We start from the raw sequence: 523,859 nt of genomic DNA, 5'->3' as shown, positions 1-523,859 counted from the left end.
TGTACTTTTAAAAGGGCACATATACACAAAACCCATCCAATCCCTGAAAGGCCAATTCTATCCCCACAGTGCCCAAACTCATAGAAAGATATCTTTGAAAGGCAATTTGAGGATGTCTATTACAAAGGTTTTGTGCCTTTACATATAGTGAAGCTGAAACAGCACAGGAGAAATCTTGGCCAAGTGGGACACACATCAGTGTGGAAGAGGACTCCGGTCTCAAATTCTGCCTCCCAGATCATTTTCCTATAAACCATCTCCCTAACCAACACTTAAGCCAATGTACCTTATGCCTTTTTGCTCTGATAAGCCTTCCAGGAATGGGGGAGGGGAGATACTACAGATTATCTACTTCTGCCACATCCATCTGCCAACTAGTCAGGGCTTCTGCTCAGAGTCCTGGCCAGAGCACTCAAGCCTGTGGTCACCCCTGGGATAGGAATGAAGACAGAGGCTGAGGCTTTCCAGGAGGCAGGCTTCGGGCAGGGGTGCTGGGTTATGGCTAAAGGAGACCAGCCAGATAGGCTGTTGGAGTCTAAATCTGAGATAGTTCCTAATGGCTTTCAGGTATACAAATCTGAGTCCCAAGAAGATACTTTCTCCAGCAAAACAGGCTTCACTTTCAGAAAGGGGACTGTCACTTGTAGAGAAGAATGACCTAGAAGCTGGGCTGGAGGCAGGGACTCTGCATACCACCGTCTCATCTTGCTTCTGCTACAGTTCTGCATGGTCTTTGAGCAGGTCACTTGCCCTGCAAGGGCCTCAGTTTTCCTGGTGGCAAAATAAAGGCATTAGACTAGATCAGTGGTTCTCAACCACAAGTGGGGTGAGGAAGGGTTATTTTTCAATCACACAACTCTTTAATACTCTGCACACAATACTTTAACACTCTGCTATCAAAGTGTCTAGGAACCATCACCTGAAAGCTTGTGGAAATTGCAGAATCTGAGGCTTTACTTCAGACCTACTGAACCAGAAGCTGATGTTAACAAAGCCCCAGGTGTAAAGTTTGGGAAGCACTGTTCTGATGAATCCCCACAATGCATAACTAGGTGGGGTATTGGGGAGTCAGGGTATCTTGAAAATTCCATGAGTCATTCAACTATGTCATCTACTGGATGGGAACAACTGGACTGATTGGTTCCTGAGATTCTATTCAAACCTACACTGCTAGGATGCTGAGCAGTCAGGCTCACTGGGACTAATGAAGAGGTGAAAGCTGCTTAGGTGTGGTGTTCCGGAGAGGTGGCGAGGTTGCCACCGGATGTCATTCTAGGAGCAAACATCAAGGGCTGCGTGCTCCCACCAACGAAGCCGCCAGCGGGAAAGCTGGTTCATTTCCTGCACTTCCCCTGCTGCCCACTGTGGGGCAGGAACAGGCAGGAGGCGAGGCTTGGGACAGCTGCAGCATAGCCTCAGGCAGCTGTTCCCATGCGGCCTGCTCCTCTGTCACTTTCCCATTCCTGATTTCACTCACCCACCCTAGAGGAATTCTACTCCCACTTCCCAGGGGAGGAGATGGCAGTTCAGAAAGGTCACCCAGAGCGTCAGTCCAGATGTTCTCTGATTCCCCTACCTCCCTCCCAGCCCCTCTGGGATCATCCTGCTGGGGGCGTCAGACCTGAGGTCAGAGGTGGCTTTGGGTTCCATGAGGGGGCCAGGCCAGCTAGGCAGCATTGCTGCCAAGGCAAATGAGCGAGTGAGCGTCAGAGCCCCACCAGAGGCCCCCGCTAAGAATGCAGGTCAGCGGGAGGAGCTGCAAGGGGAGGAGGGGCGGCCCCAGCCCTGCCCAGACAGGCCCGGCAGGCCGGCAGGCCGGAGAGCTGCCCTCCTGTCCTTGGGGGACCAATGGGGTCTAACTCCTCCACAACCGGGAAGACAAAAGAGGCACCCCAAGAAGTGGGGCAGGCATGAGGTTACAGGAAGATATGTCTGTCCCTCCTCCTCCCAGACTTCTAAATATAGGAGCAGATAGAAACAAAACATTTGGCCCCCCAGACCGGACTGGTTTCCTCCCTAAATCATTCTGATGCCTCCATTCCAAAGTAAACTTGTGACCCCAAACTCAGACATGAGATGGAGTGAGCCAACCTGGGTACCAGATTTGGCTCTGAGAAATTGGGTTAGGGTTAGAGTAGGGTAAATAGAAATCCCACTAGGGGAAAAAAAATAGTTTTGGGAAAAAAAAAAAAAGTAGGATAGGAAGGTGAAAGTGCACATTAACCTCCCCTGCCCCGGGAAGCCCGAACTGATCCTCCACCTATCCTCCTGGCTTTGGGGCTCTGGAGGTGAAGGTTTTACTCATTTGACATGAATTAGGCAACAGCTATATACTAGGCATTGGGCAGCCTGGGACAGTGAGCACAGACGGGCATTTCTGCACATCTGAGGGCACTCGTGGGTCCTGCGAGGGCGCACAGCGTGGTTGTGTAACTGGCAGGTCTTAATCTGCGATTTGCAGTAGGAGCCTTTCCCTCATACCTTCCAGCTGGGTGGGAGCCCATCAGATATCTTGGCTGCCTTTCATCGCCTTGTCCCTGATAGGGATCATCTTGGGTGAAGAAATCGCTGTCAGTCACCCCCATCTCACTCACAGCCAGAGGGAGTGATTGACACACACACCCCCATAGGGGTGGGGTGAGGGTGCCAAGAGGCCGGCTGTCTCTGGGAAGGCAGGGAACCAGCATTCTCGGCAGGGGAGGGGAGAGAGGGGGCTTATATGTGGAGGAGGAAGGAAATATCTAGAACCTCCTCATCCCCACAGGTGAAGACCAGGGAGGGACAGTCAGCATGGATGTCAACCCAGAGGGAGCTCCTCCCTCCTTCGGCACCAACCACCTCCAGGGCAGGATCTGACCCTTAGATCAGCTCAACTCTGCCCCAAACCAACAGAGGTGAGGCTGCCCAGGGCTGCAAGATCAAAGGGAAGTATCCATCCCCCCCTGCAGCCAACCTGGTCCTCGCTGCTGAGACACTGAGTCAAAAAGGGAACCCGAGCTGGAAGACAAATGAAGCAAAGATGTGGTTGATCACTTTATTGTGGCATTAAAAAACACAGGCTGTTTCTTCCTCCTCTTTCCCCCTACAAAGTGGATTCACAGCAGTTAAAGAAAAAAAAAAAATCCTACATTTCTCCTCTAGGGGGCTGCCTAGAAAGGGGCAGGCAGCCAAGCAACCTAGATCTCTAAAACGGGAGCAGAAGAAAACCTAACCAAAGCCCTCACCCGACACCTTAGAGCTTGGGGCCTCCATAGGGCGGGGCCTCTGTGTCCCCCCACCACCAACACCCATTCGGGAGTTCCCCTCAGAAGGGTCACTGGGAAAGGCTGTCCTGGTGGCACAGGGAGGGGGTGGCTGGTTTCGATGGGTGGAGAAAGACATCCCACACCCACAGTGCCCTCCTTCTCTCCCCCTCTCTCCACCTAGCCAGGCAACCTGCAGGTGCTGCCAACTCTCCGGCCCCCGACCCTCTCAGCAAGGAAAGGGACCTCTTATTGGGTTAGTAGGAGGTAGGGAAAGGAGGGAGCATAAAGAAAGAGCATTACTTCTTAAACTACCTCTGGCCCACGAGTCCCTCAGGGAGAGTCACCCTGTCCCTTTCAAGAAGGGATCCCTTTCTGGGCAAACACATAGTCCCACCCAGATCACAGCCCCATTTCCCAGAGCTTCCAGTCCTTGGGCTGGGTCCAGCATCTCCAATGGAGAAGGAGACACAATGGGCCTAGGCCTCAGGACCTTGGACGGGGGAAAAAAGAAGGGGTCTCCCTGGCTGGAGACCCCAGGCTCAGTAAAGAAACACAGACACACACACACAAGAACACACGTACGTACACATAGACATGCACACACGCATGCCCTAATATTAAATAAAATACCCTTTGCTTATAACTTAAAAATCAATAAACAACTAATCCTCATATAGGGCTGTGGGTGGAGAAAGAGGGCCGGTGGGAAGGGGAGGTCAGGGGGAACCTTACGGACTCCACCTCAAGCCTGGGAAAGCACACTAGCTCCAAACCCAGCAGCTTCCTTCCCTTTGCCAGGCTCAGCTTCTGCTGGGCTTCTCCCCTCCCCTCTTTCCCACTCCATGATCACAACCAAGATGTATTTCTAGCTTCTAAAGAAGGGAACAGGGACAGCTTCCTGGACAGCACCTCAGAAGGCAGACTCATCCCACTGGGAGAACAACTCCTTCATATGGGGGGGGGGGGCAGGGAGGAGCCTCCTCACACACACTCAGAAGGAGGGGCAAGGCTTGCAGGGAAAGGGGAGGGTCCAGCTAAAGAAAGAGTGGGGATTAGCTTCTGGTGAGCAGGAGATGGCTAGGCAGAGAGTCCTGCACTCTTAAGTGGGAACCACTGGAGGTCCCTCTGTTGGGACACCCCCAACAAATCAAGGTAATCCTCTTCCTGGCATTTAGGATGAGGAACTACACAAATTCTAGAGCCAGGGCTCCTAGCTGCCTTGAAAGCTTACATGGGAGTGGAGGACAGATAACAGATGGAGAAATTGGACTACTAACCTTTATTTTTAATAAGACCAGAAATTAAGGACTGAATCTGGGTTCGAGAGAGAAGGGGTTAGTTTCTTCCATTCCCCCACTAAATCCCTTTCTCTCATTGGAGAAAGGAACTTCCTTGCTCTATGCCCCCCACCCCCACCCCCACCCCCTTTTAGCTCTCTCCTCCCACCCCAGTCTGGCTGGAAAGCTGTCTCGGATTCTGGCCCTCTTCCCCTCTTCCTTCATGGCTCCATCAGACGGGGTCTGGAAGGATTAATAAGGAGGCGCATCAAAGGAGTTGTTTCTACAGCAACAACCCTTCCAGCCCGATAGAGACCTATCCCTAAGGGGGACCCCCAGCCTCCCTTACCCTCATCTCAGCTCTCTCTCTCTCCCTGGAAACCCTAGGGGAAGGGGCACTATGAGAGGGATGAAAGGGGCCCCGGCCGCAGGGCGGTTCCGGAGGCACTTTTATGTCCCAGTTCCCAGGAGCTAAGGACATGTCCAGACAGCTACCCCCAGCGCCAGGGGCAGCCCCACTCCGGGGACGCATGGTCTCCTCTAGCGGGTCCCCTCCACCCTCCAGCAGCGGTAGAGGTACCCCACCCAACCCCCCAGCCTGGGGTCGTGAGTGAAATAGTGAGGAAACGACAACAGAGGGCCGTGCCCGGCTCATCCCCGCCCAGCCGGTAAAACGCGTCCTGTCCAGCCCCAGAGACTAAAACACCCCTAGCGCCCCCTCTCCCTGACACCGCACCACTTTTCCTCCCTCTCAATAAATAACCACCTTCTCCTCTTACGCCGCTCCCCAAGGGCATCAGGCCAGGGTGCTCTCTTCTGACGCCCCCAGGGGATACCAGCGGGGAGGCGGCACCGAGGAGCTCAGTTGGAGGCAGCCGCGCTGCCCTCCGCCTCCCGCTTGCCTTTGCCCCCGGAGGGCTCCACCGCTCCGCCGGCCTTGCCTTCGCCCGTGGCCGCCCCGGCAGCCTCTTCTTTGGCGCCCTCGTGGGTTTTCATGTGTTTGGCCAGGTGGTCGCTGCGCATGAAGACTCGGCTGCAGACCGCACAGGGAAACTTCTTGGTGCCCGTGTGGGTCTGAAGGTGGCGCTGCAGCTCATCAGAGCGCGTGAAGCGCTTGCCGCAGAAGAGCCAGTTGCACACGAAGGGACGGTCGCCGCTGTGCCAGCGCAGGTGCGCCTTCAGGTGCGATGTCTTGGCATAGGCTTTCCCGCAGCCTGGGATGTGGCAGTTGTGCAAATGCTTCTTCTTGCCCCCGTCGGGTCCGCACGGAGCCCCCAGTCGCTCCGCCTCTAGGCAGTTGGGGCAACGGCACACTGTCTGGCCTGAGCTCCGGGGCACTGACCGCCGGGAGCCTTTGGGCCGGGCTATACTGTCCAGACTGGAATCCAGTCCCTGGGCCTCCGGAGCGGCAGCTTCCAAGGCCTTTGCCCCGTCGGGAGGTCCCAGGAGATGCTGCCCTCCAGCGGCTGGGAGGAGGTGGTGCGGGTGTGGGTGGGGTGGCGGACCACAAAGTTGGTGGTCTCCGACGTAGCCCCCCAAACCAGCCTGAAGCGCTCCTGGGTGGCCGGGTGAGGTCAGCGCGCCCTGAGTGTGAGGGAGGTCCATCCAGCTGGTGCCGGGATGAAGGTCCCACCATGAGCCATCCTCGGTGCCTGGATGAGTCGGCCGGAACCACGATTCGTAATGGTGTGACATGTCCGGCTGCAGGAGCTTGGAGAAGGGTCCCGGGGCCAAGGGACTGTCGCTTTCCAGGTCCTCGCAGGTTACCCGAGAGGAGGCCCCTGGGAGCTCATAGCCCTGTGAGAAGTCCACCTCAGGACCCAGTGGGAGGCTCTGCAGCTCTCCAGGCTGCAGCGGGGAGGGGTAGTCCCCAGCCTCCGGGCTCGTGTGGCCCTGGTATGTTTGGAGAGGCTGCAGGTCGAGGCGCGGCGGGGAGGCGTGAGGCGCGTCCGTGTGCTGGCTGCCCAGAGAGCCGCAGACAGCGGTTAGCATTGCCGGGATCCGGGGTGGGGGACAGGAACGGTCAGGGGCACCTCAGGTGTTACCTAAAGGAGGCAAAGAAAAAGTGAGTGAGCAAAGTCACCAGCTCACTTTCAATCCCAACCTAGATCTCCTCCCTGTAAAGTACTCCTCTCTGGCCCCTGGGGTGAAAAAGAACAGACTGCTGGGTGGGGGTTAAAGAACATTTCAGAGAATTTGAGAGTGCTAGGAAGGGTTGAATGAGTGAGATTCTTGACCATGAGCAGAGGATGATGGAAGTCTACCTTCTCCTAGGTTATCCCTCCTATCGACCCAGCTTATCCTGAGAGTTGAGTTGGTTCTGGGCTGCTAAGTGAGATACACCTACAGTAAGTACAATGCTCAAACCATCTACCCCAACTGCCCAGGCTAGTGCAAGAGGCAGTGGCATTGTCCCCCTGCAGACCTGCTGCCAGCCCAAATGGAGGATCTAGACCCATCTCAGCTTCCCCGGTTTAACTCAGGACACAGATGAAGAGAGGGAAGTGGTCTGTTTCTGAAACTCAAACTCTGAGGTGACCTGACAAAGAATAGTCTGATTTTGAAGAAAGAGCCCTCATTCCATCCCTGAGCCCTGTTCAGTAGAAGAGCATTTCACTGCTCTACCTCGTTCCCCTCAGATCCCTGCCTGGCTCCACCAAACTCACTCCCAAGCCCCGCCCCCACCCCTTTCCCTCAGGCAGAACTTCACCTCCCAGGGTCCAGTTGCAGTGCCAATTTCCAGGGGACTTTTCACCACCAGAGAAAGTTAAGCCCCCTTTCAAGTCCTGACCCACGCTGGTGCTAGCCAGCTCTCTCTGGCTGCTGCCCATGCCCTCCTCCAATGGAGGGGAGACCCAGATGTGAAGCTAGGAGGGGTCACCTTCCCCAGAGAAAGGAGTCAGGGAGAGAAGAGCTTACCAGCAAGTTCAGGAAGGTAAAACTGCCACCCCTTAAGGGATGCAGGGTTAGAGTGGAGGAAGCTGAGCGCAACGGGAAAAGCTAGAATTCACAGAAATTAAAAAGGAGAATTACCCAAAGAGATTACATAAGGGGATCCATTGTAGGCATGGATCATTTTTAAGAACTCTACAGATGATTCTAAAATGCAGCCAAGTGTTGAGAACCACCGCTTCAGGCCAACACTCTTATTTTAAAAAAGAGAGGAGATTGAGGCAGTATTTGGAGAAGTGACTTGAACAAAAACATTCATTCATTCAGTCAACAAATATGTACTGTATGTACCTCTCTGAACCAGGTCTTTCCACTTTCCCTAAACCATTGGGAACTCAAAGACCTCCACCCCTTTCTTGCCTATCTGTCTGCCACTGGAAGGTGCCCCACCTCTCCCTCAGGCCTGGGAGCCCTGATGCCCCAGGCGTGGGGTTTGTGTCCTGGACCTCCTCTGATAGTGACAGATGAGGCGCTGTGGTTTATGGCAGGGACTTCGCACAGCTGACCCTCTGCTTCTGGGACCAGGGCGGTGGCCCCGGGAGTCTGGCGAAGGGAGAGAGAGAGGGGCTGGGGCGCCTACTCCGGCTCCTGCTGCCTCACCACAAGAAAGGAACAGGCTGAAGCGGCAGGAATGGAGCCTCAGGCCCAGGCGGGGCAGCCCAGAAGGGGCTGGGCGGGAGCAGTGAGGCCGGGGGACCCTAATAGCTTTTGGCGCCTGGGAATGGCCCCAGGGGCTAGGGGGCGGGGAGGCTAACGACCCAGGCCCCAGGCTCCACAGAGTGACCTTTCCAGACGCAGGGCAGGGAGCTCAGTCCTGGGATGCGTTGCCTGCCAGCAAGGTTTCAGGGAGGGAGACCGCAGGACGCGAACTCCCCGCTTCCCTCTCCCCGGAGCGGGAAGGCAGCTAGAGACACCTTCCTCCCCCCTTCCGCCGGCTGCCTCTCCCGATCACCGGCTTCCAGGTGATCAAGACTTCCGTACTCGCAGTCCTCAAGCTTCCAGTCCTCCGGTTGTCCCAGTCGCTCCAGTTTCCCCAGTTTCCAGCCTCCTCGATCCATGCAGTCTCTCCCGTCCGCCCAGTTTTAACTTCGCCTGGGCGCTAAGCTCCTCAGATTTCTGAGGACCACCTCCCCCAAGGCCATAAGAGGCTGTGGTGCGTTCCGGGCGCATCTTTCGGAGAGGATCCCGGTAGCGCTCACCCCTCGCCGCCCCGACGCGGGCTCCTACCTCGAGGCTGCGCTCGGGCTCCGGGCACGGCTGGCTGGCGCGCTACGGGCGGACGTTCCTGGGCCCTGCGCGCCGGCGGACTCTCCAGCCGAGGGGAGCAGGGGCCGAGGGCGAACTGGAGCCGTGATCCGACCCGGTGGCGGGTGGCGGAGGAGGGGCGGAGGGCGGGCGGGAGCCAGCAAGCGAGTGAGCGAGCGAGGCCAGCTCCGCGCGTGACTCACCCGCGCGCTCTGCCTTCATCCCCGGCCCAGCGCTCCTTTTTCCCCGAATCTCGGCCCCGCCCACCTCACCTGCGGCCGCCTTTAACCCTTGCGGGCTCGGTGGGACTGGAGGCCCTGCGGAGCCCGGCCTGCGAGGAGGGGGCGGGCGGGCAGTGGGGGAGGGATCGCTAACTAGGTCGCCTCCCGCCCCCTCCCTCGCTCCTCCCTTGTCCCTCCACTCCTTCGGCGAGGGGCGCGGGCGGAGCGTTCCCCAGGTTCCGAGGTCCGCCCCACCGGGTGGAAAGCTGCCCTCGAGTTGGCTAGGTCTAGCAGGAGGCGCAGGACTCAGACCCTGGGGGGAACAGAAGAGGGAGCGGGCCCTGGGTGTGACCCGAGCTACCTGAGGGCGCCGTTCGCCTCGACGGCCCCGCGCCCACCAGCGCTGCCCGAAATTGAGAGGAAAGAAACAGGACTGAGCGCCAAGTATGTGTCGGGTCTACCCCCAGGCCCATGCCTCGAGAAACTCATCCTGGCCGCTTGTCTCCGTCCCCATTTCCCCCGCCTCTTCTCTCTCTGCCACCACCCTCCCCCGTCCTTTGCTCTCCCTCGCTTTCCGGTTCTCCGTCTCTGGCCACTCGCCTCTTTGGGGTGACCTCCTCCTCCTCTTCTCTCCCCACCCACTCAACTTCCCCACTCCGCCTGCCCCCACTCGTCTCCCAGGCCCCCTCAGCTCTCACTCTCCATCTTCCCTTAGGCAGCAACCCTGGCGCCTCCTAAATCCACCTCTCAAACGGCACCGCCACCCTCGGCCCCCGCACACCCGGCCCTGAAAGCTGGGGCAGGCGCCTGAATGGCCCTGGGAAGGGACACTTCTGGAAAGAGTTGAGCAACCCCTTGCCACTACTCCCCGATTCTCACCCGAAGGTCTGCTAAACCCGAGGTTCTTAGCTCTGGGGAAGGGTCTGGGATTCCTTCGAGAAAAACGAATGCACGTACACAATGCAGCATTCTAGCAAAATTTCAGGGCGTTCGTTCGCGGCGCCCGCCTAAAACCTTCTCTCGAGATCCGAGTTGGTCGAGATACCCAGCCCCCGTGGGTGCAGGGGGGCCCCGCTCCGCCAGCACCACTTCCCCCGCAGCCTGGCTGGCCTCCGCGCCCCGGCGGTCCGACGCTCCCTTCCCGGTTGCTGTCTCCTCTACCCGCCGCGTTGACCTCCTTAAGTGACCCTTGTCTTGCGGGGGAATTCTGGTCAATTTTCGTATTTTTTTTTTTTCGTTGCGTCAGTCGGGATTCCCTAAGCGGTCTGCCATCGGCTTCTTAAAAATTCGTTTTTGTCACGTCAGTCCTTTTCGTACAGCCCGACCGATATTTAAGCTGATTGAATCTCGTCTCTACGACGGCGATTCCATCATCATCGGTTTACCCGTCCCGCATTCCCGTTCGGGACACACTCGAAGTGCGACAATAAAATGATAAACTGAATCCACAAGCCACTGAAAAATCGATCTTTGTGAATATGGTTTCCCCTGAAACACATGCGTTCTCCTATCCAGAGTCTATGACTGATTAATGACTGATTAATGTGTGTATCTATCTCTTTTCTAAGACTCAGTTTCCTCATCTGAAAGTCTGGGTACAAGTTGGGAGGGTTTCCTGGGGCTTAAAAGAATCGATATACTAAAAATACCCTCATGGCGCCTGGTAAGCTCACAATAAACAGAAGATGTTGTTGTGCTAATTAAAAAGTCGACTCCCAGCAAATGTTTGTAGAATTAAGGTATATTCCCAAAGGTCTTTGGACTAGAAGTTGACAGACCAAAATTCTAGCCCCAGCCCGGTACTTGCTAAGCTGATCTGGCAGGTCGAGTTTCTCTGAGCCTCAGTTTCCTCCTGGGTGAAATTCGGTTACAGCAGCTGCACTGGAGCGAGGGACAGGCACTGGGGAAGCTGCCCAGCACCTCCCAGATGTCAGGGTTGTACCTTCTGATCAGTTGGGTTTCCTTCTTCTCGGGACACTCAGGCTCCTGAGGTGTAGGTTGTCAAGAACTGCTCTGGATCTTTGCGGCCATGGCTACATTGATGGTCCTCTCTATCGTCATGGTTCTATCTCCTCCATTCACTCACTCAGCCTGCAAATGTTGGCTATTTGGGTCTGCATCCTAGTTCACAGCCACATCTGCAAAAGAGTTAGAGGCTCATGTCACAGAGCCTGCAACTCGGATTCCTAGGTTAAGTCTGATTCGACCCCTAGGCATTCTTTGCCTCCTCTTCCCTGCATGGTGACCAAGTTCCTGGCTTTCATTTACTTGTAGGCATCAGATTGTCTAATCTTTCTGGCTTCTATGTTTCCCTGGAAAGCAACAGGGAAAGAGATCCAGCTCCTGGATGATAGACATCCCACCCCGGACCCCATCTTCTGCTCTGAGCCACAGATACCTGGGGTTCCCAGAAGCAAAGATCCTCTATCTGCCTGTGGCTCATCAGGATGGAATTCCACAGCAAAGCCGCTGTCTTGGAAAGCTCAGCCATTCTGATATTTTATCCTGCCTAGGTTTCTGCTTCTGACTCAGAGCACTATCTTCCTCCCAAAACCCCCTCTACTCATGTTCCTCTGAGTCCAGACCTTTCCATTTCCCACCTGCTAGATGTTTTCCTGCTGAACAGTGTCCATGGTCTGATGATACCACTGCCCAGTATTCTTATCTCAAAACTAAACAGCGCTGCCCACCACATCTCCCACTCAAACTAAGATCTGCCCAGGATTTCGGCCATTTCTGCTCTTCATCCTTCAAAGGGGTGAATAGATTTTGCAACAAGAGCCCATCTCCCATTCCTGCCTCTCCTCTTCTCACACCTCATTGATAGTCAGCTATCCATTTTGTGTGTGGAGCGGCCTCTTTAGTCCCCACGTTCTTCATAAACAGCATTTATTCATTGAGCATCTACTATGTTCCAGGTGCTTTACCCAAATATCTCTAATTCTCATGAGCACTCACCTAAGTAGTTATTACTCCCATTGTACAGATGAGGAATTTTGTCAAGGATCAAAGAAGTTAAATGACCTACCCAAGATTACACAGCCCTTAAGAGGCAGAGAACGAAACCAAGTCCAGATCTGTCAGGCTCCAAAGTCTGCATTCTGCCTGCTATTCCATTTGGCCTCGCTATGGCAGCAGTGTGACCCTAGCAGTCCGGCTCTCCTAGATCCTGAAGGTGGAGGGGACAGCATTCTTAACCTGATCCGACATCAAAGCCACCCGCGACCCTGACTTTACTAGGACAAACTGCTCCCATCTCAGATTGCTGGGACAAGTCACAGCTACATCTGCGGTTCCTTCCAAACCTCAATTGCCTTTCTGTGGAGATTGCACTATGAGAATATCTAAGCGGGTCTGCTCATAACAATTGTCTAGTGCCAGTCCTTATTTCACTGCTAGGAAAACAACTCCAGAATAAAGAGACAAGTGGCTCAAAGTCACACAGTAAGTTAGAAGCAGAGCTGGAACCAGACCCCAGTCTCCTAATTCCTGGTTTCCTAGTTGCTCACTCTTCTTCCCTACTCCTCATCTCAACCTCCAGGCTGCAGTAGGAAGACTGCACACTGGAGACTCTGGACCCCAACGCATTCCTCCTTCCCTTTCCTTTCCTCTTCCCACACACCCCACTGTCCCAGGTTCCTGGGAAACTGGACAGAGTCCAGTGCTGGGGCCAAATGGTTTTCTTTCATTCATCCATTGTTTATTCCGCAAACATTTACTAAAGGTCTACCTAGGGTCCAAGCACTAGGCTGGACACTAATTCATCATAAATCCCCAAATCACTAGCATCCATTTCAGTCTGAAAGGCGAACCCAGCTGAGGATAGTGCATCTGTATGTTAGGGGGAGTGTATCTACAAATGCATGTGTGTGCACTTTGCCTGTGTGTACCCATCGTGCCTGTGTGTGCCTTTGAGGCTTGAATGTGGGGTATCTGTCCTCTCTCTTCCATGATAAAGGGAGTTCCTTATAGGACATGTACAGTGGTTTCTCCCCTACTACTTCTGCAGGTGTTTATCAAGCATGAATTTCTGGTAAGTGTGTGCCCTATACATCTGTTTATATTTGTCCATTTTTCTATCAGAATGAAGCCCCCAGTTTTCTATTAACTGGTGAACCTACTCTACTTCTCCCCCCAGATCTCAGCCCAGCCCAGACCTCCACAGGAATTCTCTTTAGTTCTCCGCACATCCTCCAAAATCTCCCTCTTATCTCCTCCGCCCGCCCCCAATTCGGAGACAATCGAAACCTTCCAGACCCTTTTCAATGATCCCCATTTAAGTGGAGACCTCGTATCCCCCGAACTGGACAGGGAACAGCCCCTCTTACCAGTCCATGCAGCCCAGAGCTGACAGCGGCAGTGAGGGACAAGTGGGAGTAATGGGAGAGCCAGGCTTTATAAAAGAAGCGACAGTCAGAGCCAGAGGGGGAGGTGAGAGACACCGGCAGGGGTGCTGCCAAGTCCTCACGTCCTCGGAAGCTTTTAGGATAATCCAGGAAACAGTGGCCCCCGGCTCTCCTGGGGGAGTACTAGGGGTGAGAGCTGAGTCTCTGAGGTGTGCCAGGAAAGGAGGATTTCAGCTGGAAGAGGCAGCTGGGGGTGTAGGGGGTTGGGAGCAGGACTTCCTTCCCTCCCCAGAGGTTGGACAGGCAGTGCGAGAGGGACAAAGCGGTTCTTGCAGGATGGAGGAAATGAGAGCATCACCAGGGGAGTGGGCTGGGGTGACTGGAACTCTCCAAATTCCATTTTTCTCCTTTTCAGGTTTCTTCCCTGGACTGGGTGGGAAGAAAGAAGTATCACTTTCAAGATCTGAGACACACACGCACACGCACATGCACGCGCACACGCACAGTCGGCCTCTCCCTGCAGAGCTCCCCATCAGTGATGCTGGCCACTCCAGGGGGTATCTCTTGCTTCTGCTGGAGCGTCTTTTCTTCTTCTCCCTTTTCTTTATCTCCTTCCCAACTTAGATCCTCAGGAGGATCCAGTGTAATCCACCTTCGAGTGGATCATCTAGGATCTCTCATTGTCAAATGGGGAGAGAAGACCCTCTCCCTGACCTAGGATAGGGTGGGGAGGCTTGGAATGGATGAGAGGTCACCTAAGACCGGAGGCAGAGCCCAGACAAGAACTTCTTTAGATGGTTCAAGAATCCTGGGACTCCAGGAGAGTGAAGAGGCTAGGGACATAGCCTGGAAAGGCAGAAGGGGCCTGGGGGTGAATTTAGGTGGAACCCCCACAGCCCCAACTATTTATATAAACTTAATTTTAGGGTGGTTGTAAGTTGGCTAAAGGAGAGTGTCCTGGAGCAGAGAGGGACAAAAGACCAGGAAGGAGAAAGATGAAACAGAATAAGACCGGTTTCCCAAAGCTCTCTGAAGCTAGGAATTCTGACCCACATAGGAGAGTGGCCTGGAGACTTTCATGTGATCACATCCCATTCTCAGCCATCGATCAATACCCTTGACACTGAGGACAGGAGCTGCTGTGCACCCGCTCTACACACGCCCAGAATCTAATAACCCAAGGCTTGCATGACACCTCCTCCACTGAGTCCCCCATAGGGTGAGTCAAGCAGTCTTCACCCTGAACTCTTGTCCTGCTCCTTCACATCCACCCCCAGAAATCTCTAGACTGGGGATTCCCGGTTCCTTCATTAGCTTTTCAGTAATTATCCCATAAAGGCTCCAACAGGTCCTTCCTCTACCCATTTCAGAAATGAGAACATTGAGGCCCTTAAGAGAGCTAAAAAGCGCAGCAGAAAGCTACCCATTGGGCAGGAGAAAGGAGGGTGATGGGGGGCCTGGGAGGCAGAGCTGCACCCCTTCCTTCAATCCTTGGCACAATTAAGAGGGCCAGCACAACTCCCTAGGGGCACCCAGGCATCAGGACTGAGGTAGACTCCAGGGAGGGGCTTCCCTGTCCCTCCCCACCTTCCAGCCCAGAAAGTCAGAGTGAAGGGGGAAACAAGCTGAGGAGACCACACAGGTGGAGTAAATAATGTTAATACAGGAGCATTATCACTAGGGCATTTCCTCATGGATAAATGTCTCAAATACCAAAGGATGCCTCCAAATTATAGTTAATTACAGAGTTGATTTGCATAAATTATAAGGTGAGCATACAAATTCTTTCAATCGGTTCCATATGCTTAGGTAGCAGGTCTAGTCCAAAAGATGGGAGAATCTTGGGGTGGGGGAGTTGGAGAGAGGAAAAAGACAGCTCTTGGGCTGGCCCTGCCGGCCCACACCCCTTCCCCCAGGTTTGGATTGGTAAAGGGTATATGGAGATTCTGACTGATTTGTGGGGAGGGGAGCTATTACCACAAGCCAGGCGCTATTTGGCAGCAGACCCCCTTTCTTCCTCTATTTGCACCTGGGAACAATGTGCTTTCCCACCATCAATGACGAGGTAGGGAAGCCGGGGGTGGGTGCAATGGGGCCCAGAGCTACAAGTGGAGGGTGGAACTCTCGTGCTGGATGAGGCTGAAGACCCAGCAGGGTTAGATTTAAGCCCCTCTCTCTTGCTCTCAGCTCCCCCTGGACATCCCTCCACCCCCGCCCCCCCAACTCAAGCTCACTCTCAGAGCCAACCCTGGATCCCAAGTTTGATGTTGCCGCTGCCTGCACCTTCCAGGTGGCTCCTCAGAGGCTCAGACTCCCAGACTTTTGTCTCCAGTGCCTGGGCCCATTTCCTCTGCCCTCGCCTCCCAGTCCCCCACCTCCTCTAGCTGCTAAGACTCTGCTTCCTTCTCCAGCTCTCTAATTTGTCCCTCCCTCCCATCTGGCCCTCATCCTTACACAGATGTCTCCTGCTCTTCTCTCCATCGTTCTCCTCCTTCCCCAGCTCCCCTCCCCTAGAGACCCCAGATCTTCCCTACGCTCAGCTGTCACCTTGCTTTTCCCTCCCACCAACAGCTCTCTGCCGTCCATGCTGCTTACCCTCCCACCCTCCAATTCCCCTACCTCGTGCTGTCCCCCAAATCTTTACTGCATGTGTTCTCTAATTTTTTTCCATTTACCTGCTCTAAACACAGAGCTACTAGATTAGCTTGGGATGGGGCGGTGGGGAGACTGGGCTAAGGTCTCCAGGCACATGTGGGTATGAGTTTACCTTTGTCATTAAATCCAAAAGTCAGCGGGGCGGAGGGGGGTTCCTGGTACTTAGCAAGTGCTCAATAAATATTTGTTGAATGAGTGAATAAATGAAAGAATGAATTGGAAATGGGAACTGATCTGTGAAAATTCTAGAGAAGTGCCAACCTGGTGACACGTTTCACTTGTCGTCTGGATTATTTTTCAGATCTCCTATAGGCTTTCTGCCATTTCTGTGCTCACCTACCTAAGCTGTCCTACATACCAATAATAGATTAATCATCCTAAAATGCCACTCCATCTTGGAACTCTCCATCTCAAACACTTCCAGTGTCCAGCCCCCAACCCCCTAACAAAGACCTTCAGCAAGCGCTAACAAAGACCTTCAAGACCCTTCTACTGGGCCTCCGTCGCCTTTGCAATCTTCACTTCCATTGGTCCTCGTACAAACTCTCCAGCCCAGCCCAGCCTGCTGGACTCAATGTTCACCAGGCTTCCTACTTTTGCTCGCATCCAGGCTTCCTACTTTTGCTCCGACTATTTCTACCCCACCACTTCATCTCTACCTTAGAGAACCTTATCATCCTTCACATTCCCGGCTCGAAGACTGCTTTCTCTGTGAAGTCTTCTCTTATCAGCACATCACTGGCTTGCTCCTCCGAACTTCCCTGGTACTTATTGCCACTTGATCTGTTTCATGGAATTGTCTTCTTGTTTTCTACTGGTTGGTAGGCTCCTGGAGGGCAGGGACCATGTGTTTTTCGTGCCACACAGTCCTCAGCTCAGTGCCTTTCTTTGAGAAGGGAGTGGATAAGCCATAGCTGAGTGAATTAGAAAAATGTTTCCTTGAAGGCAAAAGCCTAGCTCAGGTGGGAAGACGCAACAGAGGCATTGATACCCAAAGACCCATGAAGGACATGAGCCCAGCTTCCCTGCCATCCTTCCCTGTCCACCCACCCCTCACTCCCTATCCCCCCACATTGGCCCTGGTTGTGTGATAGAAGTAGAGGCTCCAGGCAGGATATCTGGGACATGCAAGGTTGGAGTGAGAGCTGGGGGAGGCTGAAGCACTCTGCCCTGTTAACTTGCTTGGAATAATGATTTGGAGGTTTGGGACAAAAGGAGCAAGGGCAATGGATGGGAGCTGGGAGCAAGGGCTGGCCAGACAGCAGCCATGGAGAAAAGCAGAGGCAGAAAAACGGAATCCCCTTTGTCCCTCTGTGGGCAGTTAAAATTCTTCTTACCAAAGTGGCAACATCCTGATCATGTCATGCCTCAGCTCAAAAACATTCGATAGCTCCCCATTATCTACAGGAGAAAATCTTTGGCCTGGAATTAAAGCCCTATACCCCATCTGGTCTCAGCCTACTTTACTAGGCTCAACTCCCTCACTGCCCAGAGTCGACCTCATTGTTATTTTTGCATACCCCTCGTATCTCATATGGTAAACTAGTGGTCAATGTGCAATAAATATATGTTGCTCTGGGTTGAATCGCGCCTTTTGTAGAGAAGGGGCTGCCAGACCAGAGGCTGTGGATTCTCTTAAATCCCTTTGTCACAGCCACCCAGAATTTGCTTCATGGACATCAAGATGCTGCACTAGAAGCATGCCTTGTCTTTTTGTTTTTTTCACCCCCCACTGTGCTCAGTGTCCTGTTGAGAATCCAAGATCAGGCTGGCAGATGAGGCCCCCTGAGAGGCCCAGCATCCTGTGTCCTGACCTGCTGGGCACTGCCGCCAGGGTCACCCAGAGAACCTCCAGATGGATCCCATGAGAGAGGAATTAGAGGGGAGGCCTGGGTACCAGGACCTGGCAGGCGAAATCAGGCTGGGAGGGAGGAAGGCAAGCAGTGCCCTGGAAAGGGGGCCGGTCTCATTGTTGTGGTCTGTCTGGGAGATTCCTCCCCTTTTTAATTTGCTTCCTGATTGAGGGGTTGGTTCTGCCTGCCCAGCTCCCCCGTCATTATCTGCTGCCGGTGGCTCAGGTGCTGGCGAGCCTGGCGTGGCCCCTAGGTTATTACCTGGAGCGCTGGGGGTGGCAGAGGCTGCCCCTCTGGCCGGGGTGGGGGCCTGTCTGGAATTCGCCCTGATCCTACCACCCACAGGGCAGCTATTGATGCCTAGTAGTTGTGGACACATTCGCAGGTGGGGGAGAGGATGCTTTTATGGGAGACAAGTGGTTCCAGGGGGACTTCAAAGTCTAGAAGAAGCTCCATCTGTAAAGCGCCTGCCGTATTGATTTGGCAACCTAAGACAGACAAGACTTGGGCGCTAAAGCACCCTAAGCTGAAGCTCTTACCCCAAAGGCTGGTGAAAGATACTAAATAAGACATCAAGAAGAACTTCCCAGCCATGTTGGGAATGAGAAACGGAGAAAACAGTGAAGCGTGGTGATTCCCACCCTGAATTTCCCGTTCTGCAGTTTTAGGAAGGCACGCCATCGATCCAAGAACCGGCGTTGACCAGAACTGAGAAATCTAGGAATTTCCTATAATATAGGGCACAGGGGCTCAGGCTTCTCACTGAGTTCCCCGGAGCATTAGATCTCAGACCGCTGCCCAGTGCCCTTGGGCACAGCCGAGAAACCTATAAGAGCACCCTTGCCTCTCCCTCTCTCGAGTCCCCAAAGCTCCGACCCTTTGCCCCAACCCTTTGCCCCAACCCTGATTGGGCCCCTTGGGCTTCAAGGACAAGAGATACTATCAAGACAAACAGGAAGTACCCAATTAGAGACATAAAGTTTGTTATTTTAGAGGGCGCCCAGCGCCAAGCAGCGGTGCCAGGTTGGCAGCCCTGGAGGCTAGCGTCTGCCTGTTCTCCGTGCGGCCGGCTGCCCCTTCGCACCCTCGCTTAGGACCGAGGTAGAAGGGATCCCTGGAGAAGAAGGGAGGGAGGGTGGAGCATGGCAGGGAAGCGGTTAAACAAGTGATTCTTTTTTTCCTTCGCCACTTGAACTTTTGTGGTGTCACCTCTGATTCAGAGTAGGCATTTCGTCACCCATTCGGCAAATGTTTTTAAGTGACTCTTCTGTTCCAGGCACGTGCTAGGCACAGCCCGTTTCCACAGTAACTAACACACTGCTCACTAGAACGTAAGCTTCATGGAGGCAGGGTTTTTCTGCATCGCTCCACTCCCAGTGCTTGGAATGGTGCCTGGCACTCTGTAAAGGCTTCATAAGTTTGTGGAATGGGTGAATGGAAGGATGGATAGGTGGAGGGAAGGAAGGGGGATGAGGGGGAAGGAGGGAGGGAGGGGACCTTAGAACAGGCATTGGAGAGCCCATGATTTTTCAGTCCACTGGACTTCTTAAAGAGAGCATTGATGATCCACAGGTGCTCTCCTCCCCATCCTGACCGCCCCAAATGGATCTTTGAGTCTTGACATCAGTAGGAGGCCGATGGTTCATTCTCTTGCCTCAAAGCCACCATGGAGTTCAGCTTCTAGAATGTAATGAGAGGATGAGGAAAGAGAGCTGATTAGGAACATGGGCAGTCCATGCAGGAAAGCCTACGAGGCCACAGCCAGGACAGGTCTCTCCCTGGGCCTCAGAGTGCTAATGGTCTTCCAAAGCCCCAGTGCTGACTGCTCTCCTGGGCCCTGGAGAGCCACCTTCTGCCCCAGCCCTCCTCCTCTCTGTGATGGTGCCAAGTAAGGCTTTGGGCATGGCAGAGGCTGAACCAAGAGCCACCCCACCTTATTCCTGTGGCTCCGTCCCTCCATCCACACCCAAGAGGTGAGATCCTGGGGCAGTTGGCATCTGACAGCCTGGCATCGACTCATGCCAACAGCTTGGAAGCTGCAGTAATTAGAAGGGAAGAGGGAGAGGGGGGGAGAGAAGGAGAGGGAAGCAAGCTCAGGAGAGAAACCTTCTGCCTGCCGCAGGGCAAACTACTTCAAACGAATTCGTTTCACTCTTGTGAAACTGAAGACAATTTCCTTTTCTGTCATAAAACAAATTATTGCTCATCAGGAGTGCTGGGCTCATCTCTCTCCCGAGGGTTTGCTCCTGCACCATGCAGAGACCCAGGTGGGCAGGAAGATGGGGAGGGTCAAGGGAGGAGGCCCAGGGCCCAGGAAGGGAATCATGGGAAGCACCCTGAGGAGGGGTAGGGAAGAAGGTGTGGCCAGATTAATGTTCCCCTCTGGAATGAAATAGCTCTACATCAGTCTCCGCCACTAACCAGACAAAGGATCCAGGACCAAACCATTGGCCCTAACCACCAGCACAGAAAGGGCCTCTAGGGAGGTCATCTCATCCATCCTTCTGCTTCAGAGCCAGCCTGCAGGAGGCTCCATCTCCTCCCTCGGGCACCTGTTCAGAGGATGGAGGGGCGGGGACAGGAAAGGGAGGCCCAGAGAAGTTGAGGAACTGGCCAGAGATCACTCAGCAAATTAATTAATGGCAGATCCAGGATTAGAACCCAATGGGTTCTCTTCCAAACCAAGACTGGAGGATGCCTGGGGGCTTTTGTTTGCACTTTTTATGACTCTAGATTGTTGCAGTGAGCCCAGGGCATCCAAATACTACAACTAGCCATGTGGGGCTTGAGAAGAGGAGACCAGATAAAGCAAGTTCCCTCAGTCCTCAACAGCTAGCCCCCAAAGCTGGCCTCTACCGCATCTGTCCGTATTAGAAGGCCTGTCATCTCTCTCTGTCACCTCTCCCGGCCTTTGCTTCGGTAAACCCTTCCAGGGAATCTCCAGTCGGACCCACCTGAGGAGCCATCAGCACTCCCTACCCACCACTCCCCACTAAACTTTCGTAACACTTCCCTTCTCGTCTCTGCCTTGCTCCTTGGGCCAGAGCTCAGGGGAGACACAGGTCTTATTTCCGCTTTGACTTTTGAAAGTTCTTTCTCATCACCTCCCCTGATAATTGCCCTCATCCCCTCCCTCACTTCTTCAAGCTCTATTATCATGTACCTTTCTGAGAATTGGGAAAATATTAAGGATCCTATCCCTGGGGTGTTTCTAATCGGGATGGGGGGAGATCCAGGCCCCGTCCTCAGGGAAATCCTGGCTTACCTAAACAAGACCCAACCCATGCACCAGGAGAGACACTCACTGGCAAACTCTGGCTGAAAGAAGGGGGTGGGCATTAGGACTAGAGAAAGAGGGTCGGGCAGGATGGAAGAAGCAAAGCCAGGTAAGGGCTCTCTGGAGAACGAGGGGGAAGAAGCTGTGAGGAGATGTTTGGAGTACAAAATCCGAGCCACAGGATTCTTGGAAGATGGGCCCAGGTTAGGGAGGCAGTGCGATGGCTGAGAACGGGCTGGGAGCCTGGACACGAGGTCGGGCGGGCAGCTGGGAGGATCCTAGGCAAGCAGCCACTTCCGGTGATGTAGAAACCTAGTTCTAAGCCGGGATGAATGGAGAAATGTTTGGGGAAATGGCTGCCAGACCGGAGAAGCCAGACATCTGTGGAGAACAAAGGGTTGAGGATGACATCCGAGGGCGTAAAGGAGCCTGGAGAAGTCACCCTGCCCGCCTCTCTGCGGCTAGGCACACGTGTTCCTTTCCCTCCCAACCCACTGACCAAGCACTCTTTTGCTCCCAGAGAAAGTGGGGCCTACCACCTGCCCAAGTTCCCCACTCGAAAAAAGTGCTTCCTTGTGTTCGACCACAGTTCTCCTGGTGGCCAGTGGCAGCTTGGCAAGGAGAGGGCCAGGAGGGAGACTGAATGCAACTGCCCCCCCCCCCCCCCACTGAAAGTGGTTTCACTGAGGCTGGGAGGGAGACAGGGAGGAGGAGGTGAGCAGAGGGCAGGGCCGGGAGAAGATCGTGTCCGGGCGAAGACTCTGGCTCATCGGACACGCCACGCTGGGAATCCGAGAATCCGTGGTGGGAACGGGCCGGGCTGGCAGGAACAAAGGATGAAAGGGAGGTTGTGTGGCTGGCTGGGGCATACACACCCACTGCCGACATACTTCAGTGGCTGGTGACCTCGGCGGGGCCGTCAGACCCAGTCTCATCTCACAACCTCAGAGGGGTCCCCCTGCGCCCAGCCCCCAGACAGGGCCTGAGAACGCGAGGGAAGTCAGTGAGACTCCAGAAGGGCCTGCTGTGAGGATGAGCTTGGGGAATTACCTTTTCCGAGATGGACAGGGTCAGAGGAGGGGGTGTGGGAAGACAAAGAGAAATGACGAGGCTTCGAAGGAAAGCGAGGAAACCATGATGTCAGTGTCCCCTGACTTGAGGATCCAGGGTCCCCATGATCGCTGGTTCATGTCTATATAAGGATCCTGACAGTCGGAGGGCAGGGCTGGGTTAGACACCAAGAAGAACTTTCTTGCTTCGAGGTGGTGGGACCATGAAGGGGTGGACTGCAGACCCCCAGAGCCAACACAGGAAGTGTGGAATCATGCCTTCGAGCACAATCATCACTTGCCTACACAGCCGTTTGGGGAGACCTGGCCCTCCCACCCACAGCTCCCCTGGACCCACCCAGCTTCCTGGGCCTCCCAAAGAAACTCATTGCCGCACTTCACCTGTTACTTGGACAAGGAGTGGGTGGAGAACTGTGGTCTTAGGGTGGCGGCTGACTCCCGCTTACCCTACTCTGGGGAAGGAGTAGGCCCTTACCCTTTTTCTCTCCAAGCCTTGAGGTGAGGAGCCTGGGAAGGAAAAAGCCCCCTGGTCGGAGGTCTTATTTGCTAAAGAGCTCACCCCCACTGGAAGTCCTAAACAGACCCCCACACTTGCATGTGCTCCCCCAACACCCCTCACACCCTAGACACAGATGGATAGTTTCTTTTGCTCATAGTTTCACATGCAATCACACGCATAGATCCTCTGCCATCACACACACGCGCGCACGCACACCTGTCATCCACACACCCTCGTAGGTCATCACTCACTGAGAGGTTCATTCAGACCTAAACTCAGGTCCTGCAGGCATCCCACTCCTTATATGCCTACACTGCCCGCTAGTGCGCACGCACACACATACCCTCTCTCACCGTGTCGCTGGTGCACAGCAGTCACACACACCCTCGTGCTGACTCAGAGACCCTCGCACTCCAGAGGGACACTTTATTCACGTGCTTTCATCCCACGCTCCACTCCCACATCAGCAGTCCTTGTTGTGAGCACCTGCTAAGCTCCAAGCACTAGGCTGAAGACAAATACAATGTAGCGCCTCAAGAAATTTGTTTGCCAGGCGATGGTAGATCCCCTAAGAAACAGACTCTTGCAAAGCAGCACATTAAGTACTGAAAGAGGAATTAACATCAGAGGCTACCCAAAGGTTGAGGGTCCAAAGAGCCTTCTCACAAAAAGCGGCACCTCTCCTGTGCTCGAATAAACCCCTGCTAAAGGCTAAGCATTTTACATGCGTTGTCTCAACTGTTCTTCACGATCACCCCATGAGAGAAGTACTAATGCCCCCATTTTACCAGAGAGGAAACTGAGGCTCAAATAAGTGAGAAGAAAAATCTTGCAGCTAATAAAGTATTGAAACACAGATTCCAACACAGAACTGCCTGAAATCAGAGCCCCAGCATTCATGGCCTTCATCAAACTGCCTCGATCGCAGACTTGAACTTTCACATTCATGAGGAACCTCATCTATTCCCAAGTGCCTCCTGGCAACCCTCCTAATGCTACCCAGACCCTTTAACCCTTGACCCTCACATACACATACAGGCCCACCTTCCAGCCCTCTGCTCTCACATACCCTCCCTCCCAGGAGACAAGGCCACTTGTCACTAGAGGAGCCATAATTGGCAGGTGCTTTGGCTGCCGCCAGAGCTTTAAAACAGGCAGAAGAGAGGGAGGAGAAGGGTTCCTGAGGCAGGGGGCTTGGGAGCTGGGATGGGGGAAGAGGGAGGGGGCTGGCTCCAGTGCCCTCTCCTCCACTCTGCAGGTGTAATTAGCCCTGGCAGATGAAAGGGCGTCTTTGAAAGCAGGCGAGATCCTTGTCTGTCAGCAGGGCGCTCTGGGTGGCATCGGCGGCTTATCCTGAAACCACACACGGCACCAGAGCCGAGCTGTCTGGGTGCTGCCCAGGAGGTGGGGGGCAGACCCAGGGGCCTGGGCCCTTGACTCCCCACTTCCCAATATCTTGGGGCTGGGCTCCCTGCCTCTTTGGGCAAGAGCTTCTCAAAACGAGAAGCCTCTGGAGGCTGGCAATGCCAATCCCAATGAGCTGATGCTTATCCATGGAGCCTCAGGGGACAGGGTACTCCCTCCCCTCCCCCGCCAAGCTGGACAGGAGGCCAAGGACAATGGCCCTAGGCAGTCCTTTCATCCTGAGATCTCAAAGCGCCATCTAATTTACCCCGCCTAGGTCGGGGACTTCCTCTAGAGTCCCTTTGGAGGGGTGTGGTCTGGGACCAGCAGTTTCCAGATGCCAGCTTGGATAGGAGCCCTGAGAGGACAAGGTCTTCCAGACTGTTCATCCTGCTTGGAACCTGGGAGTCTAGGAGAACCAGCGAAGAGGGGATGATGACACCAAATTCCGAAAGGGAAGCTGAAAGGGATCTTAGGGGAGCCCGAGTTTGAGACTCAAAGGGGATACTCTCTGATTCAACCCATCCCACCCCTCACAGATAGGTTCAAACTCAGGCAAGGGATGAATCTCATGAATATGTGGAGTGGAAGAGTCTAGATACAAGAATACGCAGGACATGACTCCATTTATATGAAGAGGGTCAAAAACAGGTGAAAAAACATCTACACTCTGAAGTCAGAATAGAGATTTCGTTACCCTTAGGGGGTTTGGTAACCAGGAGGTGGAGAGGCGAGGGCTTCGGGGTAGGGTTGTGTTCTGTTCCTGTGCTACCTGCTGGGTACTCAGGTGTGTTCACTTGGTGAAAACTCATTCCACTTTTACCTATGATTTACTTACGTCATAGTCAGACCCAAACTTTGTTTTATGATTTCTTTAAAGGGCTCTCACATCTGTCTCTTTCCTGGAAGTCACAGGGTTCACTCCAGAATAAAAACCTGGGGAAGCCAGATTCTGGAGAATTTCTTGACTGTGTGTAAGAAGTGGTGGGGATACGAAGCCGTGCAGAACCAACACACTGGTGTAGAAGCCTGCACCCCGTTCCCTACCACTACCACCCCCACTCCAATACTCAACGCAAACACAATAATAGGTTTTACTTTGCTGAGAGCCAATGGATGCTTTGATGCCAAGGGAAGCAATAAGATTGCCAGAATCCCTGCTCTCCGCTGCCCCACCCCCTCTATCTGCTCCTGAAATCCATTCCCAGTCAGGTCCCACCCCTCTTCTCCCATCATGGTCAGCTGTCCCTTTCATCTCCCTCCTCTGCTTCAGGGCCTAAAAGAGGTAGCTGGGGAGAGGTGGAGGGGTGTTTGTGGAGCAGCCTTTGTTTCCTGCCTCATCAAATAACATCCTTGCTTCTTTGTTTTTCCTCCACCCTGGAAAAGGGCAGGAGGCATTGCTTTCTTCCAGTGCCACTGAGGGAGAGGGCTTTGAACTGGACCTTTGGGACAATCTCGTGATAGCTGGGGTGGTGAGAAGTACGGATAGAGTGAGAGGAACCAGGAGGGCGGTGAAGATTTTTTTGAAGACTGACCTGACTAGAGACAAGGGAGAAATGAGATCACCTTACAAGGTCCTAAGCTTGCTGGGTTTCCACTGTAAGAATCTCCCTACCTAAGCATGAACACGATGAAGATGCTTGCTCCTGACATCTCCTATCTGGCTGGGAAGAGATCTTCAATGTCTGGGTCTCCTAGCCGGTACCCCTGAGCCCACAACCATACCAAATACTGAAACTCTGCCTGTGCTGTGTGACCTCAGGAGGGATCCGCCCTTGCTGTTCTGAACTCAGTGGGTGTACCACTGGCGACCTAGTCTCCACTAGTTTGATGGTCTCCGTCACCTGGAGCCTTGAGCTCGCCTTTCTTGGTTTTCTGCCAAATCTTAGCACCCCCTAAGCACGTCTTGTCTAAGTAGCATCCCCAAAACACACTGAGAAGAGGAATTTGTACTTTTCTGAACTTCCGGCGGGCAGTGTCCATAACCTTCTCAAGGATTCTGAAGGATCTTAATGGTTCTTGTGCTTGTCTCTCCTCTAGAAGTATATCTGACATTTCTATTGCTGTCATTTAAGTTTTCAATTGTTCTGGTCTCAGAAGAGAGGTGTCATCTGTCATCAATTATGATCAATGAAGCACCTACTATGTGTAAACCTTTGTGATATGTGACTGTCTCTTTATAACTTAAAGAGTCTTGGCTTTTCCCAATGCCTTTTACTGTCCCCCTCCATGTCCAAGTCCAGCTTTTATTCAACTTCAATGGTCTATTCTCCAAGAATTTTCCGAGATCTTGCCTTTCTATATATTTGTCCATACCATTTCTTCTTTCGTACCTATTTAAGAGAAGTGAAAAACTCCGTTTCTGTCGCTCTGCCTCTGGCTCTGCATGCCTAGCCTTCCGTTTCTTTGCTGGAGCTCCTGTTTCTTCCTTGGTGCGTCAGCATGTCTCAGGATCTCTCTCTCTCTCTCCTTCCTTCACAACAAATATGTAAACTGGTGATTGAGAAATAGAAAAAGGAGGGAGAAAAAAAAGAAGAAGCTCAAGCGGAGTATTTTTTTCTCAGGTATCAGGGTCGCAGGTAGCTCCAACCTTAACTGGGAACGTGTCTGGACAGGTGTAAGTCCTGTCCAGATGTTGCGCAATTCAAGGCGCGTGCCCAGAGTCCTATCTTGGGTCTGGTTCCCCGAAGGAGGGTGGGGGTGGGGGATGTATTCAGACCAAAAAAATATATATAGGCTTTCAGGTCCCTGTCCCAGAGACAGACCCCGGCTGGGCCTGCTCCACCTCTCCCAGCTCGCGGGAGTAGGGGGAGGCAGAGAGGAGAGGTTGTTTGCCGGGAAAGGACAGTTGGGGCCGAGAAGGGGAGTTCCCTGTGTCTGGGCCGTGGGGGGAGCTGCAGGCCAGCGGGGTGAGTAAGGCCCAGCGGACGCAGGAGGCTCAGTGGCGGCGGCAGCGATGGGGAGGAGGGTAATTACGCAGGGAGGCTCTCGCCACAGCACGTCCCCACAAATGAGAGGCCCCGGGCCCCAGACACCACACAACAAAGCAGGAGGCAATTATTTGGCTCCAGTGGGAGGGGACAGCCCTTTGCCGGCCCACTGCCGCTGAGGCCCCGGCCTCTGCTGAGGGCAAGGAGGGTGGGGTGCTGGGACCACTCTCACCAGCCCCCAAGGGCAGGGGAGGGCCTGAGGGACTCCTGCTGGGTTCCCCTCAGAGGGGGTCCGGGTTGGGGAAGACAGAGCCGTGGGAGGCCATCAGCCAGCCCGGAGCCTCCCACAAAACCTCGGGGAGGCCTCCTGGGCACTCCACAAGAGTGAGGCGATCAGGGCCTGGGGGTGGTCTGGAAGGCCCTTTGTTGGTCCTGGGGAAGCCAGTGGCCAACATCTGAACCCCCTCTTCCCCAGCCGTGGCAACACAACTGGCAACCAGGAGGCTCTCAGACAGGTGGGGAAACCACAGAGGAGAGAGCAGGAGCCAGGGAGATTCCAGAGCACGTGGCCGGGCCTGGCATTCACACAACTGATACGCAAAGCAAATGCAAGTTGGTCAAACTCCCCCTCCCCCCCTCAAAAATCAATACATCTGGCCCTTTTGGAAGCAGAGCCTGTCGGATCAGCTGGGGATCCCCCAGCCTCTGCTGGCCTCTCTCTCCAGTTCCATCCGCCCATGTTTGCTACAGAAAAACTGTTAGCAAATGAACTCGGATTCATTTGGGACCTGCCTGCAAAGGACTTTCCCCTCCTTAGATGAAAGAGCCCAAAGTACAGATGGGGAAAAAGAGGCCTTAAGAGATTCAGGTACTTTCCCCTGTTCTAACAGCCCACCTGGAGGATGGCAGAGCTCCTGGAGTCTTCTGACAACAGCCCTAGGCTGTCGGCATGCTAGCTGGGGGAGGCGAAAGCGTGCAGGACTAGGAGCCCTAAAATCTGGTCTCAGCTCTGCCCCTAACGTGCTGTGTCATCTTGATCAAGTCACCCCTTCTCTCAAAGCCTCAGTTTCCCTGAATGTCAAATGACCATCTATGGAAAAAGGCTCCCCTTATACCAGGGCCACCCAGGGTTGCTGCCCGAGGCCTTTGAGCCAACCATCCCCCCCTTCATCCTCACCAGCTCTCACCCCTCCCTGCTGCAGGCCAATGACGGGTGACCCCTCACCCCTGTCTTTCTCCATCTTCAAATCCTCACTCAAAACCCACTTTAGGAAGCTTCCCTGGACTGACCTTGTGGAGCTGACTGCTGCTTTATGTTGGGATCCCCGCTACCTGTGAGAAGCTCAGGGTGTCTGCTTGCTAATATGTTGTTGAAAGAACTCCTAAGTCATTTTGAGAATGTGTTTATAATCCTGTTGTGCCCCCACACCCCCATTTAGGGCTGGAGGCAAGGACTCTGCTGCCTCCATCAGACTAGAGTCTTCCCATGGATTGGGGCTATATCCGTGGGACAGAGAGCCCTCATCAGGGTGGGACTGTGCACCACCATCAGATTAGGACTTTTCTCTAGGGTTGAAGACTGTCTCGGCTTCTCCTTCAATCTCTAGGCGTGGCCAAGGTGGCAGCTTTTGCCATCTCCCTCTGCTGCCCGGGAGTGATTCTGCCTCTTCCTTCTTCAGGAAATTCTGGCCTGGCATCTTCTTGCTCTTCCTCCTCCTCCCCCAGCCTCCTGCCTCCCTTATCCCTGTCTAGGACCTCAGGGCAAGTATTTACCATCTGCACTCTTGAGATCTGGCTCCCAGGCTCCCTGCTGCCCCCAGTGCCTTGGAGCCCTGTCTGGCCGTACTCCACCATTAGAACTGCCCTCACTAGCCCCAGAAGGCCTGGGTCCTTTGCTCCCTCCCCTCCCAGGTTTCCTGGAGCTGGCAATGCCAGGGCCCCTAAAGTTCTAGACTGTCCTCTCTACTGCCCTAGAGCTGAAAGGGCTGTCAAAGTAAGCCTAGGGGTCCCACTATAGCTGCAGACACCTTCCCGTGCCTCCCTCCTCCACTTCTTCTTGGTCTTCACCTCAGGGAAACTCCTTACCTTGGAACCCCACCACTTTCTTTTAATTTGCATACTGCATATTTATTGGTCCAGCCCAAGCTAATAAATGCAAACGCAGTGCAAACCAGATGTAAAGAGTGGAGGACTTCATATCTGCAAAAGCCTGGGTTCTCTTTCCAGAGATGGTAATGTGACATTCAGGAAAACTGAGGCTTGGAGAGAAGTGACTGATTTCATGCATTCCTGGCTGGGATACCTGGTCTTTTGGAAAATTCCAGGGGCCACTGACCTGAGTTGTGCAATAGGAGTGCTTGTCTCTTCCTTAGACCTCATCCGGCTGTGGCTCTTCTTTCATGCAGCTTTGATAATTTTCCTTCTTTATGATTTCCCCCTCCACTGGCTCCTGCCACTCCTTGCCTTAGGCACAGGAGCCCTGTGCCCTACCACCGTTCCCTGCAGGTGGGTGCCAGAGGTGAGTCTTCCCGTGGAATCCGAGGAGAGCTAAGGTGCCTCCCCTGCCCTGGGGAGAGCCACCCACCAACCTGCCCTGGCACCTAAAATCCCTACCAGTGGAGAGTTTCTGTGAGGGCCAGTGACACACGTAGATTAGATGCGATTAGATGCGTCGTTTAAAGATGCGTGACACTGAGGGGTCTTGCTGAAGTATTCTGGCATTGCCTCCTCAGCAAAAAGCAAGAACTTGGGACTCCCCCTCCCCACCAACTGGAGTTGTTGGAGAGGCCAAGGAAGAACGCCTGGAGTGAAAAGAGGGGCATTCCCTGTCTAGAAATGCATTCGATGGTCGGAGGTTTATTGAACACTCGCTATGTCCTGGGCTCTGAGCTGGGCGCTGAGGATGTGGTGCCGAACAAGAGAGCTTGGCTGCACACAGCACAAGGGGGTGGTCCTCTAGCTTGAATTACACCAGCATCGCCTGGGGGCGCTCACTAAAATGAAAGGTCCCTAACTCCTCTTGACTCAGTACATCTTTGGGGGTCGAGGAATGTGCATTTATACAATCATTTCCTTTTCCCTTTCCCAGTGATGTTGATGCAGGTAGTCTGAGAACCACACTTTAAAAGCCCTGGTGGCATGTCCTGGATTCTGAGAACAGTCAAGAGTTACAGGGCCCCAGGGAGGCAGAGAGAGGGGAGGAAGGTGCTGTGAGGAAGTCAACTGGGGTCGGAGGGGAGAAACAAGGTCTTCTTCCCAGGGCCCGATGGTCCGCCTCCTGGTCCCTCACCATCACTACAGAGTAGGCCCGCCTTCCTCTCCTGGCGCTGCCCCTTGCTCCTCACAGACACTCAGCCCTCCCAACGCCCTGTTGATGCCTACCCTTCATCTCCTTTGAGGTCCCAGGGAGTCCACAAAGCGCGATCAAGCACCAATAGGGAGAGATGGCAGAGCTGTTTAGCAGAGACCCCAGACCACACCTGGAATCAGTGACCAGGTCAAAGAGAGAGGGGCTGAGAGGAAGGGATTTGAAGAAGCAGAAACAGAGCTTGTGAGCGGAGGAGGCCAAAGGAGGGAGCCTGCCCCTCCTCCCTTCCCGCGCCTGGCGTTTGATGCTGGGGGTGCTGAGACATCTCCCCTCCCGGAAACTCAAGGCCAGACAGATAAACACAGATGGAGGGAGAGACTCAGCTGCTTTATTTATGGGCCTGGTGACAGGCCCTCTCCTGTCTTGGAGTCACTAATCTACTGAGCGGAAGAGACATCCCACCCCCTCAACGCTGCCACTGTCTTCCCTCCCTCCTGAGACTGGGGCTCAGCCCGGCTCTGAGCCACCCTCCGCCAGCCAGGCGCTGGCCAGTGCCGCCAGCTCCTGCGGGCTGGGGGAGAGTGTCCAGGGGCCCAAGAGATAAAACTGGGACTGCACGTCCCACTCCTTGCCCCTTCCTCATGTCCCACCCTGTTTTGAATGGGCCATCAGGAGCCTTTGGCTATGCCAAGGAGACTCACCCCCATACACGTTCCTGGGGACAAGAGGCACCTCAGCCATCGAGAGGTTGAGGTCGTAGGACCATCTAAGTGTCTTGACTTGGGGAAGTGCCCGCGAGGAGACCTCCTGGGCTGGCCCAGCTGAGGCCTGTCCGGAGTAGGAGCTGATGAAGATTTTCTGATGCCCCTTTGGGATCAGACCCAGAGCTGAAGGATCCTGTCCGCCTGCAATGTGTCCTTCTGATGAACTCCTTCTAATGGCAATTAACACCTACATAAAGGGGGCTTTGGGGACCCATGCTAATTCTTTCTTTCTACCTTTATCTCCTCCCCACCCATCCACACTAAACCATGCCTGTTCCTGGCAACCTCTTACGAAGGGTTAAACCCCACTGTGGCTTTTGGAGATGGAGCCAGCAGTGGCCAGGCCTCCCGGCAGCTGGAAGGCATGGCTTTCTCTGGCCCCCTGCCCTGTGCCCGGCTGCACGGCCCCTTCATCCTGCCATTTGCACCTGGGACTACCCCGAATTTGGGTAAAGGGAGAAGTAGCTCAGCCTTCCAAGAAGAATGGGTCCTTCAGGCCTGGGATTGGAGGTCAGAGAGCAGCAAAAGGGCAGGAAGAGGAGGATGAGAGGGAGGGGGCAGACCCCTACCTGGCGGTGGCTTTGAGGCCAAACACAGGGAGCATTTAATGCCTCAGAGATTCGGAGATTTGGCTCATAGGATCAGACGACTGGCTCCCTGACTCACTGCGGCCACCACCACCAGGACCTGTTCAACTGGCCTCTCTCTCTTTTTCATTTAAGTGACTTTGGGTCATCCATAGGCCAGGGAGGAACTTCACCAACATGACAAGCCTCCCCTCCCCCACCCATTCGCTCCTTCCCTGTCTGCCTTCCAGCCCCCTGTGCCTCCTGCCTCGTACCTCATCTTTCTTCTTCACCTTATCCTAGCACCCTCCCCTCAGCCCGGGGGAAAAAGGGATTTGAAATCCTGGCTCGGATTTACTGTGAAGTCTCAGGTAGTTTCTTCTTTGGATGAATAGACATTGCTTAAAGATGAATGACACTCACTGGCCTCTCCTGCTAAATCTATTTCACATTCTCCTCTAGGAAGCTTTTCCCCAATGACTACACTCGGCCTCCCTGCCTGGATGTTCTTCCCATTCTTCTAGCACTACCTCAAGAATCCCACTCATTTGCTATCCGTCCTTGTTCTGATGATGAATCAGGAATGCGTTCTCTCTTCCCCATCAGACTGGAGAGTCTTTGTGGTTAAGTACCATGGGTCCCCTATCTGACCAGCTGCTCCCTGAAAGAGTCTCCCAGAACTGCTCACAGCTCTAGCACAGGACCCTAAGCACTGGCAGGGGGATTCAACAGCAGAAGGGAGGAGAAGGGAGCAGCAGGGAAGGCAAATTCGCTCCCCAACTCACGTCAACACATCCAAAGGTAAGCCAGGGAGCCAAGGGAGCATAGGGAGCGTAGGGAGAGGCTCCCCAGTAGAGACGACTTTTAAGTTGAAACTGAAAGGAAGAAAGGAATAAGAGAGACCATTTTCCTTCAAGATTTTCCCAAGAGCTTCAGAGCCCCTCCTTCCACCCCACCTCCCCATTCCAGCTTCCTTCCTTCGTGGAGGCCCAACACAGAAGGCAATAGGGTCCTCCCATCTCTTTTGTAAAATCATGGTGTTCCCTCCTTCTCCCAGTTGCCGGCCCCACTCACCCACCTGAGGGCCCTGGCTCCATGAGTTCAATGTGTTCAGCCCCACTCAGGGGTCCTTACTGAGGGCAGAACCAGCTCCCCTCAAAGCATCTGCCCCTGCGAGCCATCTCCCACCCAGTCCTCAGGAGAGGCAGTATGGATACGTGGAGCAGCCTGTGACTGCTCTGAACTCAGGGGCATGTCTCTAACCATGACAGGGAAGGTGGATGTGTGCTCTGATTCAGTGAGGTTTCACCTCCTTCTGTGTGCCCCTCCTCCTTCAGGAGATTCGGAATCCATGATCTGGGAGAGGCCATTGTGGCCATCTTCCTGCTCGTATTCAACCCTCTATCATCCTGTAAGCATCTCTGTTGGATCCGAGACCACTGCCACCCTGGCAAAGAAGCTACTACACTCCTTCCTGGTCTCCTGAAGCAATGAGAGGCACAGTCCCTACTACTCTCCATTCTGCGGTGACAGTTGAGTCCTAACTTGATAACCATCTTCATTGCTGCACTCTCTGCTCCAGGTCTCTGAGGTTGCCCATGCCAACCATAGCTCTCCGTGCTCCCTCCTGGAGATAATGGACATGACCTGTCCATCCTGGGTCTCAGCCAGAGACCCACACAGAGCCACCAGGCCAGTTGGCTTCTGTGCCTTCTATTCTGAAGGCTGCCTCTCTAAGCCTGAACTGCTGCAGTCCCATCCTGGCTTCTAATGGGCCGAAAGCTGCTGCCCAAGAAGTCTCCTCCCTATTACCAGCCGCCCAAAAAGCTACTAAGCGGTCTCATTTACTGAGCTCTTATGGTGGGCTTTAATCTTCACGACAATACCTGAGGTGGGTCCTATTATTACCCCATTTTGCAGACGAGGAAATAGACGTTCTGAAATGATGGTGGCACTTCCTAACCAGAATGCAGCCCCCTTTGGGTCAAAGCCAGAACCACTGTTCTATGGACAACAGCTGTGGACAAAGCTCTGCTCTGGGAAACTGAGAAAAGGGGCAGAGGACAAACGAGGCATGACCCTCTCTTGGGAAGACACCTTCTCCCGGAGCAGTCAGTCCGATGGAAGAGACAAGACCAGTGTCCTCTGGGAGCTGCTGGTCTGAGAGAGAAGTCAGATTGTACTGAAAAATCAGTAATTCCCTGAACCGTGAGCCAACATCTGGGGCGGCACCAACCAAAGGCCTCCACAGCCATGCCAGTGCCCCGGCTCCCTGCTGGTGCCCCGGCTCCCTGCTGGTGCCCCGGCTCCCTGCTGACCCCTCCTGGGAACAAACAGAGATGGGATTCCTCCTCTTCCCTGATTTGCTAGAGCATAGGACTAGAGAAGACCCCTTTCTGAGATTTAAGGACTCCAGGGAGATGCAAAGACCTACTGATCTCAGGGCTGTGGTCTCACTTGGAGGAAACATCTCTATCCCGCCTGGAAGTGGCGGGGGGCGGGAAGGGTGAGAGGGTGTTGCTGGGATGGACTCTGAGGGCATCCTGGAAATCCAATCTGTCCCATTTCCTCTTCCTCAACCTGGCCAAGGTCTGAGAATTATGATGGTGTGGGCAATAAAAAGTGCCTAATTAGTTGTTGTCCAGCGGAGGCTGCTCCCTGTTTCCCTTGGTGGGGGCGGGAAACTAGCTGAGTCAGTTTCACTTTTGTTATTACCCAGCTTCCCCACGGTTGCTGGGTGCTAGCGGAAGCTGGGTACCCAGGGGAGTTAGCAGCTAGTCCTTCATGTTACTAGGGTTGGGGGTAATCCCCAGGAAGCTAATCCCTGGGAGGCAGACGTCCCCTAGAGAGGACCAGAATGTACGGCCACACTTCTCCTAGCCTGAAGAAAGAGGACGACACCCCCGTTGGCCTCTGTGGGAGTTGGGAGTTGGTGCAGAGGATGCCCTTGGCCCCGGCCTCAGTGAGAGCTAGCGCCCCTTCTTCAGTAGAGGGAAGTGGTGAAGAACCTGGGCTCTGCAGCCAGACTTCCTGGGTTGGAATCCTGACTGTGCCATTATCCAGCTGGTGATTCTGGGCGAATTACTTAAGCTCGCTATGCCTCAACTTTCTCACCTGTAAGGTGGGGATAAGTGCATGTGACGTGCTTAGGGCAGTGCCTGGCATGTAGTAAATGCTCAAGAAATGGTAGCCACTAGCACTGCCTTGGCCTGGCAGTGAGAGTGGGGAGATGGGATGTAAGTCAGGCCAAATCTGGACTTGGTGGGGTGGGGGAGGTGACTTCCATGGCAGACAACGTGGGTTTCCCAATGTCCTCTGTACTGGAAGTGAAAGCCAGGGAGGGTCAGCGAGACCCTGGAGTGGGAAGTTCTCTGCCTGTGAGGCTGCATTCTACCCCACCATGGAGCCCTCTCTCCTACAGCCCACCTTGCCTCTCCCCACCTTCAGCTTTACCTTTGATTCTGGGAAGGGCAGAGCCAAGCACAGCCTCCTTACCTTCCTGGCACACCTCCTCACATCCCCCGCCCAAGGCTGCATCCTCTCTCCCGGGAACTTTTGAACAGACTGCTCCCTCCACTAGAACCACCCTGTGCCTCCAGCTCTCACCTTGTCTTCCTTCCTGAGCCTGTCCTATGCCCCCTTCTCCAGCCAGATGTTCCCAGGCACAAGCCTACCCCCCTCTCTTCCTGCCCCAGGCCTGAGACTCACCCTAGGGCCTGTAACTTGACCCCTTCCCTCTGGCCTAGTCCTGAGCGAGTGTCCAGTCTCCCCCATCAGACTGGGAAGTTAAGAACTGTGTTTTACTACAGAAGCCACTGGACTCTTAAAGTTATCCACGATCCATCCAGGTTTCACTGCTATTACCCCCTTTCCCATTCCTCAGGCTCCCCATTTTGATCCAGAGAAGCGGCATAGTCACTGGGCTGCCTGCCACTTCTGGCTGCACCTGGGGGCTTGGCAGACAGACAGCCACCTGTCTCAGGAGGCTCAGGTGGATGCTGGCAGGCAGTGGAAGCTAAGGGCCTCCCAACCAGAGACCCCCACCCCCACCCCAAGAAGCCTCTCCAGTCCTGGAAGCTGCCACAGCAGACCTTTCAGTTACAGGGTCCAAACCCAGCCAGGCAGCGGCTGATGCTAGAGGAGCAAGGGAGAGGGAGGCCCCAGAAAGCCCCCACCCACTGCTGTCCTCAGAAATCCTTTCGCCTATTCTCTGCCACTGCTCTGCTGTCTGCTCTCTCTAGGGGGAAGAGATGCTTATGGGTGAGGGGTGGAGTGGGAGGAACTCTGCTTGGCCCTTAGGGGGACAGCCAAGATTTATGGGACTGGAATTTTACAGGCTGGGGAGAGGCCCCAGGCAGGAGCTGTGGAGCCCTACAGAGGAGCAAACGCATAAAACCTCCTGACATGAAAGTTGAAGCAACAGGCCCCCCCCCAAGCCTGCGGGTGGTGAGAGATTTACAGCTCTTGCACAAGGCCTGGAAGGGGCCTGGGGAGCTGCAAGGACACTTCAGAGCCAGGATAACTCCCCGCCAAGGCCTTTACATTTCTCCTCTAGGAAAAAAATTACTCACCAATAGAACAGGTTGGAGCTGCCGGAAAGATGCTTATCATGGTGGGGACCCCGCCCCACCTGGAGACCAGGTGACTCCCAACTTCCTCCCCCACCCTAGACTCTACTCTCTGCCTTTAGGTCAGGGAGATGTACCTAGGGCAAGGTGGGGGGAGTAGAAGGGGATAACTTCCAGAAAAGGCCTCCCTCTGTTGACGGTGGGGCTCACGCTCCCCTGGTCCCTTTTCCCAGGCAGAGAAAGGGCAACAGTGGCCTGGAAGTGGAAACAGGAGTGTGGGTGGGTTCTGGCCAACTCTGGAAGAGCCCCGATGTTGAAGGGGTATTTTCGGGGTGTGTATATAGGGTAGGAGTCTTACCTGAAGGGAGACAAAGATGGCATAATAAGGGTGCAGAAACATAGAAAGCCTCTGTGCTTGGCAGCCATCTCCCATTTCAGCCAATGAGCCAAAAGGCTGAGCTGGGAATCTCACAGGCCAATTGTGCCCAGCTTGGGTACCATACCCTCAGTCCATGCCCACCAATCCAGCTGCCAGCGTTCCCTTGGGCTGGATCCTTGGCTCCTTCCCCACCCACGAAAGATTACCTAGTGGCCAGTGGCCCTGTGTATAGGGCTTGACATCACTGGGGGCAGCTCAGCTGGTTTAAGGGCACGTTTCTTCCTCTTCCCAGATTCTGGACTCTGCACCTTATAACTCTGGTTCCCCAGGACCCCTGCACCAGAATGGAGAAGCCCTGATCCTTGGCTGGGTGGGGGTGAGGTACACTGCTAACCACTTAAAAGGGCCAGGTAGGCATCTGGGACAGGTGAGGAAACAGAGCCTTTGAACTGAGATTGGGGCGGGGCTGCTGCCGGAAGATGGAAATCCTGGGTCAGGGCCCTGCAACACTGTAGGGAGAGGGATAGGAAGGAAGCTCCATAAAAGGCTGACCCACCTTCTCTGCAGCCTGACCTTCCCCTCTCCACTCCTTAGTCCGGCCTCCCACGACCAGAGCTGGCACTGAGACAGCCAACTGAGTAATGTCTTGGGTGCCCAGGCAGGTGGGCGCACACTTGCCCATTGTCAGGCCCCACCCTGAGTGGTCAATCAGCACTCCCCAGGAATGGGTCATGGGCACAGTGGGGGATGGAGGCACTGCCCTTCCAACTAGGGCACTGCTCTAATCCAGACCAATAGGCAAGAGGTTGGGGTGAGGAGCTGGTGTTGGGGAAGTTGGTGGGGGGAGCAGCTATACTGTCCTTTCATTCTATGTCCTGCTGATTGGCAGGTAGGGATACAAGACTACCTTGAGGTCAGTGCTCTAACAGTGAGGGGAGGAAGCCAGAGAGGAAAGATGTCGTTGCTCCCTTGGGCCCCAAGCTTCCTGCCACCAGCTTCAGACTACAGGCTCAAGGAGGAGTGGGCCGGGCTGGTCAGGACCTGCCTCCAGCCTGCTTTCCTCCCAAGCAGGTCGGGGAAAATTACTCTCCTAGTACTGCTTTTTATTTTTTGAAGCCAGATCAAAGGTGAGACCCAGCTGGGAGCCCTAGTAAAATCTCAGCAATGTGGAGCCTGGGAGTTTCAGCTGGGAAACCAGGAGCTGGGGGAGGGACTGTCCCAGGCCCTGGCTTCAGGGGTCAGGGGGTCAGAGGCACAAGGAGAGTCAGGAGTGGAGCTGGTGGGTGGGAGCCAGTAAAGAAGGATCAGAGACTTGAAGAATCCAGTCCAGGCTGCCATAACGTAGGTTTCCACTGCTCTTCTCTCCAAACAGGGGCTCACCCACATGTAACTCTCCCAATCCCAGTGTCCAAGCCTATTGGGGCCATAGTCTATATGAGCCAAATGTCATCTTACCTTTACCTCACTGCCCTTGGCTGTCACCTGCTCCAGGGCATTACTTTGTGTAAGCAGGAAGCTCTTAGATTAGATAACCTTGCTCCCTCCTGCTGTAAACAAAAGCACATTCCCTCTTTCCGTGCCTGAGATCAGACTAGAAAAAAGCGTCTCCTGGTTTCTGTTGTACTTTCCCGGTGAAGACTGGAAGCTGAGATTGAGTCATGTGCCTCAGCATCATCTCTCTCCTCCTCCGCTTGCTCCTGTCCTCAGTGTCTTCCTGTGTGGGCCAAAGAATTGCCATTCTTGCTAGCGAGGCCTTCTCCTTTCTCTCTAGGGCCACCCCATCCCATCTCCTGCTAGGAATCACGTTGCATCCCCAGTATCGTAGCTGGAAGAGGTTAGTGGGGTTCTTCATCCGCACTGGTTTTCAGGATGAACATATGCCTGGCACTATCAGTGGGGGACACATTGTGTGGGGGCCCCAGACACACCACATTTCTTTCTTCATGAGTCCCAAAGTCAGGAGAGGCTTGGTCCTGGCATGCTGCCCGACACGAGGTATGTCCAACAGAACAGAGAAAGATTTTTCTAGAGCTTTGCCTGACCCTGAGAAGGGCCCCTCAGTGATAACTCGGAGGCCCTCCTTTGTTATTCCAGTTCCAGCTTCTCTCAGATGTTGAGGTCCTCGGCAAGGCAGATTTAGGATGGACAGTGAGCTTGTGAGTGTGTGAGTGTGTGTGTGTACACAGGCACACACACACTTAGGTGGGTCTGGATAGAGAGGAAAGAAGGAGAGAGATCTACTCTACAAATTCTACTGTCACTAACACACCATGTGACCTTAGCCAACTCCATCACCTTCTATGGTTTCCCCTGGCCATAAAATATGGGGTTAATTGTCCCTCCTAGGGAAGCTGTGAGGGTTAATTGGGCAATGGCTCTGAAGTGTCTAGGAAGGGAAGGAGATCTATAAATATAAGGGATCATTAGAGGGTATAACAGCCATTTTTGTGGGGCCCAATGTTATTATTAATATTATTATTGTTATTGTTATCACCAACATCACCCACTTCCTGAGTCTCTGCCAGCTGGGTTGGCACTTCCAGGTGAAGAAGTTAGGCTCCTGAGCCCAGCACCCCAGCCAGTGGCCTCACTGAATCCATGCCCTCCACACCAAGGATGTTTGGGAACCCTCATGAAGCTAGTCATGGCAACAGAGATGGGGCTTAGACAGAAGGGAGCTGGGGACTCAGAAGAGAGAGAGAGACAGTGTCCACCAGAAGAAAGTCGCAACCAAGCCCCTTTTGTCCTGAGATGTTTCCAGTCCGCTGCCAGAGCAGACATGGAGCTGTGGTTGTAGGGTCAGGAGGGGTGCAGAGGGCTGAGTGGAGAGAGGATGCTGCTACCAGAGGCAGTCAAATGAGCCGGCGCGTAGGAAATGATTCCTTGAAGAGGCAAATGGCTCTTTACAAGGAATCTTTGTAGCGGCTAGACCATCCTCTGTTTCTGGCAAACAGTAGCTGCTCAGTGCATGCTTATTAGATGGAATTTCTATGCCTGCCTTTCCTTCCTGTAAGGTTAAAAACCCTATGTATTGCTTATTTGAGAGTTGTGGGAGAGTGGATCTTGAAGGTTCTCATCGCAAGAAAAAAAAAAAAAAAGATAATTTTGTATGGTGACAGATGGTAACTAGACCTGTTGTATGATCATTTCACAATATATACAAATATCAAGTTATTATGCGGTACACTTGAAACTAATGTCGTTACATTTCAATTATACTTCCAAACAAAACACAACAAAACCGGGCAACTGCTTTTGGAAATGCCTTGCGCGCCCCCTGGTGGTGACACACAAAAGCTGAGAGGGGACTAGTACCTTCCACCCTAAAGGGCTCCTTCTCCCTTAGGGTTTGGGGCTTCCCTTTCTTCTTTAGCTCCACAGGCTTCATCCCAAGAGGACTGGGGGTAGAAACAACCAGAGAAGAAGGAAGAACCCTGTGGGGAAGGATGGGTGGAATGTCTTTGCTGGAAGATTCCATGGCAGTTGGTGGACAGCCATCGGTCTAGGCAGGGGAACCAGGGGACAGAGGGAGTTGATGAGTCAGGTTGTGGGCTAGGACGGGCATCCCTGGGCAGTGGAGAAAGAGGGGTAGCTGTGTGTGTGCACCTGGTGTGCGGAGTGGGGTAACTGCCGAAGTATAATAGGGAGATGCATATTATAGCCTGTCAATTTTTCATGCTCAGAGAAGATTGAGAAAACCTGGATAATTGAAATCATAGAAGTACTTGGGAGGGCAAAAGTAACCATAATTTATTTAAACTAGGTGTTTGTCCCATCAGATCTTTCTCTGGGCTTGTGAGGGCCAGGGATAGTTTGCAATGTCTGCAACTTTGATTTCTCTGTAGGTGGAAAGAGAAGAGGTGTAGAAAACCTGAGCAGGGAAAGGAGAGAAGCAGAGGCTACTGGGAATATCCTTAAGGCAGAATAAGCAGTCTTTAGAAGGATGAGCTGCTGGCTATAACTATTCAAAAATAAAGAATAAAGCTTGGGTTGTAGCTATGAGTGAGGAACAACAGGTAGTCAAGGGCTGGGACATTGATATTGATACTGATATTCTTCTAGTTTCTGGACCAGTTGGAACACGTGGTTCCTTTTATAGGAGGCCCCAGAGGAATGTGGAGTTTCTTAAGGGCAGGGACTATGGTTCTGCATCCATCCATCTCTCCCTCTGGCGCCCTCAGCATCCTTGGGGATAGATGCTCTCTTTGGTGCTAATGAGTTAGATGGGGGCAGCTACATGCAGAAGAGAAAGACAAGGAGGATGTCAGGAAGTAGGAAAAGTCTGGAAAAATGAAGAGGGAAGAGGTAAAAAGGCAGACTGAGGAGAAGTGAAATGGAGGTAGAGGAAGCTGGGCTTGGAAGAGAAGGGGATAAGCCTATAGAGTTTAGAAGAATACAGTCAGTAAGTCAATCAATAAACATTTCCTGTGTTCCTACTGTATATTAAGCAATGTGCTGGAAGTGGAAGATACAGTGGTGAACAAGACAAACAAGGAGATTTTAGGGGTGGAGAATGGGCAGCTTAGTAAGTTAGAAATGAGGCGAAAGTGACAACTTAGAGCAGGAAGAGGCTGAAAGCAGTTGGAAAAAAGAAGGAAAATGTCACTGAAAGAGAACCTGTCCAAGAACCAGATGCACCAGGGAAGAGATATCTCCCTGATTGATGGTGCGATACAACAGGAACCACCAGACTGAGGCAGGTAGGGTGGGGAGAGGAGAAATTCAAAAAGGGGAGGGACAAGAATGATTGGGGGTGGAGGGAACAGAGTGTTCATGGATTTTTTTCACTTGGGCACCCCCAGTGGGAAAATATCTTCGGGCTAAGGAATGGTTCTCGATATTTGGCTGCTCTCTGGAATCTCTTGAGGAACTTTTTAATACTGTCACCTGGGTCCCACCCCCAGAAATTCTCATTTCCTTGGCCCGGGATGGGATTCAGACTTCAGAATTTATTAAAAATTCTTCGGTGAGTCTAGAGTGTAATCAGAGAGCAAGCAGGCATTTAGAGGCTGGCTGCCTGGCCTCCTTCCTCTTTGCTGAGGACAGAGCCAATCTTCAAAGAAGCGATCTGTAGGAACGGAAGTTGCGAGGTGGTTTTGGGGAGTTGTATATGAGGCTCAAAGACTCTGACAGTCCTGACAAAAGTATAAGGGGGTTCTCTTTTTAGAAAGTGTCCCCTTCCTCGGCCATTCCTATGGTAAGAGAAGAGCCAGATAGGTTAGAAATAAAGAAAAAACAAGAAAAGGGTGGCCTTTAAGAGGGAAGAACCATTCAAGTAACTCAAAATTGCTGCGAAATTCTTCTAAGTTTTTGCACCCTGTCTTCCCACCCACATGTATGCAATTTTTTTTTTTTTTTTTGTCTTCACTTCTGCTGTCTTCATGATGGGGCCTCTGGGGTAGGAGAAGCACAGCTGCCCCCAGCTTTCTTCCCACAAGAGGTTTGGCAGTGGCCCAGCAGGATATTCAACCCCACCTCCCCCCTTGAATCCCTGAGTCACGAAACCTGGGTGGAGTCCTTAGCTTGATTGTGAAGCAATCTTAACTTGAAAAATGGCCTGGGAACAGAATGTATGGTCTATATAAACAAGTCACATGAAGATGTAATTGTATGCAAATATTCATTCTTTAACTCAACATACATTTCCTGCCAGTCCCCCAAGTACTGGCCTCAATCCTTCCACTGCAGCTCAGTTTAGCAGAGAGTCAGAAGTGAAAAAAGGTGTGTAATGTACACATATTTATGCGGTGTGAGTCAAGACATTTGCATGTGCCAGGGACAGTCCAGAGAAGGAAAAAGCTATAACTGAGTGGGAGTTCAGTGTTCAGATTTTGTGCAGGGTCTTGAAGGATGTATAGGAGTTTGCCAAAAGAAAGATTAGGTAGGAAGGAAAACAGTAGAGAAGCATAAGTGTTTAGGAACTGTGAAATCTTTCCTTGAGGCAAAAGGAAAGGATTTGTAGGAAGGGAATGGGGTGGGGGAAGGAGATAAAGTATGAAATGTACACAAGTAAAGAATGTGAAGGATCTTGTTTGCCTAAAAAGGAGTTTGGGCTTTTTACTCAGGAAGACATAGGGAGCCAATGAAGGATCTTAACTAGAGGAGTGATATCTTTCTAAAGTCTCGCTTTTCAAAGACTGAAGCTGAGAGGGGTAAACTGGAAGAGACTATTAACATTTATTCAGAAATCACTGTGCATTAGGCATTCTGCTCAGTATTTTTGCTTTTGTTTTTGTTTTCTGCTTGCTATTTTATATTATTTTTATCATACCAACCCTTTGACAGTGTTTTTCAAACTGCCGATAAAGGACAGAAAAAAAAGAAAGAAAATAAGAAAAAAAAGGAAGGAAGGAAGAAAAAGAGAAAGAAAGACGATAGGATAACGATGGGAAATATCAGCGCATCACAGGTAGTAAAAGTAAGTATTGTTTTTGGAAACTTTCTTATACACTCTCATAGGAGTATAAGTGTACTGTGCCAGGATGCAAATACATTTCTTACTGGGAGTTAAGGTTTAAAAAAAAGAAAGAAAGCAAGCCACTGCTCTAAAGTGTAGGTGTGATTAGCCTCATTTTACAGATGAGGACACAGGCTCAGAGAGTTTCGGTACCCGGCCTCTCTGCAAGTGGGATGTGTTAGTTTCGAACTCAGGCTGGTCTGAAGCCAGAACGGATTCTTTCTCACTAATGCCATGTGGCCTTCCCAAGTTACACGTATACAGGAAAAAGATCTAGGAGAGGAAGATAAACCTATCCGGGTAGCATCGCCAAGTGCTTTACTCACAACACCTCTTTCAAAAAGGAACGTGGGACAGACACTAATTCTGTCTATCCGAGGTGCTGGTTAGAATGCATATTCTAAGGAGTGCCCCCAGACGTGCTTAAGATTGGGAAACAGCAGGGGCAATTTACTTTTAGAGAGCTTCAGGTGATTCTGATGCTCACACTTGGTGGCCGTCAGTTGGAGGGGTGGGGGGAGTCACTGCAATAACCAGGTGCCGATTACAGGGGCTTGAACTGAGACGGTAAAAATAATGCCCTCTCTCAGAAGTCACGGAGGCCCAACTCCCGCTATTGTGTCAGACTCCAATGCCTAGTCGTATAAAGTCGCCTGGGGGCTCATTTCCCTCTCCCGAGGCGTTGAAGGGCGAGGGACTAAATAAAAGGCTGGTGGCTTTCCACTCACCAGGCATGTGGTTGAGTGGCCGAAGAGGAAGAAGCCCCAAGCACACCAGGGCGATACTTGATTGAGATGTAATGTACAAGCTATTTACAGGGCTTTTCTCGGCCTCATCCTGAGGACTTCTGATTGGCTTTAGGGCAGATCTATCACTCATCCTCTGGGTTAGAGGTGGGTGGAAGGTCAACCACGACCAATACAAAAACCAGTCCTCAGCTAAGCTCCTCCCCATCTAGCTTCCTGTTGCTGTCCATCAACCACCTCATGGGCGGGACTTTGCCTCCCGCCAGTTGGCTAGCAAACACGTCTTTCACTCTTGAGTAGGTTTCCGGTTGGTAACTTCTACCGTCCATCAGTGACATCTCACGGGTCTATTGGCCAAACCAACGTCGCTCTAGATACCTCTCTTTGATTGGTTAGTAGTGCTGTCGGTCCCCAATGTACAGAACTCCTATTGGTGAACGCTGCCGTCGCTCGGGCGGTGGCGGGCTCCGGGATTGGCGGGTGCTAGGCGGGCGGTGTCAGGCTCTCGGTGGCGGCGGAGGCGGCGGAGGCCAGGGAGGAAGATGTCGTAATGAGCGGTGGGTCCTGGCCGCTGCCGGCGGGGTCTTCCCGGCCCCCAAGGGTCGGGAATACGGGCAGAGGCTGCAGGGAGGGGGAACCGGGGCCGGGGGTTGCCCCCTGGGGCCGGGCCTGGCGCCGGGGCCCGGCTCCGGGAGGGGCGGGGGAGGGAGCATTCCCGCCCGGAGGAGGAGCGGGGCTGGCCAGCCGGGCGGAGGCACCCGGAAGGGGGCGTTCGACTCCCCGCCCCCTTGGAGCCCGCTGGACGGGAGGGCGGCGCTTCCGGGGGCTGTTGAGATCTGTGGGCACCTGGGGCCAGTCTAGGACCCCCACCCCCCCCTTCTCCGCCGAGTCGCCGACCGGCCTCAGAGCTGTCCCGCCTGTGGGTCGTGTCTGGGTCTGCTCCGAGGAGGTGGCCGACGCCCCTCGTGCTTGCACTGTGTTCGGGGGCACTTTCTAACTCGGTGCCCACCAGCGAGTCAGGTCTTTTCCGAGTGCAGAGAGGGGCAAAGGAATGCTTGAAATTCAGACAGCACCAGCCACATACATGGGCACTGCTGGGCATAGAAACCAACCTGGTTACTAATGTATCCCAGTCGAGAGATGGTATCAGGACACGAGGACACTCCCTAGGCTCATGACCTTTGAGAGTCTTATACTGCTAGTGGGCAAAAACCTTTAGTGTTCACCTGAATCCTTGAGCCTCCAGCTCTTAGCAGAACTGTGAGACGGTTAAGAACTTGTTGACAGAGCTCCTAGCCTATTACCTGACGTCCTGCAGGGGAAGTGGGGGGACTGCTGAACCTCAAAGGCCAGGCACAAACCTTAGGGATGAACAGAATAAAACAAAATGGATATTTATTTTCTTCCACCCCACCTCTATCCCCATTGCTGACAAGGATCTCCTCTTACTCGTGCTTTTTGTCTATGTTCTTGGTGGCTTTCTAATTTTAGTTGAAAAGGAACTGTGTCTTCTCTGGGCAATTGAGAAACCTGTCTTCACTGCATTCCTTGGTTTTGATTACAATATACTGTTTTGTTTAAGTGTTTCTTAATTAACTTGATCCAGAGAAACAGTCTGGCTTTTCTCTGTGTCCATTTCCCGGAACTTTGTTTCTTCTTCTGAGGTTACTTCTTACTCATTTATATGTTGTTCCTGGAGACAGGGAGGAGCCAGTAGATCTACTTTAAGCAATGAATTGGTCTTTGGTCCCCCATTGCACCGATTTTATTGCAGATAGAAGGGTGATGACTGTTTCAAGGTACTGGCATGCACTGTCTAAAACTCTCATGCTGTACCCCAGAATGCATTAAGTATTATAGTAGAGGACTCAGTATTGAGTTGGTATTTTGGTTAATATTTTTAGAGCTAGAAAGTTTAGGGTGTGGCCAGTTCACAGAGAGGCTTTGAAGGGAATGATAGGGGAGTCCACATTATAGAAGTAATTTTAATTAACACAAAGAAATCTTTTGTCTGCAATAGTGAATATAACTGCAAGTACTTGTTTTGTTTTAAACTCTTGTGTATAATGAAGGGGGCAAATCTGTCAGACAGACTATCACTTGGGCTGATGATATTAGAGTTCAGTGGCTTCTAATAGGCATTAATGCCTGTTGGAAATGGATTCTCTTTGGCTGGGGCGATTGGTAAGTTTTCTAATTCTGGCTCTTCCACTTGGTTGTACCGAGACTTAACCTCTTTATTTAAAAGCAGCAATAACAAGGAAAAAAAAAAAACTGACTGACATAGTTAACGATCTCCCTGAGCTAGGCTGTTAAAGACAGTCTTTGCCACGGAGACCCAAATAGTGTTAATTCATAATTGGATTGTCACCTGACTGCCTAGCAGGGAGAAATGGCTCTAAGAGGAAGAGTTTGGCATCACTGTCAATGGCATATAGACTGGCCAGCTTCCCCGCCCCGCCTCAGATTCTATTAAAGTTTGGGCCTCTGGAGGCCTGTAGCAGAGAGAAGATGATGTAAGAAGGTTTTGGCAAATGTCTGGGTAAGGGCCCTCATGGTATAACAGATATGGTAGTTCATTTTGATATCTTGGCCTTGAACCTTCAAGTTCTTCTGTCGATTAATAGCATTTTTTTTTTTTTTTGGAGAAATTACAGGGTCCCTTGTAGTCTGAACAGGCCTTTGTCATAGGTATGTGAAAATTCTCAAGCTTACTTTAAGTACCTAGAGCCACGTGAAGACATGCTAAGCTTGTTGCAACCAACCACTAGACCCTATTATTGACGGGTTCAGAAGTCAATAATAGGGTCTTACTCACCCTCATTTCTGTGGTGGAAATGTAGCATGTTTTTCTAAGACTTCACTCCCTCTGTTCTCTGTATACACATAAATTAGAAGCCTCTCTTCCAGAGACTGAAAAATTTAGGAATTGTTTTGGAGGGGGTGGGCAATGGCCACAGAATGAAAGATGTGCAGAGAAAATGTTGCTTTAAAGGGTGGGTAGAATATTAAAAAGTTTATAGAGATGTAGTGGTATGAACACCTCTGCATTTAAGCAATTACATGGTCCAGTCTGAAGTCTCGTGGGCTGCAGACTTGGAGTAAAATCTATATGAAGAAGCTCCAATACGTTCTTAAAAGTTCATTGGGTGATACATCCTGAGTGTCCCTTTGTATAGCTTAACTAATTTCTGAACTTCTTCACAGCAAGTTCAAAACCAGGAACACTTGGCCTATATGCTGGATCAAACCAGTACAAGCTGGGTTGAGAAATGAACAGCATTATGGAATACATTTATTGATGTTTTTGCTTGTTCGGTTTTTGCCTGCTTTTCTTTTAGATCCACATGCAACTCTTGTGTGACTTATAGATATGTTGAAGGAAGGAGGAAAAAAGCTTTCTCCTCATTTCTTCCTTTAAGGAGCCAGCATTTAGATCTTCTAAGAAGTTCTTCCTCAGTCATCAACTTATCTTTTTCTGGCTAGCAGCATTCTCTTAGGAGACCTCAGGGTAGGGAGTCTCACTTTTCTGTCAGTTATCTAGGGCATTGTCAGCCTAAGTAGGAACAGGATTAGAGAGTACCCTTGAGGAGATGCTTCCAGGTGGTACTGGTGGATTTGTTCCAGTTGACAGGATTCAAGAATGGAAAACTGATTTTTCTACTGTTGAAGAGAGAGCCCAGAAGCAAGCTCAGAGTCACTGCTTACAGCCTGGAGAAAGCCGCAGCTTCCGCTTCCTGTTTAGGAAGCGCTCTTTCCAGATGCTCAGAGGCAGCCACTGGCACAAGATTATTGTGCTTCTCATCTGGGTGGGCTGTGCTCAGGAGCAAGGGAGTATGAAAGGGCTAAGTGCCCAGTTTAGATGTTTCTCAGTTTGCCCCTGTGAGTAGTGTTGCTCTGAGCAGTGTCAAGACGTCAAGGCTGTTTGTGTCCCGGGAGGAGCATGCTTACAGACCCAACTGTTTGAATCCTTCCTTTGGACATCTCATTCCTTAGCTACAATTTGTTTCAACATCAAACTTGTGAGCTGTACCTAGCCAGAAGCCTGAGTACATCACAATGAAGAGGTTTAGCTTGGGTGACTATTGTTTTTCATAAGGGCTTAAAGGGCCCTAGAGATTGCTAAGGGCTCTAAGATGACAGTTTGTCCCTAAGCTGTTAGATGCCCTCTTTCATCTCAGCCAGGGGGTGAAAATGGCTCAGGAACCAGTAGGCACTGGCCGTCAAATGTCCTCTTTCTAGAGCTTCCTCTTTGAGGTATTTGTTACCTCTGCTGTGGGACTTGGTGGAATCACAAAGTGTCCTCTCAGAGACTGAATAGTGAATAAGAGACAGCAGGCAGGGCCATGTGATTGTAAGCAGATTTCTGCTTTTGGTCAGTGTCTAATTGGAAGTCTCAGATTAGCCTAAAAACAGACCAAAATATTTCCCAGCCTTCGCAAAAGTAATTGGTAAGCCAGCCCTCTCTTCCCAGGGGAAATGAAGTCATCACTCGTTTCAGAAGCCAATCCTAGCCCAGGGATTGACTCACAAATAAATGTGCCAAAGCAGAGAGAACACGTCTTTTTACATAATGATATTCTTTAGGAGGGGAAAGGTATAATTTCGATTCCTTTTTTTCCTGTTCTCCAAGATAATTCTGAGGCTCAGTATTCTTTACACTATTTTCTGGGACTGCTTCTGTCAGAATGAAGAGCTCTCACTATCCCCTGCTGTTCCATGTCCTCACTCAGTTCTCCAGATTCCCTTCTAATATGACGGTGTGTGACCCAGGCAGTATGCAAACTAGCTAATGACACGGTCACTTTTGGGGAGAGGAATTCAGGATGGAGATGGATAAGAGGAATTCATATAGCCGATATCCTGATTATCTTAACTTAGAAAAGAACTTCCCCCCAATATATGTTAATTGAAAGAAGCACTGAAATGTATTTCCTGGTGTGTGGAAATGTGTGTGCTTTGTGATATTTGTCCAGGAGCAGGATGAACTGTGCTGGCCCACGCACAGGCGTTCATCCTGTGTGAGATGACTGGTAGGTTTGGGAGAGAGTTCCATCTGGGACTGGATTAGCTGAGCTGACCTGGCGAGCAAATCCCAGCTGAGTGCCAGGATATGCAAATCTGTAGGTTTTCTCCTTTGGTTCTTAAACTTCATTTAGGCTCTCCCACTCTGTAGCATCCAGGATTCATTCATCCATTTAACAAATATATATTGAGCACGTACTCTGTGCCAGGTAGAGAAGTACATCAGTAGGTAAGGCAGAGAGAAGTCCATCTTAGTGGGAGACAATAGATAGTAACTAATAGATATTAGACAATAAGAAGTGCTAAGGAGAAAATTAGAATAGAGAATAAGAAGAATGTGAAGGTGCAATTTATATTGGGGAAGGTCTCCATGAGAAAGGAACATTTGAGTAAAATCGTGAGGGAGGGGAGAAATTGAGCCAGGCTCAATCTGAGGTGAGAGGCAGAGGACGAGCACTCAAGTAGAGAGAACCTCAAGTGCAAAGGCCCTGAGAAGGGACCGTACCAAGCAAGTTCGGGAACGACAGAGAGGCAGGCCCTTGTGGCTGAAACAGTGATAGGGGATAGGTCAAAGAGGTCACAGGAGACAAGTCACATAGGGCCCTATGTGTCTCTGTGGAGACTTTGGGTCTTTAAATGGGAGATGGATGCTTTTGGTGGTGGTGATGGGGGGGCTCTTACTTTGAATGGGAGCAGAGAAATAATGCCACGATTTAAGTTTGATGTGTCTCACTGGGTGCTTATTGAGAATAGACTAACTGGAACAAGGTAAGAAGCCCAGCCAAGAAGGAGGCCTTCGCAGTTTTCAAGGCAGAGATGATGGGAACCTCAACCTGGGTGATAACAAGAGGTAGTGGTGAAAGCAATCAGTTAGATTCCGAATATACTTTGAAGGCAGAGCTGTGTTTGCTGACTGAAATGCAGAGTGTGGAAAAAAGGGATTAAGGATGACTCCCAAGGTTTTGGGCTGAGAGCAGCTGGAGGACTGGAGTTCCATTCACTGCAGTGGGGAAGTTTGAAGGAGGCACAAAATTAGGATGATGTCATTAGCCCTGTTTAAGGCTAGTTAAATTGGAGATATTTATTAATACATCCAAGTGGAGATTTCGGTAGGGAGTCAGATACACAAATCTGAAGATAGAAATCTTGGACTTGTCATTATATAGAACCTATATGTTATAGGTTTTTAAAGTGACTAGACTACATGAAGTCACCCAGGAAATAGGTGTAGACAGAAGAAAAACAGGTTCCAAGGCTGAGCCCTGGAGCAGCCCAACCATTTAGAATTGGAGAGGAGAGAGGGCCCAGCAAAGGAGTCTTAGAAGTAGCTGGAGAGGTAGGAAGCCCACCTGGCAAGTGGGTCCTGAAGCCAAGTCAAGAAAGTGTTTCAAGGAGGAAGAGGGGTCAACTGCCAGATCAACACATAAGATGAGGTCTAAGAATGAACCGTTAGAGATCACCGGTGACATGAGCAGTTTTCGTGGTGTGGATGGGGAGTGGGCAGCCTGGTTAGTGCAGGTTCAAGAAAGACTGGCCGGAAAGAAATTAGGGACAGCAAATATAGGTGTCTCTTACAATGAATTTTCCTTGAAAAAAGCCCCAAAATAATGGATCTTAGCTAATGAAGGGAATTTTAATTTCTTGATGAAATTGTGGACATACATCAAGGTCATGGGCTGAGGCTGCAGTCAAAGTTGGGAGTAGGGAAGAATGGACAGCTCAGTTAGGTGTGAGTGTAGCCAGGATCTCCATTCTTTACTTCCTCCTTTGGTCTGTGACATTGGCAAGGCACCACCCAGAGTTGTTCTTATTTAATAAGAGTCAAAGAAATTCCTTTTGCTGTTATTGAGCTCCTTTTATATAGTTATTATGATTGCTCGAAATTTGCTTCTCAAACGCTGAGTGCAATTTGGAGTCATTTACAAGCCAGTTCCCTTAGCCCATTTGTCAGCTCCCTTTGAGATCCACTTTGTTGTCTAAAACCAGCCTGGCTTGCTTTTCCCTTACCAGCTCTGAATACTTACTTCCAGGCTGGGCAACTGGGAAAGACTAGGCTTAGAAACTGTTTTCTTGGCTTTAGGCCCAGCTGAGCTGACCGAAATAGGCAGCAGGACTATTTGTGCAGAGTGAAATTCCTCCAGAGGAAATACCAAAGCAGGAGGCCAAGAAAGCCATAGCTAGGATGGTAGGAACTCATGAGGAGGAAAAAGAAAAAAGAAAAAAAAAAAAAAAAAAGCTGAGTACCCACAAGGCCTGGCTATGAAGTTTGAGCCAATTTCTTTCCCAGAAGGAAAAGAGCTTCTAGAAGCCTAATGTGTGGTATTTCTTTGGGCCTCTTTTTTCTGTTATTCCCTTTGTCTCAAGAGTAATGTTCTCAAGTGAAAGACCAGTGGAACCAGCCCCTAGTCTGATGGCCAGGACTTTGGGGTCCCACTGCGGCCTCTTCCTGTTATATGGTGTTCCCTGAGTCAGCCCATGGAAAGACCCCTAGGGCAGAGACACACTCCCTCCCGTATGGTGGGCGAAAGTGCTGTGAAGGGTGCTGTGGGGCCCAGCTCCTACCCGGCCTATAGCAGAGGCACTTGCTGCACACCTTGTGGGAGTGGGAGGGAAGAGCTCAGGAAGGTGTCCCCAAGTAAGTGAATGATAAATGAGCTCTGAAGGAGGACTGGAAATAGACAAATGGGAGAGAGCATGTTTAGGCTCCAAGTGAGAGAACACATGTTGTACTTCCAGAAATAGAAAAAACTGAAGTGTACCTCAGGAAAGTTGGAGGGCAAGAGAGGTAGAGGGGGGAGGGGAGGGGAGGGTCAGATTGTTTTTGCCTCTGCAAGCTTATCACAAAATCTACTGGAAAGCTCTTGAAGAGTTTAATCAGGAGAGTGGCTAGATAGGATTTGCATTATGATAAGATTCTTCTCCCCAGATTGTGAAGGCTGGATGGGATGGGGCAAGGCCAGCTAGGAAGCCATTTCTGAAGGCTTTGGGCAGTATTTCAGGCTGAACTCAGGGTAGTTAATGATAGGATAATGGTGATGATGTTGAGGAGCAATGAGTAGAGACTGGAGAGAGGTTTATATTGAGGAGGTAGAATCATGAGGACTTGATGACTGATTGGCGATGAGGATGATGCTCAGGTCTCGTTGTGAAATGCCAGAAGAGAGGCTGGTTTAACTAAAGACATTCACTCAACCCACAGGCACTGAAGGGTTGCTGTGCTCTGTACCAGGCTTGGTGTAGCAGTTCAGCAGTGAAAACAGACCTGGTCCCCTTGGGGGGCCCTCCCAAAAATATATATAGAGAGAGACATTTAGCCCATGGTTATTTAATGGGTGGTGAGTGTTACCAGAGAAATTAACCTCATCTCAGGGATCCTGAAAGGCTTCTCTGAGGAAGTGACATGCCTGTTGCAAAGTAGGCGCTCAAATTTTGCTGATTAAAAAACAAAAAACAGGCTGATTCCTGAGGGTGAGTAAGTGTTAGCTAGTAAAGAGAAGAAAGAGCTCTTAGCAAAGAAAGGGCAGTGGCAGAGATGAAGGTTCTTTAAGAATCTGGAAGAGGGCCCCTGGTGGCTGGGGATGAGAAAGCTGGGGAGAGATGGGCAAAGGTGACAGCTCAGTGTTGGAAGTTGTGTAGGCAGCCCAACTGGAAGGCCCACAGCGGGCTGGGTATACTGGTCTGCACTTAGAAGAGACCTGGGCCACACAGAGACCTGGGAGTCATCAGCCTGTGGAAGGTACCTAAAGCCATGTGAGTGGGCCCAGTCACCCATGGAAGGGATATTAGCTGAGAAGGACAGATGTTGAGAAACATCAGTGTTTAAGAAGTGGCAAAAAGAAGAGGTGTCCACAAGGGGGAAGAGGTGGTCAAGAGATGCAGGAGAACATCCATGAGGATTTCAAGGAGGTGGGAATGGTCAAAGGTCAGGAACTGAAGTGAGTCTTTTGGATTTATCAGTGAGGAGGTCCTTGGTGACCTGGGCAAGGGCAGTGTTAGCAGAGAATTGGGGTGAAATTCCAATGCCACTGCTAGTGCGCAAGTGAGAAAGAAGGCAGACGAGGAAGGAGGCAAAGAAGGCTGTAACTGGAGGGGATGGAGATGGAGAGGAATGATCTGCGCATCAAGAGCTGGAGTACTCAGGGGATGCTCTTCTGCTGGTCTTGAAATTAAATTGGGTTCCAGTATAGGGAAAGGAAAGTCAGGTGTGGGCCCATCATGCACTGGATGCTTTGATGTCCTTGGAAGTTTTCCTTGGAGCCTAAGAGAACTACTATTGCATGTATAGTAAATCACTGTAAAACTTCATCAGCCATCGTACTGTTGGGAAAGTTTTAGCCAACCTGAATTAATGAAGAGTTTGAATGATAAAGGCAGACTTTTCCTTCAAAAATATACAGTAATCTCATTTACTAGTGTCGCTAAATGTAGGCTTCGGCGACCAGATATATAAACTGCTGTGGAAAGCAAATGGGTACAATTAAAATGGTAGAAGTGGTAAAAAAAAAACAAAACAAAAAACAAAACAAAACAAAAAAAGACAATTACATAACTGCCTAAGAGTCCTTTTGCATTCTTCATATACTATTTAGCCTCACTTTGAATAGTATGAAGGAAATGTTAAGCACAATTTATGTCCAAATTACACATTTTAAATATAAGGTCCCAAATTGAGGTTTAAAGTACTTTGATCATAGTCTTGCAGTTACCTATCTACGCTACTTCTTAACCACTTCTCATTTCCAAATACCAACTGGAAATGCTTCTCTTTTCCTTTTCATGCTTAATCTCAGGATGTAATTCTGCCATGGTAGGGTGATTGGTCTCTGTTTGTTTGCCCAGGTCTGCAGGGCCACAAAGTTCTGAATGATACTAAGAGAGCTACTTACATTGGTTTGCAGTCTAGGGAGTATTTCAAGAGCCAGCTAGGGAGGAAAATAAAACCAAATTGAAATTGTGCAAGGTCCAGTGCCAGCAGTCTGCAACTTACTTCAATAGATTCTGATGCAGCTTCCTAACTGAAGACTCGGGGCCCAGCCTGGTCTCCAAACAGTTTGGGTCCATAGTAATAATGACTGTAGAGAGAGAGAGGAAGATGGGAAAGGGAGATAAGTAAGAAGCTCTAGGCTAGTTTTCATTTCGCTTGCACTCTGTCCTGTTCCAGTGTCCTCCCATTTTGCAACAGAGGATGTCTTAGGGAGTCACTCACCAGTTTTAGCGAAGTGAACCTGACTGAGCCCAGGGAGCCTTCTGAGAGAGCCCCTGCCTTCCGTTCCCAACCCCGCCAGCAACTAACTCACTCTTCTGTTTTTATCAGCAATGCAGTTTGAGAATTATAAAAATCTTTAAGGTAATTCAATCCAACTTCCTACCCCATCTAGACATCCCATCTCAGACACACATTGCCTCTGGCTAAATGGTTCTAGAGAAGGGAGAACATTACCTCAAAAGGCAACTGATTCTATCTTTTGAAAGTTTTCCCTTCTATTAATCCGAAATCTGCCTTCTTGGTGCCCCTCTTTGAACCCACAGATGGAATAAATACTCTGGTGGGTATTGCTGCTCTGGCATCCTGATCACAACCATTGATGCTCTCCTCCGAACCAGCTCACATTGCAAATTCCCCTCTCAGAATGTCCCTCAGAATGAAACCTGACACTCCAGATGTAGTCCAAGTGGGCAGAATATACTAGGACTATCTATCATTTTTCTTCTGTGATTGATTGAATTTTTGGAAATGCATTCCAGTAGCTTTTTTGGCTACCTCATCTAGATTCTTTTGGTTTCCATTTAGCTTTGAGCCAAAAACCACTGGGGCTTTTTCACATAAGACTCACTTTAAGCTCTGTCTTCCTGTCCTATACGCATGTGATTTTTGCTTTTTAACCTAAGTGCAGGGTTTACACAACTTTAAATTTTAAACCACCACCGATTACCCACCATGTGCTCAATGCTTTTCATATTAATTACTTACACCCCTTGGAATCCCATGAGGATGACATTACCTCTGTTTTACAAATGGTGCAGTGGGACTGAGAGGAATGCCCCAGACTCCCCACTGGTGGCCGGCACCATCTGAATTCTCAATTAGGTCTGAAGCCTCCTTCCTGTACATACCAGTTTTTTATGCTCTCTTTGAACTTTAATACTGACACCCATTATGCTTACAGTCCTTTTCAGACATTTGCAGAATGAATTTGCCTTCTAGGTTTTTGCATAGATTCCCAAACTTGGAAGGTGGATAGACTACTCTAAAGTGGATTTACCAGCCTCTAGGGCACAAACTCGATTTAGTGAGTCACAACCACTATTTTAAAATATGAAGTACAGTAGAAAACTATCAAGCCTGTCACATGTAGTAAGGGCACATTTTGTCTCTAGAAACTCTTATTGCATGAGCACAGGACAGGTAAGGGAAGTCGTGGGTGGATGTGTGGATGTGCGTGCGCTCTGGGTTTTGATGTAAGTTGTTCTTATAATTGTGGTTCGTCATCTAAATAGTTTGAACCTCACTGCTGTAAAGAAAAAATAATTTTGAGTCAATCTGGATTGTTTTAATTATAATGCTATAACTTAATTACACACATATATTAGTGTATCAGCTCATTGATCTAGTTCCTATAAAATTAATACCTACAAAAAAGCCAGTAAATCGACAACATCATTCTGGGAGGATGACATTTGATTGAACCTGGATTGCTGCTGTCAGCATAAACATGGTACAGACTTGACACTTTGGGCTTCTTGAGTTCCTCAGGCCCACTGTGCAGTGTCTCCTGCCTAGTGACACAGTCCTCCCATGCTTCTGGAGAGCCAGCATCCCTTAACTTTGCACAAATGCCTCATGAGTTAAATGCACAGAATTAAGTTGTCTTAATTAGCCCACACAGTTAGAGTAGTGCCACTTGGCACCAATATAGTTGTAAACACGCACACACACAGTCCCTGAAATGTACGAATCTTGGTTAGCCCTTTTCCTGTTTAGAAAAAAAAGTGCAGCTCGCGGCCAGCGTTCATTTAACGTGACATATAGGAGTGCTGCGTTTTCTAGGATTTGACATTTTCAGCAATTGAGAATTACTGTATTTTGTAAATGGAAATACCACTACTAAAAACAGAATACTATAAATAGAATGTTTCCAAAGGCTATATGCTATATATAGTCTTTCATATGCTAGAGCAATATGAAAATAATAATAATAAAAGCAAGATATTTCATGCAAACTTTGAGAGTAAGGTTAGGACTGTAATCCTTGAGTTATCTCAGGGTAAATGCTGCAGCTGCAAGAGCTGCTGGCAGGTATACTCGGGGCAAATGGGAAAATGGCTAAGCAGCAGTCACCCAATGATCTATAGTATTTGTTCATTTTTAAAAGATGATCTTCACAGGGAAAATGCAGGAATAAAACATTCTGGTAAAGAAAGCTTGTGGCTCCAAGGAGAAGCCTATGGACCCTGGTCCTGGGACCTATCCCAAGTTTGAGACACCTGGTTGACCTTGCAGCAGCAATGGTCTTAGGACAGCGTGGAGGCACATCCATCTTAGCCCCCAAACTAGGCTATCATCCGGCCTGCAGTGTTTTCCCTTCTTGTTTAGAAGAGTATTATGAAAATGTCCAATGCCTTGGTAAGAGAAAATGCAGCATGACATGTTTTTTGCAACCCTCTGCCTGTTCCTTATGATCACTGCTTCCTTACTTCATCAGTAATTGTAGTACTATTCAATCATTTGTCCTAGGAGTGTGCCAGGGATCAATGTCTGTAATATTTCAGGATCTGTCTATACTCTGGATTTTGCCCAGAGCTGCCTCTGGCTCCTCACAGAGCTTGTAAGTTTGCTGCAAAGTCTCTTCTAGTATGGAGTGCAGTTTGTGTGGCCTTTGGGCCTGGAAACCATTTTAAGGCATTGGTGTCCATCGTCTATCCTGGGTTCAGTCCCCCCTTCACCTTTCCTTTACCTTTTCCCATTTAAGAATTTTTCTCCCAAAGAGAGAAGCCAGAGGCCCTGGTCCTGGGACCCACCCCAAAATGGAATGGTTCCACTTTCTCCCCAACTTCTAGCCTCCTCTTGACAGATACCCAACAGAGGCTCAATGCCTGAGCCATTCTGCCTTTTCAAGTCTCTGAAGCCATAACCTTCTTGTTTCCATACCCCTTGAACTCTGCTCTCCAAAGCTCTGGGTACAAGTCTGACTCTGCCCAGTGCCCTTTTACTTAGTGATTCATGAATTATAAGATGGCTTAGATTCCCGCCCCCCCACCCAAAATTCTCATGATTTCCATTTTACTTATTTTATATTTCTCTTAGATGAAACTTAAGTTTAGAGATTCCCTTCATTGCTTCCTCAACATTCTTTATTATTATTATTTTTTTAAAAGTACAATAGAGCGTATTCATTGTGGGAAAATGACAAAATAAGAAAAACGAGAAAATTCTTTGACGTCAAGCCAAATCCAGGCACCATAATGGCTTTTAATATTTTAGCATTTTTAATATTTTTTCCTTGCTATATTCATGCACAGAAATATATATGTTTAAACAAAAGTAGAATTTACTCTATTTTCATTCTTATTGTATTTAGTGATTAGCTTCCTAGTCTTGGTGATACCTATGGGGCTGATGAGGTGATACCTAGTATGAGGCCATACGTATTGTCCTATGTAAAAGTGTAAATCATGTAAAGCAATTCCCCATATGCTATAGATCAGTAACTGGGGATTGGGCCTTTGTGGTAAACGCTGAGCATAAACACCCAAGACTTTCACATGGAGTCGGTATGTCCTTGTTAGGGATTCTGGTTGAGGGAAACATCTGTCAGGCTGGCTTGGCATCTGGCTACAACAGCGAGAAGCTTGGGTCAGAGCTAGAAGATTAGCTATGGGGGCACCCCCACCCACCATGTAGGGGTTCCAATCTAGCTAGGAAGAGTGGGCGCTGCCCCACAGAGAGGGCTCCCTTAGGTGGCACAGCTTAGTTACCGAAACCGCTCTTGGTATAGTCTCGGTCTCTCCATGTTATCTTAGGCCTCATGATGACTGCAGGGGAGGCAGGACCAGCTGTCCTCACAGCCTTGGATGGCAGTCTGGGGAAAGAAGAACGTCATCTACTGAAAAAGATGTAGGGTTGCTAACCTTGAGTAGGGAAGAGTGGGGAAAGGTCGTTAACATCTCTTGGACAAGCATCAGCAAATAGAGGCAAAAAGAAAGTCTGAGGCAAGGGGCCTTGGGTTCTTTTTAGGCATCTTGTGCATTACTCTCTTTTCTTCCAACAGATCCACAGACCAGCATGGCTGCTACTGCCGCTGTCAGTCCCAGTGACTACCTGCAGCCCGCTGCCTCCACCACCCAGGCAAGTGGGCAGTGGGCTCTGGGGGTGGGGGTGCTGCATCAGCCTGGACAGACTCACTGAAGCTCCCATTAAACAACAGCTGAAAACTCACCGTACTGGCTCACTACAGATACCCTGGGTTATGAGACCAGAGAAGGTTCAGTTATCTACTGTTCCTGAACTAAGAAACCATGGCTACTTAACCCAAGGTGTCACAGTTGGGTCAGGCAGATAAGGAAAAAAGAGACTGTGTCCCCACACCCCAGCGGCTCTTTCCTTGTAGCTGCAAAAGAGCAGCCCTCCTGTTGATGTCATGTCCCACGCACTAGAAAACACTTGACCAACAGGGTTTGTTCCTCCTGGTGTACCCCCTTTCCTTTCCCTCCCTCCCTTAATCCTATCTCAGTTGAGGAATCAGGGACCCCCTAATCCCTGTGGCCAAGGGGAACTCCACCGAAGAGCTGAGGGTGCCTCTTACCTGTTAGAAACAAGGCCAGAGGGAATTAAGTGGTCAGCTCATGCTGTTAGTTCACCCTGTCATGGGGTGCTTTTGAGGAGCCTCTTCCTGAGAAAGACATCTCCCACCTTGTGTCTCGCAGTTACTCAGTGGAGAAACCAGCAGGGAAGGGGAGGCAGGACCCTGCAGGGGGAGGATGCTGGCACCCTGCCTGCCACAGAGGTGGGGAGGAGCCTGCCCAGAGGAAAGGATCAAAACAGGCAAATGGCGGCTGAGCAACAGGCCCTCATGTCTCATTCCTACTCTCTGCTTGGTTTTTGCAGGACTCCCAGCCATCTCCCTTAGCCCTGCTTGCTGCAACATGTAGCAAAATTGGCCCTCCAGCTGTTGAAGCTGCTGTGACGCCTCCTGCTCCTCCCCAGCCCACACCACGGAAACTCGTTCCTATCAAACCTGCCCCTTTCCCTCTCAGTCCTGGCAAGAATAGCTTTGGAATCTTGTCCTCCAAAGGAAACATCCTCCAGATTCAGGGGTCACAACTGAGCACGTCCTATCCTGGGGGGCAGCTGGTGTTCGCTATCCAGAATCCCACCATGATCAACAAAGGGACCCGATCAAATGCTAACATCCAGTACCAGGCAGTCCCTCAGATTCAGGCAAGCGGTTCCCAGACCATCCAAGTACAGTCCAATCTCACCAACCAGATCCAGATCATCCCTGGCACCAATCAAGCCATCATCACACCCTCACCATCCAGTCACAAGCCTGTCCCCATCAAGCCAGCCCCCATCCAGAAGTCCAATACGACTACCACCTCAGTGCAGAGTGGGGCCAATGTGGTGAAGCTGACAGGTGGGGGCGGCAATGTGACACTTACTCTGCCTGTCAACAATCTCGTAAACACCAGCGACACTGGGGCTGCCACTCAGCTCCTTACAGAGAGCCCCCCAACCCCGCTGTCCAAGACTAACAAGAAAGTCAGGAAGAAGAGCCTTCCTCCCCCCCAGCCCTCTGTGGCTGTGGCTGAGCAGGTGGAGACGGTGCTGATTGAGACCACGGCAGACAACATCATCCAAGCAGGAAACAACCTGCTCATTGTTCAGAGCCCCGGCGGGGGCCAGCCGGCTGTGGTCCAACAGGTCCAGGTGGTACCCCCCAAGGCCGAACAGCAGCAAGTGGTGCAGATCCCCCAGCAGGCCCTGAGGGTGGTACAGGCGGCATCTGCCACCCTCCCCACCGTCCCCCAGAAGCCCTCCCAGAACTTTCAGATCCAGGCGGCTGAGCCAACATCTACTCAGGTACCATACACACCCTCTGCACCTGCCTCCCTCTCTAACTGGCTAGTGCTTCATCCCTCTCAGCTTGCTTTCAAAGATGATGCTAAGATGTCTGATTTGATCTGAGTGTTGGGAGTCGGCATTGTTGAGGATGGGCAGTGATTGGCTATTTCCGCCTGACAGATGGGCTCTCTTCATTTCATAGGGCCAAGTACAGCATATGTGTAGAAGTCAGATGAAACATACCTATATACCTATATTTTGGCCCCCTTTTTCTCTTTTTTTTTTTGCCCACTTTTTCTTTATGGGGGTCTTTTGTAGGGGGTATGTAAGGGGCAAATACATACTTTGTAATAATAGGTTTTTTGTTTTGTTTTTTTTTAAATTATAGAATTACACACTCAGAACAGTCCCAGGAATGAAAAAATTCTAGTCAGGACCATAGAATTTGATGTAAAGTAAGACAATGAGAAAAATGCTGATCATTGTTAATGACAAGGAAAAAATAGGAAGCCACAGCCAACCTCGATAGCAGGAACATTTAGGCTAGATTCATCTGGGATGTTGACTTTCACAAGAATGTTCTTATTTTGGGCATTTACTGAGGTGCTCCACTGCTCTGAAGTATATTGGGTCTGCGAGGCAGGTTTTATTTGTATACACCTACTGAATGCCAGAGAGTATGCCCATGTCGCAGATGGAGAACCTGCAACTCAGAGAAGTTATAAAGTATCCAGATCTCATAGTGGATAGATGACAAGAGCCAGGATACAACTCAGATTTCAAATTCCACGCGCTCTTGTTTTTCACCTTGACTCAGTGTGGCAAGTACTACAATTAAAATTGAGGATGAGGATTTTTATTTTTAAATATGAAAAAACAGGTCTTACCATTAAGGATATGTAATCTAGTTGTCTAGAGAAAACCAAGGCATCACAGTGAGTGACAGTAGGAAGCTGGGTAATCTGCTGGCTGGAGAATTGCCTTGAATTTGAGTTATGGACATGGAAGTCATGAGGTCCTGCCCTCGAATGCCTCCTCCCTTTTAGCGTGATGTGTTGCCAAGTGATATTCTCTAAATTGTTTAATTTACTTATTACAGTATCTGTGAAGTTTCATTATCAAACCTACTTTTAAAAAGTGGAGAACAAGATGAAAGTACCTGTACAGGTGTACACAACCTCAGTAGTGTCTCCCCTCCCTTCCCTGAGGTTCCAAATCTTGAGGTTGATGGAGGCGGGGCTTAAACCCAGGTCCTCCTAAGGAAATACTCATACATATGCAGAATGATTTAGCTATAACATTATTTCTTAATGACAAATTTTTCCTTTATCTTGAGGTGCCATCTGTTATACAATTAGTACCTTATTAACTATATATGTTAGGCTGTTTTGAACCTTAGAGCTAAAAAAATTCCTAACGTGATATGCACATTTTAAAAAATGTGTTAGATTCTGTATCAGAGATTGTCCGTCCACAACCCTCGGGTCAAATCTGGCCTACCCATCCGTTTTTACAAATAAAGTTTAGTTGGACACAGATGTGACCATTTGTGCTGCATTTGCACTACAAGGCAGAGACCTCATGGTCTGCAAAGCTGAAAATATTTACTATTTGCCTTTTGGAGAAAAAGTGTGCTATCCCTGCTTTACATTATGAACAAAAAATGTTCTGGTAACAGAATCTTCAGATACACAGAAAATTAGCTATGACTTGCCAAAGGGGTACATACCAGAAAATGAAATGAAATTTGTGTGTTTATTCGGAGATGACATGAGATTTGTTTGCTTGCCTTTAATGTGAACCACAGTCCTAAATAATCCAAGAATCAAAAATAACCAGTCAAAATCACGGCAGGATATTTTTTTTTACAAAGAACTTTTCCCCTGAATCATTTGAACATAAGTTGCCACCACGATCCCTTGTTATTTCCAAATTCTTTATAGAAAGTGTATAATTCATACACACAAGGACATTCTACACAATACAGCCATCAAACCTAGGAAATTAGCAGTGAAACACACTAATGTCTAGTTCAGAGGCCCCATTCAGGTCTCACCACTTGCCCCAATAATTCCTTTGTGGCAAAAGGTTTTCATCCAGTATCACACATTGCATCTAGTTGTCAAGTCCACTTAGTCTCTTGATATGGAACAGTGGCCCAGTCTTTACTTTTTTGATGGCTACAGGCCATTTATTTGGTAGAATGTTCCTCAGTGTAGGTTTGTGTAGTGTTTCCTCGTGACTCTGTGCAGGTTTTGCATTTTTGAGTAGGAATATCACTTTGAGACTATGTAAATATCCCATTCCTCATCAGACTTTTAGTATTTTTTACTATGATGGAGATTTTAAAAATTAACTTTTTATATTAGAATAAGTTTGTATTTACAGAAAGGTTGCAAAGGTAGTACAGTATGTCTCATACCTGGCTTCTCCCATTGTTAAACATCTTGCATTACGAAAGGTACATTTGTCAAAACTAAGAAACTGACATTGGTATCTTACTGTTAACTAAACTCCAGACTTGATTCGGATGTTACCAGTTTTTCCATTAATGTCCTTTTTTTGTTCCAGGATCCAGTCCAGATGCCACTTTGCACTTAGTGGGCATATTGCCCCAGGCCCCTCTTGTCTGATAGTTCTTCAGTCTTTTTCATGATCTTGACAGTCTTGAGGCACATTGGTCAGGTATCCTGTAGAACAGGGGTCCCCAACCCGCCTAGGCCATAGACCAGTACCAGTCCGTGGCCTGTTAGGAACCAGGTCGCACAGCAGGTGAGAGGCAGGTGAGCTAGCAAAACTTCATCTGTATTTGCAGACGCTCCCCAGCACTGCCATCACCACCTCAGCTCCACCTCAGATCATCAGGTGTTAAAATTCTCTTGGAGCACCGGTTCCTGATGCCAAAAAGGTTGGGGACTGCTGCTGTAGAATGTCCTCCAGTCTAGGGTTATGGATTTTTGGAAAGAATACCACAGAAGCAGAATACCCCTCTCATCACATTATATGAGGGGTATGTGATGTACTCACGACCTTCCTGATGTTAAGTTTTATCACTTGGTTAAGTCGGTGCTTGCCAGGTTTCCTCATTGTAAGTTGCTACTTTTCCCTTTCTCTATTATTTGGATGCGAGTCGATAAGTCTCCCACCTACCTTCCTGGGTGGTAGTGGAGGTGAGAATTAACTTCTACATGTTGGAAGGGAAATTATCTACATATTATCTGGAATTCTTCTGTAAGGAAGATTTGTCTCTATTTCATTTATTTCTTTATTCAATCATTTATTTATATCAGTGGGGATTCGTGTATATTTCTTTTATACTTTGGGTTATAATCGACTACGTTATTTTGTTGTTCACATCGGCCATTAGGAGCTCTTTCAGGTTGGCTCCTGTATCGCTGTGACATGCTCTCATTTTTTTTAAATCAGCTTTATTGAGATATTCACATACCATAAAATTCATTTTTAAAATGTACATACAACTCAAGGGTGTTTAGCATATTGAGTTGCGTACCAATTACCACTATCTAATTTTAGAACATTTTCATCACCCCCAAAAGAAATCCTGTATCCTTCAATGGTCACTCCCCATTTTCCATTTCTATGGAGTTGCATATTCTGGACATTTCACGTAAATGGAATCATATAATAGGTGATCTCTTAAGACTGGCTTTTTTTCACTTAATATGATATTTACAAAGTTCATCCATGTTATAGCATGTAGTTCTTCATTCCTTGTATTTTCCCAGCCCTGGGATCAACCATTTCTCCTAGGAGCCCTTTTACTGAAGGATGTGATAGCAGTTTTTTAAATCCTGTCATTCTCTTCTCCATTTGTTTATGTCAGTATGGAATTATAGATTCCTATTTTATTTGATAGGGTACAGTCTATTTGTATTATTATTTTGATGTTCAAATTGTCCCATATTTGGTCACTGACTTTTTCTCTCTGGCCTCTCCCAGGTCTACATCCGTACGCCTTCCGGTGAGGTCCAGACGGTCCTTGTCCAGGACAGCCCCCAAGCAACAGCTGCAACCACCTCTGCCACCACGTGTAGCAGCCCTGCGTCCCGTGTTCCCCATCCGAGCAGTGGGACCAGCAAAAAGCATTCAGCCACAATTCTCCGGAAAGAGCGCCCCCTGCCAAAGATCGCCCCCGCTGGGAGCATCATCAGCCTGAACGCAGCCCAGCTGGCGGCGGCGGCCCAGGCCATGCAGACCATCAACATCAATGGTGTCCAGGTCCAGGGTGTGCCCGTCACCATCACCAACACTGGCGGTGAGGGAAGGCCCCTAGGCCAGGGTGTGGGATATGTGCCTGTAGCCCCGCACATGGCATCTGTGGGCCGGCTCCCAGCTCTGTAACAACAGTGAGGAAACTGCCGGACACTTGCCTCATCCATTCTTAAAAGACACATCTTCTTGGTCCTTACAGTAACCCTGTGAGATAGTTTAAGATGAATGTTGGCCCTACCTGACAGCTGAAGACCTCGAATATGGTTAGAAAATAAGATGCACTCAGGAAAACTCCAACTAACACACAAACACAAAGTAGATTGGTCCAGACCAAAGACAGATGTTGAAGAGAGGTTCCAGGTAAAGAAACTTAAAGGCTTCTAGGAGGAGGAAAGGCTTGAGTTAAGGTTGGAAGGATTGGCTTCTGCTGCACTTCGGCCGAGTGGGAATATTTGGGAATATTTATAGTGTGAAAGCAGCCGCAGATCATCAAAGGAGCATCGTAGCTACCTAGAAAAAATGCTTCCTCGCCTTCTTTAGCTGGGTGAAGGGCCTTTTTTAGGCTAGTGGCATTTTAATATCAGCAATAGGTCAGAGACACTCCCCTGCTTTGAATGGCTTTATGTGAGTCTTAGAGTAATTCATTTTTTTCAAAGCCCATAGAACTGTTTCCTTACTCTTATTAACAAAAATCCCTGGAGACTTTCTCTCAAGAGCAGAGTTGGTATTTAACAACGGCCTAAGGCTGGAGGAGCTTCCAGAGGAAACACTCTAGAGCAACCCCCAAGACAAGCCCCCCATCCCCCGCCCCAAGTGAAATATGTGGTCATTGTCTGAAAGCAGATGCAGCCCATGTGGTGTAGTTGTTCAGGGCATTGACTGAAGTCAGCCGCCTGGCTTCAGGTCTGGGTTCTCCCACTTATTAGCTGTGTGAGCTTGATTTGTTATTGAGCATCAGTTTCAACTGAGAAAGGGGGATAATACTATTTCATAGGCGTATGAAGGTTAAATGAGTTAATATACATTTAAGGTCTCTAAAGTGGCATCTGGCATATAATAGGCTTTCGAAAATATTAGCTACTATGATTAACATCATGTGCAGAAGGGAAGAAGGGTGTGAGGCTTCCTCACCCTGAACCTTGCTCTCCTCCTCCTCCCCACAGGGCAGCAGCAGCTGACGGTGCAGAATGTTTCTGGGAACAATCTGACCATCAGTGGGCTGAGCCCCACCCAGATCCAGCTGCAGATGGAGCAGGCCCTGGCTGGAGAGGCCCAGCCAGGGGAGAAGCGGCGCCGCATGGCCTGCACGTGTCCCAACTGCAAGGATGGGGACAAGAGGTAATGCTAAGAGAGGAGCCAGACTGCCAGCCTGGCAGGCACCCTGTTTCTCAACCCCCTCCCTGGGATACAGACCAAGAAAGGGACACCTGGCTGCCCCACCTCTCCTGTATTCTTTGACCTGACCCCACTTCCTCTCTCCATCCTGTTCTGCCCCTGTCTTCTACCTCCTCCCTCCCTCCTCTTCCCTTTCCCTCTACCCCACCTTCCATTCTCAGGTCTGGAGAGCAGGGCAAGAAGAAGCATGTGTGCCATATCCCCGACTGTGGCAAGACTTTCCGGAAGACGTCCTTGCTGCGGGCCCACGTGCGCCTGCACACTGGCGAACGGCCCTTTGTCTGCAACTGGTTCTTCTGTGGAAAGAGGTTCACACGGAGTGACGAACTCCAGCGGCATGCCCGCACCCACACAGGTCTGCACCCCTTCCCCAGTGGCACACCCCCACCCACAGAGGGCTCCTCACCCCCACCCCTCCCCTGGCACTTGCACCCACATGGCCCTGGCCTTTCCCCCTACCCCCACCCCATTGCCCTCAGTGACATCGAGATTCCTGGCCCTGCCAAGGAACTGCCATACTGAGCAAGATCTACAGATTGTCTTCTAGGGGTCCAAGACTACCCAGAAAATTCTTTCAAGCCATTCTATCACAGTGTTTTCCATAGTGATGTTTGCATTATGCAGCCTTGATGATTTTTACCATAGATGCATAGTTATTTAGTTAATAAGCACCGATATATAGCTTGCCAGGCACTGGACTGCACCCTTTACAGATTACTAATTTAATCCTCATGATGACTGTATGGGAGGGTACTTGGATTATACTCATTTTACTGAGACATGGAGAGGTGGTCAGGTTATGCAGTTAGTGTCTGGTGGAGCCAGGTTCAGACTTGGCTCCAAATCCACATGCCTAATCACTACCCCATGCTGCCTTTCCTGCTATTATTTACTAAATGATTTTCCTAACATCATTTCACTATTTTTACTTATTTATGTCCAGTCACTATCTTTTTGACATCACAAGCTTGATATTATAGTTAACATGTTTAAATGCATTGGCAAATAAATACAAAACCATAAAAATGAAAAATGTTCATCCATCTATCACCTAAAATTGTCTCGGGTATCTCCACTGGTCCACACATTTGAGGACAGCTTCCAGTGAGCTGACTCCTATCCTGTGACTGGAGATGGAGACACGTGACCCAAAACTCTGGCCCCTGGCCAGTGTGGTGGTTCAGGTCATGTCCAACCTTCAGAGGCTGAATAGTAAATACTCAGAACAGCAGCTGACATAGCCTGGGTCAGTGTGGTTTGGACTAAGTGTGGGCTGAGGGCTGAAAGGTCAGCATAGAATGGCATTGCTGAGCCAGTGGGAGTCAAAGGGACAAAGATCAGAAGAAAGCAGGCAATAGCTTACATGGGAAGAGTCCTGGGCGCAGGGGTTCAAGCCCAGCATTTCAGGCAAGGGATAAGAATAGGAACAAAAATAGGCTAGAGACTGATGTCAGATGGGTGGTGAAGAGAAATAAGAACTGACCAAAGGGTTTAGATCAGTAGATTGTAGGGAGCAAATGTGTAAGCATGAAGTAGGCAGAGTATGACGACAAGGCGACGTTGGCGTTACAGGGAACCCTGCATGCCTCGCATGGGCGCCTCCTCTTTCGGGGCTGGGACAGCATCTCCACATGGGCTCTATGAGTGACAGCATCTCCTCTTGCCAGGTGACAAACGCTTTGAGTGTGCCCAGTGTCAGAAGCGCTTCATGAGGAGTGACCACCTCACCAAGCACTACAAGACCCACTTGGTCACGAAGAACTTGTAAGGCCAACCGAGGCAGGAAGCCCTGAAGAAGCAGTCCCCCGTCTATGTCCTGCCTGGGCCCCTGGTGGAAAAGAGTCCCCCGTCTATGGCTGCACTGGGCCCATCCTCACAGCCCCTCCCTCCCACTCTGCGACTGTCCCCACAGGAAGGGGTTCTGCTGCCCCATACTCGCCTCCTTCTGAAGCCCATTGGCTCTGCCCTGGCCCTCCTCTCACCAGACCGTGGACACTGGCCATGCCCAATGAGACGTTCTAAATCAGGACGAGTGGGAACCCTTATTTCCAAAGGAAAAACATAAATTTCACTCCGTCGAGGAGCAAAGTGAGCCCCCTCCACCCCCCAACACTGCCGGAGCCACATCATCGTGCCATGCCCCTCTCTCCTGCACCTCTTTGGCCCCCTGGCCACCTCGGACGCCCTGGGCCCTGCACCAAGGGCATCATTGGCATCCACCTCCAGAGGGGCTCAAGAGGCCGCCTCTGCTCCACATGCCCCAGCCCTGCCACAACTCTTCTCCAGCACATTCCAACTTTCTATTTAAAAAGTAAAGCTACCCATGGACTCCCGGATCCCTTTTTCTATGGAAAACGTTGCCTTATACTCTATTTCAGATGATGAACACTGTGTATTGTGTGTGCTTTAAAGTTTTATTTAATTGCTCCCTTCTTCCTGTCCTTGTTACTCACCTCCCCCATGCCTGCTTTCACTTTAGGGTTTTGGGGGGCAATGATGAGCATATGAATTTTTTTCTCACTCTAGCAATTCTCTTTTCTAAATGACACAGCATTTCAACTCAAATCTGGATTCAGATAAAAATTTCACATCCTGAACCTCTCCCTTCTCCCCTCATCACACCCACCCCTACCGGCCCAAGCTCTACTTATGTACAGTGTATATTGTATAATAGACAATTGTGTCTACTACATGTTTAAAAACATATTGCTTGTTATTTTTGAGGCTTTTAAATTAAACAAAATCCAACTTTATTTTTAGTTGTAACTGCTTGAGGTATGTTTTATGAATTAAGTGACAGATTTGTTATCCTTTATTAACGATGTACTTTGTTGTTCAGCACCGGCTGACAAAAATTTTTTCTTGCTAATAAATTTAGTTGCCTGAGGCAAAATCTGCAACTTGGCAGTGCAGCTTCCTTTGTCTTCCACCTCAGAGAGCTCGGAGAGGGGGCTCAGAGGGATCCCTGGTCTCTCAGAGTGATCCACTGAGACGATGGCGGGACCTTGCTCTCCTGATCTGAAAAGGGCAGTGGCCACACAGAAGACCTTGTAGCATTGGCACGAGCCCCCAGAGCACCTGAGTGGGACCTCCAGGAGAACAGGGCAGGTGTTCTGCTTTGTTCTCTTCTATAAACCAGTTTTGCCTGGATCAAAGCAGGCACACACTCTGCCCAGATTCGAGTCACAGCTGTGTCTTCCTTACCAGCAGGCTATTTCCTCTACTCATCTCTAACCCCTGGACAAAGGAAGGCTTTGGCCTCAGAGCCTGCTAGTAAGAAGCTTGGGAGAAAGAGCCAAAGGGGCTTGGCTTATTCACTTCCAGAAGGCTAAAGAGTTCTGGAGAAAACAATTCCGAGGCCAAGATTCTTTCCTAGGGTGGAGGGCCAGGCTAGGAGCCCACCTCTGTCCAAGAGAGAACCCTGGCCATAGAGTCAGCTTTTCTTTTATCCCCTCTACCAGCACCAGGGAGGACAGCGAGCTGATTTTGGTTTGAGCAAGCGCCGCAGATGTGAAATTTAGGTGGGTTTTTTTGGGGGGTGGGGGGGTGGGGGGGTGGTGGTGCAGAGCTACTAGAAAGGTCAGAGTTGTGATGTTGTGAAGACTGAGATCAGAACTAGCTCAGTACACTGGTGGGGCCTGAGAGCATGTGGGCTGAAGGGAGAATCAGTTGTTTCTCAAGCAGAGAGCAGTATGGGCTCTCAATGACAATGCCTTTTACTCATCCTCAAAGGACACAGCCAGGGCTGCTCTTCTGTGCAGGAGTGGCAAGGCTCCTTTTGAGCTATCGATTCCCTTTTTTTGTTTGTCACCAGTGGCCTGCATGTGCAGGCAAACAGCTTTCCCTTAGAGCCAGTCCTTTCTCACATCAGCTGGAGAAATAAAAGGGAGATGGATCTTAGATGGATCATAGTTTCTCTGTCCCTGATCACTTCTTAACGGGTAGGGAGACCCATCCTACCCTTACTTAAGTCCTTTGGGTGATCCCAGACCAACAGCTGGATCTACCCTGGTATAGAAACCTCTTAATGAGCCCATCGGCCCTGCGTCTTATCGCTGTACTGGCAGGAAGAAGACAGAGATGTATTTCTCTCTTCCTCACATGTGGATTGTGCAACTGGAAAACGGCCATTCTGTGTTCTGAGTCGGGATTGGTGGAGAGAAGGAATACTAACAAACTGACCTCTTTCTGCCACGTGTTTCCCCTTGGCTTTGCTCTCAGGCCCAAAGAATAACGCTTTCCTGAGAGCTGATCCGAAGTCATCTGCTTTACAATTTAAGTGCAGAAACTGACCCGACACCTCCGCATCCTTTGAAATGAGGGTGCCAGCCCCTAGTGGGCAGAACTGCATGCTGGCACTTGGGATCACATGGGAGGCACTGGCCATCTCTACCTCCAATGGGATGCCTGAGTTAGAAAAGGAGCAAGAGAATGTATTCTGCCCAGCCCAGGTGATGACATGAGGACAGGATGGAGAGACCTGGTGGCAAATTAGCTCTCATCCGCTGTAACCCATCCCTTATTTATTTTCGGGTTGCACGGGGTACAGACTGTTAGTTCGATGCAGCCCAAGCTCATCCCAGGCCAGAAGTCTTCCCAGGATGCCTGGTTGAAAATCTGGGGGCAGGCCATCCCCAGCAGCTTGAGAATGGATGTCATGCCATCTATGTTCCTTCCTTTGCCCCCTTCCCTCTTCAGCGTCATCTGCACCACAGCCACCCCTCCCAGCCCCCTCCTGACTGCTCAGTGAAGCTCATCACAGTAGTTCTTTGATCCCAGATCCTAGGATTACAAGCTGGAAGGAAAAGGGAGGCTGGGGAAGGTTCCCTCTATCCCGAAGGGAAATTCCAGGCAAAGTACTCTTTAAAAAGATATCACACCAGCAAACAGAACTCGGATTCCTTCAAACTGCTAATTCCAGTTTTACAATCACCCTTTGAGGCCCCACACTTGAGGATGATGATGGGAGCTACCTGCAGCATCTCAGATCCCTGGACCCATCAGGGGCTCCTGGCTGATGTATGTGCCTGAGGTGGAGTCCAGGGAACCTAACTCAGGGGGAGACACTATCTCAGGTCAGACATGTCTTGTGACCTGACCGACATCTTTGGGGGCTGGAACGAAGCCACTAGAGGAACTACAGTAATCTCAGGACAGACAGCAGCTGGGTTTCCTAGTGAAGGGGTCCTCAGGGAGTAGAAGATGCAGGAAGTGAGCCTGGGGAGATGAAATAAAGAATGGGTGTGGGTGAAAAGAAAGCAAACCGTGGTGAGAAATGGCAGAGAATCAGGGCTGGAAAGGAGAGTCTAATGCCTGCTCATTGGGATCCCAGGCAAGGAGAAATGAGAAATGACCACAGAGCAGGCCAAAGGCAAGGATCAACCAGGATTTCTCAATGAAACTAAGAAGCTGCCAGGTCATATCCTTTGGGCCGGCCTGGGAGCCTGCCATCAGGCCTCCCCCCTCTGCCTGTGGCCTATACTCTAATTACCAAGGCAGCCAGTGCCAGGACTGAGATGGTGCCCTATGACCTCATTCAGCCTGGGAAAGCTTATCCCTCTAGCCAACAAAGACACTCGGCCTGGGTCCTACCAGGTGCAAAAATTCCCCCCAAGCCCCATTCAACTGTGCCTAGCACACAAGTACAGAGAGAGGCTTAACAAAACAGTTTATGCATAAACATGACATATTATTATTTCCTGGCTGGCATTTTGAGAAGGGGCCAGAGAAAGTAAGTGATGTGGTCCATCTCATGAAGGAGCTTCTAATAGGGAACAGGTATGAAAACTACTAGACGTAACTGGGAAGTGACCTGTAAGCACATGCAAGGATTGTGCGAGAGTTCAACCACATAATCATAGGCAGGACACTTGGGTAAGGGTCAGCCTCCTCTGTGTCCCATGGCAAGTCTCTGAGGACCATACTCTGGGCTCAGGCACCTGCTGGCAGAGCACCAAGTACCCACCCTTCTGTGTATCCTGAGTTCACCCCAAGGCTGGGCCCAAGAATTCCTGAGCTAAGGGCCCCCAGCATACCCCCTCCAGCCTGCCATCGGCCTGGAAAGCTTAGCATTGTGTTTCACCAGCATCATTTCCACCTTCCTAGGCCTCTCCCCTCCCCTACTGTCCTCCTTAGCCCCCCAGCTCCTCTTCCCTTCTCAGGCAGTCTCATCCTCTCCCGTGGCTTCTGGTGCCAACTCGGTGGCTCATGACACCTAAACCAGTCTCATTAGCTCAGACCTTTCCCCTAAGCTCCGGACTTGATTATCCAACCCAATGAAATGTGGGTGTCTCATAAACCCTCACACTCAATGGGTCTGATATTGACTTCATCCCTTCCCCAAACCTCCTCTTCCAACATGCCCCACTTCAATTAACAGCACCACCCATGTCACCTAAAGTCATCCTGCTGAGTTGATTCTCTCCTCTCCACCCCGCCCCCACGTCCACCCCCATACTCAGATACCAGGCTCTTGCTTCCGTTTAGACCACACTGCAGTGTCTGGCCCTCCCTCACCTATCATCCACTTGGTCACCAGAGCCAGGTCCAAAAACACAATCTCTAAGCTATAATCAAAATATATAATACATTCAAACAATTAGACTAAAAGATGATTCCAGAACATAAATGCAAAAGCAGAAGAAAACAGGCAAAGCATAGTCCCCAAACCCAAATGCAGCCTTTTTGTTTCATATGGAGAGACCAGTACACCTCTGTACAATGAAATATCGCAATATATTTTCTATTCATTTAAGACTCTCAAGAAAAGATTAATAAATTTACAAAGTTGGGGGGGGGAGGGTGGCAAGGTATTTAATAAAAAGCAATAACAATAAAAAATTCATTTCTCCCACGCAGGCAAAAACCTTGCTGGGGTTGTAGCAGTAGAGGCACAACCAGTGGGCGTGTACCCGCCCCCCCCCATCCTTTTTGAACAGCGGGGCTGCTTTATGATACAGACACCAAATCTGTATCATAGGCAGAAAAGCACAACACAGCCTATTTATTATTTGCAAGACAAAGAAGAATATATAAAAAGGCAACCAGTTGCAAGCTTCCTCACTGATCACCAAGGATGGGAGAAGCTGTTGGAATCTAGTACTTTTTCTCCCTACCTGGTCTTTAAAAAATAGGAATTAGACACTCTGGTTTGACAACAGCACAGGATAAAAAAGAATTGTTGTCTGAAAGCCTGGCCCATGCCACCTGTCCGATCTTCAGCAGGCATGCCCAGCCCCTGCTTACAAACCTGCCTTGTGTTCTCACCACCCACTCCAGCAGGATTACACTGCTCCAGCTTTCCCCAATGCACCCAGCCTTTACTCATGTTGTTTCCTCTTCCTGGCAAGCCCGTTCCTCTGTCCATCTGGCAAGCAATTACTCATTAAGACAAATCCAATGTCTGCTCCCTTTGCGAAGCCTTTCCTGTCTGTTGGACCCCTGGAAACCACTTCCTCTTTTTGCTCTCATTTTCCTCACAGAAGTACCTGTACCTCTTCAGCTTAGAGAACTGCTTCCCCCTAAAGACTACAAACCCCTCCAGGCAGGAATCATGTCATCTTCACGTTAGTGTGCTCAGATCTAGCTCACTACCTGGTCCAAAAGAAGTCTTTAACAAATGTCTACTGAATGAATAAATATCTATACAGTTGAACAACATGGCTTTTAACTGCATGGGTCCACTTATGCATGAATTTCTTTTCAATAAATACTGTTAACGTATTTTCTCTTATGATTATAACAACACTTTCTTTTTTCTAGCTTATTTTATTGTAAGAATACAGCATACAATACATAAAACATAGAAAGTAGGTGTTAATCGACTTTATGTTATCGGTAAGATTCCAGTCAATAGTAGGCTATTGGTAGTTAAGTTTTTGAGGAGTCAAAAGTTATACATGGATTTTCAATTGTGCAATGCAGGGGGAGGTCAGTGGCCCTAATCCCCACGTTGTTTAAGGGTCAACTGTACTGAGCTCTTGTCTTTGAAGCAAACCACTCCAATGATCCTAGTCTTGGTGCCCTAGAATCCCAGATCCAGGGTAGCCTAGTCCAGGAGTCTAATAGTGTGGACCTATGAACAAAACCATCTGAGTTGAAGGGCACTAATTATTACTTACATAGGTTTGACTGCAGGTGGTTGGGAGAAAGGAAAGACAGCAAAGTTCATATGTGTAATGATAACCTCAATAAGAAAGCCCAGTCAACCTTCTCTCAATTATATTGATGGAGGAAAACGATGCAGCAAAAAATTTCAACCAGTGAAAAATCCATAGATTAACATCATTAAGCCTTTAGAGACATGTATTATTTCTTTGCAGCAAATTTGTCTTCCAGATTCTATATGACTCAAGCTACACGCACATGATAAAGGATGATAGGTATCTAATGTAGGGCTTTATGAAGCTTAGGTGTAATGCAGACACCTGGGCAAGGCAGGAAGTTCCCTTACCTGGCACAGTCCTGGGGTGCCTGCCTAGATGGCTCTTGCAGCTCCCCTTCCTGATGATGGTGGAAACCAGGACTGCAGAGAGGCCTTGACCCAAGGTTGCCCCAGCCAGGTCAAAGCTGAAATGGGCACTGGCAGGTTTCCAATTTCTCAGCCCTGTGTCCACAGCCCGGAAGTGGCTTTGCACAGCCACCTGCTCTCCTGTGCCCTCAGCTATAGCTGGCATCAACCTAGGAACCAAACTCCAACTACCTAGGAAGGACAAAATGTGAAAAAGGGGAAACTCAGCAAAGATAGGGGAAGCCCAAGAGAGGTGAGGCAGTGGCAACCTTTCCATCTATCTGAACACTGGCTAGTGTGAACTCTGCTGCACCATGAAAGGGGAAGCCATGGGCAGCATGCTCTGACCCCGGGTTAAAGAAATAAGGCTGGAAAAAGGGAGTTCAGAGCTGGAAGAGGAAGATGGCTCTGGCCTAGGACGGCTTGATCCTAAATTTCCCTCTTCCACTTTCCCATTCAGCTATTTTCCTTCTCACCCTACAGTCTCTTCCTAACCTCACTGTACCTCCTCAAACCCCAGAGCACCCACCTACCCACACACACACTACACAACACCTATCTGGAGTGATCACAAGTCACTTCAGCCTCTCCCACTCTCAAGTCCCAATTTCTTCCCCTAACCAGAAGGCCCCTTTCTCTGTGTCTCCCCATCACCTTGCTTCAGGGTTGGCCCCCAATTGCATTTTCCATTCGTCCACTAGCCTTCCCCCAGGGGATATCACCTGCACTAGGCTCACCTTCAGGCACCTACTAGGGACCAGCCACTTAATACTGACCACTCCCCTCACGCCCCCAGCGGCTCATTCTCCCATCCTGGCCTGGGACACAGCTGTCCCTATACCTTTAACAAACCTCCACGTGCGTGTTAACGGCGGTGACAGCATTTCCTTGTCTCCCTGCTCCCGCCCCCGGAGGCGCCGCTCATTGGCCGCTGTGTTCCTCTGTTCTCTCTCTAATTGGCCTCCCTCCGGAAAACTCCGACCAATGGCCTCTCAGCGTCTGTCTCCCTCCTCCGATCCTGGACTCCCATTGGCTCCAAGAATTTAAGGTAGCTGAGCTTGGCGACTTACAAATTATTCCTTCCCCCGGGTAGAATCTCGGGTTGAGAAACTGTTTCCGAATCCAACGGAACCCGGTGTCGCCCGACGCTGGGTCACGTGGCTGGCGGTCCGATGACGTGCGGTCTGCGGGGCGTCAGCGTGACGTTTGGGCGACCGGCAGAGTGGCCCCTGTACCTTCGTTACCTGTTCTGCCGCGGTGCAGTCATGGACCTGGGACCGATGCGCAAGAGTTACCGCGGGGAACGAGAGGTGCCGTCGCCGGGCAGGGTTCACCCTCAGTGGCGGGAAAACAGGCAGCCCCGAGTCATCTGCAGAGGGGAGGGAGAATAGGCGAGGAGGCTTGGAAGTCATCCCCGCGAGAAAAAAAGTGTTCAAAGACAGCTAGCTGGGGAGAGGTTGTGGGGAAACAGAGATGAAGCCTGTGGTAGTGGGTAAGGGCATGGACTCTGGAGCCTGCCTGAGCTGGAATCCTGCCGTTCACGGGGTGCATCACCTTAGGCAGTTTACTTAACCTCTCTGAGACTCAGTTTCTTACCTGTGAAGTGATAGTTACCTACCTCACAGGGTTGCGTTGGACTCAAATATTTTTAAAAGGCTTAGAACAATGATAATCAACGTATAAATGTTTGATAAATAAGTAAAAGATGGGGGAGGAGGACTAACTCACGGTGAAGCGGGAAAATGCACCTAGTTCCTTGCTGCCTTCAGTCCCTCCTCTTACTTACCACTTGGAGAAATTCTTTTTCTTTTCCCTCCTCAGGAGAGGAATCAAGAGAACTGTTTTGGAATTGGGACCCAGAGACTCTGGCTACATGTTAGCATTTCTGGAAATTATTGTTAATCATGGTTTTTCATTAAACCTTAGACCTACTGAATGAGAATTCACAAGGTTAGAGTCCAGAATATCTTTTTTTTAAGGCTCCCCAAGTGATAAATTTGATATCCATGACATGAAACCCTGATTCATCCATCACTAGCTCTAGGACCTGTCAAGTTATGTCACCATTTTATGCCTGTGTCCTCACTTGTAATATGGGGTTAACAGAACTTATTTCTTGAGTAGTTTTTTATTACAAGGTTGTTGTTATGAGGACTAAATGAGTATTTGAAAAATGCCCAGAACAGTACACCATCAGCACTCTGTGTGTTTATAAAATAAAATAAAACTCTACTTTCCCAGGCGTTTGAGGAGGCTCAGCTGACCTCCCTGGATCCCATGAAGCAATTTGCTGCCTGGTTCCAAGAGGCTGTTCAGTGTTCTGACATAGGAGAAGCCAATGCCATGTGTCTGGCTACCTGCACCAGGTGGGCATAGCTGCGGGCCCTTCTGTGGGTGGGTACAGATGAAGGAGGAAACTTAAGAAGCTCTCACCTTGATGAATGACAACTTTAGGATTCTAGCTCTGTTATTAACATGCTATATGGCCTCAGGCAAGTTACTTGTCTTCTCTAGGCCTCAGTGTCCTTACTTATAAACCAAAGATCAGACTTCATTCAATTCTATTTCAGTGATGAAATGCAGTGCCTCATTCATCTCTGTCCTTGATGCATGCCCCCACACACACCCTTGCCTCTCTTACTTCCCCATCTCCCCTGTTTCCAGCTGCTCTTGAAGAGCTATATCTCCAGAGACCTCTCCACAAAGCTCTCTCCCTCTCTTGAAACCTAGTACAGTGCTTGTCTGCATCATTCATTTGATAATCAATCATATATCCTTGAGACATCTCATGTATTAGCCTCTTACCTGACTCTTCTTGTCTACCATCACCAAAATGTAAGGCCTTCAAGACAGGCTCTTGGGCTGTGCCCTAGGTATCCATCCCCAAGAGCCCTGAGCAGAGGCTCTGATATAACTCTACATATTCTGTGATCCCTAAGCACCGGCTGTTTGCATTATTGTTGGTTGCTGACCTTAGAGCCTTGTTACTTTGGTAGGGCTGCCATAACAAAATACCATTGACTGTGTGGCTTAAACAACCAAATTTTATCACAATTCTGAAGCTAAAAGTCTGAAATCAAGGTGCTGTCAGTTGATTATGAAGCCTCTCTTCATAGCTTGCAGATGGCTGCCTTTTGCTGGGTCCTCACATAGCCTCTCTTTTGTTTGTGCAGGGAGTGAGTGAGCGAGAGCTCATTGATATCTTTTCCTCTTCTTATAAGGACACACTAGTCCTTTTGGATTAGAGTCCCATCCTTATGGCCTTTTTTAACTTTACTTACTTCCCTAAAAGCTCTGTCTCCAAATACATTGGAGGTTAGAGCTTTAACATAGAATTTTAGGAGAACACAGTTCAGTTCCGAACAGGGCCCCAGGCTTCAGTGTCTTGTTGTACCTCCGGGACAAATCCCCAGGGGCAAGTGGGAATGGGTGGCTTGCGTGCCAGTGCAGAATAAGGGGACACAGCTGTAGCAGTGCTTATCCTGTGGGGAGGGGAAGCAATGAAGACATTGAAACGGGCTCTGACCATGGCGCTCTGATCTTTGTGGCAGAGATGGGAAGCCCTCTGCCCGCATGGTGCTGCTGAAGGGCTTTGACAAGGATGGCTTCCGCTTCTTCACTAACTTTGACAGTCGGAAGGGAAAAGAGCTGGTGAGGGTTTACAGTAAATTTTTCCCAGGGCTGCAGAGTCCAACCCTTGCTTCCTCAGTCACCTTTGCATGCCATCCCACCCCCACCCATTTTCCATCCGTGCTCAGGTTCTGCCCTGCCTGTGGTCCTTTGCACTTGCCATTCTCTTTGCTGTGAATGACTGCCCTCTCCAGCTACCCTCATCTGTCATTCATTTACCTGAGTAACTCCCATCCCTTTGGTCTCAGCCCCAGTGTTACTCCTCAGGAAAGCCTTCTTCAGCTCCTACACTGACTCAGCCACTTGTGCTCTTTGCTGCCATTATAACTTGCAACTTTCCTATCTGCCATATTTTAAATTTCTAACTGCATTTATTTATGTGATTATGTAATTAACGTTTGCGTCCTCTGCCAAATGGTAAGCTTTGTGAGGGCAGAGGCTGCATCTGTTGTATCTCTGTTATACCCCTGGGACCTCTCCTGATGTCAAGCACAGTGTTGACACTTCATATGCATTCGTTTCATATCTCCAAAGGAGTAACCCTGAGTCCATGCTAGCCAAACATGCATTTCCGGGGACTTGCAAATCCATGGGTTTGAGAAATGGCAAGCCTCACTCACTTCAGTTGGCTTAGGTTTCCAACACAGCTCTGCCACTTGCTGTGTGAACTTGGGTATGTTACTAAACCTCTCTGTGCCCGTCTCCACACCTGTAAAAGCAGGCCTGCCTACCTTTGAGGATTTAAATGAGATGTTATACTGAATGCATTTCCTGTGGGCCTGCATGCTGCAGACTTCCTGCCTTACCCAGGCATCCTCCCGGCTGTCCTGATGGCTGTCTTTAAATTCTCTTTCATTTCCAGGACTCTAATCCCTTTGCTTCCCTTGTCTTCTACTGGGAGCCCCTAAACCGTCAGGTGAGTGAGCATTCCCAGAACAGCTTGGAGTGGGCTGGATTGGGAAGGGCCTGAGTTTATAGATGAGCCCAGTGGAGGTCCCCGGGTTGGGCAAACATCCCCCCTCTCAAATAGCTCTCAATTAGCTGGTCTAGTAGCAGCTGACAGTGGTGGGGCAGTGGATAAGGAGAAGACGAAGAGAAATGGGGCCTGTGCCGGTACGGAGGGTAAGTGACATTGAATGCCATGTAGTCAGGGCTATCTCTGAGCAGGTCCGTGTGGAGGGCCCTGTGAAGAAGCTGCCGGAGGAGGAGGCCACATGCTACTTCCACTCCCGTCCCAAGAGCAGCCAGATTGGGGCTATGGTCAGTCACCAGAGTTCTGTGATCCCAAACCGGGAGGTGAGTGGGGCTCCCTTTGAGTCCTCTGGGTGACGAGGGCCTGGGCTCATCCCCAGAGGCTGTCTCTAGGGGATGCCAGGGCCCTCTCACTCCAACAAAGTGACAAGAATGGTCTCCCTGGGGGAATGGGGACAGGGAACAGGGATATGGGCCTCTTGTGTCTGTCTGACCCTCTAGTTGGACTGTGCTCTTGGAGGACAGAGGTCAGCCTGCCTTTCTCACTGTGTCCCCAGCACCTGGCACAGAGCACATGCTCAGTAAGTGGTTATTAAATGAATTACTGACCAGGTCTGGCCCTTCCTCCATCTCCTTTCCCTGGACAGTATCTGAGAAAGAAAAATGAGGAACTTGAGAAGCTCTACCAGGAACAAGAGGTGCCAAAGCCAAAATACTGGTGAGTGATACCTGGTAGTCCTCTAGAAAGGGACACCAGGCCCCTGGTGTTTATTTGAAGTCACCCTGTCTATGGAATTATGATCTACTCTTCTCTGTGACCCCTCATTAGATACATCCTAGCAACTTCCTTCAGGGGGCCCTGGGGTGACAGTGGGGATGGGGGCGACAGCTGGAAAAACGCACAGAGCACTGAAACCTCTGCTTCTTTTTGTAGGGGTGGCTACATCCTGTACCCACAGGTGATAGAGTTCTGGCAAGGCCAAACCAACCGCCTGCACGACCGGATCGTCTTTCGGCGGGGCCTTCCGACAGGAGACGCCCCTTTGGGGCCCATGACCCACCAGGGGGTGGGAGATTGGCTTTTTGAGAGACTTGCACCCTGACTCCCAGTCCGCCAGTGCCTGCTGGAGCTGGGGCTGGGTGCTGGGAGAGGGTGTGGAATCGGGAGCCGGGGCCCTTCTAAACTCAACCCATTTTCCTCCCCACCCCTTATATCCAGGGCTCTTCAGAGTTCATCCTCCAAGTTCTCTCTACTGAGTTGGCTCTCAGTTAGCTCTCTAGTGGCGTGTACTGGTGGCGTGGGAAATCACAAATGGAAAATAAACCCAAAATTATGTTCTTGATTTTGACAATAACATATTAGAATAGCTCCCTCTAGGGGTTGCAGCTGGTGTGATTCCCTTTTCTAGTGCCAGGGTGGGTCCCTAGCAGTCCTGCCTGACCAAGCTGCTGAGTCATACTGACCCAAGCTGATTGGTCCCAGCACAAGTACCTGAGCCACTATAGCCAATCAATTTTCTTGTCAATTATTTGAAATGAAGAGACCCAGAGCAAGGGAGTCATTGTAACTAAGTCATTCATTAATGGCAGCCAAGAAGCAACAGCCTGTGGCTACTGCTCTTGCAACTCCCTGAGTGGCCCTGGACCCCTCCTTCCTACAGCAAGGCTGTGCAAGGCCTCCTCCTGCCTCAAACACCTACTGTCTCTAAAATAGCAGAATCAAATTCTGTTGCTTACAAATAAAAGAATCCTAACTGATTTATTTATTAATAGATATTTTTGTAGCACTCATCCTGCTGGTAGCTACCTTTCATTATCTGAAGCACAGGAATGTGGAAAAAGAGATTAAATTTATTCTCTGTAGCTCCAAAGGACACATGGGTGGAGATTACACAGAAATAGATTTAACCTCAATATGGGGAGAGATTTCAAGCAATCAAGGCCGCCTAAGATAGAGTGGGCTACCTGTTAGGTAGTGAGTGTTCTCTTACTGGAAGTATTCAATCCCAGTCATAAGTTTTGTAGAAGGGATTCATGTGCTGGTACCTACAGGCCAGGAAGATTTTTAATCAAGCTTTACTTTCCATATTTGCTTATAAGCAGTATTTATTTTACTCTCCAGGTATAAAATTAAATTATTAAGATTATGACTGTCTGACTGCTCACACATCCCCTTCACCTACTCCCTGCCTCTACTGATGATGACTCCAGCATCACTTGCCGGAATTACCTGGGGAGCTTTAAAAGTCCTAATGCCCAGATCTCACTGTTAGAGATGATATGATCAGTCTGAGTGCAGCCTGGGATTTGGGAAATGTTAAAACTCCCCAGGGAACTCTGTGCAGCCAAGGTTGAGACCTTCTAGTCTAAATCCTTGCTACTCCCAGTGTGGTCCTCAGGCTGGAAGTGTCAGTCAGAATCACCTGGGAGCCCACCCCAAACCCACTGAATCTTATCCTGCTTTCAACAGGACTCCCCAGGTGACTGGATGCACTGGCCTCAACCTCTAAACCAAAGCCACCCCCCCCCCCCCAAGATTGGATTCTTTCGTAAATTTTAGCTGAGGCTCATGTTGAACTGTATTTGCTTTTCTTCAACACAAGTCTGATGACCAGAGACAGCCTGGATGGGTGGCTTACAGACTGTGGAGAGGAACCACACCAAGTAAATGTTTGCTGTGGCTAACGCAGGATCAGAGAACTGACTATTATTTGTGCATGTTGACATTGAACTTGCCATTCTAAACTGTATGTTGGTCAGGTGCTTCCGCGTCTGTTATTGACTTTGTGGCTCCCCCAAGGCCCGCCCTCTTGGTGTTGATCCGCCACTTAAACCTGAGTGCAGGAAGGCACGAAGCTAACCCTGAGGCCACCTACAGGAGAGTTGCTGGGGTGCCTTTCCCTCCTTTGTCCTGTTTGTGTTACTGGGAGCTGTGTATCCTCCAGCTTTGAGCTTGGTCTCAGCTGTTCCTTCCCTATTCTCTGTCCGACAATCATTCTGCCAAGTCTGTAATACAAACTCATCAGATGTGTGTGATGTTTATGTTCAATCTGGCCTGGTCTCTCCTCGCTCCACCCCCGCCCCCAACTTCTGCGGGACCGGGAAGGGGAGTTGGGGATTTTAAGCAACTCCTCCCACCCGCGCTTCTCCTCTCTTGGGAAGTTGGCGTCCAGCAGGGGGAGCCCGTCACCCAGAGCTGGCTCCTTCTGGGAGGCACAGGCCAGTTCTAAGCCGTTCATGCCTCCCCCTTCCCCCCATTGGGTCGTGTCCCAGTGAAACTGTGGTCGATAACCCGTAGCCTCTGTCGGCTCCTGCACATATTTGCACTCTCGGTTCCTCCTCCTCTGGCCACGTGAAAACTTGCAGCTGACTGGGCTCTGACTCCCTGGGCAGCCAGATCTCCCTTGGCCTTTGGTACCCACCCCATCTCCTCCTCACCCCCATATACCAATACCCAGCTTAGGGGTATCCGTGGAGTTTTCCTCAATGATTCCTGCAGACATTACTTTGGGTCTGTGGATTAGGGTCGCATGCACAGGGCAGAGAGGCCCGCAGACCCTCTCACCTAAGAGGAATAATAGTGGCAATGTGGTGCCAGCATTAGGTCATGCATTAGGTTAGCCCAGGGCCCAGCGTCATTCCTCTCCTTAGCCAAAGGGAAGCTCAAGATGGGCCGAAGTGAGAGGTTTCTACAGTCTGGAGTCTCAGGGTACACTCAGCCACAAAGCTGGTAGGCTTTCCCCGATTGGTCCCGGAGTCTGCAGCCCCCTCAAATGGTGCTCACCTCCCAGGATGCCACGGTCCAGGCCTTGCCCCCTCTCACCCCACCTCCCCTTCAGCAGAAGGCAACTGTTCCTTTCTTTGTCCCGAACCTCAGTTTCCCATCCCCTAAGCAGATGAAAATCAGGAGTGAAAGGGGCTGTGCGGTGTAGTGGTCACGTGCGCAGGCCAGCTCTGGCTTCATTCCCAACTCTGCCACCTCGGGAGAGTGACTCAACTCTAAGCCTCGGGGAACTCACCTGGAAAATGATAATGGTAGCCCCTGTCTTGGGGGATGAGAGGATTAAGTGAGGAACCTCAGGGAGTACTTGCCACAGGGCCTGGCCCGTTGTAAATCCTCTATAAACATCAGCTATTAACAATGGGTAGGGCCAGAGTATGGGAAAAGTCTGCTACTCCATGGGAGGCTTTGTGGACTGAGTAATAACTGGTGGAACCCTAGAAAGTTCCATGTGATGTGGGGGATAGGGGAGGAAGAAGCTTCCTTCCCTCTCTCCAGCTCCTGTCTCCCTCACTCATCCTCAGAGCTCCCCCAGCCTGGGCGATGCCACCTAACAAAGGCCCCCTTGTATAGTCTGTTTGTTCTGGTAATAAATTTCCTGAGCAGCGCTCCCTGGGGTGGGGTGGGGTGGGGTGGGGTGGCCCAGCAGCCTCGAGGAGCTGACCTGGAAGCTGTCGGACCACATTGTTCAGTCACCAACTTAGTCTCTCTTTGTTCCCACCATAAGCTCCAGAGATTTGGCCAACTTTTTCCAGTTCCCAGCTCCTGGGGCTTGAGAAAGATCTGGACCTAAGGGCACAGGGAGCACACTCTCTCCTCCTCCTTAAACAGAAGTCTAGGCTCTGTGGAGTTCCTTAATAAGGAGAGAGGGAAGGAAACCAATGTTCACTGAGCACCTGCTACAGGACTACTTATGGGCCACCTAACATTGAGACTCCTTGTGAAACAGGTATCATTACGGCCCCTTTGATAGAAGACAAAACTGAGGTTCAGAGCGGGATTTTTTAAAATGTTGCCCAAATCACCCAGCTATTTCGGGGTGGAACCAGAATGTGATCCTGATCCATCCTCTTAGAGCCTCTGGTGGCCTCTCTATTGGTCAACTGAGCACTGAGGTATCACTAGCTCCTTCCTTCACTCTCTCCATCCCCAGGTGCTAAGGGTGGCTTGGTGGTAAAATTAGTGTCCCAGTTACTACTCCTATACCTGGAGACCCTTCCTGAAGCTTGAAAGAAAGGGTTTGAGCACCGAGTTCCACTTTGGTTACATAAAGGGAGATAAAGGCATAGAAAACAGTCATCTCAATAAATGTGAGACGAGAGTATAAATAGGTTCTCTGCTTTAACGGCATCGTTTATTACAAAGAAAAAAACCTACAATTACTTTTTAAAACAAAATTCAAGGCTCCAGGACTCGTCTCTGAGGCTGATCCATCTTAAATATGAAGGAGAAAAGAGAACTGGCTGCTTTAGCTCCTACTAGCGCTTCCCCGCCCCCTCCCCTAATTTGGACCCATGGGGTCCCTAACCTAGACTTCTGCAGCATCCCGAGGGAATAACAGGTTCCTCAACCCCCTGCACACCTGGAGGAAAAGTTCTAGGAAGTTTCCCAGTTGTGTTAGGAGGTGAAATCAAGTTCAGTCCCCTTCCCACTCCAGGAAACCAGTCCCCCATCACATGGCTTCTAGAAAATGCTCTCAGAATTTGTCCAAGGAAGAGTCACAGGTAAAGAAAGAAGAAGGAGCAGCAATTCACACTCACCCTTGACCCTGTGCCCTGGAAGCAGGCGAAGTAGGTCAGGCTCCCTCTCTCCAGTCCTTGCCATGCCCACCTCCCTGTTGGCCCTGCCACTGCCACACAGAGGGCTGTTCTTCCTGGGCGAGACTTTTTAGCCTTGAACTAAGAGTGCCTTTGTATGTGGTGGGGGAGGGTGGGAGAACCCCGGGGTCTCCCAGGCCTTCCAGGAAGCTGGGGCACATAAATACAAATCTAAAACAGACATTTCCTGCCAGCAGGTATCAGCTGTCCCCATGGCTTTAGCTGTAGCGAAAGGGGCCAGTGTGGCAAGCTCCTGTCTCAGATCCGGCTGATGGCAGGGAGTGGGGGAAGTGCTAACACCCTTCTAGGCCCCTTTCACTGTCCTTTGTCCTCCCTGTCATCAAAGAGGTTGGGGTTCTCTGCCAGCGTGGCTCGGACTTTTTTCTTCTCCTTGAAGCGGCCTGAATTGGAGACCTTGACGTGCTTGCCCTTCGTGCTCTTGTCCACAATCTTCTCCAGGCGGGTGTTAAAGTCACTGTCGGGGACCCCGCCCTCAGGCCGCGGGGACTCTGAGCTGCCCTCTGTTTGGGCATAGGTGTCAGGGATCTCATACAGCACCTTGGGAGTGGATTTCTTTTTCCGGAGGAAGGTCAGCTTCCACCAACCAACTTCGGTCATGGTGCTCCCTGAGCCAAGGGTGGGGCTTTCTGCAGGAGCAGGGTGGGGAGAGAAAGGGGTTAGTGGGGAGGAAGGAGGGTACCTTGGAGCAACCCTCTCTAGACTCCTGTTTATGGGCTGTTATAATAGCCCAGTCCTAAGAATTGAAGTTAGGGCAGAGTGAACCCAGGATTCAGGTAAGTGAGGTAATGCATTTGGAGAGTATGAAAAGATAGAGGGTCTGGGGAAGTGATGGCCAAGTACACATTGAAAGGGAAGTCATCTGAGCCAGGCAGAGGTGACAGTGGGGGCAAAACCACACACCATTGCCATGCAGCTTTGAGATTCTAGGTCCCCAAGGGCTACAGGAAGGTAAACAGTTTGCCTAGGTCACACAGCAACCAGGCCCTTGACAGCGTTTGGGCAGATGGTCAACTGGTATCAGATGGACAGAAACGCCTTGTGCATTTTTTTTGGAATTCATTACAGAATTAAATGAGATAGAAATGTTCGGAGTAATCTGGACCTCCGGTGGTGACCATCAGGACTGAAGGGGCTGCCGGGCTTTCTCTAAGGAAGAACCTCAGGCTGGGAGCAGGAAGTCCTGGGGACTATTCCGGCCTCGTGACTTCTGACAAGTTACTTCTCTGGACCTCAGTGTCCTCATCCGTCCCTTCTGGCCCTAACATTTAACTCTGACATTAATGCCTGTCCACAGAGGTCGACATTACCAAAGTACGACTTACGATAACAGTAATAGTTATTGTGAGATGGTCCCCTTTCCCTACCCAGCTTCCACAAGACAGGTGAGATATGGTTACCACAGGCTGGATCCTCCATAGGGATACCCCACAGAGGTGGGTTGCGGGGCTGAAATCCAGGCTTCTCTACTGACAAGCGATGGGCTCTGGATGTGACCTCACCACTTACTAACTTCCACGAAGGTGCTGTCTGAGCTAGTAGAAGTTTTGGGAGATGAAGTACATGGACTTTGCCAACAGGTAGGGTATGTAAGATGGAAGGAGACAGTAGACCAGAGGAATTAAGATTAATAGAAGAGCAGATAGGCAGAATATGAGGAACCCAGGCATCTTTGTGTCTAGAGAGGTTGGTGGTCTGGTCTCAGGACTCCTGGGTATGGCCATGAAAGGTCCTAGGGAGGAGGGGCAGTAGCCATAATACATCGGAAAGCTAGGTGGTCAGCTAGCCCAGCACAGGCAAATTTATCACCTCCTTATAAAAACCGATGGTTTTAATTACCTTTTCTAAAAGACCAGAAAGATATATGGCAAATGATTAATTGTGGTTTTCTTTATGTAGAAGGAATACAAGATGCTTTCTCCCTTCTGTTTTTCGTATTTTCCATAACGAGTGTGGAGTTTGGTTTTTTAGAGGAGCAGCATATTGAATTCAGGAAAAATGAAGGCGGGATGCCGGCCTAGGCTTGGAATGAGTTGAGGGCCTCCAACCATTGCCCCCCTAGCTCTCGTTGTCCCCTGTCCTTCCATAAACCCACCGCTTCCCCAGAGCACACACCTAATGGATTCCTTCCCACCCCTTTGTCTAGGAAGGAGATCCCATATTGCCAGCTCTGTCCCTCTGGCTGAGTTCAAGTAGCAGGAGAAGCCCAGGGGAGACCTTGTGCACCTCCCACTTAGAAAGTGAAGGACAGGGTGAGAGTGGCCAGATAAATACTTTCAGGGCACCCTGGAGAGGTGACTGCACCAAGGGGACAGCCTGAGAGGTTTGCTTTGGCAGTTTGCCCCACCTGGGCTCAGCACAGCCTTGCACAGAACTCGGTGTTCCAGAATGGGTTTCTGGAAGGAGTTGTGGGGAGGACAGGGAAGGAGGGACAAGGTGCCTGCTTGGTCTGTGTGTGCCCCCGTCGCCACCAGGTCCAGGCAAGGCCCACAGCCCTACCACCACCCATGCAGGGCTGCCAAAGAACTCGAGGTGTGGAGGATCACCAGACATCCTAGCTCCATGAGAGGAAGTGGCTTCTGCTTGTGACAGTTCAAATATACTCACTATAATGGGCATTTCAAGTGGCACACACAGGGTGGGACAGAGCATAAGGAACTTGTTGGAAAACCGGAGAGAGAGCCAAGAACAGCCCTCAGCCCCCGACCTGGGGCCTCTGCCAGGCACTAAGGCATTGGTGCTACTGTTCCCTGACCTTGAATTCTGGTTTCTCTAGGATGTTTTTTTTGCCAGGCCTTGCTGTCCTTTTGTCCAGGAGGACATGCAGGCACCAGTAAGCAGGTTGTTTGCCCCTTTACATAAGCATGAGTTATAGAAGTCTAAATTTGCAGAACAGCTAAATTATGTCTTTGGCTTACAAAATAACTCAGTTATAAGATTCTTAGACATAAACTTCCCATCTATCCAAAGTAGCAAAGAGCAAGACACCTACAGCCATGTGCCTATGCCTAATCGCAGAAAGCAGGAAGGGACTGGGGGCTGTGTAACTGAGATTTCAAGCAGACCCAGCATTTGGTGACACACGGTGGGTCCTGTAGTCTACTTATGCAGGGCAGAGAGCTGGCCAAGCCGAGGGCTAAGCCCTTGCCCTGGAGTCTTACAATCTGTGGGATGATAGAAATCTGCCCCAAGGAGGATAGCTGTACCTCCGCCGCTTGCATTGTTTGGGAACCCATGGGAGTGGGGGGCTCACAGGACAGCCCACCACCCCCTGCCTATGGTAGCCAGCACCACGGCCTACCCCTAGCTGAGTTCCTTAGCTGCTCTAAAGGCCTTGCTCAGACTGGGTAGAGACCCTTCTGAGCTGGGCCAAGTTAACCATTGACTGGGGCAAGGTGAAGAGATGGAGAAGGGTTGAGGGAGCAAGTCAGTTTCTATGTTGTAAGACAAAACCCAGCGCTTCCCCCCACCCCCTGACACCCCCAGCCCTCTGCCGGACTCCTATGTCACCTCTCCACTCTGGATAAGACAGGAATACCCTGGATAGGGACAGGGAGAGGTTCCCATGAGACAGCCAGAAACATCCTTAAGGCTGGGGGTGGGGGTAGGAGGTGATAGTCTCCAGTTCAGCAAGAGTTAATAGAGAATGGCTCTGGGGTGAAACTTTCCCAGAAGGAGCTCTGCTGGAGGCCTGGATGGTCTCCAGGAAGCCAGTGGGATGAGCCCAATTCTGCCTGCTCACCTGGGGAGAGATGCGAGCGGGCATGCCTGCGTTCCCCCTCCCCACGGGACTTGTCAGCCGTGGAGACTGAATGGGGTGCCTGACTCTGTCTTGGTTTTCTCACCCACCCACCCTCTGCCTGTACCTGCAATCCGGACTGCTGCGGGCTGGAGACTGAGACCTTCCCTAGAGAAGGAGCTGAGGGTAGACGCTGCCTGGGAGGAAGGCTGGGGGAGCTGGGGATGCCGCCAGGGTGCCGAGCCAGTCGAGGATGGGGCCAGGTGAGCTGGGTACGAGCAGCTGTGCAGCAGGTGCAAGAGAAACAGGTGCGGGAGCGGGTACCTGCTCGCTGAGCCTCCAGGAGTCAAGGTGAACCTGAAACCCAGCCCCTCCCGGCTAAGTAAACAGAAGCAGAGGCCGGCTAGGGCTGATGAATATTCATCACCCCAGAAATCCAATCCAGCGCCCCTGCACCCACCCAGAAGCCAGGGTCCTCCAGAGACTGCCTAATCAGGAGGAGGAAATCCCAAGGGGAGTTGTGGGTAGAAGGAGCAGGGGAGCCTCTCTCCTCAGTTTCCTTACTCGGGTGCCTGTTTGCACCTCCAGCTCAAGCCAAGGTCGTCCCGCCCCGTTTCATGCCCCAAAGAGGCTCAGACCCCTCTCCAGCACAGACCACGCCTGGACATTGCTCCAGGCATAACCGGGAAGGGGTTAAGGGCCACTGCTCCCGTTGGCTGAGAGGGACAGGGTGCACCCAGCTCCTTTGAACTCCAGAGTCGAAACCAGTCCCTGGTTAAACTGGTTGGCAGACCGGTTCCCAGGCTGTCCGCTCCGCCCGAAGTTCAGTGCTCCTCAGGCAGGCGCTGGGTGGGGGGCTGTGGTTCCCTCCTGACCTGAAGGGTCCTTCCTCAAGATTTCCCTGAGTTAGGGTGGGATGAGGGCCCTGGTCCCTCCTTGGGCCAGGCTCCCCAGACCCACCACAACCTCAAAACTCCTCATCCCCTCCTCCCTGGTTTAGAGGTGGGCTTCAAGAGCCTTGAAATTATATGCAAAATATATCCTATGAGTGGGGGCAGTGGGGCATTTACTTTTTTTTTTTTTTTTTTTTTTTTTGCCTACAGAGTCACACTCTTATCAGACTCTCAAAGAGAACTGTGATGGCCTCCCCACCCCCAAGGTAACGTCCCCCAATTGTCCAGCCTTCCCTTGATAGGCCTTACTGGGTATTAATTATAAAGCAAGCAAAACCTGAAGTGAATTCTCAGAGGAGGAGGGAGGAAGGGTTCCTGGTGAGGCAGGAAGAAAGGGAAAGGCAAGGAGGTAGAGTGTGCGGAGACCTTCTCACCTGATTGCATGACCTTCAGGGGCAGCCCACATCCGGGAATATGAAGTCCAGCCATTCAACCCCATGAAGGACACTCTGAGGGCCAATATTCACTTCCCACCAAATTGACTGAAGTTTTGTCAGGCCTGCATTATTGTTAGATTTCTCTTTCTGCCCAATCCTACTTCTGTCTGGCTCCTCTCACAGGCATTGATTCCTAACACACATCTTGCCCCCAAAAGCTCATCGACCGCTGGAGAACACAACCTATGAACAGACATCTTAATTTTTGCTAGTAGGGTGGAAGTGAAGGGGTAATTTTTTAATCTTTTATATTTACATTTCCTTACTGTACTGGATTGAATAGCACCTGCCCCCCCCCAATTTATGTTCACCTAGAACCCCAAAATTGGGCCTTATTTGGTAAACAGGGTCATTGCAGATATAATTAGTTAAGATGAGGTCATACTGGATCAGGGTGGGCTCTAAATTTAAAGACTAGTGTCTTTATTAGAGGAGAGGCATGCAGGGAGATGGGCCATGTCGTGACAGAAGTGACAGAAGCAGAGGTCGGAGTGATAGAGCTGCAAGCTGAGGAACACTAAGGCTTGCCTGCCTCCGCCAGAAGCTGGGCGAGAGGGATGGAGCAATTGCCCCCAGAGTCATTGGAAGGAATCGACCAACCTTGCTGACACCTTCATTTCCGGCTTCCGGAAAGAATATGTTTATGATGGTTTGAGGCACCCAGTTTGTGTTAATTTGTTACAATAGCCCTGGCTTACTATATGCCTAGTATGCACTGAAATACTACAAATTTATTTATGGATTCCTGGACCTTTTGCACAATTCTACAGCTTTCCAGGGATCTGCTGCCCACTGGTTGGGACTCCTGTCTACGGGATTAAATTTCAACCTTTTGTCATAGACCTGAGAGTTCTTCATCATCTCCCCTGGCCAATCTCTTCAACTTAATTTCTTTCCACTCTGTCTAAAAATATCCTGTGCTCCCATAATAAACTTCTGGAGGAGCCATGCTGTCTTTTACCTTGTCCTTTATCCATGTTATTGCCTCTTCCTAGAATGACACCCATTACTTCTGCTTCTCAGCTCTTCCTTGGGCCACAATTCATTCCCATTCTACAAGACTCAGCTCAAGCGTTACTCCTCCCAGGAGCCCGCTCTGTTGGTTTTCCGTCCTCATCCCATGCCTTAACCCCGAGGTTGAGTTGGATACTCTCCTTTCTGTTCCCTTAGCACTCTGAGCACACCTCTCCTTTGGTTCATATGGATGTTTTTAAGTATCTACTGAACATGAGCACAGTGCTAGGATCTGGGCATTCTTTCATGGGATTTAGCCCTTCACACATCATACTAGAAATTTCTTTGAGGGTTGGGGCTATGTCTTCTTGTTAAGGACTCCAGTTCTTTGGCAAATGGTGCTTGGCAAACTACCATTGAAGTGCATGAGAAAGAGACTGAGAGATGGGTGGTTTGATAGTGGACTTGGTTTTCCTTCCCTTAGAAAAGCAGATTCCCTCCACCTGCCATGATGGGGATGATGAAATAATAAAATGAAGTGGCATCCTTAGGAGACGACACCTCGGACCCAATTCATGAGGCTACCCAGTGAGGTTTTTTCCCCCAGAAGACTAACGAAGGTGAAGAGATGGTGAAGGCGTGGCTTTCCGGGGTTTAGGGTTCAGTCAGTGGCCCCAGAGCACGACCCAGCTGGCTGGCCCCTCCCGGGCCTTCACTGGGTGCTTGATTTGTGAAGCCAGCAGCCCTGATGTCTTCATCCTGACTTCCCCCCTCCAGTTCCAAGCGATTCAGCGGAGTTGACTCCAAGTCCTGAGCTGCAGAGAGAGGGATAAGAAAGAGCTGGAGAAGCACAAGCCCCTTCATCCAGGCCAAGTGACCCTGGTCCCCGCTCATCACTAACTGCTTTCATGTACATGCAACACCTTCTCTTATTCCTTTCTTTATAAGATCCATTTAGCACCTGACACTCAATGTCAGGTGTCATGAAGATACTGGGGTTAGAGGTGAACAAGCCTGTCCTCCCTGCCCACAAAGTGCTCACAGACTAGTTGGGGAGATAGCCTGAAAACAAAAACAAAAACAAAAACAAAACCCCGACACAGATTACTCCTGCAAACAGCAGGAGGCCCAACTGAAGCTGCTGAGTTTTCAGGGCTTTCAGCCCAGCAGTCGGATATACCGCACACACACAGACACACACACAGACCACAGTTAATGTGACTGTGAGCAAACACACAGGAGATGCAGACCATAAAGTAATAAACATATGGCAAATTAAAAAAAAAAATAGGGTTATTTGATTATGAGGGGTAAACTTGCTTTTTATAGATATTGTAGGAAGATAAACAATGGGTGTTCTTGCTCAGGATGGGGTGTGGTAAGAAAGGACTTTGGAATAAGGCAGGACTGTAAGGTGGGGGGTTCTAAGTATTTGGTGGAACAACTGGGGAGAAAGTGGGAGTCTGGCCGAAGGAGGGAGGAAGAGACCTGGGTCTGTGGTGGCTGAGCTGCAGGAGGGGCAGGCAGGGCTGTAGGAGAAGCCATACCCCAGAGAACAAGAATGCAGGCTGCGGAGCCAGACAGGCCTGGGGTTGAGTCCCAGCCCCACTAACTCCTAACTGTATGATCTTGGACAAGCTACTTAATGATCTAAACTTTGGCTTCCCTGCCTTTAAAATCTGGCTAATAATAGTACCCACATTATAAGGTTGTTGGAAGGATCAAATTAGATAAGGCTTGTAGAACATTTAGATCCACACTGGCCTGAGGCACATGGTTCTCACTTAATAAGCAAGCTGACAACAACAAAGGATGGCAAAGCAGCCTGCATACAGAGTATCCTGGGGCTATGCTCTCTCCTGTCCCAAGTTGGCACAAGCCTGCTATGTCCTCCCTACCTCTCTCCATGTGCTCCTCTCCCCCAGACAGTGTCCTCTGCTAAATCATCAGAGAAGTGAGAGATTCACAGAAGCATGCCACATCCTCTCCCTGCTACTTTACAGATGCTGGGAGCCCCAAGGACCTCGTGCACGCACCACACCTTTTCTTATTTCTTATTGGTCTGCCCTGGATGCCAGACCACTTACGTGCTCATCTGCCCATAGGCTCTGAAGTTATCTATGACCCTGAAAAAAGGCAAACAGAATACTGCACAAGCCCATACTCCTATGCTCTCTGGGGCAGCCATCCTGAGGCCAGCAGCCTCTCAGAACTGTCCTTAAACATCCTTCTGTTCCATGAGTCACCCAGAGTACTACAGGTGGGGTTGGGTGCCAGTGATCTCTGCCTCCACCAACTCACCTGGGCTGGGCCTTCCAGACTCACCCTGCCCTGCTCTGTTCTGCCTGCTGATTCAAGGAGGAGAGATGCACTTTAAGGATAAGGCAGGGCCATGCTTCCCAGGATACCCCAGGGAGCCAGAAATACAGTCGGAGCCCAGAAAGTGTTTGTTTAATCATGGGGGAGCCCCAGCCATTCCTACGGTCTGAGTCAGGACCTGAAACGAGAGCCAAATTCTCGTGAGAGAGCCCTGAAGAGGCCCTTAGTTCTGCCCTATGAGCCATTTCAAGGAAGTCATTCAACCCATTTTATAATGATTAACGTTTCACGCACACATACACACAGAGCTGACAAAGCATGATAAACTATATTAAAGCATGTTATAAACTGTAAAGAGTTATATACATCTAGTATGTTTATTTTTTGAGCATATAAACAGAAATACACTGAGATAGTCAGAATAGTGCTGTCTCCATGTTAAGAAAATTGTGGCTGACAGGGAGGTTATTGAAATGATCTAAGATCTCACTAGGCAGAAATCTAGGTCTTCTCACTACTATGTCATACTACACAATTCAATAAAAAATTTACTGAGTCCGAAGTGCTGTGCTGAGGAGGAGGTGGGAGTTCATTTAGAAAAAACCTGGCAGAGCTTCCTATGGGAGGACCACAAAATGGCACACCCAGCCCTGTGAGACCCTGGGGATCTGTCCTCAGCCCACTCCCTCTCCTCACTCTACTTACTTCTTGCCCTGTCTCATGCCCTCTCTTAGCTTCAGCTACTACAGTTATAGACCCCAGTGCCTCCTGCATACTTTCTACACGGGGGTCCCCCTGTACCACTAATCCCACAAATTCAAATCCAAAATCCCCTCCTCCCCAACACCTGTTCAGCATCCTGCATCCCTGTCTCAGGTGATAGCTTGTCTATTCAACACTCTAGGTGTTGTCCTTGCTGTAATTCTCCCTACCCTCACCCCAACACAGCCATTTGATTGCCAAGTCGGAGAGATTAGGTCAGGCCCTGACCTCTGCGTAATAACCTCCTGACAGTCTCCTGTCTCCAATCTTATCTTCCATGAATCCACCCTCCTTGAAGGTAATCTATACAGGTCTCTCCCTGCTTCAAACCCTTAAAACCCTTCAGTGGTTCCTCTTGGCTAGGGTGAAGTACAAGTTCTTTGTGAGGTTCCCTATGATAGGACCTTTCCACCTTCACAATCTCTTCTCTGGCCACTCCCTGCCTCACACCTTTTAGTGCACAGTAGCTGGTCTGCCTGAAGGGCCAACCTCACGAGCATGAGACCTATGCAGTGCCCACTGGAAATTCTTCACATTTTTTAACAAGGGACCCCACATTTCCATTTTGCACTGAACCCCACTAATTATGTTGCTGGCCTTGCCTGCTTGTTGTTCTCTGCACCCCTCTTGCAGTTTGTGGCCTCCAAAGCTTTTGTCTGTACTGTCTCATCCACCCCCCCCTTGGGGACGCCCCCTCCACACATTACCCCTCTTTCTGCAGCTCATCCTTTAAGACTCTCCATGTTATTTTTGTGATACACCTCCCTTGACTTTCCTCCCTCTCCTTTCCTGCCCTAATCACCTAACATGCAGCAGGTGCTTAATACAAGTCTATTAGATAAAGTGAATGGGAGGGCAAAGTGTGACAAGTGATACAAGAAATCTACAAACTACCAGAGACTTAAAGGGAGGCAAGGCCGGAAAGGCATTTCTAACGGGCTCCAGGTTACACAGCTCGGCGCTAGGACCCGGCCAGCAGACGTGTATATCGGTGCGCAAACGGCCAGCACGGCTGGGATCGGCTCTCGGGCGCCGCCTGCCGCGATCGCGCTGCCGCTGCAGCCGTTTCCTGGCGCCCCGCCCCTCTCCGTCCCTGAGCCCGCCTCGCATCTCCCATTGGCTGCCTTCTGTTCTCCCGCCCCCCCTGAGCTCAGCCATTCGGAGCCCTGGGGTGGTGGGGCTTGCGGCCAGGGGTGGAGCGCGCGCCCCAATTGGCTCTGAGGAAAGCGGCGACGTGGCCGGAGGAGGCCGGCTTGTCGCTAAACCGAGACTCTGCCAAGCCAGCGCTGGATTTGTAGTGGGCGGGGCGGGCCCGGATCGGCAGCCGGAAGCGGAAGTGGAGGAGAGATGCAGGTCGGGGTACGGGAGCTGGGGAAATGGGGGGCTAGCCCGGGGACCCTGGACTGGGTTCAGCCCGTCCTTCCCTGACCCGCTTCCTCGGCCTCTCTCCTGGGCGGGCGCAGTCTTCCCCAGGTCGTCGTTTTTGCCTCGCAGTGTGGCAGTTGTGCCCGCTAAATGAGCGCGCGATGGCACGCCCCTTCCCTGCATTCACACCCTGATTTCTGTTGTGTTTCCCACTAGGACCATCAGCATGTGCCCATCGACATCCAGACCAGCAAGCTGCTCGGTAGGCGGGGGCGCCCCTGTTATGGGGAGGCCCGGCCCTTAGCCGCACTCTGTTGCCAACACCTGGGAGCCCTGATGCCCCAAGGCCCCTGTTGCGGCGCTGACCAGTCACCATGTTCAGTGTCCCCATTTGTAGCGGAGCTGCCTTGTAAGAGGAGCTGGAAGGAACCATACACAGAGTCTGTACTTGACCAGCGTTTTCTACTTTAACATTTGTAACATGTGCTGTCAAAATCATATTCAGGCACAGAGAGGGTAATAGCTTCCTGTAAAGACGGTCATCTACTGAGAGATCTGAAATTAGAACTTAAGTCTCTCAGGCTCCAATGTCTGTGCCTTTTTTATTATGCCGGTAAAAACCCTCCTTCCTTTCGTTTTATTTTTTAAAATTTTATTTATTTGTGTTTATGATGACTTTGGTTAATGAAATCCAATAAGTTTCAGCTCCTTTCGTTTTAAAAGCTTCCATCTCTCCTTGACTCTAGGTGTAAGAGGGACATAAATAAAGACCTGTTAGTGGGCGGGACACCTCCCTGCTTTCTGCATCCGATCTACATACCTCCTCCCCAGTTTCAGGGCCAGGGAAGGGCCTCTTCATTCTGACTCCTCCAGGGCAAGTGCACAGCTCCTGGGTTTTTAAATGCTCATTGGATTAATTGATTTGATGCCAGTTTTAACAAGATGATACCTGTCTGACTACCTCATTCCTTTGCTTCTAGTTCCATGACATCCACAGAATTTTGCTTCCTGAAAAATTTAAAGGAATACAGTGGAGGGAATATAATGATAACTAGTGTGGGACCCCAGTGTTTGATCAGTTGGCAGGTTTATGAACCAAGAAAAGGTTCTTAATTCACCACTGTGGGCCATTTAATTAGTTCTGTGTGATGGAGCTTCGTTAGATTTATTTCAGATTTGTTTCAGTTCTTCAGCACGTGCAGTTTTGGTATATGTCATTGGTCATGAGAGAGACCAATAAACAACAACCATTCATTGAGGGTTTGCTCCATAGCAAGTCCTGTTTTAAGCACTTGACATTGTAAAAATGCAGATCACTAAGATTCATCGAGCCTTGCCATGTGCCAGGCACGGTGCTCAGTGTTTTACCTGCATTCCCCCTTGTACTTGGTATCTTATTCTCATGTACATACGGGAAATTGAAGCTTAGAGAACTTGAGAGACTTGCCCACGAGAGTTAATAATTAGAAGCCAGGACCATCTGACCACAAAACCTAACTCTTAGCTTTCGCCTACTGAGGAAGCATGCATGGCTGTCAGCTACTCACATCCTCCTCTAAAAACACAAATCTGGGCCCAAATGCCAGGAGGTCAGTCACATGGTCAGTCACATGTGCAAGCTGGTATTTCATTGGTAGTAATAGACCAGTGCTATCTAGTCCTTAAGGCACTATAGGTATTAAAGGCGTTGCAGTTGTTCATTCATCCAGTATTTGGCATAACCATCTGTATTTTCCATTGTCATGCTTAATCCAAGCCCCGACAAAGTAGAAGTTGAGCAGCATCCTTTGTCAGTAAGAAAGATATAATTACCCATAGAAGCAAAAATATTATGGAGAATTTAGAGTGGTCAAAAGTGGCGCTTTGATGTCAAGATCAACTTAAAGTTTTTCTTTATACCTGTGTCAAGGCAATTGCTCTATGAAGTAGGGTGCCAGAGTCTGTTTAGCCCCAAGCATCCCTTTGGGCCTGTCTTTACTCCCATCTCCCCATGACCTTCACACCTTAACCAACATGAATACAACTTTCAGCCAATATCTTAGTGTTTTTTACTTGAATTAGTGACGGAATTTTGGCCATATGAATGGGAACGCTGTGATTTGGGTGTCTCTTCGCAGATTGGCTGGTAGACAGAAGGCACTGTAATCTGAAATGGCAGAGTCTGGTGTTGACGATTCGAGAGAAGATCAATGCTGCCATCCAGGACATGCCAGAAAGCGAAGAGATCGCCCAACTGCTCTCTGGATCCTGTGAGTGCTTTGGTACCTTACTGGAACCTCCTCTTTCCTGAGACAGTATATAGCAGCTAAGCTGCTCTCCTGTTGTTTAGTCTCAGGGCTGATCCCTAGAGAAAGATTTCTGATTGGGCATAGATGCTGGTTTCTTCCAACACAAACTGATGAAGGGCAGAGCTATGCATGATGAGAGAGCTATGCATGCTAAAATTACTGACACATACATGGGTCAGCCATGTGCACTGGGCAGAGTAGGTGGGAAGATACTGGAATTCTTAAAGTCTTACTTGCTTTCCAGACATTCACTACTTCCACTGCCTAAAAATCGTGGACCTTCTCAAAGGCACTGAAGCTTCCACAAAAAATATCTTTGGCCGGTACTCTTCACAGCGAATGAAGGCAAGTGTGGGCGAGGGTGGTAATGGGACCAGAGCCTCTCTGGTCTCTCTCTGAGGATCAGGTGGAGATGACTATGTGGGATGCTTCCTGAACTTTTTCTCTGTTCCTATAGTTTATGCCAAAAGTAGCTCCTGCCCCGGGTTTACATTTCAGACTTGCTGTTTTGGGGATTGCTTGTTGGCACCATGCGCTTACAGGAAAGTGGGTGGTCCAGCCAGCCTCACAAAGGAGGTTGAGGAGTTTGTGTTTGATGTGATGTGAGAGCTTCCCCCGTTTGGGGACTGAGCGGGCATGTGGCTGCTGAGTGCTGTTCTCGCTCACCTTCTGTCTCTGTTCTTCCCTAGGACTGGCAGGAGATTGTATCCCTGTATGAGAGGGACAACACCTACCTAGGTAGAGTGGCCCAGCTTGGGTGTCCTGGCGTCTATGGGGAAGCCCACTCCTGGAGTTGTGAGACACGAGGCTTCTAGGAGGCACAGTCTGTGTCGGGGAAAGAGGTTGAGATGTAGATATTTGTAAGGTAGGAAAATAAATTCCACAAAGAGTGTTAGGAAGAGAAGAAGGACGAGGCAGGTAGCAGGCATTTATCGGGCCTGAAGCAGCTGGTGTGTGTGGGTCCTCCACCACTGACCTCTTGGTAAGGTGGACTGCAGGGCCCCCACCCTCTCTGCACCCCCATTTTCTATGAGGCAGAAGAGGCGTGGATCATCCTTGGGGCTATATTGGGTCCCTGAGAGGGTAACTAAAGGGCTGATTATAGTTTGGGTGTTTTTTCTAATAGTGCAGATAATAACAATAGTAGCTACTATGTATTGAGCACCTATTAAATAGAAACAATTGTACTTGGTATTTTACATGGAGTCTCTTTTTTAATCCTCCCAGTAAATATTATTGCCCCTGTGTTACACGTGAGGATTAGGTTAGAGGGGTTAAAGGGCTGTCTTAGTTTCCACGACTAGGAAGGGAAGGAGCTGGGAGGCCACCGCCATGCTCTTCGCCACCATCCTAGGGTATATGTGTGCCTGGCCCGGGGCCTGCTTGCCCTATGGCGTAGGTGTCTGAGGTGAATTTCCTGGGCCCTCTTCAGTGGAACTCTCTAGCCTCCTGGTTCGGAATGTCAACTATGAGATCCCCTCACTGAAGAAGCAGATCGCCAAGTGCCAGCAGCTGCAGCAAGAATACAGCCGCAAGGAGGAGGAGGGCCAGGCGGGGGCCGCCGAGATGAGGGAGCAGTTCTACCACTCGTGCAAACAGTATGGCATCACGGTGAGCGAGCGGACGGATCTCGGTGAGGTGGGAGGGCACCTGGGGCCTCTGTCTGTCTTCCAGGGCCCAGCACCTTTGCATCTGGGAAGGGCTTCCTTCTCAGCCAGGTTGTGCCCTTTTGGGGCCAATTTCTCTCCTGTCTCCGGTCTTTGCATGTTTTCTTTAATCTGTTATACTCTGCTTCCCACCACTCCGTCTGAGTCTGCCTCTTCGATTCTCTCTAGGGAGACAGTGTCCGAAGAGAACTGCTGGCCCTGGTGAAGGAGCTGCCGAGTCAGCTGGTGGAGATCGGGGCTGGGGCTCAGTCCCTGGGGGAAGCCATTGACCTGTACCAGGCCTGTGTGGAGTTTGTGTGTGAAAGGTAAAGAGGACTTCAGTGTCTCTCTAGCAGGGGGAACAGTTTGCCTATTTTCCCTGCCTGTTCTCACTTCTCCACTTTTCCCACATGCCATTTGAGTTTTATTTTACACACATGAACCCCTGGGAGCCTTGTCCACCTGACTTGACGGCCCAGGCTGAAGCCCAGTGTGGGCTTCGTGCGTGGGCGGGAGGAGGATCAGTTATGTGCTCTGTTACAGCCCCAACGAGCAGGTATTGCCAATGCTGCGATTTGTGCAGACGCGGGGCAACTCCACGGTGTACGAGTGGAGGACGGGGACGGAGCCCTCCGTGGTGGAGCGGCCACACCTCGAAGAGCCTCCTGAGCAGGCAGAAGAGGATGCGGTAAGACAAGCCGAGGGAGAGCTGATTCCCTCCAACGAGCGCAGCCCAGCCTGCCGTGACCTGAATTCAGAGTCTCAGAGGTGGAAGGGGGACTTGTGTGAGAGAGATTAGAGGTGGAAGGCCCTACGCCTTTATTTTTCTGGCCTTCTGGAGATCAGAGTATAGATGAGTGCCGAAAAGACTCAGCAAGTTGGTTGGCTTTGAACTAGGAACCCTGCAGTCCTACAAACTCTCCAAAGATGGGCTCTCCTTTGGGGAGCTTGAAGGCCATTGCATTTAAACAGTGTGCTAGCACTCCCTACAGAAGTAGCTGAGGCCTTGGGGAGGTAGGCCCCCCTTTTTTCACCTACCTTCTCAGAGCTAACATTTTTTTTCCCCCTTTTAGATTGACTGGGGCGACTTCGGGGTGGAGGTGGCTTCTGAAGGGACTGACTCTGGCATCTCTGCCCAGGCTGCTGGAATTGACTGGGGCATCTCCCTGGAATCGGACTCGAAGGTTAGGATGCCCTCTCAGTCCACCTCTGAGGATTCTTTGTGATGGCTGCTTCAGCGATAAGAAAAGTGTTGTCTGTGCCTTTAAAGGCATCACTTGACGTTCATAGCTCTCAGCCCAGTTGCAGTCTGAGGGGGAGGCAGTGTTTCCAAAGTGACATATCAGAGTCTTGATATCTTTTGTCTGGGTGTTTGGGGCACGGTGTGGAGGTGTAGGCAGGTGGTAATTCCACAAAGCAGGGTTTAGGTGGCAACATACATGGCCCCACACTGCTATCTCTGCCAACTACATCAGGGCTGCATGTCCTTCATACGGTTAAAATGTACAGTCATTGAACTTATTGAGGGTTTGGTTTTTTCCGGCTCCTTTTGCTGGAGTAAATCTGCCGACACTGCCGGGGTTCTTTGCTCTCCACCCAGGAAGCTGGGGGTGATGGCATAGACTGGGGAGACGATGCTGCTGCTTTGCAGATCACAGTGCTGGAAGCTGGAACCCAGGGTAAGTGCACCCATCCCCTGCATCCCTGGCAGAAGTTGGTACTCAAAGGCACCCTTATCTCTAGAAACAAAAAATACATTGCTGAGTTTGAGCTTCTTGCACATGTAACAGTTTCTTCAAAATCTTGATGAAGGTGTGAGTGCAGGGGAACAGAGAGAGTTCCGAAAATTAAGTCTAGAAACTCTCAACATTTTGGTGACTGAACATGGTTCAGCCATTCTGGCGGGAGTAGTTGGTTCCAGGAGGGCTGATAGGCTCTGTAGTCGGACCTGACCGCCTTTTGTCACCAGCCGAGAGGATGTAGCGGTGAACTAAACCACGAGAGGGCAGTGCAGGATGAAACTTCACTCCCACCGCCCACCAAATTGGAGGGCTGGCCTTACCGCTCCTTAGAACCCATCTCCGTAGTCCTCCTCACAGGCGGGGGGGGGGGGGGGGGGGGGGGGGGGGGGGGGGGGGTGGTGGCTGGCCGTGGTGCCCGATTAGGGCAGAGACACGGGAAAGAGAAACTCTTCCCCCTAGGGTTGGGGCAGGAAGTGATTTTAGTACAATGAATTGGTGTACATATTAACCCACCAGGGCTTCTCAGACTCGAAGGTCTCCTCCTGTCCTCAGCTCCTTCACCACCTCTCTGTCTCTCTTCCTGGCAGCTCCAGAGGGCGTTGCTAGGGGCTCAGATGCCCTGACACTTCTTGAATACCCTGAGACCCGGAATCAGTTTATCGATGAGCTCATGGAGGTACCTTCATCCTCTGGGAGAAGGTGGGGAGGCCTGGTATCAACACAGGCAGCATCACTCCAGACGGCTGACCTCACCCTTCCTACTTGTGTAAAGGGCACTGAACGCTTTCCCCATTCTGGAGTAGGGCCTCACATGTTCGGATGGCTACCATTCATCCAACAAGTATTTGCCGTGTGCCTCCTAAGCCTTGGCACTGCCTGAGGTGCCAGAGATTGAGCAGGGAACAAGACAAAGTCCTTGACTTCCTGGAGCTTAAGTTCTAGTGGGGAAGGCAGACAAGAAAAAGATAAATCAAATAAAATATGCTGTATGTTGGGTGTTAACATAAGTGCCACGGAGGAAGAAGCCAGAGAGGGAGACGGAGATTGTTGGGAAGGGCTGCGGGGCTTTATATCGGGTGGCCAGGGAAGGCCTCATTGCGAAGGTGACCAGTAAGTCAAGGCCTGCAGGGGTGCAGAGAGCCATGCTGAAGTCTGGGTGAAGAGCTTTCCAGGCGGAGGGAGCAACTGCAAAGGCCCTGAGATGAGAGTGTGTCCCGGTCATTTGATGAACAAGGACGTCAGTGTGGCAGAGCAGGGAGCTGGGGAAGGTAAAGGAGATTAGAGAGGTGAAGCGTCTGAACTTTGGCTTTTACTCTAAGTAAACTGAGAAGCTGCGGGAGGTTTTGAGCAGGTTTGGAGCCATGTACCCTCATTTGTGATTCCATACCGTCCCTGTGGCTAAGGTGTCGAGCAGTCCAGAATAAGGAACCAGTGTTTTGGACTGGGAAGCTGGGGGCCTGTCCTTGCTAATCTCTGGGTCTGTTCCCTTCCCAGTGGCCTGCTGTTTGGGGAGGGCATCATGAAATTTTTTATCCTCACCAGTTCAATCCTCTCTCTGCCCAGAGAGGTCTTTCTTATCTCTAGGGGAGAATAGGACAAAAGAGATCAAGTTCTGGGGTTGAATAAGAGTGACAAGATATTTGGCTGGTTCTCAGATTCTTCATAGCTGTTTCTTAGTCCGGGGCTCCTCAAATATGGATTCTTCCCATGGAGAGAAAATACCTTCACTGTGGCAGGAAGAACCCTTTGAATCTGCATTCTTAGTTACCTGATCCATAGGTTAGGAGGAAGCAGGGGGGTTCAGGGATAGGTAGGGCCTGAAATAGAAATGGGGTGCCAAAGAGTGACAGCAGAGGCTGCCCCAAACCCTGACGTTATAGTTGGTGAGTTTCTAGCAATAAAAGTGTTCAAAAGAAAGAACTCCTCCTCACTGAGAGTCTAACCCCCACATCTCATTCATTCTTATCAGTCTGAGGGTTAGTTTCTGAGTTCTCTTTCTGGTTTGAACCAAATCCTCTTCGGTCCTCAGCTCGAGATCTTCTTGTCCCAGAGAGCAGTGGAAATGAGTGAGGAGGCAGACATCCTGTCTGTGAGCCAGTTCCAGCTGGCTCCGGCCATCCTGCAAGGCCAGACCAAAGCAAAGATGGTTTCTATGGTGTCGGCGCTGCAGGATCTGATTGGCCGGCTCACCAGTCTTCGAATGCAGCACCTATTTATGATCCTGGCCTCACCAAGGTCTGGCTTTCCCCTTGATGTTGGGCTGCTCCGGGGACCCTGATGCAGGGCTCCACCACCTTGAACAGCCCCAATTCCTTGTATTCCTCTTCTCCACAACCCCTTAAACGTCATCCCTACCTCCCATAACTGTGCCTGTCCTAACTAGGGACACAGATTCTCTGTGGGGCAAGATGGAGTGGTTTATACAAGCAGAACCAGGAGGACAGGGGAACCAGGAGTGGTATTCCTTACAAAAAGGATGGCAGGATGCGAAGGCTGAGAGGCCAATGAGGGATTTGGTTTCCTGAGCCACACCTTTCCCAGCAGTAGAATGGGGATGCTCAGATTGCACAGCTACACCGCTTACCTGAGTGCCCTGCCCAGGTACGTGGACCGAGTGACTGAGTTCCTCCAGCAAAAGCTGAAGCAGTCCCAGCTGCTGGCTTTGAAGAAAGAACTGATGGTGCAGAAGCAGCAGGAAGCACTTCAGGAACAGGCAGCTCTGGAGCCCAAGCTGGACCTGCTGCTAGAGAAGACCAAGGAGCTGCAGAAGCTGGTAAGACGGGGAAGGGAAACCAAGGGGAGGACCCCGAGTTTCTGCAGAATGAGGCCCCTCTGCTTGCTGCCCACATGGTATTGCTGTCTTTCAGATTGAAGCTGACATTTCCAAGAGGTACAACGGGCGCCCTGTGAACCTGATGGGAACCTGTCTGTGACACCCACATTTTTCCTGCCCATCTTCTCAACCTTCAGGATGGAGGCGGGGACAGCCAGGCTGTTGATGAGGGGCCTAAGGCCCTGCAACAGATTAAACTGGCTAGAGGACGGAAAGCCACACGCTAGAACCATCACCTAGATGGGAACCTTGGCACTCGCCATACTCTCTGCAGGAAGCTATCTTGATTGGCCCTATAGCCTATTAGCCTGAAACCATAGCTTCTGTTCCTTTTTGTTATCTAATTGGACTTAATAAAAGAGGAAGAGACTCTGGCTTCATTACTGACGGTTACTGCTTCCCTGGGCTTGGAGTTGAGGCTGTGTACCTATTAGCATGGGGTTCTTGATCCTTGTGGGCTCCCTGGCCATCAGCTATTTCTAGGGAGGCCTAGTTTAGGTAATCACCCTCTTCTGGTGATGGGGAGGGCCCAGATTAGCCTCTACACATGGTTCAGCAAAGGACTCTGGGGTAACGGAATCAGCTGGAACCCCTTCTCTCCACAGCCAAGTCCATACGGCCCCACTCAGGCCAGAAGCCCAAGGGGAGCAGTCCAGTGGCAGCCTTTTGGAGCCAGCAAAGCTGTATTTTCCTTTTAATCACTGCTTACTTCCAGGCTGAGGGGGAGTGTGGTTTGGGGAGGAAGGGCCAGATGAACAAGGTGGAGACAGGAGTTGTCACCTTCACTAGCTGCCTGTCCATTTCGTATCCGCAACTGCCTACTCTGTGATTGGGTAGAGCCCGCCCCAGGATAGCACCCCTCTCCCAAGCCACCTACCCATCCCCGTTTCCCAGGAAGGGTAGGGGTTGGGGGTGGCCAGCAATTCGATTTTAATTTCATAGCAGAGCAGTTGATTCATGGCTCTTTGTCGCTGGCGTTGACTCCCGTAATGACTTTCCATCAAAATGAAAAGTGGAGTGACACCACTCATTATTCCTGCTGCTTGTTATCTCAGTTCTGGGGAGGGCCGCCCCCTCCCTGCTGCCTTTCAGCCGTCCTGGACAGTGAGTGATGGCCCCTATTAATCACCGACCCCGCGGACTCCGGCGGACACACGCTATCCAAAGGAGAGAGAGATAAGGCAGCATGAACTGCTTGAAGCTGCTCCTATCAATTAATGTCAGCCCATTGCTTCCCCCCAATCTTTGCCTGTTTACCTCCTTTGGGGGGCATTGGGGGCTAAAATAAGTCTAGGAATTGAAAAAGGGAAAACATTGGTGTGGACTGTGGAGGTAAAACTGTCCTTGGACTAGAAGTGCATAAAGAGGCCTGAGTGGGCCGTGCCCTGACCTCAGCTGCTGTGAAGGCTCTCAGCCTAGAGAGCTGCCCACGTCTCTTGGTCCCTCTCTGTCCCAGAGAATGGCTGCTACCTCCTGCCCCACCTGTTCAGCTGCTGGCTCCATTGGCCTCTGGCCTCTTGCAGCAGCCATCAGCTCACCGAAGCATGCTACCCTTGCCCACTCTAATGTCCCTTGTCCAATCACCAGCTGTTACACAGGGTCTATTGCTTACAGGCACCAAGCTTTAGGGAGAAGCCCTGTGGGTCATGTGACTGTGCAGGCTGGGTTAAAGCCTCAATAGCCCTCGCTCCTGCCTTTCTAGAGGAACATTTCACCTGCCTCCTCTGCCCTGCCGAGGGCTGATGGGAGGAAGTTGTGCAGGCTGAGGTTTGGACATCTTTACAGGAAAGGAAGTGGGTTTAGATAGAAAGGGTTTTTCAGCAGATTTTGGCCACCTTGGTAAGCGGTGTGGTTATGGAACTATTCTCTCTCAGAGGGATGAGGCCCATTTCACTGCTTATCTGATGAAATGAAGGCCCTCGTGGCCCTAAGGCTGATATAAATGGTTTCTTAAGAGACTTTAACCCCATAACCTTGGGTCTGTTCTGCAGAACCTTTAGCCACATCTGCCTTTGGCCTCCTGCTCCACTTCCTGAGGCCTCTTTCCCAACCTCCCCTAAGACCCTGAAGATCCTGCCGGCTGTTTTACCCCATGATAAGACAGCGCTGTCTTTCCCATCTGCTCCGGGATTTCCTTTAGCATCACTCTGACTGCTTTTAGGTTCCTGCTTGTTTTTCTCAAAATTGCCTTAGAGGTGGTTGTGAAGATTAAATGAGTTAATAATATACACAGAGCTCTCAGAATAGGCACAGAGTAAGTACTCACTGGATAAATGTGAATTCTCTTTTTTGGTCTAATTTACCTTCTTGGAAAGGTGAGGTGAGAAGCTCTTTGTGGGGCTTAAAGACCAAGTTCTGAGCAGTCAGGTTTCTACGATTAAAGAGTAAAAAATCAAGGAAAGAGAGGGAGGGGGCCAAGATTACACCCTCGAAATCCTTAGTATGATGTGAATTTATTGCTAAGAGCACACCCTGCTTTTAAGTTAACTTTTATGCCATTCTTTCCCGAGAAGATTTAAGGCTCTCACTACTTAGCTAAGATTTGTCACCCTGCTTCAGAGAAGGAAGCAGAGTGGCCTTTCCAAAAGCCTTCCACCCCTAAATCCAGCCACTGCCTAAGCTTCACTCACCTCTCTGCTCAAAGAAAACCTTTCTTCTTGTACGAATTCTACTGGGTCCCCTCAAAGCGTAGCCCTCTTTACAGTCAACAGAAGCATGCGATGGCTGACCATGAACATGGCCTAAGTGGAGTGCTAATGATTATTTATCTGGGCTCTGGCTGCCCACTAAGGGACATGTGCGGTCCTGTACGTCTAGAACTAGTTTCCCTTTGCCAGTTTGGAGCAGGGAATTAGCTGCATGATTAAGACCCAAAATTTCACCTATGTAAAGAATTACTTGCTCCAGAGAACGAATCTAGAGCTGAGGGCCAAATAAAAGCACATCCTGGGCCTTCGGGAGCAAGAGCGAAACCTGCACCTCCCCTCACCCTTCTCTTTCTTGCCCTCATTAATACCCCGGATGTTGCTTACAGCTTTTCCTCTAGGAACACAGGTCCTGAGGCCCATCTCTGACTTTTCATCCACACCTGCCTGTCCTGTCACTAATTGTTATTTCATCTTTTAATTGCCATTCGTGTATTCTCCTCCTCTCCTCCTCACTCCCCCCGCCCAGCACACACACGCGAAAATCTAATAACAGTAATAGGTTAGGAAGACAACAGGCAAAGCAATGTGGTGGCGATTAGCACATTCTCCAGATCTCGACGTCCTGGGTCAAATCCTGGCTCTGTTTGTGCTGCCTGTGTGATCTTAGGCAAATCACTGGCCCTCTCTGACCCTCATTTCCTTCACCTGTGAAATGAAGACAACGATGCTACCCACCCTGGGTGGATATGCACCTAGACAGTGCCTGGCACAGTCAGACTCAAATGTCAGCTGTTCTGAGAGGCTGGTGGACTGGAAATATCCTGGATGGAGGTTAGAAATTTGTGTTTGGGTCCTGGCTCTGTACATCCCAGATATCCCAACAGGTCCCAAACCAAACCCACTATCATCCTGTTCCATCAGCAGGCTCCCAGTCTCTGCCGACTTCCTCTAACCCGCCTTTTCTATGTGCTACAGGTATTGTCACCCCAATCATTTCCCTGCTTAGAAACTCTGTTGCCCTCTTAGCTCCCCAAATTCCCAGTGTAGCAGGCCAGCCCTTGATATTCAGGCCCCCACCTGCCTTGCTGGCCTGAGTATTCACTCAAGACACCAAACTCCCATGGTCCCCAAAACACCCACCCTCTTCTTGGGACCCCTAGCCTTCCTGACTCAGGGGTCCGAACAAGCCTCTGGACGTTTCTGGTCTCCTGGCACAGTTTGTCCCTCCCTCCTCAGCAGTATCCCTGAAGCCATGTGTAGATGCCCTTTGGGACTGCTGATCAGTTGAGTAACAGTGCCTTCCCAGTGTCTGTCCCCAAACTGAGTGCCTTACAGGCAGGGATTGGGTCTTGCTCATTTTCGCGTCTCCTTTGAAATCTCGAACTTAACTTGTCTAAACTTCAATTGTCTTAATGATCTCTGAAGTGACTTTGACCTCTAAAATATTATGATCGTGTGGCTTGTAAATTATAAAAAGGAATAACCCCACAAAACATGAGACGTTTGAGAAGAAAATTAGGTTGAAGTAGGCTCTTCAAATGGCCTGATGATGAGACTAAAGTCCCATCTCCTAACTGTCCAGTGGGGGCGCTGTCCTGAAGAGCTTGTGGATATCATCTCTCTTCTTGAACTGTTTATTGAGGAGAGGAGAGCAGGGGAGGGGAGGGGAGGGCTTTTCTTCCATCCTCTTGGAGATATCACTGCCTCATAGACCAGGTTTGCTACCGAAGCTGGGGTCAGCCCCCACTTACTGAATGCCACCCACATGCTGGGCCCTGAATGAGCTGTTCTGCACAGAGTGATCAGGCCCCAGGAGCTGCTTCCAGGTTGGCATCCTGCCTAGCAGATCCTGGGGCCCAGCAGGAGGGTGTCGAGCCTGCTCCAGGGCTGTGGGGCTTGGGCTGCCAGCTGACCGCAGAAAGCCTTGTCCTCCAGATGCCCTCCAGGTGCCCTTCCTCTCAGGTGAGGGGCAGGGCTTCTCTGAGTAAATTGGCCCTGCATAAACTCTTACTTATCCTGCCTGTCACCCTCCTTTCCTTTCCCAGGCTTCGAAGAAAACCAGTTTGAATATTTAAACTTCTCCTGTGTGTCTAATAAAAAGTTCTGCACTATTTAACACCCCAGCTATCCATTACTGTCGGGAGCTGCCCTCTCCCTCCCAGCCTTCCCCTCCCTCCCTCTCACCCAAACCACGCGCAGCAAAGCCATTTGTCAAAGCTCCCGCCGCAGGCTGCGCTTGGCTGTGTCTGAAAGGACAAGCCGGCCCCACAGGGGAAGGTGGGAATGAATAAAGGGGCTATGCAAATTGCTGCTTAATCTGCAGAGAAACACCCAGGCTTTAGGGAGACGCTCATTACTTCTTTTAACTGTGATTAACGGGCAAATTAAACCCAAGCCCTTAACTCTATCCTGGCAGAGGACTCGAACACAGAGCCCTGGACCCGTGAGGGTGGAGAAAGGATCTTTGCTGCTGTCCGCAGCTCTGGGGACTGGGACCAAAGAGCATCAGTGCTGCCCAGTAACTGTTGTTGGTGGGATAGGAAAGAGAGGAGCCCCGGATGAGGGGACGCAGACCCAGCACCACTAACCCCAACATCTGGGGGAAGAAGGCCTTCTTATTCTCTTTCCAGTTTCTTTCAGCTACTTGAAAAATAAGGTCGGAGGCTCTTAGATTTGCTGCTCCCCTTTCTCCCTCTCCCCCCCAGACCCCTCCCCCCAACACACACACGAATGAGAAAACCCCTTAGACCTCACCTGCCAGGACATGCTGAGGGTGTGACAAAGGGGCTTTTCTCACAACTGAGTTCATAGTGAGACCAGTCCCAAACCTGGGGCTGGAAAAGTGTGTAGAAGTACTGAATTGTACGTCAAAAAGGGTTAAAGTGGTAAATCTTATGTAATGAGCTGGGTGAGATATCTTTACATACACTCACACACACAGATACACACAGATGGGCAAGAGGCACAGAAGCAGGAGGTGGGGGGTGGAGTGTTTTTGTGGGAGTAGAGACCCTAGAAATAGACTTGCCACAGGTTATACAGGTTATAGGCATACACAGCTGAACACTCAAGTCAGAGAGCCGAAGGATCTCTCTTTGTTTCTCACCCTATGTGTGTGTGTGAGAAAATTTCTGACCCAGCTCATTACATAAAACTTCCCGCTTTAACCCTTTTTGAGTGTACAATTCAGTGGCGTTGACTACATTCCCCCTGTTGGGCAACCATCCCCACCACCCATTCCAATAGTTTTTTGTAGATGATCCAGCCTTCCTGTAAGACCTATAATCACCTCTAACAAACAGTGACAAGTAAGGCCGAGCTCTGTAGCTCTGTAGGTAGAAGAGTTTTGTTTGAAATCGGGGGAATGGGAGAACGCCAGCTTACAGCGCCTGAAATGGGGACCTGATGCTTGGGAGGCGAGGTGGGTGGAAGTCCTGCAGGGACTCCCCGTGAAACGCAGGTCCCCTAAGCCTGAGTGATTAGGAGGTGAAAGATGACATACAACAGTGACAGCCTGTCTGTCAACCTGACGGGGCCGAGGAGAGACAGGGCCCCGTATTTTATTTTGTCGTTGAGTCGATCAGTAGGTCTGTCATAGAAACCAGGCCTGACAGCCCGCTCAGCGACTCGGCTCTCTTTTCTTAACTCCCGCAGCCCAGCTCCACCATCTATTAAAACATCCCAGGCTGTCAGGGATATTAAAAGGCTCTGTCACTCCTTCTTAAAACAGTCATAAATACAATGTGGACGTGAGCTTTTGGGCAGGAGCCCTGGTGCTGACTGGGAAGAGTCAACAGCAGGTGCGCCTGACTTTTTTTGACAGCTGAGGCTTTGGCACTGTTCAAATCGGGAGCCATGGACTCATCTTTTTCTCTCTAATGCAAGAATCGGGCCGGCTCCAACATCTGCTGAGGCCCAGCATTTTGAAACAACTGTTCTCGAGCACAGGATGTGGCCTTTGTTAGCAGGATGACAAGCCTCGGCTTATCTCTGGTGCCTGGGTCACGTGAACCACACTTGTTCTGAGTATATGCCCGTGCAGCCTGCTTCCTAGGCCTCCCCAGGTGGTGTAGGAGAGGCGGGGGACAAAGGTAAAGAGAGAGCCCTAAGTTCTTCCTCTACAGTGGACTTTGCCTCTGTCCCTCTTCCACACTCCCTGCCCCCCGCAGCCTTGTGACTGACCCAGCTTGGTAAGAAGAGTGTTGTAAGGGGCCGGAAGCTGACCTGAAGCTTTCCAGGTGGGCTCCCCAGAATGCAGGCTGGAATTTGTAATCTTGCCAGCTGGGGAACCCTAGTCAGCCTGAATCCTTAAGTCTTTCCAAACTATGGGATCACAATTTTTCCACCTGGGAGCCTCCAGCTCCCAAAGAGGGAGGTTACTTCCTTTCTACATCTCTGATGAGAACACATGGCCTCTGGCTCCTTGCTAGGAGCTTGTCCCTCTTTTCAAGAGCATCCCAGGTTGGAATGGAGGATGTTTCTCCAATTTGCTGCAGAGATATTGAGACACAGAGCCAAAGTCCAGCCATAGTCCCCTGGCGAATTCTGACTCTGGGCTCCATCTTTGTCCCTTGGGCTGGTTATTCACCAAAGGCCCTGCCCATGACTTTCTGCGTGGACGTCAGAGCAGCACTCAGGACCCTGGCATCTTGATCTGTCCTGTCTTCTGCCTACCCAGTGTTCAACAGCTGGACATCCCAGTACTTCCACTTAGCTTTGGATAGTTTTTAAACGATAGACTTTTTTTCCCAACAGGATTACCTCCTCGGCAACTTTTCCCAAATATTTCATATCGAGAAGTATCAGGCTTTTATCCTTTATTTCTACAATATTTATTAAATGCCTATCTTATTCTTTTGTGCAGTTCCAGAGGACAGAACTAGACGCGGGTGTAAGAGGGAGACAGGTTTCTATCTTGCATAAGGAAACCCTTTCTGACAACCAAAGGTGCCCCCCAGGGCACAGGTGAGAAAGTCACCATCACTGAGGACCTTAGGCTGACACTGCAGAGGGTGGGAGATATGGGTCGGATGGCTCTGAGAGTCAATGATTTGGGGCACCTGGTATGTCCAGAGGCTGCACAAGGCCTAGCAGCTGTTCACCAGCTGCCTACCATGTGGCCATCTTGCAATTTAATCCCAGATGGTCAGACCCATTACCCTCAAAGGTCAGAGGGCCAGCTGCAGGGTACTGGACAAACTCCTCTTGGCCCCAGTAGCCCCCAGGCAGTGGCTGTGACCCATGGGCAGGATGTAGAAAGGGAGCAATGAGAGAGAAATAAAGCTGAGAGGTCCCGCCAGCTACGCAGGCTGAGAAAGACAGAGATTGACCCTCTTCCTCTTGCTGGCTTCCACTCCCACCCCCTCTTGCCATCTTCTCCCAGGTTTTCACCTGCTTTGCACTCTCCCTCCCTCTTTGTTGCTCTTCATCCTCCCCCCTCTTCCTATCCTCCCTCATCTCCATGGCGATAAAAGGGGAGGAGGGCTGGGCTGGGCCCTGTATTTTGAGTCCTCCATAAAAGCCCCTTTCTCTGGAGACACAGGGGCTGCCTGTGGAACTAATCTCTCCCTGCCCATCAGTTCACAAAGGGCCAGGGAAGCCCCTCCCTCAGCCGGCCGCCCTCGGTGACCCCGAGCCCGTTTCCGGGTGCTCGCTTCCAGCCCTCCGGGGCCTGCAGCTGGGCCTCTCTCACGGGATCCTGCACACAGGCAGGGTCACCCCGGCTGACCTCCCCCTGAGGACAGAGGTCAAGCCCCCTCTGGGGTATCCGATGTGATTGGAAGGGAGCTGAGGCAGGGGGAGGGGGAGGAACATGGGGGAGGGAATCTTCCCTTTTAATGTAAAATTAAAAGACTCTCTGGGTTTTCTGTCTGTCCCTGTCTCTGCTGAGTCACCAGGCCTAGGACCCAACCCTGGGGATTCTGGGCATTTTAGACACAAGTTAAACTCCTAGCGACAGTGGTTGGTCAAACCTGATCTTGGAGTATTAGAGCCTAAAAAATCTTGGCAGGGAAAGTGGGAGACACCGCCTTACAGGGCAGCGGGGCATGCTGTGGCCCTGGTCTGGATTCGGTACTTGCTTGCCATGGACTGCCTTAAAAACCCTCTGGGCTTGATGTACTCATCGGCAGAGTGGGAATGATAATAGCACCAACCTCGCGGGTGATGATACTAGTGAGATCCTTTGCAGGACATGTTTCTTAACATAGCGCCTGGCTCACAGAAGGCCCTCGGGGTACCATAACTGTGACGGATCACTGCGGGAAGTTCTCAAGCTCTAGGAATCACCTGGGATGGGCACCCCCATCTCAGACAGTTAAAGATGGAGAGGGCACCACCCCCAGTGAAGAACATACGAGGTAGTGTAGCCAGAGGGGACACAGCCAGGGAAGTCAGAATGGCTGGGACTCCATCCCGGCTCCACCATCCGCCAGCTGCGACACCTCACTTTCCTTCTGCGCAGAGTGGGAGTGATAATAGTGCCCACTGCCGAGGGTTATTATGAGATCGAATGGCTTAACACATGGAAAGTGCTCAGGGGGGAACCTGGCACTTCATTCACACTGTATAAATGCTAGTTGTGATTATTCTTGATGTTATTATTATTGGGTTGCCGTGAACCTGATTTTTCAGAACTGTGTTTATTTCAAATATTCAAAGCCATTGTCTGTACTGAGTCCCCTCTCTTTTCCATGTCTCATGGCAGATTCTGATTTCTGGCAAGAAATAATATATGAACACTCTTACTTACTTGGCTGATGAAAAAGTATGCATTTTGCTCAGAGAGACAGCAGCTCTAAACACAGCTAACACAGAGGGAGTAATTGGCCCCTTATAAAACAAGGCCGAGTGAAAGATAGGAGTTGGGAAAGGTTGAAGGAGGGCTGGTGGGAGCTGCCGACAGTTCTCCTAACCTGCCCAAATTATTGCCAAAGTCATTTCAAGAGATAATTTAATATTCTCTCTGTGGCCCTGTTTGCTCTCGAAGGGAAAAATAAATAAATAAACAAACCCAACCACCCCAACCAACACACGCTTTATGAGAGCATCACTTGCTAGTTTTTAATGGCGTAGTTATTAATATAACTGTCCTGGCGCCTCCCCTACATCTGATCACTGGTGAATTATGGGCCTTGAATTCTGATTGCTGCTCCCATTATTGCAAACATTTCCACTCGGTCCTGCCGGGAAGAGAGAATTAGCCTTTCACATGCAGGGGAACTCAGCGGCTGGAGTGGAGCCTGCTGCCTCAAAGCTGGGAGCTGATGGGCAAGGCTGAGGGGTGGGGCCGGAGGGTAGGGACCAGCTGAGGTGGGGTAGGAAGGCCACCCGGGTGTGGGGATGGAGTGAGCACTTGACTGAGAGTCCAGGGTCCTTACTTCAGCACTGTTTCTAGTTATGATCCAGTCCAACCTTTCGCCTTCCAGGACCTCATTTTCTTCACCTTTAAAAAAGGCATTTTAAAAATTATTTTTCCTTTTGTCATTTTAAAGCATTTATAATGTGCCAGGTACTGCGCTTTGTTAGCGCATTATCTCATTTAAAAAATTCTCATAACCAATGCGTAATAATAATACTGGTTTAATCCCCATTTAGTAGATAAGAAAACTCAGGCTCTCAAAAGTTCAGAAGCTTGCCTGAGGTCACACAGCTGGTAAGCAGGGATGCTGGTTTGCAACCTGGACTCGTCTGACTCCAGGGCCCAAGCCCCTAACTGTTAGGTGCACTGCCTTCCAGGGATAGTAACACTGTCCTCCTAGCTGGCAGGGGTGGGGAGAGGCAGATGTACCCATAGATGTGAAAGGGCTCTGTCAACTGCACAGCCATCTAACACACATGGGGTATAAAGGGCTTTCCCAGTGGAAGGCAAAAGAGAGGTGGGGGTGGGATGAACTGGGATTAGAGGCAACAACCAGCAGAGGAAACTGCCAAAGGCAGCAACACCCAAAGGGGACTGAATTTAGCAAGGACAGGCTACGTCATAACAACACTCCTTTTGGAAGAATGACTTGTAGTTGATTTTATTTGACAATTATGGATCGACAACAACAGGGGAGAGTACACTTATGGCCTGAGTCTTCCCATCCCCAACAAGGCTTTTTTTATTCTGGTCCCGCTCGGTCATCCTCGAAGGCTCAGATGAGCAGGCCCCTGGTCCAGTTGAGTGAGGCAGGTCCTGTTGTTTCTCCTCTCAGTACCCTGGCACCACACAGGTCTGACAGCCTTGAGAAGGTGAGACAACCCGCCACCCCCCCAGGAGATGCACCCCTGAGGCTCTGGAAGTTTAGCTACAGGGAGTTGGTGGAACTGGCGTGAGGGTACAGAGGGGGCCAAGGGCTATAGAGGTTACGGACTGAACTCCCCATTCCCCCACACCCCCACCTTTCCTGGCTCAGCCCAGGTTTGCTGGCCATGAGGGGCAGCCTCAGGCGGAGGCCTAGGCTGGCTGCTTGGTATTCTGCTCAGGCCCCTGCCTGCAGGGCCTCCTCCCCCAGCCCAGTCTGGGCCATACATTATCCTCGCAAGATTGAGGACCTAATGGAGGCGATCAGCACCCAGGGGAGTCACTCCATCCGGGCTCTGGAAGGAGGGCAGAGCAGTTGGCTCCTTTGCCCACCCTGAGATCGGGGTGCACTTGAGGGGGTCCTCGGAACTGAGGAAGGGCTCCCAGCCCCCTTCCTGGAGAGCTCTGGACAATTTCAGTTCAGGCTACGTTGCAACAATCTCTCTCTTACTCCTCATAGGATACCCTCGACATCTGGGGTCCCTGTGGGAAGACCCCAGCCACTACCAGCTCTCTGGAAGGACTCTCTGTTTGGTTTGGGGAGGGCATCCTCCCACCCCTACCTGACACCCTCCTACTGCTGCCAGCTGGCCAGCGATGCAGCCTGCCCTCTGTTGCCCATTGTTCCTCAGCTCTCCTCCCACAGTGGGAGGTGGGGGCTGAGCCTGGACCCCCAGGTCAGGAGCACAAGGCAGCCCCTCCCCTCCCTGGGCTTCAAAGGCCCAGAGAGACTAACTTTTGCCACTGTGGGGGCCTCTCCTCTGGGAGTGGTGAGGGGGACAGCTGGGGAAAGCAGCATTCAGCAACTCCCTGGGAGAGAGTAGAACAGGCCAGGAGGTGATCCTGGGTGTGTAGGAGGTCACAGGGCAGAAGGCCTGGGAAAAACCTGGGGACGAGCCAGAGGCCGCAAAAGTGATGCAATAATGAAACCGATACTGCCAGGACCAAGAGCGGCTCACGCTCATGGAGCACCCACGGCGGCCCAGGCGCTGTGCTTTCCACGCATCCTCTCGGGAGCGGGGCACTACGAGATCCGCACTGCACAGATGGAGAACGTCAGGCTCAGAGAGGTCGAGTAACTCGCCCAGGCTCGCACAGGGAGGAGCCGAACAGGACTTGGGCCCACATTGTTTGACTCTGGAACCGTGCTTCTAACCACAGTCCCGGGCCCCTGGAACAGGCAGCAAGAGGGAAAATAGAACAGGTCACGGGCGCTCACCCCAAAACGCTCACCTGACTTCATACCCATCAGCAAAATACGTGTTTCTGCCAAAGAGCATCCAAACATCCAAGCGGCATGATTTTTTTCACTGAGCTAACACAGAGAGGAATTTTTTCCCCTTTCCAGCCCTTCTTCGCCTTCTAAGCATTTTCATTTCTCCTCTTCCCAGGCTAACAGCCTCTCTTCCTACCATCTGCTCCCAAGATGGCTGATACTGCCCACCTTGCTTCCCGGGGGATGGATGGGTCCAGGACTCATCCCTCCCCCAGGTGCTGTAATTTGAGGGGCTGCCCAGCTGGAATGGACCCAGGGCCTCCCCAGGCTGCCCTCCCACCACTGTGAGTTGGCTGGCCTCTGCCCTCTGCCCTCTTCTGCCATTAACCCTGTCACCTGCCGGACATCAGCCCCCGGGCCCAGTCTGTCATCCGTGGCCAAAGATGGATGGGGGGCGGCTGGGAAGCATAAACGGCGACCCCTTAATGAGATCTGGCGGGGGAGGGCTGGGCTCTATCAGGCGGCAGCAGGGCCAGGTTGGTGATAACGGCCCTTGTTGAGCGTGACCCATTTTCCTTCTGTGGAGGGGAAGACAGTGGAGTGAGAAGGTGCAAGGTGGGGGTCAGGGGTCACAGGGTTCTGTTGCCACCTCCCCCCGCCCTCCCTCCCCTCCACTGGCAAATCAGACTGGAGGGAGGGAGAGATGAGTAGAGGCTGGGGAAAAAAGATGCCCCCCACCACCACCTCTCATTCTTCTTGGCACTGTGACCCCAGCTCCTCCTCGGGAAGAAGTACAGACACAAAGAATCACTAGGAAACAAACAGGAGACCAGCTGCCCGACTGGGACAGCCCCAAGGCAGTCCTGGAGACTTTGTGTCTCCCGTCCATGTGCGGTGAAAGCGGAGGGAGCGAGCCTTTGTGTGGCGTTGTCTATAGAGCAGGGAGCATCTTCAGAGGGAAAGAGTGGGATGGATGCAGGAGCTGGGGGAAAGACACGTTATTGGGTGGTGGTCTCTTGCACATTTTCTTCTTAGTGATTCATGAAATCTTAAAAGAAAGAGATACTAGAAAGCATCAATTCTAACCTTTCATTGTACAGATGGGGGAACTGGCCCCTTAGAGAGGGGAAGGCACCACTCAAATTAGCGTCAGAGCCAGAGCTAGAATACAGGGATCTAGAAGATCGAGACCCTTCGCTTAGCATCCACCACACTTTCTCCTTGCGACTTACTCAGGAGGAAAATACAACGTCTGCTAAAATAATCGTTCCTGGACTTGGCAGAAAGGGCTTGTTCTTTCCCAGTTCCTCCTCGTGCCCCCTCCACAACATACAACACAATGCCCCGGGGCGTCCAGTAGGCGTGGGTGATAGACCTCTTGGGGAGAGGGATGGGGTGCTTCCTGTGTCATCCTGGCCAGGAAGGGGGAATCAGTCACTCCCTGAGGATGGACTGAGGTTGGTTGAGTTTGAGGCTTTCTGATTTGGGAATTTTGGGTTTTGTTTTTTGCCCCCCCCCTCCCCCCACGTGCAGAGGACCCAGCAGAGGCCGAGAGACTATTTGGCCACTGATTTCGGCACCGTAGCTGTCAGTCGGCCCCCAGAGCCACTGCCCAGGTGCTGCTGCCTGCGATGATTTCTGGTCTCCCTCCCAGCTGCCTGGTGTCGGCTGAGCGGATCTGTAGTGTGAATCAGACGGGATCAGTAAGCTTGGGTTCTGGTCCTGGTTAGCTGTGTAACTCTCAGCAACTCTTAATCTTTCTGGGCCTCAGTTTCCTCAGCTTTATGAGGTGGTGCTAGACAATGGTCTTCACACCTCTTTTAAAATAGAAGAAGTAGAACTAGTGCTGAGACTTGCTGACTTGCACTGGCCCCCGAGAGCTCCCAAGAGCCTGTTATGTGGATTCCCAGCTCTGCACTGGGTGACCAAAGCTTGAAATGGGCTTTGGTACGAGTATTTACACCACAGAAATTGGCACATGCTACAAATCAGGACTTTTCCACTGCTGCCCCCTACCCCAGTGAGAGCTGGTTATTAAACTTACACAGCACACCACTGACCAGACTCTAAGATGTTATATAAAAACAGAGAAGAGCAGAACTGTTTTGGTTGAAAATGGGGGGGGGGCCCTCCCCATCAAACTGCTGCCAAATCCAGCACTTGAAAGCTGTCATATCAAACAAGGTTGTAAATTCTGTAAGTCTAACTAACAGGCCACCGAGGTGATGCAGGAGAGAGAATAAAGGATAATAAAGAGGCTTGAGTTTTAGTTGTATTTGGCTAATTGAGACTTGGCTGTATGGGCAAGTTGGCTTTGAGGAGATAGAAAGCAATTCTGGGAGTTGCTTACCTCTGAGGTCCCAAAGGTTTGTGGTAGCCCCTGAAAGCATGAGGCCCTCAGGAAAGGCCTGTCATGGGTGGCAGGAGGAAGAGGTTACTTTAGGGGAGGGCATGTAACCCATCTCCTTTCCTGGCCTCCTCTCCTCACAACTGTCCCCTGACCTCCTGGGTAAAGGGAAGTGATGTGTCACTTGGGTCCATTCAGGTAGAGAGAGAGCTGGAGCCATCTGGGGGAAGCCCAGTGAGCTTTATCAATATGTGATGGGGACGATGCCGAGCAGGAGAGGCAGAGACCGGAAATGAAATGCAGGACTCAGCCTTAGCTCCGGCAACCCCTGACTTTGACGATTTTTGTATTTCAGTACCATTTTGTGGGATGGGGCTGCGAAACTAGGGTTAAAGTCATATTCATATTAAGTTCAGTCTTTTCAATTGGGAAAGCAGAGGGTGGTCACCAGGGACCATAAACAACTTCGTTCAGTTTATCGCGAAACTGGCCCACTCTACAAACATGTTTCGCTCCTACATCCACCTTGCTTCGATGGATACAAAAGCGAACATTCCCAAAGCTTGCTTTCTTTTAGGCCTGTGAGAATCAACCAGATGAATTCATTCTTGCGGAGGTGGGAGTACAGGAAGCGAAAGAAAACAAAAACTAACATTTATACCTTAAAGAAACCGGTCATTTAACCTAGTGGTTTCTAAAAATGCCAATCATCAGAATCACCTGGAAAATTTTTTTAAATACAATTTCTTGCCCCTGCCCCTAGGCTTACTGATTTAAAAATCTCCAGTGCAGGGCGGAGTTCTGGTATTTGGGACCCATTAATTTATTCTCCTGGCTGCCCGTAGTGGAGACAGAGGGCTACGCTCAGCTCTGACCATCAATTAGACTTTGTCTTCTTTCTATTTCTAAAATAGAGATTTCCTCCTTCTCCCTTAGCAGCTGCAGAAAGATTTAAAAAAGTTCTTCCCTACGGCTAACCTAAACCTCTGCTGCTTTGCGAGCCTTCTCATCTATATAATAACTTCACTGATGACTTTCAGAGTTTGTCTGCACACTGAATGTTCTGAGTTTTTGTCTTCATTCCACAAAAATTCCTTCAGTGCCTATGAACTGCCAGGTCCTGTGCTATGTGTCGGGGAGACGGCCCGTGAGCTCGCAGCCTGGGAGGGAGTCAGGATTAAACTTGCAGTGTCGGGATATTTGAATAGGGGACACGAGGTGAGGGATATAGTCTTGAAGCAGTGAGGGAGAGGCTGTGGCCGTAGGACGGTCCAGGAAGGCAGACGAAGGCGCGGGGAGCATAGCTCCTGGCAGAGAGAACAGCGCGTGTAGGGTTGAAGGTACGACAGCAGAGCGGTCCTCGACGAAAGGAGTGAACATTAATATAGCCAGGCACTGTGCCTTCTGGTCCTTTCTGTCATTTCTATGGCCCGTCCCAGAAACCCCTCTAAGCCCTACCATGACTCTCCGGGCTCCATGGAACCCAGAGCAAAACAAAGAACTTTTGTCTGATCAGCTGAGCTATAATGAGAGAATGACCCCAGGTTCCTTATTTATGCATCCAGCTCAGAGCTCGCTTTTGTCAGGGCCGCCCTGTGTTTCTGCCTCACAGTCGGCCACGCATTTCACAATAATTCCACATGTCTGTCTTGCATTTTATTTCTGCTTAACTTCCCTTTCAGCTTTCTTTTTAAAAGCCTTGCCTCTTTGCTCTCTTTTTACTTATCTCTTTCTTTGAAGTGGAACATGTCGAGAAGATGTGGGTTTCGGGGAAATCTGCCATCCCAAGGGTCTCTCTCCAATGAAACGCAGGTCACACTGAGATTTGAAGTTGAAAGCTGATTAGTCTAAATGCCCACATCTTAGTCGAACCAATCTGCCCATCAAGACTGCTGATCCCATCCTGTCTTATTTGCTGCTGAGGGCTGTGGGGGAGGCGAGGATGGGGCCGAGTCAGCGCCAGACAGTAACGTGCCAGGCAGAATAGAATCTCTGCACGGTGCCCCTGGAAGGGAGGGCAGTGGGGAGGGGGCAGATGCTGAGAGGCTCGTGGGAGCCGTGCCAACAGATGGGTCCGCCTGGGTCCCTGACTAAACCAACTAACCCTTCCCAAGCCAATCGGTGTGCGGGGCTAGAGCCCCTTATTCTTCCCTGGGATCCCAAGTGAAGCAACAGAGGCCATGAAGGAATTCACTGGGCAAAGCTAGTTTGGTGGGTGGGAGCGGGAAGGTCTAGAAAGGGCAGGAAGGGTGGGTTTGTTTGGATTGGCCCATGGGAGCTGAGCCAGCTTGGGCAGAGAAGGGTTGCTTTAGCATTCTCCTGCAGTTACCAGACCTCCCGCCTGCCAGGCTGCTGGTGTGCAGAGCCCAGCCCCCTCCCCAAAGAGCCCCTGAGAGGGGCCAGGAGTGGGGGGAAGGCCACCCGTGGCCTTGTGAGGCTGAAGCACAAGCTCCTTCCTCAGCTGCCAGGGAAGAATTTAATTACCAATTAAAGCCCCCTCCATCTGTTTCAGGCCTGCCAGAGAGCTCTCTCTACCCTTTAATTACATCTCTGACAACAATTTAACTCAATTAGCTGGTAAACACAGCAGAATGCAGGCAACCCAGGGCACCCTCTTGTCCCTGCCATCTGTCTGTCCGTCTCATGCTTTCCCCGCTCGCTCCCAGTCTGTCTGTCCTGCCCCTGTTTCCCCTTCTCACTTTGACCACCCCCTCCTCCGTTTTCTCTTTTCCTTCTGTCTATCTGCTCCAGCACCTCTTGTCTGTCGCACACCAGCTGGGTGTTTTCCCCGGGATCTTTGTCACCACATCTTCCTTTCCCATCTGCTGTCTGTCCATCCTTATCTGCTGTCTGTCCATCCCTATTCCCTTGCTCTGTCTTGTTCGGCCCACTCCAACTTTTTCTCCTTCTCTGAAGATCAGTCTCCAGTGGGCCCTTCTTTTCCTTCTCCCAGTCTTCCTTTTCCTTCTCTGCATCCCTCCTCCATTCAACCAAGTCCATCCCTTTCAATGCCTCTCCTTTGAGTCTCCTTCCCGGTTTGTTTCTCTAACTTTTACCATCCCCTTTTGTTTTGCCCACTCAGCACAGGCAAATGTGAATTCAAAGAGTAAAAGCTGCCATATTTTGAGCACTTACTTTGCCCATCGCTGGCTAAGAGCTTTATTTATATTATTTCGTTGAATCTTCACAAAAATTCTGTGAAGTAGGTATAATTAATCCCATTTTGCAAATGGAATCATTAAATCGCAGAGAGATCTTGCAACTTGTCCAAGGTCACAGAGCATGCAGCAAATAGAACTAGGATTTCGACCCAGGCCTGTCTACTCCAACTCTGAGTATGAGGAATGGCCCTTGTGAGGGGAGCAGCTTTGCGGGTAGCAGAGAGGGCCTTAATAATTGGAGAAAGGTCTCGTCTTGCTGAAATGAAGGGCAAAGCAATAGGTTCCCAGTTAACCCTGGGTGAAAATTAGGGATGATTTCTAAGAATCTAATCTCACTCTTTCTCCTGGAGGGAACCTTCCAGATTCTTGTTTTCCACAGTATTGAAGAAGTTTCTCAGTCCCATGAGAAAGTAAAACATCTCTGAGACCCCAAGGAGTAGGAGAGAAAGAGAAACGAGTAGGCTATAATTATCCTAGCAACCCTCTCCTGGAATGAGGCCTGGTGGGGATAGTCGGGAGGGCGGTAGGGAAGAGCAGCCTGATCCGTCTTGTGGACAGGCGGGGACATGATGGAGACCCCAGGTCAGCCAGGTAGTCACATGGCTGCGGCTCTGGCAGACCCCAGCCAGATAAAACTCATCTGCTTTCTTCCTCCGTCCTTCCTCGGCCGACTAATCATTCTTCCTGTGATTAAAACAGAAAAGAATTGAGGGACAACTATAACAGAGAAGGAGGACTTATGTCTTATCTCTGTTTTCTACTTTCCTTTGATTTTAAGATTTGCAGTCCATTCTCAGGGGTTAGTATCATCCGGGGTTCAGAAGTCGCTAATGCCACTGACACTTCTTTCCTGCTTTCTGCCACCTTAATTTAAGGAAAAGTGCTGGGATTCCGATTAATTTCCTCAAATGCAGGAATTGTGTTCTGAAAGCAAATGCCAACTACGGGTTCAATCAAGTAAGCCTACAGAGAGAGATGGTACATCACCTAGGATTTTCAATGTTACAACGTCTCAAGGGAAGTCCCATTCTGCAGGCCACCAAGGGGCAGATGGAAGACTGGGAAAGAAGCAGGGGCGGAGAGGCAGAGAGAACTCAAAATGAGGAGGCTCCTCGTTCAAGCTTCCCAAGCCTTATACGAGCTCTGGGTTTGTGGGCAGCTTCTATAAATACGATATAACAAAGACCACAATAATAGGCTGGTGGGTTGTTTTTTTCCTAAACAGACCCATGATTACCTAGAATTTCAGAGTCCGAAGGATCAGAGAGATCTATCTAACCCAAAGTCCTTCCTGCTACAAGAATTCTTGTTACAGTAGCCCCGATTTAATATCCTTCTTGAACATTCCCAGTGACGGGGAACTCGCTGCCTCACTAGGTAACCCCTTTTTATTTTCAGACTATTTTAATATTTAGAAAATTCTTTCTCATATTAAGTCCCCCTGTAAGTCCCATCCTCCTGTCCTATTTTCACTTTGCAAAGCTACGGAGAATGTGAAAACCTTCCTCCCCAGTTCAGGTGTCAATGCAATGTCTACAGAATGTGGCCCACAGGAACCCTCGAGGGTTTAAACATCGCTAGTTCCTTCGGCTCTTCCTCAAATGCTCTTATTTCAAAATTTCTCTCTTCTTCTCTGTACCCCTTTTCATTATCAATGCCTTTCTTTATAAATACTGCCTCAGACCTGAACTGAATGCTCTAGATTAAGTCCGGTGGGCACAAGACGGAGAAAGCCTAACACCTTCCTTGTTCTGGAGACTGTATTTTTATTAGTGCAGCTCAGAATCCATAACTTTTTATGGCAGCCACAGATCATAGATGTTTCTATATCAGTATATCGATGTTGTAGTCAACTAAACTTATTGTTTTGGATGTATATCACCTTTAGGCCGTGTCTTCCTCATCCTTACTGAGTTAACACCTTTGGTGATAAGTACCAAAGATATCATTTAGCCCTTTTAAATTTCATTTTACTCAATTTGACTAACACTGATGGAGCATTATCATGTTTCGCTGTTTGATTTCAGCCAATGTTTTCATCCTGCCAAGGTCTCAGATCATGTCACCCAAAATAATGAGCTCTGTATCATCTACAGAACTGAGGAGCTTGTCTTCCATGTCTTCATCCAAACCCCAATAAAGTGCTGAAGGGTATTGTGCCTCCTGAGTGGATTATTTTGAAAGGATCAATGTCTAAACGAGTCCCTCTCCTTCAGATGCAAGCTAGAGTCAGTTTTTCTTCGGTAACTTTTTATTTTGACAAATTTCAAACTTAAAGAAAAATATCAAAAATAGTACCAAGGAGTCCCATATGCCCTTTACCCAGATTCATTCACTGTTTACCTTTACCTCCATTTGCTTCATCCTTCCCTATCCACATGCTTACACATGCATATTTTTTTGTGAATTTTTTGGGATTAAGTTGGAGACATCATGTCCCTTTACCCCTAAATACTTTAGTATGTATTTCCTAAGAACAAAGGCACTCTCTTACACAAACGATCTCATTATAATCATTACAATCCAGAAATTTAACATTGCTGCAAGACTACAATGTAATTCATAGTCCATACTCAGTTTCCATCAGCTTTCCCAGTAATGTCCTTTATAGCTATGCCCACGCCCACCTCCTCCCACCCCTGGCCCAGGAGCCAGTCCAGGATCATGCATGGCATTCGGTTGTCACACTCTTCAGTGGGAGGCCATAGTTTTATCTCTCAACACTTTGCTAAAAGCAGTTTGGAAACTTTTTTTCGAGACATGCCAACCTAAGAAACAGTCAAACCATCTCCCACCTTCCAGGGATGAAGATCTGGTTCCTCTGAGGGCAGCGGGACAATATGCTGCAGACTTTGAACGTAATTCTCATGAAGACTTTGCAAATGTTTTAAGCTATGGAAGCGTTTGGAAGAAGTGCAGCCACCTGGTGAGATGACGTGAGAGCGAAGATCCTCAAAGAGAGGAATGATTCCTAGGCATTTGCTTATAAATTTGCCTCATTACTTGACAGTTAAACTGTGCATAGTCTTAGAGTTTCGGCTCCTGGAGAAGGGGGCCTATGAGGTAGGCACATTCTTCTTGGTCATTTGTTAAACTTTGAGCTGAGCCCCAGGTTTAGCACCCCGAAAGGGCTATTTATAGGATGAACCTTAACCTCTGAGATCAGTCATGAGGGAGGTAAGTGGGCAAACAAAGATGTACAGGGTAATCAATTCCCAATGACTCAGAATATGTGTCAGACTGATGGAGGATGAGTAACTGACTTTCCACCATACTAACTCCATAATGGACAACCAGCGAATATGAAAACACATCAAGAAGCCTGTGACAAACAAACAAAGAAACACAAAAACGAAAAAACAAGCATGTGGCAGCAGGCTTGGCAGTCACCTACTAAACTAAGGAAGCTTGGAGTCCAACCGGAACTCAAGTTAACAATGACCAAACAATGTTTCTGTGGATTTCCTCCCCAGCACTCAGGTTCAAAGCCTTGGAGCTTAGTGCTTAATCACTCTCCTTCTTCCTGTCTTCCAAACTTTTTCACATTTATTCTTTCCTCTTCATTCTGGTCCAGGTCCTATTTTATTGGTTCCCTGGTCTCCAATCTTTCTCTTATCAATGCATTCTGTGCTACCACTAGATTAATCTTCCCTTAAAAAGTATATATATGTAAACCCCGTGTGTCTGTGTTCAATATTCTCCTCAAGTTTCCATTTTAGATCCAGCCAAACTCTTTCATCCATGAGCAAGCCATCTTCTTGGTCTTCGTTCTTGCCATCAAATCCCCTTTCCATTCCACTCCGCTCCATCCCTTAGAGACTTTGCCTCAATGATTGAGAGGCCTTGTATTTGTTTTGCTCTCACCCCCTCTGCTGTATTTCCCATCTTCACCTTTGGCTTCATCTTCTCTCCTTTCTTTGTCTCATCTTCCATTGTTTCTTTCCTGCATCTTCCCCTCCTCTCTTGGTGACATCAGCTGCTGTGATAAGGTCTGCTGTGGACACAGTCCGAACACATAAAATGCTTCCTATTTTCTGTCTTAGAGACTTTGCCTCCATGGTTCTTTTTTTTTTTTTTTTTGGGGGGGGGGGGTCCCTAGCTCCAAGCCCTGAACCCTTTCCTCTAAGCTGAGGGTTTGTATTTGGCATCTATACTACTTATTTGACACTTGGGAAATGATTCTTAGATGATTTGTAATTTTAGTGCATCTCCTCTTTCTCATAAGAAAGACTGTTAACCTTTCGAGAGCAGACATAATGTTTTTACCTTTTCCCATCTTATATTTAATGTTATGCCATTTATATAGTTGGAGCACAATGCATGTTCAGTACTGGTGATCATGAAATTTATTTGAAAAGTGTCTATAACCAAATAATACTAACAGCCAACATGTACTGAGCACATAATAACCATCAGACACAGTGTTACAGACTTTCTGCGGATTATCTCATACATCCCTTCCACAGCTCAGTGATCTAGGGACAATTATAAACCTCATTTTACTGATAAGGAAACCGAGGCTCAGAGAAGCTAAGTAATTAGCCCATGGTCATCCAGCTACTAAGTAGCAAAACCAGGATTCAACCCAGATGGTCTGATTGCAGAACCCCTGCTCCTAACCACCGTACTAAGGCCACAAAGAAGATAATTTCCCACCTGAAGACTTCAAATAATAAAAATTGTGATGCTGATGATAATAAATAAAAATCTTCCAAAGAAAGTGAGGCTCTGATCTGCTTGAGCAGCTCTTTTAGCGTTTAATAACTTCACTCTTGCAGATTTCTTTGGAACAGTATTCAATCCTTTCTTGTACGAGGAGATAAAATGAGCTGCTGCGGAGTCACATGAGAATATGGCCTGGGCTTTAAAGGGCTACTTTCTTCTTGTTTTGTGTTTGGGCACGGGGTAGAAAAGAGGAAGCCTCTAACTTCAGATCAGTTTTAAGTTTACACACCCTTTCATGGGTTTCCGAATCCCATGTCTGCCACAAGTCTGTAATTTCTAACTTCCGCCCCACATTCTTAGTGAACTGAGGTGAGGAGGATTTGGTAAGGAGGACAGAAAAGGAGTAGGGCTGTGTTTTCCCATAATTCAGGTCAAATTTGGGGTTCCAGCGGGGCTCTCAGAACCCCCATGATTCCAGAGAAGAGAGAGAAGAAATAGAAAATCGGAAAATGCATTGTATGTACTCAGACTGTGTCCACAACAGAGAACGCAGCAAGGCAGACCCTGTCACGGCAGCTGTCACCTAGAGAGGAGGGGAAGGGGAAGATGCAGGAAAGACACAACGCAAGAAGAGACAAAGAGAAAAGAGGGAAGATGGAGCCCAAAGCGAAGATGGGAAATACAGCAGAGGGGGCGAGAGCACAGTGAGGAGGACGGTGGAGGAAGGAAGAAAGGGAGAACTTGAAGCCACAGTCTTTTGCCCAGCTTCCCTCTCCCACCTCGAACCCCACGGGTGAACGCCTCTCCGCTCCCTTCGTAACCCAGAGGGGACATACACCCCTACTATCTGCCCACCTCCCACCCCTGGTGCTGTCTCCGGAGCCCAGAGGTTGCAGACAGGGGAGACTTATAACCAGTTTGTGCAATTCTCCTTCGTTTTCCCCAAGAGTTGCCCGTTTCCTGGGGCCATTCCTTTCCTTGCAGCCCTCGGGAGTTCCCTCCCCACAGACCCCAGCCAAGCTGCAGCGGCCCCCCTCTCCTCCATTCCCCCAGCCCTGCGGAGGGGCTCGCGTCTCCCTGATGCACTCCCGTCTCTGTCTGAGCCATCCATCAAGGGTGGCAGGCTCAGGGAAACATGAAAAAGAGCCTATTTGGCTATTAACATCCCCTCCCGCTTTGTTGTCTCTCTCCTCCCCACTCCCCTTCCAGTCCCCCACCCCACCCCTCCCTTCCCCCTTTTGCAGGAGACAAAACCAGACTGACAAGCTGAAGACTCAAACATTAATCAAACTGCGCTCCGGAACAACCTTTCCTTCGCATTAATAAATACATTTGCGGTCCCTCATTGGACAGTTGGCCTAATTTGTTTCTTTTTTGCGGGGTGGGGGAAGCAAGCCGCGCCCGCACCCCCCGGCTCCCAGCAGCCCGGTGCAAAGCAGATGTTGCGCCGCGGACGCGGAGCTGCGCCTAGCCGCGCGCCCCGGAGGCCGCGGTTGCCATGGCGACGGCCGGGCCGCCTGCTGTCGCCGAGCACGCTGTCTCGCCCGCTCAGTGATTACCTCCATCTCCTCAGCGTTCGCCATACGGCCCGGATTCTAATCAGATCCACTCCCCTCCCCCTCCCCACGTCCCACGGAGCCCACCGTCCTCTGCCCAGCCCACTACCCCTCCGGCTCCCACATCCTTGGGACTCATTAAGAACTGTCTGGTGCATCCCTGATGGTGCCCAGGCAAGAGGAGGGGGAGAGATGCCCCGCACCCCCCTGTTTAGGAATGACCATCTCCAGTTAGGAAGAGATTCTGTGCACCTGAGGCCCACTTTGGTGGCACTTGACCCGGAGGGTTCTGCTCTCAGTACTGTCCCCTGGAGACTACCCCTCCTCCCATTTTTTGGTTACGTTGAGGCAGGTTACCTGAGGTCTGGGAAAGGTAAAGTAGGTAACCCCCTCCACCTGGGCAGGACTCTTCTATTTTGATTCTGAATGTGCTAAGGATGATTCTTCTGCACAGATGGAGGTGAGGAGGGTACAGGATCTGCCCCTGGTGCTAACCCCGGTGATTGTCAGACTAAGGGGAGGAGGGGAGAGGCACAGGTCTGGTACTCAGATGATGCAGGACTGGCCCGAGTTAGGCCCATAGCTATTTGATCCTCCCCATCGCACATTCAGTAAGCTTCCCATGCTCCCAGGCTGAGGGGAGTTTGTTTATAGGTGGTCTAAGATGCACTCCAGCAGGCACCCTAGCCAGTCATGCACTGTGTCCCTTCTCCAAGCTTAAGAGTGGGCAAGGGGTGGTAGTGAGGCCTTGGGGCCTTGGGGTACCTGGAGATCTTTCCATTGCTGGGAGGAGGGTCCTTTCCCTGAGATTTTGAGACTTCATTGCAAGACCCTGAACAAAGCCCCTTTTCCATCCATCCCCGGCTCTAGGAGAAACAGGATAATAACAGAGGCCACAGGTGAAAGAGGGCAAGAGGCTGGGGACGAGGCCAGCATGCAAGCAGCACGCCACACGAGGGACAGGGAGATGAGACTCCTGCAGATTCCACATTCCAGGCTAAATCACAAGCCAGAAATCCGGAGGTGTTTGTAGCAAAAAGTAATTTTGTTTACAGGGACGGATGCCCTTGGAGAAGTGAAAAAGTTCTCATCAGCCCAGGGAAAGCTTGTTTAAACGCTCCCACAACATCCGCAATGCCAGCTTCCTCCCAATGTTTGCCTGCAAAGCCCTGAGCAGTATCAACAAACGAGAAGAAATGCTACCCAGGGCTCTCTCTCCCGAGTCTACTAAGAATCTTCATGTTAGAACTGCAAAGGCCTTTTGAGATCTAAACCAATCCTAGATTTTACGGATGAGAAAACAGACCCAGAGAGGGACCAAAACTGGTCCAAGATCCCACAGCTAGCGAATGGTGGAAACAGGCTTTGCTTCTTGCTGTGGTGGCCACTGGTGCCCTTCCCTTTCCTCCCTGAGGCCACTAACTGGCTGGGAAACTGGTTTCCAAGAAGCACAGGCAGAATCTCAAAAATCTCAGTCCTTTCCAAGCTCGTCACCCTGTCTCCTGAAGGCCTGTCACCTGAAGGCAGATCCACTGGAGTGACAGCTCCTGTTGGCTCTGGCCAGCCAGGGCCTCTTCGGGGGTGGTGGGTGGGGAGAGAGCTTTTGTGGGGCCTCCTTCAGTGGATTGTCTGCAGCTCTGTCTTTGTCTGTCTGTCATTCAGAAGTGAACCGCAGAGGGGAGAGGTCAGGCTGTTAGTGGAAAGGGAGAAAGGCCTGTTCCTGTCAGTGAGGGGTGGGGAAGAAGGCAGGGGGCGGGGGCGGAGGCTGTGTGGAGGACAAAACGCAGCTCCTTCAAACTCCTCGTCCCCCCTCCAACTCCTCAGCTTCCCTAGGGAATTCCAGGCTTTGCTCATTTTAGGACCAGGGCAGTTGCCATGAAAAATCTTGGGTGCCCATTGAAGATCTACTCCCTGTTTGGAAAAAGGGGCTTTGAAGGAGTGTAACCCCTACCTACTAGGAAGGTGGCCCCATTGTTCGAGCCCCCATTCTACAAAACTGCCTCTCTGACTCCACTCCCGTGTTTGCCTGTCTCCCTCACCCCACCTGCCTCATCGGATTCCCCAGGCTCCCCCTTACCCCCACTGCAATTCCACACAGAGCCATTCCCTGAGAGCCCCTGTTTTCAGGCTGCCCCAGCTTCTGCTGCACACTGCCACATCTCCCCAGATTGTGCGGTTTCCAGTCTCCCCTTGCTCCCCCTGCACACGAGTCTACCTCCCCAGCTTCAACTGTTTTCAGGCTTCTCGCTCTCTCTGCCCCCCTGTACACGAACTGTCTCCCCAGTTCCTGCTGTTTCCAGGTTCCCCTATGTTTCTGCGGTACACAAATTGGCCTCCCTGGGTTCGGCAGTTTCCAGAACCCCCGTGTTCTCTCACAAGGCAGTTCTGTCTCCCTAGATTCAGCTGTTTCCAGGCTCCCCTCATTTGCCCTGTACACGGATCCCTCTCCCAGGTTCTGCTGTTTCCAGGCTCCCCTATTTCCCTTGTACACGGATCAGCCTCTAGCTTATGTTGATCCCAGCTGCCTAAGGGATTCAGCAAGTTTAAGGAGAGTGGAAGGAAGAAGTGAGTCAGAAAGAGAATGAAGAGAAGAATTGTCATCGGGGAAGATCTGTACTTCTCTTGCAAACCAGAGCCCTAAGCAGCTTGCACACAGCAGCCTCTGGGCCTCTGAGTCTACAAATAGGTCCCTTGAGCAGATCTGCCCTGGGACACCCCCAATTTCCCTCTCCTTGCTACTGCCCAGGGGTCTGAGCTTTAAGTTGTGCACCCTCTGGAAGGCCCCATCTTGGCAGGGGCGGGGCGCTCCTGCACTGCACACTCAGCGGGCAGACAAGAGCCTTCCTCAGCTCTGGGCTGTCAACCCCGCCTTCCAGTCTCTCCCCTATTTCCTCCTTGCCCTCTCAGCCCTTCTTTGTCTCTTTCCCACTTGCTGCACCTTAGTGCCTCTCAATTTCTTCAGGTAGATTCAAAGGAGACTCCAAATGCATCTCCCCCAAACAAATGGGGTACAGAACTAGAGACTCACACTTTTTTTTCCCCAGTTTTTCAGGATGAAGTATTAATCGCAGTGAGTCCTGGACCTTAATTCTGTGCCTGGACTAGCATCCTGGCATGCCTTTCCAGCCTTCACAAACACCTGTTTCAAAAGCAGGGCCCCTACATCCTAATCCTCCTTGGGGAAGGGGGACTAGAGGTGGCATGCAGTGTTCAGCAATGCTCACCAGGATTCTTACCCTCTCTGGTTCATTTCGGTATTGCCCCCAAGTTTTTCCTGGAATCTGGGGCAGTGTGTCTGATTCCCTCTCTCCTTCCTCTGCTCCCACACCTGCCCACTCACTCATTAGCCTAATCCCAGGCATTTTGTCAGTCATGATGCATCCTCTGACTGGCTCCAGCAAACGTTTCGGGCTTGCAGGGAACAAATAGGAAGGGCAGGCCCACTGGATCCAGGACAGCGTGCTTACAAAAGAGAGACTTTTCTTCAAAGTGAAGCCCACTCCTGGGTTCAGACCTCACTGCTTCCATTCACTGCTTCCATTCCTTTCCCCACCTGTCAAGTGGGGATGACAATACCTGCCTACTTCACAGCAGTAGGGAGTGCAAATACAGTTACGTATGTAGAGAAAAGACAATTCTTTTATAGAACTTGACAAACGTGAGTTATTTACATAAATCCTATTAAAAGAAACCTGTGCAAGAATCTAGTCTGTATTTTGTATGCAGATTCCTTCCTCTTTTAAAATTAAGTGCAACCGATGGCACTCATTAATTTCATTATTTTAAAAACACGATTGGAGTTGGTGTACCTTGAAAATATACCAAATACCCATATACTGTTGTTGATACTCATGAAATGTAGATTTAAATGGATGAATTTTAATGTATGTAAATTACACTTCAATAAATCTGATCGAAAACATACAAAGAAAAATGTGATTGGGGGTTTTGAGTCAAGAGCCCTACTACTTTTTAAAATCTCCCAGGAAAGCATTCCTCATCACAAGAATTCTATTTATAACTGTTAGATTCTGATGTTCTGCAGGAGGCATGGGGCAACGGGGCACGGGGTTTCCAGAAACCCTTATTCCTCTTTCAGTTCTGTCACTTTTAGCTGTGTGACTTTGGGTAAATCATGTTTCGAGCTTCACTTTCCTCAGCCAAAAGTCTCTAGCTCGTGCTGCCAGAGCTGATCAATTTCCTTTTTTTTTTTTTAACCTTAGTATTAAACCTTGTGCAGCCCAAGCCCTTCGGACCTTTTCCCCAACCTCCAGCTAGCTACTACCCTGGGGAGAGGGATCAGCTCTTGAGTGCTGAAAGGGATGTCTGGTTTTCTTGACAGTGTATTTATCAGGAGCATTGTTTTCTCAGTACAATGGTCCCTGGTTCCTAGAGTCTCCCACGCCCACCTTCCCACCAAGGTGATCATACCTCCTAAATGGGAACTCCCGCAAGCCACTCAAGATTCTGCTCTGTGGTTCTGCTCTAGGGGTGGACTCCAGGGCTCAGTACTATGGGATAATTGCCACCGGGTACTTTAGTAGAGAGAGATGCCTTCTAGATCTGGTTCCTGCAGACCTTTCCACTGCTCCATCCAGTTAACAGCGGGACAGGAAGGCCAGAAGTGGGGCTTGTCTTACAGCGCCATCTTCTGGACAGACCTGTAAGAGCTGATTTTTCTTGCCGTGCAGAGAACGCTAAGAATTTTTTAGTCTCAGGAGTTTTTTGTTTTGTTTTTGTTTTTAATATCATTTGCTTCCCTATAACCAAATTCGGAATTCAGGACTTTCCTAGTCACCTCTTAGGAGAGGATTTTCCAGGAGTTCTCCAGCTTTCCAAACACAGGGCTAATAAACCCTCTGGAGTGGTAGGGATGGCACCAGAAACCCACTGAAATCTAGAAGCAGCTGAGGCCAGTCTATTCCAATCATTCCATCAGTGAAACCCTGTCTCCACATATCTATTCCGTATGTTCCTACATACCCACCCCAGGAATTCCAGTCAGCCACCAAGAAGCTGTTGCCTCAAGGCAGGGGCATAGCCTCCAGGATTTTCAGAGTTTTCTTTTATCCTCAAGTTTTCCTGGATGAAGACTCATTGGCAGTCATAAGAATAAGATACATATGTTCAATGCATTAAAAATCAGATGTCTGGATAAAGGGAAAATATGGACCTGGTCAAATGGAATCGGATCTCTCTTGCTACTTCTTTTTCTTTCATTTGGCTCCCTTTCAGAATGAGGGTAGGTAGGAGAGGGTGATAAGAGTGCATCAAATATACAATCTTTAAAGCGGAATTATTACTTTTTAACATACTTTTCGGAACCTAAATGTCTAAATCATTGCCCTTAACGAAGTGGTCCCTCTTTTGAAACGATTGCCTACAATTATCTAAATTAATTCAAACTCCAGGTGGACTCGATTTTTGCAAGCCATTTGGTGACACGATCAGCAATAAAGGTGGATGGCACTGTTTTATATAAAGAATGAGAAGTGACTGTAATGAAAACAATTGCCTTCTGTGGGTCATGCACTGACCCTAAATTCTTCTTCCCCCTCTTCGATCCACCTTCCACATTGCTGGCAGAATTCCTCACTCAAAACACAGAACTGATATCACTTAACTGCTTGAAAATCTTCAATGGCTCCCTATTACCTTCAGAATACAAGCCAAGCACCTTAGCTCTGTGCTTGGGGCAGAGAGCTATGGACAATAGAGTGAAACTCAGATCTGACCACCGTGCCCTGAGGCATGTTATCCAAATTCTCTCGCCCTCAATTAGCCCTTTGTAAAAACAGGGCTAAGAGCATCTACTTTGTTATTTTGAGGATACTAGAATTTCTAAAGTGTACAGAGTAGTAAACTCAGTAATGCAGTTATTCTTCAGCATGGCGTTCGACGCTCGCCTCGATCCAGTTGCAATTATCTACAGAGAAGCTTCGTGTCTCAACACACCCCAGCTATCCCACAAGACACACATCCTCCATCCGGCTACATATGTCTACCTGCAATTCCTTAGAGATTCTCTGACTCTTTGCTTTGCTCATACTATTGCTCCCTTTGCAGTCTCTTTCCCCAGCTTCTGTCAAATGCTGTGTAATACACCATCTCTTCAGATAATGTTTATAATACCTGCGTACAGGACTTTTTCCCAGTCTAATCTTCTTGGATCAAGAACTGTCTTCCAATCCATTTTAGACGCTCCCAACAAACCTGGCTCAGAACAGCCAGTTAGTAAATATCTATTTTTAAAAATTCATTCCAAAAGAAACTTTATTCTACTACTATTACTATTATTTTATCAATACTGCTTTTCTTACCAGAGAGTTCACTTTAAGGGATGGCACTTGTCTACATGTTCACTGTAAAGTCTGCATGTGTTTCACAATCACTCTCATTTCTTGGGATCCTCATCTAAGGTATTTTCCAGTTTTAGTTTGTAGGGATGAGGAAGAGATTAGGAATCAGGTGAGAACCATGCAAATATTGACAATAGGAAAGAAGTTGGCAGCCATTTGATAATTTTTTCTTTTTAAATGGAATATGACTTACCTACAAGAAAGAACGCATATCTTAGGTGTAAGCTCTGTGAGTTTTTACCATCACTCAGATCAAGATAGAGAACACGATTTGATGGTAAAGGTATTTCTACCTTGAAGTATCTCTCAAATCCCTTCTTTCTTTCCAATCCTCCACTCCTACCCCACTGCCATGGCTGGGCCCAATTACTTGCTAATCAGCCTCTTTCCCTTTCTTTCCCTAGTTCCTGGCTCATGACAAACACCTAAATATTTGAATGAATGAATGAGTGAATGAATGATTAAATGGATGAATCTAGAATGAACAAGTAAACAGAATGCACAAATACTGTTAAATGAATGAGACCCAGTTTGGAAGGAAAGAGAGATCTGTAGGGTTGCTCCCAAACTATTTTGGGTAAATTATTCAACATTAGGTTCCAGAGTTAAAAAATATTTAATGGGAATTCAGAGGTAAGATTTTTCTCTCTGTAGAGTTTTAAAAGGAAATTTAGGGCGCAGAAAGTTTGAGCATTAGGTGAGTCTCCAGCTCACCTCCCACCTCACCCCCAGGCTTGCCTTTGCCAAACTGCCGCCCAGAAAAGACACACTACCCGCCTAGGTCCAGTCAGCGAGGGCCATCCATCACTGTCTGGATCCAAGCCAATCCCACCAGCTCTGCCTTCCTGCCAGCCAATGACGGGAAAGCAGGAGGCGCACGGAGCCCGCAACGGGGAGAAGCGGGCACTGCTTCACCGTGGTATAAATGGGACCTGAGGGCCTAGAAGTACTACCTGTGTCCCTAGCCAAGTGTAGGTGTGGCTAGAGTCCCTCTGTACCAGAGCCCCGGGGCCAGGGCTTTTGTGCACAGCCTCTGGCTGGACCCAGGCCCCTGGGGTCTCTATTTTTGACGAGCTCTGGTGCCAATTCAGCAGGAGGAAAAGGCGGAGTCCTGAAGCTCCCCTTCCCACGTGTACCCGAGACCCTCTGGGTCGCCCACGAGGGCAAAGGGGAGGAGGGTGCAGAAAGACGCGGAGGGGCCATAGGGGGTGAGAGCAGCTGGGAAGGCAGGCCCAGGCGGCCACTCCCGCCCAGAAACGCCCGCTGCTCTTCCCGAAACCCCTTCCCAAGCTCGCGCCCGCGGGCTCGCCCCTGTGGCAGCGCTAATGAGGCGGTCGGGGGAGAGCCAGTGCCAGAGGGTAGAGAGAAGTCTAGGCAGACGGCCAATACCGCGGTCCGAGTGGCTCCGCGTAGCTGTGGGGGCTTAGAAGGGGCTGGGGACGCAACGGGGTTTCCTCCTCTGTCCCCAGAGAGGGCCCTACCTGCAAACTTGGGCTCCCTGGAAAGGAGCAGTGGCTCTTCCCTTGCAGGCCTACCCAGGTCTTCCCGCGATTCTGCGCAGCCCTCTCCCCGCCGCGGGAGTGAGCGGCTGCTTTGCTGCAACGCCCTCCCAATAGTCCTTTAGCCACAGCTGGCGAGGACACCTTTCTGGTCGCCTCTCTGGATTGCCATGCCCCTCATCTTATTCCTCTTAACCTAGTACAGTGCCTGTGTGGGCAAGGGTTAAAGACGGTTTTAGCGCAGCGGGTGCGGGAAAGCCACCTCTCTCCTCTCCAGCAATTCCCTACCCGAGCCCGGCTCTGCGGCGGTTTAACCTTTCGGAGCCTCGGCGTGCCCCTCGGCGAAACGGGGATACTGTCAGTCCACAGGATTCCGTAAGCCAGGGTGTGGAAGCGCCTAGCCTTCCCCATTTCAGTTATGCACAATTGGAATTGCAGGGGCCAAGCAGGCGCGACCAGGTTGCTAGGAAGCGAATTTGCCCCTCCTGTCCTTGCGGTCATTTTGAGTCAGTTGGAGCCGGGCACCGGATGAGGCCGCATATTTGCTGAAGTATTTCTGGAGACTTTCTCATTTCCCGTCCGCCGCACTGGCCCCTGAACTCCACAGCATTTAATTGCATACTTTCCCCCCCTGTTAGAGTTGCCTTTTTGCATTATTTACTAAAATGGATTATGTACAATGTATACAATGCATTAGTTTACATAACTAGATCTTTTTCTCTACAGAAGTAGTCATTCCCATAATAAATATCCAATCTTCGAGAGTTTTATAATGGAGGACGCGAAACCCACAAGAACAGCCTCAGTTAACACCCAGGGCTCGCGGCTTTCTTAGTGTAGCGGCTGGCGGAAATTCCTGTGCCCACGCTGGTGTGGAACTCGCAGGGTGGGTCAAGCGTGCTGGTTGCCAGGGCAACGCCTTTGTCGCCGGTTTGGAACCCCAGTCAGAAGTCGCCGGAGTAAAGGCCGGTCCCGCCCTGGGGGCGGAGTTAGTCAGGGAAGCGGGACCCAGAGGGTGCGCGTTCCCTGTCTTTCCCTCCAGGTGGCGCTATAGGATCGCGGATGCGCTCCCGAAGCGGGTCTGCCTCCGCCAGAGGCCTGAGAGGGGCGGGGCCGAGGCGGGGCCGGGCAGGGCGTGGACCGGCGGCTAAGGTTAGCAAGCGATCGAGAGAAACGAGTTCTCCCGGGCACAGAATGTTAGGCACTCTTTGAAGGGTTATGTGCGTGGACTCAGAAAGTGTACGCCTCAGAGAAAAAAAGAGAAGCGGGAGGTTCTGGGACAGGAAGACAGAAGGGGAGTCTCATGGCCCAGAGTTGCTCCATCCTTCTCTTTTGCCTTTGGGGACCCTCTCCGTCCTTCTCTGCCTCTGGACCTGCCATTCTTCACATCCTTTGAAGCACACTGGGTGGTCTGGACACATAGGCACGGTGGGGACTGGCTGAAGCTTCCTCACCCCCAGGATCCGGGCCTCGCCATGGCAAGCTTGCAGGACTTTAGTGCCCAGGGTAAATGCCAGTATAGGAATTCCGCGGTCCAGAGCATGCCAAGGAAAATAGGCGTGCTGTTCCTCAGTTTGTCCAAAGGAAGCCTCACGCCCTTCCCTTCTGGAGGCTAGGAATAGGAAAGTGACTCAAAGAATCCCCAGCGGAGCCACCATGTGTGTACAATATTTTGCCTCCTTTTCCGGAGTATGCACCATTCCTATTACTCTTTCGTTATCACACAATAATACCAAGTCCTCTCCACAACATATGGGGCTATGTGGTATCCCCTTTTTCTTGATTCATCCCTCCCCATCACATAACAACTGGAATAAGCCCTGATAATGGGCATCTTGAAGACAAGCCACAGAAAGTGCAGGAGCCGTCAACAGAACACACAGTTTCCAGGCCAAGAGAGGAGACCATTGTCAGGAGACAAAAGCAAGTTTATTAGGACTCTGGGGCTAGGGATGCCTAAGGTCTGAATTAAGGCAGCTCAGCTGGTTCTCACAGCCCAGGGGGTGGCCAGGGCAGTGAAAAGGGGTGACTCAAGGCTGAAGCCTAACCTTTGCGTCTCAGAGTCCCTGGCCAGAGACCTCAGAGTCGGTTCTGGGATTGGGGAAATGATCTGGGGAGAGGAAGCCTCGAATACACAGCCTTCATTTCAGTAACGACCATTTAATTTGTTCCTTGGCAGACTGAAGAACCTGGGGGTTGAAGGAAAGGTTGAGAGAAAGAATTGGGGGGGATGTCAAGTGCCTTAATTAACACTGCAGTGAGGTCTATAGCCCACGTTCTGTAAGGGTCCCTGCAACTCCTAGTCACTAGGTGGCAGCAGCTCATCTCTGCCTGGCGTAAGCAGAAACAGGCCATCCAGAGAGAAAGAGCAGCCAGCTCCCAGCCCAGGCCCAAACCTGCCCAGCCCTCTGTTTTCTGCATCTGCAGCAGTGGGTGTGGCAGCAGGCCCCGGCTTCCCCAGGCCATGACATGTGAGCTCCTGCCCACAGTGCCACGTCTAGGCAGAGAATGGAACCAGGCCTGATACTTCCTTAGTCCAGACACTTCAACAAAACTCTAGCTCCAGCCTTGGCTGGCAGTGTGTTCTCAATACCCCAACACAACCCACTGCTGATGTGGCACAGCGGGTAACTGGTAGCTGGCCAGACAGAGCTATGGGACACCTGTACTCAGACTGTTCACTCTCACATCCTGCTGAAGAAACCTCAGTCTAATGCTTATATAAATCCATACAACTGTGCATACACAATGCCAGCTTGGTGGTGATTCTAAGTACGTCCTTCAGACTGTCCCTCCGGCTACCGAGCCTCATTCCCTTCTGAAGAAGGTCTATCCCAAACTGTTTGTTACTTCTTCCTGCACAGTCTCCCGCTCTCCCAAGGACAACCCAGCCCTGAGGTTCTCCTGTTTCTGCAAGCCATTTTGCCTCCCATTCACGACCTGTAATTCCTTGGTTTTTACTCAAGAATTCCATTAAAAGTGCTATATCTTCATTCTTCCCCCCTTTGGGAAAAGGGGAGCTGTGCTAAGAGTTTTCCATGCATTAACACGTCTAAGTCTCACAATCACACTGAGGAGTATCCTGTGATTGATTATGTGAGGCCCAAAGAGGTTGGGTCGCCCAGATTCTAGGCAGAACACACATCCCAGGTTGACTCACGGCAGCACCTGTGTTCTTATCTGCTGTGCTCATGGCTCCCTAACCTCTTTTGGATATGAAAACTGCCATGTGGCCTCATTCCTCCCAGCATGGTATGCAGAGGCCTGGGGAACTGGGAAGGGGGAGAGGAAGAGTAAGCACCAAGGGCAGTGACAGGAACGTGAGCACCACACCTGGTGCTCCACAGAGATGTTACACGCCCATCTCAGCCCGGGCCGCCACAGCAGGAGGTAGTTAGTGCCAGGGCAGGAAGCTCCATAAAAGCAGGATTAGTCTGGGCAGAGAGACCTGTGGGCAGACAGAACAGATGTCAAGCAGTCAGCCTGACAAGCAGGAGGTTTGTACAGCTAGGAAACCAGCCAGGCCCCAGATCCAGGGACCTCCCTCTGGCCCCACATGCACCCCCAGGTAGGACCATGCGGGGGCTGGCGAGGGTGGACTCTTTCACAGCCAGGTTACTCAGGGGCAAGGTGATAAGTGGGGAGTGGAGAAAGTCAGATCCCATTACAGGTTTCAAGGTCCCTTAACAATTCCAGCATAGACCTAACAGAGAGGGGTGAGAGTTTGGAGGAAAATTCTGTTTGGTGTCCTTTCCAGGCTGAGAGGAGCATCCGGGGCCTGGGTTCCGGACTGCTTTGGGGAGCAAATGACACCGCCATTTCCAGAGTGGGCAGCTCATACCAGGGTTTCGATCTAACCACGCCAAGCCAGATGAGGTGGGCTGCTAGGAGCGTGTGCGTCGCTCACTGACGCTCAGGTTTGCTCCACCTTGGAGATTCTGAAAGCCTCCAGTGACTCCCTCCAAGAGATGACCTATCGACGCTTCACCCCTCTCACACCCTGACTCATCTCAGCCTTGTCCAGCCCCACTGGTCCCCCTGGGCGGCTCTGCTCCACTTCTCCCGCTAGCCCATTTCTGGCCAAGGCAGATGCAGGGGGCCTACCTGGGCCACACTCTGTTCAGTCAAGCCGCTGTCATCTGCCTGCAGGGAAGCAGTGTCAGAGGGTGGTCAGACCAGGGTGAGGAAAGGGGGTGAAGAAAGAGGTAAAGGGCCTTGGTGGGGGTGTGTGTGTGGTGAGGTGATGCAGTGCTTAGGGGGGTCACGAACTGCACCTGCATCACTGGTTAGTGGAAGGCCTGCTGCCTGTCACTTGGAAGCCAAGACCCCTGTCTGTGGTACATGGATAGTAAGGGAATGAAGGGAATAAAGATGGGAGAAAAGGGCAAGAGAAGCCAGAGGTTCTATCTAGACTCTGACTTCCCAACCTCAAGGCCAAGGCAGCCGCCTGGTCTCTGTGAAAGTTTATTTCCCCAGTCTATACTGCCCACCAGGGAGGATGGTAAGGAGCTGGATGATTCTACAGGGGGAGAGGACAGGAGATCTCTTTTACTGACACCCCACTCCCTGCAACTGCTGCTCCCTTTACAAGTGCACTGTCCCCGTGGTTGCTTCTGCTAGAGGAACCCGGGTTCCCCTGATCCGGCTGGCAGCCCATGTGCAGGGAGGACAGAGGGCTGGGAGGATGAGAGAGGGCAGCCTGGAGGAGATGTGAGGGAGGGGACATGCAGGAAGACTCTTACCCTAAAATTCACTTTCTGGATCACTTGCTGGGGATCGCTCTCCAGAATCACACTACAAGACCAGAGAGAAACCAGAAAGAAAATTGGTGACATAATTCTTTCCCCTCTGCCTCTTCCATCCATCGCCATATCCTGCAGAATTCCCCCTCTAGGGTACCTCCCCACGGATTTTCCTCAGGTCAGACTTCTCCCTCACCACGGAGAGGCCTCGGCTCTGATTCTTCTAGACTTCAAATCTGGTAGTCACACCCTTGGTGTCATTAGGCAAAAGCTGTGAAATGGGGTTAGTCCAGTCTAGAACAATCAGGGTGTCAAAAGGAGGGGCTCTAAAACTCAGAACTCTTGGAAGTTTGCGTCATCTTCTGGGTCTAGGGATGGATTCAGATGAGTGAAAAAAGGCGCCCCCTGGGGTGCCTATGTTGTTTCACTATTATTTATGCCACAGGGGCATGCTATACATGAAAAAAATGGACCTCCAAAAATCAGAATCTTTCCTTCTGATAGACCCAAATATCAAGGCTTTTCTCAGCTAGAGGACACTCTTTCCTGACGCCCTGGGAATTCTCTGGGGCCATCTGTGAGTGTGTGCAGGGTGCAGGGTTCAGGCATGAGGGCCTCATGGTGGCTGAGACAGTGAGGCTCCTTCGAAGCAGAAGTCTAGCTTTATTTCTGGACCAGTCCCAGGGGAATGAATAAATATTTTTGAGAGTTTTTTCCAGGCCCCATCATTGGGGCACCCCAGCCCCAGGTTCCCTCACCAGAGGTCCTTTCAACCATAAAGACAGAAGCATTCAGGCCAAGGCTCCGGTTCAGGCATTGACTTGGCTGACACTGCCCTGATTTTCCTTGGAGGGAAACTGTAAACTACTCAAGGGGCTGACACTGGGCCTTATGGAGGCACAGACCCAGAAGCTTATAAAGCTATGTCCTCCCTTCCTGGGCCCTGCGCCTAATTTTGTATTTGTCAGTGTGTGTGTGTGTGTGTGTGTGTGTGTATTTTCTTTAAAGAGGTTCCATCAAATTGTATATGCTTCTGATTCCACAAAATCTGGTCTTTTTTTACTTCTTCTTGGGTTCTAGCAACTAGCACAAGGTTTTGCAGTAACAGGCAGTCAACAAGGAGGGAAGTGGGAGGAACCACGCAGTACCCCACCTCCCAGAGCTCCCTGCCCCCGAGGCATGTGGCACAGAGCCATGGAAAGAGCCCATGGCTTTAGATCTTGGACCTGCCATGTGCCCTTGGGTAAGTCACTTGAATCTCTGAGCCTGTTGCCTCATCTATAAAATGACTGTGATGACAGAAGCATGTGGGTATCTGTAAGATGATCAGTTTCTATTATGTTTTGCCCCAGAGCCAGAATTTCTTTTTCTCCCTGATTATTGCCTGCCATGGAAATTCACTAACCAACCCTTCGCGTAAGGGCTCCCAGCTTCCTAAGAGTATAACAGCATACCAGGAGGTGGCATTTGTTGAAGGAGAACCATGAGCTCTCTGGCATCACATTATCTAATCTCCACACCCTATGAGGTTGTTCCCTTATCATCCCCATCTGAAAGACAGGGAAAGTGAGGCTCAAGAAGAACATGCAGCTGGCCCAGGTCACGCATCTAGCCACAGTTGGAATGGGGCTGTAAGAGTGGGCAGGATGCAGGCAGCAGGGCTCTGCCTGAACAAAGAGGGATGGAGGGGAAAAGTCTGTTCTGTCTGCTTCTCCTGGGCCCTGGATAGCAAACCATTTCCCCCAAAGTCTGCCTATTCAACAGTCAGCCATAGTTGGACATCAGATTCCTTTCTTGTTTGCTCGACTTTGGCTAACATTGAAATTAACCTCCATCCTCGTGAGTGGGGTGGCGTAGTGGGGATAAGATCACTGGGAATATGCTGGGGGAAGGAAGGGAGAAGTTGGCCAGAGCCCACAATGTGCTGGGTGCAACCTAGAGCTGATGGCACTCAAAGGCACCTCCCACTGTGAGTGTCCCTGAGCAGCCCCTCTTCTCTCCACCACTTCCTCACCCGCCATCCACAATCTCGTCCAGCACCAAGAAAGCTCCATCCATGTTCTCCAGTAACCAGCGCTTCTCCACGTTCTTCCTGAAGGCAGACACAGCTCCTGAGCCTCCCCATGTCCAGGAAGAGACTAAGTCCATGCCTAAGTGCGACAGACTCCTTCTCTCCACCCATTCCCCACCATACCCAAAGGCCCTGAGAAGGACAATGTCAAGGGCAGTGCGGGCAGCACCTATGCAAGGGATTCCTGAGCAGAAGACAGGCCTGCTTCCTTAAGCCCTCCTTGCCCAACCTCCCACACTTATGCCCACCATGGCACCCCTAATGCATTTCATAGCTAGTTTAGGTGCTGTAGCTCTACTATAGTTAATTGTGTTGACTGGGAACATTTGTTTCTGGTTTATCCTAGTTTGGTTTTCCCTGGTCATGTTCACTGGGATAGATATCAAATAACTGAATGGAGGTGCAACGAAAACCACCCTGAACTTCAAGTCAAAAAAAAACTCAGTTTGAGTCTCCGTTCTGATATAAAGTTTGTAACCTCAGGCAAATTGCGTAACTGGTCTAGACTTCATTTTCTGGCCATACCCTTGTGTGGCTCTGCTCTGGGTGACACTATGGAAGTAAGGTAAAGGGCAGGAGTCTTGGAGGGGTGCTTCAATTCTAGTCTTAGCCCCGTGGGGGCTTCAGGAGAAAAGTAGGGAGGAAGGGCCCTGCCTCTGTGATGTATCGAGGCCTGGGGGATGGGGGCCTTGAAAAGCAGAGGACTTCACTCACCTTAATATATGGTTCAGGGACTCAAACAGGCAGGTGAGAACAGACATGAGCATCAGCTGGGGGTGGGCAGATATGGGAGGAGGAAAACGAGAGAGCTTAAGGTTGAGAAGGCCAAAAGGAGACCTCAGAGCCTACCTGCATGGGCAGTTGTCCTTTTCCAGAGAGGACAGGGCCGGAGACTGACCTGGGAGGGCACCTCCCCGTGTGTGAATTGGAAAACACTGGACTGTCCCGCTGTGGGGCACTGAGTAGATCCTTCTCTAGTGACGTTTAAGAAACAAAGGTTTCTGCAGAGGACTTCATTTCTGGTTCCCAAGAAACCTAAGTGGCATCATGGATATGCCTTATCCCTGAAAAAAACCATTCTGGCTGCTCCCCAGCCCATAGAGCCCAGAAGGAAGGGTTCCAATGGTAACCCTTAGAACCCAGCTTCTAGCCCAGATTCCAGGCTATTCCTCCATGGCTAGACCCTCCTCATCACCCCAACCTTCTGAATTCACCTCATTCTCGTGGGATGAGCCCACCACATACAGGAAGAGGTCAATGCTGCTCTTGTAGACGATGGTCATGCCCCCGAAAAAGGCAATCTCACCTGAAAGGGAAGGGGACTTTCAGTTCTGGCCATCTCTGCCTGGCTCCTCGTCCCCATCTCTGGCTCTGCACCTCTCCCCCTATTTCCTTCCTCTCTTTCCAAAGAACTCTTGGAAAGACCAGCCCTAGAAACACTACTAGGCTACTCGGTATCCTTCCCTCCACCCTCTATTTCTAGCAACTGCCTCATTCTGAGGAGTTAACTAACTCAGTTCGACCTTCCACCCCCTCCTACCATGTGCTTTGGACCACCTCAGGCTGGTGGGGGCCCCACAACTCAGGTGGCCTCTTCCCCTGAGAGAGGGAGGACTAGGTGTGCTGAGGGTGGGGGGTTTGAGAGGGGTGGGAAGTGGTTTCCCAGAGGAATAGAAAACAGCTGGGAAGGAGAGGAAAAAGAACCTCTTAAGAAAAGGGAAGGGCCTGTGGGTGTATAGGGCCAACGGGGACAGATGTGTCCAGATGGAAAAGACAACAGTGTGCATCTGAGAGACCTGGGCAAGGAAGGGGAGGACACTTACTGTCAGTCCGGCTGGTCTTATTGAAGACATTTTTCTCAAAGGCCCTCTGCTCCTTCATGGAGGGGAATGTGTCATCATAATACTATGAGAAAGAGAAGAAGAGGTGATAGCCATTCCACAGAGCCTGGCTCCTCCGTGGATGGGTGGCAGGGAACGGTGGGAGCTGGCCAAGTACCCATCTCCTCTTTATTGCCCTCTAGGCCTGACTGTGCACTATTCCCCACAAACACAAATTCTAAGTAAAAACAAAAAAAAGTATTAAAAAAGAGAGAAATTTTGAGGCCTGGTTTTAAAGTTCGCTCCTGATTTAATGGAGGTTTTCAAACATTCAGCAGATGTGTGGTGTGCTAAGGATTAGGGTGGTCGCTAGGTTTCTTCACAAACTTAAGTCTACAGGAAAGAGGGTAGAGTCAAGGGTCCTTTGTCACAACAATAACAACCATTTACAGCTACTTTATTATCCCTATTACACAGATGGGGAAACTGAGGCATGAAGCAGTCAGGTAACTTCCCCGACATCTTGAGCAGTAGGGGCAGAGCCGGGATTCAACACCAAGGATGGTTTGACTTTAGACAGGGATATGGTGAAGATTAAATATCTAAGGAAAAGTTCCTGGCATACATCGCACAATTAAATCAATGCTATTTTGTTTGGGTTTGGTGAGCCACTCTGACTCAGTTTCTTCATCTGAATACAGATGTGTCCTGCTAGGAGGAGGTCCTAAAACCTTTAGCATTGCTGATCCACCTCTTAGCATCTGCTGGGGCAAGGTATGCTGAGCTCAGCTTTCAATTTTCTGGGTGTGTATTTTGCTGCTTAGTATCCCATCTGCAGGCAAATTAGTAGTGTCCTTGGTGGCCACTGAAGGCATAAGACAAAATGTTTCAGCCCCAAACAAACAAACAAATCTGTAATGTATTTCATAGCTAATTAGATGCTATAGCCCTACTATAGTTAATGTTGTTGACAGCAGACATTTATTTTTGGATTATCCTAGTTGGGTTTACCCAGGTCATGTTCACTGGGATAGACACCAGATAACTGAATAGTTCAAGCAGCGAAAACCTGAGCTCCAAGTCAAATACCTGAATTCAGATCTCTGTCCTGATATTAACACTTGTGACCGCAGGCAACTCATTTAGTTTCTCTAACTGCATTTTTTTCATTTGTGAAAGAGCTGGATTATGTGGTCTCTAAAATCCTGGTTTCAAATTCTTAGGAACTAGGACTCCCAGGTCCCAGGCTCAACACTCCAATGACTCCTCAGTGGTCCCTTCCATGCCCAGGGTCCAGTTGGGCATTAGAAAGGATGATAAGAAGATATTTCAAGGAACATGAGTAGAAACAGGGGAGATACACTCCCCTTCCAGGGGCCAGCACTCACAAGGCAGGAGGATGGACAGAATGACCCTTGGAGGGTCTAAGTTGAGCTGCTCTAAATCATAGAGCCCACAGTGGGGTCTCTCCTGAGACAGAAGAGTCAGCTGGGTGGGGACTTCTGCTCTTGGGGCTGAAGCACAGTCTTCAGGGGCCCTCTGGTTGAGGTTGGGAAGTTACCTTGGCCAGCAGTCGGTGTCCATCGTTATCTAGGATGAAAACAGCCTTGATGGTGTAGAGGGAAGGTTCCTGCAACTGACACAGGGAGAGGGAGGAAGCTCGGTTGGCCCCTGACTCAAGGCAGATGTCCTGTCTTTAGCTTTATGGGCTCTGCTGGCCCTAGGAGTCTATGCTCTGGCTCCAGTAACCCCAGCCCCAAAGGTCCATAGCTGGTTCCAGCCCAACCCCGTGCCACAGGGGCCAACTCCGGTGCCTGTTCCACTCCCAGGTAGATGGTTCACTGCAGGCCCCGGGGTGGGTGCTGTGCCCTTTGGGTGCAGAAGGTCCGTCAGGCCCAAGTTCTGTCATGCACTGACTGCTCCAGAGCTCGAGTCGGAGTGTATCACAGAACCTGGGCCGGGGGGACAGTGGTGCGCCTCCTCCTTCCAGCTGACCCCGGGTCGAGGCTGGATCTGCACTCTGAGCGCGCCCCGGGGCTCCCTGAACCCGGTGGGCTCCAGAAGCACGTACGTCAGCCTACCGCTCCTGGGAGCTCGAGTCCAGGATGGCCCCGCCACTCCTTACCCCTCCCAGCAGAATCTCAATCCACCCCCACCCCCAAGCAGTCCCCATCGATTCTCCAAATTGACCCAGAACTTTGGCCCCACACGGACTCAGGACAGCCCTCCTGGCGAGTTCGCACAAGAAGGAACTTTTTCTCGCTGGCCCTGGCCCGGTCCCCTTCCTGGGCTGCTCAGTGGTGGCACCAAGTTCCCCGTGCCCTGCGTGCAGAGTTGTGAGTTGGCTGTCTCCCACCCCAACCCCCACCCCCACCCCCACCCGACCCTGCTCCGGTTGCCCCAGACCCCCGCGCCCACCCACTTGCTCCATACCCGTGGTGCCGCAGGCTCCCCGGCTCGAGCAGGCGGTGCCAGACCCCCGGCCTGGGCGGCCGCGGCCCCCTCCCCCAGGTGCGGACGTGGCCAGGCCTCCGGCCGCTGCATTCCGCTGGCTGCTTACCGCTGACAGCGCCACCCGCCGCCCCGCCTCCGCGCCCGCCTGGCCCGCCCCCCCTCCCCTACCCCACCCCAGAGGCCACCTCCCTCCCCTCTTTCCCTGCTCTGTGCCTGTCTTTTCCCCCCCGTGGCCCTTTCCTCCTTCGTGCCTTTCCTACTTACCCTTCCCACCCTCTCAGCCTTGCGCCCCACACCCCAGCTCTCCTACCCACACTTCTCATTTTTTTCTTTCTTCCCAGGCTGCTTTCCTTTCCTTAGGCCCAAGAGCTCTTTGCCTCTTCAGTTTGTCCTAGGACGAGACAGACCCCTGTCCCCTCCTGCCGCCTTTCTGGACTATGGATTTGATTTGCACCGGTATCCACAGGCTGTCCGGGGGGCAGAAGAAAACACAGGCAAAGTCCAATTTTGTCTCAACTCTTGGTAGGTACCATGGGGACAAATATATCAGGTGATCCTTCGGGTCTCAGGGACAGGTTCTAGCAGTGAGAGCAGACGAGGACAGCTCTGGAGAAACCCCGCTGTACAAATAGTTCCTCCCATTCTTCTCACTACTTAGGGAAGGGAGCCATGACCATTGGGGCCCCTCCACAGAAGTCTCCCAAGACACAGACAGGACACAATCAGAAACAAGACAGATCCTACCAGCACAACTGCTCCACCAATGGCATCAGGCTCTGCCATGCTTCGGTTTCTTTGGTCTAAGGATACCAGAGGACAAGCTTTCCCTTCAGGACATTCAAGGCCAGTGGGAAATTCACACACAAACGGCACAGAGTTAAAAGTGCCCCATTTATCCATAACACCATCATGCATGTATTTCATACTTAAACACTTTCACGTACATTACCTAATATAACCCACACCTATGACGTAGGTATTATCACCTCCATTTTAACAAAAGGGAGATTCGGACCTTTTCAAGATCAGACAACTAATAAGTAGTTCACGGGAGATGGAACCCAAATGCAGACTCAACATTTCTGGCCCATTCTTCTCTTTAAGACCTCTCATATTGGACACTACACACAGTCATCCCAGACGGCTGCCAAATGGGGTTTTCCTCTGCTGAATACTATCAAGTCTTCTCATTCTTTAAGTCTCAACTTCAAAGTCATCCCCAAGAGGCCCTCTCTGACACCCACTGAATCTAACTTGACAGGTCTCTCCTGTCACATTCTCTATCTCGGCACCCTACTTATTTCCTATTTTAGACTTTCCTCAATCTCTAAATATTTTTACTAACTTATTTACAAATGTGTAGGTTTTTTTTCTCCTACAAGAAGAGATAATGTATATGTCTTGCCCCCTGTGGAATCCCTGGGGCCCCTGAACAGGGTTTGGCACAGGACAGGTACTTAATAAGCATTTGATGAATAAGTGAATGAATAAATTAATTCAGGATGAGGGAGATCATGAGTAAATATTCACAGACTATGCATTTAAAATGAATTAAAATGTATTTATCAATGAAACCATATTTTATTGTGCTGTACAAATATCTGAGTGTTTACTATGTACTAGGTACTTTTTGAGTCACTGGGCTACAAGAGTAGACAAAATAAAATCTTTGCTCTCATGGGGTTTATATTCAAATGTTTGTGTGCATGCATTTCTGTGAAAGATAATAAACATAAACATAGATATGCAAGTTGGTGTTAAGTGCTATGAAGAAAAAATAGAGCAGGAACGGGGATCAGGAATGTGAGGAGGGGCTGGGGGTAGCAGAATGCCATTTTCATGAATGCCACTAGAGAAAGCCTTCAAAAAGATGACATTTGAACAAAGAGCTGAAGGAGGTGAGAGAGTAAGCCATGCAAACATCTGAGGAAAACATCTATTGAACCTCTTTCTGTGATATTTTAGAAGGCACACTTGAATCTTCCTTGCAGGCTATTAATTATAGTGACCATTAACCAACATTTGGTACAATGGACGGCGGGCGGGGTGGGGGGTGGGGGGAGGAGGGTGGAAATGCAATATTTTATTTGTTTGGCTTCCAGATCATCAGAAGTTATGTCAATGGTCATGCCAGCTTAGTATGTTATTTTTAAAAATACTGATTTGATTATTTCGATGCCTTAATGTTTCTGTGAGCCAGTTCATTTTTAGTTCATATTTACAAGGACATCACCACAAAACCTCCGCAGAGGCATTTCCTAGCCTCTGTGTGGCATGTGGTACCCACACTGAAAGAGGGTCTGCTTACAGAAGGAAAACCTGGAACTGGTATGGCTCCATGGGGACAGGTAGGAGACGAGTTACAGGAGGAGTGGTTAAGGTGCTGGAGAGGGGCGGAAGGGCTAGCATAGAGGAAAAGCCAGGGAAGGAAGCCGAAAAACCGCAAAATCCTCATCACCACCACTTCTACCACCTCAGTTGCTCTTACCGTAATCAACAAGATCTCTTCACATCTTAAGTGCTGTGGTAAGTAAATTCAGAGCCCTCAGGTTGAACTTTTCAAGGAAGAGATGCTCCTCGATGATGGCTCCTCCCCAAACTCCCTTAACAGAGACCCCAGGACTCCTTTCCATCCTCAGCATTCCCCCAGCTTAGGATGCTCCTTTAATGAGGTTCTGTGTAAAAATACAAGGTGAGTGTGCACAGTGTTGAAATAGTGTCTTCCATAGAGCATCGCCCGAAGAGGACTTTACAGTGTAAGCACCCAAAAGCACCTGACAAGCGAGCACATGCAGCAGAAGAGAAACAGCTGGAGAGTCTCCCCAGAATGAGGAAGCCAGAGCTGGGTTCTGAAAGAACGCAGCCTTCATTTCCCAGCTCTCTGCTCCCTTCAGGGTGGGTGTGCCGGGGGTGGGGATGTGTACATCTCTAACCAGCTGGAGTCTGTGGAGTAGCTGGACTCAGAATTGGCCCTGACACACACACACACACACACACACACACACACACGCATGTGCAAGTCCCTGCCCTTTGGAATCTCCAGGAGGCATGTGATTCAAATGGATTCCCCTCTGTGCCTTGGTATACCTCAGAGGTGAGACCATTCTGTTTCCTCTGACTCACCCTCCTGCTGCCACATTTCTGCACTGTCTGTCCTAGGATTTCTGCATCTGTTCTTGTACGACAAGAAGAAACAGCTCCCGTGGGTAACAGTCTCTCTCTATCCTTCTTGTTATAATGTCAAGAGGGGGAGGTGTGTATGGAATGCGAGGCATGGATGTATGTGCTTATGGCATCCTCCAGAGAGAAAATGAAAGCTTCCATGCTTTGTTTGCAGGGTGGGTTTCCAGTTGACCATCCTAAGGACAGCTCTCATTTCTCATTTCTTCAACATGTTTGCTTTCTCTGAAATAAGATTGTAGGGTAGGCAGAGAGAAAGTTGGGCAAGAAAGAGACCTCATGTTCAGTTCCGTACACGAGTGCCTTTATACAGAGTCTACTTTTTACACTTTGTGAATATGTATATTATCTCCATTTAGCTCAGGAGACCTCAAGAGTAAATGGCGGACTCAGATTTCTGAACGCAGCCGAGTCCAAAATACCCACTCTTCCCGCTTCATAATAGCACTTGATTTTGACATGCCACACTGATGGCTATACAAAGAAAATTAGCCACCATTGTTTGGGATGATGTGATGACATACAGAATGACTGAACTCAGCTTCATAAAAATATTACACCAAGACATGAGTGAACAATGAGGCATTTTCATTGGCTAGGTCAAGGAAGACAGCGTTTTTGGAATGAGAAAGTGCATCCTAAAATCAGGTGGTGATTCTAGCCTGCGCTTACACATTACTGCTGTTATTCTTTTTTACTTAACTTGGATTCTTGCTCCAAGCGGTTCTCTGGCTGCACAGAAGAATCACTGGAGGAGTTTTTACAAAATTCTGATACCAAGGGCCACTCTAGGAGACTCTGACTTAGCTGGTTGGGGATGGGACCTGGGCACTAATATTTTTTACAAGCCATCCCCCTACCCCCAGGTGATTCTAACATGCAGCCTAGGGGTTGAGAAGCAATCTTCCAAGACAGCGGTGGTAGGGATGCATGGGGAGAGGCTGGCTTGCAGAAGAGCTTTACTTATTTTGATGGTTTAATGGTAACATGCCTGCTAATGACATTTACCATGTAAGAACGGTGCCAAATGTCTGCATTAGCTAGAGAACTGATTTTTTTGCAAGACATGCTAACCTTTAGTATTGACAGGATGTAATCCTAAAATCTTAGAGGTTGTAAGGAAATCTCAGGCAGGTATCTAATCCATTTTTCTGGACTAGACAGAAGTTGAAGACTGAGAAATATTTATATAGATTAGCAACATTTAAAAACATTTTTAAAGAAAAAAAAATAATGGGCAACCAGAATAGCAGGAAGACTACATTTCCCCTTACAAGGAAAAATCAATTTCTATTTCAAAATAAACCCATGTCCCAGCCAGTCTGCTTTCCCATATCCCCTTCTCTGAGGGTTTCCTGGCAGGTATTACCCTTGCAGGATGACAAGGATGGATGTGCTAGCTAGTGGCAGCAACAGCTTTTCCTATAGAGGAAGCTGGGTCAACAGACATAACCGGGATGAGTAGGGATTTTGGTGTATAGTTAGCTGGCTCTTTTTATAACCCCAAGTCCCTGTGCATCAGAGCCCTCTTCCTGGCTTCTCATTGCATTTTCTTCTCTCCTGTGCAGTCTAGAGTTGCAGGGGCAAGGCCTGGTGTTACAGACAGCTCTCTGCCTCTCCCTCAGGGAGCAAGAGCATGTGCTCATTTTTTCCAGTGGTCTTCTTGGTCTGATTTAACGGATATACCAAGACTGATGACACATCAGCATGGGATCTTTCTTTTGCTTCTTGGGTAAATGTCCTATTAACAGCTGTCCAGGGACAGGGAGGGGTATTGGGGGGAAGGGAGGATGGTGGCTTCCTGGGAGAACACACCCTGGATTTCGCGAGGTTAATCAGTGGGTTCTGGGAAGGTTTGCACCTGCTCGGACTTGATCTGGAACTCTAGACAGAGTGAAAGACAGTCTTTCGATCTCTACTCCCTACCATGGAGTATTAAATATCCTAGGTGCCCACATCCTGCCAGGCCTGCTTGATGACTGAGATTATCTTTATATCTATACAGTATTTTCAGCCCATGGACTGGGCCAGCAATTCTTTGTCTTTTTCTTATCACCTTTATGTAACTGCTAAGCAGGAAACTTTTTCTAACTACACCCCAATAACATAGTTCCTTTAACCCAATACAGTTCCTGATCCATCTCTTTCTACTGTACACTCAAGGAATTATTATACACATTTAAACATAGTACTTGAAGAGGCAAAAGAACATGAACAGGATAGTGTCGGCGAAAACAAAAGACCCCTCCACCCCTCCTCTGAGGATTCACATGGAGTCCCTCCTATTCTCAGTGCCTGTCACTCGCTCCACACCCAGGACCCCAGGAAGGAGAGAAAGGAGGAGACAGATAAGGGTGCTAACTCAAGAAACTTAAGAGTCATTATAGAATCCCCAAATGAATTTAGGCATTCAATATGATGTGACAGTACTACACATTATTACTCCAATGTGCCCTTCCCACCTAGAGCTGCCATTTCAGTGAATACTTATTTGATTTCATGTTCATCATATAGCCACTAAATCACTTTATGTTTTATCCCAGGCACCTGTTACCCTGCTATGCAGCTTCAAAGAAACTTGGAAAATACAAGTGAACTTGTCCAAAACAGTTTTGTTGGTGCTAAGTCTTCCTGACTCCCCATAAAGGATCGGCTAGGTTTTGTTTTAAAACCACGTCAAAGTTTAAAATTGTTCTGTTTGGGTTTTTTTTTGGTCAATCTCTCCTTCCACCTTCTCAAAGTAGTCTTGTATTTAAGCCCTGTAACTTTAGCCTTGATATCTTTCAGTTCTATGTTTTAAATATTTCCTTCTCAACCCTTTAGTATGTTAATAGTTGCACCTCAATTTCTTCTCCTTTCATATCTAATAGCAGAATTTACCTTCATGGTCTTATTAATGCAGGGGCTGAATGGTCTCCCATTTCCTTGGTAACATGCCATATCCTTCAAAACTGTATCTCCTTCAAGTATTAATTTCTTGTAACAGGAACTTCTAATCACAGGTCTGAGTTCAAGTCTTCAGTAGTATTTATCGAGTGTCTACTAAGTTCCAGGCACTGTTCTAGGTTTTGAAGACTCAACAGTTAATGAACAAAATTCTCATCCTCGTGGAGTTTATATTCTAGCATTTACTGGGAGACAAATAGTAAAAAGAGTAACTAAAACATGTGCTCTTTGAATCAGTCTTTGAAATGGGTAACTACCTCAGTACTTTTCTGAGGATTCAATGAATGGATACCGGTGTACATTTCCATGTGGTGAAAGTGCTTTATAATTTGTGAACCACCCAATTAAACCTCCTAATTCTCCAAACACGTGATGGACTCGACGTTCTTATCTAACGAATGACCAGCTGGCCTCCTCCTCAGTTGTACAAAGATCGATAGATTACTAACATCTTCCCGGGAGTCAAGAATCTGAGTTGACACCCTTTTGTCCCACAGCTGGGAACAAATAGTACAAAACTCCAACTCAGTGATTGCCTAAATGTGATCTTACGACCAGCTGCATTAAAATTACTCGAGTCGTTTAATAAGCAAGTGGGTTATAAGGCCGCCACCCACAGTAAGTCAATAAGAATCTCTAGACTAGGGCCTCAGAATTTGCGGGTTTAACAAGTTCCCCCAAGTTATGCTGGGGATAAACTAATGTTTGAAAAATCACAAAGATGTTGGCTAGACGAGATTAGAGAACACTAGAAACTGAGGAAAGTTCCTGAAAGGCAAGACTAAGCTCCGTGAGAGGTCGGGTGGGGGAGACGAGAGGGAAATCGGCGCTCTTGGGGGTGTTTCTGACAACAATCGTTGATTACGCCACATCCCTCACACCGCCAACGCCCCTCCGCCGTCGTGACAACCAGTTCCCAGGGTTGTTCCCACGTTGTGACCCTTGCATGGGACAAGGGGCGCAACCGTCCCTAACTGGCGAGGGGCGTTCCGCCAGGCCCTTGCGGAGCGGAAGATGACAAAACGGTTTCCGCTGCCAGGACCCAAGATGGCGGCACGAGCGTCGCCACCACGCGAAACACATGCTCTGCACCCCGTCTCGGCCCCCTCGGGTCTCACTGGACTTTTGCAAGTCACCGTGGGATCTCTCAAAGGGAGGGGTCGGGATCCCACGCTTCGACGGTGATACTGCCTCCTATTTCACGCCCTAAGCCCCTATCCCCCAGCCAAAGAAGGCACTGGAAACACTCGGCCTGGACACTTCGCTCAGCACCCTGCCTGAAATGATACCTCCTGCAGCCGGCGCACCACGGTGGAGTCTAGAACGCCGGGCGACGGGGCCTTCGCCCTACTTATTGGTGGGCCCACGCCTGGGGCGGGCCTACATAACGATTGGGCTGTAAAACATGTCAGTCTTGGGAAATCGGGAAAAGAAAGGAGGAGGCACACTCAGCCATTGGACGCTCTCTGATGTCAAACAAAGTGACATCCGGTGACGGCCACGGTCTCGGCTCGTTGATTGGAGAAACGTGTTACGGTGGAGGGCGGGCTTCCGAGAGAGGTGGGAGGAGGGGGCGGGGAGGGAAGCGGAGGCTGGGGAGCTCCAGGCCGGCCGGCGGTGGCGGCGGCAAGGCCGGGACTTGGGCTGGGGGCCTGCTGTGGCGGCAGCAGCGGACGCCGAGCTCAGCAGCGGGTATCAAGCACATTTCTTTTCCTGACGGGACGCGCGCAGCGCCGGGGGGCCGAGGATTAGGGAGTGGATCTGAGGGGCAGGAGGCGGGAGCGGGCTGCTGCGAGCAGGGTTCGCGGTGGGGCCGGGCCCTGGGCCTGGCAGGGAGGGGCTGCGAGGCCGTGGAGAAAGCTGGCTCCCGGGTGGGTTGGACTGGGAGGGCTTGCGGGCACAAGAAGGCGTGGTATTAGGCCGGGGCTTGGGCGTGGGGTGGGGCCTTGGGGACGGAGGGCGGGGTGGGGCTTGGCCGTAAGGGTGGGTCAAGGCCAGGAAAGTAGCACTTGTTCGCGGCTGCCCCAGAAGGCTAGAGGCCGAGGCGCCGAGAGCGGGCATGGCGACTTGGTCCCAGCCGGAGTCGGGTATCCGGGGCAGGGGGGACTGGGTTCAGACCAGAGGCCTATGGCCTTACTTGATCCTTAAGGGGCCTTGGCTCGTTTCTCGAACTTAACTGGCTCTTAGGAGGTTTTAGTAATAAATTGCGTGAGAACGGGAGGATAGTGTAAGCTGGAATTCTGGGTCACAGTTGTGTTTAACCAAATAAGGGTGTGTGTGAGTGAGAGCGAGTGAAGTGTAGATTCCTCTTCCCCCTTAGGATTAAGTTGGTAGGTGGGTCGTAACAGTGAAGAGAGCTATGTCTTGGTTTATAAGGTTAGAGGAAGCCCAGTAGTAGAGACCAAAAACTGAAAGACAGGTAGATTTACTCCGTCCCCACTCGGCTCTCTAGGTCGAGAACTTGACCATATATCCTTGTTTTGGTTCAGAAGGTCATGGGAATGAAAATAAAACCTGTCTATGCAAATTCTGAACTAATTAACCCTGGCTCAGCTTCCTTCTCAGACTGCCCCCCCCTTCCTTTAATGTAGAGTAATGGGAAAAGGAAATCAGATTTCAAAGTTAGGAAACAAAATCATTATCCTTTTCTGTGAAGTGGTGGCCTGAACGTGTTCCTCATGTCCTTTTCCACTCTCATCCATTAATAATCTCACCCTCCCCTTCAGAAGGGGAAGGGACCAGGATCGTGGGCAGTTTTCTCCTGAGAGATGGGCAACCAGTTTTCCTTTAAGATAGGAAATGGACTTCTCCTGCTAAAAATAGAAGCTGGGTAGTGTGTGTATGGAGTGGGGGCAGGGAGGGTTGGTAAATCAGACAACATGTAAAATATTTCGAATGCCCTGGGCATTGTCTGCTTATCCACAACAAGCTACCTTTTAGGGTATTGCCAGTTTAATCTACAGAAACAGGTATTCTTTGGTCCTTTGTGAGCAATACCTTCCTTTTCTAGCTGTCCTGTCTATACCAGGTTTCTAGTTTTGGGGGAAGTATGATAAGTGACTTACTTTTACTCCTGTAAAACTAGCCTTTAATGTCTTTCCTACCTTCTGCCTTGATCATGGTGTGAAGATTTTGGAATCTTAATCCTGTTGCTCTTGTTATTCCCATTTCAGGTTTCTCTGGAAACCCCCCTGGTAAGTGGGGAGGAGGCGGGACACTCTGACCCAAGACAAAAGGCCTGTAGTTCCAGCCAAAGAAAATAAACCTTAGGAGAGAGAAGGAAAAAAATCCATCAGCTGTTCCCAAGAACAGCCTGCAGTGGAATCTACAGAGAGGACAACTAATGTGAGTGAGGAAGTGACTGTATGTGGACTGTGGAGACAGTAAGTCACGTGGGCCCTGAGGCCTGGACTGGGTTAGGAACAGTTGTACTTTCACAGGTGAGGTGTCGAGAAGGAAAAAGTGAATGTGGTCTGGAGTGTGGCCTTGCCTCCACGGGGTGTGCTTTCCTCTGAGGCCATCAGGGAGCTCAGCCCCTGTGTTCTGCCAGGGTGGGGTACAGGGTTTGGCACTGAGGGGGGTAATTTGCTGGCTGGAGCAGCAGAGCAGTGGCCTTGATTTGTCTTTTGGAAGATTTAAAAACCAAAAAGCATAAACATTCTGGTCCTTCAGCAATGCTTTCTCTGAAGAAATACTTAACGGAAGGACTCCTCCAGTTCACCATTCTGCTGAGTTTGATTGGGGTGCGGGTGGACGTGGATACTTACCTGACCTCACAGCTCCCCCCGCTCCGGGAGATCATCCTGGGGCCCAGTTCTGCCTATACTCAGACCCAGTTCCACAACCTGAGGAATACCTTGGATGGCTATGGTATCCACCCCAAGAGCATAGACCTGGACAATTACTTCACTGCCCGGCGGCTCCTCAGTCAGGTGAGGGCCCTGGACAGGTTCCAGGTGCCGACCACTGAGGTAAACGCCTGGCTGGTCCACCGGGATCCGGAGGGGTCTGTCTCTGGCAGCCAGCCCAGCTCAGGCCTTGCCCTCGAGAGTTCCAGTGGCCTCCAAGATGTGACAGGCCCAGACAACGGGGTGCGAGAAAGCGAAACGGAACAGGGATTCAGTGAAGATTTGGAGGATTTGGGGGCTGTAGCCCCTCCAGTCAGTGGAGACTTAACCAAAGAGGTTAGTGGCCACGTGGAGGGGTAAATGGGAGGGGTCAGGGTTGCGGGGTGGGGGGGGGGCGGCTCTGGTCCTGGAGGACTGTGGTTGTATACTAACACCTGGAAAGAACCAGCAAGGTTCCAAGGAGATCTCATGCATTGTTCTTGGATAGAAATGGGCCGAATTGTCTGACTAGAATTGGGGGCTGGGAGTATTTTCCGTGTTGAACCATTGACCCACCTCTAAATGTACTGTCAGGGCAGTGGGAGGTTCCTAGAGCATGCCAGTGTGTTTACTGCTTGGATTTCAACATGACTCCTGCAGGCCCGGGTGTGGGGGAGGGAGTCATGTTGCGATGGGCTTTGATGCGGTGTATATCTGTTGCTAAGACACAAATACTTTGTGGACTCTTGCCTTGTACCTCCCCCCACATCAAAACACACATATCCTGAAGTTCTCCTTTGTGGTCAGTCCTGTTGTTGTAAGGTCCTGATAAGTCTCTTGTTCTGGACCTGAGCCAAGGAGTAGATTTAGATAGTTATTCTTGGCCCAATGAGGACCAAGGTTCCCATCTTTGCTAAAGGCCCACTGCAGGAAGTAGGGAGGCAAGGCTGAGACTTAGAAGAGAAACTACATTCTACTGCCTAAATCAGCTTGCTTTGAGGCGTCAGAGATCTTTAGCTCCTGAAAGTGGCAGACACACTGTTCTGGCCAGAAGGTGATGCTGTTGTCTTTAATGATGTGAATGGCTACTGCTGCCCCTATCCCACCACCGTGATGATAAAATGGCTTTGAGCTCTGTCTGGCCCTGGCTTGCCACTTAGCCCCAAGGAGCTTGAAAAAAAGAAAGAAAGAAAAGAAAAAGTCCCAGTGCAGTCTCCTGGCCATTAGGGAAAGAGAAGGCTGGAATGCACTGGGTTGGGTTTTTCAGAGCTGAGTCTTAGAGTGGGAGCGGGGTGGAGAGAGGGGAGAGAAAAGGTGTTCCAGATGCTGCAGAACTTGCCTCTCTGTCCACTAGTCACACCAGGTTTTGCCTCCTTCTGCCTTTGAGTCCATTCCTGAGCTCGGTTCTCTGAACGTTAGTGACCGTCAAAGCATCTGGCTTCCTCTGGGCCAGTGGTCCTCAACTGCGTGCGATTTTGCAGTGTCTAGAGATAGTTTTGGTTGTCCCAACTAGAGAAAGTACTATTGAAATCTAGTGGGGAGAGGCCAGGGATGCTGCTAAACTTCTGAAAAAGCCCGGGACAGCTCCCAAACGACAGGCTGATCTGGCCCCAAATGTCAGTAGTGTCCAGTTTGTTCTACTGCTCAGCTGGCTCATACTGGATCTCCTTTGAGAGAGGCTGGAATTATCTGAGCTTGGGAGCCATGAGTATTCCTTACCTTTAGGTGCCTCTTTTCTGAGATTCTTACAGTGCCACTGGGAACTTTAACCTCTCTCTTGCTTTCTCTGTCCTTTCCCTTCAAATGGGCTCCAGTCTTAGGCACAGTGGTCTGGAGAAGTATGCCTACCAGCCACTCTTCCTTCCTCCTGCTCCAGTGTAGCTCCCCAGAGGGTGGGTGTAACTGGGCTTGCTCTCGGGAACCCTGTAGAGGTAGTTCCATTCCTGTTCCTGCGGGGAGCTCTCCTGGGATGAGATGTTTTGGATATAACATGGGTGGTTTGGGGAAGAATGGGGTGGGACTTTGACCCTGCTTTTCTCTATTTCTTGGCCTTCATGAAGGTTGTGTTTTCCCTGATGCCAGGCCTTCACTGCTCCCTTTGGGGGCTGAGGGTGGGTCAGCATTAGGGGCCCAGGCTTGATGTGGGGGAAGGGAGGATTGTTATGTGTCTAGAACAACATTTCCTCAGCAACTCAGGGATAAAAATACCCAGGTCCAAAGCATGTGACAGGCAGTGCTGGAGCTGGTATTATCCCTGGGGTGGCAGTGCTCCCCCACTGCCAGGCCTGTTCGATGGTCAGCCATAGCCCAGGCCCTTGTCAGGGATAGGATTCCCCTCGAGGTTGGCACTCTGCCCAGAGTGGGGGTGGCCTGTGTACAGCTCTTTCCAGGCGAGGAGCAGTCTGTGACCAAGGAGAACATACTGTCCCTGACCTGACCTTAGGCTCAAGGGGAGCAGCAGTGAGGATAGGAGTGAGAACTGTGATCCTGATTCTGTCAGGGGCTTCTTTCCTGCTTTAGAGGTGTGGGCTAGGGGTCAGGCAGAGAATGCTCTTGAACAAAGGGTAAAGGGAATGGGGGACACGTTTGAGGCCAGGATGTTGTGGAACACCTGTCTCCCTCAGTGCTGGCCTTCAGGTTCTTGTCTCCCTCTTGCCTGGAGCTCGGCCTGGCCGGCACGGTGACATCGCTGCGCTTGTACAAATAGCGTTCCCCCCTCCTCTCCGCTCGCCTGTTGTAGGGTGGCAAAGCCCCTGGCTCCCAGTGGGTCTGGGCGCACTGGGTTCTTGCCCATCCTGGCTTGTGATATTTTGGCTTGAGGACAACTGGCCACAGCCCTCCTGAGGAACGGGAAAACTCCTTCCACTTCCAGGGAAGAACTTAAGATTCCCGGAGAAGCTGCTGGAGGAGCCTCTGCCCAGTCCTGAGTGGGCTGGGTAAGCAGGATGCGACAGGAAGGAGAGTGGCACCCCTTCCCCCCAGGGCTCTCTCACTGCGCCACCCGGGCTGGCTGACTGGGCTGGGTGGGGCTGCCCGCCCCTGGGTGCGTCTCCTTGAGGAGACGGAGGCGGCCCAGGGATGGGCTGGTTCCTTGCGGCAGCTTCTCCAGCTGCCCTGGTGCAGAGATTGGCTCCCGGCTGCAGCTAGGTAACAGGCGGTGGGAGGGGATTGGCTCTTTCCGCATCTCCAGCGGAGACTTGGGGGAGGAGATTGGCTCTCATCGCAGCCTAGGTAACGACAGTGGGAGGGGATTGGCTCTTTCCGCAGCCAGCTGCTGACCTGGGGGAGGGGATTGGCTCTCTGCAGCCTCAGCAGTGACCTGCGGGGTGGGAGGGGGAGGGGATTGGCTCCTTGCTGCAGCCTAGGTAACAAGTTTGGGGGGCGTGGGGGGGGGCAGAGGGAGGAGTGGGAGGATAGGCCCAGGAGGGAGCTTGCTTTCCTCTGCAGCTTGAACACCGAGCATGGGGTGGGAGTCCCATCTCACTGCAGCCTCTGCGGTGAGCTTAGGGTGGGGGCTGCTGGGCGCCTGAGTGGAACTGGGGTTGTGAGGTGGGAGGGGGCTGCTCAAGGATGGAGGAAGAGGGCTGGGCTGGGCCGCCCAGGCAGCAGCACGGGCGGGGCACCTCCTCAGGCCCCTCGGAGCTAGCACGGGGCCACCCTTCCAGCCTGGTGTGCTCCCTGCGAGCCAAGAGCTCCTTGCAGCCCCCTGTCCGGCTTCCCGGCACTGGCTGCCCTGGGGCTCATCTCGCAGACCATGACCCGCCTGGACCGCAGCTCTCACAGTGGTGGGGGCCCTGCCAAAGGGAGCCGGCCCCTTAACTCTTTACTGGCTGGTCACCGGGTGGCCCAGCCCACCTCTGCTCCTGGGTCCAGGGCTCCTGTTCAGGTTTGTGTGTGCCGGGAGTAAAGGGAAACCTACACCTGGTGGGAGGTCTTAGTATCAGGGAGGGTTACGTTAGGAAAGAGATACCTTATCAGGGTAAGGGAGGTGGGTCCAGTCTAAGGATATTGCTTTCGGGAAGGTATCTGCTTTTTAATCTCGGAATGGAAGGCAGCAGTGTAGGGTTTCTTCAAGCATGGGTGGCATGTGTAGGAAGCCGTAAAGGCTCTTGTTAGGGTTCTATACTGGTGGCAATGGGGGTGGCAGTTGGTGCAGGAATTGATCAGGAGCCACCAGGGTAGAGCAGGAAGAAGGTATTTTGGTACCTGAGGTGGCTGTTGTGGCTGAGCAGTGATGGGGGCTGTGTCCTTGAATGGGTTGAATGATGGAGTCAGTGAGCCCTGGGGTGTGGTAAGGAAGGGAGTGAGAGCACTGGTTTGAGGGGCACTGTGGGACCGGCCTTGGCCGGGGTGGGGTGCCCAGTGAGGATCAGCTGACAGCCTGAGGCTCTCCTGGGATCAAGGCAGCTTGCTGGGAGCAGCCGAGAGTGGGGATTCTGGCAGAGATGGATCTGGAGGTGAGCCGGGGCTTTAAGAGTTGTGGGTGTTCAGCCTTAACTCCAGCCTCTGCCAGGGAAGGGGGACTGGCTGTAGGAAGGACTGGAGACAGTCTGTTGTTGTCATTGGTTGCATCAGGTGGTTGTAAATGCAGGGATTTTCCTCTCCAGCCCAGCCCACCCCACCCCACCCCTTTATGCAAATGAATGGCACCATAGGCTGATGCAAGCCTGGCCACCAGGAAGCAGTTCTGCATGACAGTTCGCCCTTGCTTGCCATGGTCTACAAATCAAGTTTTAAGGGATTCCCATTCCCCAAATGAGAAATTACTCATGCTTCTCCCGTCTTTCTTCTTAGTGGTGAGGTAGCCTTGCGTTTTGGCCTGGCTGTGTCTCTATTTAAGAAAGCCCACAGTCTTAAATAGTGATGGTTACACTAGTGATTTTTACTAGTGCCTGGTTTTTTTGTAAGCTGGTGTCTAGAAGTGGATGAAGTCTTGCTGATACAGAGAGGGAGGGGTAAAGGCTGGTGGGTTTAGGGCTGGGAGGGGCCTCACCCAGGAATAACTGGAGTGATGCTAGGAGGGACCTCTAAGGGGTAGGACAGGGAGGGAGGGGCCCCTGGACTCAGCTAAAGTCACGGTGATCTGTCTTTCAGGACATAGATCTGATTGACATCCTTTGGCGACAGGATATTGACCTGGGGGCTGGGCGTGAAATATTTGATTATAGTCATCGCCAGAAAGAGCAGGATGTGGATAAGGAGCTGCAAGATGGAGCGGAGCAGGACGACACCTGGCCAGGCGAGGGCGCAGAAGCTCTGGCGCGAAACCTGCTAGTGGATGGAGAAACTGGGGAGAGCTTCCCTGCCCAGGTACTCCCATCTCTGCTAAATCCCAGGAACCTCTCCTTAAAGAAGGCAGGTTGTGTCTGTGGGATGGACCTGAATGTATATTTTGGGTTGGGGTCTCTAAGTCACAGTGAGTGGGCTGAAGAAGGGGGAGTAGGCGAGCAGAACAGAAGCAGAGGGGTCAGGCCTTAGTAACAAACAGCACAGAGGAGGTAAAACACTTAGCAGCTTCCTGTTTATGTTAGGACTCTAACACTCTCCCTCTGTTCTCCCCTGGAGTTTGGGACTTAGGGTCAGTTATTAACCCGGGAACGAAAGGAGAGTATAGGCCTGCAACCACACAGGTCCTCCTTCAGCGTCCCTATGGAAAGGCTGGGGAAGAGGCTTCGATCTGCAGGCAGTATAGGCACAGAACAGTCCGACTTACAGTTGCTGTTGCCAAAGGTGCCTGGTGGGGAGGACCAGACGTCCCTGTCCCTGGAAGAGTGCCTTAGGCTGCTGGAGGCCACCTGCCCCTTTGGGGAGAATGCTGAGGTGAGCAGGACTCCAGGGAGAGCCCACCGCACCAGCAGGGCAACCTGCACACACTGTGTCCCTCGCAGCTGCCTGAGGGGCCAGCTCTTGGTGCTGGCCTTTCTAGATTGCTGGGGGTGAACTCAGGAAGGAATAAACAGAACCTCAGGTGGTGGTCTCTGGGAGGAAAGCAGAAAGCTGGTCTTCCTTCTCTGTTAAAGTCTCTGTGTTTTCCCCCAGTTTCCAGCAGACATTTCCAGCTTAACAGAAGCAGTGCCTAGTGAGAGTGAGTCCCCAGGTCTTCAAAACAACCTCTTGTCTCCCCTCCTAACGGGGACAGAGTCGCCATTTGATTTGGAACAGCAGTGGCAAGATCTCATGTCCATCATGGAAATGCAGGTAGGATTATCATAACAAGACACAAACCTATAGGACTTTGTGTATGGTATCTTAGCAGTCAGTTGCTTTTCCACCTCTGAGAAGAGAGAGATTAATACCTCTCTGATCTATAGGAAAGTACGGACTGTCCAGATGTCTCCTTGGGGCAGTAGGGAGTAGAGTCAGAAGTGGGGTAGGGGTTAAAACCCCATAGCTGAGCCTTTTAAAGTAGGCCTGCCTTCTAGGTGTACCTTCTTCCTTTCCTTCAAGCAAATAATCACTTGGTTGGGTGCTTCCAGAGTTTAGCATTGATAAAAACTTTATACCTATCGGCACCTCACTTGGCGCTCATAATCATCTAGTCAGCCCATAATATGAAAGGTGAGGAAATGGAAACTTGGGGAAGTTAAGCGATACGCCCATGGTCGCAGTCAGTGGTGCAGCTAGATTTTCTCACTCCCAAGGCTTGGTCTTTTCACTCTGCTGATTTTGCATCGAAGAGGTAGGTAGTTAGTGTTAGGTGTTTTCTTACTTTCCCTCCAAGATGAAGGAGTCACGCCAAACATGAGCTGGTCAGTCCTGCATTGGGGTGGAGTCCATAGGGAGGAACCCATCTCTGCCAGGCCTTGTGGACCAAGAGGGCCAGGAGCTGACACTAGGGGCTCTGATTTCCAGTCTCTTGTGTTGGATATCTGCTAGTGTGAGCCCCTAGCCTCACCTGGGGAGTCTGCTCTGAATGAAAGGTGATGCTCTTCTCCCCTGCTAGGCAATGGAAGTGAACACATCAACAAGTGAGATCCTGTACAGTGCCCCTCCTGGAGACCCACTGAGCACCAACTACAGCCTTGCCCCCAACACTCCCATCAATCAGAATGTCAGCCTGCATCAGGCATCTCTGGGGGGCTGCAGCCAGGACTTTTCACTCTTCAGCCCCGAGGTGGAGAGCCTGCCTGTGGCCAGCAGTTCCACATTGCTCCCGCTGGTCCCCAGCAATTCTACCAGCCTCAACACCACCTTTGGCTCCACCAACCTGGCGGGCCTCTTCTTTCCACCCCAGCTCAATGGCACAGCCAATGACACAGCAGGCCCCGAGCTGCCTGACCCACTGGGGGGTCTGTTAGATGAAGCCATGCTGGATGAGATCAGCCTGATGGACCTGGCCATTGAAGAAGGCTTCAACCCCGTGCAGGCCTCCCAGCTTGAAGAAGAATTTGACTCTGACTCAGGCCTCTCCTTGGACTCTAGCCATAGCCCTTCTTCCCTGAGTAGCTCTGAAGGAAGCTCTTCTTCCTCCTCTTCCTCTTCCTCCTCCACTTCTTCCTCTGCCTCTTCCTCCTTTTCCGAGGAAGGTGCTGTTGGCTACAGCTCTGACTCTGAGACCCTGGATCTAGAAGAGGCTGAGGGCGCTGTCGGCTATCAGCCTGAATATTCCAAGTTCTGCCGCATGAGCTACCAGGATCCGTCTCAGCTCTCCTGCCTGCCCTACTTGGAGCACGTGGGCCACAACCACACGTACAACATGGCGCCCAGTGCTCTCGACTCTGCTGACATGCCACCACCCAGCGCCCTCAAGAAAGGCAGCAAAGAGAAGCAGACCGACTTCCTAGACAAGCAGATGAGCCGGGATGAGCATCGAGCCCGAGCCATGAAGATCCCCTTCACCAATGACAAAATCATCAACCTGCCTGTGGAGGAGTTCAATGAGCTGTTGTCCAAATACCAGCTCAGCGAAGCCCAGCTGAGCCTCATCCGGGACATCCGCCGCCGGGGTAAGAACAAGATGGCAGCGCAGAACTGCCGCAAGCGCAAGCTGGATACCATCCTGAACCTGGAGCGGGATGTGGAGGACCTGCAGCGCGATAAGGCCCGACTGCTGCGGGAGAAGGTGGAGTTCCTCCGGTCCCTGCGGCAGATGAAGCAGAAAGTCCAGAGCCTGTACCAGGAGGTGTTTGGGCGGCTGCGAGATGAGAATGGGCGACCCTACTCGCCCAGTCAGTATGCACTCCAGTACGCCGGAGATGGCAGTGTCCTCCTCATTCCCCGCACCCTGGCTGACCAGCAGGCCCGACGACAGGAGAGGAAGCCAAAGGACAGGAGAAAGTGAGCCTGGGGAGGAAGGGGGGTTGACACTCACCAAGGTGGAAACTGGAAAAGGGCTGGGCCTGGACCTGGACCTACACAGTGGGGGACTTTAATGCCTTCTTATCCAATAGATAATCTCAGATGGGATGACTGCGGGTCAGTGGACAGGAAGTGTCCGGCACAGGTGCTGTCTGGTTCAGCTTCCCCCACTCAGGAGGGTGGAAGTAACCAGACAGTTTGGGTGGACAGGGTCCTGACGCCTACCCTTTTCCTTCAAGGGAAGGGGTGGTGATGGCATTGATGAAGGCCGACAAAGGGGAAGGAAGGGACTTGTGAGAAGAGAAGGAAACAGTAAAAAGTCTCATTCCTGGAAGGAAGGAGGGAGGGGAGGAAGGAAAGAAAACCAAAAAAATAAAAAAAATCAAAGCTGGAAGAAAAAAGTGCAGGTTGAGGTTGGATCTGGCCAGGATTCTAGGCAGCAGGTTTTAGGTGGGACTAGGTCGTCGGTGTGAGTAACCCCCACTTCACCACAGACAGGGCGGGTTCCGGGAGGGGCTTTGTGAACTCTTCCTGCTCCTGCACTTTTTGGCATCTCTGAAGGGGAGCTTTTGGATATTTCCTGGAATGTTTCAATGGGAGCCACTGGGACCCAACACTGGCTTGAAGGTTAGGGTTAGGGTTAAAGGGTAGCATGAACAGGAAAGGGTCACGAGGCCTTGTGTTGAAGCAGTCCAGACACCAAGCATGTCACTCACTGTTCTGCCACTCCGTCTCCTGTGCCCAGTCACCCCTGAGCTGAGGCTCCAACGACTCCATCAGAGCCTGCATGCGAATGCTGTTCTCTTCCCGCCCCTCTACCCTGCCCCTCACTTGCAGCCCAGCTCTTCTGCAGCTGGGGTGCTGGCAGTGCCCCCAGTGCTGGGCCTGCAGCCTCCTGGGGGCTGCTCTGAGGTAGGGGGATGATATGGAGAAGCCAGAAAGTATTCAGCACAACATTGGGGAGTGACCCTTCCCTCAGGCCTCCCACTAACAACTGGGCTTATCACTGGAAAAGACAAAACTACAAAACCCAGCAGCAACAAAAAACTAGTCCTTAGTTTCTCGCGCTTTGGTTTTTTTTAGGGCTTGAGCCCTGTTTCACTTATAGGGTCTAGAATGCTTGTGTTGAGTAAAAAGGAGATACCCCAATATTCAAAGCTGCTAAATGTTCTCTTTGCCATAAAGACTCCGTGTAACTGTGTGAACATTTGGGATTTTTCTCCTCTGTCCCGAGGTCTCCGTCTGCTTTCTTTTTTGGGTTTCTTCCTAGGAGAATGAGAAGTGTGTGTAATGGGGGCTGAGAGCACCTCCCTTCCCCCCACCCACCCAGATACTGGCCACTGGCAGCTTCTCCGCACTCCCAACTTCGCAGGGGCTCCTGGGGGACTGCCCCGAGGAGGCAGAGACTACCAACATGGCCAAATGGTTCCAGGACCAGTGTCTTTAACTGTTTGCCACTGCTGCCCTCACCCATGGCTGGCTCTGGAATACTGTCTGCCCCAGACTGGCAGGAGTGAGTTGAGGAAGCACTGATTCTCCTCCCCACTTAGGGGGGAGAGAGCGACACATTAACTGAGCAGTAGGGATAGAAGGCATGAGCCTGGTAAGTGCTTTTATAAATTATTTTCCTTGTAGATTTTATTTTTAATTTATCTTTGCGACATGCCAGGGAGAGGAGAGAGAGGCTGTGAGCACATGACAAAATAAAATAAAATGGATGATTCATTCTCAAGTGCAATTTTTCCCTACCTTGAATTTAAATTGAGAGTAAACAGGCCTCTGGAGGAAAGGACTGGCCATTGTGTGGCTAAGGCAGAGCTTACATAGGAAGGTGGGTGGAGACCAGGGGAGGTTGACAATGAGTGAAACAGAATAGTCTTACCCTCTGTAATATATATTCCAAGCTGGTGGTGTGTTTAATACCTCTTTACAAGGTTTGCCAGCTGAATCTGCTTAGGAAGGATTCAGAATCCTTTTGGCCTTTCTCATTGGGCTAGGCTACCTGGCCCTGTTCCTTCTCTGTCCATCCGTGACAAACTTTTCATCTTGATTGCTATTATTTCTCTGGTGATACCACCTGCCAAAGAGATACAGAGCACTGGCGAGTAGTCACACCAATGACGATGATGGTGAAAAGCAGAGGAATCCACAGGACCAACACATGCCAAGCACTTTGGTATAATGGAGCAGGGCCACAGAACTAGAGAAGCAGGAAGCTGGACTCCATGTTTGAAGCATTGGAAAGCCCCAGCTAAGGTGACCAGAAATCTCCCTCAAAAACAAAAAACCTGCCTTAACACAAGCCTGTGAAGTCCTGAATGCTTTGAGGTACTGGGGTGGTGGTTGGAACTGCCACATGGCCATCTTGGAGTAGGTGCAGAGTGAATGCTCACCTGGCAGCCTGAGATTACTGGACAAGGTTTAGGACCAGAAGCTGTAATCATCTCCATAATGGAACCTGTGAGCTTGAACTCCTACTACCACTGTGTTTGTTACCTGGCTCAGCCCAGTCCTTTAATGATGCTGCTAGAGTTTATCCTAAGGGGTAGAACAAAATCCAGGTATAACATTCATTGATTTTTTGTTTGTTTCAACTTATAATAGCTTTCCCCCCATCTCTAGTTAGAAAGGGTTGGTCATATAAATAAGAGCTCTTTCCTAATTAAGAATTAAATAATTTTTGTAAGCAAGAGTCTTAAAAAGACAAAGTTAAATTTGAAAAACTTTAATTCATATTAAAAAATACAAATTATATATAGAAGAGTAAACCGAACAAGTAAAATTAAGAGAGTAATGTTTTTGTATCCCTTCTAGAAATGTGAATCTTTGTTCGGTTTATACACTATCAGGCTATAACTTGTTTTGCAACTTTTTTTTAGCCCAAGAAAACTTCTCATCCTCTTTGTCATTGTTGTTCCTGGTCTGAGAAAATATTTTTGTCACTCCCCCATGTCCCCCTATGGAAAGGTAGATGTACAGTCATATCTAGGATCACGCTGATCAGCTGGGGCTTTGAGCCAAGTTGGTCAGCACTGCTGTGGGGCTGACCTCTTTTGCTGCTGGCAGGTGGAGTGGGTGTTTCAGCTTCAAGGCTTTTTCTGGCAGGAGGATAGGAAGACTCAAGGAAGGCCTGTGAAAGAGCTGCTATATCTAAGACAAGACGTGAAAAGAGGTCCCAGAGTTGGCAGTGAGATGAGCAGGCCTCATTCATAACTAAGTACCAAACTTCAGGGTGACCTGCTTACGTGGGGGTGGAAGGCTTGCTCTGTCTTGACTTCAGCAGTCCCAGGCTTCATTCAAACCAAATTTGCATACATCTTAATTCATGTGAGATGGAAATAGATCCATTGTTTCAACCTCTGCCCTGTACAGATCTCACCAATGGGGTTGGAGATAATTCCTATCAAAAATAGAATACAGAACTAGGGGTGGGGAGAATAGTTATCTAGAGATATGCTCAGTGTCAGCAAGACCTGGCTGCCTCAGCCGACTCCCCAACTTTACTAAGGCAAAGCTAAACTGCAACTAGGCAAACAGCTGGTGATCAGGGAAGTACTTCCTGTGGAGCCCAGCCTCCCTCAGGCTGCCCCTATCCATGCTTTTACAACCCCAGGTTACACCAGCCCTTGGTGCTCTTCAGGTTTGTTTGGCAAATATGCGGAAAAACAAGTGCCTTGTAGGAAACATAACCCCACCACCCTCAAGGCTACCACATCTAGCAGGCACTGACCTACAGCAACAGCTTTAGAAGCTTAGACTAAATTAGTAGTTTTAGGGCACTGCCAGCCAGTCTATTTCCTCATTGAAACTCCTCATATACAAATATGGGTGCCCGACTGGTGTCTGCCTCTGGAAGTCATCTTCCCAGTCAAGTGTAGAAATTCTCTAGCAAAACCCATGTGCCTGATTATCATAGTGGTTAAGCTTTGTTTTCTTGCCATTGATCCTTCTGGGAAGTGAACAGGGACCCACAGACCTTAGACTTGTCTTTTTGTCAGTGTACGAAGAACAGTAACTCTTCTTTCGCCTTTACTTCTCACAGAGGTCAGTCATCATCCTTGCCTCTGGTTCTGAACTTTGTGGTGGCGAAGGAGCATTGGGGGACTCAGGATACATGTGAAAGATAACACTTGATTTGAGTCCTAGTCCTTGTATCCAGGAATCCTTTTGAAGTTCATATCTGCCTGAATTAGTTGAGAAACAATCTAGTACACAAATTATCTCCAGAGGAGTGAGTATGGGACCTTACTAAAGATGTGTTTTCAAAACTAGTCGGATAGAAACGCTTCTCTTCCTTTTTGAATACACAAAAATACCAACGAAAGTCTTAAAGTTGGTACTTTTCCAGTCTAATTGCAGAATGGAGATAGGTTGCATAGTATTTGTTACTTCATTCCAGATGCTATGTCAACCAAGGAAACAAAACCTAGTTCACTTGGGGAATTCACTCAACCTTTTGTTTTAACAAATTTAATTAGGCAAATGATGTTGTCCTAATAAACCTTCCGATCAGGGTAGGGGCTGAAGCAGTAATTAAAACCATGGACCCCTATCCCAGAGCCAGGTCCCAAAGTGGCCCAGCCTGACCCCAGGCTATACAAACAGTAAAAAGGGCAGGATCGATCAAAGTCAACTAGGATTTAAAAGTCCACATGGGGTAAACAGTGGCTTTGGTACTATCACAAACAACCATGCCAACCTTGTTAGGTCACAATGCAGACTCGGACCTGCTGTTGACTATTTTAACACAAGTTATTTAATATAAACAAACTACAGAACTGAACTGTCAACACATACAGTAAACTTAATGTTTCAGCCTTACCTTGAAGTTCTGCCGCCTTAGAACAGACTACAGTTGACCCTTGAACAATACAGGTTTGAATTGCATGGGTTCACGGATACATGGATTTTTTATTCAATAAATATCGTAAATGTATTTCCTTTTCCTTCTGATTTTCTTAACAGCTTCTCTAGCTTACTTTAAGAGTACAGTATATAATACATTATAAACATGCAAAATGTGTGTTAATCGACTGTTTATGTTATCTGTAAGGCTTCTGGTCAATAGTAGGCTATTAAGTTTTGGGGGAGTTAAGTTATATGGTGATTTTCGACGGGGGGGGGGGCAATGGGGAGTGTTGGCACCCAACGCTGGCGTTGTTCAAGGGTCACCTGTAGTGCTCTACTTGTTCCCACAGAGTAGAGCCAACTATGCTTTTTCATTGCAGCAGGATGGTTTTATTTCAGATTTCATTTGCTTCCAATATTCAGCAATTTATTCAGTGGGAAGTGCTCAAGGCCAAGGTTGATTAAAAGTCACTCATGTAACAACAATGAGCAACTTAAACACGCTGGCTAGGAAAGCCTTAACTTTTGTAGAATACTTCAATGTTGGACAAACTAAGGGTGACATACAGATTAGAGACTGATGGTTGTCTGGGGATCTTAAGCTCCTCTATCAAACTTCCTAACCACACACCAGATGCCTCTACCTGATTGCTTCCTACTGTAAAGCCAAGACTCCTTCCTCTACTAAGCTGAATGCTGGCTTGGTGGTGACACTGGTTATTTCAAATTCTAGAGAAAGGAAAACACAGCCTGGACTTATTTCAGTTCTATCAGCTCTAAATTTTTGTTAAGCTCTAAATTTTTAAATGAGAACATCCTCAAAAGAAGAGCCAACCTTCAGATCAGATTAATTTTATCTCAAACAGAACCCAGCTCCACACAGAGTTCGAGATCTGGAGCCACTGCAGAAAATTTGCATTTCAGAGTTCCAGTCCCACCTACTTATTTTGGAGTAGCAATTTCCTCTATCATTTCCCCTTTCTGTATGAGGGAAATAGTTGTACACAGGTAGCCAATGCCACAGGCCAGACTATGAAAATGTGCTGAGCACACAAAGCCAAACACCAATGGCCATGTGTTAAAATCAAATTGAGCAGAGTGTGAGAGAGTCCTGGATTTTAAGATTCTATTTGGAAGTACTTAAAAACTCAAATATTAAAAATTACTTAAAATTGGTAGTCAGAACTTTCAAATGACACTGAAAAGCAGAAAATAATTATTCCTGAGCGCTGTCAGTTGATGGACTGCTCCTGTGATCATTATACTTTACAAACTTGAAAGTCAACTCAAAACAGTAGAAGAGTAAGTTGTTTTTTGACTGGATCTGCCAGTGCAGGACACCTCCAGTAATGTTGCTGCCACCGTATTAGTAAGCTTGCTCTTTTTTAATAGTAACTCAGATGATAATAACCTATCACCCCTTCCACTTCTGAGCAAGAGGTCTATCTATGATGATGCAATTTCATTGAAGCCTTCCAACAAACACGTTTTGCACTGACTGAAGAAATGCTCTCCAAATACTTTCTGAAGTTGAGTCAAGATTTGTATTTTTTATTTCTAAAATTTCTGCATGCATTTGTGGCTTTAATAATCACTTGAGAAAAACTTCTCATTAAACCTTGAATCTAGAAATGTGATAATTGGCTTTTAAGGTAACAATCTGAAACACCTATCTCCACTTCAATTTTCATCATACGCATTATCAATTTCAGTGTCTTCCCTGGAAAGAATGATATGGTTTTGCAAGAGTTCAGGAATGCCAGAAATGACAATGAAGTAGGTTCCAAAGGTTAAGGCTAAAAGAGCAGCCTATACAACACACACCAAAGCTGAAGGCTAATTTCAGTGCATCTTATGATGCAGAACAGAACCAGATAATCTCTGCCCACTTCACCCCGACTCTGTTATCTAGCTATTGATTGCTCTGCTGCTGCAACTACAAGGACACACTCAGACCTCTGCACAGAAAGGCCTGCTTGGCTCCATCTTACTCTCCCCAAACTCCTAGGAGACTTTTTGAAACAAGTTTCTCCAGGTCAGTTTATTTGAAACAAATGCTTTGTACTAAAGAGTAGAGCCGAATTCTCAAACTAATTTGCTTTTTGTAGAAATTCCATTTTGCCTTTTTAAATGACAAGAACCTAGTTCCATTTTGGCTCGAAACTACAGGCAGAAAACCTTAAGAAAAAACAGATAACATTTTAAATTAATACAGTGATCAAACCCAGGTCCAATTCCTGAAAATGCTGGGGAAGCTGACATTACCTAAGGTCACACAAATCTGTGAAATACATGAGCCAGGATCTAAACCTAATTCAAAAAACCATGTTTCCAAAACATATCATAATTTGAAAGTGCTATCAAGTCAGAGAGGACTAAACAAATAACAACTTTTGAGCAATAAGACACAATGATGTGACAATATTTACCATCTTTGCAGCAATTATAAATGCTCGATAAATAGTTACTCAATGTGGTGAGACCACTCAAAAGATTCAGGGCAGCCACCAGATTTTTCAAGCCTACAATGTTCAAGAAATAAAACCAACCAAGTGTGGAAGCTGTTTCCAATAGGCTGAACCTGTAAGGTAATAAAAGGCAAGGAGGGTTGCTGGTAATACTTAAGACAGAAATCAAGAATTATAAATCTATATAGTTTTATTAAGACAAAAACTGACAGTGTGGTATGAAGTTTACATTTAAACAGTTTTCACAGAAACCTAACACATGCCTAAAAAATTTTTTACAATGGAGTTCTAGATGCAGGTCTAGATAACGTCAAGAACTGATGTATCTCATGATTCAAGACAGCATGTTGGGTATTAGTTAATTCTTAGGATTAAAAAAGAATTTTCATTTTATTTTGTGTTTTAAAGTGAACCACTGCCCCAGTATGAAAGTTTAATCTTCTCCTGAGACCAGGGCTTTTGAAATAATCTAACTCTTGAAGTGATTCAATGAACTTGTGCTGTTAGTGACTGAACCCTGCCACCAGTGGTTTCAGAGTTCATAGTTCAAAAAACAGAGAGGCTCCAAGAGTTTTCCACCCTAAGAGCATGGGCCCTTCTCCATACTATCACACTTCCTATGCCACCTTCTTCCCCTCCCCAAATACCTTAGACAGTGGCTTGGATAGACAAGCTAATAACTTCATAATTAGAAAAGAAAGGGTCTTTTGTCAATTTCAAGAATTAGCACCTCTAAGACAGAATGATCTGCCTTTGTATATGCTCCAATAAAAGACTTTCCCTCCTCAACCAGTTTCCATCTCCAAAATGGCAGCTTTGGTAATTTTATGAACTGGTCTAGTCCTTTGTTGGGAACAGCATTAAGCTCAGGCAGGGAACACCTTGGCTTTTAAGTTTCAGGCAGTCACAGCTTCTAAACAGTCTCTCACAGTCCTTATTTAGATTGCCAATGACATTTTTTTTTTTTTTAAAAAGATCAAATATTCTGGACACAGAACTGAACTCATCATTAATTGTTTGTTCTTTCCAATGTTGCACCATTTTCCCAATTAGGCCCCAAATTTTAACAAAAACAATCCTACCTGTCTCCCTTGCTTCCCACCCCATCCCTCCCACCCCCAAATAATACACCAGTCAGTAATAGCCAAAATCTACACACATGCTACGCTGTAAAAATGCAGAGTTAACACTATTGGGAAGAAGGCTGTGGGTTGTGGAGATGCTCTTTGAAGATCTACAGTATCTTTTTGCTCTCCCACACACCCATTCTGCAAGTTTTGTCCTTCATAGAAGGCCCTTTGCTTTTCTTAGCAAAGTGCAGAATGAGTTGCCTTGGAACACTTCTCCTCCCCTCCACTGGGATGGGTGTGCAAACTATACAGCATGGAACGGCTTTAAAGCACTTGGACTGCTGTAGGGCACAGAAACTATACTGGCTCTTCAAAGGACATCTTCTCAAGCCACCTCTATGGTGTCAAGACAAGTAGAACTCCTTCCCCTCCCCACTTGAAACGCACAGTCAGATGTGACATGGGCTGGTACTCAGGAGAGTTAATTCTTGTCATCTTTTTTGTCATCATCCTCTGAGGGGTAGGAATGCCACGTCAGCCTTTCCTCATAGAAGGATATGACAACCTGGGGGCACTTGACATTGGCTTCCTTGGCAGGAACCAGGTCAGCCTCATCAGAGTTTTTCCTGCAGAACAAAGCAGAGAGAGACTTTGAGGCCAGGTGCTAGTGATCTCCCAACCTGGATCACCCAAGGGATAGGGCTTTAAAAATGTTAATTTCAGAAGAATAAGCTAAGGAAGGGTGCAGACATGGCCCAACCAGCATTTACTAGCAGGTTTTAGTCAAGTGACATCTTTGGAGATATTCTGTTAAAAATCCCCTCTAGGTATCTTTGTAAAAAGATAGATCACCTAACTCAATCTAGGAAAGTTCAAAAAAGTATGACTCTTGGATTCTCTGAGGGAAGAAGCCAAAAGCCATATCTCAGCTGCTAAGAACTCAAGGAGAGATCTTAGCTTTGTAACAGGACTTCATACTATGTTGGATAAGACAATACCAACCTGTCCTTGGCCAGAGACAATACAGGTAGACACTTACTTGCTGACTCTTATATTACTTAGCATTACCAAATGCCGTGCTCACACAGCTTATGCCATAACTCCCAGGTGCTTTGAAATGGTGCTTCGACACTGGGAGGTAGAAAATGAAGGGACTATTATATAATTCTCTATATTTTTTTGAATTTTAAAATCTTCCCAAATTTTGAAAATCACATCCATATTACAAGGAACACAGGAGTAAGCTCTATCTTCAGGTCATTGGGAATGTCCCAGATGAAAGGAGCAGCATAGGGCAGGCAGCACATACATGATCTCTGATAAGGTCCCACCACTCAAAACTTCCAGAAACCCAGCAACAAGTAAACCAAAGCCACACAGCCCCACGGAACCAAAGAGGAAGATGGCAAGGTATGTTTCTGAACAATGGACTCAATGGGAAGGAAAGGAATATAACAATATGAGAACCTGAAGCAGGCTGCCCCTTGTTGACAATTTAACAACACCCTCTGAGGTAAATTCGGTCATTTCACTCATAGAAATATCTGCTATTTTTGGAAATGGACAAGTATTTTCTACTCTCCAAGAAAATCACTTTAAAATGAACATGATTATATAATTAACATCAATCTTAACCTGTAGAGTTATATTCAGTTGTAATCTTTACACATAGCAGTGAGTCAACCAAAGGAGTATAATCTTAAGCAATATGGAGATACAACTATGACTCAGACTGGTCACATGCAGACAGAGAAAGTGTATTCTAGTTGTACTGAATAATTCCTGGAATCAATTTTTTCCTCCCATATACAGTACCCTAAAAAATGAACTTAAAAAAAAACAAAAAAAACTTTTCACCTACAGGCTAGCAATAAATCAGCTAAAAGAAGATCAGATTCAGTAAACACTTAGGGAATGCACAGAAAAAAAAACAGGTTTAGCTAGTTGTGACATAGCCTTTCAGTGGTGGTAAAGTTAGGCCTCTCTGGTCACCTTCTAAAGGAGAGGGACTAGATTTGAGCTTTAGAGAAGGTTCTAGACTGACAAAAGGACAAAGCACCTAGAATGCTGCTTTCAATGGCAAAGGCTTAAAATTACTAAGTCCTAATTTATATTTTAAAAACAATGATTGAAATCCACTTAGGGAAGGGAAAGCAAAACACTTTCAACAAGCAAACAAACAAACAAACAAACAAAACAACGAAAGCCTGCCTCTTAGACAGGAAGTAAGGAAATCATAGAGAATTTTGGACTAATTACAGTTCTTAAGATTCTCAAGACAACTGTTTCCATTAAGCTGTTCATGGAGTATTACTACCACTGGTGTTTGTTTATACTTCTAATGGAGAAAAGTAGGCTTGCTCAATGCTCAGTATATTGCAAAGGGGTCTTGCTGACCCCTGCTGGCTGATCTTGGAATTGTAGAATCTGTACAAACTGGAAAGGATCTATCAATCAAGGACAAGTTACAGAAATTCCTTCCTAACCCCAAGAAGTTAACAGAATTCCTGAACCTGGGGCCAGCCCTATCTTTATTAAGGAGGTGGTAGAACGGGAGAGTGGCTCAATCACATTTCATTTTTTCCCCTTCACTTACAGAAGTGAAATGTGATTCCTCCCCATACCATCTCCACTCTAGATTTTCTCCCACCTCTAAAAAATGGGCAAAAATCTGAGAATCCTAAGGGCCCCTACCTGTAAATCATGAGTCCAGGTTGGCAGTCAGGCCGGGAGTCACTATCGAAGGACTATGCCATCTTAAAGATTTCACACCTGGGTGACTGGAATTTCGAAGGTCCAGCTCTTTTCCTCTGGCATGGAACAAATGGGAGAAGAAAAAAATAGCCACACAGAGCCACTTACAGACTCACCATTTCATCAGGAACATGAGCTCTCCACTGGAGTCTGTAGCTCCAATAATCCGCTCTGGCTCCAAACCCCGAGCAAAGCCTCGTGGCTTTTCTGACTGCAAAAACCAGATGGACAGAACAATTTAAACTATACGGACTGTTATCCAGACTGGAGCTACTTCTCTTTCTCTGATTAATGTGTTCAAACTTTTGCCAGTATTTCACCAATACTATGGCTCCAAGACACAGGCCTTGTAGAATCATTCTGAGTGATTCCCATTAAGTCCTGAAGCGCTCGAGATTTCCTCACATGTAAAAAGGGACATATATCTTAAGCAAAATAAATGTTCACAATGGTTTCTTAACCCTACAAAGACAACCTACATTAAGGTACTGAATAGATTAAAATAGCCACCTCAGACCTGTAATGGTCAAAACACTAAAAGCTATCCACTTAAAGAAATGAATTGTTTTTGAACCTCAGAGAAAATAAGAGATTATGTGGGCTTTGCAAGAGTGAGCCCCCAGACACTCTGTAAGCATCAGCCTATCCAAGATTCCAGAAGAACTGAGAGACGGCTGCTGAAACCCAAGCAGCAGCAAAACAAAAGTGCTGAAATTAACTGGCTGTCAAGCTTCTTTTGAGAGTAGTAAGAATTTTGGCTAGTAACAATTTTTACTCCTAGCCTCACCTCTTCTTTCTTCTTCTTTGGTTTGCTCTCCTCTCCTTTATCTTCAGAATCAGAATCAGCTTTACGCTTGCCTCCCTCTGATTTATCTGTCTCATGTGCTGTTTTCTGTGACTGCAGAAACTCGGCAATGAGGTCGGGGCAATCCAGATTCTCTTCTGGCTCCCATGTGTTGTCCTCACTGAAATCAGAGGGCAGAGTGAGTCACCCTTTCCATTCAAGTTAGCATACTCATACAAAGGAGAAGCACAGGACAAGAGCTGGTGTCCCTGGAAAAGGAGTTAACGATAATGAGTGAGTAGATTTTGCCCAAGACCAAGAACTGGGCAAAGCTGAAACTTCTTGGGGGGTTTTGGGGACCATTTTAGTACAAACTGCAAGTTCAGAAACTTGCCTCTTTTCAAAGGAAAATTACTTTTTCTGTGTGAACTTTGATCAGTCAACCACACACAAAATGGCTTCTCAGAAATCACTGTCTTACATCATAGCACTTTGTACATACAGATCATTTTCCTAGTTAGACTATAAGCTATGAAGCCAGGCCCGAGTCACACAGTACCCATCAGATAACCTAGGCCTTGCACATTACTACACTCCTAAGAAATAGTTAAAAATGAATCAGTTTACCCAGGTCAGTGAAACTTACTCTGAGAACCCCTTCCACTTTAGGAGGTACTCCACTTTGCCCTTCACCACCCGACGGTCGAGAACTTTTTCCACCACATATTCCTCTTCTTCCTCTTCTAGGACCTCCTCCACTTTCTTCTTGTTTTGTTTTTTCCCCATAGTGCCCGCCAGCTTTCTGGTATAAAGGGTGACGCTGCTAAAATGATAAAGGAATTAAAAAGGACGTAAGGGCACATTCTTCTTGGTTAGGTGAATGAATATCTGGATGGTAAGAAAAGCAGGGTCAACACAGGTGACTTTAATGGTGTGTGGTGCTTATAATAAGTGTTATGTCTATTCGTCTTCAATATACAAGGAAGTTTTCTGATATATTTAGCTAGAAAGTTCATAAAACAGCCCCAACTAATCTCACAGGAAAATTTTATTCTTGTATATTCAGTTAAAACTTTTATACTAATTCTTGCTAAGTTAAAAAGTTCCCAATATCTCTTTTACTATGAAGTATGGCATCTAAAATATTAAATTAAAAGAAAATCAGTCTGCCTAAAAATAATGTAAATATCTCAAACTTATATACATATAACCCTCTAATTCACACTTTCTCCTATTCTCTGAATGTTTTCCATTTCATCACAGTATTGGACAAATTTTTACTGTGGGGAAATAACTTGTCCAATTCATTAAACATCTAGTTTTAATTTTCCTTTTTGTATATGTGTATAATCCATTCTTCTGCTTGTTAAAACACCCTTGCTTAATTTTAAGTCCTCTTAAGATTCTTTATGTAGCCTAATCTGAATGCCACATTAATTTACAATTTGCAAGTTTCTCATTAACTTCTCATTCTGCTTAGTTTATTTCTAAGTCTAAGAAAGACTCATAAAAATGGCAGAATGACCATGAAAAAATGACCATGAAAATCTCTGACTGGAACACTGCAATAATTTGGAAAATGGCGGCAGCGGGGGTGGGGGTAGTCATCACAGCTAATAGAACCTGAGTTTATTCTTTTATAAAATTCATCGCCAAGCTAGGTAACCTCCAAGAGTTTCTCCGGTGCTAAAATTCTAGTCCCCTGTAAATCTATTTTCTTCAGTCCTTCATACAACTTTTTGCTGACAGGCTTAAAGCCTTATGTTTATCAATTTGTGTCAGTAGGTGGCGCCACAAGATATCAATATAACAAAACTGATCCACAAAACGAGCCAAAATCTGCAAATTGGTGGATCACAATTGCCTAGAATGAAATACAAAAAAATCAATAATGTGATGGATAATCCAAACAAGAAAGAATTTAAGACAATGCCAATTTGGGGTTAAACTGGTTGTTCCTAGCATCCTTTAGAAGAGTCTAACCTAAATAGAAATGTTTCAAAATACTTTAAAACTAGCCTGTATAAATAGAATGAATTTTATAAAGAGTCCATTTATATACTATATGAAATATAATTTTTTTCATAAAAGTCAGGATCATCATTATGAACCAGTTATATTATCTACAGATGCTTACTTAGGTTTATACTGAGGTATTCGCATGTCTGCATACATGCACAATGCTGACTTAACAAAAAAGCAAATGTTGGTTGGGGACTAGACAATTCTAGATATTGCTGGATACTAGAGATTCAAGAGAACAAGAAATGGTCCTTGCCTTACTGAAGCTTAATGTTTGGTAAGAAAAACATGTAGACACCTCTTCCACTAAAGGTATTCTTGACTTTTGCAGTTGTACAAAATGTTTTCTGAGGTGCTTTTAGCATGGCCATTGAAGGCCCCCATCGCACCCCCAGTTTAGAACATATACTTATGTTCAGAATATCTTTTTAACACTCTTCCTTCTCATTTACATACTGAAGACTGCTTTCCTTGCCTCCCTAACCCCTCTGGTCTTTCAGAGAAAGTGCCACATGAGTCTTCCTTTTCTTCTGTTAACTCAACAGATTAATCAGTGGATTGCATGCAATTTTTTGCTAACTCTTGGCTAGCTTCATTGTGACTCTGATTCAGGGGCTATGCCTCTTCCTGAAGAGAGATGCTGTCATGTTTTTTCAGATTCTGATTGCCATATGAGAAGTGTTATTTCATGAGGGAAGAAAAACCCAATTTTCCTTTTGTTAAATGCAGTAGTGTTTTTTCCCCCAGGAACAAGTGCTACTCCTTGCTTGTTTCCTTTCACTGTCAGCCAAAGAAGTAGATTCATCATCAGTTTTTGGTTACAGTACAGAGCAAAATAAACTGACAAGCATCTTTAAAAAACAAAGACTAGCACAACTCTCTACATCAACTTGGACTTGGAAACTGGAAGATACTCCCTTTTCAACAGATGAAAGGAAAAACATAGGTTACAGATGATCCAAAAATAATAACTGTCCACTAGTGTACCCTTTTCCAAGTAATTAAATTTTAAAAAGTAAAGGAAAGATGTTCTATTATGCTGGCTTCAGAATTCAGAGCTATTTAAGGCTCACTGTTATCTACATTAACAGCTATACCTGTCTTACCAAAAAGAGAGCATTTCAAATATATGGTAAAGAAAGGAAACTAGACTTTGAGTTAGGAGCACACAATTGAGTATTCAGATGTTGAATTATAATCTTATTAACCAATATTATTAACTAATGTTACCCTAATAAATTTAATTAAAACAATAATAAGATAGGATCTATCCTAAAGAAACTAAAAAGAAACAGCATTGAATACTACTCATTTGATCTTGCTGCTCTGATCCAAAGGGTCAGGACAGCTTCTGGCTTATCTCTAGCTCCTGTAGCCCTCTCCTCCTTTTATTGTTAGCATGGTCCCAAGAAGGAAGAGTCACAGAATATAATAAAATCATTTAGGTTGGATAAAGAAAACCCCCCACATAGGCAAATCTAAAAAGACCTCCTGATTTTCATCTTTACTCATTTAAATCACTGTCCTAAGAATAACTCAAATAAGTGAAGAGTGTAGAAAACAGCCTCCTCCTGCCTCTGAGTTTTCTTAACTGGCTCATCCCAGCATCTTCCTCTAGAGACTGGATTCTTTATATTCGAGATTCTCACCAAGGCTCCCAATGGGAGTTTTTTCCTTATTTATATGTAGTTCTATAAGGTTCTGAATAAAAGTTGTTTTAAAAATCAGTAGAGAAGTAGATTAAATATGTAACCCAATTTTCATATAGAATCAAGCACCTTCAGAAGAGCCAAGAGCCAGCCCCCCTTAAATATTATGACAGGCCAATTATTCTCATAGTTTCCAAATGGATTACTTCAAGAAAAACCTCTTTCTGAAGATGACAGTCTCCAAACACCAGGAGAGCTATCTGGAAGGAGAGCTCTCAATTGGAAGTGCTTGGCAAAGAAATTTCAAAGCAACTCAGAGTGTAGTAACCACAGTGGAAAAAAGCCTTTAGTTAACACTATTTGCCACTCCCCTAAGCATCCTATGACATCAAAAGTGCCATAATCATTGAACAAAAGGTCAAAATATATGAAAGAACATCACAAGAGGTGTGAACAATTCTAGTTTAACTCAGAAATCTTAATCCTTGTACAATCTTCTCAAAGCTTATTGCAAGGTTGCAACAAACGACCTAGTAAATTAAGCTGTCATCATTTTTACCTAAATATTTACTGGCTCTGCCACATCTTAAGATGCCTAGAAAAATAATACTTTACATTTGTATTGCACTTTACAGTTTTGAAAGTGCTGCCATATTATCTTGTTTGATCCCAAAACCACCCTGTGAAACAAGCCAATCAGATGTTACTGAGGCCTCACAGATAACAGAACAGATTTACATAAAATAAATCACTTAGTGTTACACAATTAAAGCAGAACACTTCAGAAAAGACATCTAGCAAGACTGGCCCTGCTGCACACACAGAACTAGGAGCTAGCTACACAGGGAGATGTCCTTCCTCCAGCCCATACAAGGAAAGGATGGAGAGGACTCTTGAAAAGCCTCTCTACAAATTTGTCATTGGTAAATCAGTAAGTGACAAACAATGATTTTCTTTCAGAAAATACCCTTAAGTATTGCTGTTTGGAGCCAAGTCTTTTAGCAATAGCTTGCCTGTGTCTCCAGGACTTGTAACTCTCTAATAAACCTTACTTTCTTTGCTGCAAAATAAATAAATAAAACAATAATTTTTAATTGGTTACTGGAATATAAAGGTATTCACTGTTAACTGAACCAGTAAGCAGTAACAAAGCTTTGGTTTTCAGTGCCCCAGCAGTTTTCTGCATCTTTTAAATCGACAAGTGCTAGATGGTGCAGAATTTTTGAAGTCAGAACACCCTAGCAAATAGGCTGAGATAATTATAGAGAAAAATGCCAATTATAAGAAACCAAAATACATCTACAGTGTCTCAATGAATCCAGGAATCGTGTAAATCTAAAGCATGAACTCAGTTTTTTAAAAAGAAAAAAAGAGCACTGTTGTGATTCTCCTCACATACCCTCCACTCCTGTAGTTAGGAGACAAAATGTGAAAAGGAGGAACAATACTACTTGAAGGCAGAAGGTAGTAAAGTATCAGATACAAAATAAGGCATTTTGTCTTGTTTTTGAGTAGCTGGTATTGTGAAAGGGTATGAAAAGGATCTAGGATAACCATGTGGACTTAGCTCCTGGTTGTCATCAGATCCATGAATTATACAGGGCCACCCCAGGAATTTCCATACTGATTTCTTGCCAGCTGGAAAGATCAAGTTCCAAATATGAGAACAAGGTAACATCTACAGACCTCTGAAACCAAACCAGAGGGCTTTTAGCTAAACATGAAGGTGAAGCACTTAAAACGTTGGTCTGGTAAGGTAACTGTCTTTACCAAGAAAGAATTCAGAGGAAAGCAGGCCTTGAGTTAAGAACTTTCATCTATATGAGCATCAGAATCACCTATGGAGAGTTTATAAGTACAGATGCCAAGATCCAATGAATCAGAAAGTAGGGTGTACTATTTAAAAAAAAAAAAATTTTGTTCTTCTAATTATAATGTAATACATGTACTCACATTCAATTACAAAAATACTTAATGTAGGAAATTAAAGATCTCTGGCTCAAAACTGTTAAAGTCTGTTTTTGTTCTATATGTAAACAGATACACATATGTGAAAATAGGTATTACCGTTCTCTAACTTGCCTTTTAATATAATGTAATGTATTTTTTACATTGTTCCATAAAAGATCTCCATTCTTAACAGCTGCACAGTATTCCATACTGTATGGACAAACCATATTCTAACCATTCACCTAGTGATGAAAATTTGGGCTGTTTCCATTTTTTTTTTTTTTTTTTAAATCATTGCAAACAATGTTGCTTTGACCATGGCCTCTGAATCTTTAAAAGCTCCTTAGGTGATCTGATGCACATCCTTGAATAAAAGCCACTGCTATAAAAGGATTGGCAGAAGCTACATTCCTCAGATAAAATCACACACGTTACTACAGATATAAATCAATTCTCAAAGTTAGCTAAAAGGCAGGTGAACATTTTACTTTCTCCATAAAATTGAGAATAAGGCTAGAGCAATAAAAAACAAACAAACAAACAAAAAACTGATGTTTCAGAAAACAAAACCTCTGCATCACATTCAATCTAGACTTTTCTTTTTTGCGTTCATAATGAAATTGAAAGGGTACTGCTTGAAGGATCCTCATAGTTCCTTTCACCAGAAGATAGCTAGTATGAGCTTCAGACTAATCTTTCCTGTCCCTGACCTCTCAAAACAACTTTATTCCTAGCCTATAGGCAGTTAAGGGCATGTACACATGTGTGCGCGCGCGCACACACGCACACGCACACTGCTTAACCCTTATGGGAGTCCTTTGAGGTGAGCTTTTATGACCTTCTGGCATTAATTATCTATTTATGTTTATACATATGCCTACAACTTTAAGCTTAGGGACAGCTCTCTGAAACCCAGTGTGTTAAGAACTCAATGAGAAAATACCATTTTTGTCTTACACATAAGGCAAAAATTCATTGCAACGTTTTTCATAACAGCAGAGCAGCTCTAGAACACACTCAAGAAGGCCCAGGTCTTGTTGGTATGAATGAACCAATAATTACAAAACAGAATCCAAGACCTCATTTCTGGAAGACTGAGACAGAAGAGCTACCAGAAACTGAGAAATCACATTTCATATACCTAAAGTGTAGGAAGGAAAATAAAGCAACAAAACTCTTGTAGTAAATGACAAAAGAAATATAGCTTCCTATGAGGATATATAAGATAGGTGAGAAAAAGAAAGTAAATTCTGGATACAAACAATGGAAAATTTCAACAAAATGATTTTCCGATAAAAAGAATTTTAAGACTTCTGAAGACCTATGTCAATACCAAAAAATCAATTTTGATGATCCATATGGTAAAGTTCCCTAACTCCAAGACTGTGACTTCAGTCTTAGATTTTACATATATACTTTTTTAAAAAGCCAATCACCCAATTAAATGAATAATGGTCTTTCTAAGAATTCATGTAGCTTTTACTGAATTCAAGACAAAAAAATGACAATCATCCTCGATTTCTCCCCACTCATCCTCCATGGATCCAGTTTCTTACTAAATCTTGTTGATTTCATCTCTCAAATATTTTTCAATTTATACATTTTCTAGTCCCAGCACTACCATTCTATTCCAAGCCACCATTACCTAGACAACTCCTAATCCGATTCATTCTCAATGCTAGCCAGTGATTTTAAAATGCAGATCTCTTCATATCATTATCTGTGGGCATTCGAGTGGAAGACCACTACACCTAACTTGTTAATCACAATGACCTTGCCCTTTGTACCAGTCTTCACTTGAACAATCCCTTAGCTAAAATGTCACTATCAGAAGCTTCCCTGAAGCCCCAGGCTAGGTTTAGGTTAACTCTTCCCACAAACATGCTCCTATAGTATTCATTCATTTAACAATTATCTATCGGGCACCTACTACGTGTGACTGGCTTAAAAAATGAGCTGAGCATGACAGACAAAATCGCTGGCCTCTTAAGAGTTTATATCCTTATGTGGACAGTTAAGTGAGTATGAGTGGGACGTGCACACATGCATGCACAGCACAAGCAGAACACAGACAATAAGCTTAGTGATAGATGCTATAAAAAATACATATTTTGATTAACATTTAAACAGAGACTCAAATAACAAAGAACAATTCAGCAAAATCAGAAAAACACATCGAGTTTAGAGAATAATTGGTTTAAAGTCCTAAGGTGAGAAGAGCTTGTTTTATCAGAAGAACAGGAGGACTGTGACCAGGTTTGAAAGAGCTAGATTGAGAGAGTTGCAGGCAAGGACCAGAAAATAACTATCACACATATCATTTACCACTTCATTTCTTCTTTCATCTAGCTTCTTTTACATTCCTTGTTTTCCTTCCCCATTTTAGGACCAGTTTAGGACCAGTCAATTAATAGCTTTAAACATGTATAACTACAGCTCTACTAGCTTTTAATATTATCTATTAAAAAATCAAATCAATAAGCATTTACTAAGAGCCTGGGTGGAATACAGGGTGACCAAGTCACTCTGGCTAAAGCACAAAATTCCACATTGCAGGAACCCCCTCAGACCCTGGCAAATGGAGCTATTTGGTTAGGCTAGGGAGATGTGCAGACACCAAGAAGTACAGGCTTTTGAAAATCCCTTAAGGGTAAGTGATAATAACATAATAACTAACATTTACTGAATACATAACACCTAATGCAGATAAAGGCACTTAATTCAATCCTCACAACGTATTAAGTGCATTTCACAAATGAGGAAACTAAGGTTTACTGAAGCAAAGAAAATTTCTCAAAGTCTCCCAACAGGAAGACACAGAGCCAGGACTGAAAAGTAAAACCATATAAAACAGATAAAAAAAAAAGTTGAAGTTCATTTCAATAGGAGAAATGACTAGGGTATGTAATAATTAGCAAAAGAAATGTAAACAATAATAAGTAGCCACAAAAGCACGACAGGGGCTTGGAGGAATAAATGGCTATAGTGATTAAAAAGGTTTTGAAAGTTGGGATTGCAGCCAAACTCCAACAGCATTTGAAAAGGTGGATTGAAGGAGGGCAATTTGGCCCAAGGACTGTTATGAACAAAAGCAATGAGGCACGTCTGAGGTAGACACAGTGTGTAAACCAGTTTGGGCGGGAGGAAACTGAATAGGAAAGTGTAGGTAACTGTTAAAAAATTTTCTACAAGGACTCCTCCTCCTTAAAACAAAAGCCAAACTCCACAGTACTTAACATCTAACACCATATAGTTCCAACCATTCTATATTCTGCCTTCCCTTACAAAAACTACACTACTTTCAAAACAGAAAACTATAACCCGAACATATCCTGCACATTCCTCCGTACACGGCTTTACTCATTATAAAGAAGTGTGTGCCTACCTAAGACTGGCAGTCAAAATCCTATCTATCCTTTAAGACCCAGCTTAAATGCTACTTCTTCCACAAAACCTAACCCCCAACCTAGCCAAATACTATTCTCTTTTCCTTGCAATTCCCAAAGCATTGTTTCTATTTTCACTCAGACATTCAAAGGTAGATCTGGCTCCATATAAAGTGTTGAACCCTATATTGGGCAGGCAATAAGGATGAATGTCTCAAATTTAGATAATCAAGAAGCAGAAGTCCAAGGCTGTCAATTTTTTTAAGCAAGATAAATCTGACTTACAAACCCTAAATGGAAAACAAGGAAGAAGTACCTTTGCTGAGCATTAGCAACCAAGTACCAGTCATCAAAAGGCAGGTGAAGGCATGTGTAGTATATTCAGTTTGTAATCCTCGTGATTTATGTTTCTAAACCACTTTTAGTCTGTTAGCTGTGGCTGTTTGTGAGGCAAATGCTTTCCAGATGGAAAACTTTACTGAGCAGAAAACAAGAACTTGTGCCACATACTCAGTGAGCAGGGGTTTCATTTTTAAAAGAATTCCTGGATCTAGGACTGAAATACTAGTGTGTGAATAAAATTAGAATAATAACTGAGCTGTATTCAGAAAGTTGGCTAACTCACTTTCAGTTTGTTGATGTGGATGAAACTATTAGGCTTAGGTTGAGAGGCCACAGGGAACTGCAAATATTACTAGGACCCAGTGATACCGGAAGATCTTTTTAGTTTAAGATGAAATAAAAATGATTAGAAAGCTAGACCAGAATTATGACTAAGTTGGAATTAAAAGCAGAAACCAAAGTATTCATAGCTAACAAAACAAAACCAGATTGCTGATACTAACCTCTCAAATACCATAGTTCTAAGTCTACAGCCATGCCACCCTCAATGTGCCCGATCTCGTCTGATCTGGAAGGCTAAGCAGGGTCGGGCCTGGTTAGTACTTGGACGGGAGACCACCTAGGAAGACCAAGTGCTGTAGGCATTTAAAAATAAATAAATAAAAAGTATCTTCACACTCAAATACCATAGTTCTATTAGGCCCCCAATGTATTAGCTGTTACTAAGAAGAAAAATACAATTTCGCAGACAACGTAGATCATTCCCTTTTGTCAGCAATCATAAAAACTAAAAGTAGGAAAGATTTAACATAATTATTCAATTAAAATACTGACAGGATATCTGAATTTTGTCCATATTTGAAAAATTTCCCCAGTTAACCTTGGGAAGGCTATTCAATTTTCCAATTGACATTGCTATTAGGAAAAACTTATTCAACTGTATACAAAGAACACAAAACATTTTCCAAGATACTTTTAAAACATAAAATATTCAAACCATATAGCTTGAAACGTAGAACCTGGAGCCTCTCCTAGTCCTTGCCTAAAGTACTTAAAATTGTAACCTGCACAATCTGTATTTAATAGCAGGATGACTGTATTAAAAACTGAGGCTAAGACAGGCAACAGTTTTACTCTGCCAAAGGTCATAAATCCAAGACAGGCAAACTAATTACATAATTGTATATTAATTTCATTCTGCTAATACATGAATTCTCAGAAAGAATCTCAAGGCCCTAGCCATTCACTCAGCACTCTGAACCACCTATTATGTGTGAGATACTTAGATGAATAAGAGGCCTGGCCTCATGTGAGCCCATAAGCTAACCATCACCATTTATTCCAAAACTCTTCAGAGAAATAACCTATGAAGGAAAATCTATCAAATGTAATGCAAAATCTGTTATACCACCAGAGATGGTATATAAAAAAATGAAGATTTTTATGGATAAATTTAAAAAGATATAACCTCAAAAAGAAACATTTTCCTAATCACTAAAATGGGTACCAGAAGATATAACAGTTGCTTTTCTTTATATGTATGGTTAGAAAATTATTAGTATTCTGTAGTCAAAAATACAGAAGGCCAGGGTATCTTTACTAGGTCTCTTTTAACCAGAAAGCTAAAAGCACCAGGATACACACTATTTACATTTTAATGAAAAACAATTTAGACTACAGCAGCCAATGAAGAAAAATAGCACCAAAGGGAAAATCAGAAAAGACTGAAAATCCGGAATTGCCCTAAAGCTTTATTAAGGGCCAACCAGTTCCAACAAGGTGCCCTTCAACCACATCACTTTCTATACAAATGTCTGTAAACTCCTAAGGAAGGGCACAGGCACTAATTTCTCAATTGTATTCATGCATCTATTTCAAAAGCTGAGGCCTTTTAGAACTATTCCAAACTGCTGATACTGGTTCTTAACATACCTGAGGAAGCTATCTTACCCGTGGGCCAGTTTCTAGTATAACTGATCTTTTGGTCAACTCCACTTCAATTGAGTTAAAATACCTGTCTGAATATAACACCATTCATAAAAAATCTTCATCTGAAGCCTTAGAAAAGGGGTTAAGTATTGCTCACTTTGCATTCAAATCTTCCAACAACAGGGAAAGGGCTGGTTAAAAAAGGAAAGGGCCCAAGAAAAACAAAGTTCACGGTCTAACGAATTTTTCTTGTGTCTCCCAATTTCCCACATCTTTCTCAACTTAATTTCATTCCTTAAATATTAACTCATATACACATTTCTACAATTTCACTGCCCTTTGTAACTAGTAAAATTTCCAGATAAAAACTTATGAAACTAATTCTGAATCAAAGCAAGAGCTGCACTTGGACTTTTTAACTTTCTATAGAAATCACGAAGTGAAGATAGAATAAAACTTGGGAAAGGGAAGAAAGCATATCCCATCCTTTTTTCATACATTATTCTTACAGCCTCCTCACTGGTTAAGACCCATCAGGAAGCAAAAGCGGCCAGGTTTCCCCTTTTCTCTTGACCTTACATACATATACTTTCGGGACCTCAGTCCGGTTTACCCTAACAGCTCCTTCCCCTCTAGAGCCGAGTCAAGCAAATAACTGCCCCTTCTTCTCCTAGCCTCCCCACTCCACCCCCACCCCCAGTTTACTCAATAGATCTTCTCCTAGTAGCACACCCTGGGCTGCCCAGCCCCTTCCTACAACTTACTCGAAGTTACTTCTCCCTAGACCTTGCAAGCAAAATTCCTCTGGGAGCCCCGGCCGGATCCCCAATTTTCAGGTTACATTTCTAAACCTTGCGACTGGCAATTATGAACCCTCCTCATGCATGTCCAAACATCAAGACCGCCCGGCCTGTCCCCTTCTCAATTTACTAGAAAGTCTTTCCAGCCCAATCCTGCAGCCACCTACCCAACCCAAGTAGCATTGTCTGGGTCTACCCAAGCCGTGAAGAGCGACCCGTAAGGGCTCGGCCCAGCTCTCATCGTAGTAATGTCCGGCTCAGAATACGCCGCCCCGCCCTCTCCATCAATCTGGCGCCTAGTGTTCGACCCCCCGCGCGCGGCGGAAAGACCCGCGCAGGAAGGGCGCAGGGCCCTGGCGCGCTCCCCGCACCGAACCTCTGCCGCGAGCGCGCGACCCTTCACTCAGGGCTCCGGCCGCAGCCGCGCGCCGACCCCCGTTTCCCCCACTCCCCGTTTCCCCGCCTCTAGCAGACTCACCTCAGAGCAGCGCCCAAGAGCCGAGAGGAATCGGTGCCGCGCTACTGGCGCGTCGTGTCGGGCAGGCGGGAGGAGTGGCGCCCAGAAAAGCAACAGGCCGGGTGGCTGCGGTCGAGCCCCTCACTGAAGCGGCGTACCGCAGGCCCCGGCCAACGGCCCTCCCCTCTGCCGAACAAAAGAGCCTTGCACTCTGCGCTGCCCGCCGCCTGCACCGCGCAGACGCGACGACCCGCTGCACAGCACTATGGGACTCGAAGTCCATCCGAGACTACAAGATCCGAAATGCTGCGCGCGTCTTACGTCGCCACACATTGTCTAGGGTTTCAGGGAGTTTTAGTTTTTAAACCGCAAGCACTGTAGTTTAGAATTTAGAACGTTCCTGACGAGAAAATTAAAATAAGTGGTTTTTACAAGCGAGTCCCTTCATGGTTGGTCTGAAAAATCAGGCACTTCTGGACAGTAATTCATATTCTCGAAATTTTTTTATCTTAACAGATTTCTCACCAGAACTTTACCAAATCTCCAATAATCTCTGGAAGCCTCAGTTTCCGCCGCCTTATATCTCTGTAAGGCTCCTACTTCTCAGCGTTTAGATTACTTCCCCTTCGAGGCCCTCCCTGACCCGTTATACTAGGTTAGGTTCCCCTGGTAGGTGTCATCATAGCATCCTGAACTTACCCTTTTTCACTGATTGTGCCAGTGAGTAGCTTTAGTGTAGAACCATTTTATCTCCACGAGAGCTCTTCACCCAGCCACTACAAAGAAACATTGAAACAGGCAAAAACTATGCTTGTGTCCAAGGTTCAGAAATAGCCAAAGTAAAACCAGTGACTCAATGAAATAGTAATCAGTAAAAATATGTTATGCACACACCAACAAGACAGTTTGCAAACTGGGAGCCCTCAAACCGAAATATGTAATGAGGCCTAGAGGTATATCGTAAAGCAGTATATAGTGAGAAAGCAGTGACTGTTTATTCTTCACAATGTTTGGTTATAATATTAGAATTTCCTTAAATGATAGGGAATCGGTCAATGGTTACCTCATATCAACCTAGGGAAACAGTTCAAGTTTTGGTTATGATTTCCAGAGGCAAGAAAGACCCAGATCAAGTTAGTCTTACAAAATAAGCTAAATTTAGCTTTGCTTCTCTGACTAAACTGGTTTTCATCTCCTCAAGAAAGTTTCAAGGTTGCGGTCTCCATTTGTTTTTGATTTTAACATTTGTTATTCTTTGGGACAAGTGGTTTAGTTTTCCTGTTTCAGCTAGATTGCTGTCACCAAACCTGTTCATATGGAGATTCAGTCTCTCATAATAATATTCACCCCACTTTATTGTCATTAATTAACATCTGCCTTCTCTTTGGGACTCTAAACTCCGATAAGGGCAGAACTCTTGCTTTCTGTTCATCACTCTGTCTCCAGGGCTGAGCATAGTCTTTGACATACAGTAGTCAAGCAACTTTTGCTTAATAAAATATCAAGTGAATTACTGAGACGTCCTTCCCCAATCTGACAATATGGAGGTCATCAAGTTTTCCTTCATCTCTTTTCTCCATATCAGATTTGTATTTTTTAAAACTCTTTTCCTTACTTCTAACTCCCTATCCAATCAGGAACTAAACAGACAGAGCTACCAGAAGATGACTTTTTCCCCTTACTTTGCATATTTAAATATCCTTCTAATCAGAGGGAAAGGAGAAAGGCAACTAGTGTACTGCACTCTACCCTGGAATGCTGGAGTCTGCCTTTCTATGTTATACAGAGCCAGGCACTGTGCAGGGCTCTGGGGAATTGCCATATAAGAAACCCAGACCAGCAATATAATAATAGAGAGTTTTGCTAAAAGGGCTGTGAGAACACAGAGAAGAGGGTAATTCTAAGACATTTGGGTTGAGTGTGAGACCATGCAAAAATTCATCTACTTACTCCCTCCTGAAGTGTCCAATTCTGTTTTTAACAATTTTAATGATTAGTCACTGCTTACCACATGCTAGGGAATTTAAGTATTTGATTAATGTCCTTTAATCCTCACAACACACCTGGGAGGTGAGAATTACTATTCCCATTTTGCTGAAAAGGCTCAGAGGTTGTATAACCTGTCCCATAGCACCCAGCAAAAAAGTGGTGGAATCAAGATTTGATGTTATTTCTTTCTAACTCCCAAGCCATATTCCTGTCTGAATACAATGCCGCTATCCCAGTTCCTCATGCTGAGATGAATTCTGCTTCTCTGTGTAAATGCCACCTATTTCCTATACGTCTGGCTTCTGCAGCTGCATACGGTTCTGTTCTATAAACCTAATTTCTCTTTCATATTGTCTTTCTAGTACTGAAATTCACCCTAATGTCTCACTTTTCTAGGCTCAATGTGACCATTTTCTTAAGCTGTACATCATAGCACAACAGTTTCAGATCTAGCACATCTAGTTTGTTAGTAAATTCTGGCTTTTATGTGTATATTTCAAAGTAGAGGGAGCCATCACTGTCCTGGTGCTCTATGCCACTTTTGAATTGAGGCGGTCAAAGGTCACCTCTTTTTATGTAGCAGAGCACCACTGGTTTATGCTAATCTGCAATCAACTCAGAGCTCTCTTATTAATAATCTATTCTGGAAATCTGCCAAGGATGGATGTTAAACTCTTATCTCTGCATTATTAAGGTATTTTTGGAAAGTCTTTTGGGATTAAATGGGTTAGTTCTTTTCTTTTCCCATAGGAGTGGTGACATTTTTAGTTATTCAGGCTCTCAGAGTTTATTTTCTTTATAAGGGTAATGGCAACTCAGTCATAATAATCTTGCTTAACAACATGTGAAGTGACATTGCTCATGCCCACAGGAAATGTGTCTGTCACATTACGTTTCTAATATCACAAGTAATGTGGGGAAGGGAGGAAGTATGATGTTGCAAAAAAGAACGAGGACTCGGAATTAGGCTGAACTGGATTCAATTCTGTCTCTATTTGGGGAAGTACAGAACTTTAAAAATATTTTCTTCTGCACTGTCTGAAATTCTTTGATTCATCTTCTTACCCAATTTTAAATATTGTGGTAAATATACATATGTATGTGTAAAATATAAAATTTACCATCTTAACCATTTTTGTGTAGAGTTCAGTGGTATTAAATACATTCATAATGTTGTGCAACCGTCACCACCACCCATCTCTATAACTCTTTTCGTCTTGTAAAAATGAATCTCTCTACCTGTTAAATAATAACTACCCATTTCTCCCTTTCCCCAGCCCCTGGCAACCACCATCCTACTATATATCTCTATGATTTTAACTACTTTAAGTATCTCATATAAGTGGAATCATATAGTAGTTGTCTTTTTGTGACTGGCTTATTTCACTTAGCATAATGCTCTCAAGGTTCATATGCACATATATGGTAGCATATGTTAAAATTTGCTTCCTTTTGAAGACTGAAGACTATCCCATTGTGGGTATATATGTATGTATATACATTTATACACATACACACACACACATATACATACATATGTATATATGTATATATATATACACATACGTACATATGAATACGCACATATATATATTTCATTTTGCTTATCTATTCATCCATTGCTGACACTTGATTTGCTTCCACATTTTAGCTATTGTGAATAATGCTGCTATGAACATGGATGTACGAATCTCTCTCGAGAGACCCCATCTTCAATTCTTTAGGTTATATCTCCAGAACCGGATCGCTGGATCTTATGACAATTCTATTTTTAATTTTTCGAGGAACTGCCATACTATTTTCCTGAGTGGCTGCACCATTTTACATTTCTACCAATAGTGCACAACAGTTACGATAGTTTTAGTTTCTCCACATCCTCACAATGCTTGTTTTTTTTTGTTTGTTTGTTTTTTTTAAATAGTAGCCATCCTAAAGGGTATGGGGATAACAAACACTCTTTTAAAAGGCAAATGTATACTTAAGAGCCATCTTTTTCTCTTACTTCTCCTGGGCTGTCTGATTCTCCAGTGACTTCCAAGAAGTAATGGACAGTAATTTAATCAAAACCTACACTACTAAAATCATGCACCCATATCCCTGACATTGATTGGTTTTCTCAAGTGAAGGGATCACTGCTTGGAGAGGTACTTATCATACCAGAAATGCTATCATTTGCTAGCATTTCTGGTATGATAAGGATTGGCTGCATTATCAATTGCTAGAAATTGTTGAAAAAATAAGCTTGAGATAGGTCACCCCCTGTTTGTGAAACCTATATTACATTCAAATTATTTAATGAATGTATTTTAAAACATTTATTAATATTCCAGGTGGATGATGCTGGCACTTTAGTATGAATCAAGGCAGTGTGGTGTCAACTCTAGTTTGGGTATTCTTCACTGTCACACCTACGCAAAAAAAAAAAAAAAAAAAAAAGAATTAAAAAGCCACTTTCACTTAAGACTATCCTTGATGAAGCAGTTCAAATTATTGACTTTATGAAATCTCTTTCTTAGAGTATATGACTTTTTAACGTTCTATGTGATGAAAAGTACATAAAGCACTTTCGCTGCTAAGTGAAGTATATGGTTCTGCAATTTTTGAGATGTGTGAGTTGAACTAGCTGCTCTTTTTCACAGAACACTATTTTTATTTGAAAGAAAGACTGGTTATTCAGATTTGGATATTTGAACAAAATGGGCTTGTCACTTCAAGGAAAATAACTAAAATTATTTCTACCAATGATAAAATTTGAGCTTTTAAGCAAAAATGATAATTTTCGAAAATGCGGTATTCACCAAAGTGAGATTAACAGCTTCACAAGACTGACAAGATCAGTGATGATTTTAATAAATGTGGTTTTAATACCAAATAATGTAATGCATCAATATCTGGAAGATCTGCATAGCTCTCAGTAAACTAATATTTTCCAAATGGTTTCAGATTCCCCATAGTAACTAACTTTTAAGAAACTACCACTTACTGATTTTTGCTAGTGTCAAAGAAGGGTATCCACAATTATAAGAGAAGGCTAAAAAAATCTGTATGAGAGGATTTTCTTAATTTCCTAGACCAAGGTAACATAGTATAACAGAGAATGGGGAAGCAAATATGAGAATCCAGCTGTCTTCTGGTAAGCCAGACATTAAAGAGATTTGCAAAAATTGTAATATAGTACAACTCTATTCTTTTTAATAGTGTAGTTTATTTCATAAACTATATTAACACATAATAATTTATTGGTTTTAGGTGAAGTAATGTTTTTAAATTTCTGCATTTTAATTTAGAATTTGGTGAATATCTCACATAAACAAAAGCTCCTTGGGGTCCTCAATAATTTTTAAGACTGTAAAGGGATCCTGAGACCAAGTTTAAGAAAAGATGCTTTTAAACATGTGCAATAATTTCCACTTGACAGATGAAGAAACTAAAACTCACAAAGAAAGATTAAGACCAGTTTAAGGCCACATGGTCAGTGGAGTGCTGGGTATAGTGCCCAGGTCGTCTTAACTCCAGACTTTGTGACTATAACTTTTTTTTTTGCTATTATTTTTCCTAATATTATCTTATTTTATCTTTTTAGTTTTGGATATCATTAATTTATTACAAGAGATGGAAATTATTTACATGATGCGATCTCAGAACTTCAGTGGAATGGGCAGCAGCTTCACGGGATGCCATTTCAATAGTAACTATTTAAATCAAAATACTTTCCAAGAATGTCGCCATCTCTAAATAAATAATCCTTGTCGTTTAGAACTACTTTGGTGCCTCCATATTCTGGAAGAAGAACTTTGTCTCCAACTTTCACGCTAACTGGTTGAATCTCTCCACCCTTTCCTTTAGAGCCCGATCCAACAGCTACTACTGTTGCTTGCGATACTTTTCCTTGAGATTTTGATGTAAGCATAATGCCTCCTTTGGTTACAGTTTCCGCAGCACTCCTTTCAACTGATGCTCGGTCAAAGAGGGGAAGAAACTTTCTAAATGCTTGTCCTGCTATGACTTCTGGCGCCGCAGTTCGTACTCTGCTCCGGTGCCGCGGCTGCAAGAGCCCCGCTGTCCGGCCGTCTGGACACGTAAACTTTGGAAAAGGCCTCCCAGTACGCAGCCCTAACATTATCTGTAAACTGGTAGTTAAAAGACATTTCGACAACATAAAAAAATCTTCATCATATTCAACGGATAGTTCTTAGTAATTGGCTGCATCATCCTTCTTTGGGCTCGTTTCGGCGAGGGAAACGTGTGTTGTTGAACCGCCTCAGTTCGATTTTCGCTCTGATCTGTGGTTTTACGAATCTAAGTTGGAGTCCTCTTGATAACTCCGCTGAGAAAATGCGATCTATGGGGTTCAACTGGAAACTCTCCCAGGACTTTGTAAGGTTCCAGGAACGGGGACATTTTCTGCCCCGACCCCTCAACACCCAAGACCACATTTTACAGAATGCAAATCCCGGTGACAACCTACTAAAGCTGGTCTGCTCCCGGACCTCTTTCAGATGTTTAATGACGCTCTCAGTTTTCTGATTGGCTGGTCTGAAAACGATGGGCAAGAGCGGCCCTGCACTGGCGCCCACCCTCCAGCGCGCGGAGCGAGTGGCGCTGGGTCCGGATTAAAGCCAGGGTCTGGGCTGGGCCTAGCGCGCCGCCCCAGGAGCAAGGTCGCCACTAGGAGCCGGGGCCTGCAGGGGCGGGGAGTCTTGGGCACTCGAGATTGGCGTGTCGCGAGCCGCCTCCCGTCGTGCACCGGGGCACCAGCCACTTACCCGGAAGGAGAAGCCGAGACGGGCTATATGGTGGGGCTCTGGCGGTGTCGCTGTGGGCAGTGGGTGCTGCTCTCAGGTGAGGAGGTGTGGGCGGGGCCGTGGGGAGTGGGCGCTGCTCTCAGGTGAAGGCTGCTGACCTTAGCTTCAGTAGTGGCGCTTGGGGTAGGGACTTCGCTTGACATCCTAAAGGGTGTCTCGCCTCCCGGGATAAAGGCGGGTGCTTGCTCGGGATCCAATGAAGGAAACTTGGAGTTTCCATTTATTTTTAAAGGAACATAAAGCGTCTTTCCTCCTTACTCCCCAAGCTTAATAGGCAAAGGAGAAGAAGGACCATGTGACCCTGTGCTCCTAGTTCGTTAAGAATGGAGGGGGAGTGACCGGAGTAAAAGAGTTTGGGGACATTTATCCAAACGGCAAGCACTAGGGGTAGTGAAAAGTATTTTACAGTGACACAGGAGGCTCTTGCGCGAGATTGTGGTCGTCTTTGTGACTTACCTTCCAAGTGGAAGGAATGACAAGTTACAGAGGAGCAGAGCTGCTTGGTTGGGAACACATAGAGCTTGAGCAGACAGGGGAGCTTCCTCTACCACCTGTGGGTTATTTGGGAAGGAGAGATTTTTGAGTTGCCATCTGGCACCAAGGGCTCAAGAATGAGTAAGAAGGGATGGGAATCTTGGTGGCTCAATATACTTTTATCACCTAATTTGTATTTTAAGCTATCTCTGAGGTTTAAATGGTAGCAAAAATAGTGAAGCTAGAGCCTTGAATTGTTATGACATTGGAAAGCTTTACGGGGAATCTGCTTTGTAAAAAGCAAATAACTGGGTTCTCCCTGGAGATACTGGTGGAGAAATTAAACTCTAGATGTGATTTAAAGGGCCCAGGAAATGGAGTTAGTGCTGAGTTGCATAAGTAGCTGAGGGGATCACTGACTCTGTCCTTATTTGGATGACACAGAGCTCCATCTTTCAGATCACTGAGCCAAAATTAAGAACTTCCTTCTTCCCTTCCAGGGAACTGAGCTTCATTTCCTCTGAGCAGTGGCATTTATGGGGGGAGGAATCTAATGGAGAATAGTTGCTAGAAGTTATTACTTGGAGTCTAGGTTTTTGTATCTGTTCCAGTGTTTTTAAGGAAAGTTACAACTGAAACTTTCTTAGTGCCCTTTAAATTTAGATTTAAGTGTACAGCTTCTTGGGGGTCCTAGGATTTTTTTAAAAAGCCAGTTTATAGCTATTTGTTTCTCAGTGGTTTTGGCCCAAAGAAAAGGAGAGGAACTTGCACATGGAGATGGTGCAGAGCCCTAGGCAAACTCTTTTTGAGCCCAAGAAAAGTGATGACCATTTACTTACTAAATTATAGTCCTGAATTTGGCAAACCTTTCAAGGCACAGGAGATGTGTGAGCTCCACTGAGTTTGTGGATGACTATGATTTTTCTTGGCATTATCTCTCCTGTCGTTACTTTTGTGAAAAGACATTTCAGAATCTTTTAACTCTGCTCCTGTGCTGGCAATTTACCAAATGCCTAAAAAAAGAATAATATATATATATATATATATTTAAATCTGAGGCGGTTAATTGTTCATAGTCAGTTGAGTTGACCTGCTTTTTTTTTTGGTCACAGCCATTTGATTGCTTACATCCAGGAATTTATACATCGGTTGTCATGGCATTGGAATTTCCTACCTTTCCATGGGGACTGCATCAAATGAAAAATCAGATTGTTAACAAGAACACTGTTTAAGATGATATTGCAATCATAAAACCTTTGGTTTGCTTGACAGTTTTGTCATATACTGTGCAGCTTTGTCTCTGAGTACAGCGTGTATGGAGAGAACTTCTGGTATACTAGAAAGAATTGGAAAAACTGTTTGCTAATTTTGTAGTGTAAACAAGTTCCCCTTCTCTTGAAATGTTAGCTTTGTGTTAGCAAAACATAAAATAGAAGGAAACTCATTATATAGTCTTCTAATGGTAAAGCAGAACTAATAAGGGAATACGTTTAAAATTAATTGTGGGACTGTAAAAATGAGTGGGTGTGAATGGCCATGGGGGGAGGAAAGGGAGATCTTAGAGATAGTCTTGTTTCCCCAGGAGCCAGCCGGGATCGTTTGTTGGCAGTACATATTGGCTGAAGTCAGGTTTCATTTCAAGGTAAATTGGAAAGGGAAATTAAACTTTATTGTTCCGCTCTTAAGAGAGAAGAAGGGGGTGGAGGTGGCAGCCAGGGTGGATGCTGTTGGAGCGGTTCTAGAAGTAACAAGATTAGTGCTGTATTTTAACAGAAGATGACATCATGGGCCCCTTTGGGCTTGAGTAACCCTGTGCTGCAACCTTCATGGTCCTCTTGGCAGAGTGGGTGATGTCTTTGCACATGTAAACTACCACACGGGGGGAAATCAGCAGCTTAGGCTTTAATGAATCTTTACAAAGGAGCGGAAAACATCCTGAGTCGACCTCTACAGCTGTGGGCGTGTGGGCAGAGGTACAAACCGGATGGAATGTCCTGCGAGGAAATGATTAGAAACACTGGCTTGGTTTCCAGAGAATGAATTAGATAAGGGAAGGTCACAACTGAGCAACCCACTCAAGTGTTCCTGGCGCTCTCCAGCTCTACGATTTACCTCTGGGGAGGTAAAACTGCTTTACTATGTGGTTATTAGCAAGACAAAGAGAGACTTAGGAACATTGATGTTTTGGGGCATTTGGCTGTCCATAAATAGCCAGTAGGGGGCGATGTTAAGCTCACTTGTAAAGCTGTGTTGTGTGTGCCCACAAGACACTGCTTTGCCTGCAGTGTTCAGGCAGAAAGGTTTTACACTCGAACCTGCCTGTTCTGGCTGCCTGAGGTGAATGTTGCGTAGACCTGAACATGCTAGAGGTGGCCTGGTTAAGGGTCTTGGCTGTGGTCTGAGAAGTGGGGCAAGTCCCTCAGGGCTTGTAGCTTGTCAATGAGCTAATGTGAAGGAATTTTTTTGCTTCCTCTTAAGTTTTTCAAAAGAACAAAAAAACTTGTCTGGGTTTCCCCAGTGGGGTCTATTAAAATTTTTCAGAATTTTTAAGAATAGAAGCATACTAACCATGATTGTCTTTTGACATTTGTCCCTCATCAGATGTGTTCTTCCAATGGGCTTTTGGTGTAGGATGTTGGAGAACCAGGAGCAGGAGGTAAGCATGTGGTCTCCATGAAATAGGTGGGTAAAAGTTTGAGGGGATTTGGGAGAAGATGCAAATCATTGCTTGGTGGTGTTCTTCTGACAGTAATATCTTGGTGGTTTTGATGAGCTCAGAGTAAAGCCAGGAGAAGGAAATCAGTAAGCAGTAGCATTACAGGAAAATGGTTCTATTTTGACTAATTTTTGCGTTTCTTAGAATGTAAGCTTTGTGAAGGCAAGGATTTTTGTCTCTTGTTCATATTCTACCTACCCAGTGCCTTAGAACAGGGTTTGAAATAAAGAAATATTTGTTGAATTCAATGAATAAGTGAACAAATGAATGAAAGTTGGTGCTGTCTAGTTGAAAAATCTGGCAACCTGTGTTAAAGCTGCTTTTCTATGTGGCTGAGCTGAAGCTGAAGGAGCATTTCTTACCTCTAGGAGGTGATCACTGTGCGTGTTCAGGACCCCCGCGTGCAGAATGAGGGCTCCTGGAATTCTTATGTGGATTATAAGATATTCCTCCATGTAAGTGCATCAAACTTCTGTACTGAGATCATCACCACTTTCCAGGGCTGAGGGATAGTGCTGAGGTAGAACCTGTTTGTGAATGTTTTTTTATAGGCCTGAGACAGACAAAGAGGGAGGTGAGGAGAGAGAGCTTGGGGTATGCCTGAGAGTTGCTTGGAGGCTGCTTGGTGGCACCTTGCTCTAGTTGGAGCCCCTGATCAGAACTTTGGCCTAGTGGCTTAGATCCTCAGTTAGAGTGATGATGGGCAGTTCATGTGAATTTGGTCCTTTACTACTAAACCCTTTTCACATGCTTCCTCTTGTAGACCAACAGCAAGGCCTTTACTGCCAAGACATCCTGTGTGCGTCGCCGCTACCGTGAGTTTGTGTGGCTGAGAAAGCAGCTACAGAGAAACGCTGGTTTAGTGTGAGTCTACTCTTGCCTCCGTCTTGGTCTGTGACCGGCTCTTTAGGTGCTTATTTGGGAACTAGAATTTACAATGAGGAAAACTTGGCAACATGCCATGCCATATACTAAGGAAACTGAGAAACATGTTCCTAAATTGTATTTTCAAATCAGTAAGAAAAGTATTTTGACCTAACAATGTCATAGAAATATCAAAAAACATTTTTTTTTTTAAATATATATGTGTATTGGTCTAGGGCTCAACAAATGTACTGCTAGCATTTAAATATACTTATCACTTGTTATCAGGACCATTTTAGCACCTGAACTTATTTGACAGGTGGCGATCCTGTCTACTTGACATGTAAAAATAGTGGTTTTTATTTTCTTTTTTCGTGCAGGGACCTTTTTCCAGAGACACAATAGACAGAGCCTTAGGAAAATAATATTGCACCTCACTTGTACCTCCTCCCCTACCCCCCTAAAACTGGAGACAATTTAGAACAGTGATTCTACTGCAGGATGGTCACTGGATGGTCTAGACCGGCGCTAGATGGCTTGTTGATGACGTAGCCAGTTAGTTGCCATGTGGGACTGATGAGGCCATTGTCATGGGTCAGACCTCCATAAACCAGTTAAAACTTCCCCTGACAGGTCTTGCATCCCTAGCCTGGCCATTGGTTTTTAAAAGTATGTGCTGCACCTCATAGGATTGGCTAAGGAGTTGTAAAGAGTTTGTGGATGACTCGCTGCAACTCAGCTACTTTTAGAAAATTCCAAACTTGTGACTTTCTGGGACTGGCATAGGTAGTCTTAATTTACCCACAAGGACCCTGCATTCTCCATGTCCAAGATTTTTCCTTTTTAAAATGATAACTGATGGTGGGAGTAGGTTTTGTAAACAATGTAATATAGCAGCACGGAGTTTTGGAGTCATAGACTTGGATCACATACCAGCTCTGCTGCTTACTACCTGTGAGGTACTGGGAATTTACTTCTTTGATTCTATTTCCTTACTACTAAAATGGGGACACTAATATCTTTCTCACAGGTTTTTGGGAGGATTCATGAAATAAAGTTTGTAAAACATTTAGCTTAGTGCCTGACACATGACATGCAGTCAGTCAGTGTTAGCCACCCTGCCACCTTATTAAAAGATATTTGAATTGACCTGTTCCTCTTTTCAGGGGATTTCCTTATCAGGGGCTGAAATGACTGTCTTGGATGTTTCACTTACTTTGGGTATTACACTGTGTGACTCCTACAGGCCTGTACCTGAACTTCCTGGAAAGTCAACCTTCTTTGGCAGCTCAGACGAGTTCATTGAGAAGCGACGACAAGGTCTGCAGCACTTCCTCGAAAAGTAAGTAGACATGGCAGGCCAGCACTTGCCTCCTAAGGCGGGGACAGGGAGCAGGGAAGGTGCCAGTCAGGATGGCCCACTGAACATACAGGTGCATTTGGGGTAGACGCCTTTTTTTTACCCTCATGCTCACTTAAGCCAGAGCCCTTCAGTGGATGGGGTTGGGGAGAGCAAATCCTCAGGGTGACGCTCTGTGTTGACCTACCTGTGTTTGCCCCAGGGTCCTACAGAGTGTTGTCCTCCTGTCAGACAGCCAGTTACACCTCTTCTTGCAAAGCCAGCTCTCAGTGCCTGAGATAGAAGCCTGTGTCCAGGGCCGAAGCCCCATGACCGTTTCTGATGCCATTCTTCGCTATGCTATGTCCAACTGTGGCTGGGTCCAGGAAGAGAGGCAGGGTTCTTCTCACTCGGCTAAAGGAGACCAGCCTAAGAGGTAACCGAAGCTCTCTTTTTTGAGACTCTAAGGACAAGGAATACTGTTACCTGTGAAGTGTCCATTTGATAGAGAAATTAAAGTCACAGCGTTGGCAGCCTTTCAGAAGAGGTCTTGTTCTCCTTGCGCATAGTTCTCTCATTCCGTGCACAAGGGTTGGTGGGTCTGTGTGAACCCATCTCTGGGTAGTGGGCTCTCCTATTGAAACCTGGGGAGAAAGAAGTAAAGGCTTTTTTATTCTGTCCTTTATCTCCCACTTTTAAAAAATAACTATTGAGATATAATTCACATCCCATAAAATTCACCCTTTTAGTGTACAAATCAGGAGTTTTTTCACAAAGCTGTGCAACCATCAGTCACCACAGTCAATTTTAGAACATTTTCATCACCCCAAAGGGAAACTTGTGCCCATTGGCATGACTCTCCATTTTCCCCAATCCCCAGCCCCTGGCAACCAGTAATCTACTTTCTGTGTTCGGATTTGCCTCTTTTGGACATTTCACACAGATGGAATCATAAGATACATGGTCTTTGGGACTGGCTTCTTTCACTTAGCATGTTTTCAAGGTTCATCCACATTGTAGTGTGTGTCAGTACTTAAATCCTTTTTATGGCTGAATAACAATCCATTTGTATAGATATACCACCTTTTTGTTTGTCTATTCACTTGTGTTTATCCATGTATTTTGTTTATCTGTTCCTTCTTTTTCCTTTCCCACTCTTTCAGTTGCTGCTTTCTTCCAAGATCAGGCAGGAGGAGCTCTCCGTCACCTCCTCCTGAGGAAGAAAAGGACCATTTTGAGGTGTGGGCTCCCGTTGTTGACTCTGAGGCTCCTTCCTTGGAAAGCTCTGCTCTCCCACCCCCTACCTCACCCTCATACTGTGATTCTGCAAGACCTGATGAAGGACCCTCTCCTCAGCCTGCGAGGAGATCCGAAGGAGGGGACCATGCTGTGCCTTTGGATCCTGGACAGTTAGAAATAGTTTTGGAAAAGTGAGCTCTGGTCCGAGCTCTGGGTTCTGTTCCGAGATGGATAGAGAAGATGCAGGCAAGGAATCGTACTTGGGTGGGATTGGGCACAAAGCAAGTGTTGGGGAGGTTGGGCTACTAAGTGTCGAACCTCTGCTTGGGTTGGTTGTACAGAGGTCGGTCACAACTCCTCAAGCTTCCTCCATGGGAATAAACACTGTGAGGATGTTTATAAGTTAAGCAGAAGGCCCAGGGGCTGTTGTTGGTTTTGAATAGAATCCTGTGTTTACTATCTTGGGAGCTGAGTTTCTTTAGATGTTTGTTAATAGGCCCAGGAGTACTGCCTCAGGTGACTGGTTTTGGAGACCTGTAAGTGGCAGCTTTTAAGCTGCAGTATTGAATATTGTCCCAAGAAAAATGCTTATGTAGCTGTAGTCCCGCTGGCTCTGTTTTTGCTGCAGGCACTGGAGCATTTTGTTTCCAAGAGGCTGGCCCCTTCTCTACCTCCTTGCATGGACAGGGTGGTGAATATTTATTCTCTCACCTCCTTGCTTTTCCTCCACTAATACCAGTGGATGGAGAGGTGCTGTGACTCCTGTCGCTGGGGTTCCCTGCATATCCCAATACTTCAGCCTGGCTTTGTGGAGCCTGAGACCCATAAAATAGCTCATGGCCAACCGTGAAAGAAAAGAGGTTGTTTGCAGAGAGTGGAAAGTTAACAACTCGAGGAGCTTTGTTTTGGAAAAGGCTGTTCTGGGCTGTCACTGTCTCTTCTGGTTATAAAGCAGAGACGTGATCATTTTACGTGATCACTTTTTGCTGTAGGGGTAGCATGGATTCTGTTTTTTTTTCCGAATCCTTTTCTTCTCCCTTAGTAACAGCTCCCTGCCCCTAGGGCTTCAGCCACCACAGTGTCCCTCTGCTGTGTTGTAGGGAGGCCGTATGTTCGGTTCAGTGGGGTGCAAGGGCTTTGTTTCTGCCTGGAGAGAGGACTCTGGGGATGGAGATGAGGAACAACACGCCTTCCTTCAGACAATGAGGCATTCTGCCCTCCTGCTGCCATAATTCCTCTCCGCTGAGAGCCAGAGCCTGTCGGAGATGAGTGCCGCCAGCATTGCTCTGCACTTCGGTTTGTGTGTGGTTCTTCTTGCCCTCTCCTCCGTCCTCTGACCGTCCCACTCTGTGGGCTCTTTTACTACCAGCCTATGCTGTGGGACTGTCATGGCATTTAGTTCGGAGTTGAGGGGTTTTGGCCTGAAATAAAATTTAACTATTTAAGACTGTTGTTGCAATTTGTGTCTAACAAGCTGTAGCAGAGACGGAGGGAGTGAGGGCTGGCAGTAGTTACTTTCATAAATCATGAATTTATCAGCGTGGAAATAATGGTTCAAAACTGTGCACTGCAGTTCTCCTGCATTGTGTGGTGCAGCTCAAGTTCACCACTGGAAAAAGGATTATCTTCCAAAGAGCCAGGATCTACCTCTTTTCACAGTTATGGGTATGAACCTTGTTAGGTGTAATTTACCTGATGCTGCTTTCATCCTCGCAGCCTGTCTAAGGTGCCAGGTGCTGAAAGAGAAATAAAGTTTGTCAACAGGCAGATGCAAAGCCCTGGCTGGGACTCATCCCTCTTTCCTGCCCGCCTCCCCTGAGTCTCTCCGTTATATGATGCAGCAGAGCAAGACGAGGATGGAAAACCTACAGAGGCAAATCCAAAATGTCAAAAGAAGTTCATTTAAAAGGGGGAAAAAACTCCGTATACAACCCTCACAAAAAACCCGACAGATGCTAAGCTAATGGCATCCGCTCTGCCGATTGGTAGGGATGACTCATGAATATTAATGAGTCCAATGCTCCAAATGGTGCAGCTGTGAACCCAGCTGTGCCTGAAGCTCTCTGATCTCAAAACTTCCAGACAGGAGCCGGAGGTGGTCTGTGTCAATTCCCTACTCAGCCAAAAAACAGCAAGCTGGGTTGGCCTTCTTCTGTTCGTTCCTTTTCTTGCTGGAGTTGGTGCTCAGCAGCTAGTTCTGCCAGCAGGGTAGGCTGCTGGGACGGCAGGAGCCATTCAAAGACACGGATGCGAGTTTTCTGACTACCAGCTTTTTTTAATGATCCATTAACAGCAGTGCATATAATAGCACCTCAGTTAATGTTAAGCCAGGTACCCTCTCCTCACCATCTTATACAGAGTTGAGCATAGGCCATGGAAGGAAATGTCCTAAGCAAGAAAGGCATTTTCTAATATTATAGGCTTAGAGTTAGCAGAAAAAGGGCAAGGATGGATTTCCCTCTCCATCCAGGCAGCACCATTTGCGTCTCTCATGTGCTCTGTTCCCATGTGTACTAAGGGCTGGCTGCCATGGCTGATGACCTGTGTGAGTGGCCTGAGCTGTTTTGTAGAATGAAAGTATTTTTTTTGTTGTTGTTAGAATTTAAGTTTGAGGTAGTTTCTGTGCCTGATTTAGTGACCTTTCTTTCAGCAGCTACTTCCATGGCCCAATGTAGTCATCTGTTACACAGGATAAGTGATCCCAAGCTCGTGGGTTTCATTTTGTTTAGTGGAAAGAAATGTGCATATGTGTGTTTATGGGTGGAGGGGGCGGTGGGTTTTGTATGAAAATCATAAGTTTCATATGCATCATTTTATTTGACCTCAGTGTCCAGTGAGGAGGGCAGGGTAAGTATTACACTCACATGTGGGACACTCGGGTAAGCATGGTATTATTTTTTTTTTTTTTTTAATTTTAAATGGTGGTAGAATATGTTCATGTGGGAAGTCCTTTTCAAGCTCTGTATGACAAGGGGTTTCCTCCACACACAAAAAAACAAAAACCTTTTTTAAAAGCTAAAATAAACCCACCGCTACTCACAAGAAGAAAAATCCCTCTGCTTTTTCATTTCTCAGGAATCAGGCCTCCTCCACAGTCCTCAGTTTACTAATTGCTAAGGCCTTAGATCTACACCACCAAGTCCTAGGCACCTCGTACCCTCTCTGGTAGCTTTGCTTGAGAGGTGATCTTGACTTTTTAACAGCTGTGGATATTAAGTTAGCTCCATGTCTGTGAATTTGTTTAGATGCCTCAGCTCTTGCCAAATAATCTTAACATCTAGGGGTGGGGAGGACAATGGACTGGGAGGATGCAAGATGAGGTTCGAGGTAGAAATGGAAACAGACCAGCTCCCAGCCTGCCTCACGGAGGCCGCAGGAGCTTTCAGTCGGCCTGGAGTGGTGTCTGTGGATTTGTATGTGAGCGGCCAGCTGAGACACAGCTAAAGCCAAGCAGATAACCACTGCAGTGAGAGATAGTGACTTCCTCAGTCAAGCCTGGGCACTGATCCTAAGCCACCCCTCTCAGGCAGCCTTACGCCAGCAGGGACTCAGCTCTGTGGCAGGCACGTTGACTGGCTCAAGGTAACCTTTCTTTGAACTGTGGATGAGTGTCCCCCGTCCTAGTCTTACGCGTATACTTTCCTTCCTAGAGATGAGGAACACCACGCCTTTGCTTTAGAAGTCCCCCACCCACCTCCTGTCTCCATATTGTCTTCCTGCCCCAGCTCATCTGTTTCGAGAAGCTACGAGACTTGCTACAAATACCAAGCATGCATTTGGCTTACCAATAGGCCAGCAGGAGTCAGTCCTAGCATCTTAGAGAAATAACTCCTTGGGGAAAATTGGTTCCATCTAAATAATGTCTTGATTTGAAGCTGTTAAGCCCAAACCTTAACTCTCAAGATATAATAAACAGACAATTTATGCTTGAAAGGATAACAAGAACCACACTTTTTAGAAGATAAGAGTGCTCCTGACTTAATGAGCAGAGTGAACAATTTTCCTTCCATTCAGGGGAGACCTGGTTCACTTCCGCAAGTAAAGGAGGAGAAAAACAGGGTGCTTACAGAGCAGTGAAAGGGGCATGAATGTTAGGAAAGGAGAGATGGTAAAGCTAAAGTGAGAATTAAAAGACTACCTGAAAGTTGTAAGTTTTTTTTATCCCTAGAAGGGTAGGGACATGAGATGCTTCTGTAATCTTTAGATTATGGGAAGCCATCAGCTACAATTATCTGTGGCTGTTGAGTCCCTCCTTCTTGTCCTTCGGCCAAGCACTTTTTCGTTCATACTGTCTGTTTAGAAGGGGCAGTTAGTTAGATCCTTCCGTGAGTGCTCTAGCCCTGTGTGTATGTCCCTTCCTCTCTGGCCAGGTTGGTGTAGATGCCAGGCCCCCCAGCAGCCTGACCTGAAATCCTCCAGCAGAAAGCCTGGAATAGTAAGAGCCTGAGGCGGTTTGTTGGAGGCAATGCAACCTGCCTTCTATAAGCTACGAGACTTAGATATATTCTACCAATTAAGGCACATCTGTTCCAACACTGAAAGGCGGGCACTGTCTCTTTAAGAGCCATCCCACTCCTCTCCTTGAGTGATGAGGGCTGGGAGCACAAGGGAGTCAGATGCTGATTAAACAGTCCTACTGCCGAGCTCTGTTAGAAAATTACTGTAATTATGATCTAGTCCCAGCAGAGGGATGAGTTCCAATCCTGCTAATAACCCTTCCAGGTGCCTCAGATTCAGGGCCCATGGGAGGCAGCACTGACAGGGCTCTGGCTGGCACCAGGGCAGTGATGGCGCTCCTTTCTGGCCTGTGCAGGCAAAGACAACAAAGGCATGGACCCCTTGTCCTGTCTTGGCTTCCTGAGAAGGCAGTGGGTTTTGGTTGTGTTTTATTTTTTTTATTTTTTGGTTCTTCACAGAGCTGGGAGTCATTTTACAGGAGAAAACTTTCCCTTAAACTAATATGAAGGACCAGGAAAATCACAGCCACAAGGTGCCAGTCTGTCCTGACTCTCCCCCACTTCTGCCTCAGGGACTGCAGTGAGCACTGCACCACTCCGACCCAGTGCAAAGCGGAGAGAACCAGAGCAGTCACCTTTCAGCTGCAGCTCTCTTCTGTGCTGTGTTTCTGCGAGCCTGTGTTTCTTGCTCTGAAGTAGCACACAGCATTTCCCTCAGTCCTGATCCAGAGCTTCAGGGATTTCTGCCACTGGAAGGGGAAACAGAGATAGTAACCACAGAGCTGTGGATATGAGAGACTTGCTGTAATGCAGCTCTCTAAATTGGCAAGTATGGGCCTGCTCATTTGAAAACGTTTTTTGTAGTGCAAATATGCAGCAATACCGGCAAAATCTCAAAGGTGCTTGTGGAGCTTAGGGACTGGCTAGCCGCTTCTTACACCCTAAGGAATTCGTAGCATTTACACTCTATGTCTTCCTAACCTAGCTGTAAGCTTTTCCTTATGACTAAAGTGGAAACTTCTGGCATGCAGGGCAGTTTCTCTGTGCTTGGTCCTAAGCACACACACATGCCCTGAGATAATGGTTCTTAACCAGGGGTAACTTTGTTTCCAGGAGACGTTTGGCATTGTAGATATTTTGGGTTGTCAGAACTGGGGGTGGGGGATACTACTGACATCTAGTGTATAGAGGACCAGGGGTAGGGGTGCTGCTGAACTTCTTACGGTGGCCCCAACAACATTAAATTATCTGGCCCAAGATGTCATCATACCAGGTTGAGAAACTGCATTAACAGAATGAAGTAATAAGTTTCAAGTTCTGCTTTCTCCCCACCCCCCACCCCAAACTTCTGCACTGCCTTGGAGACGTTGAAGAAATGATCTCCAATCTGCATATGCCAGGCGCTTTCCCAGAGGTGGACTATGTTAGTGACAGGCCTAGAAGGATGCCTACCGTGGGAGGCATGCAGGAAAATGTAGGTGGTGTGTTATTGTCTGTCACCTTGGTGATTCTAAGCAGAGTAATGCTGGACGGAGTGTCTGACCATGAGGAAAAGGGAAGTGTTTGTAGCCTGTTTTCTGTCCCATGATTGGATTTGGGGGATAAAAGGTGGCCAGCTGCTCACCATCAGGTTAAGAGCATCTGTAGTGGAACCAGATGCCCTCTTTGAGGACCAGCACTAGAAGCCTCTTGGAACTTACTCCCGTCACAGGAGATGGCATACTGCTGCCCAGTGCCACAAAAATGCTTCCTTCAGTGGCACTCTGCCAGGTGGAGGGGTGGCAGGCTGTGATGCGGCCCCATGAGAGAACTGAACACACACAGCTGCTGACGGCCCGCCAGCCCCACAAGCCGCATGATGCCAGGGATGCCAGGCCTCTCAATAGGCTGGACATCAGGCAAAGAAAGCTTAGTTGGCAGAGTTTGCCTGGGAATCAGGCCTGCAGGGGAGAGGACTTCATTAGAAGGGACATTGCCAGACATACCGGGAGAACCAGGTAATCTCTGTCTACTGCCCAGTCCCCTGGTGACTGCGCAACCATTTTGCCTTATTTTTAGCTTGGCTGCTCATTCTGGTTTACACGTGCGGTCGCGGAATCATTATTGATGACTTCCCCTTTCAGTCTTAAAAGTGTCTCTGTTTGGAAAATAAATTATATGGTCATTCTATTAATTGTACCTCAGCTTCCTCTAATACAATAGTTTTCTTGGGGGGGGGCATTGTATTTATAAAAAATTTTTGTACAAAATGGGCTACATCTTAAAATGTATTATTAATTGAATCCCAAAGGGTTGAAAAAGAATAGTCATCAATTTATACTAACAACAACAACAACAACACAACAACAACAACCCAACATGTTTTCTGAATAGTTATTGACAGGGAAATAGGATAATTCATATCCCTTAAAGAAGAAAAATTTCTTTTAAGTTGTTAAGTTTCAAGCTCTCTATCCAATCTCTGTAAATTCTAATGGGAAATGAAATGTGTGGGCAGGAGGGAAGGGGAGGAGGAAGGGACTATGGTAATCCACAAACTAGAAAATTAGTTTGAATCACTGGGCTGTGTAGCAGGGATAATCCTCTGTGTAGATGGCTGCTTTTTCTAAAGTCAGCTCCACCAGTTTTGGTAGTGCTCTGGGAATTAGCAAATCAGCGCCACTCAAGATTTAATAACTTTTCAGAGTGGCTCCTGGTGGGGAGACCTATGGGAAGGGCTTCTTTTTGGCCAAAGATGAAAGTACCTCTGTCCCTGGCATCTATCTGCAAGTTTTGTTCCTGAAACAAAACCAAACTCCCTGAAACATACTTTAGTTTCTTCCTTGCTTGCTTTGCATCAACTCTATGCTATTTTGCTGTACGGATGACAGAGAAAACACATTAGGAAAAAAACCCATTTTGAATGGAATACAGCTGAAAGATTGCTTTCAGAGCATTTAGTATTCTCAAATATTAGTTCTGACAATATAGGCCAAACTGTACCAGATTATCCAGTGGATGTCAGTAAGTTCGGTGTTAAATTATTTACTATGAGGAAGAGATACGTTTGCTTCGTAAATTTAGGATCTGAACTTTATTATTTTCCTATCTTTACATAAAATCAAGGAAAGTAAAAAGTCCCACAACTCCAGCTCTCTCATATTTCACATGCCAGAGCATAAGTGGCTATTAAAAACCCATTCTACACATCATATGGTTAGTTAAGTGGTCTAAAGCCTCAGTTATCCAGTTAGTCACAGGCAGTAAAGTGGGATTTGGTTAGTGGAGTCAAACAGAGAAGTGGTAATCTGATTAGCCAGTTGCTTTCTGAGGTTGTTGGCTAAGATGGTGGCTGTCTAATTGGGTGGGAAACAGTTCAGCTAGGTGAGGTTGATCTCCAGAAAGACTAGGATTCTGCTACTTCCTAAAGTTCTCCTTTGGAACTTGCCTCTAACAAGAGAATGCCTGTCAGCCCTGTTAATAGTCTCATCAACCAATCTAACTTTCTCTTATCTTTTCCTGCATAGAACAATGCCAGAGATAGCCAGATGGCTATAGTCCAGATTTCCAATCAGTCCATTTGTTGATATCTTTTAAGGCCAACTAATTTCTTTTTCCACTGCATTTTACAGCTAGAAGGGTCAGAGGTCTGAACGTGGCACCTACCCTGCAGTTGATGGAGGTGCCAAAAGACCATTGCAGCATGGCAAATGGTTGTTTCCTCAGGTCTACAGATATAGAAGGGACTACTACACTAAGCGGATTTTGTTTTAAATGCTGGAAGCCAATATCCACGCTATTGAGAGAACCTTGACCCGTCCAGAGAGTGGAGAAGTTGCTTTGCCCTTGACCTTGAAGTTACCTTTTTCATTCCCCTTCTGACCCTGTCCCAGATACCTGTTAATCCTCTTCTAGTGTCTCAGTCACAGAGCAGGGGCACAACGTTATTCTCTCCTCTTAGCCTCCCAGCCTTGCAGACTTGCGTCCCTGGGGGGGTTCTTCACGGAGAGAGAAATCTGGGGCAAAGAAGGGTTTCTGTTGTTTACTCAGTGAAACACTTTAGAACAATGTCCATTGTCTTTTACCTGCTGGTTGGGATTGGTGCAGAGGTTCCTAAAGCTGGAGGCAATTGGTTCTCTTTGATTCATCTGCTCATATGCTGCCACCTAGTGGTTCCTTCTCCTTTAGCACCTGTGTAAAATGGAGGGGACATTATGGATACAGTTCTGTGTTGCTTTTTCCCTTTTTCTCCCAGACCTAAGTTGTCCCTTTTTCTTACCTCTTTATCCATCACATACACAAAAAGCTTCCTTGTTTTTTATTCCAGGATCAAAAGATCTGGAAATGAATAGCTGGCATGGGATCTTTTGAGAAACCTGGAATCCACTGACATCACTGTTTCCTTCCCAGTTTTTCTCTTTTGGGGATGTGAAGTGGGTATCTTACTGCAGGGCTGTAATATAGTTATTATAGAGGTGAGGAAGGCTACTGCCCATCCAGGACTGCTCTGAACAGGTAGTTTGAGAAAATTTTGGCTCAGTCGCCCATTTTTCAAAATTTCTCATGTAGAGTCAGGCAATAGTAATAGCTAATCCTCGCTGAGCTGTTACTATGTACCAGGCACTGTTCTAAGTACATTGCACATTTTTGTTCTTTAATTTCCCTAATGACTTAGCGAGGTGGAGTATACCTCTTCTAAGGTGAGGAAATTAAAGCTTAAAAGGTCAAGTAACTTGCCTCGAGAACATATGTAGTAAAAGGGATTTATTTCCGAGTTTATATTCTTAACTACGATGTTTTGCTGCCTCGTCAAGGCACAGATGACCCGAATGCAAGGTATAGGCAACAGGAAGAGGAAACAGGGTTGTGTATACATAAACCCTCCTCAAAGCACTTCCTTGGCCCCTATCTATGACTTGTTGGGATGCAGGAAGACACAATGGGGTAGTTAACCAAGGTTGAAAAGGAACTCTCCAATGTGCTGACTCCAAGGACTTGCTTCCAGCCCTGTGACATTTCAGAGAGATCTAGGATGTAAGAAAAACAACCAAGAGGCAGCCAAAGTAAGTCTGAGAAACCAAGCAGAAACCAGGCAAGCCTACGTTCCCGAGATGATCCAATCCTGAAAGACAATTGTGAGTCTCCTTTCCTATGTGGGCTTATGTTTTCTATCTGGCTGTCTCTTCCTACTTTGTTTGGAAGTGGCACAAATGCCCAGAACCGGCATTTTGATACCATTTCAAAAAGAAACTCAACACCATCACACATGGCAAGGAACTAAATCTGAAGTTTATTGGTGCTTTTCAAATCAGTTAAAACAACCAGCAGCTTTCTCCTCCAAAGATTTCCTTCTCTCTCACCTCTGTGACCAGCCTGTGGAAAGGGCAGAAGTGGCTGTGCAGACACTTGAAAGATCAGACGGGCTAGGACAAGGAAGGTTTAATAACGGGCCTGCTGAATATGCCTCTTCCCCCTTATCTTATTGGTGGTGTGCAGTTACTACAGGTGTCAGAGTCTTGGGTCTCTTCAGCAAAGAGAGGAATCCGTGGTGCTGGAGGAGCAGCAGGGGTTGGGGTGGGAACTGTCGGCGATCAGTTTCTTCATAAAGGCAGGATAGAGAGAAGGATATGTGTCCTAAAGGAGAAAAATATACAAATTTGCTTTTATCATTCAAAACAGAAGGTATAAAAGGGCATAGGGTAAAAAGTGCCTCCCTTCTACCCTGCCTCACGGTCATGCAGTTTCTCTCTCCTTGGAGGCAGTGGTGTTGACATTTTCTCTCTCCTTCCAGAGGTATCTCATACACGTATAAGCAATCAGAGACTCCCGTTTTATACAAATGGAGCAAATTGGCCTATGCTTCGTTGCTGCCTTTTGGACAAATTTTCACTTACCAACATATCTCAGAATGTATTCCCCATCAGTGCAGAGCATCCTTTTCTTTTTTACTGTCTCATAGTATTCAGTTCTATCAATGTACTCCAGCTATTTGCCTAGGTCTCTATTGAACATTTAGGTTATTTCCTATGATTTGCTATTACAAACAAACAACCTTGTGTGTATATCACTTTGCATGTGTGCAAGTGTAGCTATAGGATAAACTCCTAGATGTGGAATTATTGAGTCAAAGAGAATGAGGAGATAACTTTGTTATTAAGTGAATGACAAAGTGAAGTAGAGTGAATTTATTTAGATTTGACCCTTCTACATTCACGGCCAGGAAATGGATTCCTTGTCAGGAAAGTCATAAAGTCAAACCATGAGTGACAGGCCCTCGCTGGTGCTTTATGGTTGTCCAAGGGCATCGGAAAGTAAGATCTATCCTTATGTATTTGCCTAAATGAATCTTCTCAGCTGCTCCTGCACACTAGAGTGGGCCCTGGTCTGGAAGATTCCAAAGACAGTTTTTATCACTCACACGTGTCATCCTTTATCCCCAGCAGTAAAGTCTGCTCCCATTTCAAGCCGGAAGATGGAGCTAGTGATCATGCTAGCCTTGGGTGCCCTCCATCACCATCCTAATTCTAAGCAAAACCCGCTCTATGCCAAAGCAACTGCAAAGTTATCCCACCCAAAGCAAGGACTCACTCCACTGATTTAAAATATGATGTGGTTCTTGCTCATAAAATGCAAGGCCATGTTCTTTATTACCTAAGTTAATTTGATTATGTTCCATAGGAACCCTCATACTGGGTTCCTAATCTTGGCCAATCATATTGTAATCCATGGGCATTTGGGGGAAATGGTGGCCTGGGTTTTGGGGCAGGGGATACGGAAACCCAGACCCATGCTTGTGGCAAAAATTCCTAGTAGTTCCCCAATAGCTATTCACCCTTTTTATTTATTAATGAACCATCCCTCCCCTCCATTTTTAAGCTGGACACAGGTTCTACCTAGAATAAAACTTTCTTTGCAGCTTGGTGTGTCTGTCTGTATGTCCAAGTTCTGGCCAAAGGAATGAAAGTAGAAGTGGTGTGTGCAACATCTGCGAAGTGTCCTTACAAGGAGAGTGTGTGCCCTTCTCCTTTCATTTTATCTTTCTTGTCGGGTAGGATACAGATATGATAGCTGGAGCTGGAGCATCTATCCAGGGCCATGAGGTAACCCTAGGAATGCTGGCCACCCATGGTGGAGCAAAAAGAGAAGGCACCTGGGACCTAGATACCTTGCATCACTTACCTCCAGATTTTTACAGGAGAAAAATAAATTTCTATGTTAATTAAATCACTATTATTTTGAATTTTCTGTCACATGTCGTTGAACCTAATCCTAACTCACTGCCCTGCAATTTAGGAAAAACAACTTCGGACTCATTTTCTTTCAATAGTGACTCAGCATCACTTTGGGAAATGAAGAAAAGCTACTTCACTGGCACGTCTCATCCTTCACAGAGAAACAAAGGCATGGCCAACAAATTCATCGGCAGTAGTTCTAATACCTGGGCTTCATCTTTCTTCCATTTCGAAGGCAGTGGTGAGGTACTCCTTTGGAACAATCCCAATGAGGCTGTTCAGTTCTCCTACCCACCAGCCATACATGCTATACTCCTGAAAAATGAAAAGAGAATGGTTTCAGTGAATTTGGTCATGCTTCTGTTAATTTCTTATGGTGATTGCATGGGAGATTCTGTTAGGTGATTTTTTTATTGACACTATTAGTATGACTCCTTAACACTCTTGATAGGATTATTAAATTAAAGTCATCTAGAGAAGGAAAGCAAACTTTTCGTTTTGCCATCTTCCTGTCCACATTGTAAACTTAGCACATTTGATGTCATTGCTCGAACCTGAAGAGCATGACTTTTACCAAGAAGAGTGAAATGGTTTCTTCAGAGAAAGTTGGGCACACCTTAAAATCCAAGAACACTAAAAATATTTAGGTCATAGTTCAAATCAATAATATTTACCAAGCATCTTCCGTGTGCAAAGTGCTGTTTGAGTTCCTATGAGACATATAATGATGAATCAGAACATCGCTTGCTCTCCGGGAACTTACAGCATAGAATAATGGGCTTTGGGGTGAGACAGACTGGGATCTAATCCCCACTTGGTCATTTAGTTGCCATGTGACCTTAGGTTCTCCTAGCTTTAACTTCCTGTTCTGTAAGAGTAGGGATCATGATACCACCCTTCCCTTATGTGGTAGGCAGATAAAGTGACGCCGCAGGAGGGAAAACAATTCAAAGTGCCTGATGCACAGTAGGTCCTCTAAACATTAGATTCTTCTCCCGGAAGAGGTGGGAGGTTGCCAGGTACATCAACAATGACAGGCAGGACATAAGAGCCACAGGGACGGGCAAACAAGAAAGAGAATGAGAGGGTTTAAAAGAAGGGGCGGTCACAGGGTTGAGAATGGAGCTTCTTGAATACAGAAGAGCTTCTTGAAAGCAGCAGATGTTGAACATTATGGGACTATTCCTGAAAGCACCAGAAAATGTCTTCTTCTTTTGAAGGAAGTAAAATTTAAGAATACATGGGAAATATCATGGATTAAGTTAAACTGGATTTGGGGTATCATGGAGCTGTCTGCTTTTTGCACACCCAGCTGCTGAGTTCTACTAAGAAAAAGGAAAAGAAAGAAAACCAGGTTGGTGACATTAAAATTCCAAGTCAAGTGGTTATCTTTTTGTTTTTGATAGTGTATCTCCCTCCTCCAACCTCTGCCTGTCTCCCTCTCAGCAGATGGCTTTTTTTCCACCTTCAAAGAGAAAGGAGAAGCTATCAGATTTATCAACTGTCAGCCACCAAAATAGGAATGTATCTGTATTGACGACCACCCTTCTTTTTTATTAAAGTGGAAGAGATGTCCTCCCCTGATTTAAGACTGTCCCTTACAATGTGTACTTGGGTTTAAGACCATCCCTCATAATGTACTCTTGTAACCTTTCTGCTTTCCCTCTTAGAGATGAGGTTCTGTGGAGTCTGACCTCTGCTTCTAATGTAAATGGCTCCTTCCATCAGCACTGAAACATGTTCAAGTTTCACCTTTGGAAACAATTATTAAATAATCTCCACCACATGTCTACTTCCCATTTCTACTCGTCTATGCCGACTCCCAATTCACAAACGTACTGAGTTTACTTCACTTATCGCCCCAACTTCTTGCTTTCTGTTCACTCTTCAAGCTACTCTAATCAGGCTTCTGCTTCCATCGCTCCGCTTAGGCTTCCTCTCCACGGTCTCTCAACCTCCTCGTTGCTGAATTCTATGGGTACTTCTCGTCCTTAACTTACTTGATCTCTCAGCAATGCTGGCACTATGGGCCCTTCGTGAGGCATTTTCTTCTCTTAGTTTCCATGATAATTATACTCTCCTGGTTTCCCTCCTACTCTCTAGTTGCTTCTCCCTGTTCTCTGCAAGCTCATCTTTCTCTATCCCTCCTTTTAACGTGGTTTTTTTCCAGGGTTTTGTCCTGGCCTTCTGACTTTATGTACTTTCCTTGAGTAATAGTATACGTACACTTCTGTGATTTGGCCACTGTGTCTGTGTAAATGATTCACAACCATAGCTCCAGCCCAGATTTAAGTTGGATCCCAATACCCAAGCGTATGTCTGTCAAGCTGCTCAAACTCAATAGATCTTAAATTTATCCTGCGTTTCTGCCTCTATTCCCACTCCTTAACTCCCTTTACCTCCTGTGTTCTCTGTCTCAGTGAGTGGTACCACGCAGTTGCTCAAGCCAGAAGCCCAACAGCCATTCCCAATTTTACCCTTCTTTTCCAACCAGTCCTTGAGTTCTGTCAATTATCTTTCCAAAATATTATCAGAAACCACTTCTCTCCATTTCTATTGCCAATACCCTAGAGTCACGTCACTGTCATCTGTCATGAGCACTACAGAAACAACCTCCAGATTGGTTTCTATATCTCCACCCTTGTTCTCCTCCAATCTATTCTTCGTTCTGTAGCTAGAATCTCTCTAAAATGCACATTGATAATATCACTGCTCTGCTTGAAACATTTTAGTGGGTTCAGCTGCCTGTTGTCAAACTTCTTAACAAGGTGGACAAGGCCTTGCATGACTCGGTCCCACTCACTGCCAAGCAGTCATTCGCCCCCTAAATCTAGTGGCCTCTTTGTAAAACAGAACTTGTCTCAGCGGCTCCCATGGACCACAGGCTCGCTCACCTTGGAGCTGTTCTTCTGCCTGTTATAGTCTACTTTCTTCCCTTTTATGGGCTCACTCCTAAGCAGCCTTTGGATCTCAATTCCTGAGTCTCTCTAGACTGTCTAGAAGCCTCTCCTCACCCCTCTCTGGCTGCTTGGGGGCCTCAGCTCTGTGGTTCAGTGCTGTGCCCTGTGCTTCTCTGGAAATAAGTTCGTCACACTCGCTTCCTTGTGCTGGTCTGCCCTTGTCTCAGTGCCAGTCCTTAGGTGGAAAGTTCTGTGAGAGCTAGGACCTTGTGGGTTTTGTTTGCTGTTGTATTCCCAGCACGCAGCATGGTATCCAGCACAGAATGGGGCCAGAAAAAAATACTTGTTAAATGAGGTTATGAAGAAATTAAGGGAGCAGTGAGGATTTATACTCTCAGTTGAGCAGATTTAGTTACAGCTAACTCCAAGATATTTCTCTGGTGACTGAACTGATTGTGGCAGGAAGAGATCAACCGCCTTTGGAGACAGTTTCCCCAAGTGGCTCCCTAAATACCACAAAGACAGCCTCAACTGCCATAAGAAGTGAGACCATTGAGTTGATCCTAAAAGGAACAGAGAATTACCTTTTAAAAATCAGTTTGAAATAAATGAATGTGTCCACCATACCTCACGCCCTCCCTCCTCCAGGTCAGCTTCCTCCTACAGCCTGCCCTCCCTTTTGGGAAATTATCCAGAATTCCTAAGCCTATGCCTGTTAGGACATTTTAAAGTTCCTATTGGTACAAGTTATGTTCCTGTCCATTTCCCAACACTGAAGTTAGGGCAGATTCTGCCTTAAGTTTTCCTGTAGTGTTGCATTATGTTAGCACATCAAAGCAATGGCCATGTCGACAGGGCCCTTGCTGTGAAGGGAAAACACATACTGTCTTTTCCTCTCTCACTGTAACTCACCTAAACTCTAGTTTTGGTTCTTCTGTTATCTCATAGGCAGAGGTGGGGACACAATGCTGTCTGACAGTTGTTTGATCACAGTCGACTTGCTTAAACATGTGTGAAGAGTGGTCTTCTACCTACCAAATGCTGTTATCTTCATCACCTGAGGGGCTGACAGGGCATACTCTCCCTAGGGATCATTCAAGACTCCTGGCTCTGACTCATGCTTGGCAACATCCTCCTTTAGCTGTAATACCAGGAGTCAGGACTGAGCCTTGGAAAGGCGCTCTCTGCCAACTTGAAGAGGATGCAAAAGGAAGCAGATGAGGCACAGCGGGACACCTGCAAAGGCTCAGCTCCCAGTCAGTGCGCTCTTGCTTGAGGGGAACACTGACCCTGCTGACCGAAGATGTAGTAGCCTCGCCACAGTGGTGAGAACTGAAATGAGTGAAATCAACTCTCTGCCCTTCAAAGCGAAAGAGCAGGCAGACGTGTAAGGAGCATGACACAGTCTCAGAGACCGTATATATCCTGCTGTGGGATCCTAGGAGCTTAATCAAAGCACCTACAGGTCTCGGGATCTCACTGTCTTTTCCAGATTTCATCCCTTGGCTGGATACCCGAAAAGGGCTGCAGGGCTGAGATGTTTAAAGCATGAATGGAAAATTTCTAGACTTTTCTTCCACTGCCACCCCCCACCTCCCATGCATTGCTCCAGCCCAGTCTGAACACCACGAGGTATTTTAAAATAATTTCTACTTTGATGAATTGCTGGGGAGTCCACAATTGCTCATAATCAAAGGGAGAAAAATGCAAATGAGATCTGGCCGAGAACTATCACCACCAAACGTTTATTTCACTGCACAGTGCCAAAAAGAATTAAAACAACATTAAACTCACAGCAATCATGTTTAAGCCCTCGTTTCCAAGTGCCAAATTGCACCACTCTGGATCATACAGATGTTCGTTAATTATGCTAATTTTTATTAAACTATTAAAATGGAGAGAGTACTGGCTCAGCCAGGCAGACCTCAGCTCTGAATGAACTCTGCTCTTGTCTAGAGGTGCTAATTTACTGCATTTTTATTAAGTTGCTGATTCTTGGATTTTAGTTTTGAGATGGCAGAAAGAACTGAATTCCTGGGATAAATGTTTTCAATGAAGTTTGACTTCCTTTTGTCCAGATGTTTGGAAAAACTGGAAAAATGCTGAGACATTCCCAGGAGACCTGAAATACCTCAAAGTATTTCTACATTCAAGGAATACACACACACACACACACACACACACACACACACACACACACACGTGACAAGGTTAGGGAATCAGAATTATATAGGCTCTCCATGAGGTAACTCTACACACACTGTGTATGGTAGAGCTGAGATAGTAATTATAAAAAATGGATAGGTTTAGATAAAAATATAAAAAACTAAAAAGATAAGAATATAAAAAGTTATTTTAAAAAACCCCTCCACATCAGTGCTTGCTTCTTGCCACAAAGTCTTTTAAGAAGCCTTTTACTCAAAAATAGTACAATGTGTGGTTTGTTCTCATCATAAATATTTCTAGGCTTGATTAAACATGTTTCCCTCAACATCAACTCTGCCCCACCTTCCTGAACCCTCCAAATGAAGAAGTCTTAACAATGAAGGTCAGCTACTTGGATTCCATTATCTGGTTGGAGAAGCTCTTGGCTTAGAGAAGTAGAGTGTTGGATGGACCTGACAGAGACACGGCGCTCACCACCGGCGACAGTCAACAGTGTTGATGGGGGACTGCACACTGCCATAAAAGGATTTATGCTGCTAATCTCCATAAATGAGGGGGGGGGGGAACCTTACCAAACCTGCCATAAAAGGAACAGCAAATTCTATAAACAAAAAGCAGTATGGCCACCAACCACAGGCAAGTCGCACAGCTTGAGTCTGCCTCCAGTGGTTTCCTATTGCTGTTTATGGTTTCAAGACTATCATGGACCTCCTCAGTGCTCCTCCTGTCACAGGGCCCTGAGTCCCTGTGTGGTGCTGCAAATACCCTGTCAGTAGGTGTCAGGGGATATCAGGGGGAAAACCAGCAGGCGCCTATCATAAGCCTTAAAAGAGATTAAATACCCCTACTCCATGATTGCTACATTTTAATTTCTCTCCTTCCTGCTGGTTCCTATTTGTATAAACTCTTCCATAGCTCCCCTGGAGTAGCACAGACATGACCTGAAATGACCATCCTGTCTTGGGATGAGAATTCAATTTCTAGGCTCAGTGACTCCTAGGCTGTTCCAACAAAAGGAAATCACCATCCTCTAGGACACAGATTCTTAAACTGGAGTCTATGAACCCCTAGCCTGTCTGTAGATGGACGTGAAAGGATCTTTGAACTCCTTCAAATTGGTGTAAAATTTTGTGTGTACGTGTACATGTGTCTTGTCCCTGGGGTGAGGCCCAGATCTTTCATCAGATTCTCAAAGGATTTATGAACCCTCTACAGTTTACAAACCAATGCTCTACGGGGAAAGTATAATGATCTGTATCTGCATTTTGGCCCAGTGTGGCCATCTTTAAGCCACCTCCCCCACCCCTCCTGCCTTTTAAAAATAAAATACAGTGAAAAGAAATCAAGAATCCGCATTCCTGCCATGCTGGGTTTCCTAGGCTTCAGCCCTCCAGCTGCAGAGTCTGTTGCTTCTTCAAGTGCTGACCAAGCTTGGTTATCTCTTTTAAGGCAACATCTCTTTAACTGTGTCTTAAAAGTTGTGGAGTCTTCCTATAGCTTCCATTCCAACCCACAAGATGGCTTTTGAAGCAAGCTGCTTGACACTGTCGATTCCCCTGAGAGTGTTCCTAATTGAAATGTTCTCTTTTCATATTGAATTGTGCTTTGATAAACCTCTGTGGAACAAGATTCCCAGAAAATGTCCATACTTTTGTTCTTTTAACCATTAAAGTTCACTATATCAGTGCTTGTAAACAAGAGAATTCCTCTTCAAGAGAATAATCAATTAGCCCCTAACCTGAACGATCAATAAATGCTTGATATATGAATGGGAAAAGCCAATCGATCATAGAATTATTGGTTTATGATTGCTTATTTTCTCTTATTAGTGCTTGCACATCATACATTATCATTAGTTATGATGGAGAATTTGAATTCCTAGGTGGAGTAGATTGTAATATTCCAGGGTCAGCCCAAAACATCATATTTTTACTCTGGATTGGCCCACAATTTCTCTACTCCTAAAATCCAGCTTTGGAAATTTAATGCTTTCCAAGGATATCATAAATTATTGAATAAATCGAGGGCTCTAACTCAGCGCCCTTCCAACTGCTGAGAAAAACAAGGCTGGAGACAAGAATTGTTCACCAAAAACAAATGGGTACTCGTTTTTTTCAGCACAAATTGGTTTTATGAAGAGGTTTTGCAGAAGGAGAAAGGAAGTGGTCATTTGGGTAGATGGTGGCTTAGTTGTATTGGAATCTGAAAAGACTGGAGTTCAGTGCTTGGCTGAAACCTTGGGTAGCTTGGTGGCCTCTTTAGGTTTTTTATACAGTAATTTTAAGTTGTTGGCAATCATTCTCTTTTTCCCACTATTTTGGTCTACGAATCATAGAAATGAATCATTAATTCGGCCTCCATTAAACCTGTTTTATTTATTGTTACATTTCAGGGAACTTGGTAACCGGGAGGTTGATGGGCCTGTATTTAGGGTGAGGGGACGGTGTGTGAGTGTGAGAAAGGGGACACGGAAAGGCTGGACGGTCAGCGAAAGCAGTTGGGGAACACATGGCGACAATTCTACGAAGCTCACTCCCCAGCTCAAAGTTGAGCTTTTTCAGAAGAGGTAAGTGTTAGCCAGATGGAGGGTCTGACGGCAATTCGAGTGCAAGGGAACATTCAGCCTTGTCTGACGCTTATGTCCTGAACCGCGTGTGAGGGGATGATGATCAAGCCACGGCCAGGGAGATGTGCAAGACCTGTGCGCAGCTGGGCATTGTTGTTGGTGGTGGCGTGTGCAAGACTCAAGGTGTGCATGGCAGGAAAAACCAGAAGATGTGAAGGGAAGAGGGAAGGTGGAACAGGGCTGTAAGGAAAGAGAAACAAGAAGCACACAACTTGAACTTTGCCTAAGGAAGAAAGGATAGAGGGAAGGTAAACACTTTGCAGATGGGAGAAAACAAGGTGCCAAGTGCAGAATTCAGGAACAATAAAGACAGCACCATTTTGGAGCTGATAGAATTGTGATACCATGTGAGACCAGCGTATTAATATGTATTCCATAAACTGTGCAGCTCGCAGCTCTGCACCGCTCTGTTTTGCTCTGACCGCAGTACCAGCCTCAGGCACCACAACACAATTTGGAAACAATGTGACGGAAATGTTTAATCTGCTCGGCCCATCTGTGCTGCGTATTTCTCCAGATCTCCCTGAGAGAGACGCCTTGAATCTCCACATTGCCTTTAATATTCTCCTAAATCACCTCCCCACTGCACTTCAAGGGCCATTGCTACAATATCACAGGTTCATCTAAAGTGCAATGGGGAGGGGGGTGGGGGGGGATGCTCAGGCTGGGATATTTTTTATTTTAAAATAATTTCCAGAGATGGTCTTTTCTGCTTCCTTAAAAAAAAAAAAAAAAGAAAAGTTATTCTACTGTTGCCGTAAGGTTATTGAGGTTGTTTGGTGCAAAACAGGGTAGGATGGAGTGGAATCATTCTCCGAAGAATTATTTTTTATTAATCCCGATTCCTTCAATTGGCCATGGGAGGGGGTGAGCAGATGCTCGTTTTCTCTTATCTCTTTTACTTGCACCTTGCTAGGGTGATGTGTTCATCTGGGGCTGGTGCCTCTGTGCTTTACGTTCTCTACATCGGGTATGGGCTTGAACCTGCTGTGCTGCAAACAAAGCCATCTCGTTCAGGACAGGTACACATTTAGTCTCTGGCCAACATGCCCTCATGAGAAAGGGACACTGTCTCTATTGCTTATTTAAGCTTAAAAATCTTTGATTTTTCTCTCTTTAAGTCCAGGGGTTGAGTGTCAGATTCCACTGCCTTTCTCCCACTTGATTTTGCCAGATTCCATGATTTGGGTCTAGACTAAGAAAGCTGGGGTAGGTTTCGGAGAAAGAGGGGGCTGACGAGTCACCGTGTTCCAGACCTTAGATAAATGGAAGAGAGTAGCACATCACCAAGAGAATTAGGATTCCTTTTGCTTCGTGAATTAAAGAAATGAATAATTTAATCCTCAAGATGGTTCCGGCAAGGGAAAGGCAATGTCCCAGTTGCAGAGCCCTACAGCCTGTCGGTGTGTTACATCATCTGCACACATAGGCGTTTCCATGACAACCGCTTATAGCTTCATTTCCTGGATCCCTCTAGGGGGTGTCACAGCCAGATCCACCTGCTTTTCACCCTACCCTCGGTGGGGTCATGGTAAGGTCGCCAGAATAAATGAACGCGGGTACTAATGATCTGTTTACTGCTGTTTATGCTCTGTGTGTGTCAGGGGCACGCACATTTAGAGAGCTCATTATGGTTGCAATTAGAATGCACCATCGCTGGATATTTAACTCCTTTTTCTTTTAAATTAGCATTTTAATAACATTCTTTGAGCAGAGAAACAAAATGACCATTTTTCACGGACAAACTTCTAGCTGTAGGTGCAACTTTAATGGCAAAGTTGTGAAGGGGAAAGAAGGGAGAAAAAAGGCCATTTTTGCTACTTTCACCCTCCTTCTTACCAAAAGGATATTTTTATTTGCTTTCTAACACACTCAATTTCCTAAATTTGTTTTGAATCCAATTATTTTGGGTGGTTTAAAGTACCGCATTCTTGTTGGACGGAAATTAGCAGCGATTGAAATTAACTTTTTATGTGACCTGTGAAAGGGGCTAAAATAATTACAAGTGTGTATTAGAAACCCTTTCTCCAAAAGACCCTTGTTATATAGGATCATCGGGCTGTGATCCAATGATACTATTATCAAAATATCTTTATACAGTAATTGCAAGGGCTATTTTCTTTGTAAAGGTATTTGCAATTGTTTCTGTTTGATAATTCTTAGGGTTATCTTATGGTGACAAAAACTTGCAATTATAGACAGGATAAATACGAAGCAGAAAAAATGAAAATAATAACGCAGCATCATTTGCCATTGAAAAATGACAAGATCTTAGAGCATCAAAAAGCAAGAGAGACAGAACAGGCAAGATACAGTGCAGAGACTCACTTGGTCAGAATGTTTCATAAGGCATTGCTTTTTAGGAATCAGCCAACACCTTTGCTAGGTGTTTATATATGCTCTGTTTGTGGAAAGTACAGTGAAAAATAACAATTTGAATGTTTCGATTATCTTTCCCAGTCCATTCCATTTTCATTATTTATTTCCTATAAATCGGGACCTTGCTGAACATAATTCTGCAGACAAGTAGGTGGATGGGACAGCCAATGTGAACAAGGAGATAGATGGTGGGTGCGTGTAAGATAGATGCTATGCGTTTATGAAAAGGAGCAGTATGTCTGCATGTGAACATCCACAAAGTAGAGCAAGCAAGCGTGTAAACTGTAGTGGGTATTTTATAGGTGGGGGAAAAGGCGCGAGGAAGATTACATAGGAAGAAGCATGCCAAGCCTGAAAAGGGTTTGCTTTTTTCCTCCCCTCTTGGAATCCACATCCAAATTCTGCTAAGATGTGCCACGCTTGCTGTGGCTCCAGTGAAACCTCACAAGCCTTTCCATGACAACAGACGGGGTGGGTTTCACAGCCAGAAGACTCAGGAGGTCAGCAGTTAGAAAGCAAGAGTTAGAAAGAGAGATATTTATCGACATCAAAACAATCCCACTTTTTTGCCCAAAAGATAGAAGGAAGAAAAATTTAAAGAGACAGCAGGAAAAAAAAAAGAGCCTTTCTAAAAATGCAGGTTTAAAACGCTTATGCTTTTGTATCAGCATACTTGTACCTTAGAATCCGCCGTTTCATAAATAAAATACGGATGGCATAGACTATAATTTGGTGATAGCTACCGCAGGACATATCTAGATGTACTTCTGTTATTTTAATTAAATACTGCATTATGGTTTGTGACAACTACATAGCTACAGCGTAAATGAATTTGGAATTAAAGTGTTACTTAGGCATCCAGTAATTTTTGTTTCATTCCTCAGTTTTACAAAGCAAATAGCTATAAAATCAAGATGTTTGTTCATTTACAGATGGAGCAGGATTGTTGTCACTGGTTTTTTTTTTTTTTTTCCTCCTTAATCCTCATGCACAAAAAAAAGGCAGAGCTTAGAGTCTGGCTCCCAACACTCTTAGCTTATGAGCCACATCATAAAGAAAAGCACGGCTTCTTGACTATAATGTGAAATGCTGAATATTAATTGCTGGTGTTATGCTTATCTTTGTAGCCGGGTCTGTCTTTTAACAATTATTCTGATGGGCTGCAGTCTTGCACTGCCAGGAGATTTTTCTTCTTTGTTTAACAGTTAGAAACCTATTTTATTAAAAAAAAAATCTTAAAGTTCACACTGCTCTTTGGAAGTTTTTAGGATCTGGAACTCTTCCCAAATACAGAATGTTAGTGGGAACAGAGAAGCCGCTGGAGCTCTTACTTAGCTAAAGAGATGATGCACATTTCTGCATCTAAAAGAAAAAAAATATTTTTCATTCTAGCAACGTCAATGTTTCCTTAATGAAACTGGAGAGGACATTACAGTTTGATGTAATCAATTGGTTTGTTTAAATGTCACTTCACTAGCAAATGATGAGAGAGTTTCAGACTATTCTAACAGGCCCAGATTTTCACTCAAAATTAATATGGTAGAGTAAAAGGATTTTTTGTTTAAATCTGAGGATTTAATTGTATCTTTAATGTGTCATATGTCAGGATGAAAGTTTTTAAATAGCGAGTTTTCTGAAACCATTGTCTATTATTTCTAGCTTGAGAATCAATATAATCTTTTCATTAGCCTTAAATACCATACATCTGGCAATGTCATCTAATTCCAGCTTTTCTGTGTTCTCACCAAGTACCCCAAGCCCCTCATTACTAATCCTATAAACTGCATAGAAGTTACTGCCCTATACGTATGCGATGAAGTTATAATTTGCTTCAACATTTTGTTAGTTTGGTTGGAGAGCTGGATCCATACACTACCAAGAAACACTGGCAGACAGAGGTTTGGGGAGGCTGAGTTCCTTTTGAGAAAATAATTACACAGAAACAAAGCTTTTGTGACTCCTTTTAAATAGAGCGTCTCACCGAAATGTCACGCAGCCTCTTTGGCAGATTAGTGAGGAGTTTATTACTAAACCTCTGTCTAATAAACGTGCAGTTGACTCTGGAGGAGCTGCTTGTTATAATACTGGCAGTGGGAAGTGGAGGGAATGTCACAGTTAAAGACACAAATTTTCCCCATAATATATTCGAATGGAAACCTCTGAATCCAATACTACATGGGCATATCTAATAAATTCACAATATTTCAGTCTCAACAGCCTTCACCAGTTAGTTTTAAAGATTTATGTGGTAAAAAATTACTCAGTGATGAATATGGTTTATTCTGCGCGGTATTGGAGGTATAAGGAATTAAACTATCGTCTTTAACAGTGAATTTATTATTACCTCTGTCAAAAGACGAAGACTTTAACAGCACTTGTTATAAATTCACTGCAAAATAAATGGCTGGAATTTTTTACACTGGAGTTTGTACAGCATTGGGTGATTCTGAACGTTCACCTAAACCTGCCGTAGCTTATATGGTTCTAGGTAAACATTTCCATCTGGGGCTCAGAATTAATTATTTGATCTGGGACTTTTCACCTGATTGAAAGGGTGTGTGTGTGTGTGTGTGTGTGTGTGTGTGTGTAGAAAGTAAATTGTCCTGTCTAGGATAACAGTTTGGGAGTAAGGAGATTAAAGTGGGAAATGCCAGTTTTATTCTCTTTTTTTTTAAAAAAAATGGGTTTTATAATAAATGGCCAGGATTTGGAGGATATGGTTGATACGCAGTTTGGCCTCTTGTTAGCAGGCTTACATGCACACATTTGCGTGCGCACGCACACACACACACAGACACACACACACACACAAACACCCTTTCCCTTTTGTCCTCCCTTGGAATGGGTGTCCCCTCATTTATAAAAATTACCTGGAAGGAATGAGGCTGCCAGGGTTTGTTCTAGACGATTGGTTCCTGTCTGGGGGAAAGGAATGGCCTCTACTGAATTTGACCGGTGTATGACCGTTGCCTTCCAGCTGACCCCAAACCCCATTCCCATCCTCCTAACTCTATAGCCTCCCATAGGGGTTATTAATGAGAGAAAACACCATCATCATCATCATCTTCGTCATCACAGCACAGTGCTGACCTGCTTGTTAACATGAAATGGGGTGGTGGGGACAGCTTCTGCTTCTCTTTCATATCATCATAAATAAGAAAAGATATTTTACAATGGTACCCTCCTTTGTCACCGCCTTTGGTTAGGTCAGAGGTGAATAATAGCCTTTTGACAGGCATTGATCAGTTTCATCACACTGTTTGGGCAGCCTGCGCCCCAGGCCTATATTCTCCCCACTTACTACTCCTGATCACCTCCCAAATAACCCTGCCCATCCCCCACTCGGCCAAGCAGAAGGTAATGGTGCTTGAGGAAGTCCTAAATGGACACTAGATGTCACCAAACACCTCCTTTCCCTCAGAGCCCTGAAATTAAAAACAAACATAACACACACACACACACACACACACACACACACACACCACAACAAAACAAAAAAACGCACCAAAAAAACCCCTTCATTTAAAGCAATCGAAGGAATTAACTTATCTGTTTTTATGACGGTTCTTGTCACATTCAACTAAGCACACTTAAAAAAGGAAGTATTGCTGCATTCAGATAATTTTGACAACACACAAATCTCTTTTGGAGAGGTTGGTCAAGGGAGGGGAAAGGTCTACATTCTTTCAAGTAGTCCTTTGAAGGATTTGGAGGAGCAGGTGGAGAACACTGGACTTTCAAAATCCCAGTATAACAGACAGGGGGGTACGTTAACATAGTCCAGGTGTGCTGGGTACAGACCTGCTGTATTCTGATAGCTAGGAGCTGGGTTTGGAGGTAGGATCCAGCCTGAGCTTAGGTAGCTTCAACCCAGTGCTAGAAGCTAAATGTCACTCAGGGTGACAATACTGGTCCACCGTCGTCCACAGAAAGCCCATGGCCATCTCATAGCAACATGTGTTTGACGTTAAACTTGACCTTGTCTGTAAGGCTCCCTGTTTTCATATCAACTACATCAACAGAGAAGACAACTAAAGCCTGGTGTGTTTGGGCCACAAGAATATTTTCCACCCCAGCTAAGCCTCCATGTAAGTATGAACCTTACGTGGTGCCCAATTTGTTGCTCCATGGAAATAAGTAGCTGGACAAACCTTGGAGGAGCCTAAGGCCAAATCGGGAAGCACACAACATAAGCTCAAGCAATGCAGTCTACTGACTCCATTTACCTTAAATGCTAGGCCTCATGCAGGGACCGCCTGTCCTTTCTAGGCAATTGAGAAAGAATTTCTCTCTCTCTCTTTTATCTGCTGGATAGCTCAAGTTACCACTGTAAATGACTTCTGGAACAGGAGGCTTCATTTTTAAGTGGGTGTTTAAGCTATCTCCCATAGTAGAACAAACACTTTTATTATTTAGAAAAAAGGGTCCCTACTAAGAGACTTTGGAGCCAGGAAGACAGAGCTACCTCTCTGAAAGCTGGAGCTTGTGATTTGTCTTATCCAAACAGGCTCCTTATCTCCCTTTCTCCTACTTATAATAAATGCCCAGAGCAGCGCTACTTCACAGCAGGGCCTTACGAACCTCAGATAAAAGAAACTAAGCCAAGGTGCGGCCGTTACTGCACGGAGGGTGATTCAGCACCTGCCCTGTCGTGCCTGGTGCCCAGGCCGGATGGATTTTTGGAGTACACCTGTTGTTGAACCCCTGCCAAGTACTGATGGCCACTAACCCCCAAATCACTTTCCCTCGCTGTTGATGTTTGGAATGTCAGACAGGACTGAGCAGCAGCCGGTGTGTATTTCAAACACAGCAGATGGATTTTTATATTAGCTCCTATTTCATGTTCAGGCAGAGCGACCACCACACTGAAACCGCAGCCTCGATGCTGCCGAGTTGCTTCTGTGAGATTAATTCTGTGAAATTAATTGGGACAAGATTGAAAAGGAAATTAAAATGCAGCTGAGTGAACAGGCCTTTCAAACACCTTTTTTCCTGCTCTATTCAAACTTGAATTCTGCGATGGTCGCAGGCATCGTGGGAAGTAATTTACGAGAGGCAGACTCTCAGGAGCCATCGGTTACGTATGAGGAGACCTGCACAAGCGCCACAATCTGGAGCCACTGAAGAGCGCTAAACACCCGCTGTGGGCTGAGCTGCGTCCCTGCACCGGGTGGAAGCCGAGCTCAGTCTCTGCACCAGAAAAAGCTGTTCAGAAATATCTGGGTTCGAAAGGAACACGGGAACATCAACATCCTCTGGGCGCACAGATCTGCTTCGTTATTAAATTCTCCCTGTAATATATTTTAAGACCCAAATTGGAACTCAGTGAATAAAGTGGGCATGAAATGGCTTGGGGCTGAGGGATGTATGGAGGTGTTTGGGGGTCAGTAGGAGTCCTGCTGACTTTGCCATTGGTCACTGTTTCAGAGCTTGGATACATGGCTCTGGCCTTTCCCCAAAGGAGAAGTTTGAGCAATCAGTCAATTTTGTCAGTGATGAAATCTCTCAGACCAGGAAAGGCATGGTGGATTTCAATGTCGGCCTCTTCACTTTTGTTTCTTTCTAAGTGAGAACCTTTTGTGCTTTTGAGTATCTCTGTGATGAGGTCTTGGCAAGAGAGGCTACCTTTTTTCTACTTTCTCAGGTCAACGATAATTTCTTGAACTGCTAGTATGTACTCAACATTGACCCTAAAAGTTTACTGTTAGTGGAAAAGAGGGGAATATAATAATAGTTTCCATTACCTAGATGCCAGGCAGTTCTTTACGCAAATTCTTTAATGTAAGCATCGCAACACCCTGTGAATGGAAATTGGCCCAATTTTTATAGATGAGGAGACTGAGGATTAGCAAGATTAAGTGACTTTGCTCAGGGTTACATAAGTAACCCATCTGTTATTGACTTGCTGCCCTAAGAATAGGACAGGTGATAGGCATTTGGTTACTTATGGTAGGGTGCAATTTTCTTGCCTAGCCAATCACCCTCTCTGGAATTTTTTTTTTTTTTTTTTTTTTTAAAGAATAAATAGTTCTCTTTCTGGGATCCTTCCTGTCCAAAGGCCCCAAGGCCCTAACAGACAGACTCCCCTGGCCCTGGGATTCTAGAATTCAAGGTTGGATTATACTTGGGCAACTATTAAGAAACAGCAGGGGGCAGCAGAAGCCCAAGAATAAAGCTGTTACCTTCACTCCCACCTCACGTCCTCATCCAGGGGCCATTTCCTGTTATCCATTCATCCCCCTTCAAAATACATCTTTTATCATATAATGAGAGAGGTGCATTTATGAGGGCCAAAATCAGGAGAGCTCATAATTAGATTTTTTTTGTTCATTTACTCTGAAGAAAACGTTTACTCTAAAACACATTTTTGTGTGGCATTTCTTTAGCAATTTTGCAGTGTCAGCCTCACCATGTTTGGAATGGGAATGTTTCAGGTGGAAGGAACCTTAGAGGTCATCCAACCTAACTCCCTCATTTCAAAGGGACCTCCAGTGAGAAACGGGTCCCGGTAAGCAGAGCTGCACTCAGCTCAGTCTTGTTGCATGTTTCTCAGGCAAAGGGACTTCTCCAGGCTTCTGAACAGCTGGCCTTTCTTGCCTGACAAAGGTTCTACTGGCAGAGAAAAAAGTAAAATGGAGATTTATAGATACTGTTTTTCTAGACTAACCTTGACTTGGGCCAGTTCTGTTCTTCTAGGTATGAGAAGCAGGCTGAAGAATATAACTGACTCCAACGAAGGAAGCCAGCTGGGGCCAAACTGGAATAAATTTCTCATCCATATGAGAGAAAATTCCAGAGATTAGTAGGAGTTACTTAATGTCTGAATAGATAGACAGTTGAGAATGATAGTGGAATCATCTTTTCTCTCTGTCTGAACGGTTATTTTGGGTTTCTTAGAGGCAAGGGAATGGATTGGGTGGCCTTTGAAGGTTCCTTCCTGGCCAAGGATTCTTATTGAGTTAGGTAATATAATAAAGGTAAATCCAATCCGAAAGGCTCCCCAAGCCAATGTTAACAGGAATGAAACTTTATGAGGGAAACTTCAGCCAAGCCTCTAGGGATTAGCTACATGGAGAAGAGAGGCAGCCGGGGTGGCTTTAAGGGGAAGAAATGTGCTACTACAAAGGGATAGAATGGACTGATGCATGACCTTCCAGAAGAGGAGAAAGAAGCCCAATTGAACCAGGGCAGCAAGGTATTCTCACTGAATGAAACTCTGATAGAGCAGCTTTTAATAATGGAGGAAGGGAAGGGGGAGAGGTTAAAAACAAAAACAACAGGTTGGGGAGGCTCCCCTTGTTCTTTGATATCTCTTAGAAATACAATGGCCGTGGTAACTGCAGACAGCTCTGTACTGCAGGGCAAGTCACCGCACAGCCACTTCTAAATGGAGGAAAGGGACCCCCAGTGAGAAGCCATTAACAAAGGCAAAAGACATGCAAAACAAACAAAATAATCATGACGAACCGAGAAGACCAGCAGACAGCCAGGCTCTGTCCTCCTCCCCAACACCCCTCCACCTCCCCTGCTGCAGGCACCTCAGACAATGTAAACAGTTAATTTGTTCACCTGCAGGCTCTGGGCAAACAGAGGCCTGGTCACACCTGAGTGGATAACTCGATTACCCCTGTAATGCCAGCGTGGTAATGTACACAAATTCTATTACACGGCAAACCTTGCTTTCGGGCATTTGAAATACCAATCAGGCCAATGTCCACTCCCTTCTTTGCTTCCAATTTATTCTTGGCGTGTTGGAGCTGCACCGGAATGGCACCAGGGTGGTGCTGTATTAGGACTCTGGAGGAAATCAGTAGAAGATTGTACTCTCAGAGTCTTGCAGGCCTCCGACTCTTCTTAAAAAAGGTTAGGTCTGAATTTGGTTCTCATCTGGAGGAGACTCATTGGAACCACTGAAAGGTACCTTGAGTGAGCCCTAATCTGTTTCCTAAGGAGCCGATGGTATATTTCAAACTGAGACAAACCCTTAGCCAAGGTAGTAAGTAATGTTCACAGAAAAAAGGTAAACGGCAAATAATGGGTTAATGACACAGTGGGATTTCAATTTTCCTTTATAAAATCCATGTACTCATTAATTAAAGAACAAATTGTACCTATTTCAAAAATGTGTCTGTAGATATTGATTGACCTTATATAGAGAACTTTTAAATAAGATTTTTCAGGGATAGAACCTATTTCCTTAGCCCACTGATATAGAATACGTGTAGCCTTTCTTTACAAAGATGATGCTATTAATTCCTCGGTAGCCCATAAATTTTGAGTCTTCTTCACAATGGTGACTGATCTAAAATAATCCTTTCCCCTCCTTCCCAATACTTTTATAATCAACAACACTATTTGTGAGATGATTAGCTGGGGTTAGGTGTTCAGTTTGTGACTGAGGAAGAGAGTAAAGTTAGCTGGCCCTTGTGGGGTTGAATTTACCATCGCGGTCTTATCAGTACTTGCTCAAACCAATTGAGCTAGCCAGCTTTGACTCCTCCCCCATACATAATTATATTAAAGTCTTGTTTATCTATAAATAAAATACGGCAGCTGACCTAGCCAAAATATTTTTAAGAGTATTAGATGGTAATAAATTATGTATATAGTGATGACTTTTTAAGCGCCACAGACCCTAAAAAGATCGAATTTTGATTGGCATAGTTTTAGTATTATATCTACTTTATTATATTTTTAAATTTGAAAATTAGTTCCTGAATCTGAATTTTCAATTAAGATTTTCCCTAGGAATTATAAACCAATGGGAATTTACTCTATGTGTGAGGGAGACATGTAATACACAGAAGAGAAGATATGACACGGAATAATTCTGGTTACGGTGACTACATCATCAAGAGTGAAAAAAAAAAATCTACTTTTGATCCAAGCCTCAAATTCTATGTCCTTACCTTGCTCAGAATTCGGATGAGGTCACCCCGTTGGAAGGAGAGTTCGTCTGACTGGTCACCATGGCAATCCCATAGGCCCTGGTAATAACTGGCATAGTCCACTGATCAAAGAGGGGAGAAATCAAAGTTAAAAAGACTGCTTTTTTTTTTTTTTTTTATGGAGCCCATATTTTTGCTCTAAATGGAAGCCAGGGTTCTGATATTGCCCCTAGGAAACCTAAGATTCAGGGGGTTGAGATGAGATACAGCCAGGACGAGCAAAGGACTGAGGGAGAAGGAGATCATTAACTAACATTAAATATTTACAGATCACCCTAAGTCGATACTATTCAATAATATGATAAATATATTCATTTATTAATAGAAGAAAATCAGGACGATAATTTTTCATTTGATTTGTAAGTAAGCAGCACAAAGAGATTTTCTGCTAGACTTTCTTGACCCAGGGTGTCTCAACTATCCAGTACTTCTCTTCATTATGCCTTTGAAGGAATGGATAAGTCTCTGACCTCCTATTTCCAAGAGAGGCTGAGTCAGCCGGCATGCGTCTGCTTCACAGTCTTACATGCTGGCATCCTCTGTTACACAGGAACTTCATCCTGGGCACTTCCCACCCAGGTACTATGTGAGGTAATCACCAATAAATACGGAAACGAATAGCTCAGTCTTTAAGTGGAACCAAGGGGTGTCTCATCCATTACAACTAAATTCTGGGTGGGCTGGCCCTTTTCCAGCATCTCATTTGTAGACCCTGAACATGTCTGCCAAGATTTATCTGCAAGCCCCCAGGGGAATGGAAACCAAAGTGATCTGCATTAAAAATGAAAGCAACTCAAGACGACAAACCAAGCTTTAGAAACAGCTGGAGAAATTTACTGGGCTTCTCAGCAAGACGAGATGGCAGTGATGCCATAGGACAGCCATTGATTCTTAACAATGAAGAATTTGTATTGATCTTCTTCTACCAGGAAAGGTTAAACACTAGAGTACAAAATGGGAGAGCATCTGGGGACTTGAATGGCAGGAGAGCTAATGCCCACGAGATCAGGGATAATGTGGCAGTGCTCCCCGTTCCTTAGGATGTGATGTATGAGAGCTGTGAGCAAAGCACCAAAGATGAAATTCCCATCGATGTGAGTCAGGAGTCCTGGGTTCTAATTAAAATTCAAGTGATTTTCAGGGACTCTATTTTACCAGTTTCCACCTTTCCCTTCATTTGTCTTGACCCTTCTGTGAGGAGTGACGCTAAGGGTGGAAATGGATGGGAGCAAGTGGGCGGGGCGGGGGGGGGGGAAGGCCCTGGCTGGCTGGCTTGCTTGCTTTCTTTCTTTCTTTCTTTCTTTCTTCTTTCTTTCTTTCTTTCTTTCTTTCTTTCTTTCTTTCTTTCTTTCCTTCCTTCCTTCCTTCCTTCCTTCCTTCCTTCCTTCCTTCCTTCCTTCCTTCCTTCCTTCTTTTTTTTTAAAAAAACTTGTTCCTTACTTATGAACAATTCAAATAATAAAGGCACAGGGGAACAAAATCCCTATATATTTTTGAAAAGGGAATATTTCGTAGGAATCTTAAAGTGCACAGAATCAGGAGGGCAGAGCTATTTAGTTAAGACTTAGACATTGAAAACAAGTAAAAATGTTAACCATATAGAAACTCAGGCATGTTTTCTATTTACAGAAAATGGTTTGTATATGCAATAGACAACAGAGGGCAGCAAATAAGGCAACTATGCTGGAAACATTCTGCCACAGAGTTAAGAATATTTTTGAAAGAAAAACACATTGAGATCAACATTGAAAATACAGGGCATATATTTTTTTGGATATCAGTACATGAAATAGAGAAATACTAGTCCCTGAAAAGTGAAAGTAGTTTTCCCAGAGGATATGTTAATGAATTTTCAGTTATAGTGGAATTGATTAATCATCCCAAGAGTTTGACTAAATTTTGGAATAAAAAGTATATTGACATCAATATTTTGCATGGTATTGTATATGGTAAAGGAAATTATTTTATAAAAACAGATTTTAAAAACACAATTTGATATATCCAAATGGTAAGACTGACAAAGTTATCTTGGCTTTTTCTGGCATAGCGGATGGTCACTGCGAGGTACTGCTCCCCACGTGCCTGGATGTGGAATAGCATGTAGGACTATGAGTACCTTTTGGGTATATATGTAAAAAGTGATTTGAAATCGGGTATATAAGGCCCCTGGGGAGAATACCTGGAAAAAGACCTATTCTACACGCATAGTAGACCACAGAGAAAGCAAGCATCTAAGAGGAGAACAAAAACCTTTCAAGAAAAAATAAAGATGGGCAATGCTTTTAGTTCTTCGTAAGTTGAAGGTCAAAAGAAGATAGAGCTCAGGAATCCAGGAGATAAGTCAGCCTAGTCAAAGAGTCAGAATCATCAGAACCATGACAGAAAAAAAAGCTCTGGAAAATAAGCAGAATGAAGAAATAAAAATGAGGAAAAGGCTGGACTTGCTATCTAGACAGAGGTCTTCCGGTATTAAGGAAATCAGGGAGGAGGAACACCTTGACTGGACGAGATGGCACTCTGCACTGCAGGCTCCCTGCTGACATATGTGTGGTTTGCATTTATGTGTAAGTGCATACACAACTTCACTGCATTCACTCCTTAGGATTCAACAGCACGTACACAGCACCTACTCAGTGCCAGAGACTATGCTAGATGCTGGGAAGTCTGCATTGGCCATACACGGTCCCTGCCCTTATGGCTACTATCCAGTTGGGGAGGCACGGTGAAACAAAGATTTATGCATTTGTGATTACAATGTTGGCAAAGGAGATGTTGAGGGTGCATGATTGGGACTCTGACCTAGTTGGAGGGGTCAGGAAAAGCTTCTTGAAGCTTTAGTTATATAATAAAAACCTGACTGAGGATAGGTATTATTTAAAGACCTTGAAGAGGGGAAGAGGTAAGGCTGAGGAGCTTAATTCTTAAAGCTTGGCCCCAGGAGAAGTGTGAAGGCCGGAAAGTCTGCAAGGCCAGTCCAGCTTTTCTCTAAACTTGTGCAACTCACTGATACCAAGTGATACATGAGGAGATTGTGATATATTTAAATCAGTGAGGAACTGGGAGCCTGAGAGAGGATTGCCTCTGTGGGCTGGACTGGAGTTCCTTTAGTTTTATACTACTCTGGCAGCAATCTAAGATCAGAAATGGTGCCGCATTCTGACCATTTAATTAATTCAAAACGTCCTCATTCTCATTTTGAGGACATTATTCCATCTAATTATTTTTTTCCAGTCTGTCCATTTGGAATGAAAAACAAAAGAATAAAGCTTAATGCCAGCATTTCTCAATGTCTCTCCAAAAAGAACGTAACTCTGCACTAAATAAAGCCTGGTAATTCAAAGCAAAGCACTAATATATTCAGCATAAAACAGACAGAGGACCTAGAGCAATAATGACACCACTAATAACTAAAACAGTTATAACAATTAACAACAATTACAATGATAGAGAAGCTAATGGGTATGATCACGGCATTTAAATTGCTAGCAGAGCTGAGAAGGAGTTTTTCTAGAGAAAAAAAAGGGGGCCTGCATCTTATTTTCCTTATCTCACATAAGAGAAACTAAGTTCCAAGCAAACAGAATGTCACAGAAAGAATGGCAACAAAGTTAAAAAATATATTGTTTTCTCTCTTTTCTAGGTATTTATTGCAAAGCATTTATCATTTTAAGGTTTTTTTAAATTAGTGATAGCAATTTCTTCTATAACTGAGGCCAAGTTGGTGTTACTGCTGACAGAGTCAATATTTGAAAATAAGCCTCTATCACATGGCGGGTTCTAAGGTGAAAGGACCAGGGCACCTTCCTGCCACTCCTCTCCCTTAGGGACAATAAAACCTGACTATATTCTTTCCAGAGTTCATATGTCACCTTGGATTTCTGATTGGGGAACAACTGGTTAGTTCCAGAATTCAAGCTATAACCAAAGAAAAGAGCCTAAAGGAAGATCAGTATGTTGTTGACATCTTCTTGATGAGCAAAAGAACTCTGCCAAGGAGACCTGGCATTGGGTACGACTATTTAACAAATGATAGAAAGCAGAGACAGAATGAGAAGACAGTTGAAGACAGTTAAAGCCAGTCCTTGCCAGAGTCTGGGTTGCTGAAACTTGGACAAAGAAGACTAGAGCAGTGGCACATTGGAAGAGACTTGAAATGCTCACTGGGCCAGGCCAGAAGAGGCCGCCATGTTCAGTCCATTAAAGCAGACTTAGTTTGATACCTTATTAACTAATTCAGAGAAAACCTATGAAAACCCTATGAGCCAAGCTCACTGACTATGACATCAGAACAGGAAGAGCAACTGAACAATACCATTTGTTTGTTTTCATAGCTCTTTAATCTTGAGTTGTGAAGTTATTATGGTCCTTAATGCTATAACTATGATCTTGAAGTGGGAATACTCTCTGATCAAGATTTTCATCTTCTGGGCTCCTTTTATTGGGCTAAAATTTTAGCTGGCTGATGATCAACTCATGTTTGGTCTTGGGAAATAAGTTTCAAAAAGTAAGAGCTGCAAATACCTCTGTGGCTTCCCTCCGTGTTTTTTAATGTAATAGTTCACCCGTTGGTGGGCACTAAAGCTGAAAGAGCGCCTCAGAGATGGAACGCTCGTCGGTGGCCATTTTTCTGCCCCGCAGACGCTACTGAATATGGGCTCGCTCTGCTTCGGCTGAGTTTGCCCACATTTTCAGAGTGAAAATAAACTGCTTCGAGATCTTCCTTGGTCAGAGATTTGATGTATCTGAGAATGATTTGGACCTCCAGTTCCACTTTCTCTCTGACACGGCACACCCGTTTTATTTGAGATGGCCATTTGTTTTCACATAAATAGCACATAATGAGTTTTATTTTTCGTTACCTGGACGTTGCCTTCTCATGATAGGGAAGGGAGATAAGCTCTCATCACCGAAGACATTTAGCGTTAGACTGTCAGGCTGATGGGCTGGAATTTAGTGAAACTCTGAGGTGTTGAAGAGTCACTCATTAAAATAACCCTGTTACTAACAGTCATGCTGTAAACCAAGCTCTTTATAGATTGAACAATCAATACTACAAGGCCGTGATAGATTTTCTAGGTAACAGAATAAAATAAAAGAAATTACATCTTACAGGGTCATTAACACCCAATAAGGATAAACTGAATTTTGTTTTTTTTCCCCTCTTCTGATACAATCTAGCTGGGTTTTAAAAACGTTAGCAGTTCCATCAGGGAAAAGCTCTGCATTCCGGGAATAGGATCCTTGGAATGGTGGAGAAAAGTGTGTGGATTTTAAAGGTAATCCTGCTGGCCACAGTATCTTTTAAGAGAAACGTTTTTTTTTTTTTTTCTCCCTAAGAGAACCAAACTTGTACAGCTTGCCTGTTCCATAAGAATTCACATTGTCTTAGAGTTCCTGCCTTTTATACACCTTCACTGGGGCTGCCTACCCTTGCCTCGGACCTCTGTATTTTACTGTTATAATGCTAAATGATGATATCTGGATGTTACGTATTTGTTGTTCCTTCGGAGAAAGGCACTGTATAAATGTAATAAATAAGTAAACACAAATAACAAAAATTCCTGCCTCAGATTCTGCAGAGAGAGTGAAAAGTCCTCTGTTTTCTCATCACTAAGTCACCAATTGCCGTAACTGGTGGGAAGTATAAACCATAGAAACATATTTAGAGCTCACTATACTTGAACGGCACCTATTCTGGAGGCAGGAAGCACGAGGAACAAAAGAGGTTTTTTTTTTTTTTTTTTTTTTTTTTTTAAACCTACTTGAATTATAGCTGCTGGAACAGTTAAGAAATAAATCTCCCCTTACTCCCTAGATAAAATCGTAGGAAGAGAGGCGGAAAGAGGAAATGAGACGAGGGAGGGGTCTGAAACTGAATTTTAGACTTTTGCCAGAAGACTTCTGCTTCCTGAATGGAGCTGAATATAATGTTGGCTATAGGAAGCTTCCAGTTATTCCATCCAAGCTGTCTACATGAAGTGTTTCTTTCCTGCACCAATAATGGAAGTTGGTCGAGAAAAGACATATGTGGGACGTGGGGTGGTCAGGAAGCAGATTTTCTGCTGGAAGTCCATACAGCAAGTGGTAAACAGTAGAATATAGTTTCAGAGCGGACTCGATCACATGAGGGTAGTTACTTGAAGCTGCACTAACACTCCTGCTTCATACTCCCCTCTGCTCTTTCTTTCTCTCCTGCTTTGGCACATGACTCTTTGCAGTCTTTTCTCTCCCCTGGGAGAAGTCAGGCATTTATGAAGTTGGGCCCTTCACTAAACCTGTTACATATTGGCTTCCCATAGAGAATGAACCAGAGAAAGGGGCTTTGCTGAGTGGATAAAGAAGAGGAGAAAAGGCACAAGAAAAGGAAGAGAGAGGAGAATGTGAAAAGGTAAAAATAGAGAAATGGAGAGGTAGTAGGGAGAGGAAGAAGGAAATAACTCCGAGGCTTAACACTTTCATAGAATCTCTAGGAAAAAACCAGCTATTATCTAAATCAGCCACAATTCAGGCTCTGCTGATGGAACGAATGCCCTTGAAAGGTGGTCCTTGCAACACACATTTCTTTACTGACAACGACAGAATAGGTCCTTGGTCCACTTAAGGAGGCTTTAGAAGGGCATCTGACCTCAGAAAGGATGGGCTCGCTAACAGCCTGAAGCGTGGTTAACAGTCAGGGATGAATAAGATGTAATTTTGTATTCAACAAACCTGTTACATATTCATTTCCAGATGTGCCTGGAACCAAACCGGGCCATCAGTAGTCAGCATCAGCAAGCCATTCTATCCTTCACCCCACGTTCACTTTTCAGATCTGACACATTTCCATTCCCCTCTGAACTTGCAATCTCCGGGCCTCTCAGAGAGGAGACATTTCCATTCTTCCCATTCTCAATCCTCTGATCTCTTAGAGATGAGGCAATTCTATTTCCCCTGTACTGATTTCAGAACTACTGATAGGAAAAAATAAATATCTGGTTTGGCTTTCCACCCTCTCTAGGATAAATCTTAGCTGTTCTGGGAACATTAATTGAAGCGAATGGGTGGCTGCTTTTAAAGTTAAGATATTTCCCTATCCGGTCATCTTATTTGGGGCTTTTGAGGTCAACACACTGGTATTCTTCTAATTAGCAAGTCCTGTAATGTAAGGAAGGTGCTTTCTCCAGTCAGAAGCTCCAGTGTCCTACCCAGTGCCTGTACCTGTATGAAGCTCTCATACCTCCTTTTTGTTGAGTGCCACTCTCATCCTCTTGTAGATCATGCTCTTCATCTGAGGGGATAAACATGATCAGCATTAGCAAACAGCCTGTGTTCTTTATACTGCCTGCCAGGTCTTCTTCCTCTGAACTCATTTATTCTTTAAGAAAATAATGTTCTTTTTTAAAAAAATCATCTCTCACCTTCAAACTGGTCCTTCCCTCCTTTCCTCCCCATTTATTCACAAACATTTTAAAGTGCTTACTATATGCAAGTCGCCGCACTAGGAACTGGAGATGCAGCAAGGGGCAAGACTGGCCTGGTCCTTGCTCTTGCGGAGCTTCCAATCCACTGGGTAATTTAGGCGCCTAACACAAAATCGTAATCCTTGCCCTCAAACTCTATTTCTTCTCCCCTTCTAGAATTCAAAATGTATTATCTCCATTTAAGTATCTACAGTTAGGGGGTGTGTGTGTGTGTGCGCGCGCGCGCACGCACTCGTATATGTTTAAACTCTCTGTGATTAATTAGTCCTTAATGTATCAAGCTTTGTTCAACTGTAGCAGAAGCTAGTCATGTACATAATTTTATGTATTTAGTACTTGGGGCTTACAGTTATCTTTTTACCGGTGTTATTCAGCCTGCCCTGTTCATTAGAGTGTAAGCTCCTGAGGGCAGTTGGAATGGTCTTTCAATTAATTGCTGCAGGTACAATGGGTTCTAAGTCTAACTCCAGTCAAGTGATTCCATGGTCAAAGTCACAACGTGATTGGTTTATGTTTCTTACTCTCATTAACCTGTTTCGTCTCAGACTTTATACTACCTGATAACATAGCAGCTGGGCACAAATACACTTGCTGTCTCTTCATCATCTCTACACACACACACACACACACACACACACACACACACACACACACAGAGTGAATAGGGCATAATAAACAACATTTTGAGGGCTGAAAACTCAGTTTCTTCTGGCTATATTTCCTTTCCTTTCTCTTTCTGGGTCTTAGGCATTTACCTGTCTAGCTTCCTCCTAGTTATGCCACAGAATGGAATTTTTGACGAGATGGCTTGGGGACAGTCTCCTGACTTTTTTTTTTTTTTTTAAAAAAATATAAGGTTTATAGGGCAATTTGAAATCTGATATGTCAGAGTGTGGGAAGTAAACGCTAACCTCGTAAATAAGAAAAATCAGCATAAAAATGTGTTAGAACACTGTAGGACATTAAAGGAAAAATTGGTTCCACATACAAAATGATACAGTTCTACTGTAAAAATAAAAATTGAGAGATTGATACTCTGAGGGAATAAGTCACCTGTTACCAATATATATTTACCCTACAAGATATCTTGACTCAACTCTTCTTATCTCCACGTATGACCACACAGCAGAGAGTTTTCCTCCTGACCACCTATAGTGCTCCCTCAACCCCACCATGAGGAATAAAGATGTGAGATGCTGGAGGAGTGAAAGCAAATATCAGAAATAGATCACGACAAAATAAATCGCGTTAAACGTTATTCTTTACACATGATCTTATTACTTGCCTACTTCCTTCCTTCCTCTGCTATGATGCTTTTCCTTTTTGACACAGAACCAATCTCACGGGACTGAAAACAACTCTTCGCGGAAGCGTTGGTACGTCTCCCGTTTTAGAGATACCCGGCAACTTGGACCGAGAGAAGCTCTTTTGCTGATACCAAGCAACTCGGGCACAAAAGCCCAACAATCTGCTGCGCTTAGGCACTTTCGTAGAGAGCGTTTGTTCTACCTCTGCTGTCTGTGCGCAGATGTCTCTTCCTCCCAATTCTAATCAATGTAAATTGGGTCAGATCTCCGCTGTGAATTACAAATTGGATCCGAAGTTGGAGGGTCACTGTGCCTGCTACTCCACCTCCTTCCCGCCACCATTAGATGGGAAGCTACACCAAAGATCTTTTCTAAATAAATCAGACTTTATTGTAAAACTCGGCCACTGACGAGACATAACCTCATTAGCATCGATTTTAAAATAAATTATTGAAAGTGGCTCGCCTGCTCTTTGCATTTGTAAAATAGGAGAATGTAAACGTATTTGTAATGATAAAAATGAAAACTAAAACTTGATTCCTTTATCCTTTCAGGCAACAGCACTTAATCTGGTCATGAAACAAAAATGGAAAAGGTAAAAATCTGTTCTATGCAGTTCAATTCCAGACCAGATACTCTAATTTCCATTGTGCCTGTGGAGCCACCTAGAAAGAAAGCAGAACGCTGGCCATAGATTTTACATTTCATTCACCACCACCGCTAAGCTCTGCAGTGATGGATATGAACGGTGAAGCTCCCATCCCCACATCTGTTCTATCTAATGTTGTACTTCCCAGGTGGCTGAAAGTGGGCTCCAGTCAAGAGGCCTAGCTATTGATGTGAGAGGCTGGGTGCTGTGGCCTTTGAAAGAGCGAGTAAGGGGGTCCCACCACATAGTGAAGGAAAGTGCCCGCCACAGCTGAGGGTGAAGGGTATGCCTCTGAGCATCCTCCTGGCTTCAGAGGGCACGATATAAGCAGAGAAGCGTACACTTCATCTTGGATCCTTCAATGAAATCAAACTGGTATGTTTCAGACTCCAAAGCCAAGATAAACTGATTAAAGGGCAATAGAAAAAAAAAAAGTCTCTTTGCTCACAGAAAAGGATGGGTTAAACAGCCAAATTTCTCATTTTTATTCATCTATAAGGTGAGACTTTAATTTTAATTTAAAAATATATTTTGAAAAATATATGTTCTTTTAGGCTAAAGAGCTTTTGTACTTCTTTAGAAGAATATTATTAGGCATCTTAGCATTGCAGCTACTGAAATACATATTCATTTAAGAAAGAATTAAAATTTATGTGCCAGCTCAACTTTAAACAGTAATAGATTATAATGGTTCTGCCTCTAACAGGACATATGGGACCCTAACCGTACAGAGGTTTTAAACAAATCAACCTCCAAAGCTCACTGTCCACTTATTACATTAAATGCTCTACTCGATTCCCAAATTTCTCATCTCAAGTGGGAAAAGAGGTGAGGAAGATTCTGTTTACTGTGTGAACATGTAAGAGAACCAGGGGCATCACAAATGAGCACCAGTATCCAGAGAGTTGATTTCAATCAACACTCTTGGCACAATGTCAGGGACGCTAATGAGAGGCTGAAAGGAACAGGACACTGACTCCACTTCAGAGGCACAGAGAGGAGCCAGCTTCCCATGACACCTGGCTCCTTTCTGAAGCGCTGCTGTGACATCGGCTAAACCGGTACCGAGAGGATTACATTAAAAAAAAATGACTAGAAACGAAAAAGAGGGAGACTACATCCCTCAAACAAAGCAAAGTGACAGAAGCTTAAAAAAATGCCAACTGGATCAACGTGCAACCAGATGTCAAGGTGCTCTGGTGACAGGTGCGACGGAAAGAGTCGAGGTGCAAAGGGAACATGCAGAAAAGTGGAAACAGAAACCATTCCCCAGCACGTGCGATAAGCCTGTGGATGCTACGGCACCTATTCGGGCAGCGTGGAAAATATGAGCAAGATGCTCGTAACGCATTTCATTCTCTAGTGTGTGTTTGGTAATCTCAACTGTTACCTTAAAATATTTACATACTATCTGTGTGGCATGGTCTTGATGTATAAGACATTAAACTCACTTTGTGCTGACTGTAATACTTGGAATGCACTGCACCTAATTTTACAAATAATAATTGAGCACCTACTAATTGGGGGAGAAAGACCTGAACAAATGGCTGCGGTAAGGGCTACAACAGAGCTCAGTTCCCGCTGAGTCACTGAGGAGACACATCCCAGCACAATGTGTAGGATTTCATCAGCTAAGACCCGGGGGATAGTCTAGCTAGAAGGAAGAGCACGACTCTGGTTTTGCTGCTGGCCAAACAGCATTGTGTGCTGCGGGCCTGGCGGGCCTGGGAGTGAGAGAGAAAAGGCCAGGGAGCTCGGAGTGAGCCTGATGGCGGCACTGACTCTTCGGCATTCCCCCAGGCAGTGTTGCTTTCCTATGAAATTGGAAGTTGCTTTTTTTCATAAACTTTGTATTGTTGGTGCCTGCCTTTTTCTTTCCTTAGACCTCCTACGGTCACCGTTTCCCCTTCCTGTGGGTCCTGACAACTGCAGAGGGGGAAAAATAATTCTATAGAATGCTTGTTTTCATTTGAGTCAAATTTATAAAACCAAACCGTGTTATATGCTTTATTCTAAAGCAATCTGGTTTCTGGGTCCATAATAACTCTCCGGGGCAGTGTGGGCAGCCTCAGAATGTGCACAGAAATTCCCAGGGAGGTCTCTCTCTCTTTCTGTTTGCTCTCCTGTAATCCCTCTAGAGAACACAGCCGGATTCTGTTGCCACTGCAGCTGCTGCAAGGCCCCAGTTACAGCTCTTCAATGGTCTCAGGCGCCTTGCTGGATTCCAGCCTTGAGGCCCCAGCCAAAGAGAAACCTGATCGACGTATTCCTTTTATGGAATCTCGAATTATGAAACTGGGCCCGTGCTAGCCTGTAAAATAATTTTGGGGAGGGGTGAGAGAGGGCTCAGAAAAGCCTCCCATTTTTTGTGTGTTGCGTTAGCATTTCTTTGTGGTAGTTCTCTGCAGTTTAATCTTCTGCAAATGAGATGTTAAAAATCGAGGGCCCCCATATGCTTAACACGGATGTTCAGAAATCCCACCGGATACCAACCTTGAAACCATATGATCCGGGATGAACATTTCTGTGGTCTTGGATGAAAACCTCGAGTGCTCTGGTTTTTCCCTCATGGGAAGGAGAATGCCCGCCATGTAGCAAATGCTAATTATCCCATGATTAATGTGAGGTAGTGCATTTAATTTGATAACCCATATGTTATTTTGATTAGGAAAAAGTATTTTTGTATTGACTTGGTATGTGTTACAGGCACTTTTCTCTCTACTAGGAAGCCCACTGTTATCATATTCTGGAAGGGAGATCTCACTTACACGGCCTTCAACACAGAGATAACGAGCCTTGTGTAGGCCCCATCCCAAAGAGGAAGGAGACAGAACCATCAATGCTAAATATTCTCCACAAAGCACATTTACCTGTTGTAATGAAGCAAATGTGAGAGGCCCAAATCATTTGACGTTTGATGGGTATGCAGTGTTAGCACAATCCAACATTACTGTCATCTGTCCCTCCACCCAGCACCTGTCCTCGCAGTAAAAATGGACCTGAGCAGAAGGTGCGCTCCACATTCCATCTGCTCAGGATTTTCAATTTCACCTGCTTCCTACATAGAGCTGAAAATGAGGGAGGAAACTGGATTGTCTCAGGTCCGGCTGGTGGAGACAGGGAACTAGCTATCCCCCCGACTCTTCAAGGAAGTAACACTTCCTGTTTAAACACCACCAAATTAATAACAGCCAGCATTTACTGAGTGCTCACTGTACGCCAGAGCTCTACTCTAAGCACTTTAGATACATTGGTTCTAGACTTCTCATGGCATCCCTCTATGATAGCTACTATTGTTATCCTCATTTCGCAGGTGGGAAGGTCACACAAAGAGAGGGCAAATAACTTGCTTAAGGCCTCACAGAGAGCAGGTGGCGGAGCAAGTCCATCCTGACTTACAGCCAGCACTTTGACCTGCAATACCATGCTGTCTCTCACATGCTGCTGCTTGGCAGGTGGTCTTGCGAGATGGTGGCAGAGGGGAGACAATGTTAGGCCCCTCACATTCCCTCTCAGTTCTTCTAGGACTGGTAGTGTGGCATATGCAAAGTTAAGAGCAATTTCAGAAGCAACTAGCTGAGTGGAGTGGATGGGAAGTCGGGTCATGGAGACTCATGGCTGAAATAGTCCTATCACAATTAAATGCCAATACAACCCACCTCCAGTGCAGTCTCTAAAAACCGTGATGGATAGGGGCTTTGGGGAAAAAAATCTGTTGGCTGGGCAAAGCACTATCCTGTGGAAACTCATAAGCCAGTTAGCTGTCATTTCTTTCACCTGCAGAAAGAGACCCTGGTTCTCCTACAGCGTGGCCTTTCTCACCTCTGGGGGATAGTTGGTGTAAGCAAAGAGTAAGTGGCTTTCCTTAAAAAAGCAGACCAGTCTCCACGCCCTTGGAGTCCACTCCAACAGCCAAACTGGTGTGACCTTTGGAGGAAGGCGCAGGTACCCTGGGTAGTGATGCAATGGCCAAGTGCAGGAGTTTAGAAAGTGGAAGGAAAGATAGAGGTTAAAAAGTCAATCATACATTCATTGACCCACCTGGAGTAAGGTGATGGTCCCAAAGTCACCTCCTCCTATTTTTCGAAGCCTCTGTCCCTTTATTTTCTTTCGTTCTGCCTTTCTGTGTATCAGCCCCTACCTCCCTGGCTCCTCTGAGGAATAACATGGTGCACGAAAGGCCCTTCTTTCCTCCCCAGAAGGCTGAATGGTTCAGGGAGGTTTTCCCAGAGCACTCTTCCACAGCTGTAACCTAAACTGGAGTGTCACCCAGATATTTCCCCAAGCCTGGGCAGGAGTGAGCGAAATGCAGGCTCACGAGGAAGATTGTGGCCAAGTTGGGGAGTACATCTCCTTTTAGGGAGCGTTGTGAATTAGATCCATTTCTGCACCCTGCTGTTGCAATGGAGCAGACTGTGAAAGGGAAGATTCTCAGAGGAGCTGTGTTTTAATGTAGCAATTTGATTCAATTTTCCACTCTATAAAATTACCCATCACTGCTCGTTGCTTTCTAACAGACACCTTCACTCTTAATTTAACAATCCTATCGAATTCTGCCAGGGAAATTGGAAAAATTTATCACCTGTGAAATTTTATTTTCCTTTGGTTGTATCTGTTTTTGTAAAACTTCATTAACGACGATGACTTGCTGAGGAAATTATCATTTTTTTTTTTTAACTTCAGACACAAGAAATGGCTCGACCTCAACCAAGATATCATTTGCATAATAAAACACAACAAAAAGGCTGGGGAAGTTGGCACTGGCAGAAGCTGGAAGTGTTAGGAGAAGAAGCAGCCTCTGCTTGGTGGTTGGGTGAAGTCCCAGGGAGGAGATGCGTGGCCACAGCCCTTCTCCTGGACTCAGGAAGCAGTGACGTGGCTTCTCCCCCCGGGAAGAGAAGAATGCAGCATTGTCAGGGTTGGACCCTCTTCTTAGGAAGCCTTAAAATACAAGTTGCTTACTCATGATGCATGTTAGCCACCAGACCTGCCTTCAGAGGCCGGAGCGTTAGATTCGCCTTAGTTCCTAAGTTTATCTGAAATCGAAGTTTAAATTGCTATAAATCTAGGCTTAACTTGAATTTCTCAGCAGAGCACTGAATTCCTGGCAAATTTCCACAGGAGCAATCTTTCTGAATGGACTTGAAGATTCAGCATGCCTGTGGTCTAACTACCTCACGATTAAAAGGCTCAGGCTTCGGTTTTCTGCAGTCTGACCCCCACTGTGCTCTGCACTGTTCAACAGCTGCTGTTATCCCCACAAGAAGTGGCTCTGTGGAAGCGGTGATGGCTGCACATTTTCTGAGATGTCAGTTGGAAGAGAAGAAATGTGTGTGCACAGTAGACCTACCCGCTGTAATGGTGGGCAGAGGAAACATGTTAGGGTTATTTGTAAGAGACACAATTTGGTTCATGGTGTATCTGAACTAGGTAACGATGAGTTGTGCTCCATCAGGATTTTCCTGGATTACTGCAAAGGTGTGTCAGCATTTCCCTATATTCCTTTGGACTTTTAATATCCTTCAATCCTTTTGAGGCAACTTTCCATTATTCTTACAATTACACAGAAAAGAAGTTGAAACTAGAGAGTTTTGGTGACCCGCCCCCAAACTCACAGTAAACCAATGAGTATGTTTGACTCTTTAACCTTGTTGACATGTGTAATAAATTACTTCACATGGTACAGATGAAAGACTCTTCCTGATCAATTCATCTTACGCCCAGAGCATGAGAGAGCATCCGTACTAGGAAATAAGGACGCTCCACGGCGGCTTCCCTACATTCTTTCCTTTAGAGATTTGGCTTTCTCTGGAGTTTTCAGACTTATATTCTTCTACCAGGTCAAGGGTTCTGAAACCAGAGCAAGATAATGAAAAGATAAAGTTTCCCACCTGGTAAGACTTCGTAAATATCTTCTTCTTTCTCCTCTGCAGGCTGTGTTAGCCCCATACTCCCAGGCAAGATAACAGGTCTGCCTCGGGAGCCAGAATTTTGTGAGTCAAGACCGTCGATATCATCATACATCTCTTCCTCTTCTGCCTCTTCTTCCTCCTCTTCATACGGAATAGTTAAGGAGCTCAGATCTGCCAGGGCAGAGGTGAGAATGAATCAAGACAGGGATAAAAATAAAAGAATCAGGCAGGGAAGGAACGGAGAAGAAGGAGGAGGGATGAGAATAAAACATGTCAAAAGAAAATGGAACACCAGGTTAAGTGCTGTTATTTCTAATGTGGGCCCTGGTGGCAGGAAATCTACAGAAAAGGCCAGACGGGCACTGCGTCAGGTTTAAACCATCAACATAAATCCTTCCTTGCAATAAAACTTGATCAGGATGAAGCATCCCTGAAAAGTATGGTGCGTGAATGAGAGCATGGGGTGAAGAGAAGAAAGTAGGCCAGAAGAGGAATGCCAGTGTGCCATGCACTGCTCATCAAATACAAAACTGGAAGGGTGGGCGATGGCCTGTAGTTCTCCAGGGAGAGCAGGGCTGTGGGAACTATGGTGGCTTCCGCAGGGTACCCGAGCTGTCAGGAGCTCATCTCCCCCAGGGTCTCCTTGCAGAATTTCAGACAAGTTTGTTTGTAAAGAGAAAATTAGACAAAAGTGGAAGAGGAAGTGGGATATAGAAAAATATAACAGTAATAACAAGACCAAATGGAATGGCTTAGCGATGCGGTTACCATGTTCTTTTGCAACTGTACAGTTTGGCTGACCTTAAAGTGGGTCACCGCATAGAGGATGTTGAGCCATTACAGCACGGGGGAGCCCAGGGCTGGAGAGGGAGATTGGTTTTTTATTTTAATGGGGAACTGGGAAGGTAGTGTAGTACAGAGTGCTCTCTGAAACCCTGCTGAGGGACCTCTGTAGGATGGGAGAATGCAGTCAGGGTACTCTGGGGAAGGAAAGGATGGAGAGGCAACTAACGTTCATTTCGAAACACAATAAAGCTGTTTGGCTTGATTAGGCTTTTAATAAAGATTCTGCGACAATTTTCATCTGAATTCTGGTGCCACCTCATATGAGGAAGGGATCAAAGACACATCTGTGGCTGAAACCATATGTTATTATTTTGTTTGTTTTAAAATAAAATGGAATGAATAATTTCTTCAATGTGGGATTCTTAAAGTACCACAGGGTACAGCTCAATAAAGCTGCTTTGAGTTTTATTGAGGTTTACACACTTAGGAGTATATTACACGCATAAATCCAAGGCACCTAGATGAGAGTGTACCCTGTAGTCTCGCCATCAATGTTCATGTTTGCCTAGTTCCAGTCTATTATACGTGATGCTCTTGGTGGAGGCAATAGTTTGTTTTTGTGATAGCAAAGGCGTAAAATGAGTAAAATAGGCAATTCTTGTAATTAAAGCTCTGGTGCTTCCTTCTTTTTAGCCGCGATAAAATCTTATAGCAGAATAAAAAAATGGAGATGCAAAGGCGTGGAGTTTTTAGGTTGATGTGCTTCTCCCTAGGTTTTGGACCACGTACAAAGTTGTTGTTTCTGCCTTTCTGCAGAGGCAGGGTCCTGCCATGATGTATACCATTGTGAGGATCATCTGATGCCAAGTGACAGACTCAAGGTTGGCTACTTCTACCCGCCAGGCCACTCCCAGACAATCTGTCACTGCTGTGCCTACAGGCTGGCCAGCAGAGGGTACTCTAAGAGCAGTCATTTAACATCTTTAGGCAGGACTCTTCCCATCTTGAAGCCAGGAGCATTTTACTGTGGCTTGGGAAATAGCAATTTGTTTCGAATGGCCAATGTTCTTGAAGGCTACCTAGATGAGTTTAGATTTCTACTTCTTACTAATTCTAAAATAAGAAGATTTTGGACCTAAATCACATCTAGATGACTTTAAGTTTAATATTGTGCATGTCTTCTCCAGAATATAACGGCTTAGGACATACTGAATTGAGCTGAGCTGGTTTTCAGAATCTCTTTTTCTAGTGATTATGAACATACGGACTTGTCTGTAGGTAGGCGGATGAGCTAGAATGATATCAGAGGTCATTTCCAGGTTGATGGTTTCTTTTCCTTCTGATTCGTACATGGCACTATTTGTTGTTGTAATATATGGGATGTGGTAAGGAAGACAGAAGGAAGAACAGGCAAAAAAAAAATACACATTGAAGCCTATAGATTGCATTTATGCCATATAACTTCAACTCACTCAAGTATTCTTTCTATAATAATGATACTTACCCTTTAACAAGAAACTTATTTGATCCACCCAGTCTCTGGCTTCAGCTGGATTAGTAGCTGTAAACTAGAGAAAAATTAGTGAATTAATTTATCACCTTCACTAAAATTTCCATGAATCCTACAGAGAGGTTCAAGGGAGAGAACTTGTAAGCCAAATTTCAGAGTCATGTTGAAAGCTCAGGATTCTCTTCCTGCTTAATATTTTGAAAAAAGACAAAAATACTCAAGTGATTTTTCCCTTCAACAATTCTGAATACCCATTGTTGATAGCTATTTGAATGCAGAATTTATGTCTATGTGCATTCATTTGATTATCCATTCATTTATAAGACATTTATTTGCTAAAACTTTATAGAAAAAAAGAAAGCAAACCAAAATTTCTGACTTCAAAGAATAATGCATCAGTGATGAAGACAACATACACACCTGAAATAGGAACATTATAAAGTAGGTGCCTTTGATAATGGCTGAATGTTGAGAGAAGATAGGGAACACTTATTGTTACCTAGAGTAAGGCAAGGGGTTTCGCTGAATACTGTTCTGGCTGGATTTTTAAAAGAGTTGGTGGAAACTGGTGGAGGGAGTTGGACAGTTTAGGTAGGAAGAACCATGTGCAAAAGATTAGGAATGAGACCATCATGGGGAAGGTAAGCAGATCAACCTGACTGGAGAACAGTAACCGATGAAGCTGGAGAGTTAAGAGTCAGAGAAGAATTGATGAAATTAGCTCAGGCTTAAAAAGTAGGCAGTAGGAAGCTACTGTACATTTTAGCCAAAGGAGTGGGAGATTCAGTAGTTGTGAGTAGGAGGGATTGGGATAGGGAGAAACTGGAGACAGAAGATCAACTAGAAGGCGATTTAACTAATTCTCTGGGTGAAGTGAGAAGGACTTAACTATAGTAATGGCTGTGGGAATAAATAAGAAGGGAAAGAACCAAAGGATATTACAGAGGAAGAATCCACGGACCATGATAATGACTTGGATTCAATGGGCCAAAGAACAGAAGAAGTAAACAAACTCTACATTCTGATTCACAGGCCAGTCAGGCATCAATCCTTAGTAATTTTTTATTTTAAATGAATCAACTTGAAATAAGTGTTTCTGAAAAACATTTTTATTATTTGGCCATTAGGACATGATAAAGATATGCTGTGTATAAGAAACCTATATTCCTGCTTAGTATTTATTAATAGACATTGCCATTCTTGATTTCTGAAGAACACATTTCTATAAAAAATGTCTAGGGAAATGGATTTAGACTTGTCATATAAATTTTTATCTGGATGAGGCACCATCAGAATTGAATAACAAAAATAACTTAGAAACATCTTTGGTGTATATATCTGTATTATATTAATCTACAAAGGATTCTATAGAAAAGCTTAGTTTAAATTATATAATGAAGACCTAGGTCCTTTAAAAAAACAGAGTTAAGATATTATAGAAACATAAAAGGATGAATGTTGAGAAAAAGTTGAAGAGTAAAGGGTTACTTAAGTGGTAAATATTAACCTTAGCATGCTTTTCTCTTTTTCACAAGTTAGCTAAAGGTTTTCTAAATTGTTTTAGTAAAATTGTGATAAGATTAAAATTACCAACAAGCAGGAAACAATATGTATATACGCAAATATATTTTTGTTGAAAATCAATATATTCCCATAGTCAGAAATTTTTTATTGCTTTAATTTTATAATAGGTAATAAATGCATTATATATCATATTATGTTATATTATATAAAACATATTAAAAATGAACACAGTGAAGAATAAATCTTTCTTATCCCCACTCAGGTCTGCTCCCTGAGTTATCACTGTTACTACTCAGTAATCATTGTCACCAATATCTTAGAAATCTTCCCAGAGATATACAATGCATCTATACACAGAAAGATTATTTTAGATAGCGAGATGAATATGGGAAAATAAATTATTTTTCACTCGACAGTCAGATTTTTCTTTTTCTGGATTTCGTGGAAGGAAGTAAAGATAATCAGTTGAAAAATAAAGGGAATGGGAATTAAAGCCATGAAATTAGAGGCTATGAATGAGGAATTGGATTGCATGCTGCCGTAGACAAGACTCTCACTTATGGAGTGAGGCTGAGAAGGGGAAGGATGAAGAGATGGAAGCCACGCAAAGGCAGCGTCTAGGATGAGGGTGGTAGCAGAGAGGAGAAGGGAGGGCATGGCATAGCAAAGGTGAGGACATGTCAAGAAAGAAGGTCTTGGCAGGAAATGAGCAGGTAACAAAGAAAGGATGGAAGCCGGCGTGGCAACCGCAGCTCACATGCAACACTAAGGGGGATCACCATCGCCTCCGTTCATCCTACCTCATAGCTGCGCCTATCCTGGGAGGTCAGTTCAAAGCAGGATTCTTTCTTGGAATCTTTTCGCAGGTAGGGGGCCATCCGTACACTGTAGCCCTTAATGAGAAAGGTCCCTTTGGGCTGCTTGCCTGCAAGACAGGAAAGCTCCCTGTATCCCCAGAGAGACGCAAATGCCAAGGGAAGGCATCTTCTCTGCTATGTAAAATAAAACCACAGAAACAGCTGTTACATCCCTGAGGAACCACAATAGTCAAGGAAAGGTTATTAGGAAAGCTTAAGAACAGGCTACGGCGACAGAGAGGCAGATATCACTGCCAAGCTAGGGAAATGCTACACGAAAGGTTATTTTGCCGAAAGAGTACAACAGAGACAGAGAATTTATTAGAATGTTAAGAGATCTATAATAACAGAAAGAAGGAATTATTACAGCAGGGAGAATGTGGCTGTAAACGTGAGGCTCTTGAAGGCTATTATAGAACTGAAACAGTATTATCAGGTCCAGCAGAGCTCACATTTGAGGGGAGGGACAACAGCTCAGGGGGCATTTTAAGTTCCCAGGATCGCCTCCTATACCCTACGTAGCATTTGGGTTAGACTGCTCTCCCCCTCCTGCTGGTCAGGTGGGAATTTATGCTAGAGGGAGCACAAATTAAAACTTAGTATTTTATCCTCCTTCCAAGAGGTCAGGTTGGGACATAGCAGAGTACTGCTGAGTATCATCTGATGATGAAGAAGGAGATACAAGGCAAAGGACTCTAGAGAAGGAAAGGAGAGAGTACTCTGCCTGTCACTCCCTTAAAAAAAAAATACAATACTACAGATAGGAAAAGAGGAGGGGTCCTCTTGCACGGTTCAGGCAGAACAAGGAGCAGACAGGCACCTCAGTGTCTGGGTGGTGCTTTGTGTCCTGTACTATGTGGAATGAACCGCTTAATAAGTGCTTTTTGATGATGATGAGAAGGATGGCAGTGAGATGACAATATTAAAAGGGGAAAAGAAGTTTCTGTCCTTACCTGGTTGAGCTAACAGAAATACACAAACACTCTATACTTACTAAGAAAATGTCTCGGGCACAATAAGAAGTAACTGGCGAGAAGGGAGCCATGCAACAGCGCTTCTTGACACCAGAATCTTTTTTGTTAAAATATTTCTTCTTGTTCTAACTGGCCACTAAAATGCTTTGTTGTTTCTTTGGTCACCAGATTTTATTTCACTCTGACAGCAAAATGGTCAATAAAAGTCTCCTAGTCGCTCGCTCTTGTTCTCCCTCTTTCACCTTGAGTGTAAAGGATCCTGAAAAGCGAGCATGATACCTGGTTTTATATCCAGATATGCCAACCACTTACTTACATGGAAGGGAAATGATGGACATTTTTACAAAGGCATATGCGTTATATTTAGTTTGAAGGTTTAAAATTACAAAATAACACCTGGCTGGCTTGTACACCTAGAATGCAGGCGGGCAATTATGGTTATCGGATTTGAGAGTGGGCTGGGGGTTGGGCAGGGACTTGTTACTCAGCTTTTTGAGCTATGCTGTTATCATTTCAAAGTAGGGCTTCATGCTTTGCCCCTTGTCGGGAAAGGCTCTGAGGAATCTAAAATGGTGAACTCAAGATGAAGGTCAGTGATACCCGCTATAGGCAGAGGGGCAGGGTGAGGCTATTACCTCGAAGCCCGAGGGCAAATCTTAGGAATTCCAAATCACTTAGCTATGCTGCAGTTCCTTCTGCTACCTTAGTGCCAAATGTGAGGCAACTGAGTCAATATGTGATTATTCCCTAGGCTGGATACCTAGGCACTGGGAGAAGAATAAGTCTGGGAAAGAAGGAAGAAGGGAGAAACAGAAAATGAATGGAATGAAAAGAAAGGATTTGTTCTGGGTCATTGGCCTATGTACCAAGGCAGTAGAGCACAAAGAAAGCCCCCACAAGAATTGATGTTTTATTTTACTTTATCTCCTTCTTGCTTCATATAATTACCCCTGAGGCAGTCTGTCCCTGTAGGAGGGTATCTCCTATTTGAAAGTTTGCATTCCCTTACAATACCAATTTTTTAGCTTATATATATTTGTATCTGCGTTCAATTTGTGTATACATTTTCTCTTCTTTCTCATGAACTAAGCAACTGTGTTAGGCATGGATGAGAGTTCTTCTATGGACAGCTGATGAGTGTTGAGTTTGATTAAATCAGTGGCGGCTGATTAAGAAGCTGCCTCTGGCCTGAATCAACACTTTACTGCTGCTGCCATCTGGCCAAAGGGTGTCTCTTGGGTACAGCAACCATCTGAGTCTCAACACTCCATGGCTCTAAGGATGTCCACCGGGCTACTTCCCAAGAGTCAGCAGAATAAAGTTTGGAGCATGTTCTTAGAGAGTCTGGACTCAAGGGTTCTATTTCTGGGCCATTGGTAAGCTGTTTAAATCTTTCTTGAAGTTAATGTGTTTTTTTTTTTTCCTTCAATTTTTAACTATAATATTAATGTCTATAAAAAGTTTGAGGTTTTTGTTTTTTTTTTTTAAACAAAAAGAATGCCAAAGTGTTCAACCTTGATTATGTTATTAGTCATAATAAAAGATAACCCTTTGATAGGCTCACCACAGTACCCTAGTGTTGAGGGGAAAATAAATTCTAAATTGGCATCTGAGTTTTTGGTGGTGACAGGCAAGGTATTATTTACCCAAGCCTATTTCTTTCCCAAACAGGTCTCCTTGTGGGTGTTAGTTAAGGATTGCTATCTTGAGATCTAAGTGCTTAAGAATTTACGAAGTGTTTGCATCCAGGAGTGAGATGCTGCTGTGCAAATGAAGAACACTTACTTTTCTCATTAGCATAGTAGTAGAAGAGGCCTCTGCTGACAACACACCATCGCTTCTGCCACTCCGATCCAAAGAAACTATGATCTAAATGGAACAGCAGTAAGGGACATAAATTCAGGTAACTACAATCACTGAAGGGTCTGTAAAATCCGACAACACACAGTCCAGTGTGTTATTGTTTTACTTCCCAGGTTAATGGACTGTAAAGCCCTCCCTTCACTCCCACAGGTTATCCCATATTGACTCAGGGTCCAGAGGACTCACTCAGTTAAAGGTCCACATTCTAAACAGGATTTGCCTGCTCTGACCTCTCACAGCTGTCGATCTTCCTTTTTATCTTGCAGGTTCTAATCTCCTCCTGCACTTTTCATGATATCTTTATGTGGTATCTTTTAGCAAACCAAGAGGATGTTCTAGGCCATAGGCATAAGGTAGGCTTTCTTTGTACACAGCCAGCTTGCCTGTTGAGTGTTAAACCTGGGACTCTGGCCCTAGTAGTTTCTAGTCTAATCAGATGAATGACAGGTTAAGATTTGGGCCCCTCTGAAACTTGAAAGTGGCTGCTTCACATATGATCTAAAAATTATCCTCTTGGAATCACAGTTTCATTCTTCATGGGAGCACACTGAGCGATTAGAGCAAGAATATCATTCATTCATTCAATGAGTATTTATTAGGCATCTGTTGTGTACCAGGTGAGTAAGGTGGAACCAGTCCTTTTCCTGATGAAGCTCACAATCTGCTGAAGACTTTGGGCCACCTCTCTCACACAAACACCAGACTTTTCTTGCCTTCCTTTTGCCTTCTGTCTACCTAGGATAGTATTGGGCCTAGAGAAGGCACTGCTATGGGAGCCCTCTTTTTCTTCATCTCCCTTCCTTTCCTGGAATGGTCTGAGATCTAAGGGGCTGATCGATACCTTTACTTTTCTTCTCCAAGTATCCTTGCTTGATGATGTTATCAAGCTCTTGAGCTCCTCTTGTGATGTCTTCCATTCCTAAAAAGAACAACAGCAAAATGCGTTGTTGAAACCTAACAGAATTTTCATTTATTTAGGCTACTTTCAATAATCTACATGAATGAAGGGGTACAGAAGGGCAATTACTTAAACACAAACAAAATAAAACAATTTATAGATGATTGGGGGGGTAGTAAATTTTCTTTCTAATTATATCTAATGCTAAAATCACTTAAAATGATCTAAACATGCATTAGTTTGTGCAAGGAAAGGTAGCTTAAATATGTACTGATTGGCAAGAAAAGGACTCCGGAGAATTAAGAATTTGCTGTGGATGTAAACTCCAAATTGGATAATCCACATTGAGATAACCAAAAGTCAAACGAATAGTTACCAGCACAGACAAGCTTTCTTTAATGAGTGATAGAGTTCACCATGAACAGTCACCTCAGAGGGAGCAATAAACAGACACGAACTCACTTTTTTTTTTTTTTAAACAAACAGAAAGCCACCTTAAAGAATATAAATTTTATTAACTGCCAAATCTTGGTTTTGTCCAAGTATGGGAAAGAATCTAAGAATGGTAGAAGCCTTTACGAAGAGAAGATCCTGGAGCTGACACCAGTTTTTAATTGCATGTTGCTAACATTTTGGTTTTCAATTGGCCTTGTTAGGTAAGAATTTATTGAGAAGTCAAGATCCTAACCCATCTTCCACCATTTAAGTTTATACTTATTTTACAGGGGAGGGGGGCAAAGGACAGAGACAAAGAGGAAGGAACTTACTCTTCAAAAATTAAAAAGAAACAGCAACAACAAAACCCCCCAAATTCTTTTTAAAATACAACTCTATATTTCTTAATTAGAAGAAATGGAAGGAGTGGGCCGGCATAATCCTGGTATTCTTTTTAGTCCCCAAACTCGAGTATCTTTTGGTTTGCTTAAAAAATTTAGAAAACAAACAAAATATAAACCAAAATAAGGCACAACCTATATACTATCTTGAGACTTTTTGGGTGGAATATATATTTTTTTCATTTACGCAGCTGTTTTTTGAATATTTCGTACAATAACTTTTATTCAGTGGTGGCTACTTTGCTCAGTGCTTTACAAATTTTTGTTTAAAAATAATCTTTTAAGGCAATTTAAAATGCAACTAAAATTACCTTTTGCTTCTAAGAGAACTGTTCCAAGATTAGTTTTATTTATTTATTCACTTTTAACATTTGTTTAGCAGTTATTATGTAACATTGTGTTACATAATAAACAAACTTAGTTTTAAACATGTATCTCAGAAGAGCTTCTCTCTCTCTCTCTTTTTTTTAGCATGTTTACGCGCCTGATCCTTTATCCTAGTTGTCCTTATTGTCAACTTCCTTGTTCATGGCCTATTTTCATTTGTGTGTTTTACAGTTAGCAAACTGGCTGCTATAAATCCTCCCAGATGGGTCTCAGGGTACACGCATGAGATGAACAGCAGCAAAGCAAAGTTCGTTTGTCTAGGATTTTTTCATTTTTTTTCTACCCCTCTGAAAATTCTAATATCTCTTTGAAACAGCTCTCCAGGAAAACAGAAACAGATCCTATTGAGGGTGTCGGGGTGAGGACCCAGTACAGTTGAGAAGGCCCCTGAAGCAGAGTCCATCCTCTCTGCAGTGCTATCACAAATTTGCTCCTAGAGGCCAAAAAATTCAATGAGAGAAACAGGATCCCCTAAGCTTAGAGTTTCCATCTCTTTAGCCACAGGTTTCCCCCTCCACCCCGTTTTTCCTTTTTTAAGGTCTTGTTAAATTTTAGAGACACAGCTACTTGTTAAAGATGCCCAGAGTCTGAATCATAAAAGACATGTTAAACGTTCTATTAGAATTCAAACCTTTTTTAATGCAAATCTAAATGCCATTTTATGGAACATGTATAATTATGAAAATGGGAAGGCATTGCCTCGTGTGCGGGGAGAGTCTGTGAGTATGAATATTACATTAATGTGCCCACACCAGCTCACTGATCCTGCTGGCAGGAGCATAAAAAATGCTTGAGTGAAACTTTTATTTAGATGTTAAGACTCCAGGCCCCAGCGGGGTGACAGAGACAGTCCCTGCGAGTTGCCATCAGAGAGAGAGCTTGAATTGAATTACCCAGGGGGGAAGGAAGTAGTGATGAGCGCTGCTTCGCTTATTTAATTTCATTTACTTTCAGTACATTATCAGCATGAGGCTTTTCTCTCCCCACCAACCCGAAAACCCAGGAATGCTACCACCAAGAAAACAAAGACATCATGCAGCAGAGATGCTTGAACTTTGAGTCACTAATTCTGGGGGATTAGGGACAGCACCTTCTCTCCCTAAAGTCACACATGGTTTTCTAAAACTGGGCACTGAATGCTAAATTTTCTTTCTTGGTCATTTACCAACAAGATTCTAAAGAGTAATATTCCTGGAAATGCGGTGTTTTATATGCTGTGTTTTTGTAAGATGTGTTATGTTGCTTTCTTATTAGAGGGAATCTGTATTGATAAACCCTGTTGCCTGGTTTCTCTTGTGAATAGTGGATTATAGGTGAAGTTTGAAATGGCTACGGAAAAAAAAAATTAGGAAATCGAATCAAATCACTCTCTATTCCACTGATTATCTTTTATGTGCAAGGCACTGTGCGGTGAGTACAATAACGCAATTGTTCTCAATGTAAAGTTTACCCTGAGCTCGTTAGCTTCATGATCTGTCAGATGAATCTAGACAGTCAGGATGGGAAGCTATTGTGGCAATCAAGCCATCTCTTTTTTCAGTGTCAGCTCAGGGTCCTATTGATCAAGATCTGGCAGTTGTGAGGATGCAGACGTTAGCCACAGTCCTGGGGTGATGAGGCAGGAGGAGTCTTGTATGCCCGAATTCACACCTACTGGCCAAAGAACAGATCTGCAGAGGTATTTAACGCATAGGAGAAGTATGTAACTGCTTTGCAAGATGATAATAAAAATAGGAAGAAGCCACAAACAATTGCTATTTTAAGGCAAAGACATTTATATTTAATTCTTTAAAAAGTCAAGGCTTTTTGTCCATTACCTGAAAAAAGATATCACCACTTTAATGAAAAAATAAAAATGATTTAGGTTTATTGGGAATAAATGACCCTCTTGGATAAACCTAAGGGTGTATCACATTATATCAGTACAAAACAATTACATTAGTGTCATAATCTCTCTGTACCACTACACTTAACTAAACCTCTCAGAACAGCCTGTATAAAGAAAAGATTCCCTTAGCTGAAGGATGTGGAACCATAAAGATAAGATCAACAGAGAAGTGTGTTACTCAGAAGTGATGGCCACCCAACTTCCATGGCAGATGAAGATAAAAGAAATTCTCAGACATCCTTCTCTCCTCATCCAGATTCCTTTAAACCCTGTATCCCACCCATCACCAACTCTGCAATAAAAAACGACAGAGCAGGATTCCATCTCTCCGCGCTAAACATGACTCCTCAGTCAGCTTCGCACAGCAACAACAATGGGGACCCTTTGGAGTGTGATACATTTCCATAAAGCAGTCAATAAAAACGACACGGGAGCTTATGTGAGTCACGGCCTATTTAATCAGCTGCGTTCTAGCCCACCGAGAAAAGAGAATTGGAGGAATCAGTTGGCAACACTGCAGCGCAAGGCTAATAGCACAAGCGGCCACACGCCTTCCACTGAGAAAGGCTGCGGCTCCTGCAGAACAAACCAGGTGCTTGAGAACGTTCATTACAGGCGGCTGGCTTGGTTTCTTGCTAACTCAACCTGAAATGAAAATCTGTAATTAAAAAAAAAAAAATCTTTTGTCCAAGTCTTTTCCCCCTTAAATTGTGGGCTTCTCCTACCCTTCCCTTTCCTTTTAATTCAAGTCCCCCCCCCCCCACTTGTTTGAAACAGAGACCAAAAACCAACCCCAGTCTAGAGACTGAGAGCTAGCAGGGGTGAATTTCAGGAAGTTTACCGGGTTCCTTCGTTACAGTACCGGCAATAAAAGAGGCGATAAAAGACCCGGGGAGTTGGGTAGATGAGTTTGGAGAAAATTTAACATTTGAAGCCTGAGAATGGTCTCGTTCCATCTTCAGTTTCAATTCACTCTCAGACCACTGGTGTGTGCGCGCACTGCAGACCAGTGACAAAAACACACTTCACCATGTTTCAAAGGAACAAAAAAGGGAAGAGGCTATTCCAACTGGGCTGTGTGGGCAGTATTCTCCTGTCTGGTGGCTGCTGACCCCAGAGCTGTTCATTAAACCCCCTTTCTCTCCTTTGTAATTGATTTCTGTGGCTTGCTTTCTTATGTTCATTACTGTTTTTCCTCAGCTTCTTGCATTTCTGGATTACTTTGAGCTTTTTTCCCCTCAATTTTCTGGAACCGGTCAATCAATGACAGTCAGTTTGAGGTGTCTGGCAAGCAGTGTTCATCTTCTGAGCAGGATGCTAACAGGGAAGTTGGTTTCAATGACTATTCCTCTATTAGTCCCTTGGGACAGGCTTATATAATTCTTTAACTTTCATGGTTCCATTTGATATTCACCTAAGTTTACACTTATTCCTCACACTTTTTATTTTGTCATTTTGCTTCACTTATTAAGGCATTTAGACCAACATATGTAAGGTAAAAAAAATTCCAAATGATTAATAACAGACTTAGGATCTAAAAGTTTCAAAGATACAGAAGCCACTCAAACAGCTTCGATTTCATGAAGGAATAAATCAAATAGCAGATGAAAGGGCGTGAACACAATAATAGGTTCTTCAACAAACTGTGGCACAAGAAGGTAGGAAACAAAACAAGTACAATTAGAGCTAGACTAAAGGACATCAGAAAATGGTAAAAATAACACGTTTGTAGTTGGCAAACCAGCACAGGAGACAACATTCAGGAGATCGTGATGGACTCTTGTTGCCCCCTTGATTTTTAAAGGATTAAAAAAAAATCTGTTAATCCAGGTAACAGACTAAACTGTGTAAAAATCTGTGGAAGGAATCTTGTACTGAGGATAAAGAAAACTTGTGATAGATAATGTCCAGTAGTACTGAGAAAAAAGCAGAATTGATGAACAAAATAATTAAAACTAATATATTTTAGTAAAAGCGGTAACAAAAAAAGAACAGGTTCTTTTTTTTTCTTTTTTAACATATTTTATCAAGCGATTTTACATCTCATTCGAACTCCATAGAATCCTATAAGGTATTATTATCAGTTCCACTTTATAGACTAGGAAACTGAATTTTTGTGAAATTATGGGACTTGCTGAAGCTGCTCAGCTGGAAAAGCCCAAGCACCTTCTACCATCCCCAGCTTCATTTGAGAAAACACACTTAGAAGTGGCTGAGGCAAGATGGGGTCTTTCTAACCTCACTCTCCCACAAAAGAGACCCCACTTATATATGGGAAAAGAAACAGGGATGACGTATGGTTATTCTAATCCTTGATGTCAAGAAGCACTTTAAGATCTTATATATTTTACTTACTTTTCAATGAACTGGCTGACTAACCTATGGAACTGCTTTTTAGAGCAGGTCTGTGTGAAATCCAAGAGGTAAACGAATATATAGAGCAAAATAAAAGAAAGTATGCAAGGAAAGGATATACAGGGTAAAGAAAATAGAAGAGAAAGCAACCTGGAGTTCTCAGAAAATTCTGCTTGGTCACCCAGGTTTGTAAGACCTCTTCTGACACGAGAGTGATATCTAGAAAAAGGAAGCCCTGTTCCAGTGGAGGGTTCACGAAGCAATCTTGGACATGATTTGTTTCCTCTTTAAGGGAAAAGCTTTGGTTTAAAAAGAAGAATTGTTAAGACAAATATATCCAAATTGGTTTCTTTTCATAAAATGTTCCTTTAATAATGCCGAGCTCCAAGGTAACATACAGAAACCATGAATATTCATGGAGAATGAAGAACCTCTTGCTCCTACGAAAAGACACTGTACTAATTGTCTAAGAGGCTTGTGGTGTTAGGGGAGTCTCCTCTCCCATATCTTCACTTTCAGTAGGGTTTTACTTTTAAGAATTTAAAGTATTAGGAAAAAGCCCTTTCAATGTCAGGTATAACACCCCATTTCTACCATCTAAATAAATGGTAATAATCAAAAGTGTCTGAGGATATAGATAGTTCATCTTAAAGAATGACTCATTCAATATAATAACCATTGATTCTCAATCATGAAATCATGACACGTTGGTGTCTTTTGATCAGTTAAAGGTGTTGATCTAAAGGGTAAAGATTTTGAATAATTCATTTTTAGAATAAAAACGGATTCAAGGTTTTCATTAATAATACCATTCATTTGCATTCTGGTATGCTTTCTTAAGGGAAAAAGTCAATTAAAATAACTTATAGCTTGTATTATTTGTGCCATAGTCCATGGTGACTAATCATATCTGATGTACTATTATTATTGTAGCAATCAATATTTTCTTGAAAAAAGAGCTATGTTTCTTCAAAACTGTGGGTGTTTCATGGAAGTGGGTTGAGCATATGAATATCAGTGGACATGTGTTATGGTGGGAAAAAGGCTGAGAATTCATGTCGTCTCCATATAAATTGTTTAAACTCAGGAAGGAAGACTCTTGTGTCTTTTGACTTTATTAATTGCGCCTATCTGTAACCCAGCACCCTCAGCTTTATCTTTATCCTGGAAAGCCATCTTTAATATAGAACCTCAAAGATCCAAACCACCTGAAGTCTCTTCAGCAGCCAAACCACAGTAAATGGCAACGGTAAAAGTGAGAATCCTGATGCAAATACAGGCAGCAAGGCTTCAAATAGTCTTATGCTTCTGAAGAAGAGGAGGGGAGAATCTAAAATGCCAAACTGTCTTTTTGCACACCTTGAAGGATCACTGTATTCATCTTACGGCAGATCACCATTATACATGCGTCACTTAAGAACATATCTTTAAAAATGGATGACAAAATAGCATTTTCAAATCTATCTATTTACTACTACTCCACTGGACCCTGATGAGAACATGGAGAAAAGGAAAGAAAAAAAAAAAAAAAAAAGAGCCTTGCCTGGGTTTCAAATCACTGGTTTACCTTCTACCTTTCTACCATACTGTGGTCAGAAATCATCTTTCTGCAACATGGATGTGGTCATATCATATTCCTGCTTAAAGCCTTTAATAGTTCTCCATTACTTATAGGGTGAAACTCAAACTGTCCAGCATAGAAAAACTTTACATAGTTGGTCTCACTCTACCTCCCAGTTTCATTTCCTCCCAAGCCCCATACCTCTCAATACTCCAGGGACAGTAAGTAATGGACTTCACCTTCTGGAGCATGTCATATACTTCCCATTTCAGGCTTTTTGCTCATCTGTTTTTCCTGTTTGACACTTCCTCTCTCTCTCCATTTTCTGAGTACGGAGTCCTCCTTCAAGGACCTATTCAAATGTCATATCTTCTCAGGGGAGTGCAGAGGTCAGGATGGATAACAGTACTACTAAGAATGATGGGAAGAGGGGCAAAGAAGATTTGGGGGAAATTTTTAGTAAAAAATACCATGAACTTCAACTGGAGAGAACTGAATTTCTGAGCCAATTTCACAACTTCATTGAGACACCAATTCTATTCACCACAGACTTTTATCTATCTTCAGGAAAGCATCAAAGGATGGGGTCCAGAAGAAGCCATAAATAGACAAAGGACTGAGCCAAACTCTGACAACTCACATGGATAACTGAATACTCTTCAGAAAATAGCTACTGATAGCAACTTCTGAGCTACAGACCTTGAGTGGCTGAGCACTTGGCCTCTTCTTACAGTGTTTCCCCAGTGTTGCTCTTTTATGCCCCTGAAAAATGGTATTTTTCTCTTTGAACTTCCAAAGGTACATCCATTTGCATTCTGTACACAAACATCCTACGTGTGTGAGCACTTAATAGTGTTGACAGTCAAGACTACCTACGTGTGGGTTAGTGTACTAGAATCATAGAGTCTCTATTTTAGTTACTCTCCAAATCAAAAGATTTCAAGGAGGAAGAGAACGATAATAATTTGCCTCCTCTGTGTCCCTCTAGTAAAAGACATTGGGATATCATCAGAGCACTGCACTGAAAAAAAAAAAAAAACATTTAAAGCAAACAAAGCAGAAAATAAAAAAGAAGAGACTCGGGAACTAATTATCATGATTCTCTGGGGGTATTTCAGGGTGGGTGATCTAATGAGAACTCTCACACCCCATCAGGAAGAACTTGATGGGAATGCAATGATATTAGCAATGTGGCTTTGACCTGGTATGTATCATCCAGTGGACAAAAGGCTACTCCCCAAACCAGACCTCACTCCCAGCCAGCTCCCTGGGAGTTTCTGTGTGGCAGGATGGGACAGGGGACAGAAAGATGATGGCTATGATAAAGAACACTTATGGCAAAAATCACTTCCTTTTAAGTTACACATCTGAGTTTAAAATCTTTCTTGATTCTTGTTTCATCTGACAAAACCCAAGCAAGTTTAAAGTTGTGAGGAAAAAAAATTAGGGGGAAAATGAGGGTGATGTTTCTATACCCAAAAGTTTCCAACCAAATCAAGTCTGTAATTGCAAAATAAAAACACTAAATCTCAATATCTATTTGCACAGCTCATTAACTAAGGGCTCACACTCAGCAAACTGGGGGGTAAAAAAAGAAAAAAAAGAAACTTCACCAAATATATTTGGAAAGTTATTGTTGAGACCATCCTTCCCTAGGATGTGAACTAGGCCCTGTCACATTCTGCTAGGCTGCTATCAGTTGCATCTGTCTGTCCGTCTGTCTGTCTGTCTTTATTGCTTATTTAGAAAGCAGCAAATCGGGATGAGCCAAAGTATCTTTTGTCAGACCATGCTGGAGAGAGAGAGAACACTCTTTTCCCCACTGAGCATTATGAACATCATGGCAGGCACGCGACCTGCTCTGGCTGCTGGGGCAACATGATTTACAATGTGAAAAGGGAAAACCTAAATCACCAAGTAATGAAAACATTAAAGTTAATGCATCACAAGTGAGGAATTTATTACCATTAACTCCAATAAACAGTTATAAAACACTCGTCCTTTCCTGTCCATGAACAGGGACACAGACACTGGACTTCATTAAGCTCAACTTTCTTTTCCTCTTCACTAGACCAGTCATGTGTGTTTGAATCAACCACCATTTATTGTTAAGTGGACTGGTTCATTTTCCAGGACCGCAGAAAGCTGAAGGCACATCCATTTTGCTTCACGGTGCTTGGTACAGACGGATGAAATAGCAAAGTTTGGAAGGCATGAAGCTTGGTATTTCTATATAAGTTTATTTAAAAGTCCCTAGAATGTATGTCTGATAAAAGCAGAGTAGCTCTTCCGAACAGCCCTTCTCAACGGCATATAAGGTATATAAGTAACAAAGCCTGGCAAGGAGGGTGGCATACTGGATGCCAAGGCAAGTCAGGTGTGTTTAGCTGAAAAATGTCCCCCTTGTTATTGTTTGGGATAGCACCTTAGAAGTCTGAGATGGAAACCCATTTCCTTCTAACATTTTTCTCTGTCACCGGGGCATAGCAGTTTATTACCGTAAGGTTGTTCATGAACAAAAGAGGCTGCACATATTGGATGGCTAAGGTAGATTGGTTCTGGATTCATTTGTTTTAGAGGAAAAAAAAAAAGAACTAAAGTGTTTTTGGAAAGCCAGCTCTAATTGTGGAACTGCCTGGGTGTGACAAAGCAGACGGGAGAGGCGGCATGATACTCAGGCTTCCCTAGCCGAGCAGTTACAATAGTAACAGTGATAACAGTAGTACTTTACATTGAGACGGCACTTTATTTAACGTTTGTAGAATGCTTTCCTTAATGGCACCTCCTTGATTCTGATATAGACAGAGGGGGTCTCAATAATCCAGCCTTCAGAAGCTGAAACTGAGGCTCAGAGAGGGTGAGTGACTTTCTCACATAGCCGAAAAGAAGATTCAGGACATAAACTCAGGGTTTTCCAAAGCTCCAAATCCAGTACGGTTTGGGCTACACCACGCTATACAAACATTTTACATAATGAAGAATGTTATAGTCATAACCATAATGTAAAGTCAAGATAAAGAATGTTTTCATTCTAGGTTTCCCAGCCCAAATTTCATGGTTCTTAGGACCAGTACTGCCAGATGGGGCCTGGGAGTTGTCCAGGATGTCAACCCTGAAGTGTGATCTGATCTTTGGCATCACTAGAGAAGAGGCAGGGAGCTAGGTGAGTGATCCTCTTGTCTAAAGTCCACAGGAATGTTCAGCTTCACCCACTGGGTGGAATTGCTGGCCCTCGCATGGGCCAAGCTCTGTGGAACATAGGAATGGGGACTGGAGGGGCTCTGATATGATTTCCATAAGTAAGACTAACGGCTCAAAAGTAATGTAATTTAAGAAGGTAGTAATGCTTGTCAAGGGAATTCTTCTAAATATTATTTCATCACTTATTTTGGCATTTACATAAGGTACCCTAATAAAGAACTCTTAGATGGAGATGTTACAGGGCTCTTCAGCGGTGAGGAAGCAAGGGACCCTGCTGCTCATTCTGCAGATGGGGAAACTAAAGCCCAGCCAGCTGGACTATGTGACTCACCCAATTATGTTATTACGTGACTCACTCTATGATGTTATTATGTAACATCCCCCAAGGAAATGTGATTGGTCAGTGGCAGAGTTGAGGAGAGAAATAGAGTTTTCTGACTCCAGTTCTGCATTATATCACTCTTTTACTCCCACAGTCAGGTAACGATCTTTCTGTAACCCTGGCATAAGGAGTTTGATTTATGTGGGGAAACTGGATCAGGGGAGTCCCAAACTTGGGACACACAGTCCAGGGCAGAGTGAGAAGCACCCTGGAACAGGTGAATTAGGTAACAGTCTATGTCCTGGACACCGAGGCCCCTAGTCTCCTTTTTCTGCTCGGTTACAAGAACCCTGGTAGCTGTGTATAATGGCACCACCAGGAGATTCATGGATGCTTCTCTGGAAAAAACGAATGACCTCAGAGAAAAGATTAGCAGAGTGTGATGTTTGAGAGACCCCATGGGAAATGGCTGGGTGCCGCCAGCACTTTCAAGTTTAGGCTTTCTAAAGTGAAGCCCACGAGTTGACATATGCCACCCTGGCACACAGAAATTTCAATCTGCATTTTAGTGCCTCACTTTTAAATATAAGCAGGGCCTAAGGATCACCAGACATTTGCAGAAAAACCTCCAAATGAAAGACAAAGACTAAAACATACAATAAACAAAAAGGAGCTCAGAGGAAACAGAGTTAATTTAGGGAGCAGAAAAATAATTAAAACCAACCAAACAAACAAATAAGCCAACATTAATATTCCTAGAGAAATGAGAAGATATCGCATCCATGAAATAGTATGCTTAAAAACGGAATGATCAGAGAACAAGAAAGGATGTTCAGAAATTAAATTAATGGTAGCCAAAATGAAAAAAAAAAAATCAAAAGATTAGTTGGAAGACATAATTGAGGAAATCTTAAGAAACAGGGCAAGAAGGTCAAGAAAAAGAAAACAGAAAGCAGAAGAGATAAAAACATTAGAACGCAGAAAATAAAGGGAAGGAAATAATAAAAGAAACAATGCAATTTCTCAAAATGAGAGATATGAGTCTTCTGATTTAAAGGTCCTCCATACACCGAGCACATGAATGAAAGTGACTCACACCTGAGTAATCACTGTGAAATTTCTGAACACAATGGATAACAAGAAGCCCATAAAAGCTTCTGAATCAGAGGGAAAAAATTGGTCATACACAAAGAATCAAGCCAATAAAACAAAACTTTCCAAATTCTAGGAGGAAATGATTTCCATTAGCATTCTTACATCCAAACTATCAATCAAGTGTAGAGGTAGAGTAAAGGATTTTTCAGACACACATAGTCTCAAGAAATTTACCCCCTAGGCAACCTTTCTCAAGATGTCACCAGAGGATGCGCTCTACTAAAACGAGGAAGTCCATCAAGAAAGAAGGTGACATGGGATCCAGGTGGGGCTCTGACAAAGGAAAGAGACAAAGGGAAGTCCAGGGTGACAGCTGTGTACCAGGCCTCCAGAGTGGCCAGCCCAGAGTCGGGAGGAAGACGGAGCCTTCAGGAGAGCTGCTCCGAGAACAAAATGGAACGGATGGGTCCTCTGTCGTGTTTGTCCAGGTAGAAAAGAGCAGCCAGAGGAATATAACGATCCTGCTGCAAAGTTTGGGAAGAATTAGGGATGGCGACTTAGAAAACTAGTCAAATGAAAAAGCCACGACATTTTCCAACTCTAGAAAAAGCAGGAAATAAAATTTAATCATAGAAGTTTATAAGGGTTGGCAGTAAATACAATTTACATAGTTAAAATCATATAAACCCTAAAACTAAACTAACTAAAAATTATGATATAATCATGTTGGGAAGATGAAGGGAGGAGAAGTGAGGGTTGGGATGAGATAAGAGTATTAAATCCTCCTCTGCCATTATATGAGCTCAATAGATAATGTCTAAAATTGATAAATCAAAAAAATAGCTGCATAATAATATTACTTAGAAATGTGGAAGTACGCACCAGAACTGATGAAAGAATTAAAGGGAGTTGCCTCTGGAGAGTAGTACTCTGGTAATGGGAAGGAATGACTGCTTGTAGTACTATTTGATTTTTTAAAGCTAATATATCTATATTATTTTGATGAAAATAAAATCATTAGAAAGTGGAAAAATACTGTTGTAAAACCATTTTACAACAAAGCCACATGTCTCTATATTTATATAATGGTGTCCATTCTGAGTGGCTGAATATACAAAATTCCTGAACTTGGTGTAAAGGGTATAAGGCAAAGGAATCCAGGAAAGAAAGGAGAAATCAGTGTAGAATAAAGAGAAACAATTTTATTAAAAATGGTTACATAAAAAGCCATATTTGAATTGGGTATCGTTTTAAGACTATTTTAATAATCTGTTGTCTTTGTGCAATTTTAAGACTCATTTGCAATTCTAATACTGTTTGTACCATTGGTTTAATTCTGCTTAAGTTCTTCCTGTATTGCAAGGGGACCCACAAACATGGGGAGTACTCTTTCCACTGGAGATCTGTTTTATTTCACAAGTAACAAAGGATATGCAATCTCAGTAATGAAATTTAGGGTAGGAAGCCCAGGGTGTAAACTTGGGTTGCAATTTATAGAATAGTAGTATTGTATCACTGGGCATAACCAGAATTGGATAAAGTACCTGCAGATAAAATCATACCAGGAAAAATTTATTTGGAATCTACCATGTGGGGAGATGTTGTGCCAGAGAGCACAGAACTCCTAGGATGTCCTAGAAAGACAACTTCAGATCAGTGCAAAGACACAGAAAGCACAGACATGATTTAATTTATAGGGTTGGGAAGGTACAAGGCCATAAAACAAGACACCTGTTGTCCTACGTTTATGTTAAAGGTTTTGCCTTTTTAAAAAATAATCAGAAACACATAACCATCATTCTTGACATAAATTACACTTTAGATTGGGGGTGGAAATCATGTTTTAAAAATAGGCAGGGAAGGAAAAGTAAAACCAACTGCATGTAATTTTTCAAGTGGAAACAACGGCAATATGAAGATATATGGGTGTCAGACCCGCTGGTAGAGGAAGGAGGCTGTGCTCTCTTACCTCTTATGGTGTCACTCCTGTGACCTCTACCATTTGAAAAGCTTTGATGCCACCTTGCCCAAGGGACCCCTGAGCACCGGGAAAAGGGATGAAGGATGCCTATGCCTGACCTCACCTTTACATTGTCTAACGACTGAAGGTATAAATCAGCTTCCCCCTTGAAGACCAGAGTGTCGGAAGCGCACGTGAAATGCTGGAAATATTAAATGATGTCCCTGAGGGTTTTACTGTTACTCAGTTTTCTCCTGTAACCGGGAAAGCTGTTCACATGAAGGATACTCTCCCCCGGGGCCTCAATTTGTATATAAAATGAGGTATGAAACTCCAACAACTTCCTGTCACTTTGGAAAGAAAATAAACAATTAGTCGAGGTGGCACTCAGCCCACTGTCCTGTTTATATCTCAGTGGTTTCTCTGCCTGTTCCTGGAGAACAGTTCATACTGACAAAGATGTGAGAATACTCATTACGAACCCTGTTTCCAAAGTAATAAATAAATCTGCAGTGGTTAAAAAAAAATCTCCATAGATAATTCAATGTGTTTTTTGTAATGGGGAAAAATAAAAGCTCTTTCTTTTACCCTACTTAGCAGAGGAAGTGTGCTAATAATTAGAACAGAGGATCAGGTCCCAGGTACCAGGGTTCCAATTCTAGCTCATCACTGTGATCTTGGTCTGTATCCGAACCTCCCCTCCAGATTCTTCTTGCAGGATTTTTTAAATCTATGAACTCTTAATCTTCTAATGTACCTTGATTCATTAATCCTGACCACTATCTCTATAATAAGAATATGTAGTAAAAAAAAAATGATCATATTCCTCTTGATGGTGAAATTAAAGTGACTTAAAGTGGAGAACACAGGAACCGAAGGACAGAGTCCTCATGCCAGTCCTTAGCATCGGCTTCTTGGCACCGTGTCCATCTTTCCCCCTCCTCTCTCCATCAAAGATTTGGAGTGCTGCTACGCAAAGAATATATTTCCTATTATAGAAACATTACTATACATTTGTATAGAGCTTTAAAAATTTTAGAGCACTTTCAAACCTCTTCTTTAGTTCGATTTTTATAATAGCTCTAGGAGGTAGGTATTTACAGAATCTGGAATGAGAGGATAGAAGTATGAAGAAACAGCTTAGACAGTTGAGAAGAAAAGCCAGTGAAATATTAAGGATTACCTAAGACATCGTAGAATCTTAATTACGCCAGGCTTGTAAAAGATGGCCAGATGTATGAAGACATTGATTAGCTTGCCTGTTTCTGTGCTATAATAGAGGACTGATCTCTAAGTGACCCTCTGCTCTGTGTTCTAAGATCAGAGTCCAGGCATGAAAGGATATTCACAATAGTGTAATGCACTTTTTATTATTCTCCCAACCCCATGCTCTTTTAACAAAAGTTCTTGCCATCTAACTATGGCTGAATTAGAGATGAATGACACTGCTTCTCAAGGGTGCTGGAGAAAGTGTGTGTGAGGACTGAGGGGGATTCCAAACAGGATATGAGGGAAAATGAAGGGTAAAATTTTTTTCCCCCAGAAGCCTAATCTTCTAAAACCAAGTAGAATTGGTGTTGCTTAAATGACTATGTTTAAGGGAACTGGAAAAGAGTCCCTTTTCCAAAATATCTACTCAACTGACTTCCTTAATTCCTAAAATTCTGCCATTAGGAGGAGCCCATTCCCTTAAATTAAAGCATTATTTCCTGTTGAAATACAAATGCCTTTGGGAGAGGTAGCACATTAAGCGAGACATTCTCGTCCACAGTGTGGTGACAAACTGGTGAATCAGTGATTGTTAGGAAAGAAAGACCCACAGTTCCAGCTCTCCCAGGGACAAGGAACAGCCATTTGCAACCGTGCGGTATGCCAGTGAGCAGAGATAACTGATGGGAGTATGTCCAGCAGCGACTTTTACCCATAACGTGTGTGTGGTTGATGATACTGCATCGAGTCACGTCCAGTCATTAGCACCTTAGAGCAGTGGTTCTTAACTGTGGCTACACATCAGAATTACCTGTCGACCTTGCAAAAAATGTAGATACCTGGACTGTACACTAGATATGCTGGATCAGGATCATCTGGGAGTAGAGCCGAGATGTGTTCACTTTTACGAAGCTCTGTGGAGGTTCTGACGCTCAGCCAGGGCTGAAAACCACAATCTTAGAGTGAATTTGTACATTAAGTCCTTGTCATCATGACGGCTTGTTGGAGGGCCTTGGTGAGGTGGGCCCCCAAGTGGGGGACCTGGACACTGAGTACCAGAACAGATGGTGAGAGGCAAGAGAGGTGCCATAAGAATGAAGTAACCAATGTGACCCGAAAAAGATCCAAGACAACCTGTCTACAATTTTGACAACTACTCAGGAGTATTATCACCAAGATTTAGAGAAACGGTCTATGAGAGTCAGGACTTCTGCAATAACACCATTTAAGGAACACTAAAGGAATTATTATCTATGCTGATGTAACTTAAGTTTATTTCATCATTTCAAACGGCCAAACAAGCCACTTGTAGACTTTTCATTACTGCAGTATCTTTTCCCCTCCCTTTCTTTATAGTCACCTAAGTCTTACTCTGCTCAGCTTTTCCTTCTTTACCTTCCAAAGAGAGTCTTTATCAAGTGAATCTGTAAGAATTAGTTCAGCCAGTAGGACAGAAAACCCCAAATAATAGAGGCCTTAACAAAACAGAAGACAATTTCTCTTTCATGTATAGTAAGACTGGAGAGAAGCAGCCTGGAGATGGGAGGGAACTATGGGAAGGAGCTCAGGCTCCTTCTACCTTGTCTACACCACCTTTGACATATGATTTCTTTCTCATGGTCCAAGCTGGCTCCAGTTCCAGCCAGCAGGAAGGCAGAAAGGGACAAGGAAGGAAACATCATCGCCCCCCTACCAGTTTAAGGATACTTGTGTGTGACTCTAGAAGTTGACACTTCCTGTTGATACTCCACTGGCCAGACTTAAGTCATGTATCTGAATCCAGCTGCCAGGGAGGAAAGGAGGCAGGGAGTTATCTTGGGCAGCCATAAGCCCATCTAGGAATGCAGAAGAAAGGGAGAATGGATCTTGGGGGTGAGCTTGCAGTCTTAGCCACACCAGGGACTGTGCGCACAGCTAAACAAGTACTGGCCGTCACCTTATGAACCTAGAATATCCCACCGGAAAGAAAGCAAATGAGTGTGGTAAAAGAAGACTGTTTAAGTTCAGTTTAACTTCAGGTGTTGGGTCATCCGTGGTGATTAGAGGAACGTGTTTTCCACTAATGAAGAGTGAGAATTTGTTGAAAGTAGCTATCTGTGGCCCAGGCGTCATAACAGAGGCCTCAAATAAATGAAGTGCTTGGTTTGTCTTTTGACAGCTTATGTTTCCTCTTGGAATCATAAGCTTGCCTGATGAAGGACTGGGACGCGCGCCTTCTTGCCTGAGTTCCTGGAGTCAACTTCTGTAATCTGTCAGGAGCAGAACGGCATGTGAGGCCATGGATTTCTGTACTAGCTGCTGGTCCTCGCAGTGCTAACTAGGAAAAATGTTAATACTAACCTCACATACTAATTCTGCTTAGGTGTGCTTAAAAAAGATCCTGATCAATGAAAAGCTGTACTCTCCCCTGACTCCAAGTGCTCCAAGTGCATAACTCTAGGGTTACAGATGTGTCAGTATCTTTCAATCAGTGATAGATCTGAGAGTACAACCAGACAATGCTGGTCAAAAGCATGTGATCTAAAATACAAGAAATCTTTTTAACTCTATGGTTGTGTTTGGGTTGCTTCATCGACGAGGATGGTTTTAAAAGTAAAGCGCTGCTTCATTTCCCATCTGATCTCCCTAAATCATCCAATGGTCATGTTCTCTTTCTTTGTGTTTCTTATTTGTCCAGCTGATTGAATTGTATGGCCAGTTAGCTCGGCCAGATAGGGCATAGTGCCAATGAGACCAAAGTCACAGGTTTTATCCCTAGACAGGCTGATTGGTGTGCAGAGGAAAATTCGGTTCCATGTCTATGTAATTGCTTCTCTATCCCTGGCTAGCTTGGAAAGGTCCTTAGACAGATTTGGTGGACCAGAAGTATCTTTTATTTTTTTATTTTTTAGGTGAGACAAACTTAGTTGACCTCACAGACTGCATGGACCTTGTCAGCTTACGATCTCTTATTTTTTTAAAAAAACTTTTTATGTCTACAGCACCTGGTCTTCCTAGGTGATCTCCCATCCAAGTATTAACCAGGCCCGACCCTGCTTAGCTTCTGAGATCAGACGGGATTGGGCTTGTTCAGGGTGGCATGGCGGTAGACCAGAAGTATCTTTATACAAAGAGAAATACAACGTAGTTTGGATATGAGGTGGTGCCTCCAACAATTAGCCATCCTACTTTCAGAAGACTATGACTTTCAGAAGCAAAGGAAAATGAACTGTGACATCGGGAATGGAAAAAGAAAGCTAGAGTGGCAAGAACAATGGTCATAATCACAGACTGGGGTTCAGGGCTCTTCATTTCCCACTTCATGCTTGACCCAGGACACCACATTCTGTGTCCTATTTCCAACCCCACGGCAGTGTTTCCCACCCCATGGCGAGTTGTCGTGATGTTGCAGAAGAAAATCACCTCTAAAACAGGAATACCATTTGTGACTACTTTTACTTGTTTTAGATAGAAATGTCATATCTCATCACAGGAAGACATTTCCTCCCTCTTATCAAAAGTCTGTCAGTCTGTCCACACAACCCAAAGAACAAATGTGTGTGTGTGTGTGTGTGTGTGTGTGTGTTTTATCCCTCTGTGAACAAACGAGCTTAGCACCTGCACAGGCTCAAGGGTGGCCAGCCCTCATCCTGACTCGGAGCCGGCTGCTGCTCTTGGGGAGAGAAAGTAAAAATGATTGATTCAACATCTTAATTAAGATAAACAAACATAGAGGAACATCAAATAATGGACCTGACAGTTTGAAACAAACTGAAAGTACAGCTTAGCATTTCATAAAAGAAAAAGCGTTTGATGTGAGGATGGCAGTTTAATAATTTGTAAATATCGCTGGCTTGGTATTATAGCTAATCCAAATATTTTTATTTCTCATCATAAGTTACCCTCTGCTGATGGCTTGTCCTCTTCAACTTACAGCTTTCACCCCGGAGCCTTTGACAAGGGTGGAGAGGAGAGGAAGAAAAAGGGTCACAGGTTCTCTGTGGAATGTGAATTACACTGTCGACTTCCTTTCTACTTTCTGATTCGAAAATTCCCTGGAAAATACCACTGACCAGCCCAAAGAATTTACCACCCTTTTCTTCACTTCCTCTAAAAAGTATCAAAATTTAATTATAGCTTTGCATTAGCTTCTGACTGTTTTACTAATTAAGACAGTCTGAGCTTTCCCCCATTCCTAAAATATAAAGAAATGGGAAAACGGAATGACCATACTAACTGTAAAGTTCCTATGATGCTGTTTGTATATCAAAATAAAGTAGGCAGCTATAGATATATACCAAAAATGTATTTTAATGCCCTCATGTCCTATAAAGAAGGATGGCTGGGCGGGTGTGTGTGTGTGTGTGTGTGTGTGTGTGTGTGTGTGTGTGTAAGAGTGTCCTTGTTAATGCCTATGACTGCTGCCAAAATACCTTTGGGTGGGTATGGAGGATAAGCAGGATGTTGTAATAGCATTCATAAAAAGATGGATGTGGGAACCTCTATATTGGGCAGAACATTGTGATTTAGTTCTTGTGAAGAAAAATAGAGAAAATTTAGGCAGTTATACCAATTTATTTGGATTTCCAAGGACGCAAGTCAGAACATAGGTCTGTGAAATTAGAGCCAAAGGAACACCACTGAGCAGATGGAGGCTTTGGGCTTTTTTAAAAGTGTGTAGAAGGGAGGGGCGAGGAAGTGGGCCTACGGTCAGAGTCACCTCTAGATTCAGGACAAGATCACTCCCTGTGGCTTTCCCTTTGGAAAGCGGACAGGGAAAGGGAAATGGAAAGGGCACGGGAAAGTGTGAAAGGGGAACGGGAAATGACAAGGAAACGGGAAAGGTAACTGAAACGGAAAGGAAGGCAGGAATTAAGGAAGGAAGAGATGGGAGAGAGAGAGGGGGTAGGGAGTGAGGGAGTGTAGGGGGGGGGCGGAGGTTATTTCTTTATGTCTTTCTTTCCTTTCTTTCTTTCTATCTTTCTTCTATTTCTCTCTCTCTCTCTCTCTCTCTCTTTCTCTCTTTCTTTGTTTCTTTCTTTCTGTCTTTCTTTGTTTCTTTCTTTCTTTCTTTCTTTGTTTCTTTCTTTCTTTCTTTGTTTCTTTTTTTTGCTGAGTCTCTTAACAGCAGCGATTTTTATTTATTTTTTACTGCTCTCATCTGATTCCCAGTCCAGGCAGAGGCGGGTGTGAGAGGCAAGGGCCCACAGAGGGGAGCTGCAGTTCTGAGACTTCTCCACAGGGAAGCAGTATTAGATCAGGGTTGAGACAGAGGTGGCCCCAGCCCCACCACCAGCTTTCCCCAATTCTGATTTGAGACAGTTGTCCTTCCTGTCCTTCCACTGTGGACAAGATGAGTACCAGCAGGGCCAGCTCACCTTGCAGAAGAGCCCCCCCAACCCCCCGAGCCTAACTACAGTCCTCCACAGAGTCCTCCACTCCCAGGTCTGTTTCTCTGAACCTAGAATATTGCTTTGTTGATTCCATCTCTGACCTATGCCTTGTCTGAGATGGCCTTAATTTCAGCTGCTGGGTTCACATCACTGCCACAGAGAAGAAACTTGCTCAGGGGGCCTTAGCAAAATGTCAGGCATGTGCTTTCCCTGGCAGTCCCAATTCTGGCAACCTCTCAATGGTTGGATAACTCTGAACATTTCTCAGAAAGGAGTCAATTCTGTCTTTGGCACTCTAAAGCAAATGGTGCCAGCAACAACTTGATTTTGTTTGAGTTATCGGAAGCAATACGACATTATGGGAAAAACTCCTAAATAAAGAGTTTATAAGTTAGGTTCTATCTTAACAATGTCTCATTGATATATTGTGTAGTAACGGTAAAGCTACTACTTACCTTCCTTGTACATAAAATAGAAATAACATCTAACACATTTCTGGTAAGTCTTAAGAACTATTTATGCTACATGGACTTTGCTCACATTATTCACAGTGGCCAGGACAACTGAAGTGTCCTATGACAGATGATTGGATAAAGAAGCTGTGGTACATATATACAATGGAATATTACTCAGCCATAAGAAGAGATGAACTACTGCCATTTGCAACAACATGGATGGACCTTGAGATAATCATGTTAAGCGAAATAAGCCAGACAGAAAAAGTTGAAAATCACATATCACTTATATGTGGGATATAAGCCTAAAAGCAACAAATGAACAGGATCAACAAACAGAGATTCATGGACACGGACTATAGACTAGCGGTTACCAGAGGGTAGAGAGAGGGGGTGGGGGTAGGTGGACGGGGTAAAAGGGGTCACATATGTGGTGACAGAAAGAAATCTAACTATGGGAGGTGAATACAAAGTATGAATATGTGTGTGTGTGTGTATGCGCCTTATTGTTAAAGTGTACAGCTGAAACTTATTGGATTTTGTTAACCAATGTCAGCATAAAATAAATAAATAAGAAAATTTTGATATTTCTCCTTTCAGATATTCTCTGAAATACATTTAGTTTAGTTGACAAATTGGCAAATATGACATGTATCAGATTTAAAACTTTCTAAGAAATTAAAATCTTGAAAATTCAATGCAGTAAGTAGAAATTCCATTTTCAGCATTTCATGTGGTCATTGTGGAAAGAGGGGACATGTGAGAAAGAACTGAGATCTGGGTTTCCTAAAATATATCTTAGGTAGCCTACCTCTTATCACACATTTTATTTCTTAACCTGAAATGCTTCAGAACTTAAATGTTTCTGCCAAGTTTGAAAAGGGTGTGTAGTATGGACTTCTCCACATGGATATCATTTTTTTTTTCTTTATAGTTTATCCAAACCATTTTCAGTTACCCCTAAATCAGCTACCCTTCTTTGAGGGCCAATCAATAGGAAAGCAAGCAGAAAGCAAAAAGCAAAGACCTGTCTTCTCAAGGGTCTCCCAGTGACTTTGCCTCCTGGACAGGCTGATGCAAACATGAGCGAAAGAGGAGTTTCTGAATGGGTCTCTCGGAGGATTCTTCTCTGATGGGATCAGCTGCAGCAGTGAGATAACAAAGGTAGGTGGCCAGCCTCATCTTTCTGGGGCATAAACTGGGCTAGAGAGGTAGAGATTGAGGCACATGTAAACAAAATGGAGAATACAAAGAAAATACTCTCTTTCCTGTATTTCATCGCCAAAAGATAAGTAAACCACCTAGCAGTGGGAAGAATGCTACTTTCATGATACTAAGCCATTTTAATTTTTCATAAAATGCAATAGCATGCAGTTATTGGTATAGACTCTATGCTCTCTCTTCTGACCTAGTATGACTTGACATTTTTAGAAGGTTTAGGTGATGCTATGTCCAAGTGAATTTTAATGTCGGGGTCAGATGATGTTGCTAGGGTCTGTATCACCTATGATTTTTGTGTCTGTCTAGAAAAGGTTAGGTAAAGGTAAGAGAGAGATGGGGCCCACTGAAACATCTCTTATCAAAGGGAAACTTGTTAAAAGAAAGATTTTAACAGCTCAAACTACCTTGGAGGCCAATGAAAGCACCAAAACTGATTATTAGAACATGATCTGAGGTTAGAAAAAGGATGTCGGTACTGACTGATTGGAAAGCTATTGGAAATAAATAAAAAGGCTACATTATGTGAAACGGGGTTCACAGCTTGAAAAGCCATAGGTGCACTGATTACATTTATTATGACATTAGTAAATGCTTTGTGTATGACTTGTTTTTCACAGGTCTTTTGTGTGAGATGGTTTTAGATAAACTGATTTCACAGAAGAGGAGGAAGGTAATAAGTGTCACATTGTGTTAATACACAAGCTCTCCACCTTTGGGATCAAATTTGGTTCAGGGCACAAGTGAAATGAGTTTGGTGGCCTCAAGCGAGGCTACCGCCAATAGTTATCCTTAAACAAAGTCACAAATCATTTGCTGGCAGCTGGAATCAGAGACCTGGAGCTGAGACAGCAAGAGTGTTACAGGTCAGGAGGAGGACTCGTGCAGGGAACCGGCCGTTACCTCTGGGTCTCCAGCTTCGCTTCATTCAGCTCATGCCACCAACCAACCCTTCTCACCCATAAACGCTAACATTCACAGTGATTTTACGACCTCTCTTTGCTTGCCAAACCCAACATCAATATTCCCAGCAACCTTTCATGAAACCTCCTGTTATCTAAATCCTTATAATTCAGTCCATTCTAATAATAGCAATTTCAGCCATTATGAAAAGGAGTCCTATTTTTAGAATGCTACTTGGCCTTAGCAAAATAATGGAACTCGGTTGTTCCAGTGAGTTCTAAATCTAAACGTCGCTTGCCTTCTTTCCACTCAGTGAAGGGCTTCTGTGCTACTCCGGTGAAACACAGAATTATAAAACAATGGCTGGGTAAGGACATTTACAGAGATCTCACACTGGAAAGGGCACATTTTCTTGTGCCTCTGTGTCAAAAGTACAGTTTCATCAGAGGACAGGAGGCAAAAGAAACAGGCAATCAATACTTGGGCTTCTGGTATCTGAACTGAGAAAGAAAATCATTAACCTGCTACTTTTATTGTGGCATGATGCTTGAAATACTGCACCTTGTTTCCATAATAATCCAATATTTTGGGGGCTGCAGATTTAAAAAACCCTTACAGGGTAGCCATATAGAATCAGAACATAAAGCAGAAAGAAATGTACACACATACATCTTATGGTGGGAACTTGGAAAAAGTCAGATTTAGAGAAAAGTTAACCTTTTAAAAATATATAATAATATAATTTCTGATTTATATTTATCTAACAGCATATGTTTAATTTCTGAGTATCCAGAATCATCAATAAAGGGCTCCCTGTTTCAAGTTTTTGGGCAAAACATACAGATTTCCAATAGGTAAGAATCTCCTCAATACTAATGAGGTTATTCAGACAGCCTTTGTACCTCTGTGTTTATTGAAAATTCTGTTCCATTGTTAAGAAATGAAACAAAACCAAGGTGGGAAGTATGTGGAGTCTGACATTTGATTTTAAAGTGAGCTGTACTATTCACTTCCCACTGGCAAAAAGCTGGTCGCTAAACTTGAATTTCTTGCTGACGAAAGAAGAGGAATTATCATTCACAAACCTTTTAAAAACTCTTATGTGTCCAGCTTTAAGTACTGCACTAATTCTGCCTAATTGCCTCTAATATGACTGTTTATTGGTTAGTATTTTCAAAACACTTCAAGGCGATTAACCCTCCCCTCTCTGGGTTTCAGCATCCAATTTAAAACTCCATCTAAAGATACATTATGGAGAATGGGATCACGTCAGTCATATGTATCTTACAAAAACAAATGCAGCTGTTCTCAACCTAACTTTCATACTTTTGTGGGTTGGTATTATAACCTAGTTATTTAAATTCTGTTTTTTTTTTTCTCTTCAAATTGTTATTGATGAGATTAGCATTGTATAGTCATAAAGTCATGACCTGCTTTTCTAGGCTGTCTGCTGCAGCTCCATGAAGAGCTAAGTGGGTCCTTAATAAACAAGAAAAGGTTATCATGGCTACATGCGGTGTCTTCCAGTCTGCTCTGACTAGAATCTCAGTTCAAAAGTCATGCAGTTCACAGTCGTGCAGATGAGAGCTAGGCTACCACTTTGTTTCTCACCGCGTGTGGATGCTCCTGTGATTCACTGGCAAAAGTGCAATAGCAGTAGGGAAAAAAGGATGTTTTCAGGGCCCTAATCCATCTGGGCAGCTGGTTTATTTCAAGCGTACAAACTATTATAGCTACGCACAAGAATTGCTGAAATTAAGAAAAACTGACAACACTAAGTGTCAGTGAGGATGGGAGCAAACGGAAATTTCACACACTGTTGGTGGGAGCATAAATTGGTACAAACTCCGAAAAACTATTTGGCAGTATCTACAAAAGCTGACCCCTCTAACCCAGTAATTCCTCTCCTAGGTATATAACCGACAGAAATGCCAACATAAGTACACCAAAGGACAGGTACAGGAATGTTTTCGACAGCATTATTTATAATACCTCCAAAGCAGAGACAACCCAAATGTCTACCTACAATAGAATGAAATGAAACGAATAAATGAAATACTATACAATAATGAGAACAAAGGAACTACTGCTATATGCAAAAACATGGATGATTCTCATAAATATAATGCTGAATGAAAGAATCCAGACACACAAGAGTATGTATCGTATGACTGTTCATGTGAAGTACAAATATAGGCGAAACTAATTTGGCGATAGAAGTCAGAGTAGTAGTTACTTTTGGGGAGATAATAACTGCAAAGGGGCATGGAGAGAAGCTTCTGGGGTCCTGATAATGTTTTATATCTTGATTTGGGTGGAGATTACATGAGTGTGTTCATTACATGAATGTGTTTTAAAAAGTCACTGGGCTTTATTCTTATAATGAGCATTTTTCTGTATGTGTAATATACTGCTATAAAAAAGTTAACATGAAGCTATCAGTATAGTTATTAATTAATGTCTTTGTCAACTTCTGAAATACTAGGAAACAAAGGAAGAATGACTAAGGAAGTTTCTCCTTGAGTGAAATTAACTACACAATTATTTAAAAAAAATTCAGAGACATTACATAGGCATGGTCAAAAAATTTGTGTGTTTTAGTCTGGATGTCTTTGATTTGGTTTATACCTTCAAGTATTGTATAGTGCATTATACCAGGAGTTTTATAAAGAAGGTGCTAACCAGCTATTCTGTTTGTGTGGCAAGAGGAAATAGGCTTAAATTAAAATAGGAACAGGTTCAGCTGGACATTAGAAGAATTTCTGGATCAAGAAGTTAAATAACTGTGGAATCGGAATTTCTGGATATCTTTAAGTAAAGAAAAGAAAAACATCTGGCAGGTGGACTGATTACAAGATCCCTTGAGATGTCTTTCCAGCAATATTCTTTAGTTTGACAGTGGAATGGTGGAATAGTTTAAAAATCTGCTCTTCGCAGAACTTAATATAATGCTTGGTAAGAGAAAGTGTTAACAAATATTAGCTCTACTGTTTTATTGTTAATAATACGTATATAGAGAACTGCACGTTTTATGGTTCTAGTTCTAAACTCATTTATCAATAGTGAAACACCCGTAACCCAGTTTCTCTCTCTGTAAATCTCTGTTGCCTTCTCCTCCTGATAAAAGATGGGAAAAAGCACAACTGGTTAACATCTATAAATCATAGTGATTCTGGGATGAGATATAGTATGTAAATATGAAGAATTATTATAATAAACCCAACCGACTTCGATATGGACAGTGCTAGAAATGTTGACTTAAATGATAACTTGGAACTCTTAACACTGGCTCAGAAATTAAGTTGCCACAGGCATTCACGAACTTTGAGAAAGTAGAGGGACTCACCAAAGGGCCCTTAGGGAGTGAAGCTGGGGTAAAAGGAGATGGGTCTAGAGGAAACCTTTAGCGAATGCAATAAAAAGGTTTTCTCAAGCAAATGCAAGTCAATAATAGTTTTAGCTATCATCTGGAGTTTTCTAGAAGTTTTCTTCCCATTGGTTATCTTCCTTCATACTCCCACACTCCTTCTGATGCTAAGAAAAACCATATTCCAGAGATGTAATTGCACTGCCTTGGGTTTTTTTATTTTAGGGGGTGGGGAGGGACTGAAAAATATGCTAGCTAAAATAGGAGGTGCATATAGAATAACGTTCTAATGCTTCCTCTTGAAAGGTGCATGGTTTAAAATCAAGCTCTTCAGTGTTAAGGTTCGACTAGGTTTTAGCTCAATTCCCATGTAGTTTTGGAGATATTAGTACTCTAAAACTTGCTGATTTTTGCTTGGTAAATGGGAACTGAATTACAGCAACTAAGGTCTAAGGAATAAGAAATAGATTTATGCTTCATAAAGACCTATGTAAGAGAAATAATTACAGTGTGTGGAAATTTAAGGCCCTTCTAATTTCAGGTTTCTACCTTCCCTGGAGTGGCTTTCTCGCACAGTCAAACCACGGTGCTCAGTTACGCGCAACAGTGCAGTTCTCTGAATTACATGACCAATCCCTTATCTTCTGGACACTTTCCTAGTTACTACTGAATTTCCACATTATATACTGCACAGTATATATAGCAGTGTCCTTGTTGCATGCATCTACAAACTGCTGAAAACTGAAGTGGGGGGCAAATGTCCTGTGTGCATACATATCAATATAAGCCAGGCCACAGACCTGCTGAATGGGTCTAAGGAAGAAATTTCTGCAAGTTTCCCTAAGTTGAGTCTAGAATTCTCACGTATATTTAAAAATAACCTCTTATTAAAAAAATAAGCCAATTTAACCAGTTTTTGTGGGCTCATCCTGACCGATGGTAGAGAGTTTACTCAGAGTCAATCTTCTTCCCTTGAATCCCACTGGCATGTATAAGAACTGTGCCAGGGACCGAGAGGAAAGGCGGATGGCCTCTAGGAGCTGGTCACCGTGTGGTAAGCTGAATATCTGAAATCGTTAATAATAACAGAAGAAAGTATATGATCAGATGACAAAATCAACACTTAAAGCTCAGTGGGGGTGGTGCTCACAGACCGTGGAGAAGGGACTGTGGGAGAGAGCACGGGGGTGAAGGATGAGCTTTCTAGATGGAAACAGCAAGAGCAAGGGCCTGGAGGCCCATGCTGAGTATGGCATGTCCTTGGCTGACGGGAACTTGCCTGAAGCCTTGAGCTTTTGCTGGGTGTGGAGGTGGGGGTGTGTTCTAGAAAGCACACTTGGCATTTATTCTGAGTTGAAGATGAGCTACGAAAGACTTCAAAAGTCAAGCCAAGAAGTTCCGATAATTCAGTTTTCTTTTCAGTTATGCAGAGTCATTGGAAGTTTTCAGTCAGCAAAGACATGTAACGCCAGCATTTTCCTAGCAATGGAGGTGATTTATATATATTTGTTCTACAACTACTCTCCTATTGACAGAGCGATTCCATTTTCAAACAGAATAATAATTCTTAATAAATAAATTAGTTCTTGCCTTTGATTCTTTCTGGAACAATGTGGTATATCTATACCTACTTAATAGAAAATGTTATCAAAATTAAAATTTTCTTCCATAATTTTCTCTTAAGGCTTGAGTTATTTTATCACTTTTTTTTTTTTTATGGTAGCCAAAAAAGAAGTAGTAAAATAATATACTAATGGGGTGTTTTGGAGACTACTGTGATCATGCTTAGTTCAGGGGCCTTTTTGGGGAGAGAGAGAGATGGGCATACTCCTGGTTGGAAGTTTATATTGCAGTTTATAATATGGCCATATTTTATGTTAGTAGAATTGTTTACATAAAAGAATTAATCATATATTTGATGAGGTTTTGCTGAGTGTATTAGAACACATTAGAAAACTACAGCTTTTATATAGCCATATTTGAATTTATTTAATTTCAACAGTTTTGAGAAGAGCTATATGGAACATTGTCTTTACTACACAGGAATTTATAATTTAATAGGGAAGGTCAGTCTACTATGGCTTCTAGCTGATTCATTGTGAAGTGGAATAGTACTTGTATTTCTAATACATGAATATAAATTCTCTAAAGAAAAATAGTATATTTCCATATATTTCCCTCTCACTAACAGCCACATAGAGTTAAATGGGATTGAATGAGTTAAGGGCTGCCCCACAGAGGCTCTCTGTATTCTCAGCTCTTAGCACACACAGTAGGTGCTTAATAAACATTTTATAAATCAATGAGTTAAAAGATTTAATATATAGCAGGGAGTCAGAGATTTTAGTTCCCATTATTGATATTGCCACACATTTATTTATCAAATAGATTTGGGTATATAGCCCCTCTGTGCTCATTTTTTTCCTCTGTGAAATCAAGATGATAAAATTTCTTTTATAGAAATATGGTGTGATGCTTGAGATACTGTGTGCAAAATGATTTCTACTCTTGGAAGAAAGAGATCTTATAAATAGAAGGCATTGTTCAGGTTACCCACAGCATTCAAATTTAATTTGTACCACATGGAATATGTGGAAGGTCCATGACCTCGGTAATGAAAGCTGCTGAGCCCTTGATGCCCATGGTAAAAAGCTTTTTCCCCTTGTTTTACTGGCTTCAAGAGAGTGACTGCTGTTTCCCCTGCCTGCCTGTTCTAACTATAATGCACTTGTTTTCTTCAGCCTCATCCCAATTCCTCATTATGAATACTAAAATGAGCAGGTCCTTTAAACTGGAGAGGGTATAAGGTACATACATCTGAAAGAGCAGTAATAAGGGCCCTTAACTTAAGGAGTTGAGAGAGGTGGTTAAAGAACACTGACTAGGACGTGCAAGAAAAGGCAGATCAATCCTAGCGATTCATCATGCCAGGAGCTGTCCAAATAATCAAAGGTATCAGCCAGCGTGATGTATAGCTGATGTCACTTGGCAAGACCCTTAACAAGGCAGCTAGTACAACAGCTGCTGCTGGTCAGTGAGTATCACAGCACATGCCAGGCCAGGGCAGGGGAACACAGACCATCCATCATTGACCCAACTTAATGGCTAGGCTTATTAGTAAACATTCTGTGGCTGACAGCCTGTAATGGTACAGGATGTTCCCCTACTGTCCCCCAAATAAACTGACCCACCTGATAGATGTGTGAAATCTGTGATCCCTCTTCAGACTCTCTGGGTAAGTATAATTTATTCTTTTTTATCGATAGAGGCAAGAGCGAGTCTTTAGGAAGAATAAGAGAAGGGGGATATGTTTGAAGCCCCATTTAGCAAATGCATTCATAATCTATTCTTCCCCCAAGATGGTTTTTCTCTTCTTAACCGTAAATCAGAAAAGTGACAGTGTATGTTGACATACATGCATTATTCCATAGGCACTACTGTAGGTGAATTTCATCTATATCTCTCCCTACTATGAATCAGAAATTCCCAAAGTGGAAATAAAATCCACTCTCTGTACTAAAGATACCTAAGTCTACTTTAACTACATTATGTTCTTGGAGGGGAAATCTTAATGGACTAAGTATGAGGTTTGAAATATCTAGACTTCCTGGAACCACAGGTTCAATTCCCAGCTGAATCAGCTCAGTCCTCCAGTCTTCGCTGGCAGATAAATTAAGATACTGAGAGGCTTACTGTACACAGATCTCATAGATGAGTTGTAGTAACCCATAATCTCATCTATTTTTTTTAAATGGACATTAAACTTGGTTCTGGTGTTTTTGACCTTGTTGAAAAGTTCTGTAATAATATACATGGTAAATGTGATGCTTATCATTCAAAAGGGATATATCATTTAGAGTGAGTGTGCATCTTCTCCCAGGTGTGAAACCTTCTTGGGCATCTGGATCTTGAAATGGGCAGGTTATTGCAATTCTAATTATGCCTTCCTACCTCTTCACCTTTTGTTTACCTGATCTTGAGCTACCTGTCTTATCTCACCCTTCAATGCATCTCCTTCTTAGCCCGACCTTGCCCTGCCTCTTCAAAGTCTTCTTGCTTTGAACTCTGGTACAGGCTAATTCTTCAAGCCCCACTTAACAGCTTGGATTCTGGATTTTCCCCTACTCTGACTTGAGATTGGTGTGATCATTTGAGTCTTACTCCAGTTTCTGTAGATGGAGAGGAAACATGATATAATGGAGAGAGCCTTGGCTTGGGAGAAACCGACAGTTTCCAGCAGGACTGTTTCCCTCAACTGCCCCTATTCATTTCTTGTCCTGTGCTTTCGTTCCTGCATTGCTACTAAGTAGTTATGCAATGATGGGCAAGTCATTTATTTGCTCTATTTGCATTTCGATCTGTAGAACAGGTGAGATGGACCTCATGAGTACATAGCTCTTTCCCAATTTTAAAATGACCAGATCCTCCTTTGTTTCTACCTGGGAAGCCTGTCATCTGGGCTTCAGCAACATTTTAAAACCTAAATTTTATGTATCATCATTACCACTAATAAATGCTGATTGCATATTAACACTCTGTGTTACAAATTTTATATAATGCAGAGTATATTGGCAGTTTGGAAATTTATATCAAGTGAGAGGAGACTCAATAATACAACCTCAAAGAGAAATTTATTTTGATTGATTGATTTATTTTTTTTTGAGAACTGGAAGTAGCAAAGTTTCCTGATCAGTAGAGAGTGGTGGTAAAGATCATGGACTCTGAACCAAAGGGCCTGCTCTAAATCCAGGTTCTACCACCTACTAGCTTTTAGATTTGAGCAAATTGCTCTCTGTACCTTAGTTTTCTTACCTGTAAGATGGGAGTAATATAATAATATCTACCTTATAAGGTTGTGATGAGGATAAAATAAATTACTGTTTGAAAAGTGCTTAGAATTCTGTCTGGCACACAGTAAGCACTATATAAATGTTGGTTAAAGAAAGAAAAATACTGGAACTATAAATTCCATGATACACTTCAAAGTATGTTTCTAGCATTAATGAGTAGCAGAGATATTATGACAAATATTTAATATATAGAATTAAGTTGTAGGCTTATGTGTACAGAAACACTGATGTGATTCAATATTAAGATTGCTGGAACCATCATCACATAAATAGAGAGCGAGAGCGATTGAGAGAGAGAGAGAGAGAGAGAGAGAAGTAGAAAAAGGAGGAGGAGGAGGAGGAGGAGGAGGAGGAGGAGGAGGAGAAGGACGAGGAGGAGGAGGAGGACGAGGACGAGGAGGAGGAAGAGTAAAAAGAAGGGACAAGAAGAGAGAAATCTTTCTAACTCACTAAGGAAAAGTCTGTATTATGCCCAGCTCAAGGACAAGATATAGAACATCTGTGTTGTTAATAAACCTCCCAAAGAGGATACTGACACTTAAATAACCCTAAATGTTTTCTGACATCCAGCCAGAGCTAGCAACAGATGCTTCTATAGGTTGGTTTCTGCTTTTGGAGCATCATTCAGATACTGCTGCAGGACAGTGTTAGATGCTCAAATCGTATCTAACATGTAGACAAAGGTAGGCATAATTTAAGCGTTGAACTAGATACTGTGATAGACCTGGGGAAACAGTCTGGCTAACATTTATTAGACTCCATTTATGCATCAGCTGCTGTCATTTGTTTCTTATAACAACCATAAGAGGTAGGCACTCTCCCACTATATGGCTAAGGAAACTGAGGCATAGAGAGATTAAGTAACTTGTCTAGGTCACACAGCTAGTGAATGTCGGAACTCATAGTCAAGACTTTTAGTTTACTGGCTGGGGTTTAAGGCCAGGTTTCAGCCATTTTTAGGAAACCAGAGGGAAAAGTAGGGACCATAGATCTGGGCTGAAGGAGAGGCCGGTGTGGTGGGATTCCTAATAATGTCAGAAAAAAGTTTATTTTTGCCAGGCATGTTGTAGGCTCCCAAAAAGCATGTAAGAGTTCAAAGTAGTAATATAAAAAATGTATTTTATTTTGATTTTTATTACATAGACTTGGGAATGAAAAGAATGATGACTATCAGTCGTCTGAAAGGATCAGCTAGGTTGGCAAAAATAAACCATTTCGTTGCCATGAAACATTTGCAGTTTTTTACTCAGAGGTTCAACCCATCGCCACAGCTCTTGCCACCTTAATCTTGGATATATATTTTGCCTCTTACTAGACACCAACACTACCCTCTCCCCAATTAAAACACCAGGAAGACATTTTACCTAAACACTATTCTTCAGAGAGATGAAATCCAACAGCAACTCTTTCACCCCTGGGCTATTCCAAACCAAGTGCTAATGACCAAAGACCATTCCTCATCTTGTGCTTGGGTAAGGAGCTTTGAGAAATGAGTTTTAGGCTCTGTCCAGTCTGTGGTGGAAAATCAACGTGTCACAAAACCTAGTTTCAAAATTTGCCTCTTTGCTGACAGTCTCTGTGGGGAGGGCAGAACATCCAGGCTCAGACCCTGCACTGAAAAATCCTTCTCACTTTTCAACAATGCCCCTATGGGCTGGAATGCAGGTCAGGCACCCTTGTTCAGCCGTGCCCACTACTTGACTGTCTGCTCTAGGGCTAAAAAAAGATGCTGATTTCCTGGAATATCTACCCTGCAATTTTTACAGGAACAAGCCTCATTAAATTAAAAATAACAAACCAGGCAATTTTCTTGTTGAAACCTGTTTCTTAGAACTTGCCGTCTGCATGGGAACCTTCCAAGATGACTCCTCATGTCCATGCCAGGTTAGGGCATCAACAAAGCTTTGCTTTGTATTAAATTGGTAGGTCTATTTCTGCAGATTCTTCCAGAATTGCTGGATGGGGACAAACAAGTCATGTCCAGCAAAAGAATGGTTTGCCAATTGACTACTTGAAACAAATAGTCACACACATTTACACAAACGAGATAAATAATCATCTTTTAGATTTGCTCCATGAATGAATAAACATATATGACTATAAGGTCCTAAACTTTTATTACACAAACATATATCAAAATGGAATAGAATCGAGGCATAAAAAAATATTCACTTGACTGATCTTCATATAAAAATACATTTGTACATAAAAGATATTATGTAGTCCGTTATGATGACCAAGTGTCTTATAAATATTATCTCATGTAATCCTCATGCTGTAGGAGGTGGGTGTGATGTAGATGATGAGGAAAAAAGGCGCCAGAATTTGAGTAACATGTATAGGTCTCATGCCAGGTAAGGTGCAGATGCAGGCAGGATTTAAGTTTCTCGGTCCCAGCCTCTTTAAACCATTTAGGGTTTCCAAGTTAGTGTATGCACAGTGGTTTTCAGATCAGCTACATGTACAATACTTTGCACCTTAAAGATATACTTTCCAGAGCCTTGCCCCATTCCTCTGAATTTCAGAATGCATATCTGATGGAAGTAATGTACATTTTTTACAAACTCCCTCTCCTAAATGATTCTAACATGCAGCCATGTTTGAGAGGAATTTTGCACGCAAAGTGTTCTCTCAGACCAGCACTTACACTATTATTTCAGAAACAATGAATAACGCAGTGGGACTATAGCTCGCTATGAAAGCATGTGCTGAAAGAAAAATGCTGAAGAAAGAGGGTTGAGTGAAAAACGGGGAAATTCAGGTGTAGAAAGTCAAAGCAAATTAACGACTGGCATAATTTGAGGAAGGATACTACACAAATACTTTACGTAGGTGAGAGAATATTAGAAAATGAATCTCTTGAGGACTGGTTTAAGAAAGCAAGGAATTTTAGCCTGAGACACGATAACTGTCACAAAATATTTGAAGGGCTGTCCCACAGAAACGAGGAGGAGCAGGAGTACTAGGATCAGCACGCAGAGCTAATGAAAGGGAGGGTTAGGTTCAGCATCTGCGAGATCCTTCAGGCCCTGGAAAGCTGCCCCCATCCCCAGCCTCCAGGAGTGACAATGGCCACGAGGTAGGAAGCCCCATCTTACTGTAGGTTAAATAGAGACCGTACAGCCCCATTTTAATAGAATCCTACACTGATTGGGAGTTGGCTTTATCTTTTATAATTCTTTATTTTCTTTATATTCTCCTATTCATTCTCCTCAAAATATCCATGTAGAATAAAGGTATACATTACTGATACAAATTTTACAGCCAGAGAAATTAAACCAAGAAGCTGAGATGAGTTGCCAAAAGTGATGTTCTTGTGAGCAAAGCTGAGAACAGATCTGTCCTTACGGGCCTCCTTCCATCTCGTCCCTCTTCGTTTCACCCTATAAACCACTTAGGTGCTCTTAGGAAACCCTAAAGTACTGTGGAATATAGCCTGAAAGCTGCTGCTATCTTAGGTCGGTCCCCTTGGAATTTAAAACGTAGATTCCTGGGCATCTCCTCAGATTAACTGAATCAAAATCTGTGGGAATAGGACCCAAGAATATAAAAGCAGAGCCAGGTTTGGGCACCACCATTTTAGGCTTCCTTCTAACTGAAATAGAGGACGGGAAATCTGATAATGGTGTGTTCTATGTATTACTCTTTGTAACTGCTGATAGATTTCTGTGAGTCCCAAGACATCGCCAGGTGAGTACCTTTCCATATAAATGTTTCATTGTCCTTGCTTTATATTTACGTAGGCACAAATATTTATATAAAGATCACAAGTTCATGTATTTACAGAAGTAGCAGATGGCAGCAAAGGTGATATGAATGTATTTGAGTCATCGGTAAGGGTTCCCTGTGTATTTTACAGGCCTGGGTAAATGTCAACCTTTACCCAAATTAAAGCAGCATAGAGTGGATGAATATGGGAATAGCAGAGAGCTAGAAAAAAATTCCCTGCTCTTCCCATAGGCTCTGAGTAAGTATCCCATTGGATTAACTGGAGTCCACTTGATTGCTACAGTTTCAATAGCTTGTTCAGACATCGATCGCTGTCATGTCACTAGGAGAAAAGGATTAATAATAGGGTGCTCAGGTTGGCTCAATACTGCTGATAGTGCCTGACAAAAGACCGTTAGTAGGACTCCCATGGGGACCCTGCCTGTGTAGGAGAGCTATGAGCAACATCATTCAGGATTCTGCAGAATAATGATTAACTCCAGAACTTCGGCTTACGAAACCCGACCAACAGTTTCTGTTATTTCCAAATAAAGCCACTCCCTGGTCTTCATTTTCTTAGGTTCACAGATGATCCAGAGCCAGATTCCCTGGCAGATGCCCACAGCTGGGACTTGTCCTTGTGTATGTCATTGTGCCTGATTTCCAAGGGATGCATTTTTGTTATTCCTGATCATGTGGAACAGTAAGAGACTAGAGAAGCTTGGTTTGGTGAGCGCTTCCTGAATCAGTTTTCTAGAAGAAATGCTCCTCTTTCACTGGGAACTCTGTGGCATTTGTGGCTCGTAGGTGACACACTCTGGGGATGCCACCAGTTCGGGCAACACATCTAAAAGAAAACCCCCTTTCAGCTACAGAAGATTAAATGGGGCTACTTTAAAATGGGATTTATTGTTCAATTGGAATTAAGATAAAGGAGGATATGAAGAAGAAACAGTGATGACTGTTTATATAAAATAAAAATGAAAGAACTCCATTGCTAGGATGTGTGGTTTTGTTGGTCTGTGTCTTCCCTGTTTGACCAAGGTTTGGAGAAAGGGACAAGAAATAAGGGGAAAATTTCTGACCTCTGCTAAAAACAAAAACAGTTTTTAATTTAAACAGATCAAATATAATACTATAATACTATACAAGCCCAACAACTTTCTCTCTGGCTCCCCTCCACCCACCTTATATGACAAGAGTTCTAAGTTGTTTGGTTATTTGTTTTTAGCAATGAAAGGTGTTAAGGGCATTCATCTCCATAGCTAGCAATTTAATAACTATATGACTTCTAATTCAAGTGCATTTAGATAATTTTCTGAGTTTTTATAATAGCTTTATTTATTTATGCATTAATGCCTTTCCTCTTAAGAGCTCAAGATGCTGGTTATTTAACATTATATATCCAGATATGAGGATTAAAAAGGCATTGGGTGCCATACTGCTGTCTCCAATGATAGCTCCACTAAAAATAACACAATTAACTTGATGTCAGCACTCAGCTTGTTCTTATATATAGATTTCTTAAAAATATCCAGACTACTTTAATTAGAGCTACAGACTATTTTAATTATTCCTAAAAGACTGAGTATACTCCACTGACTACAGTAAATATATGAGACAGAAGATAGTCCTCTAGGAACTTACATATGCTAATGACTATGTTCCTCAGTCACATCTTAGGAAGACATTCAGGATGTAGTTGGCACAGGGCTCCACATGGACAGTGGCTGAGATAGCTGAGGCTACATGTCACCTGGCATGAGGGAAATGGCATCCAGAACCCAAGACATCATCGGAAACACAAAATTCTGAGATTCGAGGTAAATACATTATTCAGTTCAACTTAATTGTGATGCAATTCAATCTAATCCTATAGACCTTTATTCAGTGTATGTTAATGTGTCAGGCAAAGTTCTGAGAGCCCGGAGGTGGGGGTATCAAGATAAACAAGAAATAACTTAACTTCCAAGGAGTTATTTTTCTGGTAGGAAGGGCAGTCAAATGAATAACACAACACACAAGATGAATAAAATGCAAAATTATAGGCATATGCATTAATACAAAACAGGTAAAGGAGATGAGTAGTGGTGTGATATGTAGAACATGCATCAATTTGAAATCAAGAGGGCCTTAGTTTAAATTCTAGATCTTTCAATTGTTTAACATAAATCTCTGGGGAAAATATTGTAACTGTTTTTAGACTTGTGTTTTTGTTTTTTGTTGTTGTTGTTGTTGCTGTTGTTCTGAGAATGGGGATAATATCTATTTTAGAATACTCTGTGAGGGTTAAGCAAGGTAAGATTTATAAAAGAATCATAGTTCTCGTTATGAGTTTCTTAGCAAGAGCTCCAGAAATGTTAGTTGTTTTTTCATGTGTGCATGTGTGTGTGCGTGAGTGAAGGCTTCACAGAGGAGACAAAGACAGAGCTGGGTTAAGAAGGATGAACAGGAGATCTCTAAGAATAAAGGAACAATATATGGGAAAAAGAGAGACGTAAAAGTGTGTAATATCTGAATTGTTGATATATAAAAGTGACAATGAGCAGCAAAGGGAGATGAAGTTAGGGAGGTGGCACTGATCTACAAGGAAACTGAGACATTAACAAAAATGTGTACACTTAGGGAGCATCACAGAATGTGTGACCATGGAGCATTAAGCATCAAGACAGTTGAAAGTCTACAAAGCAGAAGGCTGTCCTAACTTGCTATGTAACTAAGAAGTTTGAATAGTCTCAAAAGTTAGCTTTTATTCTAGTGAGTTCATCAGTGTTGCTCATAGACTCCATTTACTAGCAAACTCCAAAATAAGACCAACTACAACAAAACTCTAGAATGCAGAGTGCTAAGGTAACAATAGCCAAATACCCAAGATGCCACTGGGCAATGTGTTAAATTGAGACTAGCTTGTTTAGAGAGATGTTTAATCACCTATGAACCACAGCTTTTAATACTGCAGCAAAACCGAGGATGGCTGGGAATGTCGGTGTTCAACTCACAAATCTGCGAATGTAAGATGACATTCCACTCCCAAAATAACATCACCCAGAGGCAAGTCTCGTGTGTACTTGGACCAGAAATCATAGTTCTAGCCCTTCCTTTGCTCATGATGATCCCATAGTCAAAACATATACCTGAACATATAAGAAGATCTGTTTTTCTTAAAACCGTCTGGCATGTTACTAAAGGGACCACTGTTTTTTGTTTTTTGTTTTTTAAGAAATGGCTTAGGATGATGCATTGATATAAGAGGGAAATCATCTCAGGTTCCTGAATGGAGCTGCAGACACAATTTGAAGGATAAAATTCATGTGCACCTACCAGAAAAGACGTTCGGCTTTTTAAATAGTTATACTGGCATGGGATGATGGTATTCTTTCAAAGTCAGGGACAATATGACTAACCACAGAGTTAGCACGGTTCAATCAAGCTCTTTAAAATTGCTTTTTGATATTCCTTTATTTATTCGATAAACATATACTAAGCACCTTCAAAGTTTTAGGTTCTGGAGAGACAAAAAGAAGTAAGATAATTGCCCTTAAGGAACTCAGTCTAGAGAGGAAAGGGACGGAATATAATCAAATAATTAAAATACAAATTATCATTTATATTAATGCTTCCACTAGATTCCATAGAATAAAAGAAGAGAGTAACTAACTCTTCCGAAATCTTGGATATTACATTACTGTTATTAGAATATATCCTATGCAGAGGTTTACGTGCCACAGCAGATTCTCGATAGTCAATGAATTAATAAAAAGTGATAAATCCCCAAATATAAATTTCTTTATAACATGAAGTTATTCAATTACTTATTGAGATTAAATAAAGAAATTTAAAAAGCACTTGGTTTAAGTTTGGCAAAATGCTATGGTAACATGAAAGAATGCCAACGGAGTAGGAGGGACAAATAGGGATGTTAACCAAGACTGTGAGGTTGGAGTTGGATCTTGAAGGAAGAGTAGGACTTCGCCAGAGATACAAGGGGAAGGAACAGATTCCAGGCAAAGAGAAAAGCATGTGCCAACATGTGTAAAAATGTATCCTTAGTTCAAAGATACACTTCAATGTATCTGTAGACATAGGGCACTTCTAGGGTCCTGATAAGAGATGAGGCCAGGCGGCCATAATGCTAATATCTAATATTTTCAAGTGCTTACTACATGCCAGAAACTGGGCCACTTTACATGCATCATATCATGTGATATTCAAAACAACACTAAGAGGTAGGTACTGTTACGGTCTCTACTTTTAAGAAAAAAGAACTTAAATTCAGTGAGGCTAAGCAACTATTGACCATACAACTACCAAATCAAGAAGGTGGATTTCAAATCCAGCTCTTTCTAACTCAGAGACCACGTACTTATCCAGCATTAGTTCTACCTATATATTAAAGATATTCGTTTTGCCTTAACCACTTCGGGCTCCCAAATACAATAAGAAAACATCATAAAGCTTTCAGGACAATAGTAAAATGAGAAAAATAAGAATTATGAAGTGATTTTAATAATTATTCTATATGAAACTATTTCAAATTTGTTTTCCTTATTTTCTGACATCAAAATATTCCTTTTATGAAATTATGTTGATAGAAGGGGATAGTTATTTAAAAAATATTCTCGTCAAAATTAAAAATTGGCAATCCATGATACTTCTCTAAATCTAGGAATCACCGATCTGAGCTATGAAACTAGTGCCTTACTGATAGTTGTGTAAGTCATGCTACAGCATTAAAATTTGTCCAGTAAGTAATGGGCAGTCGTTTAAGTATTTTTAGCAGTAAAATGATAAAATTTGCATTTTAGAGGGGTTATTCTTTTATTAGCATTGAGGATGGACTGGAGGGGGATGATGAGGGTGAAGACAGGGAGATCAGCCTGAGAGGATTATAACAGCCCAACGAAGAAATGATGAGAACCTTGAACTAAGAGTAAGAGAAGAGAATCGAGAGAAGGCAATGGTTTCAAGAGACACCGAAGAGGTAGTGAGCCTTGTGACCAAGGAGATATTGGGTGTGTGGGAGAGAGAGAGAGAGAGAGAATATAGGAAGATGCCCAAGTTTCCAAACTAGCACTTTGAAGGGTGGACCCTTCTGGGTTGGAGGAAAGACAGATAATGAGTTCAGTTCAGACACATTTTGATATTAAGGATAATCAGATGAACATAATTTTTAAATACTGACTGTATCTCACTAAGCTTCTAAAAAAAAAGATTACCTAATATGTATAGTCATGAAACTTGACATAGATTTAATATTCATGGATGTGGAGCTTCATCACATGACTACTAGTATATTCTGAGCACTGTCACATGTCAATCTTCAGACAGATCAGAGAAATATTAGTGAACTGGCAAAATATTTGGAAGGCTAGTAGGTTATTTTAGGCCTATCAGAAAGACTAAAATAATGATACGAAGTACTTTGAGATCCTCAAATGAAAGAGGCCTAGAAGAAGATGTTATTAACGTCAACTATAAATAAAGATGTAGAGAGAGGTATTTTTAGTTATCCAGAAAAGCCTGCAGATGAGAGACAATGACTTAGTGACTCAGAAACAGAAATACCTGATATTATTTCTAAATTTCTATGAGAGTAAATAGTAATAAATCAAATGCACCCTTTAAAAATATGAACACTTGGGATGACAGCAGCTTCCTGAAGACAGAAACAAATTTAACACAATATCCATCTCTGGGCAATGAAATTCACATTCCCTTCTCACACCACCCCAATTAAAGGGAAAGAATCTCAACCTGACAATCTGCCCTTCAGTATCTCAGACCCGGGCCGAGGGCAGATCTAGTGACCTCCTCCTGAATAAAAAGGGGAAGGGGATTGGGCAGTAAATTCTGTCCTGGCGAACATCAGCCCGGCAGTAAATCGGAATCCTCTCCGTGCCCTCTTTATTATCACATTCACAGCATGAAGTTATGAGCTTCCTCACAGCTCCTGCTATAAAAATGTGATGGATGGTAGGGAAACCTCAGGGAGTTAATCTATTCTTCCATTAAATTTTACTTTAATTGGTCTGTGAGTCAATCAGAAACTCACTAGACAGTGAATTAAGAAAGAAAAGAATGAAATGGAAAAAGAGCTTTCTTTTGCAGTTACTATATTATAATGCAAGATTATTCTTCCATTGAAAGAAAAAGGAGACCATTGGTCCGTACAAATAATCCCTGGCCCTGTAAAGAAAATGAGAGAAAAACAGGCGGCCATGAATCCTATTCTCTGGTGACATTAATACATATGACATTTACACACACTCACACATACCCCACCCAGAAAAAGCAGGATTCTCAGACCCCCTCCACCTCCACCACCAGTAATTAGGAGAGAGAGAGAGAAAGAGAGAGAGAGAGAGAACCCAAATCATTGCCTCTAGGAAAATTAATACAAAGAAAAATAAGCTGTTAAGAATATTATCAGTAACATAATTCTGTAGGTACAAAGAAGGTAGATGCTAAAGACCAAGGATGGATCAGCGGAAATTTTCATGGGTTCAGTTAGTAAAAGGTTTGTGTAGTATTTAAGGCCATAATGGGCTCTGATAAAGATTCTCAGAATCTAATAATGGCCTCTCTGGACTTCTTGTCTAATTAGTGGAATAAGGAGAGAGTCGGCTTGGAACTGAGCATTGCTTCAGATGAGGAAGTGTGTGTGTGTGTGTGTGGGGGGGGAGGCGGGGGGAGCCAAAGCTGAAAGAAAAATAAACCAGAGTGAAGCAGAAGAAAAACAAGAGCAGCGAGGGCTTTAAAAACTGTGCTCCCAAGCTGACAACTGAAGTTTATGCCTTGAAATATATGATAATAAGGTTTTATGGGAGTGAGCCCCAGGGACCCAAATGTCTCTCTGTAAACAACGGACTTCAGGGAGAAGCCAAGGTTTGAGTAATGTACTCAGTCTCCACTCATGGTAAAAAAAAAAAAAAAAAAAAAAAAAAAAAGCTGTGAAGACAGGAAACAACACCCTTTATTCTAACTGTAGAATGCTGAGTTGCAGCAAATGCCCTCTGAGGGCAAAGACAATTGACAACCAGTGTAGAAATACAGTTGTCCCATGTTAAGACAAGGAATTTAAGCCTCAACTGCCTCAAAAACCTGAGGTCGTATGAGAAGAACCTAGTAAAGTGCTGCCTGTCCACTGTTAACGCATGGGCAATATATGTCCAGTGACTAAATGGTTTATGGTGCAGTGTCTAGTGGAATTATTGGAGCAACATCAGAATGGCCAAACCCTGAAGCATGTACTATTTATCCTTAGTGCTGCGAAGGGTTAAACCTGCAAGTGCTGCTTATTGCCACTGATCCACATCTCAGGCCAGGTTACCTACGGGGGTATTACCAGCTGAACTCCACTTAGAGCATGATGATGTCCTTCGGAGACCAGGGTCAGGTAAAGCTCAAAGGTAGCCTTAAGCAACTGCTAAATGATCAAAGTCCCCAGTGTACTCAGACTAAATCAGGTTGCCTTTAAAATGCTTCATCCTCAAAGACAACGACTGTATCCTCTTTTTATACAAGTAAGGCCATGAGACGGTAAAGTGCCATTTCTATAGGCATTAGTTCCACCTTATATATTAAAAAGGTATTTGTTGTGCCCCAATCACTCCAGGTCCAGAATCATAAGGGACCTTGTTTCTTGGTGGGAGGCTATAGTGTGAAAGGTTACTTAGTCATCACTAGCCTCTAGCGACATTGGAACACCACACATGGGGCTTCTCAAACAGGAAGTCAAAGCTAAGCCTGACCCCTGGATGAACTCGGTGCACTTTCGGGCAAGGGGCCTGATGAATCTCCAGGGACAGTGCTGCTCTGTGCCTCTGTGTCTGTATGTCTGTGTTTCCTCCTCTGTGTGCATGCATGGAGGTGGTAGTGCTAAAGGGAAGGAGGGTGTGAAGGTTCTGGATAATTATGAAAATTAGATCTTTACAGCAGGCTTCAAGCTCAATTTGGGCTGACAGCTCATGAACAGATCATCTGAAGTCTTAATAGGCCAATGCTGGTTCAATAGTTGTATGGTTAAATCACGCACATTTGTGCCACAGCTGACACAGAAAGCAGACCCACATGCTTCAGAGGGACCATGTGGATTTGTCTATATTTAACATTCTTCCTCTCTGGGGAAGGCTAAACAAAGCAAAACAAAACACATCTGAATTCATGCTTATGACTTTTGCCAGCCAAAGAAATATTCCAACATTCTTTTCACTTATCTAGTAGTAGTAGTGATACATGATTAATAAAACCATTCTAAATATACTTAATATCGATGTCTTCACCAAATATTTCTGAACTAACAGTAACAGATACTATCTTCCAAATTGCTTGTATTCAAAACCAACTGGCTGGAATTTTCTTCTACTTTCTAGTTTCCCGATTCTCCCTGCTTTCCATACTCTGCTGTTAGCTTTGTAAAGTGATGTCAAGGTATCCAGGCCCCTGCCTGACACATCCTGAATTCTGAAAGAATGTGTTTCCTGAATATTCCTGATAATGGGCTTAGTCCTAAAGGGGTTAATGAGGTTGGGCAAGGCAGCATTTTCCTGTCTGAAGGAGAACTTAATCCAACAATGTTAGAATCATTTTCTTATTTTTCTCTGTTTGCAGTAATGGCTTCTCCCTGCAGCTTCACGTGGGGGAAGGGATAAAGCAGCATTGCTAACCTGCCTGGCATCTGGCTTCCAGCAGGGAGAGAGGCTCATCCACCTCACCCCTCAGGCTCCTTTAACTGAATTAGCCGTATTAAGTGCCTTGGTAGCCAAGGGAATGAATGTCGTCGATCAGTGCCTGGGAAGGCATGTTTGGAGGGTATAATTCTGCCTGAGGAGAATGGACTCCCCAGCACATGGGCCTAAACTGCAGAGTAACAGAGCCCTAAATCTCCAGTTGCAGATTTACAGCCTCCATTCTCCTTCTTTACTGCAAATACAATCCGGCAGTAATGGTCTAACACAGCAACACCATCACCAACTGGCTGATGGCTCGCATAAAAGCAATGTCAACCAAAAACTATGAGTTTATAAAAGGGAACAAACCCTCAACAGTGACAAGAACATGAAACCCATTAACAATTTAAACACTCTCCATTTTTTATTTTCTACCTTGAAGCTATTATTGCTGATAGAAAGCTTCTCAGTGGAATTAACCACTGCAAGGGAGGGTTGGGAAGCTAGCTTAACTCCTAAGACAGGAGGTTATGTGGTTTGAACCATTTTGATGGTGTGGTTTGAACCTTTGTTAATAAGAATGCCACCTGGTAACCTGTAACTCAAAAGAAGGTCTTGGAAAATTGCAGGTGTGACAGGACCTCCCCTCATAGGCCTATCGAATTGTTCTGAGGGATCACACTGAATAAATGTGGTTGCGACTGGACTCGCTAGTCTATTGAGCACACCAAGACCTGGGCCTGTGCTGTAGAAGGAATAGTAGAAGATTTTTTGGAGGAACTTGTATAAAAATCAAGGATCAGATCTTGGCATTATGATATTCAGTGTTTACATGAGGTTTTATTTTAGTGATAGGTCTAAAATCTCTTGAAGGGACATTGCCACCAGAATATTTCCACTTTGAGAATTGGCTATACCTGGGCTGTGATGTAAAATGTAACTTGTCACACAGTATTACTTCCCAGTCTTTAGGTAATCAGATACTAAGATTATAGCTAATTTGCTCAACTTAACTACAGGACTCTCCCATTAAAAAAAATATTACCATGGAATTCTCTAAGGAAAAATGCTTGAGTAAGCCATCTCCTCCCCCGCCACCTCCCATCAGTAAAAATGAGGATAGGACCTTAAGGAGATATTTAAGCCCATCATTGGGTGATTTACCCTCAAACAAGAAATCTTCCCTCTGTTCTTTAAATCAGACAAACCCAATGGCAATAACAAAGTCATTCCTTTTGTAATTTTGAGCTTTATGTATATGTAATTTGGTAAACAATTTATCTTTTAGAAATAGGATCTTAGCACTAAAAAGGAAAGAAACCTGTTTTTGCTATGTTGAATATGGTCACATATATCTACACAAATAGTGCCAAAGAAGTTAAAGCTCCCGATTTACATATATTGTCCTGATTATTTGAGCAATTTAATACAAAATTTAATCTGTACTAATGGGCCTGGGGAAAATACAAATAAAATTGAGGAATAAATACTTATTTTGTAGTAAAATGAATATATTTATATATATATATATAATGAATAAATACTTATTTTGTAGTAAAATGAATATATTTATATATATATATTTATATATATATATATTTATATATATATATAAAGCTAGTATATATATAAATACTAGCTTCAGTGATGCATGAAGTATTGTGTTGTAAGAATATTCCCACATTTTTGGCACTTTAAAAATGTGTTACCTCACAAAGGAATATCAACCTCTCCGCAGGCTCTCTTAACCTAGGCTAATTTTAAGAAAGGGATCATTTCATGCTGCTTTTGTTACATGTACATAGATTTTGAACCAAGCAGGCATTGCACCTGTTGGTTTTAAGTGTCTCCTCCTCCAAGAAAAAAAGAGAAAAGATGCTGAGGAGAGGAAAATAAGAGAAGTTAAACAAAAGACAAGAAAGAAAGATCTAATAAAATACAAGTCATTTTTTCCCCTAGTGGGCAAGGAAATCAAGCTACAGTAATTCTGGTTATAATAGTGTTAGAAAATGGTTAGCCTTAATGCCTGATAATGACCAGAGCTAATATGGTTCTGCTTTCAGTGTGGATAACGTTAAAGGAAGTAGCAGAATGCACGGCAGCTTTCTGGACCTATACAATCAACTCCAGGGAAGCCTTTTCTCTAGCTTGAGTCATAACCATAAATACTGCCCCATCCCCACATTCCAGTAACAAAGTCCTTCCTTCCTCCCGCGCCCCTAAACAAAGGGGACAACAGTGTGTTCGGTGGGAACATCTTGAAATAAGATATCACTCCCCAAATGGAAGGAAGTCACAGGGGAGATTGACGCCATAAAGGCAGTTCTATCCTATTGAAACGCCAGCAGATGGGGTCATAAACATTTCCTTCTCCCATTGCTAACAGCCACCAAGTCAGCTTCATCTTTATCTTTATCTTTATCTTCCTGTCAGGTCATAAATACCTCTCACTCAAGCCTCACGCACAGCTGGGCCATGCTAGGCAAGTTTACTTCCTGTTAAGGGTTTATTTCAGCAAACATTTAGTAGTAGGTGGGGGAGAAAACTGAAAACTCTGCTGATGATACACAATTATAGTGCAGTAAAGGAAGCTTGGGAACCTCAAAGAAGGGGTTTGGTCAGACTAAGAAATGACCAAACTGCCAAGCAAAAAGCATAAAGGTCCACTTAGAATATATTTTCACAGGAAAAGTAAGTAATTAAAACTTATACTTGTTAACAAACAAACAAACAAACAAACAAAATGCCAATGGCTTTTGTTCCTTCTTCTAGAACTTTCAAAATGCTGCATGGGTTATGTCCATTTTTCATTGGTCTGGAAAGTGAACCATAATCATGCATGATAGGAAAAGAAGATTTCCAGGAGTAGTAACTCCATCCAAAGTCCTTATTTAGCCAGAGGATGGGGAAAGAATGTACCCCTTTACTTACAGAATTTGGGCACATGAGGAAGGAGTGACTTTCTGACCCTCCTTTTTTTTCTGGGAGTAGTTTTATGCTTTTGAACCCACCTGTCTGAAGGACTCTTGACAGCTCCAAAATTGTGGAATCTAAAATGGTAAGAACCTGGAAGACAGTGGATGTCCTCCTCAACTTGGCTGGAGCGAATGGCCTCTCTTGAATTTCCGGGATATTTGTGCTTTTCAAAACTGACTATAGTCTTTATAAAACACAACTCACATTCCGATTTTTAAAAACCAGCATTTTAATATACACGTTCTGATAAAATGGGTAAGTCTTCTTAAATAATAATGAAAGTGATAGGATGCTGTTGGTTAAAAGTTGTTTCTTACGCAGACTGGAGCTGGGTAAAAGTGCCTTCATTATGCTTTGAGAATGGCTGCTCTGCACTGGCTTATTTTACTCAATCTTTTGATTTTACATGTGCTTTTAGATAATTTGTAGTTTCAAGAGAGAAAAACAAAGATACTACTAATAAATTTTCTATAGTAGTTGTAACAAATAGATTTGACTTCCAGCCCTGACACCTTCTCAGCTGTGTAACCTTGAGAAAGTTATTTGACTTCTCTGTCTCAGTTTCCTCATCTACAAGGTGGGTACAATAACGGTCCCTTGTTTAACTGTGGCTTTATTTTCACTAACATCCATTTTTAAAGTCGTATTTTCTGTGCATCTGATTTTTTACCCATAGGATTTTTATAACTTTCTTACTGTGTCCCATTTCGGGATACCTTTTTTTTCTCTTCCTGCATTGTCTCACAATCATTTTTCTTCATTTTCCTTTTCTCATTTGGGTATCATGAAAATAAGGTCAACCAACCTATCCAAATTCCTTAGAACAGAGCCTGGAACCTTGCAGGGACTATGGCAGTGTTAACCTGCATGTGAAATGGAAGGCTCAGGTAACAGAGTCATCTAGATGGCACATGAAGCAAAGGATATTGATGACGTCCTTAAAAAGCTTCACTTAAGCAGAATGTCAGGCCCCAGACTGGCATCCAAAATTTTCCCTAAGTCGGGCTGATTTTTCTTTGCAGTTCTCTCTTTTATCATCCTTCTACAACTCAGTAACTCCTGTTAGACTAGACTACTTGGTGTTTCCTGAGCACACCCTGCATTTTTCCCACATCTACACTCTGGAGTCTGCCATTCCCACTTCTGCTCTCCCCTGCCTCTACTCGTTGAAATCGTAGCATGGCAGAGGTTCTCTCATTCAAACAATAAGACTTTATTTTATTTTTCTATCCACCTTTCAAGGGCTGATTCAAATGCAGCTATCTCATGAGTCATGGAGTTTGGGAGCTGGCAGTGCCTTCGAGAACAAATGGTCTGATTTTCTTTTACTAAGGGCTGGGAGAGTTTAAGTGATTTGCCCAAAGACACCAAGCTACAGCTCAGACTACAACTTGGGCTCCTAACTGTGAGGGAACCTCTGAGAGCAAATTGCCAAGCCTCTTGGTCCCCCTGTCACTCTAATCTGAACCTGACTGATCTCCTTGGAGTTCCTGCGGTACCTAGAGCACTTATCCCATAGCTTCTTGAATTGCAGTTATTTGGGTACATGTCTTATCTCCCTTCCATGTCTCATTCACCTTGTCACCTTCCTCTCTACCTCCAGAAGGCTTAGAACAGAGCCTGTAACCAGGAGACACTTAGTACATATTTCAATTAATGTATGAATGAATGTTAAAAAGGAAGGAGTTAAACAGCCTTCCCAGCCCACTGACTCATATGTCACAGAGTCTCAAAGTTCTTTCTAACCTAACTATCTGAACTGAACTATTAATTCCAGGGCTCAACAAGTAAATACTCCCATGTTTGCAGAAAAGTTAGTGGAAATTAAGTATCCTTATACTTTATCCCTATGCACTAATTCACTTGCTTCACGAAAGTTTCTGAGCACTGGTATGCATTTCACTATAAGGTGTGCACAGGAGATCTTGGACCATTACTTTACCAAAGGGGTAGGAAACCAAATCCTGCGTTCTGATTGGTCACAATCTATTGATCTATTAACTAAGCGCCATGAAAGCACATACGACAATGAAGGCAAATGGCACACATAAAAAAAAAGAGGCACAGGGAGGCTAAGGGAGTAGTAGTTACCAGAGGCAGTTGCTGATATCATGTGGCATTTCGTATAGTGTCTCTTTTATGTGCCTCCAATTTGCAAACTAAGCCCAATGTTTCTGATTTTTTGCTCCTGTCATTCATTTTATTTACTCAGTGATTTAAGGGTAACCTTTGCTTTCCCGTTGAAGTTTTAGTACCTGACCAAAGTTTGACTAAAAACCATTACATGTGTACTTTTCCAGCTGGGTTCAGTACTAACCACAATACATAAACCATTTTTAATTTTTCAAAGTGCCTGCACAGATCTCTTTCTACCTATTTCCCCCCAACAAACTCAGGAGGGAAGGATCAGTGCAAACCATGAGCCAGGGATGTATATGTGATATATAACAACTATCCATCAATTTGCAGCATTATTCTACTTTATTTCTGAAATCTCTCTTTATAAACTTCCCTAAAGGTGGAAATGCATCTCTCTCTTATAATACCCTGCTTATTTTCTTTATCACATTAATCACAATCTGTACTTATTTTATTTACTGGTTTACTTCTCTATTGCTAGTTCCCAATAGGATGTAAACCCCCATGAAAACAGGAAACTTGTCTCTCTTGTCCTTTCACTGTAGGCACTCAGTAAGAAATTGCTGAATAAATAAATGAAAGAATTATCAACAATACTGTATTAATGTAAATAGGCTGTAACAATAAAAGAGGCCAGTGAACAGACCTCCTAGAACTGATTAGCTATATTTTTATCCATCTATTCTTCCAAGAAGGATGGTCTACAGAGGAACAAGTGGCCCCGTAAGTTTTTATTTTTGCTGATCCTTCACACACACACACACAATTATTGAGCGTGCTCCATGTATAGGATACTGCATCAAGAACTGTAGGAGATAAGATGTTTAAGATATAATCCTTGTCCCCAAGGAGCCTATGATAATAGCATAAGACAGTAAAGGCTAATTAGGAATAAGTGATGCAGTCAACATGTGTTCTCAGTCAGAGAAGGGAGAGACTGCCTTAGATTGGGGTGATCAGGAAGGGCGGCCTATAGATGGTGGGGTTTTAAGTTGAAGATAAGTTGAATTTCTATCAATGAAAAGGGCTCCCTAGAGGGCCTTTTAAAAACATACCGTAACTTCATTATGCCTCAACATACCTCACATTTAGGTAAGCTTAATTAAAGAGAAATACTCTGAGATCCTCTAATAGGCAGTAGCCGCTGATGCAAAATAGTTCTATTAGACTATTGGGCAGCGCCCCATAGCAAGGTTTTTTTTTTTCCCCCCATAGCAGGTTTTTAATGGCTTTATGTATGTTTAATCACACTCACTTGGTATAGCTCTCTCAGCTTCAGTCCCATTAGAATTTAAAAGGTCAAGTTTCAAAAGCCTAAAAAGGTAATTTAGAATAGAAATACCATCTTAACCTTAACCACGGCTAAACTAATGCTGTCATAGTATTGAAAACTGTACCTTGTATAAAATATGTGAATAAAACAAGAATATTAAAACTTTATAATTCTTTCCTGAGGTTACAATAAAGAAACCCAGGATTTTAGTAAAATTTAAAATCACAATTTGAATTTTACTAAAAAATCATGGCTCACTGTTAACTGTTGACACATATTGCTTATTTGGGAGAGCACAGAGGCCCCATAAGCAAGTGAGAACGGAGACTAGGTAGACCTAACAACATGGAAAGGGAGCAATCTTTTGAAAATGACATAGATTTGTTATAGCTCTGAAGGGTAAGATAGGACTGTAGGAGCATTTTCGAAAGCTTGCTGGTTGGAGCTGCTTTTTACTTGGAGCTTCTCATCCAGAGCCTCTCACCGTCACTGATACTGCCATTTAAATATCTCCTACATTTTCTCACATAAGCATTCCTTGATTACAGTTTTATAATATATTTTATATTAAAATGACTTCAAACTGCATAATTTATTATGACTTTAAGGATGATATCTTTTTTCTTTCTGCCTTAGGAAGAGAAACGGTTTTTTAGACTGCCCCTTTTCACCAATAGAAAAGTCAGAAATTAGCCTAAATATGCAATTCTCTCCTTTTTAAAAAAAGTTTCTTGGTATTATTATTTAAAATCACAATTCTTTATTTTTATAATCATCTCTGTTATGTAACTCCATCTAGCAGGAATTATAGTTCCATTTCTGATATTTCCATACCTGCAGATATATAGGGGCTTAAAAAGTGGATTAAGAAATGTCACCATAAAGCAAGCGAAGTCCTGAGGGAGAGGGCTTGGGAGACAAGTAACAGTATAAACGGAAGGTGCCAAATGGTAATAAAACCAAAATGGGAAATCATGAATATAAAATAACTGTGCATTAAAAATATATTTGGACCGGCTCCTCTGTGCCGGTGTTTTGTAATATTAACTGTTGAAACCTGCTTAAAATGAGAGCTTTGAGTTCTCAAAATCCTTTCATTCGGTTAAACATCCGCTATCCTGAAAGGGCTCCGCAGAATCCCATAAAACATTATTTATCTGTGTGCGTTAACTGCACGATACTGTAATTTCCAGAATAAATGCTGGGTGTAAATTGTTGTTTATGTTGGATCCTGACTGTCTTTACGAGAAACAAAGTGAAAACGGAATCTTCACAGCTTTATTTCTTCCGTTAAAGTCTATTCTGCAGCAGGAAACATGCCTAGTGGAGTTACTTAATGAACACTTATAAAGCCTGTTGGTTAAAACCAACTACATAGAATCACCTCCAAATGTACACTCTCTTTTATTCCACATTCTTTTCATTTAAATCAAGTTAAATTAAAGTGAAAGTAGCACTGTTCACATTGTTAGAGTTAAGGGTCTGTCAGCATTTTTATGCAAAGCCTTGTTGTCACATGTCACAAGTTTATAACTTGGAAGGGACAAGAATTAAAAAACAAAAAATAACCTTAACACAGGGCGGCTTGGCCTGGGAATAAATTTTTATTTATATTTAATGACTATTAAAAGTTCATCTCGGGCCAAAAGGTATAGATATCATAGTGATTTAAGACATTTATTTGGTTGGGATTTTTTTTTTTTGGTTTCCCACAACCCCACCCCCCAATAAAAACAAAACCCAGCTTTCAAAAGCATCTCAGCTATAAAATTTATTAAAATATAAAATTTTCTATGTGCTTGTATTTTCTAAAGGATATTAAATATTAGAAATTCCATTGTTTCACCTCTCCACCTCTTGCCACACACATACAACACACAACAGTTAACCTCTCCCCCAAAACATTTTTTTGCAAGTGAAAACTCAGATAAGGAAAAGTTAGGAGGATTTCAAACTCGAATATGGGTATGACTATGTAAAAATGTAAAATTCTCTTTTTGATTCTTTCCCTGAGCACTTGGTAATTTTTTTCTTCCAAAACACCATTGCTAAATTCTAAATAAGAGCCAAGAGTTTTTCACTGCATGGATAAAGCATTCATTTGCCATTTCTTCCGGAAAAAAATAACTGCACAGATTTTAAGCCCAAAAATTTACTGTGCCTGTGCAGCAGCTGCTCTTACCTGATAAAATTGTGATGTCTTTCTGAGCGATTATGACTTATCAGGTCAGTGACCAACAAACTATAAAATAGATTCTAACGGCCCCCAAAGGGTTGGTACAGACTCTTGAGTAAATAATATATGTAAGAAAAAAATGGAAGAGAGGGAGGAAGAGAAGCAGAAAGAGAGAAACAAAGAGGGGGACTCACATATGAGTTACCTAGTTAGTTTGTCTAGTTGCTATAGGACAGGAACCCAGGATTCTTGATTTTAATCCTGGTTTTCTCACTCAGCAGTACTTCTGGAGACTACAAGTCAGGTAAGGAGACAGTACTGTTTTTAGCAAGAGCAGAGGTCCCACAGCAGCCCTAGAGGATTTTCTGGTATATTCTGTTTCACCCTGGATTTGATATAAGCCACGAACTAGTTGTTACTTTGCCTGTATTTATGTGTGTCTGAAAAGGTAGCCACTGACTCCTGGGAAAATCTACCAATCCTTATAATGGACTATAAGAGAAAGAATGCAAGAATGGAACATTATCATTTTAGTGTCTTGTTCTGCTTAAGACCTGAATGAATACAACTGCTATTCAAATAAGTTCACATTAGATGTAAAGAAATTCAAGGAAACTTTAACACAGATATCATGATAAAAATGGCCAAAGCTCTAAGACAGCATGTGTCTGTATGAACACACGTCCATGTGTGTATAGATCCAGCCACTTACAACCACAGCTAATACGAGAGGGGAACTTTGATCTATACACTGTACTTAAGTCAAGTTTTCCTAATTGCATCAGCTTCCCTGGAGGTCTCTGCTGTTTGATTGCTGGAGTAGATGCTATAGCCCTTCTCTCTCTGGTTTAATGGCATAGTAAGAGTTGTATTTGCTTTTCAGATCTTGAAAACTGGATGCAAATTGTTTAGGTTGTAAGACCACAGATTGAGTGGCATTATTCTGGTTCCCAGTGGGGATATATCACTGTGGTCCTCTGGTCACTCCTCAAAGAACTGCAGCATGAAGTAAGCATGGTCAGTTTCAGGCTGTAAGCCATTCGAACTAAATGAAAGGCTCTGAATCTTCTTCTCTGGAGATCTGCAAGGTCAGAGTAGGAAGAGAGGCCTGAGGCATAAGTGAAATGGTTCCTGCAAGTCCCAATGAGCTCCAGAGTCCAATGGGGGCTCTTTTGAGTCTAAATCTCAAAACTTTAAAGACTGAACTGTTTTTCTGGCTCAGAACTTGGGTCTTCAAGCTGTGTCAAGGCCAAGAATGCAAGAGCAAAGGGAAGGATAGAGAGGAAGGAGAGATGAATGTATGAACTGAGATGGCTTTCCAGAGATGAGCGTGGGATGTTTGCCAAACAACCAACACTATTCTTAACTCAAGACAGTGCTAGCAGCACTTTTATGAGCAATGGCTTCATTTCCCTCTAAAATTACACAAGTGGCATTTCATGGTGTGATTTTATAGAGATCATATTATGGTTGTTGTTTTCTCCATGGGGACCCAAATTAGGATGAGTTAGGATGGCTACAGGAGACTTCTCTTGGGCATAGGTGCTGGACTCATCTCTCCCCACCTAACCAAGACTCTGCTGTGTTCTGTAATGGATCCTCCTCTTCTAAATGACCATGAAAGGGACTAGGGCCAATGCCACCTCACACCTTCTCTATCTCCCCTGAGAGATCAAGAGATGCGCTGGCTGCCACCAAAGGAGGCAAAGGAGCAGAGTTCAGATAAACTTTTGATAAAGTGCCATAGCAAACCCCTCATCAGAAGGTAGGAAAGGTCACAGAGTAAAAAAAAAAATAATAAGAAAATATAACTGCTTTCTTATGAGGAAAATATTATGAGTTCTTCCCCTTTTTCAGCTTTTATGGAAGGAGATTCTGCCAGTTCCTTCAGAAAAAAATAAGAAAAAGTAGTTTTAAAATGAGATTATGCACCTTCAGGGTGCCATTAGGAAGTTTTACTGTACTGAGATGACATGAAAGCTCTGGAATTAATATCCCTGAGATGCTTCAAACCTGCAATAGCAATTATTGTACTACGTGTCCCTGGATAAATAATAGGGCCATTCAACTAATTAGCTTCAATGATTTCAGCTCCCTGTAAATTCTCTCTCACTCGGCTATAAAAATAACACTAGGAAAACTTTTGGTAAGAGAAACTTCTTTCGGGGAATGTTTTCTTTTCTTTTTTTTCCCCTTCAGTTCATGATGCACAATGCATAAAGTAACTTTCATTCCTAATCACGAAGGTAGAATGGAATATAATAAATTTGCACATTATTAATTGCCATTTGCTGCTACTGAACATAGTGATTTAACTCTCTAATTCATGCCTTCCACATAAGATACACATTTTGAGAAATTTAAACTAGTTTCTTGAATACACGGTATAAGCAATCATGGGTGTAGGAAAAGAGTATAAACCCCAAGTGCACATTTACATATATGTATGGTTAAAGATAAAAGCAAGAATTACTGGCATCCACACTTCATTACATTATTACCATGCTGTTTTAGAGAATTTTGACAACACACTAGCTTTCTGACCGTGCTCACATTAATTCATTCTTTCATATTTACTGAGTGCCTACTAGACGCAAGACATAAAGTTTCTCCCATATGTTTTCTTGGAAAAAGAGTAACTTAAACTTGGTATTATATCTCTCTAAAGTAACAAGGATTTCCCTATATTTCTAGAAATATCAGTAAATTGCAAAAATTCAAAGCAGTAAGAATGTGAACTTCAATAATAAGTTTGTTTTGCATTTCTTTTTACTTTGGGTAAACTATAGCGAATCCTTTCCTTTCATGGAAATTTCTCTACAGTTTGAAATGAAACAGAAGCTCCTCCCTGGGACGGGCTGGTACTTCCCCTCCAAATGCTGAACGTCATCACAGCAGAGGGACCTAGTGAGAGGCAGACGGCGATCAGCTTCAGCCTTGGTGAAGAATAAAGAGGAAAAGAGTCTGAAACCTCTTTTTAGGCTTATCGTGTTTTTAATTAACAGAATATAATTAAAATTAAAGCTAGACAAAATGACTGGATCTTAAATCAGAATTATGTCTAACAGTGGAGACTGCAGTTATCTGTTTGCACTCATTAGAAGTGACCTTCACCACTTTCCGGGTCTCCTATTTTGCTCCACTACTTAGAGGAAAGCTCTTTTTTAATTTCTTAGTCACATAAAAAAAGATTTTTCTTCTTTCTGTACCAATACTTATTAAATACATATGTATAAAGACAGATGTACTGCACATTAGGATGATGAATTCAATAGTAGATAAGAAATCATGACCTTCCTCTGAAGCATTATGTAATTATTAAATTAAAAACAATTCCTCTAAAATTGATAATTATGTAATCTGGCAATGAGACTAACATTCCAATCAAAAGCTGAATTTAAAAATTTTCCCTAAGTAATAGTTTTTGTTACACAACTATTCTGTTATTCAAATATTCTAGTCCCAACCCCCACCTCAAAATCTAAACTCTAAGAGCTACCCAGGAGGTTTATCAGGCCCCATAATTTTCCTTCGAAGAGATCTGCAGCCTCAGCTTATGAGAAATGCAGTTGGTTCACCCTAGGAGAATATCAGTCATAACGTTTGTTTTGGAAATCTATTTTATCCAATATTTCTCAATGAAATAAATTGTATAAATGAAATAAAACTGACATTGCAATATTTACTAAATCACTATCGTCTGCTCTCTGCTTAACACTATGACTATCATTGGTTTCTCCTTCTTGTTCAGTTTAGCAGGCAAAAGAGCAAAGGAAAAAGCCTTCTGCAAAGAATGCATTTTTAAATCAATATAAATAAGGTTATAAAATAGCCAGACTTAGCATTGTTGCCTCCTTACTCGTTACCCCTACGCATTTGTCATTTTCTTCATAACCATGCATATTCTTCAGTTTACCAAAATTTGTGTGTGAGTGTGTGTGCGTGTGTGTGTGTGTGTGTGTGTGTGTTAGGAGTTTGCACATGGAACTAACTCAAGAAGGTCCAGAGTGTAGAGGAAGAGAGAAAAATTCAAGTAAATCAATCCCACATAAACAATATTAATGGTTTGATATTACATGATGAAAATGAAAAAAAAATGTAAAAATAACATTCACAGTTGAAAATGACTATCAATAAGAATTGAATAAAGATGTAAACACTTAGCAAAAACAATTTTAATATCAAGTATATACAAAGAAATAAGAATATTTTCAGGGTCCCATAAAAGTGTATATTACTTTCAGTCTGTGGCCTTACACAATCACACTGTTGCTTTGACAAAGAAGGAAAAGACCTCCACCAGCATCCCAGTCCTGCTACTTTTCAGGACAGCAATGAGGCAGTGTTCTCAAAGCCTCATGAAGAGAAATCCCCCTGTACTCTATGGAGATGCTATGATCTATTCATCAGTGCTCAGAAGTCTTCTAAAGGACAATGCCTATGACAGAGGGAGCGAGGGTAAACATGGGGCAGGAGGCTCAGAGGGCTCCTTTGGCAATTGGAGGTGGGGAAGGAAGGAGCCAACCTATAAATAAAAAATACTTCTAGAAATGGTATGTGGTTGATGCATTATTAATGATTGTGAAATATATCTCAATATGGAGGGGAGAGTGGCCACATCTCAAGATGGAATAGAGCCAATATCACAAGATACTTGGTCCAAATACTGCTGGCACTCTTGTGATTTTAGAAGGATTAAAAAAAAAACCCTAAAGTCAAAAGAGATTTATTAAGTGTTTATAAGTCTACTTGATTAAGCACAAGGATGATACTAAAGAATTGATATGCAATAAAGGGATGAAAACGCACAATGTTATTTTGGTAATTTCAATTTTTAAAGCTACCAACAATAACTGTTTGAAAACCTAGCATACTGTAGTTTTTAAAATGCTACCATATTTTAAAATCTCTATCTTAAAACATTTTAAAATAAGTCTCACTGCCTACTGAGAATGGAAAGTGCTGTAGCTTGCTGCAGGTTATGGAACTCGGGAATTCCTAACTTAATGTTCCTTGTTTTAACCACTAGCTGCATTCTCTGTTAACACATTACGGAGTTCAAAAGCGTTTGCTTTTTCATATTTACCTGTACTCAGAAATATGTATCCAAACAGTATTTAGCCATTTTATTACAAACACAAATCTTACATGTGGAGCTATGTAAGAAATTATCATAATTATAGAGAGCAGTCATACAGATTACGGGTAAAGATGACCAAAAGAAGGTGACAGATGGTCACCAACTTAAGATTTATACATTTAACATGGAGTTTCACTTGGATATGGATATATTTGTGGTGCATCCATAGGTGTTCATAAAATTTGCTAGGAAGTCATGAGGGAGGGAGAGGAGTAGTAGGTTAATATACTCTTTTCTTTGCTGTTTTTTTTTTGCTATCTAGATGGGAGATTTAGTCCTGCTGCCTGAATTCGAGGGTCTCTCACACTGCTCATCTGAACAATCAATTTTTACTGCTGTAGAAGATAATAATGGTAATAACACTATAGAAAAAAACTACCATGACCCATAACTGTAACTTATTACAGTCTTTTAAAAAATAACCGTAGCGTCTGGAGCTTCTTCATTTCTTGAAGCAGAAAAGGAGCTGACAGTTGGAGCGTCTGAGGCTACCTATATATCTCCTGAACGCATAGAAGAAGCTGATCTGTCCACAAAGGGAGCTGCTTTGGGTATGGGCCACGTGAATGAATAAAGTGACCCAATACTAGAAATTTGCTGAGGACAGTCACCTTCTGCCCTGCCTGTCCTCTCATACCAAGTGCCAGAAAGAAGCTCTATCAGTGTGACATGCCAGTGCTCCATCATCCTACACCAGAAAGTCATGATTCCTGGACAGTTACAGTGATGCTCTTATGGAATAAATTGTCAGTATTCCCACCAGGACTGTTCTCTGATGGTGTTTTTGATACTAAAATTTCAAAGATCTCTGTTCACCTGCATAACGACCATAAACAAAATCTCCCATAAAGCCCAATATGTTCTTCTATTTCATTTATCAGAAAGAGGATGTAAAGTATAAAGCTTTATCTACTCCTAGTGCACAGATTTCCACGTGTTTAACAAAGGTCTCACCTGGTTTCTATGTTATGTGAAAGGATTGCCCTTAAAAGACAAATTATATTCCAGACACTTTCAAGTGAAGTGGATTCACCAAGCACACCGTTCCTCTTCAGATCTGGAAGCCTTCCTGAAAGTATGACTTTGCAACAAAGGAGTTTTAATGCCACTCCACTCTGTAATGCACTGCATACTAACAAGATTTATATATATTTACTAATATCGTTAAGGAAATTTGAATGACTTGCAGTTTCTCTAGATGATATTTTAAAAAAATCTTAAAAAGGGTGTGCAGCCTAGAAATAAAATCAGATTACATTAGAAGTTGTTTAAAAGTACAAGCATAATACTGCTTGTGTAACGGCCAGGGAACACACAGTGAAGATTTGTTTTACTTTTCTTAGACAACCATTCTATAGTCACTGAACATAAACAACCATAAAGTTATAGCTGCTTTTAAAATGTCACTTAGGGATAAACTATATAGATGGGAAATTAGATAGTACTGAATGGTTTCAGAAGAGGACCAGCCCTAGCCCTATAGTCTGAACTGTCAGCTTTGCATTCATGAGAAATAATAAAATATTTCTCATTACTAACCATATATACCATAGATATATACATTTATAATGTGATCCAAATGATTTCTTAGATTGAAAATGATTAAATAACACTTACCAAAATATTCTTTAAAATCAAGTCTAAGTTATTTAGTATGAAAATTGAGAAAAATGAGGTAGTGAAGTTTAGGAAATAATTAAAATTTTAGGCAGATGCTTGGATGTCTGTGATTTTTTTAAAACGGGAGACTCTACAGAGCATGCTACAAAAATGACTCAAGCTAGGATTTCCAGTTAAATATGCTAAGACAGGGCAATATATTTTTAGTAGGCGGAATAAAATGTAGCATAACCTGAATTAAAAAGCACATAACAATGTCAAATCTTTAAGCTTCCATCCAGAGGATTTGCAATAAAATGAAATCATTAGGCAAAGAGTGGTCACTGCTATGATGAGGAGAAAAAATAACTCAATATTCTCATATCTATTATTACATTAGAATAGTTCACTTTCTTCTCTATATAATAACATTGGGCATTAAAGAGCCATTTGCGAATACCTTATTATTATTTATGAAATTACGAGTACACATGGTGTCTGATAATTCATCTCTCTGTATTAAATAGGAACATACATTGTTTTTAAAAATGTCTGTCTTTTACAGTGTGCTAGGTAACAGCTTCCATAGCATAATCATGAATGCATTATATAATGTGCTTTATAAGAAGTTATTAAGGATTATGACTACAGCAATGTAAACCTAATATAAATATGAATAAAGCATTTAGGAATGGTATTTTCACTTAGACTGTTACCTATATAATTTGTAGCTATTCAATTATTATAGGAGAAGACATACCGCATTTACAGAAAAAGCCGTTTCCACGAATGTTAGTAAAAATCCTATAATGTAGGTATTTTTTCTAGCAATTTCACAAAACCCATGCCTTTAAAAACATGAGAAGAATCCACAATGCCACCTACAGCATTCTTGACAGTAATCTTGCCTTGCAGGAAAAAAAAATATCAGCTTTATTTGAAAAGCAGGTGCATGTAAATTTCTAAGCTGCAAGTAGGTGGCAGTGGAGACATTTCTGGATGATTTCTCTCAGTTGGAAATGTAAAAGGAGGAAAAAACCTCCTTAAAAACAAGTTGCAAACATACTAAAATAAATAACATCCTGAAATGTAACCTTCCATAGCAGCTCGCCATTAAGAGCTAATAAAATATTTGTCTTTAGGGACCAAAATCCTACCAATTTCTTAATGAAGACATCTACAGCACAGAGAATGAACAGCACAAATGATAAGATTAGAAAAAAATAAAAAGAGAGAAGGGTTGGACAATTGTTTCCCACATAACTTAGAGTAAGAATTAGGAATTTGATGTGGACAAGAAACTCCGAGGTTGGTAGCATAAAATATATAAATTTAAAACGAGTAAGTTAGCATTTTAAGAAGCCATTAAGAAATCTCCTGTTTTAATGTAAATTTAAGAGGAAGGCAAATGAGTTCATTAGCATTTGGTCTTTAATGAAGAATACCAACTGAGTCCATCAAAAAATTGCATACAACAAGAGGCTATTAAACAATGTAGATATATTTAAAGTGTGATCAACTCTAAACAAACACTAGAAACATTAGAATAAACCACCTGAATTGTCTTTTAAGGTTAATGAGTTGGCAGTTAGATTCATTCTATTTTCAAGTTTACCAGCAAAGACAAGCAGGGTCATTAAGTTGTATTATCAATTCAATCTAATTGATTTGACTTGTGGAGATCATATTAAAAACTGGAAAGTGCCCAAGAATAAACTCTGGAGGTGCGTGCGTGCATGTGTGTGTGTGTGTGTGTGTGTGTGTGTGTGTGTGAACGTAGATGGAAAGAAACAGGTAAATGGATTGTAAGAGAAGAAAAGAAAGTTAATGATGTTATTCATATCAGAATCACCATGTGAAAAGAAAGAAAGTGAGCATCCAGATCAAAGCTTTTTCACACCATGGATATCTCAAATCAGCTTTTCTCCTTGCTTTAATTGGTTAACCACGCAGTTAACAACAAAGGCAACCAAGAAGTCAAGGGAAACCAAAAAACCTGGTGAAAACAAATGTCACATTCTCAATACCACTGTTCCCCCTGCCTGGAACATTCTTCTTCTATTCATCTTTTAGGATTCATTTGAAAATCCACCTACTCCAAAATGCCTTTCAGAATCCCCCATGTGGAATTAATCTTTCCCTCTCCTACAGTATTTTTTTTTTAAAACTTCTATTACAGTAATTATCACATTCTAGTATTAGAATTATTATATCTGTGTTTGGGTCTGGATGACCCTTAGTTTCCAAGTCTCAGGAGGGCAGAGGTCATCCCTTGACAATTTTAAGAAACTTTGGTGCCCTTCTCTGTTTATCTGTTTATCTGAATTCGTTGAAGGATTACATGAAACCATCTCTCAAACTGTGACCTGTTTCAAAGCTTCAGATAGTGAGAATTCTGTGTTCTGGTGATCAAGAGAAGGGAGGCTTGCTCTGAAGAGTTCCGTATAAAGCTGTAAGAAGAAATGCGGCACCAAGCTTAACCCTCTCCGTAGAAGTGCAGGCCTGAATCATTAGTGCACTGGCTGCATAAGAACAGTAGGGGGCGCTTTACGGCAGAGAATCCTGGTGGTGGTTGCGCTCATAGACTGTGTGATGGGAGGAGCCTGGAGAAAACCTTGTCATTGTTTTGGTGACCTTTTAAATGTAAGCAGCAGGGTATATAAGTCAGGTCTTGCAGCAGTGATCAGAGGCCTGGGAATGAGGTGGTGGTGGTTGTGTGTGTGTGTGTGTGTGTGTGTGTGTGTGGCGGGAGAGGGGGGTATAATTTAAAAGGTCTAAAAGCAAAGGTCAGCCTGAACCTAAAATGCTCAGATTAAGGGAGAAAGTTCTTAATAGGGTTTATTACTTGGATTTTCATTATCAAAAGATATGTGGTGTGGCCCTTCTGTGTCTCCCTCCCTATGACATTAGGGGTTACTCTTGTTTTGTGGTGTGTGTGGACTGGAAACCTCAAAGACGATGAAAGAATATTGAAAAAATTCTGTAAAATCTCCCCTGAGAGAGTAAAATCTCTGGAAGGCAGTCTCTTAGAAAGGTGCTGGATCAATTTCACTCTTCTCCAGATAGCACATAAAACTCAGAGTCAGGCTATGTAAGTACAACCAAGTTTCAGTAAGCTTTCATTTCTTGCTGCCAAAGACCTGCAACTTTTAATTGCCTGAAATACTGAACACATCGAGACAGTAATGTCCCAAACAACAAAAAATATTAGGAGTATGGCTGAGTATGCAGAAGGAAGAGGGCCTAGCAGAGGTGTCAGAGTCTCTCCCATTGGAGGGTTACAGAGAACCAACTACCTGCAGGACAGCCTGCCATCAGGTTAGAAAAACATACTTAAGAAGAAGGAATCTTTGGAGTTAGCTTCAAACCAGTACAATTCAAATTGTGTTACCAGATACAAAGAGATAATAAAGTGACCTTGCTAAAGGCATATATTAAAACTGGACCAGGATTTATATTTAAGAATGACAGAAAAGTCTAGGAGCACAGCTTCAGAATAAAAACAGTGCACTTTGTTGTTGTTGTTGTTGTTGTTGTTGTTGTTGTTGTTAGAATACTGTAGTTTTGAATTACCTTAATCCATCAAATTTTGTTATTCACTGTATTTGGGCAACAGTGACATTGTATTTTAGTTTATTTTATTATAAAGTATTATAGTACATTTCTGTTTGATGATAAAGATTTGAACAATCAAAAGAAACAAATATATTGTAATACCATTGCATGAAGATTTGGGATATCCTATTCTATTGTACATTAAAAATTTCTTACCCCGTTTTAGAAAAACCCATAAAACAGATTTCGTGAACATATGTTTTATGAGTCAATGCCAAAATAAGAGTGGTAAATCCCTCAATCACAGACATAATCTTTAGAAGACGACACTTAATTATTCAGCCTGTGGCTGTTCTATGCTTTCCTGCCCCTCCTTCTTTTCCATATTTAGATATTTCATTGCACACAAACACTTCTTTTAGAAAGTAGGCTGACAAAAGAAGTAGAAGAAATGAAACTCAAACTCAATTATTTAACTTCTAACATCACTTTGGAATGTCGCAGGCAAGGTAAAAGAAGTTGAAGTAAAACAATAATCAAGAATTGGTATTCAGGAAAAATAATTAAAGAATAACTTTTATTTCAAAATAATATGCCATGTGCAATTTTTAGAAAGTTTTGGTAAATTAATTATAGCTAGGATGTTTCAAACTAACACAATAAATAGATTTTCATTTAAAAAACTTACCTACTTAAAACATTTAAATTTTATTTAATATTAACTTTTAGATTGAGTCTTCAGCAAAGTAAGAGCTTGTCACTAACTACCAGCAGGTGGCGGTATTCACAAATCGGGTACGAGAACTACGGAAAAGGGCTGTGATTATAACCAATATGTGGGTCAGATTTATGGATTATGGATTTTAAAACATTTTTAATGGAGTTGTCAGCACTCTGAAGCCACTTCCACTCCCATCTGTCCCCTAAGAATGTGGAAACTTGGAAGTTAGCTTAAAATATGTGCCTGTAGCAAGTTTCACATTAAGAACAACTGATCTCTTTATAAGAGAAAATATTTTCTATTTTTAAACATTGAAAATTTCTATATAAAAATGCACCTCAAACAAGTACAAATATTCCGACTCTTCTAATATTATGGGAGCGCCTAGGTTTAGAGTCTGGTCTATTGTCTATTCAGGTCAGGCTTGTATCAAGAAGGAGCTTTGCCTATACTTCAGCCAAGCTAACCTGAGCCAATGCTGAAAGGCAGGCTCTGTGTACACACAGTTGCTAGGGAGAAAATATGTCCGTTCTTGTCTCCAAAACTAAAACTCCCAGGTTTCAGAGGATACAGAAGCAACAAGAGGCGGTGAACTCCAGTCATCAAGTCAACAGCTTCAGGGGCTTTAGGAACAGACCGAAATTACTTGGTTTTGACCGCCAGATGACCTCAACTGCTGCCCAGTCTGATGGACAGTCGCACCATTAGTTCTTTTAACACACATTCTTTTCCTGAAACACAGACACCACTCTGCGTTCGCACAGAGTAAGAGAGGAGAGCAAACGAGAGCGTCTGAAAGGGAGAGGCAGAGATGTACATCTGCAGAGAACCTTCTACACCAGCTGTGACCTTTCCTGGTCTTAAGGTTTGGGGCTAGAGGAATTCATCCCAAGCAAAGAGGCATCAGATTATTTCTTAAAAGATCCAACCTAAAAATTTGACTCTAGACTACAAGTAGGGAAGGCTACATCTAATATATGCCTAGAATGAAAACATGGTAATGCTTAAAACTGATTTTTTTTTTTGTATTCTCTAAAGCGATGTGATTTCTAGCTTGAAAATCAGCAATACTATATACACATATATATATATTTTTGATATACAGATCAGGAATGAAAAGTCTTACTATGTCCCTCCTAATGTTAGTTCAGGTTTAATGCAATATTATTTTCCACTTTATACTACCCATTTTTTTTTGTAATCAATTTAATGAATATAATTTCCATGCCATAATACTATGGTATATGAGATTCAAAATCATTTTATATGCTTTTTTTTTTTTTTGGTACGCATTTGTTTTGATGTATGTGAATAAGAAATAACTTTTGGTTTTATTATTTTTTTGCAAAACAAATCAAGGGCTAAGCTTTGCTCTCTAACAACCTATTAATCCAAAGCAAAACTTAAAAGCCCAAAGACTGTACTCCAAGGAGACCCATCAAAGATACTGAACTTTGTCATGAAGAGAGGAGAGGAAAGGGAGTAAGAAAAGAAAATTTAGGTGGAGAGTAAAATTTTCTATAGACGAATCTTTCCATCTTTAAATAAAGCAAAGTTTAAATTCATGTTTAATCAGATTTAGAACACGCAAACATACACACAGATAGAGACAAATAAACCTTCTCTCTATCTCCATTTTCCTGTGGCTTGGCTGACAGAATTGTGCTCGTCCCTAGCCACTTCTGATTTTCCTCTTGGGATAAGTGATGAGCTATGCCGCAGTAAACGAGGAAACATCTGTTTGACTTTCCAAAGCTGGCATGAGGAGCTGAAGTCTGAATCACAAATGCCACTTTCACAAACAGGTCTCCCACAGGAACCTTGCTAAAAACATGACTCTACTGGGGTGAACCACAACTCCGGTAAAGCTGCTCTCCTCTCCAGCTATTGGAAACAATACACACTTTTAACAGGATTTGTCTGTGGTGGGTTTTAATGGCTCTCAATCTGTTAAAGAGAAAAAGTACCTGGATCTAGCTTTAATTTGGAAAGTTAGTTCATATCCAAACCCAAAAGACTCTAAAATGAAGTTTGCTTCTAACAAATTGGGAGTCTTTTATAAGCAATAAAACTATGAAACTGTGGTGTGTGGTTACTGTACATTTAGAAAAGGCACACACAAAACCTCACATGATTTTCTAAGCATATTGACGTGGTAGTTAAAAAATCAGCACACTTTTCACATTTTATTTTATTATAGTGTTGTTGCCATCAGAAACAGCGTGAATACCTTAGGAATATCACTCAGGCGAGAGGTGTGTCTAACTCACCTGGACTGTAATGTTTTCACTTTTTTTTTTTTTTCTCAAATGAGGGAGCTGCGTCTGCTCAAAGGCAAACTCCTGTGGCAGGTGGGACATGCTGCTCGCCATACTCCCAAATGCCTCTTCCATTAGAATCTTACCATCTGCACATCTTTTTAGATTGTTCAAGTTTTCAGTTAAACTTACTTTTCTAAAAACCTCTTTTCTTTAGTTTAGTGATTTTTCTCTTTATGAAAAATGACTGCTTGCTGTTTTATTCTTCTCTTGGGATATTTACTCATCTCTCTCTTGAACAGGGCTCCCATTTCCTTGTCAGCACTTGATTTGGCTGACATCATCGTGTGATTATTAACCTGTGAGTGAGCTGGAAATATTTTAGGGAGAATCTAAAACAAAACCAAAGCTAAAAACCAATCTAGTCTATTCAAATGAAGTATTTACCAAAATAATAGATTGTATAAGATATAATAGGATAGATTACTTAATGTAAAAGATAAACTGATGCAAACATCATGTTGCATATTTCTATTTAGCGTTCAAAGGTAGACAGCATTTGGGTTAGAAAGGAGTTTATTATTTAAAGGTAGTTCCCACCTATCACAACAGACGGATGGTTGTTGCCTACAATAATAATTATGCTATATACATCAATAAATAGAGTTTTGCAACTGTTAGTGCAAGAATCAGATCTGTAGCTGGAAATCAACCAAATTTTTAAAATTCTGTGTTTTTTTTTCTAATTCTTTTTCTCTTATTTTAAAATTCAAAAATAACACTTCTACCTTATAATTACTAACAAGAATTCTTAGGTGGATGAAGTAGAAATGTTCAAATGTACACAAAAAAATTTTTTTCTTTCTTGAATATAACTAACATATAATGCTTTCACTGCTCTAAGGAAAGCCCTCATAGGACATAGCAGATGACAGAATTAGTAACACTGAATATTATTTTATCAGGAAAAAATGTGATGGAGAACAATCAAAAAATTATTTTTCTCAAATTTGTTTTCTACCTCTCTCCCCAAACTCAGGGCTCTGAATGTTTCTACAACATCTAGGATCTTCTCTAGATAAAATTTCAACTTCTGAATTATGAACTCCAATTAGCCTTTCCTAGGATAGAGTGAAATTAAGACATGAAGTAGACACAAGTTATTAAGCCTTTGAGAGAAAAAACAAAGTTAGATACTTCTCAACATACACGATTTAATCTAAACAATGCCTCAATTTTACTTCATTTCCACAAGCAGAAAATATCATTGAACGTAAGAACAGTAGTTAGAGAATTCTTCCAAAATCAATTTTAATTAAACACACACACACATACACTCTTTAATGTTGATCATTCCCCTTTAATCAACGATTTTGGCTCTAAGGTAACATGATCAGCATTTACACTTAGAATTACCACTTGGTACAAACAGATGTTCTGTATCTAAGTCCATAAGATTGATACCAAATTATTGTTCTATATTAACCGTTAATAAAGAAAATGATAATTTTCTAAACCTCACTTATTTTTCTAAAGGAAGGATATGAGCACTGATTTAGCTTCATTTGCTGTTATTGAAATGATTTGTGATTAATTTAATATCAATTAATTTAATAGTAGATTGCTTACAAAATTATTTGCTCTAATTCTATTCTTTGCCCATTTGGTGTTAAGTACTGAGCCATGGGAGAAGTTTAGAAACTCCCTTAGGAAGGGTAATTATGGAACGAAAGGCAGGGAGGACTGACCAAATAGATACCAACAGATAAATGGAGAGAAGGAGGAGACGGAAGGGCACAACATTTCTTGCGTGATTACACAGAGGCTGCTTACAAGTATCTTTATATTAATGCCTCGTGTATATATTGTTATGCCCATTTGATAGACGAGAAAGCTTAAGATCAGAGAACTTAAATGAATTCCCTGAGATCATACAGGTAGTTAATGTAATTATCATTCCAGGGTTTGGAATGCTTTACAAAATGAACCTCATAAAATCTTTGAAAGACAGACATTACTCTCTAGAGTTTCAAAATAGAAAACTTGAAGAGGTCTCCAACCTAAAATAATAAGCCAATTATAAAAATGAGAAGAGGATGCAAGATATATAAGAGCTGGATAACCCAACAATTAGTAGCTAACGCTCAGAACGGCAGACCGAAATAACAAGATGACAAAGGACTACTTAAAAAACAACAAAACCTGTATTACACATTGTGCTTAATAGTGCAAGGCACTAAATGGCACAGTTTTCTAATTTATGAACCTTCCGTGAATACAGGAAATCCCTGACTTACAAACCCCTGAGTTACCACATATAAAGTGTACCCATTGCTGCCACTGCCGATGGGGAACCTCTGTGGAAAATACTTAGACTGAAAATAATTTGCTGGTGCAGAGTGGAGAAATTCAAGTCAAGCTTTAACTTTCATGCTATACTGACTAAAACCACAATAAGATTTTTAAGGTACTTGATAAAAACAATTCTAAAATGTATAAAAAAAAATAAGGGGAAAATAACATTTTGAAATTTTGAAAAAGTAAAGTAACAACTGACACTAACAATTATTAAAACATTAAAGAGCTACAATAAGTCCTAGTGCTGGTGCAAAAATACTTAGATCAATGTAACAAAATAAAGAGCTCCTTTTAGATATAATAAATTAGTATGTGATAAACAAGGCACAGAAGTAAAAGAAAGTGATTCAATAAATGATTTTGAGAAAAGTAGCAATTTGGAATGAAATCAATGTAGCTTCTCATCTCACACTAGACATCAAAATAAATTCTACCTGAATTAAATATAAATATATCAAAGTCAAATTACAGAAAACTGGAAGAGAACAGAATGTTTAACAAATCTCTGGAGACGAAAAGAACATTCTAAGTTAGAAGTGATAAAATAAATAAATAAATGTGACCAGGTTAAAAAATGAAAACAAAAAACAAAAAATAACTTCTGCGTATAGCAAGTATAGATCAATAACAGGACTGGAAAATGTTGCATAAATGAGAAGAGCTTCAGGAAGATGACCCTGAAGGGTGTACATTCCCAGGCAGAACTAATCGGTTATGGGGTAAATTCTTGTCCAAAATTACTTTAACTCACACTGTCCAAATTATTGTGCTTCACTGTTCCTCCTCCTTGAATGCCATCTTTTAGAGATTCATTTGTTTTCAGAAAATAAATATGTGTTGAAGGGTAATGGAGATGCTCATCACTCACAAATTGGCACAAATTAATTTAATCGGCTTAGCTCCTGCTTCTAGTTGAGAAAAACAACACTAAGATAAAGAGAGTCTTCACTGGTGGGAGGGAAGGTAAGAGACCTGGGCATTTCAGACACTTTGTATTACTAAAAAAAAATGAAACAAAACAACTTTATTGTATTTTCTGAGTCGTAAAATAATAGAAACATAGAGTAAAAAATTAAACAATACAGAAAATATAAATTAATAAAAGTAAAAAAAAATATCACCGCTTGTGACTTTTTAAAGGTATTTCCTTTGCATACATGCACATACCACACATGTACATGTAATTTTAACAAATTGTGCTTTACATGATCTTTTACAATATGCTTTTGCACCTTCCAAAATGTCATAACTGTTTTTCCAAAATAAGTAAATTATTATCATTGTGTTTAATGACTGCATAATATCCATGATTTGAATACATCATAATTTATTTAACAAATCCCCCATTGATGGACACTTCAGTAGTTTCCAATTTTTCACTTTTATGATCAAGGCAGTAAGAATAAAGTTTAGCAGGTTCATTCAGTTTTGACTGTTACCTACTATTAAAGAGCAGCTCAGAAGTTGGTGGTACCCATCCCACTCTTACGGTCCAGCCGACTTACTTGGAATGGAACTTTTCTGTTTCTATTTCACTTTAGAATCACTTCACTCTCCTGCCTACTCAGCCTGGACTCCAGGGTCGACCACCCTCCACCCTTTGTCTCCTTGAGATCTTTCTCACTATTTCATTCCCAACCTCTTGGATCAATCTGAACATTTGCTTTTCCACTCCTAGGCCTCTGAGCACATAAAAAAGCAACAAACTGATATCTTTAAATTTATGTATGATTGCAGCCTCAGTTAGGTTTTTAGTGTTCTTCAGGAATCCTTTAATTTATCTTTGCTGGGGTTTATTTCTTGTTTCCTATGGAGTCTGAGCCAAACTTTTTTTTTTTAAGTTGAAGAAATGATTTAATTTCCACCCCCCATCTACCTCCCCTATAGCCCCTCCTGCCTGTCCTCTAGTAACTTCCATGTCCATGAGTCTCTGTTTGTTTGTCCTGTTCATTTGTTGCTTTTAGGTTTATATATCACACATAAATGATATCATGTGATTTTCAACTTTTTCTGGCTTATTTCACTTAGTATGATTATTTCAAGGTCCATCCATGTTGTTGCAAATGGCAGTATTTCATCTCTTCTTATGGCTGAGTAATATTCCATTATATATATGTACCACAGCTTATATAGGACACTTTGGTTGCTTCCATGACCTGGCCACTATGAATAATGCTGCTATGAACACTGGTGTGCAAATATGTTTTTGGATATGAGTTTTCAAGTCTTTGGGGTAAATACCCAGTAGACCGTGCCAAATTTTTAATACTCCTTAGCTCCAAATCCATCTCCACTTTCACTTTTATATCTATTAGTGATTCTTAAATTTTAGTGTGCATTACTGTCACTCATGGCTTGTTAATAATGCACATTCGGGGGCCTTGCCCTCTACTATTCTGATTCGTTAAGTCTAGGGTAGGTCTAAAGGAAACTCTATGTTTAATAAGAACGAAGGTGATTTTAATCTTCATCTTACCTCTTCCACTCTGGTCTTCAGAGAGGAAAAGGCTCTACTCCCTTCCAAAGCCAATGGTTCCACCTCGCTACAATTTCCACTGCTTCCTTTTTACTCCAAGGTAATGCTCCATCATCTCTCCTTCCATTATCTAACATTTTCAATCTCCTCTCCTCCACCAGTTCTTCTTGAAAAGGCTCACTTTTCCTCTAGTGAAAAGGCTTCTTTTAACCCTAAATTCCCTTGCTGCTAATTCATCCCCTATCACTTCACTAGGGTTTTAGTTAACAGTCTCTACTGCTGCTTCCACTTGTCATTATTTCCTTAACCATAGGATTTTGGCTCCTGCCTGCAAGGCTACTCTAAATCTGTTCTTACACAATACCCAGTGACCCACTAGTTGCCAATCCCGATGACTTCGCAGTACTTATTCTGTTTGATCTCTCTATAGAATGTAATATTGATAACTCCCTCCTTGAGATTATTTCCTCCTGGTTCTCCTGCTACCTCTCTATCTTTTTAGGACATCCTTGCTAGCTCCTCTGTTTTTGTTTGTTTGTTTGTTTGTTTTTAGGTGAGGCAACCCTTGGTTGACCTCACAGATTGCAAGAATCTTGTCAGTTTATAATCCATTATTATTATTATCATATTATTGTTATTATTAATTTTTATTTTTTATGCCTACAGCACCTGGTCTTCCTAGGTGGTCTCCCATCCAAGTACTCACCTGGTCCTATCTTGCCTAGCTTCCAAGATCAGACGAGATCAGGCTTGTTCAGGGTAGCACGGCCATAGATAGTCTGCTTGTTCATATGCTGGTAACCTCCCACAAGTCCTCTTGTTTTCTTCCTCTGTGGTCTCTTCCTGGGAGATCTATCACCTAAGCTTTAACTTTCAGCTTTAATACAAGGGATCATTGATCTATACCTCTGAAAATGCTTTCATTTAAAGTTCTGAACCTAAATTTCTAAATTTCAAGTGGGTAACTCCTTGAACTTGAATGATGAGTTTGTTTTGGGACATTATGCAGCCAGGGTAGGCAGAAACTGTCTCAAGGGTGGAGTCAGGCACGCTCCCAAAAGCCCAGGGATAGAAACCACAACAAAAATCCAGCAATGCACGGCTATGAATATGACCGCCAGATGTCCTCATATCTTTGTGTCACTTGATGAAGATTCAGAGTCTTCAAAGAGGGAGTGTCCATCTGGCCAAGCCCAAATCATGTGGCTGGACACTGGCAGAACCAGATTTGGTTGAAGAAGGATCTGGTAGTAGAAGGGGACCACTAACTCTTACTAACGCCACACACAATGGGAGACAACATAATAGGGAATCAGAGAGTTTATAGGAAGGGGGAGGATGACCGAATAATGAAAAATGTCCGCCATAAAGTAGTGAAGTTGATTGGTCTCCAATGTCTTACCAAATAAAGTCTAAACTACCAACAGGAGATGATGGAGATTGACAAAGGAGGAACATACATATTCTTCACAACTAACCCTAACTTACCTCCCCAGCTATTTTCCCTATATATTCTCTAACATACAAAATATTTTTCTATAACCTGCCTTTGCTTTCTGATAGTTTCTCTTTCTAAGGCATCCCTATTTTCCTTCTTTATTTGATTAAATCTTACTCATCCTTCAAGGTTCACCTAAATGTCACCTCCTCTATGAAGTCTTCCCTGATTCGCTTGAGCAGAATTAATCTATTGTGTTCTCCCTCCATTTAGGACTTTTCTGAAAACACTAATAAATCTCAATGATTAGGGTTAGCTGTACACATCTGTTTTCCATGGGATTATTAGTTCCTTGAAGGCAAGGACTGGGTCTTATTCATCTTTATATCTTTAGAGTCTACATCAGTAAGCACATTTTAAGGAAGAATTAGGAAGCAGAAGAGGTGATGTTGCTATAATGGTGAGGTGTCTTAACTTATGGTTTACATTTTTCACCTTAATTTCTTTTGTTCCATTTACTGTACTTTCCTAATCATTTCAAATGAAATAGTCTATAGAGTTCTAGGTCAACTTTACCCTGGGTCAGGTAACTTTTCTTATTTCTTATTTTTTAGTTGAAGGAAGGAGAGAGTAATGTTCCCATTGCTCTTCACAACTAAGGTGTCATCAGTACTTTCAGAGGTCTTCCAAGCAATTCAATTTTGCTTAATTGATAAATGTTTCTCTCAGAAGCACAGACTGAGCTAGTTGCATGCATTTCTCTGTATTGTAAAACACTGGGCTTAAAACTAAGAACACTAAAACATCTTATGCAATAAATGCGTTTAGATCTTTATGTGACAGACTTTAGACAGAGGATATTATCTCTAACAATGGAAACAGTGTCTGTAGTTATGAATCAGTTTCCTCGTGGTAAAAATGCCTCTATAAAATGTCTACAAAATAATATGGTCAATAAACATCATAGGCATAAAAGGAAATTTAAGTTTTTCTTTTAAGAATATTTCTTTTACATTATGGAAATTATCTCGATTGCATAATGAATTTTTGAAAAATTAAGAGAATGATTTTGATTATCCAAGTTTGGAAAATAAAATACAATCAGATGGCCAAATTTTAAAGGAAACTATTATTAAATTAAATTTATCAAATGGACATTCAGGAGCAGCTGAGTATTAAAGTTGCATTTCTAGAAAACTAGATATTTCATACCTAATGTGTGCTTTAGGCAGGCCACAAAACCTTAAAGTGACAGAACTTCTGTCATTTGTGGGTAGTATAATTCCTCTGTACTGAAATTAAATATTAAAGAAGGTCTGATTTACATGAGTATATGAAGCATTCTGTTAAGAAGCCAGTTGAAAAGACTCAAAGTCTGAAGATGTTGAATTGATTTCCTTTTGGTTGATTTTGACCATATTCTACAATCAACAGCTTTTTCAACTTTCCAGTTCCTGGATATGTTTCAAGAAAATGGAAATTTGGGGATTTGGATTGGCCATCCAAATCAAGTGGATGGATTTTAACAAAGGTGATAGAAAACTACTCATTATATTAAAAAAATGTTTCATCAGCTTTATTTGTTCTAAGAGAAATTATTAATAGCTAATGGTAATCTCAATAACATGGGAAAATTATCACTAGCTAGGGGTGATTATATATGTAATCTCAATGATGTGGGATTAAGCACCCTTTACATATTCTAAAGGAGAATTATGCTTTGGGTTTGTATTACATTCCTAAAATATTTTCTAGCATAAAGAATCTAAATTTACACACACACACACACACACACACACACACTCACTCCTATTTATCCTTCCAGATGTAATATAGTCACTTGTCATTGCAAAGCTTTCTCTGATATGCTAAACAATATGCTAATCATTCTCTCTTTTCTGCTCTATTATATTACTTTTACCATTTTAAGTTATTTTCCTGTATCTCTATCCTCTATTCGGCATTGAGCTCATCTTAGGCAGGAACCAGACCACTTCATTTTGTATTCTTAGCACCTGCACTATGCCTGACACCCAGTAGATGCTCAATAAATGTTAGTTGAATGAATGAATAATTGAAAAACATAAATTACATGTATAAATCCTAGTACAACAATAACCAAGAGGAGGACATGAGGGTGGAGAAAAGGATGAAATCGTATAGTCTCTTAGATGTGATAGTGTTGTAGATTCTGAATCTAAGGATAACGTAAATTGTTGAATAATGGCAGCATGGGGACTGTATTAAAAGAAGCCAAGAGTGAATTTGGGGGATCCAGTTGGATGATCAGTAGTCCGATGAAAAATTATAGTAGCTTAGGCAGAGACAGTGGGAATGGAGAGTAATAAACATACCAGAAAAACATTTAACAGGTAGAATTGATAGGATTTGGTGAGTGCTGGATGTTGTTGGACTGGGGTAATTAAGAGAGCCTATCAAAGAAGATTACACCATTTACCAAGAGAAAGCAAAAGAGGTCTGGGTTTGGGGCAAGAGGAGAAAACAAAGGGTCAGGCATGTCGAGTCTGAGATGCTGGTGAGATACCCATGTTACTAAGAGAGAGGAGCTATTCCTATCCTCCCCCCAACACACAAGGCAACCGAGGCTGAGGCTGTTTACACAACTTGCCAACTGGCAGAGCCAGGAGTCAGGTCCATACCTGCTTCCAAAATCCATGCTGTTAACTGCCATGCCATACAGCCCCATGATCCTTTGTTTAAGGAAGCAGAGCTGCAGTCCTGACTTTCTTCCTCCTGAGGCCTGAATGTGTCTCAGCTGAGGCAACCATGCTGGAGGGTGAGGCCACTGTGCTTCCAAAGCAAGGCAGTGCTATTCTCAAAGCCTTCCTTCCCACACATGTCTCTGCCTAAACAGATGGCAGCAAAGCCATAGGGCACCGGAGGAAGACATGGAGCAGGAAAAAAAAAAAAAAAAAAAAAAGGAGGATCCTCAGGGCACTGGTAGAAGTGCAAAGGTCTTGTTCAGGTGAAAGAAAATGTGTAATAAAATTCACCGGTTCAGCTGAACAGGTAATTACAGAGTTAATAAAACAAGAATTCCTGACACAATAGATTCTAACACTGCCATGGGTGTCATAGTCACTAAGTGACTTTTTAGTTTGCTGATCATTGATCCACTAGACACTAACAGCTCCAATCGGATCAATGCAGGATAACATATGAGGAGGACTTTTGCATGTTAAAAATCTACTGGAAATTTTACATGAAAGAGTTCATTATCTGGGTAATGTGACCTGTGTCCAAATGATACATGTGGTCCATTCGTCAGGTTTTTTAATGGCAAAAAATGAATTTTTTTCTAAGAGCTTAATTATGTGAGAAATTCCACTGCCGAGAAACTGAAGCCACTTGGGTGTCATGAATGTGTAAACATGTTAATTTGAGAGCTGCGATACCTAAAGAGGTACATTTCGTCTCACTCTCTCAGATTCCCTTTCTTCAACAGGGTCACCTCGCCCCCTCCTCCTCTGCTAGGGCCAGGCAGCACTCGTTCTCCGGCCTTCCTCTAGCCTTGGCTAGATCTGCTTTCCCTGAATCCCTCTCTCCTGGGCGCGTAATTCCTTCTGGCGCTTGTCTTCTCAGGACAGCATTTAACCTAGGGTCTCTTTTACTTTCTTTATGTGCCTGGGACTCTGTTGTATGGTTTTACCAGAAGAGAGTAGATGGATAAGAGAATATACATGTGGCAAAGAACTCATATATCACTTGGTCCTAGAAAGACATATGACCTAGAGCAATAACAATCAGCTTGTTCGTGGAAGCCAGACATATCAAAAAATGTATTTTTTATATTTGATTTTGAATATTTTTGAGATATAATTTATATAAAATAAAATTCTTTTTAAGTGTACAGTTTGATGAATTTTGACAAATGCATATGCACATACATTTGACAACTATGTATGTGTAATTACATTACCAAATCAAGATACAGAATATTTCCATTACTCAAAAAAGTTCCCATGTGCCCCTTTGCAGTCAACCCACTCCCTCCACCCCTTGCCCTGGCAACCATTGATCTATTTTCCTGCCCACAGTTCTGACTTTTTAATGGTTTTCATTAAATGAAATCATATGGTATCTAATTTTTTGTCTGGTTTCCTTCAATTAGCTTAAAATGTTTTGAGATTCATCCTTGCTGTTATATGTACCAGTAGTTTATCACTTTTTATTGCTGAATAGTATTCCATTATGTGAATGTATCAAAACTTTTTATCATCCACTCACCAGTTGATGGATACTTAGGTTGTTTTCAGCTTGGGACTATTGTGAGTAAAGCTGCTTATATAAATGCTCGAGACAGAATCTGTGTTTAAATCTAGGCAGTCTAGATCCACAGTTCACATTTTTAAGCAGTCCACTCCACTGGTGCCCAATGAACCACAAAGCTCTTCTCCATCATCATGGAACCTCTTTTTTTGTGTTCTCCTGACTTCTCTTGGTGCCCGTAATCCTCTCCAAGTAGAGACTGCCTGGCCCTACATCAAGTACCACACATTTAGGATGGTGGGAAGAAGCAGTATGGCTTTGAATTATGCTTTAAAAAAAAGCCCTTTGCAGTCCCGAACTATTTAAGGAAATCCTTTAATTCAGATATCATTAAATGGAGAACTTAAAAAATAAATCAACATTCTGGCCATCATTAGTGGTCCATGGTTTAAGTTCTAATATGGTACTTAAAACTTCTCTTAAGCATAAGTGTGGATCTAGTATAATTTATTATGGAAGAACATAAATTTGTTATAAAAACAATGGGAAAATATCTGCCAATGGTGTGACTTTATATTCATATTGTTTAAAAAAAACAAAAAACAAAAACTTATAAAATAAATATTACCATCTACTAGTCTATGGATAAGTAAGATAACTTTAAAAAAATTCTGGTTTATCTCAGGTATACATTTAACATAGCAATAATAAAGAAAACATGAAGAATAATAGCTAAATATAACTAAGAATATATATGCTAGAATTTAAAAAACTATAAAAGCCTAGATTTAAAGCATATACTTTATTCTTTGTGCACTAAAGAATGGCGAAAAGATAATACAAGTTTGCCTCAGTTAATAATACCATTTAGTAAATTCTTATGTTGCCCAAAATCCAATTGTGCATAATTCTTCTTCTTCTGTCTTTTTTTTTATTATTTCAGATTAAAAATTATAAAAATTTTAAATGGGTACAAGTATAGAGAAAATAATATAATAAACCTCCTGTACCTATCTTCCAGCTTCAACGATTATCAATTCCTGGCCAATCCTGTTTCCTCTATCCCCCTCACCTCCTCACCTCCATCCAAATTAATGTCTCTTTTCTTTTAGATTTTAAAATAATTATAGATTTTCAGAAAAGTTGCTAAATATTACAGAGTCCCTATAAATCTTTTATTAGCTCCCTCCCATGCTAACATATTATAAAACCACAGTGTAACTGCCCATACCAATAAACTGGTTTTATTTTTCTATAAGAAAAACTGCTCAATTTTTGTGCTTCACTGCTGAATGCAAATCCACTCATTTGAGGGAACAATAACTATAAAACACCATCCACCCTTAGCAATTTTGTAATTCCTTGTGATTATTTTCTTAATTTGGCTAAAAAAGAACAAGTACTTTAAGTTCTCTGAAATAGCCATAAACTAATGAAATTTTTAGTTAACAAGATGTTTGGGAGAGTCAAGCTCCTATTTTAGGGACAGAATATGATCTAATAATTATCTAAACACAGAAATAACAATAAAATTTTGGCCCAGACACATTGGCTGTTTCTGAAACATAGATAATTACAATGTGAAGAGACTCCTGCTCTGAATCCCTCTGTAGGATGTTCAAGAGAAAATGAGTGTCCCTTGCCACTCAGATTTCCACTGTTAATTATGAAATGTAATAAGTTATTCAAGCCATCAAATATTTGGGATTCTTGGTCTGAGGATCTTGCATTATCCTTGATTCTGGATAAGCCTTTTTTGATTTTCCACAAAACGATACTGAGAAGACCCTTAAGAGCCAGCAGGGTTGGCATGCTCTTCCTTTTTGTAGCTCCATTAAGTAAGTGAACTAGGTCAAGAAACACAGCCAAGGCCATTTTGGAGCTTGCAATTTTGTCAAGGTCATCAAAATAATCGCATATCTTAAGCAACTAGAAATGAACTCCAAAGCAGCATTAATGATGAAAAATTAGAAAGTTTAGAGTTTTTAGACAAAAATACTAACTGATGCCGGAATACAGAGAGACGTTGTAATTAGGATGGACTACAATAAACACTGGAGAAAAGTTCCTAAGGGAAGATTTGTTTAAAATTTAAGCGCATGTGACTTAGGCAGCCTATCATAGTGGTTAAGGCCACATTCGCTCTGGAGTTACACTGCTAGGATTCAAATCACAGTTCAAAGCCCTCTTGCTCTGTGTGACCTGAGGTAAGTTATTTAACCCTTTCAAACTCAGCTTGACTAAAAGTGCTTATAATAACCTCTGCCATTAACAGACGCAGCAGGCTTGAGTAAATAAGAACCACACAGAAAGGATCAAATGTTTGTTGACCTGGCTGACTTGGCAGGGAGGGGAGTCTCATTGGTTCTTGAACACATCCAAAGTTATAAGTGAGCACTGGTTATAGGCTGCTGTTCCCTTTCCTTTCCCTCAGGGTGTCAGGAGGACAGTGTGCTCTCAGTCTGCCTAATTGGCCCTTTCATCTGGGTTCCTTGTACCTAGTTAGTTACCCATGGGCTAGAATCCAGCCAGGGCAAAGAGGAGACTCAAGCCAGCCTCCTCTAAGACCAGACTCCGCCTCCCTCCTGTCTAATATGGAACTCCCGGATGAGTGCCCCAGACTCTCTCTTGTCATTCTTTGAACACCATGATTACTCAGTCTGTTTTGATGCCATTCCCTGCCTAGTCCTCTTAGGCCAAATGCCTTGGATGTAACGTTAAAGTTGTTTGATCAGCTTAAACTCAGTTCACAGGAAAACCAGCTCCTCCCTCCCTTTCACAACCCTAAATCTTCCTTTACCACGCGCTTCTTCCTGCTTCTCTTTAGCTAAATCCCACGTGGTTGCTTCTCCTAGTAGGAGCTACCAACCTGTTGACTGGCCAACCCAATACCATTTATAGCAAACATTTGTAGCTGTTCTGATTTTAATGAGATCTTTTATAATATATATTTTTAAAGTAGGTCATAAACAGAACTGTTAATAAAGATAAGAAATAATTTGTAGAGCTCAGTTTCTTTCAAGACATTCTATATCAAATAAAACATTATGGTGAGTTTGAAACATTGAAACAGACCACTCATGCATAGTTGTCAGAACATGCAGAAAAAATTGTTTGCCACCTTAGCATGGGTTATTTACGAAATGGCATTCCCAGTGTACTCAGAGGCACATAGGCCTAGGGTGGGTTCTGCCAATTCCAAAGGCAATGATCTGTGAAGGAGGCTTGGATATAAATACATAGGTGACTTCTATATTCAGATGTGCTCTATCACCATGTTTAGAAATAGCTTCTGAAAAGCACAATTGGCACGTTGTGGGAAAAAATATTCGACATGTCTCTTTGCTATAAGTAACTTAGGGATTCAGATATTCTGTGATAACTTCACTCTTACCTTATACTAGAAGATACGATATTATGTTAATCACTATGTATTCTAGCAGTCCTAAAAGCCTGGAAATCTTAAAGAAACCTGGGCTTTAGCTAAGTCTGGGAGGATGTAGGCTGCCAAAGAATTTGGCACAGACATACGTGATAAGACTAAAAGCATTTGGGTTTTGTTCACAATTTAACAGAATTCTCCCACAGTAGTCATTAAACTCTGAACAGGTTACCAGATCTGTAGTTTTCAGCATCAGATGCCAAGCAGTGCACACTGAAATTCTTAGTTGCTTGAGATTTATGGAAGTCATATTAAAAGACATGGAGGTATGGATTAACCTACAAAGCAATTAAATGGAGCGTTCTCTCACAGTAAGCCTGAGGCCTCTTCTAACACAGAGAAAAGGCCATTTTTTATGATTTTCATATATTCACTCTGTAAGCTCTCCAAACCTTCATAGCCATCTCTAAATATTCTTTTGGGGGCATTTGCTCAATGGTCAAGATTTTATTTGGGATGAGGAAAGAAGTATTTAGTAAAATATTTGAGCTGTTTCTGAGTGAGCAATGAATAGATGGGAGAGGTAATTTTAGGAGGGGATCAGAAAGTCTACTTCTACCTGCTGTTTTTTTTTTCCCTTTGAGATTTGATATATAATTAACCTATAATATTGAATAAGTTTAAGATATACATGTTGATTTGATACACTTATATATTGTAAAATGATTACCACCATAGCTTTTGCTAACACCTCCATCAGATCACAAAATTACCATTTCTTTTTTGTTGTGAGAACATAAGATCTACTTTCTTAGCAACTTTCAAGTATATAACAGTATCATTACCTACAATCACAATGCTGTGCATTAGATCCCCAGAACTTAAGTTATCTTCTAACTGGAAGTTTCCACCCTTTGACTAACACTTCCCCATTTTTCCTATTCCCAGCCCTTGGTAAACATCATTCTACTCTGTTTCCATGAGTCTGACATTTTTAGGTTTCATATATGTTAATTATACAGAAGTATTCATCTTTCTCTGTTTGACATATTTCACTTAGCAAAATGCCCTCAAATTTCCTCTAATGTGTCTTAAGTGGCAGGATTTCTCCCTTTCTCATGGCTGAATAATATTCATCTGTGTGTAAAATCTCTTATCATCTATTATAAACACTTAGGTTGTTCTTATATCTTGGCTATTGTGAATAATGCAATAAACATGGGAGTACACATATATCTTCGAGATACTGTTTTCATTTCCTTTGGCTATATATGCAGATTGCTGGATCATATGGTAGCTCTATTTTTAATTTTTTGAGGAACCTCTATACTGTCTTCCATAATGCCTGTACCTTTTTATAGTCCCACTAACAGTGTAAGCAGGGTTCCCTTTTTTTTTTTACATTCTCACCAACACATGTAATCCCTTGTCTTTTTGATGATAGTTATTCTAACAGGTGTGTGGCGACATCTCATTATGGTTTTAATTTGCATATACCGATGATTAACAATGTTGAGCATTTTTTCATGTACCTGTTGGCCATTCGTATGTCTTGTATGAAAAAACATCTATTCAGTTCCTCTGCCCATTTTTTAATTGGATTATTTTGTTGTTCTTAATGAGTAGTATGCGTTTTTTATATATTTTAATATTATTAGATATCTGGTTTATAGATCAATTCTAAATGAATTAAAAGTTTAAATATAAGACCTGAAACTGTAAAACTCCTAGAAGAAAACATAGAGAAAATTCCCTTCATATTGGTCTTGGCAATAATTTTTTTTTGGATATGATACCAAAAAGCACAAGCAACTAAAACAAAAATCATTAAGTGGGACTACATCAAACACCTACTCTCCTTTACAGAATACCAATTCTTTTTGCTGGTCAAGCTGAGTCTAGAGAGAAAAAGGGGCTCATCTGTCAGTATTTCCCATGAGCCCTTTTTTATCCTTTGGCCTTGAAAAAATGCTATATTTTTATTATTCATCTTTTTCTGCACCAGAAATGATAAAATCCATCAAATGCAATTGTATGATGAGAATAGGAGACAGGAATTCTGAACATTGTTCCTTGCTCTGTTCTTCATTTTCTCATACATCTATTTTTGTTCCAGACGTAAAATAACATCCTTGCTTTGCCACAGCTGAGTTGTATAGTCTTGGGAAAGTTACCTAACCTCTGTGAATCTTAGTTTCCGCATCTGTGAAATGGGGATAGTGATATATCGTTTACAGAATTGCTGTGAGAGTTAAAATGAAATATTATATGGAAAGCAGCCAGTGCAATGCGTAACACAGCACTCAAATGGTTGCAATTTTAATTTTTGATAGTAGTTACTGAGCTTGGATAAAAGTCTTTGAAAAGGTGGGAGTGGCTACCTCAACTGTTTGGTGGAAGGAGGAAATATATAAACAAACAATTAACCAAGAATAAAGACAAATGAGGCATCACTCACATTATCTTACAGAGAAGATTTGCTATATGATGCTAATTTTTAGGTATTTTTGAGTGTAGGACTATTGTTAGACCATAGCAGGAAAGTTGTTTCAATCAGATAGGGAGGCATAAAAGAAATGTGAAGCCTGGAGTACATCGTGACTTATTTTCATAACCTTCAATAAAAGGCATTATGCAAGTATAAATTACACACTTTCACTTTTGTAATTATACCTAAACCACATACTCCCAGATGATTTCCTTATGTAATTTTTCAAACTTAACTTTGTTTCCTTTATAAAGCAATGTGCCATTAAAAACCTTCTGTAAAATAAATAATTACTAATCACATATTTACTATAGAAAGAAAAAAATGGCCCCTAAATATTCATATTTATATTGCCACATTAGCTACTCTGAAATTGTTATTGGATGAAACTAATCATGTATTCGAGGCAGGTAAAATATTTATAAACAAGATTCAAATTACCCACATTCAGAGACTTCATGAGATCTTTTCCAAATAAATTTCTCTCTAAAAATTTAGAAACATATTGATAGCTATTGAATTGTTGCACGCATTGTGGGTCGTTTGCCTCCAATTTTGGCTCAGAATGGAGATTGTGCAAACTGTTTTTATCTCCAAATTCTATGTCCTGCTAAATTTTTACAAGAAAGTTCTCTGCAATATTGCCATTGTGATGGCATAAGTACAACTTTTCAAAAGGCATATGTAGGATCTCTAAATATCTGAACGAGAGACAAACAGCCAATTATTAATTACTGAGTGGATCTAAGCTACATAAGCATTCAATAAGCAAACAATATCTACAATCAACATCTACAACATCCCCATGATAAACACACACCTTTGACTTCTTTCTCAAGAATCAGAGTTATTTTTGGCTTGAGATCAGCTTAATAATTGCTCCCCCTCTTTCTTATCATTTCTTTTCACATTGTTCATCTTCATTAGCTCGATAACTTTAATTACTTTATCAAAGTCACTTGGTGCATCATACCAGGGCCACAACTGTAACACAGGAGTGGCCCTTACCACCTGGTTCTACATTTTCACTATCTGTAGTCAGCAACATCCTCCAAAGCTACAAATTTCATGATAATAACAGAAAATGAAAAATGTATCCAATAAGCAACCTACACTTTAAGAGAATGACAGGGTAATTACGTTTATTGAGTAGAAACAAAAGTACAACTATAATAGAATAATTTGTTCCAAGATTCTAACTAAGGGTATACACAAAATATTAAATTTGAAGGTGTGAAAGGAAGTGATGTATGATTACTAATTACATGGAATAATGGCATAATTCAAAGCAGAGACATAACTCCTACTAGTTACAGAAATTTTTGGTAAGAAGAGAAAAAAGGGAGCAATGTCTGATAAACAAAAATACCAATATAAAGCACACTTTTATAGCAACTTCTTGGTACTCATTTTTATGTAGTTCTGTCTATAAATTACTAAAGTAGGGCTAAACTGATTAGTCTATTTGTTATCAGTTAGTTAAATGCTCCTCAGATTATAGGGATCATTAGCTTATCAATCAAATTCCAGCCAGCTGTATATAAGGTCTCAGATAAGAGATCAGCTTGCCTATCAACATATATATACAAACTCAAGTGGAAAAGTCTATTTTAAAATGCATATTCTGAACTGTCCACAATAAATATCTGACACAATTAACCAAAAATTTTTTAGCATACTCCACACCTTAAATAGCAGCATGATAAAAGCATGCGATAGAACAAATTAAAGTAGATAAAACTTAAACTTAAAGCTAAGCCATAAACTTATATTTAAAAAAATGTAAACATTAAAAACACAAAGTGACTCAAGAAGAAGTTGGTATATCTTTCATTATAGTGTATTTAGTAACAGTGGTATTTAATTTGACAAATATTCAATTCTCTTACAGATTGTTTGCTAGTCTGTCTGATTTCTATGAATTCTTGGAAGAGTTTAAGCCAAGTGGTAACATATAATGGAGACATGCTCTGATCGATTATCTCTGAGTGATCCAACATACAACGAGTTATGAAAGTCGTCAATAATTTCCCCTTATTGTTAAATAGCAACAACTATTTAAAGTGATTTTTAATGGGTTTGTCAAGCTATGACTTTTACCAAAAACAATGAAGCATTAAGACTGTATCAAAATCGTGAAATAAATGTTAGTTCTGAGGCAGATCACCAAGGTGTCTCTGTCAACTTGTAATAACTGTGACTACCTAAAGGCAAGCAACAGGAATGCTGGGAAATAGCACAATGATTTTAAGAAAATGCAAAAATGATACATACATATAAAATAAAAGTATATAAACTTGTGTAGTGTATAGCAATATAGCTACTCGTAATATAACGTGAATAGTGTGGCTTCAGGCAATTGAATAGAGAAGCGAAGCTGAACGCTGCTATAACCAAATGGCAATTGTGACACCTGATAATGTAAAACAGAGGCATCCCCAGGGTGCCATGTAAAATTATTATAAAGCGGTGAAATAACAATATAAAGTTAATTTTATTAAAATTAACAATACTTCCCATCAGCACGAGACAATCTATATTCAAAATTAAAACAGTAGGAATATTTATCCATTCAAGCATTCTGATAGGCTAAATATTGTTGACTGTAGAAAGAAATAAAGTTTCCAAGCCTCTTTTTTTCTTACACATTCATAAATACTCATCCTTATAAGCAATACCATATTCAAAGACCTGAAATTAAAAATGTTTCCTTATGAAATTTGGTATAACTGGCATGTTGCTATAGTACTATTCAAGCCTACTTTTTTTTTTTTTTAAAAAAAGCTTAATTTCTTGGAAATAGAAGAATAAATTAATTGAATTTTGCATAGCACTTTTCAAGTACAATGCATAGAAATAAGTTAGATTAGTAATTTCATGGTATTATCTAAATCTTGATGCTTGCTGATTTCTATAACTTTCTATTATTTGCAGAACTGATGTGCATACACTTGCCAGCTGTGAGGTTTTGTGTTAAGTAAAAATATCAATTTTTAGCCTCTTTTAGCTTTCAAAATATATTGATTTTTTTCTTGATTATAAAAATATAAGTTCATTGTAGGAAAAAATTAAAATACAGAGAAGTACAAAGAGTAAATACTATCCCTAACATTATGTTATAACCTGTAGCTATTATTAACACTTTGTAACATATTCTCTCAGTATTTTTAAAAATACAGCAATAAGCATATTTTTTATTTTTAATATTTAATCAAAAATAAACCTGAATGAAGACTATGCCATATTACAAAATGAATTTTATCTTTTCACCTAAACTAAAGGAATATTTCACCGCATGTACTATGTTTCATCCAAAGAGTAGTTGCAGAGAAATATATGCTCTGGATTACAATGAATTTTGTCATTAGGGGACAGAAAGGTTATTTTTTGAGATCCTGAAATTTTGAGGAGCTTGCTTTATTTTAGGCACTTGGAAATCGTTTTATGTGTTCGGAAATCTAAATCCACTAAATATACTATGATAAAGATCCCCATACAAAGCCAGTTTTATATTCTTGTTATTTAGAAACCAGAAAACATGGATTATATAAGGTAGAGCAAGAAACAAGTTAAGCGTTATTTATAATTAAAGTTAATATGCTTTTTAATGCCATTATCAAAGGAAAGAAACCAAATCATAAAAAAAGTCTGTAAAATTATTAAATTTTATTTAAGCCAAGAAAACCTAAGCTTACATTGAACTCATTCCAACTCTTAAACCCTGGTCACTGAGTTGAGGCTATAACAGCAGGTATGTTATCAGACCACTCACAAGAAATTTCATAAGATTGATGAAGCTGGAAGATAAACAAGAGCTTTCTCAGCCTCTTTTATTATTCCTGGATGATCTCTTTTATGTTTTTAGGGGAGAAAAGCAAATCTTCCACTACTACACTTTATCTTAGCACACTTCGAAATCTTTTATCATATCATGTCATATATCAATTCATATCATATCATATCATATCATATCATATCACATCATATCGTACTGTCCCAAAAATGTAAACGCCATGAGGGCAGAGTTTCAATAATGATGTATCCGCAATGCCTAGAGCTGTATACTTCGCACATAGTAGGTACCCATCGGCTGTTGAATACATGAGTGAATTTTCTTTAATTGGATAATTAGAGTTAGTAGAAGTCAATTTAAACTTTCAAAACAAAGACAGGTGTTTTACAAGAAATTAAATATACTTCTGCTCAGACCTTGGGTTTCTCTTACTTTGGAAGCACATTTTTATAACTTTTGGTTTCCTTCACAGAGTTATTTTGATAACAGTAATTACTAGAGCTTGCTTCACTGAAAATTTGTGAATTCATTTTTTAAAATATTTAAAACACCTTTTTTTTTTCTGCCACTGGTCCTAGGAAAAAAAATGACTTCATCTATTCTCTTTCTTGTGAAAAATACAGTACTCACCACACAAATCCAGGTAGCTGCCTCATTTATTCTCATTTATTCTGCCTCATCTGTCCTGCTAAGGACATTCTATACTGTATATTCTTATTGAACAATAGGATCATTCTGAAAAATTTGCGTAGTGGCAATCAAAACATTTTGCAAACAGTAACACAGATTCTAATGATAAGATGTGTGAACAGGATGCAAGAACACCTTAAAGATCACCTGCCACACTTGTGTTTGAGGTGCTCCATGGCTGTTTACACCTAGTGCCATCTGGCTCTATAGATATAATAACAATTATTCCATCGAGGTGTGTAGCTTCCTAAATCATATTAATATACAATGATTCCACTAGTCTTATAGGAGTTGATGTCTTTGTGTGCTCCCATTTAACCTGGGTAATGTGCTAAAACAAGTCTGCCTCATCATTAAGAATTGATTTTTTATTTATGTGAATGTCACTGGCAATCCCATGATATTCCTTTGTAATTCAGTTGAACAGGACTGCATGCTAGCGTTAATCTATTTTTATGGCATATCTTTAAAAATTTGCAACATCTTGCTACATTTGGATATTTATACAGAGATTTGTGTTCCCGCAGAAAGCTGTTGTTAGCTTTGGAGATCCATTTCATAAAACAAGAGGGCAAGTATCTAATATACTTCATTAGCTATCTTATATCAGATAAGGGTTTATTTCCTTAAATTATTTAACCTTGGTAGAACCTACTAAGATCACATAAATTGCAAATACACTAATGAAAATCATTAGTTAGTCTATTAAAAAAAAACAAATAAAATCAAAACGCTTAAAAATCAGCCCTTTGGAAACATGTTATAAAAATAACTTAATGAATTTACCATAATCACCCATTTCTTAATATTTTCATTGGTTACATATTTAGCCATTGACATCAACAACGGTTCTGATGTGCTAAAATTTATATTATATATATAAAAATTTATTTTATATATATATATTGCTTTTATCTGGGTAATGCAAAATCTGATTTCAAAAGTCATAGTTATAATTATTATAACTGTCTTAATGACTTTTGATAATTAAAACATTACAATGAAAACAATAAGCAGTAACAAAGAGAAGAAGATAAATATTTTAAAATATTGGGAACAAATATTACATCGCAAAAATATTACTTTAAATCTGATTTTCCTGAGAGTACTTACAGAATCATTAAATAATTACCTCATGAGGATGTTCTGTCAGAACGCCTTTCATATTTAGATGAGTATTATAGACATAGAAGCTGTTTAGAAAACAACAGTGAGCTGCTTCTAAAAATTACAGAATTTGGGGCATGGGGAGATTGTGGTATGTTGTACATGAGGTTCTTGCCTATTTTATACTGCTGTTTTAAAGGCAGATTGCTCCTCTACTAGTGAGAGTTTATCATATATAATTAGTGATACAGCCACTCGCAAGTAAATTGAACAAGTTTTGGGATTTTTGAAAAAATGAGGCAATACTTCAAATCTAAAAGATTTTGCAGAGTGTCACTGCAAAATGGAAACTACTTTAAGATTCTTGGCCTAGAAAAGTCTCTCGTGCATTGCATGGATTATTTAGACAATCGAAAAAAAAAAAAAAAAGAACACTGGCCAAACACATTATTCTAACTTGAAAAGATATGTCCTTAATTAAGGGCTCAAACTTAAGAAATACACATTCATAAAAACTACATTTGAGTTAGAAGTGTGAAATCAATGTAGTTTTTAATGTAATCCACTAATACTTGTATTCCTTAAACTGTAATTTTTACAAATATGTTTCCTAAGAGCTGTGTAAATTAAATTCTTCATGCATTGTAATGCTATAAATAACAAAGAAGCAACTATGTATTTTTATATTCGATAAATAAACACATTGAATGCTTAGCTTTTTTCACAGAGGATAGGTTCACAAAGAAGCTGGGGACATTTTTCTGTGCTTTTTAGAACCATGCATGGTGAGCAATTATCAGGAATGATATACGTGTCAGTTTTTGAGTATAGTATTGCTTCTAAACATTATTAAAAAACCACTCCACATAGATGATAAAAGGTGGATTAATCACCCAAATGCCTATAAATTGAGATTTAAGGTCAGAGATAGTCCCTTCACTCACCCTGTTGTCACACACGGGGTTGGTTGGTCACACATCACATCCTGGTGTGTACAAGGTATGCACTGTGGTTCAGAGTTAAAATTGGGGATTTGGTTTATAGGGCTCACACGTCAGATTTCAAAACATAATAATGGTAGTGTCTATGATACTATTCTAATGATTCTAATGCTTTATTTTCATTAAAATAGTTTATTTAGCAATGAGGCAAGTAAAGAGGGAACATGGAGTCAGTCTGAAATCTACTTCAGGGCTCACCTCAATTGGGTGAACGGTAAACGCTGTGACAATGACATTCACAATAGCACTGCTGCTGGGTACTGCTATAATTTGCTCTCTATGATTGTCCCTTTAAACAAAAAGCTCTGCACTCAGCATGCAAAGAAGTTAGAAGTGGCGAAAGGAGGGGCAACCACACATATAAGAGGAGAGAGGGAAAAACTGCAGATCAATCATTTATAATTAACAAAAATCCGATTGGTGCTTTAAATAGAGATCAATGTGTTCCAGGCTGCCTGGATTGTGGGGATGTATTCACCTTCTCGTAACTCTCCAAGCAAGCTGTCACACCTACAGAATCACCATTTGTTTTCTTAACAAAGCTTCAGGGGGCGCCAGGCTCTCATTGAAATTTCATTAATCTAATGGAGTAAAGTCCTATAGAAAAAAATCAAATTCTCGTTGGACGAGATGCTACCTGGGAAAGATAACCTCTGTTTGAACTCTCAGACTCGGATCGCTCTGCTATTAGTCTGAGGAAACAGACAGCAACAACGCTGATTACAGCCACCGGCCTCAACAATTTTTTTTTCTAACTAGCAATTTCGAGAGCAAGTGCCACAGTGTCAGCTAAAGAAACACAACTGCGGGTTTTCTGCAGAGCGAAATGGTTCTGAAATGTCACTGAATAGCTCACAAAGGACGCCAATCTACGACAACAGAGACATAAGCATATAGGAGAAAGGGCCCATACAACCTCCTTTTAAAGGTATGTTATTTACATGCATGTAATTTGTGAAACCCAAAGCTATACAACTCAGGGTTTTCACAGAAGTCTAAAGTAAAATCTGTCTAGAAAGCAATCGCGAGATTCTTCTAAAAGTCATAGAATTTTGGGGGTGGGAAGATTGTGATATGGTATACACATAAATAGGTGTCCTACATAGTAGATGATAGTCTTTAAGTTTCCAAGACATTAATTATAATTGTTATGTGGTGATCATATTGCATCGCCTACATGTAATTTGGTGTACGAGTTTGCAGGTGTGGCCCAAATGTGTACATGTCCATATGCAGCAGCAACAAGACCTCTGAGAGGAAAATATAGAATCATGAATCCTCAAAATTCCGTCCAGGAATGTCCCCAGGGCTCATCTGACACTCACATGACAAGAGTATAGGATGGTAGGCATGTATGTGATGAAAAGGGGCCAAAGTGACTAAGGCTGCATCTATACTAAACTAAAACAGCTTTCCATGCCGTTTAGTTTTCCTCTATTTAAATATCTATTTTTAAAAAATTAAAATGACTAACAGACTAGTGACTTGTGGTACCCTGTATAAGAATCCAAAGAGAAAATGAAACAACCTGTGGAAAGGCCTCCACAAGGCTCCCAGGTGAACACCATGCTTCACAAGAAGCAACTGGGTAAAGGGAAGTAGACTTCAATCAGGCAAGATCACAGTCAAGTTCAGCTCTGCTTTCTGATTCCATATACTCCTAAATCTAGAAGTGATTGTGCAAACCTTACTGTGTTAAAAGAGAAAATTAATCTCACTTTAAATTAAAAAAAAAAAAAACCTAGTAATTTTGATAAAAACTACTTGTTTCACTTGTTCTTTTTTTTTTTTAAAAAAAGGGGGATCTAAAAATTGTAGCGTATAATAAGGAGAAAAAAAGCAATACTTTGAAAAACAGAAGGAAATTCATGACATCCTAGGTAAGCAATTGAGATAATTGAAAAAAATTCTGGGTTCATCTTTAAGATAATATTTTCATTTTACAATAAACTTGCTGTTTTTCACCGAGCACACATAAAGCTTAGCACAGGTCAGGAAACGTCTTCTGTCTCCAAAGCATCTCACAGGAGTGAGTCACTTCCTATTATTTATTTTTTTCCATTTCGCTGTTTCTACTTGAGATAGATTTAATATTTTTTTCTTCTGGTCTAAATTTATCTATCAAGACTTAGCTTATGTGCATATATACTTTAATTTCCTGTGCGAAATCCACCTGTAGAATTATACTCCCTGCTCTCCATCTATATCCTTTTTAAAGATGCCACTGAAAGCATATTACCTTTTTATTTTAAGCAACAGGAAAATGGGTAAATAACACATTTATGTGTCTATGTGTATGCACTGTTTATATAAACATATACAATGTGTGCAATCCTATATACACAAAAAAGTTAGTTTACTCAAGTTAAGATTATTAAAATTGATTCTGGGAACAAAATACCACACCTTTTCTAGGCATTCATCCCTACCATAGAGATGGAGAAAGAAAGATTGTGAGAGGGAGACACACACATTCAGATGAGCCTTCAGGGAATTGTATGAACTTTTGAACCAGAGGCGGAGAGCCAGAGCCCAGCCTGTTCCCACTTTAATAAACATTTTTTTTCTTCAATTAATTAAGGTTTGGAAAGAAAAAAATTCACAGAAGAGAAGTAATTTAGCATGCAACGCATACTTTACAGATGGATCCTACCTTCGGATGCTTATTAAATCTATGCATGATTGCGCTGGAGAAAATTAATTGCATTGTTTCTCACTATTCAAAAGGGGGTTGCAAACAGCTCAAAAATAAAAAAGAAAATAAAGCAAGGTTGTTGTTGTTTCAAAAAACAACTACAGTATAAAAGGAATACTTTCCAAGTCATAAAACAACTAATACCCAAAATTGGCATAAAAGCATAAAAGATTCCTTTAAAATTCTTTTGATGGTGAATTTCAAAATACTGTGCATATTGCCAGAATATATATATACCTACTTTAAGTTTACAAATATTCTGGTCTAACTAAAATTTTCTACTCTGTGGCATCTGAATGATTCAATTAAGTGGTGAGTTTTTGTTCAAATCCTGGTGTGAAGAAAGATTTACATGAGCAGCTGGGAGTACACACTGGTACACATGCATTGTGTCTTGATTAGTTGCTGTTCTCTCTATTCCAGTCTTTGGAAAAAGTGACAAATTCTTAATTTTTTTGGAGAAATATGTAAAGTATTATTATAAAATATTCAGAATATAAGTAATCATTTGCATTTTTATCAGCTTTAATTTTTTTAAAAAAGCACAGAAGCTTCAGAAACTCAAGCCATTTTTGCCTTTTCTGAAGTCCTGCTAGTGGAAGTTGAACTGTAACCTTTCTCTTAGACTGTCCTGAAAATGACCTTCATCAAACTTGAAAAGACCACTCTCTGCCTAAGGAGTTAGAAGAGCCATTAATTTTCCTAAGTCACTCATTTCTAGATTAAAAAAAAAAAAAAGATCCTTGTGTTACTTCATTACAGACGCTCTTTTTGATGTGACCCACCCTGTTGCTGAGTAGACTAAAAACATTTCACTTAAGAACTTCTAAACTTATTTGATTCCATGACCCAAATAGACAGAGGATTTACTTTATTCTTCCGCCCACTCGAAATCTATAAATCAGTCTCTAACCCCTGGTTAACGTGTATAACTATTTTAAAGTATTTATCATGACACAGATTTTGTGAAGAATAACAAACTAAGGACATAACATAAATGAGTCTGTCCTATGTACAACAAAGTTCATAAGATATGGGTAAAAATATAGATATATTAACATTGAGATTAGTTTATACAGTGCCCTTCATCAGTAGCTCTCAAACAACAATATAAATGACCTCATACATAATTACAGATATTATCATCCGTAGTTAGGAATGGGTCAAAACAAGATCATACGGTGATATAGGTGGAGCAAAATATCTGAGACAAGTATTCAACTGTTATTCCTTTGCTCCAGCTTTTAAAATCGGACCTACCACCTATTAGAACATCAACCAATTAAAAGTAGGGTCTCATCAACAATTAAAAACATATCTGCTTTAGTCTGGGCACTAAAAATCCATGCTGCCATGAGAAACTCAGGTAAAAACCGAGCCCATGCCTTATGACGCTAGGGTTTTTCGAATTTGTCATAAAAATGTGTAGTACCTATTTTATTGGTTATTAAAGAGAACAAACAGGAATGTATAGATTGGACCTATAGAACTTTACCATTACAAAAGACAGTTTAAGGTATTAAAACAGGGACAGTTACAGAAATTTTGATGGTCTTACTTAAGCCAAACCACACTGATAGGTATGAAATGTCTAACTAATACAGGTGGGAAAAAGTCCATAAAGGAAGATTTCTTAGTTAAAGTCACCTGAACTTATTTCCCTGCCCCAGAAAGATCTCTTCTGTTTGGTGCACTCCAACCTTGAGCAGCCACCCCGACAGGGCTGACTATAGCCTGTACTTGCACATTTGACCTCTCTCTTTATTACAGATTCTCTCAGATGTTCTCACATTCACCTTTTAAGTTCCTCCTGCAATTGATACAATCCTCCCTCCACCCCCTCAAATATGGAGTATTGCAAATGAAAGTCTTGTATGTCATCCCTAGCTATTGGTCATTTGAAGTTCAGGAACTTCCTCTATGAAGAATCTGTCACATTAGGGACTTTATCATCTTTCTGCAAAAGTTCCAGAAGCAGCTAGTCAGACGCTGCCGGCAAAGCAGTTTTGGTAGCATGGGTGACTCAGGCTCTGCTTGGACCAGTTTTCATTGAGTTAATGGAAGAGGTTATCAAAATCAAGATACCAAAGCACAAAATAATTCTAGAAAAAGTAGATGTTTAAATTCACTTTCCAGAATCCAAGCATTTATAATAAGTTTCAGATTTTAAGATATTTACTGCATAAGAATAGTTAAAAAATAAAAATTAAAACCCTTTATTTAGTCTTTATTTTGTATTTCTTATACACCTTATAATGAGTACACTGTTTTTTTTGTTTGTTTGAGCAAAGAGCTCACTGATAACTGGGGAATTAGATTCAAGATACTATACTTTGATTTAGCAAATCTTTGTATTCATTTATTACATGGGATCCTATTTTCCTGAAAGAGTTAAACTCCCTGTATAAGGTAAAGAGCTTAATCACTCTCGGATGAGATATTTTTTCTATTTTCCAATGCAATTACTCTTTGTCTTAAATCTAATTGAATTCACTTTCCATGTTAGTGGGGGAAGGGAAGTTGGTAGGAGAGATGCAGCATATGTTAGAAGACAAATAGTGTAAGTTGCAGACTTTTTGATATAGATGATTTTTCAAAGACAAAAAATTGTGACCTGATAAAAATGTTTAATTATTCAGTGGTGTGGTGGGGGTGTGGGAGATTTTGGCCATCAGGAACTGGATTTTGTGTACGTAGAACATCAGGGACATTGTATAAGGATCATTCACATATAATTTATAAAGCACCTTGGGATTCTCTGGCTGAAAAGCACCACATAAATATGAACATTTTCACTTCATGTGCATGATCACAGATTGTTGATACTCAACATAAACATATTTCAGTAGTCAAAGGGATATAAACTCTGATGTGGATTTGTTTTTTCTGCCATCTTCTCTTCCCTGAGTTGTAACATACACAATGGAGCATGTCCTTGTTGCCCGCCTCTTGTCCCCTGTCTAAAGTTCCTGTCTCTGTCATTTGTCTTTGTGGTGTCGGTGTACTATCCAGCATTTGACTCATAAACTATACTTTTGAAGGAAGTAAACATTTATCTTCGATCTATCTGGTATAGTGTTTTCCACCCTCAGTAATTCTGGTGTCCAAGGGAGGAATGCCCCCAGAGATCATAGAATGGGGGGGGGGGGAGAGAGGGTGGCTGTCACTCTGTAGCACATTAAGAAACACTGTAGAACAAGAGACTGCTATTATCTAAAGGTTCTTTGAAGGTTTTTAGGATATGACATATATACATACATACATACATACATATGTATACACACACACATATATGTATGATTTGTAAGTGTGGACCACATAACCACATTTTGGGGCATTCCATTTCACAAATACTTGTTGAATATCTAATATGTGCTAAAACCTGTGAGAGATACAAAAATAATTAAGACACAATCTCTGTTCTCTGAGAGCTCACAGTCTGTTGGAGAAGCCAGCACACGTAAGCAGGATAATGCAAGGCAAGTGGTAGCAACAGCTATAATAGTTATTGATCAAGTAACACAAGATAGGGAGGTACTGAGTCTAACCTGGGACAACTAGGAAGCCATGTTGAGAAGATAGAGTTTGAGCAGAGCTTTGCAGGATTAGTGGGATGTGGGTGTCTGGGGAGGGTGGGAAAGGCATTCCTTGGGAAAGGTGGAAGACACAGGGCTGGGTCTGAGGAATGATGAATAACCCCATGAGGCTGGAGTTTAGGACAGAGTTTCAAATATAGGAGGTAAGAGGAAAGGTAGGTTCAGAATGATGACTCATATTTGAGATCATGGTTTTAAATCCTCTTCAAAATAAGGTGAGATCATGAAGTTGCACTATGTGCTCAACAGGTTCTGACCTTATGGGTTTGGTTCCTTCCCAGGTTTGTCTTCATCCAGGGAGGGCTCTGCCATCCTTAGACAAGTGTCTTGGCTTTTTGTGAGGCAGTATGGGAAGAATGAAGACAATGAGATGGGAGTTTGAAAGGAGTAGAGGCAACTCAGATCCAATGTGGAGGACAGCAAAAAAGCACACTCTCTACCCCTTACTGCTGAGGATCAGGAGAGACAAAGCAGAATGGCATGTTTGAGAGAGTTCTGGGCAGGAGAGCAAGAGGCTGCAGAGAATTGTGGGGATTTTAAGGAGAGGAAGTTGCCTTGCAAAATATACTTCAGGTATTTTGAGGACTGAAAAGCTTGCTCTGTTGTGCTTCTGTGAATGTGACACCTCTTTAGGACTGGGTCTTAGTGTCAACAAGGATCTTAGGTAAGCAGAGATTCATTTCACCAAGAGACAGTGATGAGGGCTAAGCCTGAAAATGAAGTTGGATCAGGAGCTTTTTTATTCTTTCATTCTTCCACGAATTCTCCATTTACTGTTTAGTGTTTATTGAAAAGATTGAGATGGTTCACACTGTATATTAATTACTGTTCAGCAGTAATTTTTTTCTTGACTCTATCATATTTCTTTAGTGGCTGCCCTAAACTTCTGCTCTCCATTTCCCCTAGGCCCAGGTCCAATCTCTATTCCATGCTCTTTAGTCTCAGCAAATGGCTCTGCCCTCCTCTCCTTTCAGGTAGCAATATCTCTGCATCTTTGACCCTTCAGTCCTTTAACTTTCTAAAGAGTGAGTGCCTTGCCTTTTAGCTAAGCCTCGTTCTTGAATAGTGTTACATCCTCTTCTACCTTTTCCAGAACTTGAGTCTATCCATTATCTTCTTTTTAGATTCTTTCTCATCTGCTGTACAATCAGCACAGATTTGCTCTCTCGACAAAAACAAAACCACCAAAAAAGTTCCTCTTCCCTACTACCACTTATCCCTCCCTTTCTTTTTACCAACCAGCTTTTTAAAAGCGGCATATATCCACAGCCTCTAGTTTCTCACTTCTCACTCATCCCTGAATCCCTAAAATCAGGCTTCTACTTCCAGTAGTCTACTGAAATCGTTCCTTGAAAGATTAGCAAAGCACTTTTTGCATTGTTTCCCTTTTACTGCTACCATCCTTGCTCCCAAAGCCCCATATCGAAAAACTTATAAACATAAAGGGGGGAATGTCAATTATTCATCTTTATAATCCTTTAACACCTAGCATCATGCCTTGTATATGATAGAGACTCTGTGAGTATTTGACTTGAATCTGAATTTCTTCAACCTTCCTCATGACTCCCATGCTTCCTGATCTTCTCCCAGAATGTTAGGGACTTAGCAACAGTCTCCGATGCCACAACTGATATCAGGGCATGCGGCTTTCTCTAATGGAAGCATCACATTTGTCGGCCACAAAGTTATTTTAAAATTCTCATTTACCACAAGTATGGTGAAAATTATTTTTGTCGCTTAAATACACAAAACTAACAATAGATACCCAACATGAAATATATATCATGACGATTAATGGTAGCGACCAGCAACTCAAAAATGAAGAATTCCAAACACAATGACTTGCCAAACTTATCAAGTGGCTCCTGTCGACCCAAACATAAACCACATTGTAATATGTTATTCAGTAAGCTAGATTTCCTGAGCATTTTCCCAGAAAGTTCTACAGGTGGTTGAGACACAATATACACTAAAATACAACCAGGAATTGAGCCAGTCACTACTAATATACTGATATGACATCTTTAATAAATATGCTTCTTTTCTGCAGAGGGTACAAGAACACAAATTCCTCCTTCGGATCCAGATGCGAAAGGATAACCAATGGGTTATCCTTCTTTACTTCTTTATTCCCCTGGGTGTCTTATATTGCTATGGAATTTCACTAACAGGAAGTGGAGGTCCCTTCTCCCATCTCCCATAAACTCCTCCATTTCACAGAGAACCTTTAGGGGTGGTGAGGAACAGCTCCAGTGCCACACGACTTCTTTCACACATGTGTATACTGAGGTTACCCTGCCACCTTTCTACCCTCCATTTCTGCAAGCAACGTGAAGTGACCAAGAAAGCTAGCAATATTGCTCTGCTACAGTTGTTTACTTGTGGCATTCCTTCGGAATGGTCCTACTAAATAAAAATGTAAAGAATTCATGAGTTTCTTTGTGGCATTCTAATGTCACTAGTTGATTCAACAGTTCAGGTCAACAAACAGTCTGGGAGCACTTACCCTGTCCTGTGACAGGCATTGTGCTAGGCCTTCAAGGAGCCAGAGTCTAGTGGGGGACAGAAATTTGTAAACACAGAATTCCAATATAATGTTGGCAGTGATTTGAAGAAGTCAAGTCACAGAGATTAAAAAAAAAAAAAAAAGAGTGAACTATGTTTTGGGCAATTAAATTTTATCTTAAAATATAGAATTGCCCAAATTTAAAACTTAGAATTTAAGTTTTTAAAGATCATTTAAATGCTAACTAAATAAAAAAGTACAAACTAATAGGAGAAAAACATATTGACTAGCCTACTCACTGAACAAATTCTTCTGAAAATAAAGTTCTTTAAAGATAGTAAACTTTTTTTTATACAGGCAAAGTGTAGTAGGAGCAAAGAAATATGAGGGACTCTCACTACAGCTAGCAACTTTAAATTTGTCCTTTGGCTATGCTAAGAAGTTACTGGGTGGTGTGTGATCCAGTGCCATTGTCCTGTGGCACTGTTGTGGGGAAGGGGATCTCCTGGTTCCGATACTGTTTACTCTTTTTAAGGCTCTCTTTCTCTAAATATTTTCCTAGATAAAATCATATTTTATCTCAACCCCTTCAAATAATCTTCAAATAGCCTTTACATTAGTGCCTATGTAATCTTTCAAATAATACTCTAGAGTCTTAGAAATATAAATAGATGAGCATTTACTCTAAAAGAGCACTTAATTCTTCTGGTCTCACTACAGTTCTATGAGCAAAGTTGTTGAGTGAGTACTCCAAGACCATGTGGAACACACATAAAGGAGGCAGAGTGCTTTTCTTCACGTACCTATAATTTTGTGGCTATGGAACCATCTTATGTCAAAAAACTCCATGTGTTCTAATATTAATTTTCTAAAAAAAAGTGTCTGTAAAAGACACAGGCTTGGGAAAAACCTTAGAAAATTTTACTCCAATGGCCATTTCTGAAATTGAAACATAGCCCTCCGAATTTATCGTACCTAGGAATACTGAAAGTTATTAGATAATAAGGGATTTTTTCTTTTGCTGTCTTTGAACTAAATTGTCAGTGTTTGGGAAGCTATAAGGCATACAGCTCAGTAAACTATTCAGGAGTTTGAGCATTAAGGTTGTAACTGAGGATATTATATAGAAACATCATGATATATGAGAGCTTTTATATATTGTTTTTATCATATCACCTCAATAGACACTAAGGAAACAGAAGTCACTCTGGAATGCCTGTGAGTTTTAACACTAAAAGAAAAAGTAAGACTTTTAAATTCACAACTATTTATGTTACTTGGTTTTAAAGGAAGAAATAATTTGCCACATTTATCATAATACCAAAGTATCATACAACTAAAGCAGCTGTGAGATAAGCATATGGACCCCTGCAAAACACTTATTTTAGGTAATAATGACATATGTAGAAATTTCATATCTGAAAATTTAGAAAAACAAAACTTTTAAATACAGACAAGGAAAACAGGTCTCTAACCTGTCCAGTTTCTGATTCTATCATATAAGACATTCTGGAAAGGATTCCTTTGACTATTACAATAATAGCTAGGACAATAGAAAAATATCTACATGAGTAGAGAATACATACCTGGAAAAAGGATGGAAAGTTCTTACCTTCGGCTGCAGAAGATAGTGTCGAATTGTGTACAAGATAGACGAGCTCATCATTATTTTTAAAAAGTGGAGCAAGTGGGCTTCCACTACCTCATAAGAGACTCAAGCTAGATATTAAGACTACAGTCCTGATAGGAATAGCCACTAACATAAAGTGGCTTCTTAAAGGAGATAATGAAATTTCTCTCTCCAAATATCAATTAAACAATGATAACTCATTCTTCTGAGACAGTTCAGATATAGTATTTCCGAAAAAAAACAGATGGGTAGGCTTCATTTTCCATTGTAATTGAAGAATTACATAGTACTAAATCCAAAATAGTTACCCTACTAGCTAGAAAGTCATTGAATAGTTTTTTGAATAGTAGTAATTTTAGAGACCATTTTTTCCAATTCCTTATTCTATAAATTGAGAGGCAGTATAGTTAGTGCAGCATAGAGGATGGAAACTATGACTCATGGGCCAAAACCAACCCGCCCTGCTTTTGCGGGGCCTACAAGTTTAGAATGTTTTTTTGTTTGTTTGTTTTTTGTTTTGTTTTGTTTCTTCCATTTTTAAATGACTGGAGGAAAAAAATCAAAATATTTCATGACACATGAAATTACATGGAATTCAAATTTCAGTGTCTACAAAAAAGTTCCAGTGGAACACAGCCACACTCAGGTATTGACACATTATCTCTGCCTGTTCTTGCACTATACTGGCACGGTTGTAACTCTAGAGACTGCATGGTTCAAAAATCCCCAAATACTTACTATCTGGCTCTTTCCAGAAAAAAATTTGCTGACCCCTGGTGCAGCAGAGGAAGCATAAGGTCTAAAGCTAGACTACTTGGGTATGATCCTGGAAAAGACAGAATGCCTCAGTTTCCTGACATATAAACTGGGGACAATAACGACACTTACCTGATAGAACTGTTGTGAGAATTAAATGAAAGTGCTTAGAACACTAGTGCCTGATATAAAGCAAGAATTCAGTATCTGTTAGATATTTTTTATTATTATACATGAAGGAACACTGGCCCACAGAGGTAAAGTAACTTCACAAGGTCACAGAATTTGCTAAAGGCAGACTGGGAGAATTTCCTGATTCTCCTTGCTTATACTATATTGTTGTTTTTTATTTTCTATATTGCTGGACGAAGATAAACGTTCTTGTGATGTTTTGGTTGCTGTTTTTAAAATACCTCGAGGCCACTCTAAATGATAACTTCAGTTTCGTCAGACTGGTCTCCTATCCTGTTACCTGTAGTTGCCCAAAGGCAGCTTGTGGAACATTGCTGTTTTCAGGTCTCTAACTCAAACATCTAGAAATTAAGATTTCTTTTTACTTTTTAAAAAGGACAATAGAATTCTCTTATAAATCTAAAGTGACAAGTCTATTTTTTTAAAATATACATATACTTACTACAAAACCTCAGAAATGAATAACTGAGGCACACATACGGACCCCAGGATCTGAAGGACAACAGATCAATCCATGAGTACTCAAGAACATTTGTTATTCCCAGCATTGTACAGCCTGTTTTCTCTCGTTACTTTTCTCCCTTATCAACCCTTGCACAGTACCAACACCATCCTAGCTTTTTCTTATTCTATGAAACCTCTTAAACCTAGCAGAATGTTTGCGAGCCCTGGACAACCACCTTTTTCAAGGCTTTGTTCATAAGAGGTCTTTCTTCATTAAATCCACTCCCAAATGGACACTCCATTATACCATGTTTCCTTGTCAGTTGGTATACAATTTAAAACAATTATACATTTGTCACTGCTGTCTAATTGTTCTCCAGTTTTTCTCTTTCTATGTAATACTTCCTATTTTGCAACAAAACTGGAATTCCTTAAGACCAGGCATACATTTTTTTTTTTAATCACCCCACAGTACTTAATTGAACTTATTTACATGCAGGCATTCAACAAATGCTTCTTGCATTAATAAATGGAAAGCCACAAATACATCATATGAACGGAATTTTAACTGTAGAGATGAATAAATAACATCTTTGAACTACCACTAAAATAGTGAAAATGATAATTTGTTAGTACATAGACTCAAAGATCATCCAAATTAAAACAAATCAGAAACACAAAAGTACTTTAATTAAAATGGAGACTACAACCCACAATAGAGAGATTAACCCTAGATCCTTAATGCTTAGTCCTTTCAGATACATTCATTCTATGACACTAGAAAACATTAGATTTGATGTGGATACTGTAAAATCATTTTTTTAAATCCACCTATAGTGGATTATGTTGAAACCCTATGCAAGTATAATTTTCATCTACATGTGTAACATACCTATAGCCACATTACTTAATACATGAGTATATGAAGTATATTTTATTATAACAGTAGACAAGCAAACTGAATGTGTCTCAGGAAGGGGTCTTTTCCATTAACTTCTATAAAGGCTTTCATTTCAAACTTTCATTAACATCTGACAAGCAAGCTGAAAAAGCTTTGCTTAGACCTTGGGTTAGGGGCAAAATGCATTTTGCCAAAACTATTCCAAGATTACACTGACTAGCTGTGCGAGAATATACTAATTTGTTTTGTTTTGTTTTGTTTTGTTTGGAGTGTGGAGAAAAGAGAGAGAAAGGGAGAGAAGAGTCATGGACCCTACTTTATGGTTGCCATGGAGGCAAGGTCGGCCTTCCATACTTGGATCTACCAGCAGAGTTCAGACAGGTCAACGTGTGACCGGCCCAGGCCCTGGGGTTAAAAGTTCAAGCAGCGATGGAAAAACCAATATGTCCACGCAGAGTATGCTGTACAATTTATTTCAATTTACATCAAGCCATGCATATAAAATTTAGATAAATTCCATTCAAATCTGATGTTGCCTGACACACAATGTATGCAAACAGATGTCTGTGGGGCTTTTTCTGTGCTTTAGAAAACAACATTAAATTTAAAAATATGTCTCTGGGATTTCTTTATTGAATTACAAAATGAACATAATTTTAACTTAAATGTTTTCATTCTTTCTTCCAATTTTTTTGTGTGGGGATCTTAATAATTTCTCAGTTCTCAATCTACTCTATGTCATATTAAAGAGGATAATGTATATTTACAACTACAGCTTCAGTGTTATTGTAGTTATAGATTCTATTTATATCCCTTACCATTTTCGACAAATATTTAGTGATTGATATTTCTGATTTATCTCTGGCATCTCCCCTCATCTTTCTACTCAGAAAAGAGCAAGGGTACTGGAGGCTGCTGGGTTGCCTTCCGGCCACAAGGTGGCTCCCCCCACCCCTTCACAAGAGCCATCAGAGTGTACACTTTTGGTGAGTGCTGTCGGCAGACTAGGATTCAGAGGCTAATTATGACCCATAAATACATATTTTCGTTGTGAATTGAATGGATCACAATCTGGACTCTGGTATAATAAGATACAATGCAAATGGGTCTTTAGAAAGAGGAGAAAGAAAAAGATCTTCGTGTCCTGCTTAATTTCTCTTTACCCATCTTTCCAAGGGTACAACTGACTAAACTTAGAGCTAAATGAGGAAAATATTGAAACACAAAAAAGGAACCTAATTTTCTTGCCAAATTAGATTAGTCAAGGCCAAATTTTAAGAAAAGTATATAATGTATTCTCACTCAAACTGAAGCCCACGTTTGGAGTAGGAAAGGCGTGTGGGTTTTCTGGTTCTGACAACTTCCCCACAAGGGAAATTTCATGAGGATTTGGCAGTACTTTCTCAGAAGTCTCACACCATGTCATAGAGGAAAAGAGTGATCTCTAATACTACGAAGCTTTAAAAGGAGCAGAAATATTACATATTTACTTCTTGCTGCTTAGGAAACGACCCATGTTTCATAAATGTGACTTTTACAGAAAATGTCATTATTTTCTACAAATGAAAGAGGCATAGAGAGACAAATCACTTGGCTGATTACATGGAAGTTCTTTCCAAAAGTCTGAGCCTTAAATTCTCACATTTTCCATTTTCTGTTCCAGGAAGAAGCTATTTGGACAAGTTTCATTTTCTTTATCTGTAAAATGGAGGTAAAAATAGGACCTATTCCTCAAGGAATTTTTTGTCAGGATTAAATGAGTTAACATATGTAGAGCACTTACAAGAGTCCTTGGTACATAATAAGAGCCATATAAATGTTCGCTATTGTTATTTATTTGAGTTCAGTATCACCTTGTTTCCAAGTATTTTGTGACACAAACATTTGTAAAAAATGAACTTTCATGGATTTCGTAAAGACCCAAAGAGTATCATTTTCTAGATACCTAAGTGCTCTGATGGGGCAACTGATGGTGTCTGGGCTTTTTCCTCCTCAAGAACTTAAAAAAACATATAGAAGCATTTCTTCCCAATTCATGATATACTTTCATTATGACATTTAAAAAGAAACTGCTGACTTCCAAATCTCAAGCTTGTTTTAGATAATACTTTAGCCAATGCATTATTTTACTAAAACGATCATAAGTGGTGGTTTTAATAACTTTGTTAAAATATTCATATCATAAATGTTTTAGTTTTCATTTTTCACTATATTAAAAAAGTCTTCAGGATCTAACTCATGGCAGAATATAACTTTGTTAAGGCTCTTGTTAAACTTGGAACATATGAGTCCCGTGCTTCTAAAGTAAATAAACATTTAAAAATTCCCTAGTAATTACCACCTTGACAATTCTCAAACAAAATTTCTAAGAGTATAAATGATACCCTTAACTTATAAAATGATATCCTTAAGGTGACCTATAATAATTCAACCATGAGCGAAAGTTTATGTGGACATAAACTCCTGCATTCACATAAATTCTTATTTGTATAAGGAAGGATTTGTATACATAGATGTAAATTCATATGTACATGTCAGTATATATATATACATATATGTCCACATATATACCAAATAGATGGAAATACATATTGAGAGACCAGGTGAGATAAGCAAATCAATTTTCAATAGCCAAGGAAAGGAGTATGACATTTTTAAATAACCACTATACTGTCATGTAACCCTTTATTCTTTATTATCTCTGTCAGCTACTACTAGGTTCCTAGTAGACAAATGCCAGTCCTAGTCCTGACCATTTATTTCTATTTGGAATTATTTCAAGCCTAACTCTTTAGAACTGCTTGAAAATGCTGCCCTGATATGTTGGCCTTGCACCCTGCAGTGAGGGCTGGAATGAGGGGAGGTGGAAAAAAATCCTTATGCAGAGACAATATGGCACCTTTTTTGAGGGAAGCCTGCCTTGGTTTTTCCCAGATTTACACAAATACGACTTCAAAAGACCCCTTTTCCATTCTGAGCAATATATATGTGTTACCAGAAGCGGTGTCTTTTGTTGCCAGAAGCAGTTTTTGCTGCATGCATCAACTTTCACTATTTTCTTAGCCACTTTTTCCTTTGTGCCAGTTTCAGACATCAGTTAACAGAACCCCTTAAAGAACAGATGTACCGAAGAAATGCATCAATTTGTTATTTGTTACAGTTTGGGGGTGTCTGTCCTATGGGTTTTCTAGCCAAAGGCTTATATGTTTCCCAAGAGAAATTTACTTTCATGAGAGAAGAAAATTGAGGCAAATCACTGCTGTTAGACCCTGAAGTCAGAGACACTGGTTTGTTGTCCTTCTGTACATGTGAAGAAAAAGCCCACAGTTACAGAAACAGTTGTGGTTCAATCCATCCTTCATTCTTTCCCAGTGTGAAAAATTATAAATGAAGCCAAATTTTTCTCTGTCAATAGAATGTGTATGATTACAGCTGTTCATATTTTCACTCTAATGAAGGGCTGCACATTTAATTGTAAGATTTATTAGGTACTGTACATTGCTGTGTACATGCAAAACAGTTAATCGACATCTAAAATGCTGGTTGTTTATTCTGACATTAATGATCATATTTCTTAATTTGAAACAAAAAGCATTTGGGGAAAATGTATTGTGTTTCCTCCAAATAAGAAATTAATGAATTCAATGTAAGAAATAAAAAGAGCTAGAGAAAAAAAGTATTGATTTATAATTGTGAGGCTGGGAAAAAAAATAAAGATGCTTAAAAAAAAAAAAATCCATAATCCCCCCCATTCTGCTGGAAACAAGAGGGTTGATTGCCAGCTTTGTTTGATTTCACAGAGATCTCATACGAGGCTGGGTTCATAAACAGGTGAAATGATGGAGTTTATTGCAACGAACATCAACACTGAAACTAAATAACTGTGTTGCCATCTCAGTCCCGCTGAAAGACGGATGGTAAACTTGACCTGCCGCTGGTACTATCCGATTGCCATTTTTTATTCCCCCTTCGCCACCCCCCCCCAGGCTGAGCCACGTTGAGTAAATGCATGTGCACGGTCAGGTCAGGCCCTGGGATCGGGTGAAACTCGGTTCACATTTGCATACAGGCGGAGCCTCACAATGAAAGCCCATCTGTTCCCGTCTCCGAGTACAAATCGAATGTCACCCAACTCACTGCAAACGACAGCAGCATGGCCATTAGATGGAGGAACACTCAGCTCAGGTTACGGATATGGAACTGCTGATTTGGGTTTAAATACCTGATAACTGAAGACTTTTCATTATATGTGAACAAAGAATGAACTTTGAACTGCTCAGGAGATACCCTCTCTACACATTGGGCACCCTTAGTTCTATCCATTACTAATACTTAACTGCTGTATTTCCCACTGTTTCTATTTTTGTATAAAAATTAGCCAGGGTGAATGTCACAGTGTCTTAAATAATTGCTTTTTTTTTTTTTTTTTGGAAGGAGGAAGGGTAAGAGGTGGAGCAGCAAGGGATGTTGTAAATAGAAAATGAACTCTGAACTCTATATGCCCTCAAAGATCATTAATATCATGGCAGTGTTGTTCCTTGAACTTCTAAATTTTACCAGGGTGGAAACGTTAGTTGCTAGAGTTTAACCAAAGTGTGAATTGTCCCAGCCCTTCTCCCCTCCCTCTCAAACCCATTCAGCCAAGCAAGGCACCTGTCTCTTCTCCACTCGCAGGCCTGTTTATTCCAAAATAGTTTAACACCAAATAGTTTATCAATCACAATTTATGTCAGAGATTATTTCTTTTGTTAAAATTTGGCAAGTATCTTAGAGTTTACAGACAGAAATCCCACACATTCTGACACCAAAAGATAGGGGTGTTCAAGAAAAAAACCCCGGATAATAAACCCATCCAAGCATTGAACATGATAAATACAAGGAAATTTATTAGCAAATATATGGGTAGGCTTTCATCAAATGCCTCTTGTCCTGTCTTATGGCAAGAGTCTACTTCTATGCAATTTTTTCTAAGGAAGACGCAAACATCTGGGGTTCAGTTAATTGTGTTTATATTTGAAATATTTCTGTACATGAGTCACATTTAACATTAAGACACCATTTCAGTCATTAGCCCAGTTTGTTTGAGCCCCAGTGCATGTGTGGTTGCAGGTCCACACCTACAGCTCCACTGCAGAGTAGAGAAAACAGACGGACTAGTTTTTCATTTACCGGTTATGCTTCTTGGCTTCCAGTCAGTAACGATGTCACTTTATGAATTGCAAATGTAATACCTGATTAGGTGAAAAAAATATTTTAAAAATATCTGCAAGAACTTTCTTGATTTGCTTTAAACAATTATATATATTTATCTTGCATGTATTTCTTTCCTAAAACACTCACTGAAACAATTCCCATAGAATTTAATGTATTAGAGTTACACATGGAATCTAGAATGTTTAAAGACCATTGGGTCTTAAAGGCTGGTCTCCTCAGACAGGGTTTCTTTACTGCTATGTGAAACTATGTTCTTATTGTTTGTCCTTTAAAAATAATACCAGGGTAAAGAAAAGATTTGAGGGCTTTTTCTTTTTTCATCCTATGCAAGAGCTTACGGTCAATCTTAATGGAAGTTCTACATGCATTAAAAGGGAGAATAGACCCTTTGTTTCAGAAGAATGACCAAGACAAAGGTGAATTTTGGTTTCACTTTGTCAAGTTTAAGGGGAAATTGAATTGAGCGAGCGAGAGAGAGAGAGAGAGAGAGAGAGAGAGAGAGAGAGAGAGACAGAGAGAGAGAGAGAGAGAGAGAGACAGAGAGTCAGAGAGAGAGAGAGAGAGAGACCCAAACAACTTTCTTAGCTATTTCCTCATTGCCTCTAATCTCAAACATAAAATATTTTATTGTTATCTTGTAAACAAGTCAAGAATTTGCATTAAGGGACACGTAGCCATGTGATATCTTGGAGATAGGCTGTTTATTTGCATTCTGAGCAGCTGGATGTCTTGTGTGTGATCAGCAACAAAGCAGAAGAAATCAACAAGCAGGAAATATAATACTAGAGGTATTCTTTCTGTCCATGTCAGGAGAAAATATCCCATTAAGGAGGTGTAACTGCTTTAATTCTATATCCCTGAATGGATATAAATGAGAATAATTCTGCTTATTTCAAAATGATAAAATAACCTGTTTATAGAAATATTGGTTGCTTGGTTTCTTGTTATGCACTAGTGGTGGGGTATGTGAACAGAAACCGAACCTTGAACTTAATTTCCCCTTTGAACTCATGACCTTTGACAAGATTCCCCATGCGTTCCCCTTCAGACAAATTTCATCACAATTACAGTCCCTTCCACTTGAGTTAAAGATATATAATCATTGATTTGACCTAATTACCTGATACATCCCTTTCTTTGCAAGGTGAAAGCTAAATGTGTGAACAGAAGCTGACCCGTGAAGTTCTGATATCCAATTTTTATTCTAATTATCATAAAACACTTTCAGTCTTACTCTATTTTTCTCAAGTTTTCTTTTGGCCCCTTCTCTGAACCCACTATTCCTTCAAATTCAACAATGCCCCCTAGGTTTCAAGCTGCTTGGCAACAGAACTTCAAATGCATTATGCACTACATGTTCAAAGTGTCATTTTTAAACAAAAAACTAAAGACTAACTCTGCATTAGAAAGTTGTCACTAATCCCTGTCTTTCATGAAAAAGTCCTCTGAGGAGATAAAAGAGTGGAAACTAGAAAGTTCCCACAAGGTTCTGAAATTATCTGACTTCTTAGCATCAACCTATTATGATTCAGACTCTCTCAATAATTTACAAACTTCAGGTTGCAAAGTAGACAGAGGCAATATCAATAGAGTTAGTATAATCGATTTAGACTATGGGGGAATTGTCTTTTTTAAAAGGAATGTGTGTGTGTGTGTGTGTGTGTGTGTGTGTGTGTGTGTGTGTGTGTAGGAAGAAGTGTCTGCTTAGTTTAGAGCAACAAATCCCAAGCAAATACTTTAATTAAAAAGCTTAAATCATGAAATACATTCTTAAAAATTAAATAAATATGTGCTTTAAAAGCAAAATGAGAGTTGATAGAAACTATATAAATTTACTTTAAATATGAATTTGTACTTTTTTCTACCACAAGTTACATTTTTAAAAGGAATAAACTGAAACCACAGAGTTTTCGATATCTTGTCTTAGACAATTGAAAAATAAAGATGAATTGCAAAAAGTTAAACAGCAGCAAATAGACAAAGAAGAGATTGTTTTCACTTCTTTAAGTCATAGTTTGCAATCAGGGGCATCATGTTCTCTCAGAAATGAAATGACAGTCAATTTTCCTTCATGTCATGTTTGCATCATATCACTCCAAACCTTAACAAGCACTACAGGTGGAAGAGGACAAAAGGCTTGGAAAGAACACACAGTTGAATCACCTGTTCTTTTTTGTGAAGCTGCTTGTGTCCTCTCTGACAAAAATTAAACAATACAAAAGTAATCCTTCCTGATCGCCATGGTGGACCAGCATCCTGAATTTTACTTTCAGCAATTAGTTTTAATTGTACTTTGAAACCAAAGGCCTAAGTAAACAGGATAAGAAAATAAAAGTATGTGGGCAAACTTTCTAAGTAGGAAATTATCACAGTGTGCACTGAAGCAAATCTTTAAAAGATTAACGTTTTATGATGTCAAGTTTAACTAGGGTTGAACAGACATTACAAAATAGGCTGGAAGGTTCCCACGATGCTGGGCCATTAGGTAGCAGGTCAAATCTGCTAACTTCCTTTGATTACAAAAGTACAAAATTATGAACAATTCTTAAAAAATGCCTGCTTCCTACTCCTACTTCTGCCCTAGGGCCTGAGGCATAACCAAGGAAATACAGAAGAGTGTCAAAAACTTCCTTGATGAAAGCAACACACAGCCAGATGGCTGGATCCATATTAAAAATCATATCATTTATTTATAAAACATTGCTTTTTATTTTTGTTTGGCTATCATGAGGACCTTTATCAATATAATATTGGCATACCAGGCAAAACTCCAGGAAACAGAGAAATAGAGTCTCTATTCTGTGACAGAAATAATAGATTTGGCATTATTCTGAACCACAAGATAGTTCAGTGTCAAAACGGATAGATAGCAAAATATAACTAAAAAGAACTGTGCTCACTTGCAGGTCAGAATTCTAGGCCTGAGAAGTAAATTAAAAAATTGCTCTCATATCATAATTTTAGGATTGACACAAATGAGGATAGAAATGCTAGAGCAGAGTGTTCAGAAGAAAGGACAAATGTTATATCCCTGGGGTGGGAGGGTACTGCAAAATGATCCTCTATAGTCAAGATTCTTAATATGGTATCTGTGAACATCCTGAAATTATATGCAAATGTGCATGTGTGCTTGCCTGTGCATGCTCATTTTATGGCAAGAAGAACCACTGCTACATAGTGATAAGAAAAAGAATAAAAGCACACAAAAAATGATTATTACAATTTCTAAATTGGAAGCCAACTAACAACCACCATCATCTCTCACTTAGAACAGTGGTTTTCAAACTTTAAAAATTGATTGCCCCAGTTGTAAATTTTTTATTAGGTGTAAAATACATGTATATTAATTTATAAATTATATACATTTACTACCATTAACCCATTAACATTAGAAGTGCTTAATTTCATACATACATTCTAATATTTTCTTACCATCTGCTTTGGGTACACCTCACTCTGGTTTCTCCCCAATTCCACTCCCATGCCTTTTATAAACAATTCTACAAAGAGTAATTAGAGGAATATTTTAGAAACATAAACGACTTCATGCCAAACTCTTGTTCAAGCTCACGATATGCAAAATAAAATCCAAATACCTTCCTATGGCTTCAAAGGGGCTCTTGGATTTAGTCCTTTCTGCCTTTTCGACCTCATCTCTTCACTCTGTCTTACCCATTTAGCTCTAGCCACACAGGTTTCTTAACTATTCCTCGAACTCTCTGAGATGGTTTCTACTTCGAAACCTTTGCACGTGCTGTTCCTTCTGCCTGGAATGCTCCTACTTCAGATTGCTACCTGGCTTCGGCTCTCACTTCATTCAGGTGTCTACTCAGAGGCCTCCTCTGGATACTCTGTCTCAAAGAGTTTCACTGCCACCCTTTTTCAGTCATTTTCTCTCTCTCTGTCCTCCAGTCTTTTTGTTTTGTTTTATTTCAGATACTTTTCCCCCAGTAAAATATAAGCTTCATGTGGCTAGGGATTTTGTTAGTTTCATTTCTGTGTCCTTAACAGACAAATCTAAGGTCTAGCACACAGTAGGAACTCAATGATGAATGAATGAAAAACAGCCCAAGCAAACAGACATTCCACTGCTGTTCATTTGAAAATGAACCTCAAGAGTGTTCACATAACAGAGGCCTACCACACAAAGATAAACTATCAGCTAAACTATCAGCTAAAAGTCAGCTCTTTTCTCAACTTCCCTAAAGCTAAAACATATATTTCTTAGAGTACCTATTACTGTTTCTTTTGCACTATGTTTATTTGCAAACAGATCTTCTCTCTGCTAGTGGCCTTTGTGAGAAAAATTCTAATTTCATCCTTCATCTTACCCTTACCCCATCCAACATGTAGCAGGTGCCCAGCCCTCAATTGTGGGTGGGGCTGTCACATCCTACCATGACAGATTGAGGTTTAGCTGCTGATACAGGAGTGAGAGGTGCCAGTCCCTTGGAGCCGCCCTGAATGATGATCCTTGACTCTACACTCAGATGGATGTTCATGGGCATTCATCTGTTCACAAGGCTGAATGAAGAAAAAAGACTCACACTGGAAATGAATCTATGAAAAATTACCAATTCCTTGTATAATAATGGAGGAAAAAACTATCTCGATGTTGATAAAAGAATGATGAACACAAAGAGAGACTAAACTTAAGTTATCAGATGACCTTCATTCCTTTTTTCAGAGGTCAATTCCCAAACGTGACACTTAAAATAATAATGCTTAGTATATATTCTGTATTGAATAAACTTAAGAAATCAAGTTATACAATAGGAACAATTTTAAGGATGATAAAATGAAAGTGCTCAAAGGTTCAGAGTAAGCAAAGTATAATTCTATATACAGACCAGTAGGCTGAATATAAAATAACCATGAAAATCTCCTTTTGAAAGAAACTCAAATATACTTGGACATGAATAATTTTCATGTGCCAAAAATTAGATAAAACTTGAAAACAAGTCTACGGCCATTCTACCCTGAACGAGATCCTGTCTGATCTCGGAAGCTAAGCAGGGTTGGGCCTGATTAGTACTTGGATGGCAGACCACCTAGAAAGACTTTTTCTGCTGTAGGCATAAAAAGTAAAAAAATAAGGAATTGTAAGCTAACAAGGTCCTTGCAATCTGTGAGGTCAACCAAGAGTTGCCTCGAAAAAACAAAAACAAACAATAAAACCCTTGAAAACAAATGATAATAATCAAGTGACAACACATCTAGTTTTAGTATCATCATCTGTAAACTAAAGGAACTGAAATAAATAAGTTCTTCAGGTTTTTTCTTATTTGAGTTATTATTATTACATGCATCATATATAGTTATATAATAATACCTTCCTATGGCTTAAAAGGCCCCCCTTTTAAGCTGTATAATATAATAATAATTATCACAATACAAATAAGAACCTAGTTGGGTTTATCAGGATGCTTATGTGTTTTATGCTTATTAATGACCAAGATCAGAACAAATATTAAGCTCTCATGAGACATTAACTTAGAAGATATTACAGAAGTCTGTAAAAACAGAGAAGAAATCAAAGGGCAGAGTAGAGATAGAATCTAAAGTACTTCAAAAAATAAAATAAAATAGAATTCAATCAAGAAAAAAACTGCAATCAACAGGTCTGGGAGAAAATCATCCAAAATATACATATTATCAATAAAAAGGAAAGGTTTAAAAAGCATAGTACTATAAAAATCTTATGGCAATGGAGAAGGACAAATGAGCTTGCAATATGACACACTAGCAAAGACAATGATTTTTAGATTTCATATACAGCACCATAATTCATAATGGCCGAGAAAGGCATTTGTATTCCTATATTCCTATGGAGGAATTGCCATATTGAAACAGACCACTGGTCCATTCCTTTTGCCATGCTGCCCTGACAGTGAACAGATGTTTCAGAGGAAAGCTCTACTCTCACCAGCCCAAATCCAATAACACACCTAATGGTGCAATTCTATATCAAGAACATCATTTCTTTTTGACCTCAAATGGCAATTATCTTCTACCCAAAGCAGGAGGCTGGCTCACTTTGATTTCATGCTGGGTGGCCCACTTAAGAGGTCTCACTTAAAATTACATCAAGGCTGCTATCTTCATTCACTTGGCTTTTCTGACACACTAAACTACTTTCATAATTCGCTGTTGCCACTATCTGTGTGAGGCTCTCAGAGGTTTGAAATTATGTAGATCTAATACAAATGGTTGCATTGGTACTAGCAACTGATGTTTTAAAAATCTTCGTTTTCTTAAAAATGAAGGTTTTCTAAAATAAGCTTCCATGTTTTCAAAGACCTGAGTACTCACAATTTAAATGTAAATGCTCGTCTCGAAGTGCAGACAAGTGATGTCAGAAACATGGCAGGGTGAAGTGTAGACAAATAAGGGACTAGGACTTTTAATGTTTACAGGAGACTATAAATACATAAAGTGGTAAGAATAACCTTTTGATAGAAATTCTCTAGAATAAATGTACTGTTGGGCTTTGTTGTTGATGGTTCTCTGACAGTGAAAAAAAAGTGAAACAAACAGACAGGAATGGCAAAAGGCAGGCAGGCAGGCGATCAGGAGTGTGAAACTAGAGCTGTGATTCAGTAGCTTCTAGTCCCCTGAAGGTTCAAATGTCCATTGCAGGAGCACTTTAGCCAGAAATCCCAAGGTCCTCTCACCTCCCTCCTGTGCGGAAGAGCCTCACCTGCCACACCCTAGAGCAGACAATTTAAGAATGAGATCTAGAATGTTATTTAAGCCAATGTGGAAAAATAGGTAACATCTTTTCCCAACTGGGAAAATAATGGTTTTCTCCATCATCATATCCTAGACATAAGAAACTGCAGCAGAATATGGGGTTGATGATGGTGCTCCACACTTGATCAGAACAGTTATAGTAAAATTCTGAATATTGTTTTTGAGATGACTCAAGGCCTTGATAAGAACGCTTATGATTAAGTTTCTAAAAGATCTCTTACATGAAACCATCTATCAAAAGACAAATAACCCAAGATCTTCTGGTAATCATAGATAAAAAAAAACTGAGGAGTAGCATTATCAAGATATTTCATGAGATAAGAGATTCAAAGGCATACAATATAATCCAGGAACAAAAATCAGGACGAAAGGAAAGAAGAGTGAATTTCCTATCAATGATGTCTATTGAACAGGAGATAGCCTCTCACGAGTCATAAATAACCAAGTAATAATTCAAGAACATATTATCAGGAAAAAAATTTGGCCTTAAGTATGAATTAAATGATCTTATTGGTTCTCTATATACCTTACAAAGCTTTTAAATCAATTCTGAGAGCTAAATAAATCCATAATATTTCCTTAAGCTTAAAATAATATTTCTAGATGAGGATGTCCTTACAAATAAAATTTTCTTTACTATTCTGGAAATAACATTGCAATAAAAACCTAGAAACTCAGAGTGCCCACTACACTTATAAATGTCAAATAAAGAAAATTTGGGGGGGCTGAACTTTGTAACTCCTAAAAATAGTAATAGCTACAGTAGTAAAGAAAAGAAAGTAAGCCTCTCTTAAAAATCTTATCAAGCCAAAGGAAACACAGTTAAAAGCAAAAGATGCAAACTTTATCAAAAAAGCATTTCTTCTTATTAGTGATAATGGGAGTTAAAAGAGCAATAATAAAATATATTATTGTATATTTGAAAGTTGCTAAGAGTAGATCTTAGGCGTTCTCAGGAGAGAGAGAAAGAGAGAGAGAAAGAGAGAGAGAAGAGACTGGAAGAGAAGAGAGACAGAGACAGAGAGAGTGCGTTAAGTGTGTGAGGTAATGGATCTGGTAATTATCTTGATCTTGGAAACATTCCACAATGTATATGTATGTAAAATTATCACACCGTACACTTTAAACATATGCAATTATATTTCTCAATTATTCCTCAATAAATTTGGGGGGGGGAGGGGAAAGAGCAATAATAAATACCAATTCACAGATACTTAAAAACTCATTCAACTGTTATCATGCTGGCCAGGGAGGAGTAGAAGGCAGCGATTATTGAACTCATTACACATCTAACGTTTTCTATTTCTAGTGAGAATCTGCGTATTTAAGCTTAGGCCACCAGAGCCAATGGCAAGCATCCAGATAATGAGAACCTTGGTGTGTGAGGTCTCAGAATTTCTCCAGTGTTTTTTGCAGGATATCATACTAATCAGTAATATAGTTAGCAGTTTAAACAAGATGGAGAGAAAAAAAAGCAAAGGATTTAGATCGTCAATAATTCAACTAGATTGTAGAAGGAGCTGCCCATTTATATAAGTTTCCCATTTATCCCAAAGCAGAAAATGGTCCCTCAAGAAATCATTTGGGTCGATTCCTTACCTTCCTGGATATAAATATATAACTTATTCGAGATGGTTAGCCACCCAATTTTAAAAGATTTTCGAGGAACAGTATTCCACAATGATCTTTGGCACCCAGTTCATCCTTCTGCTTCATCATTTTCAAAGGTAAAATGCTCTCTCCGATCCTCTCCTTTTCCCTCTGCCAATGATACGTAAAGGTTCTCACCGCCGTTCACCAACACCACGGCCAGAGCCTCTTAGCCTTGTCTCTAAGGCTCCCTTCCTCTCAAAACCTAGATCTGACCATGTCGATTCATGATTAACAGATTTTTCTTCATAGCTGCCTGACACCTACAAAACGAAGTGTAAACACAGTCCTCACGATCCGTACCCTAACTATTTTCCAGCCTTGCCTCCTGTTCCTATCTCAGCAGATACGCTTAGCCATACCCGATTACGGAACTCCATCAAAGAGAGTCTCCTCTCATATCTCCCATTTTTTTATTAAAGATTTTTATGAAAATATAGCTAACATACAACATTATATTAGTTTCAGGTGTACACTATAGTTATTCAACTTTTATATCCTTAAAGAAGTGATCACCATAAGTTCAGCAACAGTCTGACACCGTACAATGCTACTATAATGTTATTGACTATATTCCTACGCTGTGCACCACACTGCCATGACATTTGTTTTATATCTGGAAATTTGAACCTCTTATTTACTTTTCTTCCCTCACATTTTATTATCTGCCTGAAATTACCTTTCCTTCCTTTTTAACTGCTGACTGTACTTCTACCTTCTTGGAGTTTCTGTAGAATTTCACACTCAAGATGAATTTTACACTCCTTTGGTCTCTTAGTACATTACATAATTACCACATTCTACCTTCATTACATTTGCACATATATCTGTTTGTAAGCTGCTTGAGGGCAGGGATAGTCTTGCTCTCTCCTTTAATTATTGGCATAAAACTTGCACGGGAAGACACTCATATGTTTGCTGAAGTAATGCATATCTGTATATGCACATTTATTCAGATTTCTTTCATTTGAAATGTGGTTCATTGGCAGGGGGGCAAATCAGTACACTCTATAATAAAGGTAAGTTCACTAATATTTACACTCAAGGTATAACATAGTAACCTGGATGTTTATATTCTAGTTTTTCTAGCTTTGCTACTTTTTGCTGTATAACAGGGCAAGTCATAATATCTCTGAGCAAATGGCTGCTATACTCTTAGGCAACAAGTCTGCAGTAAAGGCAGGAAGAAGGTAAAGGAACAGAAGGAAAGGTGAAGACAAGAGAGGCAAAGGGCTTTTTCAGCTTTTTGATTTTGGAAGGGACGCTTCCTCCGGTGACTTCATTTTACACTTTGATGGCCAGAACTGTGTCCGTGCCCATCTTACTGCAGGTTTGTCTAAGAAGGCAAGTATTTTCGCCTGGGCACATGGCTTCTGTGAACAAAATCAGGGTTCTGTAAGTAAGAAATAGTGTGAAATGGATGCTGATACACAATTAGAAGAGCCGGTCACAACTTAGAAGAGGGAAGATGGTGAAATCACTGTGCTTTCAGATACAGTAAAACAAAGCTTAAGAAAAAAAAAAAGTCAAGCTGACGTGACAAATTGCTGAAAAGCCTCACAAGACTGCATCAATCACTGAGTAGAGAAATAGTAGATGAGCTCCAAGTGTAGCTAAATGTTAGCTAATGTTTTTTTAGTACTGAGAAAATATACAAGAAATGTTAATCACAGAATCCAAATTATACTTAATGGATTATGGACAGTCAACAATTAAAACCAAAGAAAAGTTCCTCACATATCTTTAGAAAGTGATCTTTTCACTCGTCTAATGCACTGCTCTGGGCAAGCAGGGCACAAAACTGAAGTCATGGTAGAAAGCATTGTGACAGTTATTTTAAAATTTATTTATTTTACAAGTTGTTTAACAAGCATTTCTTGAGCATTCCTATCTGAGAAAGCACTGTGCCAGATGCTGGAGGCTGGAGAAGGAAGAACACCACAAAGTTGAATCAGGCATTATCACGACCTTCACAGGAGATTATAATGAAGAGGGAGAGACCCATGAAGGTCTGGACCAGAAAAAGAGGGTTGAAAGGGATGATGCTGAGTGAAGGCAGATTCCAAACGGGACCACAGGTGTTGGGATGCCTGCGGCTCCAACACGGCCCCACGGACAGGGCAGAGGACTCTCCCCAGGTCCGCGTGGCACATTTCATAGGACATCTAGCTCTGCCAACACATGCAGTGTGTGCTGTGTGTTCCTTACATGTACTCATGTCACTGTGGACTCTCATGTGTCCCCAGCTGTTAGTCAACACTTGTTTCACATTACAATTAATAGCACATTCATTAAAGAGAAATGACCTTTCATTTTAAAAAGAAACACGCTCGAACCAGCAATCTTAGGAAATATAGAAAAGCACAAAGAAAAAAAAAATACATAACCCCATAACCCAAAGAAATTCACTACTAACATTTTGGTATACGCCCTTTCCATACTGTTTTGGATCCTGCCTTTTTTCCCCTTTAATGTATCATGAACATTTTCTTATGACAATAATGTCTCCCCTACCGACAACATGATTTTTAATGGCTGTATTGCAGTCCATCATAGGATGTACTGTATTTTATTAAACCAATCCCATGTAATTAGACTTTTAGGTTATTTCCAACGACTTGATGTTCTAGGAGCTATATTGGCTTATTTCTTTAGAATAAATTTTTGGAAGTAAAACTTCTGGGCCTAGGGCTCTGTGCATTTTCAAGATTTTTGAAAAATAACATTCACTGTTTATAAACACACAGTGATACATGTTCGCTGTATACAGTTTAGAAATAAAAGCATGTCAAAATATTTTGGTGAAGAAATTATAGTTTTTTTCTGTGTACACATACACATATGTTTCAAAAAATGGGAGCTTACCATATATATTTTATAACTTCATATTTTCGCTTGATAAAGTAGGAACATTTTTCCATAACCATTAAATATTCTTCTATAAGCATCACTTTTAATTCCATTGTATGGTGGTAGCTTAGATATTTAGCCCATTTCCAAAGTTGTGCTTTGATAAACAAGTTTGCACAGACATTCTTAAACATCTTTATGTACATTTATTTTCTGAAAGTATATTTAAAGTTGGATTGCTAAGTCAAAGGACATTTATAATTAAGGCTTTTATTACACGTGTTCCTAATTTCTCTCTGAGAAAATTGTACCAAGCAGTGTGTGACCACTTCCTATACTTTTTGCTCGACACTGAGTATTTTCACTTATTGTTGCCCAATCCTTGCCAGCATGATAAATTCCCACTGATCTTTTAAGACATAATTAAAATATCACCTCCTCTAGGAGGCTTTCCTTGATTTCCAGCCTCATTTCCAGGTATAGTTATTGCTCCTTCCACTGTAGGCTCATAACATCATTTTTGTTCCTCATTTTTGATGCTTACTACTCAGTAGTCAAATCACTTATTTAAATATTGTCTTCCCACTTAGTCTGTGTGCTTCGTGGAGGCAAGGGTGATATTATTCACTGCTGTAGTCCTGGTGCCTGGCTGTGTCTGGAACACTCTAGGCAACAATACAATATTTGCTAGATGAATGTATAGATTACTGTCAGAACTTCCCATGTTTCCTACAGAAAATGCTGCAAGCTTGTTTTAAGATTTTAATTCTTGATATCGTGTGCTGTATAAGAACCCATAAGCATTAAACAAAAGTAGGAAATGTCCAGGATTTTTAACGTATAATCTAGTAGGAAGTGTTTATCAGTAATCTTTATAGAAGAGCAAACAAAGTATACATTTTCAAATTTTGTCTTTTTCTTTCAGAATCCTTGACAAAAAAAGCTCTACCAGATATTTATAAACAAGAAAGTCTTGAGATTATAAATAGCTTTCACTTTAAAGGGTAATTGCTCATTAATTTACACAAGCATATTTTGTTTTGTATTGTCAAAAATATACATATGCATCTCACCTTTTCATGCAAATAATCTAGATCTACAAGTTCCAACCAAATAGGATATGGGGAAACTTAAAAATATAGTTATGTTATACTAATGTTATAACACTTTGTAATCCTTCCAATGGTGTAAGGTATCAATAATTCCACTCTTATTATAAACAACCCAAAAGATGACCATCTTTGTACATATATCTTGCTCTTGCTAGAACTCTCCTGATAATGGAAGGAAATGCATTTGTTTATTTTAACATGGGCCAGACTAATTAGGATGCCTGTCAAAATCTTCCTGTCCCATATTATTCTTGAAACCTTGATAAGTTCATTTGTTTCAAAGCAAGGGAAACAGAGATGATAAAAACAAAAGGAACCATCATAGCCTATGGGAAGCTCTACAGGTCAAATGGCTCAGGCTCTTCAATCTTCTGGAGCTTTGGAAGGACTGGATATAGCATCTGTGAGGTTGTCGTCTATCATTGAAATATTTTTTTCTGCAAACTCAGCACCCCTGTAAGTGATGAACTGATTTTGTTTTAAATGATTTATCTAGACGACATTCAAACACTTGGACATTACAGCTCACAGTATAAGTGCATTCATTTTATGTTTGAAATTCTTTCTTTTTTAATGTCTGTTTTCATTCTTATAGTGATTGCAGATCAGAATTCAGAGCAGAACATTAATATCATATTCAATAACTTCTGTTTTTTTTTCTAGATTCTTTCTTGTTTTGATGGCCATAAACATAAGCATTATCAAGATTTACAGAACACTAGGAACTTATTATAAAGCTCTTCCCAAAACGCTCTCTTTCCAAACAACCATTTGCAGTGATGACCACAAGTAGTGTGATAAGAAAACTAAACGAGCGAAGAGTTTATGGCCATTCAGAATGGACCATTAGGGTCAACACAGAAAAGAGCAACTACTGCTTATTGCTTTTTAAAACTGTTTAAACACGTATTTTCCAAAGTGATCACTAAATAGTAAGCTAATGGAACACTCTTTCAATTTAAGTCAAGAGACTAAAAGACCAGAAAATAAATCATGGTTTTCAGATTGGGATTCCAATCAATCTGTATCTTAATTTTTTCTTCTTTTTAAAAAAATCTTGCCCATGTAAAAATTTGTTATGTCTTGTAAATATCTTTTCATCTACATGTTGCCCTCTATCCCTTACTCTTCCTTATAATTTATCCATTGAAAAACTTAGGATGTCCAATTGATAGTTTCCCACTGTCCACATTTTGGTTATCGCCCACTCACAGGGCAGTTGGACATATTTTTCTGTCCTTCTTTTCTGCAAGTTGGCAGTTCTACCCAAAGGCCTGATGACTCATGTTTAATGTTGTGTGTGTGGATGGGTGGGTGCCTCGGTTTCTTAATTTACAAAATTGAAACACCTTTCTGGTAGTGACAACCTCCTCATGAGAACATGTCTCTCGCCAAGGACATTCTCCATCCCTCTCCAGAAGAGAAGAGGAGGAAACACAAGGAGAAGTGCCTGCTGCAGAGCCCCAACTCCTACTTTATGGACATGAAATGCCGAGGATGCTATAAAATCACCGCTGCCTTCAGCCATGCACAACTCGTAGTGTTGTGTGGTGGCTGCTCACTGTCCTCTGTCAGCCCACAGCAGGAAAAGCAAGGCTTACGGGAGGATGCTCCTTCAGAAGGAAGCAGCACTAAAAGCACTACGAATTAAGATGAGTGAGGACCCATCTCAATAAACACGTTTTGGATACAAAAAAATATTGAAACCCATACATAAAAAATTTTACAGCTCATTGGGATGTCTGTACTCATCACTGCAGAGAGCTGCAGGTGAAAAGTGACCATGGCGAGAATGTGGTCAGAGAACTCAGACCCTGCGATGGCTCAGCTTCCGTCTGGGTTCCAGCTCTGCTACATGTGGGATGTGTGTTCCCAGACAAATCTCAGGCTCAGTTTCCTCACGTGGCAGGCAAGCATACCTACCCCTCATTCACGAATTTGCTGTAAGGGGTAAATGGGATGATTCAAACAAGATTTTTAAACTGTAAAGTGTTATAAAAGTATACAGTTTTGTCTATGGCCATGCTACCCTGAACAAGCCCAAACCCCTCTGATCTCAGAACCTAAGCAGGGTTGGGCTGGTTAGTACTTGGATGGGAGACCACCTAGGAAGACCAGGTGCTGTAGGTGTAAAAAATAAAAAATAAGAATTCGTAAGCTGACAAGGTCCTTGCAGTCTGTGAGGTCAACCAAGGGTTCAGATTAGTGATAGCATTACTTATTAGTTGGGGGTTAAATGCTATTATAATAAAACATATTTTAATGTTTCGGGGCATTAATTTCTTGAGAGAGGTTAGACGTGGCACTGATCCAAAACAAAGAGACAGTCTACATGACTTCATGAATCCTTATAAAGAAATAAATGACAGCCTTCCAGCCCCACCCCAGAAACGTGTAGCCCTATGGCTCAGGAGCTCTGTGAGTTCTGTGGGATGAGAAGCCTTGTAAGCTTCCACCATACACAAACATCACAGTACCATTTAAACAACTCACACTAAAGCCACTCATCAAAATGTCGAGTAATGATTTACAGCGGGTGGACACTGAAAAAAAAAAATGCTGATTTTTTTATTTACCTTTCAATCTGTGCAAATCCATTAACTATGGATTCTAATGCTCTTCTTCAAAGCACTTCCCTTCTTCCACTCCACATCCTGTTTCTCTGGGCTTCTCACATAAATTTACTTGAGGGCCCGCTGCCTACTTACCTGCCTCACATCTCCGACCTTCTCCTCAGCCACGGTCTATGCCTGAGCCTTCCTTTCGTCTCTCCCTTGCCTACCCGACTTCCATTTTACCCATCTTTCAAGTTTCTGAGATACACTTTCCAAGTTGTCTTGACACTACCTAGTTAAGAAAGAGTGGTTTTTCTAGAGCCGCACTCTCTACGTGGCAGCTACCAGCTCCATGTGGCTGTGTAAATGCATATTTAAGTTAACTAAAATTTTTTAATTAAAGGTATTTAGTTTCTCAGTCTCACTAGCCACATTTTCAAAGTGCTTGGTAGCTAAGAAAGGTAGAGGCCATTCTATTGGACAATGTAACTATTATAGCAGTGGTCCCCAATCTTTTTTGGCACCTTGGACCAGTGCTCGTATGAGAATCTAATGCCTGATGATCTGAGGTGGAGCTGAGGTGCTGACGAAGCTTTGCTCTTGCCCACCACTCACCTCCTGTTTTGTAGCCCGGTTCCTTACAGGCCACAGACTGCTACCAGTTCATGATCCGGGGGTTGGGGACTCCTGTATTATAGAACATTTCCATCATTGTAGAAAGTTCTATTGGACAGCACCGTGCTAGAATCCATTTCTTCTCCGTCTTCTCTACGGTCTTGGAAGACAATGTGGTATAATGAAGAGATATGAGCTTTGAAATTAGATGCCCTTTAACTTTTTAATTTTGGACTTAAAAGATGACTATATGAAATTGTGTAAATGTCTGGCACAACAGCTGCCAGAGGGTAGATGCTCAATTAATAGTAGCCATTATTAACACACTACTGCTTTCCCAAGTAACTCCAGAATCCCTAATTTTTCCTTTTAGCAGTATACATAAGTATTTGGAGGAGTAAGAGCAAATGTTACTTCCTTTTCTGTGAGGCAGAATCGCATACTGGAAAGATTATGGGCTTTGGATGGACAGAAACTTGTTCGAACCCTCCTCTGACACTTTATTAGCTGATGCCCTTGAGCAAATTAATCTTTCTGGTGCTCAGTTTCTTTATCTGTAAGATGGAAATAATAATACCTACACTGCACAGCAGTAATGATGATTATAGATAATATATGTAAAACACTATGTCTGGCATATGGTAGACATTCCATGAATTTATTATAGAAAGCGGGTAGTATTAATTCACCTTACAGAGTGCGGTATTCAGCATAGTTAGATGCTAAGTGATTGTCGCTGTTGGTAATGAAGGACAGGCTAGTAAATCTTTTATAGGATGGTGTTATGCATTGTTTAAACACTTTTCTCTAAACAGGTTTTCTCTGGTATCCCTAGAATGCAGCTAAACTAAGGTTTTTCTCTATGGTATATTATCGATTCCATTCATAAGGGTTCTCTTAAATTTATATGATATAGGGGGAAAATTGAGTATTCATGATTCATCAGACAGGCTTTAATTTACCATTACTCGGTAGTTTTTACTACTATAAAAGCACTTATGGAGTCGCATGCTGCATTGGAACTGCAAAGACTGGCATACAAAACTGTCACCATCACTGCCACCAACCAACGCTTTGGCTTAAAATTTTGCCTGGACAGCAACTCTGAAATTTCTGCCTTCAGAGCATAGTCCAAAAATCACAACTTTTTTTTTTTCTATTTTAAAACAGAGATGAAATTCGTGCATGAGAAATTGGAGAGTTAGGGGAAGAAGGGAAGCATTTTGCATCCTCAGACCCTCTTAGACGTTCATGCAGCCAGGAGAAGGGCAAATGAGAACTGAGTCTCTCTTGCTTCTAGTAGTTGGTACACCCTAAGTGACAGCACGTTTCAAGAAGTTGTTCTATTTGCTCGAGTTGCTTTGTTCCTTCATCTGCTAGAATGCTTGGGGGGCGGGGGGGGGGGCAGTGTCTTTCTAAAATATCCCTGGGGGAGGAAGTGGAGAGTAGTGAATCACCAATTTAGCATCCAGACATTCCCCAGAAAAAAAAAAAAAAGAGAGAGAGAGAGAGAGAGAAAGAGTGACCAAGTAACCAAATAAAGAGAGCTATGACTTCAATAACCGGGATTATCCCATGGCAAGGATTCTGTTACCGTTGAGCACGATTCCTTTATCTCTCAGAGACAATCAACCTTTAGCCAGAGGAGTGTAACCTTAAAACCTCATAACTCAATTTAACATAGTGTTAAAGTTTGGGGGAATATTTGTCAGTGCTGGAGCTGATATAATCAGTCTGAGGGACCCTGGAACAAAGAGCAGTGGGTGAAGAACATGTCACCTCGGTGCACATTTGTTTCCTTGATGAACAAGGAGCTATTAGCTGCAGAGAAAGCATTATCTAGGTGAAGAATGATGCCGATTGTTTTAGCTGCTTCTCCTGAAATTGTGGAGTAGAACATAGGGTCCCAGTGAGTTAAGGAGCAGTTTTTGTTACGGTGCTTTTAAAGATTTTTTTTTTTAAATTAAGTTTAATTTGGGAGGATATATAGACACATAGCTCTTCTTCAACAGCAACCAGAAATCAATTTGAGACATTGATCTCTTTTTAACCTCTGCTCTTAACTCATTAAATCAAAAAGTTTTAAAATATGCAATCTTATATATAAGACTTTTAAAGTCTAGTTGGGTTAAACATTAGCTCTTACACAAAATTCAAGAAGAACTAGTTAATAAAACATCTAAGAAAGGAGACAATATATTCACTGAACATGTGGCTTTTTGAAGGGATAGGTACTCTCTTCAAAATTTAATTCTCAATAAATTGTAAACTTTGTGAACTTCTATATAAAATATTATTTCTAAATTTATCTTCCCAATAAACTTGTTTAGCACTTTGAATCTCTTTATATTGTTTTAAGTTAATCATTTCATTTACTGACTCTAAGTGGAAATGTAATCTATAAGGCATTTTTTAAAATCACCTCATAATTTTAGTTTGCTTTTAAAAAACTACAAATATTTTTTAAATTACATTTATTATTTTAAAAAATGTTTCTCTAATTACACCATTCAGAATTTCATTAAATAATCACAGCTTTAAATAACTGATAACATTTATAAAAGAATAACAATATTAACTCTTCTCTGAATACAGGTTTTCTGGCTTTAGATGTAAAATTTTATTCTTACTTTTGCTGAATAGGCTTATTTTTAAGCATCTCTTTTTACATGTTCTTTGGATATGCTGGACTATGGCTTGATAATTTAAGTTAGCATCTTAGAAATCCAGAACTTTCCTATAACAAACTCATTAAAATATATTTCAGAATCCTTCTCAGACAACAACATAAAATATCTGCTTTTATCGTTTAAAAAATGACCAGCATATTTCACTTTAAAAGGATAGTAAAAGTTTCTTAATCAAATACTTCTCAGGGATTTTTTACCACATGGATTTACTGCAAACCTGCTGTATCTGCCAGGCCAGTAAACCTGCCAGCCCACCTCAGTCAATACCTCACATTGAGATGCCATGTTTTAAAAATCTTCCTGATCGGGTAAATATTATAGGATATATTCTCTTCTAACCCTGTAGATATAGCTTTCATAGAGACATTTATGAGAGCTAAAAGGATTGAGGGGAAAAATAAAATCTATACTGCTTTTTGGGTTTTTAAAAGTTTCTTTATTGGAATTTCAATAATTCATTTAGCAGAGTGTGCAAAAATTTCCCGGAAATCTTTTCTTAATTTTACACCTCTGTCATATATTGAAAATCATACCCAGCATGCTCTTAGATCACTTGGACAGAAAAACAGAGTATGTTAGAATTATTGGGAGTGATAACTTGGGTAAGAGTTTAAAAAACATTCTAACTGAATCAGACAGAACTCAGATTTTGCCTACTATATATAGGAAAAGTAAACTTAAAGTTGTGAAACTTTTTACCTAGGCCTGCCTGGCTTCTAGATCAGAATTTCTGTAAGTTCTGTGTAGTGATTCATACTGTAACAGTCATAACTGCAATATGTAGTATACCACACTGTTACAATCATAAGTGAACTGTAAAATGTGCTCTAATTACTAACTCAACTGTTAGAATTTACCAAATCACCACTTGTGCAATTCCAGTGGTTTCCCCTTAACTAAATTCTTCAAACAAACAAAAAGGATATAAGAAACAGTAAAAATGCTGAAAGAAGGTCACTGTCAGATAAAAAGTAAACATTCTAAAAGTTTATAAATTTATATGCCTTCACAAGTTAGACCCCATTTATTATTGCTAGATCTATTTAATGGGGTAACCTAGCTTTCCTAACCAAACTGGAATTAATATAGACTTTTCCAACATATGTTCTATATTTCTTTGCACCAAATCTGCAAAGCCATTAATGTATGTACTTTCCTCTCTCAATTAGATAAAGTTGGGATTTCTTATATAGCTGAAAAATGTTTTTCCACTGGTAAGGCAAGTTATATGTATTGTTTCTTAACGTGAAATAAAACATCTTTTTAAAAAGTTAATATAGTGTTAAATTATATTACAATTTGATAATTTATCTATGAAACAAATATAAAAGCAGTAAGAAGTCTTTTTTTTTTTTTAAGTAGGATTTAAACAAGTTAAAAAAGCAGTGGAAAGTTTTTGCTGTTTGGCCACTTTTTAATGTGTCTCATCCTAAAGGAAAGGGGAATTTTAACGAATTCCTGATTAAGGGGAAACATTTAAAAATAACACTATCAAATTTAAATAAATGTGGTAGTTCTGAAGACGCAAACATGCAAAAGATTCCACATGAGCTCGCTGAATTGCCCTTGTACTCCTTAGGAAAATTCAGAAAGATTCTTGGTTTAATAGCTGAAGGCATGTGCATGTGCAGAGCAAGGAAGCAAGGAAGAAAGAAGTAATCTGCCTTACTTTCAGTGATATGATGAAGAAAATAATAATAATAATTTATAATAAGACACTTAACAAGATCTCAGAAGTAGTTTCCTAGGAAAATCTCTTCTATCCCATACTCTAACAATTATGACACTTCAACAGATCCTCTTACACTCCCTTAAAACTACGAAAGTCAAACTTTGCAGACAATTTCTATATTATACTGTTATTAACTGTAACCATTCGAGAAATTGGTTATTATCATTTTCCTCATTTTAATGCTAAAATAAAGAATGCAAACACTTAAACTGGTTAATAAATTTGAATTAACATTGTTCCAAAATGAATCTTTTCCTCACAACCAAATAAAGACATACCTCTAAGTAAGAAGGCTACATTTCAGAGAGCTTTGTGTAAATACATATTCCTAATTTAAAATCAGTAGTTAAAGAAGGTATATCCAAGAGCAGTCACAGTTTTTTGCTGACCGAACCGACTGATATATACATCACAGCAAATAGCACAGGTATGATAACTAAGGGCTATTTTCTGCTCTTCACTCATATAATGATGTTCCAAAGTTTTTATGAAAGTCCACAATTTAGTTGGTTTCATGAAAAGTGTAGCCTTTTCATGAAAAAAATCTGATCCAGCATTTTCCTGAGAAACCAAACATAGATCAAGAAACTAGGGTATATAAGATTATCTAACCTGATTACAGATAAATCTCAAAAATGGTATGTCAAATCATTCTTTTTTAAAAGGTGTAAAAATCAGGCTATTCCTATGAAAATCCTAAATGCTTTGTTATTAAATTTCCTCTTCAGGTTTGTTAAATTTTGTCTTCACATGTTCAGAGGAATTTTAATACTAAAAATTAATAAATGGCTGAGATTAAAATTTTATTCACATATCTTAATGGAGAAGCACATAAAGTAAATTAATTTCCCTATTTTTTTTTAAAAAAATAATAATTATCATCTCTTCAAGTGGAGGAGAAAAAGAGAATCAGTCAAAATTACCAGTTTTTTACTTAATATTTAAATCATTACAATATTCTCATCCATTTCACATGTGACCAACCCCTTTTTATTTTGTTTTGCCATGCCTATGCCATTCTTCTCTTGCAATTCCTCAATTCATGTAACAGTCAATACTCCCTTTTGGAAAAAATTAATATTAAAAAGCATGGTCTCGAGTTTATTTCCAGAGTTTGCAGAATTACTAAATAGGACTCCATACTTTCATTAAAATGTGACTTGAGCATAAAGGCAATTTAGCTTAACCATTCTTGAAGTTTTTGTAGCAGCTTAAAAAAAAAATACTTGGGGACAATGTCTAATTTTAACCTTCTGGATTGTCATGTAAGGCATATTAAAATAGTCATTTTTCATTGGTTCTTTTCTATAGACCAACTATTCTAAAAGACAAGTGTTACTTTTAGTGGTCTTCTAGAAAAGCAAATAATTTTGTGCTACCTGTAGAAATTTTTTTCCATAGAAATACACATGAACTCATTTGCATGCCAGTTCAGTCTTCCCTTCAACTGTTTGCTACTTACTAGATCTTTATGAATATTTGAAAGGCATCTACCATGGAAGGAATGTTACAAGGATAAATTATAGTAAAATTAATGTTATAGGAGATACAGAATATCTGTTAAAATCTATTAGAAATGCTAACCATATCCATTTACAATGGCAAAGAACAAAAGTACCTGTAAGTTTGGTTTAAAATTCATATCCAAGACTGCCTTATTTATCTGTTTAGAAATAGAAAACCCTTAAGATCTGGTTTTATTTTATTTGTCCTCCTCTTGACTCGTGTAATAAGAATATACTGAAATGATGGTTGTAAGAAAGTAATATTCTTTGTTTTCAGGGCATTATAAAATAAAAGAACAGAAGTTTCTTAGATATAAGTGTGTGTACTTGGAAATAAATGAATAAATATATATTTTAAAATTCTTTAATTTATTTTTATGGGCTCGCATGTTGAGAACCTAAATATCTTAGTCTTCCTCTTCAACTAAAAAACAATCCAGTAAAACCTCAATGTAGTATTTTCTTTTACCACAAGAGGGGGCTAGAGAATTCTGATCGCGTCTAAGGTCTATAAAACCCTCTTAACTGCTACTTTATAGACATTCAATTACAACAGGCCATAATACATTAAGTCATTAAAATACACATATATTCCAACATATGCCAAAGCAAGCACTACAATGGTATGCCCGCCAGATGATCGCAACACCAACATCAAATAAACACTTAGGCATCTTCTACTGGTTTATATGAGATTTTACACTTTAGCACTTCCCTCCCCAAAAGGCAGCTCTTCTGGTTAGGTGATCCCCTTGGAATGGAAAATATCAAGGAGTGTTATAAAATACCCAAGGACTGGAGAGTATGACAGGGGCAGAGTGAGGTAAGGATTAAGAGAACTGAAATTTATGTAGTTTGGAAAAGTGAAGACTCTGGGGATAAATGTTCGCCGTCTTTAAACACCTTCTAAAGGTAACAATATAAATGAATTAGGGGAATTATTCAGTCTCGGAAGATGGTATAGAAAAGAGCAATGGCCTGAAACTAAGGAAGGAAAAGTTTAGGTTAGACATGAAGAATAAATTAGTAATAATAGTTGGGCGGGAAGGATGTCCTGCAAAGGAAGGATACAAAGCACAATCGCTGTATTTGATAATTAATTAAATGAGATATTAGTAAGAATGATGGGAATTCATTAGAAAGGCTAGATTAGATAACTCAAGTGATTTTTTTCCTCTAAGCTGTGACAATCTCTAGGCCCAACTATGTTCTTGGGTATTCATAAATGTCTTTCAATGACGATAATGATCATTTATAGAGAGGAGCACTCATGAACCCAGTTAACCCTATGTTTCATTAATTAAAATAAAATCTCAAGTATTATTATGAAAAAAAAATTATAAAATTAACCACCACAACAACGATGTTTGTCTTTCGGAGCATTCCATTAAAATATACTATACTATATAAGCTATATCATAACAGTGTACAGAAATGGGTTTACAAATTGGATAAGGCTTCTATAAGTGAAATTTTTCCATGAAGGAACAACTCCCCTGTAAATTCCAATTTTACAAGTCAGAGAAACCACTCTGTATAATCTTTCTTTTTCCACTAGACTAGTGTATCTGGGCTTAAGCTACTTAGGGCACAACATAAAAATGTCTTTCATTTAAAGTCAGAAAGGGAATATAGAGCATAAGTGTAATCTAGTTTGTGAACTCAACAATCTTTTCCTAGTAGACCACAATATTCTTACTGAACAAGTGGTTCAGCATTGTTTTAAACAGCACTATTAATATTTACCTTTTATTTGAAAACTTAGAGTTCTAAGATAGGCTAAAAGAATTTATGGCTATACAAAAAAATCGCCAAAGCATGAAGAGTTGAAAATATATAGAGAGTATAAATATTCACATATAATTTACATAAATTAAGTATATGTATCTATATTCTTGGCCCAAAAAACTCTTCAACAAAATTCTTTCATATTTAAATGAATATTAAACTGTGAAGTAAAAAATGGTCAACAGTGTTAGAGCTTGAGGAAGGATGGTCTGGTGGTTAAAATCACACCTAAGAATTCAGAACTCTAGAACTTTAGACATCACTGCTCCAGGTAAGGTAGTAACTCTCAGGTAATCCAGTGTTTATCTATCAGGCAGCTCTATGTTTAATTACAACCCATTTATAGATTCTAAGAACAAGATAATTTAATACAGCATGTAAGATATTCTAATAAACAAAGATGTATAACCCCTCCCCCCTCTGTATCAATCAGATAAATATATTACATTAGAAACCAAAACATTGCATATCATTTTATCACCACTGTAATGATCACACTAACACCTTCAATAATCATATACAAAAACTTTCACATTACAATTAAACTTGTTGACTAGTTTAGAATTTGGAGAAAAACAAGGAATACTTGATGCAGTATGAAAAAGCTTCATCTCATCTGCCAAGTCACTCACTTAAAAATCAACTATTTGCTCTTTTAAAAGGCCACTGTTATTTCACTATTAATTGTAGTGGAAGCTCAATAAATGTTTGACCTTTCAAAGAATGAACTTTTTGCTCATACTCCCAGTCTGGAAAAGACATCTAAAAACACTTTGGCCACAGTACAGTCCAAATATTATCTTGACTTTCTTCCAAACTGCTGCAAATCCAACCAATAGGTTTTATTCTGCAAACTCGGTCCCGATAATCAGCAGTTGATTATGTACCATGCACTTTGTTGTGGGAGTGTTTAATCTTCACACTAAGATTATTTACTCATTAGATTATTTACCCACTAAGGAATTAGACCTTATTCCTCTTTGTATCCTTCAAACAGCCTATAAACTCATGAGCATTCCATACAGCTATTCAATAACTAACTCTTCAATGGCAGTATATTAAAATCCATAACATAGACAAAAAGGCCAAAAAAGATAACTAATTAATTCCATGTCAAATAAATTCTGGGATTTATTTTATGTTACTCATAACTTTAATTGTTAGCATTTATGGAGCCCTTTGAAATGTTTTATAAAACGTACTGCTCCCAAATGATTCTGGGAAGAGGATAAGAGCATACATAGATAGGCCAGAGAGACACAGAAGAACTTGACTGAGACTTTTGAGAAATAGATTAAGAGCCACGATCTGGCCTCCTGCAAAGCTGTCTAGGTCCGCCCTGAAAAAGCATGCTGAGATTACGCAGGTGAAGCAAGGTATGAGGTATATCGTATCGGTGGGGGAAGCCACTTCTAGGGAGGTGGTCTTGGTTTCTGCACTGGCTGTTGTGCTAGCCATAGGGCCTGGGCACTTAGCCTCTAAAATTTAGTTTCCTCTTTGAAATTAGAGATTAGTTTAGGTGATTACCAAGTCTCTTCCAGCTCTAAAATGGGATGATTCTATGTAAAAACTTGGGTTAAATTTGCAAAGAGTTTGTTTGAGTGAAAGAAGCATTATGGAAGATATCCAGCCATCAACACATGCGAGAGTGCTTTACCGGGCACTAAGCAGAAGGTTAGAGTTTAAACATGCACCAACAGCCCAACATGCTGGGCTGCAGAATGAAAAATGGGTAGTTCATAGACAGATAATTGTTATTGTTTTTTTATTCTTCACAAAACATGTATAATCCTTGGTAATCATTTGTTTAAGTTATATAAATTACTGTCAACTTTGAAACCCAGTTTGTCATCTTCATCTGTGATTTATACCAGACTATATAAACGACATGATGTCTTCGATCTAATAAAACATTCATCTTCATGAAAGAGGCCACTGCAATCCTGAGTGACAGCTTACTTACCCTTATCACAGTTAACTCAACATTGAGTCCTTAATTTCTCACAATGATCTGAAATCTGATGTACTCACCTGAAGCCAATAGAAACTTTTTCAGAAATCTACCATGCTCACGAAAGTATGTGTTTTACAGTAGAATTCATTCTTTCACCCCAAAACACAGAATGGAAACAAGTTTTGTGTTCTTCCACAATGTGCACTCTAAACACACACACATAACTCCCATTAGGGTTGACAGGAGTCATGTGCCTTTATTAAAGAAAAATATATCTCTGAGCAATAAACATGAAAGCAACTGTCTGAAGACTAAAAAAAATGAGATAAATGCTTGTTTGAATATATGTACGTATGCACATATGCTTATTTCTTTATTTATATGTGGAGAGATTATCTTGAATCACTTTCATTATTTTCATATCAGAATAAAAAGGAACTAAAAACTTTATGTTCACATAGTTTATGTCATTAAAACATACACACACACACACACACGAAGAAAGTACTGGGCTTGACTCCACCAGTGTGAAGGAAGCAAATGGCTCACTGTTTTTAGGCCATTAACTCTTTTAACCTACTAGGTACCAGTGACTTTAACAGGTCTGTGGGTGCTATAAGTTGACTTAGATGGAAAAACTAGCTTAATAAGTGAAAGTTCTAGAGATTGGATTCCAGCTAAGTAGGGGGAAACTTTTTTAAACAATCAGAACTCTGTATGAGTATCTAATAACATGACCTTGAAAATATAAAACAAAACATGGAAAAATGGATAAATCTACCATTTTAAATTGTAGATTTTAATACAATCCTTTCAGCAGATGAAAGAAAAGCTAGGATATAAAAGAGCTGAAGAAAACTATTTACAAGTATAAAGATATTATGAGTGTATTCAGTAAATATTTTGGGGGCACACATAGCCCATAACCATAAACTGATCATTACCAGGCCACAAAAGAAGTCTCAGTTAAGTCCAAAGACTAGATAATATAGACTATGTTCTTAGACTATAATGTAATAAAATTAGAATTCTGCAGGTTTAATAATCCCTAGAAGCGAAAACAAAATAAATTAAAAACAAAACCAGGAAAAGAACTACAACATACACAAATGCTTCTAAATAACCCATAGGTTAAAAAGGATATCATAAAAGAAATTACAAAATATTTAAAATTGAATTATGAATTATAATAAAAGTAATACATGTGAAAGTTTATAAGAATCAGTTAAAGTAGAATTTAGAGGATAATTTTTAGCTTTGAATACATTTATTTTTTAAATGAACATTATATTCACTAAAATAAAAGCAATAAAGAGAATAATATGTAAAGTCCTTAAGGGCAAGTGTTTCAAGGACAAATATCCAGCTAATCAGGGTTCTTCAAAAAGCAGTAGCTTTGGAATCTATTGGAATTTAATCCTCACCCCCACCCCCATAGATTAGATATGTCATCCTTGGCCAAGTCACTGAATTTCTATAAACCTCCATTTCTTTACCTGTAAAATGGGAATAACATCATTTTTTTCCTCTGAGCTAGTTTGAGAATTAAATGAGATAATTCATGAAAAGCACTTAGTACAGAATAGTAAGTGCTCAAAAAATGAGTCCTCTTACTAGATGACAAACATTAATTCCAGCAACAAAAATCTAATCAATAAATTAAACTTTCATTTTTATTTCACAATAGTAGAATAGTTTTAAAAAATATTCTTCCTCCCATTAGGAAAAATATTAAAACAATATGTTCTTCCTATTATTATTACAGGAATAAAACACAATGATCAACAAAAGCTAGTCTACTCTTATTCATAATATTAAATCCACAACTACTATTCAGAACCAAATGAAAGTAGAGAAATGTGAAAAAGAAAAATGCTAAAAATAAAGCCATAAAAATCTGATTCTCTTCATTTTCAAAATATTCTGTGTTTTTCAATGTACCTTTTAGAAAAGGCATGAAGTCAAAAATGGCCGCTATTGGTACTTTGACAGGTCTGTGATTTCTTTTAAATTAGGTAGCATATAATAAATTGATCAATAACAGGCTCTTCAGTTATTTATTATTACTCTTCTCTAAAGATGGTTGCAAGTCTTCTCCAGTTCTATTTTTCACTTTGCTGGAGAATAAGAACCTTCTCTAACCTTCAAAATCCTGATGTAAAAATAACCTTTAGAAACATTCTTTCTCACTTCTTTCCAGATGTATCTGTCCAATATCCATTCATTCTTTTTTCCTTAATTAGAAATGTAAAAATATATAGCACATAATAAACAATACATTATTACAGATTTTAGGTTTCCTCTCCTAAAAAATAATTTTTTCTTTTTCCTCCAGAAGGAGTCACTATACCCTGTTTATAGAATGATCACTTTCCCTAACCCTTCTTTTAAAAAATGTATGTATATGTACATAGGACTTCTTCATTATACTAATAAAAAAATAAGTTTACAGACACATTAAAATCCATTGTACATTTTGAAAATCTATTGTATATATTTGAAAGCAATCAGATCTTGAGCTTCATAGCTGACTGACTCTTATAAAGTTACTGTATTTAGCATTTCATTCTAAATTTTTTTTCCTTCAAAATGGTAGGAACTGTGCCTCCCTAGGTTTGGAAATCTAGATGTCATTACTTGTTAGCAAGTTTTCATTCCCAATGGTGAGGCTATGTGCTTGTTCGTGGGTGTCTCTCTCCTGCTGTTCTTGGACTGAGGGCGTTTACAAAGGAGAAGGAGAAGAAATTGTGAGTAGGTAACAACATGCTCTCATTTTTATGCATGGTTTAGCCTGTAACCTTGATTTTCATTTTTTGCTGTACACCTGGCCAAGTTTCTATATTCTTCTAGATCTCTTTGTAGTTTTCACAAAAGCATGCCACAAACACGACACGCACCGTGGTTATTGCTTTTCATCACTGAAGTTACGGGTGGATGGGTCAGACCATGTGTCCTTTTATAATTGTACGTTTAGGACATTACTCTGGCTGGAGGTAGAAGGCAGCAAAGCTGAAATATTTGAACAGTGACCTTTCATTATCTAATAAAGATAAAATTCCCAAAGCCTAAAATAATATTACTACCAAGGAAGTTAAAGAACATCTTTTCTTCCTGAAGGACAGCCTTAGCTATCTCACCAACAACTGAAGACACTGACTTTATATTTATTTGTCTACTTATTAGAAGTGTGTTTTCCCAAAGAGGGTAAGCTCCATGACAGCAGGGACTGTGTCTGACTTTTTACTGCATATTTCACTTACAGCTTAGTACAGTGCCTTGTTACTACCTTATAATCTCTGAATAAGTATTTGTTAAAATAATGAATAAGTAGTCTGTCAAGTGTTACTATTCTCTCTAATGGTAAAATCTAGCTAAGCAGGCTATAAAGTTTGCTTAAAATTTTAACATCTTCCTAACCTCTTTAATTTTGCAGGAAATGTATATATCTTTATTTTTTCAGAGGAAAGAAACAAACATTTATTGTGCTCATTATGCATCACACACACACATTCCAGATTTGGTGCTTTATGGACACTCATATTTAAACATTATCTCATCATCCTACAATCAAATTTTTAACACATAAACAAGTCTATTCTTATCTCTACCACTGTTATTGTCACTTTGGGAATTCTTTTAACTTGTATGCACAGGACTAAAAATATAAATCTATTAAGGAAGAATTTCCTATTAAAAACACAGTTAACTCCTCTCTTATGGGGAACCATTATAGAACAAAAATTCCCACTTCGGAATTTTCCAGATAATAGATTTACCTCTTTTGACATCGATTTTTTAAAAAAATTTCAGCTTCTTAATAAAAATATTTTTAAACATACAATGTGTACCTGTATGGTCTTAACCAAAGTGTTTGGAACATGAATCGCTTTTTTTGAATAACTCAGACAAGGACAGTTGTAAGGAGAGTAGAGTGGTCAAGAGCAGAGGTCTAGAACCAGACTGTGTAAGTATAAATCCTGGCGCTACTACTTACTAGCTGTGGGATCTTAGATAAGTTACCTTCCCTTGGTCTCAGTTTCCTTATCTGCAAAACGAAGACAATTCTAACATCTACCTCTTAGGGCTATTCTGAGGATTAAATGGTGATTTGTACAAACTGCTTAGGACATAGATACAAGGCACATAGTAAGTGCTCAACAAATGTTAGCTAAAAGGTTTTACTTTATTAAGCTCTTAAAGGTGAGCTTGGGCCATTTCTCTTTACAATACAATACTGACCCAGACTGCTATGATTTTTTTAATTCTATATAAATTTTGTCTTATTTATAGATTCTGCTTCCTATATAAATTTTTAATTGTTTTCCTGTTTCTTACCTCAATGTTATTTTATTATACCTCAATTGACGCCTTTACAATACCCCTTCTTCCAATTTTACGCTTCCCTCTACTGTTAGCTGTGAAATCAAAATGTTGTCATGGTTAGAAACTTCTAAGACGAGGAATCCCCAGTGAGGGCCTCTGGAGCTCTCCCAAGAATAAGGTATACAAGTGTTAACACAGGACTGAAGAACATCTATGTCTACTTATTGCTCTTTCTGGTTTACTTACTGTGTTTTCAGCTATGTTTGGTAAAGTTGGAAATACCAAATAAGTGACTTAAGGATTAATGAAGGACTATTGTTCTAATTCTGTCAAGCACTAGATTAATGAAAAACAAATGAAAGTCTTTTAAAAAATGTTTTGCACTGTTAATTTTCTACAATTATTAATCAGCTACCAATGTAATTATTAAGCTCTCAAGCCAGTGTTTTTAGTGTAATACCTGAACCAATATACAGATCTCACGTTACCAATATACAGATCTCACAATTTCTAAAACTTGGGTATTACTAATTGTGCTAGTACACAAGTTCAAGCAAAAGAAAATACTTCCGTGTGACAGAATCCATAGCTCGCCTGTGGAGGTTATCAATTCGATGAAGGGAAAAACTATAAATTGCCAAAAGGGCTAAACAGAATAAGAATTAATGGATAAATTAAAAAGAGAAGAAAACATAGGGGTTAAGAACCCTTAGAAAGTGCCAGACTCATAGGGAAATTTGGAAGAAAAATAAATCAAAAGATTACAGACTATTAAAGAGAAAAAAGGAATAATTTACCAACTTTATTCTTAATCCCTAAGTGAATAATATGCTTCCAATTTAGAACGCAGTTTAGTAGCATCTCTACCTTTCTTCCCCATTGCAAAGGCACAAGAGAGACTTTGATAAGATAACCGTGTGCATCAATGATCAAACCTTCTGTTCAAGTGGCCAGATGCCAGAAGAGGCACAGTAAACTCCCACCCCTGGGATATCTGAGTCTGAGCCAGCAACTGGCAGCCACGAGGCCAAAATTTTTATATTCATGTATTGTAAAAATTCATGTATATTTTGCATTCTACCTTATCACATTCCAGTGTTTTTTTAAAATATAAAATATTTATAACAGTTGAATTATTTAACTCTTCTTATTCTCAAATCTTCAAGGTAAATTGACGCTCCAGATTTGTCATGTTGTTCTTGTAACTTACCTTAAACAACACCAATATGATCAGGGGTATGTGAGAAGCATGGGTAAAAATGACACCTTACTATAATATGATAAGCTCATAAATTTAAAATCATCCACAATAAATCAATAATCCAATAATCATTAAATGAAAGATCTAATTCTCATCCAACTCAGTGAAGCTAAGAAATTTCAAAGAATGGTAAATTAGGCTCTGGAATCTTAAAATGCCCTCTTAGCTTTTGAGCTACAGTTATTATAAAAAGATCAATAATGATGCCTTCCTGCTCCAATATAGAATTCGTGTTTTCCTAAATACATTAACCAGAAGTATTGAATTACCCAGGAGGATCAGCACCTCAATGAAACAAATAGTTGTCCTTTGTAAACTAGTGATTACCAATACAGAGAATCCACTGAAGACTGCTTGATTGAAATGACAAAGGGCAATGACACCAGGACAAAAAGTAATAAAGTATGATGACCTAAAATCCAGAAAGAGGACACTCACCCTCATCTTGATAATCTGACAAAAAAGGTGCATCTGATGTGAGAAAAGAGCCATGAGTTCCACTGTGATTATCATCGGAGCTGTCCTGTCCAAGGTAATTTTCAGCTTGGTCTCCCCCTGAAGGACAAAAGAGAAAAATAAGGTCATATTTTGGGCATCTTTATAAAGGTCTTTGTATATTTCTTTTGCTATTCACAAACATACGCAAAAAAAGATACAGCTTTTACTTGATGGATATGGCCATTATCTATTAACATATGCAAAACAGGTAAGTTAAAAAACCAACTTACCTGGAAATTTTCCCCTCAACTAACTCTCTAACTAGAATTTAGAAACTGTTAGCTTAGAGTGAGGTGACCTCTTATCACCAGAGAGAAATTTCTCCATCATACTTAAAATGAAAACATAGCTGTATAAATATGTATGACTCTTTCTCTTTGTATTCCAAATGAAATAGAATAAATTACAAAAAGGATTAAACTTCTATATGTAATATGATGTACCAAATTTAATATTTTTTCCTGTTCTGAAAAATAAGAGAAGTAAAAATAGAGATAATCTAGACTTTGCTGGATTCTATTCCAATTTCAATCACTACTTGTTTTATAATCTTAAGAAAGTTCTCTGCTTATAATTCTAGTTTACAGCCTAGGCAACCGACCTCTCAGGAATTCTAAAAGCCCTAAGAAGGTAATATTTGTTCTGTAAAATGGCTTTGATGAAAGGTAATGTATATACAATACTGAATTATGCAATTAAAACAATGCTAATCTCTTTTGGGTATTTTCAACATACATTGGATTGTATTTTGTAGAAGTGGGCCATGCTATTATAATACTTTAAAAGGTTCAGATGGAAGATGTTAGCTCATTCAGAAACCGGAAGAAAAGGCTCTGCATTGTAAATGGCTTTCCTTAAAATCCCCCAAACAGAGGTACAGTCTGCTGATAAAAGGACACCAACAGCTGCTCAGTTCATTTCACAAACATGAAAAGGGGATTTTCAACTGAATTTAATATTATCTCAAATACTAATTTCCAAAGGAAATCACCAATGTTAATCTCAGTAAACACTGTAGAGTTTTGGCCCTGGATTTCAACTAGGGAGCAGTGAAACCAAACAACCTACATAGAATCTGTATTGCCTCACTTTAAAGGTTTATTTCCTACAATTAAACTAGAAGGATAGGGAGGATATAAAATTATAAAGAGAATGGCTGTAGCCTTCTCTTTCTATAAATTAGAAATCTAGATTCTTCTATGATCAATGGTAGGCGAATGTCTATAACTGAGTCGAACACCTGCAGATATAGAACTTTAGAAATAAACTGTGGATTTTATTGTGGAGAAGAAAAATTTAAAAACAAAACAAAACACTTCACAGAACAGTTGTTGGCCAGAAGAAATGCTCTCCTTTATTAGGTTACTGATCAGGATACAAAGCTTATAGTTATGCTTAAAGTATCACTGTAAAATTTGCAGTATAACCAGAAAAATTCTCAAATACTAGACTCAGGGTCAAAGTATTCAAACTTTGCAGCATTGCAAAACCACTAAAATTATATTATCAACATGATCTAAATGGACTGCCTGCCAGGAGACATGAAAGTAAGCTGTAAAGTTAAAGCGATTTTAAAAATTTGAGCCAAACCAAAATCTATTTATTAAAAAAAGTAGTTTGAGTTGCCACACAAAATTTAACATTTGTAGAATATACTAAACATTATATTTCAATATCTAGACTCAGTTTCCTGCTTGTTTCGGGAATTTGACAAATCTACTCTTACACATTCTAGCATGCCAGGTTTTGTTTTTTTGTTTTTTAAATAAGCAAATCAGCATAGGCTTTGCTTTGTTTTGCTCTTTTTTAATGAGCTTTTTATCTTGGAACAATTTTAGATTTATTGTAAGTATTTTAAAGATAGTACCGAGAGTTCCTGTACACCCTTCATACAGTTTTTCCCAGTCAACTTCATACACAACTAGGGTACATTTGTCAAAGCCAAAAAATTAACACTGGTACGTCACTGTTAACTAAATGACAGACTTCATTTGGATTTCCCCAATTTTTCCACTGATTTTTTTTCTTGTTCCAGGAGCTACTCCAATTACATTCAGACCTTGCATTTTTAAAACCTCACCCAAAATATGTACATGGATTTGGGATTTGGTTTTCTAACTTCAGATGGAAATCACACTTCCACGTAGTAACCCAAAGTGGGCTTTTAACAGCCAAATACGAGACCATGCCTCCATATAGCCTTTAGCAACGAAGGTACACAATTCAATGCAGCAAAAAGAGCTGAGGTCAGTACTAAAAGTGGTTGCGGTGGGGGAAACATTTGCAAATATGTTTTACATCCAAGCATAATTAGTTCCTGATGATGGAAATGTTGCTATAAGTGTCTTCAGTGTCATATCAAGTGGCCCAACTCTCTTGGGCACATACTGAAAAAAAACCTTTAACACTATCTGAATAGACACTCCCGTGTAATTAAAATGATTACAACTACTTAGGATGCATGGGTGAAAAGTTTTATAGAAGAACCAGCAATTACTGTGGTCGTTTTGGATTTGCTTAAGTTTAGAACATCATTTTTCCTTACAACATAACTGCGAGTGATCTCTGGATTCATCTACAGCTCCGACGGTCACAGTTCCAAGTGGCCACTACTATAGTCCAGAGGGATCAGACATAAATGATCACAAACTATAGTGACAGACATTTCCACTCAGCAGCTCCACAATTAGGGCTCAGAATTCCATCTACTTAGTGTGGCTTTCTCACAGGCAAGAACCCTTGCCACTAGAGACACACTTTCCCATTGCAACTCGCTCAGAATCAATATATTTCTATACAGATATATATTCTAACACACAATATCTCCATTAACCACATCCACTGCCTCCAGTCCCTTCTCTTTGTATTTCTAAACAAGATTTTGGGGAACTATATCAAGGGTTCACCTGCTATTAGCTAGTAATTTGCTCCTCTATCCTAAGTGTCATAAGAATTGGGCGCTAGATACGCTCCTTAGTATATTCAGTGTCAGGTTCTCCACTGTGTATTGTGCTGAGGGGCCTATAAGAGGAATATTTCTCTACTGTTCTTTCCTGAGAGTCAAACTCAATTTCATTCATGCTCTGCAGAGTGATAAGTTGGGAATTTCGGAGAGTTGGGGCAGAAAGATAAAGCAGCTTTGTGTCAGGTGTAAGGTAATTATTTGCTAGGGTTTCTGTGCTATTTGTTTTTATTCCCTGTGTTTTCATTAACAGTTAATGAGTTTTCCCCCCTTAATTCTAAAACAATAGCTTGGCCACTAGAAGTTGGCTTTTTATGCCATAGATTCAACCAGCTGTGGCTGCTCCATAAACTTTATGGAGAAGTGAATTAAACTGCTAAAAACTTTCCTTTCCTAATTTAATTCTAAATAAAATGGGAAAAAATGAACCATGATGATGTTCCCCTTGTAACTATTTTGACTCACAGCAAACCCATCTGATCCTGAACTTGCAGGTACTATTTAGGGACAACAACAGGCCATAATGACAATTTTGCCAAAGAAATGAGAAAGAAATGAAAAAAGACAGAAGGCAGTTTAACCATTAAAAAAAAAATGAGACTAACAAATAACAGATGAAATAAATATATGTTTGTTTATGCAATATGTAAAGGCTCAATGGTTTTTTAATGTTAGTATAAAGTCATCTTTTACTTCTCTTCTAATTAATGGTGAGCTATATTATAAAGGCTTTATTTACATCTGTAATCAACTGTTTATATGGTATGTTTCAATTTTAAAGAGTTTGCTATTACTTCATCGAGTATCTTTGGATAATATAAGGAAATTGAAATTAATGTAAAATTGTAATTTTTTGGGTTTTGTTTTTATTGTCGCCGTTGGAAAGGAACACATGATTTCTGACTCTATTTAATATTTAAGAACCCATGAGACATACAGCTTCCCCTTTAAACTAATAAGTCCTAAATAAAATGCTATAAATAAAGCTCCCTGATCCAAATCCAGTTAGCTTTCATGCTTGATAGCATTAATATTGCCAGATTTTCACAGACCTATTTAATAGTAATACAGTTCCCAAAGCTGAACTATGGTAAGATTAGCAAAACTACAGCTTATTATTCCTTATTGCAACCATTTACCTAATTTTTTTGAAAATAACACCAACGAAAGAAATATGCTGTGTACATATGTGCCCATATATGTGAAATGTTACTCACATGTAAATATATTATGGAGCACATTTCCAATACCAAAGTTAAAGTTCTGTCAACACTTCTATTATAAATTACATACCCTTTTGCACAAATTCGTGCATTAAAAAATGTATGGTATTTCCCACAGAACATCTTAGAGGCTTCACCGGTTTCTAAATACCCATTTGGATTTGCGCGGTTAGTTCTTGTGATTAATCCACATGTAGTGAAGGTCTCAAATTCTTCTCTGTTCTATACAGTCTGACTTCCTGCCCATCTTTTTTTTTTCTTCTACATCTAGCCATAACTCAATGTATAAATATTCTTTTTCCCCCCAAGGCCTGGCAGTGAGTGTAATAGTACTGAATGTCATTAAATCTACAGAATAAATGATGGGCCAGGTAAAGAAAGTTTCCATTTATCATTCTTTTAAAAAGTTGCTCCAACTAGATCTTGAATGTACAAGAAATATATTGAGCCTAAAACTGTTTTTTAACTTAGAATACTGTTTACTAATCGTACAATTGTGCTAGGAATAACAGACTTCTTAAAAATCTTTACGAATGCCATTTGCAAAGAGTAGCACAGTCTAAATGATCAGAAATGGAACCTGTGAATCCAATAACCAAAAGGGCAGCACAGCTTAATAATATTTCCAAAATGAGCTACATGTCAGCGGTGTATTGGACAGGAAGGTGCCTGAAAAGTTCTTTTTTTTCCCCCTTTACTTCAAGAAAATGGTCCTTTATGATGCAGTTTTTCATTTTGACCAGTAGGGTGGGCTGCAGTGTGTAGCATCATCCTAGTTCTTAAAAAAGAAAAGGGGGCGGGGGAGAATACGTAGCTGCCATGTGAACTCTTCTTCTCTTTCCCCTCCCAATTCCCTGAAAATGCTGAGATTTTTAACCCTTCTTAGGTTTCACATAGAGGCATAACTCCTGAACATTAACAAACTGGAGGGCTGGCAGCAACAAATATAAACCAGATAATTGTATATGTGACAACACACACTTCATAAAGCAAATTATAGCCTGTCAGCAATCATTCTGGCTTTACACTAACACATTCCATCTACCACTGTTATTGTTCAACTGCTACTAAAATGGAACCTGCTGAGTTAGTATATTTTAAATAGTAATGGCATTTGACAGAATTCAAAACATGTAAACCTAGGTATTTGGTAGTATGTGCATAAATATACTGTAGAATGAATACATTTATCATATGACAAGCAAGCACTCATAGCCTGGAATTATTGGTTCATAGTTGTGTTTTCCTTGGACTACTATATTCTCAGTGTTTGATTCTTGTTATGAAGCTATTCAACTGAATTTTCAACATATTTTGACTTACAGGAGAAAGTCAGCTGTAATAATAATAAAATTATAATAGCTTACTGATTTCTCACTCAGTACAGGCCAAGACTCTTCGTGTACTATCTCATTTAATCCTCAGAATAATCCTGTGATATATTATTATCCCAAAGTTATAAGGAAATTGAGACGCAGAGATTAAATAACTTACCCTAAGTCACGTAAGTGACTCATAAGCGGCAGAGCCAGGCTTTGACCCCACCTTGTCTGATTACTAAGCTCTTGTTCTAATCCACTGAGCTGTACAGTCTCCAAATCCACATGCTTTATAAATCACGATCATTACTCAAAGGCAAAGCATACTAAATGACAGTCAATGACCTGAACTTATGGCACGTGCTATAAGTTAGTATTTTTTACATTATTAAATTAAGTCTATAATCAAAAGTATAAATTATTACAAGTAGTAGTAATACTAGTGGTCACAATAGGTATGAAACCGATAAAGACAAATGTAGTCAATGATTCGGGCAAGAGGGAGCTGGTCCTACTAACAGGTTCAAACTGACTGCAACAGTGAGGCAGTGATCATTTTTTTTTAACATCATTTTTTTTTTTTTTGGCATGAGTTTCATACTTACAAAATTTAATGCTTCGGGTTGAGTTGGATCAATATATTAAATTTTTTCCAGCACCTCCTGTTTGATTTTATTGGATCCTGGGTATTTCAACCCTGCTTCACAGAAAATAAACCAGTATGTTCCATGCCCAACTGTAGCTTTGACTTGGCTTAATTAAAGAATGTATTTCCTTTCTGGAACTATCATGCTTTAAGTCTCACAGTAGGAAAATGCTTTGGAAAATATACAATGTCACATAGATGTAGTGATTTTATTATTATCGATTCATCTTGCTCTCTCTTCCTAACTTTTCCTTTCCTTTCTCCCAAATAACAAGTAGTAGTAAGACCTTGGCACCCACTTCTAGTCCCTAATGCATTCTAGGATCTATTATACCCCCAATAGTTCATCAACATTACTTATTTTTAAGAGGAACAATAAGGCCAGTTGGGTTCCAATATCTTCTGCTAAAGAAGAATGGACAACATAATCTACAGGCAATGAGTAAATACAAGAAAAGTTTTACAAATGTTCAAAGAGTAAAAATAAAATAATATATAATAAGTAATGGATTATAGGTAAGATTAGCAGGCCTGAAAAGGTAAAACATCTTTTAAGATGCTGAAGAAAAGATGAGTTTTCTTCGAGAGTAATATATACCTCCAACCCTAAGCAAAAGAGATTACAGCTTGTTTATACCATCATCAGGGTCTTGCCCATAAATTCATATGTAAAAATTAATAAATAAGAAAGGAGGAAAAAACTTAAATGGTTCTTCTTTCCAGAGGCAACCATTGTGAGGTTTCTTGGGTGTTCCACGAATTTTTTATCTAAATATAATATGTATCTGTGTGGTACATGTCTTTTTTTTTTTTTAAACAAATGATAATACTTGTCCTGTTCTGTTCCCTGCTTTTATTCCTAATCATTTATCTTATCTTTCATTTTCACTAATTTTTACTTAAAAAAATAATACATGCATATGGTAAAAATTCAAATAGTACCAAAGAATATAAATAATAAAGATTTCTTCTCCACTTATACCAATACATCCCTCAACAGAGGTTACCACTGTTCATAGATTAATGTGCATTCTTTCAAAAACATTTTATATACAAATAAAAGCAAGGACACTTGCATGTGTGTGTTTGAAACAAACACAGAGAAACAAACTCTACAATGTTTGCCCAAATTACTCTTACACTTAACAATATGCCTTGGAGGATTCCATGTTACACACATACACACACATTCTTTTAACCTCTATGCAGCATTCCATTAAATGGATATAATATCATTTACTTAGTCCCCTATTGTTGGACATTTAGGCAGTCTGGAGTCTGCTATTCCTAACATCCTTGTATGTAATATAATGTGTAGGGAATACAGAAGGCAGCAGCATCTGATTCCAATGATTTCTTCTTTCACCTGCATGAAAGTCAATTCTTTTTTTGTCTCAATATCATCTACTCCAGGATAAGACATTTACAAAGGACATAAAAATCTTAGAAAATTTTAACATTAAAAAAGCGAGTCTTTTGATTTAAAAAAGTCTTACTGCCTTTGACAATAGCTGCAAAACAGTGAATTAATTTAAAAATGCATTATTCTACTCTTTTAAAAAAACAGTAGATGTATAGGAAGTAAAATATTTGAAAAGGTATCAAAGTCAGTAATTAACTTCAAAAACAATTTGTGTGTATATTCACTTTTTACAGATTAATTTGTATAAAATGAAGCAAATAAGGAAAGGGGAGAAAGCCCTAAAGGAAGTCAAGTCACAAAAGCAGCTGTCAAGATTGTTGATGCTAAAAGGCTGGGCTAAAGCCAAAGGCAGGAGTATTCATCCTGTATACTTTTCCCCCTATTAAATCCCCAAAAGACATAGAAAGCATTCTGGAAGATCTCTTTTTAAAAAGTAGTATAGGTTAGGATATTCTAGGTTCATAACCAACGCTTGTGTTTATAAAATATTATCATTCCAGGAATAGTGATAGAAAGATACTTAACAATAAATTACAAATATTATAAATTCAGACTTTTTCTTACATTTGCAAACACATCATAAATTTCGTCTGTGTTTCTTTGTATAAATCCTACTTACAACTGTGGTAAAACCTTTTGGCATGAATGCAAAGAGTATTTTCATAAATAAAACTTAGTAAAATCACTGTGCACTCCATTAATTCAAAAACACTTCTCTTCAACTTCAAAGGGAAAGTCTTCTCTCTTTTTTTTAGTGCAAAGACAGTGTTTCTTTGCTGCTATAATGGTTTGCTTCTTGTAATTGTCATAACTACATGCTCCAAGTATGTGATAGTAAGAGACAAGAAGTGACAATCATGCTTCAATTCAACATGTCTTAGACATTACAGAGCGACAGTCTCATAAATCTAACCTCTGAAGAGCTTACCAATAAAAATTCTGCACACATATCCTTTAAATGCAAACCTCACAAATATATACATGGTGAATTACGTGGCCCTACACCAGGGTTCAGCTGGAATGAATAAATTTTATGGAAAGATATGTGAAATATATATTGTCTAAGTTTCATACATGGATTTACTTGCATAGCCCTACTTTGAAAGATAAAAATAATACTTGCCACTTTAGTGAGAGCCTACCAAGTGGCGAGCACTCCTTATGAATTCATTATCTCATTATAACTCATTATAACTCATAATAACTGTGAAGTAGATATTAGCAAGATTTTGTAGACGAAGATATTAGGTCACTTGCTGTATCTCACACATCTTAGGTAGAGAAGCTGGGATTTGAATTCAGGTCTGATTTCAAAGCTCAAGCTCTTTCATACAAAACATTAAACTTCAAACAATATTTTTTTTAATGAGCTCACTCTTCTATGTATTTTATGTCTAAGATACATAAACTATTTTATGCATTAATATACTAGGTCTCACAATAGAAATAAATGAATAATGTCATGTTTTATTATTCTCAACCTAGATTTTATTTTATCTTTTTATTATGAGCTGTTCTGAAGGTTAAATGAGATAATGCACATAAAGGACTTTACTCAGTGTCTGGTACATCCCAAATTTACAGATAAGGAAGCCAAGGTTCAGAGAAATTTAGCAACTCACTAATGTCACATGACTTTTAGCTAACTGGTATAGGTGGTATTTGTCTATCAAGACTCAACATCCATGTGCTTTCTTCATGCCATATTTCTTCTCCAGAACAGGGACAAGACTCTCCTTAACACTATTCAATAGTTACTCCTCCAGTACGTTAAACCTAGAATTGAATGGAATGATGGATAATAAAAACTTTGCCTGCAATCTTTCTCTATGTCTGGGCAAGCATCTTTCTTTAAAGGTTATCTTTTCAGCACACTGTACCAAATCATTACCATAAACAGATGATTAAATGTGTGGTACTAAAGGGATTTATAAATAAGAGATCTTTTAAAATTAAGGACCATTTTCCTTCCGGGGACCAGACTCTGGTTTAGTCCAAATATCTTGGAGAACACAAATATGCATTTAGACAAATATACAGAGTTAATAAAATTCATCCCATCATATTCTTGCATGGAGGATCTTGCCCTAGATAAAAATGCTAGGATAATTTGGGATCATCATTTCTGTCATTTCTCAATCCCTTTCCAATACTACCTAGTCTTCCAGGGCTTTTTAAATGGTCCTGCCAGCCAGCTCTTATCTTTCTTACATAATCCTAAATTGTCCTGTAGAAATCTAGATACACCTGTTACTGCTCACACCCACTTGACCAGTTTCTGAAGCACACAGTCAAGTAAGACCTCATGCAAAGGGTAAGGCAAAAGACACTCTCCTCCTTCCTTATCCTCCCCCAAAAGAATTTCTTACCAGGAGGAGCAAGGCTAGGGGCAAGATATACAAGTATGGGTTTTTCTACTTGATCTTTCCTTACATTTACTTCCAAATGAGCAAAGACTTCTACAAATATTCAACTACTGTCAATAAGCAAATACAGTTGTCTGTTCTAAATAAACTCTTTTCAATTGTCATCTTGACTGCTCACCTCTCCTCTCCCTCTAAAACAGAAAGGCTGTGTAGATGTTGCCCTATGCTTTGAAGATGATTGCATTGCCACTATTATAAGAATCTGATAAGATGTGCCCTTTGTCTATTTAGCCCCAGAGAGTCTCTCATGTTAAGCTCAAAGATTATTTTCTCTCCTCAACATATTATTATACCATATCTCTGACATTAATTCTTTATTTCTCCTTTAGGTAATTAATTCTACCCTCACACTTCTACTCTTTCCTGCCAGCTCATATTCATGTTCTGGCCCCTGTGGATTTTGGTTAACATCTGTTAAACCCTGAACTATAAGGCCATTTCCTGAATAGCATATTTCACATTTTGCAAAGAAAACTGCTATATTATTATATATAATGTTTTATTCTCAATTTATGTTTTCAGCATAAATGCTTTAGGACAGTGAGATATATGATAAAAACATATTACATTATTTAAAATATTAATGACTTTAACTTATAAGAGGGAAAAAACTTTAAAAAGATAAGACTTTTATTTCTTAAGGTTGGCTTTAAAAAAATCCTTACGTAGACTTACACTACTCTAAAACAAAGTAGAAGCTAGGAAGATTGAAATTTTAATAAAACTAGTATCATTCACAATTTAAATTTCCTTAAGGTATTACTGTTCTCTGAGATGGGACACACTGATAGTATTAAAGGCAAAAAAAAAAAAAAAAATCAGGAGTACGGGAAAAGTTGGCAACTAATTTAAAAAGTTAGAGCGAAATAGTTCATAAAACTAGTTGCAAGTTTTGATCCTAATACTCTATGATTATCTGAGAAAATAAAAATCTTCATTTATAAGATAATTAACATTCAGAAAGATGTTTCTGACATTCTCAAGCAGAGTACTGAAAAAGAAGGAATGCATATACTTTAAAGACACCCTTTCAAACTGTTTGAATTCAGAAAAAAATATTCCAATTTTGAACCTTTTAAAAATGTGTTATAATCCTGTCCTTTTTTTTTTTAATCTTGCACACAGCTGTCTGTTGTACTTTTTAGAATCATGCCAGATGCTGGGTTCATCAAGCAAAAGCAAGAAAACAATGGTTTGAAAGCAATTAGAAGCACTGAGGCTGCAGTGAGGCTCATATTAAAATGTGATAACACTGTTCTAGTGGGAATTTCAACACTGCTCCACTTCTGACATTTCTCTGCTGCCAGACAGGCAGGCTGTGTGGAAGAGCACTGTGATTGAGGAGGTAACACACTAGAATTTATTTCTGGAGCAAATGAAGGGTTAGTTGAATTGGAGCCCTCCCAAGGTTTTTATTATGGACTCGGCCACCATTTTATTTGAATGCTAGTGGATCTTGTTGGCGTCTAACAAAGCTTAAGAAATAAAAAGCATATTACAGCTTTAGTTCCTTAAAATAATCTACCACCAATCCGTTTAGAAAGCAGAAGCATCAGAGACTCGTGTTGCTAAAAAGTGGGGCAGGGGGGCCCAGCAGGGTGAAGGTTAATTAAACACTCCACTAACTTTCCTCAGAAATGGCTGATGCCCCTCTGTGGAGAGGCTTATATGGAAGAGATGGAAGCAAAAAATATCATCTCCACATTTTTAGTGTAAAATCATAAATGATCAAAGAGCACTCACCTTGGGGCTGAAAATCCCAATAGTACCTGAAATACAAGGAAAAGATTGGAGATAAGTCAAATCTATATTTCTCAGTCTTGGTTGTCATACGGTAGCTACAGCACATAGTCTAAAGAGTGTGCTTAATAGTCATTAATCAGCCAAAGTCACTACCCACTTTGAGGAAAAACCAAAGCGTTGTCCTTGAGATCTGAAAGATTTTCAAAGGCTTGAAAGCAGCATTTAACTTACTGTAACTCCTTAGATCATTTTAACCATATTGCCGGAAACATCCTAAGAGGTTACCCACCTGTGGTCCAGTGTTTCTCATCAGGAGCTCTGCTGGCTTTGACGATTCTTTGTTGTGACAACCTGTCCTGTGTATCACAGGACTATCAGCATCACTGATCTCGGGCACCAAATACCAGTGGCACTCAGCTGCTGTAACAACCAAAATATTGCTCCCAACACATCCTCAAGTACTCTTAGCCCTAAATTCTTAATTTTGTAGGTAAAGCATGAACAACTGACTCAAGGTCATCTAACATTTTAGGATGTGAGCCAAGTTTGGGGCTCTTGCAGTCCACCATACCATTCCGTCTCCTCTTTTATTTTGGGAAATGATTGGCAAAACTGACAACCCTTAAAGTCTTAAAACTAATGAAGTGACCGTGGTGGAAAGGATCATTTCTAAGCCACTTACTTGGAATCTAAATTGCGTTCCTCGTAACCTCCAGAAACAATGTTATCTACAGTGGTTACCCACAAAAGTCTATTGTACTTTGGATTCCATTTCCTCCTGCCTTCACAGGAACCTTGCATTATTTCTATATTGATTTTCTCCTGTACATATTCAATCTCTTCCTCTCAACTAAGCCCTTTCCATCAGCATTTATGCTAATATAAAAATAAAGCACACCTTTCTTCGCCCCCCTTCATAGCTCTCCATCTGCTGTCCTCCTTCCCTTCATATCGCAGTGAAATTTTCAAAAGTGTTGTCTATAGTTTCTCTCTTTATTTCCTCATCTCCCACTCACTCCTCAACATACTCCAGTCTTGCTTACAATCATCAAATGTTGATTCTTGCTGTGGACATAGTGATCTCCATGTCACTGGATAGAATGAATATATTTTCTACCCTAATCTTGACCTCTCAGGAGTGTGTATATGCATATGAGCATCCCCTCCTTCCCGTAACAGAGTCCACCATTTTTATCAAATTCTTAGAACAGCGCGCAACCCAAAAAAGAGTAACTAAAAGGCAATATGTAGGTGATAATGGTGTGTCTTCCAGTACATATATGACTGAAATAAGCTATGGCTACTTTAGGGAGAAACATCAGCCCATTGAGTATCTAGGTTATTTCTTAATAATATAAGAATTCGGAAAATAGAGAGGCAGGAGATCAGTGGGGAGGATGCTGCTATGATCCAGAGAGGAATTTGTGGGAAATTAACACAGATGAGGAAAAGAAGGTGGGGAAGAAACCTCACACTTGACTTTTCTGGTTCCTCGACTTTCCCAGAAAAGGTGGCAATCAGGTGAAGGGGAATTTAAGATGATATTTGGGTTAGAGGGCAGGGAAAGTTCAGGACAGCTTTGACATCTGCAGTGGAAAAGGGGAGGAGGAATAAGAGAAGGGGTGGAAAATGTAAAGCTGCAACAAGCTGGAAAGGAGGCATCAGCGTCAATGACGGGCACACGTAAATGAGAAGTGGCTGTACCTTCGTCAGTTATATACATTAATTTGATGGGCCAGTCTTCACCTAGAAGACAGTCCAGCTTCCTTCCCACTGTATCGGGCCACGGTAAAATTTCCATAAAACTCCTTTCAGCAAAACACAGTTAATCAAGCTAATCATCAAAGGGGTGAGCAATTTGCCATCTTCTCTTGCTATTTTCCTTCTTCTTTTGAGGCACTGCCCTAGCCTCTGATTCCAATTATTACCCAACCTCTAATTTAAAAAAATAGAAATTAGGATTTGGGCATGTGCAAGTGTGTGAACATACACAGCGCCCCTCTTTCCAAAATGTTAATGATGGCAACAGCGGGAACTTTGCTAACCAACACTGTTTGCATTGATTGACCCAGAAACAAACCTAGCCATGCAGTCCAGTCAAAGGGCTAACATTTGGCAAATTGTTAAATAGGTAAAATATGGTATTGTTGATCTGAGTCTCTTCTTTTGTCCTCTCTCCCACAATTCTCACTCCAACTCACACACATATTTTCAGTTCCCTTCTCTACTACTGTAAAGTGCCCTTGGTTTTCTGGTTTCTCTTGTTAGTTAAGATGTTATCAGTTCATATATACTAAGAATACTGCTTCTGCCAATAATAGCTGTGTCTTAAGAAGGCTGATTACGAAGAAAGATGAGATTTAACAGCATCAAAGTAGCAGGTCTTTCTAGCTGATGTTAAATAGCAGGATCAGCTTTATTCTTGAAACTGTAATTAAATATTTGTCAATAAAGATCATATATAGAACTTGACAGGGAATGGCATAAAGTGGAATGTTAGTTCTTTTTTTTTCAGAGGTATAAAACTGTCTTGCTACCCTATCTTTTTTCCCTCTCTTCTTACTCTAAGTATTAATTATGTAGCGACCCTAAAGAAAGACTATTAAAACACACACACATGCTTGCACGTGTGCGTGCACACATACACACACACACACACACACACACACACACACACACACATCCTTCTATCTCATAGCTCACAAAGGATACTTCAAAAAGGCAAGGCCAACATAAGACCTGACTGCCTTCCATTTACTGCCCTTCCCTTTTTGGGAAAAATTCAGCCTCAACTCAGATCCCATGGTATCGCCTAGGGATGGGCCTTCCTAGCACTGTGAGACCACACTATCCAACCAAAAGGTTTATCATCAACATGTCCTTCTGATTGACTTATGACCAAAAGGGGGAACCATGGACAAAAAATGGAGTTCTACAGAACGTAACCTCATGGGGCGACCTGATCTTAAATTCCTGACTGGGCAGTTCATGGTGGGTAGTCACGCCCCAGGCCTATAACTTCTTTAGGGAAAGGTTTTAAGCCGGCCCTGACCATTGTTTTTATGTATCTAGGTTAAGACACCTTTGAAATACCAGAAGCGATACCCCGAAAAAGGGGCTATTAACCCTCAAGATAACACATAATCTTGTTCACTATCCTGTAATCCAATCCCACTCGTTTTCTCCAATCTTCCTTAAGTCCTCTCCTTAATTTCAAATGCATAAAGAAGCTACAAAACTGTTATTCTGTAGTGCATTTGATATCTTGCTCCTCAGCATATGTCCTCGATTTGGCTTAAATAAACTTATAAAATTTCTCAAAACAAAACAAAACAAAGAAAGGCAAGGCCAAAAGGTGAGCCACCTCACCCCTCACTGGAGGGTACGCCTAAGGTCTTGATCTTGTCTTGTTACACATATCCTCTGACGGCCTTCATCACATTCTCCAGAAAGGTGATTCCACACTAGAGAATTCTACACTCGTTAGGAGGCATTTAGTCACATCCTGCCAACATTTCTAATTCTTATCCTCCACTTTGAAAACAACTTTCCCTCAGCCAGAGACTCCAACAAATTTGAAAACAGAAAATTTTAACCAAAATGCAAAGACCACAATAGAAGTATATGGAAGAAAAAGCATACAAACACACAGGCAGTTGTGTTTATCCTAAAAGCTTCTGAGAATTCCATATCAGGCCTGTGCAGACAGATAACAAACACTTCTTTAATCTTCTCTTTGAAGCTTCAGACTCCAATATGAAAGGGAGGTTATCACTCCTCTGCAATATCCATACTCAACATCATCAGGTTCATGCAAATGAGACTTGGAACTGGAAAAAGATGAGTACAGAAGGAGCAGAGAGAAAATGCTGCAACCATATTGATGATTATTATTTTCACATTCAATGAAAATAAAGTCATCTTTACTTGTGCTCCCAAAAATGAAAACAGAAGAATAAAAGTTCACAACATTCAGTCCACTACTCTACAGAAAAGTCTTGAAAATTTAGGGTTACATTACAGGCATGTGATTTGACATTTATATATTTATTTTATGAAGTGATTAGCATAAGTTTTGTGACCATCTGTTACCTTATAAAGTTATTTATTATATTATTGACTATATTCCCTATGCTGTATATTACATCTCCTGACTTACTTATTTCATAACTAGAAGTTTGTACCTTTCAATCTCTTTCACCTTTTTCACCTTTCACCTCATCTCCTTTAATTGAACTTAAGTTTAGGGAAAGGTACAACAAATAAATTCGAACCACCATATTGAGGGAAACTTGATGAATAGCCGTTATAGTAATAATAATAACAATGGTAAGATATTTTGAACACAGAGTTGGGCACTGTTCTAAGTACTTCTTTTATATTAACTTACTTCTCCACACTCTAACCCTATTATTACACCCATTTTATAAATGAGTAAACCACATCATAGAGATGTGAGATAACTTGCCCATAATTAAACAGCTAGTAAATGAGACAGATAAATTTCCAATCCTAGCAACTAGTTCCAGAACAGGCACTCTAAAAATAAATTAAAGAGGTAAAACAAACAACTGTAACTACCCTCATATTATTTGAAATATCTAGGAAGGAAAACTAATTCCATTTTTTAATTACAATAAAACATTCTGCACTTAACGCATGGTAGGCATTGTACTATGAAAACATTTTACATGTATTGTTGTATTTAATCTTCATCACAACCCTATGAGGTAAGTACTATTATTATCCCCATTTAATGGATAAGGAAATTGAGATGCAGGAAGGGTCTAACAACTTGATCAAGATCATGTAGCTATTAAGTGGCAGACCCAAGATTTGCATTCAAGTCTGCTTGGTTCCAGAGCCCAAGTTCTTAAGTTTCATATTAACTGCTTTTCAATTGACTGTAATATAAAAAACAAACCTAGTCTTAAGAGAAAATATAATTGTTTTGCCAGATAGCCTACTATCAGAATGTAGATAGAGCGGTGGTCTTTAAATTGGAGTCCATAATTGAGCTTTGAGAGATTAATGAACTCTCTAAAATTGTAAGTGAAAAGTAATACGTGTTTTCTTTTTCCTTGAAGAAGAACCCATACACTTCATTCGATTTCTAAAAATGTCAATAACTCTCTCCCTCCAAAATAAGAAGACCCTCTGTGTTAGAAGAATGAGGTTGTAATGACATTATAAAACTATCTTTCCATAAAGGCCAACATCTGTAATGTTATAAATCTAGAACATCTAGATGAAAAAAAATTTTTTGGCAACTTAAGTATTAAAATTGTTATCGTACCTGTGACTTACAGAAATTTAAAACTCATCACATATTCCCTGTCTTAGTAAAACACTTAATGAACAAAATCAAATCTCTTCTTGCTGACTTAAGGATGTCCAAACTTGAGCTTTAGTTTTTCTACCAAAACAGTGGTGCCTTCTAAATTAATAAGCTGTCTGTATTACTCAATGTCCAGAGACATCTTCTATTTCCCTCTTGACCACCTCTGTTTTCCGGTAATGGCAATCTCCAAACAACGGCAAAGACTAACACTGAATTGTTATCCTGGCATTAGAAATGGAATCTTAGAACTCAAATGGATACCTGGTTGAGCAGGGCTTCAATGGCAAATTAATAAGACTGGAAAACCCTTGCAATTGACCTTGAGTAGTGAGCCACATGATAGAGACTGATTTATGCCCAAGCAAATGGCTTTTCTGAACAATGCTAATCGTCTGTATACTGTTGATATTTCCTATAACTTCTTTTCTCATTTGCGAAGATTCAAGTGATTTTGAATTTCTTTCTACTACGAGTGTTCCGTCTACTACCTTGAAGAAGGCATGGGCAAGTGGCAAAGGGTAATATGGCAAGCAATACCAAAGAACAGAAATGGGAAAAGAGCACCATCTGGTGGAAGTCTCTGGTGAGGTCATCAGAGGCCTGGGACCCAAGGGTCCAGGCATCAGCCTTACAAACAGTTGGGCAGGAATGGGAAGGTCCCTGGAGGGGAGCTGGTGTCCCCTCTAGCTCCAGTTCCTTCAATCTATCAAAAGTACAAGACCTAGTAACTGCCCACAAGAAGCTTACAATTTAGTCTGAAGTGTGAGATATTTATACATGAAGAGATGCCAATTAAGTTAGTAAATAACAAATACTATGGTAATAACAGACAATAAACATATAACTCAAGTAACAGAAGGACCTGTCATAAGAAGGGTTTGTGTTCTTTTTAAAGATGTAATATTTCTGTGGTCTGCCTATATTCACACACTCTAGAAGACAACACATTGTTCTCCTACTTAAAAAATACAAAGGTCACAATTCAACTTTTATTAAATGATTAAACAAGCAACATTACCTGATGTTGAAAGTACTATCCACAGCTAAAAAAAAAAATTTTTTAGAGGTCTATTCCTAGACAATAAAAAAGGAAGTAAAATTTCAAAATTAAAAAAAAAAAAAAACCTATTTACCACTAGAGTCTTCTATAACACTCACTACATGAAATCCACGCTATGGTCAATCTGGCATCTGCTCTGGACACTAACAGTAAAAATCTCGAGCACTCTTCCACTGCAACCTACATTCTAATATTCCTTCGCCTACTTTCTAGTATGAGGACTGCAATTTGTGATTGTACGTCTACACAGTCTCCATACGCCCTGCATGGAATAGGCAACCGAATGAACTATTAAAGAAAAATCCTAGCCAGGTACGTTGTGGCAAAACAGAATACTCTAAATATCAGGTCTTTCTTTCTGTAGATAAAAGGGAACAACTGAAAGGCTGATTGGGTTTGTTTTTGTTTTTGTTTTTTTTGCTTGTTTTTAAGGACAAGGAACAGTGTCTACTATGATTGAATCTGGCAGAAATGTGCAGCCTGGCTGGGAGGAAGAGAAGCTCGGAGGCAGTTTAGGAAACTACTGGAGAGGAAGAGAAGGGACAAGAGATTTGATAATAGAGTTGGAGGCACACCAGGAACGGTGTGTCAAGAGGAAAGTCAAACATGTCTTTTGGTTCCAAACTTGTGTATTGGAGAAGACAAGCCGGCACTCACAAAGAACTCCAGCTGATTACCATATTTTAAACTGCAGTATCCTTGGCTCTCACCCTGCCATTTTGGTCATTGTTGATGCTTGAATCCTAATTTTGTTTTATTTTTTTGCTTGCTTCAGGTTAATAGCTACTCTTGGACCATCGAGACTCCTAATTATCTGATTAGTGAATAAGTGATAACCGTATGACTCTGAGACTGTGGACGATATACTCATTGACTTTAACAAGTAGGTTATTGAAAGTCATTTATTCCAGCCCCTCAATTTACAGATGAGAAAAATGAAGCATGGGGAGGTTATTTGATTGCACTATGGGAATTTAAAAGCCCACACTGGAGCTACTATATTTTATCTTGTGCAGAACCAGGGGTAGGTCTGAAAATGTGATATTTACTTGAAAATTCCTTTGATATTTTCCTTGTTATGAACATGGTCACATAATTCATCCAAAAGCAAAGTTTACTCAAAAAATTTTTAAACTGGGCTAGTTCTTAGAGCTCATCTAGGCAGGTCAGATTTCTCAACATTAACATGCCAACATACTTCTATATCTCTAGTTATGAAGGCTGCATTCATTCTCTCAAACACTAATAAATATCCACTATTTGCCAAATACTCTGTGAGGGACTGAGAGCACAGAAAGCCTGAACTGGGAACCAGTTTTGCTGGAATGGTCAAATTGTGTGGAAGTGATGTAATTGGCCCAAAACACACACATGGTAAAAATTGGAACCAGAGGAACCCAGGTCTGGTTAATGCCAGAACCTGTCTTACTACCTGCAGATAAGGGTTTCTGAGGGAGGATCTGGGATCAGATAGACGATGCCTGGCAGGGGTGAAGAGGGTCACAGAGAGGACATGTCCAGGATACAGAGGGAGGCCAGAGAGAGGGGCCAGCACATCAGAGCAGATGGCAGAGGCCCTAAGCAGACATGTTTGAAAAGGGGGCAGGGCAGGATTCTGAGTGGGTTCCAATCTGAAAGCCTCTGTTTTACCTTGTGAAGTAGGTTATGCTGTCATGCAAGAATGAGAGGTGATAGAGACTGTTCATCATTTAGGGGAAAGAAACATTAAGGAAAATTGGAAAGGTTGCTGATATAGGGCACGTAACAGAACCTCTGGACATCATTAAGGGTTCAGTTGAGGTTGGAGATAGATACTTCTGTGGTGATCCAATTGTATAATTTTTGTTCAGCACTGATTAGTTACCCAGGTATAAGAGCAGAAAAGGTGGACAGCTGAATTGATCCAAGGTTAGGATTTTTCTAGGCTTGTGGGATGAAAGGACAAGAGAGTAAGAGAAGACTGGAGGGTTACACCGTGGAGCTCAGGGTGGCCAGGGAAGAAACCAATGGCCAGAGACTTGACTACAGTGTTTGCACATATTAATATTTTTAACAAGCAATTAAAATATTAAAAAAACAACAGATGTTATTCTACTCTTTCTTTAAGGACTGTCCTTTGTCCCACAAGTCTCAAACCTCTCCTACCCTCATATTCCTTGTTTCAATGGTTGACATTTCCATTCACCCAGCTGAAACTTAGGAATCATCCCTTTACCTCTTTCTCTATTTCTATTTCTATGTATAGCCCATCAGTCACCGAAATCTGCAGATTCTAATCCCTTAATATCTTTTTCATCTATCTCCTCTCTGTCTCTAAGGCACTAATTTCATTCAAGCCCTCAAAATGCCTCACCCAGATCAATATAACACGTCCTAATTGGTCTGCCTGCCATCTTGCCTGCCCGTCTGACCCATTCTCCTCCGTGCTGATGGAGAAGGAAGTGCAGTGACTGAGAAGAGCAAAGGCTTTGCAGACAGGTCTGGTTGGAGTCCCGGCTCCTCCATTTTCCTGGCTGTGAGACTTGACCTGCAGCCTAATATTCTCATCTTTTAAACAGAAATAATAGCCATACCTATCTCATAAGGTTCTTGGGAGGATTAACTGAGATAATGCACACAAAGAACTGAGCAGCTAAGCTTGGCACCTGGCAGGCCTTCAATAAATGTCAGTTGTTATGTCATTAGCACCATCATTATTCTAATGACATAAGATGCAAATCCAGTCTTATCACTCCCCTGCTTAAACCTCTGCCCTCAGGTTCTCCCCTGCCCAGCTCACATCCCTGCTCTCACATGTCACTACTCCCTTTGCCACCATACTTTTCCCTTTGTGCCCCATCTTCGCCTAGCAAACCCCTGATGGTCCTTGGATGTTCACCTCAGTTTCTGGTATTAAGCACTTTCACAGCACATCTGTTCACACCTCTCAGTAGCACCTGTAATATTGCACTAGGATCTTCTGGTTTCTGTATGTCATTGAGCTCTCAAGGGACAGTGGCACAGAGCCTGTGCTCAACAAATGCTTGCTCAATAAGTGAATGAAGGTGAGAAGCAGAAGGGCTGTCTGAGTTCAGCATGAGGGGAGCATAGAGTGCATTTCAGGGAGGATTACGAGGCAGGGCTGGAGAGGCAGGCAGAAGACGAGGCTCTCCAAGCAATGCTATGGGGTATGGACTTTATCCCAAATAAGATGGGAGAGGCACCTTCATTTTCCTCTAAATTACTCACACAAAGGCAAGAAGGGAAATAAAGGAAGAAAATCAAAGGAAGAAAAGAAAAGGAATAAGAGAAAGATAAAAATTAGAAAGCTTTGTTAAATTAAAATCTTCATCCAAATGAAGAGTTTTTTTCCTCCAAAGTCTGGCTTCAAAGACTAGCCACCAGATGACTGGCAAAACTATTCTTCAAAAGACACGATTGAATACACATTGCAGTGGCAAGAATCCAGTATATAAATACAATCAATTTGTTTCCTCAATAAAAGCTTTCATGAAGAAAATGATTTAATACAAACACTAAAGCTACTGACATAGATTAATTGAAAAATAACAACAGAATCCTAATTAAAGATATAATATTATTTTGCTCATTCATACTACACCAAAATCTGAATAAACATATAAAAACAGAAACCAGAAAGCAGACTTCTACTGGTAACCACTCTAAGAGCTACAATGAATTACTGAAATTTTCAAAAAACTCCTACCCTTATATATATACTTTCTTCTAGTTAAGAACTAAGGTATACATAGAAATTCAGAAATCATTTTAAAATTATTTCAGTTTAGCCCTCTACTTGACTTTTTTCCTAATTGTATAAGATTCTATACTAAAATATCATTCTTTCCCATTCATTCATTCCTTTGTACAGTACCTACAGTAGTCATAGTTAAATTCTTACATAGAGGTACCCAAATATACAGATTATAAAGAATGGAACTAACTTTCATTTAAAGGTTAATGACTATGTGATCAGTTTACAATTATATCAGTACAGGTCAAGGGTCTCCAGCAGTTGAGCTACAATCAACGGGTCAATCCTAGGACTTACCTGATGCATTATGGGGCCAGAACTTCAGGTACAGTCCCACTTTAAGGGATTCTCCAACATCAGAAATGTCTACACATGTTGCCAGGCCACAGGGAAGTACACAAGACAGAAGGTAATCATCAGGCCAAGGGACAGACCGAGACCATTTGTTACTGACCTTATTCCTATCCTTCACTGTAGAAGCTAATTAGGTTGAAATGTCAGCTATTCACCGGTAAAATATTTCTGCCAATTATCTCCAATCATACTGGGGGACCCTCCTTACCCCCTAAACTAAGAGCTTCATGTCATATTTCCCAGTCAAATCCTTCTTCCTTCCTTCCCCTTTACTGATAAAAATTCAGTTGGAAATCAAAGTAGCCTCTTAACTAAAAAAAAGGGGGGGGGATTTTTACATGTATCTGCCTGATTTTAAGAATCCCCTGGAGCCCTCATTGAAACATGAATTCCCAGGGTCCACTCTGGACCTAGTGAATTAGCATCTCCAGGTTAGAGACCTAGAAATCTGTATTTTTAACAAGATCCCCAGGTAATTCACATGGTGGGGCAAGTTTGAAAAATACTATAAAGGAATTGGGTATTTGACCAACAGTTGCCTTTTAAGCGAATTCTAGACAAGCAGCCCCCAGTTCAAGTATAGATTGTGTTCCATTTTTGGTTGTTTGGACTTTGAAATGCATTTTTCTAATAAAACAAAGTAACAGATAGCACTAAGTTTTCTTAGCCAGCTTCAAAAATCTATTAAATCTTGTTAACAGATCTGAAGTATAACAAATACAATGTTTAATTTACAAAAAAAAAAAAATCACATTTCAAAAGTTGAAGCGTTAAGTCAGCTGTTTAGAATGTATTTTCCCATAGACATAAAGTTCTAAGAAGTGGTTAGATTACCTGGCTATCCATAAAATCTTATTAAGCCCATAACAAATCAAAGCCAACTATAGACTCAAAGATATAAACATGAGCTTGGTGTCCTCAAAGCAAAAGATTATGAGAAGGAGAAATAATCTGTCTTCCTTCTGTGGGCATTCGGAAGACAGGCAACCTCTGACATCCTTATCCTCTATCTTTTTGCAACCATCTCCTGCCTCCCAGTGGCCTCGGCCCAGGTGCCAAAAACTCACGTCATCCACAGCTCCCTAGTAAAGCATCAGCTTACCTACCTCTGCCCCATGTTTGACTCTCCCAAATTATCTACCTCTCCTCCTTAAATCTAGTCAAAACTCATTTCCATGATTTAGTTCCATCCTATCTTTTCCGCTTATCTCCCATTACTCTCTTATACCTAATAAACAGAATCACTCTTTGGTTCCCAAACATGGCTACACTTTATCTCCTCTGCATCTTTGCACTGGCTCTTTTTGTATGCAGTGTATCTCACCAAAAACTCATCCCTTTCAACCCATGGCCAAGCCATGATGCCATCTCATCCATGAAGGCTTCCCAGAGCCTATCAACCAAAAGTGATTTCTTTCTCTGCAGTTTTACAGTACAATCTTTGTGCTCCGCTTCTAAAACTTTAGTCACAATATATCTTGAATTATAATTTTTTTGTGTATGCTTTTATAAATTTCTTGGTAATTTTTTCAGGTATCTAGTATGTGACATGCATTGTATTAGGCACTTTTATGTGCACAATAACAATCCTACAAGGTGAGTGTATTATATAATTATTTGGTTTACCCTACTCAAAAGTAAGTTACAGAGGACTGGAATCTGTGTCATGTTCACCACAAAAATGTTTTGCATATAGTATATGCTCAATAAATATTTGTTGAATGATTAACTGAATGAATGAATAAAGTGGCACTTTTTATGAAGAAAATAAGCTTCAGTAAGAGTGCTGGCCCAACGGTCATGATGACTGTGCTCAAATCCCAATTTGAAAAGCTAAAAGCTGTGTGATCTTAAGCAAGCTGATCACTTCTCTGAACTTTAGCTTTCTCAACTGTTAAATGAGGATTATAACAGTACCTTCCTCACACAGCTCTTGTAAGAATTAAATGAGATAATGCATGTAAAGTCCTTGACACTGGGCCTGGCACATGGCATATATATGATGAATGTTAGCTTTGATTATTATTCTTAAGTTGCAAAGATAAAGCCTTCATTCTTCCTTAGGAAAAGGATCCTCTATGACTTTTATAACCCTCAGTGTACCTAGCACTATTCATTGCCTATAACTGAGGTTCAACAAATTTACTGCGCATTGAATTTTCTCAGCACATGTCATCTGAACCAAAAATTAGAAGAAAACCATTGAATAGGGCTAATGTACATGACGGTACAATCAAGTCCATGTATATTTTTGTTTTACAAGAGGATGATAAGCCCAAGTGAGTCTCTAAAAGGTGAAACTCCAGGTATGTAACAAATTGAGACCAAACACTTCAGACCTTCTAGAGAAGAGATCTGTGGGCAGCTGGCTCTGTCCATGGGCCTGACCACTTAACTTGAAAAACAGAGATGTCTTAAATAGCATGTATTATGCCTTGATCACCTGGCTGTGCTCAACGTAAACAAATAGCCAACACATATTTGTTAAGTAAAGTAACTGCTTCTGGTTTGTAATCCTCGCCCTGCTTTTAGTTGATTCCATTTCTCTTTATGACCAACATAAAAATCAATCATGGTGACCAATGTTTTGAGAAGAAAGAATGGTTTACTCAAGCACCATCACTTTGGAAAACAAGTCCCACAAACACAAATGTTTTACTAAATAGTCACACAGAGTAGATAATTCTCGTCTAAGGAAAGATTCATCCTGTGTCAGTTCAGTGCAACTCAAAGGGATAACATCTAAGAAATGGAAGTTGTTCCCAGTCAGCGATACCTCATCTAATGAAGACTGTGAGAATGAACTTCCTTTATTAAAAAAAAAAAAAAAATTAAAAAAAATTAAAAACACACATTTTAGAAAAATCATCATAAATTACTCAGAGGACTGCTGTATTCACATGGCTCAAAAATAATTTTACTTTCATGTGTGTGTATGTGTGTGCATGTGTGTTTAGTAAAACACTGCCAAATACAGCTGTTTATTTGCACAGAAGTTACACAAGCCTACACTACACATTAAAACTTAAATCTTTCCACATCTCTTTTCCCCTCAGTGCCAACTCCTTTCCCACCTGGACACCAATCATCTTAGGCTCTTAAATCCCTGCCCCTTTGAAAATAGGAAAAACTCTGATATCAGTGACTTATGATTAAATACACATTCACTATAGAGAGTTGGAAACCACAAATAAATGAAAATGAGAAATTAAAATCAATCAAACTCCACTTGCTAGAGATTACTATCGTTAACATTTTGGTGTCTTTTTTTTTTTTCAGGCATTTTTCACTGTGATGTTTAACCAATTTTTTTTTTTACTTATATCTTATTGTCCTATATCAATAAATTTTCTATAGCATGAATGATTAAATTTTCTTTTAAAAAAAAATGTTTGCTCTTTCAACAGAATGGAGGAACATAATAAACTGGACTAGGGAGAAACTTAATTTCGCGATGCTCTGAGTAAGAGTTTATGAAGGCTACAGTTTAGCCAGTGACAAGGGGAATAGGAAGAAGACAGTTCTAGGATGAAGAATCAATAGGCTTGTTGATGGTTTGGGGAATGAAGAAAGAGAAGTCAGAAATGACTCTTAGGATTCTGCCTTGGGAAACTGAACCTCGGGAAAGCAGAATTAGACTTCAGGGGTGAGCAGTATATAAAATAATGAGTTCAGTTCTGGATACTGAGTTAGGATTCCTCTGGCTACAAGGAACAAAAAACCTGACTAACAGAAGCTTAAATAAGAAGAACTTTATTTCTTCTTCAAAAGGCGATTCCAGGGCTGATGCAAGGGCCTGATAATGGCGTGAAGGACCTAGGCTTATCCCATATTTCTGCTCTACAGCAGAGTCCTGTCTTAAGGTGGCTGCTGCATTTAAACATGTTACTGTCTCCCAAGCATAAGATTGTGAGAGGTCCTTACATTTCTTTGGCCAAAACTATATCTTGTGTAAATCCCAAATGAACCTCTGGTAAAGCAGAACTTTCAGATCACGATTCATCCCCAGGCTGGTGGAGTTCTGTTGTCAAGGAAGAATGGAGGGTGGCTACAGGTTGGGCATCCAGCAGGGTCTGTCTCCAGCTTTGTGAAATCTGAGGTATTTATGAGACACTCAAAAGGAGGTATCCTTATGCTATCTGGTGCCTTGGAGAGAGAACTGCAGTTGAGCTGTAGTATCAGGAGTCATCATGTGCAGAGGAAGCTGTGGAGTTACGGACATGTATGCAGTTGCCTAAGCCTGAGGGGCAACAGTGAAGCGGGCAGGGTAAGAAAATGAGTCAAGTAAGAGCCTAAACAGAATATAAACACAAGGGAGAAGGAAAACCAGGAGAGACTATTATCATGGGAATCAACAGAAGCAGAGCTTTTTATCTTTTTTGAGGAAAAGGATGCTATTGCCAGTATCATAATGCTACAGAGAGACCAAATAAGATGCAGACTGAATAGTGTCACCTAGATGTGGCAATGAGTGTTACTGGTACTTTGGCAAGAGTAACTTGATATGAGCAGAGCCTAGGTTTCAGAGGAATGAAGAGCGACCAGAGAAGAGGAAACCAGAAATGGCTAGTCTAGGCTTCTATTTCAAGAAGTTTGTCTGTAAAAAAGAGATAGAGGACAGCAGCTAGAGAGGGAATCACTGTACAGGATATAATGTTTTTCTTAATATTAGCAGAGATTTGAGCATATTTATATGATGAATGAAGAAATGCAATAGAGGGAAACACTAAATTTAAGAAAGAAAGGGTCTCCAGGAGTAAAGATGACAACTGTAAGTCAATGCTTCAGTCCTCAAATGGTGTGAGGAGGAATCCTGAACTCAAAAGATGACAGAAAGATGGAGAACTATAAAGCCAGGAAGACAAATATCAAAAGGACAGAAGCTTGGGATAAGACTGAATAGTAAAAGTCTAGATGCAGTAGCAAGGAAGTTGAAGAATGCTAATGGCACTCCTGGAAAATGAGCAAATTCTATTTAAGATGACTGCAAGCAAAATAGTGTCCTATAGAAGAGCCACATTTCACTTAGGCAGAAGTGGAGGAAAGAGGTTGAGGATATAGTGAAGTTTGATTATAACAGCACACGGATTCTAGGAAACAAAAAGGAGAGGATTAGAAGAGAGGTCATTACGAAAGATGAGAGATGGTGGAGATGAGAAAGTGCAAAGGTGGATAGGAAGGATGATGACCCGAGGCAGAGGGGCTGGCGAAGAGTCACAGAGATGGCTGGAATGGCTGGCACCCATGCTCCGACAGGACTCCAACACACGGTCTGCAGTCTTGTGAACTTTTACCACAGAATATTAGAGAAATGTTATCCTAGGACATTTGAAGAGATGGTCACTATCTTTACAAATCGCTCTGTATCCCCTAATTCTTCGCACAAAGAAAGCATCCTATCTCTGGAAAGATTATGTGGGGCTGGCTACGAAATAGTAAATCTTCTACTACAGAGGGTCTCTTGTTCTAAGGCTTAGCCTAGACCTAAAAACACATTTATAAGGGTTTCCCCCCATTTTCTCAACTCACATCATTGAGCTCATACCACATGCCAGCACTATGCGAGACTTTTTTTTTTTTTTTAATGAACATGAGACCACCCATGCCTTTAAGGAGTTTATAATCTCCAGAAATACGTATTCTGAGTTCCGAGAAGCTAAATTTAAAATGAACTTAAAAGTACGTGTCAGAGCGGTTCTTCTCAAATGTTAACATGCATACAAATAACCTTGAGATGTTATTAAAATGCAGATTATATTCAGTAGGTGTGATTGAATGGAACCCGAGAGTCTGCATTTCTAACAAGTTTCCAGGTGATGGAGTTGCCAGTCCATGGGCCACACTTGGGGAGTATCAAGGAGCTGAAGACACTAGCATAAAAAATTCCTTGCTTTGCCTTTTTTATTATACTGACCTGTAAAATCCTGAAAATCTTTCCTCTTTTCCTTGCTAATTCTCCTATCCATCCATTTATTTAATAAAAAAAAGAGCGGAGGGGGTAGAAAACCTCAAACGAGGGCTGTTTCTTCTAAGCGACTATTAGCTACACACACTGCTTTCGTGAACATGTCAAACATCTATCTCATGTGATTAAATACTTCTGTGGAACCTCTAATATTTCAAACAGAGCACCTAGCTATTCAGTGAAAGAATAAGAGACTGAGAACAGCAATTAATTCTAGTTATGCCATATGGCAGTATAGAACAGTGGCTGGAACCTGAAAACTCAATTTCACAAGAGCCCTACTTATTCTGAATTTTAATCATTATAGGATCAGCAAACATATGCCTACCAACCTGTTCCATTTACACAAAATTCTAAAGAATAATCACACTGTACGCTCATAAATGATTGGTTTTTTCCCAAATGGACTTAAAATTTCTCTCCTACCAGATTCTCAAAATAACGTAGCTGCTGACAGCTCCAGTTTAATTTCCCTGTTAAATAAAATATACAAACAGTCCTTTTTAATGCTTTCTTACCATTTTCATCATCAGCTCACAATTTTGCACAAGTCTAATTTTCTCTGGTTCTGGATTCCTCAGCACTGGGGCTGGTTCAGGTGCTGGCCCACCGATCCCTCCATTCCACCATATCCTCTCCTTTTCACCTCTGCCCAGAATGGAGACATTATCATTTTCAACACATACTCCATCCCCTGTCCTCTCAGAGCTAAGATACTTTGATCTCTTGGACATCTAATAACTTCTAGATAAGGACAGAAAAATCAGTTCTTGTTCTGTGAACGTTTGTCTCCAGTGCTTGAGAGACTATCCTAATATCTCCTGAACATGTTTTAGTGATAACATTTACTGCGCTAGGGCCAAAATGATTTTCTGCCACTTTCGATTCTAGTTCAATAAAAGAATAAGAGCTTTGTTTCTAACCTCTGTCATTTTTAATACCATAAAATGATTTTAAAAATGTAAAATTGAGTTCCATTTCCTGCTGGACTACCAATCTCATATTAGCTTTCCTTTTATCAAATTTATGAGAAAAGTCAGAAATTGCCTTTCTTTAAAAAAAAAATCAAAACTTCAGGATCTCCTGGGAAGACTGTCTGAATTGAATTTCAGCTCTCAATAATTGCTGGCCTGGAAGTTTTAAAGAAGAATAAAAGTTAGCTACTTAAAGTTAGTTATGTCAGAAATAACAAACTGGAAGATTATCCCTTAGTGCACACTCATCCAAAAATAATGTTATTCCTAAAAAATTATCATCCTAAAAAATCACAAGTATGTTTATTATATTTCTAAATTGAGGAAGTCTATGGTTTTCTCAAACCACAATGAGGGAAATCTATGGTTTTTGAAATGCAAAGTGAAACAAATAATGTTTTTTGCAAGTTATAGTATTATAATTTCAAATACGCGTAAAAAGCGAAAGAACACCTGTATGTACCCAAAATCCAGACTATGATTCACATTTCGTTATATTTACTTTGGTACATATCTATCCATCCATCTTCTTTTTGGATACATTCCCAAATAAATTGCAGACATTAGTACACTCCATCCCTAAACACTTTAGCATGCCTATATAATTAACTAAATTTCAGTATTTATTCACAATTCTTGTAAACCAATAATCTTTTGAAAGATGTCTTTTTTTTTTTTTTTTGGTAATAGCTTGGCTAAGTAAGCTAAGCAACCAAGTGGAAGTTCTACATTCTAAATCCCAATCTTTTCTTAATTCTGTTACTTGGAGTAATTTCTTATACCTCAGTTCTCTCATCAACAAAGGAATAAAGGCTCTTGGTGGATGTGGTAGGAGGTCTCTAGTACCAAATTGTACAATGGAGTTCGTGGTTATGGCAGAATTCACAAATGAGAGACACTCACTACTATAACTTAGGTAAACAGCTAATTGGATATTACATGGGCATACAGTTTTCCATAAATTATAATGAGAACCTCAACAAGGCTCACAAACTCGAGGGAGCCTGAGTTTGAACATTTAATGATAATTCATCTTATATAAGCCGCAATTTGAAGCTGGACTACTGAAGACTGAGTCACTCCAAGTGGGAATTTCATAACAAAGCACTAGCATCAAATTGAAATTTCCCTAGCTTCGCAAAGCTGTGGTATTCCTGATTTGTAAACTCCTTATTAATTGACTACAGCAAGAACTACCAAAGAAAGAGCTACCCCTTCCATTATGAGCTGTTTGTTCCTCTACACTGATTTTTTTTTTCTTTTGGAAGATTGGCCCTGGAAGGGACATCCTTTGAAGCCTGAAGAATCAAAACTACTGCACAGCACTGCTGAGAGTTTTGAAAGAAATATGAAGAAACTACACTGGACCTGAGGCGACAGGCTGAGATCTTCGCAAACAGGTCAGTGGTTGGTCTGTAAAATATTCCCATCGCCAAGGAGGCAGTGACATCTTGTGTAAATCAAAAACTAAAACCCTAAGATATCTCATTTCCATTTTAAATGCATGAGGGTTAAATATGGATATCTAGCAGTGGAGAAGTTCCTGTGGGATTGATTTTTTTTTCCATCTTCTTCGAGCCCTTTGCTGAGCATGATAAGTAGGACCGCATTTCATTATCAACCCTGCTAGCCCTGCGCTTCTGGGAGACTAGATGAGGCTACACAGTGGGAGAGAAGATCCGGCTTCCAAAGAATGATTCACATGATGTTAGTATAAAAACCCACTTTAGGCCCAACTCATTTTCAACAGAATCATAAAATAAGATAAAATCCCAAGGAAATGAAATTTCCTGCATTGCTTTCCAAATTAAAAAATATATATATATCAAAGTGATACCATAAAAGAAATCAAATAGAGGATTCGAGGTTGCATTGGTCATGTTTGCATTCTTGTAACATTTGGGAGAAAAAAATAAGTCCAAACAATATTTTGGGGGAGGCGATATAAAAAGAAAATGTAAGATTGTTGATAGGGGAATCTTCTGTCGAATCAGTCAGTGTTATAAGAAATAACCTCAAAACAAAGAGTTGGGCTCCTGACAGTTGACCCAGTGTTCTTGCATTTCTCTACCCTTTGCTCCAGTTTCACTGTAACAGGAGGTCGAAACAGGGTAGGTCTGTATCAGAAATAAGAGAAAACAAGCAAATGAGAGAAAATTGCAGTCAGAAAGGCCCCGCACGACAAGGTTCTTAGAGATCCACAAATAGATGAGTACAGAGAGGCATTTATTTTTAATTGGCTTTCTGTAAGCAGAGAAAATAGGACAGCACAGGGACAAAAGACTAGCTCCAGATCAAATGAGACTGAAAATCGAGGCTAGCGCAAAGGGTGGTAAAATGAAGACGGTAATTTCATACAAATGATCTTTTCACATGATGCATGAATTAAGAGCCTCCATTTATAGACAAATAGAAAAGCTTCATGTATGAAAAAATTGACCCTGAGGATTTCCTGAGACCTTCCAAGATAAATTCACATTGAGTAGATAACAGGAAATGCACCAAAGTAATAATGATGGCTTTAATTCTATCAGGAATAAAGCAAATTTCAGTAAACTATCTAGCCAAAGAGTAGTGCTCAGTTTATTATTCGAAGGGGTTAGTTCAACCTGAAGAGTGCAAGCTCAGTTACCTGCCTGCCTCCTAGACTGCATTTCAAAATTTCTTTCACTCTTGATAGAATATATTATTCTGTTTAAAGAGCTCAGCACTGGGAAGTTTTAATAAAGTTTTGAAAAGGAACAAATTTATTCATCCAAACTCTTTTTAAAACCCACCTATTATTACTTAGCATAAAAAATACTGAAACATTATTATATATTTATTTTATGGAATACCAAAAGAGAAAAGCTTCTGCACCCTAATACCACCATAACCGATCAGTGTAAAAAAAAAAAAAAATGGATCTATTTAATCATGGAGCTGGTACCAGATCCAAGATACCCACACAAGTGAAAGAATAAACAAAGAAATCCTCACCATAAAATGAAAAAGAGAGTTATACATTTCAAGGCTGCTTTGAAAGGACAGGAGACTTGCTATGAAAGAACACATAATAAGACGATCTTCCTTTCCAGGTTAAGCTAAGAGATCAACAGCAGACAATATTATATCATTCTTATCTGTAGAGTATTTCAAACTAAAAAACATAATACAACCCTCCACTCCCAGATAAGTATATCTCCAAAAATCTTTAACACAATTATGACTCTCAACATATACTCACTGAATAACAGTGAGCTAGTATAGGAATTTGGCATATAATTGATCACTTGGGAGCCCTGAGGTTGTTGCAGGTTTTTCTTTTCTTTCTTGGTTTAAGGATGTGAGGAAGGGATAGGACTAAAAAAGGAAAGAATGAATTTTTAGTCTTCAAAATGTGGTCAAATTATCGCTATGACTTTTGAGCCTTTTCAGACCTCTTTAAACTTAGATGAACTGTACTAGTACCTCCTATTCTTCCCCACCCCGCCCTCCATTGGCACGGGAACTCCAGTACCAGTAGCAAAATGAACAACAGCAAGAAATGTTATGAGCAAGTATTGTCAACTTGCAAGTAACACAAATATATAAATAGCACATTATAAATTACTTCTCTTGATAAGCACACTTCATTTGAACGTGTTTTGTTTTGGCGGTTTTAAACTCAATAACCAGAACTTAGGAAAAGTTAAATTTTCTATGTAATTAATGGTAATGATATTTACAGTATGTTTACTATTTCGAAAGTCATTCCCAAGAGTCATATCAGAGTAACTTCTTGTCATTATTCCTATAGTACAAAGACATGTGAATGACATATTCTTAAGCTAAATCCTGTTTTAAAGCTAAATCCATGATAACATGAAAAGAAAAACTTGGAGTTCCCAAAGAAAACTGGAATTACTTTTATAATATTTGTACTAATGTATAGTGTTTCATGCAGAGCTATATACTAACCACTCACAATGAGACATGTTCAAGATACTCTTTCAGCCTATACTTTAAATGTCCTGGGTTTTGTGGGATTTGACCATAATCCTGTTACATAAAATTATTTCTGTATTTCTTTCCATTCCAATGTGCTATCAATCTACCTGTCTCTTTTTGAAACTCCTTTAAGTTTCACAAAAGGAAACAATACTCCAAATTCATTTCCATTGGCTCTGCCCTTTACTTCCAACAGTGAGCATAAAGGACTAGCTGTTCCAAAATAAGCCACTGTAAGAGAATTTATCCCTATGTCGGTAATAAAAATATTCTATTTTCTTCATCCCTTTCCCCACTCTCCATGTATACTTCCTGTCAGATGACTTCCCCTGAATCAAACCTAAAAAAAATGCTCTGTTTCTCCAAATGCATAAGAATGGCATCCAGCGTCTGAGTGTGGACCATGTCTGCTTCATTCCAGGTGTCTCACATCTGGTACTGATCCTGCAGTGACCACTGTAATAAAACAGGAGGAGCCACCGCCTGGCTTTCATCCTAATCTTTCTCTAAAGAGCTCAATGAAAACTTGGACGAGGAATGTGAAAGATGTTAGTTTTCAGGGAGAAGATTTAAATGAGGAGGCGGTTTGAAAAAGAAGAACAAACATCACGGCTGAGGACATTAAATACCACAACAGGGCTTCATCTCCTTGGCATCACAGACTGCCATCCATTTTTCATCTTACATGAAAAACATTATCCTTCATTGGTCACAATGTTAAGCCAAAAAAACTCATGTGTAGGTAGAGATATAGAGACAATTTTACTTTTCATTTTTAAGTCTGGGAGGGGAGAGAATTAGCTAAGCTACTTGATGAGCACTTGGAGGACACCCATGACTCTTGACATAAGTAAAATTTCCTAAGGTCAGTCACTCTAGACAAGAGAAAGGTGACAAATGGCACATTATAACAACTGTGATGGAGTCAGATGCTTTAATTTACAGCAAGTCCACAGCCTTGCCAAACACTATGGAATTCCAAACCTCCATAAAAAATAGGGCCATGCTCCTAGAGTTTACCGAGAATCAAAGGCAGTGTTATTTTCACTTCTCTCCACCCCTTTCATTCTTAAGCAGCACAACATTGAGGAAAGAAAGGAACTAAAGCAAGGACATGGCAAAGATACAGTTGTACCTTCCAAACAAGTCCTGATGTGCGAAATTGTAGTTTTAGATAGGTTCCTACCCCGACCCAAATTTACCAAACCCTTAAAATATTATCACTTTAATATGACTAAAAGTAAACCTTTAAAAATAACTTTCTATAATTCTTTCACGTTACTCAGCATTTAACTCCCAAGTTTGATGACTTCCAAATCTCTTTTTGCACACAACTGCCCCACAACAAAAGTTAATGTGGCTGGCATTGCACAAGCTTTCAGTGCTTTCAAACCAACTGGTATCGACACATATAAGTGCAAAACACTGATCAGTCATAAATGGGACTACGGAGGCAATATGGCTGAGGAAGATGATTCAGTAAAACAAGGGTTACATTAACAGGACAATGATTGAATGGGTGGATATAAAGCAACTTCAAACAGCTTGCCAAAGGGAAAGCCTCATTTTTCCATTTTCTTGTGCAGTATCTAATTTCTGGCTCCTCATTTCCTCTGTGATCTGATAATTTTGAATTCTAAATAAAGTGTCATCTTTCTTGCAACAAATCAATGGACAGAAAGCACCCATCAACAATGCAGATGTTTCCTAAAGCTCCTGCTGATGATTTCCTGAATGTCTATCCCACAAACCACACAGCATGTTCTTTAAGAACAAGGAAACTTCTCTACACCATAACAAACATAGCTTCTATGTGTGTGTCCATGGGTGTGTATGTGTGTAAACATTTTTTAAAAAGAGGACTAAGAAGTAATACGCAACTGATAACAATGAGTCACCACAAAATCACCTTGTGTTACCAATTTCAGATTGAAATTTAGCCCTTTCCAAATGCTGTGGTACAAACATAGGAAAAGAGAATTCCTACTCATTGTATATTGGTCCCTACAGATGCAGTAAAATTGTTTTTTTGTATTCCTTATAACAGATTTATACCAATAGACCCTTATATACACAATTATATTTTGGGCATCCCTCTCCCTATAATACTATTTAAAATAATTCCACCTCTATTCCTCCTTCTATCCTTATAATAATCCTATAATACAAAGATCAGTTTTGTATTATTAACAAATAAAAAATTCTATGGGTTACTAAGTAAGCCTTCAGGTTCACAACTAAGCCTGAGTTTATCTATTAATAAAGTAACACATGACGAAGTTAGTTTTTAAACACTCTTCCAGCCTACCAAAAATTATAGATGTTCTCACTTTTGCAAAAAGCTCCCGTCTTCTGCATTCAGTTTGTTTCAATTATTCAGGGCAACCCAGGCTGATAATTACACAGTCCCCAGTTGCTGAGTAAAAGTGATGCTTAATTAGCCAGCAGGAAAGATCGATTAAGATCCAGCAGGGCATCTTGTGAGGTTCTCTCACATTCCTGGAGGGAACAGATTCTGGCTGTGCCCTTTGAAAGGATAAAATTCCCTGCTTCTAAAGAGTTTCAGTGAGATTTCTTAAGTGGATACTAAGATCGGTCAGCCACACGAATTAATTCCCAGTTATAAACCTGCAGATGCTCTCCCTTTTTCTAAGAGGACTCAGTTCAAACATTCTGAATCACATTGCTATGGGGTTGGAAAAGGCTTAAAATAGTATTCGCTTATCCCCAACTTTTGTTTAGTTACCACATTTTTAGTAAGGGGTGGTTGGGAAATATACTGTAAAGTAATTTTTGACTTCTTTCTCCCCTACACAGGTGTATGCATCTGTCAGATGCTAACATTCTAAAGGTCACAAATTAAGCCAGGACATTTTTTAAAAAAAGAAAAACTTAAAGAGCACAATATCCAAACCCGGTTTGATTCCAATATGGTCAAAGAATCAGTCTATTAGGAAAGGAGATGTGGAAATAAAACTAGGACCAAAAGTCATGATGAAAACGAATGCCCTCGACTGCCTATCATCTTCTCTTTAGTAACATGGATAAGCATAAATGTTCAGCTTTTCACACATTTTGCCGAAGTGTTCAATAAAAACCAACGTAACAATCCAAAGCTAAAAGTAGAATGATCACCTTAAAATAGGTAATTATCAAAATATTTATATTGTGGTAAACTATATAACTATGCCTGCCTACCTCAAATCCAATTCAGTAAATATTTATTAAGCCTCTACCCAGTATAAAGAACTCTGATAAGTATGTCTTGCCTTGTTAATTTATATAGTATTAAAGTAGATTTTATTAATTATAAATTGTTTTAAAGGTTTAGGAAGAAGAATAATCTAACCATTTGTACAAACCTAGTTTTGATTTGCTGAAAGCCCCGAAGAATGTGGTCTCTGTGGTCCCTGGCAACAGCACTGAGGTTCTCATTCCTCAAACCTTCCGCCAGAAACTCCTCAGCATCTAAGAGAAAAGAAAAGTTGATCAACAGAAAAGACATACTGAGGGAGAAAGAGAAAGATCTGAAGAATTAAGAAATAAATATTATTTTCTCTTTAAAAACTTTAAATTTGCAGAACAATGTGAATGCACTTAATGTCACAGACCTGTCCACTTAATAATGGTTAAAATGGTAAATTTTATCTTATGTATATTTTACCAGAATAAAAAATAAATAAAACTTTACATATGCCCATAAGTGATACCTTTCGACAATCCAAGAGCTCATTTTGAATTTAAAATGCATACATTAATAACAACAACAACAAAAAACTATTTCCTAAACCATTTTAAAGAAAATTTAAATAGGAATTACCACTGATGGCAGAGGATGGACTGTCATTTTCATAAACATATAAATATTACGAACACTGCATAGAAGGTCACAGGTCAATAGAAGCTAGAAATACCAATAACTAGAGCTGAAATAAAAAACAGAGCTGAACTGTAAAATTAGGAACAAGAAGGACAGGCATTAAAGAAGAAAAATTAATCAGCAGATGCATCATCAATGAAAATGACAATGAAACCAAGTAAAGGAACCCACATGGAAAAGAAAAATGTGTCCAAGAGAAGAAAACTGCAATGAATGTGAGCAAAGATTATAAAATAGGGATATGAAGCAAATATATAATATGAAACAAGTCATGTTATGTTGAAAGAAACTGGAAGAGGGGACCTACAAGTTTTCAAAGAGAAAATACAGTGATAATGATTACAATTGCCAGAAATACTAGCTACATGCTTTATTATGCATAAAAGGGTTATCATCCCTAAAAAGTATATAAATAATATAGTTAAAAATTTTCGTCTCCAAAAATAGTGCCTGTAATACAAAACTGTATCATATATACTAACAAAATAAGGTTATTAATTTATACAGTTGGATTATATAAGCATGCTTAAAAATTTGTTTTATACTCACACCGTTCAGCAACACCAAACAAAAAATCCTAGATTGCCATCACCAAGACTTTTGATGAGGATACAGGATTTATATACAAAAATCAATGGTATTTCTATATAGTAGCAATGAACATACTAAAAATAAAATTAGGAAAATTGCATTTAAGGTAGCACAAAATAGAGTTAAACACATAGGAATATATTTAACAGAAGCATAGAACTTAGACTCTGAAAACCGCAAAATATTGTTGAAAACATTAAAGCCCTAAATGGAAAGGCAGCCCATGTTCACAGACGAGAAGACTTACTATTATTAAAATAGAAATATTCCCCAAATTGATCCAAAGATTCAATGCAATCCCTACCAAAATCTGAGCTGGCTTTTTTCCAGAAATTGACAAGCTGATCCTAAAATTCATTTGGAAAGTCAAGGCACCCAGAATAGCCAAAGCAATTTTGGAGAAAAAAAAAAAAATCTGAAGGACTCACATATTTTATTTCAAAATTTACTACAAAGCTATGGAAATCAAGATAATATGGTACTGGCATAAAGAAAGACATATAGATTAAAAGAATAGAATTGAGAATTTAGAAATAAACCCTCACATTTATAGTCACTTATTAACTTTTGACAAGGATACCAAGACAATTCAATGGGAAAGAAGTTTTTTTTTTTAACAAATGGTGCTAAAAAAACAATATTGACATGCATGACAATAAAGTTGAACTCAAATAATATACAAAAATTAATTGAACCAAAGACCTACTCCTAGAAGAAAACAGGTTTAAATTCTTGTGACCTTAGATTAAGCAATAGTTTCTTAGATATAACACCAAAGAATAAGCAACAACAACAAAAATAAATTGCTCATCATCAAAATTAAAAACACTGTGCTTCCAAGGATGCCATCAGAAAGTAAAAAGACAACTGATAGAATGAGAGAAAAATTTTGCAAATTACATAGCTCATAAGAGACTTATATTAAAATATGCAAAAAACTCTTACAATTCAATAATAAAAAGACAAATAACCCAGTTTAGAAATGAACAAAGGATCTGAATATACATTTATCTGAAGAAGGAATACAAACGGCCAATAAGCACATGAAAAGATGCTCAACATCAACAGTCATCAAATAGTCATACAAATCAAAATGACAATGAGATATCATTCACACCTGTGAGGATAGCTACAGTCAAAAACTGGACAATAATGAGTTCCAATCAAGATGGCGGAATAAGTAAATGCTGTGCTAGAATCCTCCCACAACCACATCAAAATTACAACTAAACTACAGAACAACCATCATTCAAAACCTCCTGAAATCTAGCTGAATGGAAGTCCTACAACTAAGGATACACAGAAGAAGCCACATTGAGATGGGCAGGAGGGGCAGAGACGAGGAAAGGGCTGGTCCCATATACGTGTGTGGCAGTTAAAAATCAGGAGAGATATTTCGGCTGAAGAGGTCCTCACCAAGGAGCAGAGGGTCGCAACCCCACACCAGGCTCCGGAGCTGAGAAGAGAAGTCCCCATAATTTCTGGCTGTGAAAACCAGTGGAGATTGCAGCTGAGCGAGATGGAGGGCTGCTGAAGTCCCAGGAATTCCTCCTAAAGGGCCAGTACACAGAATAACTCGCTGATGGACTCACTTGCTCTGAGGTCCAGCACTGGGGGAGCATCTCAAAAGGTGTCAGAGATATACAAATAAGAACTGAATTGTCTGGCTTCAGGGCGAGAGCTAGAGGACCAGCTTTCTCCTAGCCAGAAGTGCTGGCAGAAGCCATTGTTCCTTTGGGGAGTCCTCCACCCCTGCCCTAACCCAGGCTCTACACGAAGGCAGCCAACATATCTGAGTCTCTATCAAACTAGCTAATACCACTCACCCTGCTCTGGTGATTTTCTGAGACCCTGCCCCACCTAACTTGTGGGCCCACAAGTCTAAGGATGTTCAATGATCTCAGTGAAAATTTCAACAAAGAGATATAAAACATAAAAATGAAGATAGAAAACATAAAAAAGAACCAGTCAGAAATGAAGAATACAATAACTGAAATGAAGAATACAATACAGGAAATCAACAATAGATTAGATGAAGCAGAGGACAGAATCAGTGATTTGAAAGACAAGGTATCAGAAAACACCCAATAAAAACAGCAACAAGAAAAAAGAATCCAAAGAAATAAGGATAGTTTAAGGGGCTTCTGGAACAATATCAAGCATACCAACATTCACATAATAGGGGTACCAGAAGGAGGAAAGAGAGAGCAAGGAATTGACCTATTTGAAGAAATAATGACTGAAAACTTCACTAACTTTCCAAAGAAAATAGACATACAAGTCCAGGAAACACAGAAAGCTCCAAATAAGATGAACTCAGAGAGGCCCAAACCAAGACACATCATAATTAAAATCCCAAAGGTTAAAGACAAAGAGAGAATCTTAAAAGCAGTAAAGCAGGAACTGGTTCCATAGTATAACAGTTAGCACATCTGCTTTACATGCAGAAGGTCCTGGGTTTGTGACCCAGTGGAGCCACAGTCCATGGTCTATGGCCATGCCACCCTTAACAAGCCCAATGTCCAATATCAGAAGCTTAGCAGGGTCAGGCCTGCTTAGTATTTGGATGGGAGACCACCAAGGAAGACCAGATGCTGTAGGCATAAAAAAAAAAAGGGCAGCAAGAGAAAAGCTGTTACCTACAAGGGAGCTTCCATAAGATTGTCAGCTGATATCTCAACAGAAACTTTGCAGGCCAGAAAGCATTGGCATGAAATATTCAAAGTGATGAAAAGCAAGGACTTACAACCAAGATTACTATACCCAGCAAAGCTATTATTTAGAATAGGAGGACAAACAAAGAGCTTGCAAGACAAGAAAAAGCTGAAGAAGTTCATCACCACCAAATGAGTATTATAAAATGTTAGAGAGACTTTTTTAAGAAGCAAAATAAAGATAAAAAATATGAATAATAAAATGGCAGTAACTATATATCTATCAATAATTACTTTAAATGTGAATGGATTAAATGTTCCAATCAAAAGACATACAGTAGCTGAATGGATAAGAAAACAAGACCTTTACATATGCTGCCTATAAGAGAGTGTAGAGTAGCCACAACATTGGATAGTGCAGGGATAGAGGATTTAAATAATATAAATAATAGGATAGGTAATAGAAGTGAACTAAACTCTGTAACCTAAAAATAGAATACACTCTTTACATATGGCATGGAAAATTTATAAATATTGATTAAGCACTGGATTACAAAGAAACAACAATTTCTTAAAAACTCAAAATTAGAAAAATCTTATTTTATGACCACGATAAAACTAGAACTTAATTTTAAAGAGCAAACAAATTCCTTCATACTCAGACACTGAAAACACACTCCTATCTATATCATGGATCAAAAAGGAAACCCAAACTCCAATTACCATCTATTGAAAAGATAGCCTGTGTAAAATATCATATGACCAGCATTGCACAGGGTGACAAATCATAGACTTCAATATTTTTATGAAAATAAATTCTATAAACACCAAACTCAAGAAATCAGAAAAGAGCAATAAAACAAGCCTATGGAACACAGGAGAAAGGAAACAATAAAGATAAAAGCAGAATTACTAAATCAGAACAGTGGTTATCTAACAGTACTCTCTGGAGTCATAAGCTTCTGATAAGAAAGAAAAGTTGGGGGAGGTCAAGTGAGTGGGACTCTGGGAAACTCCCTCCCTTCTCCTCACTCCCCTTTGCTTTAATCACCAGCACTTGGCTTGTATCTATTCTTACACTGGGATTTCACACCAAATGTTAATTTTGAAAAGAGTTCCATTGCATGACTTAGTAGTTAAAAACCACTGAACTTGAACAGTGAAAAAAAGTACAAGAGCTGGGATTTTTTGGTAGTAAGGGGGAAATCCAATAAATTGATAAAACATTAGCGAATGTAATTAAGGAAAAAGGAGAGAAAGCACAAAAATGAGGCAAAATAAAGGAGAGTACTGACAAATACAGAAAAATTTTAAAAATAATGTGATGAGATTTCAAGTTATTTTAATTTTCTTACTTGTGCTTTTATATACAATTTGAGTTTTATGAGAGTACGTATACCTTTCCCCTTTAAAAGGTAATTTTCAAAAATAAAGTACTATATAAACAAAATGCCATGCAAAACGTTTTGAAAATCTCAATGAAATGGTTTCTAAGAAAATTCAGTTTCTAAAATTGAATTGAGAAATGGAAAACCTAAATCCTGAATAGACTAGCGTATGTGTGTGGGGTGTGGGGGAATGTTTTCCAAACAATTTTTAAAAAGTCCAGATTCGTACAGTTTTACAGATGTCTTTTAAACTTTCAATAAATAATTCTGACACTATATAAACTATCACAGAACACAGAAGAAGAGAGAAAGCTTCTCGAATCATTTGGACAAAGTAGCATAACCCTGGTTCTAAAAAAAAAAAAAACACAAAAAGGAATCAGTTTTAAGTTAATACAGATTAAAAAACATTCTAAATAAAGTAGTAGTCGATCAAAACTAGCAGTACATTAAAATAATGATACACAATTTATCCTAGAAATGTAAAGATGTTTCAATATTATTGATCTAGTACATATTTATTTAACAGGTTAAAAGAGAAATTTATACAAGCTTCTTGGCAAATGGCAATAACCTCATCTGATGATATTTATTATCTATTTGTGACAAAATTGTATTAAACAGAAGTAAAGGAATGCCATCTTAACCTAAAGAATATATATATATCATAAACCAGCATCGTATTTATGGCTGAAAAACTAAAGTCATTGTCATTAAAGAGCAAGATTGCTTTGCCAGCTACTTTCCACTCTCACCATCAATTAACATTGCTCTGGTGGTTTTAGACATAAAGAAGCCTAAAGAGGAGAAAAAAACTGTCATTATATGCAGATATTATAACCAAAAACATATAAGCTTAAAACTATGAACTTGAAACTTTTAGAAATTCCAAGAATTCATTGGGTAACCAGAAGATAAATATTTTAAAAATCAATAGCTTTTTGAGTAACAGTAGAATAGCTTGTGTTGGACTAACTTTCCCACAGTTAAGAATTGTCAACAGGGACAAAAAATTAAAAAACAACTATTTTAAGGCATAAAACAGCAGCCAAAAGCAGGCAGAAATTGTCAGGGATTTGATGTTTGAAAGAAAGGAACTGTGGGGTGAGACTTGTGTTTATACAGCTTTTCACCTAAGGTTACTCCTAGCCCATGTGCTACAGAGTTGCTGGAGAGGGCCCTTAGACAAAAAGCTGAGTGGACTGTGGGACATCAAATGTCATAATTCACATACTATATTTGGAGTCCTGGAAGAAAAGCAAAACAAGAACAGGACAGAAAATGTACCAGAAGAACCAATAGCTAAAAATGTCCCCATTTTGGTGAAAAACGTCAATTTACAGATTCAAGGAGCTCAGTGGACCTCAAGCAGGATAAATAATTAAAAAACAAAACAAAACTAAATACTATGGTGCAAACTCTCTGCAAACTGCAGAAAAACAAAGACAAAGAGAAAAATTCAAAGAAGCCATAGAAAATGACCCATTACATATAAGAGAATAAAGATAGAAATGAGAGTTGACTTTTCATCAAAAATAATGAGAGCGGGAAGATACTGGAATGACATATTTAAAATGCTGAAGGGGGGCGGAGGGAGGACCTGTCAACCCAGAATCCTATATCCAATAAAAACAGTTGTCAAAATGTGAAGGCAAAATACAGCCATTTTTCAGATAAATAAAAACTGAGAAAATTCTTTGCTAGGAAACCTGCACTAAAATTGTACGCTTGAAACCTATATTATTTTATTAACCAATGTCACCCCAATTAATTTTAAAAAAGAAAAAGAAAAAAGAAATCTAAAGGAAGTTCATCAGCTGAAGAGAACCAATACCAGAGGGAAACTCAGATTAACAGGCACACCAAAATGATATGTATGTGGGTAAATATAAAATATTCTCACTTTTTCCCTCTTATTCTTAATTTCTTCAAAAGATAACTGGCAATTTAAACCACAGATAAAAAATTGCATTGTGTGGATTAAAACATATGCATATGTAAAATAAATATATGGCAACAATATAAGAGAGTATGGGGAAAGGGGAATAAATGAGATCCTTTTAGTAGTAAGATATTCACTCTCTGTAGATTGTGATAAGATAAGGAGCATATTGTAATCACTGGAGCAACCCTAACAAACAAAATAAAGAGGTCAATGTTCACCTAAAACTAATGTAAAATAATATTGAATGTCAAAAACAATAATAAAGATGTAGAGTTTTAAAAATAGAGAAATTAAGATGGAATACTGAAAAGCATTTGATTAATTTTTTAAAAGACAAGTATAACAAAAAATACGTGACAATTGTAAAAAAAAGAGTTAAATGTAAGACCCTAAATCCATTCATAACAATAATTATGTTAGATGTAAATGAACTAAACACTCTAATTAAAAAGCAGAGAATGTTTGGCTGAAAAAATATGTAAGACCCAATTTTACTCTGTCTACAAGGGACATATTTCAAATATAAAGGTACAGGTAGGCTGAATGTAAAAGAATGGAAATGATATAGTATGTAAACAGTAAGCATAAGGAAGTTGGAATGGCTATAGTAATGTCAGACAAAGTAGACTTCAAGACAGGGAGTATTACCAGAGATAAAGAGGGGTATTTCATAACGATGAAAGGGCCAAGTCAAAAGAAAGATATAACAATCATAAATATGTATGCACATAATAACAGAGCTTCAAAATACCTGAAGCAATCTCCAACAGAACTGAGAAAAAAGACATATCCACAATTATAGCTGGGGATTTTACCATCCTCTCTCAGAAACCAATAGAACAACTAGACGAATAATTAGTAAGGAGATAGAGACCTAAACAACGCTATCAATCACTTTGACCTAATTAGCATCCTAAGAATGCAACATCTAACCACTGTAGAATATACATTGTTTTAAGTGCACATGGAATGTTCACCAAGATATACCTTATTCCAGGCCACAAAATAAGTCTTAATAAACACTAAAAGTCTAAAACTTTACAGAGTATGTTCCCTGGCCACAAAAGAATTAAGTTAGAAATCAATAACAAGGAGATATATAAAAAGCCTCAACAATTTTAAACAACAGTAAGTCAAAAACAAAATTTTTTTGGACAAACAATATTTCGAATAGAATGATTATAAAATACATCATTCCCGATTTTGTAGAATTTGTGCATGTCCATGCATAAGGAAAATATACCGTTTCAAATGCTCATGTTAGAGAAAAAAATACAGTTTAAAATTAATGATCTAAGTTTCATCTAAAGAAACTAGAAAAAGATTAGCAAATTAAATCCCAAGTAGGAAAAAAAATAATAAAGATAAGAGCAAAAATCAATTAAATAGAAAGCAGAAAAGTCATTGATTGGTTCTTTTAAAAGACCAATAAATTTGATAACCCCCTAACAGGTTTATCAAGATTCGTTAAAGGAAAAAAGAGAAAAACACAAATCACCAATATCAGGAATGAAGAAGGGACATTATGAAAAACCTCACAGAAATTGAAAGAATAATAAGGGGATATTATCAACATCTTTTTGCCAATAAATTTGATAACTTAGATTAAACCAACAAATTTCTTGAAAAACACAACTCACCAAAATGTGCAAAAAACGAAATACAAGATCCAATTAGCTCTGTATCTACCAAAGAAATTGAATGCATAGTTATAAAAAAACCTTTCCAGAAAAAAAAGTCAGGCCCCAATGATTTCACAAGTGAATTCTATCAAACATTTAAGGTAGAAACAACACCAATCTTATACAAACTCTTACAGAAAATAAAGTAGGGCGAACACTTTCCAATTCATTCTATGAAGCCGCTATAAAACTGATATTGAAACTTGATAAAGATATTAAGTGAAGAAAATGTACAGACCAATATATAATACATTTCCCCTTCAGTTTAGAAGGTGATGTTACTCACAGTGAATGCAATCTGAAAGCGCCTGAGCAGTGCAGCTCAGAACATGCCACTCACCACCAAGCAGGGAAGAGACTTTAAAAGATCCCTTAATACATCACCTCCCTTATTTAACCAAGCTCACTACTTTGTCTGATGGGTTTTCTACTAGGTGACCAAGCTTTTTAAAACAAAATCTTTTGTAATATAAACATCATATCATACCACATCAGAAGATCTTGGGCTACCTCTGAGGTGGATACTATTGTCCCATTTTCTGGATGAAAAAGCTAAAGTTAAGAAACTTCCTCCCAAGTTACATACCTAGCAAGTGGTGTAGCCAAGATATGAACCCAGGTAGTCTGGCTCCAGAGCCTGAACTCTTAATCACTACCCTGTACTGCTCCTCCCAGTATATTCATGTAGTAACATAGGTTCAGGTAATAAATTATGATGCAAACATTTTTTAATACTACGTAACATTAAAGTATTTAGATAGATTGAGAGGAGAAAAGGAAGAAAATCTATTTCTCAGACTTTATAAAACAAACACAAACATATTTTACTTTTCTTCTAATAAAAAAGGTATTACTGCTCATTTTGAAAAATTTGGAAAATAAAGAAATTGATATAAAGAAGAAAATTACAATTACTTACAATCCTACCACTCTCAGTTTTTATTCTCTGCTAACATGACCTTTCACACTCATTTACAAAAATTAGATAGCAAATGTTTTGAGGTTTTTCCACTTAACAAGGGTTATATCTTAGATCCATATAATGAAATATATAGCCATTTAAAAATAATATTCATGAAGAAAATGTAAGTAATTCAAAAAATTTTCACAGTGTATTTTCAATACTGAAGAAGAAGGAGAAAGAGGAGAAACAAAGTTGGAGGACTAACAATACTCAACTTGAAGTCTTACTAAATGCTACCGTGATCAAAAATGGTATCATTGAAAGAACAGACACACAGATCAATGGAATAAAACAGAGAGCCTAGAAATAGACCCACATAAACATAGTCGACTGACTGATCTTTAACAAAGGAGCGAAGGTAATTCAAAGGAGAGGACAGTCTTTTTAACAAATGGGGTGTTATAAACAGTAGCCAAAGCATGGAAACAACCTAAGTGTCCTTCTATGGATGACTGGATAAAGAAGATGTGATACATATATACAATGGCATACTACTCAGCCATTAGAAAAGATGAAATACTGCCATTTGTAACAAGTTTGGATCTTGAGTTCCATCCTAAGTGAAATAAGACAGAAAAGGACAAGAACGATATGATTTCATTCATATGTGGGATATAAAGCAGAAAACAACAAATGAATAAACAAAACGAATGAAAAATTCATAGACACAGACTACAGTATGATGGTTGCCAGAGAGGAAGGGGGTGGGGGAAGGATGAAGAGAGTAAAGGGGGTCAAATATATAGTAATGGAAGACTTCACTTTGGGTGGTGAGCACATAGTGCAATATACAGATGATACATTATAGAATCGTACACTTGAAATATATAATTTTATTAACCAATATCTACCAATAAATTTAATAAATAAAAACGGTGGTGCTAGAACAACTGGACAAATGAAAAAAAGACAGAGATCTTTACACCCTTCATAAAAATTAACTAAAAGTGAACCATAGACCTAAATATAACATGCAAAACTATTAAATCTTAGAAAATAACATAGAAAATGTAGGTGGCCTTGGGCTTGGCAATGAGTTTTTATGCACAGCACCAAAGGCATGACTCATGAAAGAAATAGTTGATAAGTTAGACTTCATTAAAATGGAAAACTGCTCTGCAAAAGCCAATGTTAAGAGAATGAAAAGACAAACCACAGACTATTGGAAAATCTTTGCAAACACGTATCTGATAAACCAAATATACAAAGAACAACTAAGACTGAACAATAAGAAAATGAACTACCCAACTTAAAAATGAACAGAAGATCTGAACACACATCTCACCAAAGAGGATATACAGATGACAAATAAACATAAGAAAAAGAAGAAGCATCAAGTGTCCAGAACGGCAAGGAGAGGAGTCTAGAATGAATTAGAGTTGGAAACATCAGTAAGAACTCATGTTTAACTTTATAGATACAGATAATTATATGTAGAATTTTTAATAGATATACATATATATAGGGTTATTACACAAACATACATTTCTTTGCTTTATTAGCTGAAAGAGCCTAAAAGAAACAAATCTCAGCAACAATGAGCACACCAAGCATCCAGATTTGGTTTCTAATACTAATTTTCAATAAAAGGAGCCAAGGCTTCTTGGAGAGATGGCTGATCCTAAGACTAGGGCAAGAGATACACAGGATGAGCCTGGAGCATCTTGTATTGTCAGAAAGTAAGGAAGTGCTTCCACACACACACATACTGATGGGGCATGTCAAAAAGGGCACAGAAACCAAGTAAAAGAGCTCCCAGTGGTCAAAGCTAGAATGATTTGAGCAATAAAATAAATATTGGATTACAACTCAAAGTAAAAAATAAGTATTCATGAGTCCATATAAACAAATAACTGAATAAATTAATAAATGAGGGAGTAGAGACAAATCTCTAGGCAGAAAAATTCCAAAGATTTATGTAGCTATTTCACCTTAAAAAGAGAGAACCTAAATTCCACCCCTTAAGTGTGGGCTGCACTTAGAGACTTCCTTCCAAAGAACACAGTATTGAGAGGGGAAATAGAGTAACTTTACAGTGAAGAACCCTGACAGACACTACATCAACCAGGTGATCAACATCAACATGACCAGTCACAAATCATGTTCACAGTACATACCCTTGGCATGTGATGAGAGTGGCACTTCACCACTGTGATCTTCCTCCCCCAAAACTCAGAGCCCTAGTCTAATTACAAGAAAAACATCAGGCAAATGCTAATATAGGGGCATTCTACAATATACTTGACCAGTACTCCTCAAAACTGTTGAGCTCATCAAAAACAAGGAAAGTTTAAGAAACAGTCAGAGCCAAGAGGAGTCTGAGGAAACCAAATTAAATGAGGTATCCTGCATAGAAAAAGACCATTAGGTAAAAACTAAAGAAAACAGAATAAACTGTGGACTTTAGTTAATAATGTATCAATATCAGTTCATTAATCATAACAAATGTATCCCACTAATACAACATGTAAAAATAGGGGAAACTGAGGGGAAGGGGAAATAGGGGAACTCTGTACTACCTGTTCAATTTTTCTGTAAATCTAAATTTTTTCTTCAAAAATAATGTTTATTAATTTTTAAAAAGTGGTATGTGGCATAATCTGAACATTTTGGAAAAAAAAAGAGGAGGGGAGGAGGGATCGGGTTAAATTTATTCATTAACCCTTTTTTTTTTTCGAGTTCTTCTTACAGACCAATCAGGTACCACAGTAAAAACCAAAATATTAACACCAATCATCTCTAGGTGGTAGCATTATAAACATTTTTATCATCTTCATACTTGTCTATGTTTTCTATATATTCTAAATATATGTGTCTGAGTGTGAAAAAAGAGTAAAGTAAAAATTACTATGCAAATATAAGATACTACTACTCATTGTTTGGATAGACAGACTTTAATTTTTGTTCCTCGTCCTCATTTTGCTCCATGGTAATAGGCTGATCTGGTTCAGTTGTGAACAGGAAGGGAAGCCACGCAAGGAGAAAGTGGGGAACAAAGAAGACCCAGTAGGAGACAGACAGTCAAAGTGTATACTTTATTCCTATAGATGATAAGTACATGTATTATTTTGAACTTCTACTCCCGTTACTAAATCCTTATAGGTAAAATATCTCAAGTAATTATATTTGTATATACTAAAATTGTTAAAAGGGAATCAACAGGATGTAATTATCTCCCACTGATGTCACTAAGGACAATTTGATTTTTTATTAGGACTTTACTTTTTAAGTTTCACTTGAAATTACTTTTTTGACAGCCTTCCTTTCAAAACAGTTTAAGAGTTCACATTTTAATTTAAGCACTTGTTCCTTCGCCTGCAAGGGCCATCTACTCAAGAGAACGAAAAGGACACAAAGATAACCTCTTCCACCCGTCTCATTAGTTTTTTTAAATCCGATCTAAAAATACACTTGCAACTTACTAAATGAACAAATGTATAACATAAAATAATTAACGAAAATATAAATAATCAAAAGAAAGGGCTACATGAGAGATTATATATCTAGTATTATATATACTTTCCAACTCATTTTACGACATCAGCATAACCCTGATATCAAAACTTAATAAAGATATTAAGGAAAGAAAATTACAGACCAATATATAATGTATTTGCCTTTCAATTTAGAAAATGATGTTACTTATAGTGCTTATGACCTGAAGATGTTTGAACAATGCTGCTCAGAAACACACTGCTCACCGAACAGGAAAGAGATTTTAAGAGGTCCCTCAATATATCAACATTTGTTTTTAACGAAGCTCACCACTCTGTCTGGTGGGTTTTTTATTAAATGATCAACCTTTTACAAACATGATCTCTTCTAAGAGTTCTATAAACATCACGTCCTGCCACATCAGGATGCCTTGTCTCCTGCAATTGCAAAACCTGCTATGAAAACAACTATGGCTTGAGGCACCTCTGATATCACAGCACTCACTACACACAATATCTGGTGACCAGCTGATGAGTGAGCAATACCACGTGGTATAAATGTCCTCACATCAGAGAAACGAAATCAGGAACGCACCATAAACAATGCCACTTTTTTCTAAATTCTTCAACGAATATTTATTGAGTACTTATTACATTTTAATTACTGAAAAAGTGAATAAGAGAGACCTAAACTCTATATTAAGAATTTAGAGTCTAGCAAAGAATACAGTTAAAAGACAATTAGAATAAATTGCTGTATGAGTTATAATAAGAAAAGTGAGTGGGGCATAGGCCCACAGTAGCGGCACCTAGTCTAAAGAGGAGGTCAAGACCTCTCAGAGAACTGACCTTTCCTCTGAAACCCCCAAATTAGCGGGCCAAGTATGTATGTTGGGGGTGGAAAGGATGTGAGGAGCTGGAGAAATGAGGAAAAGAATGGCACAAACATGGGAACATCATGTGCAAAGGTGCTTAGGTGACAGATGTCAGTTAAGTTGGAGGGACAAAGAATTTCGACTTGGAGGGCAGAACATAAAGGTTAGGGGCAAGAGGGAATGATTACTCCAAAAGTCAGGTTTGTATCAAGATTCAGCATTTTTTACTAATGATTTTAAGTCCCATACTTAAACAGTGAGCACAGCTCTCGCAAAGATGCATCTTCTTACTATAATTCATAGCGACCCTAAAACATAGATTCCTCGGCTTCCAGGCAGCATATCTATTCCAGCAAGTAAGAGTAGAGAAAGAAAACAGGAGATGAAGACAGAAGGACAAGGGAAACAAGGGTCTGTGAAACACTGTAGACGTGATATGATCGCCACGCCCCTGGGAAACCCCGCTACAGGATCCGAGGCCAGCTGAAAAGATTCGGACTTGGCAGGATGCGCCCAAGATCATTAGGTTTTGTAGACTGGGGAAAGTTTCTGATGTTCTCCCAAATCTCTGACTCTGTCCGTTTACGAGGCTACTCTTTTATTTATTTGGAGGAGAATGACATCTTATAGGCCATATTTTTCAAACTACTGAAAGATAAAGGTTGCCTCCATCCGTTTTCTAAGTAATGCTCCTAAAATAGTGAAAGAAAAAAAAAGTTTAAGTTGGTATTCCCTAACAGTTGCAAATATTTTGTTGTTGTTGTTGATATATATTTCTACAACTCAAAACTTTGCTTCAATCAACCTTCTATACGGAGGCAGGATGAATAGCCAAATGCTGCTGAAAACAATTCCACCAACCAAAAACCAATCAAAGTGTTCCAGAGGGGATATTTTGCAAAAATATTTGAACTACTAAAGCAGAACGCACATTTCTAAAAGAAGGATGGCATAAATTTCTGCCTGTACTGGCATTATACCCAAGAAAATGTTTGAGATTTTTGTCTATATGCAAAAGAGTTGGCTGAAATGACTCACCAAATTAATTCTATTAAGTTTAACGCAGGGCAGTATTTCAGGTCCTTTCTTTAGTTAAAAGAAGTCCCCAAGTACTTTCAAATATTCTTTAAATGTGAATGGTTGTCCTGGCTGGGCATGAGCAGAGAAATGTCCATTCTCTTGCTGCTGCTGATTTTATCGTTGTTTTACTTCAACAACCCTCTGCTGACTTTCGCCATCATTCCTCACTCCATCTCCGGGGCCCCTTCCTCTTATGACAGCACCTCCAAGCCTATTTGCAGCCATTCTTTCCATTGGAAATGGAGTTGGAGGTGAAGAGGTGGCAGAAGAGAAGAAGATGAGGAGAGAAAATTCTTTTCTTTCCCTCTGGGTCCCTCCACTGGCTCTCAGTTCCTATCTAGGCTCTCATGCTGGTCCATTAAATGGTGTCTTCCTTAATCCTCAGAACCCAAACCTGGATCCCCCCCAGCTCCTCACTTCTTTCCCAGCCCTGCCTATTAGAGTCATTTCCCAGTCACAAATACCATCAGAGCTTGGAGTTAGGGAACAGGGAGAGACAGAATGGGCTCACAGGGAGTGACTCAGGCTTCAGGACAGAAAGGATTTCTGGAGTCCCAAGTTGGATGATCATTCCCCATCAAAATATTATATCTATAGTCCTCTCCTCTAGGTCTAATACTCACAAGGTAGTTTTTTTTTTTTTTAATGGGTTGGCCTGGGAATCGGCTTAAATTTTTTTCCCAATAAAAAAATTGTTTCTATAAGAAAACACCTAAGTAAACATCGGAAAACTATTTATTCACTGATGAAAAAAAGAAATTCTAGGAAGAAGAGTGCTATTTCAGCCTCATCAATGCCTGAATTTTCAATGGTGCCTAGTGTGTTTTTTTTTTTTTCTAATCAAAAAGAAAAGGGTTATCTTGTAGATGCTTCATTCTGAACATTTTGAAGGAGTTAAAGCCCTAAATACCAGACGTCATCTCTCCAGGATGGAGATGGTACCTTGTGTGCGGAAGGGCGTGGGGAGGGGCAAAAAAGGTTTGTTGAGATTATGTTGCAGAAGAGAGGGGAGACGTAGGGGCGGAGGGACCCCCAGGAGGGAGTTTAGATGGATGGTGGTAGGCAGGGAGTAAAGATCTGTTTCCATCATCCTCAGGACTTCATGAGTGAACCGCTAACAGCAAGCCAGCCTTTCCAGTAATAGACTGCGCCTACCCACCATGCCATGCCCAGCAAACCATGCCTGCTGCGTCACAGTGATCTCCACCTTGGAAATACTAGTAGAAAATCACATTTCATTCTAGATATCTAGGTATTCTGTACATCAAATTAAATATCACAACTGTCCCTTTAAGTTACATATTTCTATTTTCCAGAAGAAACCAGCATAGTGGCTAATCCAATATCTGCAAGGTCTCCATTGACAGCTTCTGGTAGAAACAAACAATATTCCTGATTCTTTGTCACAGATACATTGATGATATTAGGCCATTAGGATTTCTGCAGTTGCTCTTAAATATCTCATTAAAATCAAACCTCTAAAATTTGAGTTTAATTTTCCTCAATGTCCATCAGCAGAAGAATGGATAAATAAATTGTGGAATAGTCACACAGCGGAACACGACTTAGCAAAAAGGATAAGATAAAACTGATACACGGAAAAACATGGATAACTTTCCCAAAAAAATTATGTTGAGGGCAGACATAGAAGAAATCATACAGATTGTATGAAGTTCCAGAACTGGAAAGGAAACTTTCTAGGGTGATGGTAGTGTTTGTCTTGATCTAGGTGGTAGTCACACAGGTAATACACATATTAAATCATCCTATTGTAACATTTAAGATTTGTGCATTTTATGTACATAAATCATACCTTAATAAAGCACTGAGAAGGAAAAGAGGGAGGAAGGGAGGGTGGGAGAGAGGGAGATGGTGGATGAAGAAGCTCACAAAAAAAGCTATCTGAAAGGAAAACTATTGTAAAGGGAGTGTGATTTTAAGGTTTATTACAATGCAGTTAAAGAGAGATTTTGTTGCTAAGTACCCCAGTGTACTTCTCATACTGGGTTTATAATATACAGTACTTTATTCTAATTCAACTATAATATTGGTTTAAGTAAGTATAAATATATGCCCTTAGATACATTTTAGAAAAGCTCCCATTACGTGAATAAAAGTTTTATTTTCCTATAACATACTAATATTAGAATGTCAACAATATTAGAAGGAGATCCTAGATGAGAATTTAAGTAATTCATAAAAGATTTTATCAAAGCCATCAGGCTTCAAGAAAGCTCGCTCTCTGGATACTAAGACAACTCTGTTCTTGAGCCCACATCTGTCCTATCTTCCATGAAAAGCTAAATAGTAAAATTAAACAGTGGAACTCAAAGACTTCAAACCTGAGAAGCCATCTGTTATAATCACCTAACCTATAATGCAGCACTGACAAACCAGAAAAGCAAGCAATGAACTTGGAAACACAGGGGAAATAAATATGAATAAATGTAGCAGAAATTATAGGATTTCTATAGGGTGTAATGGTTTATAACATGAAAAAATTATATCTATGATAGTTATGTCAATATGCTCAGATTCTCAGATGATGGTAAAACTTGAACTTACATTATTTTTTCTATATTTAAAATGATTAAAAATTGGTTAAGTATTCACTTATGAAATGAGGTAAAAATGCTATTATCTTAATAGCTGACACTAGAACTCTTTAGGAGAGAACTGTCATTATTTGGAAAAGTAACTTATGGCTCTATGTGTGGGTATTGGTGGAAACCTAAACAACCAAATAGATAAACTACCTTTGCATACAACAAGGAAAATAAATTTTTTAAAAAAATTTTGCTCCAGATAGGAGGAAGGGAGAAAGTGCCAGTGAGAAGGTATAAGGCTGAGAACCACACCAGGTAAAGGGCCAGTGGGCCCCCTTTGATAATTGGGGTGACAAAAGGGCATTTATAGGGACATCTAATGTTTAGATTTAAATCATTTGTATTACTGCAATGTAAATCCCTCCTCCCTTACCCTGTACCCCCTGAATCTCCAGTGATGTCTTCTACACTCACAGGGGCTTCATGTGGGTAGGCGTTTGTGGAAATTGAGGACAAGGACATGTCTAGGCCATGGTTTCTCAACCTCAGCACAACTGACATTTGGGGCTATATGTATAATTCTTTTCTGTGGGGGACTGTCCTATGCACTACAGGAAATTTAGCAGCATCCCTGGCCTCTACCCACTAGATGCCAGTAGCACCCTTCCTAGTTGTGACAATGAAAAATATCTCTATATGCTGCCAAAATCAGCCCATTTGGGAACCACTAGTTTAGATCTACACAACCCAGGACACAGAGAGCATGTGTGTCCTTGAGAATGCTCCTTGAGAATTTCCCAGATCTAGAGGAGATGTTTGGGTTCCCATGGAGAGTAGCTACTACCTAGAGTTCAAAATGCCTGGGCAGCCCACCTAACATCTAGGTTTATACCCACAATGAAGCTCGAATATTGCTACCATTTATTTAAAATTAGCAAACAAAAAGGGAGAAGGGCAAGAGTAAACCTTGCATTTTTTTTTCCAACTGAAAGTTAGATAAAAATACTACTTTTACATACACACATACACACAAAGCATTCTACAACAAGATTAGGAATACATCTCTTTCCTAAGTTAGCTGTGAAGTTAACTTCTTCTCTCCTTCCTCCATAAAGTTTCTCCTAGGAATAATCACTGGACTCTGGTCTAAGGAAGGAAGGAAATGGAGGAGACTCTGAAAGAACCCTAATTTAGAGAAGCAGGGATAAACCACCCCTAATTTAGAGAAGCAAGGATAAACCACCCCTAATTAGAGAAGCAGGGATAAACCACCAACACAAACGAAAGGTCACATCTGGGAGTTTCCCTGTTGAGAGGCAGCTACAAAAAGAGAGATCAGTAGGGCTTCCTCAAAGGAAAAAAAAAAATTTAATTTTATTTACCAAACACTTAAAGGTGTTTAATGCATTCCAGATACTATTCTAAGTTTTTTTCAAATACTTGTTCCTTTATTCAGCATGTAAATTCTATGAGACAGGTACTATTATCACTTCCATTTTACAGATGAACAAATTGAGACCTGAAGTCAAACACGTAGTAAGAAAGTGGCAGAGTCAGGATTTGATTCTAGGCAAACTTAATACAAAGAAAATATACAGGACCTATGAAAAACTCTAAAGTTCAAAAAGAAAAGAACACCTTGGAAAAATAAAAATGCCTCTTTATGAAGTAGATGTATTACTCAAGAACAGAAATGTTTAGAAAATTTCTAATCATATTCTCAACAACATTCAGAAAATCATTACATCTATAAGCTAGAGCTTTATAGATATAATGAAAATCAAACTGAGTGATGAGGAAAGAAAACATAGAATTTTTTTTTAAATAAATAAATGCTGACTTTAAAACTATAATGAGGTTGGCGGTGGATGAGACAATAAAAGAGATGAAACAGAGAGAATAGATTCGGGGGTCCAATTTACGTATTATATAAAGCCCAGTATGACAGAATAAAACGAAGCAGAAGCAATGATAATAGAAGAACACTTTCCCTAGTTACCGAAAGACTTGAATCTATGGATCAAAAGGGTTCACTCCATACCAGGCAAAATTATTTAAAGGTCTAAGGCCTTGACACTATCTAGTACCATTTTTGAGAGCAAAGAAAAAATATCCTATAAACATCCAGGCAGGAGGTGAGAGGAACGGGTTATAAAAGAAATACATCAGGCTGGCATCAGACTTCTCCTCCACAAAACTGAAGACTAGAAGATAATGGGAGAACTTCTAGAGGTTGAGTTTGAAGGAAGGAGGACAGTGTGACCCTTGAACCTTGTGCCCACAGCTAAGTTTATATGAAACTAGATAGACACATTCTCTAACCTGCAGGGGCTCAGTAAGTGTAGTATCAAAGTACCCTTCCTGAGAAATTCACTCAGCATCACTCTAGATCATCATCTACTAGGGCTTTACGCACTGTCCAAACAGTAGCTGCTGTGGCTACTGAGGAGCTGAAATGTAGCTAGTACAATTGAGGAACGTAATTTTCTGTTTTATTCAATTTTAGTTAAATTAAATTTAAATACCCACATGTGGCTAGTGGCTACTATATTAGCATAGGCTAAATATCCAAGAGATTCAGAAAAGAGCTGAAGAACGAAAAAGCTGTGGTACGAAAAGTACCGTGAACAAGTTAAACAGAACAAGCATTCTTAGAGGGATGGTTTAAAAATATGATTCAAATGTCAATAAATAATTCTTATAGTATAATATACATAATGAAACCATCAATAATTCTGAGTTTAAAATCTCAGATTATATAAGCAATTTCACATTTCACATTGGAGGAAAGAGCCAAAAGATAAACATTCATTCTTAATGTTGCTAATTAGAGGGACATGTTTTTGTTTGTTCACTTTTTTTTGTTTGTTTTTTTTTAAGCTAAAAGGGTAAAACTACCAGTGGAATAATACCAGGACATATAACTTCTAAATCACTTAAAAGAAAAAAACTCATGATCTAAGAAAGTGCTCAAGAGACCACAGCAAGTGAAACAGTGTTAAGTGATAAGATCAGTATACAAAACTATATACACAATATGTCCCAACTTTTAAAGTATGTACGTATAATAAAAACTGATAGAAATACATGAAAATTTAACAATTGTTGACTATGAGTCACTATATGTCATTGTGTTTTTTAAACAGTCTACAATGAGCATTATTACTTTTATAATCAGAAAAGTTTAACATAAAAAAGAAACAGAAGTTTGGTAATAGCTCGCCTTTCAGAATTCAACGGACCAGTCTTACCTACCTACAAGTCTCACTTATCTAGAAGAACAACCCAGTATCAAAACTTAAGCAAAAAAGACTCTGGGCAGTCAAAATACAAGTCACAAAGGCCACACCTAAAGGTCTGGGTATTGTGTTCATCAAGACAGCCCTTTGTATCTTCTTTTACACATATTTTAACTCCAACAAACTTGATTTTCTAATGTGCCAGTAGCATTGGAGATACAGATACATCAAGAGGAGTGCAAAGTAATAAGCCTTGCTTAACAGCAGGAAAAAAGTGACATCCTTTAACAGGATTTTAATTTTATTTACCAAACACTCAATGATATTTAATACATTCCAGATAATATTCTAAGATCTTTTCAAATATTTTTACCTTTATTCATCACATAAATTCTATGAGATAGGTACTATTATTACATCTCCACTTTATAGGCGAGCAAACTGTAAAGTATGATATACTTTAGTTTTAATATATGATAACAGATATTCACTGTAACAACTTTGAGTTAAAGTGTTCAATAGAGATCTCTTTGAACACAGACTGATTGAGGAAGTGAGAAAAATTCCTAATAAATTTTAGGAAAAAAAAGTTCACGAATGTTTATAATAAAAATGTTAGAGTGCTTAAAGAGAATATCTTCAGTTACCCAGAACAAGTCACTCCTGTGAGTTCCACTAAGCTGAAGTTTTCCTATATTAAAAGGATTTTATGGTTGGCCACATTAACCAATACAAATCTGGAGAATAATCTGGAAGGAAATGATTAATGACTGCTTCTTTCCAAGGAAGTTTAAAAATAAGTAACCGTAGGCATTTCAGCATGAGCCTAAACACAGCAATTGCTACTAAATGCAGCCAGGTTGGGGATGTTATTTTGGTTTCAACTCACATTCTGAGCAGGTTTTGGGTAGGTACCTTGTAGGTAGCTGAGCCCTATTAGCTATTAGGATAAAGTCAGTAGGCCCAGTTCCATCACACAGGTCACACTGTGAACCAAAGACATATTTATTCTTCTTCATACTTGCCTCTTGTGCTTCTGACTTCAAAAGCGGGACTTAGAAAGACAAGGAAGAAACAGATTATGTTTATATCTGTGGAAGAAAGATTATGCGAACTGCCAGCACACCATTGTTTTTGTTTTCAGCATGGTTATCACAAAACAAAAACAAAAAGATAACCTCTACATCTGAAGCCTGATTATTTGAAAACAGACTTGAATATTTCCTCCTCTTTCAATACTGCAGTAAAAACCCTTCATTTTACTTGTCTATAAAGTACTTATTTGCTTATATAGACTAGTTACCATTTCTATATGAGAGCTTGACAGAGTCTGAGAAAGCTGTTTCCTAAGTTACTCTAGAAGCCTCTTCACTGCTTTAATTAACATTTGCCAAAAATCCAAGAAAACACTTTTTAAAAATAATTTCACACACACCCAGCAGGGCTAACAAGTGAATAATATAATCACAATCTTGGTTAATGGCGTTTTAGCACTCTGACCTCTCCAAGCTTCTTTTGTCTGTTCCCTTTTCTTTTAAATAACTTTACTGGTTGTTTTTTCTTGATTTCAAAAGCAATACATGGTCACTGACACAGTTTGAACAACACAAAGATGAATGCAATATAATTAATAATCTCTCTACCACCCTCTCACTCCCCTCCCAAGGAAACTAGTGTTAATAGTTTGGTGTCTACTCTTTCTTACTTCTTCCTAGGCTTGCACAAACATACGTAATACATGGTGTTTTTTTTTTGGGGGGGGGGGGCGGGTTGTTTTTTTCATTTTCAGACAAAAAATGGGATATTATATATATTATTTTGCACCTTGCTTTTTAGTCTTAAAAATATGTTATGGTTAAAACTATACTTTCAGGGATCCTTTCTATAGTTTGTTAAAAATATGTTATGGATACTTTCTAAGACAATACATATAGAGAGAGATTCATCGCATCCTTTTTAATGGCTGCAAAATATTCCATAAGGTGAATAATTCATTCATATCATTGCCCCACCTTTCCCATCTCATAGATTTTCAGAATAGATCCTTAAATGTGCTTCATGTCCATTAATTTCAGGAACATAGATTCCTAGAAGTAGAGTTCCTGGGTTGAATGAAACATTTTTAAATGTTTAAAATTTTATCCTTAAATAAAATTAATTTTAGATCGTCAGAATTTCTGATCCCTTCTTTATTATGCAAAACTTTGGCATAAACCTTTCATGATGTTTTGCATATTTTATTTTTTAAAGCACACACATTATGTCAAAACATTCCTGTCATTTATGCCTGTGTAGTTACAAATAAATAAATGCTTAAGTTATGGTTGTAATGGCCAGCATTAAATCACTGTGCAAATGCTTATGCCTTGGTTTATGAAAGTAATAATTCATTGTGGAAACTCCACCCCCATGGCCATGTGGCAGCACTCAAGTGGCAGGCCTATCACCTTATGACTTCCTCCACTGAGTGACAACATAGAGATCAGGACCTCCATATTTTCTAATTGTCAACAGTCAAATACCTTAAAAAAGTATGTGTGGGGAGAAACAAGTAAACATCAACATATGCTAAATTGATAGCCTTTACGGGTTTCTAATACCCACAAATTAGAGTAATTCTGTGGGTCTACACCAGAGACAGTGTTCCATTTTAAAAACAAAAAACAAAAAAACCTATAACCAATACATGTTGCTATGATTACAGGAACCTTTCAAAAACATATTCTTCAAACATTTTTTCAATAGAATTATTGACTGAATCTCACCTTTACATTTTTTCCCCCTACTTCAGATTCAGACTCTAACCGCAAACTTTTAAAAAAGGCCTTAAAGAAATACATTAACTACGAAGCTCCTTAAAATTTAATCTCAGACTCCTCTGTATATTTTAAAGACCCAAGCACCAACAGAGATTGTTAAGACACAGCAAGTTTGATACAGAAGTATGTGACATGCAATTAATCTCCATTCATACCCTGCTCTACTTGTCAGCAAACAAAGGTTCTGCTTTAGAAGGAGATCTGAAAACTTCAATTAAAAACAGTCAGCTAACAAGAAAATAATCTAAGCTAAAGGAAGGTGGCAGGTGCAGAAATGAGTTGTTTACCAAAGTGTCAGTTTTGAACAATAAAGAACTGCACATCAAAAATGTCGAAGGAGTGGATTTCATTCCAAGTCTCTGAAAATAAAAAGAAATTTTCTACCAAGTCTGCACAGGAAAGGGAAGTATAGTTTAACAAGCTTGTAAAATAGGTTTCTCTCATCAAATGACAGATGCCAATAAAAAAGAATCACTTTGTATCTTTTAACACAAGGACAGAATTAAACTTTTTGCCACAATTTCTTCTCTCTTAGAAACCAGACACTTTACATGTAGAATATTGAACCAACAGCAGAGAGAAAGGCTGGATGGCTTCTTCTTAGACACCCAGATGATGCTCCTTTACCCTACAAACACTTTTTCTACTCTGTAATTTTACATTTACTTAAATTACAAGTAAAACAGATTTTGAAAAGTTCACCTCAAAAGGAATACCTAGTTGACAGCTTTTACACAGAAACAATCCAGAATGGAAACAATGCTACAAACAGAGACCAAAGGACTTGCCAAATATTTAATTAGGAGGCATTTTTACCAAGATAACAAGGTAATGGAGATATAAAACCAATTAAATCAAGAGAAACCGGAAAAAAAAAATAAAAAACTGCCTGCCAAAAGTATGACCTGCCCAAAGCAGGCCATCTGTTAAATATGTGTCAAAAATGTCACTGAGATGCCAAAAGGCTTAATTCTGAGCAGTTTCCTTCTGGGACCCTTATGCTAGCAGATTCCAGGCCTCTGTCTTTTCAAGAAGGTCAGTTACAGGAAAACACGTTACTTTCACCAGAAAAAGTGTAAACCAAGCGGATGATACTGCCCATTAGCAAAAAGTCTCTTTGGAGTGTTAGAAGAATGTGTTGAGTGTCAGCATGGCCTTAACTCTTAAAAGGAATGCTTAAGCACTAGAGTTTGCAGGTGAACACACCACAGTGGAGCACTTCTAGAACAAGAAGGAATGCAATACTGAGGGTCAGCCTGCCCTGGGTGTGTAATGAATCCTCAAAAGTCTGCAGGCTGGTAAAGGGAGGCTGGGAGTTTCCTCGCTCACAAAAATTCACGTGAACCCTCAGGCCTGGCCACAGGATCCCATGAGCCCCCTCACAGCCCCCTTGAGAGCCTCAGGGAACTCTACACAGAAGGGTGAGGGTCCTCTGCGAGAGGTGTCAGTCACCTAGGCTGGAGAGGGAGGAGGGGACACACCTACAAGACAGAAGGGAAGTCCTGAGGAGAAATGGGCAGTTTGAAGACCAGGCCAGGTGGCAAGCGCCATGGCCAAGAGCCTGGCCTGAAGGTGTTCAGAAGCCCCGGAGGTTAAGTGGAGAAATGGTGGGTGACACCTTGAGAAAAAAGAAACTGTGGAACTGAGGGGAGTGATAGGGCCCCTGAGGCAGGAGAATGAAAATCTGACTTTGCAGGGTTGAGGACTCTAGAAGCTTTGAGGTTCTGGAAGGTAGAGGGTAATGGAGCTGAAAGGAAAGCCCGGCCTTCGGGGGCGCTGGCATCCCCTTTCCTGCCTTTGGCTCTGCACTGGAGGGACTGCCCGGAGGGCCAGGGCGTTACCTGCCAGGAGCCAACGGATCTCCTCAGGGAGGGCGACGGCGGCCTGCATTTGGCCGGGCGGTGGGGAGGCCGCGTGTGAGGCGGGAGAGGGGCCTTGAAGGCCTGGTGCGGAGACCGGCGGGCGGGCAGGAGCAGGCGGTATGGCGGAGGCACCTGTACCTCTGTCGCTGCCGACGCCGCGGGGCCGAGCCGCAGGGCGGGGCCGCGCTCAGGAAGTGGCGCGCGCCGCGGGCGGGGGGCGCCTCGGGGCGAGGGATGGGGGGACACCTGTGCGCGGTGCACGCGCCACTCCCGCGGGCGCTCCGAGGGAGAGAGATGGGGATGTCGCACCAGGCGGGGCCCCAGCTGTGGCTCTCCAGATGCCCTCCCACCCCCAAAACAAAAAACTAAACGCGACTCCGAGGAACTTCGTCTCTTGGAGACTTCGAATCCTAAGCAGTGGGCAGTTGGCCTCAAGGGGCAGATGTAAAAGCCGTGGCGATGCCTGAAATGCAGGGCAGGGAGCAGAATCCGAGGGAGAGACTAGTCCCCGCCAATGCTAGCAGCACTGTTCCCCAGCTAGTTCTCGCATCCACGCCCAGAAACCAGCACAGAACATTCGCTCTCTTGGGTAAACCTGGATGTTTGAAGGGAATGACCGTAAGTCTCGATACATAATACAAAGGCATCAACACTTGGGTGATGGATACAGGGAGCCTCCCTTCCTCCCTAAGGATGAAGGGTGTAAGGGAAGGAAGGGGTAACCTGTGGAGAAAGATAAGGGAGGAACCGAGCCCTTTCCCTCCAAGAGGTGACAAAAAGGAAAGTGAAGGACAAGATTACAGAAAAGTGTTCTTTCCCTCATTCACGGTACAGTAGGTGTCAATGTCCTGGCATGCTACTACTATAATATTACAAGATGTTACCATTGGGGTAAACAGCATGGCTCTATATCATTTCTCATAATTTCTGTCAATAGCAGTTATCTCACAATAGAGTTTATTTTTTTTTAAGTACAATAGGTCAAGTGCCATGGGCTGTGAAAGGAGGGAGATGACTATAAGAAAATGCGGGAAGTTCTGTGTATGTGTGCGTACATGGTTCATGTGGCATTTGAGATGGGCTCTGAACACCTCAGACTTTGAAAGGGTAAGGGGACTTTCCAGGTGGAAGAACCAGACTAAACAAAGATGGAAAAGCCGCCTCCTGCTTGAGGAACAGTTAATAATCCCTTTTTACTGAATGGTGTAAAGAAATTATAGTTGTCAAGAAAAGTGGAAGCTGTAATATGAAGGAACTTGGAAGTCAGAATGGGGATTTTGACTTCAATTGAGTAGGCACCGGGGAGCCCCTGACAAATTTTGAGCTGAGGAGTGACCCTGTGTGGTGTGTGGTCTCTCTCATCTCACTTCACCTCTACCTTTTTCCTTCTTTGTGAAAAATGAAGTTTCTGTTCTCAGACTCTGACCACAGAATATGTGGGAAGGATTGGAAGTGTTAAGAGAAAGGGCGCAGGGAAGATGGGTGAGGCGGTTTTCACTGCAACTGCAGAGGAAGTAATGATGGACAAAACCATGGTGTGGGGAGGGGAGCAGCAAAAAGAAACTGGCGGGAAAGCTGCCTGGAGCGGTGCCTGGCATAGCTTTCCCTCCAGAGACACAGTTTCAAGGTTGGGGACTTGATCCTTTATGAAGTGCAGTGGTTTTGACCCATCTTTTCATGTCCGCACCCTGTGATCTTAAGAGGAATGGTGCTTTGGTTTCAGGGTCACGTGACCCACGTACAAGTTGCAGCAAATTGGTTTGGGGGTTGGGGTAGGGGGAACAGAGTCTGGCAGGAGTCGCTGGGGAATCCGGCTCTGCTATTCCTCCTTCTTTCCCTGGGAAACTTAACGGTGAGAAGGCTGCCTCCTTCAGGCTTCAGAGCGAATAACAGGTCCCTGCTGGGGCATTTTGCTACACTCTCTGCTCCTTTTATAAAATTGCATCTGCTCTGGAATCATTTTCAGTACTTCTGACATGTGTTAAAAAGCAAGGGAGAATATATTGGAATTTTCTGTACTATTGTTGCAATTCTTCTCTAAATCTAAAACTGTTCTTAAAAAACAGTAAGAGAAAGAGTCCTTTTTTATATGTAACCCCAGCACTTTGCCTTGTTTTCCTTCTTAGCAATAGAAGGAAATTTGACAACCTCCCCCTCTTCTTCAGGGTTATTTGTCAGATGCTAATATAGGCTACCAGCTAATGAGTTGTTTGATAAGGAGAAATAAACCCAGGTAACTGCACATCTTCTCAGTTCTCTACCTGTCATAGCTTGCTTATACTGAGAGATGTGGCATAAACTCATGCAGCAGGCATTCCACATCCATTCCAGGTCTTAGAGAGACAGGGATAGAGGGAGGTGCAGAGTTGGGTAGTGTGTAGTTGGTGACTGGCAGATTCCAATACGGCATTGTCATGTTGTATCAAGGTTCCTCGTTGCAGACAGAAACCTGCCTCCACACATGAGTGCAGCCCCTCCTTAATCATCCGAAGACCCTGGTTCAGCAGTCAGCCTCACTCCTAATGACATTCTGTTAAATGGACAAATTCCTTTGAAGCCCTGTCTTTCTTTGAAATCCAATTTCGAAAGAAGCCAAATCTGATTGGGGGTAGCCATGGAAACCACACTGAGGAGTGTTAGAGGTGGTGGAGAAAGGCAAGGCAAAATGTGATAGTCAAGAGTCTTTTAGTGCTCTGTCGGAAATATCAAAGGGATCTGGAGAGGTTAGCAGCAGACTAGTCCCTGCTCGGGTCCTGTTCTGTGTGGCTGGGTACCATGTGGCTGTCATGAAAGTAAGCAGCCAGCTGTCTCTGCACACAGGCACGGGGATGGAGCAGAATACACAAATCCCAGGTCTGTCTGCCTCTCTCTTCTTCCCCTCCCCCCAGCCCCAATTCTAGCGATATCCTCACATCCCCTTCTTAGCTGCCTGGCCCTTAAAGGCAAACAACAAAATAATGACCAGGTTAAAATACAAGGCCCTCACAGATAAGAGGTCCTCTGTAGCAGAGGCCATGAAATGAATCTGAAATTCCTTGTAATTAGATAAGATAAGAGTATCTAAAGAGATGCAAAGCAGGCAGGAATGGGTCCGGCAACACATTTAGAAAATATACTGCCTGGCCCACTGGGGCCCCTTACATACTTGTCAGCAGACAGAAGACACAGAAAGCAAGGCCTATGCCGGCCTCTGGACTGCTTGGAGATACTGTCTACATGTTCTCATGCCAGGTGGGTACCCACTAAATATGCATCTGTGGGTGTCCAGAGGGCTTAATCAGATAGAAACGAAAGCATCTGGCACCCAGAATGGCATGCGGTGGGAACAACTGCAAGCAAAGCAGGGGCAGGCTGGCACAGCTCCGCCCTGGGGGAAATGGGTCTGGAGAGGAGACTGCGGAGGGAACGCTCTTGGGCTTTATTCTGAGCTGGCTATTGATCCCTGGATGCTGGGTCACGACATGCGGCGGAGCTGACGTCTGCCCTATGGATGTGCGGCCACTGCGTCTCAGCCCCTCAGTCCCAACCCCATCACCTGGGTTTATTGACTCTTTTATTGACGATGGTGGGGCCTAATGAGGACAAGAGCTGCACACTTCATTAAGGACTATAGAAGGAGAGATGATACATCCTGCCAGTGCCAAGAACAAGGCTCAGTACAGCTTTGCAAGGCCCCAGAAATCAAGCCTCATGCCACTTGAGGCAGAGAAGACGAACATAAGATGCTCACTTGGGTGCATCTTGAATGAAATGATGCCACTTCAGTGGCCTTGGAATGCAGGCTTTCCGCAGTTTGCCGGAAGTCTTGTTCTTATTAATCAGCTAACCTTTTGACTTAGGAGGGTCTTACTATACATACATTCACACAAATGCACTTTAATGGTCTCGTCTTCCAGCTCACACTCTTAGATTCTCTGCACTAATACAATGAAACAAGCAGATTCTCATATCACACCAAGGAACATTTCCCAAAGCGGGTTCTCAGTGAGGCACAGGCTCCAAATAGAGCAAGGGACTCGATCTTTAAGGTATTAAATTCAAATGAGGAACAGACCCAGTACTCTGCCCAGGGCAACCCGTTCACCAGGGGCTGCACTGGCATTAGAATCCCAGTTCTCTAACATTGGTCCAAAGCTTTTGTGGAACCGAGCACGGGAGATGGATGGTTACAGCCTGGGATCACTGAGCAGTGCTGAGAAGCAAATGTGTTGGTTCCCCTTCATCTAAATAGTAATATTTCTTTCTTTGTTCTTTATCTTATCTTTCTCTCAATTCCCTTATTTTTCTCTATATTCTCCAATCACCTTTTTTCGTTTGTATCTTTTTGCCTATCCCTTAGACCACATTAGACATCTCCCAAGGGCACCGCTAGGCCCAGCAGAGGCCCTAAAGACCAAAGAGGTTGCTGACTCTGACATTCTCTGTCTTTGATTGGTTCTCTTGGGAATCTAAAGTGGGGGTGGGAGGTGGCATGCAGAATGTGTCAGCTGTAGCCAGATGAGGCTGTGCACTCTGAGTGAGATGTGCAGACAGTCTACGGGGTTTTCTGCATGGGAGGCAGGTGGGGCCAAGGCAAATTTTATCGGCTAGATATCTGCAGATATCATAACTCTGAAAAACTATATAAAAGGAATAACCATTTCTTTTGGGGTGATTCCGAAGACTAAAGGTAAATAAGAGAGGGATAGAAAGTTTCTAAGGTTGGACTGACTGTCTTTGGTTTACTTCCATCTGTTTTTCAAAAGGTAAAAGTTTAAGCTACCTAAGCCCCTCCTTTATGTCTGCCCTTTCTTCTCCCTCACTTTACTGCGGGTCTTAGAATTCAGGTTTCGGACAGGGAGATTCAAGGTGAGAGAAGGGAAGTTATTTAGAATACGATAGAAAGCTCTGGCCTGCACAGCACACACGCACGCATGCTTTGGAGGAATGTCCACTAAGAAGGAATACCAAGAAGAGCTGATGTAATTGAACCAGCAGCACCAGTATTCACAAATATGAACAGAAGCACTATGTGGATTCAGAGCGAACACCAGCAATGGCTGATTCCTTCAATGCCAGAAAGTGGGTAAAATACCTTTTCCCAAATGGATATCTTATATGAAACAATCTTTAAGTCCCCCAAATATGTTCTTTCCTTGTCTTCGGAATTTTCAGTGTCCATTTTGGTGTTTTCCTTTCTAAATGTCTGTCTTTAAACATCCTCGGGCTTCGCTTCCTGCAGCATTTTCTACCAGCATTAGCCATGCTCTCTTTAACACACAAAACGGCACTCGGTCCTTGTTGCTTTGCTTTCAGGCTTTACTTTTCCTTCTCTTCTAAAGGATGAATTGTCCCTCCTCTCATTCTTCCACTAGAATTCATGATGCCATCCTCTTCTATCACCCTTTAGTTCTTCAACCTCACGTTCTTTTTCATCTTCAATCTTTTCCACTGTTTACTAATATTCTCGGTCTCCTCTATTCTAAAAACAAAACAAAACAAAACATACAAACAAACAAAAACCTTCCTTTAACCCCAACTACCCTCTCCACCTCTCATCCTTTCTTCTCCTTCCTTTTCTCCCGTCAGATCTCATGTCCTTTCTCCTGGGTTCCTTCTCCTTACCTGCCCGTCTTTGCACCATCAAAGTGACTCCCTCCCAAGAGCATCAGCACCCTCCTTCCTTCTCAACTCTTTTCAATCGTCCTCAACCTCTCTCTGCAGCATTGAGAGCCATTGGCCACTTGCTGTCAGCACCCAGCTTGCTTGGCACTGCCCTGTCCTGGTGTTTTTCCTGTCCTCTTAACTATTACTTCTCTGCCTCCTTCCGTGGCTCTTTCCGTTTCACGTTTCAGTCTCAGGTACTCGCCAGAATTTTATATTTGTCTTTCTCCTCTCCCTCCCATTTCTTTCCTTGCTCTCTGAGTCCCCGGTGGTTTCACCTCCCACAACGTCAACTTTCCCCTTCATGCAAATTACTTTTCTAATTTATACCTCTGTCCCACATTTCCACCTGGCTATCTGAACAGTTCCTCTCCCCTTAATCCTTGTAATGGCAACAAAGCTCAGTGAAAAAGGCCATGAATTTATGCGTCAAAAAGATGTGGGTCCCAATTCTGGCTCAGCCACCTACCAGCTCTAAAACTGGGCAGAGCTCTATGAGCCACAGTTTCTTCATCTATAAACTGGAGATCATAATCTATAACTTACAGGGAAATTGTAAGACTTAAATAAATTGACATATGTACAATATGTGCTCAATAAACTGTAAGAGTTACAAAGGAATTGCTGTTCTCCAGTAATCCAAACTCAAAATGAGGGCCTCATCTTGGACCTTTCCTCATCCGCATTCCAAACATCCACCTGCTCTTCACAATGCCTTTTGAATCCTTGCCCCCCTTTGTATTCTGAGTATCGCCACTCTGGATTGGGTTCTCATGATCTCTATTGAGAAGTGCTACTGAAATGATTTCCAATCCAGCCTCCAGCAATCTCCCCACCATCTCATGCCACCTCTCACCCAAATTCCAGAATTCACATCTCAGAGCATGGTCCTGACCTCACCAAAGAAATGATATGGTGTAGTGGCCCTAAAATCAGACAGTCCTGTGCTCAAATCTGCTGCTTGCCTGCTGCGACTTTGGGTGAGCTACTTATCGTCTCTATGCCTCAATTTCCACATCCGTAAAACGGTAATACTAACAATGTTGTCAAGGTTGTTGTGAGGACATAGAGCACATATATATCATGGTTATAACTGCCTGCAGCATCATAGGTGCTCCATAAATGTTAGCTATTATTATCTCTGCAACCCTGCAACAACAAGCACCCAGGAGGTGTTCCATTCTATATATACAGAATCATCCATAATCTCTCCCTTCATCCTCCTTGCTCACTGAAGATATATCTGAGGAAGGACTGGCCAACATACGGTGTCATTGGTCTCCAAGGACGAGAGTTTTCCTCCCTTATGAAGATAACTTGCCTTTAAAAAGATGGAAAGAGTGCCCTCAGCTTCCTTGGCACCAGGCTCTAACAAATTGGGAGAATCAACCTGCAGATTCTCCCTGCCCACCTCCAAATATTTCCTCCTTGCTCTGTCTATTCTGGAATACTTGCTGTGTTCTCCAAACCACATGAGGAAAACACTCATCTGGAAAGCATGGGATATTAACTCCTCTTTTCACTCATTGTGGCAGGAACCAGGTTTCTACTACAAATACAGACTCCAGAAAGAACCTATCAGAAGGCGGATTATATCCCAGGAGTCAGTAACCTCTTTAGTCTGGAGGGCTGCCAGCAGGGCTAAACTCCACAGAAAGCTGGGGGCAGGGTGATGGGGGGGGGGGAGCGATGGCTTTCGGATAAGGTGAACAGGAAAGAAAAAAGGAAAAGAAAAAAGTGAATGAGAAACTATATGAAAAAGTAAAGATATGGAGAAATGGAAAGAAAATATAAGGAGAAAATAAAGAGGTTTCCATAGTTTTGAAAATTAGAATGAAATCAAATAGGTCCACTACTCCATTTCCCAAGTTGTAATTTCAGGATATATCATGTTCCACCCCCAAGGATATTGAGAAGCTTCAGGGAGTGGCTATAAATTCCTAAAGAAAAGTGCCGTGTGGAGATTCAAGCCATTATTATCTGCTGCTGTACTTTTTAGCATTGGCACTATCAATACAATGGCATGTTTTATTGAATAATATGTGGCATTGCGCATCATAGGACTATTGATGCAGAATTTTCCTTTTAAGAGCTCAATATTCCAATCAAAGCTTGTTGCATCACATCATTGTGGCCATCCACTTAATGACAAGTTGTAAGATGCATATTGCAGAATATTCATGTTCATTTTATGCTCACAGTGCTTAAAATCTCCTCTAAACAGCCTCTGCTCCCAGCCTATGAAGGTGCTTGTGTTATCTACACTCCATTCAGTGGTGTGGAAATAATTGTCTTGAGACTAAAGAAAAAATTGATGGTCACAAGCCGAGTCAGCACTTGTGTTCTTTTCTTACTCTGTTGAATCAGGTGTTATTTACCTCTTCCAACACCTGGGATTCCTGATAAGTCACTCCCCTGGTAGCTTTTTCAGGACAGTACGGAGGGGTCTTTGGAAGAAGCAAGGATCCTCCATAAACAGTATCGTTATCAGTGCAGTTCACAGCTACCAGACGTACAAAATCGAAAACACCAACGGCACTCCGGCTGAGGGGGCCTCTCCAGCTCCATTTGGCTGCTCGAATGTGCTCACAAGTTGGAGAAAGTATCAGAAAAGAAAGGCTTTACTCAGTGCTGGGCTCATGTGCTTGTACAAAGATGCTTATATTCTGACAAAATTGGGGTGCTTTCCAGTGTCCCCCCTACCATGTACTATCCCAGCACCTCCACCTCAGAGGCCTTCTTTCTGCAAACAGGGCTCTACTAAAAAGGCCTGCCTGTTAGAGACAGATGGGCCTTTTTCTCCATGTCTTCCCCTCCCTCTTATCTGAGGAACGAAGCACCAGGATTCAGGCTGGTGAAGGAGAGCAACTGCCTCTCACAGCTGATAGTTCAGCAACAGGACCTGCGACTTTGCCTTTAAATATCAACCACACACACAGACAACACCATGGCAGCATGAGAGGTTTCCATGGTGACAGAATGCAGGCCATGACCTCTGTAAATGTAATCAGAGCACTGGGATTGGTATGTGAGACAGGTTTAATTTCTCCTCTGGTGGAAGCTCTGTGGTCCAAGCCATACGTAGGCTTCATACGTTGACAGACAACCTGTTATCTTCACCAGGGCAGCTCTGCATATGGCAACCCCCTCTGTCCCAGAGCTGCTTCCTCCACTGTCTGAGCAGTCTGCAGCACATAAAAGGTCACTGGAGACTAGAACGGCAGTCATATCAATACCTGGCATCCCTGCCCAGTGTCCTCTCTTATACGAGAAGCAGCTGTGGCATGGTCTAATGAGGGCCAGAGTAAGCACTCAGCAAAAGATTGGCTGAGCTTTTTATCTCTGCTCTGCCAACAGCAGTGTGACCTTGGGCAAGTCATTTAAACCTCCCACTTTCAACATCTTTCACCCAGGGAAAAAAAATGCCTGGGGAAGAGAAGGCTGAGGGCTTCCAAATTTCCCAGGAGAAGATGGTACCCATTTATGCTTAATGGGGGTGGATTCTGCAACTCCCAGTGGAATCTTGTCCCAGGAAATGAGTTTTCCATCTCACCTAGTGCTAGTCACTAGGGCTTCTGATCTTAATTCCATGGTCATCAACAGAGAGTTCGGGGATTGCCATTGAGGGCCTTGGCAGGACTTCCTCGCCTCTCTCCTGATTTAGAAACAAAACCAGGATGCTAGCTTTTCTGAGATGGCACAGAATAGGAGACCAGTGTTTTTGCACTAAACAGACAGGAAACAGAGGCTCAGAGAGAAATACAGCAATGTCAAAGGAGGAGCCCATAGCCTTTTTCCTTGAACTCCACTCAGCCTCAGCAAAGAGCTGCTCTGGCCATTTCAATGCTAGCATCCTCTGATTCCATTTACCAATCCACATGAGACGCTGGCAGACTTCACTTATCAGTCACACTGCTTCTCTGATTTCTTTCACTGCTGCAGCATAGTGCTCTGAAAGAAATAACAAGGTTTAGGCTAAGAAGAGATTCATAGAGCTGTATGACACATTTTTCTTCCCAAAGGGAGCTGGTCCATAAGATTCTCCTTTCAGAATCTCAACAAAGAATCTCAGAATTTCAGAACTGAAGGGGACTGTAGAAACCCCATAACCTACAGGGAAAAAAACTGAGGCCCAAGCTAAAGAAGTGATGTACATGAGTTATAGCAAATTAATCGCAGAACCACAAGGACGTCAGGGCCCCGGTCTGCTCAGCCGAGTATTAATCCACCTCCTGGGCGCTTTTGAATCTCAAACTGAATCAGAGGGGAAGTGGGGGAGGATTCAAAAGTGGTTGTTGAACATTAGAATCAGGAAATGGTGATTTGGCTGAATCTATAGATAATAGCATTACCACTTCCTGTGTTAGCTGATGCTAAAGGAGGGAAGGTGGGGGAAGATTCTGGAGAAGATAATATGGGAGTTAAGTGAGAGGACTATGGCTTCTACACAATTGTCCCCACCCAAACTACACTGTTTATCTTAGGCCACTGAGGGGAGCATGAATCTGATTGTTCAGGGGGTTTATTTCTTGGTGTCTAACACAGAACCATGAAATCAAAGAATAATGGAGTTTATAGGAACTCCAAGAGGATACCTAGTTTGGCATCATGTCTTTTGATAACTAAACCATGTAGGACAGGTAATTTAATTATCTTTCCTTTTTATTAAAGAACCCAGTCCTTAACTGCAAATGAGAAAATAAAGTTTGTTTCAGCTCTGACATCCAGAATTCCATGATCACAAAAAGTGAAGACTTCCCAGCCTCTTTCCAATGTCCCTTTACAGTGTTGGAATACATAAGTAGTAATGCACATCTTGTAAGCAGCTCATTTCCCTTGCCCCAAGCTTAACACCATCAGAGTAGCAAACATCAATCATATATTCAACTCCTAGGGGTTACCATGGACTTCAGACCAGAATTGGCACATACAGCGAAATTCCTTCTAGTATTTAAAAAAAAAAAAAAAAGAAGAGAAAAGCTGCTATGTTTTACTCCCGACAACCCAAGTTGTTAATACTCCAGCTAACAGGATAACTCGAGGCAGGACAGTCATGTTGTTTGGGGTCAAGGTTACAGGTTTAGTCCTTAGTGGAACCATCGGCTTCACAAGAAAAAGAAAAAGGAAGCAAAACACAACAAAACATTTCTGTTCCTTGGAACTTCTATTAACCTTAAATGCAGAATGGTCTTGGTATTCTTTTAGTCACAAAAGGAACCAGGAATGTCAGTGTGGATTCCTTCCTTCATTCATTCAACATTTATTAAGCCCCTACTATGTTCAAAGCACTAAGACACTAACATGTAGAAACAATATGGCTGTCTTCAAGAAACAAATGACTTGATAGTTGTTGACTAGTCCCATTCTAATGATTGGACTCAAATACATAACCTCCATTGCTGTATTAATAATATCATCTCATGCTGAATGATGATGTGATATTGTTTAGAGACCAAAATACTTGCCTGTTTAATGTCTCAGTATTAACTAAGTGCCTAAAGATGTTTAGTGCCAAAACAGAGGCTCCCAAATAAATATTCAATTACTGTTTCATGTGGACCATGAGATGCAGGCTAAGGTCCATCCTATGTAGAGCCAGGATGGACAACTAACTTCATGGTGTGGTTTGAGAAATGTTGTAAGGCCATCTGTCCCCAAATACCTTTCCCAGTCTGATGTGCTACAATGCTTGAAATTCTTGCTAAGAAGGCCTTACCTTTGAGTGAGGTATTGTCTCCAGTAAGTCTAAGTAAAAGGGCACATACTCCATCAATTCCATTTCCGCAGACATGAACTGAATACCTCTTATGTGCCAGGAACAGTGCCAACTAGTAAAAACGCATAAATAAGTAAGAGTTACCTGGCAGGGCTAACATGTCGCTACATTTGCAGTCTTTATCTCATTAGTACACATCAGTTTATCAGATTAGCAGCTGTCCTGAGGGGCTGATACAGGACAGGCAGATAAATTTTGATAGTACATGAACACAGGAAATGTGTGGGACACTGAGCATTCATTACACAGGAGAATTCAGGCCTGGATGATTATTAAAATCAACTTGAAGGACTGGGTACCAGGGAAGGATGGAGAATAAAAGGAAACCGAAGGCAAGCAACTCTTATTTCAGAATGTTTTCCCTAGGAGCTCTGATCATTGCACTCTGGAATCTTCTCATCCTTGGTCAACCTTACTAAACTCCTGGCTCAGATGTGGGCTTCTAGAGTAGCATCTCATTGTGCTAATAAAAGTTTTATTGTGGTCTCCCAGATACTACAAGGTGAGATCAATTTAACAATTTGTCCCAAAGTCCATTGGATCAATAATCTCTCTCTCTTAAGTGCAATTATCTCAGTCTTCTTTCTCTTTTCTTGGGTCTTTCTGGTATTTCCAGGGTTATTTCATAGATTTACATCACTTTTGTCTCTGCCAACCTACTTTTGCCATGCTGACCATGAGATGTGGTATTGCTTACCTTTTCTTTACTTGACAGAGACTTCAATATCTTCAGGGGCTGGGCCAGGTGAGCTTAAGTATAAGCACATGCTGCTTTCCACTCAAATTTGTCACTGAGTCTGGCCCATCTGCAGACTTCATCCTTACTTTTGCTATTTTCTGTCTTTCAACAGTCTCATCTTTCAAACAACCTGGGTTATTTAAGTGTACTTTGTATTAATCAAGATTCTGTTGACTATGAGGGAAATAAAATAGCCTTAGGCAAAAAGAGAAATGAATTGCCACTAAGATTCCAAGGAAGGGTTGAACAATTGATCATGGAAGGGCAAGGATATAACTATCCCGTAAGTATGACTGGTCTTTGAGTCCTGGATTCCATTGTTTCTTAGGCCATAGGGCAGGCTCTCATTGGCCAGCCTGGGTCAGTTGTAGTCATGGAGGCAGTGTCACATAAGAACACAGCAGCTCCTACAGAAACCAAATTGATAGAAATAGGAGAGAGAAGATCTTCCTAGACAACACGAATTGCTATTTCTAGAAGTGATTAGGGTCGATGAACAGAAAAAGTAATATATCCATCACACCCCTTACTCTCCAGATCTGCCTGATGATATACCTGAATCACTATAGAAAAGTTTCAAATTCTCCCTCACAGGACTTCTGGGCTCTTGAAAATCAGCAACACGGTCAGATAGGGAGCTTATATCCTCACACCACTTGTTGAAACCTTAGTTCCTACCTGACTGGGACTCTGTTGTACTAGGTGCTATATTTGTGGTTGCAAAATGTGCAGGGTAAACCCAGATGCCACAGAAAATAATAACAACTCACTTCTTTCTTGGCCAACCCTTCCCTTCCTTCCATCTTTCCTAGATCAGAAAATGGTACCCTGGATAATCCAACTGCCCAAGCTGGAAACCTGAGGGTCATCCTTCATTTCTCTTTCTCCCTCTGCCAATTATACCTGCTAAATATGTTTAAAACTATCTACTTCTCTTGAGTCCCCTCCTGGTTCAAGCCACCACCATCACCTCTCACCTTGCAGCTCTTTAGTCATATATCTTACCAACCCATTTTCCACCTTACAGCCAATGATCTCTTTTTTAAAAATCTTCTCATGTCCTTCCCCTAATTGAAACTTTAGTAGCTTCCTAGAATTATGTTTCTCTTTCCTAAATATGGCTAATAAGCAGCCCCCCCACCATCACCTCCAGCTTATTTCCCCTGCCCCACCTCTCACATGGTCCCCTTACGGTAATCTCTTATCTGAGGTTTTGATTTCCATGGTTTTGGTTGCCCATGGTCAACCAGAGTTTGAAAATATTAAGTGGAAATTTCCAGAAATAAACAATTAATAAGTTTTAAATTGCATGCTGTCTGAGCAGCATGATGAAATCTTGCACCTTCCCACCCAGCATGTGAATTGTACCTTTGTACAACTTATCTACACTGCATATGCTACTTGCCCATTAGTCACTTACTAGCCCTCTCAGCGACTGGATCTACTGTCGAGGTATCACTGCACTTGTATGTGTTCAAGTCACCCTTATTTTACTTAATAATGACCCCAAAACACAAGAGTAGTGATGCTGGCAATTCATATATGCCAAAAAGAAGCCATATTGTGCTTCTTTTAAGTGAAAAGGTGAAAGTTCTCACCTTAACAAGGAAAGGAAACAAATTGTCCATGGTGTCAAGCATCCACTGGGGGTCTTAGAACATGTCCCTTGTGGATAAGGGGACTACTACACTCTCTGTCACCTTCAGCAGACTGCTTTCAGTTTCTCGAATGGGCCACGCCCTGTCCCAGTTTCATTTTTCACATGTGCTGTCCCCTCTCTCTATAACACTCCTCTCCCTACCTTTCATTCAGCTAACCCCTACTCATGCTTCAAGTCTCAGTTTTAACATCATTTCCTCTGGTAACCATCCTTGGCTCCCCAGGCTGGTTTGTTTCCCTCTCACACACATTCATGTAGCATTTAGAAACTGCCATTCAAAATTCGTGCCTCATCTGTAATTGCTTATCCACCACCTATCTTCCCTCCCAACAGTAAGCTCCCTGAGAATCCAGAGCTTTCCTATCTTGTTCACCACTGTATCCCCAGCACTTACTATGCCTGGTACATAGTAGGTCCTCAACAAATGCTTACTGAAGAAGTGCCGTAAGATGAGTCTGTTGGGTTTTTGTTTGTTTGTTTGTTTAGAAATCATTGCAAACTTACAGAAAAGTACTATAGTATCTAGAACTCTTCCCTAGATTCATCAATTGTTAACTTTTGCCACATTTGTTTTGTGATTTTTCACTTATATAAATTCACATTTGTTTTCCGAATCCTCTGAGAGTGAGTTACAGACATCATGCTCCTTTTCCCTAAATACTTTATTAGTATTTTTTGAGAATGAGGATATTCCCTTAAATAACAGCTGATATAATTATCGAAATGAGGAAAGTGAACAAAGATATATGAGTTCTAATTCCATTTTTTTAAAGAGAAGTAGAAAGCACTGGGGAAGGGTGGCAGTTCAGAATTAAGTACCTGCATTCACAAAGTCACCTCCCTTTCTCCTTCCTCCGTCTCTCTGCCCTTGTTCAGGAGTATCTTCAAAAACGGAAACTGGAGTTTGGGAAGACAGTGCCTTGCTAGGTGTCTCTGATGTTGCTTCTGTGGCCCCCACTGGCTCCAGTAACTTCTCTGTGCCCATGACCGTATCTCACCTCACCCATAGTCCTCTGTGGGGAGGCTGAGGGCCTCCTGAGCAGGATGGCTTTGTTCCACAAGGTCTCCAGAGAAAGGAGGAAGCCCAGTCCACCGGAAGTTGGAAGGAAAGGTAAAGTACCGGAAGTGGGAAGTTAGCTCCAGGGATCCATAATCAAACACTGGCATTTTCAGAGTCTCAGAGAAGGAAAGACGACAAGCTGTCGGGGGAGAGTAAGAATTGCACACCTTGGGTCCTGGGATCTTCCTGCTCAGCTGAGTGGAATACCAAACGAGGGTGTCTCGGAGCTGCACTTCACCTCAGCCAGGCAATCGACAGGAGAAGCAGTGAGCGAGACCGACAGACTGTCACTGGCAAAATGAACTGTCACCTCCCATTTTTCAGAGGCACGGCGGGATGAATTGCAGCCTTGAACCGTGCGGCCCGCTGCTGATTGAGTTCCGCTGTCTTAGAACCCCCTCGAACAAGGCGAGTTCATTTCAGACTGACGTCCCACCGCTTATCAATTTAGGAGCCAGGGAAATTAACCGCTTCGGAGCTGATTTGTTCCCTCCCTCTGCCTGGATTTCACATCCGGAAAGGTCACCAAATAAATCTCTCTGGGTCCTGCTAGCATAATACGCAGCTTGAAGTTGGGGTCTCAGAAGAGGAGACTGAGCCAATCTTAGCCCAGGCCTGAAAGTTTGCCTAGGTCGCCTCACAGCCACTGGCCTATGCCAGTGGTCTGATAAGTTAGGCCTTTGCTAGCTCTTATCCCACTCCCATCAGCTTGTCTCCCAAGAGAAGCTATAGTTGGGCAGGGTTAGGTGGCTGAGAATGGACGTGCTACAGAAGATCCCCTAGGCTTTCGGCGGAGACCTCTCTGTGCACTATCCAGCCTCACATCTTCTATGGACTGAATGTTTGTGTTCCCCTCCCTGCTGCCCACAAAGACATATATTGAAACCCCAGTTCCCAAAATGATCATATTTGGAGGCAGGGTGTTTGCGAGTTAATTAGGGTCAGAGTAGGTCATGAGGGTGGGGCCCTCACCAGTGAATCAATCCCTCATTAAAAAAAAAAAAAAAAAAGGAAGAGATAGGAGATCTTTCTTGGCCTTGTGAAGATACAGCAAGAAGGAGAAGGCAACCATGTGTAAACCAGGAGGAGGGCTCTTACCAAGAACCAAACCATGCTTGACACCCTGATCTCCAACTTCCAGACTCCAGAACTGAGAAATAAATGTTTGTTGTTTAAGCCACCCAATTTATGGCATGCTGTTATAGCGTGAACTATGACATCTTTAGGGCCTTACATATGGTAGGTGCCCAATAAATATCTATTAAACCAAATGAGACTTGACATTTGCCTGAGCATCAATGATTAGTTTAAAAGGTTTAAATGAGGTGGCATGGACAGGGCCTTGGTGGAGCAGAAAGGAAAAAGGGATGTTTGTACAGGGGCATTTTTACTGTCATAACAATTCACTGGGACCCAGTAAAAATATGATAGAAACCTTCTGACAAGTCGAAGTGCAGCTCTTTGGAGCAGAGCAGAGTCCTCTGTCTTCAGAACAAAAAGTACTTTTTGCTCACAAAGGCCTATCCAATAAGTCTAATTAGCAAATCTTAGGGCTCTTCTCCTCTGCATCTACAGTACTATTTCATTTAATCTTCCCAACTCTATGAGATGGGAAAACAGGTAGTGTTTTCTCCCCATTTTACAGCGGTTCAACCCAGGGAGTGTGACAGCAAAGCCCATGCACTCTTTTGAACCTCTCCACACCATGGGAGACTGTGGCAGTGTTTGTTTCTGGAGTTACAACTGAACATTCTCAAAGCATCTCCAGATGCCTTTAAGGTTTGCATTCCTGGAGACTCTCTACCTCTACCTGGAAGCATTTGCTTCTCACCAAAGGCAACCCATCTCAGAGGGACAGGAAACATCTTGTTCCCTTGGGAGGCTGCATGAAAGAAAGGCTTGTGAAGACAGCTTCAGACGGGAGAGCTGGTGCTCTCTTTGGCAAGGCATCAAGGAGAAAGCCAGACAGATGCTGTTTATGCTCCAGCCAATATCCACCAACTGGCCAAATGAATGATCTCTGCTGCCTGAAGAGAATGTGTTCACGTTTCTGATCTCATCCTTATGGTTTATTCCTGTGTTTTCACTGGAGACTTTTGCCTTTACACCTGGAGTGAGAAAATCTGGTTTTCAAATCTGGCTCTACTTTCCCTAGCTATAGGACTTGAGCAAATTATTTACCTAACCCCATTTTCCCCATCTATAAACTCACATAGGTTTTATAAAGTCCAGATAACTTCACGTATGTGAAAGCCTTAGTAAAGTACAAAGTTATGTACAGGTGCTAGAGTTTATTCATGTTAGTCTTATCAAAAAAAGAAAAATATGAGAATAAATGCCATGTAATATCTCAGAATTTGATCCAACAATTTTACTACTAGGAATCTATCCCACAAGAATGCTCACATATGTGCAAAAGGATGTACGTGGGAGGCATTCACTGCAGCTTGTTGAAAAATTGGAGATAAGTTACATGTCAACAAAGGATTAAGTAAATAAATTATGATGCATACGTAGTATACAATACTGCACAGCAGTAAAAATAGTAAGATAAAGCAAATAAAAACTTATGATTGTTACAGTCATGCGTCAATGTCAACCACAGGTGTGGTGATCACATCATTAGATACTTGAGTGTTCATTAGATTCTTGAGTCAAGAATAATCACAGAAAAATACATCCAGAGAAACCTTAGGGAAATAACCTAGGCTTTAAAAGAAGTGGGAACTACCCACATATAATAGCTGCATTTTCATTTACTGCATCATGGACATTTCCTTAAATCAGTACTTTTTAACTTTTATAATTCTAAAAAATTTATGTAATAAAACCTAGGCCGTGTATTATAAAGATAGTTCTCTGGGTTAACTATTGAGAAAAGAAAGTAAATTTGTAGGTAGCTTAAATGTGTTTTCAGGAATACAAATCTATAATGTGCTAGTGGTATAAGAGCAGACTCTTGTTTTAAGTTGAAACAGCCCTAACCCAAGAATCAGGCGTCCAGCACTCTTGTCCCAGCTCTACCATTAACTTACAGCATGACATCAACCAAATCACTTATCTGGGCCCCAGCTTCCACATCCAGAAAATGAGAGTGTTAAAGTACATGTTCTCTAAGGTCCCTTAAAGCTGAAAATTTGATGGTTCTATGAAATCACTTTTCAAAGATTCAATAAAGGGTGTTTATATATAATAATACTCTGGTCATTTCTGGCACGAACAGGAAGACTTTAATATGGTCTTAAGTACTCAACTTACATGCAGAGCGGCACAATAAGACTTTTTTAAATTTAAACAAAAATGTTCCTGCTCTCAAGGGAACCTATAATTTTAAAAAGAAAATAAGGCAGTTGAATTAATAGGAATACAAGAGTACCAAGTTTTACAAGAGGAATGTGCAAAGTGGGACTGTTGATGTAGATTAGTGGAATTCAAATTTATGTTCCTAGTGTCTACGGCCGTGCTACCTTGAACAAGCCTGATTTTGGAAGCTAAGCAGGGTCGAGCCTGGTTAGTACTTGGATTGGAGACCACCTCTAGGAAGACCAGGTGCTATAGGTGTAAAAAATATAAAATGAAAAAAAAAGTAAGAACTTGGAAGCTGACAAGTTCCTTGCAATCTGTGAAGTCGACAAAGAGTTGCCTTGCCTAAAATATATATATATATATATGTATATATGTTCCTAGAAGCCCTACGCTTTCTCCGGGGGGTTCCAAAGCTGCTTCAGGGATAAGGCAAGAGGGTGAGGGAGTGAGTGCTGCCGCCTCTCCACCCCTGGCTTAATCAGAGTAGTTCTGTGTTCCTCTGTATTGTGCATCTAAGAAATCTAAGAAAGACTTCTACAGAAATAGGGCTGTTACCACAAAAATGTGAAAACCACTGGCCTAGATGATTTCTAAGGCCCATTCCGACTTTAAGGTTCCACAATTCTATGATTTGAAGGTGTACATAAAATGAGTTTTTACGTACTGCATTCAACTTTTCATGTACATAGGAAATTAACTTCATAAAGGTTAATGTTCCTGTAAAACAAACAATTATTTTGCAATATAAATAATGAGCCCTAGATGTCTCTATTTGACAGATTCAGATTTTCCTGTTCTGAATTTTCTAAATATGTGGCACATAATTACAAATGAATGGGATGGGAACACGAGGCAGACAAAGGGGTTATAAAAGAGATTTGCAAGATCTCTGGGACACATGGAAAAGCTGTTGCTTTCATCAGTGAGACAGACTAAACTAGAGCTAGAATTTCTAGGTTCTATCATTGAATTAGGTACTTTCTGTTTCACAGAACACATCTCAGAAAATACATGGAAACTTCCACAATTGCAAAACGCTTTCCATACCCAACTCCATGAGATGGGTAGTGGTTTCTCCCCATTTTACAAACAAGAACACTGGAACCAGGGATAGTAAATACTTTGCTCAAGATCTCAGAGCCAGGGTTCAACCCGGGGAGTGTGACAGCAAAGCCCATGCTCTCCGCCACCACAAGCTCTACTCCATTTTGCTATCGGCAGCTCACAGATGCGGGGCAGGTAGCTTGCCCTCCAACTGCCAAAGAAGTCAAATGGAATTCTGCCTCCAATTTCTCTATAAAGTTATTTGGTTTCATTATCGAATCGCAAAGAAGTTTTTTCACTTCCCTTATCAAGACTGCCTAGATAAAAATTAAGAGGTAGCTGCTATTTGTTCACCCTCCCTTCTTGTATTAGCATCTCCTTTTTCACAGTAGGAAGGAAAGCTAAACTGCTTCCATGGTGTGTGTTCTGATGCCTCCAGGAAGACTTGACTGCTGCTTTTTTGTTCACACGCTAAAGATACATATGTGTGTATAATACTTGCTGGCTCATTTTCCATTTGGTTTTTCCCCTCCCCACTGAACCAGGAGTAATATTTATTCATCTCTGTATTCACAACACCTAGCATATAATGAATGAATGAATGGATGTGCCTAGCATATAATGGATGGATGGATGGATAAATGAATGAATGAAGTAGACTCATGCTGCCCCCAAGTTTCCTAGTGTGTCCCCTGTAGCACTTTGACTAGTCTTATCCTCCCTGAGAATACCATCTTCTAATCAAACTTTGTCAGTCCTCCCTTTCTCTTCCAGATCTGCTCTCCGCCCTCCAAACTGATAACTAGTTAGCTAACCTCATGGGTAATCAGTGCTAATGAGGTTAGCTGGAGTAGGTATACTGTTGTAGAACTTCTTTTGATAATGTGTTCTCGCTTTAACTAGAAACAATTCCTTGACCCCGTGGAGCCATTTCTAATGATGAATGCACTATGCTGGCTGGCATTCAGGGTCGGGGTTGGGAAATAATCAGCAGGAGGATTTTAAGCACTCCTATTTAAGGACTCCTAAAACTATGCCACCCCACCCCACCCCCCTTGTGTAGAAGAGTCTCCTCCTTACCTATTTTGGGGAGAAGGGTTATTTGTCCTATTTTTTTTTCTTAAATACTTATAAGAATTCTTTATATATTAAGGGTATTAACTCATTAACCAAAGACCATTTTCAAACTGTCGAATTTTGCCCAGAGCTGGCCCCGATCTGACTATTCCACTTGATAATCCCTTTGTTGGGCATCCCTCAATACTTACATATTTGATTTGTTATATAGATATTATTAGTTTTATTCAATGTGTTCATATGCTTTCTCCCTCCCCCCCGCCCCCCACACGCTCAGCAGCAGAATTGAGTTTGTCTGTCAGGGGAATAGGACCCTAAGAAGCTCTGCGGATGTCAAGGACAAACAACACCAGTGGTCTGGGATCTGGAGATAAAGGCACAGAAGCCAGAAAGTGGGTGGCTTCCCTCGTTCCAGAGTATGATGAAGGTCTAAATGCTGTGAGGTCAGTTAGCAAGATCCCGGGTGACAGGACACTGCTGTTCAGGAAGACATTTATAGTCACATTACAAGTTAAAAAAACACATCTGAACAGCTTTGATCTTCTTATGTACTTCCTGCCTAGGTAGGAGGATGTGGTCTCAGGAGCTAGCTAGCACTGCAGATATGAATAAAATGGCCTTAGCTGGTTAAGGAAGTAGTATATAAAGTAGCAGCTACATTTAAGTCCTTAACCGTTAATGTAGATATTTAATTGTGTTCTACATCTTATCAAATATACTTACTGCGATTTGGCAGATTCTGTAAATAGCTTACCCAATGCTCACCCTTCATTCTTTTTGGCAAAGTGATAGAGGCTGGAAACACCAGATACTTGTTTTTCCAGGTACCCTTGCAGCTAAAATGGTCACATGACTCAGTTCTGGCCAATGAGGTAAAAGGAAGACTACACTGGGAAATGTCTGAGGATACTTTTCTTCCAGCTAAAAAGATGAGCATACATTAGGCTCCTGCCCTCTTCACGTCTATGAACATAGTTGTGTGAGGACATGATTTCTTCAGCTATAGCAACCACGCAACAACAAGCCTAAAAACCAAGAGCCAACGATGAGAGTAAAGAAGCAAAGGATGAAAGGAGCCTGGTCAGCTGTAGTATTTTTCAGCTGATAAACCAAAATAGGACATCTACACTTCTTATTTCGTAAGACATTAAAAAGTGCTATTGAAATTTTGTTAAGTATTCTTGTTACCTGCCTCTGAAAGTATTTCGATACATTCAAAATACAAAATAATATAGCAACTGGAATTATAAGTATATAAAATATGTTAGTATGTGGATAAGGACCAGATGTTATAATAACTGATACTAGGATATGCTATAGAGAGGTAGGGAGGGAAAGGTGGAGCAGGTCTCACTCCTGGACATTCTGATTTAATTGATCTAAGTACTACCCAAACATTGATATTTTTTTAAAAAGCCTCCCGCCCCAGGTGACTCTAATAGGAACAAGTTTAAGAATCTCTACCTAGTCCAACTCTTTATTTTCCAGTTAGGGAAACAAAGGATCAAGCAGCGTGACTGGTAGAGTTGTGCAAAAATCTCTTCAAGGCCACTTCTCCCCCTTACCCCAGCCCCTCAGTGTTCCTCCCACTAGATATCTAGTGTCTTCTTTCTAACCCCTGTCTGCACTGAACCCCCAAACACTGCACCCTCCAGGGTGAGGCTTTGTGTCCTTTCCTAGGTACCTATCCTGGTCAAAACTCCCACTCCCTCAGAGATCTGCTAGGCAACTAACAAACCAATCTTAAATGAATTGTAGCCAAGGTATTAACGACAATGAATGGCTTAATGCGTTACTCCTCCCAGATAACATTTCCATTTTTAATAGAAGCCTTTAAATGTCTGAACCCAAAGGAAATAGCCTGAAAAGTGCAGAGACAGCAAATACCTGGCATCTTTGCCTCTTTTCTGTCCCTAGAAGACATCTCCAAACTGTCACTGAGGTCTTCCCTGCTAAGTTTGCACACAGCCTGAGAAGCCCACAGGTCTCTGGGCAGCCCCCACCCACCTATAATGGGAGTTACCATGTAAGATTAAATCTGTTTGCCAACTCTATTGTTGAAAATATATTTAGGAGTAAGGAGATTTGAGTCCTACTTTGGGGCTTTGATATTACCTGGATATTTACCCCCAAACAAACAAACATTTCTGGTTCTCAGTTTTCTTAGCCTTAAAATGAAAGGAATGACATTTCCAATGACTAGTTCATGATCTGCTGGAGACGCTCAAAGCCTGACTTGGTAGCTAGCTCTTCAAGCCGGTCACTGCCACTACCTACCTCTTTCCATTTTTGCATTGCTTCCCAGCAGGGAAAAAATTCACTCCAAACAGGGGCACCACCTTTCTAGCTCTACCCAGGGACTTTCCTGTACCTAAAAGGCCCTGGGGAAATAGTGGAAGCCAGCATTTGGAGTGACTGCTGAGAAGCCATATCTTGTGACTCTTGGAGCCCAATCTGTGGTTCAAGCAGCCCATAAGCGCCTGGTGGAGAAGATTCTATTGTCAGCCAGAGGGGCAGACCCTTCATGCCAGATGTGTCAGGAATGGGTGTGTGACCTGTCCAGAAGACACATCAAGTGGGAAAAAAATCAGGTGTGCAGATAACGTTTTGTAAATGCCTTTCTAATTCTCAATGCTCCAGGAAGGAATCTCAGAGATTAAATTAAGCTGTTAACCCTCTAGGCGCTCCTGTCGTTTATTGTTAAGGAATTAATAGGAACGCGGGAATGCAGATGGCCTGGCTGTCAGCTCGCGGAGGCGATTTTTTCTGATCTCCACGGACGTTTCCAGCATCTTTCATTAAGCGCTCATGTACCAATTTGTCATTTTAACCGAGCAGGAAAGAAACTCCCACTGAACTCCCTGGCTCAGGTGCTGCGAGTTCAATCCCCCCACGACATGGCCTGTGGGTTGCATTCGCAAGGGAGTATCGGCTGCCGGCTGGTGAGTGGCTTCTGATAGGGGTGAGGTATGGCGGAGCCATTTCTGGAAGGAAGTCGGGATCTCCAAACCTGGCTGTCCTGGTCATGGGTTTAGGGGACAGCAGGAGAGCCCGCCCTAGCAATCTTAAACAGAGCAGAGATGTAAAGAAACTTCTCTCAACTTCCTCTAGCGCTCCGGGACGCACGTAGCAGGCTCGACGAGGGGAGGCGCCACCTACAGGAGAGAGGAAAACCTGCACCCTGGTTTCAAGATTTCAACCGTTTGGTGGCAGGGATTGACCAGACTCTGACCCTCCTCTTCCTCCTCACCGTAATCCCTGACATTTATCCAGGGCTTTTCTGATGCCAGACACTGTCCTAAGTGCTTGACATGTGTGAACTCTTTTAAACTTCACAGCAACCCTATGAGGTAGGCGTTATTGTGATCCCCATTCCGTAGAATAGAAAACTACAGTTCCAAGAGAGTAACATGCCCAAAGTCAGGCAGTTAAGAAGTGAGAGGCCAGGACCCCAACCCTGAGAGTTTGGCTCAGAGACTGGATGCTCAACAGTCACTACACTAAGAAGAGTGGTGGAAAGGTTAGCATCAGTTCTAACTCCACTCATGGTTCACAGTGTAACTCAGGGCCAAGTATTTAACTCAATTGGCTCTCAGTTCTGCACCTTGGGGTTTTCATACTTTTGAGACTCCCTTACTCACCTGGAGAGAAAATTGTTGCTAAGGTGATTGTAATCTTGTGCAATGAAAAGTAGGAGTGGGGAGTAGGGATGGTAGAGGTTATGTAGTGTTTATCTTCTTCCATTTATAGATGGGAATCAGAGAGATAAGGGGCCCAACCATAGTTACATTCTCAGTGGCGGGGCAAGAACTAAAACCCAGGTCTCTAGACTCCCAGCCCTATGCTTTGCTCCCAGTCAACACTCCCTCTTTAATCCTCCATAGCCAAGACTGACTATACATGGGGAAAAGTTAATCACACATGATGTGGCTTCAGGGGCAACAGGTCCACCCTCGGACCAAAACACATCTTTTGTTTTTTTTAACCTGGTGGCTCTAACCTGAAATCTCAACATTAGTGACTTTTTTTATTCACCAAGATTTTGATCCTATCTACTCAGCACCAGTAAGGATTTTACTGTTGGCATCATTTCATGTGTAAATAGTTGAGTTCTAAAGAAATGCTTACTCAGTGTTGTCCACAAACAGCAACATCAGTGTCATCTCCATAATGTTAGAATTGCAAGTCATGGGTGCTACCCCAGACCTACTGAGTCAGAACTACCTTGGTTTTCAAACTTCACAGTGTATGTTTAAGTTGTCACCTGAAGAGCTTATGAAAACAAGCTCTACCTAATCACCAGAGATTCTGATTAAGCAAGTCTCGGGTAAGGGGCCCAAAAATTTGCATTTCTAACCAGTTCTCAGGTGATTCAGCTGCTGATGATCTGGGGACTATGTTGTGAGTAGCACCTACAGAGTTCCTGATAGCAGATACAGAGAGAGTAGAGGGAGGAAAAGAAGCTCCCTGGGATAAAGAGAGAGAGAAAGGTTATTATCGAGGGTTAAAGGAGTACAGAATACGAAGCCTTGGAATCAAGACTGACGAAGATGTGGGTTCATAACTGTGTCTATGTCTTTATATTTGAATATATCCAAATATTAAAACTATTAATGACTTAATACAATGTATAAATGTTTATAAGCTGAATTTATCTAGCTGTGGAAAAATCCATTCTTGCTTCAACTTTTGCTGAGCCCTCCCTGTCTCAGTTACAAATGGAAATCTTCCCCGTCCCCTCTGACCATCAGTTAGCTCTCCAGTTTCATTCCAGAGTTAACTGCACTGCGGTGGCAGACAAAGCTGGCCCAACGGCAGGAATAGTGTTCCCCGATGGTATAAGAACCTCTTCTGTATTTATGTTTTCTGTGTGACTGTCACTAGTATACAATCACATAGAGATTCTGATATTAAGACTTGGGCTGCAAATCACTCCCATGGCACAGCTCTGGTAGAAAAGGAAAAGGAGCTTCAGTGGCAACCAGGCATCAAACACGAATTACATTGCCCTTGTGACAAAATAGGAATCTTTAAGAAATCATGTCTTCTGGTCCTCCTTTCTTATAGTTCAGGTCATACGGTACTCAGAGGAACCCAGATAGTTAACAATCTCCTCTATTTGTAAAGACCGGTTGTGAAGGAAACTCCCTGCAGTGGAGTGTATTATTGTTCAGCAAATATTCAGTCTTCTCTATGCCCCTCCATGGGGGGAGAAAACTTCCCTACTCCACTGACGATGGGCTTAGCCATGTGACTTGCTTTGGCCAATAAAATGTGAGCAAAGGTTTTAACTCTACTTGCTTGATTTGGCTTGTCCTCTTGAATTTCTACCCTTGGCCATGAGAGGAGCATGCCCCCATCACTTTGGCCTGGGTACCAGAACATGAAAGTAGATGGAGCAAACCCAAACAAGATCCACAATCTGGAGCAGGGCACTATGGCCAATCTGCAAACCTGTGAGCAAGAAGTAAATGTTATGACCTCTGAGATTTTAGATTACTTGTTATATAGCACTAGTAAAGTTGACTGATACATTCCCTCAAGCACCTGTTCCTCTGAAGTTTTGACAGGAAGTTCTTTACTGTGTCTAACCTGAATCCCTTATACATGAAGGTAAAGATCCACTCCATCTGCAGTCTAAACAAGGATCACTAGATTATATCCTTGATTTTAAATGTCCAAGAAATATAGCTTGATTTTTTTAAATACCTATTTGGCTAAGAAAATAGAGGTGCACTCAGGGAATTATTTGTTTTATGCTTGTTTATGCTTGTCCTCACTGGAGCTGTTAGAGTGTGGGTCCCCAAGAAGTGGCCATATCCTTCAGGAACCAGAGAGGTAGCAATAAAAGAGATGAGAGTTTAGAGACCTGATTAAAATATTGTAGAATTCCCTTATTCTCTCTCAGCTTTTTCTAGCACTTCATTTATTTCCCTGTTCTTTTTTTTTTTTTTTAATTTGTTTGTCTCCCCAACTAGAAAGTGTTTCCATATGGTCAGGGACAGTGTTTATTGTGTTTACCATTTTATCCTCCAGTTCTTGGCAGACTCTGGCATGGAGCAGTAGCTAAAAAAACTTGTTGAATAAATAAATGAATTTTAATAAGACATGTTACTAGACCACATAAGGGAGAAACAGTGAACAAAAGTATGAGATTTACAATCTAAAAATCTGGCTCCAGCATTATGTCATCTTAGGGAAAACTTTGAATTGTCGTAATAATAATAAGTCAATGGGGAGCCACTGAGGAATTTTGAGCAGGGGAAGGACATGATTAAGACAGCATCTGGGGATGAGTTATCTAATTGTCATGTTCAGGAGTGGTTTAGCAGAGAGAGACTAGTTCAGAGACAATTTCGAAGTGCAGTGATATGGGCCTGAAGTGTGGGGTGTAGTGGAAGTTAAAAGGAGTGAAATTGGTGCAGAAGATTCAATAACCCTATCACCTGATGGGAAAAAGAGGCAACAGAGAGGGAGTGTCTAAGGTAGCACCATGATTTTACGCCTATGTAGCTGAAAGAATAGGAGTGCTCTTAATAGAGATATGGAAATTTGGGGAAGAGGCCAACCGTGTTTGGGTGAGATGATGTTAATTTAGACAAAGAGAATTTTAGACGATGGCTGGCTATCGAGTGAAAACACTCAGCCCCCCAGTTAGAAAGTCGGGACTGCATCTTGAGAGAGAAGTCAGAGCCGGAAAACCATGTGTGGATGTTAGACTCATTGATATGATTGGTATAGGAAGAGAAAAGCCAAGACTAAAGCCAGCCTTGCAGATGGCCTAGCGAGAAGGGACAGGAGGGAAAAGAGGGGCTGATGAAAGGGATGGAGCCAGCAGAATCAGCAAAAGTTCTGAGAAGCTAAAAAAAAAAAAAAAAAAAAAAAAAGCCACGGGGGGCGGGGTAGAGGGGGTGGGATTTTGATGTCCAGCTCTGTCTCTTGTGGGAACAGTGTTGGCTGTCAGACTTTCCGAAGCCTCCTTTAGGAGCACAGGGGAACGTACTTTAACCTGACTCCCTTGCCTCTAACCACCTGGGTGGCTGGGGGCCCCTGGGTTTTGTGAGCCTTTGAAGAAAAATCCAGGGAAGGGAAAATGGAGAATGTAATCAATAACAACAAGCCTTGTTTCTTTTCTACTTCATATGCAGGAAGCAATCCAGCAATGTAGCTGGTGCTATGATGGGTGTATTCTGGATGTTCAAAAGGTCATCTGGCATGGAGACAGGCTAAATTATGACTAGAGTGTATGAATCTGAGGAGGTTCTCCATTAACATTTATTAGGAATTGTCATCACTTCAACCTGAATGGGCCCCAGATGTGGAAACCCTGGCTGCCCCAGACTTTTCTTCCGGGCTGCAATCTCTCCTCTGATTTATTGTTATTAAACATGACCAGATTTTGTAGAGGGGAAAATTGAAGAAAGCAACACACACATGGGGAACTGTTGGGTGGAGGCTGCCAAGAGAAACAAACCATTTTATTATTTCTGGTGGCAGTGGGAACATATGGAGATGCAAACCATTGTTACGATACTCTATAGTGCCTCTTTCCTAAATCGAAAAAAGGCAGGCCTGAATTTCTGGGCAGTCTGTTCAAAGGGCAAATGTCTTAACCCTGAGGGTGAGAGAGGGGCAGTTGAAGGTAATGAGAAATGCTAAGAATAAAGAGTCAGTGCTTAAAATTCTAGAAGCCATGGCAGTGGACCCTTTTCCTGAAAATATATTACCTTCCAGAGCGGATGACTCCTTGGGAGTCAGTTATACCCATTGGATATTAGGTCATTTTTCTTACCAAATATTTACTCTCCTACTGTATAACTATTGTGAGGGATTCCAAGAAGTCAAAATTAGACTTCCGGTAGCTTGCGATCTATTTCATTTATTCACTCATTCAACACAATTTTATTAAGCACATACTATGCATCAGGCATTGTGGTAGGTATTGAAGATATATTAGTAAGGAAGAGGATTAGTAGTCGAGGATACTTACATATTTGTAAGGGAACAAAATCAGAAAATACTGAAAAATTAGCTACTAGACAAAGAAGTGTGTGCAGAGGAAGGCAGTGTAAGGAGAGGACACTGGACCGGAAGTCAGCAAACCTGAATTCCAGTCCGGGCTCTGCTACCTAAGAGCCTTGTGGTCTTAGGTAAATTATTTAAATCATTCAAACCTCAGCTTCTCATTTGTAAAATGGTGATAAACCTGCATCATCTTATCCTATAGGTTTGTTGTAAAAATTAAATGAGATAATGTATTTGAATAGTTCTTTATAAACTGTTGATTGCTCTGTGGTGTCAGGCATTTTTATGACAAGTGCCAAATAAATGATACGGCGAATGTTACGGGACAGTACATTCACTAGATAAGAATCTGGGGACATCCTCTTCTGCTGTCTCTTGGGTAAAGGAGCCAGGAGGACTATCCTCAGGCTGCTGCACACATGTTTCTTGGGAAGTCTTTTACTAGTGGGGTCTGGATATCTTTTGCTAAGCTTCCTAACAGGCCATCCCTGGGAAATCCTCACTTAACTATGCCTTTTTCCTAGACCATGTATAGAAATTAACCTATGTGGGAACTGTAGGGAGTAAATATAGGTAATGAAGAAAGTCTTGAAAGGCAATAGGTCTAATTACCTTTGTTGTTACTTTGTCTCTCTTTCAAATTATTCACATTCCTGAGGGGAAGGAATTGTGTTAAGTCATCTTAATCCATCTTCCAGCTTTACATTCCTTGCCCACCCCAATGTACTTATATATGTAGACCCAGTAGCACACACACCTGCATTATGTCTAGAGTTCGTGGAGATAGTTCTAGAGCCAACCTTTCTTATACAGGAAATTGGAACAAGTGTCCAGGGGCTAAGGCCACAGCTGTTTCCTCCTGCTGTAGGGGTGACGACAAGAAGAAAATGAAGTAAACATGGAAGGTTGTGGGAAATTAAGAATATTCCCTAATGGTTTCCTTCAGTGGAGAGGTCTGCTTTCAAGACCTCTTTCTAGCATGTCCTTGAGAGAAGGGGAGGAGAGATAACAGAATTCTAGGTTGTTGCTGGATAGTTGGGTTGCACCAGAAGCGAAGAAGTAAAGCAAAGGGAAGTAAGAAGTGGGAAGGAAAGGACGAAGGGGTTTTTTACAGCTCTTATTTTCCCTTAGCTAGACAAACTCACAAAAGCTTGGGAGGTGGTCCACGGGCCAGCAGCATAAGTGTTGCCTGAGATCTGAGGCCTCAAACCAGACCTACTGAATGCGTTGTAATCCATGGATGGTTAGTATGCCCATTCAAGTTGCAGAAGCATTAGTTCAGGATGCTAGAATAAGAATGACTTATTGCAATGAACCACTGAGGACCTGTGCTGGATGATCTATTTCTCTGTTCTTCCGAATCCACCCTTTAACTTTTTCTTCCTCTACTCTTGGTGCTGGTGCTAGGAAGTGACCTTTGTGAATTGCTTCATAGGCTCCCTTGTCCTCTGACTTTTGGTTAGGTTTTGTCAATGGTCAATGCTCAAGAAACAGTGACTTTACCCAAAGTTTTTAAAGGAGAACAGGAAGACACATATATATCATGCAGCAAGTCACTAGAGGAGAGTGAAGGTAGAGAGAGCATGAAATTGAGATCTTTATTCTCCCCAGCTCCCTTCCAGTTGAGCCTCAGGTTGGCAGTGGCTGTGTTCCTGTGGGGCACCCTCTCCTAGGCTCTTTTCAGATTCTAAGGTACGTTCCTTCCTTAACCCCTCTGACCTAGAGTGCTAATGGTTCCCCACTCTGGCTAACTTCGCTATCCCTTGTGGATTTCTCTAAACCCTGCCCATAGCTTTGTAAATATGCCTTTATTAAACTCTTCTCAAATGACCCTTGTTTGAGTGTGTCCTCTCCTTCCCAGCAGGACCCCAATCAATACAGGGTCCTGGAAAAAAATCAGAAGGAGTTCTTGATGGTTAGGGAATGGGACTAGATGAGCACTTCTAATTTAAGAATCTTTGAAGTTGAAATAGCCATTGTAAATCTAGCACACTATTTCTTGTGAGATTCTTGTTTCTGGAATAGAAAAATGTATCACAGGAACAGTGGACACTTTCTCCAGTATGCCTTGGCTTCTGTGCTAGTTTATCTGTCTTTGTGTGCATGTGTGGGTCACAAAGGGGTGAACTTGAGCTGCTTCATTCTGACTTGTGAGCACTGATTTTTAAATTTTCAAGAATTTTGCAAAAACACTTGTTAAAAAAAACTAGAATTATAGAAAGTTGTCAAATAAATTATATTAAAAAACAAAAGTAACAAATACTAAAAACATATCCCTTCCTAAAAACTTTGCTCGATTTTACTCTAACCTTTTGAAGTTAATGTCTGTTGGTGGAAATACTATGTAATAGTGTGCTACTGCACATAGCTTCCCAATTCTGCATGAAGTAATGTTATAATAATAGTTTAAAATAGCACATGATGGGAGTATTTACACCAAGGAAATTGGCAAGCACCACGTATCAGAACAGGACTTTTTTCTGGAGAGTTGTTTGTTAGACACCACAGGGTTAGTCCCTATCTTTGGATAGGGCTGGAGGAACAAATGGAAGGAAGGGGATCTTTTCAGATTATCACAGAATTTGGACTTGGATAGTTTTAGGGGAGATTCATATGCCTGGTTTCTGTGGCGAGAATGCAAAGTGAAACAGACTAGAAATAAACTAAACTAAGGAGGAAAACACGGTCTTTGGCTCCTTAGGACAGGATAAATGAGGCAGGCCTTTTAGCACGTGAGAATGTTGTTAATAATTGCTTACTTTCATAATGGAGTTGTTTGTTTAAAATCTCTCAAAGTACCTCTATTCTTTCTTTCATCTACCAAGTATTTGAGTGACCAAGGAGAGAAGCAAGAGAGACATTTCTCCTTAAAGATAGAAAAACTGGGGCCCAAAAAGGTTAAGTGACCCTTTAACCTCAGAAAACCGAGGCCTAGAAGGGCAACATGATATAGTACCCAGAGCAAGACACTGATTGAAATCTCTCTTCTAACAGCTACTACTCGTGTGACCTTGAGCAAATTGTTCAAGTTTTCTGAGCTTCAGTCTCTTCATCTGCAGAAATTTATAGAGAAATAAATGAAAGAATATATGTGGTCAGGACTCCAAAAATTGTGAGTTTAGTGCATAAACCCTAAGCTTTTCTAGGGGTACAGTAAGAAGAGTTTATATTACACAGCACAAACAACTTTAATGGGTAAAATAGGCATCATTGTTTTTAAGACACCAACTGGTCAGTTCAACCAGTATGAAATTTCACCGACCCCTTCACCATGCCTGATCTCTCTCTCTTCCTAGAGCCTCACTCTCCTTCCTCTGTTCTCTCTTCATCCTCTCCCTTGTTCAGAGCAATAGTCTCCCTCCTCTAAAGTTTTGGTAACAACTGCCATACAAGCACAACTCAAGGCATTCTTCTAAGCAGACTTGCCTTCCTAAGAGAAGTTCAGTTAATAAAATTATTGCCATTCAATTATACATTAAAGTTTTTTGCAAAGGTTTTCCCAGCCATTATTTCCTTTGAACATCAGAGCCACCCTATGGTAAGAATGACAATCATAACCACTCTACATTGGGGGAATTGCCCAAGGTCACAACTCATAAGTGGCTGAGTTAGGGCTTGAACCTGGCAATGTATATTGCACAACATCATGCTGGGTGAGATTCTTCCTCCCTCAGAGTGGGCATATTCCAGTCTACCTCCTAGAGGAACCTTCTATTTCTACTTTTTCTACCATTCATTTAGCAGTCTAGACAGAAAGCCCCTCGTGGGTAGATTCTGAGCTAGATACCGATACTGGATGAGGATACCAGGTTGAGGCTCTGATTCTTTTCCCAGGTTGCTGTACAGACTTGGCAAGAAGAGAGGAGAGGCAGAAAGTTACCATGTTGTGAACAAATGCTCTGTTCCAGGCACTGTTGCTAAGAATCTTACATCTATTACTTCACGTAGTCTGTGAGATAATATTGTATTAATTTTTAAAGAAATGGAAACTGAGGCTCAAAGAGCTTAAGAAACTAGCTCAAGTTCATCTAGGTGGTAAGGGATAGAGATAGGATTTGAGCCTATCTGACTCTATTTGTGTCTCTCTGACTCTAAATTCCACTTTTCATTTCCCATGTCTTTCTGAGTCCTGGCTTTCTGAGGCAAATCCAAGCACCTAATGTCTCTGGATCCCAGCTCACCCTTCCATTAATTGCTGGATTATGTTCTTCATCTGGCAGGGCCTCAGGGCTGGGAAACCCTCATGCTGTTATCAACCTTCTCCCTAGTTCAGAGGTCAGAGGTTAGGGATTCTGATTACTTCAGCTCCTCTCCTCTACCTCCAGGACGATGCCACATTTTACTTGCGGTCAGAAGCCACACCTCTCCACTTTTGCAACATTCTTTAGAATGTGGGCTCCCCACCCACAATTTATACCTAGCCTGAGGCAGACTGTTCATTAAGGGTCAGGCAGAGAAGAGGCAAACTGAGATAGCACAGAGATCCATCAAGGTGCTGAGCTGACAGGTGCACAGACCTATTTCTAGCCAGAGGAGCTAGCAGCCAGTGGGAACTTGCCTCATTGGAGAGGACTTTATCTGGAAAAAGAAGAGAGGATAGGAAAAAAAGAGAGAGATCGGATCACTCTAATTATACAGCTCTAAATCACTGAGGAGAACCTTGGCTGAAACATCTAAGTGGCGGAGGATGGATTTTTACCTTGACTTCTGCTAATTTTCATTGATTTATGTGGCTTAAAATCATTTATTTTCTGCTTAGAGGTGGCCCTGCTCCTACTGAGGAGGCTCAGGATTCCCTTAAATGCTCTCACCATGAAGAGGCAGGAGGCAGAGGTGGGTTTCAGGGCAAGAACTAAGTTTCCTGCTTGGTTTCAGTGGCCGCCTGAGAGCCACGGGGCCTAACGGGAGCTGCTGGCCTGCTGTAGTGACCTCTCCACTCTCATCCCCAGAGTCCACCTGCTTCTGGTCACAGCTCCTTGAGTTTAACACTCCTGGCAGCTTAGCACTCCAGTTTTTATGTGCAAGGCCATTATATTTGGTGAGCTGTGAGATGAGGTGGGAGCATTTGCAACTGGTACTTCCCTTCTGGCCCTGCCCTGTGATTCGGGCCAGTGGTGTGACAAAGTAAGACCAGCCCTCCTTCCCACTCTGGCTATTTGGCATGATGTTCTTCATTTATTTTCTACTCTTCCCCATGATCCCATGTCTGCTAGACTGCCATAGGTCTTGGTTTTTGAAAGAAGATATTCAGTCCTCACATTCCAAACCGTGAGCTCAGTTAAACATTTTAAAGAGCAATTCTGAGTCTGCCCAGGACCACATTCCAAAAGGGGCAGGGTTGGTGTCATGATGGAGGCTTTCTAAATGTCATAGGCTCTGTAAAACTCTTGACTAATGATGACAAACCGATGAGGTAGCCGGTGGGTCAGCCAGTAAGGGTCAAGTTTTCTTAGGGATTAAAAGCATAAGAAAGCAGTGTGAAGACTTTGAAAACTCCACTTCCTCTACCAGAGGCTCATGATGAGTCATTTAGGTACCTCTGGTCCATTTCTTCAGGTCTGTGGTCACTGAGCTCTTCCTGCTCCTTCACCTAGCCCAAGGTCAGAGTTCAGATTCCTGTGGATCCCCCCTGACATCGTTCCTCTACAGTCGTCTTACTTTCTGCTCCATCTTCTCTCCCCTTGGCCTTCTAGCTGCAGCTGCTTTCCAGGAATAGAGTAGGGTTTTTTTTTTTTATGACAGGATGGTACAAGAAAATGGAACTGATTATTTTTTAGGGGGCTAGTTTTGAATATATGTGGATGAAGAGCTTCTTAATAAAATTATTACCAGAAGATGACTCTGAATTAGATGCAGACCCAGCCTTCAAATACAACAGGAGCTGTGGAATCTCCTAACATGTCTTTAAAAATGGAGACTGTCTAATACATTTGCTGCTGTGGTATCTAGAGATAGTGGGATGGGTAAGAAAACTTCCAGACTCTTGGGGACAGGTAATGCAAATAAATAATTAGTTATGATGAAAGAGTAAATTCTTATAATAAAGATCCCAAAATGCAATGGGCATACAAGATAGAAATTTATTTTTCTCTCACAGAACAGCCTGTGTTCCAGATGGGCAAGGGGCTCTCCTCCATGCTGTCTTTCAGGAACCCAAATTTTTTCTGTTTTGCTTTTCCGCCATCACTTTGGTGGCTTTTATCTGCCTTGTCTAGGCTGGATTGAGGGTACACTCATGTTCTGGGTCTCAGGAAAAATAAGTGTAGAAGAGGCACACACATTTTACAAGGCCCCAGCCCATAAATGACCAACATCACTTCTGCTTACATTCCATTACCAAGACCTTGGTTATATGGCTATCCTAACTGTGAGAGAAGCTGGGAAATATATATATATATGAGCAACATGCCAAACAATTCAATTATTACTAAAAAAAAAAAAAGGTACGAATGAATTTTAGGATAATGTTACTACATCAGCCTGCATGTAACACAAACACCACCAAAAGAGGATCTTCATGTATTATAAGCAATTAGGTTAGCGTTTTTGTTAAAGCAGGAAACAGGAAAAGTGTGATTCATGGAAGACATAAGGACACAGAGTCCCTTCAAGCAATGGAGCATGTCCCAGGAGCTTGAAAAGAATATTTGTTCTTCTAGATAGGGAACTTTAGGACAGTCAGCAACAAGCAAGAGTGACTGAAACTCAGAACATTGTTTATAAAATGCTTTATATTTATGTAATGATTTATATTTTATATAAATCATTTATATACATTATCTGGTTAAATGCTAAAAAACATTCCTAATTCAAGAAAGTGAGGCTCAGAAAGGTGAAGGATTGTGCACAAAGTAACAACATTCATAAGTTGCAAAGGTAGGATTAGAAACCAAGGCTCCCACATTCAAGTCCAATACTTTTTATACAATGAAATATTGCCTATTTGTTTTATATCCTGGGGTAGTGACTAGTTGGACATCCTTGAGGGAATCAGAGCTTAACCTTTTCATTGCACTTTACTTTTGCAGTCTCCATGTGATTTAGATGCCATTAGACATCAAAGGTCATCTAATTATTACCTGATGACCACCTACTGTATGCAAGACTCTGAGCTGAGCATGTTATATGTATCTTATATACTCCTCATAATGACCCAGCAAGGTGGACATTATTGTCCCTATCTTACAGAGGAGGAAGCTGAAGAGGTTAGGTAACTTTTCCCCAACATATGGCCTAATAAGTGATTGAGCCAGATGGGAACTCAAATTAATTTATATTTTTTTCTCTCTTTATTGCCTTGCTTCTTGAGCCTCAGGAAAGAACTCATAGGCGATGCTTGATAGTCTCAAGCCTAAGGCAGACCCAATTATTTCAGCTTATCTCAAACTCCTGACTTCTCATTGGATATCCTAGAAATTGAACCTATAGTCAGGTCTTCTTTTGCCATGACCTCCAAATATCCTTGTCCATTGGGTTGATAGATATTTACAGTGTCTGAACTGGAAGTAATCCTCTGGTCCAACATGTCCCTTTTACAGATGGTGAAACTGAGACCTAGAAGGAAAAAAAATAACTTTCCAGAGGTGTCAGGGCAAATTCCTGGCAAAACCAGTACATTCGTTTGATTCTCCAGGCTTCAAGTCTATTATGATAACCTTCCGGACTAAGATGTGACCTCGCCTGCCACCTGTCAGAGCCTTCTTCAAGTGAATAAATGGAGAACTCACCTGGCTCTGTGCTGCCACAGCTGTAGCTGTCTCTGCTTCCCCACTCTATTCCCACTGAGCTGGGTGAGCTTGCAGTTTTTCCAAAGCAGGGCCAGCCTGTCCTGAGCGCAAGATGTATTAATCAATTTGATGAGGATGTTAAAGCTTTCTCTTTGCAACTAATTATGGCCTGATTTATAGGCCTGGCCTTGGTTTGATAGAGCTCTCCTCATGACAGGGATGAATGCAGTACTGGCATGGACCCCTTCATCTCTTCCATTTCTCTCTCTTTCTTGCTCCTCCTTCCCCCCTCCCTCCCACATCTCCTGCCTCCTGACTCTGCTCTTGGCTCCCACAGGAACACCCTAATGACATGTTGACAAGCTGGTGAAGCAGAGTTCCCTCTCTGTTGCATCTGCCTCTGGCACCACCATTCTTCCTGTATTCTCTGACATAGGCAGATGGAGGCCCTGGCAGGCTCCAGCCACCATTCAGGTGCTGAGCTAGAAGCAACTCTGTACACCTCTTTTTGGAAACAGAAAAATAAAAATCTTTTGGGTTGACACAGCATCTTCTTTTCCAAACACTTCAAGAGCTTACTGAAATAAACCTCATTGCCAATTGAACTGGAAATAGATGGAGAGTTTCAAGTAAATTTTCTTCTTGTTATTTTACAGATAGGAAAACTTAGGCAGGGATATGAACTGTGATTCTACACACAATAGAACAATAAAGGTAAGAATGGATTGGTGTCTTACCTTCCAGCTTCAAGATCTTCCCATTGACGGGGTCCTTGAGTCATTTTGCTGTACTATTCCTGGGAATCCCTGCCTCCCAATTGGCATCCTTGTACCTGCAACAATTTGCAGAAGGGGAACCCTCAGTATGAATTTGTTTCATAACCTTAAGCATAAGGGTCTCTGTGACCATAGTATAGAAATGGGATATACAGTATGATGTAAATAGATACTTGGCACAAGCAATATGTATGCCCATGCATGCATACACACAGACTGTTTCTTACGGTCTTTATGTTACACAGAGAGATAAGGAGCAACCCCAAATAATCGCCTCCTTAGACTTAAAGGCCATGATGAAGTCACTATCCACAGACTCAGCAGGGTCTATGGGAAGCTCCCCAATGTGAGGGTATTTCCTTTTATTCTGTGTCCTCAGTAGACAACCACTTCCCAGTAGTGCTAATGGAGAGACACGAAACTCATTAAATAAAATTTCTATAATACCTTTGTCTCTGCAAGGTGCTGACTCAAATATAACCAATGTACGAACTCTAAACCTAACCCAAACCTGTACCTAAGCCTTAACCTTACTCTTAACCCTAAATCTAAATAACTTTCAAACCCTAACTCTAACCCAAATCTAAACTCAAACCCAACTCAAAAATCTCAACAAAACCTGATCCTATACCCTAATCCTAACTCTAACACAGCCTAACATTAACCCTAGTCCTTATCTTAACTTAGCGATTCTCAGCCAGGGGAGATCCACTCCCTTTCTCATCCCTCCTCACTGGGGAGCATTTGATAATGTCTGGAAACATTTTTGGTTCCTACAGTGAGGATGGGGGCAGATACTATTAGAATCTAGTGAGCAGAGACCAAGTTGCTGCTAAACATCCTAAAAGGTACAGGGCAGCCCCCTCCCCGCAAAAGAATTATCCAGACTCAAATGTCAGTAGTAAATTAAACTAATACTAACCTTAGCTTTAAATATAAAGTTAAAATGAATTTCCCAACCCTAACTCTAAACTAACTCTAACATAAACCTGTGTCTAAACTCAAAATACAAACCTAATTAAAACCCCAACCCTAACCCTGATCCTAATCTATACCCTAATTATAAATCAAACCTGATCTGAACTTCACCCTAACAATATCCAGATGGGTGAGAGTTGTTAGGATAAGAAAGTGAACCCAGAACCTTGTCCTACTACTATTTCCCTTGTTTGTTTGTTTTTTTCTCCATAACCAATATGAGGTGGTTCGGACCCTTCTGGATTATTTAGGTCCTTCATTATGGCTCCTGACCTCAATTAAGGCAATGCTTGTCAGCCCCCTCTCCCTGGAGAAGATGAAATTTGGACGCAGTTTAGCTGCTTACCAATATATCTTGAAAGACACTGGCAAAGGAAGGTAATTAAATATATATATTCATATATATATGCATATATACATATATATGTATATGTGTATATATATACACACACATATATACATATATATATATAGAGAGAGAGAGAGAGAGAAAGAGAGGTGAAGAGAAATCCTAGTAGTGATGTTATTTCGTTTTAATATTTTTTAATCTTTTAAATTAAGAAAAAGTTTAAATCTGTTCTCCCACTTGATTTTTAATATACCTTAAAGGTCAATAAGTCAAGCAGTATTTTCCTCACCTGATAAATAAGACACTAAAGGACAGAGATGTTAAAGGCTTTACCCAAAACCACACAAGGCAGCATGAAAGCCTAGCCAGATGGCTTGATTCATAATCTGTTTTCTACTCCTGTACCCTGCCTGTGATTTCAACTACTATAATCTCCTATTTCCCCCAATTTAGTGCAGGTATCCAAGAATCTTCAACATTCTTTTAGAATTCGGAATGACATCAGGAGTGTGTTCAGGGTTTAAGAAGGGGAAGCAGAGCCAGTTACACGTGTGGAATGAGGAAGATTAATCCAAATGCCCAAGTGCTCAATGACAAACACTTATAAAAGATCAAATCCTTGAATGGGGATAAAGAGAAGGTAACCGGTGGTCAAGACCAGGTGAAAGCCCTGGAGGATGGGACTTGGTGTCAGGTTGAAGAGTTGACGATGAACAATGAGCGGGACTGGTCCGGAACCTAAGGAAGAACTAAGTACAGTCCTAATTTCCTTACATCATTCCTTACAGAAGGTCAATGTCCCCCTTTTGGGTGAAAACATTCTCAGGACTCTCCTTATTCACATGGAATCTAGAGCCTTACATCCACAACCTCATGAGAATTACAGAACCTTATGACAAAGCAGAGTTTGCGCAGATGGAGATTAAAAAGGAATGCAGGGAACCAGTGAGAGATGAGGGGGAACCCAACACAAAAAGGGTGTGCATGAAGAGGAGCTGGTTGGAGAGTCACAGTTAGTGAGTCTAGGAGTCCTAGAATGTGGGGCAAACCAGACATTTAGAGATCAAATGCAGAGAAAGGATCACTGAGCGGAGGCAAGATGACTGATATTTGAATCTCACCTCTAATGCAGACTTATCTGGAAAATAAGAGTTGAACAAGACTTAAAGTCCCTCCCAACTTTGATATTCTAGAATTCCTGACTTCCCAATCAAACCACTCCATGCACATTTTTTTTTCTGATTCTATCTTCCCCCTGCACTGCTGAACCAGGCTAGCCCTCCCCACTAGGCACTGATTCATATGTTACATTGACTGTGTTTTCAGGTGAGTGGAAGCCCCCGGTTTCTTCCATTGGACATGAGCCCCTGAAAGATGAAGACTGTTTGAAACTCCCAGCTCTTAGAGCCTCCAGTATAGGAGGCTTGCCAAAGAGGCTTTATGAAGTCCCCAGACAGGGATGCCTGTCCTGTCATATGGCCTCCCCTGTGTTCTCGAAGCTGCCCCTGCCCTGTCTCTAGACCCCAGGGCTGCCTGATCAGGAGCAGAGGATGTCGGGAGCCCTCCACAACTGCACATTAATCCTGCTGGAATTGGAGGCCCGCCCACCCCAAGGAGCTGATGTTTCTTGATGAGGCGCCTGGCTGCACTGAGTAGATGAAATGCTGCCTTTGCAGTGGAGTGAATTCCCTCAGACCCAAAGCAGCTGCTCCTCAAAGTCTCCAAAAACAAAAATCCTCATGAATAAATATTAGGGAAGAAATGTTCTCAAGAACAAAAGCAGACTTGAGGAAGTTATTGAAAGAAGTTGGGATCTTTCATCTCACAAAATGTCACTTATGTGTCCCCCCAGACTCCCCTTGCCAAACCCCCTCCAATTCCACTGATCCTAAGCCACATCCTGCTTCTTCCTCACATGGAAACAGGCAGCACATAGGCGATCATCTGCTCAAACTTTCCTTCAGAGGAAAAGAGAAACCACAGACAGCTGCCCTGTGAGCCCTGTTGCCAAATTCCAGCTCAGACTGGGGTCTTGATGACCTCATCGATATCTGAGCTGGAACTCACTTCTCCAGAGACAGGGAGGGGCAGCCAGCATTCCTGCAGAGTCCCTGGAAAAGGAAGAGGCTACTGGTGGGTGCGTGTGTAGCTGTGCTACACTTGGAGAGGTGAGCTAAGATCTCCATCCAAGAGCTGAGCCCCATGCCAGGGCCCGCCTTGCCAGTTGGAAGCTTGGGGTGAATCCCTCCCTACTCCAACCCCACCTCCACCCTACCTCTTCAAAAAGCCCCTTGCTCATCCAATCAAAAGAAACTCTAAGTTAGAGCCTCATTGCCTCTCATCTGGATCCCAACAGAAATACAAATACCCTTGGGGAAAATATGCTTCTGGGTAAATGAATTTATCGGAACATGTCCAGAGCAGTTTTGCTGAAACAGAAGGTGTGAAAGAGCAGGAAGACCCTGGCGAGGCATTGGCGTGAAGGGGTCAAGAGGTTCAAAGCTCCTACAGGATCAGCACTGGAGGAGGAGCCTTAAACCCCTCGAATTGCAGATGAGGATACCAAGGCCCAGAGAAGGAGGACATCTTTCCCAGTGTCACACAGCAGGTTAGTAGCAGAAGTTAGAACTCAGGCCTCCTAATTCAGCCCTGGAACCCAATTTTTTTCTTCCCATGAGTTTGGCTTCTACTTTTCTAAGTACTACCCAAAATATACCCATTGTTGTAACCACTTGCCTCCCTAGGACCTCTTTATATTGCCTTTTCTCTTTTCTAAAAAGTCCTTCCCATTCACAAGTATATTGGTCAAAATTTGCCCAGATTAGTTACTGGAAAGAGGAGCAAGAGGAAAGGATCCCAGCTGCATGGATTGGAAACTCATTTAGGTCATCCTTAGCACCTTACATAGGACCTGACATACAGGAGGAGCTCAATAATTGCATATTAAATTGGAAAATATGGGTTTAACATATCACATTTTCTATATGATTTTTCTTTAAACTCTCAAAACAGGGTGTTAAAAACTATGTCCTCTCAGACAGGATGATTCCTAAGCCAGAGGCACTATTTCCCAATTACATGGGAGACTTCTGAGGGCAAATCCTTGTCACCTCCATATTCTGTGAGCTCCAAAGCTTCAACAAGGACTTTGCTTAATGATGACTTAGGGTTTCTCTTAGGGTTGCATTCTGAGATAGACAATTATTATATGTAGGGGCCTGTCCGATGTATTGTGAGATATTTAGCAGCATCCCTGTCCTCTAGATGCCAGTAGCAACCCCCTCCCAGCTGTGACAACTGAAAATGTCTCCAAACAATATCGAAGATCTCCTGTGTTGTGTTGGGTGGTGGGGGTGGAGGGGTCAGGAAGAAATCCCTCATATTTGAGAACTACTGACTTAGACGGAGGCAGAGGAAGAAGCAGTTTCTCTCCTTTTTATTGCCTTGTGGGAATAGAAAATATAGTGCAGGAAAAGTTGCATATTTATTAGATTAAGAACAGGTGAGTAATGTACATCCAGCCCCTCAAGTTTCTCAGAATTGAACGTGAGAATACTCCAGGTAACACATTCCCTACCTGGGACAAAATTTCCCTGTCAGGTCATGGGGCTACAGAATGGAGTGACAGAAGAAGGAGTGGGAAAGTGTGAGGGCATACCCCACCAGAAGGTACTGGAAATGCCTTTACTCTCTACTCCTCAGAAAGGACCTGCTAGTGTTCTCCACCTGGGATCAAACACATAAAGGCCACTCCAATTGGATACTACCCGCCTGCAGAAAATGAAGCCCAGAGAGATTGAGTGACTTTTCTGATGTTGCACAGCAGACAAAAAAAACAGGACATGAACTCCCTTTTAGACACCTGAAAGACACAGGGATATGAAGCACCCTAAGCCGTCCAGGACCTTTTCTTTTGTCTGCCCTAATCTGACTATAGAAGCACAGACTAGACCAGAAAGAGAGGAGAGAAGTATCTATGGGTGATCTTTGCTTGGGTGTGTGGGTCTGCTCACAACAGCAGCCCATTTCTCTCCAGATGTTCTGGGTTGCTGGCATCTGAGCCCACTATCTCACTTTCTCGGTGCTACGTGGAGATAAGCTATCGGCTTCTGCACTAGATCAACTGAGGAAGTGGGGAGGGAGGGGAGGCCTTGGCAGCTGGCAGGAAAGGGCTGGCAGCAAAAAAAAAAAAAAAGACAAAGCATCCTGGGGTCAAAACTGCTGACTGGACTGTTAAGAAGGAGAGGAGAAAAGGGAGAATTGAGGCAAAGGGAGAAAATAGGAAAAGGAAAAGAGGAGAATGGCAGAGATCCACAAAAACTAAAGAGACTCAGCAAAATGGAACATTAGGAGAGGGTTTTTCTTCTTTCAGTTAAAAATGTTGTTTCTCATCAACCTGTAGGCATGCCATTTTAAAATGTACTTTTCTTCTGTCGTGACCTTTAAAGAGTTAACGCAAACCAGTCTTCAAACTTATCTGTGATCCCATAATCAAATCTTCAAAAGTGATTTACTGTGTGACTCCAGGAAAGTCATTCAACTGTTCTGAGGCTATATGTCCTCTTCTTATTTAAAAAAAAAAAAAAAAAAAAAAAAGTGGAGGTTACTCCAGCCAGCAATAAGGAGAGGCCTCATCGTCTAACTCACTAGAAGTGCTAAAGAGCCATTCTTTCATCTGGAACTACCTAGGGAGAGATTTTCTTACCATGAGCTTTTACATCCTCATTCATTTGAATTGGCACTCTGGGAGCCAGACAGGAAACAGGTATTTTTATCTTACTTTAATGGATAAGCAGTGGTATAACTAGTAAAAAATGGATCTCTCTTTTGTTATACTCCTCTGCATATTGTAGAAAAGGCCCTGACTTTCTCTGTTGAGCAGGAATCTGAGACTTGGCTGAGCAAACTAGATGGGGGTGGGGTTTGAGGGTCTCCTGCTATTTGGAAAAGGGAGGGACCCACAAATTGGCAGAAAGGCTGCAGGTGTCATCAGAAAGCTTGAACCAAGAGCCTCTCTCCTGAATACAGCTGCTGAAGCCCCTCAGAGCTATGTGAGTCCATGGTGTTGGCTGCTCTGGCTTGGTTTCAACACTGAAACTAAAGTGGCGGGGGGCGGGGGGAGGGCCTACGTTCCATCATCATCTGACAGAACAAGGCAGGGTTGAATTAGAAAGCAAATTCAAGATTAAAAATTCCCAGGTCTGTGCTCTGAGTGAGCAAGAAAAGTTACTTCCTCTTTTTGTTCTGTCTTGTGGACTCAGTCCCAGTTCCTTGTTCCTCAATGTCCCCTCTCCATTCCCAGGCAACTGGTAAGAGGCGGCCCTTTATTTATATACTTTTCCAAAGCCCACATTCTCCAGGGGGCCTACTCAGATTACACCTGCCCTTGAGGAATCCTTCCTTTACTTTGTTATTAGATCCCCAAATTCGTCTACAAGAACAAGATCCTGTACACACAGAAAGACAGCAGTAAATTAGTGGTGAGTAATATGTTTAGTGTAATGTATATGCTAGCACATAAGTTACCACCGCATGGATAACATGCAGAACTGTCCCCAATTCCCATTTTTAGGGAACTGGTTTCTGCAGAGTTGAAGGCACTATGTGTTCATCAGTCATGGGAACAATTCCCTTTGGTTGTTATCCAACACAGCCCAGGCCCTAAGCCCCACTTCCCCAGGACAAAAACCAAGTTCGACAGGGCACCCAGTGGATGAGGGCTTCATCCAGAATCACCCTGTGATATCGCCGTCCTGGTTGCTGCTGAAGCCTCTGCTCTTCTGCTTTAACATCCAGGACAGAAGAGTTTCCAAAGACAAGAGGTGTACCGCATGCCATAGAGCAAGGGGATTCCAAACTGAAATCCAGGAACATGGATAGACAGAGGAAGGATCTACCATCAAGCAGAAGGAGCCTTTCCCTTCTCCTTGGGAGGGCACAAAATCACCAAGGAACAAAAAAAATTTACTCCTTTCTCTACCCAAGATCCATCCCTGCCCCTCTGCCTTTCCTGATCTGGTCAACTACAGAGCGAGTTCCCTTGACTTCACAAGAGTCCGCTGGCCACGCTGGCCCAAGTGGCCCCCACCCAGGGACCCTCTCTAGCCCCTGCTGCAGCAGGACGGGTCCAGCCGGTGCAGTTTCCCGCAGAATGGAGATGGTGCCTTTGCTCTTGGCAAATTATTTTCAGGGATGTGCACTCGTTGGTGCATGAGTTAGCGTAAGAAAGAGAGAAATGGGAGGGGTGGGGGTGCGGGCGATGAAGGCTGCCTGGAGCGAAGGCGGGCCAGGCGGGCCACGCTGAGTCGGGAGCCTTGGCGCACAGGCAGCCGCTAGGGTGCAGCTGTGGGCTGATGCGGCGCCGGAGCCCGGGGCGGAGACGGGCAGGAGATGGGCTGGCAGCGATGGCGAGGAGATTTGAGTGTTGTGTTTCCACTGTAACTATAATTAGGTGGATTCTGTGTTTATTTAGGCTGAGAGCTGTAAGATAAATGACAGCTTCGAAGATGCTTTTCAGCACTTCATAAATCACCCACCGACCGGGCAGTTTGCTGCCGCCACGTCTCGGTTCTTCCTCGCGCCTTCCCCCGCCCCCAATCCCAGGGATGAGGGCGCACCCGGGACGACCTGGGCGCTGTCCCCACAAAGGACACTAGAGTACAGAGGAAATGCTGTCTGTCCTTCTCAAAGTTCCATGGCCCCGGAATGGAGCACGGGACAGCTGCCGAGAAAGCTGTCAGGAAAGACGCTTCCTCCTGAGACGGTCCCTGCGGCCCTGTGGGGCTCGCTTGACAGGCAGGTTTGCCCTCCTCTGGGAGAATACGGTCTCTAATCGGCTCTAATTCAAGCTCTTTTCCTTGTGCCTTAATGACACATCTGGAGATTTACAGGAGACGTTTGAGAAGTATTTATAGTACTGGGGACTTTTCTTCCCCCCTGCTGTGACTGCGCCTCTCTGAGGGGTTGGGAGTGGAAGGTTCCATGTCTCTTCCTTTGGGAGAGCACATTCTTGGAGAGGGTTCATGCGCAGCAGACTGTTTCCCAGCGGGGGTTTACAACTCCCTGGCCCTTAGGAAGGGCAAAGACCTGGATGGTGACCTACCCTAGGCCTGGGTCATGTCAGTTCCCTTAGCAGGAAAAGGGAGCAGGATGTGGGCAGTGGGACACTGGGTCTATCCAGCTTTCACTAGCAGCACGCGAACAGCATGCAGAGATAATATGCCCAACGGGGAAGGGACCAGGCACCAGGTCTGCACCAGGCACCTTCCTATGCAGCGGTTTCAAGTCAAAGCAGGCCCTGCAGTGTCTTGGGTCAGACATCAGGACCAGTGGCATGGACACTTCTCCCACTTTGGAAACATGCATTTGGGGAAAATGGCCTTGGATAGATATTGCTGATTTGTTGCTAAGCCTCGCTAATCTCATGACGCCCATGCTGCCAAGCCTAGGTCATTCATGGATTGGAGAGGTCCAGCCAAGCCACCAAAGAGAGGGATTCCTGGTTCCAGACATCGAAGTACTGCTGAAGTGGGGAGGGATGCCCCTGCACCACTGTCCCGTTCTGCCCCCTGCATAGCCCTCCCAAGGGGTCTGTAGTGCACTGGAAGACAAAGCCATCTTCCCACGTGGAGCACTGCACCCACCGATATGTCAGGCACTACTGCCCTTGGACTCTGTAGATGCCATCTTCACTGCTAGCAGACTGCCAGAACGCACCCAGAGGAGGAAATGGGCCAGACACTAGACTTCAGAAATTGGATGATTGTCCACTGACATTTCTGTTTTGAAGGGCATGTTCTTTCTCCCAGAAAGAAACCAAGCAGAAAGAACTGATGTAGTGGATCAAGTCCCCAACTCAGGGACTCTGAGTACTTGTGCTAGTATTATGTAATCCTCTGAGCGCTATCAGAATTGCATTCATCTATTCATTTATTAGGCACCTCCTTTGTGCCAGGCACTGTACTAGGTGTTGGGAATAAAATGATGAAAGATACGACCCCTTTGCCTTCTTCTCTAGGGGAAGAGATGGGCATAAAAACAAATCATTGCAAACAGCTACAGTGGAGATGTGTACAAAATAGGGTGGAGACTGGCGGAGCCTGAGACAAAAGTGATTCCTTTTTCAACAAGGGTCCTCACTTCTCCATATTGCTTAAATCTGAGTAAAGCTAAGAAAAAGACTACAGAACAATGAATACGAGCATGGATTCTGCAGTGAGACATACTGAGTTTGAATTCCAACTCTGCCACTTAATAATTGTATGATCTTAGGCAGTTAATTTAACTTCCCTGTGCCTCTTCTATAAAATAAGGGCACATTTGATTGTTGCTGTTGTTATTATTAGTAGTAGTATTGGATTGCTTCTTGACCTTTTGGCTAAGATCAGGTGTATTATTATTAGGCTTACTTCATAGGGTAATAGCGAAGATAAGGCGAGAGAATGGATACCACAGTGTCTGGAACATAGTAAGTGCTCAATAAATATTAACAATTTGAGGGGAGGGAGGGAGAGGGAGGGAGATAGAGGAGGAGAGCGCTTCTGTGTTATGTTTCAACAGGAAGGAAATAGAAGAAAATGTTCAGGTCCCCTGAATAAGAAAGAAGCAACTCTAGCACAGCCATTGCCACCTTCTCCATAGTTTCTAAGTATTTTATTGTGGGTCGAAAAGCCTTGGTTCAAACCCCAGCTTTTCTGGTAGCTGGTAATATGCTCTTGCTCAGTCTCTGAGCTTCAAGTCCTCATTTATAAAAAGAAGGGGGTGAACTTCCTCCTACAATCTTTTCACCTTTGGTATTTTATGCTTCTGCTCAAGAATGCATACAAAAAATGAACACTTATATGTATATTGATAATTTTACAAGCCAATTAGCAAAATGTATTATTGCAACAGTTTTTAAGCAATATTCTTTCACTGATAAATGTCCTTTGTGGCACTCAAGATAATGATATATTATCAACTGTCCTCAGTCCTGACAAATATCTTCATGACAGTATCAACAGCACAGCAACCATACTGAGGCTTTAGCAATGTCAAGGTTGAAGAGGTCAACTCTCCAAACTCAGAATCATTTTGAAAGTTTACCCCAGGCCTAGGCTACTTAGAAGAACTTAGATATACTGTTTTTCCTTCTGCGACAGGCATAAAATGGATCTCTCCGATTCATCTTTATCCTTTCAACCCTCCTTGTTCATTTAATTTAATCAACTATGCTGAATATCTCTCGTGTGCCAGACACCCCCAGTTAAATGCTTAGGAGAAAAACAAATACTCCTTCCCTCAAGATAAGTGGAGATACACGAAAATATAGCAAATAATGCGATAAAATGCTGTAAGTGCTGTGACAGAAGTTTGAATAGGGAACTCTGGGGGTGACAACGAGGAAACAATCAATTCTCTCCCATGCCTACATCACGTTCTACACATCCATGCTTGTTGGAGGAAGGCGTCAACCAGCAAATAGCCTGGAATAGAAGATTTCAGTGGGAGAATGACAGGGGAAAGAAATCTATTTACCCCCACCTCCCAACAATGCTATGAGATAAAGAACCAACTAAATTAAAGGAAGTAAGAAAGGGATTGCACATCTCTGAGAATAACCCCTAGAAGCTGAAAATAGATCTTCCCTGAAGCTGGTAGTTTTTCTTTCTGATCAAGCTCTTAGAAAAATCCCAAGGCTGCAAATTTCCTGGCCAAAACAAGTTGAGCAGGGTTGGGAGGGATACAGGGAAGGCTTTCTTCCTTCCACACCAGGAGAGCCAAATCCCTGCCTCCCCAGATTGTTATGTGGAAGCAAAATACTCATGGTGGTGGCTACTAAAGAAGTTGGACGAGGATAAACCAAGTCTCTTTAATCTTCGCATGATCAAAGGCCACATTGCATCTTTCGCATCTGGAGCTCACTCCCTCTGTAGCTTAGGATCTGACACACGCAAAAGAAAACAGTTATAAGTTTATCTATCTTATGGTTCACAGATTTCACCAGACACCAAAGGGACTGAATGAGAACATGTGGGTAAAGCAGCACAACAAGGTCTAGCCAGGTAGAAGAACCCCAAACATGGGCCCTGCTCAGGGAGAGTGAGGCTTGACAGCTTCCTGGTAAAGGGCAGTAAATTCCTTCAATTTATATTTTGGTGTGAGATGATAAAATGCAAGGAGGAGTGGAATAGCTGTCAAATTTACTAATGGGATCCATCTTCATAGCCCAGATCTTCAGAAAACTTATTCTAGAATAACAGTTGAGACCCCCTCAGAGCTTTGCTTCATTTCTGCTCTCTTGGGGAAGCAAGCAAAGAAACCTAGGCATTTCCTACTCAGATCCGTGACTGTTTAGATGCACTGAAATTCCCTGCCTAATTAATTTTAGGTTTTTCCCATCGTCAACAACCTCAGAGAAAGCCTGTAGTCCTAGCCAACTTTTACAGGCAGATCCCAGTTACTGTCACTTAGTAATCTCTTTCTGCTGACCCCTGGCTTCAAACTTGGCTCAGTCAATACTCTTGACTTTTCCCACACTCTGCGCTTCCAGTCAAAGCAAATGCAGCAGAGCCTGTTTTCTAGTGTAAGCATGTAAATTCCATACTCATCGACTCCAGGCATTTGCAGCTTCTGGCTTGGGCCCTAATCAGGACACAGACACAGACAATGGAATTTGTTTTTAAAATCTACCTTTCAGGTTAAGAAGATGGTGTCCCTAATTCTTGTCAGGAGGAACAGTAATTTGAGTTTTTCTAGGACTAGAGAGAGGAGCCACAAAGACCCAGAATACTCTTTCATCAATGCACCTTGGTAATCAATAACTGAAAGCTTGCGCTAATGCTAGGTAATTCTATTTGGCTCAACAAACATTTGTTGAGTGCCTACTAAATGCCAGGCACTGTGACAGGTGCTGGCAATTATTACTAATAGCCTGTGCTTATGAAGCAGTTGGTCAGAATTAGTGATACTGTTAAATTGCTGGAGAGAAAAGGACTGAAGGAAGAACTGAACTCATCATCATACCTCCTCTTTCAGAGAGTATCTTATATGTGAGAAGAACAGTCAGAAGTACAAAGGGATAGAGTCACTGCATTGAGTCAGCTGCTTGTCTCTCCTTTGGAATCATGGCATAATAGACAGAGCTTGGGATCTGCAGTCAAAAGACCCAGGTTCAGATTCCAGTTCCTCCATTTAGTTGTGTGAGCATGGACAACTTACTTGACCTCTGAGTCTCAGTTTCCACAGATATAAAATGGAAGTAATAATACTTGTTCTGCCGACCTCATAAGTATAAGAGAAAATCAAACAAAATAATGTAATATGGACCAGTGCTTCTGAAACTTTAATGTGCATATGAATCACCTAGGAATCTTGTTAAATTGCAGACTTTGAGGTAATAGATGTGGGTGGGCCTGAGATTCTGTACTTCTAACAAGCTCCCAAGTTATGCTTCTGAGGCTGGTCCATGGATCACACTTTGAGTTGAAGGCTGTGGATGGATGACTAGTCAAATGGAAAAGATGATGATACCGATTAGCATTGCCAACTAAGTAAACATCCAAAACTCATTCAGAATTCAGCAGAGCCCTACTAAGTGATCAGAACCATGTTAGGCAGCCACTGTGTAGACAATTGAAGAAATTTATGGCGTGTCTTTGCTTATTTAGGTGAAACCATTAGAGACTAATACCAATCCATCTAAATTTAGCAGCTAGGTCAGAAAAAAGAAATTGGAGTTCTCATATCCCCTTCAGTTAAAAACATTTACCAAAACATTGAGATAAAAATCAGAAGGTCCTTGATTTTGCTAGATCATATTCTGCACATTATAATTATCTCCTGCCAAACTCCCATGGAATTTTAAAACTGTCGGAACAGATATGCTTGGGGTTAGGGACCTCATATCCTCCCCAATCCTAATCCCAGTGATTGAAGACCCTTTTGAGGTCATCTCAACCTGCTCCCGGGCACTGACATTACCCCAAGAAGAAACATATACCTCTCTTTTAAACACCTTCAAAAAAGGCTTCTTCATTTCCCTAATAAGAATGACCACTTGCTCATATCCTTAGGAATACTAATATTTAGTTAACATTTGTATAACTCATGGGGGAATCCTAGCAGTGTGCAACCTAGAAGAAATAAGCTTGAATCTGCTTCTCCCAATTACCTACAAAGAGATGATCCATTTTTTAGAACCTGCATGGTCAGGTCTCCAAGGGCCAAAACAAAGCATAAAAAGGAGGCAATTATTGAGATAAATAGGAATGTAAATATTATAATAAAATATTCCTGGTGGGAGGTAGGACTCCCAGATTTGAGTCTTATCTTTGCAACTGCCCCGCTGATCTGGGATGAGGCTTTCAACGTCTCTGAACAGAATTTACTGGCCTATAATGTACATACTTCTTCTGTGGGAAGAAGTGTAGTAAAAAAGCAAGAAAGCAAAGCATGTTGTTTTCTGTATGCTTAAATAACAGAAATTAATTTTTGAATAATTCTGAAGGCTAGAAGTCCAAGATCAAGGTGTTAGCAGGGTGGGTTTCTTCTAAGGCCTCTCTTCCCTTAGCTTGTAAATGGCTGTCATCTCTTGTATCTTCAGATGGTCTTCCCTTGGTTCATGTCTGTGTCTTAATCTCTCCATATAAGAACATTAGTCATACCTCTTTAAAGAACTTATCTGCAAATACAGTCATACTCTGAGGTACCAGGGAACATGTTTTTTAAATTAACATTCCCCCAGTGATTTTTACCTATGTTTTTCTGACAGGTGCTCGTTTCCTACTTCTATTTGGGCCTGGAGAGTTGGGTTCAGCTGGAGCTAAGGAGAATCCAAGAAGGTTTTAATCAGAGTTCCCGAGAGTCACTACTCCCTCCAGAGCTTCCCTGGAGAGCAACAGGCACTGGGGCCCAGCTCCTGCTCCAATCCCGCAGCCGCAGCCGCTGCAAAGTGGAGACTCTTTTCCAGGGGGAGAGAGGGCAGGGAGGAGCAAGTGGCGACAGTTTATCTGAAGCTGGCGCTGGGTTCATTAAGAGGCCTGGTGCAGTTTATCTGCTTCTTGTCCACAAGACTTAGCTGCTCACAACACTGCGTCCAGGGCTTGTCACCATCCCAGTCCTGGCGGCGTCGGGTTAGAAGAGTGTGAAACAGAGCGTCCCGTCCCTCCCCCACCCCAATCTCCCCTTGTGTCCAACTGTCTGTCCTCAAGGGATCACATAGGAGCTGAGGCTGTAGGAATGAAGCCCGAAGCTCTTCTGTCAATGCTTTCTGCCCCCAGACAGTGAGGTCATGGAAGTCGATTTGGCCGTTCCAATAAAGCAACAGCCCAGACCTTGGCAGAAGGAGGTACAGGGACAACAGGGACTTGGATTTACCTTTATTAAAGCCACCTTGCCTTGAATGTAGGTGATTCTTATTTTATTTTTATAAGTGCCTGGCACTTTTTAAAATTTTTATGTTTTAGTTTCAGGTATACGGTACAATGGTTAACATATATATAGTTTATGAATTGATCCCCCCAATTATTCTAGCACCCACCTCGCTCTACACATAGCCATTACAATAATATTAACTATATTCCCTATGCTATCTTCTATGGTAGGTGGCCCTAATTTTACGTGGTCCTAATTGTCCTGGTCCTTGTCATATTCTAATGTTGGGAGTGGGTCAAACTTCCTTGTTCCAGAAGAAGAGGTCCAGGGATTGTTAAGCTTCTTTCTTAATATCCACAGCTACTCAGTGGTGAAATAGAAAACGGAACACAGACCTCCTGGGTCCTAGACCAGCCCTTCCCGGCCTGAAGTAAGGGCCTCAGTCCTCCTCCACTTAGCAGCCAACATTACAACCAATATTACAACCTTGAAAGTAATGATGCTCCAGAATCCTCAACAGTATTGTCTAATAGCCAGGGACGTATCAAACTGCACCATCCACCCTGTCTTGCCTGGTTCTCCAGGATCAATCGGCATGTAGTGGGTACATCTTTGGGGGCTTTCTATCTGTGAACAGGAGGAAGATCCTTTCTCCAGCCAGGGCCAATGTTCCTCCAGTGCAGAGGAGGGTACAGTGACTTGTCCAAACAACTCAAAATATCTGTTCCAGGAGGGCAGAGACAGCTTCCTAGAGGGTCAGTGCATTATTCAACTACTTGGAGTAGACTCCAAAAACTGAGACTATTAACTTCCCGCCTTACTCAAAAAGTACCACTGCTATATCTACTATTGGAAATCATTTCCAAAACATTATTGACTTTCCCCAGGAAGGTGGAAGGCAGCAAGTGGATTGATCCAAATCAAAGGGAAGTAGTTGTTTTGATGGAAATCTGCCACTTCAAAACCCCAAAAGCTGTCAGGGGCCGAGGTTTCCTGCCCCTCCCCAAATTCAGCTTCCTTGAGAGGCCAGTTCACACTTACCCTTTGCTATCTGCTTTCCCTAACTCACCACCCAGATTTACTTCCTCACTCCAGGTTCAAGTACCAGGCTTGTCACCAAGTAAAACCAGACACCAACGTCCTAAACACACATCAGTGTCCACATAGGTCTCTGCCCTCAGACTTAGCCGCCCACCATGTATCTCAACTACAGCATAGTTGTTAGGGCGTGGGGCCCCGGATAGCAGCTATCCTATGTTTAAATCTCAGCTCTTCTTCATATTGGCTGTATACTTAATCTCTCTAAGCCTCTATTTCCTCAGATATTAAATGGATGTAATAAGAGTATTTATGTCTTGGGATTAAATGAGATCAAGTGCTTAGCACAGGGCTTGGGCACATAGTAAGTACCCTATAAATGTTAGTTATCATCATGAATGTCTCTTTATCTCTAGGGGCTTTTAGGGAGGAGGGTTCTACACTCTCCACACCAGCTCCATCCTCCTAGAATGCTATGTCTGTCTCAGTGGGCCTTTCTCTACTGTGTCTGTCCCAGTTCTTCATAAAACAAGGCTGTCCCTGGTGCTATTTGCCCAGCAGGTGCCCTTTCTCTCCGCTTCCCAGGAGGCAAAAAGGGCTGATGAGTTATTTGGCTACTTATTTCCAAAATCTGTAAATAAAGAAAGAGCAAAATGCCCTACCCACCAGATAGCTGGAATCAAGGCCCACTTGACCTTCTATATAAACTTTCAGCAGCCCCTGCCCTATTCAGCTCTATTGCCCCCAGACTGGGGTGGGGGACTTCAGAGAGGTATGTAGGCCCGTAAGTGGCTCTCCCCAGCTCCTCAAAAAGCTGCTTATCAGGGAATGAAACACCAGCCCAAGCTTGCCATGACAGCAGGAGCTGCCTGAGAAGAGAAGCTGAGATAAATGAAGGATCCTTCATCCCCGTCAGCGTGGGCCAGACAGAAACCAGGTGCAAGGCAGTGAGCCTTCATCTTTTGTAAACAATCTTCCATCGCCCACTGCAATGACTTGAGCCTGAGATGGGGATTAGAAGAACAGCTTCTGCAGGCCTGGGGCCTCTCAGCTGGACAGCGAGTTAAAGGGCACACAAGATAACTCACTGCTGAGAAAGATGCTTGAGGAAACACAGTCATTCGTCAATAGGGGGTTCGCTTGACCTGGCAGGAGAGAATCTGATATCTAAACAGTTCCCTGAGTCTCTGAAGCGCTCTGAAAGTTCTCCAGCTAAATAATTGATACCACACCAGATAACAGCCCAAGCCTCTTTCCACTATTGCGAGAAGGCTGCCACTAGAGAGGAGAGATGACTAGCTAGCACTGGACTTGGCCGAACTCAGGTGGGACTTGAGGTGAAGCCACCCCAGCTATACTGGTTTTGGTGTCCTTTAACCTTTGGTCAGTCCAATTCAGGGAAAGACCTTGTCTGCCAAAGGTTGGTCCTCTGTGAATTCATGAAGAGACAGGAACCTACAACTCTTTTGAAGACAACTGTCCCCTGCCCACCCCACTCTACCTAGTTACTAGCAGGAACTGAAAAAATAACCATGACCCCTGTCCTTAGATGGTAATAGATGCCAGCTTCATGTACCTAAGATTACAAAACAAAGCTAAGTGTTCGAATCGCCTAAGGAAGGTGAGGACAGACAAGACTAGCTGAATGAAAGAGCTTTTCTGTTTACAAGTCCTATTTTTCCAGCAGTGGGAATGAGAATGTCTCCAGTTCCATGTTAAGAGTTTCTTGTAAGATGGTGAAAATAAAAACACATTTCAAATAGTGCTTTCCAAAAGAAGAATTTTCCTCTCTGGTTGTAAGGTAGGAAATAGGAGTTAAAGATAGGACTCTCAGGATGGACAGACCGAATTCAAGTCTCAGCTCTGATATTTACTAAAGGAGTGATCTAGGACGAGTTATGTGACCTCTCTAAGCTTCAGTTTCCTCATCTGCAAAATAGCACTTATTATAGTATCTGATACAATAAACACTCAATAAATGGCAGCCATTATTAGTAATGAGATCTTAGCCATTAAAAGAAGATACAGAAAAACGAGGTTTATCTAAGAAGAGTTTCGAAGGGGCAGGATTTGTGCACAGAACACAGATTTATTCTCCTTTTTATAATAGAAAATTTTAAACATATACATAAATGAAAGATTATAATGGACTCTCATATACCCAAGAATATCCAGCTTCAGTAATTATCGATCAAGGTCAGTCTTACATCATCCATATCCTGCTACGAGGCATAGTCTGTTTTAAGCCAGCTATTTGCCACAAGTGTAGGTTATTTTCTTATTTTTAAAATTTTATTAAATGTATTGGTTGATAAGATTACATAGGTTTCAGGTGTACAATTCTATAATACCTCATTGGCACATTACATTGTGTATTCACCATCCAAAGTCAAGTCTCCTTCAGTCACCATATATTTGTAGGAGATTTTCTTATAGAAGAGGGAACAAGGGATTTGGAGTCAGAAAACGTGTTCCACTGTCGATTAGCTGTTACCATGGGCAGATCGCTTACTTCATTTGGTTCTCAGTTTTTTTCACCTGAAAAATGAAGTTGAAAGCAATAATACTTGCCATATATACTTCACAGAACTTTTGTGTAGAAGAAATGAGATATCTGTGAAAGGACTTTATAAAAAGAAATGCTATGCAAATATCAATTGTTATTGCCAACCTCTCACTAGTATGGCACTAAGTATGTGCTCAACTAACATTGACTGAAGTTGTTGTTAAATGCTAGGTCATGCCAGGGAAAGACCTGCTCTTTGATCTTAAGTTCCACTTCTGAACCTAGCTAGTCACTTTGCAAATGCTGTCGCTAAGGCATGTAGGCCAGAGAGAATGGATGGCTCAGTGTGTCTCAGCCCCACTTTCAGAGAAGCCACTCAGTGTGCACATCCTGTTGAACCAAGAGAGTCACTTTATAGCCCTGCCCTTTTCCAACATCGAAGCCTGGAAAATCATGTCAAAAGACTCTGGTGCTTATCTCTGTTAAGATTCAGAGTAAGAATTACAGAGACAGTGGGCAAGACCTTAAAATTACAATTTGAAAAAGAAGCTGTCAAGAATATAACCTAAATCACCCTTTCAAAGATTATTTGGAGATAGGTCTTAAATCCAGAACATAAAGCTGTGAGAGGTCATACCTGACCCAAATGTTGGCCCTAGAGTTACTTTGGCTGTCACTGGAGAGATGCTATTTCTCTCTTGTTTTTCTTCCCTTAGAAAGAAGAGAATTTCAGAATTTTATCCTTGACCCAGCCTCTCTCTCCTGGTGGCCCATGAAAACAATACTTTCCTGCTCAGAAGAGCAAAAGCTCTCTTTTCCCATCTCCTAGCTCCACACTGAAGTCCATGCTATAGGAAGATTTCTCCAGCAAGTTATTTTCTCACCATTGAGCCCTGGCTTTTGCATCCCTGAAGCACATCAGGGCTAGAGCAGAAATGAAACGACCAAGGCAGTGTCAGCTACACTGGGTCCCGGGTCACTGGCGATCAGATTTTTTAATGAACATGGAGACCAGGGACTTGAAAGGAAGGTCAGGGTTCACAGAAGAGTGAATACGATATGCGTTTGGATTATTAAATTCTGAACATGCAGACATTGATGTTCTTCTAATCCTCCCAGGAGCTCATAGCTGCACTGAGCAGTCAGGACTCCTGATCTCCTGGAAGCCTTCAACAGAGGAGTGTGAAGGACATTTGACAACTGGGTTATGTCCCAAGAGCTTCCCACTCTGACTCTCCAGGTTTCTGACTTCTTCTTTTCCCCAGGAAGAAAAAAAGCTTCAGTTTTCAGAGATAAGGATGTGGCCTACAGATAAAAAGTCTTGCTCAGTAGTCCCATCGGGCCTGTCCCTAATGCAACTGTTCCCCTTAATCCCATTTGGTCACAGCTTTCAGTTTTGTTGATCTTGATTTTCTGGTTCCAATTGGAATGAGGGCTTTTTTAGCATAGTAATCCTAAACACCACTGGAAGGAACATAGCTCCTGATGGGACTTCCTTCTACTTTAGAGTTGTTTTATTTACTTGCTTCTAGGAGCAAGATATGATCCACTTCTCTAGAAAGAGGTGATGCCCATTCTTGGTGGTGATTGTGGTTAAGACAGTCATACAAATGTTTACAGGATGAGATATAAGGAAGACCCAAAAGAATCTTAGAGTCATTGAGAGACTTCAGGGTCATCTGGTCCGAGCTCCCACCCAAGAATCTTCCCTATAATGTACCTGAAAGATGGTCATATATAGATGCTTTAACACCTCAAGTGATAGGAAGCTGGTTAGGAAGCCCAGTTCAATTCTGGACAGCCTTTATTGTTAAAATGTTCTTCCTATTGCCCTCTAATTTCACTCACAGAAGCAAAACAAAGCTCTTTCAAGAATTCCACGTGACATTCCTTGAGATCTTCGAAAATATGTATAACGTCCGCCCTAAGTCTTTTCAGCTCCAAGCTAAGCATTTCCAATTACTTTCTCAATACTCTATACATGAATTGGGATTAAAAGACTTGGATTCAAGTCTTGGCTCCCCCAGTTACCATCTGTGTGAACTTAGAAAGGCCATTCAACCTCTCCGAGGTTCATTTTTTTCCTCTTTAAAATAGAGATTAAATATATACATATATATATTTATTTATTCCTATTGTTGAGAGTATTAACTGAGATAATATAATACCAGAGCAATACAAAGGATCATATGAGACTATTATAAACAATTATGTGTTAACAAATTGTATAACCTAAAAGAAATGCATAAATTCCTAGAAACACTCAACTTACCAAGACTGAATCATGGAAAAATAGAAACTCTGAACAGGCTAATAACAAGTAAAGGGATAGAATCAATAACCAAAAATTTCCCAATAACAAAGAAAAGCCTAGGGCCAGATGGCTTCATTGGTGAACATTTGAAGAAAAACTAATGTCAATTCTTTGCAAACTCTTTCAAACAGTTGAAGAGGAGAGAAGATTTCCAAACTCATTTTATAAAGCCAGCATTACCCTGATACTGAAGCCAGACAAGGGCAGTACAAGAAAAGACAATTACAGGCCACTATCCCTGATAAACACAGATGTGAAAAATCCTCAACAAAATACTAACAAGCCAAATTCAACAGCACATTAAAAGGATCATACACCAAAATCAAGTAGGATTTATCCCTAGGATGCAAAGATGATTCGACATACACAAATTAATTAATGAATGTATTATACCACATTAACAAAATGAAGGTTAAAACCCATATGATTATCTCAATAGAAGAAGAAAAAGCATTTGACAAAATTCAACACCCTTTCATGATTAAAAACTCTCAATAAATTAAGTATAGAAGGAATCTATCTCAACGTAATGAAGGCCGTGTATGACAAACACATAGCTAACAGCATACTCAATAAAAAATAGCTAAAAACTTTCCCTCTAAGATCAAAAACAAGACAAGGATGTCCACTCTCATTCCTTCTATTCAGCATCATACTAGAAGAACTAGCCAGTGCATTCAGGCAACAAAAAGAAATAAAAGGCTTCCAAATCAGAAAGGAAGAAATTAAACTGTTTTTATTTGCAGATGACAGGATTTTATAAATGGAAAACCTTAAAAACTCCACTAAAAAAACTGTTAGTACTAATAAATGAATTCAATAAAGTTGCAGGACACAAAATCAACATACAAAGACAGTTGCATTTTTATACACTAACAATATCTAAATTATCTAAATTAACAATATCTTAATTATCTAAAAAATAATTAAGAAAACAATTCCATTTACAATAACACCAAAAAAAAATAAAATAAAATACTTAAGAATTAATTTAACCAAGGCAATGAAGAAGCTGTACACTGAAAACTGTAAGACATTGATAAAAGAAACTGAAGAAGACACAAATAAATGTAAAGCCACCTTGTATTTACGAATTAGAAGAATTAATATTACTAAAATGTCCATACTACCCAAAGTAATCTACATATTCAATGTAGTCAATTTCAACATTCCAATGGCATTTTTCACTCACACACACACACACACACGCACGCACCTCTAAAGTTCACGTGGAACCAGAAAAGATCCTGAATAACCAAAACAATCTTGAGAAAGAAGAACAAAGTTGGAGGCATAACAGCTCCTGCCTTCAAACTATATTATAAAGCTATAATTACCAAAACAGTACAGTCTTATTAAAAATAGACACATACACCAATGGAAAAAAATAGAAGGTCAAAAATGAAACCATGCATGTATGATCAACTAATCCTTGACAAAGACACCAAGAATACACAATGGGAAAAGAATAGTCTCTTCATTAAATGGTCTTGAGAAAATTAGATATCCACATGCAAAAGAATAAAGTTGGATCTTATCTTACTCCATACACAAAAAAAAATAACTCAAAATGGATTAAAGATTTAAATGTAAAACTTGAAACCAAAAAACTGCTAGAAGAAAATATAAGAGAAAAGCTCATTGACATTGGTCTCGGCAGGGATTTTTTGGATATGACACCGAAAGCACAGGCAACACAAGCTAAAACAACAAGTGGGACTATGTCAAACTAAAAAGTTTCTGTATAACAAAGGAAACCATTAACAAAATGAAAAGACAACCTACGGAATGGGAGAAAATCTTTGCAAGCCATATATCTGATAAGAGGTTAATATCCAAAATATACAAAGAACTCACACAAATAGCAAAATGAATGAATGAATGAATAAAAATAACGTGAAAAAAATGGAAAAGGAATCCAAATAGACATTTTTTCAAAAAGACATACAAATGGCCAACACGTACATGAAAAGGTGCTCAAGATCACTAATTACCAGGGAAACGCAAATCAAAACCACAATGAAATATTACTTCACACCTGTTAGGATGGTTATTATAAAAAAGACAAGAGGTAAGTGCTGGTGAGGATGAGGAGAAAAGGGAATCCCTGTACACTGTTGGTGGGAATGTAAATTGGTACAGCCATTAGAGAAAATGGTATAACGGTTTCTCAAAAAAAAATTAAACTACCATATGATCCAGCAATTCCACTTCTGCATAGATATTCAAAGGAAATGAAATCAGTATCTTGAAGAGATATCTGCACTCCTATGATTCATTATTTACAATAGCCATTGATGGATGAAAGGATAAAGAAAATGTGATATACACACACACGATGGAATATTATTCAGCTATAAGAAGGAAATTATGCCATTTGCAAAAACATGGAAGAACCTGGAGGACATTATGCTAAATAAAATAAGCCAGACACAGAAAGACAAATGTTTTATAATCTCACTTATATATGGAATATAAAAAAGTTGAATTCATTGAACCAGAGAGTAATACAGTGGTTGCCAGGCCCTGGGAGGTAGGGGAAATGGGGAGCTGTTGGTCAAAGAGTATAAACTTTCAGTTATAAGATGAATAAGTTCTGAAGAACTAATGCACAGCATGATAATTATAGTTAATAATACTGTATTGTATACTCGAAGTTTGCTAAAAGAGTAGATCTTAAGTGTTCTCACCACACACATACACACACATACATACACATACACACAAACTATGTGAAGTGATGGATACATTAATTAACTGGACTGTGGTAATAATGTCACAATGTATATATATATTGAATCATCACATTGTACACCTAAAATTACATACAATTTTTATTTGTCAATCATTCCTTAATAAAGCTTGGGGGATGAGATAATAAACGCCTAACTTGTAAAACATTATACATATGCTTAATCATCAACAAAGTGTTCAGCTAAATATAACATTTGTTAGTTCAATAGGCATCTGTGAGCCAAATACTGTACTCGGCACTGAGAAAACAAGAACTAACAAGATGGTCTCTGTTTTCAAAGTAATCAGAGGATTATAATGTCATAGTAGAGACACATGCAGAGAATACTCTAGAAATACAGGGGAAGGGCTCCTAATTCAGAGTGGAGGAAGACACAACAGAGCTGTCTTAGAGGATGCATGGGGGTCATCTAAACAGAGGAAAGTAAGGGGACATTTTAAGCAGGGACGAAAACATGCAAAGCCATGAAGGTTAGTTGGAATAAAGGTAAGTTATTTTTAATTCAAAGCATCACTATTATAACAAAGAATATAATCAATGTTGATTAAAAAAAAAAGTAACCCATGGAATAGGAGAAAACATTTGCAAGTCATATATCTGATAAAGAGTTAATATCCAGAATATACAAAGAATCTCTACAACTCAACAACAACAACAAAACAACCTTATTAAAAATGAGCAAAAGGTTTAAATAGACATTTCTCCAAAGAAGATATATGAATGGTCAACAAGTACATGAAAAGATACTCAACATCACTAATCATTAAGGATATATATATCAAAACCGCGGGGAGATACCACTTTATATCCATTAGGATGGCTACCATCAAGAAAAACAAGTGTCGATGAGGATGTGGAGAAATTGAGACCCTTGTACACTATCAATGGGAATGTAGATGGCACAATTACTATAGAAAATAGTACGGCAGTTCCTCAAAAAAATTAAAAATATAATTATCGTATCATCCAGCAATTCTACTTCTGGGTATATACTCAAAAAAATCAAAAGCAAGTTCTCGAAGAGATATTCATGTACTTATGTTTGTAGCAACACTATTCACAGTAGCCTAAATGTTGAAGCAACCCAAGTGTTCATCAATAAATAAATGGATGAACAAAATGTGAGATATATATGTACAATGGAATATTATTCAGCCTTAAAAAAAAAAAGGACATTCTACATTTCCCATGCTACAACACAGCTGAATCTTAAGGACATTATGGTAAGTGAAATAAACTTATTCATGAAAGAATAAGTACTATATGATTCCACTCATATGAGGTACCCAGAGTAGTCAAATTCATAGAGACAGAAAATGGAATGGTGGTTGCTAGGGGCTGAGGGAGAAGGGAATGGAGAGCAGTTGTTTAATAAATACAGAGTTTCAGTTTTTCAAGATGAAAAAAGTTCTAGAGTTGGTTACTTAATAATGTGAATGCCATATACCTGAAACTAATATTTTATTGTATGCCAATTATAATTGAAAAAATAAAATTATTATATAAAAAAGAAAAATAATAATGTGAATGTACTTAACAGTGAATCGTACATTCAGAAATGACTAAGGTGATAAATTGTATGTTATGTATACTTCATCACAGTTCTTAAAGAAGATATTTTGGGAAAGTTAGAGGAATTGAATATGCACTGGATGCTATTGCTAATTTTTAGTTGTGGTAGTGGTATTTTAGTTAATAGGACAGGGTCCTTATTCTTAGGAGATGCATGCTAAAGGGTGAAGTGAAACCTATTTTGAAATGCATAGATGGAAGGATGAATGCATTGAAGAGTTACAAAAAGCCAACCTGGCAAAATAGGAACAACTGAATTCAGGTGGTGGATGGACAGCATTTATAGTACTATTTTTCTCAATGGTTTCTTAATATTTGAAAGTTTTCATAATAAAAATTTGGAAAAAAATTTTAATCACTGAATGAATCCAGGTGGAGGAAAATAAGACCAAGCCACCATACACATAAAAATAATTAGATGTTTCAATATGAATTAACTCTGGGTATGACTGTCAAAAACATCCATCCATGATCCATCCTTGATCCATTCATCGGACACAAAATGAAAATTACATTAATACCTTGCTTCTTAGGGTGGTAGCAAGAATTGAATGAGACACTGTATTAAAAGAACTTGAAACAAAAGCCAATATTCGATAAGTTCTCCATAAGTAGCTGGTAGGACTAGAAGAATGAGAAAAATATTACAGTTCTAATTGATTCTGGCTGACACTATGTAGTACAATTTATTGGGGCATTCTCGGAGGATATTTCTCTGGTTCATGGGTGATATAGTCATGTTATATAATGAAGCTGAAGGATAAGGGGTTATTTTACCTGGAATGGAAAAGACTGGAGTAGAGAAGGCATCGTGACTGTCTCCTAATAGCCGAATGAATAGAAGCAAAGGGCAAATGTTTCAGTAAAACAAATCCCATCTTAAATAAACAAAAGCAGTCAGAATGATTTGAAGAAAAGACTGACCATCTCAGAAAGTGTGCGAGCTCCTTGTCTCTGATGATGGATAGGTTGCAACCAGAGGCTAGAGAACCACATAATGAAACATTGTCATGAAAAGGAGATCGGGCCAGATAATCTTTATGGTCCCTCCAATGCAAAGTCTAAGACGCTCTTAAAATATGGCACCTGAAAGTAAAAGCAATGCCATAGATATGGATCAGCGAGACAAATATCCTCCTTAATATAGTTATGTTAGCTAATTAGTAAAGACCTTTATAGTATATGAAGGAGAGAGAAAACAAAAACTAAATTAATTAGCTATTACTATTATACCATCTATGCCTAGTCCTGGGTCTATCTCATCTTTACTCTTATATTTATTTATTTATATTTTCATTGATCATATACATTTACAAGATATACATTTTTCTAAGTACTAAGGATACAAAAATGAATAGACATGTAAACAAGTGATAACAACAACGCAATAAGTGTCAGACAGTGAGGTACTAATGAAGTATGGGCACGGCAAGCAAGCACAGAGATCCATTCTGTTGAGGGACGACGGCATAAAGGCTCTCTTGAACAAGGGACATTTGAGCTGCACCTTGGAGGATAAATAAGGATTTTCCAGACGTAGAATGGGTAGCAAATCATTCAGGCAAATGGAAGAGCTTATTAGATAGAAAGATAGAAAGAGTGGAAGGATAAGTAACCAAGTAAGACTGGATCTCAAGAAAATACGAAAAGCCAAGAACATCAGAAACATGTCACAATTCCAAAAGGAGAGAGGGGAAAAGAGAGACTTAAGCACTCAACCGTCTTTTTTCGTCTTCTTCCCACTTTTAGAGCCCTCCCCCTAAAACTTAATACCTTTTCTTTCTTTAAGCTGGAGACCTCATTCGCACTGTAAGTTATTAGTGAATTCGTTTTTAGTGTTTTCTTTCCTCCCAGTTATGCCTGTATTTTAAGGGACTTGCAGGTATAGCAAGATGGCATTGGTTTCTTCCTGGTTGTACTTTTCAGATTTTCAATCTCTCAAAATACACTCTCCCTGTTCAGTCTACCTTTCCATGGTTTGTCTTGCATCTCCCATCAGGACTCTCTCTGCAAGCACATTATGTGTGGGGCGCTCTCAGATTCCTCCAATATGGCCTCCATTTATTAAAATTCTTTTGCCTTCCATTTCGTTACCTAACAAGCAATGTCGATGATGGGAGGGACGAAGGTGAGAATGGAAGAGACGCATGAAGCCTTAACTTGACCTTATACGAAGAAACTTTAATCCCCTGCACACATTCTCTCTCGCTCCTGTTTAATGGTTTTTACTGATTCTCAGCAAAAATTGATATTCCCTTTGGTTGGGGGAGCTGAGTGACTATCTGCAGAGTAAGTGAAATATGGCATGCTTGGAGACCCTTAGCTTGTGAAATTACCAAGACCTGTTATTTCAGCATGGTTGTCTCCAGGCCAGCTCCAACACATGAAAAAAGGTCTGGTAAGATGCCTAGCTCCTGCCTTCTCACGAACTTATTTGTTTGACGCCTTTTACTGGTAAAAGCTCAGGTGGAGGGATACTGAAGCCAGACAAGGGCTGGGATCTCTAAATATGTTGAAAATGTTATCTGTTCTTTTTCAAATATGTCTCTCCCATTCAGGTATTTGCTCTGTGATAGCCTTTTACCTTGGCAGCCGCTGAGTCTCTGTGCCTTGTACTCTGTAACTGATAAGGAAAGGCGAGATCCCCCCACATTGCTTACTCAGAGTGCCTGGAGAGGAGAGGCTGTATATGACTTGGGTTGCATGGCCTCCCAACCAGTGCTCACCCACCTCTCCGTTGTTGTGCACGCCTTGCTCATCTAGAGAGCAGAAGGTAACAGAAAGGAGAAAATAAATGGGCTTTCTTTGAGGGACTCGCACATGCACTCTCTCTAGTGATCTCCTTATCTGCAGACTTGGCAAATTCTTTACAACATCTGATCAAGGAAGGGCTTTTTTTTTTTTTTTTTTTTTTTGATGTTTCTGCATGTTCTCGATTTACCGCCCTGCTGCTGGGATATGACAAGATGCACTTATCAGGAGGCCCTTCAGAGTTTTCCATACAAGTTGCAAAGTCTGAATATTTTTAAATAAACAGCAAGCCAGTCCTGGAATGTAAGGCTTCTTTGGGGCTAAAGCAACATTTGCATGAAGCAGGAGATTAGAAGCCACCGCCCCTAATCTGACTTTGTATCCCTCTCCTCTCCTCTTCCTGCCTCCCCATCATGTTAATTCTGCTCTCAGGACCACTCCATAGGTCCTCAGGACAAGAGCTGAGTTGTGGGATGGAAAGCTGATCCTGGCCTCCAGGTTTCTCCTTCCATCTGCCTTGTGTCTGGCTCTGCAAACAAATGGTGGGGAGCTCACAGTGGAAGGAGCTGGAGATTTGGACTTTTGATCTGCTTATTCCTCAAAGTGTTCAAAGCTCTGACTTATAGGTCTACCATGACTAGGATCTCCAACAAGGGGAGAATATGGAAGGAGGGTGATTCATCTCAGAGCAGGTACCTGGGCAATGCTGAAAGCCCTCACTTCTTATCTATCCCTGGTTCATGATTCTCAGTACCTGGGAAGTCATGAAAACTGCACACCTACCCTAAGAGCTTGGAAAGCTGTGTCCTCAAAGAGAACACGTCTTCCCAAATTCACTTTAATAGCCCCCTCCCCATTTCCCTAGGCTTGCAGTAATATACCAAACCTGAACCCTTAAACTTCAAAGTGTCTACATCTTTCTAAGCTTGTTCAAAGTCATGTTCAAAGTGTCTACATCTTTCTAAGCTTATAGAAGACCACTCCAAGTGGAAGATCCCTAAAGCAAAATCTCCCATCATTGCCAACCCTGGACCTTTAGAGGTTTTCACAGAATCTGGGAGTCAACCAATATCTGACTTGGACTTTATTTGTAGGAAGTCTCTATCTTTAAGGGTTACACAGAGAAAGATATTCCCTAGTTAAACCTGGTGATCTTAGATGTTTGGGTAGTCTGCTTGATTTCTCTGCTCCTACAGGAAAAAGACAGTGATCTAAGACCCTGAACAATTCCTGGTGGTCTGATAGTTAGAGTGGGGTTAGGGGTAGGATGAGAGGCAGGCTGTCATTCTAAATGCATTGCATATTCCAATAGGTGGACTTGTATAAATTCTTGAGGGCCGGAGGCAGAAAAAGAAAATGATATGTTACTTTTCAGATATGTGATCTTACATACATTACTTATTTTCTCTGAGCCTTGGGCTTCTCATATAATGAATAATGATCATACTTACCTCCCAGAGATGTAATGAGAAGTAAGGGATAATAGCTAAGTGCTATATAAATGTCAATAAAAACAATGATAACAAAAATAATAACAGCTGCCACCAAGAAGGGAGGTCAGGGTAAAGCATTGTGAAAATAGTTACTTGGACAGCAATGATAAGAAGTAGAACTGGAGTAGTTGCCTTAGTAAAGGTCATCTGTGTTTCCTTCCCTTGAGATAACAGGCTTCTCCTTCTCACATGTCTACATTATTTCTCTACTCTAATGCTCTTTTCTCTTCTCACAAATTATACAGACTCTACTCAGCAAATGTTCGCTTCCCACAAATAGCTGTCAATCTGGTAGCTCTTCCCCTGAGCTGGGGGATTTGTATAGATTATGGCATCAGTGACCAACGCAACCCTAGAAGTCAAGTAGATGTACACAATTTGCAAGAGAGAAAAGTTTCCTCCTATTTCTTACCAGCAACCAGCCTGCCCCGCTGTCCTTCCCTGCCCAAACTATCCTGCTTTTATCAACAGAAATAAAGTTCCCGATTCAGGGATATAATATTTTCACTCTACTTTCAACTGATCCAATCACACTTCATATTTTCTGCTCAGTTCTAGATACTTCATATTATACAAAATATTAACTAAAAAAAAGAAGAACAGAAGAAGGAAAGATCTGGAAATCAGGTCTTAAGAGAAACAAATTAAGGAATTGGGAATGCGTATTACTTTAGAAAGGGAGAGACCTATGGACACACGCAACAGCTGTCTTCAAACATTTGGAGGGGTAGTATGGTAGCATCATTCTGTTGGCTCCAGAAGGCAGTGAAGAAGATGAATGGTGCGAGTCTCAAGGAGGCAAATTCCTACTCCATATGAAGATGTATTTTCTATCATTTAGGGCAATCCAACATTGGAAGAGTTTTCCTTATAAATAGTAATCTCCTATTGCTAGAGGAGTTCAAGTCCAGGATATTGACATAAATATTGGGTGAGGGTATAAAGGACACAGTCTTCACATTCCTTCCATCTGCAAGCTTCGAATCATTCTTTTACTTTGATTTGCCCCACCCTCATTCTCTTAAGTCCATCTCAAGTGGGCACTAGTAAGGTTGAGAAGAGCAAGACATTCCCAGTCATTGTCAACGTCAGCACTGATGTGTCTTAGAAATTCACTCACCTTGAGGCTGTGCTCAGGAGGGTGCATAAGGAAAGGAGAAAGGGAGCAGAAAAAGAGTTTGCAGAATTCTCAGTTCTCTCAGTTAGCTAAGAAGCAGCAGAAGCAGCTAGGTGGCCATCAAAATATCCAAAGGCAATATTAATGAGTTATTATCTCATTTTTGAGCAGGAATTTCTCTCTACAGTTGCAAAAGACTAAAAGAAAAATACTTCTCCCGGTTGCTAGAAGCAGATTTACAAGTAACTTCCTCCTCCTCTGACTCCATTCCTTTTACCAACAAAACTCCTCCATGAAATTTGTAGGATTGTGAGGGATGAGTTCATGTCGGGAAAAGAGGAGCTGAGAGTTCTCTATCTCCAGGCACACCTAGTACAAGAAGATCTATTTTCAAACCCATCAAAGGAGCTTTTCTCTCTCCTCTCTCAGTCAAGGGCTTCAGACCCCACCAGAGAGTGGACTCTATGACTCAGAAAATATCTCCCTGTTCCAGGCTGAAATGGGAAGGGGCTCTGGGAGTGCTGAGTGAGACCCTCTGTGATCACAGGAATACTCTCTGTGTCTTGAACCCTGACTCAGTTGAAAGGAGAGTTTGGAAGAGTGCTCCTCCATATTTCAACTGACTGAGGGAAGAATCTGAGTTATGTCTCAGCAACTAAGCAAACATTTACACTTGTCAC

At 42.5% G+C, this 523,859-nt stretch overlaps 11 protein-coding genes, 1 long non-coding RNA gene and 5 pseudogenes across 30 annotated transcripts; 8 read left to right on the top strand and 9 right to left on the bottom strand.

The window, feature by feature from the left end:
• Positions 1 to 4,701: 4,701 nt before the first annotated feature.
• Positions 4,702 to 8,789, bottom strand: SP6 (Sp6 transcription factor). Its single transcript, XM_016164608.2, has 2 exons — positions 8,702 to 8,789; positions 4,702 to 6,567 (listed from the first exon to the last, which is right to left on the bottom strand). Exon 2 carries the CDS (start codon positions 6,512 to 6,514, stop codon positions 5,384 to 5,386), a length of 1,131 nt encoding a protein of 376 aa, XP_016020094.1. The 5' UTR covers positions 6,515 to 6,567; positions 8,702 to 8,789; the 3' UTR covers positions 4,702 to 5,383.
• A 34,094-nt stretch (positions 8,790 to 42,883) lies between these two features.
• SP2 (Sp2 transcription factor) lies at positions 42,884 to 68,376 on the top strand. 2 transcript variants are annotated; one of them, XM_036222360.1, is made up of 7 exons: positions 42,884 to 42,976; positions 58,056 to 58,132; positions 58,892 to 59,866; positions 63,809 to 64,124; positions 65,245 to 65,419; positions 65,638 to 65,831; positions 67,144 to 68,376. In XM_036222360.1, the coding sequence occupies exons 2-7, from the start codon at positions 58,070 to 58,072 to the stop codon at positions 67,242 to 67,244; spliced, it is 1,824 nt and encodes a 607-aa protein (XP_036078253.1). In that variant the 5' UTR covers positions 42,884 to 42,976; positions 58,056 to 58,069; the 3' UTR covers positions 67,245 to 68,376. The 2 variants fall into 2 exon arrangements, with proteins under 2 accessions (XP_036078253.1, XP_016020170.2); XM_016164684.2 differs by lacking the exon at positions 42,884 to 42,976 and adding an exon at positions 44,259 to 44,318.
• LOC107520663 lies at positions 43,184 to 75,839 on the bottom strand. 2 transcript variants are annotated; one of them, XR_004951301.1, is made up of 4 exons: positions 75,772 to 75,839; positions 75,056 to 75,354; positions 73,929 to 74,177; positions 43,184 to 65,772 (listed from the first exon to the last, which is right to left on the bottom strand). It is a non-coding gene; the product is annotated as an uncharacterized LOC107520663 (long non-coding RNA). The 2 variants fall into 2 exon arrangements; XR_004951300.1 differs by lacking the exons at positions 75,056 to 75,354; positions 75,772 to 75,839 and having other exon boundaries at positions 73,929 to 74,831.
• PNPO (pyridoxamine 5'-phosphate oxidase) lies at positions 75,126 to 80,345 on the top strand. The gene is made up of 7 exons (XM_016164689.2): positions 75,126 to 75,295; positions 76,227 to 76,351; positions 77,537 to 77,636; positions 78,478 to 78,531; positions 78,783 to 78,911; positions 79,235 to 79,305; positions 79,522 to 80,345. The coding sequence occupies exons 1-7, from the start codon at positions 75,158 to 75,160 to the stop codon at positions 79,688 to 79,690; spliced, it is 786 nt and encodes a 261-aa protein (XP_016020175.1). The 5' UTR covers positions 75,126 to 75,157; the 3' UTR covers positions 79,691 to 80,345.
• Positions 80,346 to 80,375: 30 nt separating this feature from the next.
• On the bottom strand, positions 80,376 to 88,183 carry PRR15L (proline rich 15 like). The gene is made up of 2 exons (XM_016164690.2): positions 88,070 to 88,183; positions 80,376 to 84,832 (listed from the first exon to the last, which is right to left on the bottom strand). The coding sequence occupies exon 2, from the start codon at positions 84,801 to 84,803 to the stop codon at positions 84,501 to 84,503; it is 303 nt and encodes a 100-aa protein (XP_016020176.1). The 5' UTR covers positions 84,804 to 84,832; positions 88,070 to 88,183; the 3' UTR covers positions 80,376 to 84,500.
• On the top strand, positions 88,181 to 103,621 carry CDK5RAP3 (CDK5 regulatory subunit associated protein 3). 3 transcript variants are annotated; one of them, XM_016164685.2, is made up of 15 exons: positions 88,181 to 88,205; positions 89,046 to 89,101; positions 94,949 to 94,994; positions 96,850 to 96,981; positions 97,265 to 97,365; positions 97,710 to 97,758; positions 98,453 to 98,631; positions 98,856 to 98,992; positions 99,210 to 99,354; positions 99,740 to 99,850; positions 100,267 to 100,345; positions 100,996 to 101,084; positions 102,438 to 102,643; positions 103,010 to 103,181; positions 103,276 to 103,621. In XM_016164685.2, exons 1-15 carry the CDS (start codon positions 88,196 to 88,198, stop codon positions 103,339 to 103,341), a joined length of 1,578 nt encoding a protein of 525 aa, XP_016020171.1. In that variant the 5' UTR covers positions 88,181 to 88,195; the 3' UTR covers positions 103,342 to 103,621. The 3 variants fall into 3 exon arrangements, with proteins under 3 accessions (XP_016020171.1, XP_016020174.1, XP_016020173.1); XM_016164688.2 differs by lacking the exons at positions 88,181 to 88,205; positions 89,046 to 89,101 and adding an exon at positions 94,615 to 94,720; XM_016164687.2 differs by lacking the exons at positions 88,181 to 88,205; positions 89,046 to 89,101 and adding an exon at positions 94,655 to 94,726.
• Positions 103,622 to 136,873: 33,252 nt separating this feature from the next.
• COPZ2 (COPI coat complex subunit zeta 2) lies at positions 136,874 to 146,178 on the bottom strand. Of its 3 annotated transcripts, XR_004951500.1 has the most exons (10): positions 146,043 to 146,178; positions 145,171 to 145,245; positions 143,613 to 143,694; positions 143,004 to 143,095; positions 142,504 to 142,559; positions 141,733 to 141,810; positions 139,719 to 139,770; positions 139,081 to 139,119; positions 138,310 to 138,424; positions 136,874 to 137,165 (listed from the first exon to the last, which is right to left on the bottom strand). XR_004951500.1 is itself a non-coding variant. In XM_016164675.2 (9 exons), the coding sequence occupies exons 1-9, from the start codon at positions 146,151 to 146,153 to the stop codon at positions 137,118 to 137,120; spliced, it is 633 nt and encodes a 210-aa protein (XP_016020161.2). In that variant the 5' UTR covers positions 146,154 to 146,178; the 3' UTR covers positions 136,874 to 137,117. The 3 variants fall into 3 exon arrangements, 2 of the variants coding, with proteins under 2 accessions (XP_016020161.2, XP_036079319.1); XM_016164675.2 differs by lacking the exon at positions 138,310 to 138,424; XM_036223426.1 differs by lacking the exons at positions 138,310 to 138,424; positions 139,081 to 139,119.
• A 7,345-nt stretch (positions 146,179 to 153,523) lies between these two features.
• NFE2L1 (nuclear factor, erythroid 2 like 1) lies at positions 153,524 to 166,039 on the top strand. Of its 7 annotated transcripts, none has more exons than XM_036222227.1 (6): positions 153,524 to 153,546; positions 155,363 to 156,373; positions 161,111 to 161,326; positions 161,747 to 161,836; positions 162,056 to 162,214; positions 162,960 to 166,039. In XM_036222227.1, the coding sequence occupies exons 2-6, from the start codon at positions 155,864 to 155,866 to the stop codon at positions 164,295 to 164,297; spliced, it is 2,313 nt and encodes a 770-aa protein (XP_036078120.1). In that variant the 5' UTR covers positions 153,524 to 153,546; positions 155,363 to 155,863; the 3' UTR covers positions 164,298 to 166,039. The 7 variants fall into 7 exon arrangements, with proteins under 7 accessions (XP_036078120.1, XP_016020164.1, XP_036078121.1 ...); XM_016164678.2 differs by lacking the exon at positions 153,524 to 153,546 and adding an exon at positions 153,756 to 153,881; XM_036222228.1 differs by lacking the exon at positions 153,524 to 153,546 and adding an exon at positions 153,756 to 153,881 and having other exon boundaries at positions 161,144 to 161,326; positions 162,960 to 165,543.
• A 5,763-nt stretch (positions 166,040 to 171,802) lies between these two features.
• Positions 171,803 to 189,008, bottom strand: CBX1 (chromobox 1). Of its 3 annotated transcripts, none has more exons than XM_016164682.2 (5): positions 188,795 to 189,008; positions 176,885 to 177,061; positions 176,242 to 176,419; positions 175,571 to 175,665; positions 171,803 to 173,326 (listed from the first exon to the last, which is right to left on the bottom strand). In XM_016164682.2, the coding sequence occupies exons 2-5, from the start codon at positions 177,022 to 177,024 to the stop codon at positions 173,182 to 173,184; spliced, it is 558 nt and encodes a 185-aa protein (XP_016020168.1). In that variant the 5' UTR covers positions 177,025 to 177,061; positions 188,795 to 189,008; the 3' UTR covers positions 171,803 to 173,181. The 3 variants fall into 3 exon arrangements, with proteins under 3 accessions (XP_016020168.1, XP_016020169.1, XP_036078122.1); XM_016164683.2 differs by having other exon boundaries at positions 176,885 to 177,058; positions 188,795 to 188,997; XM_036222229.1 differs by lacking the exon at positions 188,795 to 189,008 and adding an exon at positions 188,484 to 188,647.
• LOC118604775 lies at positions 186,113 to 186,231 on the top strand (annotated as a pseudogene).
• A 4,939-nt stretch (positions 189,009 to 193,947) lies between the features above and the next one.
• LOC107520639 (10 kDa heat shock protein, mitochondrial-like) lies at positions 193,948 to 195,339 on the bottom strand. The gene has a single exon (XM_036223742.1). It carries the CDS (start codon positions 194,919 to 194,921, stop codon positions 194,445 to 194,447), a length of 477 nt encoding a protein of 158 aa, XP_036079635.1. The 5' UTR covers positions 194,922 to 195,339; the 3' UTR covers positions 193,948 to 194,444.
• Positions 195,340 to 195,481: 142 nt separating this feature from the next.
• SNX11 (sorting nexin 11) lies at positions 195,482 to 205,092 on the top strand. Of its 4 annotated transcripts, XM_016164623.2 has the most exons (8): positions 195,495 to 195,604; positions 197,624 to 197,683; positions 198,643 to 198,697; positions 199,126 to 199,212; positions 199,521 to 199,621; positions 200,868 to 200,963; positions 201,184 to 201,396; positions 202,124 to 205,092. In XM_016164623.2, the coding sequence occupies exons 3-8, from the start codon at positions 198,656 to 198,658 to the stop codon at positions 202,392 to 202,394; spliced, it is 810 nt and encodes a 269-aa protein (XP_016020109.2). In that variant the 5' UTR covers positions 195,495 to 195,604; positions 197,624 to 197,683; positions 198,643 to 198,655; the 3' UTR covers positions 202,395 to 205,092. The 4 variants fall into 4 exon arrangements, with proteins under 4 accessions (XP_016020110.2, XP_016020109.2, XP_036079633.1 ...); XM_016164624.2 differs by lacking the exon at positions 197,624 to 197,683 and having other exon boundaries at positions 195,482 to 195,604; XM_036223740.1 differs by lacking the exons at positions 195,495 to 195,604; positions 197,624 to 197,683 and adding an exon at positions 197,698 to 198,163.
• A 6,814-nt stretch (positions 205,093 to 211,906) lies between these two features.
• On the bottom strand, positions 211,907 to 456,251 carry SKAP1 (src kinase associated phosphoprotein 1). 2 transcript variants are annotated; one of them, XM_016164621.2, is made up of 13 exons: positions 456,100 to 456,251; positions 430,524 to 430,629; positions 405,745 to 405,770; positions 393,943 to 394,059; positions 256,570 to 256,647; positions 255,651 to 255,734; positions 252,835 to 252,959; positions 250,505 to 250,568; positions 248,194 to 248,385; positions 240,103 to 240,153; positions 232,848 to 232,948; positions 214,074 to 214,182; positions 211,907 to 212,269 (listed from the first exon to the last, which is right to left on the bottom strand). In XM_016164621.2, the coding sequence occupies exons 1-12, from the start codon at positions 456,146 to 456,148 to the stop codon at positions 214,081 to 214,083; spliced, it is 1,095 nt and encodes a 364-aa protein (XP_016020107.2). In that variant the 5' UTR covers positions 456,149 to 456,251; the 3' UTR covers positions 211,907 to 212,269; positions 214,074 to 214,080. The 2 variants fall into 2 exon arrangements, with proteins under 2 accessions (XP_016020107.2, XP_016020108.1); XM_016164622.2 differs by having other exon boundaries at positions 252,835 to 253,026; positions 456,100 to 456,207.
• Positions 274,413 to 274,531, bottom strand: LOC118604604 (annotated as a pseudogene).
• LOC118604289 lies at positions 327,311 to 327,429 on the bottom strand (annotated as a pseudogene).
• Positions 376,463 to 376,716, top strand: LOC107520640 (annotated as a pseudogene).
• Positions 377,094 to 377,211, top strand: LOC118604131 (annotated as a pseudogene).
• Positions 456,252 to 523,859: the final 67,608 nt, after the last annotated feature.

This window comes from Rousettus aegyptiacus, unplaced genomic scaffold, assembly GCF_014176215.1.
Source record: "Rousettus aegyptiacus isolate mRouAeg1 unplaced genomic scaffold, mRouAeg1.p scaffold_m13_p_6, whole genome shotgun sequence".
Lineage (NCBI taxonomy): Eukaryota > Metazoa > Chordata > Mammalia > Chiroptera > Pteropodidae > Rousettus > Rousettus aegyptiacus.
This window is presented reverse-complemented; position numbering and strand designations above follow the sequence as displayed.

Coding starts and splice junctions, on each gene's coding strand:
- SP6 (XM_016164608.2), bottom strand. CDS start 6,514: ATGCTAACCGCTGTCTGCGGCTCTCTGGGCAGCCAGCACACGGACGCG.
- SP2 (XM_016164684.2), top strand. Junction 58,133..58,891: donor CCGCTGCCTCCACCACCCAG/GCAAGTGGGCAG, acceptor TGGTTTTTGCAG/GACTCCCAGCCATCTCCCTT. Junction 59,867..63,808: donor CTGAGCCAACATCTACTCAG/GTACCATACACA, acceptor GGCCTCTCCCAG/GTCTACATCCGTACGCCTTC.
- PNPO (XM_016164689.2), top strand. CDS start 75,158: ATGACGTGCGGTCTGCGGGGCGTCAGCGTGACGTTTGGGCGACCGGCA. Junction 77,637..78,477: donor GTCGGAAGGGAAAAGAGCTG/GTGAGGGTTTAC, acceptor TTTCATTTCCAG/GACTCTAATCCCTTTGCTTC. Junction 79,306..79,521: donor GTGCCAAAGCCAAAATACTG/GTGAGTGATACC, acceptor TTCTTTTTGTAG/GGGTGGCTACATCCTGTACC.
- PRR15L (XM_016164690.2), bottom strand. CDS start 84,803: ATGACCGAAGTTGGTTGGTGGAAGCTGACCTTCCTCCGGAAAAAGAAA.
- CDK5RAP3 (XM_016164685.2), top strand. Junction 98,993..99,209: donor GTGGAGTTTGTGTGTGAAAG/GTAAAGAGGACT, acceptor GCTCTGTTACAG/CCCCAACGAGCAGGTATTGC. Junction 102,644..103,009: donor ATGATCCTGGCCTCACCAAG/GTCTGGCTTTCC, acceptor TGCCCTGCCCAG/GTACGTGGACCGAGTGACTG.
- COPZ2 (XM_016164675.2), bottom strand. CDS start 146,153: ATGCAGCGGCCGGAGGCCTGGCCACGTCCGCACCTGGGGGAGGGGGCC. Junction 139,771..141,732: donor GACGAGATTGTGGATGGCGG/GTGAGGAAGTGG, acceptor CTGGTCTTGTAG/TGTGATTCTGGAGAGCGATC. Junction 137,166..139,080: donor CTGAACAGAGTGTGGCCCAG/GTAGGCCCCCTG, acceptor TTCAACCCCCAG/GTTCTTCAGTCTGCCAAGGA.
- NFE2L1 (XM_036222227.1), top strand. CDS start 155,864: ATGCTTTCTCTGAAGAAATACTTAACGGAAGGACTCCTCCAGTTCACC. Junction 156,374..161,110: donor GTGGAGACTTAACCAAAGAG/GTTAGTGGCCAC, acceptor TCTGTCTTTCAG/GACATAGATCTGATTGACAT. Junction 161,837..162,055: donor CCTTTGGGGAGAATGCTGAG/GTGAGCAGGACT, acceptor GTTTTCCCCCAG/TTTCCAGCAGACATTTCCAG.
- CBX1 (XM_036222229.1), bottom strand. CDS start 188,557: ATGAGAGCTGGGCCGAGCCCTTACGGGTCGCTCTTCACGGCTTGGGTA. Junction 176,420..176,884: donor AAGTGGAAGGGGTTCTCAGA/GTAAGTTTCACT, acceptor CTCTGATTTCAG/TGAGGACAACACATGGGAGC. Junction 175,666..176,241: donor CAAAGAAGAAGAAAGAAGAG/GTGAGGCTAGGA, acceptor TGGTTTTTGCAG/TCAGAAAAGCCACGAGGCTT.
- LOC107520639 (XM_036223742.1), bottom strand. CDS start 194,921: ATGTTGTCGAAATGTCTTTTAACTACCAGTTTACAGATAATGTTAGGG.
- SNX11 (XM_016164624.2), top strand. CDS start 198,656: ATGGGCTTTTGGTGTAGGATGTTGGAGAACCAGGAGCAGGAG. Junction 198,698..199,125: donor TGGAGAACCAGGAGCAGGAG/GTAAGCATGTGG, acceptor TCTTACCTCTAG/GAGGTGATCACTGTGCGTGT. Junction 200,964..201,183: donor CTGCAGCACTTCCTCGAAAA/GTAAGTAGACAT, acceptor TGTTTGCCCCAG/GGTCCTACAGAGTGTTGTCC.
- SKAP1 (XM_016164621.2), bottom strand. CDS start 456,148: ATGCAGGCCGCCGTCGCCCTCCCTGAGGAGATCCGTTGGCTCCTGGCA. Junction 256,648..393,942: donor GTCAGATTATCAAGATGAGG/GTGAGTGTCCTC, acceptor TGTTCTTTTTAG/GAATGGAAGACATCACAAGA. Junction 255,735..256,569: donor CTTGGAGAAGAAAAGTAAAG/GTATCGATCAGC, acceptor TGTTCCATTTAG/ATCATAGTTTCTTTGGATCG.